The 576,716-nt window shown below is 38.3% G+C and overlaps 8 protein-coding genes, 1 non-coding gene and 1 pseudogene across 15 annotated transcripts; 7 read left to right on the top strand and 3 right to left on the bottom strand.

The window, feature by feature from the left end:
- The first annotated feature begins 21,998 nt into the window (after positions 1-21,998).
- Positions 21,999-156,247, top strand: NEDD4 (NEDD4 E3 ubiquitin protein ligase). Of its 5 annotated transcripts, XM_065871230.1 has the most exons (28): positions 21,999-22,060; positions 29,597-29,675; positions 29,777-29,815; positions 53,934-53,987; positions 107,685-107,735; positions 109,414-109,475; positions 111,895-111,997; positions 116,907-117,073; positions 118,969-119,086; positions 119,178-119,345; positions 122,804-122,869; positions 125,729-125,848; positions 127,076-127,279; positions 128,477-128,557; positions 128,784-128,838; positions 128,935-128,993; positions 130,030-130,095; positions 134,067-134,296; positions 135,034-135,155; positions 135,248-135,318; positions 143,559-143,654; positions 144,016-144,089; positions 144,372-144,432; positions 146,579-146,638; positions 146,724-146,831; positions 147,486-147,582; positions 155,388-155,460; positions 156,145-156,247. In XM_065871230.1, exons 6-28 carry the CDS (start codon positions 109,429-109,431, stop codon positions 156,245-156,247), a joined length of 2,349 nt encoding a protein of 782 aa, XP_065727302.1. In that variant the 5' UTR covers positions 21,999-22,060; positions 29,597-29,675; positions 29,777-29,815; positions 53,934-53,987; positions 107,685-107,735; positions 109,414-109,428. The 5 variants fall into 5 exon arrangements, with proteins under 5 accessions (XP_065727302.1, XP_065727299.1, XP_065727298.1 ...); XM_065871227.1 differs by lacking the exons at positions 21,999-22,060; positions 29,597-29,675; positions 29,777-29,815; positions 53,934-53,987 and adding an exon at positions 65,802-67,346 and having other exon boundaries at positions 116,955-117,073; XM_065871226.1 differs by lacking the exons at positions 21,999-22,060; positions 29,597-29,675; positions 29,777-29,815; positions 53,934-53,987 and adding an exon at positions 65,802-67,346.
- A 61,797-nt stretch (positions 156,248-218,044) lies between these two features.
- Positions 218,045-346,608, top strand: PRTG (protogenin). The gene is made up of 20 exons (XM_065871732.1): positions 218,045-218,138; positions 220,367-220,669; positions 274,156-274,300; positions 276,023-276,156; positions 277,680-277,817; positions 278,084-278,242; positions 278,847-279,006; positions 279,819-280,066; positions 282,145-282,309; positions 285,577-285,882; positions 286,622-286,810; positions 327,377-327,472; positions 328,517-328,703; positions 329,386-329,513; positions 332,572-332,742; positions 340,606-340,788; positions 342,207-342,327; positions 343,618-343,783; positions 345,615-345,719; positions 346,204-346,608. The coding sequence occupies exons 1-20, from the start codon at positions 218,045-218,047 to the stop codon at positions 346,606-346,608; spliced, it is 3,603 nt and encodes a 1,200-aa protein (XP_065727804.1).
- On the bottom strand, positions 305,206-305,277 carry TRNAE-UUC (transfer RNA glutamic acid (anticodon UUC)). The gene has a single exon. It is a non-coding gene; the product is annotated as a tRNA-Glu (tRNA).
- A 23,416-nt stretch (positions 346,609-370,024) lies between the features above and the next one.
- Positions 370,025-388,829, top strand: PYGO1 (pygopus family PHD finger 1). Its single transcript, XM_065872880.1, has 3 exons — positions 370,025-370,073; positions 386,570-386,655; positions 387,705-388,829. Exons 1-3 carry the CDS (start codon positions 370,025-370,027, stop codon positions 388,827-388,829), a joined length of 1,260 nt encoding a protein of 419 aa, XP_065728952.1.
- A 15,691-nt stretch (positions 388,830-404,520) lies between these two features.
- DNAAF4 (dynein axonemal assembly factor 4) lies at positions 404,521-481,292 on the top strand. Of its 2 annotated transcripts, XM_065901430.1 has the most exons (9): positions 404,521-404,697; positions 405,093-405,240; positions 411,902-412,035; positions 443,252-443,483; positions 461,571-461,716; positions 463,018-463,127; positions 477,590-477,743; positions 479,149-479,254; positions 480,820-481,292. In XM_065901430.1, exons 1-9 carry the CDS (start codon positions 404,575-404,577, stop codon positions 480,936-480,938), a joined length of 1,272 nt encoding a protein of 423 aa, XP_065757502.1. In that variant the 5' UTR covers positions 404,521-404,574; the 3' UTR covers positions 480,939-481,292. The 2 variants fall into 2 exon arrangements, with proteins under 2 accessions (XP_065757502.1, XP_065757503.1); XM_065901431.1 differs by lacking the exon at positions 479,149-479,254 and having other exon boundaries at positions 404,542-404,697; positions 480,820-480,903.
- Positions 481,293-492,845: 11,553 nt separating this feature from the next.
- PIERCE2 (piercer of microtubule wall 2) lies at positions 492,846-499,002 on the bottom strand. Its single transcript, XM_065871731.1, has 3 exons — positions 498,985-499,002; positions 497,067-497,222; positions 492,846-493,193 (listed from the first exon to the last, which is right to left on the bottom strand). Exons 1-3 carry the CDS (start codon positions 499,000-499,002, stop codon positions 492,846-492,848), a joined length of 522 nt encoding a protein of 173 aa, XP_065727803.1.
- A 452-nt stretch (positions 499,003-499,454) lies between these two features.
- CCPG1 (cell cycle progression 1) lies at positions 499,455-538,458 on the top strand. Of its 2 annotated transcripts, none has more exons than XM_065901428.1 (9): positions 499,455-499,545; positions 515,900-515,968; positions 519,123-519,243; positions 520,955-521,031; positions 521,997-522,201; positions 526,330-526,581; positions 530,989-531,110; positions 533,816-535,224; positions 537,701-538,458. In XM_065901428.1, exons 2-9 carry the CDS (start codon positions 515,909-515,911, stop codon positions 537,888-537,890), a joined length of 2,436 nt encoding a protein of 811 aa, XP_065757500.1. In that variant the 5' UTR covers positions 499,455-499,545; positions 515,900-515,908; the 3' UTR covers positions 537,891-538,458. The 2 variants fall into 2 exon arrangements, with proteins under 2 accessions (XP_065757500.1, XP_065757501.1); XM_065901429.1 differs by lacking the exon at positions 499,455-499,545 and having other exon boundaries at positions 515,909-515,968; positions 533,816-533,919; positions 535,072-535,224; positions 537,701-537,890.
- A 238-nt stretch (positions 538,459-538,696) lies between these two features.
- PIGB (phosphatidylinositol glycan anchor biosynthesis class B) lies at positions 538,697-562,757 on the bottom strand. Its single transcript, XM_065871730.1, has 12 exons — positions 562,610-562,757; positions 560,856-560,988; positions 560,308-560,428; positions 556,564-556,668; positions 554,846-554,976; positions 552,147-552,287; positions 550,808-550,859; positions 545,471-545,682; positions 544,792-544,856; positions 542,203-542,416; positions 539,163-539,343; positions 538,697-538,834 (listed from the first exon to the last, which is right to left on the bottom strand). Exons 1-12 carry the CDS (start codon positions 562,740-562,742, stop codon positions 538,697-538,699), a joined length of 1,626 nt encoding a protein of 541 aa, XP_065727802.1. The 5' UTR covers positions 562,743-562,757.
- A 1,250-nt stretch (positions 562,758-564,007) lies between these two features.
- On the top strand, positions 564,008-564,928 carry LOC136118477 (methyltransferase-like 26 pseudogene; annotated as a pseudogene).
- A 390-nt stretch (positions 564,929-565,318) lies between these two features.
- PIGBOS1 (PIGB opposite strand 1) lies at positions 565,319-565,483 on the top strand. Its single transcript, XM_065872985.1, has one exon. The coding sequence runs from the start codon at positions 565,319-565,321 to the stop codon at positions 565,481-565,483; it is 165 nt and encodes a 54-aa protein (XP_065729057.1).
- The last annotated feature ends 11,233 nt before the right edge of the window (positions 565,484-576,716 follow it).

The following is a 576,716-nucleotide window of genomic DNA, read 5'->3' as shown; positions in this document are numbered from 1 at the left end:
TCAGAAGTACAGGAGATAACCTGGGCTTGTGACTGGTGTCTGAGGTAAGGGGAGGAGGGTAGCCTTTTAGGACTGAAACTTAACCTGTGGAATCTGATGGTATCTCTGGCTAGATTGTACCAGAATGAAGCTGAATTGTATTGTATCAGAATGAAGCTGAATTGTAGGACACCCGGTTGGTGTTCAGGAATTGCTTGTTGGTATGGGGAAAAAAACCTCTACACACTTAGTGACCAGAAGTGTCAGAAGTGACATGTTCTCTGTAAAGGTAAAGGAGATACACAGGGGAGAAACACAATGGGGAAGAACTGGATTTTTCCTTCCATAGAAAGGAAGAAACAGGATCTTCCCTTTACAATAATTATGAACTAAAATTCATACTTTATTTAGACTTCCGTAGTTTTTACCTAATGTCCTTTTTCTGTTCCAGGATCCTATTCTGGATAGCACACTACACTATTACATTTAGTCATCATGTCTCTTGAGGTTCCTCACAGCTGTGACTTTCCTTGTTTTTGATGGACCTTGACAGTTTTGAGGAGTACTCATCAGGTATTTTGTAGATTGTCTATTGGGATTTGTCTGAGGTTTTTCTCATGATTAGACTGGGGTTATAGTTTTTGGCGTCACAGAGGTAAGGTGCTACTTTCATCCCATCATATCAAGGGTACATATTACCATCACTTATCACTATTGATGTTGACCTTGAACACCTGGCTGAGGCAGTGCTTGTCAGGTTTCTCCACTATAAAGTTCCTCTTGGGGCTTCCTTGGTGGCACAGTGGTTAAGAATCTGCCTGCCAATGCAGGGGACACGGGTTTGAGCCCTGGTGCAGGAAGATCCCACATGCTGCAGAGCAACTAAGCCCGTGCGCCACAACTACTGGGCCTGCGCTCTAGAGCCTGTGAGCCACAACAGCTGAGGCCGCGTGCCACAACTACTGAAGCCCACATGCCTAGAGCCCGTGCTCCACAACAAGAGAAGCCACCGTAATGAGAAGCCTGTGCGCCACAACAAAGAGTAACCTCCACTCATTGCAACTGAAGAAAGCCCCGCGCACAGCAGCAAAGACCCAACACAGCCAAAAATAAATAAAAAAATAAATGTAAAAATAAAATAAAGTTCCTCTTTTTCCTCCCTTTCCATACTGTAACCTTTGGGATAAAATTACTATGCTTACCCCACACTGTAGCAGCGGTAGGTCATGCTCCCCTTCCTTGGGGTGGAGGGTGAAGTATCTACCGAAACTATTTTGAATTTCACACAAAGATTTGTCTCTACTCCCCCATTTATTTACTAAATGATTTATTTATATCATTACAGACATGTATATTTATTTTATACTTTGGGTTATAATCCAATATTTATTTATTTTGTTGCTCAAACTGTTCCAGCTGTGGTAATTGTGGGTTTGATTTTTTTGAGCACTTCTTTACTTTCTGGCACTAAAAGATGCTCCAGGTTCATCTTGTATATTCCCTGCCCCAGTCCTAGAATCAGCCTTTTCTCCAAGGTACCTAGGTTCCTTTTATTGGAGATATTTATTTTTAACCAGAACAATGTCATTTCTTTTTAAAAAATAATCTGAAGCAATCTATTTATTTATTTATTACTTTTGGCTGTACCAGGTCTTAGTTGCAGCACACGGGATCTTTGTTGTGGCACGTGGGATCTTTAGTTGCAGCATGTGTCCTCTTAGTCGTGGCATGCAGGATCTAGTTCCCTGACCAGGGATCAAACCTGGGCCCCCTGCATTGGGAGCATGGAGTCTTAACCACTACACCACCAGGGAAGTCCAGAAAGTATAAAGACATTTGTTCTTGTACCATTTGAGAGTACTTTGCCAACTTGCTGCCCCATCACCTTCTAATACCTTAGTGTGTACTTCTTATGAACAGGATCATTCTCATCTACATAACCACAGTATAATCATCGTAATCTGCCAGTTAACATTCATACATTACAACCATTTAATATATCCTCAGATATATTCATGTTTCAGCAAATGTCCAAATACTGTCTTTTATAGCAGTGGGGTTCAGAATCATGAGTTGCCTTATTTGTCATGTCTCTGTGATGGTTAATTTTATGTATTAACTTAGAGGGTGTTTTTGGATGAGATTAACATTTAAATTGGTAAACTTTGGGTGAAACAGGTTGCTCTCCGTAATATTGGTGGGCCTCATTCAATCAGCTGAGGGCCTGAATAGAACAGAAACACTCACCTCCCCTGAGCAAGAGGAAATTCTCCAGAAAACAGTTTTTGGACTTCATATGCACCATTGGCTCTCCTGGGTCTCTAGGCTGCTGGCCCAAATTCAGATTTTGGATATGCCAACTTCCATTATCATGTGAGCCAATTCCTTACAATAAGTTTATATATATAAACATACACACACATATCCTATTGGTTCTCTTTCTCTGGAGAACCCTGATTAATACGAGCTCTTTAATCTCTGTCATTCTGGAATAGTTCCTCAAATTTCTCTGACATCCATGTCCTTGACATTTCTGAAGGTTACAAGCCAGTTATTTTATATTATGTCCCTTAAGTTGGATTTGTGAGATGTTTACTGATGATTAGATTCAGGTTGGGCAGGAATAGCACTGAAGTCATACTGTGTTCTTCTCATTGCATCCTATCAGGCTGTAACATTTCGATTTGTTCCATGACTGATGTTCACTTTGATCATTTAATTACAGTGGTGTCTTTCAGCTTTTTCCCTTATGTACACAACATCAAACTCTGTAAAAATCTCACTTGCCAAACTTTGAATTTACCCACCTATTAGAATTTACATCGGTGTGGACTCACAGTACTGGATTTATTCATTAGATTATAATCTCACAGTACTGGATTTATTCACTGAATTATAATCTGTTGCTATCACTTTATTTCGGTGCTCAAGTCAGTCTGTATTTGGCCAGTGGGAACCTCTTCAAGTGGGCTCCTGTGTCCTTTTGACATGTCCCCATCATAACGTTCATTACTTTCTGGCATAACAAGATGTCCCATAAGAAGACTTTATAAACAAGACTGTTTATAGTGGGATTATTTGTAATAGTTAAACAAAACAACAATAGAAAATAATCCAAAAAAAAAAAGAAAAAAAAATGGGAAGCATTGATCCTCATTGCTGAAGTGTAAAGTTCAAACTCCTTAACATGGCATGGAAGAGAAAGTTAAAGCAAGAAGCACTGTGCTGTATTTGGGTTTCAGTGGGGAAAAACTTTTAGAATTTACTTCATTAAAATAAAAAGAAGTATACTGGGATCAGATGTTTAACACCATAATCACAAACTGACATTTTTGTATTTGAATGTAATGTACCTTTGGGAAAAGATTAGTAATATCACTGGTGCTTCATTTATCTCAAGTGATACAAACTCTGAACCATTATTAAATTTCAGAGCTGCCACTGTAATTTATCTAAACATTGTGCTGTAAACATTTGAAACAGCTAAATCATATAATAAAAGGTCTTTACAAATTCAAAACAAAACCTGGAAACACCCCAATGTCCAACAAAAGAAGAATGGTTAATTGTGGTAGAGTCATCCAATGGAATATTACACAGCAGTAAAAATAAATTAACTACCATAAACAAATCAGTGTGAATCAATCTCACAAATAGAATGGTGAGTAAAAGAATCCAAGTCACTTTATGATTGCATTCATATAAAGAAGCAAAAATGAACAATGCATTATTGAGTAATACATACATCTGATGAAATAATTAAAAAAAACAAGAAAATGGTAAACATAGAATTCAGAATAGTAGTTATCTTTTGGTGAGTGGAGAAAAGGAAATGGAATAGGAAAGCATGAAAGAGGTGAAAAAAGTTGTTGGTAATGTTCTTTTTCTTACAGTGGGTGATAAGCATATTAGTGTCCAATTCACTGTTATTCTTTATACCTTACCTGTTTTTATAATCTTTTCTATGTACTCAAAATTTAGTTTAAAATGTTTCTATAATTTTGGACATGTTAGACACAGTTCCTGTGTTGTCTAATATAGAGGTCACTAACCACAAGTGACTATTTAAATTTAAATAATTAAAAAGTTGCACTAGCCACATTTCAAGTGCTGAATAGCCATGTAAGCTAGTGGCTACCATATTGGCAATGTAGATATAAAAAGATTTCCTTCACTGAAGCAAGTTTTGTTGGACAGTACTAGACACGGTGACTATCTCTGAGAAGAGGCTCTGAGAACTCCCTTCCCACACTTGGATTTTCCCTTAAAGGTTAGATTCTTGGAATCCAAGAGTGGAGGTGACCTGTGTCTTGGGTACAGTCTTACACGGAAAGCTTTACAGAAGTGCCCACGACCCCTCCCTCATTCCAGAGTGGAACAGCAGCAGTACCGTAGAAGTAAGGCAAAAGGTAGGCTGGAGATAGGCCCCATGTCTCTGCAGCCACAAGGGTGTTCCCAGCCTGTGGAAACAACCACAGGAGCCAGGAAGGGCCAGCAGCAGATAAAAGAGGTCAGAGGACCTGAAGGGGTTTTCATCTTTGAGCTAAAATGGCCTGTATACCAGAAACAGATGAGAGTGCTGATTTCTCCAAGGATGCTGCAGGGTGAAGATGATAGGGCAGAGACTGCTAATTCCCTTCCTATATCCATTCCTCTCCAGTAACAGAAACTCAACAAGCCTTCCGAGAAAAAAAAGTCTCTTCCTAACCATGTGACTCTGATTTGTTTTTTTTTTTGCGGTATGTGGGCCTCTCAATGCTGTGGCCTCTCCCGTTGCGGAGCACAGGCACAGCCATGGCTTACGGGCCCAGCTGCTCCGCGGAGTGTGGGATCTTCCCGGACCGGGGCACGAACCCATGTCCCCTGCATCAGCAGGCCAACTCTCAACCACTGCGCCACCAGGGAAGCCCTCATATCTGTTTTAAGAGTTTAAGTAGAAGGCTCCGTTAGCCTTTCTTAAAAATCGAGCATGAGACCTGAACTCCTTTCTTTATTCCTTCCTCTATCTTGTTGCCTACAACATAGATGTAATGGTTGGAGCTTTAGCCTCTCTCTGGACTATGAAGATAAGGGCCACACTCACAAATGGCAAAGCAGCCAGCCGTAAAGTTCCTGGATTTCTGATGTCTTTTGTGGAGCAAAGTAGCCATATTTACCCTGGCCTGCCTACCTCTAGACTTTTATAGAAGAGAACAATACAATATGTATTTTTTTAAATCCTACTAGTTTGGGTTACTAACAGCCAAATGTCATTCTAACTGGAGACCGCAACTAGAGACCAGTGGGATCAAGGATGCCAGCGTGGAACGATGAAGACCGTGCCGTGCCCTCCGTCCCCAAGATGATGTTGCACCACAACAGCCTACTAGAACTTAGAATCAACCTTAGAGGAAAGAGCGTTGAGGAGGAACACTGAGTTGATTAAGATTAGGTTTTTTACTACTGGGCAGACAGGAAACTTGAGGTGGGGACTAAGTTCTCTTACAGAATTAAATAGTAACATTCATAGTAACATTATATAGTAATATTAAAAGTAACATTCCCTGCACTACTGAGCTCTGGGTCTGAGATAGACTGCAAAGACTGTAGCCGAAACCATGGCAATGGCAATGGCAATGGATGAGGTACAGGGAGTTTAGAGTGGAAGAAGAGGAAGAAAAAGTGAAACTTAAAAGAACTCAAACGTCTAGTATCAGAAGACAGGCATCCAGCAGATATTATGGGAGAGAGAATTAAAGGATAACTTTCAAAAAGGACTTTTCTTTTGGTATTCCTTACAGAATTAACAACCAACATTAAAGTATCTTTCATATTGTTACCCTTGAGAGATCAGTTATTTAACGCCAGAATTTTTTATCCCAAAGACTCATAAAATGAAAACAACTTCCACTTCTGCATTACAATTAATATTTTAGGCAGAGATAAAGAGGTTTAGGTACATAGACTATTAGGAGGTCTTGACGAGGTTTACTGATTTCTCATTTGTTTACTGCTCCTTTATCAGTCTGAAGGCTCATGTAAAAAGAGATTTGAAGGGAGAACAGGTTCACGAACAAGAAATAGCATGGTGATGCCACTGGAGGTTGCTAGAATTGCCTAGCCTTTCACTTGGGGGCAATCTCTAGCAGAGGTGTGAGGCTGGGAACAATTATGCACAATATCACATTCTTCAAACACGCCTCTTACATGGTTGTACACATACATAGTTATTCAAGTCAAATCAACATGAACTTAGTTGAAGGCAGCCTAGGTGGGCAAAAAGCCTGCATGAGTGTACCATGCGATTGAGCGACATGTCCAATTGAAGAGGGGTTTCTCATTCTACACAGCTTTCTTGATGGTAGTGGTGATTATTGGACCACCAGCTAATACCACCTTCTCTATTTGAACTTCCTTATCATTCCAGGTACCAGATGCACAGGGCCTCTCCTAGCTTTTGGCTGGGAAATAATAATTACTGTAGTTCAGCATATGTCAGTTAACTGCCTGCTTAATTCTTATTATGATTTTGGATTCAGACAGAATAAGAAATCACGAGTCAAATCAGTGGTATTTGGAATTATCTTCACTATTGCCTATTGGCTATATGAGCTGACGCTTTACTTTATAAACCACTGGGATTTCTGGTTGATTTTATTACCAGTTTTAGGTTGTGTGTATCCTTCTCGTCCATTCATTAAATTTCAGTAGGAGGATGGAAGCTATTTCTATATCTGTTTGAAACCATGCCCTGAAATGACATGAATGTCCTACTTAAAATATTAAAATGTGTATCAGAAAGAGATTAGGGAAAAGTATTATTTCCAAAATAAAAGAGCATACTAAATATTTTCAGATTTTACTCCTAACCTACTAAAAAACATAAGTATGTGACAGTTTATAAAACAAAGACATTAATACTATGATGGCTTTTAAAATTTAGTTAAGCCAACAATTCCTGACCTTTCTGGAATTCTACATTCATGTTTACTTAATTGCCACTTCTTTCTGCCTAGTACAGATGATAAAATTTGGATGATGTATTAGTAATCGAATTTTCATACATAACACAAATTAAATGGATCCTGCCAAACATAAAGTACAACAGAATCTTATGTAACAAACCAATAATAGTGGTATTTTAAATTGTTTATTCTGTGTTCCTTAAGGAAAATGTAAATTAGATTTTGAGATTCTAGAGTTTTGCAAATTTCTGCAACTGTAGGAAAAGGACAAGATATTAATTCTGGCTTAGACAATGAGTGCTTATCATTTTCCCCATTCTGTCTTTGGGTGGTTTGTTTGGTAAGAGTCTTCCTGTGACTGTGGAACTATAAACCCCATCAGACATGACTGTAAAATAAGCATGATTATTCCATAGCACAGGAGGTCCTAGTTTATTTTCCCCCTTCTTCGCTACTTTCCAGTGGTGCTGCAGATCAAGGCTTACTTAGCTAAGCAGATTTAGAGCATTAAGCCTGGAGGCTGGACGTTATTGGTAGGCTTTAAAGATGGACAGACCAGATGACAGGAAACATTGATTGGTACAGTGTTTACAAATCACAGGAGAGAATTTCAGATCCTGAGTCCAAGACTGATGCGATCCCTATAGGCCTCCCCGTTTGCTACCATGCTCAGGCTGGGCTTTGCCTGGGCGTCTCAAGGTCCAGCTTCTATTGGTATCGGCAGCCTTAACCGACAAAAAAGCGGTCTGATTTTTAGTTTGTGGAGAGAATAATATTAAGCTCTCCTGATCCCAGGTGGCTAGTCAGAGGCCGAGTTCTGGGGCGGATCTCAGTGAGAATCGTTGCCGAGGAAAGCCGCAGCTTTGTTTCCCCGGGGAAGGGCGGACGTCCTCCGGGCGCCACTGCCGGCTCGGCGCAATGCCCTGGAGCTGCCTGGCTCCCAGAGGCGGCCGCGTCAGCCACTATCCTCCTGGCGTGGGGACGGAAGGCGCGCTCGCGTCGCGCGCGCTCCTCCCACCCGAGCCCCAGCACGCACGTTTTCCCACCACGCGCGGTCCCCGCGCCCAGAGCCCCACGACGCGCGCCGCTGCAGAGGCGCGGCCGGCCCTCCCCGCCCTGCTTCCTCGTGCCATGCCGCCGGCCGGCCGCTGGGGTCGCTGTGCGCCCAGGGGAACACCGCCCCCTCTTCCTCCAATTCCTCCCGCCTCCTCCCTCTCCTCCTCCGCCTCCTCCCTCTCCTCCCTCTCCTCCTCACTACAGTTCCCACTCTCTGGGCAGGGGCGAGTGCGTCCGGTCTGCTGGAGCCATTCGGAAATGGCAGCTTGCGCGGTGGAGGTGTTCGGAGTCCCGGAGGACGAGGTGCGAGGGTCGCGGGGCTGCGGGGCGAGCTTCCCATCGCGCTGCCCATCAGCCGAACGGGAGGAGGCGGCGGCGGCCAGAGGGACTGCTGTCAGCGCCCTCCTCCCTCTGCGCGAGCTCCGGGAGCGCGCCGGGCGCCGTGGGGACTCCCGGGGCTGCCTGACGCGCGCAGGCGGGTGGGGTGGGGTGCTTTAGGGAGCCGCATTTTCTTCGCGAGCCTGTAGATTCTACACCCCGCTCTTCCCTGGAACAGCCGCCTTCCTTGTCATTTTCCTTCAGGAAGTGATGAGGAGGGGGGCTAGGCAGCCAGCGGCGTGAGTGCGCGGGGGCACGCGCAGCACCCCGCCTGCCCCTTCCTGCCACCCCCGGCCGAGTGTGCGTGAGCTCCGGGCGGGGGTGGGGCGGGGCGAGTTTCCCTGGAGCTTAGCATCCCAGCTGTTGATTAGCCTGCTCTGGCAGAGAGGCCCGTTGGGCTTAACTTTGTGGACTTTGACCTGAAGACTTACAAGAGAAATGTCATTAGCTGTTTGGGTTATTTCTTTTAAATTTGAAATCCTTTAAAACCCCTTTACAGGAGACAGGGATGGGAAAGCAGGCAGATAGGTTTTTTTTCCCCCTTCTATTTAGCAGCAAGTGTCAAGTGTGGAAAGTTCACTCTGTGTTTCACTGGTCTTCACTGGTATTTTAAAAATTGAGCCAAAAAGTATAAATATTTAAAAGAATTTCCCACAGCTGTTCACTCAAAATTCTGTGATTTGAGAATTGTCTCTTTTTCAGCTAAATAACTTAGGCTGGTTATGCCTTAACGCTTATTAAAAATAAGGCTATTTGTAAAGAGTAGTTACATTTTAAGTGAGATGTGCCTTCCCTGTGTTATTGGTGATTGTCTCAAAAATGGGAATGGGTGGGAAATGAAAGGCTATCTAGTCTAACAGTGACAAGTTAAGTTTGGGAAAAGATTTTAAGCATTCTTGTTCATTGACTAAACTGTTATATGTACCTGTTACCAGGATTAGACCCAGTTAACTGTAAATCCTTCAGCCTAATTTAGATTGATTGCTTAGATTTTCTAAGAGTGTTGTAATAGTGCCTTCTCTTAGTAACTTGGTATCTTCAAAAAACATCTTTTATAAAGTATCTTTTACATTTCTCTTGGAAGTTCTTGGTTTATAAACAGTGGGCAACTTGCTGATGCAAGCAAGTTATCTCCGAGCATTTTGAGAATGATTATGTGATGCAGTTAATTTCTTAGTTATTGCTACCAGAAGAGAAACAAAGTGATGGTGGACAAATGGTGGCAGCTCAGCAGTCCCTCAGGAAGGACAGTCAGTATATGGCTGAAGATAATATTCTAGCTAATGTTCCATTATTGTTCTGTAGAAGAGATCAGAGGAAAATAATGCAGTGTTGAACCTATGATAGCTTTCTTCTTATCAGTCTGATCTCCCTGCTTGCTACAATAAGTTGTTCAATGCAGATAATCTCAAACTGGCCTCCAACCCAATCAGGCTGGCCTTGGACTTTCTTTCCCTGTTGTTGTTACTACTCAGAGGTAGGCTCTGCTATTCCAGACTTCTCATATCACCTTCTTCCAGCAGAACCAACTGATCATAGCATCTTGCATCTTCTCTCTCTCTTTTCTTTGTACAGATTTGTTTTCAGTTGTCTGCTTCTCACATCACCCTTCTGCCCAGCTGAGATAAATTGGATCATGCCAGTTGCTGGGTGGTCAGTAAGCATCTGGGACTAAGGGCCCTCTGAACTGAGGTTTTCCTGAACTGGATGAAGGATTTGTACTTCTGGGCAGTTTCACTCTGTTCACAGGGTGGGGGTCCCGGTTGTCAGCCTCATGACTCAGATTTCCCTCCCACTCCCCTGTTCACTTTTTCCACGTTGAGGAAGAGAGTGAGATAGGCAGATAAAAGACATGATGATGAAGTGTCATCTTCTACTTCTTCCATTGTAATTTGGGTTATTCATTCGACAGACGTTTTTTAGCTGTCTGTTCTGTATCATGCAGTATGCTAGGCACTAGGTACACAGAAAAAAGAGCATCTGCCTGTTTTGTGAGAAGCTCAAAGTCTAGTGGGAAAGACAAAAATCACTTGTTTTCTAGTGGAGGTCGCCATCTCATCACTATCACTTGCCTTTTATTTTCTGGTCTGTCGCAAAAGTAAAAGTGGGCTTAGAAAAGCAACCCCCCCCCCTCCTTTTTTGGGAAGAAAAACACTGCAGCTATGTCATTTTCTAAAACTCACAGACTAGTGATTATAAGTAAGATAGGTTTGATATGACAGCAAAAAGAGATGATTCTTATTTTAAATTTGAAACTGAAACAAAGAAAAATGAATAGTAATGGGATAGAAGATAGTGAGAGAAGTGTAATTTAACCAGTATATACTGAAGAGCCTCTGAGTCACACTGTATGAGCATATTGGTGCTGAAGAATGCCAAAATTTAGGTCATTATATCTCTCTCTCACTTTGGGGTGGGTTTTAGCTCTTCTTCCACATATGTGTCTTTGAGTAAGAGATGGTCCTGGCTCCATGCATAGAATTTTGCCATTAAAGAATAACAAACTAAGCAAGTAGTATACTATAATTTATACCAAGGTTGCTCTGACAGTCTCTTGGGATTAACAGTAGAGGATAACTCCCGCTCAGCTGTGGTGAGGAGTGTGGTAGATATGGGGCCTGCCATTCAGCATACCTTTCCCCTTCATTTCAGTGGACTTCCCTGTTATGCAGAGGCTGGAAAGCTAAACACCATGTTTCCCAGACTCTCTTGCACTTAGCATTCTGGAAAGAGGTTGTGAAATAGGTTTCCCAGTGAGGTGCACCTACTTGAGACTGGGAAGGTGAAAATGAAGTGGGGCATAACTTCTTGCTTCCTTGGTTTTTTCTGCTGACAAGTGTAGTCATGTAGACATTGAGTTTTTCTACAAAAGTGTTTCAGTATCTGTAACTTGTTTTGTGGGTATTGATAGGAAGTTACAGAAATAGCGGTCTAGATTTGGTATGTTCTTAAAGTCAACAGATCTGGCGGTGGCTCCTGATTACCTACCTTTCTGACTCGGGTACATGTAGCAGCTTCCTGGGTAGGCCAGTTCCGAGGTGTTTTCGGGTCCTCTGAAGACACAGCCTACAGCCTGCCTCTCCAGCTCTTCTAACAATTTTGGAAGCACCTAATTCCTTGTATGAGCATCTTTCTTCTTAAAATATCTAGAGTAATTTCTGTTTCCGACAACTGAAACCTGACTGAAACAAGGAAAAGAAGGAAGGAAATAAAGAGGAAAGGGTTGAGTCTCCATCGCCAGTTTGGGAGTAGAGTTTGCACATACAGAAGAATGGATGCCTCTCATGCTGACAGCTGCGACAATGCGTAAGAAACAGGGTAACAAAGAAGTGCATATTCTGACACTTCTAGACCCACTAACACTGAGCAGAAGCAGACCCTGCCTATCCTGGCATTGTACTGAGCCTGAGAACAAAGTTCCCAGCCTATATTCCCTGCACACAAAGAAGGAGAAGCACAGTGTGAGCAGCAACTGTGTTAGTATCTAACCCAATCTTTCATGTGTTGTTTTTGCCATTATGGCTTTTTTGCAACTTTTTAATTCCGGCATCATTCTAAAGTATTTTTTGTGGGTTTCCATGGGAACAAATAAGTAGATATAATATAGTTTATTTTTAATAGTTTGCTTTTTAGTTGTTTAAAGCCAACAGAAAAGTTGGAAGTACAGTACGAAGAACTCCAAATCCTCCTAAAGCAGATTCTCCAACTGTTGATATTTCACCACAGTTGTTCCATAACCCTTTTTTTTTTTTTTTTTTTGCCATTTTCATTAGTGTTTTTGGAACCATTTGAGGGCAATCTGCAGACACGATTCCCCATCACCACTATATACTCTAGTGTGTATTTTCCTAAAACAAGAATGCTTTCCTGCATAACAGCCATCCAGCCCTCTAAGCCAGGAAGTCAACAGTGTTATGACACTACCATCCAATCCATAGATCCCATTCAATCTTTGACCAGTGTTCTAATAATTTCTCTTCTTCCTTCACGGTCCAAGATCCCATCTAGGAGTGTATGTTGCATGTACTTTGTATCAGTTCCTCAGTCTTTCTTATCCTTAACAGTTGTAAGGAGTACAGGCTGTATAACCTATTGATGTTTCTCAACCTGGATCTGTTTACTGTTTCTTCATGATCATGTCAAGGCCACACTTTTGGGGCAGGGATCACAGAGATGATACTGTGTTCTTCTCAGTGTATCATATCAGGGGTACATGATTTTGGCTTGTCTCATGACTGTGGGTGATAACCTTGATCACTTGGTAATTTTGGTGTCTGCCAGGTTTCTTCTTGGTATTTTCACCGTTTTTTCCTTTATAATTGATTGGTATTTTGTGGGGACATATTCAAAGATTATGCTAGTATCCTATCCCTCATTCATCAGATCTCCATCCACTAGTTTTACTACCCATCGATGATGACTTCCACCTGAAACAAATGCCACTATTTTTTATTTCCATTTTTATTAATTGGCATTCTGTGTTAAGAAGAGCCTTCCCTTTCTTGGCCATTTGTTTATCCATTTATTTATCTATTTGTATCAGCATGGACTTGTAGAATCTCACCCTATTCAATGGGTTGTAATTCATTTCTATCCTTAAATATTTTATGGCTTACATTATTTGTTTGGCCAGTGGAAGCCCTTGCAGGGAGGTTCCTATGTTCTTGTGACAAGTCTGCATCATTCTTTTGAGCTCTTCATTACTTTTTTGGCAGAAGATGTTCCAGGATCCTCTTGTATTTTGCCTGGCCTGGCGCTGTCTGGGATCAGCCATTTCTCCTAGAAACGTTGATTACATTTAGTGGGAAATGGTTTTTAGAAGCCAAGATCTGTGTGCTCACTGTGCTCAGTGCTACTGGATGCCATTGCTCTTCAGCCATCTCAGCAGAGAGAGCTGAAATGTATGTGTGTGCCACACATATATAAGTCAACACATAAATCTATAGTTATTTCTGTATCAATCTCTATTCATATATCTAAAAATAATTAATTCATATAAGTATCTCCAATTCAAATCTAATATTGTACTTCAGGGTTCTTTCTAGTCATAAGTACCTCCTCTAAAAATGAAAATGCTGTTTCATTATTCTCAATACATTTACTTATGTGCTCAGTCCATTTACTTATGTTTTCGGTGTAACTAGTTTCCCAGTCATGCAGGTATCTCCTCTGTCTGCACTTCTGCACCCCACTTTCAGCTCCCTGCATCCTTGGGTGCCACTGGGAGTACTGCTGTGTATGTCTATGCAACACTCTCCTCCTCTCCTCTGAGTCCCATGCCAATGGGCATGCTCCTTAAGCCTCTCTGTATGACACCTCCCTCTTCGCCTCAGTGCCCCATGCAGGTGGGCATGCTGACTGTGCATCTCCATGAAACTCCTGCTTCCCCCAAACTCTGCCTCAGGCCTGCCATGGACTCCTCTGCACCAGGAAGAGAAGAGGAAAAAGGACTACAGTCTTTTTTAACAGCTAACTATTAGCAATTCATATGTCATATAGGAATAGAATCTCAGAGGCACCTTTTAAATACATTGCTTAGGGTGAGCAGGGGTATAAAAAATGGAATTTGACTAGGTTGTAATTCTGGCCCTGTCACTTACAGGTCATCTGGCATAAGTTTTTGACATCTTTCAGAGCAGGATTTTTTTTCACATCTTTATTGAAGTATAATTGCATTAGTATCTGCTTTATAACAGTGAATCAGCTATATGTATACATATATCGCCATATCCCCTCCCTCTAGAGCCTCCCTCTCACCCTGCCTATCCCACTACTCTAGGTGGTCACAAAGCATGAACTGATCTCCCTGTGCTATGCGGCTGCTTCCCACTAGCTATCTGTTTCACATTTGGTAGTGTATATATGTCCATGCCACTCTCTCACTTCATCCCAGATTACCCTTCCCCCTCCCTGTGTCCTCAAGTCCGTTCTCTACATCTGCATCTTTATTCCTGTCCTGACCCTAGGTTCCTCAGAACCTTTTTTTTTGTTTGTTTTGTTTTGTTTTGTTTGCAGTACATGGGCCTCTCACTGTTGTGGCCTCTCCCGTTGCGGAGCACAGGCTCCGGACGCGCAGGCCCAGCGGCCATGGCTCACGGGCCCAGCCGCTCCTCGGCATGTGGGATCTTCCCGGACCGGGGCACGAACCCGCGTCCCCTGCATTGGCAGGTGGACTCTCAACCACTGCGCCACCAGGGAAGCTCAGAACCTTTTTTTTTTTTAAATTCCATTTATATATGTTAGCATACGGTATTTGGTTTTCTCTTTCTGACTTCACTCTGTATGATAGACTCTAGGTCCATCCACCTCACTAGAAATAACTCAATTTCGTTTCTTTTTATGGCTGATATTTTGATTGGGTTGTTTTTTTGATACTGAGCTGCTTGTATATTTTGGAGATTAATCCTTTGTCAGTTGTTTCATTTGCAAATTTTTCTCCCATTCTGAGGATTTTCCTTTCATCTTGTTTATGTTTTCCTTGGCTGTGCAAAAGCTTTTAAGTTTCATTAGGTCCTATTTGTTTATTTTTGTTTTTATTTCCATTTCCCTAGGAGGTGGGTCAAAAAGGATCTTGCTGTGATTTATGTCATAGAGTGTTCTGCATATGTTTTCCTGTAAGAGTTTTATAGTGTCTGGCCTTACATTTAGGTCTTTAATCCATTTTAAGTTATTATTATTATTTTTTTTTCGGTATGCTGGCCTCTCACCGTTGTGGCCTCTCCCGTTGCGGAGCACAGGCTCCAGACTTGCAGGCTCAGTGGCCGTGGCTCACGGGCCCAGCCACTCCGCGGCATGTGGGATCTTCCCAGACCAGGGCACAAACCTGTGTCCCCTGCATCGGCAGGCAGACTCTCAACCACAGCGCCACCAGGGAAGCCCTTTTTTGAGTTTATTTTTGTATATGGTGTTAAGGAGTGTTCTAATTTCATTCTTTTACATGTAGCTGTACAGTTTTCCTAGCACCACTTATTGAAGAGGCTGTCTTTTCTCCATTGTATATTCTTCCCTCCTTTATCAAAGATAAGGTGACCATATGTGTGTGGGTTTATCTCTGGGCTTTCTATCCTGTTCCATTGATTTATATTTCTATTATTGCGTCAGTACCATACTGTCTTGATTACTGTAGCTTTGTAGTATAGTCTGAAGTCAGGGAGCCTGATTCCTCCAGCTCCATTTTTCTTTCTCAAAATTGCTTTGGTTATTCGGGGTCTTTTTTGTTTCCATACAAATTGTGAAATTTTTTGTTCTAGTTCTGTGAAAAATGCCATTGGCAGTTTGATAGGGATTGCATTGAATCTGTAGATTGCTTTGGGTAGTAGAGTCATTTTCACAATGTTGATTCTTCCAATCCAAGAACATGGTATATCTCTCCATCTGTTTGTGTCATCTTTAATTTCTTTCATCAGTGTCTTATAGTTTTCTGCATACAGGTCTTTTGTCTCCTTAGGTAGGTTTATTCCTAGCTCTTTTATTCTTTTTGTTGCAATGGTAAATGAGAGTGTTTTCTTAATTTCTCTTTCAGATTTTTCATTAGTGTATAGGAACGCAGGAGATTTCTGTGCATTAATTTTGTATCCTGGTACTTTACCAAATTCATTGATTACCTTTAGTAGTTTTCTGGTAGCATCTTTAGGATTCCCTATGTATAGTATCATGCCATCTGCAAACAGTGACAGTTTTACTTCTTTTCCGATTTGGATTCCTTTTATTTCTTTTTCATCTCTGATTGCTGTGGCTGAAACTTCCAGAACTGTGTTGAATAATAGTGGTGAGAGTGGGCATCCTTCTCTTGTTCCTGATCTTAGTGGAAATGGTTTCAGCTTTTCACCATTGAGAATGATGTTGGCTGTGGATTTGTCATATATGGCCTTTATTATATTGAGATAAATTCACTCTATGCCTACTTTCTGGAGAGTATTTTTTATCATAAATGGTGTTGAATTTTGTTGAAAGCTTTTTCTTCATCTATTGAGATGATCATACGGTTTTTATCCTTCAGTTTGTTAATATGGTATATCACATTGTTTGATTTGTGTATACTGAAGAATCCTTGCATTCCTGGGGTAAACCCCACTTGATCATGGTGTATGATCCTTTTAATGTAGAGCAGGATATTTAATTCAGCTGATTTGCCTGTCTCCTAGCTATGTCTATTGTTAAGAATATTCTACAGCACCTGGAGACATGTAAGATTGCTGATTCGAATTGCTAAACCCACTGTTCTACTGAATCGATGTTACTGACCTCTTCCTTCTTGAAGCTTCTATTTCGTCTGGTTCCCATCTCAATCCTGTCGAAGTTTTAAGAGGATAAATGAATGTAAGGCTAAGAGGTCTGCAGATAAATGACAGGAGGAAGACACAGCACAGACAAATGGAAAAAGGGTTTGAAAAGACTTTTATGGAATAAATGTGTCTGTAGCTCAACATAACCTCCTGGCCTGACCCAAATGTCTGGCTTCCTTCGTGTGAGCCATGTTGGGGCAATGAAGAGAGTAATGTGAACAAACAATCATGTCAGTGCATATGGATGCCTTAATGAAGATATCCTCCTTCAAAGTAAAAGAGTCAATTGAAATATAATCATAGCTGCCTTTAATTGAATGCTTGCTATATGCTGCGCTCCAGGTTCTGTGTTCTCAATGCTTTGGCTGTAATTGTCATAACAGTCCTGCAAAACTAGGTAATGCTCTCCCCATTTTACAGATAGGAAATCTGAGATTGTGATTTGCTCAAGGACTTATCTCAGTAGGTAGCAGATCTGGGATCGAAACCCAGAACTCTTTTGTAACAAAGACATGGTCTTTCCTCTGTCCTACTGCACATAGTTGCTCAAATAAAAGAATTTAACAGAAGAGATTCTTTCTCAGCAAGATGATGAATGGAACATGTGCAAAAGTAACTTGTAATTGTTCCTCTGTTCTTCCAGATCTTCTGTGGGTTTTTTTTGTTCTTGTAGCTTTTAGGTGGACCTATGAAGTACTTGAATTCTGTATTTGCCTGACAAATATTTGTTGAACTCTTACTATATGTAAGGTGTTTGAGTCAGGCTGTGAGGCTATAACGATGGACAGCAGACTTTACTGAATTTACAGCCTAGAGGGAGAGAGGGCCATTAAATATATAATCACACATTAATGTTTTATAAATGTTTTGAAGGAAAAGGAGTGTAAGATAAAAATATATAACAGGAAAGAAAAGAATTAACCTTATATGGAGGAGGGGAGAGAGTATGAGGAAAAGCTGAGGAAGTAGACTAAGGATGGATAGGAGTTAGCCAGGCAGTGGAGGAAAAAAGCCTTCTAGGTAAATAGAACTGCATGTGTAAAAGATGAAATGGAGAGGAACGTAAAGAAGGCTAGAGTGTTGGAGAGAGAGGGATGGTATCAGGAGGTGAATCTGTAGAGGAGAGGAGAGCAGAACCCAGTGAGGCAGGGCCTGAAGGCTGTTTATTAAGGATTTTGTATTGGATCCCAAGTGGAATGGAAATTCACTAAATGCCTGTGTGAGCTACACACATCATCGTCATCATCATTATCATCATTAACATTGCTATTTTTTAAATAATTTTTTTCCTCATGAAGTTAACATTTTCTTTGCTTGTTATTTCTTCATTTCTTCCTGCCCCTCTGACTTTCCATCTGTGATAACTTTTTTTCTGCCTGAAGTACATCCTCTAGAATTTCTTTCAGTGAATGTTTCCTGCTAATGAACTTCCTTGGTTTTTGTTTTTGGCTGAAAATGACACATCTTTGCCTGCAATTTACAACCTTTCCATTTTGCTTTCAAAAGTCAGTAAAGCTGTCTTGTGAGTGAAAGGGGAAGATTCCAGCTTTAGTGAAGAGCCCTGATCTGCTTGAGGATAATGTTTCTTTTTTGATTAAGGAAAAGATGTTTCAGTTTTGTTTCTTTTTTACTCATTTGAGTACTATCCAGAATTCTGTTAATAATACTTTTAATATCATGATTCTAAAATTACTTAAGAGTTTGGTCTCTAGTTGCAACTTACTTGTTCTTCTCCTTCATTTTCAAAGATGATGTGAGATGTGATCTCTGCTTATGGATGTGATTGAAGAGAGCTATTTGGACAATTTTCTATCATAACTTTCTAAAATGAAGTTAAATGAATGCAAATATGCAAATAAGCGGCATTTCTTATTTAATTTTCTGAAAGAATCTTAAATCACTGTAGCTTTACATCATTTAATCACAGCATCTAAAGTAAGTAGTTCTCATCTTTGTGGTGGGAAATGCAAGGATAAAGTTTAAAAGTTGAATGTATCTGTGACTGCAAGTTATCATCCCCTGGAATTGTTTTTAGTTAATGCTTGCTAAAAACAAGAGACTTCTGGGGGATAGTTTCAGTAGAGGCTAAGATGAATGATTTTAAGTCAGGAGCTCCACAAATATGGATTAACTTTTTAGAGAGGTATATGATCATTTCTTTCCTCAATTAAGGTCATGTACAAATTATAAACACTTGTCTGCACTTAGAAAAGGTAAGATTATTTGCTGAGGGCACCTTTGATTATACTTTACCACTTGAAAAAGATTTTACTTATTAAGTCATCAGAGAAAAGATTTCTGATTTTCAGAATCAGTCCTACTATAAAGTATAGCCACTTTCCAGTCAACTGGTATAGGAGAATTCAGCTGTAGGGCTAATAGAATATTTTAATTGGCCTAATTATTCAATGACCTTACAAGAAAAAAATGGTAGTTCTGTAAATCTCTTCAGATTTTTGGAAATCGATTCCCACAGAAAACTGAAATTTCAGTTTCTGTTTTCCTCTCTGATTTTCAATTCTACCTTTATTTCTGATACTTGAGGATTTCTCTTCTTACTTGCAAGATCAGCTGTATATTTAATTATATTTGGTGATGGAGGAAAGTTATAAAATATCTAGCATCTCTAGTTAAGGATTTTTGTATTATCTGAATTTGTCATCTGAGTTTTGAAGCTGATAGAATATTTCTGTTATCATATTTATTCAATGAAACCTCCAGGAATAAGGGTGGGTCTAAGTATTTAGAAATGGAAGAAGATTGAAATAAATACCCTATGATATGTATATTTTCCCCCACCCAGATCTCTCCTCAGAAAAGAGTATGACCTACTACTTGCTGATGGAATAATTTTATTATTTTTAGAAATTTTTATACAGTTTTAAAAGGTTACTTTCCATTTAGTTATTACAGAATATTGGCTATATTCCCCATGATGTACAGTACATCCTTGAGCCTATCTTACACCCAATAGTTTGTGTCCCACACTCTTATATTGCCCCTCCCCACTGGTAACCACTAGTTTGTTCTCTATATCTGTCTGCTTCTTTTTTGTTTTATTCAGTAGTTTGTTGTATTTTTTAGATTCCACATATAAGTGATATCAAACAGTATTTTTCTTTCTCTGTGTGACTTATTTCACTTAGCATAATGCCCTGCAAGTCCACCCATGTTGCTGCAAATGGCAAGTTTTCGTTCTTTTTTATGGCTGAGTAGTATTCCAGCGTGTGTGTGTGTGTGTGTGTGTGTGTGTGTGTGTGTGTGTACCACATTTTCTTCCCATTCATCTGGCTGATGGAATAATTTTGGAATAAAATCAGTTAGATTGCTCTCTGTTGGGCAACATTTATTTCACATTTGTTGATCTTATAAATGCTACTGTAAATACTGTTGTACTTATGGCCTTGTGTACATGAGTGAGAGTTTATCTAGGGGTTATATCTAAAAGTACAATTTCTGGGATATTGATTTAGAACTTTTAGTAGATATTGCCAAATATCTCTTCAAAATTATTCTTCAGTTTATACCCCCACCAACAGAATATTAGAGTTGTCTCTTGTGCTTGCTTTGGCAGCACTTACACTAGAGGTCTCTTTTATTACTGGTGAAATTGAGGATCTTTTTGTGTTTATTGGCCATTCTCTATGATTTCTTGTATTATGTTGTTTAAACTTCACTTAGTAGCTTTTAGGAGTTCTTTATATAATCTGGATAATCATAATTTGTCCATGGTGTATATATTTTAGATATTTCCACCCTGTGTGTCCCCTTGTCTTTTCATTTTGTTCATGGCATCTTTTTCCATATGAAATATATAAACATAATTTTAGTGTCAAATCTAACAATTTTTTCCATTAGAGTTTGTATTTTTTTAATCCTTTCCTACTCCAATGTCAGAAATATTCTAAAGTATCTTATGAAATTTTTAAAGTTTTCTTTTTCATTTTTAGAATTTGATGTATCTGCAGTTTGGTTTTAGATATAGTATAAGATAGTGATCAAATGTTATAGTTTACCTCTTTACACATTCTCACTTTTCCCTGTGAATTTTAGGATCATTTGTTAAGAGCTATGAAATAATTCAAGGAGGGGAGTTGAAATTGTATTGAATTTATAATTTACTTTGGAGAAAACAGATAATAATATTAAATATTTACTTCCATGAACCAGTGAATTTCTTCATTTATTTATATTTTTCTTATTTTCTTCAATAATTTACAAATTTTATCCATAAAGGTTTTTGACTTTTATTAATTTTATTTGAATGTATCTAACAGTTTTGCTTACTTGTAAATTTTTAAAATGTGCATTCTGTTTTATAGTATTTTTTTACCCACCTTTTTATTTGAAAAATTTCAAATCTATGAGACAATAAAAAGAATAGTATAGTGAACACTTGATTACCCATCAGCTAGATCCATAAATTGGTAACATTTTGCTTATTCCTTTTATTTCCATACACACACACATATGCTCATGTTCAACTTTTTGTTTGCTGAGCCATTTAAGAGTAAGTTGCAGGGTTTATCTTACTTTGTCCCTAAATACTTCAATATGTATCTCTTAAAAGTAAGACATTCTTGGGCTTCCCTGGTGGCACAGTGGTTGAGAGTCCGCCTGCCGATGCAGGGGACACGGGTTTGTGCCCTGGTCTGGGAAGATCCCACATGCCGCGAGGCGGCTGGGCCCGTGAGCCATGGCCACTGAGCCTGCACGTCTGGAGCCTGTGCTCCACAACGGGAGAGGCCACAACAGTGAGAGGCCCGCGTACTGAAAAAAAAAAAAAAAAAAAGTAAGACATTCTTATATAAAACCTCATAATACTATTATGATACCCAAGAAATTTAATGTTTCCTACATTAAAATATCAATACATTATAGTTTTATTTAATGTATATTTTATTGAATGGGATTTTTAAAATAATTACCTAAGTAATTATTACAAATGATTATGAGCTCTGAATTTTGTGTTATCCTGTACCTAGCAACAATGATAAATCTGTATCAGTTCCAATAATTTGTCTTTAGATTTTCTTGGAAGCAATGATAAATTCTTAGTCATTATAACAATTTGGCTCCAGCTTTTTTGGCTTTTCTTTGTAGATAATCAAGTCATTACAAATACCAATATAGTTTTTATTTTCCTTTATATAGCTTTTAATCAAATTAATTCCTAAAAAATATTCTTCCAGTTAATTTTAATATCCTGTTACCTTATTATATATATATATATATACACACACACACACACACACACACACATACATATATATATATATAAAGATAATGTGTCTTGAGTAAGTTATAAATATATGAAAATAAAATATAAATTTTTGTATTTTAGGAAACTTCCCGAATTGTGAGGGTAAAAGTTATAGCTGGAATAGGCCTTGCCAAAAAGGATATCTTGGGAGCTAGGTAAGTGTAAGAAGTTGGGTTGTAATTTTAAAACTTTGTATTTATTAATTAGTTTTTTTCCAAACTTTGGTTAGATGAAAAATTGAGTAATATTATTAGTAAGCTGTTGTATGAGGTAGAATAATGTTTCTAGTTGGTGGTTTACTAAATTCCTTGACATCTGAATTGCAGAGTTTGTGAACTTAGGCAAAGGTATAACTGAGAGTGGTGGTTATAAGATACATCATTGAGTTCTGTTTCTGAGAATCAGTAAAATTCTAACAGACGAATCCTTTTGCAGATAACAACCATAAACTCTGAAAATATTATAAAATCCAGCAAGTTAAAGGCAGTGGAGAGTGAACAGAGTAGGTAGAGAGTCTATTGGAGAGTCCATGTTTGGAGGTGTGGAGTTGTACTGAGTGAGTCTCCAGTTTTATGAATTAGTCTGAGGCCACATGGAATCAGAACATGGAAAAATTATAATATTCATAGCCTGGGAAATCAGAAGACTTACTCTGAAGAAAACATGACAATGGTGGGGATTCTGGAAGGGAAAGAACTGGAGAGGAAATTCCCAAACTATGTCCACTGACATTTTTGGCTGACCCTGAATCACACACATGATAGCAGGTTCAAAACAACTCATTGGAGGACAAAAGATCTGAACAGAGATCAGGATTGCTGCCCAAGAAACAGAGCTTGTGGTTCTTGTCCAAGTAAGATAATTAATTACATGATAAAAGCAAACAAATTCTCATCAAAGAGAAAGTACAGTATCCACAGTCTCCACAATTTAACATTTATAATGTCTAAGATATAATCCAAAGGTATGTAATTTATAAAAAGCCAGGAAAACGAAACACATTCACAGTAGAGAAAAGAAAATATGCTCACAATAAGTCAAAAGATTGGAAATCTCGGGAATGAAACAGAAACCATAAAAAATGAAAATTCTAGAACTGAAAAATATAATATTTAAAATTAAAATTCTCGGATGAAATTAACAGCAGAATGGAGATGACGAGGAAAAATTAATTGAACTTAAAGATAGATCAATAGAAATGATTTCCCAACCGGAGATGAGAGAGAAACAAAGATTTTAAAATTTTTCTAAATGAACAGAGCGTCAGGGACTTGTTAGATAATATTGAACAGTCTAACATACATGTACTTGGAGTCCTAGAAATAGAGGAGAGAGAATGAGGCAAAATGTTGTTTGAAGAAATAATGGCCAAATTTTTTCCAAATTTGATGAATGACACAAGTTTATAGTACCAAAAAAACACCAAGCAGGATAAACACTGAGAAGAACATACAGAGGCACATAATAGTCAAGCTGTTGAAAACAAAGTATAAAGAAAAATTCTGACAGAAGAAACTCAGAAAATGACAAATTACATACAAGGGACCTATAATTCAGTTGAGTACTGACTTCTCACCAGAAACTATGGAGGCCAGAAGAAAATGGAACAATAGAATAGCTGTCAATCTAGAGTTCTCTACTATATTCAGTGAAAATATTCTTCAGGATGATGACAAAATAACATTTTCAGATAAAAGAAAACTATGAGACTTTGTCATTGGCAGACCTGCACCATGATAAAAGCTAAAGGAAATTCTCCCAGCTAAAGAGGTAGATATCAGATGGAAACTCAGGTCCTCAGAAAGGAATGAAGAGCATCAGAAATGGTAAATATCTAGAAACATATGAAAGACTTTTTGTTCTTTTCATCATAATTTTTTAGAAAAAACATATGCCTGTTTATATCACCACTTACTGTTTTGTATTGTCTCATAGATGGAATACATATAACAACTATGGCATAAAGGACAGGGATGGTATGCATTATGAACCTTTTTAGTAGAGTGTACTATATTAAGTGTAAGTGGAATAAAAAGTAAGCATGTATATTGTAATACCTAGATAAATCACTAAAAAATAATGTAGGGCTTCCCTGGTGGCGCAGTGGTTGAGAGTCCGCCTGCCGATGCAGGGGACACAGGTTCGTGCCCCGGTCCGGGAAGATCCCACATGCTGCGGAGCAGCTAGGCCCGTGAGCCATGGCTGCTGAGCCTGCGCGTCCGGAGCCTGTGCTCCGCAACGGGAGAGGGCACAGCAGTGAGAGGCCCGCGTACCGCAAAAAAAAATAAAAATAAAAAAACAAAAAATAATAATGTAAAGAATTATAGATTAAAAAGCAATAGAAATTTTAAAATGAAATTCTTGAAAAAATAAAATAGTTAAACAAAAGGCCAGGAAAAGAACAAATGATCAAAAAAGAGAGAGAGAGAGAGAAAGGGGAGAGGGATGAATAGAAAACTAGTAATAATTTGATACACCTAAATCTAATCATAACAATAATTACATTAAACATTAGTGGACTAAGGTGAATATGAGGTAGAAATTATTAGAATGGATTGAAAAAGAAGACCCAACTAAATGCTGTCTATAAATGATGTACTTAAAATATAAAGACACAAGTAAGTTGAAAGAGAAGGGATGCATAGCCATACAAACAAGCATGTGAAGACTGAAATGGATATTTTAATATCTGATAAAAGAGATTTCAACACAAAAATTATTTCCAGATACTTCACAACAATATAAGAATAAATTCATCAAGAAGGTAAAACAATCAAAGTTGTATGTTGCTGCCAAGAGAACTTGAAAATATATGAAGCAAAAGTTGACAGAATTAGAGGGAGAGAGAAAAAATTTCACAGTCATAGTTGGAAACATTAACTCTCTCTCAGCAGTTAATAAAACAAGATTAAAAAAAACAACAAAACAGTAAGTTGAACAATATTATGAACTTTGATGCAAAGAACACTTCCTAACAACCGCCAAATACACATTCTTTTCAAGTGTACGTGGTATATTCACATTATTTATCGATTGCTGCACAACTATAATTCCCTCAAACTTAGCAGCTTAGAAGAACACATTATTTATGATTTCATAGTTTCTGTGGGTCACAGAGTCTGTGCAGGGTTTAACTGGGTCCTCTGCTTCAAGGTCTTGAAAATCTGCAATCAGGCATTGGCCAGGGCTATGGTTTCATCTGAGGCTTGTTTGGGGAAGCATACACTTCCAAGCTCATGTGGTTGTTGGCAGCATTCAGTTCTTTCAGACTGCCAGATTGAGGGCTTCAGTTTTTTGCTGGCTGTCAGCCAGAGGCCATCCTAAGTTTCTTGTCACATGGCCTTCATATGACAGCTCACAGGATAGCAGCTTGCTTCTTCAAAGCTATCATAGGAGAGAAAGTCTCCTAGCAAGATGGGTTACAATCTTTTGTAATGTAACCACATACATTTTGTCACTTTTGATATAATTATTGGTTAGAATACACAATCCTTCCCATATTTACGAGGAGGGGAATACAAAAGGCATGAACATTAGGAGGTGGGGATAAAAGAAGCCACCCTAGAGTCTGTCTGCCATATTATGCTGGGCAATAAAACAGTAAATCAAACAAGTGCAAAATTTACATTATTTTCAAGGGCATGTGGTACATTCACCAATTTAGGCGATGTGTAAGACCACAGGACAAATCTCAAGAATTTAGAAAAGATTTAAATCATGTGGAGATGTTCTTTGATAACAGTGGAATTAAGTTAGAAACCAATAACATCCCAAATATTTGGAAATAAAACAATACACTTTGTTTTGTTTATAAGACAAAGAAGGAATCAAAAGATAAATTAGAAAACATTTTGAACTGAATGAAATTAAAATATAGCAACATCAAAATTTGTGAGATGCAGCTAAAGTATTAGAGGAAAATTTATAGTTTTAAAATGTTTAACTTAGAAAAGGAGTAAGATCTAAACTTAGTAAAGGAGTAAGATCTAAATGAATGGCTTGAGTTCTGAGATTAAGAAATCAGAAAAAGAAGGGCAAATTAATTCCAAAGTAAGTAGAAGGAAGAAAATAATGATAAGGGCAGAAATTAGTGAAATAGAAAATGGACAATGATAGGAAAAAATCATTGAAATGAAAAGCTCATTTCTTGAAGGGATCAATAAAAATTTTAAACTTCAAGCTAGACCAATCAAGAGCAAAACAGAGAGAAGGCACGAATTACCATAATGGAACAAAAGCAGAGGCATTGCTATAGACCCTATGGAAATGAAAAAGACAGAAAGGGAACACTGTGCACAACTTAATGCCAATAAAGAATCATGCACAACTTAAATGAAGTAGACAAAATCTTTGAAAGGTAGAAATTACCAAAATTGATCACAGAAGAAATAGAAAACTTCAGTAGCCCTATATTGAACCATATATAGCTATATATGATCAGGTGGGATTTTTCCTATGAATATAAGGTTTGTTCAACATTTGAAAAAAGTCAACCACTGTAAATCATCACATTAATATACCACAGAAGGAAAAAAATGCATGATCATTTCAGTAGGTGTAGAAAGTACATTTGTCAATGTTCAACACCCTTTTATGATAAAAACTCTCAACAAACTAATAACAAAATGCAGAATTAGTTTAACATATGAAAATTAATCAATGTAATATACCATATTAATAGAATAAAAGAAAAACATGATCATTTCAATAAAAACAAAAAAAGCATCTGACAAAATTCAGTACCCAATCATGATACAAAGTCTTAGCAAACTAGGGATAGATGGGAGTTGTAGACATGATTAAGGTTTTCCGTGAGAAAGACAATAGCTAATATCATGCCCAGTGATGACAGTCTGAATGCTTAAACTTAAACTCAGGAATAAGAAGCGTTGTCTGCTCTCACATTCAGTTCAACACTGTACTGGGTGTCCTAGCCAAGTAATATGACTAGGAAAAGAAATAAAAATAATGCAGACTGAAAAGGAAGAAACTTTTTACTTGTAGACTGTCTGATCATGTACATAGAAAACCCTAAGGAATCTCAAAGAAGCTGCTAGAACTAAAATATAAGACCACAAGATACAAAGCCAGTGTACCAAAATTAGTCATATTGTTATATCCTATCAATCAATTAACAATTGGAAAATGAATTTTTAAAATCTCTGTTTACAATAATATAAAAATTTAAAACTTAGAAATAAATTTAACAAAAGATTTGCAAGCACTGTACACTGAAAACTATAAAACATTCCTGAGTGAAATTGAAGATCTAAATCAATGGATAAATATTTTCATGTTCATGGATTGGAAGATTCATTATTGTTAGAGTTGTATTTCTCTCCAAATTGAATAGATTTGGCTCAATCCCAATCAAAATCCCAGCCATGTTTTTTTTTTTTGGAGAAATGGATAAGTGATTCCAGTATTGTTATGGAAACTCAAAAGACATAGATTAGCCAAAACAATTTTGAAAAAGAAGAACATAGGTGGAAAACTTATGCTACATAATTTCAAGACTTTCTATACAGCTATAGGTAATCAAGACAAAGTAGCATTGGCATGAGAACAGATATATTGTTCAGTGGACTAGAATAAAGAGTGTAGAAGGATACACACCCCCCGACACACATACACATATACATGTACATGGTCAGTTGCTTTAAGCATTAAGGTAATTCAGCAGAAAGGATAGTCTTTTAAGTACATGATACTAGAACAACTGGTTATCTATATGGAACAAAATGAAGCTCTTTCCTTATCACACATAATATAGAAAATTAATAAGAGCTAAAATTAATAAACTTCTAGAAGAAGACATAGGAGAAAATATTTGCTCTACTGAATTACACAAAGATTTCTTGAATGGGACTCAAAAGATATGAACCTAAAATTTAGAAAGAAAAATGTTGAAACAGACTTCATCAGAATTAAAAACTTTTGTTGTTTGAAAGACACAGTTAAGGAAGGGAAGAGGCAAGCCACAGATTGGGAGAAAATGTTTTCAAAACATATATCTGACAAAGGCCTTTAATTCACAGTGTATAAAGACCTCTTACAACTCAATAATAATATGGTAAAATGGCCAATTAAAAATAGGCAAAACTCTTGAACAGACATTGTCTGTGGACTTTCCAGGTGGAAATATCTAGCTGGGTGGCGAGATCAGGAATATATATTTATATTTATGTTTTATATTTATATTTGAGAGGATATAGTTAGTTGTTAAAACCATGGATGAGACTGTGAAGGAAATATGTAGAGAGAAGAAAAGGGAGAACCAGAAGGGACTTGTGTCATGAAAGCTAAACGAGATGAGTTTCAAAGAGGAAATGGTCAGTATTATCAAACCTACAGAGGACCAGTAAAATAAGTGCCTAGAAAGTGTCTATTGTTTTAGCAAGATTGGTGACTTTTCAAGGAATGGATCTGAAGGAAAGAGGTGGAAACCAGATTATAGGACTGTGAAGAGCACTGGGAGTTGAGGAAATGAGGAAAGGGAGGTCGTATGCCATCACGGTTAAGCGCAGGGCCTCTGGAGCCAGGTGCTTGAGTTTCAGTTCTTGGCTTTTCCGCTTCCTAGCTGTGTGATCTGGGATGAGTTGACTTACCTCTCTGTGTAAAATAGAGATAATAATCATACCTACCTCATAGGTCATTATGAGGATTCCAAAATTTAATATATATAAACTGTTTAGAACAGCGCCTGGCACAGAGTAATTGCTATATAAATGTTAATTGTTATTATTATTACAGATTATTCTCTTGGAAAGTTTGAGACAGAAAGAAAAGAAATCTAGTTTGCTTTGCTGGAGGCAGGAAGGAGAGTCAAGGAGTTGGGGGAGTTTAATAACATTTCTATGTCTGGAAAAACCTAGGTCAAAGAAAAGCTGGAGATATAAAAGGGAGAAGTCAAAATAGATGAGGTAAGGTTCCAGAGGAAGTGGGAGGAAACTGGACAAGGGCGATTGGGTAAAATACCTGCATCACTGAGGTTAGGGGTAAGATGGGCTCTGATAAATACCAGGATGTTGGGAGTATTACAGTGACTTTGATTTTTGTCAATTAAAGTAAAAGGTGAGGTTGTATAAGGAAATGGGAGGAGGAGTTTGTGGTGGAGAATGGTGGGTACTTGGGATCCCCAAGAGAAATGGGAGAAATTTGACCATGGACAAGTAAAATGTCTAAAGTCTTTTGCTTTGCAAACCTAAATATCACAAGGTTTTCCTTCTCCATGTCTCTTTGTACAAGGGGTTACATGTCATATAATTATTTTGAACTGAAGCACTTTGCCTTTATTTTGTAAAAAGAGTTTATACCCATGAGATAACTTGGAACAACCTGAGGTCTTGCAAAGCTATTCCTGAGAATCATTGAATCAACCTTCTTAACCCAAAAGAGGAAGACGTAATAAAGATAAAACAAAATTTCAAAAATCTTAAAAGGTTGGAAATTAAATTGTGATTAAAAGGTTTTCTTTCTAATTCTTTGTCTATGTCACTAACACAGTATTTCAGCTTTTTAACAAAATGCAAAGATTGCTATAATTACTTACCCCTGCCTAAGGAACCCTTACTTTTAAGTGTAGGAAGTAATTGTAGAAATTAACAAGGAAAATTCTGTGATTTTTATAGTTCGAGTAACCTGAGTTTGGGAATAAGCAACAATTAACTTTTTTTTAAAAATTTTAACAGTGATCCTTATGTGAGAGTGACCTTATATGACCCAGTGAATGGAGTTTTTACAAGTGTGCAAACGAAAACCATTAAAAAGGTTAGACTTAGCAGTATTCAAAATTTTCAAAAATATACTTGTTTTATTTTTATATGACAAAATACTAAAAAGTTAGTTATAATACGTTTATTGTCTTTTAGACTTTGAATCCAAAATGGAATGAAGAAATATTATTCAGAGTAAGTATGCATTTTATTTCATTATAACAACAAAGATTTTTCTCAGTAGGTTAAAATGATAAGTTCTCACTTACAGTATTCTTAAATGTATCTTATAAGAATTTGTAAAAATTTTAAAGACTTAAATCTAGGTATCCCCATTTTGACATGGCCCTGGAACCATTTATCTTATTATGAAAAACATATGTAAGGTAATGAAGAGGTAAAGGATAATTGTAAACCTGGAATTATCTTATTCTAATTTAATTCTGATTTAGAGAACAGTCTTATTCGAATTTTACAGATTTTGATTTTAAAGATGATGCAATATTTGTGTCTCTCCAGTCATTTATTTATTTATTTATTTTTGGCTGTGTTGGGTGTTTGTTGCTGCACACAGGCTTTCTCTGGTTGCGGTGAGTGGGGGCTACTCTTTGTTGCAGTGCACAGGCTTCTCATTGTGGTGGCTTCTCCTGTTGTGAAGCACGGGCTCTAGGCACGTGGGCTTCAGTAGTTATGGCATGCAGGCTCAGTAGTTGTGGTGCATGGGCTTAATTGCTCCACAGCACGTAGGACCTTCCCGGACCAGGGATCGAACCCATGTCCCCTGCATTGGCAAGCGGATTCTTAACCACTGCGCCACCAGGAGGTCCCCAGTCTTTTGTTAAATACACTGATCCAGGCAAGAGATGATGAAGACCTACCAACAAGTGGATACATTTCTTCTTATACACCCTCCAGTCACATTCCTGCCTTCCTCCTCACCCCGCCTCACTATCCCATAAGAGCAAACTCCAGTCAGCACTTATTTCAGGTTCCCAGGAGGGCCCTCAAACTGACAATGACATGTATATGGAAACAATGATTCATATAACTATGGATTTCTCATCAGAAACTGTGATGAAACAGTGTAATTAAGGTAGCAAAGAAAAAAGAATAGTCAACTCCAAATTCTATATCTAACAAAAATATCCTTCAGGAATGACAGTGTGATAAATGTATTCTAAGCTGAGGAAAAATACGAGAATTATACTTGGAAAACTAAATACTCTTCTCTCAGTAATTGGTAGGATAAGTAGACAAAAAATTCAGTAAAGATACAGAAGTCCTGAACAACACGATCAAATCAGTTTTATTTAATTGACATTTATAGACTTTCCACCCAACAGCAGTAGAACACATGGTCTTTAAAATTGCACATGGAATATTTACTGAGTATGCTGAGCCAAAACCCAAACCTCAACAATATTAAAAGAATTTAAATCATGCAAAGTATGGTCTCTGATTATAATGGAATTAAAGTACAAATTAGTAACACAAAAATATCTGAAAAATCCTCAAATATTTGGAAGTTAAACAACACACTTCTAAGTAATCCATGAGTCAAATAAGAATTGTCAAGGGGAATTAGAAGATATTTTAATAGAATGAAATAAAAATACAGCATCAAATGGATAAAGAAGATGTTATATATATACATACACAATGGAATACTACTCAGCCATAAAAGAGAATGAAGTAATGCCATTTGCAGCAACATGGATGGACCTAGAGATTATCGTACTAAGTGAAGTAAGTCAGAAAGAGAAAGACAAATACCATATGGTATCATTTATATGTGGAATCTAAAATATGACACAAACTTATTTACGAAATAGAAACAGATTCAAAGACATAGAAAACAAACTTATGGTTACCAAGGGGGAAAGAGGGTGGAGAAGGGATAAATTAGGAGTTTGGGATTAGCAGATACAAACTACTATATATAAAACAGATAAAGAACAAGGTCCTACTACATAGCACAGGGAACTATATTTAGTATCCTGTAATAAACCATAATGTAAAAGAATATGAAAAAGAAAAAATATATATATATATATATATCTGAATCACTTTGCTGTACACCAGAAACTAACACAACATTGTAAATCAACTGTACTTCAGTAAAAAAAAAAAAATCAAAATTTGTAGGATGCAGCTAAAGCAATGCTTAGAGAAAAATATATAGCATTAAATTATATTAGAAAAGAAGAAAGATCCTGAAACATTAATCTAAGGTTCCACCTGAAGAAACTAGAAAGTAGCATCATTACAGAACCAACAAACATTAAATGGAAAATAAGGGATATTATGAACAATTCTGTGCCCATAAATTCAATAACTTAGATGAAATGGACCAATTCCTTTAAAGACATATCCCATCAAAACGTTAATGGGAAATAAATTACCTGAAAAGTTTATCTCCTAAAGAGTTTGCATTTGAAGTTAAAAACCATCCAACGAAGAAGGCTTTGAGCCCAGGTAGTTCCACTGGTTGAATTCTACCATGCATTTAATGAATAAATAATTCCAATTCTATGCAATGTCTTACTGAAACTAGAAGAGGAAGGAACATTTCCCAATGTATTCATGAGGCCAGCATTACTCTGATACCAAAACCAGACCAAAGACTTTATAAGAAAATTAAAACTGCAGACCATTCGCCCTCATGATCATAGCCATTCTGTGGTAAGTTTATTAAATTGGGTGCCTTCCATTCTGAAAGGGCCAGTAATTTTTCCTCAAATTACCTGTGGATGTGGGTTTGCCTTTCCTGTCTGCAGAACCTCAGCCAGCACAGTTATCTGAGGGCTTACAGAATTTGTGTTCATAGGGATGGAATCCATGCAACATTTCATCCTTCCAGGGGACCCAGTTCACAGAGAAGGAGGTGCAGGAATGGGCCCATGACCATGGGATCCGTTGGTCACAGCATTTACCACGCCATCCAGAAGCAGGCAGCCTCATAGAGCACTGGAATGGCCTACTGAAGGCACAACTGAAGCACCAATATGGAGGCAATACTCCGTAAAGATGGGATGCCAGTTTAATCATTTAAACCAAAGACCTAATATGAGGCTGTGTTCACAATGGAAAGAATACACGGTCCAGGAACAAAGGAATAGAAGTAGTAGGGGCCCCACTTACCATCATTTCCAAAGACCCACTGGAGGACTGTGTGCTTCCTGTCCCTAGAACTGTGGGCTCTGCTGAGTTAGAGGTCCAAGTCCCCAGAGGGAGCACACTCTTTCTGAGGGACATATCAAGGGTTCCATTGAACCACAGTCTATACCTGCTGCCAGGGCACTTGGACTCCTTGTATCCAGGAACCAGCAGGTGATTGAGGCTATTATCTGGTTTCTGTAGGGATCAGACTAGAGAATTAAATGAGCATATTATAGGAACCACTCTTATATCCTTTAGGTCTTTAATGGTGGTACAAATCTATGACATTCCCACTATGCTGCAGTATTTTTGTTGTTTTTTAAACAGCTTTATTAAGATATAATTAACATAAAATACAATTCACCCACTCAAAGTGTACAATTCAGTGGTTTTTAGTATATTCACAGAGTTGTTCAACCATCACCAAAATCAATTTTAGAACATTTTCATCACCCCAAAAATAAACCCCAGACCCACCATCTGTCACTCCTCATTTCCCCCCAGGATCTGCCCCTCTTCCCAGGCAACCTCCAATCTACTTTCAGCCTCTTGAAGAGAATTGCCTATTTTGGACATTTCGTATAAATGATATCATATAATATGTGGTCCTTTGTATCTGGCTTCTTTCACTAAGTGTAATGTTTTCAAGGTTCAACCATGTTGTAGCACGTATCAGTACTTAATTTCTTTTTATTGCCAAATAATATTCCATTATATGGTTAACCACGCTCTATTCAGGCATCAGTTGGACATCTGAGTTGTTGCCACTTTTTAACTATTATGAATAATGGTGCTATGAACATTTGGATGCAAGTTTTTGTGTGGACATATATTTTCATTTGGGGCGTATATACACCTAGGAGTGGGATTGCTGCGTCGAATGAGAAACTGCCAAAATGTTTTCCAAAGTGGCTTTCCCTTTTGACATTCCCACCAACAGAATATGAGAGTTCTCACTTCTCCACATCCTTGACAACACTTGTTATTATCTGACTTTTTATCACAGCCCTCCTAGTGGGTGTGAAATGGTATCTCATTGTGGTTTTGATCTGCATTTCCCTGATGGCTAATGATGTTGTGCATCTTTTCATGAGCTTATTTTCCAGTTGTATATTTTCTTTAGAGAAATGTCTAGTCAGATCCTTTGCCCATTTTATAATTGGGTTATTTGTCTTTTTGTTCTTGAGTTGTCATAGTTCTTTATATTTCTAGATACAAGTCCCTTGTCAGATACATGATTTGCAAAAATTTTCTCTCATTCTGTGGGTTGTCTTTTGAATTTATTGATGGTATCCTTTGAAGCACAAAAGTTTTAAGTTTTGATGATGTTCAGTTTCTCTTTTCTTTTGTTCCTTGTGCTTTTGTTGTCATATCTAGTCAGTATTGTTTTAGATTTACTGTCTTCACCAGAGGGAGGACAGTTTCAAAGGCTTCCACTTGGCCTTCTCACTATGATAACTCCTATCCCACAAGCCATGGATTCAATGTGGTGGTGGTAGTGAGGAGATCCAACTTCCATTATATCAATCCGTATTGTACACTTGAAAACTAGGGAAATGACTACTGGGTGGATCCACAGAACTAGTGAACTCGGTATAAGCTGAATGTTAGACAGGACTCCATTTGTTTTCTGTTCTCTGTAAGTCCTTGCTTTAATGTGGAAGACCTAATGACGCTTTGGGTTTCTGTTTCCAGCAGTCTTCAATATGTCTGATTATTCTTTCTCCCCAATGTACACTCACCCAAATAAGTGGCCATAGTCCTTTTGGGGGAGGAAGAGAGGAATCATTACAATATACATTTCCTACAGTGATGCAGAGTCCTTCCTCCTATGGACTAGGTTACTTCTTCAGTCAATGTACTGTGGATCTGAAAATTGGCTCAGGTTGGGGAACTGGATGAGGGATTGTGACTTTTCTTTTTCAATCGGGACCATTGTCCTTAGCCACTGCTTCTCCATTCTTCCTTCTTATAATTGTAGATGTTAAGCAGCACTTTTGTTGATCACCTGCCTGTGTTGCCCCTTAGGGGCGCCATGCTCTATACCCTACAGGTCAAGTCAGCTTCAGTGCCCCTCTTACGTGGCTGGTCATTACAATAATTGTAGCCCCCTTGGTTCTAGCAGTGAAATGTCACTGGCCGGCCTCTTACTGGAGAAGGGGAGGCTCGTCCCCATGCATGGCTATTAAGGAGCCCAGCTCTTTGGCCACCTCTCCCACCATCAGTCCTGGCATGCAGACGAGAGCCACTACTGCACTTCTGGCTGAAGCTGCTGCCCCTCTTACCAGCACACACCTGATGACTGTGGTTCCCTCCCCTCGCATGGAATACAAGCATCTGGTAGGTATTTTGGCCTCATATTTTATATATATATATATTTTTTTTTTTTCTTTTAATCCTAGCATTCCAACTTCCCTTGGCCTTTTTATTCCTTCCCCTACCATATGCCAGGGCAACTTCTAGGAGCCACTCTAGCAGCATCTTTGCCTCATCTCATGGGGTCCTTGACAGGATGTTCAATCCCTTGTCCTGAGAAGGTGCCTCCATGTCAATGAATTCTTGCTTATGCAGTCTTATGTTTCTGCCCCTTTGATCAATCGTAGTCCCAGAGATATTCCTCTGGCTCTTGCTAGGACATGCTGTTTAATTCTTGAAGCTTCTTCCAAATGTAATCGCTTTCATTCTGTATCAGGCCCAGCTGGGATTTAACACTGATTATTATCTTGATAACCAGGGGAGAAGTGGGGGCAACTCCTGAGGAGAGAGTGTGGGGACCAGCTTCTGCAATGTCATCCTGCACGTGGGAAGTGCCAGCTCTTATTACAGAGGGATGAGATACCCTACTCTGTAAGCTCTGAGGGTTCAGGGACCTGCGGAACCAAAATCCTCAGGAGCGTCCATCGAGATCCTCCTGTCCTGCACATCAGTATCCCAGGTTTTCCCAGCTAGTGCCCTGACATTAACATAATAGACCCACAGTGACTGAGCATTTAAATGTCTCTGAGCTCTGCAAGCCTGTCAACTCTGACACTGCTCCTCAGTTTTGTCCTCTTTTCCACTTCAGGAGGTGCAGGCCTCTTTATACATTACCAAAGAGACCCTCTGTCTCTCAGATTTAACCTTTTGCTTTTGTTAACTACCCTTATTTTCTCATTGTCTCTCTGTAAGTCATCAGTAGTGAAAACTAGAGAACTTCATTGTCCTTGTAGGTATTGTTCTTCCCTTACCTTTCAAGTGTGTTATACATCAAACTGGCAAGGGTGTCTCCCTCCACCAGGACATTTGCCTAGGACACCCCTGGAGAAGTCTTTACGAATTGGACCACCATCTTCTGCCAGTGACTATATATGTCCCACATTCTGCTAAGGATGGGGAGATCCTTGCCAGGCAAGGAATTGGACCACCATCTTCTGCCAGTGACTATATATGTCCTACATTCTACTAAGGATAGGGAGATTCTTGCCAGCCAAGTGAGTGTGGGCTGGTCCTAACACCCCACTACTCATACCATCTGTGTTGGTTTGGGCTCTCTAAGAAACAGACATCAAGATGGAATTAGATATGCAGGAGGTTTATTGGGGAAGCACCTGTGAAGGTCAGACAGGGAAGGCACACAGATGGGAAGAGCCTTCTCATGATGCAGGCTTAACACCTGCTCAAGGAGAGGGGCGAAAGGACTGGGTAGGAAGAGTCTCACACTGCAGCACAGTTCTGAGAAAGTCTCACCCAGACTGATGGAGAGTTTCCCAGCAAAGGTTGTCTGTTAGAGAAGTCCTGTGTTGGGCAAGAGTGCCCAGTCTTTGAGAGAAAGCAAAGAGAACCCAATGGGTAGATTCAAAGGTACATGGTTAGCTGTGGCTGCCAATCAGCTATGCAGGTTCTCTTGAAAGAGATCCGAAAGTGATGAAAGTGGCTCAACTCTCTTATAATTGTGACATTTAAGGATGCGTATTGTAATCCTTAGAGCTGTCACTAAGAAACTAAAATGAAATATTATAGGTGAAGGTCCATTAAAGGAAATAAAATGGCATACCAAGAAACACTTGATTAATTTTTTTAAAAGGTGAAAGGGAAGAAAAGAGGAATAAAAAAATAGAAAAGAAATAGATGATAACAAGCCATAAAGCAAACCATCTCAATAATTACAAAAAAGTAATATTCAACTATATGCTGTTTACAGGAGACACATTTTGAGTTTAGAGACACAGACAGGTTAAAAGTAAAAGTACAGGAAAAGGTATACCAGCACTAAGCCAAGCAAAACAATACCCTGATATGGCTGTATTATTATTAAATGAAGTAGACTTCAGGATGAAGAGTATTACCAGAGAGATTTCATGATCCTAAAAGCATTTATTCATCAAGAAGACATATAGTCCTATGAATACACCTGATAGAAGAACTTCAAAATTTTGAAGAAAAAATTGACAGAACTAACTAGAGAAATAAATCCAGAATAAAGATTTTGTCACACCTCTCTCAATAATTGATAAAACAACTAGACCAAAACACAAAAATCCAGTAAGTACATAAAAGATTTGAAGAACACTGTCAATCAACTTAACCTGTTTGGCATGTATAAAACACTACATCTGATACAGCATACCTCAGAGGTATTGTGGAGTCAGTTCCAGACCACCACAATAAAGTGAGTCACACAATTCTTTTGGTTTCCCAGTGCATATAAAAGTTATGTCTAAACTATACTGTAGTCTGTTAAGTGTGTAATAGCATTATGTCTAAAAAAAACTATACATACCTTAATTTAAAAATAATTTTTTATTGCTAAAAAATGCTAACCATCATCTGAGCCTTCAGGGAGTCATAATCATTTTGCAATAGTAACATCAGAGATCAGTGATCACAGATACCATGACAATGGTATCATAATATAATAATAATGAGAAATTTTGAAATATTGCGAGAATTGTTAGTGACAGCGACACGAAGTGAGCAAGTGCTGTTGGAAAAATGGCACCAGTAAACTCACTTGACACAGGTTTTCCACAAACCTTCAATTTGTAAAAAACGCAATATCTGTGAAACACAATAAAACAAAGTATGCCTGTACCTGAAGAATATACGTTCTTTTTATATGCCCACGGAACATTCACCAAGATGACCATATATTGGCCCATAAAACAAGTCTGAATGTGTTTAAAAGGCTTGAGATTCTATAGAATATATTCTCTGATTACAACAACCTTTAAATAGAATTCTGGAATGCATATCTGGGATATATATTATACATGTATATCTGGATATGTCAGTATATCTCAAAAATCCATAAATATTTGGAAATTAAACGTATTTTAAATAAGCCATGATCAAAAAGAAAATCATAGGAAATTTAGAAATTATTTTAACTGATAATTAAAGCATAACATATCAGAATATAGGATGAGCTAATTCAGTGCTTGGAAATTTACATCTTTATATGCTTATATACAAAAGAAAAAGGATTTAAAATCGATGATCTAAGTTTCTGCCTTAACCAAAAAATAAAAAGTAGAGGGAGGGCTTCCCTGGTGGCGCAGTGGTTGAGAGTCCGCCTGCCGATGCAGGGGACGCGGGTTCGTGCCCTGGTCCGGGAGGATCCCACATGCCACGGGGCAGCTGGGCCCGTGAGCCATGGCCGCTGAGCCTGCGCGTTCGGAGCCTGCACTCTGCAACGGGAGAGGCCACAGCAGTGAGAGGCCCGTGTAGCACAAAAAAAAAAAAAAAAAAAAAGTAGAGGGAAGGAAATAAGAATGGAAGTCAATAAAATAGAAAATGGATAAAAAGTAGAGAAAGTAAATGAAACTAAAGGTGGTTCTTTGAAAAAATTAATAAAATTGCTATACCATAGCAAGCCCTAATAAGAGAGAAAGAAAACTCAGGGCTTCCCTGGTGGCGCAGTGGTTAAGAATCCTGCAGTCAATATAGGGGACATGGGTTCGAGCCCTGGTCCGGGAAGATCCCACATGCCGCGGAGCAACTAAGCCCGTGTGCCACAACTACTGAGACTGCGCTCTAGAGTCCATAAGCCACAGCTCCTGAGCCCCCGTGCCACAACTGCTGAAGCCTGCGTGCCTAGAGCCCGTGCTCCACAGCGGGAGAGGCCACCACAGTGAGGAGCCTGCACACTGCAACGAAGGAGTGGCCCCTGCTCGCTGCAGCTGGGGAGGGGGGAGGCCCGCGCGCAGCGGCGGAGACCCGACGCACCCAAAAGTAAATACAGTAATTAATTAATTTAAAAAAGGAGGAAAAAATGGAGAAAGAAAACTCAAATGAACAATATCAGGGATGAAAGGAATATCAAAGTGTGGGTAGAAGTAGATAATATGGTTATCCATTAGAGGAATTAAAATTGTAATTAAATTTTTAAAAATTTTAATTAAAAACTAATTAAAAATCTTCCCATTATTTTTTACCATCTTGATTTTTTATTAGAATGGATACTTGAAAGTCAGTACTACTCTTGAGTTAGAGATGTTACTACAAAAATAAGAAAAAGGCCACTTGTAGATGATAAACCTGGCTCAGTACTTTACTGCCTTTTACTCATTGTTTCTTTTACTATAATTTCACTGTTTCCAAATGTTCTAGCCAGTATTCCTCTATTCTGGGATCATAGGCCGTACATTTATTTTAATTAGAAATTTGCAAATTTATTCCAAGGGTAACTAGATAAATTTTTGTGGATCAATGCTAATTCATCACAGCTAGATATAGAAAACACATGGCGATTTAATACTTGCTGTACAAAGGACATAATTATGTGCAGTCCTCTATTTTCTTCTTGTCATTTATATCATTATACATAGCACAAAATGTTTTCCATTGAATGTATTCACATAAAAATGTCTATTGAGATAACAGAGTACAGTAAAATGTTGATTATTGGGCATTCAGCCAAATGGAAATTGTGGCCAGAAGTTGAAGGGAGCCTTTATATCTTTGAGGAAACGTGAAGTTCAAAGAAAGTCTTTTGTGGAGAACTGTTACTGGTAGATTAACAAATAGAGGAGACTCCAAATTGAAGTTAATGCTCAATAGAAAATTATCGTACAATCTACACTTATAGTTGCTCATATGAGACCAAGGGAGGCAAGTTATCAGGAGGGAAAATGTTTGACACATTAGGAGCAATGTACACATTGTATAATCTGTGTATCAGCATAGTGTATGAGCATCTGAAAAAAGACAGCCCCACTTCATTCCCTGTATACCCATGGTGCTCAGTTTATATCTTTAGTATTCATACTCATCATATTATATTTACAAAATGTGTATATGTTCATGAATAAATTAGTATTATGTTACAGAAGCAACATAACTTGTACACCACAGATATTTTTAGAAAGAGAAATAAAAATCAGCCATAATTTAATCTCCATGATGCCACCACTGATTGTGTGATAGATAGTCTGGTATTTTTTCCTATGTATTTTTATCCATGTATTTATACTCCTCCACCTCCACACACACACACACAAAATTGGTGTGATATTTTTTCCCGGTCACTTTGCTAATGCTTATTAATGTGAGGCCACAGTCCCTACCCTCAGCGAAGCTGACTGTCTGCTGTGGACCCCTATAAACTAGTTTCTCAAAAGAATTACCAATGTGCTGAGACTTGTCAAGGGAAAACACTGGGTGCTATGGAGTGAGTATCAGGGGATATTAGAGACTTGAGGGGATTCTCTCAATGTAGGGTATTTAGGGAAGGCCCTTCTGAAGTGTATCATTTAGGATGCTTTCAGCTTCAAGTAATCCTAGCCTCTCTGGGATTCTCTTGCCTTTCTGTCCTTGGTCACAAGAAGCTTCCAGCAGTTCCTAATGACATAGCCTCCCATGATGATGTACAGAGGTAGAAAAGGGAGAATGTTTCCTCACATGTCTCTTTTAAAAAGTGAAGAACCCTTTTCCAAAAGTTTCCCTGGGAGACTTTGATTCATGTCTCTTGGACCAGAATTACGTTGTATGTGTATTTCTAACCCCATCATTAGTAAAGAGAGTGGAATTACCGGGAGGCTTAGAGGAATCAGAATTCAGCTCCTGGGGGGGGTGGTCGGGGTAGGGAGTAGCTGCCTGTATCCCTGACACACATTATCATCCATTATTTGAATAAAATCAGAATTCTGTTAGCTAGGAAGAAGGCTGGGGTGCCCCATTAATAAAGCACTAAGTAAGGTATGGTGTAGCCATATAATGAAGTCCTCATCAGCTGTTTAAAAGGAGACAGAGGTATATGTATTGATAGGATGTTAAGTTTCAAAATATCTTAAATGAAGGAACAAAGGTGCAAAACACTGTATATATGATGCACCTTTTGTGTAAAAACAGAACAACTTTCTCACATGCTGGTATTTGCAAAAAATACTGCTAGAAGGTCCAAGAAACTGTTCACAGTATTTTCTCTGAGGGTGGGGAAAGGGTGAGAGATTTATAATTCACTATACTGAATATCTTTTTTTTTTACTGTTTGGTTTTTTTCCCCATGGCTGTGTATCTATAATTCATTTTTATATTTGTTGGTTAGCAATAACTGTATAGAGAAACATATTAGAAAAACATAAAATATGTAGATACAAATGCAAAGATAGTTTCTATTTATTTAACGCTTAAAGCTTGTAAAAATACTTATGTAGTTCATTTTACTTTTTACACAGTTTTTATTTTAAAATCTACTTACCACATATGTCCGCACAAAAACCTGTACATGAATACTCATAGCATCATTATTAATTATAGTCAAAAAGTAGAAACAGGGCTCCCCTGGTGGTGCAGTGGTTGAGAGTATGCCTGCCAATGCAGGAGACACGGGTTCGTGCCCGGGTCCAGGAAGATTCCACATGCCGCGGAGCGGCTGGGCCCGTGAGCCATGGCCGCTGAGTCTGCGCGTCCGGAGCCTGTGCTCCGTGACGGGAGAGGCCACAACAGTGAGAGGCCTATGTACCGCAAAAAAAAAAAAAAAAAAAAAAGTAGAAACAACCCATAGGTCCATCAACAAATGAATGGATAAACAAACTGGGGTATATACATACAGTGGGATATTATTCAGTTATAGAAAGGAATGAAGTATTGATACATGCTACAACATGGGTAAACCTCGGACACATTATGCAAAGTAAAAGAAGCCAGTTACAAAAGACCACATATTGTAAGATTCACCTCATGTTAGATGTCTGTAATAGGCAAATCTATAGAGACAGAAAATATATTAGAGGTTGTCTGAGGCTGAGGAAATTGGGAAATCAGGAGTGACTGCTCAAGGGCATGGGGCTTCTTTTTGAGGTGATGAAAATGTTCCAGAATTGCGAGGGTGGTTGCATTCTCTGTGAATATACTAAAAACCATTGAATGGTGCATTTTCAGTGGGTCAGGTACATGGTATATATATCTTTATAAAGCTTTTTAAAAAGTATGACTGCGTTGGTTTTTTTTCCTGCAACCACCAGCATAATTTCCAGGAGCATTACTTCAGGTTCTTTATGAATACCAGAGAATAAATTGACATTTGTCAATACCCTTGTCCTTCTTTGAGAATTTGGTTACTCCTCTGGAAAGTGTTTTTTTCCTCTATTCTTTTATGCATTTATAGACTTAGACATTTTTCAAAAAACCTATCTCAATATTTTTATTTTTGTTTCTTCTTCTTACACCTTTCCTATAAATATGACCCTGTAAACTCTATTTTTATGACCATAGCTTTACTCCTATTTTTAATAAATTAAAAAACAATCATCTCATCAATGAATTCACACATAGCTTTAAAATGAGATAGTATAAAGAGGCTTATAAGGAAAAGCAATAGACTCTGGTGCCCCAACCTCTCCCCTCCTATTCCTGCTTCCCAGAAGGAACCCCTCTTTAACTGTTTCTGTTTGTCATGCTGGTCCTTATTCCCATCCTGCTGAATAGCTCACACATCCCTGTCCCAAACTGGCTTCCAGCTATGATAGATGAGTAGTAGATCGCCAACTTATGTTTGGCCAGTAGTTTGGCCCCTCATAGGAGTGTAGGTTGAAACTCATTTTTCCTCAGAAACTTGAAGACAGTGCTTTATCAACTTTGAGCATGGTATTGGTATTGAAAAGGCTGCTTCTTGTTCCTTTGGAGGTGATCCTTCTCTTGCTGTGAAAAATGTGATGATTTATCTTAACCCTGGTGTTTTAAAATTTAACAGTATTATACCTTGTGTGTACAGTGTCATTGTATTGGGCCTTCATTTCAATTTAAATGCTTTCAATTTAAAGACTACTATTTCCCTTCAGCTCTGAAAATTTTTGTGTGAATCATTTCTTTAATAATTTCCTTCCCTCTGTTTGTATTATTGTTTGGCAATTCCAGCTAGTTGGGTGCAGGGTTACCTAGACTGATTCTTATCTTTCTCAGTCAGAATTCCTCATATGAACCACAGAACACAGAAAATGATTTGAGTGATAGTTTCCTCACATGTTCCAAGGATGGTCTTACTGAGTACCATCCTAGATATATGAGATAAATCAATAGATAACATACATTAAATGTCTTAGGATAGGAGTCAGTAAACTTTTTCATAAAGGGCCAGACAGTAAATATTTTAGGTGTCACACAGGCAGGAGACAAAAATTGAGGCTACTGTGTAGATACTTATATAGCCATTTAAAAGGTAACCATTTTAAAATGTAAAAAAAATTATTATCTTATGGGCTGTTAAAAAAAAAAAAAAAGCAAGCAAGTGCCTAGCTGGCTTTGGTCCATAAGCTGTAACCTCTGTTTTAGGACATTAGGGCTTAATTCTTTCACTGAATCTGTTCAGAAAATCCTCTTTTTATTTTCTCTCATATTTTCCTTCAGCTTAGCTTTTTGCTCTACATTTTGGGATATTTCTGCAAATTTACCTAAAATTGCTTATATTTGAATTCAGTAGTTATTTTTAGTTGCAACCCACTCCTTGCCTCTTTTTATAGTGCCCTATTTTAGCTTTATGGATGCAAGACTTTCCCAAATTTTTCTAAGGATATACCTTACAGTTTTTAAAGGTGTTTCTTAAGTATCTCTTTTCTTTGGGGACAGTTTTTCTGTTTCTACATCTGTGATCTCTGCTAATATCTATTGCTTCTATATATGAAAAGCCTAAACATTCAACAGTTACATGTTACATTGTTAGTTATTTATATTTTATATATTAAAGCTATATATAAAATATATATATAGTTGAAGAAGTTGATGGTTGAAGAAGATGCAGTTGCTGCTGTTGAGAGAGCATGTGCTTGGGGAGCAGGTGTGCACAAAAAGGCTGAAGGGATCCATGGGATGACAGGCTGAGCTCTAATAGCATCGGCTACAGAGCTCTACAGCCTCATGATTAAAATGGGGGCAACAGCTCCAAAATTGATAGAGCAAGGAGGATCAGAGAGTGAGACATGAGATGCTCTGTGGCTTTGTACAGACTGCTCTGGACGTCTATGGGAGGCAGGCCAATCTGAACACTTCCCTGGAGTACTGCAACCTGGAGCTGAGAGAAATCCCTTGCCCTCAGCTGTGGAGTTGTGATGAGCTGTGCGACTGACGGGATCTTGTTGCTCCGGCCAGGTGTCAGGCCTGAGCCACTGAGGTGGGAGAGCCAACTTCAGGACATTGGACCACCAGAGACCTCCTGGCCCCATGTAATATCAATCAACGAGAGCTCTCCCAGAGATCTCCATCTCAACGCTGAGACCCAGCTCCACTCAACAATGAGCAAGCTCCAGTGCTGGACACCCCATGCCAAACAACGAGCAAGACAGGAACACAACCCCACACATTAGCAGAGAGGCTGCCTAAAGTCATAGTAAGTTCACAGACACCCCAAAACACACCACCGGATGCGGTCCTACCCACCAGAAAGACAAGATCCAGCCTCATTCACCAGAACACAGGCACTAGTCCCTCCACCAGGAAGCCTGCACAACACACTGAACCAAACTTACCCATTGGGGGCAGACATGAAAAACAACGGGAACTATAAACCTGAATCCTGTGAAAAGGAGACCCCAAACACAGTAAGTTAAGCAAAATGAGAAGACAGAGAAATACACAGCAGATGAAGGAGCAAGGTAAAAACTCACCAGACCAAACAAATGAAGAGGACATAGGCAGTTTACCTGAAAAAGAATTCAGAGTAATAATAGTAAAGATGATCCAAAATTTTGGAAATAGAATGGAGAAAATACAAGAAACGTTTAACAGGGACCTAGAAGAACTAAAGAGCAAACAAGCAACGATGAACAACACAATAAATGAAATTAAGAATTCTCTAGAAGGAATCAATAGCAGAATAACTGAGGCAGAATAATGGATAAGTGACCTGGAAGATAAAATAGTGGAAATAACGGCAGCAGAGTAGAATAAAGAAAAAAGAATGAAAAGAATTGAAGACAGTCTCAGAGACCTCTGGGACAACATTAAACACACCAACATTTGAAGTATGGGGTCCCAGAAGAAGAAGAGAAAAAGAAAGGGACTGAGAAAATATTTGAAGAGATTATAGTTGAAAACTTCCCAACTATGGAAAAGGAAATAGTCAATCAAGTACACGAAGCAAAGAGAGTCCCATACAGGATAAATCCAAGGAGAAACATGCCAAGACACATTAATCAAACTATCAAAAATTAAATACAAAGAAAAATCATTAAAAGCAGCAAGGGAAAAGCAGCAAATAACATACAAGGGAATCCCCATAAGGTTAACAGCTGATCTTTCAGCAGAAACTCTGCAAGCCAGAAGGGACTGGCAGGACATATTTAAAGTGATGAAAGGGAAAAACCTACAACCAAGATTACTCTACCCAGCAAGGGTCTCATTTAGATTCAACAGAGAAATTAAAACCTTTACAGACAAGCAAAAGCTAAGAGAATTCAGCACCACCAAATTAGCTTTACAGCAAATGCTAAAGGAACTGCTCTAGGCAATAAACACAAGAGAAGGAAAAGACCTACAAAAACAAACCCAAAACAATTAAGAAAACAGTAATAACAACATACATATCAATAATTACCTTAAATGTAAATGGATTAAATGCTCCAACCAAAAAACATAGACTGGCTGAATGGATACAAAAACAAGACCCATATATATGCTGTCTACAAGAGACCCACTTCAGACTTAGGGACTGAAAAGTGAGACTGAAAGTGAGGGGATGGAAAAAGATATTCCACGCAAATGGAAATCAAAAGAAGGCTGGAGTAGCAATTCTCACATCAGACAAAATAGACTTTGAAATAGACTTTAAAATAAAGACTGTTACAAGAGACAAAGAAGAACACTACATAATGATCAAGGGATCAATCCAAGAAGAAGATACAACAATTGGAAATATTTATGCACCCAACAAAGGAGCACCTCAATACATAAGGCAAATGCTAACAACCATAAAAGGGGAAATTGACAGTAACATAATCATAGTATGGGACTTTAACACCCCACTTTCACCAATGTACAGATGATCCAAATTGAAAATAAGTAAGGGAACACAAGCTTTAAATGATACATTAAACAAGATGGACTTAATTGATATTTGTAGGACATTCCATCCAAAAACAACAGAATACACTTTCTTCTCAAGTGCTCATGGAACATTCTCCATGATAGATCATATCTTGGGTCACAAATCAAGCCTTGGTAAATTTGAGAAATTTGAAATTGGATCAAGTTTCTTTTCCAACCACAACGCTATAAGACTAGATATCAATTACAGGGAAAAAAAATGTAAAAAATACAAACACATTGGGGGCTAAACAATACACTACTAAATAACCAAGAGATCACTGAAGAAATCAAAGAGGAAATCAAAAAATACCTAGAAACAAATGACAGTGAAAACACAACGACCCAAAACCTATGGGGTGCAGCAAAGGCAGTTCTAAGAGGGAAGATTATAGCAATACAATACAACCTCAAGAAACAAGAAAAATCTCAAATAAACAATCTAAACTTACACCTAAAGCAATTAGACAAAGAAGAACCAAAATGCCCCAAAGTTAGCAGAAGGAAAGAAATCCTAAAGATCAGATCAGAAATAAATGAAAAAGAAATGAAGGAAATGATAGCAAAGATCTATAAAACTAAAAGCTGGTTCTTTGAGAAGATAAACGAAATTGATAAACCATTAGCCAGAGTCATCAAGAAAAGAAGGGAGAACACTCAAATCAATAGAATTAGAAATGAAAAGGGAGAAGTAACAACTGACACTGCAGAGATACAAAGGATCATGAGAGATTACTACAAGCAACTGTATGCCAATAAAATGAACAACCTGGAAGAAATGGACAAATTCTTAGAAAAGCACAACCTTCTGAGACTGAACCAGGAAGAAATAGAAAATATACACAGACCAATCAAAGCACTGAAATTGAAACTGTGATTTAAAATCTTCCAACAAACAAAAGCCCAAAACCAGATGGCTTCCCAGGCGAATTCTATCAAACATTTAGAGAAGAGCTAACACCCATCCTACTCAAGCTCTTCCAAAACATAGCAGAGGGAGGAACACTCGCCAACTCATTCTACAAGACCACCATGACCCTGATACCAAAACCAGACAAAGATGTCACAAAAAAACTACAGGCCAATATCACTGATGAACATAGATGCAAAAATCCTCAACAAAATACTAGCAAACAGAATTCAACAGCACATTAAAGGATCATACACCATGATCAAGTGGGGTTTACCCCAGGAATGCAAGGATTCTTCAATGCATGCAAATCAATCAATGTGATACATCATATCAACAAGCTGAAGGATAAAAACCATATTATCATCTCAATAGATGCAGAAAAAGCTTTCAACAAAATTCAACACCATTTATGATAAAAAAAAACCCAGCAGAAAGTAGACATAGAGGGAACTTACCTCAACATAATAAAGGCCATATTTGACAAACCCACAGCCAACATCATTCTCAATGGTGAAAAACTGAATCCATTTCCGTTAAGATCAGGAACAAGACAAGGTTGCCCACTCTCACCACTATTACTCAACATAGTTCTGGAAGTTTTAGCCACAGCAATCAGAGAAGAAAAAACAAAGTAAATGGAATCCAAATAGGAAAAGAAGTAACTGTTTGCAGTCACTGTTTGCAGATGACATGATACTATACATAGAGAATCCTAAAGATGCCACCAGAAAACTACTAGAGTGAATCAATGAATTTGGTAAAGTAGCAGGACACAAAATGAATGCACAAATTTCTTGCATTCCTGTACACTAACAATGAAAAATATGGGAGAGAAATTAAGGAAACACTCCCATTTACCATTGCAGCAAAAAGAATAAAATAGCTAGGAATAAACCTACCTAAGGAGACAAAAGACCTGTATTTAGAAAACTATAAGACACAGATGAAATAAATTAAAGGTGATACAAACAGATGGAGAGATATACCACGTTCTTGTATTGGAAAAATCAACATTGTGAAAATGGCTCTACTACCCAAAGCAATGTACAGATTCAGTGCAATCCCTATCAAGCTACCAATGGCATTTTTCACAGAACTGGAACAAAAAAATTCACAATTTGTATGGAAACACAAAAGACCCCAAATAGCTAAAGCAGTCTTGAGACAGAAAAACAGAGCTGGGGGAATCAAGCTCCCTGACTTCAGACTATACTACAAAGCTACAGTAATCAAGACAGTATGGTATTGGCACAAAAACAGAAATATCGATCAATGGAACAGGACAGAAAGCCCAAAGATAAACCCACAGACATATGGTCACCTTATCTTTGATAAAGAAGGCAAGAATATACAGTGGAGAAAAGACAGTCTCTTCAACAAGTGGTGCTGGGAAAACTGGACAGCTATGTGTAAAAGGATGAAATTAGAATACTCCCTAACACTGTATACAAAAGTAAACTCAAAATGGATTAAAGACCTAAATGCAATGCCAGACAGGATAAAACTCTTAGAGGAAAACATAGGCAGAACACTCTGTACATAAATCACAGCAAGATCCTTTTTGACCCACCTCCTAGAGAAATGGAAATAAAAACAAAAATAAACAACTGGGACCTAATGAAACTTAAAAGCTTTTTCACAGCAAAGGTAACCATAAACAAGATGAAAAGACAACCCTCAGAATGGGAGACAATATTTGCAAACGAAGCAACTGACAAAGGATTAACCTCCAAAATATACAAGCATCTCATGCAGCTCAATATCAGAAAAGCAAACAACCCAATCCAAAAATGGGCAGAAGACCTAAATAGACATTTCTCCAAAGAAGATATACAGATTGCCAACAAACACATGAAAGTGTGCCCAACATCACTAATCATTAGAGAAATGCAAATCAAAACTACAATGAGGTATCACCTCACACCATTCAGAATGGCCATCATCAAAAAATCTACAAACAATACATGCTGGAGAGGGTGTGGAGAAAAGGGAACACTCTTGCAGTGTTGGTGTGAATGTAAATTGATAACAGGCACTAGGGAGAACAGTATGGAGGTTCCTTAAAAAACTAAAAATAGAACTACCATATGACCCAATAATCTCACTACTGGGCATATACCCTGAGAAAACCATAAATCAAGAAGAATCATGTACCACTTTGTTCACTGCAGCACTATTTACAATAGCCAGGACATGGAAGCAACCTAAGTGTCCATCAACAGATGAATGGATAAAGAAGATGTGGCACATATATACAATGGAATATTACTCAGCCATAAAATGAAATTGAGTTATTTGTAGTGAGGTGGATGGACCTAGAGAGTCTGTCAAACAGAGTGAAGTCAGAATGAGAAAAACAAATACTGTATGCTAACACATATATATAGAATCTACAAAAAGAAAATAAATGGTTCTGAAGAACCTAGGGGCAGGACAGGAATAAAGATGCAGATGTAGAGAATGGACTTGAGGACATGGGGAGGGGGGAGGGTAAGCTGGGACGAAGTGAGAGAGTGGCATGGACATATATACACTACCAACTGTTAAATAGATAGCTAGTGGGAAGCAGCCACATAGGACAGGGAGATCAGCTCAGTGCTTTGTGACCACCTAGAGGGATGGGATAGGGAGGGTGGGAGGGAGACGCAGAGGGAGGGGATATAGGGATACCTGTGTACATATAGCTGACTCACTTTGTTATAAAGCAGAAACTAACACACCATTGTAAAGCAATTATACTCCAATAAAGATGTTAAAAAAAAACAAAACACCTGCTGGTTGCATTATTGTTGAACCTCTACCTGAAATCAGACACAAAGAGAAACTCTTTAATAATGTGTGTGTGTCTGTGTGTGCATGTGTCTACTAGAGGTTTAGGTGCTATAGGAATATTCTCTCATTTGAGCCATTGACCTCTTTGCTTCAACATTCTGTTCTTTTAATAGTTTTCAGTTTCTTCAGAAGCCTGCTTTCATCCCCACTTCATCTCCCTACTAGGGAGGTATGGAAATTGCTTGCCTGCTGGTGGCCCTTGCATGTGCATATGATCTTTGCTGTGATGCTTTAATACCTTTTACAAAGTCCTTTGCTATTATGAAAACAGGATCTCAGGAGGGAGAGGGTTAATATTTGTGTTCAGGCTGCCATTTTGAATTAGAATTCTCACCACATGTTTTAAATTGTATTCTTGCACTTAGGGTGTGCCTTTGATATAACCCCCCTCAAAAAACAAGTAACCAAGTCTTTTATGGTGTTTTTATAATTCAGTAGAGAGCTATTACATATTATTAACTTCATAAATGGAAGAATGTAGTCAGTTTTCTAATAACTGGAAACGGAGGAGGGGGAGTGACGGGAGGTAAGACTTCAGGGCGGAGTTGACGTTTGAGCTGAGGCTTGAACAAGGGATAGGTTTTGGACGTGTCGAGCTGAGAAGGTGTTGCGCATGGAGAGACCTTAGCATGTACAGAAGTACAGATCAGAAAGCGCAGTAAGCAGTGATTAGACCGTTTCTAGTGTGATTAGAGCATAGGGTGTATGTGTATTTGTGTTGGCAGGGGACAGTTACAGGACACAAAGCTGGAAAGGCAAATTGGACTCAGATCAGGAAGCATCATTCCATGCTCAGGCATTTGAATATTATTCTTTAGGCCACTGGGAGCAGCTTTTGAGAAGGGCAGTAAAGATGGCCTAAGCTATCTTTTAGGTAGGTCACTCCAGTTGTAATAGAAAAGGTAGATTTCAAAGGTAAGATAGTTGAGTTAGAGCATCCTGTTAGGAAGCTATTAATTATAGTCTGAACCAGGACAGCAGTGGCCTATTCAAGTCACATATATCTATTTTCTTAGCAATATTCATTGAACATCTACATTGTCTGCCAGGTATTTTGTTAGACATCGAGACTTTTTATTTTTTCCCTCAAAATATTTTTCATGTTCTTGTCTCCCTCCCTAGTCTCACTGGGACCATCACAGGCAAAGCTCTCATCACTTCATACCTGAGTTACTAGAGCCACAGTCTCTGTGGACTCCAGGGTCTCTCTCTAGTCCAATTTATTTTATGTATCACTGACAAAATAATATTTACATATGATCTACATCGTATCAGTTTTTCATTTAAAAGCTTAATTTTCTTCCATACCAATCAAGTCTTAATTCCTTTGGATATCAGTGCCCTCAGTCTGGCTCTACACTGACTAACCAAATTTTTCTTACCACTTTCTAACACAAAAATGTTCTTATCAGTTGATCTCCTTACAGCACGCTCATTCTGCCCCCGTGCCTTTCCTCCTGCGATCTCCTTGCTGTGAATATTATCTATATTTTCTTACTCACATTCTTCCCATCTTTCAAGTCTTAGCTCAAGAGTCATCTCCTCCCCCAAATTTCCTCTATATCCTCCTAGAAGAGATTATTGTCTTAACACTGTTTCTTCTATCCCCGTGGCATATATAGCCCTTAATTGGGGCTTCTGTCCTCATAGTTGCCCCATGGTTACAATATGACTGTAGGGGTGCCAGCTGTCCTAACCAAGTTCCACAAAGGAAAAAGAAGTACAGAGGGCAAAAGCGACATCTCTCCCAGCTGAGTCAGCCCCATTTAAAGAGCTCTCCCAAGAACTTCCCTGGTGGCGCAGTGGTTAAGAATCTACGTGCCAGTGCAGGGGACACGGGTTTGAGCCGTGGTCCGGGAAGATCCCACATGCCGCACAACAGCGAAGCCTGTGCACCACAATGTCTGAGCCTGTGCTCTAGAGCCCGCGAGCCACAACTACTGAGACCATGTGCCACAACTACTGAAGCCCACGCACCTAGAGCCCATGCTCTGCAACAAGAGAAGTCACCGCAATGAGAAGCCCGCGCACCGCAATGAAGAGTAGCCCCTGCTCGCTGCAACTTGAGAGAGCCTGCGTGCAGCAATAAAGCCATAACGCAGGCAATAATAAATAAACAAACAAACAAATTTTTTTTTAAAAAAAAAGCATAGTCAATCTTTAAATAAAGAAAGAAATAAAGAGCTCTTCCAGAAGTCCCACCCAGTGACCGCTGGTAGGTTGGCCTTTTTGGTCGCCCCCCGGGTGCAAGAGAACTTTCTCTTTTTTTTTTTTTTTTTTTTTTTTTGCGGTGCGCAGGCCTCTCACTGTTGTGGCCGCTCCCGTTGCGGAGCACAGGCTCCAGACGCGCAGGCTCAGCAGCCATGGTTCACGGGCCCAGCCGCTCAGCGGCATGTGGGATCCTCCCGGACCGGGGCACGAACCCATGTCCCCTACATCGGCAGGCGGACTCTCAACCACTGCGCCACCAGGGAAGCCCAAGGGAACTTTTTTTAGAGAGTCTTATTGAGAGTCTCAGTGTTGAACAAGTCCAGAGGGCACTGTTCATATAGAAAACAATACATAAAATAGAATGGAGTGTTCCATATTTTGATCTCGGTGATGATGACACAGTAAACATGTATGAAAAGTCATCAAGCTGTATATTTAAGGTTAGTAAACTTTATACTTTACTGAATTTATGTTATACTTCAATGAAAAAAAATTAATGCCCCTATCCCCAAGAGTTGTGCAGTGTGGTGACCCCGGGCACTTGTTGCAGGTAAAATTAGGATTATGTTCTCAGAAGAACATAAGGGAGAGTGGACATTGGGTTAGGTATCTCTATATCTTTGTCACACATATAGGACTTTTTTCTGAAGGCTGTCGATACTTTTGACATGTAAACCAAAGTTTTAAAATATCTCAGTGTTTAACGTAATATATTTATCATAGAGAAAATATCAACTTAAATGTGAGAATGTTTCATACATCATCTTAACCTCTGGTATAACAAATTATTAAAGATTTTCTTTGTGTTTGATATTTAGTAGATATTAACTTGATATTGAAACATTTCAGCAAAGATAAAAGCATTAGCTTTGAAAAATAAATTACTGCGTGTTAATTTTACTCGTGCTATAAGATATAAACAGTAAGTGAAAACTCAGTGTATACTTTTTGACTGCTTATGTACTTTATATAGTATAAACAAGATTGGTTTTATCAAGTCAGTACTAGAAGGATTCAGAACACTAATCTCCATAAAATCAGCATCCACTTTGGGTATTTCTAACCTGATAAATAAAAAGTGAGTACATAAAATTGATAATAAGTTAAAATCTAATCTGTATTTTTAAGTGCTTGTAAATATGTAAGTTTTTGAAATTTTATCTCACTTTCAGGAATTTCTTGGAGGTCTAGTGGTTAGGACTCCAGGCTCTCACTGTGGAGGGTGTGGGTTCTATCCCTGTCGGGGAACTAAAATCCCATAAACTGTGTGGCCAAAAAAAAAAGAAATTTTATCTTACTTTCTTTTATTCTATTTTAGAAAAAAAGGAAAAAATAAGCAACCAAATCCACTTTGTCATTATGGAAAAATTACTAGAAAATGGGTGACTTGTGACTGGTCTGAGCTTTGTATATATTAAGTATCTTGTGTAATTTAAAATATATTGTAAGTAACAGGAATTAGGAAATGGTAACATTTTCAAACATTTATTTCTCAGTGTTTGTGGGTTGATGTTCACTTTTTTAAATTAAAAGTATAGTTGATTTACAATGTTGTGTTAGTTTTTGGTATACAGCAAAGTACACACACACACACACACACATATAATTTTTCAGATTCTTTTCCATTATAGGTTATTACAAGATATTGAGTATAGTTCCGATGTTCACTTGTTTTTAAAGAAAGGTTGTTTTTTTCTTACTTAGGTTCACCCTCAGCAGCACCGGCTTCTTTTTGAAGTGTTTGATGAAAATCGATTGGTGAGTTCCATTGTACGAGTGTAAAATGTGAAGCAAGGGTATATTTCAGTAGAGCAGCAAGGAAAAGTGGGCTGGGGATCTGTGAGGTGAGGGATGCTCTTGGGATGGTTATGGAGACTCTGGGCAAAATGGTGGACAGATAGAATTTTTTTTTCCCTCTTTCCTGGTGCTACTCTCTACCCTTCTATTCTCCCAGGCACCTCTTGTGATTGTCAGTTCTCAGCAGATTCACGGTCTTCCTCAAGGCCTGACGTGGCAGGAGATGCAGGAAAGTCAGCCTCTTTGTCTGGCCTTCCTTCACACTCATCCTTGTACCCTGGTCGGTAGTCCCAGGCTCAGGAGCCTTCCCCTCCTCACTCCAGTGGATTTCTTGGGGTTACCTGTGTCCAGTTATGACATCCCATCCTCTCCCTTATCCCCACTATTCTACAAAGGAAAGCTATCCTCTCTACACCGATGAAGTAAAGTCCTCTGAAGGATTGCCAGCCCTTAGAGGGACAAAAAGCAAATATAACCTGATTTTATTTTTATAAAAGGATAGTTCTGATTCCTGATTTCCTAAAGGATCTTGAGATCCTATCCTTTTCCTAATTTGTCTCTTTGGAACTTTATTTCAAACCTTCTTTTTAGCATCTTACCTTTACATTTTACACTGGTAAGATTTGAATAGGAAGGTGTAAGAACAGTGTTATATATTCAAAGCTTATCAGTTACCAAACAGAAGCACCAAAAAAGAAATTAAACAGTTTTATTCATTTTGTAGCTAACACAGAAACTGGATTTTTTAAAGAATCTATTTTTAGTGTTGGACTACACAACACTTTGTTTTTTTCTGTCAAGAAGTGATAACTATACTAGTAACTGAAGATATTGCAGCTGAAATCATTAGTTAGTATCATAACAGGCAAAGGTACTTTTTTGCAGCCAAGGGAGACTTCAGCACTAGCTGGCAATGTAATTTTGTAAGGCTGAATGACAGATGTTGATGATTTGCTTATCAGATTTGGTTAGTCACAGAGCTTTTTGTTTTCTGTTTGTATTTTTGCCTTTTTTTTTTTCTTTTAATAGAATAGGGAATGTCTTCTGTTTTTTCCCTGTGTCGCTACAGATCTGTTTTCCTTCTAGATAGGACCAGGTGAAATTTAGTATTGGTGTTTTTTTAATCATGAAATAGACATACAAAAAATACGTTTAATGTGAATCTTTATTTTAAATAATAAGATAAATATCTGTACACTTATTACTCAACTTATAAGAACTAGAATATTACCAAAATCTTCAAAACCCCTCATACTCCTCCCCAATAGCATCTCCTTTTCTTCCCCTGCAAGTAGTAGCCACTGTCCTGAACATTGTGATTATCTTGCTTATTTAAAAATTTTTATCATGTATGTATGTATCCCTAAAAGCATAGTAGTTTCCTTTTTCATATTTTTGATTTTATTAGAGTAGTAGCACTCTGAATACTTTCCTCTGTGACATGCTTTTTGCTTAATGTTATATTTGTAAGGTCGATCTGTAATAAGACATTTTACAGATGCATAGTTTTCCCTTCATCTGCAAATGCTGTAATACCATAATTTATGTATTTATCCTCCTTAGTAGATATTAGTGTTGTTTCCAGGTTTTTGCTATAACCAATTGATAAACATTCTTGCTATGTTTCCTGATATACGTGTATGAGTGTATCTCTAAGGTTCATATTTTGGGGTTGAATTGCTGGGTCATGTGTTATTTTTCCTGTTGTTAGTGACACTGATATGAATTTCTTCCTGATTCTTGGGTACATAACTGGTGAACTATTTTATTTCAGTTACTTGCATATTGTCCACAAGGAGGACATGTTTATGCTTTCCACCCTGCTTATAGTTATCTGGTCTTTTTTGCTGATAATCTTAGTATGGTGTGACTCTTCATTGCCCAAACTGATATTTATCATGCTCTGATTGGTGCATTAACACTCCTTGACCATTTACCACATATAGAGTACTATACAGGGAGTCACGATAGGTCAAAAGAAAGAAAGCATTGCTTCTGATATTAACAATGGAATATTTCTGAAAACAAAAAAAAATAATGCACTTAACAGGATATTATAGATCCCCATACCAAGGAGTCAGAAGTCCTTGTAGTCTGGCTTGTGATTTGGTACATTAGCTTGTAACCCTAGACAGATTATTTAATCCTTCTGAAAATATTTTATCATGTTTAAAAATTGGAATAACAGTATTTGCCTTACCTATCTGATAAATATATTATGAAAATAAAGTGAGATAGTAGTTATCAAAGCACTCAGAAAATTTTTCATCGTTAATACAGAGTGTTATTTAACGTTCATGGAATCATGCGTTTGTGGCTCTCTGATATCACAGTTTGTGTGTTAGCTACAGTATGCCATTTCAGGCATCTACTGTGTTAGATACTCTGCTATGCATTAGAAATGTAGTTTTTCTTAAGAAGCTCGCTTTACTAGCAAAAGGGAACAAGAAATAATTAGAACAGGGTGGTGCTCACCATTCTAATGCTCTGATTGTTGTTAGTCCTAGCATGTAATTGAAGTGTACAGATCACCTGAGACGTCATAGAAACTATAGCCATCGAAGGAATAACAGGCTTGATTGTTATGTAAATATAGGTGTAAATATCATTTTATCCTTCTCCTGTAGCATTCACAACTAAATTAGAAGTGCATCCTTTTCCTAGCAGATTCTCTTTGGAAATGTACAGCGAAGAACACAGGTACACTTTTAAGGAAAAAGAATTTCTAGTCATCTGGAAGATATCTGCACTATAAGTGAAATTTTTTCAGCCAGTTTTAAGAAGCTGGGGATTAAAACTGTCATAGTTTGGTTATGGTTGTGGTGATGGTGATGTTGATGGTGATGGGACATTTGAGAATGATGTGCCTTTAAATGAATTCTACCCACCAGTGCAAAAGTTAGTGCTTCTGTGTCACTGCCCAAGAGCTATCTCTGCACGCATACAGCCTCTGAAACTTTAGGAGACGCCTGTATTCCATATTCCAGGCAGAGGTGCTGCGCTTCTCAAGTTCAGTGGTTGTATTAGTCAAGGTTTTCCAGAGAAACAGAACCAATAGGACACACACACACACACACACACACACACAGAATGAGAGAGTGAGAGATAATGAGGTGGGGGGGATTGATATACTTTAAGGAATTGCTTTACATGATAGTGGAAGCTGGCAAGTCTGAAATCTGTGAGGTGGTGCTGGCAGGTTGCAGATTCAGGTAAGAGTTAATGCATCTGAAATCTGCAGTGCTGGGCAGCAAGCTGGAAACTAAGGCAGGTTTCTGTGTTATAGTCTTGAGGCAGAATTGCTGCTTCCAGAAACCTGTCTTTGCTCTTAAGGCCTTTAACTGATTGGATGAGAGCCACCACATTATGGAGGGCATTCTGCTTTACTCAGAATCTACAGACTTAAATGCTAATCACATCTAAAAAATAGCTTCATGGCAACATCTAGTTCAGTGTTTGACCCATCAGCTGGGCAAAATAGCTTAGCCAAGTCAACACATGCAATTAACTATCACAGTGGATATTGGCCTTCAAAGTTCTAGTCAACAATTAGTATTATCCAGAGCCTGTCCATAGCATGTAGGTAATCACATTATTTTCTGTGAAGATAATCAATAACCAAGTATCTCAGAATGTGAGGCCCTGAGCTTCAGTCTAATCCTAGGATATTATCCGTTTCATTCTAGAATGTGAAATTCTATAGGATTTGCATAGACTCCTTCCAGGTGAGGCCTGCCACTACTCTCCAGCTCTTCTCCCCTTGAAGTTAGGATTGATGCTACTCTCTTGGCATCTGTTTGGCTGAAGGGCTACATTCTACCCCAGGTTCTCCAGGTTGTACACATAACTGCTCTAATACTGGTGCAGATCCTATGCAGTCCCAGACCAGAGCCAGTAATGCAAACTGTTCAGCCTTCCGAGAATTTAAACTCAGACTAGAGTGCTAGGAAGTGCATTTGATTTTCTTACTTTTCCTTGGCTGAAACCCTCTTTGCAAATGTTTCAAGCATCCTTCCTTCCTGTCCAGCTGAAGTACTTTTTGATATTTCTTTAGAAGTAGTAGCTGGATCCATCAAACCTCCTCCCTGGTGTTACTTAGTGCTTGCATTGTGCCCAGCATGAGTTCAAGAGGATCAGAAGAAATGTTTAGTTGCGGTCCTCACACTCTGGAAGCTTACAGTCTAGTTAGGGGACATGAAACTGATGCTTATAGTGAAGCTTACCAAAGATAAAACATTTATCTGGTTCATTTTATATTAAAAACCAAAGGAGGAGAGGGCAGACACAGAAGCAAGAAAAACTACAATCCTGCAGCCTGTGGAACAAAAACCACATTCACAGAAAGATAGACAAGATGAAAAGGCAGAGGGCTATGTACCAGAAGAAGAAACAAGATAAAACCCCAGAAAAACAACTGAATGAAGTGGAGATAGGCAACCTGCCAGAAAAAGAATTCAGAATAATGATGTTGAAGATGATCCAGGACCTCGAAAAAAGAATGGAGACTAAGATTGAGAAGATGCAAGAAATGTTTAAAAAAGACCTAGAAGGGGCTTCCCTGGTGGCGCAGTGGTTGAGAGTCCGCCTGCCAATGCAGGGGACACGGGTTCGTGCCCCGGTCGGGGAGGATCCCACATGCCGCGGAGCGGCTGGGCCCGTGCGCCATGGCCGCTGAGCCTGCGCGTCCGGAGCCTGTGCTCCACAACGGGAGAGGCCACAACAGTGAGAGGCCCGCGTACCAAAAAAAAAAAAAAAAAAAAAAAAAAGACCTAGAAGAATTAAAGAAAAAACAAACAGAGATGAACAGTACAATAACTGAAATGAAAAATACACTAGAAGGAATCAATACCAGAATAACTGAGGCAGGAGAACGGATAAGTGACCTGGAAGACAGAATGGTGGAATTCACTGCTGCAAAACAGAATAAAGAAAAAGAAATGAAGACAGCCTAAGAGACCTCTGGGACAACATTAAACACAACAACATTCGCATTATAGGGGTCCCAGAAGGAGAAGAGAGAGAGAAAGAACCAGAGAAAATATTTGCAGAGATTATAGTCGAAGACTTCCCTAACATGGGAAAGGAAATAGCCACCTAAGTTCAGGAAGCGCAGCAAGTCCCATACAGCATAAACCCAAGGAGAAACACACCGAAACACATAGTAATCAAATTGGCAAAAATTAAAGACAAATTATTGAAAGCAACAAGGGAAAAATGACAAATAACATACAAGGGAATTCCCATAGGGAATTCTCAGCAGAAACAGCTGATTTCTCAGCAGAAACTCTACAAGCCAGAAGGGAGTGGCATGATATACGTAAAGTGATGAAAGGGAAGAACCTACAACCAAGATTATTCTACCCAGCAAGGATCTCATTCACATTCGATGGAGAAATCAAAAGCTTTACAGACAAGCAAAATCTAAGAGAATTCAGCACCACAAAACCAGCTCTACAGCAAATGCTAAAGGAACTTCTCAAAGTGGGAAACACAAGAGAAGAAAAGAACCTACAAAAACAAACCCAAAACAATTAAGAAAATGATCATAGGAACATACCTATTGATAATTACCTTAAACATAAATGGATTAAATGCTCCAACCAAAAGACATAGGCTTGCTGAATGGATACAAAAACAAGACCCATCTATATGCTGTCTACAAGAGACCCACTTCAGACCTAGGGACACATACAGACTGAGAGTGACGGGATGGTAAAAGATATTCCATGCAAATGGAAATCAAAAGAAAGCTGAGTAGCAATACTCATCTCACATAAGATAGACTTTAAAATAAAGAATGTTACAAGAGACAAGGAAGGACACTACATAATGATCAAGAGATCAATCCAAGAAGAAGATATAACAATTATAAATATATATGCACCCAACACAGGAACACCTCAATACATAAGGCAACTGCTAACAGCTATAAAAGAGGAAATCGACAGTAACACAATAATAGTGGGGGACTTTAACACCTCACTTACACCAATGGACAGACCCTCCAAAATGAAAATAAATAAGGAAACAGAAGCTTTAAATAACACAATAGACCAGATAGATTTCATTGATATTTATAGGACATACCATCCAAATGCAGCAGATTACACTTTCTTCTCAAGTGCTCGTGGAACATTCTCCAGGATAGATCACATCTTCGCTCACAAATAAAGCCTCAGTAAATTTAAGAAAATTGAAATCATATCAAGCATCTTTTCTGACCACAATGCTAGGAGATTAGAAATGAATTACAGGGGAAAAAACATAAAAAAACACAAACACCTGGAGACTAAACAATACGTTACTAAATAACCAAGAGATCACTGAAGAAATCAAAGAGGAAATAAAAAAATACCTAGAGACAAATGACAATGAAAACACAGCAATCCAAAACCTATGGGATGCAGCAAAAGCAGTTCTAAAAGGGAAGTTTATAGCTATACAAGCCTACCTCAAGGAACAAGAAAAATCTCAAATAAACAATCTAACCTTACACCTCAAGGAACTAGAGAAAGAAGAGCAAACAAAACCCAAAGTTAGCAGAAGGAAAGAAATAATAAGGATCAGAGCAGAAATAAATGAAATAGAAACAAAGAACACAATAGCAAAGATCAATAAAACTAAAAGCTCGTTCTTTGAGAAGATAAACAAAATTGATAAACCATTAGCAAGGCTCATCAAGAAAAACAGGGACAGGACTCAAATCAATAATATTAGAAATGAAAAAGAAGTTACAACAGACACTGCAGAAATACAAAGCATCCTAAGAGACTATTACCAGCAATTCTATGCCAATAAAATGGACAACCTGGAAGAAATGGACAAATTCTTAGAAAGGTATAACCTTCCAAGACTGAACCAGGAAGAAATAGAAAATATGAACAGACCAATCACAAGTTACGAAATTGAAACCGTGATTAAAAATCTTCCCACAAACAAAAGTCCAGGACCAGGTGGGTTCACAGCTGAATTCTATCAAACATTTAGAGAAGAGATAACACCCATCCTTCTCAAACTCTTCCAAAATATTGTGGAGGAAGGAACACTCCCAAACTCATTCTATGAGGCCACCATCACCCTGATACCAAAATGAGACAAAGATACTACAAAAAAAGAAAATTACAGACCAATATCACTGATGAATATAGAAGCAAAAGTGCTCAACAAAATACTAGCAAACAGAATCCAAGAACACATTAAAAGGATCATACACCATGATCAAGTGGAATTTAACCCAGGGATGCAAGGATTCTTCAATATATGCAAATCAATCAATGTGATATACCATATTAACAAATTGAAGAAATAAAATCATATGATCATCTCCATAGATGCAGAAAAAGCTTTTGACAAAATTCAACACCGATTTATGATAAAAACTCTCCAGAAAGTGGGCAGAGGGAACCTACCTCAACATAATAAAGGCCATATACGACAAACCCACAGCAAACATCATTCTCAGTGGTGCAAACCTGAAAGCATTTCCTCTAAGATCAGGAACAAGACAAGGATGTCCACTCTCACCACTGTTATTCAACATAGTTTTGGAAGTCCTAACCACAGCAATCAGAGAAGAAAAAGAAATAAAAGGAAACAAATTGGGAAAGAAGAAGTAAAACTGTCACTGTTTGCAGATGACATGATACTATACATAGAGAATCCTAAAGATGCCACCAGAAAACTACTAGAGCTGATCAATGAATTTGGTAAACTAGCAGGATACAAAATAAATACACAGAAATCTCTTGCATTCCTATACACTAATGATGAAAAATCTGAAAGAGAAATTAAAGAAACACTCCCATTTACCGTTGCAACAAAAAGAATGAAATACCTAGGAATAAACCTTCCTAGGGAGAAAAAATACCTGTATGCAGAAAACTATAAGACACTGATGAAAGAAATTCAAGATGATACCAACAGATGGAGAGATATACCATGTTCTTGGATTGGAAGAATCAATATTGTGAAAATGACTATACTACCCAAAGCAATCTACAGATTCAATGTAATCCCTATCAAATTACCAATGACATTTCTTATTGAACTAGAACAAAAAATCTTAAAATTTGTATGGAGACACAAAAGACCCCAAAGAGCCAAAGCAGTCTTGAGGGAAAAAAACCGAGCTGGAGGAATCAGACTCCCTGACTTCAGACTATACTACAGAGTTACAGTAATCAAGACAATATGGTACTGGCACAAAACCAGAAATAGATCAATGGAATAAAATAGAAAGCCCAGAGGTAAATGCATGCAGCTATGGTCAACTAATCTATGACAGAGGAGGCAAGGATATACAATAGAGAAAAGACAGTCTCTTCAACAAGTGGTGCTGGGAAAACTGGACAGCTACATGTAAAAGAATGAAATTAGAACACTCCCTAACACCATACACAAAAATAAACTCAAAATGGATTCGAGACCTAAATGTAAGACTGGACACTATAGAACTCTTAGAGGAAAACATAGGCAGAACACTCTATGACATAAATCACAGCAAGATCTTTTTTGATCCACCTCCTAGAGTAACGGAAATAAAAAAAAATTAACAAATGGGACCTAATGAAACTTCAAAGCTTTTGCATAGCAAAGGAAACCATAAATAAGACAAAAAGACAACCCTTAGAATGGGAGAAAATATTTGCAAATCAATCAACAGACAAAGGATTAATCTCCAAAATATATAAACAGCTCATGTAGCTCAATATTCAAAAAACAACCCAATCCAAAAATGGGCAAAAGACCTAAATAGACATTTTTCCAAAGAAGACATACAGATGGCCAAGAAGCACATGAACAGCTACTCAACATCACTCATCATTAGAGAAATGCAAATCAAAACTTCAATGAGGTATCACCTCACACCAGTTATAATGGGCATCATCAGAAAATTTACAAACAACAAATGCTGGAGGGGGTGTGGAGAAAAGGGAACCTCTTGCACTGTTGGTGGGAATTAAACTGATACAGTCACTATGCAGAACAGTATGGAGGTTCCTTAAAAAACTAAAAATAGAATTGCCATATGACCCAGCAATCCCATTACTGGGCATATACCCAGAGAAAACCACAATTCAAAAAGATACGTGCACCCCTACGTTCATTGCAGCACTATTTACAATAGCCAGGTCATGGAAGCAACCTAAATGCCCATCGACAGACGAATGGATAAAGAAGATATGGTACATATATACAATGGAATATTACTCAGCCTTAAAAACGAACGAAATTGGGTCTCTTGTAGAGACGTGGATGGATTTAGAGACTGTCATACAGAGTGAAGTAAGTCAGAAAGAGAAAAACAAATATCGTATATTAATGCACATATGTGGAACCTATAAAAAGCGTACAGATGGACCGGTCTGCAGGGCAGAAATTGAGACACAGATGTAGAGAACAAGCGTATGGACACCTAGGGGGGAAAGCGGTGGGGGGGTGTTGTGTGATGTATTGGGCGATTGGGATTGACATGTATACACTGATGTGTATAAAATTGATGACTAATAAGAACCTGTTGTATAAAAAATAAATAAAATTTAAAAATTAAAAAAAAACAACCAAAGAATATTTGCTTATTTACCGGAAGTTTTAGGCCACAGACATGAGCAGTTTAATCTCATTGATCAGCTTATTAGAAATGATCCATTTTTTGAGTCATTAGATTCCTAACTTAATTCAAGAAGGAAAGCTGCTGTAGTTATTTGAAGGTATAGTGAAAAGATTAGGACTCTTGCTTCTTAAAGAAACAAGATTATAAGGGAATATGTACTGAAGTCTATAAAATCATAAAGTAGATTATACAAAACCAAAATAGCATAATAATTTTATTACTAAGTTTATAATTGTACCCATTTTAAAACATAGTACTATCTCATTCTAGTCAGAAATAGAATTTAGTAAATTCCATATTTCTATTTTGTCCTCTTAATTGATTAAAAACACTGTGTAGAAAATTGTGATTGAGAACAGATCTATCTTAAGTTTTCTTTTTTAAACAAAGTGCAAGTAGATGTTTTACATATTTGCTTTTACTTAGAAAAAAAAACTTAGAAAAATACAACTTGGGTGTAGTACCATGTGGTGTAAACAACTGAACTATTTTACTTTTTACTTTCCTATGAATGAGCCAGTATATATTTATTACTGGAGTTCCAGCTGTAAAATTCAGGTAAGGGGTTTAAATATACCCTAGAGTATTATTTAAAAATAAATTTGTTTCTTTCAAATAGAATACCAACCTTGGTCTATGACATTTAGGGGAGAAATTAAAATATTAAACTTCTGTTACCTAGTAAACTGAAAATAAAGTAAAAGTTAAATAAATACACAGCAGAAAAATACATATACAAAATCACAACGTCTAAAAGGACAAACAGTCTACTGTTCTCTCCTGCAGGAGCTTTATCAGCAGTGGGTAAGTAATTCCACCTCTAGGGCAGTCCTAGTACTCAAAAATGTAAACAAGTATGTACTTTGTTTATATCAAGAAATATGCAGCATGGTTTATACTTCTTCACAGATATCGAACAACTAAATGAATTGTTTCAGTGCACCAGTAGGGGACAGCAAAGAGCTCTTAGAGTTTTTCAGAACAGAATTGGCATTGAGATATGTTTATTTGATGCGTTAAATGCTTTTTAGACGTCTTTACCTACCACAACACTCTCTAAAGTGAATGAATTGCAGAGACAGTGGAATAAAATATCTTGTGTGCTCAAACTATATCGGGGGATAGTTTTTCTGTCTAATCTGCATATATTTTTAATGGAATGTTTGCTTAGGCTATTTCTTGGCAGAGTTTTAATAGTCAGAATATAAATGGCATCATTTAAAGACTGTACTGCTTGGCTGGAAAAGCCTTAAAATTACAGGAGAAAATGCTTGGTGACAGCTTCTCTCAAACTTTTTTTTCCTCAGACGTATGCTCAAGTTTTGCAGTAGTATTACTAGGCTAATTTTGTATTTCGATCCTTCAGCTTTCACTATTTATAAGTACGTAGTGTTTTGGAAGCTAAAATATTTATCTATTTGATTTAATGCTAAAGTTTTAATTCACCTCAAAGTTTTGGTATTTCCAAATTTATACATGTTTGAATTTACTCATTTTAAAAATATTAACAGTCTATATTCCTTTCTATGTTTACTAAATTGACTAAATTGACTAGATTTCTCTGTTTACTAAATTGACTGTTTGGAAATTCAATCCTTGATTTGATACTCAATTACATGGAGTTTCATTCCTACCAACTTCCTGTAATACTATCCCTATGGGTAAAAATATTAGTGGTCAAACTCTGCTGGAGAAAGCATAGGCACCGTGATTCACATAGTTAAGTGTTCATTTAGTAGAGCTGGAGTGAAAAAATACTGTTTCAATTTGAAATGCTAGAAGATTGTTGTTCTTGTGTTACTCATTCATGCAAATTGGAGAAGGTATAATTGAAACAAGGTTGGCAGTGTTTGAGGCAGTGTGCTGCAGCTGAGCTCAGCTTAAAGGTCGCTGGAAATCAAGTGCTTTGTAAGTGAAGGCATTTTGACTACAGACGATTCAAGACATTTTGTAAACGTCAGTCTCGGGAATGGGCCGTCTTTTTCTTTCTGTGATATCTGGTCTCTAAGGTTTTACTTAGGATAAAGACTACGACTTCTGAGCTCTTTTAGGCACCACAAATGATTTTTTCTTTCGATGCAGTGCAGCTGCTTCTAGCCTGTCTACCGACAGAGATCTTTGTTATGACTTTCAGCCCTTAACATGTTTGGAAATGAGAACAAATGGCACAAAGCTTACGATTGCACTTTGCAGCCAGAAGAAGCAATACTTATCCTGTGTCAGAAACCTCTGGAGATGATTCGGATAGCAGTGTTCACATGTGCTTCACGAGACCAACACGGACTTCAACGTCTAACGTGGTTCAAATGAAGCTGACTCCCAGACAGACTACACTACCTCCGTTAATCAAGGAAAACGTTAAGTCTCAGGAAGGATCATCTGTTCCTTCACCTGAAAATGTTAATAAAAAGAGCAGCTGTCTGCAGATTTCACTACAGCCAACAAGGTACAGTGGATGTCTTCAGTCTGGCAATGTCTTAGCTGATGGTGATGATGCTTCATTTACTTGTGTCTTGAAGGATGGCAGTGCTGTGGTTGATAATGAACTGAATGCTGTGGATGATGGTAACCTCTTGAGCAGTCCTGCCATTTGCAGTGGTAGCCTTAGTCACTTCTCAGCCAGTGAGAATGGGTCTTATAGCAGCAACGGTAGTGATTATGGGTCATGCACAAGTATCACCAGTGGAGGTTCATACACCAACAGTATCATCAGTGATAGCAGTGGTTATACTTTTCCACCAACTGATGATACCTTTTTTGGTGGAAATTCATCTTCTGACAGCATCTCCAGTAGAAGTTTGCCAAACAGGAATACTACTCCATGTGAAATTTTTTCGAGAAGTAGAAGTACAGTTCCCTTTGTCCAGCATGACCTGGATCGTGGACTAGAGATTATGAAATTGCCTGTGAGCAGGAACTTGAAAATTCCACTAAAACGTTGTTCATCCTTAGTCATTTTTCCTAGGAGTCCTTCAGATACCCCACCAACTTCTCTAACAAGTACAGGTACTCCTCCAAGCAAAGGATCCTATCAGACCTCACACCAGTTTATTATTTCTCCTAGTGAAATTGCCCACAATGAAGATGGCAGTAGTGCTAAGGGATTTCTTTCAACAGCTGTCAATGGACTTCGGTTATCTAAAACAATCTGTACTCCCAGAGAAGTAAGAGACATACGACCTCTTCACAGCTCATTACAAAAGAAAATTGTTATTGCAAATAATAGTCCAAATCAGACTGTCTGTGAAAAGTCATCTGAAGGATATTCTTGCGTTTCAGTGCATTTCACCCAACAAAAAGCAACTGCATTAGGTTGTGAAACAGCAAATGGTGATTGTAGACCAGAGATGTCAGAAATTAAGCTTAATTCTGATTCAGAGTATATTAAGGTTATGCACAGGACATCTGCATGTTTACCATCTTCCCCAAATGTAGATTATCAAATAAATATCAATGGACAGTTGGAAAGACCACATTTACAGATAAACAAAAGCCATGCTCTTTTACAAAGAAGTATTTCATTGGGAGGAACTTATCCAAATGTTTCCTGTTTATCCAGCCTTAAGCACAGTTGTTCTAAGGGGGGACCATCTCAATTACTCATAAAGTTTGCATCTAGAAATGAAGGTAAAGTTGATAATTTAACAAGAGACAGCAACAGAGATTTCACAAATGAACTATCTAATTCTTTACAGCATTCTTGTAAGGTAAGTCTCCTTTGGTCTTGGTAAATGTTATTTTATACTAGAATGGCTCTATGAAATATTTGGCTAAAATTTATTGTAACTTGGCAGCTTTATATATTTTCTTGGTCCTTAGCTAGCAAGCACTGTGTAGTCATGAACTTTATATTTGTAAATCTGAAAAAAATGCCCAGTAGTTTTTCACTCTATTTGTTATTTTATCAATGTAGAAAATATGTATTTAAAAAAACTTTCCAAAGTGATTTAAGCCATAAAACATTTCTGTCGCATAAAAACAAGCTAAAATAATGATAACATTTTGCCCTCATATGTTTTGCCCTCAAGTGGCATGGTATTTTAATGTCTAACTCCGTATTTTATTCCTACTTTCAAAAATGCTCATTTTGTATTCTCCCCTCCTTAAGCACTGTGAAAAAAAGTAAAATATAGAAAGCCACTCAAAGTATTAAACAGTAAAAAGTCTACATAAAAATGTGAAAATCAAAAAAAAAATGTGAAAATCTTCTTATAAATGAACATAGAGAAAATGTTTCTTTAAAATACATATATTTATTTGATCATCGATAAAAATTGTTATGCTGAATGTTTAAAGCAGAGGAAAAATAAATGTTATCTGCATTTGTATATACCCTTAACCACAGGAATTTTGTTTCCACCCTATTTTTCTTTAGCTACCAGTTAAGTGTGCCTTCTAAAATGTAACTCACTCAACAATATTGAATTCTAAATTTTGTATTTTTAAATTTGGTTTCAATTGCTAGGTATTTTCCATAATTCTCTAATTACCCAATTAATTTGTTATTTTGGTAATTTTGCTTTATTATATTAGTAATTTAACTCTAGTGAATCTTAACCAAAACAGTTTTTTAATGTAATTTGGCCTTTCCAAAGTATTTTAAGTGTTTTGAGCTTAAATAGATTTTTTAAATTTCTGTATTTGAAAGATCTTGCCAGATTTCTGCAAATGAAAAAAATGTTTCTGACTAAACCAGTTTTAGATGACAGTACATAATAGTTTGGGGGAAAAAAACTTATCTGTTTATCTGTGTTTGTATAATAAAATCAATATTAAAGATTCTTTTAACTCTTCTGGGCAAATAAAATATTAAGTAATTGCTAGTTTGTTTTCTCTCTTTTGAAGTCTGATAAATATAATTCTTGTTATCCAATGCCCAGATGTTAATATAAGCAGCTACTTTACTGAGGATGAATAAAGATCACATTTCAAATTCTGGTGTATGTTTTAGAATTATTAATTCCATTTACAAAACTTTTAAAACACCAGCTGTTAGGAGATTATAATCCATTCAGTTGTCTTGTCTTCTAAAAAAAAAGCAATTAAGTGATACTATGAAGAAATACATTAATAGTTTGCTAATTGTACAACATGTACCTTGTAAATTTATTTTACATTTAATGAAATAATTAACCTGAAAGGAAAAATTAACCTAGAAATATTTCTAGAAATATCCTTTAAATAGTTGGTTTTGTGGTAATATTATAGTTTGTTGTTGTTGATGCTTTTGAAAAAATGGTATTTTTAATGTTTTTTTAAAAAGTGTGACTGCCTTTTGTGTGGCTAAAAGATACACTTTTATTGGCTTTATTTAAAATTAGGTAAACTAACTTAAATGCTATTTTGTGACAGCCTAGCTTTCTGCAGATTCTATTTTTTTTTTGATAGATTATTGGGTTATAAAATAGTTCGGAAGTGTGTCATTTGCTGGAGAGCTTTAAATTGTTCCTCCTTTTAATGTTTATTAAACAGCTGTTTATACAAGAACTGTAAACAATATAGGACCATTACATTTAACACATACTGGATCTAAATTGATCTAATTGTTTAGTGGTAAATCAAGGGCTTGTTTTAAGAGGAAAAATAGTAATGTTGTTTTTTCTAAACATAGCAGTGACAACAATAATGGGGTTTTAGAAATAATCCTGTGTTTATCAATAATTATATATTAATCTAATTATAGTGGTATATTGTAACTCATTTATAAATAAACAGCTCCCAAAATATTTCCCATGACTCCAGTTAGTCTGGGTTAGTATTCTGATATGCTGAGTCTGGATTCACATTTAACAAGTTGATATTAGAGTAGCATTTAGTAATGTCAGCTATCTGTACCCAGCAGCCATGAAATTAAATCACTGCTTTGGTCAGGGACCCTGGTTTCTAAAGCACTGAGAGGTCTACAGATTCTTTTCTTCTGTGTTTAGCTACCAGTCTCTAGGAGAATAGTATCCAGTTTCTAGCTCTCTATAATCAACAGCTCATTACTGGCTAATTTTTTAAATTTAGTGAGAACTTTTACCTGTATCTGCGACTGGGGTTCTGTGTGTTGTTTACAACTTGGGATGAAGATGAGACTTTGTATTCCACATAATAATGTTGATTTCACTTATTGCCATCAAAGAGCATAACAATAACTGGCATATATTATATATATTTTTTGAGAGACAATATTACTTTTGTAAAGGCTTTATAATGACTTTTGATCTGAAAGTAGATATTTGATATTTTAACATTGTGTGTATTGTCAGCTCGATCAAGAGATAGGTTAAGGAGCTAAGATGGTTTTTATACAGTTACAGAAATTACCATTCAGATTTCTAAAATCTGTGCAATAGTTAGTTTACTCTATTATTATTTTATTTTTCCCTATCTGTTGTTTTTTTTAAATTTCATGTATTGTTAGGATGCTCAGAAATTTCATTGCCCTATTATTTAAAATACCTTAGCATTTGCCTAAGCTTGTATATGTCTTCCATACTTCATGTATATGCATGCTTTTATCAGAAATTTTGACTTTACATTTTTCTTTTTATTATAAACGTTTTTGTTTATTTTCTGTTATTTAATCCTAGGTAGGTAAATTGCTTAAGCCTAGTGTAGAAGAACTTTTAAAAACTATGTTTTAATTCTTTCAAAGCCTTTAAAACTAATCTCAAGAATTTACATTTCAATAATATATTTAGCTGTTCTTCCCAAAACAACTGTTTTAAATATTTACTATTTTTAGTGTTCCATTATTTTCTTAGTCCTTATTTTATTAACTTTAGCAGAATATTTAGAGACATTTGGTTAAATTTATTTTGAACACTTAATCTTTCCTATAAAAATCAATATAGTTTATAAGTATTAACCCTAAAACTGTAATGCAGCAATGTTAATGACCAGTTTTAGAAACCTGGTGAGAGGTGTGTGCATGTATATGTACCTTTCTTAGAACTGAAGAACTAAAATATTAATTTCAGGGTGGTTCAGGGAGGTGAATTGTTTGCTTCCGAAATACTTTGTATTTCTCTGTAGTTGTGTCTTTAACTCATTCATCTGGCACACGTTTGAGTGCCTACTGTTTGCCAGTCACTGACTCAAGTTCTGGGAATAAAAGATACTGAAGCACAGTTTCTACTTGGGGGAACTCCCATCCTAGTTAGAGACACACTGGTAGATAAAAAAAATTCCAGTCTAAAGTGTGATGTACTAAAATAGAGCTGTATATGAGAAAGTGAGAAAGATGCAGTGTGACTCTAGCACAGGGAGTCCAGGGATGTGGGAGGAGATGATACGCTGGCAGTGGGTGGGAGTCCCATTGCATGGAGCACCTCATGCTGAAAGAAAGCAGTGTGTCTCCTGCTAACAGGTAATAGTTAGGCAATGGAAGTCGTTATTTGAGAGTGTGACATGCTCACTTTTATGTTTTTAGATGATACTTTCTTATGACACCATGGATTATAAGTGAATTAAAGTTTTCTTAACTTGGATGGCCAGGTGAATAGTGACATCACGAACTAAGATAGGGAATTCAGGAGAAGGGGCCAGATTGGGAGGGCAAAGAAAAAACCATGCGTCATGAAGTTTCTGTACTGAGAAGCTGCCCTGGTAATACTGCTGTCAAGTAAGGTAGTTGGAGATACAGGCTCAGGACTCAGGAGAGAAGTGAGAGCTGGAAATGTAGCTTGGGAGTCGTGAGTCTAGTCAAAGACTTAGGTAAGGATGAACTGAAAAAAAGCATGAAAGTGACATGGGAGGAGTGATAAATCAGAATTCTGGGAACTACCACCTTTGGAGAAACAGTGGAAGAGGAGATAAAAAGGAGTCCAAGAAAGAGCCACCGGAGGAGCAGAGAGGCCAGGAGAGCTTGGAGGCCTGGAAGCCAAGGGAAGGGAACGTTCAAGGTGAGCAGCACGCAGTGCCATGGAATTTAGGTATCCATTGAGTGTAAGAGGTCCTTGGTGGCTTTAGTAAAAGTAGGTTCAGGAGCATAGTGTAAAAGCCTGGTTGAAGAAAGAATGAAACAGGTGAGGAAGCAAAAACAGCAGGCATAGCTTGTTCGCTCAACGTCATAAAAATAGTCATGAGTTAGTGTAGGCAAGGTATATATTTAATGGCTATTATATAGAAGGCATGGTATTATGTGGTTACAATTGCGTAAGACAAGCTGTCCACAAGGATATTGCAGCCTGTTCTCTAGGAGGAGAAAAGGTCCGTAGCTCTCTGTTCTTTCACCTTAGAAGTGAAGAATAAGTGAGCATCGGCAGTGAAAACTGAAATGGAGACTGAGCAATATGAAATGAAGGGAACAAACAGTTAGGAGTGAAGGCGTGAAACCACCTCTGAGTAGTCACAACTCTTGGCGAGCAGCATTACCCTAACGTTCTTCTCCGCCTCCCTACCACCCAAAATGAGACAAAACAAAAATAGAGCTTCCAGGTAGAAAACAGGTGAGGGTTTAAGGCCTCTTCCTAGAAAGGACTTGGAGAAGAGGCACCTCTGTCTTGCTGTGACCGGCTTCTTCCAGCATGTGGAGCCCACCGTGGGCTACCTGTGGTGAGGCCTGGCCCTTCTAGATCCACTCTCCCTTTATGTTATGGGTGACAGGGAACAGGATGAACTAGGAGAAGCCAGGACCGGAGGCTGTATGGGCAGAAGGGGCTTGGCAGAGTCCCTGGGTGTGGCCAGCCAATGTGTTGAGGTCAGGAGGGTGGTTAGCAGGAGTGAATGAGTGCTGAGAAGGGCATCCAATGATCTTGCCAACAAATACACAAAATACCTGAAGTCTTGCTCAAGTGTGTGGTTCGGTATTCTTTGTTGGCGAAGTGGGAGACTGGAAGACTATGGTCAGGTGAAGACCAACATTTAGAGATAGCCTGTAAACAAGAGGTGAGCCGATGTGCCCTGGTTTAGTGCGATATCTGGGGGAAGACTCTCAACATAGCAGCAGTTGTCGGAAAGCAATTTTACCTTCGCTGAGATTTCACAAAACTTTTTATATATAACTAGAGCAGATCTGAGAACTTGGAAGGGCAAGCAGCTAGCATGTTTATATACCTGGTAGCCCAATTCATGGATGGGTCATAACAAAGAATACCTTGACCAAGAGATCCCATGATGTTTCTAGTCAGGGTTCTAGGATATCTTGGCAGAGGGGTGTGGTGATCATGCCTTCTCTTGACTTAGATGTATTACATCTAAGATAAAAACCATAACACTGTGAAACATTTTGTGATTTACCTTAATAGATGAAATATTACCAAGCAAGAAGTTTACATCAAGGATATTGGTGGTACAATGGACAATGTCTTTATGTTCATCAAGTACAGAAACATTCTTAATGTTTACATTAAAACATTCTTAATTTTTATCTTTCATCCCTCTTACAAAAGCTGAGTATAACATTTTATGATATAGCTAAAATAATATTATCTAGAACTACTTCCTTTTTTTAATGAAATAGCTCTTTTTATTTATTTATTTTGGCTGTGTTGGGTCTTTGTTGCTGCGTGCGGGCTTTCTCTAGTTGTGGCGAGCTGGGGCTACCCTTCATTGCGGTGCACGGGCCTCTCATTGCGGTGGCTTCTCTTGTTGCAGAGCATGGGCTCTAGGTGCGTGGGCTTCAGTAGTTGCAGCACACGGGCTCAGTAGTTGCAGCACATGAGCCCTAGAGCGCACGGGCTTCAGTAGTTGCAGCACACGGGCTCTAGGGCACGTGGGCTTCAGTAGTTGTGGTGCACAGGCCCCGTAGTTGTGGCTTGCGGGCTCTAGGTGCACAAGCTTCAGTAGTTGTGGTGCACGGGCTTAGTTGCTCCATGGCATGTGGGATCTTCCTGGACCAGGGATTGAACCCATGTCCCCTGCATTGGCAAGCAAATTCTTAACCACTGCGCCACCAGGGAAGTTCCTAGGACTACTTCCTTTTTTTTCCTCTTTCAAATATTTGTTGGTAAGCTGCCTTCTAATGCTTTAAGGATTGCAACTGGACCATGGCTTATTAAGTTGTCATTTGGACTACTGATTTTCAAATTTTCATGTGTGTGTACATCTCCTAGAGATCTTGTTAAAAGGCAGATTTTGGTTCAGTAGGTCTGGAGTGGGGCCTCAGGGTTCCGTATTTCTAACGTGCTCCCAGGTCATACCAATGCTGCTAATTCCTCAAACGCACTTTGAGAAGCAAGGCTTAAGACAATTTTTTTAAATGAGAACAGTAATACAGTTCATAGTTGAAGTATCCAGTGAGTCCCTCTTCCACTTTTACATAAAGAAGAACCATAGGTATGCTGTGGCCAGGGCTAAAATAATTTGCAAGGAGTTTTAAATCCTCTTGGACATTTAGACTAGTTATTGATTGAGACCATGTGATGCAGAAGAGATTGTTTGGACCAACAGACATTCAAGAGCAAGATTGTCTGCCTGTCTCACAAAAGAACTTTAGTATGACTCTTGCAGAATTGTGACTATTAAATCTTCTAGGATTACATTTTAGTTTCATTTAAGAAGTTAAAAATATTGGTCTATAAGGCATGCAGTTCTACTTAAAGAAATCTCTTGAATTCATTATGGCTGTAATTCTGGTTTGTGTTGTTTTTGAAATTGTTGCCTACATTAACTTTTTCCCCTCTCAGCATGAGATTTGAAAAATATGCAATGGAAATGTATTTTTCTTAACTATTCTGGCTTACTCAAGCAATAGCTTCAATCTTCCTCTTTGTGAACACTTTCAGTCTTTCCAATATACTTTGCTCTAGCAGTGCCAGTTTAGGGTACTACTGAGAATGTTTGAATCTTACATTGGCTTATGTAATGAAATGAAACACCGTCTATAATTAATGCTTACTTATAAGCTATCCTCTTGATAGATCTATAGGGAGAAAGTTTAAAAATCCTTTATGTGTAACTTTGTAATGCTACTTAAAAGTATATATCCATTCTCAAGCATAAATCACTATATGAAAATCTTAGGAACTGTATTCCGTTGGAGCAGTTGAAGACATTTTATCGGTTAGCTGGGTTTTTGTGGTCTTCATGGCTGCTTGTGGCTTAGCCTAACTTCAGGGAGCCTAATAACACATTAAACATTTCAGGTAAGCAATGAGAAAAAGGAAGCATAGCAAGAAAAAAGTTAAAGATAGGGAGATAGATAGGCAGGCAGGCAGGCAAGCAAATGTATTGATAAATTTTCCAGAATTGATTGAATTCTAGAGAAGGGATTAGGCAAATGGGTAATCTTTTCTGGGCTCTAATTTACTAGAATGCAATTCCCTAAATCAGGGACTTGTTTGTCTTATTCACCGCTATATCCTCAGTACTTAGAACAGTGCTTAGCTCAAAGTAGACACTCAGTAAGTATTTATTAAATTAATGACTGAAGCCAAGGGGACCCTTTGGAATGGGGTAGAGACAACTAGAATCTAGATGAGGGTGACCACACAGCCTTGCACAGATAACCAAACTAGGATATTTGAGGGATGACTGTAATGATGAGTGGAAGCTTCTTTTTTTTTTTTTTTTCCCAGATCCTGGCTAGCTTTTATTTTATTTTATTTTTTTTAACATCTTTATTGGAGTATAATTGCTTTACAATGGTGTGTTACTTTCTGCTTTATAACAAAGTAAATCAGTTATACATATACACATGTTCCCATATGTCTTCCCTCTTGCATCTTCCTCCCTCCCACCCTCCCTATCCCACCCGTCTAGGTGGTCACAAACCACCGAACTGATCTCCCTGTGCTATGCGGCTGCTTCCCACTAGCTATCTGTTTTACGTTTGGTAGTGTATATATGTCCATGCCACTCTCTCACTTTGTCACAGCTTACCCTTCCCCCTCCCCATATCCTGAAGTCCATTCTCTAGTAGGTCTGTGTCTTTATTCCCGTCTTACCCCTAGGTTCTTCATGACATTTTCTTTTTCTTAAATTCCATATAGATGTGTTAGCATACGGTATTTGTTTTTCTCATTCTGACTTACTTCACTCTGTATGACAGACTCTAGGTCCATCCACCTCACTACAAATAAATCAATTTCATTTCTTTTTATGGCTGAGTAATATTCCATTGTATATATGTGCCACATCTTCTTTATCCATTCATCTGTTGATGGACACTTAGATTGCTTCCATGTCCTGGCTATTGTAAATAGGGCTGCAATGAACGTATTGGTACATGACTCTTTTTGAATTATGGTTTTCTCAGGGTATATGCCCAGTAGTGGGATTGCTGTCTCGCATGGTAGTTCTATTTTTAGTTTTCTAAGGAACCTCCATACTGTTCTCCATAGTGGCTGTATCAATTTACATTCCTACCAACAGTGCAAGAGGGTTCCCTTTTCTCCACACTCTCTCCAGCATTTATTGTTTCTAGATTTTTTTTTTTTGCATGTTTATTTTTTTTTTAATTATTTTTTTTAAACATCTTTATTGGAGTATAATTGCTTTACAATGGTGTGTTAGTTTCTGCTTTATAACAAAGTGAATCAGCTATACATATACATATGTTCCCATATGTCTTCCCTCTTGCGTCTCCCACCCTCCCACTCTCCCCATCCCACCCCTCCAGGCTGTCACAAAGCCCCGAGCTAATATCCCTGTGCCTTGGTTTCTAGATTTTTTGATGATGGCCATTCTGACCGGTGTGAGATGATATCTCATTGTAGTTTTGATTTGCATTTCTCTAATGATTAATGATGTTGAGCATTCTTTCATGTGTTTGTTGGCAATCTGTATATCTTCTTTGGAGAAGTGTCTATTTAGGTCTTCTGCCCATTTTTGGATTGGGTTGTTTGTTTTTTTGTTATTGAGCTGCATGAGCTGCTTGCAAATTTTGGAGCTTAATCCTTTGTCAGTTGCTTCATTTGCAAATATTTTCTCCCATTCTGAGGGTTGTCTTTTGGTCTTGTTTATGGTTTCCTTTGCTGTGCAAAAGCTTTTAAATTTCACTAGGTCCCATTTGTTTATTTTTGTTTTTATTTCCATTTCTCTAGGAGGTGGGTCAAAAAGTATCTTGCTGTGATTTATGTCATGGAGTGTTCTGCCTATATTTTCCTCTAAGAGTTTGATAGTGTCTGGCCTTACATTTAGGTCTTTAATCCATTTTGACATTTTGAGTTTATTTTTGTGTTTAGGTGTTAGGGAGTGTCCTAATCTCATACTTTTACATATACATGTCCAATTTTCCCAGCACCACTTATTGAAGAGGCTGTCTTTTCTCCACTGCATATTCTTGCCTCCTTTAGTGGAAGCTTCTTGATGCTTCATCCTCTGCATGAAAGAGTGGCACTCTTTAATGAATACCTTGTCCCTGGGGTGGATGCCAATGGAATATTATGATTGTGACTCAAGGATTAGTTTCCACAGTGGAGTCTGATTCATAGCCTACATATTCCACTAACTAGTACCGTAGAAGTATGTGTCTGGGTAGAGGCTCAGATCAAGTTTTCTGAAAAGAAGATTGAATGGGCCAAAAGTTTTAAGGGCATTTAAACAAAGGCCATTTGAGTGGCTTTAAGTTTATCATTGTTTGATAAAATGACTTCATTTCAGACTTGATGTAAGAGCTGGCTTCTCAGTGTTGTTCCTGGAATTTCAAGTAACTGTTTTAGCTAAGAATGACCTTTACCTTTTGTACCAAGACTGAAAGACTGAACCCTCTTAAGGAGTCACAGAGCTTAACGCAAACTCAAGTCATCTTCAAAGCAAATGAGTTTAACAAGTATTTATCAGAAATAGAATATGTGCCTGCTGCGAGTGGCAAATATTATTCCTGGCTTTGAAGAGTTTCTAATTTAGATGAGAAGACAGCATTATCCATTTAAAAAAAGGACCAGAGAACAGTAAAATAATATATAATAATGTCCGTATACCTACTTCAGGCAGGTGAACGCCTAAACTCTGAGCTATGTGATCGTCTCTATAATTTTTAACTAATTTAAATTTTTATCAAGATGACACATGTGCCTGTTTTAAAAATCAGGTGTTTTTTTCTTTGAAGATTTCCTTTCTGCCTTTTTCTCTGTGTTCTCTCTTCCCAGAATTCCTGTTAGCCAAAGTTTGCACCTCCCAGATTGATCTTATAATTTACTTTTCTCTCCTGTTTTCTGTTTCTTTGCCTCCTTATTCTACTTTCTGGAAGATTTCCCTCAGTTTTTTCTTCTCTTTAATTTTAAAATTGTGGTTATTTTAATTTCTCAAGTTCTATCTTATTTTTTGATGATTCCCTATTCTTATTCTTGTTTTATAAGTGTAATCTCTTATCTCTCTGAGAATATTTTACTTAAGGCTTTTTCTTTTAAATTTTGTTACGGGTCCTACATTGTCTCTGGTTCCTGTGGGCCGTTTTGCTGTTGTTGTTTGTTCCTCTTTGTTATTAGACATTGTCCTCCAGGTGGCTGGTGAACCTTGGCTGTCTATTCCTATTTGAGAGTGAGTCACTATGAAGTTATCTGGAGGCTCTGTAATTCTGTGGGGCTTTTCAAATGGTACACTTCATTGTAGGGAGACTTCTAACTGTCAGTGTCTGGAGGTCTTTTCTCAAAGGTCAGTTTGTTCCTCCAGAGAAGAAACTTGCAACGATTGCCCAGTTATGTTTTATAGCCCTGGTTAGTGATAAACTAGAAATGGAGGTGATTTCTTTCATAGGTTCTGAAACTGAGTTAGTTCAAGGTAAACCATGCCTTAAAAGTGATATTTACTTATCAAATTCTTAAGGTACTGATTATAATTTAATTAATATAGTCAGTAAGGTGCCTGGTTTTCATATCTGTTGTCTGAAATACATTGTGTATATTCTAGAAGTGAAGATGCTCGTAGAAAGACCAAATTTAAACATCCTTTATAAAAGAATCTGTAGTTTCCTTAACACATCTCCCAACCTTTTACGTTCTTGGCAATATATTTAAATGTAAATGTGTGTGCCTGTCCTCTGAGAAAGAAGATAGACCTGTTAAAACTGTGTTTGGGTACAGGGGAGAAGGAAGAGGAGACCAAAATGACCCCCTAATGGAGAAGAACATTGGGTGCTTACTGTCACACTAGAACCTGAAACCTCATCACTGATTGTTTTAACTTGGACAAAATCCTGATATATTCTTTTTTAAACTCTTAACCTGATATCTGTAAAAGTTTAAATCAGTCAGCATACGTTATATACCACATTTCAAAAAACTCTCTGAGATAGTGATTATCTCCACATTAGAAATAAGAGAACAAGCTCAGAAAAGTTAAAATGATGTAGTCAGGATCGTAAGTCTAGTAAATGTCATATTACTTACTTACTTACTCAGCTCTGTTATGTACTCTAAAGCCCTTTTCTACATTTCTAACCAAGAGGAATTCATTTTTCACTACAATAGGGGGAATCTACAGGATAAATAAAGCTGCTTGGGGAAGGTTATTTTAGTAAAAATAGCATCATACAGAACAAAAAGAGAGTTGTCTAAAGGAAAGTTTCCACTTGGGCTGACTGCAATCTGATTACTAACTTTTACTCTCTGAAGAAGTCCTGATCAAGTCCTGTTTGCTTGCCATTGTTGAGTGAAAGTGAGGTTCAGGGATTATTTAAGCCTATTTCTAGAGAACCAGTTTATCTCTGAAACTTTTATTTTTCTATTCTTCTGACTTGTGACCCAACACTTATAACTACTTTCTTCTTTCTGATTAATTTTATTGATCAAATATCACATACTGTGTGTTTCTACCTCCTGCAACTCTTTGAGTTTCACTATGTTCTTTTCCTTCAATAACTATTATAAACTACCTAAATCGTTGGAAGCTGTGTCTTTTCTTCCCTAATATTTTAAAACTTTTTATTGTGGAAAATTTCAAACACACACAAAAGTAGAAAGAATAATGCAGTGATCCCCCCGTGTGAGCCCCCAGTGAATTCCCAATTTCAGTAATTACCAACATTTTGTCCATCAGGTCATCCGTCTTTTCCCATCCTTTTTTTTTTAATTTTTTTTTTTTTTTGGAGTATAGTTGATTTACAATGTTGTGTTAGTTTCTGCTGTATAGCAAAGTTAGTCAGTTAGACATACCCATATATCCACACTTTTTTAGATTCTTTTCCCACATAATGGGTCATTACAGCATATTGAATAGTTTCCTGTGCTATTCAGCAAGTTCTTATTAGTTATCTATTTTATATATAGTAGTGTGTGTATGTCAATCCCAATCTCCCAATTTATTCCTCACCCCAGTAACCACAAGTTTGTTTTCTACATCTGTGACTCAATTTCTATTTTGTAAATAGGTTCCTTTGTACCATTTCTTTAGAGTCCACATATAAGTGATATCATATGATATTTGTCTTTCTCTGTCTGACTTACTTAACTCAGTATGACAATCTCTGGGTCCATCCATGTCACTGTAAATGGCATTATTTTGTTCTTTTTTATGGCTGAGTAATGTTCAGGAATTGTATATATGTACCACATATTCTTTATTCATTCCTCTGTTGATGGACATTTAGGTTGCTTCCACATCCTCCCCTCCTTTTTTTCTGTAAGTTTTTTTTAAGTAAATCCCATACAACATGTAATTTTACCCATAAATACTTCAGAGTGTATCTGTAATAGAGAAGGACCTTTTAAATATACAAAAGTGCCATTCAATTATCACACTTAACAAAATTAACAGTAGTTCTAAACTGTTTTGACTGGATCTCTTTCTAAGTCATCTAGGTCATTTTAGTGTTGACATAACTCAAGATGGATTCTTCTCCTTTAACATGTGTCTATCTGATTCTTCATCTATGTTATGATCTTCATTTCACTTTGGGGCTGAGCGTGCCAATTATTTAGCATAGGATTTTCTGTGTCTTTAATCAGACACTTTTTGATAATACATTTGTTATCGATGTAACCGAGGCTGTATTCTGGAACCTAAAAGTAAGATTAGAGTTAGGACTTAGAATTGATCACCTAACTACACCTTACCTCCGCCTTAATCGCCACAAATCTTCAATGAGCTGGGATACCTTATCTTCCTCATTCCCCAGTAGAGTGAAAATGTGCTTTATAGTGAATTAGCTGTATTAATTCCTCTTAAAGCTTCTCTGCGTCTTAATTTCCTGTTTAGGGAACATGAAGTGTATGAAACTTGGTGAAGTTATTTTGAGGACTGGAAATTTGATATCTGTTTGGCAAATAGTTGGTGCTCAGTAAAAAGTGGCTATTATTATCTGCCTTATAATATTGTTGTGAGAGTTTATGAAGGTGTGCTGTACACTAAAAAGTGACACAGTGCATAACATAATAATTGTTTTATATATGTACAATATGAATCATATATAAATCTAAGAATCCAGGTTAAAAGTTAAGTAATAGTAAATTCATGAAAAGAACATTTTAAAAAGTAATGCAGGGACTTCCCTGGTGGTCCAGTGGCTAAGATTCAGTGCTCCCAGTGCAGGGGGCCCGGGTTCGATCCCAGGTCAGGGAACTAGATCCCACATGCCGCAACTAAAGATCCCACATGTAGCAACTAAGATCCCGTGTTCTGCAACTAAATACAGACTAGAAATCTAGGGAGGCACTTCTTCCTAAGACTCTAAATTAAAGATCATGATACATTTTTCAACTGAATATGGTTTTTCCAAAGCCATATTAAAATGTAAAGCATAATTCTTTTCACTTATACTCAATTTCGATTATGTATATTCTTGGGGACAAAACTACATCAAGACTAAGATATTCAAAATAAAGACAGAAATAAATAAGAATTATACAGAAAATTAACAGGAGGAGACCATTAGAATCTGGAAAGTCCTCTAAGTGGGCCACAAGCCACTTATTATGCAATAATTGGTAGTTCTAAAGAAGGTGACCCTATTTTTTTTATCCCTCATTGAAAATATTGACTCATAAGAGATAGCCTTACTCATCTTATGTCACTGATAGAGTCAGCTTCTAGCCATAAGGTGATAGATTCTTTTTTTTTTAACATCTTTATAGGAGTATAATTGCTTTATAATGTTGTGTTAGTTTCTGCTGTATAACAAAGAAAATCAGCTATATATATATATATATATATATATATATATATATATATATACATATATTCCCATATCCCCTCCCTCTTGCATCTCCCTCTCATCCTCCCTGTCCCACCCCTCTAGGTGGTCACAAAGCACCAAACTGATCTCCCTGTGCTGTGTAGCTGCTTCCCACTAGCTATCTCTTTTACATTTGGTACTGTATATATGTCAGTGCTACTGTCTCACTTCATCCCAGCTTACCCTTCCCCCTCCCCATGTCCTGAAGTCCATTCTCTATGTCTGCATCTTTATTCCTGACCTGCCCCTGATTCATCAGAACCATTTTTTTTTAGATTCCATATATATATGTGTTAGCATACGGTATTTGTTTTTCTCCTTCTGACTTACTTCACTCTGTCTGACAGCCTCTAAGTCCATCCACCTCCCTACAGATAACTCAGTTTCATTTCTTTTTATGGCCCAGTAATGTTCCATTGTATATATGTGCCACATCTTCTTTATCCATTCATCTGTCGATGGACACCTAGGTTGCTTCCATGTCCTGGCTATTGTAAATAGTGCTGCAATGAACATTGTGGTACATGACTCTTTTTGAATTATGGATTTCTCAGGGTGTATGCCCAGTAATGGGACTGCAGGGTGATATGATTGTTCTAGTTTTAGTTTTTTAAGGAACCTCCAAACTCTTCTCCATAGTGGCTGAATCAATTTACATTCCCAGCAACAGTGCAAGAGGGTTCCCTTTTCTCCACACGCTCTCCAGCATTTATTGTTTGTAGATTTTTTGATGATGGCCATTATGAAAGGTTTGGGGTGACATCTCATAGTTTTGATTTGCATTTCTCTAATGATTAGTGATGTTGAGCATCCTTTCATGTGTTTGTTGGCAATCTGTATATCTTCTTTGGAGAAATGTCTATTTAGGTCTTCTGCCCATTTTTGGATTGGGTTGTTTGTTTTTCTGATATTGAGCCACATGAGCTGCTTATATATTTTGGAGATTAATCCTTTGTCAGTTGCTTCGTTTGCAAATATTTTCTCCCATTTTGAGGGTTCTCTTTTCATCTTGTTTATGGTTACCTTTGCTGTGAAAAAGCTTTTAAGTTTCATTAGGTCCCATTTGTTTATTTTTGTTTTTATTTCCATTTCTCTAGGAGGTGAGTCAAAAAGGATCTTGCTATGATTTATGTCATAGAGTGTTCTGCCTATGTTTTCCTCGAAGAGTTTGATAGTGTCTGGCTTTACATTTAGGTCTTTAATCCACTGTGAGTTTAATTTTGTGTATGGTGTTAGGAAGTGTTCTAATTTCATTCTTTAACATGTAGCTATCCAGTTTACCCAACACCACTTATTAAAGATGCTGTCTTTTCTCCATTGTATATTCTTGCCTCCTTTATCAAAGATAAGGTGACCATATGTCTGTGGGTTTATCTCTGGGCTTTCTGTCCTGTTCCATTGATCAATATTTCTGTTTTTGTGCCAGTACCATACTGTCTTGATTACTGTAGCTTTGTAGTATAGTCTGAAGTCAGGGAGCCTAATTCCTCCAGCTCCGTTTATCTTTTTCAAGATTGCTTTGGCTATTCAGGGTCTTTGATATTTCCATACGGATTGTGAAATTTTTTTGTTCAAGTTCTGTGAAAAATGCCATTGGTAGTTTGATAGGGATTACATTGAATCTGTAGATTGCTTTGGGTAGTATAGTCATTTTCACAATATTCACTCTTCCCATCCAAGAACATGGTATATCTCTCCATCTGTTTATGTCATCTTTAATTTCTTTCATCATTGTCTTACAGTTTTCTGCATACAGGTCTTTTGTCTCCTTAGGTAGGTTTGTTCCTAGCTATTTTATTCTTTCTGTTGCAATGGTAAATGGAAGTGTTTCCTTAATTTCTCTTTCTTAATTTTCATCATTAGTGTATAGGAATGCAAGAGATTTCTGTGCATTCGTTTTGTGTCCTGCTACTTTACCAAATTCATTGATTACGTGTAGTAGTTTTGTGGTCACATCTTTAGGCTTCTCTATGTATAGTATCATGTTATCTGCAGACAGTGACAGCTTTACTTCTTCTTTTCTGATTTGGATTCCTTTATTTCTTTTTCTTCTCTGATTGCTGTGGTTAAAAGTTCCAAAACTATGTTGAATAGTAGTGGTGAGAGTGGGCAACCTTGTCTTGTTCCTGATTTTAGAGGATATGGTTTCAGTTTTTCACCATTGAGAATGATGTTGGCTGTGGGTTTGTCATATATGGCCTTTATTATATTGAGGTAAGTTCTGTCTATGCCTACTTTCTGGAGTTTTTATCATAAATCATTGTTGAAAGCTTTTTCTGCATCTATTGAGATTATCATGCTTTCTATCCTTCAGTTTGTTAATACAGTGTATCACATTGATTGATTTGTGTATATTGAAGAATCCTTGCATCCCTGGGATAAATCCCACTTGATCATGGTGTATGATCCTTTTAATGTGTTGTTGGATTCTGTTTGCTAGTATTTTGTTGAGAATTTTGGCATCTAGGTTCATCAGTGATATTGGCCTGTAGTTTTCTTTTTTTGTGACATCTTTTTCTGGTTTTGGGATCAGGGTGATGGTGGCCTTATAGAAAGAGCTTGGGAGTGTTCCTCCCTCTGGTATATTTTGGAAGAGTTTGAGAAAGATGGATGTTAGCTCTTCTCTAAGTGTTTGATAGAATTCACCTGTGAAGCCATCTGGTCCTGGGCTTTTGTTTGTTAGAAGATTTTTAATCACAGTTTCAATTTCAGTGCATGTGACTGGTCTGTTTATATTTTGTGTTTTTTCCTGGCTCAGTCTCAGAAGGTTTTGCTTTTCTAATAATTTTTCCATTTCTTCCAGGTTGTCCATTTTATTGGCATATAGTTGCTTGTAGTAATCCCTTTTGATCCTTTCTATTTCTGCAGTGTCAGTTGCTACTTCTCCTTTTTCATTCCTAATTCTGTTGATTTGAGTGTTCTCCCTTCTTTTCTTGATGAGTCTGGCTAGTGGTTTATCAATTTTGTTTATCATCTCAAACAACCAACTTTTAGTTTTATTGATCTTTGTTGTCGTTTCCTTTATTTCTTTTTCACTTATTTCTGATCTGATCTTTATGATTTCTTTCCTTCTGTTAACTTTAGGGTTTTTTTTGTTCTTTCTCTAATTTCTTTAGATGTAAGTTTAGGTTATATTTTTTTTCTTTTTTGCGGTATGCGGGCCTCTCACTGTTATGGCCTCTCCCGTTGCTGACCACAGGCTCCGGACGCGCAGGCTCAGCGGCCATGGCCCACGGGCCCAGCCGCTCCGCGGCACATGGGATCTTCCCAGACCGGGGCACGAACCCGTGTCCCCTGCATTGGCAGGCGAACTCTCAACCACTGTGCCACCAGGGAAGCCCAAGTTTAGGTTATTTATTTGAGATTTTTCTTGAGGAAGTATTGTATTGCTATAAACTTCCCTCTTAGAACTGCTTTTGCTGCATTCCATAGGTTTTGGGTCATCGTGATTTCATTGTCATTTGTTTCTACGTATTTTTTGATTTCCTCTTTGATTTCTTCAGTGATCTCTTGGTTATTTAGTAGTGTATTGTTTAGCCCTCAATGTGTTTGTATTTTTTACAGTTTTTTTCCTGTAATTGATATCTAGTCTCATAGCATTGTGGTCCGAAAAGTTACTTGATACAATTTCAATTTTCTTAAATTTACCAAGGCTTCATTTGTGACCCAAGATATGATCTATCCTGGAGATGTTCCATGAGCACTTGAGAAGAAAGTTTATTCTGTTGTTTTTGGATAGAGTGTCCTGTACCTATCAGTTAAGTCCATCTTGTTTAATGTGTCATTTAAAGCTTGTGTTTCCTTATTTATATTTATTTTGGGTCATCTGTCCATTGGTGAAAGTGGGGTGTTAAAGTTCCCTACTATGATTTTGTTACTGTCAATTTCCCCTTTTAGGGCTGTTACCATTTGCCTTAAGTATTGAGGTGCTCCTATGTTGGGTGCATAAATATTTACAACTGTTAATTTTTTCTTGTATTTTGATTTTTTCTTTGTATTTAATTTAATGTAGTTAATGTAGTGTCCTTCTTTGTCTCTTGTAATAGTCTTTATTTTAAAGTCTATTCTGTCTGATATGAAAATTGTTACTTCCAGCTTTCTTTTGGTTTCCATTTGCATGGAATATCTTTTTCTTTCCCCTCTTTTTCAGTCTGTATGTGTCCCTAGGCCTGAAGTGGGTCTCTTATAGACAGTATATATACAGGTCTTGTTTTTGTATCCATTTAGCCAGTCTGTGTCTTTTTCTTGCAGGATTTAATCCATTTACATTTAAGGTAATTATCAATATGTATGTTTCTATTACCATTTTCTTATTTGTTCGGGGTTTGTTTTTGTAGGTCTTTTCATCTTCTTGTGTTTCCTACCTAGAGAAGTTCCTTTAGCATTTGTTGTAAGGATGCTTTGGTGGTGCTGAATTCTCTCTCTTTTTTTTTTTTTTTTTAGTTATTTCTGAAATATACATTTTAAAGTAATAACTAGAATTATGACTTATAACATTATACCAGAACATATAAGATTTTTAGAAATTCCATGTGATGTCTGAAACATTTATATTAACATATATCCATACAAATAACTGAAAGAAAGTTTAGTATTAGTTGTTTTTAGTTCCTTTGTTTGTTTGTTTATACTGCAGGTTCTTATTGATCATCAATTTTATACACATCAGTGTATACATGTCAATTCCAATCACCCTATTCAGCACACCACCATCCCCACCCGACTGCGGTTTTCCCCCCTTGGCATCCATACGTTTGTTTGTTCTCTACATCTGTGTCTCAACTTCTGCCCTGCAAACCAGTTCATCTGTACCATTTTTCTGGGTTCGACATACATGCGTTAATATACGATATTTGTTTTTCTCTTTCTGACTTACTTCACACTGTATGACAGTCTCTAGATCCATCCACGTCTCAACAAATGACTCAATTTCGTTCCTTTTTATGGCTGAGTAATATTCCATTGTGTCTATGTACCACAACTTCTTTATCCATTTGTCTGTCAATGGGCATTTAGGTTGCTTCCATGACTGGGCTATTGTAAATTGTGCTGCAATGAACATTGGGGTGCATGTGTCTTTTTCAATTATGGTTTTCTCTGGGTATATGCCCAGTAGTGGGATTGCTAGATCATATGGTAATTCTATTTTTAGTTTTTTAAGGAACCTCCATACTGTTCTCCATAGTGGCTGTATCAATTTACATTCCCACCAACAGTGCAAGAGGGTTCCCTTTTTTCTGCACCCTCTGTAGCATTTGTTGTTTGTAGATTTTCTGATGATGCCCATTCTAACTGGTGTGAGGTGATACCTCATTGTAGTTTTGATTTGCATTTCTCTAATAATAAGTGATGTTGAGCAGCTTTTCATGTGCTTCTTGGCCATCTGTATGTCTTCTTTGGAGAAATGTCTATTTAGCTCTTCTGACCAATTTTGGATTGGGTTGTTTGTTTCTTTAATATTGAGCTGCATGAGCTGTTTACATATTTTGGAGATTAATCCTTTGTCTGTTGATTCATTTGCAAATATTTTCTCCCATTCTGAGGGTTGTCTTTTCATCTTGTTTACGGTTTCCTTTGCTGTGCAAAAGATTTGAAGTTTCATTAGGTCCCATTTGTTTATTTTTGTTTTTATTTCCGTTACTCTAGGAGGTGGATCAAAAAAGATCTTTCTGTGATTTATGTCAAAGAGTGTTCTTCCTATGTTTTCCTCTAAGACTTTTATAGTGTCTGGTCTTACATTTAGGTCTCGAATCCATTTTGAGTTTATTTTTATGTATGGTGTTAGGGAGTTTTCTAATTTCATTCTTTTACATGTAACTGTCCAGTTTTCCCAGCACCACTTATTGAAGACACTGTCTTTTCTTCATTGTATACCTTTGCCTCATTTGTCATAGATTAGTTGACCATAGGTGCGTGGGTTTATTTCTGGGCTTTCTATCTTGTTCCATTGATCTATGTTTCTGTTTTTGTGCCAGTGCCATATTGTCTTGATTACTGTAGCTTTTTAGTATAATCTGAAGTCAGGGAGTATGATTCCTCCAGTTCCATTTTTCTCCCTCACAATAGTTTTGGCTATTCGGGGTCCTTTGTGTCTCCATACAAATTTTAAGATGATTTGTTCTAGTTCCGTAAAAAATGCCATTGGTAATTTGATAGGGATTGCATTGAATCTGTAGATTGCTTTGGGTAATATAGTCATTTTCACAGTATTGACTCTTCCAATCCAAGAACATGGTATATTTCTCCATCTGTTGCTATCATCATCAATTTCTTTCATCAGTGTCTTATAGTTTTCTGCATACAGGACTTTTGTCTCCCTAGGTAGGTTTATCCCTAGATATTTTATTCTTTTTGTTGCAGTGGTAAATGGGAGTATTTCTATGATTTCTCTTTCAGATTTTTCATCATTAGTGTATAGCAATGCAAGAGATTTCTGTGCATTCATTTTGTTTCCTGCTACTTTACCAAATTCATTGATTACCTGTAGTAGTTTTGTGGTCGTATCTTTAGGCTTCTTTATGTATAGTATCATGTCATCTGCAAACAGTGACAGCTTTACTTCTTCTTTTCTGGTTTGGATTCCTTTATTTCTTTTTCTTCTCTGATTGCTGTGGCTGCAAGTTCCAAAACTATGTTGAATAGTAGTGGTGAGCGTGGGCAACCTTGTCTTGTTCCTGATTTTAGAGGGTATGGTTTCAGTTTTTCATCATTGAGAATGATGTTGGCTGTGGGTTTGTCATATATGGCCTTTATTATGTTGAGGTAGGTTCCTTCTATGCCCACTTTCTGGAGTTTTTATCATAAATCGGTGTTGAATTTTGTCAAAAGCTTTTTCTGCATCTATTGAGATGATCATTTGGTTTTTATCCTTCAGTTTGTTAATATGGTGTATCACATTGATTGATTTGTGTATATTGAAGAATCCTTGCATCCCTGGGGTAAATCCCACTTGATCACAGTGTATGATTCTTTAAATGTGTTCTTGGATTTTGTGTGCTAGTATTTTGTTGAGGATTTTTGCATGTATATTCATTAGTGATATTGGTCTGTAATTTTCTTTTTTTGTAATATCTTTGTCTGGTTTTGGTATCAGGGTGATGGTGGCCTCATAGAGTGAGTTTGGGAGTGTTCCTTCCTCTGCAATTTTTTGGAAGAGTTTGAGAAGGATGGGTGTTAGCTCTTCTCTAAATGTTTGATAGAATTCACCTGTGAAGCCATCTGGTCCTGAACTTTTGTTTGTTGGAAGATTTTTAATCACAATTCCAATTTCATTACTTGTGATTGGTCTGTTCATATTTTCTGTTCCTTTCTGGTTCAGTCTTGGAAGGTTATACCTTTCTAAGAATTTGTCCATTTTTCCAGGTTGTCCATTTTATTGGCATAGAGTTGCTTGTAGTAATCTCTTAGGATGCTTTGTATTTCTACAGTGTCTGTTGTAAATTCTCCTTTTTCATTTCTAATTTTATTGATTTGAGTCCTGTCCCTATTTTTCTTGATGAGTCTTGCTAATGGTTTATCAATTTTGTTTATCTTCTCAGTGAAGCAGCTTTTATTTATATTGGACTTTGCTATTGTTTTCTTTGTTTCTATTCCATTTATTTCTGCTCCTGTCTTTATGATTTCATTCCTTCTTCTAACTTTGGGGTTTTGTTTGCTCTTCTTTCTCTAGTTCCTTTAGTTGTAAGGTTAGATTGTTTACTTGAGTTTTTTTTTTCTTGAGGCAGGCCTGTATAGCTATAAACTTCCCTCTTAAAACTGCTTTTGCTGCATCCCATAGGACTTGGATCGTCATGTTTTCACTGTCATTTGTGTCTAGGTATTTTTTTAATTCCTCTTTGATTTCTTCAGTGATCTCTTGGTTATTCAGTAACGTATTGTTTAGCCTCCATGTGTTTGTGTTTTTTACGTTATTTTCCCTTAATTCATTTCTAATCTCCTAGTGTTTTGGTCAGAAAAGGTGCTTGATATGATTTCAATTTTCTTGAATTTACTGAGGTTTGATTTGTGACCCAAGATGTGATCTATCCTGGAGAATGTTCCATGCGCCCTTGAGAAGAAAGTGTAATCTGCTGTTTTTGGATGGAATGTCCTATAAATATCAATGAAATCTATCTGGTCTATTGTGTTATTTAAAGCTTCTGTTTCCTTATTTATTTTCATTTTGGATGATCTGTCCATTGGTGTAAGTGAGGTGTTAAAGTCCCCCACTATTATTGTGTTACTGTCGATTTCCTCTTTTATAGCTGTTAGCAGTTGCCTTATGTATTGAGGTGCTCCTGTGTTGGGTGCATATATATTTATAATTGTTATATCTTCTTCCTGGATTGATCCCTTGATCATTATGTAGTGTCCTTCCTTGTCTCTTTTAACATTCTTTGTTTTAAAGTCTATTTGATCTGATACAAGTATAGCTACTCCAGCTTTCTTTTGATTTCCATTTGCATGGAATATCTTTTTCCATCCCCTCACTTTCAGTCTGAATGTGTCCCTAGGTCTGAAGTGGGTCTCTTGTAGACAGCATATATATGGGTCTTGTTTTTGTATCCATTCAGCAAGCCTGTGTGTTTTGGCTGGAGCATTTAATCCATTCACGTTTAAGGTAATTATCGATATGTATGTTCCTATTACCATTTTCTTAATTGTTTTGGGTTTGTTTTTGTAGGTCCTTTTCTTCTCTTGTGTTTCCCACTTAGAGAAGGTCCTTTAGCATTTGTTGTAGAGCTAGCAGGTACGTCTGGTTCAGTCTCCCCTGGGGTCACTGCTCCTTCCCCTGGGTCCTGACGTGCACACTACTTTGTGTGTTCCCTCCAAGAGTGGAGTCTCTGTTTCCCCCAGTCCTGTCAAAGTCCTGCAATCAATTCCCGCTAGACTTCAACATCTGATTCTCTAGGAATTCCTCCTCCTATTTCTGGACCCCCAGGTTGGGAAGCCTGACGTGGGGCTCGCAACCTTCACTCCAGTGGGTGGACTTCTGTGGTATAAGTGTTGGCTAGTCTGTGAGTCACCCATCCACCAGTTATGGGATTTGATTTTACTGTAATTGTGCCCCTCCTACCATCTCACTGTGGCTTCTCCTTTGTCTTTGGATGTGGGGTATCTTTTTTGGTGAGTTCCAGTGTCTTCCTGTCGATGCTTGTTCAGCAGCTAGTTGTGATTCTGGTGTTCTCGCAAGAGGGAGTGAGAGCACATCCTTCTACTCCACCATCTTGGTTCCTCCTGAATTCTCTTAACTTTTGCTTGTCTGTATATGTTTTAATTTCTCCATCAAATCTGAATGAGATCCTTGCTGGGTAGAGTAATCTTTGTTGTAGGTTCTTCCCTTTCATCACTTTAAGTGTATCATGCTACTCCCTTCTGGCTTGTAGAGTTTCTGCTGAGAAATCAGCTGTTAACCTTATGGGAGTTCCCTTGTATGTTATTTGTCATTTTTCCCTTCATGTTGTCAATAATTTTTCTTTGTCTTTAATTTTTGCCAGTTTGATTACTATGTGTCTCGGCGTGTTTCTCCTTGGGTTTATCCTGTATGGGAGTCACTGTGCTTCCTGGACTTGGTTGGCTATTTCCTTTCCCATGTTAGGGAAGTTTTCAACTATAACATCTTCAAATATTTTCTTGGTCCTTTCTCTCTCTCTTATTCTGGCACCCCTATAATGCGAGTGCTGTTGCATTTAATGATGTCCCAGAGATCTCTTAGGCTGTCTTCATTTCTTTTTTTTTTTTTTTTTCATTTCTTTTCATTCTTTTTTCTTTATTCTGTTCTGCAGCAGTGAATTCCACCATTCTGTCTTCCAGGTCCCTTATCCATTCTTCTGCCTCAGTTATTCTGCTATGCATTCCTTCTAGTGTATTTTTCATTTCAGTTATCGTGTTGGTCATCTCTGTTTGTTTGATCTTTAATTCTTCTAGATCTTTGTTAAACATTTCTTGCATCTTCTCGTTCTTTGCCACCATTCTTTTTCTGAGGTCCTGGATCATCTTCACTATAATTATTCTGAATTCTTTTTCTGGAAGGTTGCCTATCTCCACTTCATTTAGTTATTTTTCTGGGATTTTATCTTGTTCCTTCATCTGGTACATAGTCCTCTGCCTTTTAATCTTGTCTATCTTTCTGTGAATGTGGTTTTTGTTCCACAGGCTGCAGGATTCCCATTTATCTTTATATTGAAATATTTGGTTGGCAGTTATCGATAAGGTAAAAGCTAAGTAACTCAGCTCTTGTAATTTCACCTTTATCTTGTTACTGTCTTTAGGAAATTTATTAAAACTGAATTTTAAATGATTCATGTAAGCAATTCAGTTTTTTCCATCTGGTGTCCGTCTTATAGCTATTCTTCCCTTTTGCTTAAAATAGTATGTATTTGACTCTTAGGATTACTGTTAACTTTCTAAAATTAATTTGGATATCATCCAGGATTGTCATTTTAAAACTTTATCAGACAGGTGATAAAACTGCTGAAATGTGTTATACTGATGGAAGCCAGTCAAATCTCTTTATTCAATACATATAACCTGAGTCTTCCCAAGCTTCTTCAGACAAAGGGTACCAGTGGAGACAAAATAATGTTTATAACCAAAGTTTCATGACTTACCCATTCTTTTCTGCCCAGAAAAGATCCCAGGCAGCTATGAAGTATTCTTAAATATGGCTGGAGTTTCCAAGAGATGGCTCCCACGCAGTCTTAAACAAATGCTTGCTCGTCCTGTCATCATTGCTACTATATTTTGGAGGATTGTCACTTTGGGGTACTACTGCATCCCACTGGGCTGCAGTTTGTCCTTCTTTTCTTAGGGTGACTTCTTTCTCAGGAGCGTACTTTAAAAGCTTAACTCAACCTTTCCTTAGCTATGATGAGCCAACCTAATTTAAAAAAAAAAAGAGTCCTAATTCCGAATACAGTATGGTGGGAGAATCAGTCAACTCTGGGCATACTTATTAATCCCAGAGCAAGAACTAAAAATCAGTCATAAAACCAGAGAGTACTGTTTTATTGAAAATTTTTCTAGAACTTCACTGTTCAATACAGTAACTACATATAGCTCGTGATATTTAAATTAATTTAAATGAAATCAGATTTAAAATTCTGAACCTCATTTGCACTAGACACATTTCAAGTATTCAATACCCACATGTAATCAATGACTACTGCATTAGACAGCATAGATATAGAATATTTCTCTTATTGCAGAAAGTTCTGTTGGACAGGGTCCCTCTGGAACATTGCATTTTGAGCAACAAGCCATTGATACCCCTATAACTTTGACAGTGCTCCAGTGTATTGAGGAAGGCGCCTAAAGCTACAGTGCTTAGTAGCTGATGTGGGTGGAGCAGAACCACATCCCAGTGGCCTTATTTTTCTGCACTGGTACCTGCCTGCTGTTTAAGCAAGAAAGATTTGGTTGTTTTGTTTGTTTGTTTGTTTTTTATAAATTTATTTATTTATATTTGGCTTCATTGGGTCTTCATTGCTGCATGTGGGCTTTCTAGTTGCAGCGAGCAGGGGCTACTCTTCATTGCGACATGCGTGCTTCTTGTTGCAGTGGCTTCTCTTGTGGAGCACAGGCTCTAGGCGCATGGGCTTCAGTAGTTGTAGCACACGGGCTCAGTAGGTGTGGCTCACGGGCTGTAGAGCTCAGGCTCAGTATTTGTGGTGCGCAGGCTTAGTTGCTCCATGGCATGTGAGATCTTCCCAGACTAGGGCTTGAACCCATGTCTCCTGCATTGGCAGGCAGATTCTTAATCACTGCGCCACCAGGGACGTCCCAAAAGATTTGGTTTTAAAGAACTCCATTGAGTTCTTATTTTCTTAAACAACAGTAACCCACATCCTTACCCCCTCCCCGTTTTCACTGATACATTATATTCTTCAATAAACATTATATGAGCTTTCAATTCTGGGAGAAACTTTAAAAACTATTTATAGATCAGCTAAAGTTACACTTTATCAGATAATTAGTAATCAAATTATAAGAATAATCCGTTTCCACTTCTGAATTTAAAAAAATCTTAGAAAGGATTATTCATTTCAAAAAGTGAAAACTGTTAGAGAAAACATTTCATCCTATCACTCTATAAGTAGTCTTGTACCAAGGTTTACCACCCCACCTCCCTAGAAAAAGAAGAAGAAAAAGAAGAGGAAAACCTTTTTGGGAGTCGTTTGATAATTAATTATTTTGTTTTTGTTGAGACGTATTCTTTGGCCAGTCCCTTCAGGTCTTGTCCAAATGTGCTCATTTTACTGACAATAAATCTTTGAAAGTATTTGCCAGTCACTGTGCATTGTTTGTGCTTAATACTATTTGTTGTTGATTAGAGAAAATGCTATTGAAACTCCAACGAGCAGATTTTGCTTTTTAAATGTGTTTTGTTGTGAAATACAAAAAAATGGAAGCCATCATCCCAACTTTTGGTAGGCCAGTCTTAGCAAGGCAGTCAAATAACATATATATATGTATATAATGGTTTGAACTTAAGGAGAGTTGAAATGATTGTAAATTCAAGGCTGTTTGCCCGTGAATCAGGGGAGTCTGCAGGAGGATCACCTCATTGAAGTAGTCTGTAGACTGGGACTTCCCTGGTGGTCAGATGACTAAGACTCCATGCTCCCAGTGCAGAGGGCTGGGGTTCGATCCCTGGTCAGGGAACTAGATCCCTCATGCTGCAACTAAGAGTTCGCATGCTGCGAAGATCCCACACGTGGCAACGAGGATCCCATCTGCCTCAAATAAGACCCAGAGCAGCCTAATTAATTAATTAAAAAGACAATAAAGCAGCTTATTAAAATAAAAAGACCTAATCTGTAGACCGAAAACTTTGATAAATTTTGAATTGTCAGCAATGTTCTCCTGACTCACTAAGTACTAGCTGGTGTTTAGTACACTGAAGAAAAATATTTAACATGAAGTTCAGTGGCTTATAAATTTCAGATTCAGTTACCTTGAAGGATAATTAAATTGGAAGCTGGAGCAGTTAACCTAACAATGAGCTAAATAATGACTTCTTAACCATGTACAAGGCATCGTAGGCCCTGCACCATATGGCAAAACTTAGGAATTATTTTAACCTTCCTTTTAAACATTGTTTAAACATTCTTAGATTATATTTAAACTACTAAGTGGGGTAGTTTTATCTGAATCTAAGTCTACGTAAGTTGTGGATTTCACTCTCGTGGATGTATTTCTTTAATTTGAAGGTACTTGCCATTGGAGATCATGGTTGTACTCTTGTGGGACTTGAGTAATATAGATTCAAGCCTAATATACTGTCTGTCAAACTTTACCAGCTGTGCATATTCCAAGTGGTGGATTCCATATGCCAAGGATGGGAGAGTAGCTTCTGGTCACTAGAGGGGAAAAAAGGTCAGTAACAGATGGGGAAGGCTGGGGACAAGTGTAGGGAAGAGGTTGCACCACCTCTTCATAAGGAAGACAACCTCTCACAACTGGAAGAAAACACAGTTCAGTCCCTGGGGCAGAAAAGTCAGTAAATGATCCAGGAACATAAGCCATAGTCAAAGCAGTGAGAAACATGGGCAGGGAATCAATAAACCAGGCTAGAGCCCAGACATTACCAAGTTATCACATTGGTAGTTAAGTTCAAGTCCAGGTTGAAGAAGGTAGTCAGATTGCTGGAAGTGGAACAGGTCGTGTAACCCTTTTGATTATTTCTCCAACACTGTTCAATATACTGACCCTCTTGAACTGGGCAAGCAGAACTTGAGTCTATTTCCCGAACAAGCAAGGGAAATCTGATACTATCTTACTTTGGTATTGTCACATTTCCTGTCGCATTGCTGATTTGGTTTAATAATGCTAGAACTATTACTGTTTTCTTCCTGGTAAGTTCTCTGCACATCATAGAGTACTTCCTTGGGTCTAAATAGTTTTGTTTTTGTTTTTAAATAGTTTTTTACAAAGGAGGAATTAATTGACATAAAGATGATATAATTTTCTAGTAAGTCTGGCCCATTTTCATTTTTAGAACTATCTAATAATTTAGAATTTATCTCTAAGTATTAAATACCTATAAAGGCAATGCACATTGGGATATAACAAAGAATAAAAGTTTTCCTTAATCCCTCTCCTATATACACATCCACAGAATTCTGTACTTTTCCTTTACAATTTTTACGCATGCTTTAATTATATGTGCATGTTTGTCAACGATGCAGGACTGCACATTCCATGACATCAGGAGCATTCTCCGCGCTTAGTACAGAGCCTGGCTGTAGAAGCCAATCACTAACATTTGTTGACCACAGAATGTATGGTCTAGTTGGACTAGAAGGGAGCTATAATACAGATGTTAAAAGATACAGAGTAGAATTACAGGGGAGGAGATTAGCAATTTAGTCTTATCAAGATTTTTGGAATTGACATGTACACACTGCTATATTTAAAATATATAACCAACAAGGACCTACTGTACAGCACAGAACTCTGCTCAGTATTCTGTAGTAACCCAAATGGGAAAAGAATTTGAAAAAGAATAGATACGTGTATATGTACAACTGAATCACTCCGCTGTACACCTGAAACTAACACAACAGTGTTAATCAACTATACTCCAATATAAAGTTAAAAAAAATTTTTTTTTAAATGGCATTGAACTGGGCCTCATTAGGAGATAGCATTTACACAAGCAGAGAGAGAAATTTTCCAGGAAGTCGAAGGGAGTTTGAGAGGGCAAAATACTAGATTTGTTCAGCCTGTACGGGCATGAAACTCTATTGAGAGTCTTGTATTAACATCAGTAGATAAGGCTGCAAGGTAGATTGGAAAGACAAAATAGAGGATCTAAGGCTTGGGCCGGTCTGGAATTCCTAATCCAGATGAGTGCTTGTGGCTGACCTCAGCACGGGGATGGCATTACTTGAGGGAGTGCTAATCTGGAGGTCAGGAGGCTAAGGGTCCATCCAGTTTTGTTTGTGACATGAAAGATGCGGATGAGGATGAGTGTGGGGGCAACTCTTCTTAATTCTGTCACATTCAAGTGATTGCAAGCTCAACCTTTTAAGGAAAGTGTCAGTGGTTTTATAATAAATAATCTTCATTAAAAAAAAAAAGTATAGGACCTAGAATCCCATGCTAAGGAGTTTATATTGTTTCCTCTGGACCGATTTTTTTTTTCTTTTTTTGGGGGGGTCTCACCTCACAGCATGTGGAACTTCCCCCACCAGGGATTGAACCCGTGCCCCCTGCAGTGGAAGTGCAGAGTCTTAACCACTGGACCGCCAGGGAAGTCCCTGGACCAATGTTTTTCAGCGTGTTCCTCACTAGTTTGTAAGATACCTCATATAAACCCATCCCATTGACTAATAAATTTGTATAATGCCACTTGCTATATTTCTTGGGATGTCACAGTGCATAATAGTAAAGTTCCTAAAATCCTACAGGAAATAAACTTTTGAACTTTGTTTAACCAAATGCTTCCCAACTATGTGACCACCTTTGAACTCTTTTAGTATCCAGCAGATCCATTATTCCTCAGAACACACTTGGGAAATGATATTTATGTAATAGCAAGCCTTCAAAGATTTTGAAAGAGGATTCTCATAATTAGAAAAGATACTTTTATTTGTACATATTAGCAGAAAAGAAATGCAAATACAGAGACCCCTGACTCCTTTTGCTTCTATTAGAGGGTTGCTGTTCTGTGTTATCTTTAAGTGCTGTTTACATTGTGTGTTATCTTAAAATTACCAAATCTGTTTGGAAATAGGATAAAAACAGATAAATTTAGATGCCCTGCTCATTCATCTTCAGCTGTTATCAATCATTGTTTACTCGTCTTGGTTTTCTCCAGCAACTGAACTGAATAGAGATGTGGTTCTCTAGGTGTAACTATTGGGTCAGCTGCCTGAGTATCACCTGTGGGTGGTGGGGAAGGGCAGTGATCTGGCTTTAAAAAGCCCTCCAGGTGATTCTGACACACGCTGAAGTTTGAAAACCACTAACTCAACCTGAAGCTTTCGAAACTCTAGGTCAGGTTGGGAGCAGAAGCAGCTCAGCTGCTTCCTCAACTGCCACAGCTTTCATGGATCCATTTTAAAGTGATAATGTTAGTTCACCTTCTCACATTTAACTTGTTTTTAAATTAGGTATCTGAGATTCACACAGCTCTGGTTTCTTAGCATTAGAGTCACTCTATCTTTCTCAACACTGGCAGCCATCTGCTAGTTTCTCATTTAGACTACAGGTACAGTTCTCCAGAGAATATTAGCTTCCGTCTTTTCAAAAGTTTGCCCTTTTTTCTTTCCCTGGTAGTTCGGCAGACATTCCTAGAAAGAAAAAAGTAGTATCATAATTTATTGGCGCTCAGAAGAGTGAATCTCTGTGTCTATTTTTAACCAAGAGTGAATATATTTTCTCTCTGAAAAGATCTTTATCCCTTTTATCAGTTGTCTAGCTGTGGGTATTTCCTAGTTATAACTTTATATATTTAGTCCTCTTATTATTTTCCTTTGTTTAGAAATGCAAATTCAAAACAATGGGAAAAATTGATGAGCCCCTCACTTTTTTTTGCAGGGGGAGGAAAATTGTAATAAATGCAAAACTTTCTTCTCTCCTTCTATAGTCCTCTAGTTTAGGGACGTACAATATAAATTGCTTATAAAAGTCGGTTGGATATATTAAATTTGAATTTTGAAAATAATAAAATCCTATGCATGTTTGATATAACACAACCTGATTCCCGTTACTCCTGCTTTAGATTCCTTCTGTACCGTATTTTTAAAATGTTTTCTATTTGAAAATCCTCACAATAAATTACAAACTACACTTTACAGGATATAAAGATAGAGGAACATGTCAAGGTCAATCTTCAGCTTTCACAAGTGTGTGATGATTATAAAATAGAGACCTCCAAAGAAACTGAAATTCAGAGGAGGAGAATTCAAAGTGAAACTGATTTAGACAGTGATTTCTCCTGACTCCCTTCCTACCCCCATCTATTAGGTTAAAATCTCTTTAAAAATGTGAGAGTTGGTAAAGGCTGCAGAATTCATGTACTGAAATTTTCAAGCAGTATGAAGCTATTGTCGAAGAACAAGTACAGTTTGTGTGTTATAGTTAAATCTACCAGACAGGCTGGCAAGCAGAGCAAATCACGAGTTTGGGGCGGTGAGTGTTTGCTTTAAGCAAAGACATCCAGTCTCCATAGCACTGTGATTTTATAGCATAGATCAGAGTATACTGTTTTTTTAGCTAACACCATTTTCCCTGCAACATACTAAAAAAGATTGAATCAATAAATCTTGAACTTCCAGAAAAATGTGTAAAATAAGCAGGTCACAGTATAGAGTGAGTCAGTATGTAAATAGGAAGGTAGAAGCTCTGTAAAAAGCTAAGGAAAAAGCAGTTTTACTTAGTAAGATTTGCATGTGTTAGAAAATAGTTAAGCTGAAGTTAGAGTCATTTTCATAATCCTTTTAAATTATAATATTTAGGATGTGGTATAAATCCATGTAGTATGGATTTTGAGAGGAAAGATGTTCATTAAAAATAATAGTTTTTATAAAATTTTGAAAGCAGAAAATATATGGTTTCTTGTTTTTAAAAAAATACTATAAATGGGCCCATTCATAAAAGTTCTGCTTATTTTTCTCAGAGCTTCACGTGTTAATATCCTCTATGTCAAAATATTTACTTTTCATGTGTTTAAATCAAGAAAACATTTATCCTCTTAACATAAATAGTAGAATGAGAGTTTAAATTCTACCTGTTTATACAAAGAGGTTTTTAGATAATTTCACTTTTAGTGTCTCAGCTTCAGAGATTTTAACTCTTATCTTTTATGATCTCTGAAATATCTCTTGCTCTGTTGACTTAATTTAAATAATATAATCAATCATGGCTTGAACTTTTTATAGCTATGAATTTATTGTTTCTTTTTAACTGCCTGCCCCAGTTAATTTTTTTAGACTGTTAGTGATCTCTACAGAAGAATCATGACATTTGCACATAGAAAATTTGAAAGCAGCTGTGTGAAGACAGTAGTTATTGAGCAAGATATTCATTTAAATGCAAACTTCTTGATCTTGAATCTTTTATCTTGATCTTATCTTTGAAAACTTACATATGGTTTTCGGCTTACTCAGGACACTATTTCCTTCTGTAACATACAGTCAGTCGTTGAGATCTGCTTCCATTTCAGATTAGTTTAGTGTAGTATTTATTATTATACAAAATAAAAATTATCGGGTATATACGCAAAATGATAAATGCAACTTTATTCATTGAGGCATTGCTTGTAATGGGCAAAAGATTAGAAACAACCTAAATATCTGAACTAATTAAGTTTCAGCATTCCATACAATGGCATATACTATATCCCCATCAAATAGGTAAAGCATCTCTTTGTGGACCGATATTGGACAAGGACCTAGAGATATTGACAAGAAAAAAAGCAAGATGCATAAGAGTGTATCAAAGAAAACTCTGAATGGTTTCAGACACACCAAACACAAAAAAATAACAGCTATTGTCTCTTGGGAGGACAGAGTATACAGTTAGATAGATGGAGCCTAGGAATCTTTTTTCTTTTAATTTTGTATCCTGTGTATGTGTTACTATTGTTTTTAAATTACCTTGAAAATCATCTTGATTAGAAAAGTGCTGATAGCTAAGTCTGAAAACTGAAACTATGCTATATTTAATGTCCAGGTATAAAGTTCATTTTTACTGATTAGAATGTGTGATTGAAATGAAAAGTTGGATATTACAGCAGAAAACTTTGGCTCTGTTGTTTGGCTCTGGTTATGAGGAAGTGATTCTTCCTTTAATATTTTGCTCTATACAGTAGATTTACCCTGGGAAATTATCTGTAACTCAGATTTAGTGGAAACTTTTTTTAAAGCCAAGTATTCTTCAAAGCTATGACACTTTAACATACCTGTTTTTAAAATTCTGATTTTTCTGTAACATTGGGTTCTTTTATTTTATTTATTTTTTATAAATTTATTTATTTTTGGCTGCACTGGGTCTTCGTTGCTGCCCGTGGGCTTTCTTTACTTGCCGCGAGTGGGGGCTACTCTTTCTTGCGGTGCGCGGGCTTCTCACTGCAGTGGCTTCTCTTGTTGAGGAGCACGGGCTCTAGGCTCCCGGGTTTCAGTAGTTGTGCTGCGCGGGCTCAGGAGTTGTGTCTCATGGGCTCTAGAGCACAGGCTCAGTAGTTGTGGTGCACGGGCTTAGTTGCTCCGCAGTTTGTGGGATCTTCCCGGACCAGGGCTCGAACCCGTGCCGCTGCATTAGCAGGCGGATTCTTAACCACTGAGCCACCAGGGAAGTCCAACATTGGGTTCTTTTGAAGCAGAACATTCAGTCACTATGCAGCCTTATCAAAGTTAATAACAGCTTGTCCTGCTAAACTTAGAGCCATGTATAGTTCTAATTGAAGTTTTGCAAAAACAGCAATTTGGATTTTTCTCTTTTAATATTCTAAAAATTGGTTTAAGAAACAGAAATTCGTATCTTTAGAATATAGGAAAAAGTACTATATAATGACTAAACTGTGCCCTAAATGGTCGTGTTTAAAATCACCTTCTGTTCTAAATTCTTTCTCAGATTTTCAGGCATTCTTCAATTACTTATATTTTACCAAATGCAAATTTGCTTTATGAAACTGTATGCAGTTCAAATATAGGAAATTAATTCTTACAAGGAAATGCCTGATGTTGCGTTTGGGTTGTCTAGGGAAACATTATTGAACATCACAGACTGACTAGCCTTCATTAGGAATGAATTTTAAACTATTACTTTTTCTTTGTAAATGGAAAAAAGAACCTCTAGTTGTCCTCTATTTATAGTAACCATATGTCCCAGACTTTCCAGGGTAGTTCCCAGTTTTGTATTCTGCATCACCTCAGACCATGCATATAGATTTTTAGGTTGGAAAATTTGTTCATTCTTCTAATATGAGAAATATAGTTCTTTGGGATCGTTTAATTTAAAGTAGTCATTAAGAAGCCCATTTTAGATCACTTCTTTTAAAGAAGGAAGGTGTGTAACAAGAACTTTCTAAAATACATTTTTATATACCAGAATTACTTGAGACAAGGGAGGTTTCGGTATGTGGAATTTTTGCTCTATGCTCTTGTTCACACAGTGCAATCAATGAAAAAGGAATATGGGATAAGATGTTTTCTTTCTGCCCCACAGTGACCAGGCACTGCCTTTGTAATAGAGACTGAATCTCTAGGAAAGATTTGTAAGTTAAAAGGTTTTAAGAAATAAGGAGCACAATAAACACATGAAAAGATGCTCAGTATCATTGCCTCAGGGAAAGGCCAACAAAAGCATAATGAGATATCACTTCACACCCACTAGGAGGGCTATATAAAAAAGATAGGTAATAATAAGTGTTGGCAAGGATATAGAGAAACTAAAACCCTCTTACAGTGTTGGTGGGAATATAAAATGGTGCAGCCACTTTGGAAAGTCTGCAGTCCCTTAAAAGATTAAACAGAGTTACCATATTGCCCAGAAATTCCACTCCTAAGTATATACCCAAGAGAGATGAGAACACGTGTCAGTACAAAAACTTATACTCGAATGTTTATAGCAGCCTTATTTATAATTGCCAAAAAAATGGGAACAACCCAAATGTCAATCAACAGGTAAATGGATAAATAATATGGTATATCCATATAACATAATATTCAGCAGTAAAAACAAGGAATAAAGTACTGATACTTGCTACAACATGAATGAACCTTGAAAATGTTCCTTATAAGTGAAAGAAGCTGGTCATAAAGGACCACATATTACATGACTTCATTTATGTGAAATGTCCAGAGTAAGTAAAGCAATAGAGATATAAAGTAGATTGGTGGTTGCCTAGGGCTAAGGAAAGAGGGGGGAAATGAGGAGTGACTGCTGATAGATATGGATTTTCTTTTGGGGGTGTTGAAAATGTTCCAAAATTGATTGTACACTTTAAGTGGGTGAATTGTATAGTATGTGAATTATATCTGAGTAAAGCTGTTATTTTCAAAGTGGGGTGTCTTTTACTCATTGGTTGACACATTCTGTTTTCTACATTCTTTAGCAGTGGTTCTCAATTTTGCCACCCAGAGGACATTTGGCAATGCCAGGAGATTTTTTTCGTTGTTACAACTGGTGGAGGAGTACTTCTGGCATCTAATGGGTAGAGGCCCAGGATGCTGCTAAACATCCTTCAGTGCATGGGCAGCCCCACAACAAAAAAATTACCTGGCTTATATTGTCAATAATGCCCAAGTTAAGAAACCCTGTTCTTTACTTGTGTTCCTCTAGTGATAATGGACCACAGCCATGTTTTTGAAGCACTGAAAAATCATGAATCATCAAACAGATAGATGTTCACTGAATTCCGTTTACTGAGGGCAAGGCTATTCAGTAAGACTAAACCCCTCAAAAGTGTTTTATTTCCTTATCTGGTTAAGTCTAAACCTAAGTTAATTAGATAATTCAGTTAACCAAAATAATTTATCCCTCTGTCATCTTGATTGAGATTTAACTGTATTTTGTTGTATTTTACTTTGTTATTTATTTTCTTAAAGATCAAATTTATGGAGTATAACATCTACTTGCCATAAAAACAGAAATAAACATGCCACAGCATAGCCTTGAGGATATAATTAAAGCTAACTTGTCCATTTCAAAAAATTACCATCAAAAAAAAAAAATTACCATCAACTCATGTTCTGGAATAGGAATATGGCCCTAAACTAAGCTAATTTGCTAGGCTTCAGTCTGCAGCCATGCTCCTTTTATTGTATGTACCTGTTTGACCTGTCCAAAGACTGGTCCATGGGAAAAGGGAGCAGGGGTTTCATTATAAAATCTAGCATTTCAAATATAACAGCTAACATTTATTGAAAACTTATTGCTTGCTAGGTATTATGCAATGTACTTTGTGTATATTATCTCATTTAATTCTCACAAAACCCTGTTAGCTGGCTATGATTATTCCTATTCCGTGGAAGCATCCCTCTTATAACTCTCCATCCTCCTGCTCCAGCATGCACTGGTTGTTTTGTAGGTCTTACACTACTGTCATTCTGACAGTTCCCTTCCCCGTAATTCTAGGGAATCCTCTTTTCTTCTCTCCTGTCTTGACTCCCCTGCATCTTCCCTTACCATGTTGTCCTCCCTCATTTTGGTGAAATATATCCTCCATTACCTTAGAAGAACACCAATGTCTTTATTCTGCCTTCATTATTGAAAAAGATATTTTGGCTGGGTCTAGAATTCTATGTAGGATATATTTTTCTCTCACAATTTTGAAATCATTATTCTCTTGTCTTTCAGTTTGGGGTATGATCTGTTTTCTATCTCTCAGAGCTCTTAGAATTTCTTTATCTCTGGTGCTTCGAAATGTCACAGTATTGTGCCTCTCTGTGGGTCTTTTCTTCAGGTATTTTACCTAAAACTCAGTGAGGCCTTCCACTCTCAAAATTCATTTTCTTGAGTTTAGGGAAAGTTTCTTAAAATGCTTCTTTGATAATTCCTTCCCTTTTTGTTTTTCTTTCTGGAATGCCTACTGCTTAAATGTTGACTTTTAAAATTTATCCTGTAATTTCTTTATTTTGGGAATCCTACAGTCTTTTCTTTTGTCTTTTAGTTCTACTTTCTGAGAAATTTCTTTAACTCTATTTCCTAATTCTATCTTAAACTTTTCATTTCAGTTATATTTTTAATTCCCAAGAGTTCTTTCTTGTTCTTTAATTGCTTTTTTATACCCTCCTATTCTGTTTGATAGATGTTTATCTCTTATCTCTGAGAATATTAATTACAGTTTTTCTCAAGTATTTCTCCTGCAGTCTGACTTGATTCTTATTCATCTGACTCCCTTCTTGCTGTTTGCTGTTAGGTCTCTGTTTCTCATGTCAAAGTCTTTACTCAAATATTTAATGGTCCTTAACTGTCCATAATGTATAAGATTCAGGGTTCATTGCCTGCTGATATGATGCATTGAGAACCGCACCAACATCACTTTTATAGTATTCTTGCAAAAAATGCATAACCTAAATTCAGCCATGAAGAAATAATACACAAACCCAAATTGAGGGATATCCTATAATTAGCCAGTATGCTTTTAAAATGTCAATATTATGAAAGACAAAGAGACTGAGGTACTTTCCAGATTCAAAGAAACTAAGGAGACATGACAATTAAACGCAGTGTATGATCCTAAAATGAACCCTGGACCAAAATTAGTAGGACAGTTGGTGAAATTTGAGTAAGGTCCGTAGATGAGTTAATGTTATTCCTGGTTTTTTATACAACTCAATAGCAAAAAAAACCAAACAATCCAGTTAAAAAATGGATAGAGGATATAAATAGACATTTTTCCAAAGAAGACATACAGATGGCCAACAGACACATGAAGTGATGTTCATTATGACTAATAAGGAAAATGCAAATCAAAAGCACAATGAGCTATCATATCACACCTGTCAGAATGGCTATTTTCAAAAAGTCAATAACAAGTGCTGGCAAGGATGTAGAGAAAAGGAACCCTTATGCACTATTGGTAGGACTCTAAGTTGGTGCAGCCACTATGGAAAACAGTATGGAGGTTCCTCAAAAAATTAAAAATAGAGCTACCATATGATCCAGCAATTCCACTTTGGGATATTTATCAAAAGAAAACAAAAACACCAACTTGAAAAGATACATGCATTCTCATGTTCATTGCAGTATTATTTACAATAGCCAAGCTATGGAAAAAACCTACGTGTCCATCAATAGATGTATATGTATATATACATACACATACAATGGAATATTAACCATAAAAACAAAAATGAAGTCTTGCCATTTGCAACAACATGGATGGACCTTGAGGGCATTATGCTAAGTGAAATAAATCAAAGAAAGACAAATAATGTATGCTGTCACTTATATGTGGAATCTAAAACCAAAACAAACAAAAACCAAGCTCATACAGAACAGATTGGTGGTTGTCAGAGAGGCAGGGGATGAGGAGTGGGGTAAATGAGTGAAGGGGGGTCAAAAGATACAAACTTACAGTTTTAAAATAAATAAGTCATGAGGACATAATTACAGCCTGGTGACTACAGCTAATAATACTGTATAACATACTTGAAAGTTGCTGAGAGATTAAATCTTAAAAGTTCTCATCACAGGAAACAAAAATTCTGTAACCATGTAAGGTACCTAATGTTAACTAGTTTTATTATGGTGATTATTTTGCAATATATCCAAATATTGAATCATTATGTTGTACATCTGAAACTAATGTAATGTTGTATGTCAATTATACCTCAATTAAAAAAAATTTAATTATGTGGGTGGATGCATGCAGGAAAAAAAATCTCAGAGAAGTTACTTAACAGTTAACTCTAGTGCCCTTCAGGAGCTGTGATTGCAGGGTCAAGGTTTTCATAAGCTTACTTTAAATTGATAAAGATTATGGGTGACAAATATTTACTGTCTGTTACGTGTATAGGGTTTTTTTTTAACAATTAAAAAAGCTTAAGAATAAAAGAATGAATAAATAATAGTGTTAATATTTCCTCTAAAAATATTTTGCCTAGTTTTGATTATTGTGCTGTGGTTATGTAAGATGTTAACATTTGGGGAAGCTGGTGATTTTATTCTTTAAATATTTTTCTCTCTTCTCTCTCTCTCTCTTTCTTTTTTCTCTTCCTTCCCCTCCTATCTTTCTGGAACTTCACTTACACATATATTATACTGCTTGATATTTTACCACAAGTCCTCTTTATTTTTCATATTATACAAATTCTTTTGATGTATCTTCAGGTTCACAGAAATTTTCTCTTCCTTCCCCTCCTATCTTTCTGGAACTTCACTTACACATATATTATACTGCTTGATATTTTACCACAAGTCCTCTTTATTTTTCATATTATACAAATTCTTTTGATATATCTTCAGGTTCACAGAACTTTTCTCTAGTTATTTTCAATCATACGTTAAGCGGATCCACTGATCTTTAATTCAGTTATTCTATTTTTCAGTTCTATATATATTTCAAAATATACATTTAATTCCCTTTTATAGTTTCCATTTCACTGCTGAGATTCCCCATCCATTCATTTATTATGACCTTATTTTCCATTTTATGTCCTTGAACATCTTTATAATAGCTACTCTCACTTTCCTGTCTGCTGATTCCAAGATCTGGCTTATCTTGTGGTCAGTTTCTATTAATTACCTTTTCTCTTGCTACTGGGTCACATTTTTCTATTTCTTTGCATGTTTAGTAATTTTTAATGTATATTGGACAGTGTGTGTGGCACATGATGGATACAGTGAGTTTTGTTATCTTTCCCTAAAGAGTGTTGATTTTTGTTCTAGCAGGTTATTAAGTTAGCTGAACTCTAAATGCTAGCTCCCCTTAGGTGAACATCAACTGTGAAATCTATGCTGAGTCCTTTCAGCCTTCCAGCTGTTGCCTTTCACATATGCAGTTCAGGGATCAGCTAGGAATTTGGATAGAGTTTATACGTAGATTTGAAGGGACTCGTGTGTCTTCTTCCTTTCAGGGGTTGTCCCCCTCACTTTCCAGTTAGACTGTTGACTTCAAAGTAAGTCTTTGGACTCCTCAAATGAGTAAGATTTCAGATTTCTCTTTGAGTTCCAATCATTCCACCATATGAACTGTGGAGTACTACCAGGTGAAAAGCCATATGAACAGGAATCCTACCTAGTACAGTTCATTCTTTCAAGGATTGACTTCCAGTTTCTGCTTACTTTTGGTCACTCTGTGGTGCTTTCAAATAGTTGTTTTGATATATTTTCAGAGTGTATAGTTATTATCTTCAGAAGGAGCAATCTAATATACTCCATTCTGCCATTACCAGAAGTTGTAACATATTACCTTTTATTTTCCATTGATTTTTTCATTGATACTTCATAGGGTTAAACAAACAAAAAAAACACTTCGATGTATTTTTGTGAATGATGACAATAGCTCATCAAAGTTTTCCAAAAAGATCAAGCATATTACTAATGTCATTTTTTCTTCTTTCTTTTGTAGACAAGAGATGATTTCCTAGGTCAAGTGGATGTTCCTCTTTATCCATTACCGGTTAGTATAGATGTCCATGATTTTACTTTTTATGTTTATTCTTTTTATTTTAATAAATACTTACGGATACACAATATAGTAAATGTAAATATTTGATTTGTGAAGTGTATACTGCTATTATTTCTTGAGCATATTATTTTCTGAAAACTCATCTCAGTTTTCCATTTTATTTTCAAAATTCCCCTACATGGGCTTCCCTGGTGGTGCAGTGGTTGAGTCCGCCTGCCGATGCAGGGGACGCGGGTTCGTGCCCTGGTCTGGGAAGATCCCACATGCCGTGGAGCGGCTGGGCCCGTGAGCCATGGCCGCTGAGCCTGCGCGTCCGGAGCCTGTGCTCCGCAACGGGAGAGGCCACAGCAGTGAGAGGCCCGTGTACCGCAAAAAAAAAAAAAAAAAAAAAATTCCCTTACATGAACCCCAGTAAGAAATAGAGAGCCACTGAAGTTGGTTGACATCATGAAAGCATTGTTTGAGGAAGATCACTTTGGAAATATTCTATTGAATAACTGGAATGGGGAGAGTTTAGTCTCACAAAAAGAAACTAAGATAAATTACAACAATATGGGCATGAAACTGAACCTGGACCAAGCATATAGCAACAGAAGAAAAGAGACAGATGCAGGGAACATTTCATAACATAACATTACTGGATCAGGTTTTTAACATGGATCTCCAGTTGAAAAAAATAAAATTAAGCAAAAAGTAAAGATAATACAAGTTGAACTTGCGAGATAAGGGTGGTATCTCAAGTAGAAAACATAGGAGGAAAGCCTTTTTTTTTGAGATATGATAAATTTATTTTTGGCCATATTGCATATCAGTAGTAAACAAGAAAAATGAAAGCTTAAAGTGGGCAGCTGACAGAGATATAAAAATAAGTTGTGTAGGGAAAAGAGTCTGGAAGGATTGAGAGCTATCATTGATAAGGTAACCGCAGAATCTCTGAGAAGAATGGGCTGTCCAAACGAGAGGGATGAGAGCATTGAAGGCTAAAACATTGAACGTTCGTCAGTGTGGGTCTGTCAGAGGAGAAAGAGAAGACAGACCAGGAGAAATCCAAAAAGAACGAAGTAAAATGATGTCATGAGAATTTAAGAGTTTCACGGCTGAATGGGTAGTTAACAATGTAAAGTGTAGCAGAGAAGTAAAGGAGAATAAAAACAAAGGGCTGCGGAGCTTGATAAGAAAGAGAAGTAATACTTCTTTATCAGTCTTTTCAGATGTTTATTGTCTCTCTGTAGTCTTTAGACATTGCAAGCTTTTGATAATGAATTTAATCCAGTCTTATTTTCCAAGCTGCTTACTTTTTTGTTCTCCTAGAACTGTCTCTATGGTCTAACCACGCCAGCCTGCTGACATTGTACATATTCCATATTTCTTTGGGGCACAAGCATGCTAACCATTCTCTACTGTTTTTCCACTTTTACCCTCCCTTTGTCTTCATGACACACCTGCTCAGCTAGTTTTATACTGAGTTGTGATGCCAGGTGCAATTCCTACAGTGCAGGAAAGTGAAAGTGCTGTCAAATTACCAACTGTTACCGTTTAATTAGCTAAAGCTACTTTTTTCTCACCTCTAACTTCGATTATGCCTTAGGTCATAGTTAATGGATATTCTTGAAAAGTATATATTTTTGGTGTTACAGATGTATCTTAAAAACCCACTGTTTTATTCTAGACAGAAAATCCAAGAATGGAGAGACCATATACATTTAAGGATTTTGTTCTTCACCCAAGAAGGTCAGTAAATATAAAATAATAACATATGAAATTTTTTTTAATCTCTTTATACCTTACAGTAGCCTCTTTGGAAATTCAGTTTCAACCTTTGTAAATAAGCTACATATAAATATTAGTTTTTAAAAGCGTTTTTGCTATTTGTGATTAAAAAGTAATATATGCACAGTGCAAAAATTCTGAAAATACAAAAAAGTGATCATACCCCTTTGGGAAAGACTTGTCTCCCTTATATTTATCATACTATGAGAATGAAATTTGTTATTCGTTTATATGTATTTTATATCTTACAGTATATGTAATTTTGTCATACTGCGCTTTAAAAAATCACAAACATCAATTCATGTAAAAAAAACATCCAGGGAATTCCCTGGTGATCCAGTGGTTGGGACTCAGCACTTTCACTGCCATGGCCCTGGTTCAGTCCCTGGTCCGTGAAGTAAGATCCTGCAAGCTGTATAGCACAGCCAAAAAAAAAATCCAACTTGATACACACAAAACCATTTTCAGGGATATATAACTACATTTAGCATACTTTCATTTAAAAAAAGATATTTCAGAAAACTCAAATATTTAGAGAAAATAACATGAGCAAAGACTATAATTTACAACCCTGTTCATAATTCCATTTTCCTAAACTGAATTACTTTATTTTTGTCAAAATTTTTACGTTTAAGCTGTAAATAAAACTCCTTTTGATCTTCTGAACCACAGAATCAAGTAAAATCTAGTGAAGATGTGTATGTGGCTTTACTGTCAGAAAGGGCAGAGTAAAGCAGAGGAAGGAAATCTGTGAAAACAACATTATATGTTTTGTTTTTAAAACTAGAAAATGCAATTGAAAAATATAGTATGGGAACTTAGTAAAATTTTTGATTAAAATATTTTATATTTTTAATCAAAATTTTTAAGTATTCATTGTAATATAAATTATTAAAATAAAGGGGACGGTGCTTTCTGACTGTGTTCATATTTACCATCTATAAGAGAAACCACATATTTAATTTCTCTAGAAGTCTTGCAATATAAGTCTCTTTTCTTCCTTTAATTTTGGACTGACTGTGACATCTCTCTATCAAGAATAACTAAATGTTTCTTTCTTCTCTTATTTGGTTGCTCTAGTAACCTGCTTTTCAATTTGTCAAATGCTTTCCGGTATCTTTATCTTCAAAACACATCTTCTGTCTGCACTGGGTATTACTGCAAGTGCAGAAAGAGCTTTATCCAACTACATTCTTAGATTTTTTTGAGCATCACTAAGCCCAAACCCACAGGCATATTACCTAGTTGGAAAAACATAATAAAACCTATCATTGTGGAGAAACTCTCCTATAAAATATTATCTGAGTAAGTTTTCTGTATCCATCTTTTATAACAAGTGAGAGTGTTCACACCCCCTTAACTATGGAGACAGGAGTCACGTTAGTGGCCTGGGAAAAAGCTTAAGGGAGGCATTGGCGGTGAGGTGGGGTAGGGGAGTATCTCTTGAAGACAGGATAAAAGATTAGGACTTTTATGTCATATTACATAACTGAAATCTATTTTAAAAAAATACCCAAAAAACCTATACAGAAAGCTAGGACAAGCAAGGATTTCTTAAGTAAACAGGATGCTAGATTTGGTGGGGGCAATAGACAGAGTTAGGTCTTCAGTTAGAAGCTTAAGAAAGACAGGTTTTAAAATCCTTAAATGTTACTACACTGGGCAGCAGCCCTTAACTTAGACAACTCATTATTCAAAGAGGTGATACAAGATACAATATGAAAACAGGTGAGGTAAATTAACGTATGACAGATTCAAACAGCTGTCGAAGACACTAGGTTTCAGGCAGTTATCCATCCTTGCTCTCCACTTTTCTGTCATCTTATACAACATGGCTAGATTATTATCCCTAAAGCACATCTCTGAGGATGACTTTCCCTATTCCCAAAATTCTATGCAAAATAAAATCTAAACGTTCTCTTATTTCACATGGATCTCATCAGCTGGACCATTTCCACTCCCTTTATGTATCCTGTAATTCAGCCAATCTCAGCTACTGCCATTTCCTTAACTGTAACCCAGGTTTCCCATCTATTTCCTTGTTTTTGCTCTCTTCTCTACTCATATGCCTTTCCCTTCACTGCCACAGATCAAAATCCTCCCCAGTCTTCTAGCCCCAACTCAAATGCCAACTTCTCTTTCAAATTCTCTCTGATCTTTCACTTAAACTTCCATAGTTCCTTATTTATCTCATAACAATTATTTATTTATGGATGTTCCTTTTTCTCCACCATCTATTCCTTTTCTTAAATATCTTCTGCACTGGAACTTGTCTTTGAATCTCCTCTAGTAGCTAGTAGATGTTCAGTAAACTCTTATTAAATGAGTGCTTTTCTTCTTAGTATTAAAATTTTGTGAATTATTATTTTCTTTTCTACAGTCACAAATCAAGAGTTAAAGGTTATCTGAGATTAAAAATGACTTACTTACCTAAAACCAGTGGCTCAGAAGAAGATAACACAGAACAGGCTGAGGAATTAGAGGTGAGATTTTATAAATATTTGGTTAAACTAAAAAGAAAATATCTAATTTCTTATTTTACTATACTCCGAAGAAAAAATAACTATTCAAATGAAGTTAATGTGTGAAACAAAAATTACTTCCCTGGACATTTGTTTATTTTACCCAAGAATTTGTTAAACATTTCTTTCCGCTAAGGATATTTCTGTAGAATGAGTGGCCATTACTGATGGCATTCTTAAAGGTTAGGGAATAGAGGTTGTAATGTTTATAAATGAAAGCATTTGTTGTAATTAAGTCATTAACTGTTTCTAGTTTTTCAGAGTTTTCTAAAACGATGTCATGTTTCCCCCCCCATTAAAGTAAGAACACAATTTAGTATTTGTAAGTTAAATATGTGGAATATTTGAGGAGGCTCTACTACTTAGGAACTGTTCTATGAAATATAATTCCTGTTACTTTTCCTATCATGCTTGGGGTGGGAGTGGGCAGGAGGGCTCATAGAAAAGGAGGAGACAAAGAGAGAGAGGGGGAGAGAATATAAGTCATCTAATAAAAAGCCACATTTATGGGAGGGCAGAAGAATTTAACCATCTTCACGGATGACAGAATAAGAGGAAGTCCAGTCAAGGATTTGGGCAGAACCACGGGCCTTTGGGGTGCGTGAAGAAGAGGCAGAGAGTATGTACTTGGAATAGAATTGGACAGGGATTTGGAGCCTGGAGTCTTAGTTGCAAGCTCTGCTGCTTGTGAGTTGAGTGACCATGTGAGTGTCTGACCTTCTCTGGACCTCAGGTTCTTCCTTTACAGAGTGACAGGGTTGTACCAGATGACCTCTGATGTTTCTTCCAGCACAAAAATTCATGAGCTGAAAAGGGAACAAAAACATTTGCCCCTTGAGGTTCCCACTGAAGGAACCTTATCATCAAAAGATAGCACCTTATTCTACCACATTGACTGAAAGCACCCAGTGGGCTGGCCTCAGTCTGCTCTGGAGGGTTTTGTATGTGTGGCTTCCTCAACAGTCATGCCTCTTTGATCAAGGTCTGCTGAAGTCTCCAGAACTGTAAGGCTGAGGGACCCTTCCCCAGTGCTGGGCTCTGCATCACACACCCAAACGTCTTGAGAAAGAAAGTTCGAGGACAAGCAGTGCTTTTGCAACAAAGCTTTCTGGGAATTTTTTATATGCACTAATGAGACTTTACTTTGTTGGGGTATTCATAATAACAGAAAGAAAGAACTATTTTTCTTTAAATCATAGACTGTAGTTAGCCCTTACTCTGGCAATCAGAGAACTTGGTATCCTCTCTTAAGTCTAATTCCGTTATTTGATTACCTTGTTTTTCATTTTAGTTTTTCTCTGATTTGTCATATAACAGTCTTTTTTTTTTAATTTAGAAATTTATTGAGTAGAATTTTCTGTACCTGGCATTTTGGTGCACAGGGAAACCTGAATGGTGGAATTCTGTTTGAAATGAAGGATGTCTGCTGTAAAGAAAGAAAACTCTTTATTTAGTAACTTAAAAAATTTTTAACAGCATTTCATTATTTGGTAACCTGCTCCAAGTTTTGCCCACACGCACGTATCACAGGTACCTTATTCACAGTTCAGTTTCTGCGGGTAGAGCTGCTTCACTTCATTTTGTGGTCTCATGTCTCAATGTTTGAATTCCCTCAGAATGCACCTTATAATTTCAGTAGATGTAAGCATGTAGGAGTTTATTTATGAAAGGCCCTAGGAATTCAAACACATGAATCTGTGCTTATTTATCTTCTGTGTAGCTGATGACCAGAGAAGTCTTGTCTTTGACATTTAGTTTGTGACTGAATATATAAAATCCTACCATTTAAAGAAAACAATTGTAATTTTCAGAAGAGGCTCACTCTTAGGCATTGTATGCCCTAGTACAATAAAGTGTGGCTATAATAGATAATTGTGTAATATTTGATTTTTGCACCCCTTGTAACTTTAGGTTTACTTGTATGTATTTTACACAATTACCGTATAATATAATGTTTGTTGTACCTCTAAATGCTTTCTTTCTGCACTTTGACTCTGTTAAATTGTGGGCAGTTGCATATTAGCTTTGAGGTTAGTAATAAAGTAACATACATTGATACTTAGAAAATTATTTTGTGAAGAATATTAGCTGATACATGTTTAATAGGGAGGCATTCTCGACAGAAAATGAAAACTCATTCTTTCTAAACAATGTTCAAATGTGTAACTATACTTCCTCTTGGAACTGAAACGGGTTTTTAAAAAATAGGCCCTTACTTAGTTTTTTTCCCTCTTCACAAGTTTACTTGGGTAACATAAATTCAATAAGTAGACCTTTAAGAGAGAAATCTTTGGGCTTCCCTGGTGGCGCAGTGGTTGAGAGTCTGCCTGCCGATGCAGGGTACACAGGTTCGTGCCCCGGCCCGAGAAGATCCCACATGCCGCGGAGCGGCTGGGCCCGTGAGCCATGGCCGCTGAGCCTGCGCATCCGGAGACTGTGCTCCAACGGGAGAGGCCACAGCAGTGAGAGGCCCGCGTACAGCAAAAAAAAAAAAGAGAGAAGTCTTTAAGAAGATTTTAAAGAAATATTTTTGGTACCATTTTCCAAGCTCTGAATATTTTCATAATCCTTCACAGCAGAAGCGAGAACCCGTTTATTAATAAATTTTATTAATCTGCAGAAAAATAATCAGTGACCATATTTTTTTAATTAGTCTTTTTTTTCAAGAGCGTGAAATATAAAAGTTCAACTCTAACACTTTTGAAATTGAGACCAGAGAAGTAAAATGTGATTTAATGTGTGCAAGACAAATTTTTAGATATATAGATCCTATGTCATGATCATTTAAAGGAAAGGAAAGGAGAGAGAGAAGGAAGGTAAACATTGATGGAGAGAAAAAGTAAGGGATTAGAGGGAAGGGAGAGAGAATGGAGTTTGGGCAATAAAAAGAAGGAAAAGAAATTAACGAGATATCAGTTCCCATAGAAGATATAAAGAAGAAAATAGGCTAAGAAAGAAAAGGAGTCTGTTTTACTTCCAATCCAGATTCCTTTTCCCAGAATAATTCTATCTTCCTCTCTCCTACACCTCACCTTCCTTTCTGCCTCAGTCTCTAACCTTCCCACTGGAGCTAGCCAGAAGAAACCAACCTTGCTGCAGAAACCCCTATCCTTTTCTCCCAGAAAACATTTCTTTTCTTCCCAGCTCTTCTCCTTGACCCTTCCTCTTCAGAACCCACCTTCCAACATAGAAGCATTCTCTTCCATCTTCTAAGCCGTCAACTGACTGGCACACAACTGTCCTCCAGTGCTAGATCCCCAATGTCTAGAACAAAAGGCTCTCTATATATTAAGGAAATGATTTTTTTACCTATTATTATGGTACCAAATATGTTCCCCAGCTTGCCTTTTTTTTTTTTAACTTTGATTTAGTAGTTTTTGCCATGTACATATTTGGGGGGTTGTAATCAAATCACTCAATCTCTTTTATGCCTTCCAGGTTTGATGTCATACTTAATGGCTCCTCCACTCTTAGAATATATTTTTTTAATATCCCCAGGTTTGCTCTAATACATTTTGCTTTTACTTTTTAACATTTTAAATATTGCTTAATCTGTAACATTCTGGTTATAAGGTATGAGGTAGAAACCCAGATTTTTTTTTCTTTTTTTCTAAGTAATTTGCCTATCTTCTCACAAATTTGAAATGTCTTTCTCATATACTAAATTCCTATAAATTTGATTCTTTCTGAGTTTTCCAATTCTATTCATTATTGTGGTTTGTGGTATGTTTTATCTGATAAAGTTAATCTTCACTCTACTGTTTTGGAACTGTGCTGATTATTCTTGCTTGTTTTTATTTCTATTTGAACTTGAAAATTGCCTTGCCTTGTTATTTTCCAAAAAATCCATAATGTAGTTCTATTGGAATCTTGGCAACTTTATAAATTAACTTGGGGAGAATTGACACCTTTCTGAGATTAAATCTTCCTAATAGCCAAGATCACATTATGTCTCTTCATTCATTCAGGTCTTCTTTTGTGTCCCTTTAGGAGAATTTTTAAGTTTTCATCACTAGTGTATTTGTGCTTCCTAACCATGTTGATGTTTAGCAGAACCTTTTACTGACTGCCTTTTCTGTTATGAGGTTTCTTGTATGAAAGCATGTCACTAACCCTCGCTATCCTTTTCAAATAATTCCTTACTCTATAACTACCCTAGCTAAGGGTTTTTGTATGTTTGCCCCTTGCTAGTCTCAGAGGAAATTTCCAATGCCTTCCTAGCATATAAATAAAACAAAACAAAACTTTCTTTCTTTGACTGTCTTATGACCTGACCAAAATGCCTTTCCATGGTCCAGAGGAGAAAGAGAAAAGTCAGACCAGAGAATCATCATGTCTTTTCCATCACTCAATTATTTCTAAATCATTTGCCCTTCCCTGTCATGCCTCTACATATTTGACCTTCATCCAGTGATTTTTTTTTTCAGGTTTCAGAGAGTTGTTTATTTCCACCATAAACAAGGTGCTTTCTCTGTCGGAGAGACAATGCCCAATAAGATATTATCCCTGTTTATAAGTTAGAGAATAGAGTAAGGTTAAACTATGCTTTTCAATTTCTTAGTGCCTTCCAGTGCTGTTTGTTTATTTGAAAGTTTTCTATGTCCTTTTTCTCCTATTAGACATGTTTTAAATTTTTTCAAAAACAATGTTTTTCAAGCAAAATTTAAATGTTATCATTTTGCAAAAAAAAAAATCTTCATTATCATAAGATATTCCTATTATGGTCTTAAAAGTTGACAATGTGCTAATTCTGTCTTTGCATAGTTTCTGGAACTGGGTGTGCTAAATCTCTTTTAAAACTTCCTCTAGCATAACTTATAAGGTTAAAAAAATTAAGCACACACTTAATTGTTACCATTCTGTTTTTCAGCCTGGCTGGGTGGTTTTGGACCAACCAGATGCTGCTTGCCATTTGCAGCAGCAACCAGAACCTTCCCCTCTACCTCCAGGATGGGAAGAGAGGCAGGATATTCTTGGAAGGACCTACTATGTAAACCATGAATCTAGAAGAACACAGTGGAAAAGACCAACCCTTCAGTATGTGATGACTTTCATGTTTGTAATCTGAATACTTTTGGACCACTAGTTTTCATTTTGAAGTCATGGCTCAAATGGCTCAAATGGATTCATAATAGTGTGGGGATCCAAAAACTGCAAGAATGCTAGGATTTTTATGGCCCAGGGCTTTAAAAATACTATCATGGATGCTTCTTTTTTAAAATGATTTGATAGCATTAAAAAGTATTTGAGTCACAAATACCACCCTTCTAATTGCTTCTTTATTTTAATAAGTTGCCAGTTATTTCTGTTTTTAATTATAGCCACAAAAGAAACGTTTTTCTCTTGAGACTAGTTTGGAAAATCTTGGAGATTTTTTTGTAGTTTGATACTAAAATATAATGAGATGTTAATTTCTACAGTACGGTATTTTTAAAGTGTAAATTGTTTATAAAATTGAAAGGACTCGATAATAAGGTCTTTTGTTAAACACCCATTTGCCAATCTGGTCAATGTATACATACTTCCCAATGTACCCAAATCAAGGACAGAATGGCCTTTGAGGTATTCTGATTTATGTTTCCTCAGTGACATTTTTCTTTTATTATCATCAGACTGTATGTTTGTAAATAACATTTATAAATTCTTCCATTATTCATGTTTATTATCAAATATCCTTCCACTTATCCTTCCTTATAACCTTATGAAGTCTTTCTTTAGTTTTCTTCTTTTTGACACAGACATAAAATTTTTCTGATTTGTCCCTTAATGTTCTAATTTTTGGCTTTGGTATTTTGTATCTGATATAGTCCAAGCACTTTCATAGATATTTTCCCTTCTCACATCCTTCCAAAGCAAATTAATGATCCAAGTTCTTCGTGTCACAGAGGCATTGATCTCTGTAGAATGGCGTACAGATTGAAAGACTGAAAGCACGATAAATTTCTGCAACATCCTCCTGTTGTATACCTCAGTATTATGGCAAGCCTGACTTGAGCAGAATCACATTTTTTTCACTGTGGTTGATGTTGTTTTCAGCCAGCAAAAATCAACTATTTAGGAGGAAAAAAGTGTAAGGCATTCTCTTAGGACCACTATGTTTTCTCCAGCAACAGTGCAGTAAGAACTGGTCTTCTGACTATCCTGAGCTTATCTGGCATTAAATAAATGAACAATAATTTTATTATTAAATATCTATATAAAATTCTAGATCTTATGGTCTGGCTATATTAAACACAACTAGCTAGAACAGTATAACTCAGAAATGACTGGGGAGTGGGTGTTCAGTCTGATTAACCGTACCTTTCCTAGATTCAGACACGCCTTTATTACTGTCCTTTTTCAGAAGCGGTCCATTACTGTATATGATCAAAAGCAGATAGATACCATTTAATCTGTACTCTATCAAGTTTTTAATTATAGTGTGCTTACACTGTCTTTCCTTCTGCCCTCTGCGTTCCTACATGGGAAGTCTACTCTTGGCTAAAGATCAGTTCTGGAAAATGTTACTGTCTGATTCATGAAGATGTATATGGCTTCTGTTTTATGAACTTTCTGGAGCTACTTTAGATTTTACTCTTGTAAGAACACGGTGAAGTAATAATATAATGAAATTATTTATGAAACTCTCAGGTATTCATTCATTCAACAAATACTTTTTGAGTGCCCACATAGGGGAGACATTATCCTAGGCACAGTGATGAATGAAAATATTAGGAATTACACATTTTCACAAAAACTTTAACTCCATAAGGTACTCTTGCAGGTACCGTTGTGCCTAGGACTTAAATCTATGCATTTTGAAGCAACCTTTGGCCCAGAACAATAAATTCTGATCTAATATAGTTGTTTTTTTTTTTCATGAAAACAGAATTTTTGACTATCACTTTAACTCTCTTCAGACGTGGGTGATGGCTTTTACATTTCTAATACAGGGACAACCTAACAGATGCTGAGAATGGTAACATTCAACTGCAAGCCCAGCGTGCATTCACCACCAGGCGGCAGATATCTGAGGAAACAGAAAGTGTTTACAGCCGAGAGTCTTCCGAGGTAGAAATCATTTTCTCATTCTTGTTGATAGACATATGTTACAGCAGTAGATTAAGGTATGTGTGGCTTAAGCTTATTCTGTTCATTTTAGAACTGGGAAGTTATAAGAGAGGATGAAGCCACCATGTACATCCATCAGGCCTTCCCCTCATCTCCACCATCAAATAACTTGGACGTCCAGACTAATCTTGCAGAAGAATTGAATGCCAGACTCACTGTTTATGGAAATTCAGCCACTGGCCAGCCAGTATCCAGCTCAGTAAGATGGTCTTAGATGTTGTTGGAGCTTCAGGATTTTGTATTATATATTATTCCATTCAGTGTCTAAAGACTGAATGTTATCTTTTTTCCTCCAGTTTTACTGAGATACAGTTGATATAACACATTGTATTAGTTTAAGATGTACACCATAATGATTTTATAAATATGTTGCAAAATTATAACCACAATAAGTTTAGTTACTATCCAACACTTCACAAGTTTTTTTTTTTTCTTGTGATGAGAAAAAAATTGTCTTAAGTTATACGTAATAATGTGTTAGGGACTTTGGTACTTTACAGCACGGCCGTTTTCAAATATCCCCACTAATAGTATGAGGCAGAGTCATGGAAAATCCAAATGGTCATTGGAGTCTAAATGTCCATCACATAAATCAGTGCCCTCCAGCCAAAGGCTGCCAAGAACACACCTGTAATTGAACAAGTTGGGTTTATTACTCATTTCAGCAAGGGGAAAACACACCACGAGTGTCTCAGTAGCAGTATGTTAGGAAAGACTTAAAGGATTTGGGCTCATGTTAGTCAATTTTGAGGAGGATTTAAGGAAGCAGGACTTTGCCCTGCATTGGATGCTGTCAGGAAACAGAGATTATTCTGTGATTGGGTATCTCAAATCTTATCTGTCCCGACTCTAAAGCTAAATTAGCAAAAAAAGCAGCAGTCACTTATATCTGCCAGGATAGGGAGATAATTGGTATTTTGTGGCTTGGACAGTGTTCACATGTTGCTGTGTTTAGGCATGATTACAAAGTAGTGTTGATTTTGTCTTGATGATGCTGATGAGTGCCAGGGTGGGTCCTGGGTGTTTAGGGTTACGTTTCTCCTTCTCAGCTATACCACACATGTCACCAACACACATGTGAATAAGAGCTGATGTACTTTGACTAAACAAGAAGATAGATGACCTTCTCACTCCAGTAACTGCTTGAAAAATTGCTGTCTGTGGGGTCCAGAAGCAAATACTCCAACATACACTGCCCTGATGAGGTCCTTGTGGCTAGCTCTCTAACCTTATCAAGGGAGACCTTTCAGTGGAAGACAAAGAGGCATCTGAGGATGCTGTGGTCATTTCCAGTTGCAATTCCTTGCTTTTCATTCAGTTAGTAAATATGGAGGGCTGACTGCCTGCAGGTTATATGCTGGTTAAAGTATCTTCAGCCTACAGCCCACCTATCTGTTTAAGTATTGCCTGTGGCTGCTTTCACACTAGATTGTCATAGTTGAGTAGTTGTAGCAGAGACCGCTTGGCCCATAAAAAATATTTCCTATCTAGACCTTAACAGAAAAAGTTTGCTGACTTCTGTTCTAGCACCTCCCTTAAGACGCTTCAATGTAGACAGTTCTGTGTAAATGCCTGTGTGAATATCCAAGAGCAGGTCTGCCTGCCTGCTCCCTTCCCCTCCTTTCTTCCATCCGTCTATTCTATCTTCCATTCATTTCATTTTATTTTTTGGTCAGAGGAGTGGGAAAGGTCAAAGACTTAAAGGATAAACTATATTGATTTGCTGGTGATAAATCGCATAAGGTCCTATTCCCTTTCTTCCTGTTATTATTATTCTTTTAATTATAAAACAGGGAGATCAGCTCGGTGCTTTATGACCACCTAGAGGGGTGGGATAGGGAGGGTAGGAGGGAGACTCAAGAGGGAGGAGATATGGGGATATGTGGATATGTATAGCTGATTCACTTTGTTATACAGCAGAAACTAACACACCATTGTAGAGCAGTTATACTCCGATAAAGATGGTAAAAAAAAAAAAAGTAAAAGGTGGCATCCATACAATGAAATACCATGCAGCCATTGAAAAGAATGAAGCATCTTTGAATGTATATGTTGTATGGAACAATCCCTAAGAGATATTGTTCAGTGGAAAACACCAAGGTACCGAACAGTGTTTTTGGTACGTTACAATTTATAAAATTATTTACATGACAGAGCATAAATATGTGTAGTATATTTCTTGAAAACTAAACTAAACCTGGTAACATTGCTTGGCTCTGAAGAGAGGAACAGGGTAAACAGGGCATATATCTTTTGTACCTTTTGAATTTCATACCATGTGCATATTAATTTAAAAAAATTAATTTATTATTTTTAAAGTATTATATGGTCATGGTTAAAAATTGAAACAGTACTGAAGTCTATAAAGTAAAAATTGAATCTTCCATTTTACCTCTAACATGTGCTCCCTCAATTGCCATTAAGGGTTTGGCATATATAGTTTTAAACATTTTCTACATATTCATAAACATGCATGCACAGACATATTTGTATATCAGTTTTTTAACCTGAGATCATCTTGTGCGCACTTTCTGGTAACTTACTTTTTTTAACATACTGTATCATAGACATTGGACCATTTCAGTAAATATAGGTGTGCTCTTTTTAAAACCAACAACAACAAAATAATCAAACATCATTCCCTTGTGCAAGTAACCCTTAAGCTATTTCTCCAGTGTCCTTTGATGGACTTTAGATTGTTTACAGTTCTTTGTTATTGTAAACAACCCTACAGAGGCTCCTCTGACTTAATTTATACATATATTATAAATTTTAATGTCATTAAGTAACAGAACTAAAATATTTCAGATGGCAACAACAGCGTGCATATAAAAGCACAAGGAAAGAAAAATTATGCGAGTTCCAGGAAACAAGTAATCTGGAATGTCCAGAGGGTGGGTCGTGAGATTGGAGGGCTGCAGCCAGCAGGAAGAGCCAGGTCCGGAAGCTCACTAACCATTGTGCTCTGTGCTGTAGATTTTATCCTAGTGAATTTAAGTCACCAAAGGGCTCGGAGTGAGGGAATGATGTGATGAAATCTGCGCTGCAGAACGCTCTCTGGCTGCAGCACGGGGTATGGAGAGTAGATTTAAGCAAATAAGACTTGCAGCAAGCACATCTGTTAGGATGTTGCCACAGTAATAGCCAAGGTGATAAAGGATGAAAACCTGAAGTTTAAAAAAAAGTGTAAGGGAAATGTATTTGAGAGCTAGTGAAGAAATAGAATGCATAGGATCTGGTAACTGACCCGGCTGTAAGGGACAGGAAGGGGAGAAATCGGGGGCTGACCGATGTCTGCCTAGGGCAGCTGCTGGCCTCCCTTGCTGCCCACTGAGACGAGGAATACCTGCGAAGGAACAGGTTTGAGTGGGTGTGGACAGGGAAAAGCTGAATCCAGTTTTGGACACAATAAAGGGTTCTCTGTTAGACCTTCAAGAGAAAGTGTCCAGGAGACAGTCTAGGACTCGAGGGACAAGTGTGAGCTGGAAGTTGGAAGGCATCGGCGGGGGTGGCGTGGTGTTGAGTGAGGCTGAGAGTGGGTGGGGTGGGTGTTCTTTCTTCTGCCCCATCATACCCACCCTGCTACCTTATCTGCCATTCAAAGACAAAGCAGAGACCTAAGGTTATTATCGTTCTTTTTTTTTTTTCTTTTATAAGAATCATTCCAGCAGAAGAGGCAGCTTACAAGCCTATACTTTTGAGGAACAGCCTACACTTCCTGTGGTGAGTTTTAGCCTCTCCCCTCAGTCCTCAACAAAAATATAAGACCCAGCAACTTTTTTTTTTGGAACGCTGAACATGAACGTTTGATCCAGCACAGCATCTGGGCTCTGGGGGATGAGGTTGAGGGAGGGGAAATGGGATAGGTAGGCCCTTTAAGGACAAAACCTGGAGACCTGTCTCTCCCATCATGAGAAAGCCAAGCCCCCATGTGCTGGTGGGTAGCGTCTGGGCTTGGCAGGTGAAGCGCTGTGTGGGCTGGAGGTGTTGCGTACAGATCGAGACTGTGGTCTCCAGTGGCCTCTGCCCTGTGCCTGGCCCATGGCATCTTGCGACTGTTTCCGCCCCGTGCATGAAGCTGCGTCAGGGGCTGGTCCCTCAGGCAGGTGTGCCCTGGTGTCGGCAGGCTTGGCGGCCAGGATGGACTTCATCAGCCCGCGGAGGAGCCGTCCGCTGCTTCCTCAGTAGCATCTCCCGCCATGACCTGGACTGGAGCTTAGACCTAACAATGTCATGGCCTCCATCCTCTTTCTGACTCAAGCATCATTGCTTTGAGTTTGTCTCTTCCTCAGATGGTCCCCGCTTGTTTTTCAAAGCAAATGTAAACACCCAGGCTCCTGGCCCTTTCAGCCTCCCCTCCCTCTTAGCCACCCACAGACACCCCCACCCCCACCCCAGCCACCTTCCCTTCTGTCTGGGCTCTTTCTTCCAAATAGCCTGTTTCCATGTCCTAATTCTCTCCCCTTCTGGGCCTGTGAGTGTTCCAGTTCCCCACTTGGACTGGCCGCCTCACTTTTTTCCCACCAACCATTTGTGATTTTGAATGGCAGTCTGTATATTAATTTTGAAAAGTGGGGATTATTTTTGCTTTCACGGGAGTTCCAGCAAAGGAATGCACAGGCTCAGAAGTCCTCGACCTAGGAGTAGCTCATCTATCTAAAAAGGTGGCCCTGCATCAAGAGAGAGACATGGACTCTGTGCTGAGGAAGGAAGGGGTACCCACCTGTGCAGTTGGTCCAGTCACCATTGACCATCAGCAAGAGGGTGGATGCCACGGCAAGACTGCCCTCCCCAGCCTTCCTCTCACTACCCTGTGTCTGGCCACCTCCACTCGCCTGGAGCCACTTAAGGAGATCCCTGGTATTTCTCCCGCCTCACTTCATCATTTCCTCTATGCATTGAAACTGGTGAATTTCTGATTGACTGACAGGCACTCATCCGAGAAACTATTTTAAGTACACCAGATGAGCCATAGAATCTAGAGATGATTTACATTTTATGTACTGGAAAAGCGATTTCCGTGCCTTTTTCTTCTCAATACATTGATTAGAGGTCTGTTATGTTTGGTTGCATGTTTACAGCTTTCTTAAGGTATAATTTACATGCCATAAAATCCACCCATTTTTAAGTACACAAATAAATGAGTTTTAGTAAATGTATGCAGTTGTGCAAATATGATCACAGTCAAGTTTGAGATTCTCCCATCGCCACAAAAAGTTTTCTTAATCCTAATACCTACTCTCAGCCCCAGGTGAACACTCATCTGCTTTTGTTGCTAGTTTTGCCTTTTCTAGAAATTTCATATAAGTGGAACTGTACAGCAGGCCGTCTTACGTATCTGGCCTCTTTCACTTCATGTGATGTTTCTGAGGTTTATCCATGTTGTTACATGTCTCAGTAGCTCATGGTATTCCGTCGTGTAGATGTGTCTACTACATCCCATTTATCTACTCACCAGCTGTAGGACATTTGTAAAGTTGGGCAAATTTGAATTCCATTATTTTGTAGACTCACAGCTCATCGTAACTGTCAGCAATGTACATCTAACCCCCGTACATCTAGGGAACAGTATATCTAGTGAACAGACTAGTGTGATAGTATGTATGTGTAGGACACATTAGGGAACCAGGCGAAACCTTGAAGAGTCTAATCTCTAAGACAAAACAGGTACTTCCCTGGTGGTCCAGTGGTTAAGACTCCGCATTTCCAACGCAGGGGGCGCAGATTTGATCCCTGGTCGGGGAGCTAAGATTCCCACCTGCCGCACGGCCAAAAAAATTTTTTAAATTAAAGCTCATGAAAAAAAAAAAAAGACAAAAGGAAGGCCAGGCCTGGACTATTTTAAGTAAACCTGGAAAACTAGACCTCTTTTGTTCATTAGTAATACACTACAATAATCAGCATGTCCCCAGCCCTCACAGAAAGAAAGCAGGGGTAACTTTTGACTTGGCACATATGGGTGATCATATCTGTAGTTGGACTACCTGGGTTCAAATCTCAGCTGCATACTAGCAATGTTATCTGGTAGGTAATTGCTTCCCTTTTCTAAGCTTCAGTTTCATCCTTAAGTAAAATGGGCCAGTAATCTTAATTTTCTCATTAAGATTTGTGTGGAGGTTAAATGGCATGATCTGTGTTAAAGCACTTAGTGTGTGGTTGTTATTACTCTCGTGATTTTTAGTGTTGTTATCATTCTCGTCATTATTATCTGTTCTACTGGAGTTTTTTTTTTTAAGTGAAATGCTGTACACTTTAAAATATGATTTAAAACATGATTCATTTTAAGGAGAGCTAGCAGGGGGACTTCCCTGGCGGTCCAGTGGTTAAGGCTACGCCTTCCAATGCAAGGGGTGCAGGCTCGATCTCTGGTCGGGGAGCTAAGATCCCACATGCCTCACAGCCAATATACCAAAACATGAAACAGAAGCAATATTGTAACAAATTCAATAAAGACTCTAAAAATGGTCCACATCAAAAAATAAATAAATAAATAAAGAGAGCTAGCAGTGAAAAAGGGATGTGGTCCTTTTAAAAAGGATTCTTTCTTATTAATATTTAATTCTTCTGTTATTCTTCACTTAGCTCTTGCCTACTTCATCTGGATTACCACCAGGTTGGGAAGAAAAACAAGATGAAAGAGGAAGATCATATTACGTGGATCATAATTGCAGAACTACTACCTGGATAAAGCCCACTGTACAGGTACCCTGCAATCTATCCATTAATGTGTTTTGTTACATAATTTGAAAGCTATGGAAGCTATTATGTCACTTTGTAGTATATGCTGGATGCTTCTAATTATTTTCTGATATTGGTGCTAATTGTCTGCCATTTCCGGCCGATCTCTAATATACATGAATCACTGCTTGTTATTATGTAAAACAAGTCCAATTGGGAATAGGAGGACAAAGTAAATGATCTGGTCCACTGGGTAATTGTGTAATTTGAATGGTTAAGATCATTATTTTGCTAAAAGATAATCTTGATGAATAGTATCTATCAAAGAACTTTGTCATGATGACACTTTGTCCTTGGCAACAGTGAGCGCCTTTTGTAATCTTTCCTTGCAAGCATTTAGGAAAATATTTTCTCTTATCACCATGCCTCTTATTGAGAACTTTCTTAAAACTGAAAGGTACAGGGAATAAGATAGTAAATACCGATTTTCTTAACACCCTGAATTTACCACCATTAACAAATCACCATATATGTTTCTAGACATTTTCTTTTTTAAAATAAAATCTGACAGATAAAACTAAATTCCTTGTAGCCAAGCACTTGACCCCACTACCCAGAGGGAACTACCATCGTGAGCTTGTTGGGGATTCTTCCTGCCTATTTTATGTACTTAATAGAGAGCTAAACAATGCAAAATGTTATTTATGTCCATGTGTCAAGTTTTGCAAAGATGTATTATATAATTCTAAATATTATTTTGCTCACCGTTGTTTTAAAACCCTATCATGTTGTTTTATATATAAATCCAGTGTATTTCTTTTAACTACTGCCTTATATTTCATCACGTGAATATATTACATTTCAGGTATGCATTTCTGTAGTATATGTTTGTCATTCATTTTGTCTTCCCAGCATTTGAACCCACTTTGTGTGTATGGGAAATTCCCACTCTATATGAGTCTTCTGGGTGAGCAAAGACAACCTTCTCCACTTGGCACTGCAGCTTCCCTTGCAACTAGGGCTAACAGACTGATGGTTAACCAGCATTCTTACTGCTCAAGAATCAGCTGAGAAATTATAAATTATTTTAAAAACAAACTTTGACAAAACACTGTATTGGAAAAATGAGCCTCCAATCTTTAGGCCTATTTATAATTGTGTGTGCTGTTTGCAGGTTAAGTTACCTTTTTAACCACAGCTATTTGTGTGTTCTCTATAAAACACTGCAACACGACTGAATTAACGTGCTAGACCACAGTGGAGACCAGTCAGCTACCGTCAAGCCAGGGTTCTTCTGCAGGCCCTCACCCACAGGCCCCCACGAGTGACGCAGCACAGCAGGTGACCCAGCCATCTGAAGTGGAGCGAGGATTCCTTCCCAAAGGCTGGGAAGTCCGGCATGCACCAAACGGGAGGCCTTTCTTCATTGACCACAACACCAAAACCACCACCTGGGTAACTTCAGTGCTCTCCAGTTTAAATTTATAACAACAGTAATAGTCTCTCATGTGTAGTCCTTGATAATCTTTAATTATACATTAATATACCCTACATTTCCTAGTCCTCATTTAGAGATAGGTTGAAATCTTAATGGGATTATTTCTATTCAATATGTTTATGCCTATTTTTAATATTTGGGGGGATTGTCATGGAGATACATTTACTTCCTGTTTGCAGTTTTGGGGTTTTTTTGTTTGTCTTTGTGGGTGTGTGTTTTTTTGGTCACACTGTGCAGCTTGTGGGAATCTTAGTTCCCCAACCAGGGATCGAACCCACGCCCCCTGCAGTGGAAGTGTGGAGTCCTAACCCCTGGACTGCCAGGGAATTACCATGTTTGCAGTTTTTAGCTCACTAGCCCTGAATACTGAGGAAGATATTTAGTCATAATCCTTTCCCTTTATATGAGGCTTATAGTTCCAAAGTACTTTTGAATCCATATCTCATAGTACCCAAAAAAACCTATGAGACTAGGTAGAATAGGTATTTTTATGTTAAGATAAGGCTTAAAGTTGTTGAGCAGTTGGTTCACCACTAACTGAAAAATTACTGAAAATCAGCAGCAGATGAAGAGATTTTGATTAATAAATTTGTTTAAAACACCAATATACCTAAATAAAACTAAAATTATACAATAAATGATTTAAGAAAATAATATTAAAATTATAATATACATCAGTAAATCCAAATAAATTAAATTTTGTTCTTTCTTTCAACAGTTTGAATTGCCTTTAATAACCTTTTGGCGCTTACCTTCCTATCTTTCAAAAATATTAATAAATTAACACCTTAGCAGCTAGGTGCCTAAAAGCATGATCAGGGCCTCAGAAATAACATGTGCTCCAGTTTTATGTCCCACTTTATTTAGAGAAGAGCCCTAAGTAGTGACACTGTCCATAAAGAGTGGGCAATATACTCCGAATGGTTTCTGTGAAAGAGGTAGTGAGTTAATACTGATCCTCCTCTGAGACCGGAGAACTGAATATTGTAGCCTGTGAGTGACAGATTTTAGACGAGAACCTGTTATTTCATAGAGTAAGCAAAAGAAATAAAAGTGATATCCATTGATATTAGAAAACATAGTAACAGATTGACTTTTGTGATTTTAAAGTTTGTGTGTGTGTATTGTTTTCTTTATTTACTCTACCAAAAAAGGAAGATCCAAGACTGAAAATTCCAGCTCATGTGAGAGGAAAGACATCACTTGATTCCTCCAATGACCTGGGGCCTTTACCTGTAAGTTTCTAGAACTGCTACCCATCTAACTTGGCTATCTCAAACATTTGTATTTTGGAATACAGTAGTTCTTTAACAACTATAATTAATAATATTGTTGAAGTGTTGATGTCTTCTACTAAGAATGGAATATGCAAATTAAATCAACCATATAACCAAATCTATTTCTCTGCCCATACATCGAAAACCATTTCCTAACATAATTGAAATATATTCTTCATTATAGCCAGGATGGGAAGAAAGAACTCACACCGATGGAAGAATCTTCTACATAAATCACAGTACGTGCAATGTGATTATTTTCATTACATTATCTTTTGCAGTATCGAATTTTGTACATGAGGATGGAGAACATCTTTTCTTCTCTCTCTCTTCAGATATAAAAAGAACACAATGGGAAGATCCTCGGTTGCAGAATGTAGCAATAACTGGACCAGTAAGTCTCTTTGTATCAGGATCGTCTGATGGGGTTGTCCGCTTACCTGTCTCTTCAAGGGTGTTTGATCAAGGACATAGCACTAAAGGTGTTGAGAGGAAAGCACATTTGCAGATCTCCCCTCTCCCCACCGCCCATACACCAGGTCTCAGTTATTTGAAAAGAGCATATAAAGTCATTATCCTTACTCTGCGTGGCAGCCTTGTGAAACCAGTGAGCCAGATAGTCAAATACTAAGGCAGTGGTCTGCCGTGCTCAGGCTGGTACTTGTCTGAAGAAGAAGGCTGGCAATCCTCAGGAGATCAAAGGAGCCAAAAGTGTATCTGGTGAGGAAGCAGAGAGCACCCTATCAACTCAGGGTCATGACTTGAACTTTTTGATTGAAATCGTTGTAAATACCGGTATATAAGACGTACTCACATTTAAGTACAATTATTACCATGTATGATGTTAACACTACTCTTGAGTCAGATTAACGATAGGAAAATCATTTTAATCTCTTTTATATAGCTTCTTCTTCCAACTTCAGTTTTTCAGATTTTAACTGTTTCCTAATTCACAAAAATAAGTAAAATTGAAGGTACAGTTCTTGTAGATTACTCTTCTGACTCCATGTTTAGTCTTTTAAAGTAGTGGATAAAAAAGGCAACTCCTCAGAGTTCAAACTAAAAGTATACTTTTCAAATTGCTCCTTTAATGAAGAAATCACTTTGAAAGCCTCTTTAGAAATGGAAATGTTCATTTCTAATATTTCTCTACTTGGAAGACATTTCCTGTTTCTGGCCTGTTGCATTTCAAGAGTATTGCATGATGAAAATTACAGCCATAGGAATTGCTGAATACAATTTTATCTTAAACAGAGAAATTAAAAACTTTTAAATTGTATATATGGTTTTTCTTTGAATTAAACTTTTCAAATATTCTCTTTTAATGCCTTTAACTTATGTTCATCAAATACCCAGAGGGGAGTTTTTAAAATTGTTCCAGAATGAAACAACTTAAACCTTCTTTACTTTTCCAAAATTTTCAACTCAAGGCAGTGCCCTACTCCAGGGATTACAAAAGAAAGTATGAGTTCTTCCGAAGAAAGTTGAAGAAGCAGGTTAGTGATACTTATAACGAGTTCTCAGGAACGATTGTCATATACACTGAAAGCATGGGAAATGCATTTTAAAAAGTAACAGAGAATTTATTCTATATATTAACAACTTTGAATAGTTTCTTTTAGGAAAGGATGTGTATTTTTTGAGTACCTGTAATATATGATTAGAGACCACAGTTATTTTATGTCTTTATTTTTCAATATACCTTGTAATATAGAAAAATAGTATTAGAAGTGTGCTTTTAAAGAGCTCTAACCTGGTTCCCTCGTGGGTTTGTGGGGTTTGGGTTTTGTAGAAACTAAGCAAGAGTAGCTCAGGAGATTATCCCCAGGCCTGGACTTCATTGTGTAGGAGGACTCTCTGGATTCCTTTTCTGCTTTGACTATTGTTTTCCAGTGTTAGTCATTCGTTATTTAAAGCTTCAAATATAATATATCTCTGCATAATTTGACAGTACAGCTGTGGTTGGAGCAGTCCTCTTATTGCTTGTCTCCTTCTGCTTACCAGAAATGTTCACTACTCTCTTTTCCATCACCACAAATTCATTATGTTTGGAACTAAACTCATCTGCCCATCTATTTCATTTCTGTTGGTGATGACTATTTTTTTTTAGTAATTTTTAAAAATTGATTGAAAGATTCTTTAAATTCCATAGTGCTTTAGTTTTCAAAGGTTTCACACACACGATTTCATGTAACTCCATAATAACCCTTCCCCCCAACTCTGTATTGCCCCTCCCCCCTCCCCTCTCCCCCTGGTAGCCACTAATTTGTTCTCTATATCTGTGAAGGTGATGCCCATTTTTTAATGCCTTTCTAATTTGCTCGTGCTTTTCCCCTTGCCCTGCAGTTTAGAAGTACTGCCACTAGGTGGCTATATTGGGTTACACTTACTTGCCTTCCAAGCCTGAAGCCTGCTTTTCCAGATTCAAGATGGTGGGTCTGTTTCCACAGATTTTCTCATCCTAAATTTAACAAAAAAATGAAATATGATAGTTTTTTAGTGCAGATATTTTATGCCTGAATAAAGCCCTAAAATGTCGTCAATGTTTTAAACTCATTTTCAATAATAATTTTATGTTAAAATCACTCAGAATTTGTTTTCTTAAAATTATTTGGGATTTTAAGTCTATTTTGAGTTACTTGTCTGGTAAATATTTTCATTCTTAATGACAGTGTACTGGTGGAATAGAAGCACTAGCTTCTCCATTTGCCAGTCTGAGCACTTACAAGCATGTTACAGTATCTAATGGTTGATGAGGCAACAGGTCACAGAACACAAAAACGATGATGAAAGCAGTAATATTTATTGAGCTTTCACTACATAGCAGACATTTTCCTTAACAAGTTACATGTATTATCTACGTGTAATCTCTACAATAACTCTATAAGGAAGGGACTATTATTGTCACATTTTAGATCTGAGGAAACTGAGGCTCAGAGAAATAAGGCAATGTGATCAAGTTCCATGGTTATTAGTGGCAAAGCCAGAAACGTACCAAGTGGTCTAGCGCCAGAGTCCATGCTCTTAAGCCACCTGACCTATCAGATTGGTGATTAAGAGAAAAAATTACCCAGAATGCAACAAAGATACATAAAAAGATTAAAATTATGAAAGAAAGCTTAAGAAGCATGAAGCTGTTCCAGAAAGAGAGACTGGAGAGCCTGAGAAAGAGGCTGAGACTCTGACTCCTCGGTTTAACAACATTTCCCAAGCAGGATTTAAAAAATAAAATCCCTATCTGGACACATCACAGCAAAAGAGCAAGATGGAGATGAAAATATCTAAATCAGTGCTCCAAAGCTTTGAGCTGTCTTTCACCTTTTCTTCTGCCTCATCCTTAACATCTCATTAGTTAGGAATAAGGGTGGCTCATCATTACTGAGATCACTGCATGCCTGGTATCATGTCAGCGTAAGAAATGCGTTATCCTAGTAAGCCCTGAAACAGCTCCCTGAGGGTCAGCATTGTTATCGTCCCTGTTTTATAGGTGAGGAAATTAAGCCTTTGAAAAGATGTGTGAGGTGAAGCCGGGACTTGAACACAGTGTCCCCTGACTCTAAAACCCATGCATGGTCCGCCACTTAGCTCAGAGGTGGAAATTTCTCCTTCAGCCCTCTCTTCGTTGCCACTGCTCACTCACATGGTCCATTCGTCTTCTCTCACACCGTCTGTTTCAGGGGTCTTTCACTGACCAGCACGTTTCTTGTCTCTATTTAAAAACACCCTTTACACTCGACGCCATCAGCCTCTGAGAACCCACCAGTCCGATCCTGTGGCTTCCTGCTCAGCAGCTCTTCCTGGTCAGCCTTCGCGCTGTCTACACTATGGCCTCACACTGCTTCTAAACCTTCTTGCACTCTAATCCCTCCTCTCCCTCCCCTCCTCCTTCTGTACCGTCCAGCTGTCAGATGGCTTAGACCCCTCCTGCATGCTGTTGCTCAGTCCCTGTCTCCCTTCCCCTCTTTCTTTTTTTGCAGTACGCGGGCCTCTCACTGCCGTGGCCTCTCCCGTTGCGGAGCACAGGCTCAGCGGCCATGGCTCACGGGCCCAGCGACTCCGCGGCATGTGGGATCTTCCCGGACCGGGGCACGAACCCGTGCCTCCTGCATCAGCAGGCGGACTCCCAACCACTGCGCCACCAGGGAAGCCCTCTCCCTTGCCCTCTTGAAGCCTCCTTGATTGTCTCACTTGCAATTAATAGCTCAGCCTTTTTGCCCACAAGAGCTTTGCTTCTATTTCTATTTTTAGCAATTTTCCTACTCTTTTAAATCTCAGAATTAGTAACATTTACATTTGTTTCTCACACACACACCAAATTATAAACTCCTTGAGAAAGTGACCACATCTTATGCCATGTTTTTATTCCCTTTTCCTCCCATCTCTGCCCCCGCTGCGATACCTACCTAGCATGGACCTAGCCCAGAGCGGGCCTTCAGTAAATGCTTGCTGAGTTACCTGCACTGTTTGCCTAGTGCCTAAAATTCTAAAATTCCTTTTCTCCAATCTTACCACTTTTTAAAATTGCACAAGCACCAGAAGAAACTGATTATGTTATGCTTATATTGCTTATATAAACTGCTTGTATTATTATTTTTCTATAGGACTTTCTACTTTTCTTAAATATGAGTGTGAAATTGATTTTTTTTTCCCCTTAGAGCTAACTCTCTTTTTGAAGTTACAGAATATTTATAGTATGTTTTCTTTTCATGGTTTCCATTTGAACGTTGCACACAAAGCACTCAAGAATAAAATATTCAGATATATGTCTATGTAATTTACAAGGTCTGCCTAAAAGCATAGTTATCTACATTTGTCATATAAGCAAAGTATGTACAAAAGATGCGTGAGGCAACAGAGCTCATTCACTAAGAACAGAGAGTCAGGAGCTAAGACGTTCTTAACTTGTATCTTTAGTTTCTTCACCCATAAAATGAAGACAATAATAGTAGCTTCTTCATAGTGTTGTTATGAGGAGTAAGTGAGTTAACCCATTAAAATGCTGGGAACAGTACGGGCACAGTCTGTAAATGTTAGCACCTGTTAATGAGTGAAGCGGGCAGGCTCCAAGGAGGAAACCTGGAGGGCAGGGAAGAACCCTGAGCCAACAGGCACACAAGTAGCAGGCAGTGGCTAGACTGACTGCAGGTCACAGAGTGGTCTTCTTCATTGGATCTTAAGATGGAAAGAACTGTTCATGAAGTGCCTTCACGTGAGCCTTATTACTACCATCAGTAGCTGCTTCTTCAGATGTGAAAATCAGAAGTCTATGTAATTAAGTGACTAGAGAAAATGCATGAGTGCTTTCATACTGTGGAGGAAATACAGACAATATACCTAGTTCTTTTTTCCCTGAAAAAGGATCTTGGGCACAGGGTAGAATACAATGAATTTTATAACGTTCATGAGAGAAATGTGTCATCTTGTTGAATGGATTTAAACCATTCGTCTCTCTTCTCTGGGTTTTCAGAATGACATTCCAAACAAATTTGAAATGAAACTTCGCCGTGCAACTGTCCTTGAGGACTCTTACAGGAGAATTATGGGGGTCAAGAGAGCAGACTTCCTCAAGGCTAGACTGTGGATTGAGTTTGATGGCGAAAAGGGACTAGATTATGGAGGAGTCGCCAGAGAATGGTTCTTTCTGATTTCGAAGGAAATGTTTAACCCTTATTATGGGTTGTTTGAATATTCTGCTACGTAAGTACCTTTACAATGACTGTATACAGAAAGAAAATCACGGTTTTGAAAGTAACAGAGTGATGTGATGCAAGGAAAATGTATATCACAATGTGTCAGAAAACGGAGACTGTAACTAATGTTTCAGAAATAACTTTTTAAAATTGTGGTGAAATATACATAACAAAATTTACCATTTTTATCATTTTAAGTACATAGTTCAGTGGCATTAAGTACAATACATTCATTGTTGTGTAACCATCACCACCATCCATCTGCAGAACTTTTTGATCATCCCATACTGAAACTTTGTACCCTTTAAACACTATCTCCCCCATTCCCTGGCATTAACCGTTCTACTTTCTGTCTCTCTGAATTTGACTATTCTCAGTACCTCATATAAGTAGAATCATACAGTATTTGTCTTTTTGTAACTGACTTCATTAGCATAATGTCTTCAAGGTTTTACCCATGTAGCAGCATGTGGTAGAATTTCCTTCTTTTTGAAGGCTATATAATACCCCGTTATGTGTATCTACCGCATTTTGTTTATCCATTTGTCTTTCAATAACATTTTGGATTGTTTCCACCTTTTGATCAAAATGACTATTTTTAAAACCATTAAATCCAATGGTGTAACATGGTTCTAACAGAGGTAAACAACTCTGAAAAGAGGGAGATGATTTACCGTTATTTGTCCTATTAAAATTTTTGTATGAAATATAGAAAGGAACATTCAAATGTGGTTATCTTTACAGGGATAATTATACCCTACAGATAAATCCCAACTCTGGATTGTGTAATGAAGATCACCTCTCTTACTTCAAGTTTATTGGCCGGGTAGCTGGGATGGCAGTTTATCATGGCAAACTGTTGGATGGTTAGTATTAAGCCTAAAACTTTTTTTTTTAATGTAATTATCTGATTTCTTTCACTTGGTAATCATTTTGAATATATTTGATTTTTTACAAGGCTTTTTCATCCGCCCATTTTACAAGATGATGCTGCACAAGCCAATAACACTTCATGATATGGAATCAGTGGTATGTCTTTTTCACTTATAAAGTATGATAGAACAGGCAAATGAATATTTTACAGGCTTACCTTTTAATAATGAAAAAAATCAATAGATGTGCCAAAATACAAATGAACATTTTTCCCCAACATTTTATTATGAAAATTTTCTAACGTATAAATGAAATCGAAAGTATCTTACAATGGCTATGTGCGTGTCCACCACCCAGATTACACAATTGACTTTTTATCTATACTCACTTGTCCACACCCCCATCCATCAATCCATCCTGGTTTTTTTGATGCATTTCAAAGAAAGTTGCATATATCAGTAAACGTCTCTCTAAATACTTCAACGTGTTATACATCAGTTTTATGCAGCTCTTGCATCAGTATTTGAATTGTGATTTTTTGTGATGAACGGCATATGTTTTCAAAATGGCAGTCCAAAAGCAAGGCCTTGAGATTAGGCTACTACAAAGAAACAGAAACCCAAGAAAAAGGTTGGCTTGTAGGAGAGCACCAGAATCACAACTAACTGCTGAACAAGCATCGACAGGAAGGCACTGGAACTCACCAAAAAAGATACCCCACATCCAAAGACAAAGGAGAAGCCGCAATGAGATGGTAGGAGGGGCACAATCACAGTAAAATCAAATCCCATAACTGCTGGGTGGGTGACTCACAAACTAGAGAACACTTATACCACAGAAGTCCACCCACTGGTGTGAAGGTTCTGAGCCCCACGTCAGGCTTCCCAACCTGGAGGTCCGGCAAAGGGAAGAGGAATTCCTGGAGAATCACACTTTGAAGGCTAGTGGGATTTGATTGCAGGACTTTGACAGGACTGGGGTAAACAAAGACTCCACTCTTGGAGGGCACAAAGTAGTTTGTGCATCGGGACCCAGGGGAAGGAGCAGTGACCCCATAGGAGACTGAACCAAACCTACCTGCTAGTGTTGGAGGGTCTCCTGCAGAGGCGGGGGGTGGATGTGTCTCACCGTGAGAACAAGGACACTGGCAGCAGAAGTTCTGGGAAGTACTCCTTGGCATGAGCCCTCCCAGAGTCCACCATTAGCCCCACCAAAGAGCCCAGTAGTCTCCAGTGCTGGGTTGCCTCAGGTCAAACAACCAACAGGGAGGGAACCCAACCCCACCCATCAGCAGACAAGAAGATTAAAGTTCTGCTGAGCTCTGCCCACCAGAGCAACAGTCAGCTCTACCCACCACCAGTCCCTCCCATCAGGAAACTTGGACAAGCCTCTTAGATAGCCTCATCCACCAGAGGGCAGACAAAAGAAGCAAGAAGAACTATAATCCTGCAGCCTGTGGAACAAAAACTACATTCACAGAAAGACAGACAAGATGAAAGGCAGAGGGCTATGTACCAGATAGAGGAACAAGATAAAACCCCAGATAAACAACTAAATGAAGTGGAGATAGGAAATATTCCAGAAAAAGAATTCAGAATAATGATAGCGAAGATGATCCAGGACCTCGGAAAAAGAATGGAGGCAAAGAATGAGAAGGTGCAAGAAATGTTTAACAAACACCTAGAAAAATTAAAGAACAAACAAAACAGAGATGAACATACAATAACTGAAATGAAAAAAACACTAGAAGGAATCAATAGCACAGTAACTGAGGGAGAAGAACAGATAAGTGACCTGGAAGACAGAATGGTGGAATTCACTGCTGCAGAACAGAATAAAGAAAAAAAATGAAAAGAAATGAAGACAGCCTAAGAGACCTCTGGGACAACATTATACGCAACAACATTCGCATTACAGGGGCCCCAGAAGGAGAAGAGAGAGAAAAAGGACCTGAGAAAATATTTGAAGAGATTATAGTCGAAAACTTCCCTAACATGGGAAAGGAAATAGCCACCCAAGTCCAGGAAGCGCAGAGAGTCCCAGGCAGGATAAACCCAAGGAGAAACACGCTGAGACACATAGTAATCAAATTGGCAAAAATTAAAGACACAGAGAAACTATTGAAAGCAACAAGGGAAAAATGACAAATAACATATGAGGGAACTCCCATAAGGTTAACAGCTGATTTCTCAGCAGAAACTCTACAAGCCAGAAGGGAGTGGCATGATACACTTAAAGTGATGAAAGGAAAGAACCTACAACCAAGATTACTCTCCCTAGCAAGAATCTCTGTCAGATTCGATGGAGAAATCAAAAGCTTTACAGACAAGCAAAAGCTAAGAGAATTCAGCACCACCAAACCAGTTCTACAACAAATGCTAAAGGAACTTCTCTAAGTGGGGAACACAAGACAAAAAAGGACCTACAAAAACAAACCCACAACAATTAAGAAAATGGTAATAGGAACATACATATCGATAATTACCTTAAACATGAATGGATTAAATGCTCCAGCCAAAAGACACAGGCTCACTGAATGGATACAAAAACAAGAACCATATATATGCTGTCTACAAGAGACCCACTTCAGACCTAGGGACACATTCAGACTGAAAGTGAGGGGATGGAAAAAGATATTCCATGCAAATGGAAATCAAAAGAAAGCTGGAGTAGCAATACTCATATCAGATAAAGTAGACTTTAAAACAAAGAATGTTACAAGAGACAAGGAAGGGCACTACATAATGATCAAGGGATCAATCCAAGAAGAAGATATAACGATTATAAATATATATGCACCCAAGACAGGAGCACCTCAGTACATAAGGCAACTGCTAACACCTCAGTACATAAGGCAACTGCTATAAAAGAGGAAATCGACAGTAACACAATAATACTGGGGGACTTTAACACCTCATTTACACCAATGGACAGATCATCCAAACAGAAAATTAATAAGGAAACACAAGCTTTAAATGACACAATAGACCAGATAGATTTAATTGATTTTTTTTTAAACATCTTTATTGGGGTATAATTGCTTTACAATGGTGTGTTAGTTTCTGCGTTATAACAAAGTGAATCAGCTATACATATACATATGTTCCCATATGTCTTCCCTCTTGCGTCTCCCTCCCTCCCACTCTCCCCATCCCACCCCTCCAGGCTGTCACAAAGCCCCGAGCTAATATCCCTGTGCCTTGCGGCTGCTTCCCCCTAGCTATCTACCTTACTACGTTTGTTAGTGTGTATATGTCCATGACTCTCTCTCGCCCTGTCAAAACTCACCCTTTCCCCTCCCCATATCCTCAAGTCCGTTCTCCAGTAGGTCTGCGTCTTTATTCCTGTCTTACCCCTAGGTTCTTCATGACATTTTTTTTCCTTAAATTCCATATATATGTGTTAGCATACGGTATTTGTCTTTTTCTTTCTGACTTACTTCACTCTGTATGACAGACTCTAGGTCTATCCATCTCATTACAAATAGCTCAATTTCATTTCTTTTTAAGGCTGAGTAATATTCCATTGTGTATATGTGCCACATCTTCTTTATCCATTCATCCGATGATGGGCGCTTAGGTTGTTTCCATCTCCGGGCTATTGTAAATAGAGCTGCAATGAACATTTTGGTACATGACTCTTCTTGAATTTTGGTTTTCTCAGGGTATATGCCCAGTTAATTGATATTTATAGGACATACCATCCAAAAACAGCAGATTACACTTTCTTCTCAAGTGTGCATGGAACATTCTCCAGGATAGATCACACCTTGGATCACAAGTCAAGCCTCACTAAATTCAAAAAAAATTGAAATCATATCAAGCATCTTTTCTGACCACAATGCTATCAGATTACAAATCAATTACAGGGGAAAAAAATGTAAAAAACACAAACACATGGAGCCTAAGCGGTGCATTACTAAATAACCAAGAGATCACTGAAGAAATCAAAGAGGAGATCAAAAAATACCTAGAGACAAATGACAATGAAAACATGACGATCCAAAACCTATGGGATGCATCAAAAGCAGTTCTAAAAGGGAAGTTTATAGCTATACAAGCCTACCTCAAGAAACAAGAAAAATCTCAAATAAACAGTCTAACCTTACACCTAAAGGAACTAGAGAAAGAAGAACAAACAAACCCCAAAATTTGCAGAAGGAAACAAATCATAAAGAGCAGAGCAGAAATAAATAGAAACAAAGAACACAATAGCAAAGATCAATAAAACTAAAAGCTGCTTCTTTGAGAAGATAAACAAAATACATAAACCATTACCCAGACTCATCAAGAAAAAGAGACAGAGGACTCAAGTAAATAAAATAAGAAATGAAAAAGGAGAAGTTACAACAGACACTGCAGAAATACAAAGCATCCTAAGAGACTACTACAGGCAACTCTATGCCAATAAAATGGACAATCTGGAAGAAATGGACAAATTCTTAGAAAGGTATAACCTTCCAAGACTGAACCAGGAAGAAATAGAAAATATGAACAGACCAATCACAAGTAATAAAATTGAAACTGTGATTTAAAATCTTCCAACAAAAAAAATTCAGGCCCAGATGGCTTCACAGGTGAATACTATCAAACATTTAGAGAAGAGCTAACACCCATCCTTCTCAAACTCTTAGAAAAAATTGCAGAAGAAGGAACACTCCCAAACCCATTCTATGAGGCCACCATCACCCTGATACCAAAACCAAAGATACTCAAAAAAAGAAAATTACAGACCAGTATCACTGATGAATATAGATGCAAAAATCCTCAACAAAATACTAGCAAACAGAATCCAACAACACATTAAAAGGATCATACACCATGATCAAGTGGGATTTGTCCCAGGGATGCAAGGATTCTTCAGTATACGCAAATCAATCAATGTGATACACCGTTTTAACAAATTGAAGGATAAAAACCATATGATCATCTCAATAGATACAGAAAAAGCTTTTGACAAAATTCAACACTGATTTATGATAAAAACTCTCCACAAAGTGGGCATAGAGGTAACCTACCTCAACATAATAAAGGCCATATATGACAAACCTGCAGCAAACATCATTCTAAATGATGAAAAACTGAAAGCATTTCCTCTAAGATCAGAAACAAGACAAGGATGTCCACTCTTGCCTCTATTATTCGACATAGTTTTGGAAGTCCTAGCCACGGCAATCAGAGGAGAAAAAGAGATAAAAGGAATACAAATTGGAAAAGAAGAAGTGAAACTGTCACTGTTTGCAGATGACATTATACTATACATAGGGAATCCTAAAGAGGCCACCAGAAAACTACTAGAGCTAATCAATGAATCTGGTAAAATTGCAAGATACAAGATTAATGCACAGAAATCTCTTGCATTCCTATACACTAATGATGAAAAATCTGAAAGAGAAATTAAGGAAACACTTCCATTTACCATTGCAACAAAAAGAATAAAATACCTAGGGGACAAAAAACCTGTATGCAGAAAACTATAAGACACTGTTGAAAGAAATTAAGGATGATACAAACAGATGGAGAGATATACCATGTTTTTGGATTGGAAGAATTAATATTGTGAAAATGACTATACTACCCAAAGCAATCTACAGATTCAATGCAATCCCTATCAAATTACCAGTGGCATTTTTTACAGAACTAGAACAAAAAATCTTAAAATTTGTATGGAGACACAAAAGACCCCGAATAGCCAAAGCAGTGTTGAGGGAAACAAACGGAGCTGGAGGAATCAGACTCCTGGACTTCAGACTATACTACAGAGCTGCAGTAATCAAGACAGTATGGTACTGGCACAAAAACAGAAATATAGATCAATGGAACAGGACAGAAAGCCCAGAGATAAACCCAAGCAACTATGGTCAACCTATCTATGACAAAGGAGGAAAAGATATATAATGGAGAAAAGACAGTCTCTTCAATAAGTGGTGCTGGGAAAACTGGACAACTACATGTAAAAGAATGAAACTAGAACACTCCCTAACACCATACACAAAAATAAACTCAAAATGGATTCGAGACCTAAACATAAGACTGGACACTATTAAACTCTTAGAGGAAAACATAGGAAGAACGCTCTTTGACATAAATCACAGCAAGATCTTTTGTGATCCACCTCCTAGAGTAATGTAAATAAAAACAAAAATAAACAAATGGGACCTAATGAAACTTAAAAGCTTTTGCAAAGCAAAGGAAACTGCAAACAAGATGAAAAGACAACCCTCAGTATGGGAGAAAATATTTGCAAATGAATCAACAGACAAAGGATTAATCTCCAAAATATATAAACAGCTCATGCAGCTCAATATTAAAACAAACAATCCAGTGAAAAATGGGCAGAAGACCTAAATAGACATTTCTCCATAGAAGACATATAGATGGCCAAGAAGCACATGAAAAGCTGCTCAACCTCTCTAATTATTAGAGAAATGCAAATCAAAACTACAATGAGGTATCATCTCACACCAGTTAGAATGGGCATCATCAGAAAATCTACAAACAACAAATGCTGGAGAGGATGTGGAGAAAAGGGAACCCTCTTGCACTGTTGGTGGGAATGTAAATAGATACCGCCAGTATGGAGAACAGTATGGAGGTTCCTTAAAAAACTAAAAATAGAATTACCATATCACCCAGCAATCCCACTACTGGGCATATACCCAGAGAAAACCATAATTCAAAAAGACACATGCACCCCAGTGTTCATTGCAGTACAATTTACAATAGCCAGGACATGGAAGCAACCTAAATGCCCATCTACAGATGAATGGATAAAGAAGATGTGGTACATATATACAATGGAATATTACTCATCCATAAAAAGGAACGAAACTGGGTCATGTGTAGAGACATGGATGAATCTAGAGACTGTCATACAGAGTGAAGTAAGTCAGAAAGAGAAAAACAAATATTGTATATTAACACATATATGTGGAACCTAGAAAAATGGTACAGATGAACCGGTTTGCAGGGCAGAAATTGAGACACAGATGTAGAGAACAAACGTATGGACACCAAGGGGAGAAAGTGGTGGGGCGGGGGGTGGGGTGGGGCGGCATGGTGGGATGCATTGGGAGATTGGGATTGACATGTATACACTGATGTGTATAAAATGGATAACTGATAAGAACCTGCTATATAAAAAAATTAAATTTTTTTAAAAATGTATTATACGTATATTCCCTAGTGGATTAAAAAAAAATGCTCACCAAAGAAGGCTTATGCAAGGAATCAAGAAGTTGATGACTTATTTTGACCACCTGAAGTGGCAACCTGGGTCCATTAAAAAAAAAAAAGACACATGCACCCCAATGTTCACTGCAGCACTATTTACAATAGCCAGGTCATGGAAGCAACCTAAATGCCCATCTACAGATGAATGGATAAAGAAGATGTAGTACATATATACAATGGAATAGTACTCAGCTATAAAAAGGAACGAAATTGGGTAATTTGTCGAGACGTGGATGGATCTCGAGACTGTCATACAGAGTGAAGTAAGGCAGAACGAGAAGAACAAATATTGTATATTAACACATATATGTGGAACCTAGAAAAAGTGGTACAGATGAACCATTTTTTGCAGGGCAGAAATTGAGACACAGGTATAGAGAACAAACATATGGACACCAAGGGGGCAAAGTGAGGGGTGGGTGGTGGTGTGATGAACTGGGAGATTGGGATTGACATATATACACTAATATGTATAAAATGGATAACTAATAAGAACCTGCTGTATAAAAAATAAATAAAATATAAAAATTAATAAAAGAAACTGAAACCCAAGGATTAAATCCTTGACTATAACTTTGTAACCTACACTGAATAGCATCACACAGTGTGTGAACACATGGATTCTGAGACCTCGTCTGTGTTACCAAGTCCCATTTTTGTGATACATTATTTGTGTGAACAGTATAATTCTTCATAAATCATAAAATTGCACAGTTACTGGCATTGGTTAACTGAAGTTTTGTATTTAATTTGAGATTTTTCTTCAACTTGGGGCAGATATAAATAACGGCCTCCTCAGAGCTGCTTAAACACTTCAAACACAGTCTTACAGGCCATGTGAAACAGGTGTTGAGTGCTCCTGAGTATTCACGGCAGTTAGGATTCATGTCAAAACTGACCCTTTAACTGGCTAATAAAATCTGTACCTCCACTACTTCCAGAGTTAGACTTCGAAACTTTTAAGCAGGCACCACGCTATTGATATATGCACTTATACTTACTGGTCATTCATCTCTTTGTAATACTTGTGTGTGTGTGTAAAAGATGTCCAACTGACCGTTTCATCTTTTGTCCAATTATTCAGACCCTCAGCATACTTTCTCTGCAGATTCAGGTATCTTCTTTCTATACACAAATTTTAAATATGCAATCTTTCCCATTTAGGATAGTGAGTATTACAATTCACTAAGATGGATTCTTGAAAACGATCCAACAGAACTGGACCTCAGGTTTGTCATAGATGAAGAACTTTTTGGACAGGTTTGTAAATTTTGATTAATTAAAATGGTACATAAATTGTGGAACTTTAGAACTTAAGTTTAATAACTTAAGTGAAATGTTATAACTTAAGTTTAGATGTTAACTAATGCATGTACTTAACATATTTCTGCACTCTATTTTTAAATTTATTTTCCAGTAACGAAAGCTGTCTCTCAGAAAGAATTTCTTCTTCTTTAACATTTGACTCATTCCATATTTATTTTAGTAAAACTAATATTTCAAGTTTTCTTAGCTTTTGAATGGATTTAATTTAAAACACCAGGTTTCTGGTATAACTATCATATTTATACTTAATTTTTTTCACTAAAATAACATATCAAGGTATCATGCTTAATTTTAGACCCATCAACATGAGTTGAAAAACGGCGGATCAGAAATAGTCGTCACCAATAAGAACAAAAAGGAATATATTTAGTAAGTATTTTGTTGTAAGTATTTTACTCTATTTAGTAAATTATTGGAAACAATTTTATACTTCTTTCTGGGAAGACTCTTTGTACCTTCTTTCTCTTACCCCAGAGTCAGAGCCTCAGTGTTCTTTTTCTCTTTCTGTAACCATGTCATATTACTCACTCACGTTCATGTTTTTGCCTTGGGCTTAGCTAGTCTTTATTTTTTGTTTCTAACCAGAATACATGTACCTTAACAGTTTTTCTTGTTTCCTGTGAAAACGATGAAATGTTTTGTTTCTTTTAGTCTTGTAATACAATGGCGATTTGTAAACCGAATCCAGAAGCAAATGGCTGCTTTTAAAGAGGTACTCATTTTGTTTCCTCTTTGATAACTTCAAAGTACAGTCCGTACATTTTAAATATTGGGCCTTATCATGTCAGAGAAAAAGTAGTATATTACTTTTTAAAACCATTTAAAATTCATTTTCATACTGACAAAATATTAAATGAATAGATGTTGAGTTAAAACGCAATCATTCAAGAAATCCATGCAATAAACAGTCCTCCTTAACATGGATCCCCCTCAGCTTTCCCAGTCCCACTCCCCTCACCTTAAGTAACCTTGGGTGAACAAAGGAACAAGAGTGCTAGAGGGATGGTGGAATATACTATTTGTTTCTTTTCCTAAATGGGGTCACATCATACATGTTGGTTTGTGACTCACTTTCTTCTCTTATCAAATACTTATTGGAGGTCTTTACCTGTCAAGATATATAGCGACCTTTCTTTGTGGCTGCCTTTTATTCATACTCTAAATTCATAAGTTACTTAAACTTGCCAATTGATAGACATTTAGGCTGTTGTCAGGGCATTCATTTCCTAAGCTAACTAAAAGTCTTCTGTTAAATACTTATCACATACTTTTTCATTTATTCAACATTGAGCACTGACTGTGTCTGGTGCTATGCGAGAGGCAAAAAGACATAGGTCCTGCTGTCAAGGAGCAGAGACTCTAAAGGGGGAAATGGACAGAGGGAAGCCTGCAGTACTAGGTGAGCAGAGAAGAGAGGTAGAAACCAGAGCAGAGAGAGGTGGAGGCGGGAGAGGGGAGGGCTCGAGGGATCGGCCAGCCACAGAGGAAGAGGAAATGGAATTCTAAGCAGAGGGAGCAGCACCTGTGAAGTGTGGCAGTAAGACAGACTGGGCACACGTTAGAGAGAATACAAGCCATTGCTGTACTGGGTGAGAGGATGCAAGAGGTGAAATTAAGCCTGGAGAGATGGGGAGAACCAGATGATGGGGGCCCTGTTTGTTCGGAGTTTTCTCTGAAGTCCAGTGAGGGAAGAAGGTGGCATTAAAGGCTATTAACCATAGAACACCAGGATTCAATGTATTGATACATTTTGGTCAGATCATTCTGGAAGTGGTATGTAATGAGCTAGAGAGGGCAAGACGAGCCGCAGAGGCTAGTTGGAAAGTGCTGCAGTCATCCCGGGGAGAAATGGTAAGGACAGTGGGAAGAAAGCTGTGAGTGGCTCTCAGGAAGGGAGATCTATAGCTTAGGGTGATTTAAAGGATAGAGATCTGAGGATCCTCTGCATGTGTGTAGTGGAGGTGTGGACTAAACAAGATGGAAAATTCAAAAGAACAGTAAGAACGGTGAGAGTGGATGGCCACACGTGGGGATGTGGGAACACCAAAATTTAAGGAACGGACAGGAGAAACGGAGACATCAAAGGAAATCAGCAAAGGCAGACAGACATAGGAGGAAAACCATCAACAACAGCAGAGTTTCAAGAACAAAGGTGTTGTCAACAATATCGTAGTGCAGAGAAGTCAAATAAGATAGGGAACTAAAAAGCATGTAGTAGACGTAGCTGCAAAGCTGTCTTTGAGTTTCTCCAGGACACCTTCAGGGAAGCATTGATGAAGAGGTCAGATTGCAGTGGTTGAGGGATAGATGGGGGTGAGCGAGGGGATTTGGAAATGCGTAGTAACACTGTCCAGAGCGTGGAAAGCAGAAAGAGGGGCTTGCTTTCTTGTTTTGTTTTTAAGGTAGATAAGGCTTGAACAAATTTAGATGCATCAAGACTGAGCTAATAAAGGTTTAGTGATGACATCCTTGAGGAAGCAGATGAAGCACAGAGAGGGAGTGGTCCCTCTCTCCACAGCAGTGGGGAGGAGGCCCTCGTGGATGTCGGTGCTGGTTGGTATGTGGCGATGCAGAAGGTTGAGGGAATTCCATCCTGCAGAATTGCCTCTATTTTCTCTCTCAAGTAGAAATTATCTGCTGTAAAGAAGGGGTGACATGGAGGAAGAGGAGGCTTAAAAATTGTGGGGAAGTTTTAAAGTAGCCACTTCGAGGAATCAGTGAGAGAACCGACATGTATACTTTCTTGCCAACGCTGAAATGTCAGTTAAGAGCCCATGAATGTCTAGTGGAAGAAGACGAAGTATGGGATTGTCCATTGACCCCGCTGACCAGGATTTTAAATATATTCTTTCTACTAGGGATTTTTTGAACTGATACCACAGGATCTCATCAAAATTTTTGATGAAAACGAACTAGAGGTAAGAAATATTGTTCATATCTTAAAACAGGACTTCTGTTCCCATTATTTTTCATGTCTACAGTTTGACATTTCTTATTATGTAGCTTCTGATGTGCGGCTTGGGAGATGTCGATGTGAATGACTGGAGAGAACACACAAAGTACAAAAATGGCTACAGTGTAAATCATCAAGTCATCCAGTGGTTTTGGAAGGTAATGGAAAGCTTCTATTTTCATAAATTACTTTTCAGTAGATTCAGTCATATTTAACTATACTAGTGGATCACATAGAGATATGACAAAAACTATATATAGTCCTGCCAAAATTATCTTTGATTTTGTACTGTATACGTTTACCTTCTGGAATAGGGTTCCAACCTCCATACATATTTTTAGATACGTAAAATGTGCAGAATGTAGTAAGCGGCAGTGACAGCTGAGATAAGCACTTGATTCCTTTCTAAAGTTGGGACTCTTCAAGGGAACTTGTAATAACCTGCAGTGTATTCTCTGGGACTCCTGCATGGCTCCTTGGAATGTGATTTTCCATCTTATACAGAAATGTGTATGCTACTCAATAATACCAGTAAATAACAATTTTTTAAAAGCCGTGAGTCACATCTGAGAGGAAATGTTGTCACTTTATTAGGCTATAATCCCATTCTAAAGAGTTACCGTGTAGCCTTGGAAATGAAGTTTCAAGAACTTCGTGAACCACCCATAAGCACACTTGAACTAAAGGAAACATGCACATTTCATAAGTGATCATTAATGCTCTAACTCAACTCTGATAGCATATTTTTCAGGATAGTTTTGTTACCGTTTTTTCCCAGTGATGTTCCTAAGTGCTGCTTTTATCTTTTGCAGGCTGTCTTAATGATGGACTCAGAAAAAAGAATACGATTACTTCAGTTTGTCACTGGCACATCCCGTGTGCCCATGAATGGATTTGCTGAACTGTATGGTAAGGATTTCCATCGGTCATTAAAAGATGGAGCTTATGGCAGTTGTCTTTTTCATGGCTGACTAGTCTTCAAGCTTCTATCATTTATACAAATATTTAGCTTAATTTTAAAAATTAAGATTTTAAAATGATTATAATTCGATACACTGAAGTAGGTCAAAATATATGTACACCTTCTAATCAGAGAGCAAAGGAGAAAACTGCAAACGTGAAATGACTCAAGTTACTTCCCGTTCTTGAATTTTAAATTTGATTCCCACCCTGCATTCCATTACAGAAAAAGCATTGCCTGTAGTGTGATGGTTTAGGGGGCAGGCAGCATGTAAAGTTCCACAGGGTGTTAGTAAGCGTACAACAAAACACAGAGAGTATCATAGTAGAATACATTTGGGGAAAGAACGGACTAAATGAAGTTAAATATTCTGTTTATTGGAATGACATTTACCTGCTTTTAAAGATACCAAGAAGAACAAATCTTTCAGAGGAAGTAGAGCCAAGATTGGAGCCCTACTGTCCCCTCCTTGGTAAACCTGGTTTCCTTGTTAAGCTTCATTTATATCTGTTTGCAGAACCTGTCAAGCAGCTGCCACTTCTCCACCTAGAGTAACCACTCCCAGTAGGAAGGCTGAGACAAGAGCTTTGCTGCTCACCAATGTGCTCATTGGAAAGACAAATCCAGTTAAGCAGGGCAAACACCCCTTCCATCTGTAGATCCAGTGCCCTCTTCTATGCAGCCCAGGCCTACAGCCGTCCAGTGATATAATGAATTTTTTGGAATTTGGGGGAGATATCCCACACACAGGTCCAGAGTTATTAGTGTTAGACTATAAATTCAAATTCTTAAGGGTTTACAAAAGAAGTAGAAGTTGCTTCAGAATGTTAATATTGCAGTGCAGTGTTACCTAGCCAATAGAAAGTATGTTACATTTTTTTTTAACATCTTTATTGGAGTACAATTCCTTTACAATGGTGTGTTAATTTCTGCTGTATCACAAAGTGAATCAGCTATACGTATACATATATCCCCATATCCCCTCCCTCTTGTGTCTCCCTCCCACCCTCCCTATCCCACCCCTCTAGGTGGTCACAAAGCACTGAGCTGATCTCCCTGTGCTATGCGGCTGCTTTCCACTACCTATCTATTTTACATTTGGTAGCGTATATATGTCCATGACACTCTCTCACTTCGTCCCAGCTTACCCTTCCCCTTCCCCGTGTCCTCAAGTCCATTCTCTACGTCTGCATTTTTATTCCCATCCTGCCCCTAGGTTCTTCAGAACCTTTTATTTTTTTTAGATTCCATGTATATGTGTTAGCATACAGTATTTGTTTTCCTCTTTCTGACTTACTTCACTCTGTATGATAGACTCTAGGTCCATCCACCTCACTACAAATAAATCAATTTCGTTTCTTTTTATAGCTGAGTAATATTCCATTGTATATATGTGCCACATCTTCTTTATCCGTTCATCTGTTGATGGACACTTAGGTTGTTTCCATGTCATGGCTATTGTAAATAGTGCTGCAGTAAACATTGTGGTACATGACTCTTTTGTTTGTTTGTTTGTTTGTTTTTGCGGTACGCGGGCCCCTCACTGCTGTGGCACCTCCCATTGCAGAGCACAGGCTCCGGATGCGCAGTCTCAGCAGCCATGGCTCACGGTCCCAGCCGCTCCGCAGCATGTGGGAATCTTCCCGGACCGGGGCACAAACCCATGTCCCCTGCATTGGCAGGCGGACTCTCAACCACTGCGCCACCAGGGAAGCCCATGACTCTTTCTGAATTATGGTTTTCTCAGGGTATATGCCCAGTAGTGGGATTGCTGGGTCATATGGTAGTTCTATTTTTAGTTTTTTAAGGAACCTCCATACTGTTCTCCATAGTGGCTGTATCAATTTACATTCCCACCAACAGTGCGAGGGGGTTCCCTTTTTTCCACACCCTCTCCAGCATTTATTGTTTGTAGACTTTTTGATGATGGCCATTCTGACCAGTGTGAGGTGATACCTCATTGTAGTTTTGATTTGCATTTCTCTAATGATTAGTGATGTTGAGCATCCTTTCATGTGTTTGTTGGCAATCTGTATATCTTCTCTGGAGAAATGTCTATTTAGGTCTTCTGCCCATTTTTGGATTGGGTTGTTTGTTTTTTTGATAGTGAGCAACATGAGCTGCTTGTATATTTTGGAGATTAATCCTTCGTCAGCTGCCTCATTTGCAACTATTTTCTCCCATTCTGAGGGTTGTCTTTTCATCTTATTTATGGTTTCCTTTGCTGTGCAAAAGCTTTGAAGTTTCATTAGGTCCCATTTGTTTATTTTTGTTTTTATTTCCCTTTCCCTGGGAGGTGGGTCAAAAAGGATCTTGCTGTGATTTATGTCATAGAGTGTTCTACCTATGTTATCCTCTAAGAGTTTGATAGTGTCTGGCCTTAAATTTAGGTCTTTAATCCATTTTGAGTTTATTATTGTGTATGATGTTAGGGAGTGTTCTAATTTCATTCTTTTACATGTAGCTGTCCAGTTTTCCCAGCACCACTTATTGACGAGGCTGTCTTTTCTCCATTGTATACTCTTGCCTCCTTTATGAAGATAAGGTGACCATATGTGTGTGGGTTTATCTTTGGACTTTCTATCCTGTTCCATTGATCTATATTTCTGTTTTTGTGTCAGTACCGTATGGTCTTGATTACTGTAGCTTTGTAGTATAGTCTGAAGTCAGGGAGCCTAATTCCTCCAGCTCTGTTTTCTTTCTCAGGATTGCTTTGGCTATTCGGGGTCTTCTGTGTTTCAATACAGATTGTGAAATTTTTTGTTCTAGTTCTCTGCAAAATGCCATTGGTAGTTTGATAGAGATTGCACTGAATCTGTACATTGCTTTGGATAGTAGAGTCATTTTCACAATGTTGACTCTTCCCATCCAAGAACATGGTATATCTCACCATCTGTTATTATCATCTTTAATTTCTTTCATCAGTGTCTTATAATATTCTGCATACAGGTCTTTTGTCTCCTTAGGTAGGTTTATTCCTAGGTATTTTATTCTTTTTGTTGCAATGGTAAATGGGAGTGTTTCCTTGATTTCTCTTTCAGATTTTTCATCATTAGTGTATAGGAATGCAGGAGATTTATGTGCATTAATTTTGTATCCTGCAACTTTACCAAATTCATTGATTAGCTCTAGTAGTTTTCTGGTGGCATCTTTAGGATTCTCTATGTATAGTATCATGTCATCTGCAAATAGTGACAGTTTCACTTCTTCTTTTTCAATTTGTATTCCTTTTATTTCTTTTTCTCCTCTTATTGCCGTGGCTAGGACTTCCAAAACTATGTCGAATAATAGTGGCAAGAGTGGACATCCTTGTCTTGTTCCTGATCTTAGAGGAAATGCTTTCAGGTTTTCACCATTTAGAATGATGTTTGCTGTAAGTTTGTCATATATGGCCTTTATTATGTTGAAGTAGGTTCCCTGTATGCCCACTTTCTGGAGAGTTTTTATCATAAATTGGTGTTGAATTTTGTCAAAAGCTTTCTCTGCATCTATTGAGATGATCATATTGTTTTTATCCTTCAATTTGTTATTATGATGTATCACACTGATTGATTTGCATATATGGAAAAGTCCTTGCATCCCTGGGATAAACCCTACTTGATCATGGTGTATCAACTTTTAACGTGTTGTTGGATTCTGTTTGCTAGTATTTTGTTGAGGATTTTTGCATCTATATTCATCAGTGATACTGGTCTGTAATTTTCTTTTTTTGAGTATCTTTGTCTGGTTTTGGTGTCAGGGAGATGGTGGGCTCATAGAATGAGTTTGGGAGGGTTCCTTCCTCTGCAATTTTTTGTAAGACTTTGAGAAGGATGGGTGTTAGCTCTTCTCTAAATGTTTGATAGAATTCACCTGTGAAGCCCTCTGGTCCTGGGCTTTTGTTTGTTGGAAAATTTTTAATCACAGTTTCAATTTCAGTGCTTGTGATTGGTCTGTTTCTGTTTCTTCCTGGTTCAGTCTCAAAAGGTTGTGCTTTTCTAAAAATTTGTCAGTTTCTTCCAGGTTGTCCATTTTATTGGCATATACTTGCTTGTTGTAATCTCCCATGATGCTTTGTATTTCTGCAGTGTCAGTTGTTACTTCTCCTCTTTCATTTCTAATTCTGTGTCAATTTTGTTTATCTTCTCAAAGAACCAGCTTTTAGTTTTATTGATCTTTGCTATTGTTTCCTTCATTTCTATTTCATTTATTTCTGATCTGGTCTTTATGATTTCTTTCCTTCTGCTAACTTTGGGGGGTTTTATGTTCTTCTTTCTCTACATGCTTTAGGTGTAAGGTTAGGTTGTTTATTTGAGATTTTTCTTGTTTCTTGAGGTAGGATTGTATTGCTCTAAACTTCCCTCTTAGAACTGCTTTTGCTACATCCCATAGATTTTGGGTCGTCGTGTTTTCATTGTCATTTGTTTATAGATATTTTTTTATTTCTTCAGTGATCTCTTGGTTATTTAGTAGAGTATTGATTAGTCTCCATGTATTTGTATTTTTTACCATTTTTTCCCTGTAATTGATATCTAGTCCTATAGTGTTGTGGTTGGGAAAGATACTTGATACAATTTCAATTTTCTTAAATTTACCAAGGCTTGATTTGTGACCCAAGATATGATCTATCCTGAAGAATATTCCATGAGTGCTTGAGAAGAAAATGTATTATGTTGTTTGGGGGTGGAATGTCCTATAAATATCAATTAAGTCCATCTTGTTTAATGTGTCATTTGAAGCTTGTGTTTCCTTATTTATTTTCATTTTGGATCATCTGTCCATTGGTGAAAGTGGGGTGTTAAAAGTCCCCTACTATGAATGTGTTACTGTCGATTTCCCCTTTTATGGCTGTTAGCATTTGCCCTATGTATTGAGATGCTCCTATGTTGGGTGCATAAATATTTACAATTGTTATTATTTCTTCTTGGATTGATCCCTTGATCATTATGTAGTGTCCTTCTTTGTCTCTTGTAATAGTCTTTATTTTAAAGTCTATTCTGTCTGATATGAGAATTGCTACTTCAGCTTTCTTTTTATTTCCATTTGCATGGAATATCTTTTTTTCCATCCCCTCACTGTCAGTCTGTACATGTCCATAGGTCTGAAGTGGGTCTTTTGTAGGCAGCATGTATATGGGTCTTGTTTTTGTATCCATTCAGCCAGTCTTTGTCTTTTGGTTGGAGCATTTAATCCATTTACATTTAAGGGAATTATTGATATGTATGTTCCTATTACCATTTTCTTAATTGTTTTGGGTTTGTTATTGTAGTCTTTTCCTTCTCTTGTGTTTCCTGCCTAGAGAAGTTCCTTTAGCATTTGCTGTAGTGCTGAATTCTCTTAGCTTTTGCTTGTCTGTAAAGGTTTTAATTTCTCCATCAAATCTGAATGAGATCCTTGCTGGGTAATCTTGGTTGTAGGCTTTTCCCTTTCATCACTTTAAATATGTCCTGCCACACCCTTCTGGCTTGCAGAGTTTCTGCTGAAGGATCAGCTGTTAACCTTATGGGGATTCCCCTGTATATTATTTGTTGCTTTTCCCTTGCTGCTTTTAATATGTTTTCTTTGTGTTTAAGTTTTAATAGTTTGATTAATATGTGTCTTGGCGTGTTTCTCCTTGGATTTATCTTATATGGGACTCTCTGCGCTTCCTGGACTTGACTATTTCCTTTCCCATATTAGCAATGTTTTCAACTATAATCTCTTCAAATACTTTCTCAGTCCCTTTCTTTTTCTCTTCTTCTTCTGTGACCCCTGTATTTCAAATGTTGGTGCGTTTAATGTTGTCCCAGAGGTCTCTGAGACTGTCCTCAATTCTTTTCATTCTTTTTTCTTTATTCTGCTCTGCGGTAGTTATTTCCACTATTTTATCTTCCAGGTCACTTATCCTTTCTTCTACCTCAGTTATTCTGCTATTGATTCCTTCTAGAGAATTTTTCATTTCATTTATTGTGTTGTTCATAATTGTTTGTTTGCTCTTTAGTTCTTCTAGGTCCTTGTTAAACGTTTCTTATATTTTCTCTATTCTATTCCCAAGATTTTGGATCATCTTTACTTTCATTACTCTGAATTCTTTTTTGGGTAGATGCCTATTTCCTCTTCATTTGTTTGGTCTGTTAGGTTTTTACCTTGCTCCTTCATCTGCTGTGTATTTCTCTGTCTTCTCATTTTGCTTAACTTACTGTGTGTGGGGTTCACAGGCTGCAGGTTCATAGTTCCCGTTGTTTTTGGTGTCTGACATCAGTGGGTATGTTGGTTCAGTGGGTTGTGTAGGCTTCCTGGTGGAGGGGACTGGTGCCTGTGTTCTGATGGTTGAGGCTGGATCTTGTCTTTCTGGTGGGCAGGACCACATCCAGTGGTGTGTTTTGGGGTGTCTGTGAACTTATTATGATTTTAGGCAGCCTCTCTGGTAATGGGTGGGGTTGTGTTCCTATCTTGCTAGTTGTTTGGCATGGGGTGTCCAGCACTGTAGCTTGCTGGTTGTTCAGGGGAGCTGGGTCTTAGCATTGAGATAGAGATCTCTGGGAGAGCTCTCACCAACTGATATTACGAGGGGCTGGGAGGTCTCTTGTGGACCAATGTCCTGAACTCAGCTCTCCCACCTCAGAGGCTCAGGCCTGACACCCGGCCGGAGCACCAAGATCCTGGGTCATCCTGGAGAAGATGGACTGAAGCCAGGAGAAAGCTAGATGATGGGAGACCTGTCAGAAGGCTTGTTTGGTGAGATCAGGCAAAGGATGGTGACATTCTGTACCCAGGCTTTACTCGCGAAGGGGAAAGGGGTGCCTCGGGAAGCCAAGTGCGAACTTCCATGCTCCATGCAAAAGTATGTTACATTGATATTGGTTGACTTACAGGAAGTTTTCCAGATGGATTGTTTAGGTGAGAGAATCAAGGGGAAAGGAAATATGATTCCATGCTATGGAAAACACAATGACAAAAGTACTGAAATTGTAACTGTATGGATAATGGTGATGGGTGATGTGTGAAAAGCAATGCTTTTTGAGGAAAGAGTAATATGGAAAATTTAGGTATTTTTAGTGCTGCTTCTGACAATTATCCTCACACACACATATTTGGATATGAGTCTAAGACATCAGAGAAGTATGGAAGGTGTCTCATCATGTTGTCAGCATTGATGACCTGGGAGGTTGGAGGAATTTGAGAATTGGAGAAGGAAGAGCTAAGCGAAAACTCCAAAGGAAAAAAAAAGTTTCTAAGAATGTCCATAATAGGAGGAAAATGTAGCATGTATAACATGATCCCGTGCACATAAAATCCTATATAGATGCGCATGTACAAAAAGATTCATGATAGGATGTTTACTCAGATTTAATGGTGGAATTTCAGGTGATTTTTGCATCTTTCATTATATAATCTCACTGCAAAAAAAAATAAAGCAATGGAGAAAAAATAATCAGAAAAAGCTGTTTTCAGTGGGACTCAAAAACACACATTTTCTGTGTACCTGTGACAGAGGGGGTATATGGAAATGCAGGGCTAGGAAACAGCCAAAGCCCTGTCAGACACACAATCCCCACTCCCTGCCCCAGGGCAGAGGGATACTGTGGTCCCAAATGCACTGATAGAAGAGGAGACCTCATTTCATGGCTGGACAGTAAAGTCATCAGGCCCAGGACAACATTATTTCTTCTGAGTTTAAAGCAACTAGATGTTCTCTGTGTGCTTAAGTTCTACATTAGCAAAAGTGAGTTGTGAAATGCCCAGAAATTCCTGTAAGACAAATTGAAACCAAAGCAACTCTTCTTCCTTGTAGGCTCAAACGGACCACAGTCATTTACAGTTGAGCAGTGGGGCACCCCTGAGAAGCTGCCAAGAGCTCATACGTGGTAAGCAGTTTCTCTGACCCTAGAGAACAAGTCCTCAGAGACAGAAGGTCCTCTTACAGTCTGGGTACGGAAGGTCTAGTTCCCTCTGTGCTGTGTTGGTGGCAGATATGGAGGGGGAGGGGGGAGAGGAGAGGAGGAGGGCCGGGAATCAGCCACACCAACCCAGGAACAGCTGTTTCTTTACTGGGCAGGCCTGAAGACCAGGCAGCTGAACACTGGAGAGACCCATCTAAACTTTTGACCTGGGGACATCCCTGGCGGTCCAGTGGTTAAGATTCGGTGCTTCCACTGTAGGGGGCACGGGTTCGATCCCTGGTCAGGGAACTAAGATCCCAGATGCCACACGGTACAGCCAAAAAAAAAAAAGGTAAACTGTTGACCATATCTTGCTTCCATCACATGAATGATGATCCATCCCAAGAAGAACTAGAACATTCCATTTTGAAGGTTCAAATGACAGGAGCCCAGACGTTTGGAGATCAGGGTGGAGGTGAGAGGTCACCACCAAGAATTCATGGGGAGAGTCCACACCTAGAGTCCAATCCTAAACATTCCTTCTCCCTGAGGAGAAAAGGTCTTTTCGTGTGGTTGAAACATAGCACGCATAGCTGCACCATGAATAGTTTGCCCTGGGAACTCGCTTTGTCAGTGTCTGCAATAACCGGCCCCTCTCTGTTCTTTCAGCTTTAATCGCTTGGACTTGCCACCGTATGAGTCATTTGAAGAATTATGGGATAAACTTCAGATGGCCATTGAGAACACTCAGGGTTTTGATGGCGTTGATTAGATTACAAGTAACAATCTATGGTGTTTTACTGCCGCTTTTTTATAAGCAAAATCTTGACTTAAAATTTTCCAGGGAACTACTAACCCTTGGCCATTGATACTTCCCAGATATTGGAGAAAATCATGTCAAAGAATTAGAAGAAATAGTATGACAACTTTTCCATTATTTCATTCACTTATATAAGGTGTTGCTTTTACGCAGTTGTGTTGTTCTATCTTGAGTTCACCCTCTACTATATAAGTCCTGTGTGCCTGAAATCGTGAGTTTTGTCCTTGACGTTTACCTCTTTTACAGTATTTGCCAGGCAGTTTCTTAAACTACTGAAATTATAACTGTGAAATATTTGTGATAAGTGTCATGTGTGAAAAGTTTGATGCTTTTTGAGAAGGAAACTGAAATTGGGGGAAAAAACTTTAGTATTGAGTACACTACAATATAGTCAGTGCTGCCTGCAGCTAGTTATAATTTTGTAGACCTGCCTACTGCACGTTACTGCCCAGATTTTTGGAAAAATCTTAGAAAGTATGTTACCTATATTTTTAGTCAACTGATTCACTTGCAAAAAGCTGTTTACTTCTTCATTTTAAAAAGCATTTGGCTTTTGTTAATATGCGGTTTTACTAAGCAAGGTGGTTCATAAGACGTGAAGCAAATTCAAATTTGCAAAGAGTTAAAGGTATTAACGCCTCCCTCTTGCCTGTATATCCTTATGGCTCATTGGTAGAGTCATCACTCTTTACTGTGTTCGTTTAGTTAAAAGAATTCCTTCTTCAAACTAAAGCTTGACAAAGCAGTATTCCTAAATAAGCCTTGAAGAACTGAGTTAAATGTATAATACTTGCCTTTACTAGTCATTCTTTACAGTTGCACAATTATGTAGTAAATACATGTTTACAGGGTTTATTATGTTTACAGATTAAGCTAATCTCTGCAGTTGCATTTTTATATTTTTAGTATTTCACTTTAGTCAAAAAACCAAATAATTTGTTAAAAATAACCAAAGAATAGTTATAAGGCATAATTTGTATTAAATTACCAGATTTCTTATGCTTTTTTAAAAACCTGTTTACTATGAAAATGTTTTGCTATAAATCCAAAACTCTTTAGGCAAAATGCTACAGATAGACTCCGACTTTAACCAAACTGAAGTACATAAAAATCCTGTGCATGTATTCAGTGAAGGTTTACTGAATGCCTGCGATGTGCATAGCTCTGTCTAGGCCCTGGGGTGAGAGTTGTCAGCTTCAAAGAAATCTAGCTGAGTCCCCATCCTCAGGGAATTTAGAGATGTGTAAAGGAATTTTCAAACAATCAAAAGTCAGTCGGGGTGAGCAGAATAAGGCAAAAGGGAAAGTGTTCCAGTGCACCTGCAAAGATAAGTGTGCCAAGACTGTATTTATATATTTTATACCTACCTTGGAATGATTATATAGAAAATGCTCTTGCAAAAAGATAAAGCTATTTCTCAATATGGTATCTTTGTGATTTAGGGGTAATTGTAAATATATGTTATTAATCTTCTTAAATACATACATACATATATATATATATATATATATATATGCATACTCTGAGAGTTGTAAAAAGTGCATCTGGCTCTTGGTTAAAGTTTGTTGGGGTGTAACACAATGGGTACCATTCAGCACCTGGTAGGGATGTCCCATGTGACAGAAGCAAAACCACTTTCCAAACAGCACATCAGCAGCTCAGCTTAGGGAGAGTAATTCACAGATCTATGTACCCTGTGTCTTCTCTTCACCTTGCTAACTAGCATTCAGGGGAGACCAGCAGGTGTAGCCCTAATTTTATCACTTACCAAATGTTTAAACTGAGGCAGCATACTTCACCTCTCCGGGCTCCTGGTTCTTCACCCGTCAAAGGAGAATAATCATGCACACTCTCATTGTCATGTAAGATTATTGTAAATTCCAGAAAGCTGCTTTGTAAAGTATCATATGATCAGAGGGTGCTTTGCGCTGACCATCAGATTTTGTCAAATCAGGTGTGAACACGAACTACACTCCCAAAGGAAAATCTCTTCATTTAAAAATAAGATGAGTGCTGACAGACAAGAAAGTAGGAACATCTCTGATATTGAATACATACAGATATACATATGCATGTTTATCTGTACATGGATCTTACCATCAGAATTCATTTTCTCTACATGAGCAAAGTAATATTAATATGGGCCAATGCATTTTGGAATGTTCTCATTGTGTAGAACTGAATGTGAAAACTATTTTTGTTAAAACAAGATTTTACCACACGATTGTTTGTCGCTTCTGTGAAATACAGCAGATAGCAGAGCTTGAGAAAATATAAAGCTTGCTTTTCGTCCGATTCATTCACGTGGATGATTCTGTGTCTCAGCTAAAGCAGGGTGTTAAAGAGACCAGACGCTCCCACCAGCCCCCAGCCACAGACCATCATCTCCCAGGTGTGCACTGATGGTCCAAAAGGCACCTGTATCAAGCAACACAGCCCCTCATCCCAGATAGCAAAGTTTCTCAAATGCATTCTACGGCTGGAAGTAAATAGGGTCATTTATGTAAAGCAAGGACGTCGGGGTTTTTTAGAGTTATAAGCACATAATTTTAGCCTATTATTTTCTCTGTAATCAAACAAATTTTAACAGGCATAAAATTGTGCTACAAATGCATTTCATCCTAATTTAAATGGTTACTTCTTTTCATTTTTTATTTATAATGCTGAAATTATTCCAGAGAATTATCAAGTTAAACAATTCGTTTGGATTATAAGCCACTTGACATTGTTTTTTTAAAATCTTCTCATATGGGAAAAAGATATCAAGATTAATGTATCAAAATTTATTGCATACTTTAAAATATAAAACCATTTTTTAAAATCTTGATGCCACAAATAAAGTTCTATTCTAGTAAAAACAGAAACTGTGATTCATTTTCAAATAGAAATGTTTCCAAGCCGTTATCCTTAGCCAATAGCTCCTGATCTAGTTCTCTGCAGCAACACATGGAATTCTCAAGACAACCTTGAATTGATAGCAGGTTACCTAGCATGATTATAAACTCTTAACCACAGAGAATCTCCATTTTACAAACAGGTCCTGTTCCCCAAATCTGGTTGTTAGTAAAATATACAGAAGGCAATATAATAATAAAGTTACAAATGGACTGGATTTCAGACTTGCTGTTGTTCATTCCAGAGACCAGCCATGGAACCTATTTATAACATTGTTTCTATGAGAAGAGGAATTCCAAGTGTTACTTCAGAAGTAAGTATCTTTTCATCCTTCCTCTGAACTCCTGGAAGTTTCCCAGTTAGAAGGGAATCCAACACCCTCACCCCCAGTCAGCCCTAGGAAGGTGCTGTTCCAGCCCTGTTTCTGCCAAAATCCAGACTAGTTGTAATCTATGGGGTCCAGACGCCTGCCTTCCCCGCTTCCACCCTTCCAGAGCTCACCAGCTCGGGTGGTAGCTAGCCGGCACCGTGCCTCCCTGTACAGGAAGTCCTTGCTTTGCTGTCCATCAGGGCAGGCACATTCCTTTTTATAAAGGAGATTATACTAAGTGTTAGAATCGCAGGACCTCACTGTGAATAGTGGGCTTCAGTAGATTTGTGTGTATTTTTCTTGAGCGTTAAAGAATATCGCTAAATTGGCGGCCTGTTTCGGTTCTGCCAGTCTCTTCATCTGCTATCCATCCTATGCAGTCCCTCCATCCCACACCAGTGTCTCCTTTCTCATGTACAAATCTGATCAGGTTACTCTGCCAAAAACACTCTGAAAGCTCCCCAGAGCCAGAAGGAAGAAGCCCAAACCCGTTGGCATGAAATGCAGTCTGTCCCCAGCTTAATGCATGAGTTCCACCTTCCATCGTACCCCACTCAGGCACCCTGCCCTCCACCCAAACCACGCCTCCCTCCAGTCCTTAATCACTGAAAACTTCTCTGCACATGCTTATGTCCACTTGCAAAATCACTCCTCCTCTTGGAGCAGTGGAAGGGTGCCGTGGCCTAGCAGTTGGTACCTAGTAGCATGAATGGGATCGTATATTGCTAGGCTTTGTGTACATAATTCTCGCCTACAAACTTGGGCAGCTTGAAAACAGGGACTTCTTTGTATACCTTTTTAATATGTTCATTCTCCAACACATAAATACAATGTGAGTATTGTTTGTGTATAGACCCAGTGCACGTGTATTGAGCACCTACAGCGTCCCTGGCCCTGTGCAGTAATATGCAGGAAGCTCTGTGTATAGGGGGATGATGGGAACTGTGAAAATACACATGCAGAGAAGGAGCTTGACCGAGATCCTATGGAGCACCAGGGTCTGCAGTAAACACTTTACGTGGGTCCCATTTAATCTTCATAAAAACTCAGTGAGGCAGGTTTTATAGGCTCAAAAAGGACAAGTAATACACCTGAGGCCACACAGCATATAAGCTCAGTGGATTATGAACCACAACAAAAAAAAAGAAAGCTGTAGAATCCAATCAGCAAATTACCAAGGTGTATTCGTTTTCTGTTGCTGCATAACATATGACCACAAAGCTAGCAGCTCAAATCAACACCCATTCATCATCTCACAGTTCAGTCAGTCATTAACTCCACATGGAATCTAAAATATGACACAAGTGGACTTACCTACGAAACAGAAACAGACTCACAGACATAGAGAACAGACTCGCGGTTGCCAAGGGGTAGGTGGGGGAGGGAGGGATTGGGAGTTCGGGATTAGCAGATGCAAACTATTGTGTATAGAATGGATAAAAAAACAAGGTCCTACTGTATAGCACAGGGAACTATATTCAGTATCCTATGATGAGTCATAATGGAAAAGAATATGAAAAAGTGTATATGTATAACTGAATCACTTTGCTGTTTAGCAGTAATTAACAGAACACTGTAAATCAACTATACTTGAATAAAATTAATTTTAAAATTAACAAAAAAGAAATCCACATGGGCTCAGCTGGCTTCTCTACTTAGGGCCTCACAGGCCAAAACCAAGGTGTCAACCAACCGAACTCTTAGCTGCTCCAATGATTCTTCAGTTGTTGACAGAATCCACTTCCTTGTGGCTAGAGTTCTGAGGTCCCCATTTTCTTGCTGGCTGTCATCTGGGGACCAGTCTAACCTTCTACAGGCCACATACATTTCTCACCACTTGGCTGTTCCATCTTCAAGCCAGCAATGGTGTGTGCAATCCTTTTCATGCTTAGAACCTCCCTTGATGCCTCCTTTTGCCGTCCTCTCTGCCACCAGGTGGAGAAAATTCTCACTTTCCAAGGCTCACTTGATTAGTCCCACTTCTATCATCTCCCCTTTTGAAGTCGACTGTGCTGTAGGCATAACACAGTCGTGGTGGGGGTCACGGATTGCAGGCATTTGGGCCTTGAGCTTTTGGACCATTTGTAGAAATTCCACCTCCCACACAACCTAAAAGTAGAGGTGGCAAAGGGTTATGGAGATGTGGCTTGAAAAACACTTAAATGTATCTAATTTTATAGTTCGTGGCTCAGGGTTCCATTCTTTACCGATGAAAAGCCTGATAAATGATGGTACTATCAGCCAGTGGATTCACCTTCAGCAGCTGTGAGTTCACGAATCACAACTCAGGTTTGTGGTTTTCTCCGCGGCATCAAGGTTGAATGGGCCTGAAATTAGATTCAACTCATCCTTAGTATATAAAAGAGAACTAGATCATCGCTGCTCTTTTTATTTGTTTGAAGGATTGGTATTCCTTCCCATGAAGTTATGTTCCGGATAATGATGTGAGTACAAATCAGAACAGAGCCGAAAGCAAAGAAAGCCATTCACAGCCCGGAGCTGCTGATCAGTTGCTGGCTTTCAGTCTCCAGAGAGAAGGGGAGGGGCCTCTGGATGCCCTGAGTGTTCGCCTTGGGAAGGTAACCAGAGATTAAAGCCATAACTGGAGGCTGTTGAGGATGCTCAATTCCTTGTTCAGATCCTGATTTAGGTTCTCTTATGAAAAATAATTACTATCAAGGCAAACCCCATACCTTCCTAAGAGCTGTTTTTGTTTAACATAGATTTTATAAATGAGAAACTCAAGCATATTCTCTCCAGTCAGTAAGAGGTAATGAGCACAGTGAGCTAAGGATAATCTGTTTAAACAAACGGGATTTTCATGGATGCTAGACTTGAAAACACGATCCAGATCAAGGACATGGTTAATACTCAGTCACTGTGCCTTAGCCCAAGGATAAACTTCCAGACTTGAAGACAATGAAATAGCTCCAAGGGGATGACCAAATTCTCAATGATGAAGGAGTAGCCGACTAGCTTTGCTTTGCTTTTTCAGTATTGCTGTGTGTTGTAATGTTGTAATGCTTGTGGATAAATGTTGACGTTGTGTGGTTTTAAGTTACAAGGAATTCAGTAATGTGTTATCCTTGTCTACATCTTCAAAAGAAGTGTGAGAAGGGAAAAAAGAAAGCTCTGTTAACTCAGTTACTACCAGAGCTCTGAATATCTGTGGTTTCCCCAATGAGTCAATTTACATACTTTCCCCCATTGCCATCTGGGGACAATGTGGATAGGAATTTGGGGGTTATCATCAAAACATCTAATTACTCATTTAAGCATTGCTAGGGGTGGGAAAGGAGGAACACATAGCACATGCTGCAGGCCTTTGGAAGGTATATTAAGACATTTAAGACTGAGCCAAGGTCTAGTCCAGCATTGTCCAATAGAAATATAATGCAGGTGACATGTAATCTTAAATTTTCTAGTAGCACATTTTAAAGAGTAAAAAGAGATAAATGAATTTAATAGTAATAATGCATTTAATGAAGTATATCTAAAATATTAACATTTCAACATGTAATTAATATAAAATTATTAATGATTTTTTCATTATCTGATACTAAGTCTTCAATATGCAGTGTGTATTTTATGCTTCCAGCACATCTCAGTTCAGAACGGCCACATTTCAAATAGCCACAGGGGGCTGGCGCTACATATTGTACAGCAGTGGAATCAATAGGCCTGGGTCATGCTTAGACACCACAAAAGGGAATGAAGAAGCAGCTGTGAGTGGCTAACCTGGGAAGGTGCAAACTTAGCTTGCTTCCTCCGGGCAACTCCAGAGTCTTGGAAGAAATTTCTCCAAGAGAGCCCAATGTCAAAAACTAAGCAACATTGCAGATAGCCGGTCTGTGGTGATTCCAGATTTGACTTTCAGGAGCTTAAGGTTGGCAGTCTGGTTGCAAGGGGAGCTATCTTTGCACTGTGAAGACACTGTCTCCACAGGGATTCTGTTTGCTAGGGATGGCTTGGGAGAGATCTAATGCAGATTATGGGGAGATAAGCCAAATCACACCTGCAACCTCCTCCTTAGAGCTGAGGTTGCCCCAGACAGTGACGCTGAAGGTGTCCCACGTTGAACGTCATATAATGTGGGCAGAAGCAAACGTGGGAATCGCTGGCAACCAGCATCCAGTGTGAAGCGCTGGATCTAGGACCTTGGAAGATCATCACAGAACAGGGCGAGGGGGATGGGGAATGGGGTGATTTATCAGGAACTGCCAGAAACTGGAGGGTGGCGATGAGACTGGACAACTGGGAGGGTAAGGCCACCGCAGAGGAAGGAACTCCGCGGGGTCACAGGGGGTCACCTGGGGGAGAGCCTCTTTGACGTTGGGAGGAAGGCAGAGGCTGTGGGAGACACAGCTGTTTGTTTTTTCTGCTGCAAAGAGAATAACAAAATGCGATCAGGAGAGCTAATAGACTACAGATGCAGGACTTCTGGCTGAGCGCTCAGACCGGCGAAAGGCTTTGAACTGGAACCAGCCCTCTCATTTTCAGCAGTGCGTGTGGCCCGTGAAAAAGAAAGAGTGAAGTAAAACAAGAGACCCACCAGAGATAATTATGAGTTACTCCCAGCCGGTGAAATAACAGAGGTTATATTGGGCTGGGGGAAAAGTAGGGGTTTGATCATGAAAGGACTTATGTTCAATGCTAAGGAATCTGATCAACAGTGGGGGAAGCTATTCAAGAGTTACATGCCAAAAAGTGTATGCTTTGGTATGAACTTTAGAAAGCTCTTTCTGCCTATTTAAGGGTAGCAGGTCTGGGGGCAGGTGCTAATGTGGAGAGTGTTCCAAGGACGAAGGTGAGAAATGGTAGCGCCTGAAGCCAGGGTTTAGATGTCATATGGAGAGAGGTGCAGCTGGTGGGCAGGGGGAAGCAATAGGGGCGAAGACAGGAGTCTGGGCTGACACCTACCCCAACACCCAGATGGGGGCACCTGGATGGGTGCCGGTGTTGCCACCGCCCCCGCCGGAACAGAAAGGACTGTGAACTTTCCACGGGGTGACATCAGAGGGGAGGCTTCTGATAGGCAGCTGTGGATCTAAAGGTGGGTGAAGATTTGGAGGTTACCAGCAAATAGCTGTGAGCCCATGAGGCGATCGTATTACATGGGCCGCCAACTAAGAAAGCTGATCCAAATTATTAAACACCACTTCTGTTAAGTTAATTTTATTATATTTTGTATGTAATAGAACAAGTGGTGATTGGGGGACGTTTATAAACAATACAATTGGTCGTGTGTTTCCAGCCAAAACCAAGCTTTTGGGTTTTTCTTTGCTCTTTATTAGGTATTCCAGGACCTATAATTAATGCCAACAGTTTTCTCCACTTGGCGCTGACCTTCCCACCTCCGCGCTCATTGCGGGCACCTGAGCCTGATTGCTGTGGCTGACCTGGGCTCCCAATTGTCCCCGAGCCAGGCCCCATTTCACTTTGCCCGCTTCCATCTGAAGCCCCGCCCAGTCCTCTTCCCTGGAGTCCCAGCACCTGCGGGTATCATTGCTGATGGGAACAACCTGGGATCCCCCCGGGGGCAGCGTGGGCGGGAGAGAACCTGAAATAGGCAAGGCGGGATTGAGGCGGTAGCAGCTGTGAGCACGGGCTCCGAGACGTGGGGGAGGTGTCGGGGGAGAGGAAGGAGAGCCCGGAGGAGAGGAGGGACCCGTGAGCGGCCGTGTGGTCACAGCGGCGACCTGCAGAGGCCATGGCGGCTCCAGGACGGAGAGCAGGTAAGACAGCAGCCCTGGAGGGAGGAAGAAAGCCCTCCCCTCTCCCCTTGTGCCCCATGTCGCAAGTGACCCCGAAGCACCCCAAATGAGTACACTCAGTTCCCTCTCGGGACTGGCCTCCCTTGCGGGAGGGGTGAGATTCAAGGGCAACTGGATGTGCCTCCGCCAGCCTCCCCACACCTATTTGCTGATGGCTGAAATTCTTTTAATAGCACATAAGACCTTTCACTTCCATACTTAAAAGATTGAATTATAATACAAAGGACAAATGTTTCCTGAACCCAAATGTGTTCGTAGTAAAGTATAAGTGACTAAGGTAAGGCCTGTTCAGTAGTGATAGAGGTTAGGAAAAGGGACACCTCGCTTGGGGTGGAAAAGCCCTGAAACGCGAGGCTGGGGTCCGAAGAGGCCGATATTCACAGCCTGGCCGTGTCCTTCTGGGCTGTTGACCTGAAATCGATCTGAGTCCGGGAGAAGCGGCCTGGACGGGGTCCCCGGGTGGGCAGCCGCGTCGTCAGCCGCAGCAGGGCCGCTGCTTGAATTATTTCCTCTGCCTGAGATCGCGCTCGGGACTTTTGTGTAGGAGAAGCATTTCACGAATCTCTACACTGCAGAATACTTCCAAGTATTGAGTCAAACGATGCTTACTATTCATGGGCATGAACTCAGAGAACAATGCTCACACCAAAAGGGACAGACCTAAATGTGGGGCTTTCTTTGATTATATTGGTTCCTAGTTAAATATAACAGATACTCCTTCTCCAGGGGTCTACAGAATCTTTTCCAGAGTGACAATAACTTTTTCCCTTTGACTCGACCTCTTCCTCCGTGTTCTCGGCGTCCCCTGCCAGCCATGAGGGGATGGCCTCATTCCGAAGTCTGTTTGCCAGGTTATGGGAGCTTGGAAGTCTTTTCAGCTGTGGAACACAGATTACTCACCCCTTTTCAAATGATCTAACATACATACAGCCGTGGCTAGAATAGTGACTCGGCCACTAAGTGAATGGATATTTTTTTTTCATCCATGACAAACGTGTCTGAAAGTTATCTGTTTGTTCCCTCACTCCCTAATTAGGACACTGAAAAGGACTGGAACACAGAGTTCACTGAAGCACTCTAGGGAGTCCCTTCCTTTCAGACAGCACTTTTAATTCTCTTTAATGCATCTTCACATTCATTGTCTCCTTTTATTCAACGCCAGTAAAGTAGGTAGGGCACGTGTCATTGTTCTCACTTGACAGATCAGAAAGATAAGTCACAGCAAGGGTTTGCTTTGGTCACAGAGTAAATTAGGAGCAGACCTGGATCTGTGAAGTGAGGTCGGCTGCATTGGGTGGTCCCCTGACCCAGGCTTCGCACAACTTCAGACCCTTGTATCCAGGACTAATGAGCTCACCTGAATCTCACTAGGCCTGAGCATCAGGTGGGCTGTGGCGGGCATGTCAGTCATCCAGCCGGCACCCTCCTCCCTCCAGATAGGATGGGGGTGGAGAAGCCAAATGCAGGCTGTCTGTCCCTGAGTCAGGGCCTAATGGGCAGGGAGAGCTTTGCCTTTTTTCAGAGAACCTTATCAGGTTCTTAAAGTGGGACTTGTGAACAGCATTCTCAAAATAACAAGTGTCAGCCATGGACAAAATTTTCTAAATAGTAAAACATTACCACTGATTAGAAGTCTAATGTATCAAGGTGCTTTGGGCTTAGAGCACGACACTTCTCTCACAGAGGGGATTTGCTAACAATTCCCTGGCTATGGTGGCAGAGCCAGGGTCTCTGTTCTGTCCGTCTCAGACCTTTGTTCTGTGTCTTGATCGATTCTTCTGTCATTCTCTGTCCTCTGTGGGTATGTTTGTGCGTGAGGGTAGAAAGGGTGGATGGATATGTGTAAATTCTCTGCAGTCAATCCAGTGCCAGATTATTCTATTACGAGGGCTTTGCTGTCCTGCTTATAAATCCTTACACACTTTCTTTCTCTCCTCCACTCTGTTTGGAAAGTTTTTGTCTCAGATCATGGACTATTGGTTATATCAGCCCCCCTCCCCCTCTTCAAGAGGGAGATGCTGTTTATCTTTCCCAAGAAATTTTATGGTTTAGGTGGGAAAAATCTGGCTCCCTGCAGAGCCCTGAGAGGAAGATCCAAGAAAGAAAATAACCCTGTATTTCTGGCATTTCCTGGCTGCCCAGAGCTTCCCTCCACAGCTGACATTGATAAAATTTCATCAAGGGCATTAGTCGATCAGGCTACAGGCTTTTATTATGTCACTTACTCTGAGAGTCATATTAGCATTTAAGATACTGGTCTTTTTTTCTGCATAGAATGTGACATGTCTCTATTTTGCATGTTATCACATTCCTAAAACCTCAGTACAGCCCCTAAATCAATTGAACAGTGACTTTAAAATATAATTTAACCCTCGTGACAGATACAAAAGTATTCTTAAACAAATGGAAAGACATTTCCTGTTTTTGCATAGGACGACACAACATTATAAAGATGTCGTTTTCCCTAAATTAATTGAAAAAGCTAATGCAGTACCGACAAGTTGCAGTTTAGGCAAGTTGATAATGAAGTTCACGTGGAAAAACAAATGCATAAATACCCAGGAAAACACTTGAAAAATAACAACTACTAGAGATGACTAGCCCTACCAAATATTAAAATATACTATAAATCCTGTGTAATTAAAAGTGTAGTAGTGCCACATGAAGAGACACATTGACCAGTAAAATAGAATGCCCAGAAATAGACCAAGAAACATACGGAAAGTTAGACATTAAAGATGGCATCTCAAATCATAGGGCGAAGATGGACATTTTAATAAATGGCACTATTCACAAAAGCCAAAAAGTGGAAAGCCCAAATGGCCACCATGCAATGAATGGATAAACAAAATGTGGTATATTCATACAATGGAATACAACATGGATAAACCTTGAAGACATTATGCTAAGTGAAAGAAGGCAGTCACAAAAGACCATTATTATATGATTCCATTTATATGAAATGTCTACAGTAGGCAAATCCATAGGGACAGGAAGTTGGTTAGTGGATGCCTAGGGCTGGGGAGTGGGGAAGAATAAGAGTAGATACCAGGTTTCTTCTGGGGGTGATAAAAATATTCTAAACTTAGATCGTGTTGATGGTTACCGAAGTCTGTGAATATACTAAAACCAGTGAATTGTACACTTGCAAGGGGTGAATTCTATGGTGTATGAATTCTATCTCAATAAGGACGTCTTTAAAAGGGACAAATGACGAAGAGTGCAATAGAAAAATGGGGGGAGATATTCTTCAAACATATGAAAAACATGTTCAAATTCACTCAGGCAAATTAAGCAACACTGAGTTACAGTTCTCATCCATCATATTGGCGAAAATTAAAAAGTATGATGACCCATCAGGTAAACAGGCATTCTCACACATTGCCGGTGGAAAATGCAAACTGCAAAGAGAGTTAGGAAATAACAAAACTACAAAAGCAGTTTGACCTAGCAACACCACTTTTAGGAATACATCCTGCAGATACACTTCCAACAATGTGAGAATATATAAGCACAAGGTTACTCATTGCAGCATTGCTGGTAATTACAAATTAAATGCTCATTCAAAGGAGATTGATTGAATAAGCTATGGTTCATCTAGAAAATGGAATACTAAGCACTCTATAAAATAATGAAGAAGATCTCTATAAAATTGGTATGACTTCCAGGCTACACTGTTAAGTGAAAAAAATAACATGCAAAAGAGCATCTTAGTATGTTATCCTACATGTGAGAAAAAAGAGTTATAGGGAAAATATACATGTATTTGTTCTTTCATACAAAATATGAGGAGAAATCAGAAACCAAGAGATAGATTACTATTCTGAGTTGAATTGTGGTTCCCCCCCCCACACCATTACCCTCCACTCCTGAAGAGGTCTGTTGAAGTCCTAACCCCCAGCACCTCAGAATGTGATCTTATTTGGAAACAGGGTCATTGCAGCTGTAATTAGTTAGGATGAGGTCATGCTGGAGCAGGGTGAGCCCCTAATCCAGTATGACTGGTGTCCTTCTAAGATGATGACCCTGTGAAGAGAGAGACTAAGGGAAAACACCATGTGAAGATGAAGGCATTGATAGGGGGGATGCATCTATGAGCTAAGGAGCACCAAAGACTGCCAGCAAACCACCCGAAGCTAAGAAGCAGCAAAAAGTATTCAGAGGGAGCTCGGCCCTGCCAACGTCTCCATTTTGGACTCGGAGCCTCCAGGACTGAAAAGATAACTTTCTATCGTATTAAGCCACTCAGTTCATGGCACTTTGCATGAAATACAGTTCCCTACAGAGTGTAGGTGGGAAATGAAAGAAGGGAAGAACTGGACTGGCGTCATGGGGATGTGAAGAGAGCGCACTTCTCTGCATAGACCTTTCTTTGAAGCTCTGACTCAGAACCGTAGTAATGTTTCACATACCACCCCAAAATAAACATTTAAAATCAGCCAGGATGTGGGGGAACCCAATGTGGCATACAGGCAGTAAGAAATGAACCTGACCGAGGTGAAAATAACATAACTACATTGAGGGGAGTGAGGGAGAAAAGAAATAACCTAAAGAACTTTGCAGAACAATGTTTTGGTCGAATACTATAAGGTTAAAGACAAACTATACACAAATTTTGTACTCCAGTTCCTGTACTTGTTTCTCACAGTGGTATGGGTTAGCAATTCTGAAACGACTATAGGTATATACCAGAATTGAACAAATAAGTAAATATATTATAGATATTAAAAGCCACATTTCTCAAGGTGAGAAGGAAGTTACCAAAAAAGGGAGAAGGCTAGAAGAGGCTCTATGGTGGTGGGTTAAATTTGGAGGAGTTCTAATGAATCTTGGTTTATAATATATATAAAGATAGATGGATCCATCCTTCTCCAGTAAAAGGAACCAGGGTTCCTTAAAGAAAAAGTTGAATCCAGCGTTGGGGCAGGGGAAATACAAGATGAGCCTGGAACATCTTGTAGTTACAGAAAATAAGTTCTCAAAACCTGATAAAGGGACCTCAGAAGAACCCAGAAGCCAACCTGAAGGAGCTCTCAACAGTGAGAGTGGAAAAAATTGAGCAAGAAAATGATAGTATTGCATTATAACCCATAGAATAAAATAAATATCCATGAGTCTATACTGATAAAAATAACTGAGTAAGTACAATGGTGGAGGGGGACAACTCTTCCTCACAAAAGAATTCCAGTGAATTAATGTGGGAAGACTGAGAAATTAAAAATCATGGTTAGGCAAACATCACAGTAATACTTGTTGCAGGCAAGACCCACACTAATGGATGCTGAAGTTTAAAGAGAAACGGGATGTTGGCATAGTCTTGAAGTACCTCCCTGGAGAGAGCAGTTACCAAGGGGAAAATAGTAACTTTGGAGAAGCCTTGCAGACATCACCTTAACCAGGTGATCAAGGTTAACATCACCAGGGATAAGTCATGTTGATATCAGGTACCCCCAATTCGAGGCAGTGAGAAGGGCACAGTGTCACTCATGATCTTCTTGCCAAATGCATAGCTTCAATCTAATACGAATGAGAAAACATCAGGCAAACCCCAGACAAACACTCTGCAAAATTACTCTTTAAAAGAGTCAAAGTCATGAAAGACCGGGCAAGACTGAGGAACTGTCACAGATTGGCAGAGACCAAGGGTGCATGACTAATAAATGAATGATGGGGTCCTGGATGCAATCCTAGGACAGAAAAAGGACAAAAGTGGAAAAACTGGTGCAATTCAGATAGGGTCTATATTTTAGTTAATCGTATCATATCAATGTTAACTTGCTGGTTTTGATCATGTGCTGTGGTTATGTAAAATGGTAACATCTAAGGGAGACTGTATTAAAAGTACATGAGAAATATTTGTACTATTTTCGACAGCTTTTAAGTTTAAAATTATTTCTAAATATAAAGATAATAATGTAGTTTGAAATGTTCATCCTCAGTTCTACCCCAAAAGTTTTAGTTATTTCCCATGATATGTATAAACAACGTTTCTGCTTCTGTTCCTCGATGTACCAATTTTACACTTTACCTATTTCCTGCTGTAACAGGTGATACAGCTCACTTATTCTATCTCCTACTGTTATAAGCTCCCAGGATTGTTATATTCCAATTTTCAATTTCTCTCTTGACCAATTGCTATGGTCTGAATGTGTGTCCCCCCAAAATTCACATGTTGAAATCCTAACCAAAGGCGATGGTATTAGTAGGTGGGGCCTTTGGGAGGTGATTAGGTCAAGAGAGTAGAGACCTCATGAATGGGATTTGCTCTTATGAAAACAGAGCTCCCTAGCCCTTTCTACCAAGTGAGGATACAGGGAGAACTCTGAACCTGCAAGAGGGCTCTCAACAGATCAGGATGGCACCCTGATCTGAGACTTCCAGCCTCCAGAACTGTGAGCAATAAATTTCTGCTGTATATAAGCCACTCATTCTGTGGTGTTTTGTTATAGCAGCCGGACAGACTAGGGCAGCCATACTTACAACTTTGCATAAAAACAATACCTTTTTCTCTTCCATCTTCTAGAGACAACACTTCTTGGCTTCCTATCAACAGCCCTACTTTTCCCTCCAGCTGGCTTCCTCTCTTTCTCCTAATCCAGTTCATCGAACTTTTAGTTTTCTATTTTGAAGATCCCTAATGGTTACATTCTGTTTTCAAACCATAGTTTAGTCTTCCTTGAACTGCCTGTTGGTTAAGTCCAACAGCTGAAAATTAGTAAGCAACAATTCTATTATTATGACCAGGTAATTAGTGCTCATTGCTGAATCACACAGTGTACGTATTATAATTGAAGTTCTTTCTGTGCAGCTTTCTGTTTTTCCTGGAATTTCTCAGTAGCTTTCTTTTTTGTTCCATCAGTTGTCTTTAGCATATTCCCAATTATTTCCAAGCTCTTCATAACTTAAGTATTAAGTGCCCATTTTCCCTGGAGACCTCTTTTTGGAGATTTCTGGCTTCCTGCTCAGGTTGGAAACGCTTGCTCAAGAAATCTCTTTAAATCCCTTGACGCCTCTCCTAGACTGGCTCCAGTATCTCCTAGGTCTTATTTTTAACCTCAGTTTACTCCCTTCTTTTTTGGGAGCATACCTTAAAGTAAATTCCTAAGAAAGTGATTGCATCAAATAAATTTCTTGAGTCCTTACATGTCTGCCAACGCCTTGGCTTTACCCTCGTGTTCAAAAGGTTCAAATGGTTTTATACACCCTTTGTTGGGTATATAAAAGTTGATCATCTTTTTCCCTCAGAATTTTAAGATCTTTGTTCCACTGTCTTCTTGCATCTACTGTTGATATTGTCATCTGATTCTTGTTCTTTTGTTGATGTTCTGTTTTATTCTCCCTTGAAGCACTTAGAATCTTCTTCATTCTCAGGATTGTGAACTTTCATACTATATCTAGGTATGAATCTATATTTTAAGTTTATTGTACCAGGCACTCAGTGGACTATTTTAATTACAATATCACTCATTTACATTGTAACATCATTCAGGTTTAGACATTTTTCTTATATTCTTCCTTTCATAATTTCCTCTCCATGTTCTTGGTTTGTTCTTTCAGAAACTTAAGACAGCGTTTGGATCTCCTTGATTGGTTGTCTTTTTCTCTCATTTTTAGTGTCTCTGTGGGATTTTTTGTGGTGGTGGTGGGGTTTTTTTTTTTTTTTTTTGATCTTATTGTCCTTGTGTCTTTGTGTGTTGTCTTTATTTTACTTTCTGGGAGAGTTCCTTGTCTTTATTTCCAAAATCTCTACTGAATATCTCTTTCCGCAATCATATTTTAATTTCCAAGACCTCTTTCTTATTTGTTCCTTTTAAAATAGCATCCTGTTCTTGCTTTAAAGGCATGGTATCTTCTCACATTCTTCTGAGGATTTTTTTTACAGATTTTTTTTTCAAGTTCTCTTCTGTTCCCTGAATTACCTTTGTTTCCTCTGGAGCCAATTTTTCTATTTGTTTGGCTCTTTCATTCATGTTGTAATTTGAACCAACTGTCTGGTGATCCTTGGATTCCTGTTCCTGTTTAAGAATGAGGGGTTAAGAAATTGTGGGAACGGGAGAGCCCTGTCAACTAGCAAGTGAGTGAGCAGGAAACTAGCTGTCCATTGTGCAGTCCCTAAATGCTAAATCCAGGCAACTCTAGAACTGCTCAACTTCATTAGGAGAGAACTTCTCATTTTAAAGTTTTTAAATTTTTTAAAATAATGTTTTCCAAGGGAAGAGATTCCAGCTTCCAAGAGTTGTGTGTATGAGACAGGGGAAAGATGGTAGGGCTCAACTGGTCTGCTCACCTTCCTCCTTGCATGGTTTGGTGCAGTACAAGTCTCCCACCTGGGTTCAAGCCCTGGTCCACTTCCTGGGGAACCTTGCGTGAGTGACTGCAGCATCACACAGCCCAGGCTTCTTCCAACTGCAGGTCCCTCTAGGACATCACCCCCAATCCCAGCAAGGTCAGCTGGTAAGGGCAGTCACCGAGACATGTTCTCTGTGTGGCCGTAAGCCCGTGGAGCCGGGCAAGCTCTATAAATAGCAGCGGTGATTAAGGAGTAACACTCCTTTTAAATGCTTGGACTTTCCATTCAAAACAGTTCTGGCCCCGTGTTTAGTCTGTCTGGGGGGCAGCTGTAAAGGCCACCTTGTTTCACAGCGAAGGAGAGGTTACAAGGCAATTAAAATATTTTTGTCTCTTCTCTCTTGTGATGATCATTCCCATGCGGTGGTGGCCACTAGAGTAGTTCCTGTCTCCATTGCCCACAGGGAAACTTGACAACAGAGGGGCAGCACAAGCCCTGCAGCTGGGCTCAAATTAGAGCTTCAGCGTGAACCCTGCCCTTGGTTTTCAGAGAGTTAGAAGTAAAAGTCACACATCGTGATGTCTCTAATCGCCATAGCCAGGCAACTGCCACTTACTTTAAAGGGGTGTTTTTCCCTTTTAGGAACAGGATTAGGTCCTTTAGGAACAGAGTAAATACTTCTTGTGCCAGGGTAATTAGACGCTCTAAACCCTCGATTCTTCAGTCTGATAAATGTAGTCATTGTACAAATAAATGTTTGTTCGACACACACGGACATATTTAGGTAAAGACAACGTGCCACATCTCATAGCTCTGAATCATAACAAATAATGATAATTATCCTAGTCATAAGAATTATCATCATATGGAAAGAGTAGCTGTCATAATCTTAAAAGTGATCCTGACATAAGCAGCCTCTTCAGTGTTCAAAAATCGTCATTAGGGACTTCCCTGGTGGTGCAGTGGTTAAGACTCTGTGCTCCCAATGCAGGGGGCCGGTTCAATCCCTGGTCAGGGAACTAGATCCCACATGCATGCCGCTACTAAGAGGTCACAGGCCACAACTAAGGAGCCCATGTGCCACAACTAAGGAGCTGGTGAGCTGCAACTAAGACCCAGCGCAACCAAATAAATAATTTTTTTTTAAGTGCACTGTTGGAACATTAAAAAAAAAAATCATCATTAACCCCCTCAGAGCATCCACACAGGGCAGGCTAGACAGGTATCATTACCACCACACGCCCCCCCCATACAGATGGACACACAGAGGCCTATAGAAGTTCTGGCAGTAGTTAGTAGCCAACACTGTATTAGGCTCATCAGCCGTCAAACGCTCTGTGTGGTCCTTCCCCCTGGGGCTTGGTGGCCAGTGGACAACAGCCCACATCATACACCTTCCAATGCTCTCTGCACCAAGTGATGGAGGCTGGTGTTTGGGGACGCTTGTTCCTGCAATGGCCTGAGGAATGGATGACAAAGGGGGAGGAGGAGAGAGAGGATTTGGAGTATTAAGGATTCTCCAACTCATCAGGAACAGATTCTGCAAAACCATTTTCCCTCCCTCCCTCCCTCCCTCCTCCAAAAGAGCAATTATGAAAAATATTTCCAGGAAGGAAAATATTAAAATGCAAATTAAATACAGTTGTGACTGTAAATCACTGAAGAAAAATGCCATCACTCTTTAGAGTCCAGTGTAGGAGCTGAGGACCATTGGTGGTGAGGCCAATGGAGCTGACATCAGATAGGACAGGACCACAGAGATAATAGGGTCCAGATCCCTCATTTTACAGATGAGAACACTGAGGTGGAAACGGTTAGTGAATTTTCCCGATGATGGGAGATGGCATAGTACAATAGCCAGCACAGAGCCGGGTACAAAGCACGTACTTATATCAATTAGGAAAGCGTTTGGTTGCAAGCAACAGAGAGCTGGCTTTACAGGTTGGTTTTTCTCACATGAGTGCAGAGGTAGGAGTTCTGGGCCTGACTGTTCCTGGGCCTAAACAAGAAAAATAAGCCTTGCCGTTCGGCAGCTGATCTGCCCAGAGGCAGGGTGGAGTTCTAGGGATGCAGTGTGACCAGAGAAGGGAAGCCTTGTGGAGAAACCATGAAAGAAACCAAGGATATTTAACCTGAAAGAGAGGAACAGTGGAAACTTGAGAGAATAGGTCCTGTGTTGCCCAAGAGGTCAGAATTAGGACCAGTAGTGCAACTGTTAGATGACAAACAGGACTGAACAACAGGAATAATTTTAATGATAAGCACTTACTGAAAATTGGCCACCTCTTAAAATAGTGAGTTTCCTGGAGACATTCAAGCTGAATAAGGAATTGGAGCGGGGTGTGTGCGTGTGCATGTGTGTGCGTGTGCATGCACGTGTGTGTGTCGGGGGTGTTGAACAGTGAATATTGGGTGAGGGGAGAGAAGGAGAGTTACAGCACTGCATGGGGAGATGGTCTCCAAATTCCCTTTTGGAACAATTCATTTAGCAAGTATCTGTTGAGTGTCTACTGTGTTCCACAGAGGAACCATATTTTCCAAATAAGAAGCTGGTCTGACATTTACGAAAAAGCTAACGGAGAGAACAGGGTATATGATGAGTGTTGCTTACTGACTGACTTCTCAGGAACCACTTGCTTTCTGGAGATTCCAGGGCTCCCAGCACCCCCTCCCTCTCCAGGGAACTGGCCTGTTTCCATCCAGGCTCTCAGGGCCGGTGAAAGGGCCAGATGCATAGTTCAGTAGCAGCATTTTTTCCAGATACGCTGGAGCCCGGGCTTACTCTCTGTCGCCTGTGATGTCCACGTGTCTGAAAGGCAGCTGGGAAGTATCAGAAAGGTAGCGGGGATCTGGGTCACTTATTCGCCATCCCGAGTCTTTCTTGCCCTCACTTTTCTTACCTGGAACATGGGAGAGAAGAGATCATCTTCACAGACTTCTTATGGGGATGTCCTGTGCTTTGCATAGCGCTCAGCCCTTGTTAAGGATTCAACAGATGTGGTCCATTTCGTGTCTCAGCTCCGCCCCTGATTTTGTGAGGTCACTTTTGCAGACCTGGGTTTCCTCTCCTCTACAACGAGGACAGGTTGGGCCGGAACAAGCCCTGTCATTCCTTACAGCGTTGAACTTTCCGGTGTGCCCAAACAAAATGGCTGCTGCGCTTTCCCAGCCTCGGCCTGGAGGGCGTCTCTGCCAGGAGGGGGCGCCACTCACTCATGTTTCCACCACAGGTGAGTCTGACCATTTGGTTGGTAATCTCCACTCCGCTTTGAAAAAGGAGCCTGAGAAGGCGCTTGCTTTAGCAGCCGCCTCTACACTCACTTTTAAAACCACGGTGCTGATGGTGTGACTGGATCTCCCACTCTTCCGCTTGCTTCCAGCAAATCAAAATCATCTTCCTACGGCCAGTCCTCAGTATTTACAAAAGGGGTAAAAGAGAGAAACGTGGCAGGGCCAACTGCCCCACTGTGGCCTTTCCCCTTGCTCAGAATCAAAACTGCAGGTCCCAGGGAGCGTGTGCTGTGGCATTGCGCCCACAGTCAGCCATTTGCATGCTATTCCGGGAGCACCGATGGCCACTGATGCTGGCAGTTGCCCCACTGCCATGTAGGCGATCACAGATACAACTTTGCAGCCTTCGATCTCCGGCAGTGGCTAGGCTGGAGAGGCCCAGAAAATGTGGTTTCCTAGTCACCTTGGGTTCCTGTGAGCAGGATCAGAGTTGTGGAGACTAAGCGGGTCAGGAAAAGAGCTGAAGGCCAATAGGGCCGAAGTCTTAAGTTTACCCAAGGTCCGTCCTCGGTTTGTTAAGTGAATTGAAGATGGAAATTCCCTAACTCTCTTCCACTCTTTGACTTTTCTCAAGAGTTAAACAGAAGAGGGAGGAAAGAAGGAAAGAGAAGGGTGGAAGGGGGAGGGGGAGAGAAAAAGAAAGATTAATTATCATGAATAGTTAAATATTGATTTATTCATTTATTTTGGCTGTGCTGGGTCACCATTGCAGCATGTGGGATCTTGTAGTTACAGCATGCAGACTCTCAGTTGTGGCAAGCATGCAGGATTTAGTTCCCCGACCAGGGTTCAAAGCCGGGCCCCTGGCATCGGGAACACAGAGTCTTACCCACTGGACCACCAGGGAAGTCCCCATAAATAGTTAATGTTCAAATAGATTATCCTCTTCGTTGTAGCACTGTTTACAATAGCCAGGACATGGAAGCAACCTAAATGTCCATCAACAGAGGAATGGATAAAGAAGATGTGGTACATATATACAATGGAATATTACTCAGCCATAAAAAGGAAAGAAATTGGGTCATTTGTAGAGACATGGTTGGACCTAGAGACTGTCATACAGAGTGAAGTAAGTCAGAAAGAGAAAAACAAATATTGTATATTAATGCATATATGTGGAATCTGAAAAAATTGGTATAGACAATCTTATTTACAAAGCAGAAGTAGAGACACAGACGTAGAGAACAAATGTATGGATACCAAAGGGGGAAGGTGGGGGTTGAATGAATTGGGAGATTGGGATTGACATGTATACACTATTGATAATATGTATAAAATAGATAACTAAGGAGAACCTCCTGTACAGCACAGGGAACTCAGTGCTCTGTGGTGACCTAAATGAGAAGGAAATCCAAAAAAGAGGGGATATATGTATACGTATAGCTGATTCACTTTGCTCTACAGTGTAAACTAACACAATATTGTAAAGCAACTATACTCCAATAAAAATTTTTAAAAAAAGATTACTCTGCCTTTTCTCTCTTAAGAAGTACATAATTTTAAGCTTTAGAACGTAGAAGATATAAACATATTATCTGGTCTTTGCTTCGAGCTCACCCTATCTCCCATACACTTGTGAGCCCTAAACAAGTACGTGGTTGGCAGGCTGGAATATTAATGGGCTAAATCAAATTATCTTGTGGACTGGTTTTGACCTTGTGAATGTTAAGTTGTCAAATCTTTCTTCTCTGGGGTACCAGCCTCAGCTGAACATTTAGGATGCCTCCATTTCAAAGAGGAAAAAATTACTTTCAGACCCTATGCAAGATTCTTTTGTCATTCAAAAAAGACATGATTCCTCATTTATGGCAAAGGAAGTGGTGTAGGCAGAACAAGTGTCTCTCTGTTCTTTTTTTTTAATTTAATTTAATTTTTATTTTACATTGGAATATAGTTGATTTACAGTGTTGTGTTAGTTTTAAGTGTACAGCAAAGTGATTCAGTTTTACGTATATCCATTCTTTTTCGGATTCTTTTCCCATATAGGTTATTACAGAATATTGAATAGAGTTCCCTGTGCTATACAGTAGGTCCTTGTGGATTATCTATTTTATATATATAGTAGTGTGTATATGTTAATTCCATACTCCTAATTTATCCCTCCCTCCCCCTTACTCCTTTGGTAACCATAAGTTTGTTTTCAAAGTCTATGAATCAGTTTCTGTTTTGTAAATAAGTGCATTGGGTCATGTTTTTTTTTAGCATGCACATGTAAGTGATATATGATATTTGTCTGTCTCTGACTTACTTCACTTAGTATGATAATCTCTAGGTCCATCCATGTTGCTGCAAGTGGAATTATTTTATTCTTTTTTATGGCTGAGTAATATTCCATTGTATATATGCACCACATCTTCTTTATTCTTCTGTTGGACATTTAGGTTGCTTCCATGCCTTGGCTATTGTAAATAGTGCTGCAGTGAACACTGGGGTGCGTGTATCTTTTCAAATTATGGTTTTCTCTAGATATATGACCAGCAGTGGGATTGCTGGATCATATAGTAACTCTATTTTTAGTTTTTTAAGGAACCTCCATACTGTTCTCCATAGTGGCTGTACTGATTTACATTCCCACCAACAGTGCAAGAGGGTTCCCTTTTCTCTACACCCCCTCCAGCATTTATTGTTTGTAGATTTTCTGATGATGCCCATTCTAACTGGTGTGAGGTGATAACCGCACTGTAGATTTGATTTGCATTTCTCTAATAATTAGTGATGTTGAGCATCCTTTAATGTGCTTCTTGGCCATCTGTATGTCTTCTTTGGAGAAATGTCTGTTTAGGTCTTCTGCCCATTTTTTGATTGGGTTGTCCGTTTTTTTGATATTGAGTTGCATGAGCTGTTTGTATATTTTGGACATTAATCCTCTTCTATTAGAGCTAAACTGATTATTTTAGGTTGCTTGAGAAATCACATCACACATTGTCAAGTCTCAGGGATGGGGGTGTAGATCTTGTTAAGCAAATCATTTTTCTTCACTGTTAACCAACCGTTTTGTGTGTGTCTTTCAAATTTACATTAAAAAACCCATGTCCTGAAAGACTGAAAGTCTTTCAGGGTTTGAGAAGCGGAATGGGACAGGTGATGTCATAACGATGGTTCTGCAGTGTCCAGTGTCATGCAGACTTTGGCGGGGGCTTGTCTTTCACTGGACTGGGAAGATAGGGGTTGCCACATCCCCGAACATCCCCTTCCGCTCTTGCCGCCCCGTACCATCTGCAGAGTGGAGCAGGTGGCTTGTGGGTGAGAACATTATTCTGGTTTCATCTGTCGTTGCTTACGGAAAGAGAACTTCCCTGTTGAGGTTTTGGCTTTCTCCTGGTCTAATGAATGAGTCCTACTCTAAGATCAGCATCTCATGACACCACCAACAAATGAACTCTATTAGAGGATTTTGCAGCAGCTTTTAAAAATGTCATCAATAGCATGGGGGCCCTTGCAGAAGGCAGTTTCTTTCTCTTAAAGTCACACTTCTGGTGTGCAAATGCTTTATGTGACAGTGTATAAAAGGTAGGGATTTTTCTATTTTGAGAAGAATGCCCAGTCAGATTTCTGGCAAACTGAGTGATGCTTTAGGTCCTATTTCCTTTTTTGAGACTTTCCCAGGGTGTCGAACAAGGATAAAGGGGCCAACGCTACAGGCTCTTGCGAGGGGTGGTGCTCTATTAAATTGCGTTTGAGGTGAGAAGGAAACACACTGTGAGGGAGACATTTAACACATGATATAAATTCTCTCATTTAGTCCTCACTACGGTGTAGGAAGAAGGTTTTGCCATCCCATTTCCTAGATGAGGAAACAGGTTCAGAGAGAAAGAGTAATTTGTTCTGAGTCACGCTGCTTCTAGGTACTGAGAGGGGAGCTGAAATCTAGGTTTGTCTGATCAACCCCTGTGCCGTTTTGATACTCCATGTAAGTTGATTGCTATAGGAATGCAAAATGCTATTTGTCAGTCATTTCTATGGTGCATATTATATGCTAAGCACGGTTTTGAGTTAGAGCCTGAACTGGGCTGGGTGGGGAGAGAGTGACTGCTGGAACCTAGAGGAGTAGGCTGGGGAAGTGAGTGCCGGGGGTTTGCCAAAGGAAGCGACAGTAGCTCCAAGGATGACTCACTGTGGGGCCTGAGACAAGGAGGGAGCAGTCAGCCTTGGTATCAGGGTTGGATCCGCACCAGCACATTATTATTATTATTTTTTTTTTTTTGCGGTACGCAGGCCTCTCACTGTTGTGGCCTCTCCCGTTGCGGAGCACAGGCTCCGGACGCGCAGGCTCAGCGGCCATGGCTCACGGGCCCAGTCGCTCCGTGGCATGTGGAATCTTCCCAGACTGGGGCATGAACCTGTATCCCCTGCATCGGCAGGTGGACTCTCAACCACTGCGCCACCAGGGAAGCCCATGCACCAGCGCATTATTGCAGGTGGACTCAGAGTAGCCTGAAGTGGAGGAAGACGATCCCCCTCCCCCAGGCTGTACTGTTCAAAACTTTGCAAAATATTCAAGAAAACATTGGCCCAGAGGACTATAAAACATTGTGGTGTAGACCAGCTGAAGTGAGTTTTAGGCTCAACTGAAAGTCGTCTTGGCCGCATTCCCTCAAAGCAGTGTAATTCTCTAGAGAGCCTGGCTTTTGCAGTTGGACCTGGCTTCACATCTCTGTATCTATCTACTTGATACCTTGATACGTGACCTTGCACCTCAGTGTCCTCATCTCCAACAATAGCTGCCTTATAGGGTTATCGTAAGGATCCAGTGAGATCATTTACAAGATGTGCTTGACAGAGTGCTGGCCTAGGTTCAGCATATTATACCGTACCTCCTCTGGGATTTTGCCGTCTCAGCTGTCCCCCTCCCCTGGCATTTCCAAAGTCCATCTCTATCTCCCCTCAGCCTGAGGCCATATGCAGATCTCCTTCATCTTAATACCAACAGGACAACAAGGCCAAACAAACTTTTTCTCCACTGCTTTGGAGAAGCACTCCAAAGTGCTTCTCCACTCCTACTTCTCTTTGTGCAATTGACGTATAACATCTTCCCAGTCTTCTTGAAAGAGGACCCATAAGCTGCTAGTTCCAAAAAGTAGAGACATGACTGTTTTGCATATTCCTGAATCCCACTGTCTAACGTAGTACCTGGCATGTAGCTGGCACTCAGATATTTGCTAAACGAATGACTGAATGTCTCCATTTCTTCATTCTACATTCCCACCTTGTAACCTTGCAATCCAGCTGCTTCTCTCGCCACTCTTCTAAAATTTCTCTTTCCAAAGTCACCTCTGACATGATTACCCAAATTGGGGCTTCTCTCTTCATCCTCTTCTCTCTGAGCTCTCCCTAGTCCGTGTAAGTCTTTAAAACAGATTCCACTTTGCAGCTTAAAGCAAAGGCAAAGGTACTCCAAAGAACACAGACAAGGCTAGGCTCTCCAGTTTCTTAGTTATCTACTTGGTTAGCAGTATCCTTTGAAGTCTTCCGAGGTCACCTCTCTTTGACGGGGGTGAGTAGCATAAGACAGTGAACATCCCGGAACCCATAGTCCCCGATCTCAACAGCTGGAAGCAATCTACCCCTCCTCTGACATGCGGTACTAAGCTTTATGTGTGCTTCTCTAATGGAACTCTTTCTATTTTGTTTGGGTTTATTATAAGCACACCTGTGTCACCTGCTCTGGGTACACCCTCTGAGGGCAGGAACTGGACTTTATCTCATCCTCCCATCTTGCTCAACCTATAGCATCGGGTTATACAAATGGGCCAATGGAAAGAACTAATAGTGGAAAGAAGAGAAGGAGACCTTGAGAGACTACAGAGACACTGCTCGTGGAGAGTTGTATAACAAACCTTTCACTCATGTTAGACTGAGTGAAGCCCTGTTATGAACTGGCCCTGGCCTGGGTACAGTGGGAAGGATAAGATAGAGAATAACCCTGAGAGCAGAGACCTAGCTTACAATCTAATTGGAGCAACAAGCTATACATGTGAAATGTTAAATAGCAATTCTAAAATGCAGGAAAAAATGCAGTGAACAACATGTAAGGAACAAACATGTACTGAAATAATATTAAGTAGCAACTACATGCTAGCTGTGTGTTATAGGGAGGAGAATCTTTGAATTGCAGTGATGAGGGGTAGTTTCTAGAAGAGGTTGGAATTATGCTGAACTCTTTTGACGACTCCATTCAACTTTCCCCAGTATGAGATAGATATGTCCTAGCATTAATTCCAGTCTATGAGCTGTGGGTCTTTAAAGCCCAGGTGTTTCTACTGTGGTAGAATGGTTAAGAGTGAGAGCTCTGGGTCGGCAAGACCTGTATCTGGCTGGCTGGTGGCCCAGGAACACATGGTCTCTCTGATCTGGTAGGTGTGAGATCTGGCCTAAGAGGAGTTCAGTCCAGTCTCTAGTATTTTTTTAAATGTCTAAATGTCATGGTGTTGTCTTCCCACAGAAATATTTCCAAAATGTAATCAGAATAAACGCTAATTGTAATAAAGTTAGAGCCACAGGTACGCTCAGGAGGAAGCAAGGGTGACCTTTCTGGGCTGCTCTTGGCTGATGTGAAACACTGCCCGTTGAGGGTGGCGTTTCACTGCTGGCTGTCTCTACTCTTCCCTGGAGTCTCTACTCCCCCTGTTCCTGCGATGGCGCTGTGTCATCAGAAAAACCCGCATGGTTACACTCATTTATAATCTGATTTGTTTGGGGTCTACTCTAGGCTTATCTGAGGCGAAGTTCTCACACCTTCCAGTAACTAGGTAACTTGACCTTTAATCTCACCATCTTCAAGTTAAGGGTACTTTATTCTACATTCCATCATTTGACCGGATATTGATCTGATTTTTCACAATAGGCTGTGTTCAGTTATAGCCAAATAGGGCATCCTCAGTTATATATATATAAAAGAATTCACACTGATTAAAATCTGGTCCATACCTGTGATTCAGGGTACACCAGGATGTCAGTGCAAACCTGCTGAATATGCTTCATATCGAGGATGTCACCACAGGGCTTCCCTGGTGGCGCAGTGGTTGAGAATCCGCCTGCCGATGCAGGGGACACGGGTTTGAGCCCTGGTCCGGGAAGGTCCCTCATGCTGCAGAGCAACTAAGCCCTTGCGCCACAACTACTGAGCCTGTGCTCTGGAGCCCGCGTGCCACAACTACTGAAGCCCACGCGCCTAGAGCCCGTGCTTCACATCAAGAGAAGCCACCACAGTGAGAAGCCACACACTGCAGCGAAGACCCAACGCAGCCATAAATAGATAAATACATTTAGAGAAAAAAAAAAGAATGTCACCATATGTCGCAAGCTCTTGAACTTGTCATGTCACCTCTCCAGACCTGAGTTTTCTTCTCTGCAAAATGAAGAGTTGGTGTCCATCCCCAAATACTAATTACTATTCATTCCGCCTCCAATTAGTGCCTTCCACTGCAGGCGCACCGCTGTCACTCCAGTCTTAATATCATCACCTCATACCTTCATGCTGTCACGTGTCTCTTCCCTGGCTTCCCAGACCCCAACCTCCCCAGCTCCTCCTCTGCCTGTCCCTCCCACCCCCAACTCACCCTGGAAATGACATTCAGACTTTTACAAGAACACAAGCTTCACGGGGCTCAGGGACCTCCTCTCTTTAGTTCACTGCTGTGTCCCCACTGTCCAGAGCAATGCTTAGTGCCTAATGGGTACTTATGCTGGTCAGTTTTATATATCAACGTGGCCAGGCTATAGTGTCCAGGTGCTAGCTGAAACACCAGTCTAGATATGGCTGTGAAGTTTTCTTTTTTACGATGAAATTAATGTTTAAACCAGTAGACTGAGTAAAGCAAATTACCCTCCATAATATGGGTGGGCCTCATCGAATCAGTTTAAAGCCTTATGAAAAAAGACTGAGTACCCCCGAAGAGGAAAGAATTCTGCCTCCAGACTCAAGACTTCAACATCAACTCCTGTCAGAATTTCTAGCCTGCTGACCAGCAAATTTCAGATTTAGCAGCCCCAGTTCCTTCAATCTCAATCAATCTCTATCATTATCTATCTATCTACCTACCTACCTACCTACCTATCTGTACATACATACACATACACACATGCAAATCCTATTGGTTCTCTTTCTCTGGAGCACCTTATAAACTACTCAGTAAAGATTTATCAAATCTTACAAATGCTTTTAACCTATATGATAAAACACTATGTTTCACGCTAAAAACAAAAACAAAAAACCTCTCAGGATATGTTAGACTCTGGAGGCTTCCCTGGTGGCACAGTGGTTAAGAATCCGCCTGTCATTGCAGGGGACACGGATTCGAGCCCTGGTCCGGGAAGATCCCACATGCCGCAGAGCAACTAAGCCCATACGCCACAACTACTGAAGCCCACGTGCCTAGAGCCCGTGCTCCACAACAAGAGAAGCCACCGCAATGAGAAGCCCGCGCACCACAACAAAGAGTAGCCCCCACTCGCTGCAACTAGAGAAAGCCCGCACACAGCAACGAACACCCAACACAGCCAAAAAAAAGAAAAAGTTGCCTTAAAAAATATGTATATATTCAAAAATACATATATATTAGACTTAAAATTCAGGAAGTGATTTTAAAAAAAACCTTTGTCTAACCCAAGGATTCCTTAAGCATTTAGACCGTAGGACCTCTTCAACCTGTTAGGTGTTCTACCAGCCTGAGGGGCACTGGTTTCCATTGAAAGCCATGGGACTGGGAAAGTCTGGGACTAGCTTCAAACCCTGATGTGGACAGCAAGGCCCTTCACCGTCAGGCTCCCAATAGCCTTTCTAACCTCTTTTTCTTTCTCACCATCATCTTTCTCTACTCTCTCTCCCCAAAATACCCCATAGCATAACCTCAACAGATTGGATTTCCTTAATGGTAGTGGGCTATTGCCCACATCTAGACCTAATGCTTTTCCTTCTGCCTTGAATGCCTTTTCCTGGCCCTCCACCATCAGCTACTTCTACACTTATAGTTCAGTCTCTACCTATGGACACCTCTTCATCTCTTAAGACCTAGTTCAGATGTCTCTTTCTCCAGGAAGACTTCCTGGAGGATCCAGGCCAGCCCCTCCCCCAGAGTGAGCCCTCCATCCTGTGCTTGCGCAGCTAATAGACATTCCTCTGCTAGCACACTGGTCCAGCTGGATTGCAGCTATTTGCTTATACGCCTGTCTCCTTGGCCAGTCTAAGAGATCACACAGGGCAGGAATGGGCTTATTCATCATGCTGATACCTGTGACTACAGTTTTGTTAAATTGAATGAATAACTGAATATACATTCCTTAGTTCAAAAAGTTCCAAAGTTTTTCGAAGACTCAACAGAGCATTTAAATTTCCCTGACTGTTAAGATCCTCCGTACACTAGCCCACCTATCCATCCAGAGTTCTTCCTCCTGCTGCCCAGCCTGCAGTGTCTACTCCCACCCGCACCCCAAGGGTAATACCTGATCGCTCCTACAGCCATCCACTTGTCTGTTTTCTGAGAGGAGAAGATGCTCCTGTCTTTTTTCATATTGATCCAATCATAGGGTTGTTCATGGGGGTGCTACTGAATAATAAAGGTGAATACTTTGCAGAAAGTATGAAAGGTCAGACCCTGTTAGGGAGCCCCATTGGGAAGGGGGCATCTGTGGACTGGGTCCCCTTTGTGACAAATTGCAGGATAGTCTGAGGGCCCCGGGGAGAAAAGCCCTCTGTCACCCACCCCCGCCCTCTGGTTCTCCTGTAACTGCAGCCGGAGTCTGCAGATGCCTATCTGTATAGCCCCGGGCAGCTGTCTCTCATCCCACAGCCTGCTGAAGTTCTTCAGAGGCTCTTTTGTGTCAACAAGCTCCTTTCTAGAAGTTAAGAGGGTATATTAAGCCATTCGCCTTTTAAATCTTCATGCGAATTGTCATAAACTTTGCCTTTCTCTCAAGAGTAAAGTCTGAGGGGAGGGGGCTTCTGAAGGGGGCTACTCAGGTTATTTGCCATTCTGACTATTGCCTACTAAACAGAGGTGGGAACCAGCCTTTCCAAGCAGATGGGTATATTTTTACCTAAAATTTCCTTGCTGGTCTAGTAGTGCATCCACTGGAGCCCCTCAAGCCTCTGAACACACCCTTCATGGAGGAGCCCCCACTGCCTGCTATAGAGTGATTGACAGTATAACCGGGGTGTGGGCTCTGCAGAGGGACTCCCAGGGTCCTAGTCCTGCCTCTGCCACCTACTAGCTCTGTGATCTCAGGCAAATCACATAAACTCAGTTTCCTTCTCTGGAAAATGGGGATTATAATAATGATGCTCGTTTCACAGAGTTGTGAGGTCTAGACAAGTCAATAACAAGTGCTTAGCAGAGAGACTAGCCCGTGGTGAGCATTATACTTGTTAGCATTTATTCCCTGTGTGCTTCACTAAGGCACCAGATGCCTAGAAGACCCTCTGAATGTTAACTGAAAAGGAGGGAAGCATTTTGGAACAATGGAAGGGGCACTTTGGAGAGATGTCCTGGGTGTGATCCGTTCATTTCTCCCTTCCCTCACGCTGGCTGAATACGTAGCACACAGGCCATCCAGATAGACATCCTCCCAACCCCAGGGGCCCTCAGGTCTAGAGGAGACAAGTATACAGACGGATCACAAATCCGACTAAGCATAGCAAGGGGTTGAGATTAAAGTAGAAAAGGGCAAGTGGGAGGGAGCAGCTTCACATAGGTGCCTCAGAAAGGAGGTGAATTCAAGCTGAGAATTCAAGGATGGGTACAAGTGGGATGCGGGATGTGGAAAAGCTGGTGGGAAGGAGAGGAGACACACGTGTGGATGCCAGCACTGAGCTTTCACGCCTACAACTTTGGCTCCTGGGTGGGCACTCTCCTCTCCTGCCTGAGATCTGACAGAAAGCTGCCCCTTTCTTAGGAGCCCAAGGAGAATGGGTCCCAGGCCCCCCAAAGCCCACTATCCTTCCTGCCCTGGGGAGCTGAGTTGAGGGTACTAAATCTCTCTCTTCCTCGGAGACAGCCATTCGCCCGTGGCCCAGAGGCCCAGCTCCAAGGACAGAGTCAGACCCACGTTCTTCCCCTGCTCCTCCTGTTTCCTCCCTGCAGCCTCTTTCCTGCTGCAATGGGAGAGGAAAGCCCTTCTTCTCTCCCTCCCTCCCTCCCTCCCTCACCTGCCTGGAGAGCTGGCGCCAGAAGGGAACCCACAGGGCCTGGAAAGGTTTTTCTGGGACAAAAGCACAAAGACACCAGGGAACGTACTTCTGACCATTAGGGGCCTCTGGCGGGGAGCCCTGTCTGCAACTCATCAAGCAGCCTTTTGTTACCTGCTGCTGGGGGATTATTGACCCAATTGGCTATTCTGAGAGGTCATGGTTTAACATTCCTACCTGGCCTGGGGGCTGTGCTTTTCTGAGTTTCATTCCTACACCCGACATGAGAGTTGCATGTGTGAATCCATTAGGGGACACTTTATTTCTTCGATTTTTGTGGGGCCTTCATGTTAAAAAGCTAAATCCAGGCTTGCAAATCATGCCAGTAGGTAACTGTCACTGTCCTGACAACAAAGCCTATTGCTTTTGCCCTGAAAAGGAAGAAGAGTTTAGAGAGCAGGCCCATCCATGGCTTCTGCTGACCAAACTGCTCCCTACCTACTCCACCTCCCCCAATCACTCACTGATGGGAATACTCACACGTTGGGTTTTGTACTGACTATTGTAAGTGTATAGTTGCATGACTACTTGCATCCCTTCCAGAAGTAATCGCTCTCCACTCCCACCGCCACTACTGAATTACAGACAGCAAATAAACAAGATGCACCAGGGCTTCAGAGACATTCATCTTCTGGTGGAGGAGGAGGTGGCTGCTGTGAAGAACTGTGTGCGCAGCCAGCGTAATATTTATTTAGTTGTTTATTGGGCTGCGTCGGGTCTTAGTTGCGGCATGCGGCGTCTTTCATTGTGGCATGTGGGCTTCTCTCTAGTTGTGGTGCCTGGGCTCCAGAGGCGCGGGCTCCACAGGGTGCAGGCTTAGTTGCTCCGCAGCACGTGGGATCTTAGTTCCCCAACCAGGGATCGAACCCCTGTCCCCTGCATTGGAAGGTGGATTCTTAACCACTGCGCCACCAGGGAAGTCCCCACAGCCAGCTTAAAGAGGACAGGAACAGGAGTTCCCGGAGACATACTGACAATATCCATACAAGTCCCTGGAAAGAAATTCGATCAACTGTTCTCAGGCGGCAACTGTAAAATCAGAGAACCACTGCGTGTTAATAACCCTCAGTTCCTCGTTTCTCTATTTGTTCACCTATTTTTTTTTAATAAATTTATTTATTTATTTTTGGCCGTGTTGGGTCTTCGTTTCTGCGCATGGGCTTTCTCTAGTTGTGGCGAGGTGGGGCCGCTCTTCATCGCGGTGCGCGGGCCTCTCACTATCGTGGCCTCTCTTGTTGCGGAGCACAGGCTCCAGACGCGCAGGCTCAGTAGTTGTGGCTCACGGGCCCAGTTGCTCCGCGGCATGTGGGATCTTCCCAGACCAGGGCTCGAACCCGTGTCCCCTGCATTGGCAGGCAGATTCTCAACCACTGTGCCACCAGGGAAACCCCCACCTATTTTTAAACCAGTTTGTCTTGGCATTGCCGCCTCCTAAAAGCCGGAGTTGAGCTAACCCCCCCTCCTCCCCAGCGATCCTGAGATGATAGGAACATGTGACCTCTGCAGAGCAGTCATATTTGGGGTTGTTTTTAAAGCAGGGGGATGGCCAGAAGGGTCCTTCCAGAGCCGGGGTGGGTAGGTGGTGTTGGGAACAAGCGTTGCAGACAGAGAAATCTGTTTATCTTCACACTCCAGAGAGGCAATCCCTCTTCCCGTGACAGCGGGGAGTACTGTAGCAAGCACATTCCAGGAGCGGAGAAGTGTGGACTCCCCAGCCAAGTGGCCTTCTCCTAATCAGCAGTGGGTCTCAATGAGATAAAATGGGGCGAGAGTGGCAGGAAGCCTGTTCCATCTTTCTCTCTAGGTCTTCAGAAGAAACTTTGATCAAAGGAGAAGTGGTATTTGTGAAGAGCCGAGAAAACTTGAAAGAAAATCGCAAGGGGCATTGGATATTTGTTTATATTTGTCTGGGTTTCTGGGGCAGTCTGGCCTGCAGCTATTCAGCGGCTCTGCCCTGGCTTCATCTCTCCACCCCTCACCCCATCAATTCCCCCCGACAGAGAGCTTTTCTGAAAGGTAAAACATTTCTTACAGTTCTGTCATTTTTCCAAGTACCTGATCCATCCAAAATGTTATAGGCTAAGAAGGAGCTGTGAGGGTTCAATTGGATTTTACAATTTTTATTATGTGTAAGAGTAGAAACCCTCAGGAATGCTCTTATCTTTGTCTCCAAGACCTCAGAAAGGAAGGCTTGTGGACACAGACTGGACAGAGAGAAACCAAATGCGTGTGTGTGTGTGTGTGTGTGTGTGTGTGTGCGCGTGCGCGCACACGCGCTGGGGGGGCATTTTTTTCGATCAAAGAGTTTCATTTGGTGTCCTCCTTTCTCTCCTCTTCCCTTCCCCTCCCCCCTTCATCTCAGATCAGTTTGAAAAGGACTCAGATCTCTTTTCCCACACACACAGGCTGACCTGATAGTGGAGGAATGAGTGGGGGAGGGGTCTGTTCTGGTGTCGAGTGGAGCCAACTGAGCATCGTTAGACTCTGTTGTAAAGACAATCCTGGGGCTTCCCTGGTGGTGCAGTGGTTAGGAATCCGCCTGCCAATGCAGGGGACACGGGTTCGAGCCCTGGTCGGGGAAGATCCCACATGCCGCGAAGCAACTAAGCCCATGTGCTACAACTACTGAGCCTGCGCTCTAGAGCCCGCGGGCCACAACTGCTGAGCCCTCGTGCCTCAACTGCTGAAGCCCGCGCGCCTAGAGCCCGTGCTCCGCTACGGGAGAAGCCACCGCAGTGAGGAGCCCGCGCACCGCAGCGAGGAGTAGCCCCCGCTCGCCGCAACTAGAGAAAGACTGTGCAGCAACGAAGACCCAACACAGCCAAAAATAAAAAAGTAAATAAATAAATTTATAAAAAATAAAATAAATAAGACGACCCTGGTAAAAGGAGACTGTGTATGATTGCTGGACAGCTTGGAGGTGCAAAAAGTAAAAACAAATGCCCCCAGACCAGACAGTAGTAGTGTTGCTTTTACTGCTTCACCCAGGTGTCCTGATACTTGCCATGGCCTGAGTGTTTATGTTCCAGGCATTGTGTTCAGTACTGTGCACCAAGTGGCTCATTTCATGCTACTGACAACACTCCGTAATAGATTCGACCCCTGACTTCCAGATGGGGAAACTGAGGTTAAGGGACAGGAACTGGCCCAAGGCTGCCTGGCTGGCAGAGCCAGTGTTCACACCCAGGTCTGTCTCACTTCAAACCTTTGTCACTCTGCAACAAATGGTGCTGAATGGTGTTGCAGAGCATGGGCTCTGGACGCCCGGGCTTCAGTAATTGTGGCACACGGGCTCTATAGAGCGCAGGCTCAGTAGTTGTGGCGCACAGACTTAGTTGCCCCTCGGCATGTGGGATCTTCCCGGACCAGGGATCGAACCCGTGTCCCCTCTGAAAAATGTGTTGATGTGCTTCTGCCACCACCTAAAAAACTGGAATCATCTGTCACTTCTTCAATAAATCCTGATTCACATCTGGGACAAATGTATTCCGGTAGTTTGGGGCTGACCTCGCCCTTGCAAAAGTGTCAGAAAAACCAGTGCACAGCAACCGCGTTGGCCGCGCTGGTCGCGCTGGCCCCGGCCGCCGAGGCCTCCGCCATTTTTGTCTTTCGCCACAGCCCTTGGTCAGTCTGCAATAAATGGTACTGAATGGTGATGTAGATGTAAATCCAGGGCAGGGACTCCTCTGGCAAGCATTAGGCAATATACTGTCCACTACAATGCAATGAAATGAATAACATGTTAGTAAACATGGAAGCCTTTGTAGGAGCAGAAGGACTATGGCTCGGCTGACAGATGGAGACATTATTGTATTCCTCATGGACTGCGGCACATCTGGAAACAGAGGCCAGCCTTGAAATCAGATGTATTCCAGACATGTACAGGTCCCCCTGCCTCCCTGCTGGAAAAACCTTTGCTGGGCCCTGCTGTGCCCTCCAGCTACGAGCCTGTTCTCTCCTCCCTTGCCCTGCCAAACTTTCTGAATGAAAAATGGAGCCACTCAGCATCCTCCTTCCTCATCCCCAGCCCCTGCACTCCAGCTTCCTCCCACTGCTCTCCTGAAACCTTGAAGAGGTCACCAGTGAACTACTCATTTCCAAATCCTACGACATTTGCTCTGTCTTCATTCTCTTGACCTTCCCCCAGCCTCTGATGCTGTTTATCAAGTTTTTTTCTCCCTTGATTCTATGATTCTGTCCTGGGCGAATCCACTTCTGCCTTTGTCTCTTCCGTGATGTCAAAACACAGTCTTGGTGGACCAGGCTTTCTTCCTCTTCTCTCCACCCTGTGCTCTCTTGGTGATGTCTCTGCTTCAGCTATCATCTGTGAAAAAGACATCTGAGGGGATTCTGTTGAAAGAGAACAGGATAGAACACTGGCCACTCCTCCCACACCGTCTGGGAGGTCTTCGGGAAGCCACATAATTACTTTCCTGTGCCTCACTTTCCTCATCAGTAAATTAAGGATGGCCATAGGTACTGCACAGGATCATCCTATATAAACTGTAAAGCACTGTGGAGATAGTAGTTATTGTGATTGTCATTATCTTTCTTTTCTCACCTTCTGCTCTAAAAATAGCTTTTCCCCAGAAGTTGGAGCAGGACTTCTCAACTCCCAAAACTGCCATTCCCATCCCAAGGTGTATAAATATGGTGAGATATTAAAATGTACCAAGTGACATTTAACTGTGCAGACCCGCCACAAGAATTTTATGTCCTCCAGCTCGACTGAGCCCTGGCCACTTGCCAATAGCCCTCCCACAACTTCTGAAGCTCAGTGCCCACACTGACTGCTGCTAACCTTCTCTCAGCTGAACTTTCCATTTTCTCTTCATCAACCCTCAGTTCACAGAGAAGATGAGAGCACCTCAGTCTTGGAGTTAGACCTGGGTTTCAATTCTGACTGACTCTCGTAAGCTGGATGACCACGGCAATGCATTTAGCTTCTCTGAGCCCCAGCCTGCTGATTTATAAGGAGGAAACTGTAATTGGTTGAATGGTGTCCCCCCGCCCAAAGCAAATACGTGACTCAGAATGTAACCCGATAACTCAGGATATGACCTTATATGGAAATAGAGTAGTTGCAAATGTAAGTCATTAGGATGCTGTCATACTAGAGTAGGAAGGACCCCTAATCCATTATTAGTGTCCTTATAAGAAGACGGCCATGTGAAGGCAGAGGGAAAACACCATGTGAAGGTGAAAACAGAGACTGGTGTGATGCACCTACAAGCCAGGAACACCAAAGACTGTCAGCAAACCACCAGAAGCCAGGAGAGAGACGTGGAACAGACTCTCCCTCAGAGCCGTTAGAAGGAACCAACCCTGCCAACACCTTGATTTCAGGTTTCTTGCCTCCAGAATTGTGAGGCAATGAATTTCTATTGTTTGTGATACTTTGTTACAGCAACCCTGGGAAACTAATCCAGGCACAATACCCATCAGGGAAGAGATAACAGATTGAAGTGTTAGGCTGCCAGTATGGGATCAGCCCTGCCCCACCCTTCTAGGCTCCATGCTGCCTGCCTTTGCAGTCAAACTCTATCTTCCCTGTGGTCCCAAAGGGAGGGCAATGTCTTTCCTCTGCTTGAACACATAATAACCACCACCCCAGCTCTAGCCCTGATTCTTTCTTTACGCCATAAAATCCCGCCAGCTGTGGATCTGCTTTCAGAAGCCGCCATGATGGCCAGAGCCATGCCCCAGCCCCAGGCATGTGCCCCTCCATGCCATCCCCCACCCCTTCTTACTTGACCCCCCCTCCTTCCACCTCCCATCCTACTGACTGACTTAACTTCAATCACACCCTCACGTTTCCACCAACATGAAAAGAGAACAATCCCTGGAATTTACAGCCTCCTTCCAACAGTCACCCTATTTTCTCTTTCCATTACAACGGATTCTTCAGTTATATCGTCCAAATCAGCAGTGGGTTTAAGATCAACTTCTCTGTTGTGTATACTTTTGCCCCCTCCAGCCTTTACCTCTCCAGTCTACAAAACACGGTAGGCTGAGTTACGAAGAATGAGAGCAACTTTTTTTTTTTTTTTTTAAAAACAAAGACTCGTTTTCATTCTCCAGCTTTTGGAGATTGGTCAGTAATAGCTCTTCTCTTACGCAACATTTGCCTACTCTAGAGGTTCATTTATTCTTTCCCCTTTCTGCAGGGCCCTCTGGCTGTGAGGTAGATGCTACTTATGATTCTGCATAGCTCACAAAGATTCCTCCTTCTCTGAGGAGTGGCCCCGCCCCACAGGGCGGGCCCCAGAGGCCACATCCATACCGTGTGACTCAGTGACCTTGGCCGTAGCTGATTAATCCAGGGGTGCTCATCCCCCCTTGGGTCCCTCCCTAGAACTGGAGGTATGGAAGAGAGAGGCGAGGGATCCTCGGCCTTGTTGAGGCTAAGTCACGTCAGTAGCAGGACTCCACTGCACGAGCACCCAGAGGTGTCCTGGATCCTTTCCTTCCTTTCATCTTAGTCTTTTTTTTTTTTTCATTTTTTTATTGAAGTATAGTTGATTTTCAATGCTCTGTTAATTTCTGCTGTGCAAACTGATTCGGTTATACAGATATATATACATTCATTTTTTAAATATTCTTTTCCATGATGGTTTATCACAGGATATTGAATATAGCTTCCTGTGATATAGAGTAGGATCTTGTCGTTTATCCATTCTATATACATTAGAGCTTACACCTGCTAACCCCAGACTCCCACTCCATCCCTCCCCCAACCCCCATCCCCTTGGCAACCACAAGTTTGTTCTCTATGTCTGTGAGTCTGTTTCGTATATAGGTTCATTTGTGTGGTACACATATACAATGGAATACTACTCAGCCATAAAAAAGAACGAAATAATGCCATTTGCAGCAACATGGATGCAACTAGAGATGATCATACCAAGTGAAGTAAGTCAGAAAGAGAAAGGCAAATACCATATGATATCACTTACATGTGGAATCTAAAATATCACACAAATGAACCTATCATCTGATTCTTTCCTATTCCAAAATAGACCCCACGGAGACTTCCCGGTCTCCTGTCCCACGTGTAAGGAGTCATCTTTCCCGTCCACACAAAAAAGAAGAATGCTGAACAAACTGAAAATCAATAACTCTTCTTCAATCCGTCAGAGAACTGAGGTCACAGGGCAAACCCTTGCCCCCAAAGTTGAAGAGGTAGACAGGAGGATACATAGAAACACGAGTAATTGGAGTAGAAGCCCAGGAGCATAAAATTCTGCAGGAACAACGGCCAGTTTCCTTTTACCCAGCACTGACGTCTGGCTTTCAGCAAAACAGACCCTCTCCATGCTTGTTCTTAGTTTAACATACACAGTGTTGGCTCCTGTTCAACGCCGATGAACACAGCCTAGACATTTCTACCTTCTTTCACATGATCAATAGCTACCAAGTGCCCACTAGGTGAAAAGTGGGTGCCAGCCTCGGTGAGAAATGTGAAAACAGGGGATTCCTCCTTTCCTGGGACTCACGACCAGTTGAAAGCAGATTTACAAAAATAATGTTAAATACAAATTTGGTTGAGATCTTCCGCTAAAGCAGAGGCATCAGCAAGTGCTATGGGAAATTCAGCTTGTGAGTATTCAGGAAAGCTTTAGGAAAGCAAATGACAGTGAACTGGGTCTAAGAGGGTTTCAACAGACACAGATGGGGGTGAGGGGTGGTCCTGTACATGGATGGAAATGAGAATGTGGAGAGTTTGGGACCAGGACGTGAAGGATAAAGAATGGGAAGGGACCGAAAGGGGTGGGGGATGGCCTGCAGTTGTGGGACCAGACTGTGATGAACGTAATAAATTTGACAGCTTGGTGTGAGATGAACTAGAAAGAAGAGAGACGGTTAGGGAGGTCACTGAAGCAAATCAAAGAAGTTCTTAAAACCCAGACTAGATGGAGGTAGTGAGAGGGAGGAGAGAGACACAAGCCGTATGGCAGGTAGGATGGATGAGACTCACTAACTGGATGTATGTACATTAAGGGGACAAAAGGAGACAGAGATGGAGTCTACCTCCGCTGATTCGTTTCTTCACCCCTTACCCTGCCTAGACCTGGCGAGCTTCTGCGCTTTGCCATCTCAGAGGGCCCCACCTCTTCTCTGAGCCACCGTGGCTGGCCTGGCCTGTGTACAGGAAGATGTGGGCCCTGAGACCATCTTAGGGGGTGCATCCTTAGCAGAACCTCACTGGCACAAGTCAGCATCAAGGGCAAGGCATCTGTCACTGTTCCAACCATTTACGTGCCTTGCATTTTAATCCTATCCCTATTATGTCACAGATTTTCCAAACTAGGTGATCTTGCTCTCATTCACATCTGAGGAGACTGGAGTGCAGAGGAATTAAGAAGCCTGCCCGAGACTAGCAACTAACTGTTCTTAGGGTTGGGCAAGGAACCCCAAGCAGGTAACGTGACCTCTCTGGTTCTGAGCATCTTCATCTGTAAATGGAAATAAAAGTGGTGCTTATTTCACAGGGTTGGGGCTCGAATGAAATAAGACTGTAAAGGTAAAGTGCTGAGAGCAGTATCTGGAATATACAACAGATGTGGGCTATTACCGTTGTTGGCTGCTCAGACATCATTATTGCTGTGTCACTTACAGCTTTGAACGTATAAGTAACTCCCCCATTCAGTCAGCACCTATTTACTGAGTATCCACCATGTGCCAAGCACTATGCTAGGTGCTGAGGATAGAGTCAGAGCCTGCCCTCAGCTATTTTACAGATCACTGGTTGCTGGTACAAAGCAGGTCAGGAGAGAGAGCTCCAGGAGAAGAGTGCTGCAGACAGCAGGAAAGCTTTCAAGAGAAGGCATTTGATCTTGAAGAATAAGTCTGCAGCCTGGGGAAGAGGAGGAAGAGAGCCTCACAGGCATTGCAGCCTCAGGGATATCCTGGCAGAGGCATAGAGCTGAGAAGCAAGGGAGGCAGTGGTAAGAAAGGAGGCTGCAGAGGGAGCCTGGGGCCGCAACGTGGAAGGTTCTTATAGGTAAATCGCAAGCTTCCGGGTCTATCCCTTGGGGAAGTTAGCACAGTGCTTAATTCAAGGAATGACTTGATTGATTTCTCTTTCTCCCTTAGACACATATGGAGAAAATGGATTCATTCTCAGCTTCTGTTATCACCACTCTACATTTTTGATTCCCAAATCTGCATTTCCACTTCTCTTTTCTCTACCAGGAGCCCCACATGGCCAGATGGCTTTGTAGTTGAAATGTTTAATATTCCTACACCCCACTATTTCCCATTACGCCCTTACTCTTCCCTTAATCAGGCAGCTAGACCAGAGGATATTCAGTGCCTTAGTCTGTGGAGGAAAAACTTTTGACACTTAAAAGTTCAGGCCTTGGACGGACCCTCAGAACACAGAAAACAACAACAGCGACAAAAGTCGTGATGCATGCACCAGAGCTGGCTTGGAAGACAGACAGTGATAAAAGTCATTAGCAGGAGTGGGAAGCAGCCGCATAGCCCAGGGAGATCAGCTCAGTGCTTTCGTGACCACCTAGAGGGGTGGGATAGGGAGGGTGGGAGGGAGACGCAAGAGGGAGGGGCTCTGGGGATGTATGTGTACATAGAGCTGATTCACTTTGTTATACAGCAGAAACTAACACACCACTGTAAAGCAATTATACTCCAAGAAAGATGCTAAAATATAAATAAATAAATAAAGCTCAGGCTGCCACCTCTCCAAAAAAAAATCATTAGCAAGTAGCTCCCTGAGGAAGGAGGCCTGTGCCCTGCCTGCCTCTTCTAACTTGGCCTGGGGTGTGTCGGTGGGAAATGCGGAGGAAAAGCGCCAGATGGGTTTGGGCAGGCTGAAAGCAGAGGACACCCGTCCCCTTGTCCTTGGAAGACCCCAGAGGCAGCACAGCTCAAAGTGTATATGGTTGTGTGAGTATCTGAGCAGCTGGCACCAGGGTGGTAGAACGAGTTCCCTTGAGCCTCAGAGGCAGAGAAGAGTCCGGAACAAGAGACAACTCAGCTCTGAGTTGTATAGAAGGGAGACTGAGTACAAGATGGCTGTGTATGAGCCCTCCAGGGCTTATACCCAGACCTAAGGAAAAGTGGGAGAGTCCCCCTAAATTTCTGTCACCCTGAGGGAACAGGACTCATAGAAAAGTAAATTTACTTTTTTTTTTTTTTTTTACACACCTGGGGCTTGGGGGATATCCCCAACACCCACCTAAAAAATTTAAAGTAAATTTTAAACTCACTCTGTGTAATTTATTTCAATAAATGCTTCTTGGGCAGCCACTAATTGCAAGGCACCCAAAGGAGTCCAGTGGTGGGGACAGACATCCAAACATGTGCAGACTCAAAGTACAAGCAACATACCGTGAGTGCACGGAGGAAACACTCCTGCGTTCTGGCTGGCGGGAGGGCAAAGCCTTGAGGAAGCGGCTGGCATTGGCCTGGGGCCTAGAGACAGGGGTAGGAAATTGATAGGGAAACAGCAGTGGTTTCCTACTGTTGAAGAAGTTGGCAGAGTTTAGAGCACAAGGCTGGAGTAAGGGTCCACAGGGGACAAATCCCCATTTAGGGATTTGGCATAATACTAGGCTTTTAACCTAAATTATCTTCTTTATCCTTACAATAATCCTAAATATAAAAATTATTATCCCATATGGGAGTATTGTCTTCCCACCTCTACTCTAATCCTAATAGTGTCTAAATAACTAGGATTTTTTTCCAAGATGTTCTGTATCATCCAAGGTGGGCTTTTTTCTGTCATGTACATATTATTATCTTAATGAAAACAATTTTATTTCTTTTTTTTAACAAAAATAATTTTAAACCAAGCCTCTGAAGTGATCTTATCTTTAAATGCTCTTCCTGATCTTCATCCAGCTATTATAATTTCATATTTCTTTTCCTCAATACAATTTCACACTAATATTTAATGGTTCAGGAACCAACTGACTCATTCCTACCTGTATGCCTCTCACCATTTCCTTCCTCCTCTAGGATTTCATTCAAGCTGTTTTCTCTTTCCTCCCCTGGAATATCCACCCTGACCTTGGTCTCCCTAGCCACACCTGTGCATTAAATCATACCCATTCTTCAAGACCAGGCTAACACGCTGCCTCCTACATGAAGCCTTTAGGAAGTCTTCCCGTCAGAATGACTCCCTTTCTCTTTGCTATCCCCGTGAGCATTGCTTCTGTGTCTTTATGTGGTTGTATTTAAGTTCTACATGCACATATTTTTCTTCCTCTTCCACTAGATTGTGGGCCCATGTCTTATATTACGTGTGTGTCCTATGCATCCCCGTTGTTCACATTACAGATTTTTTAATCATATAAATAAATATTTTTTTGAATTGAATCGGAGAGAAACAAACCCAAGTTTCTCCATCAGGTGTTCCAGGCCTTCCCTTCCCATATTCTGTTCCTCCAGCGTATACACTAGATTTTTGTGAGGCCATGATCATTAACGCAATCATTTCCTCTTCCCCTGGTCATTTTCTCCAAAAATGGAGGCGGAAGGAACTAGATGAACATCTGGCAGCCAGAACTGCCCTGGTCCTGCCCGAGTCCTCAACAGGCAAACACCAGGGGGTGGGCGTGTGGGGTGAGGGGGAGGCTCTGGACTTCTAACCTTTGGAACTGCCTTCTCTGGGGGGACCCTGATGCTGGGGCAACTGTGGTTTCAGGGAGCTGAAATCACTGCGACTGGAAGCCTGGAAAATACCCAAAAGTCGGACCTAAATTCCAGAAGATTTTTGAAAGAAAGGAAAAGAAATGCAGAGGTAGAGAGGACTCATGGTGAGGTCTTGCTGATTTCCTTTTGAAATTGATGGAGAGAGGTTAATGAGCAGGAAACGTCCCTGTGTCAGTTAAGTTATAGTGAGCAAGTCCTGAGCAGTCCGTGAATTTCTCTTTGAAAGATGTCTGTCCAAATGTGCTTTAAAATGTTCACCAGGGGAAAAGACAAAGTTCTTTTAGTACGAAATCGTTGTCCAAAGTACAACATAAGCAATGGACGAGTTAGATGCCAGAGAAACCAAATACAACCATATGCTGAGCGTATCTTGTGTGCAAAGTCTTAGAAGCTTATATTAAAGTCCTTAAGTAGTTTGGGGCTGAAGGCAAAAGGTTAGCACTTGGGAAAGGTGCTCAAAATGTCTTACTCCACCTTCTAGAATACAAACAATTATACATAAAGAATAGTTTGCAAGAACAAGGGTAATCCAATGTCTTCATTCCTAGAGAGAGATTGTGGAAAACAGAATGTGGCCTGTCTTTAATTCTTTATTTATCAGGAACAAAAAAAGCATAGGCATTTTAACTATCCAGACTAACAAAATAAAAGCAAGAATAACAAACAAAAAGCAAGAATATATCATGCAGGGACTTCCTTGGTGGTCCAGTGATTAAGAATTCATCTTGCAATGCAGGGAATGATCCCTTGTCGGGGAATTAGGATCCCACACGCCACAACTACTGAGCCCGTGAGCCTCAACTAGAGAGCCTGCGTGCTGCAAACTACAGAGCCCACGCTGTCTGGAGACCGTGTGCCACAACTAGAGAGCATGGGTACCACAACTAATGAGACTGCACGCTCTAGAGAGGAGCCCGCGCACTGCAACGAAGAGCCCACGCGCTGCAATGAAAGATCCCACGTGCCTCAACTAAGACCCGAAGCAGCCAAAAAATAAATATTAAAAAAAAAAGAATGTATCTTACAGTCCAGCCTTCTCATATTGTTGATGAGAAAAAAATGAGTCCCCAAATGGTTGAATGACTTGCTCAAGACCATCAAAGACACATTTAAACTCATCAACTCAGAGAAGCCAAAGGGAAATAATGCCAAGATATAAAATGCTTTTTATATCAATAGCATGAGGGATGGGAGATCACCCCTGTCCAGTCTCCATGGCTTTGGCTACCCTGCTAAACGGGAAGAGATTTGAATGCCAGCATCTGGTTGTCCATGTGCCCCTAGGCTGGGGAGGTCAGCCAGTGAGTCAGTTTCCAAATCATGCTGGTTTTTAGAAAATGGCCAAGCAGGGAGAGACTAGAAAGAACGGAGGGAGGGACAGAAAGTTGAAGCCTTTTAAAAGCTCTCCACAAAAGGCAAAGAGTTCTCCTTGACCAATTCTGACCCCAACTGACCTCGTGACCTTGTTACCCAAGGTCAGCTTAACACTTTAGAAATGGTCCTGGCTGGCTCTGTAACCTCTGTCACTCACAACTAACAAATATGTCTTTACAGGGGTCACGTCTTGGCCAGAAACTGGCAGATTCTTTCCTTTCAATTCACATATTACCCCCAAAGTCTCTTCGGTTTCTATCAGGAAATTCAGGCTGTCTAATTTGAAACATTTTTCGCTAACACAGGATGCTGCAGTAATTGTCACTAACACAATTCTCTAGAGAGTCTACATTAATACACAGTTTGGAAAGTTGAGTACATTTCATAGCGATACTCAGAGAACAAACATAGTGTATGTTTCTATGTATGTTCATGCTACTATTCAAGATGGAGAGAGCACTGAAAACTGAAATTTTAGGGGTCCAAATAAATCTTGTCTTTGGAGGAATTGTCAACAGTCTCTCTGATCCATAGAGATGCTTAGAGAAAAAGAATGGGGCCTAAGTAAACAATCATCAGTTATTCTCATCACATTATCAAATGTTGAAAGATCAAGGACAGCTTGTTTAGAGTGAGGGGTCTCCATGTGCAATTAGACAGTTTAAAAGACTGCAGGTACTGTATGCAACACGGTTTCAGTTTTACTCAAGTTTCAATTTTATTCAAGGCAGGAGAGCAATCAAAAGTTATAGCTAGTCCCCAGCCTTCAAGTTCCCTATAGTTACTGTAAAGATCTCTTATTACTCAAGGGATTTACCATCGCAAGATTCTCTCTGGCTAGTCTTCCAATTCATGTAAGGTGCCTTCCAAATTCAGAAAGGGGCATGAGAACAGGAACATGGCCATCTCTAGAAGCTGGAAAGAGCAAGAAACAAGATTCCTGCTAGAGCCTCCAGAAAGGAAGGCAACCCAGCTGACACCCTGATGTTAGCCCAGGGAGACCTGTGTCAGACTTCTGACCCACAGAGCTGTAAGATAATAAATCTGTTGTTTTAAGCCACTGTGTTTGTGGGAATTTGTTACAACAGCCATCCAAAAATAATACATTGACAAAAATCTAAGGATAAAAAACGTTTACTGTTATTTTCAGACACTAAATTGGGGGGGGCGGGTAATTTGTTACGCACCAATAGATAACCAATACAGATGTTGATGCCTCAAAGTGGGCTGCTGACAAAATAAAAAACTTAAAATGTGAGAGAAATTTGGAGCCAGACAATGGGAAGAGCTTTTAAGGACTTTATGGAGAGCGTTAATAAAAGACTAAAGGGCCCTGAAGAGACTGTCTGTTGAAGCCTGGTGGCCTTTGAGAAAGCTGACACTGAGGTCTTACAGGCAAGTTAGGAAATTGTTATTAGAAACTGGAGGAAAGGTGATCCTTGTTATGCAGCGGCAGAAATTTTAGCAATGCTGTTGCCTGCGGTAACAGGAAAGTAATAAATGTATCTAAGGAACTAGGTGCTCTAGCTAAAGAGGTTTCCAGACTAAGGGATGCAGGTGCCTCTGGTTTCCCTTTGCTACTTCAGGTAAAATGGGAGAGAAGAGAGAAGGCAAAGAAAGGACTGTTCAACAGAAAGATCCCAGGAATTATTGGGTTTGAAAATGCCCAGCCTTTCCAGATGATGGCACGTGATACTAAAATTAAGAAAACGAGTTTCCAGAGGAAAATAAAATCCAAGGCATTTGCAGGAAAATATGGTATTTACAAAGACGAAGTTCGCTGTAGAATCATCTGTTAAGACCTCATAAAAATTCAGGATGGTGCCTCAGAGAACCTTTCAGTTTAAAAAAAAATGGGCTCCTAAGAAACTTAAGGGTGCTGCCCTTTACCAATGGGATGAGACTTTGGGGGGCCTTGGATGGTGGTGAACATATTGTGCATGTGAGAGAGAAAGGAAACCCTGGAGGCCAGGAAGTCAGGCGATGGATAGCCACCTTGCAAGATGAACTCCCAGTTATTCTTGTTTCTGTGTATTCAAGTCTTTGTGTAGTACCATCTTACAGTATGTCAGGGTTAGTCTACATGCCAAATACAATATGGCAGAAGTAATGGTGTGTGGCTTCTTTAGCTGGGTCATTAAAGACATGGTCACTTTTGCCTTGTTCTCTTGGATCATTCTGTTGTTAAATCAAAAAGTAAATACGGAGCTTGTGCTCCGCAACGGGAGAGACCACAGCAGTGAGAGGCCCGCGTACCGCCAAAAAAAAAAAAAGTAAATAAAACTAATAGATGTGAGGCAATTGTTATTTGATAAGCAGAAGGGAAAGAGATTGGATGGCACTAGGTACTGGCTTCAAAAGGAGCAAAGGAAAGAAAACAAAAATACATTTTAACTATGTAGCAATTTTTTTCCTGGTACTTAAAAATGTCCTAATAGTAGTAATAATGATAGCTAACATTTTTATAATAATGATAGCTAATATTTGTTGAGTGTTTATTATGTTCCAGGAAGTGTACATACATTCTCTTACTAATCCTGGCAACCCTAAAAGATAAATACTACTACTATCCCTATTTTACTGACCAAGACAGCTCAGGTTCAGAAAGGTTAAGGAACGTAACCATGTCACCCGGCAGGTAAGCATACTGCCCCTGATAACCATTTTTCCTGTTTGCAGATACCAAAACTTTTTCTTTGACCAGACCATGATGTCTTGTTGACTTCTTACTCTCTGATAGCTTCCCAGGGTATTTGTTGGCTTTCTTTCTGAACTGGGCTATGGCAGAGACTATATGTTCATTAAAACCCATTTCATTTACTACTGGGAAACCATGTACACTACATCTCCCCACCCACCCCCAGTTAGAAAGAGTCCTGGCCAATGGAAAAATGGGCTGCAATGATGTACCATACTTCCAAAACTGGCCCATAAATACCTTCTGCACAGTCCTCTACTCTCTCTCCTTCTCAGTCTGCTGTCCAGATGTAGAGTCCTCAGCAGAGGATTTTGAAGCCCTATCTGATGGTGGGTCCACAGGATGAAAGGATCCTGGGTCCCTGAATGACCACGTGGATCTTCATCCACTAACCAGGAATATTTACACTGGACATAGCTTAGCGTGAAATAAACTTTTATTGTGTTAAACTGTGGAGTTTTACAGCAGCTGTTGTTCTTTATTATACATAAAACATGGGCCTACCAAAATGGTATGCAGAAACAAAACTTGATCAATTCATATCATAAATTGCTCAACACCTTCCTTATATGAAGCACCTTCCTGTCTGGTAACAGTTACTACAAATATCTAACAAATTATCTTAGAGTCAAATTCTTATAACCTAAGGTGACTGTTATATGCAACATCAATATCTAGAAGAGATGCATATATAAGTATACCCTACAAATCAGTGAGTAACCCTATTTGTTAGGCCAGGTGGATTTGAAGCTTCCTGGTCATTATAGACATGGAATTGGATACCTGTGCGTTGATTCCAATAGTTCACAGGGAGGAAGGCTTGCATCAGATATTTTTCTGACTCTTTATAAGACAAGAATCCTCATTATATTCATTGAGAACAAAATCTGAGCTCTTTTGGAGTATTAAATGCTTGACTGAACGTGGAGCTCAGTTGCACATTATGTATGCAAATATAATATGGTTAACATTTATTGAGCATTTATTTGCTGTGTGCCAGGCACTCTGCCAAGCTGTTTATATGTATTATCTCATTTAGTCTTTGTAACAACTCTGTGATATAGGTACTAATTATTATCCACCTATCACAAGCAGGGAAACTGTAGTTCAGGGGATTAAACAACTTGCTCAATATCTGAAGGAAAAAAATTTGAAATCAAGTGGTCAGATTCAAGATTAGAGAATTCACTCTTGATAACTACAATGACTATAAAAATAAAAATGAAAATTTGAAAAGAACTTCACGTATATAGTTAATTTCATTTCAAATCAGATGAAGTTTAGTAGTTAACAAGAACATTTTTTTTTTTTTTGGCCAGTGTAGTCTAAGACTTGGATTTCTGTTGAACTAAAATGAACAAACACAAAAACAACCATTAGGCAAAAACAATTTAGTGAAAGAGACATAAGTCTAATAAAAGTTTGAATTTTTGTTTTGCTCTTATGAGTGTTCACATAATAACTTAGAAAACCGTGGATGGTAGTCTTAAACCTAAGAGTGAGACAAGAAATATATTTCTATTCTCAGAGTAGATGGGAGACAAAAAGGTATTTATTTGGTGGTGAAATCAGAGACTGGCATCGAAAGTGGAGAATTCATTGCTTATTCCTCTCTCAGCAAGTTGGGACCTTACAAACCCATGAAGTTAGACCTGTTTATCACCTTAGAACATAGAGTATAACATTTTGTTTTAATTTCTATGTCTTCTAAAACATTATCCTGTTTCCTCTCAAAGATTACTCATTCTTTGTCTTTTTTCTGTCTTTGGATTTTCCACTTTCACATCTAATTTATTTATCTCACTTTTTACATTCTTCAACAGACAGACATTTTTCATTAACCTGTTCTTTTAATTTATCTAGAGCAAAGAAAATGCTAAACTGATCCCTGATCGAAGAAAATCAGACTTCTACCCATCATTTCTTTAAGAAATAGGAAAAAGAAAATGTCAAATAAGTTTTTATTCACTGTTTTGTGATGAGGCTTTTCAAAAATACTACAGAATAGCTGGTAAATATTGTATGAGATCAAGTTTGTGAAAACATTCGGTAAACTATAGAAATTATATAAATGGAAGGCATTATTATATGGTATTTGTTTTACTTTTTAGAAAAAAACACTCTTGAAATTTCTTTCATATTACAAAAATTTTAAGTTGTTAGTCAAAACTGAAAATAACTGTTCAAAACACAGTTTTATCTCTAATTTTTTTAGTCACAATCAGAGAATCTTACAAGCTGATAAAAGTTAGTAAAATTGTTTTTTTCTCTTGAGAAATTTGCAACACAGAAAGACCCCACTAGTTTTTGGAACGACAGATGAGAAATAACGCACACCGAATGTAAACTGGTATAGCCACTATGGAAAACAGTATGGAGTTTCCTTAAAAAACTAAAAATAGAGTTATCATATGACCTAGAAATTCTACTCCTGAGTATATATTTGGAAAAGACAAAAACTCTAATTCAAAAAGATACATGCACCCCACTGTTCATAGCTGCACTATTTACAATAGCCAAGACATGGAAGTAACCTAAATGTCCATTGATAGGTGAACGGATAAAGAAGATGTGGCATATATAAACAATGGAATATTACTCAGCCATAAAAAAGAATGAGCTATTGCCATTTGCAGCAACATGATGGACCTAGAGATTATCATACTAAATGAAATAAACCAGTGAGAGAAAGACAAATATTATACAACATCACTTATTTGTGGAATCTGAAAAAATAATACAAATGAACTTATTTATAAAACAGAAGCAGGCTCACAGACATAGAAAACAAACTTACAGTTACCAAAGGGGAAAGGGGGGATAAATTAGGAGTATGGGATTAACAGATACACACTACTACATATAAAATAAACAACAAGGATTTACTGTATAGTACCAGGAACTAATTATATTCAATATCTTGTAATAACCTATAATGGAAGAGAATCTGGAAAAGAATATATATGTATATATATGTAACTGAATCACTTTGTTGTACACCTGAAACTAATACAATATTGTAAATCAACTATACTTCAATTAAAAAAAAAATCCACACCAAGTCCCATGATGAAATTTCAGAGCACCTTGGATAAAGAGATAATCCTAAAAACATCCAGAGGGGAAAATCAGGCCATATTCAAAGAATTAGGAATCACAATAATTTAAAGGACTCTTCAGCACAAAATAATGCCAGAAGACAGTGACTGTCTTTAAAATTTTGAAGAATGATGATTTTCAGTTGAGAATTCTGTATCTTGCCACACTGTCAATCAAGCATGAGAGTGAAACAAAAGCATTTTCAGGTATTCAAAGACTCAAATAATACCTCCCAAGCACCCTTTCGTGGAGATCTACTACAGGATATACTTTAGCAAAATAAAGGGATAAGCAAGAAAGAAAACATGGGATCCAGGAAACACAACTCCAACTCTGGAGAATTAGATAGGAAAGTCCCAGGACAAGAGCTATACAGCAGCTGATAGAGTCATGAGCCCGGACTGGAGGAGGGAGATGGAGGCTCTGATTGGGGGATGGGGAGGGGTACACAGAACTGCTTGTTCTCATCATGATTCTTTATGTTCATGTGTTAGTTTGATAACTTTTAACTTATATCCTGTCTTGGATTATCCTCTCTGCCACTTAAGCACATTCCTCCCCAGCCCAGTCCCCCCAGCACTGTTACAGCACATATCACGGAGCCTTATCATTTGTTTATATGTCTGTCTCCACAGTTATGATGTGAGTTCAGTGAGGGTTGGGCTGTGTCATTTCATCTTGATTTTCTCAGCCTCCAACAGAGTGCCTGAGTATGTGTTTGCCCAATTAAACCAAATACTGATTAAGATAGTTGCCTGTAAGAAATTCCTCAAAAAGAGCATTTTTTTTATATTGACATGATAGGATTTCAAATCAGAGAAAAGTCTATTTCAAACAATTAACATTCTCCTGACATTAATATTAAACTATCAACAGATGAAATGATTATGTCTACAAAATGCACTAATCCATTCACCGAATAGATATCATGTCCACTTTATGCCAGAAAATCTTCAGCTTGCTGTAAGCGAGATAAAGTCCTCTAGTGGGAGAGGGAGGAAATAAATACAGCACGAAAAAATATATGCATTAATGCTGTGCTAGGAACAGAGAATGACAGTGGGGGAGAATGGGGTTTTCCCTTAGATGGGGTAGCCAGGGAAGTCCTCCTTTTCCCCCTGTTCTTCCTTCCTCTGCTTCCCTCCACCCTATTAGAAAATGGGGCAGCATTAGAAAACACACAGTGAGATTTTAATCAGGACTCCCCTGAGCTGAGTCAGATTCTTCAAGTAGAGATGGACAAAAAGAGGGCAGCTCCTCTCTCCTTGCCTCCATTTAAGGTGATAAAACAAAACAACCTTTATGGGACTCAGAAAAGGATTTCTTGCACCCTCAAAGGCTGTGAAGAGGCCACTGCGAAATCTTTTAAAAATTTAACACTCCACCAGTACGGGAGCTTTGAACTGAAAGCAGGTAGCCAGGGTACCACTCCACATTAGCTGCTGCCATTCAGTGATAAATGGGATTTGACTGGTATAAACGGGAATATGATTGCGTAGCGGACATCAAGCCTAAGTGAAACTTTAGGAGTCAAGCTTTAAAATTAAAATCTCTTCTAATTCCTGAAACATTCATAATTAAGGGGGATCAATTTTTGTCAGTGCTTGTAGTAAGTCATACCTACCACTCCCAAAATATATAATCATACATATTCATTTTGGAAAATGAAAACATATCAGACTTTTCAGTCTTCGTTCACAGTTATGTTATCACCAAAAATACTACAAGAGGGCTTCCCTGGTGGCGCAGCGGTTGGGAGTCTGCCTGCTGATGCAGGGGGACATGGGTTTGTGCCCCGGTCTGGGAAGATCCCACATCCCGCGGAGCGGCTGGGCCCGTGAGCCATGGCCTCTGAGCCTGCTCGTCCGGAGCCTGTGCTCCACAACGGGAGAGGCCACAGCAGTGAGAGGCCCGCATACCGCAAAAAAAAAAAAAAAAATGCTACAAGAGAAAGTTGCTGTACATGATTAAGTTAATCTTTATTGGTAGACTATTTTAAAAATAAATAAATATAAGGCAACTGCTAACCTGTTAAGTCATCAGTCATAGTTATTTTAATAAGAAATTTGAACTTGCAGAATATAAATTTTCTGAAAAATGCTAGCCAAAGCAAACAAATTATAATCTATTTGTATGGTTATATATGTTCCTGCATTTATCTACCTTTTTTTCTCTAACTCTTACAGACAAGAGGTCTAGAAAACACCTTGCAGGGATTCAAAAATCTTTAAAAATCTTATACTAACTTTAAAGATTCTATGTCTACAATTACAATTATTAAAACGATTCTCCCCAGTCACCTTCACATAGCATCTATCCCTTGCCAGTGATAGCCATACAATCTGCAAACTAGAGAAATATATCTGCACCTTTGTTAGCTGAAAGAATGTGTGCTTAGTGTCAAGGGTCTACAGGTTTATGAGCTCCTAGATAGAGCTGGTGAACCATTTAGATACAGCCACACAGCAGACAGTAAACAGAAATTACTAAATACCACTAGTACTATTATTTATGGTAGATAGGAGAAGGAGTAACAGCAAACCAATACAGAGTGATGGGCTTGAAATTTCCCATTGATACAAAATGCATTTTCAATGTGACATTAAATACTTACCAATTGATAGAGGTCTTTGAGGGGGTGCTCAAGAAAATTTTGGGTTCATAAAGTGTAACTCATTAAACGATGGGCTAGAAGTTGCCACTATATCTCTGTCTTTATGTGGGTCATCAACATTTCCCCTGGCAGGGAATAGAGAGAGCTTGGTGTTCCTCGAAGCTTGAGGCTTGAAACACTGGCCAGGTGAGTTAGGGTGGGGTGGACGCAATTCAGAAGCTTTTAATTGTGAACTACATTCCTTTCCCTACTTCCACATCAGCCCCACCATGAACATACCAGCCGCTGACTAGAGACTATCAGCACCATTCCACTTATCAGGAGACAAAGTGAAAAGCAGTTTATTCCTACCTTGGAAAATTTGGGGACCCCCTGGTCCACTGTGTGCAAAGCACTTTGCTAGGTGCTATGTAAAGGTGTTGAGGCACGGTGCACTATTTGAGAACAGTCATAAAAGATTTATGAATGTACTAAATAAAAGCTTAGCATGGGTGTGTCTAGAAATGGAGTGCTGAAGTCCCTTTAGACCCCTGGCGTGCCTCTAATGAAGCATGAAGGTGTTGGGGCCAATATCTTTGTACACAGTGTTCCTTCCCACCAGCACCACTTTTCTCTTTTCCTCATCCACCAAACAGAGCATGAGTAAGAACACGCACCGCTTTAGTGGTTTAGGAGACCCGCAGCAGGCCTGGCTGGAAGATGTGGAATTTCTAAATCCCACAATTATGCTGTGAATTTATTCCCCAACTTTTACTTCTTTGGTCTAAACCTTTTTTTCACCTCTTCCTGTACAGATCTCACTTCACAGATCCTCACTACACTTCCTTTCAGCATCCTCAAACTTTTCATTTTCTGATTGTTTTTCTTTCTCCCCCTGAAGTTGTATCAGGCAGAGCTGGACCTAGAACTCTTACATGAAGATAAGCTCCTTGCTGAAGAGGAGGGAATGATTAACTTTCAGGTGCCAGAAGTTATACTTGGCATCCCACTGCCACGTGTTCACGCACGTGCGTATCTTGCTTGTTATTTCTCAGACGCATTGCAGTAAAACCCCTGAAATAAAAGTTCAGTTGACATTAAATCTTGTCTACTATAGATTTTTGAATATGATCAAAGGCATATGAATCCAATGATAAAGCCACTCTTGGTATGGCTAAGGAAACAGACACGCACCAAGCAATAAAGCACGGATGAGACAAGCCCATCTTTGAATTTTGCATTGTCACTGACTTGTTGGGAGACCCTGAGTAAGTTTTTTAATCTCTCCAAGCCAAGTTTTTTAACCTCTGTAGAACGGATTAGCTATTGCTATGGCTGATATTACTTTGGCCTCCAAACATTTACCCTCTTGGTTATTCACTGCCTGCATTCTAGGTCTTGACTCTTAAAATGTGGAATTCAAAGGTGATTATAATATGCTAGACCTAGTAAGACCAAAGTGACATATAATGAGACTAAACCTTCCTTGTCCTGGACAGTATGCATCTACGAACACAACACAGGTTTGCATTAGCACGACTGCAAACACACACATCATCGTCTCAGTTGTGATCAATATCTGCAGGTCATTTTCTCACAAACTGCAGATAAGTCAGTTTTCCCATGAGCAGCCCTGACTCCTGTCCATCAGGTGCAATTAAATTAACCAAAAAGTACGAGTTTATGTTTATCTCAGTTAAATTCCATGCTATTTGATAAACAAGGGAGATGTTTCTCGCCTATCACACAGTCCAGCTGTACCAGTTTTCTAAGGTTTACTGGTCCAAGTAAAGCAGAAAGAAAAGGTGCTCTCAGGTAGACTGCGATAGGTGAAGGGAGTGTGCCAGCAAGAACCAGTGAGTTGCGTTATTTCAGAGCTTAAGAAATATGGACAGAAATCTTGGCTAGTAAAAAGGACCTTGTTAGATCTGTCTGTAGTTCTAACCATCAACCTCCAGCTATTACTCCTCTCTCCCTTCTACTTTTCACAGGACACTCAGAGCTCTAAGAACAAGGACTCTGAGTCAAGTAGACTTGGAGGAGAAGCATGCTTTTGTCATGTATCTGCTGTGTGAAGCCCACCAAGCTACTTAGCCTCTCTGAGCCTCTGCTCATCTGTAAAATGAGGACAGTAATATTATACCTAGCCTATCTGGTTGTGAGGATTGAGTGAGATGAAATTGCTAGAGCACCTGGCACAGGGCACACAGAAGACAGTGCACCACAGGCCACTTGTCCAAAGGGCAGCTTTTGGGGAAATTATGGCCCCCTGGACAAAGTTCAAGCTCCCTAGCATGGCATGAGGCCTCTTGACGTGGTCCTGCCTCTTTTCCCTCCACTCTCCAATGTGGCCTGTACTCCAGCTGTACTGACCTAGAGCTACAGGTCAGTATCCTGAATATACCTTGACCTTTTGTACTTCAGTGCCATATTCATACCGTTCTATCTGGAAGGCTCGCCCCAACCCTGTCCAACTAGAAAACTTCCACTCACCCTCAAGATTCACTGCAGATATCAGCTCCACAGTCAAGCATGTATTAGGAGACAGTTCTTCATGGTTCTCTTGCATTTCTGCACATCTTGAAAGAGAGAGACAAGCTGTACTTTGTGCTGGACTATCTCTTCAAGGATGTTTGTATAGCAAATAGCCACGGAAGACAGAGATAGTGTCTCCCTCTGGAGCAAAGGACAGGTATGCCTACTACCCATTATAAAAGGTTTGGGTTCCTAAAGCTTAGGGCTCCTCTCCTGTAATACAACCCACTGGGCAGGTGACATCTGGTCCTCTTTGTGCTGCTCTGTGGAATTTGAGGCTTAGGGAACTGATGCAAAATTGCTGGTATTCTGGCTACTGTTATTGCTATGTGTAATATACTGCCCTTCATCTCTGACACAGGAGTTTTGTGTCTTCCACCAGCATCCACGAAATGGTGGCAGGATAATTTGTTAGCTTGCAAGCAGGGTAAAATCTGAGACCCTTCATACTTCTTGGTAGCATGCTCCCTCCCTTCCCATTTCATTCCTCTGTAGGAGTGTAAATTGCTCCTTAAATTCCATTCTCAAATTATCATGAACATTGCAGACTTATCACAAAATTCAGTATCTGTGTCATTTTCTGATAACTGTATCTGCAATATCTATCACTGTCTATAAGACACTGGATGCTCAGTACTTTGCTGAGTGAATGAATGTGGCTAGCTCTCAGCAGTTCCTCAGGACTCTTCCCATTGTTGGTGTGTATCCAAGGGGTTGCCCAGTGCTCGTGGCCTCAGTTCTAAATGTCCTGTGTTCGCTTCTGCTGCAAACACTTGATCACCTCCTTCTTCCTGCCCTGGAATGGCCCATTCAATTCTGGTGGCTGATGAGTTACTTCTGGCTCCCCTTTCCCGACTCTCTTCAGTTTCCTTGTAAATTGTGTACTAGTAACAAATCCTCACTTGAAGAGTCCCCCAGGACCTCTCTTCTGAATTTCCACCTTCCAGAACAACTACCAGGACTGGAAAAAAATTCTATCATGCAACATATTAGTTATGCATCGTGTTATGTGCAAATTAAAATAAATGTGTCCACTGCATTTTTTAACCAAGCCAATAGTAATAAATGTAGAATATATATGCTCTATATATTCTTAGCAAACATGGGCTTCTGCTTTGTTGTTATCATCACTGCCTTTACTATACATTGACAACCTGCTTTTTAAAAACTGTGGTTAAAAAAAAAGAGAACACACAACGTGAATTTACTCGGCAGTTTTCAGTGTACAACAGATTTCTACAACTTTTTCACATTGTGTAACCAACTCCATAATCATGGAACCTCAACTCCCCATTTTCTCCTCCCTCCAGCCCCTGGCAACCACCATTCTATTTTCTGTTTCTATGAATTTGATTACCTTAGATACCTCATATTAGTGGAATCATGCATTATTTATCTTTTAGCAATTGAATTAACTTCACTTAGCATAACTCCCTCCGGGTTTATCCATGTTCTGGAATATGACAGGACTTCATTCTTTTTTAGGGCTGAATAATATTTCATCATACGTGTTGTGATATATATATATATTTTTTTTTCCTTTATCCATTCATCCATTGATGAACATTTAGATTGCTTCCACATCTTGGCTATATGAATAATGTTGCAATGAACATGGGTGTGCAAATATCTCTTCAAGATCCTGTTTTCAATTATTTTAGGTGTATACCTAGAGTGGGATTGCTGGATCGTATTGTAGTCCTGTTTTAGTTTTTTGAGGAACCGCCACACTGTTTTCCATAGCAGCCACACCATTTTTCAGTCCCATGAAGAGTTACCACCACTTTTAAAATAATCCATTTCAGAATGTTTCTGATGGCAAATATTAAGCTCATCAGTGAGTGATTTCTTTTCTTGTTTTAATTAATTAATTATTTTATTTATTTTTGGCTCCATCGGGTCTTTGTTGCTGCTTGCGGGCTTTCTCTAGTTGCGGTGAGCGGGGGCTACTCTTTGTTGCGGTGCGCGGGCTTCTCATTGCGGTGGTTTCTCTTGTTGCGGAGCACGGGCTCTAGGTGCGTGGACTTCAGTAGTTGTGGCACACGGGCCTAGCTGCTCCACAGCGTGTGGGATCTTCCTGGACCAGGGCTCGAACCCTTGTCCCCTACGTTGGCAGGTGGATTCTTAACCACTGAGCCCACCACCAGGGAAGTCCCTAGTGAGTGATTTCTTAAATCACATGAAGATCATAGCATGTGATCCTCATCCAGGGCCTGGCCACCTAACCAACATAGTAGGAGCTCAACTCCAGAAAAATAAAATTGAACAACTCAGACTTTTGCTGCGTTTTCTCATTCTCTATGCTTCATAAGCATATACAAATGGTCCTATGATTCCATAGAACCAGATAATGTTTAGTGGCCAGAGGGCTGTAAGATCATTTTGTACAGCTCCATAATTTGGTGGGAGAAGTTATGTCATTTTTCCCTCTGAAGGCTAGGAGTCTTGAATTTATTTAGAGAAAACGGATTCCTTTTTTTTTTCTTTTTTTAACCTACCATCATCAGATTTCAGTTCTCTTTTAACTATATAGGCTCTACCCTTTTTGGCTTGAACATAATTGTCCTTGTTTTAGAATATAGAATAGCCCTAAGCAAAATAGGGCTTAGGTAGTTGTTTATATCAATGAGATTTTTTCCTTCAAGGGGGTAACTTTGGGAGGTTAAACACCTAGGCTTTTCTTACCTCTTTCAGGACCAGCTTAGGAACTATTCCAGTAAGTCATTATTGTCACCATCAGTGTAATCACCAAACAAATTAATCAGATTTGACTCTTAAAAACCTGAGTATTGCAAAATTAAACCCACTCTGAAAGGACACAGATTTGGCACTAGTGGGAATATTTACTCACAAAATAATAATAGCAATTATTTATAGAGCTATGCACCAGGTACTTTCCATGCATTCTATCACAGTGCCCCATTGGTATTATACCTATTCCCATTAAACAGATGAGGTTTGAGAGCATAACTAACTTGTCTACATAAGACTGAAATTGGAACTCTAGTCTGTCAGACACTCAAAACTATGCTCTTGGGCTTCCCTGGTGGTGCAGTGGTTGAGAATCGGCCTGCCAATGCAGGGGACACGGGTTCGAGCCCTGGTCCGGGAAGATCCCACGTGCTGCGGAGCAACTAGGCCTGTGAGCCACAACTACTGAGCCTGCGCGTCTGGAGCTTGTGCTCTGCAACAAGAGAGGCCGCGACAGTGAGAGGCCTGCGCACTGCGATGAAGAGTGGCCCCCGCTTGCCGCAACTAGAGAAAGCCCTCACACAGAAACAAAGACCCAACACAGCAAAAATAAATAAATAAAAGAGACTTAAAAGGTACAAGTTTAAAAAAAAACAAAAACAAAAAAAAACCTATGCTCTTAGCCATTGCCGTGTTACTTACTATACGCAAGGCACTGCAGTGGAATCTGTGGGGCATTGGAGAACTAGGTAACAAGTCCTTAGGTAGCTTATGCAGGCTACTACCTGACATAAGACAAGTATTATACATGAAAGAAAGTGTAACTGTCCAAGAAGACATGTACTGTGTTATTTAAAGAAGTGTGCTATAAATTCTGAAGCCGACAGGAATAGGAGGGAAGGGAGGGAGGGATGGAGGGGGAGAGGAAGAGAGGAAGGATGGAAAGAAGGAAGGAAGGAGAAAGAAGGAAAAAAGGAAAGAAATAAAGAAGTTTAAATTTAAAGACATAAAGGATTATACAGTAGAAAGGGCAACAAATCAGAAGCCATGGATTCTGGTTTCTATTTACTACTTACTAATAAGTGACCTAGGGTATACTGTAAATTTTATATAATATGGTATAACTACATCATCAGGGGAAGTTTATTGCTGCCCAACATGGGACAGTAAATATATCAGAAAAGTTTAATCTCATCACACTATATATATGTATCATATATATCATATATATTATATTATTTTCACATTAGATGCAATGCTATGTTCTTCCCCAATACAAGTCAAGGTCCAAAGCCATCTTAAAAGAATCAAAGGCTCCTATGATTAATTGAAATGTTAAAAAAAAGGCAAAGTGGCAGTTTAAAAGAAGTTCTTCCCTTGCTTTTTAGCTTATCTCTCCCCTCCCCCAGCCTTTATTCTTCTGATTTACTCAAAAAGGAGAGCATAAAAGCATCTTATTAGCAATTCTTATCCAGGAAATATAAGCACTTAGGATCAATTGAAAGGGAACTGGGAGAAGGGGGAGTTAAGAGGGAGAAGACTGTCATACAATAAAAAAAATCTAGTTTAGTAGGCACACAGTTAAGAATATCACTTTGTGTATATCTGATTTATCAGATGTTTAAAACATCCCTGCAAATGTTTTATTACCTCTAAACATTTCCCCTTTCCATGAACCTTTACTCTGCTGCCTAGAAATACTTGAAATTCATCTTAATTATAAGTCAGCTTTTGGAAGCAATAGAGCACAGGGTATTACATGCAGTTAAGTTGAAATTGTTAAGTAGACTGATCCCTATTATAGTAAGCTTCCGAGGAAGGTTACTCCCAGCAGATGTACTAAAACTGTTGATTCCTCCTCCTTTTTTTTTTTTTTCTCATAAGGAGGATTTTTGGAACATGCTAAAGGCAGCGAGTGTGTTGATGTCCTAGTGACAAAAGCTAGATTTCTGTCAGCTGCTTTCATTAAGGTTAGCTTTTAGCCTGTGCCCTCATCATGGCCATAGATTTAGTTTTGGGTTAGGAAACGCTAATCCACATGTAAATGTTCTCCATGATCCACACATGTTTAGCAGTCTGATTACATTTTTAATGTACCTTTTAACTCCTCTTGTTATCCTTAATTAATTTTAAGAGATGTGAACAAATTCACATTTGTGTCTTTCCTAGTCAGTTTAACTTCTAACCAGGTAGTATCAACGCCTAGTCCCCTAGACCCAGCTCGGAGAATCTAGAAATCTCATCTGGCCTCAACTCTCAGCACAGGGCCTTTTATGTGCACAGCTCTCACGAAATAAAGAACTTTAGGTTGAGAAAGAGATAACAAAACGTCTCCCCAAACGGTAATTGTTCATTTCAGGGCACTCTTCAGAGATGTTTTTAAGCCAGGGCTGCATCTCACGGGGGCAGGGAGGACAGAAACCGTCTCCAAATGTCGGGGCTTATCTCCCGGAGATGCCTCCAGTGTAGCAGACAAATCTCCGAAGTGGGAAATAGTTTTCCCTCCACAGGGCCTCGGCGTGTGAGCGAAGGAGGGGGATGGGCAGGGGCCATCAGGGGAGAAGTCTCCGGCCTTTTCACGTCTCTCAACACCATCCCTCCCTCACCCCGCCTCCTCCTTCCCCGAATCCTAAACAGGCCCGGGGGTGGAGGGGAGTGGTCTGGGGCGGGGTGGGGGTTGGGGGAGAGGGGTTCGGGGGCAGTCCAGGCCGGGCCTGGAGGCTCGGCCTTTGTGGCTCTGTCCTCGACGGCGGGGGGGGGGGGGGGGTAGGGGGGAGGGGAGCCAGAGGTGGTGGGGAAGCGGGCCGGAGACCCTCAGCCGGGGCTTGACCCCCAGGTGCATTGTCCGGCGGGGCCCGCACCCTCCCCCCGGGGCCGCGACCCGGCCGCCACTGGGCCCCCTCCCAGCGTCTCCCTCCGCGGCCGCGCAGACCTCGCGGTCCCCAGACCAGGGGCCAGATGTAGAAAGTAGTCCCGAGGCCGGCAGCGGCGGCGCTGTCCACTCCACCGCCCCCGCCCTCTCCAGCCGCCGCCTCACTCCGCCCCCGGGCCGGACGTTCGGGCCCCCCGCCTCCTGCGAGCTGGTGTCCGTGCGCCGGCCTTGCCGCGCCCGAAGAGACCAGCCGCCGGCCGCGCCGTGCCACGCCACGCCGTTGCCCGAGCGGGAAGCCCAGGCTGCGCGCGTCCAGCCGCCGCGCGGAGAGCGGCCGGAGTAGGGAGCCGGCAGGCGGACAGCGGCTGCGGGGCGGCCGGGGAGCATGCCCACCCAACCCTGCTGAATGGCGCCTTCCCTGAGACCCCTCGCACGGCCGCGGCCGCCAGGGATGCTGCTCGGCGCGCTCCTGCTACTGCCGGTCCTCGGTCCCGTTCCAGGTGGGCGCGCTTTCTTCTGTGCCGGTGGGGCGTGAGAGAGCGCGAGTGGGCAGGGGAAGGAGGCAACCGGGTGTGTGTGTGTTGGTGGGGGGGGCGGCGGGTCCTTCGTGGGGGCGCTGACCCCCAGTCTCTGCCCCCTCCCAGCAGCGAGTCAGGAGCTGCCGCTGGAGCGCGAGGTACCGGCGGGCTCTGCGGGGGCGCGGGTGGCGGTGGGCGCCTCTCGCAGCGCCCGCCCCTCCCCGCTGCGCTCCCCCGGCCGCGCGGTGCGGGCCGGCGCCAGCCGTCCACTCTCGCCCCTTTCTCCTCGCGCCATTGTCCGCGCTCCGGCCGCGTACTCGCCTTCGGGGCCAGCCTGGGCTCCGCGCAGGCCGTCCTCCAGCCGGGGCCGCCGCGGCCGCACGTGGCTTTATTTATATTGTTTCCTTAGTGGCAGCCTCGCGGCGCAGGGGGCGCCGCGTTTCCGCGCGGCTTCCCCTGTTTGCAGTGGGGGCTTCCCCACGTTTTAGGGCGGGGGAGAGAATAGGTGAACTCAGCGCCCAGGTCAGACCCCTAAGTGCCCCCACTTTCTCGGATCCGGATCGAACTAGGAGGAGACGGGAGGGGTGGAATTGGAAAGAGAAGAGGAGTGCAAGTTTTGTGGCCCATTTGTGCCCCGGAGGGGAGGGAGAAGGGTCCCGAAGCTGAAAAGGAAGGTATCTAAGTAGGGTTTATTTCTAACAGCTAGGGATTTGGGGGCAGGGCCTGAGATATGTGCGAATCTGAAGATCCCTCCAAACTCCAGGTTAGCCTTGAGCAAACTTGGATGAACTAATTTTTCTCTTTTGACGTGTTGCTTTATTCTTAAAGAGTTAAAAATTGTAAAGTGGATGCGGGGTGCGGGGTGCGCGGGGAGAAGAGGTGTTAAGAATTGGTTGTTTTATTTGTTTACAGGTTACAAACCCCAGACTTTCGTGGGTTTTTTGTTTTGTTTGTTTGTTTCCTGGAGGAGTTAGTTTTCTATTAGCAAGAGAAAAGGATCAAAGTCAGATGTGACTCGGAAACACAATGGGGGCCTTCCGGAGTGGTCCTCGCTGCGCGGGGCTACTAGGGTCGCTCGTGTCGCCCTGGGCGTCCATTAGGAGAAGTCGGCAGCCAGGGCGTGGGAGCGTGACTAGTGTGTGAGGTTTGGAGGGCCTGCCTTGATGAGAAACAGAGATCAGTCCCGGGGATTGGTACTCATGAATTCAAGACAATCAGAAGGAAGATGAAATGCCCTCCGCCCCTAAACCCCTCATACTCTACTCGGCCCCAATCAATATGCAAGACTTAAGCTAACCTTTGCGCTAAATGCAGGAGGTGACAGGGTATTAGTTGGTCATCGGATGCTTTTTTCCTGACGGGGACCCGGGACGATGTGTATGCCTAGCATAAAGCCTTTACTCTGCTCTGATAAAAATGTGTATTGGTTGATTAAGCAATCTCCTATCCCTGTTAGACAGTAAGGACCAATTAGTCACACATTTTTTTCCAACAGTTGGTAGTTCTAAAAAAAATGAAATAGAAGTTTCCTAATCCGATCACCCACTGAGTACAAGCAGCAAGAGTTAGCAACTTTTCAAAGTCAAATGTTTGTCTTTTAAATACCTACCATACTCTGCAGAAATCAAGTAAATGGGTCTCTTTCAGGGAGCAGAGACGAGAGTCCTTGCTATAAAAGGGCAGATATAAAAGTGCAAACTTGTCATCTGTCACAAAAGATAAACGCACTTCCCAAAGGAGTAGGTACCAGGGGTTTCAAAAACTCTTCAAGGGACAAGGAAATAAACTTGCTTGTTCACAGAGTCGGAATTTTGCTAATGATTTCTTGTAAAATTAGACTTTTACGACTTACTCTGTTCAAGATCTTTTTGACAAGCTTGTAAAAGTAAGCAAACAGCTTGTGCTCAAGAGTTTTCCCGATGATTTTGAAACTCTAGCAAGGTACTTGAGGACAGAATTCTTAAAAGGGGTAAAAGTTATTGAAATCTTCCCTATGCTTTTTAGTATAAGATGTTGTAAAAAGATTTCTCTAATTTGTTGAGAAGGTTAGCTGAAACTTAGATTGGTTTATTAAGGTGTTTGTAAGTTAACTAATATGGTTTGTTAAACTTTGTCTCATTACACTCTGAATATATGTTTTACAATTGTGTGTTAAGAAATGATTTTACACTTATAATTCTGGGTATGCCTTTCCCCCCTTTTCCTTGTAGGAGTATGGTGCTTTAGCGAACTGTTTTTTATCAAAGAGCCACAGGATATAACTGTCACAAGAAAGGACCCAGTCGTTTTAGATTGCCAGGCTCATGGAGAAGTTCCTATTAAGGTCACTTGGTTGAAAAATGGAGCAAAAGTGTCTGAAAATAAGCGGATCCAGTTTCTGTCCAATGGCTCTTTATACATCAGTGAGGTGGAAGGCAAGCGAGGAGAGCAGTCTGATGAAGGATTTTATCAGTGCTTGGCCATGAACAAACATGGAGCCATTCTTAGTCAAAAAGCTCATCTGACCTTATCAAGTAAGTGTTTAAGTTCTTGGTTGTTGGACGTTTTTCACTGCTGCATTTGGATGATTTCTCAATTCATTGGCATGCTAACCTGAAAAATCACACAAACATTAAGAATTTTCCTGGAGACAGTAGTTGATGCTAACTAAGGCATGCAGAAAAATCTGAGGAAAAAAATATCTAAATTCGAATGAGTGATTTAGAACAGAAGTCCCATTAGGTTTAGAACACCAAAACCTGTAGAGGTGGCTTTGTATAAATTTGTTTCAAACTGTGAAAAAAGTTGGATGAAAAGTTTGACCAACACAACAAAAGTTGTTCTAAAATCTCATTTTTGTAAATTAATAATTAAAATTTGAAAATCACAAGCAACTTTTTCTGCTTTGTAGATGGCCCTTAAGTGCTAAATCTTTCGTATAGCCCAAGCTTCCATTTCTCTGACTGCTTTAAGATCACCCATGTTGCTTTTTAATTGATAGAGAGGGCATTGGTCAGTAACTCCCCAGCCTTTGAAGTATTCGAAGGCTTTTCCTGCTGGGAGAGAAAGAGATTAAGGCCATTTCCATATTATGCCTAATGGACTTAAACCAGATCTGCCCACTTTTTTCCAGTTGTCATAAAGTTTGCTGTCTAATGATTTCCTTTGTATTAACAACCCAGTCAGATCAACCATTTGTCCAAGTGACCCACTGCTTGGTGGTTGCCCTGGTAACTGTTGAGTGTAAACAGGGGCCTAGGATAGTTAGAGAACTCCTTGTTTTCATTGAGGCTTTCCACCTCTTCAGGTGATCAAATACCCCGCACTCAAGATTACAAAAGACAATGTAAATCTTAAAACAAAACAAAACACAGCACAACTGTATTTTAAAAATAGTTTTACAGGCATCCTAGCTACAAGCTTTTATTAATCCACAAAAGCTAGATTTTGCACTATATCTACAAATTGATCATTTACAAGATGAACAATAGGAGAAGGGAGCTCTTGAGATAACGCCGTAATCTTTAAGAAATAGTTTCTTCAGGGTCTCCACAGTTAAAATTCAGCTATTGGTGGGGGTTTCTTAGGTGACTTTATTGTAACAGTCCATGGCCATATTCATGCCATCCTCATTTCAGTAATATATTTTATTTGTACAATAATAATTAATAGTGGAAAATAAATTGCAAGCAGAGATATTTTTATATTGAAAAATGTCAGAAAAGTAGAGGTTTCCAATTCTAGTCCCCCTTCCCCAGAATAGTATAAACCTGAGAGAATGTCTGATAAACTCCTTTTTTTTTTGCTGTGATCATTGGCCAATAATCATCTTTTTGTGTTGTTGTTGAGTAGTGGTTTTTCAGTACAGTATTGTTTTCAGGATAGTGTGCTTTTTATGCTTATGTCCTGTTCATTTAATTTTTGTCTAATGTAAAATTGTTCTATAGAGTTGTAATTTTTCTACCTTTTTGGGTTTGTGGAATATTGTGTTTTCATATCCAGGAACTGTAACTTGTATTACCTTGCCAGAGAGGAGAGGGGCAGGATGGAAAGGTGGAGGGGGGCAGATGGGCTTTGAAAGATGAAGCATTTGTCATGACCACACGGTATTTCCAGGACCTCCTTAGAAGCCTGACAATTCTAAGGCACTCAGAAATACTTTGAAAATACACAGAGCTTTCAGTTTTCATAAATAAAGTCTGAACAGTATTAACATAGTAATAGTGAAACAATGTTAATATTGGCTTTTTGAGTAGCGTTGGATTTTGTATCTTTATAAAAATTATTAATGACAAATATTTTATTAGATGTGAATCATTTTGAAGGCTTTTGTGGTGAAGTATTCATATTTTAAGTATCAAAAACTTTCCAGTTAAACCATGTAGAACATTGCTTTGCTGTTAAATATCAACTGTAGTATGTTAGTTATAGGAACCACACTTTTCATATGCACACATTTGGAGGTGCTTTGCTAGGAAATTGCATTCAGTATTGTAGATTTAAAATAAGAAATGCATAGTGGGTTTAGATTTTTCTTTAGAAATGAAATTTCTTAGAGATTTGAAATTCACCAAGTTAGTTCTGATATCTGAGAAGCAATGTCCAATGACATTGTCGTCTCAGATGACTTTATCCTGTGTTCATGGTAAGATGTTATACGAATTAAACAGGAAGAGAATAGGCATTAAGTGGACATTCTGTTTTTGTGGGGTTTTTTTAAAAGGTTGGTTCTCTCCTAGTTAGTGAAAGCAGCAGGGTGCAAGTATGTTCTTTTTATTTTCTGGTCAAGGATTTTGTCAGCAAGCATATCTTTTAGTTCTGATGTGTAATAAGTAGATCTGCACCTGGAAATCTAAAACTTTAATCTGTGCAAGTTTTAGATTTTTAACGCAGGCAATCAAGTCTTGGTTTCTAAATTTAGGAACTAGAAGCTGAAAGTTGCACTCTAGGCAAGAATTCCATTATTCATGTGTAAATTAGGAATTCACAGGGTTAAAAGGTTAGAAACTGGCCAGGATGAGGTTTACCCTTGTGATAAAGAGCAGATGACCCTCATTCATTGGCCGAAGCTTTCATGTAGCTCTTCTGCAAAGTTAGTTATTGCCATGAATTGTTCTTGAGGAATGCAGAAATTCAAATGTGAACAGGCCTTTCCTTAAGTGTCACTATGGAGCCTTATCTCCCAGGCACATCAGAGCTGGCAGTGGGGACAAGGTTCCTCCCCAAAGGCCTGGAGGCTTTGCTTTCCTGTTGTTCATCCAAGCACAAAAGGATTTGTCTAACTTAGTTTTTCTAAGGCATCCCATTTTTAAAGGAAAGTATAGGGTTAAAGTAATATTTAGTTTTTTTAAAAAGTTAATCCTTTTTATTGATAGCCATTTTAGCCATTTTACATTTTCATGTAATGGAATAGAAAAGGGAGTAATGTGAGAGGCTCTTTTTCTAGTTGTATACAATAGTAAGAACAGAATATTAAACCATTTCCCATAAATTTCAGTATTTTTAACTGAGAATCAAATTTTCACTTTCATAGGTGCTAAGTCTTCACTACATAAATAATCTAATTTAAATATTTTAGGAGTGAGAAGTAATCTGTGACATCTTGACATTTCTTGCATTCTAATTGTTGAAGTAAGATAAATTTCATAGGAAAGCATTAGTGTGGTAAAATGGTCTCATATTTCAACAAGTTTAAATTAAGATGAGACATTTGAGAGAAGTAAAGGAGGAGGCAGGTTGTGTTCTGTGATGTGTAGAAGACTGGCCAGTAAGCTAGTGATTGAACAGGAAGCTGGTTATTTCCTTTCCATAAAAGGTGGAAATTGAAGTCTTAGGATAGAGGGAAAGAGAACATAAAGCTGGCTTATATTTGTTGGGTTTTTCAGGACTGTTTGCTTGGGTGCAAAATAATTTTTTAAATGAGCATTTGTAGCTGGAAGACCATAGGAATTATTATAACTTTATGATGGATTTTTTTCTCCAAAATTTTGAGATTAGTTTTAGCATCCATAAAATTGTTTTTTGGGGGGTGTCTATTTCTGTAATTTTATGTAGCAGTAGTTGTTTCCTGTAAAAGGATGTAGGTGGTTTTCCATGAATAAAATGTTTATTACTTCAGTTTAAGTTGAGATGAAACTTGAAGTTTTTTGATGAGATTAATGAAAAACTGTTCTGTGAGTGTGGTTCCTAGCTTAAAGAGTAGTACATAAATTATAGCTCAAAGCTGATCTTGAAATGTGAAGTTAAAATATATTGAAAACATTTAGAGTCATGTTCGAAAGAAAAGAGGGTGGGTGGTATATTGAAAAGAGAAAGGTAAGAGCTATGAGACTATTAGCCTAGATTTTGAATTTTATTAATGATCCTGGACCCAAGATGGGCAAGAGTTTGCTTCATTGTCACTTTTTATTGAGATTTGTAAATGCTGTAAAGGACATTGTCTCTTACCTGTGTGCATGTTCACTTCAAATCAAGCTGTTAACAGTTACTTGCCCTAACTTAAGAGTGCTAACACAAAAGTAAAAGTTGTTTGATTTTGGAAAAATGAGACAGATTGAGATATTTAGAGAGACCAATCTGCCAACATTGTAGATAAGGTTCAGATGGTGCTTTCTGGGTCTAAGAAAAATCATCTTTAAAGAGAAGGGGGTATGGTTCAAAAGTACATATTTAAATTAAAAATTTACTAGCTTAAAACTGCATAAGTTAAATCAGGGAAGTAAAAGCACATGTAGTTCTACAGGCTCATTTACAATGATACTTGGTTCTTTTTTTAAATTTTTTTTTTTTTTTTTGGAAGGTGTTGGGGGTAGGAGTTTATTAATTTTATTTATTTATTTTTGCTGTGTTGGGTCTTCGTTTCTGTGCGAGGGCTTTCTCTGGTTGTGGCAAGCAGGGGCCACTCTTCATCGTGGTGCACGGGCCTCTCACTATCATGGCCTCTCTTGTTGCGGAGCACAGGCTCAGTAGTTGTGGCTCACAGGCCTAGTTGCTCCGCGGCATGTGGGATCTTCCCAGACCAGGGCTCACACCCGTGTCCCCTGCATTAGCAGGCAGATTCTCAACCACTGCGCCACCAGGGAAGCCCGATACTTGGTTCTTAAAGTCTGTCTACCTAAAAGGTTTATCAGGTACCTGGTGATCTCTGGGTAATGGAACCAGTTTTTCCCACTTTGCACTTGATTAGTGAGGCTCATTTCTTGTCTGCAGAAACCTGTAACGCTATCTCACTGTTTTTCAAAGTTGTTGGATTTTTTATTTTTCAATGAAGCAGGGTCCACTGAGGGGTAGAATTATAATTTGCTTTAAGATGTATAAATGTGTTTGTTTATTTTATTTTTGTCCAGCTTCTTAATGGAATTTTGAAAGGGCATTTGGTATGGCCCTCTTGTGTCAACTAGCTCTGATTATTCTAAAGAAAGGCCCTAACTCTCAGCACTTGTTTGCCCAGGCATTTGTTGTCATTGCTCCTGAATTTAACAGCTGGGCCTATTGATGAAGTCCAGAGCAGTTTAAAAGAATAGCAGAAAACAAATCTCTTAAGCAGGGTGTTAGGTTGAAGGAGTATTTCAATTAATAAGTACATGCATTTGAGGTTCCTTTTTTGAAAACCCTAATATTCTTTTTTTTTTTTTTTTTAACCCTAATATTCTTGACTACAATTTTGAGAGATGATTTTTATTTCTCCTAGGCAGAGGTGCTCAGTTAGGGTTGATTACTTTCAGCTTTTAAACTGGCAATTACTATTTTTTTTAATGGGGATTTTATTTTTCTTTAATTTTTAAATTTTTAATTTACTTTTGGCTGTGTTGGGTCTCTGTTGCTGCATGCGGGCTTTCTCTAGTTACCGCGAGCAGGGGCTACTCTTCGTTGAGGTGCACGGGCTTCTCATTGTGGTGGCTTCTCTTGTTGTGGAGCACGGGCTCTAGGAGTGTGCCAGCTTCAGTAGCTGTGGCTCACGGGCTCTAGAGCACAGGCTCAGTAGTTGTGGCGCACGGGCTTAGTTGCTCCATGGCATGTGGGATCTTCCCGGACCAGGGCTCGAACCCGTGTCACCTGCATTGGCAGGCGGATTCTTATCCACTGCGCCACCAGGGAAGCCCGGCAATTACTATTAATATGAAAATAATAATGTTAAGTCAGGCATTTTGCTGAGGATTATAGTTGAATTTTTAAAACAGCACTGATTATTGATATGTTTTAAGAGAAATTCTAAAAGTTGTACCCCAAATAAAGTTTTTGTTGTCAGTCAGGGCTATTTTATTTTTTAATTTATTTTAAAAATATATTAATTTATTTCTTTGGTTGTGCCAAGTCTTAGTTGCAGCACGTGGGATCTCTTAGTCGCGGCATGTGGGATCTTAGTTCCCTGACCAGGGATCGAACCTTGGCTCCCTGCATTGGGAGCACAAAGTCTTAATCACCGGACCACCAGGGAAGTCCCAGTCAGGGCTGTTTTAGTACTTCTGAGAGTTTATAGTGTTCAGACTCTTTATTAAAACATTTTTAAAACTCTCATTTGGTAAAAAATCTTGGTAAATGAGAGGAGGAAGAAGATATGGTTGTAATCATTGAAGCAGTATTGGAAGTCTTCCTAACATGGTAATCTGCACAGAGCAAATTCACAGTCAACAGTTGACAGTGATGTACAAAAAAGGTAAAAATGTTCCAAATTACCTTCAGCAGCTATAATTCTGAAGCCAAGTGAACTGCTTTAGGGATATGTATTGCAGAGGATAAAGGTGTCATCCTCACAAAGATCTCTGACACTAATCTGACAAATACTTTCCTGACTTTTACATTCCTTGGTTTTTTTTCTTTTTTTAACCTCTGGTTCTCAGAAACTGCTTTTGATGAGCTTTAAAAGCCAAATTCTTATAGACTGAGCAGAAGGCGTGAATTTAAAATGTTTGGGTTTTTTTTTTTTTAAGTTTCTGGAGGGTTTGCCTTTTTCTTGTGTTCGTATATATATATTTTACAGCTTTAGCGTTTGTAGTGGCTAGATTAATCAAGTAACTATTGGAGAATGCAATCATTGTTCAGGGTCCTGGTTTCAAACTTGTATCCTCATTGGATTTGTTGTTAGGACTGATGGAAAGAAAATTTTTGCTTTATGAAACTGTAGTAAATCCCTGTGTAGAACAGTGTGACAGTTTTTTTTAATGATATTGCTTTATATAGACTACTTTCTCTAAATAAATCATATTCCTTTGGAATAATCCTCCAAAATGACCTTTTTATTGTTTTGTAGTCTTTTTGGTACTACTCAGAATGGATCTTCCACTCCACCAACATTTACCAAATAAGTAAATAAAAAAATAAATTTCTTTTTTTTTTTTTTTTCAGCTGTGGATTACATTTCTCAGGGTTTCTCAGCCTTGGGGCAATTGACATTTTGGACTAGGTAATTGTTCATTGCAGAGGCTGACTTTTGCAATGTAGGATGTGTAGCAGCATCTCTGGCCTCATACCAGATGCCAATAGCGCCCCTTCCTAGTTGTGGCGACCAAAGAATGTGTTTTGGGAGGCAAAATCGCCCCTGGTTGAGAACCACTGATGTTTCTGAGAGTAGTGCAAAAGTTCTTTCCAAGTGTCACTAGGCTATTAGTATTTTAACTGTTTCTGTGTTAACTTGATATTCAACTTTTTTTGGTTTTAGCAGTGTTAAATTTATTGATTGGAGACGACTTACTATTTTTAGGTACTGTCAAGGAAGCTTGATAAAGAAATGTATTTGGATTGTTGTTTGTCTAATTTGGAGTGATGCCTTTCCATCCCTTTTCACACATAGTACATTGAAAACTGCTACTAAGAGTTTACCCTTCTGTAGGTTCATTCATTTTGATTTCAATATTTCAGATCTTTTTGGGGGGATATCTAGTCTAAGAGTAAATGCAAATTTCATTTAACTGTGTTTACATAGCACCTTTTTTTTCTTGATGTGATGGACACCATAGTTGAAGAGATACGAAAAATCTCCATGTGTGGTTAATGTTAGAGAACATCTCTTGTGATGCTCTGCATGGTGAGAAGTAAAACTGTTTGGGATTAACAGCCCAGAGAATGACATTTGCTGTGTGGTACGTTTTTCATTGGGTGAATGGTTAACAGAAATCTTTTCAGCTAATTCAGTGGTACCATAGACTTATTTTGGGCAGAAGCAATTTCACTTCTGCAGATAATGATGTAAAGATGGTAGCATCTTGTGAGGGCATCAAGGGGTGACAGAAAGGAAAAGAATTAGACACTAAAGTATATTAACTAATACATAGAAAGTCACAGGCAAGTTGGGTGGTTATTATTGAAATATTTGTTTTAGATTACTTAGTAGTAGTGGGCAGGGACTTCATAGTTTTTATCTTTCCCAGGATATCACTCTATGTGTGTGCTTCCGTTTTGATTAAGCTGTTTATGCTAGTAAAAGTTATGATTGTTGCTACATGCAGTTAGTCACCGGTAGAGGCCAGTAGCCACTGGTGGCTCAAGAGGGCAAGTTGAGATAGATGAAGGAGGAAGCAGAATATTTTAATGAGTGATTCTAGTGCTGAGCAAGTCTGGCTAAACGTTTTTGGCACCATGTGTTCTATGCCAGAAACGTTACTTGGAGTAGAACAAATCATCAGTTAGTTCAAAATAGAAGAGAAGAATGCACATTTTCATTATATTTGAGGAAAATAGTGTTTGAGTCAAAACAGAATTTTAATATTCTTGAGTGCTTATTTTCCTGTCCTTGTAGTCATTTCATAAAGAAATTATGAAGTTGACAATTTCCAACAGCTGGTAAATACTCTTCATGCTGCTAAATTTTTACTGAGTTGCTGGGAGGGGTGAGGTGGGAAAGCAGAAAGAATGACAAAAAGGCAGAAGAGCCAAGCATTAGTGCCTTTTCCATTGTTGGTGACTTATGTGACTTTAGACAAATCACTTAATCATTCTCATTCTTGTCAGATCCTTGTCTTATCTGTAAAAATAGGTACCTGGGGGGAAAAAAGGGAGGGGTGGATATTGAGCAACACAGTGCCCTTAGTTTTTTAATTCTGTTATTGTAATTCTAAGTAAATGGCCAATAAATTATATTTTTTGTAAGGCTGAGTCCAATCACATTGCAAGAGAACCATTTAAGTCATTGAGAAAAAATGTTTAAAAGCTAGTCAGTTATTTAACTTGGTACTTTTAAGGATTCATACTCTTGCAGTGGACCTTAGGAAGATCTGCTTTTGGAGATGGGGAGGCCTTAAACCAATACTGATAATTTGAACTAGTACTATTTTTAAGAGTCTAGAAAAATAAATTACTTTGCCTGGGATTGGACAATTCAGAATAGTTGTGCTGCTTTGAAGGTTGGTGTAGTGTAGGAGAGGTATAACTTTACGAATATGTATCTGGTTCTGCTAATAATTAATAGTGTATTCTAATGTTTATTGACTCGGTGTTTAAAAAAATAGTGCTGGTTTCATCTTAAGAGAGTTTTGCTAATGTTATTAGTGTTTCAATAGAAATAGATTATACTGGCTTCCCCACTACGACTGCCAATTCCTGTTAAGAATGATAAGGTTTAATTTTTCCTCCAGCTTTCAAACTGAATTAGCTTGAGTCCCTCTGATTGGATTTAAAGTAATTTTGATTAAAGTACTGACCTCAAACTGGACACATAACAAGAAAAAAATGCTTTGATGTTGGTATTGCATTTTGGTATTTTTTTTTAAAAGGGAGTTCACAAATTTTCTTAGATAATTTTATCAGCTAAATGTGTTCACTGTTTTCTTAATAAAAAGAATTCACTTTTTGTATATTTAAGAAAGCCATATTTTCATGCTCTGACTTAGTAATACTTGTAACGTAATTTTAACTGAGGGACCAACTTCAGTAAAGCAATAAGATTACCAGAAGTTTCACCAAAAGCATTATGAATGTTATCCCAGTGATGGAATATTTCTTCAAAGCCTATAAGTATCTTTACCTGGATGATTTACCACATTTTTAGAAATCTGTGATAATTAATACTTGAAAGAAAGTACACAGATAGAAGAAACTTTGTGAAATTTAAGTTTAATTTTCAGTCTACCAGTTGTCAACTTGGAAGCGCTGATACTTAGGGAGAAAGTTTTACTGCTTGGCACAAGGTACAGTGAGAAATTATAAGTGGATCCACAGTTGGTCAGTAGAAAGGTGATAATTTTCTTACCATACTAGAATCAACTCCACCATTCTTTTTATTTTTTTAATTGCGATATAGTTAATGTACAATATTATGTAACTTACAGGTGAACAACATAGTGATTCACAAATTTTAAAAGTTATACTCCATTTATAATTATTATAAAATATTGCCTGTATTCCCTGTGTTTACAGTATATCCTTGTAGCTTATTTAATTTATACTTAGTAGTTTGTACCTCTTACTCCCTTACCCCTATTTTACCACTCCCTGCTTCCCTCTCCCCACTGGTAACCACGAGTTCTCTATATCTGTAACACTGTTTCTTTTTGTTATATTCACTAGTTTGTTGTAGTTTTCAGATTCCACAAATAAATGATGTCATATAGTATTTATCTTTCTCTGACTTATTTCACTTAGCATAATATTCTCCAAGTCCATCCATGTTGTTGCAAATGGCAAAATTTCATTCTGTTTTATGGATGAGTAGAATTGTACGTATATGTATACCACATGTTCTTTATCCATTCATCTGTCGATAGACACTTAGGTTGCCTCCATATCTTGGCTATTGTAAATAATGCTGCTATGAATGTTAGGGTACATCATGTATCTTTTTGAATTAGTGTTTTGGTTTTTTTTGGGAGGGACATATATATCCAGGAGTGGAATTGCTGGGTCATACGGTTTTTAGTATTTTGAGAAACCTTCATACTGTTTTCTGTAGTGGCTGCACCAATTTATATTCCCACCAGTAGTGTACAACAGTGCCCTTTTCTCCACATCATCACCAACATTGTTATTTTTGTTCTTTTTGATGATAGCCATTCTGACAGGTGTGTGGTGATAGCTCATTGTGGTTTTAATTTGCATTTCTCTGATGACTAACAATATTGATCATCTTTTCATGTGCCTGTTAGCCATCTGTATGTCTTCTTTGGAATAATGTCTATTCAGGTCTTTTGCCAATTTTTTAATCAGGTTGGTTTTTTTGATATTAAGTTGTATGAGCTGTTTATGTATTTTGGATATTAACCCCTTATCAGTGATATCATTTGTAAATATTTTCTCCCATTCAGTAGGTTACCTTTTCATTTTGTCGATGGTTTCCTTTGCTGCTCAAAAGCTTTTAAGTTTAATTAGATCCCATTTGTTTATTTGTGCTTTTATTTCCTTTGCTTTAGGAGACAGATCCAAAAAAACACTGCTACAGTTTATGTCAGAGTGTTCTGCCTGTGTTCTCCTCTAGGAGTTTTATGGTTTCCACTCTACCATTCTTTATCAGAACAGAAGGAAAGTGATTAATCAAAGTTTTTTCCTATTAGACAACTTTCCAAAGGGGATGACATTTTTAGAAAATAAAAGACAAAAGAAAATACATTATTATTTTCCACTGATCTCCAAACTTTTAAAGACTTGTTTAGATACTGGCTATGAACATTTTGAAGAGAGAACCTTAAGATCGGTAAAACTTATCCCATAGTCAGTGGAGAGTCCTTGCTTCCTAATTTGACTTGCAGTATCATTCTGCCTTTCTCTAACATGAGTAAAGAGCACAAGTTGTAGTCTTAGAAATTTCTATTTTGCAAATAATAAAGATGAAGCTGGAAGGAGTTAACTGCCTTATCCAAGGGCACAGCTGCTAGATCTGAGACCAGAGCTCAGGTTTGCTAATTCTTGTCATGAATTTGAAATGCTTAAATGAAGATTTTGTCCTGTGTATTGTGTGGAAGTGTGTCTTATTATATTCAAATATCTCTTCACACCCAGAATATAGAAAAGTGAATGGTAATGGGGTTGACCCTGAGGTTAAAGATACTTCTTACATTTCTTTTCTTTTTTTTTTTTTTTTTTTTTTTGCGGTACGCGAGCCTCTCACTGTTTTGGCCTCTCCCGTTGCGGAGCACCGGCTCCGGACGCGCAGGTTCAGCGGCCGTGGCTCACGGGCCCAGCCGCTCCACGGCATGTGGGATCTTCCCAGACTGGGGCACGAACCCGTGTCCCCTGCATCAGCAGGCGGACTCTCAGCCACTGTGCCACCAGGGAAGCCCTACATTTCTTAATATTTATGTTAAAAATATTTTATCATTGTGAAACTTACCCTTTACTGTACTTATATAAGGTTTTGTGGTTGTTTTTGTTGATGTAGTGAAAATCACTAATGTGTTTATATTTTTACTGGTCCTGTAACACTTCATGGAACTTCTTTTCTTGTGGATAACTTCAATGTGGGGAGATTGAGCTCTTGTCCCTTTAGAGGCTCAGTGTTTGTTGATACATCTGTCCAAATGGAAGTTTCATCTAAAGCAGTGATTTTCAGTGTGTCTTTGAAGAACCTCCGATGGAGTGAGACTCTTTTGTAATTAAAAGGTTGGTTTTTTGTTTTTTTCTTTTAATGAAAACTACTATTTATCTGTTTATTTGCTTGCTTGCTTGCCATGCTGCACAGTTTGCGGGATCTTAGTTCCCTGACCAGGGATCCAACTCAGGCCCTCAGCACTGAAAGGGCAGAGTTGTAACCACTGGGCCACCGGGAATTACCCAAAAGGTTGAGTTTTAAATAAATGGTTGAGCATGTGTCATTATTATCTTATGGGAAGAGGGGCATAGTGACAGCCTATATCTAGCTTGGAAATGGTTTTTATAACGACAGTTTTATTGAGATAGAGTTTACATACCACAAAGTTCACCCTCTCAAAGTGTACAAGTCAGTAGGTTTTGTGCATCTGTCACCACTGTCTAATTCTAGATTATATCCATCACCCCAGAAAGAAACCCCACACCTCCCAACTCTCCCCTCCGCTATTCCCTGGAACCACTAATCCAGTTTTTGTCTCTGTAGATTTGCGTTTTCTGGATATATTATAAAAATGGAATCATACAGTATGTGGACTTTTGTGTCTGGCTTCTTTCACTTAGCATAATATTTTCAAGGTTCCTCCATGTTTTAGCATGTGTCAGTACTTCATTCCTTTTTGGGGGCTGAATAATATTCTGTTGTTTGATATACCATCTAGTCATCTGTTGATGGACACTTACTTGGATTGTTTCCATCTTTAGGCTATTCTGAATAATTCTGCAATGAACATTGGCACATAAATATTTGTTTGAGTCCCTCTTTTCAGTTCTTTTGGGCGTATACATAGTAGTGGAATTGCTAGGTCATCTGATAATTCTACATTTACCCTTTTGAGGAGACACCAAACATCTTTTCATGTGCATATTGGCCATTTGTATATTTTCTTTGGAGAAATATCTATTCATGTTTTTTGCCCATTTAAAAAAATTGGATTGTTGATCGTTGTGTTGTTGAGTTGTAGGAGTTCCTTATGTATTCCAGACAGTAAACCCTTATAAATTATATGATTTACAAATATTTTCTCCAATTCTGTATTTTTTTCATTTCACTTTCTTGATAATATTCTTTGATGCACAAAAGTTTTTAATTTCGATGAGGTCCAGTTGATTTTTTCTATTGTTGCTTGTGCTTTTGGTGCTATATCTAAGAATCCATTACCACATCCAGTGGTAGGAGTCCAAACTCACACTTTTGCATATGGAAATCCAGTTGTCCTACCACCACTTGTTGAAGAGAATGTTGATTCCCCATTGAATAAACTTGACATCCTTGTTGAAATCAATTTGCCATAGGTATATAGGGTGTGTTTCTAAACTCTAAATTCTGTTCCATTGGCCTGTATGCCTGTCTTTATGCCAGTACCATGCTATTTTGATTATTGTAGCTTTGTAGTAAGTTTTTAAATCAGGAAATGTAAGTCATCCAACTTTGTTCTTCTTTCCTAAGACTGTTTTGGCTATTCATGGCTCTTTGCAATTCCATATGAATTTTAGGATTGGCTTTTCCATTTCTGTTGGGTTGGCCAAAAAGTTCCTTCTGTTTTTAAATAAAAATAAAAGGCACATTTTTCATTTTCACCAAGAACTTTATTGAACAACATATTCACTGTTTTGTTCCACTACCTTCTGCCATTTTTCAGGCAACTTTGTAATTCTGTCTTCCCAAAACTTTTTATCTTTTTGAGCAAAGAACTGTTCCAGGTGCCTTTTATAGTCTTCCAGGGAATTGAAATTTTTCCCATTAAGAGAATTTTGTAAAGACGAAAGTAAATGGGAATCTGAATGTGCAGTGTCTGGTGAGTATGACAGATGAATCAGAACTTCCCAGCCAAGCTGTAACAATCTTTGCCTGGTCATCAAAGAAACATGCGGTCTTGCATTATCCTGATGGAAAATTATACATTTTCTGTTGACTAACTCTGGACGCTTTTTGTCGAATGCTGCTTTCAGTTGGTCTGATTGGAAGCAGTACTTTTTGGAATTAATCATTTGGTTTTCTGAAAGGAGCTCATCATAGAGGACTCCCTTCCAATCCCACCATATACACAACATCACCTTCTTTGGATGAAGACCAGCCTTTGTTGTGGTTGGTGGTGATTCATTTCACTTGTCCTACGATTTCTTCTGTTCCACATTATTGTACAGTATCCACTTTTCATTGCCTGTCACAATTTGTTTTAAAAACAATGTTTTCATTACTTTTAAGTAGAGAATCGCATACGGAAATACAGTCAAGAAGGTTTTTTTGCTTCACTTATGTGGAACCCAAACATTAAAGCGATTCACATAATCAAGCTGGTGCAAATGATTTTCAGCGCTTGAATTGGATATTTTGAGTGTGTTGGCTATCTTTTGCCTGGTATAATGTTGATTGTTCTCAATTGATGTCTCGATTTGATCTCTATCAACTTCAGCTGGTCCACCCGACCAAAGAGCATCGTCCAGCGAGAAATCTCCAGCACGAAACTTCGCAAACCACTTTTGACATGTTCAATCAGTCACAGCACCTTCTCCATACACTGCACAAATCTTCTTTTGCGTTTCAGTTGCATTTTTACCTTTCTTGAAATAATAAAGCATAATAGGCTGAAAATATTGGTTTTTTCTTCCATCTTCAATATTAAAATGGCTACCCCAAAATTCACCAGTTTGGTAAGTCTTTTTTTTTTTTTTTGCGGTACGCGGGCCTCTCACTGTTGTGGCCTCTTCTGTTGCGGAGCACAGGCTGCAGACGCGCAGACTCAGCGGCCATGGCTCATGGGCCCAGCCGCTCTACGGCATGTGGGATCTTCCCGGACTGGGGCACGAACCCGTGTTCCCTGCATCGGCAGGTGGACTCTCAACCACTCTGCCACCAGGGAAGCCCTGGTGAGTCTTTTTTTAAATGCAAGCTGATATGACAGCTGTCACATACAACCTAACAAAATTGTTTCGAATGAAGTTAAAGACAACTGAGTGCTACTAGAGCCATCTTTTGGAAAACAACCGAACAAACCTTTTGGCCATCCCAATACATAAAAGAATGTGGCATGTTGATATGGATTGCATTAAATATGTAGATTGCTTTGGGTAATATTGATATATTAACAATATGAAGTCTTCCAGTTCACAAACAGCATATCTTTCTGTTTATTTAGGTCTTTATTTTCTTTCAGCAATATTTCACAGTTTTCATTGTACAAATATTTCATCTTTTTGGTGAAATTTATTTGTCACTATTTTATTCTTTCAGATGCTTTTGTAAATAGAACAGTTTATTATGGGTGTATATACACACAATGGCTTTATGTCATAAAGCCATTGTGTCAATCTTGTATCCTGAAATTCTTCTGAATTGATTTATTAGCTTTAGTAACTTTCTTACAGATTCTTTGGAGTCATATATATATATATATATATATACATGTATATATAAAATCATGTCATCTGTGAATGATACAGTTTTACTTATTTTTCTCCATTGGATGTCTTTTATATCTTTTTATTATCTAATTGCCCTGGCTAGAACTTCTATGTTGAATAACCTCTGTTTCCAGTTCTCAGAGCAGAAATATGGCTATTATTACTGCAAGGACTGCAGCATATGATGGGAAAATACTTATGTGAGGTACCTACAGGGTACCAACAAGGTTTACTTCAAGGAGTTTTGCAGAACTTGCGGAAGTCTTATAACCCTTACCAAGTGAAGAATATCACCTATCAAGTAAATCAGATGTTTGCATTTTGTGTCTGAATTCGGTGGCGGTAGAGAGTTTTAGTGTGTTTTCTTGAGTGTATTTTCTAAAAGAGGCTAGGTTCTCAATGACCTTAGGTTTTGACTGCTTTTTAGTAGGAGTTGTAGAAATAATACTCAACTAGGAAATGGGGCTTCAGTGAATGTTTCCTTCTGCCCTTGCAAATCTTGGTCTTATTAACCTCTTATTGAAACTTACCTCACGTGCATTATGGAAGAATATTTGCTTTACCTGCTGTTCAGAGTCTACTGTAAATAAAAGAAGCAAACTGAAAAATAGACTACTTTTCTACCAAAAATGTGTGTTTGTGTGTGTGTGTGTATATGTGTGTGTATGTGTATGTGTATAAGAAGCTTTCTGTCTTTCACCATTGAGTGTGATGTTAGCTGTGGGGTTTTCATAAATGCCCTTTATCATGTTGAGAAAGTTCCCTTCTACTCCTAGGTTTCTGAATGTTTATTCACGAAAAGATGTTGGATTTTTTCACATGCCTTTTCTGTGTCAGTTGAGATCATATAGGTTTTTTTCCTGTGTTCTGTTAATGTTATATATTACATTGATTAATTTTCTTCTATTGAACCACTTTTGTGTTAAGATAAATCCTACTTGGTCAGTACAGTCCTTTTAATATGATGTTGAATTCAATTTGCTAGTAGTTTGTTGAGATTCTGCATCTATATACATAAGGGTATTGGTCTGTAATTTTCTTGTGATGTCTGCCTAGCTTTGGTATTAGAGTTGGCCTCATAGAATGAGTTACGAAGTATTCCTTTCTCTTCTGATTTTTGGAAGAATTTGGGAAGGATTGGTGTTCATTTTAATTTAAATGTTTGGTAGAATTCACCAATGAAGCCATCTCGTCCTGAACTTTTATTTCTTGAGAGGTTTTTAGTACTGATTCAGTCTCTTTGCTTAGTATAAGTCTGTTGTGATTTTCGATTTCTGAGTCATTTAGGTAATTTGTATGTTTTGGGAATTTATCCATTTCATCTAAGTTATCTAATTTGTTGGTGTACAATTATTTATAGTATTCTCATAATCTTTTTTAAAAAATTTTTTGTAAGGTCGATAATAGTGCTCCTGCTTTCGTTTCTTATTTTATTTATTTATGTCTTCTCTCCTTTTTTTTTCTTTGTCAGTCTAACTAAAGATTTGTCAATTCTGTTCATCTTTTCAAAGAACCAATTTTTGGCTTTGTTGATATTATGTGTGTGTGTGTGTGTATGTGTGTGTGTGTGTGTGTATGTGTATGTATGTGTGTGTGTGTGTGTATATATGTTTTGCTATCCTGTAGTTCATTGATCTCTACTTCAATCTTTATTATTTTCCTCTTTATACTAGCTAGATTTAGTGTTTACTTTTTTTTCTATTTCCTCAAGGTATAGTTTAGGTTATTATTTTGAAAGCTTTCTTCTTTTTTAATGTACACATTTATAGGTGCATATCTCCCTCTGAGCACTGTCATAAATTTTGGTATGTTTTATTTTCATTTGTCTCAAAATACTTTCTTTTATTTTGGTAATTTCTTCCTTGACCCATTGGTTAAGAGTGTGTTGTTTAATTTCCACATATGTGTGTTTTCCAGTTTTCCTTCTGTGCTTTAACTTCTAGCTTCATTCCATCATGATTGGAGAAAATATTTTGTATCAACTTAATACTTAAAAATGTATTGAGGGCTTCCCTGGTGGCGCAGTGGTTGAGAGTCTGCCTGCTGATGCAGGGGACACGGGTTCGTGTCCCGGTCTGGGAAGATCCCACATGCCGCGGAGCGGCTGGGCCCGTGAGCCATGGCCGCTGAGCCTGCGCGTCTGGAGCCTGTGCTCCGCAACGGGAGAGGCCACAACAGTTGAGAGGCCCGCGTACCACAAAAAAAAAAAAAAAAGTATTGAGACTTGTTTTGTGGCCCAACGTATAGCCTATCCTGGAGAATGTCCCATGTGTACTTGAGGAAAATGTATCTTCTACTCTTGTTGGCTAGAGTGTCTTTACATGTCTTATTAGGTGTATTTGGTTTATAGTGTTCTTTAAATCTTCTATTTCCCTACAGATCTTCTGTCTAGATGTTCTGTCCATTATCGAATGTCTTGTACTGAAGCCTCTAAATGTTATTGTAGAACTCTATTTCTCCCTTCAATTTTGTCAGTGTTTGCCTCATATATTTTGGGATTTTGTTGTTCGGTGCACATATATTTATAGTTGTTATTTTTCTTGATAAATTGACCTGTTCAGCTGTGTATAATGTCCTCCCTTGTCTCTTGTAACAGTTTTTGACTTAAAGTCTATTTTGTCTGATACTAGCATAACCCCTCAGCTCTCTTTTAGTTACCATTTGCATGGAATACCTTTGACCGTTTTTTCGCTTTCAACCTGTTTGTTTCTTTGGATGTAAAGTGATTCTCTTGAAGACAGCATATAGTTAATAAATCATTTTTTAATCCATTGCACCAACCTTTGCGTTTAATCCACTTATATTTAATGTAATTACTGATAAAGAAGGATTTCTGCCATTTGATTTTTTTTTAATATGTCTTGCATGTTTTTTTGTCCCTCATTTTCTCCACTACTGTATTCTTTTGTGTTTAGTTGATTTTTTTCATGGTGAACCATTTTGACTCCCTTCTCATTTCCCTTTGTCTATATTTTTTAGATAGTTCTTTGTAGTTACCATAGGGATTATATTTAACATTCTAAATTTATAACAATCTAGTTTGAATTGATACCATCCTAGCTTTAGTAGCATGCAAAACTCTGCTTCTATGCAGTTTAGTCTCCCCTTTTATGTTATTGTGATATGTTACATCTTTCTATCATATGTGCCCAGTAATACAGATTTATAATTATTTTTATGCTTTTGTCTTTTAAATTATGTAGGAAATAAAAAGTGGAGGTGCAAACCAAAAATATGTTAGTTCTGACTTTAATATTTTCCTATTTAGTTACATTTACTGGAGATCTTTATTTCTTCATATGGCTTTGAGTTACTGTCTAGTATCATTTCTTTTCAACATGAAGGATTTCCTTTAGCATTTCTTGTAGGGCCAGTCTAGTAATGAGCTTCCTTAGCTTTCGTTTATCTAGAAATGTGTTAATTTCTGCCTCATTTCTGAAGGACAGTTTTATTGGATATACAATTCTTGGTTTATAGTTTTTTCTGTCACTTCATGTCATTCCACTGTCTTCTGGCCTCCATGGTCTCTGAGGAGAAACCAACTGTTAATTTTATTGAGGAATGATAAGTACACGACAAGTCTCTTCTCTCTTGCTGTTTTCAAGATTTTCTATTTGCCTTTGTCTTACAACAGTTTGGTTATAAGTGTATTTATGTGCATATCTCTCTTAATTCATCCTCTTGGAGTTCATAGAATTTGGGCTTTCATCAAACTTGGAAAGTTTTCAGCCATTATTTTCTCAAATATTCTTTGTACCACATTCTCTCTTTCTTCTTCTTCTGGAACTCCCACAGTGCATATGATGATCTGTTCAGTGGTGTCCCTTAGGTTCTTTCACCCATCTTTGTTTTTGCAGATCATTATGTTCTTCCCTTATGGCTTTATTTTTGTCTTTTCTTTCATGTTTTTAAACATTCTAAATCGTTATCTTGCAGTTTTCTTCACCTTTACTGTTATCTCAAGTTCTTGAGGTGCCAACCTCCTCGTTTTCTACATCTGGTGATTTTCCTTAGGGCAGATGGTTTCCTTATGTGACTTGTAATCTTTTATTATGAGCTCATCTTCACTAAGGCTTAGTATATCCTATATTATGGAAGTGTTTTTTTCTGTTTGGTGCCCCACAGTTTCACTGGTCATGGACCAATTTGGGGACTAATTCTTGGCTGCTTTACATTATTTATATAATTTTATAATCTACACCAGTGTGTAGTAAAGGCCAGGGGTTTATGTTTGTCACGGGAAACATTTCTTCTCATCTAGAATAAACCCTCCTTGTTGCTAATCTTACTGGTGGGTGAGTTTTTCTACTGACTCTTTCTTCAGGTGCTTCTGGGATTTCAGCTTCAGGTCTCAGTTATTTATGTTGTGATGGAACAAAACCAGTTTCTCTTCCTAGAAGCCTCCAGTGCCTGTAGCCACCTCTGGACCATCATGGCACCAGGCCAAAGTTTACTATTCTGTCCTTGCCCTTAAATTTTTGTTAGTGCTGGTGATGTTGTTTTGAATATGTTCTGTACAGCATTTCTACGTGGTTTTAGTGGGAGAGGGCATCTGTATTTACTCAGCCTACCGTTTTGTAGGAAATGAAAAGGATGGCATCTTGAAGAATCTCTTCCTGCCTCAGAAACTACACGCCTGATCTTTGAGGACTTAGTTCCTAACTTCTTGACTTCACATCTCTGCATAATCCTAACTCTCTTTGTTTTATTTCTCATCATCCCTCCCAGCTACATTTCTGTCTTTCCTTCCTTGTTGTTTCAGCCCAGTCCTAGTTAGTGGGATTTTTCAGTGACCTTGACTTATGTTCCCTTCCACTGCCAGAGCACCCAGGAAAATGCTTCGCACATTGTAGACATTAAAGCACTTACTGGTTTGTTGAGAATTGTGTGTTTTGGCTTATTTCTGACTTGGCACTGTCATTCGTTGCTTCAACAAATAGTGATTGAAAGCCTACTCTGCTAGGTCCTGAAAATACCGCAATTAATTAAAAAAAACAGTCCCTGACCTCAGTGATAGGTGAGTGGGAGCAAGGAATTCATAAATAAATAATATTTAGAACAGTATGGTTGTGCAGTAGTAGAGTATATTTTTGGTAGAGCTGCATATGTAATATTATTTTTTCCAACTTTATGTTGAAAAATTTTAAATCTATAGAAAAGTGGCAGGATAGTATAATGAACACCTGAATACGTTTCACTTAGATTCTTAGCTGTTCATTAAAATGTTGCCACGTTTACTTCATCCTTCTCACTCTCTCTAAAAATGTAAGTTGCAGACATCATAACATTTCACCTCTAAATACTTCCCTATGCATCTCCAAGTCTGGGGTGGGAGGTGGGAGGTACTTAGGGAGAGATACTTGTGGTAGTGATGCCTAAGGTAAATTTTAAAGGAAAACTAGATTTTAGTTAGATGAGGGAGGTGATTAGTCCAGTAAGGTACGATAGTAAGAAACAACATGTTATGTGTGGAATAATAAGCTTTTTGGTGTTGCTAGAGAATATATTTCAGGGAAGTGAGACCCAGAAATGGAGTTGGAGATGTGGGCAGGATCCACTCAAAGAAAGACTCATTATATACCAATGCCCTTTTAAGGAACCTGGAATTTAACCAGGTTCCTTAAAAGGAACCAGGTGAATGATGAAGAGCTGCAGGGGATTGGACTGGTCAGTTTGTGTTTTGGATTGATCACACTGGAGTCTTGAGGACAGAAGTCAGGTGCACAGGGATGGAGGCTGTGACAGTATCATGGTGAGAACTCCTAAGGGCCTGGACTGGAGCACCAGTAAGGGGGTGAAGGGAAGACTGATTTAGGTTATAATTAGGATTAAAAATTGGCGGTACTCGTTAGATGTGGGGAATGAGGGAAAGGGAGAAGTTCAGGATAATGTTGATATTTCTAGTTTGGGTGACTTGGTGAATGGTGGTGTCACCAACTGAAATGGAACACAGGAGGAGGAGCTAATACAGGGAACAAGATTATGAGTTTTGCTTGGAATGTGTTCATTTTAGGAATCTGTGAGATACCTGTGTGGAGCTGTCTAGCAAGTGGTCCAACAGAGCAGTTGGGAGTCAAGAGAGGCCTGGCCTAAAGATAGTGAGTTGAGCATCACCAGGACTTAAGGTGGAGTTTAAGTGATAGGTAATTTTGAGCAGGATGGGTGTGCAGTGCAAAGAGCATGGGCAACCAGCAGAGACAAAAACAGTCCTCAGAAAGGTAGGTGGAAAACCAGGAGAATACAGAATTACAGAAGCCAAGGGAGAAGTTTCAAAGATCTTTGTTTATGAAACAACATCAGATGCAACAAAGAGTTTCAATAAGACAAGACTTGAAAAGTACCCTTTGTTCCAGGCTATTAATAGGTCATTAAAGTCTTAGAGCAGTTTTGGAACAGTGAAAACAAGCACAGTTTTTTGGGGACACAGAATTTTTCTAAACCTTATCAGTGAGATAATTTCTCATTGTGTTAATATTGTCCAACATTATTTTCAAATTATAAATAATACTTTTATGCTATGATTTAGCAAAATAGTACCATTTTTACTTTCCTGAAACTTTTATCAATGTCATGGTTATTATCAGAAAATTAAGTTATTTAATATAAATGGTTAGATTGCTATTGTATTTTATCTGAAATAACTATTACACGTATACAGTTCTGCCTTGGGGAACATGCTCTTTAAAAATAATGATCAGTGAGTATATGAAACCATTAATAGCAGTTCATCATTTGTTAAAGTTCTCTGTGACATCCATTAAATTGATGTTTGCTCAAAATATACACTTCTAAAATTTTAGCATACCAAGTCTTTAACTTGAGAAGGAATGCTTGATTTTTAAACAAACTTCCCTGTTCTATATCTTCTAATATCAACTTTGCAGATAATGTTCATGTGGTATAACAAATGTAGCCATTTCTCAGTAACCTGTAAATATTTGAAATATTTTAGAAAACCAACCGGACAAGGAAAGCAATCAATCCCACAATCCCTGTACTATTATGTACCCTGTACTATGGCTTTTCTAAACAATTCAGTTACTCATTTTTAATAAGCAGCCCAACTAAGATACTGGTTTGAAAGTGTGTATATTTATAAAACCAGTTACATATGTATAATATGTGTTTGAGAAACTATTAATGAAAAGTAATTTGAGTCTTAAAAGGCCTATCATTATAAACATGGTATATCCGTAATATTTGAGAAGGCCAAATGAAAATGTTACATTAAAACTTGAAGAAATTTTTACAAGGAGTTTTTCTTTTAAGAAAAGGATTTCATGTTAACTTTAAAATGCTGGACACTTTTCATATATGATAGTGAAAATTACAGTGATTTTTAAAAATACAAAACAGGGAAACAAAACTTTCATCTTAACGAAACAGCAGCATAGGTGTTAATAAGAGAAGGTCATTAGGCTCTTCAAACATATTGTGTCCCACTACGTAATAGTTCACTAGATTAAATGAAATTATTGATTTCTGCCTCATTACTGACATACATATATGAGCGGTTTCTTTGGCACCATAGCACAATGTCAAAGGTCTTTGGTCTTTTCTTTCTTTGGAAGAATAAAAGCTTTCAGATGGCAAATCCCAGAAACCTTCACTTTGTGGCCTCTCGCATAGAATTACTAGAGAGGCATGCTTGAAAGAAACGTCTCATAAATCAGCAGGAAAGAGCCTTTACCCTGTAAGTCTTCTTAAAATCATCGACTACTAGTAGAATTCCACTAGAGGATAATATTCTGCTTTACCCAACTTTTGATGGGTTTCAGTAGGAAACAGTTTGTTGTAACATGCCTCTTTGTGTCCTCTATTTTATGGGAAATATCATTTATATTTTTAGTTAAAGCATTCAGTTTGAAATGTTAGAATATTTCACCTGTGTTAAATATATACATTTTCTACTTTCCTGTAAAAGCCAGGTCTCCATGACATCAGGATGGACCGGTAAAGAGTTAGGGAATTGGGAATTCCCTGGCGGTCCAGTGGTTAGGACTCAGTGCTTTCACTGCAGGGGGCCCAGGTTCAATCCCTGGTCGACGAACTAAGATCCCACAAGTTGCGAGGCAGAGACAAAAAAAAAAAAAAATTAGGGATTTCGATGTTTCCATCACTTAATTGGGTCATGTAACTAAAGCCCTTGCATCAATGACTGGATTTTCCACTTTTCATCAAGATGTTTTGGTATCATGTAGCTAAAACCACAATTTTTACTGTAGCTGGCACACCACCGTGCACGTGAGGATGTTACGAGACATGAATCCTGTTGGAGAATAAAAAACCCTTTCAATTTCATAATGGCAGCTTGAGTTTTAGGGATTAGCAAGTTATATAAATATACACAGGCATACCTTGGCGATATTGCAGGTTCATTTCCAGACCACTGCAACGAAGTGAATATCGCAATAAAGTGAATCACATTAATTTTTTGGTTTCCCAGTGCAAAGTTCTTCTTCCACTGTACTGCAGTCTGTTAAGTGTGCAATAACATTGTGTCAAAAATGTATATCATAATTAAATACCTTGCTGCTAAGGTATTGTTAGCTAAGAGTTCTTCATATCTTTGTATGTTTTGTCTAAATAGATACAAAAACAAAAAGAGAGAGAAAAAGGCAAAAGAAATGATTTTTTTCCTCCTAGTGGTATGGTCATTTAGAAAAAAAAAAAACTAGATTATACTCTTTTCTTCAAAAGTAGATCCTCTCAGCTCTTGACTTTAAGATGATTTCCATATAATGAAGATTTTGCAACACCCTATTGAAATGCTCTCGAAATTACAAAACTTCTCCAGTGAATCCTTGCCTCCATGCAACTAAGGGTTAAATACTAGTTTAGTCACATGGATTAAGGAGGTAGGAAAAGCTTATGTATTTGACAAAGGAATTGTCATTCTTCAGCCCATGGGTTGTTTATGCTGAATAAAACCTTGGTTTTGGCTAACAACAAATAGGGCTATTACGATTGATATAAAATTTTATTTGGAGAATCAGCTAATTGTCAGTCCAAATTCATTTACACATTGGTGGCAAATAATTTTTATTTTCAAGCAGAGTGCTATATTCTAATTATATGATAGCTTTTGGGTATATCTGAAAAAGCAAGATAGTGTGAACAAGTGTTGAGCATTTTAATAGCCATGCACTTGCTGAATAATTTACCTATGCCTTCTTCTTCAACTTGTGCCAGTTGAGACAGAAATAAATTGCTCATCTAAATGTTCTATCACAAAGTTTCCCTCTTAGTTTTTCTCTCACTTGGAGTTAGTGTTAATTGATATACCAAGCCAACAGCAGTTAAATTGCTTTTTGAGTTTCTTTCACTGCCTTTTTGGTTTAAAGATGAGCACTTTTTGACCTTAAAAACGTTATTTTTCCAGTTTGAATCCCCAGTACTCAAGAGTTTTTTGGATAATTCCAGAGGACCCTGATGTTGGAATCCCAAATCAAAGACATTTATCCCCCTTTCTAAAGAAAAAGGGATTAGGAACTTCCTGTGGCTTTTGTAAACACTAAAAGCATCCTTTAGGGCTTGGAGTTGCCCTAAGGTCACTTTTACAAATGCTTCAAATACTCGCAAGGCCCCAGGTCAGCTCTCAACTTCATGCTTTTGCTTTCAGGGATAAGGGATAAAATTCCTAATAGTCTAATAGATTTGTGTATAGAATCAATGAATCAATCAGATTAGAAACATAGTTGGGATTATCTAAAGAGAGTGTTCTTATCCCTGAAGGCAAGTGGAAAATAGACTGAAAATTCAGGTTTATTTTCCTATGATTTTGCCACAGATGTGGTGGAAACGAATTCATTAGACAGGAAACAAATGTGAAAGCTTTGGCACTGAGATCTTAGGATGAAAATATTTTGTTTTAACGCATAGCCTGTCACTGTAGCCTCAATTAAACAGTAGATACATTACTTAAAAGTTCATTTTTACATAATGTAAATATATAGACAGCTGATATGTAATTAAATGTTTTTGGTGTTAGATAATATGAAAAATATTCTACTATTTGAATAAATAAAAATAAATTATTAGATTAAAAATTACAATTGTATTCAGTGTTATCATTATAGTGTCTTGTCTGTGTATTATAAAGCTCTGCTCAGAAAAAGTTAAGGAACTCTCTAAATGGATTTTCCTCAGTAGTCTCCATTGTGGGGTTGTCATTTGAATTCATTAAACAGAGATTTTTTTTTTTCCTTGGCTGCATCGCGCGTCGCTTGCAGGATCTTAGTTCCCCCACCAGGGATTGAACCCTGGCCACAGCAATGAAAGCCCCGAGTCCTAACCACTGGACTGCCAGGAAACTCCCTAAGCACAGAGATTTTTAAAGATTGTTTCCAGGTTTAAACTTTAGCAATATCAAAAGATGTTTATATATTTCTTTATGGAGCTGCTGCTCAATTTTGCTGCATAAAAACATGTTTTAGATAGGAAAGAAAAAAATGTATATCATTTCTTAAAGCTATTTTGTGTAGGTTTATTTTTTAAGTGTAAGTGGTTAAGAGATTTGAATAGTTGCAATCTGAACTAGATCATGACCCTGAAACAACTTAATATTTCCAAGCTTATATGATGCATAAGCAGGGGAAATAGTCTTTATTTAGAAACTTTAAGTTTTTTCTCTACATAAAAAAAAAAAAAAGAAGAAGAGTAACTTTTTGTCATCATGGGGCAGTGAGCTCATGCTTTGGCATATTCTCTCTGCTTCATATACATAGCAACGATAGGTTAAATATAAGAATAGAACATTGAAAGACATATCCTGGCTCAAAAACAAGAGAAACATCTACAGAGACCAAAACAGAAGAGAAGTGTAGAGGGTTATGTGGCCTGAAGTTTTAGGCTTGGCCTTAGTTCTGGATACAGAACGATTTAAAAATAATTTGCAAAAAACCTAAACTATGAAGAAAAAATTAATAAATTTTATTAAATTTTTAAAAATTTAAAACTTCTGAATTTTGAAAAGACAGTATAAACCAGGAGTAAAATGAGAAACCACAACCAAGATATGTGCAGTGAATCTAAATGACAAAGGATTTGTAACCAAAATATAGGAATATCTCATATAAATCAATAAAAAAGAGACAAACATCATAGTGGAAAAAATATGAACAGGAGGCGGTTCACAGATCGCTGATAAACATGAAACTATGCTTAGCTCACTTGAAATCGGGGAAATGAAAAAAAGTTTTTAAACTATAATGTTTTACATCTAGATTAACAAAAATCAAAACACATGGTATTTCCAAATGATAGCAAAGTAAGCTGATGGTAATCTAAATTGGTAGAACTATTTTAGAGAACAATTTGGCAATATCTGGAAAATTTGAATATGTTATATGCCCTTTGAATCACCAATTTCATTTCCAGGTAAATATCATAGGAAAACTCTTGCCCGTGTAGGTAAGAAGACTTACATAAGAATGCTCCTTGAAGCATCCTTTGTAATAATAAAAAGTTGGAAACAACTTACATGTCCATCAATAAGAAAATGGTTAATAAATCGTGGCATACTATATACAGTGAAATAAATCTGTTAAAATGATTAATTATATATACATCTCAATATGGATAAATGGCAAAAAAAAGTTGAGCATAGAAATGAATTACAGAATAGTGTATGATGCCTTTGTATACAGATTGAAAATACGCAGAACAGTACAAACTTTGTTTATGAATACACAGATATTTAGTGATAGTGTAAAATATCCGTGGACTAATAAACACTAAATTCATGTTAGTGGTTACTTCTGGGGAGGGAAGGAAGAAGATCAGATCAAAGAAAGGTATACAAGGGGCTTCAACCAAATCTGTAATGTTTTATATTCTTTAAGAAAATTCTGGAACAAATAAAATAAATATTTGATAAAGCTTGGTGGAATGTATATCAGTGCTTATTGTTTTATAAACACTTATATTACTCATTTAAAAAATTTTTTTTGCGGAACGCGAGCCTCTCACTGTTGTGGCCTCTCCTGTTGTGGAGCACAGGCTCCGGACGCGCAGGCTCAGCAGCCATGGCTCATGGGCCCAGCCGCTCCGTGGCATGTGGGATCTTCCCGGACCGGGGCACGAACCCATGTCCCCTGCATCGGCAGGCAGACTCTCAACCACTGCACCACCAGGGAAGCCCACATTACTCTTTTATATGTATGAAATATTTTGAATTAACAATCTTTAGATGAGTGGTTTTAAATACATTTCCTTGTTTTGTCAGAGATAAAGTGTCCTATTAGTGGCCATCTGAAATTAGATTATCTTTTTTTTTAAAGGATCAATCTTTTTTTTTAAATATATTTATTTATTTATGTGGCTGCATTGGGTCTTCATTGCTGCACGCAGGCTTTTTCTAGTTACGGCAAGCGGGGGCTAATCTTCATTGCGATGCATAGGCCTCTCATTGCGGTAGCTTCTCGCTGCATAGCACTGGATGTAGGTGCTCGGGCTTCAGTAGTTGTGGCACACAGGCTCAGTAGTTGTGGCTTGCAGGCTCTAGAGCACAGGCTCAGTAGTTGTGGCACATGGGCTTAGTTGCTCCGCAGTATGTGGGATCTTCCCGGACCAGGACTCGAACCCATGTCCCCTGCACTGGCAGGCGGATTCTTAACCACTGCGCCACCAGGGAAGTCCTAGATTATCTTATATTGCTGTAAATATTTTGTTTGCTTAAGTTATTTGACAGCTTATCTTAAAATTTTATCTTTACTGTCTTTTTTACTATCTTCTAAGTCTTGAAAGTACCTTGAATTTGCTTTAAAATGTATGATATAAAAGGATACTAATAATCTGAAATAACATCTACTCTGATATATGTTGAAAAATTAAAGCCATAACTGTGCTTGGCACCAAATTGTCTCAAGTTGATTCAGCATGGCCTTTGAGTTATCAATCAGGTTGCCACACGTTTAATTCATTTTGGGAGGTAGTGCAAGTATAATAACCAGACCATGAACCATTATTTTGGTTGCCTTAATGATCAAATTGGATCAACAATTAGGGGTTGAATCAGCTGCCTTTAAGTTGGCTATTATAATATCCAAAGAAAGCAAATCCACCTGAGGTTTGTGTATTTGGTTGAAACGTATAGCAAAGCTGCATTCTGGAAAATCTTTGCTGGTACAGAAAACAACCGTCTATCTCTGAAGACTAAAGCTATTATTTGAGACGGGGTCTTCGTCTGTGTTTGACCAATGGTCAGTGAACTCTAACCAAGCATTTCATTTCACCATCTTGACCATAGTGTGGGTTGCCAGTGATTGATTCATTAACTCTCTAGCGTTCACATTCTTATGTCAAAGACTTATCAGTATAGGGAAAAAAGGTTCGATGTGAGGTTATTCCTTTGATTTAAATGCCTAGGATGAGTTGTGTGATTAGAGGTTACTCTGAGGCCTGAGAATGCCTTCATTGCTCCATTTTAGTTTGACCCAATTCAAGTCTTATATCCAGAATTATCTACCTTTTTCTTAACAGTTTCATCTCACTGTGATCTCTCCCTTCTCTGAACCTCTGTCTGTGTAACATTCATCTGAGAGCTGTCATCTGCTTTTTACTTATCACTTATATCTGCATTCATTAAGCGGATGTTTTTTGTGTATATACACATAGATACATAGATAAACACATACATATACATAGATATACACACAATTACTAAAATTATTTTTATAATATATATATATGAATGATTATAGGGTGAAAGATGAAACAAGGAAACCAATTATGGCAGCTTTCCAGTAGCCAGCTCAGAGATGGATGCATGAGTAACCATGAGAGCAAAAAAGAAAGTTTATCAGTTAGATTCACTACATAACAAACTATTCCTAACATGGTGGCTTAAAACTGTAAATATCTATTACTACCTACAAGTCTACCGATCAGGTGGATGGCTCTGCTGGCATGAGCCATGATTGGCTGATCTCAGCTGGGCTCACTCATGTGTTTACAATCAGCTGGCTGCTGGGAGGAGTGGTGCTGGTTTGTTCAGGATGATATCAGCCTGTGTGGTTGCCTGTTGGTTGGAATGATGGGAGAGATTGGACCACATGTTTTTCATCACCCACCAAGCTATCCTGAGTTTGTTCACATGTCTTGGCAAGTTCCAAGAGCGTGGGGGGAATCACAGAAAGCTTCTCAAGGCTCTGGCATGGAATTAGCATGCTGTTAACTTCTATACCATTCTGCTGGCCAAAGCAGGTCTCAGGGGCAGCCCAGATTCTAGAGGCGGGAAAGGAGCTCTTTCTTTACAATGGAAAGAGCATGGATTTGGAAAAGTGAAGAATTTCAGGTACTTTCACAGTCAGTATACTATAGATGGAAGGGATATAAGAGAAAGTGTGGGAAGGAAGATTTGTTGATCTCTACCCTTGAAGATGAAGATTTAGGGCCTTGTTTTTAGATGGGGACATCATTAAATCAGATTGGAAAGAAAGATGGGATTGGGAGGCAGAAAGAAAGTGTTAGGGGGTGGGGAGAGGTAGAAAGCGGAAAGAACAGGAAAGAATATGAATGAGTGAGAAAGAGAATGAATTTAGTCCTGTCTTACCAAGCTTTAGGTGTCTTTGGGACATCTCGATGGAGACATTTAGCCATATTGTTGGTAGAAGTGAAGATTTTCGAAGAGAAAAATTGAAGTCCAGAAATACATAGATTTAGCAGTCATTAACACATTAGGTGCCAGAGGTTGATGGGGTTGCTAAGGAAAAGAGTAGTGTACAAAGATAAAGATAAGAGAGCTGAAGACACAGCCTTATGTTTAAGGAGTGGGTGAAAGAATAAGAGTCATCAACGTGTGTAAGGAAGTAGGAAAGAAAATAGTGATGTGGGTGTCAGACAAGGAGGGAGTCTGAAGGTGAGGGAATTCCACTGTTGTAGATGGTGTGGAGTCCGAATCAGCTGAGGATTGAGGAGAAGCCATTTGGTTCATCACTGATGGTCATGGTGGGCTTGAGCATTGAGTAAGAGATGCAGTGGTAGAGGAGTGAAGTGAGAAAAAGGCAAAGGGCTTGAGATGGCAGCAAGCCCAAGACACCATCCGTATGGGATAGGAAAGACATGAGTATATTTGTAAGCTGATGGTACCTAGGGATGAGGAAGAGCTGGAAGACAGAAGTTGTAAACAAATCAGTATTATGGAGGAATGGGAAGGGATGGACAGACTGAAATCCTTTATGTAGAATATTTCATTGAATCCTCACCATGACTCTATGAAATAAACTTCTCACCCTTTTATAGATTAAGAAACTAAGACATAAAGCCATTAAGTAATTTACAGAGTCACAGCTGTTAATCAGTAGATTTAAATTCAGTTTCTTTCTGAGCTTCTGCTCTTTTTGTTTTTGTTTTGTTTTTGGTGTATTTATGCATGTTTAAAAAAGCATATCTACTATATACCCTTTTTGAGAGGGGAAGAGGCAAGTCTACTGAGGGCAGGTATAAGGTTTCACTTTTTCTTCTATCTCCCACTGTGTCATAGATAAAATCTGAGAATTTACTATATTTTTGATTGACAATTTTGATTAGATTAGATAATCCGTATGTTTAAATTGATCAGGAATTGAGTGAATGCATTGAAAGAGGTGTAACGTTTTAGCTTATAGGTCTTTAGAGAAGACCTTTACATCTGTTAAAAATAGAATGATTTAAGGACAAATTAAAAGTATTTAAACATCCTGTGGTAAATATCCTAGATCAAGAAAACATTAAATTCTAGATACTGTAATCACAACCTAAATTTTCAAAAAGAGAGAGGCCTTTAAAGTCAGAACTGTAGATCCACATCCTCCAGAAAAAGACACAAACTGAATGAGTAATTTTAGTGGTTTGGAGTTAGCAAACATTGTTCCATGGGGGGAAATGTCCTACGAATAACAGTTTGCAAGTAGACCTGTTTAATTCATGTAGTAGCTAATAAATTATACACGTATGATGAAAAATATAGAATAACATTGCTATGGTAAGTGTAATTAGATTATTAACATTAAAACTAATAAGAAATAGTATTTGACCATTGAGAATGAAGAAACTGGTGGAAATGTTTATGATTTTGAATAGGGCTTTCTGGAACTTTAAAAGGCTTTTGAGGATGCAGACTGATTTCTGTTTTTATTTTTGACATTACAGAAATAATACATGCTTACCATAAGTATTGAAATAATAGAGAAAATTTAAGTTCTTAGTTCCTCCAGAGGTAGTCATTGTTAATAGTTATGTAGATTCTTCTCTAAGATCCCATAAGCTGCGTGGTATGGCAAAAAAAAAAAAAAAAAAATTTAGTACTTTTTTCTGTGTATTTACAAACATGTATGTATGTCCACACATGCAGGGGTTTTTTTCCCTTCAGTTTTTAAAAATTTATTGAAATATGATTATTACAAAATAAGCTGTACATATTTAAAGTACACAATTTAGTGAATTTGACATCTCTGTGTACTGATGACAGCATCACCACAGTGAAGATAATGAATGTACTCATCACTCCCAAAAGTTTCTTTGAACTTTTGTCATTCATGCCTCCCCCCATCTGCAGGCAACCACTGATCTGCTTTCTGTTACTATTCATTAGTTTGCCTCTTCTAGAATGTTACGTAAATAGAATCATGTAATATGTATCCTTCTGTTTGTCTGGATTCTGTCATTCAACATAAATATTTTGAGATTCATCCATGTTATGTGTATATCAATAGTTCATTTTTTGTTGAGTAGTATTCCATCGTGTAATATACCACTGTTTCTTTAGCCATTCACTTGTTAACGGACGTTTGGGCTGTTTTCCAACGGTTTGGGGCTGTTGTACATAAAGCTGCTATGAACATTCACGTACAAATCTTTTTGTGGACGAGTTCATTTCTCCTGGTTAGATACCTAGGAGTGAAATGGCTGGGTTGTATTTTAGGTATATGTTTAAATTTTTAAGAAACTGCCAATGGTTGTAATCCCATTAAATGCGCATGAATTGTTCTTTAACTTTTTTTCCCACATAATACACAAACACTTTATTTTTGTCATTGGCCTCCTTGATACTGTTGAATCATTACCGTGTCCTTACATCCATAACTAGAGCCATAAAGAAATTTGATTAAACTATCTTTAAGGTCTCTTAGAGCTTAAAAAATTTCTGTAATTCTGTTAACTACTCATTTTCCCAGATAACCAAGAATTTAAAAAAAAACTTATTTCATAGCCCCAGCAGTGATCACTTTGAAATAATCCTGGCTAGGCATATTTACTAGTATAGTCAGCTTCAGTACTTTGTCACCAAATTAAAATGTACTAGAAGCTATTGTCATAATTGTTTAGCAGTGATTGGCAGAGCCATGATTTATCCCTTTGTTTTTAAATTTTGTTTCCCTTTATTTGCACCATTCATTCCTGATCTGTTCCTTCTCGTTGTCTTTTTAGTTGTCTTATCTCTTGTCATGGAATATTTTCCCCTGTATTTTTTCCATTTTGTTCTTTCTCTTTCCCCTCTTTCTCACTAATTCTTTTGCCTCCGTTTTCTTCGCCGTCTTACTCCACCTTTCCACAGATATACACACAGACTTCTATCAGCAAGTTCGTATTTGTGGGAAAGGAAACTTCTAAAGGGCCTCCTGGGCAGGAATAAAGACGCAGACGTAGAGAACGGACTTGACACAGTGGGGAGGGGAAGCTGGGACGAAGTGAGAGAGTGGCATAGACATATATGCATATATACACTACCAAATGTAACATAGATAGCTAGTGGGAAGCAGCCGCATAGCACAGGGAGATCAGCTCGGTGCTTTGTGACCACCTAGAGGGGTGGGAAAGGGAGGGTGGGAGGGAGGCTCAAGAAGGAGGGGATATGGGGATATATGTATACATATAGCTGATTCACTTTGTTGTATAGCAGAAACTAACACAACATTATAAACCAATTATACTCCAATGAAGACAAAAAAATAAAATTAAAAAAAATAAAGGGCTGCCTATGATGAAATAGAAGGGGTTGAAAAACACTGTCTTAGTGACCTCTGAGCACTGGTATATGTCCAAAAATCATTCAAATTACCTGATGCCACTGATGGTCATTTCTTTAAAAGAAACTCAGTGTTTCTATTAAGCCACGTGGAAATTTTGCATTAGGCTATGAATAGCACTCCACACCAAGTTGGGGAATCCAGCTTTACAATTGGCTCTGAATGTGGTTGTATTTATATCAGGGTCACGGTCCTATTGGGATATCTGGTCTTGGACCAGAGGGCTGTGAGGACTGAATGTGGGTAGCAGTATCATAATTTTTCTGTCTCTATAAAAGATGCATTGCATAGTCAGACACATATAACTACATTTTTCCTGTTGTTATTAAGAAAATCAGTTTTATTGTCTTTTTCAGCAGGGTCATGTTTAAGTACAAAATCTTCTCTGTGACATTCACTGTAAGCCATCAAAGAAGAAATCGGGCTCTCTGGCTCTCTCCACTGTCAATAACAGGCATTTAAAAGCAGATTTTTATCAGTTAACTTTGCTGGAATGAATGTGACACTTGACAACAGATGAGATATGAGCTGCAAGTTTCTTTGACCCCATTTCTATAAACTATGCATTGTTTTGAGTTGGCTTATTGAACATATTATAGGGGATTTCTATATGATTGTGGTCCAGAATTCTGTGCTTTTATTCTTCTTAGCTTAAGGTTGCATATAATTAACAAAAAAATACTCTGAAAGAATGTATGCTTTCTTCATTTAAAAAATGGTTTGTGAACAGCAAATACAGACTGTATCTCCCCTACCCAAATAATTCAAAGGCTGTTAACAGGCCAGATAAGAGTTTGAGTTAAACTGTTTAGGGAGCATAGTTGCATAAACTTGATTTAAATCACTAGTTGGATATGGTTAGACATGGATATGGTGCTTTTGTCCTAAAGAAGGTGCATTCTTGGTGTTTGAGATAACGTTAAATGTTCCTTCTATCATTGGGAGCCTCTGTATAGGTAAGGAAGCACTTCTTAAAACATTTCAGCTTTATTGAGGTATAATTGACATATAAATTGTAAGATATCTAAAGTGTATGTCATGGTGATTTGATGTACATTATGAAAGAACTCCCTTCATCTAGTTAATTAACACCTCTATCACCTCACATATTTATCTTTTGTGTGTGTGTGTGAGAACATTAAGTTCTCCCCTCTTAGCAAATTTCAGTTATACAGCTTAGTGTTACTAACTAGAGCCACCATGTTCTAAATTAGATCTTCAGACCTTATTAATTGTATAGCTGAAAGTTTGTGTTCTTTCACCAGCCTCTCCCTTATCTCCCTCACTCCCCAGCTCTTGGCAAACAGAAAAAGAGTAGAAAAGTGGGAAGCATTTTTATGAAACAATCATTCTCAAACATCAGAATCCAATAGGAAGTACACCATAAAAAGACCACATTGCATTTTTGGCTACTCATAGTTAATTTCCCATATTGCTTTCAAATCCAGTCGTGTATATCTTTTGCTTAGAATATTTCAGTGGCTTCCCGTTGCCTTCAAAATGCAACCCAAATGCTTAGAGCCGTGCTTCTCAAATTTTAAAGTGCATGTAAGTCACCTGAGCATCTTTTAAAAATGCTGATTGGCATTTGGTAGGTCTGAAGTGGGGCTTCATATTCTGTATTTCAAACAAATTCTAAGGCTTTTCCAAGGACCACACTTTGAGTAGCAAAGCATTAGAGCATAAATTGGCAAGGTTCTTCATTATCTGGTCCCCCCTTGCTCGGCATCTACATCCTTTACTACTATGTCGGTCCATATCTCCACCCTACCTCACCCTCTGACTCTTCTTCACGCCTTAAGTTCCTATCGCATGGAATTTCTGTTCTCTGAATGCGTTATGCTCTCTTGTTGCTCTGTGCCTTTGCCTACTCTCTACCCTTCGCTGGGACTACTCTTGATAATCCCTTGCTGCTTGCTAGGTCTTCAACCCTCAACCACACGTCACCTCCTCTTCAAAGCCTTCCCTGATTCTCAATCTTGATTTGATGGCTGGGGGATGTTAGAGCATCCTGTGGGTTTTACTTTTTTTTTTTTTTTTTTTGCGGTACGCAGGCCTCTCACTGTTGTGGCCTCTCCCGTTGCGGAGCACAGGCTCCGGACACGCAGGCTCAACGGCCATGGCTCACGGGCCCAGCCGCTCCGCGGCATGTGGGATCTTCCCGGACCGGGGCACGAACCCGCATCCCCTGCATCGGCAGGCGGACTCTCAACCACTGTGCCACCAGGGAAGCCCAGGGTTGTACTTTTATGGAGGGCTTTAACAGTGTAATGTTCTTAGATTCTGAGTGTTCTTTAAAGAATGGCAAGTGGATTTACTTGGAATAGACAAGATAAGTCTGTATTGGAGAATAATGTGGAAAGTACGATAAATAATTGTACAATTAAATTAATGTTGCTGAAAAGTAAGTAGAGGGAGAAAGAATTGCTGACAGAAGGTCCTAAAAGTCCTCACTGATGATTCTGAGAGTGATGTAATAGCCAATCAACTGAAAGGTTGGGGAAATATGTTTTTGCTGTTATTTCTAGGAAGTTTTAAAGGAGAACAAATTGGAGGAAGGGAAACTGCTTGTCTTCTGTGCATCAATGTCTGTTTCCTACTGGGGAATAGACTCACAAGGCCAGATTTGTGTTACTTCTCTGAAGTGCTATGGTGGACTCCTTGTGTGGACTCCTTATGTCTCTCGGGCTGCAGGCTGGGTGTAATTAAAAAAAACCAAAAAACGCCATTTTGACTCATGTCTCCACTATTTACTAATTCTGTGACCCTGAGCAAGTGGATTAACCTCTCAGAAGATATTTCTCTACTTGTATATAGAAGTAATATTACTTATCTGTTAAGGTTTTCCTGAATATTGAGTTGATGTGTATAAAATGTATAGTAGATTAATTCTCTCTTCTCTCCCTTTTAGTACTGTGTGGTCAAGCTTCATAAAAAAGTGAGCTACTGTGTCATTAAAAGACTCCATTGTGGGGACTTCTCTGGTGGTCCAGTGGGTAAGACTCCGTGCTCCCAATGCAGGGGACCGGGGTTCGATCCCTGGTCAGAGAACTAGGTCCCACATGCATGCTGCAACTAAGACCTGGCGTAGCCAAAATAAAAAAAAAATAATGAAAAGAAAGACTCCATTTTGTTATACACAGGTAGCTTAGAACTCAGGGTCCATTTTATGAATTCACTTTAACAAGATCATCTGATGTATGTGTATACATTTTTTTCTGTTATCAACTAAATAGGCTTCGTCTTTAACAGCTCTTAGAAAATGAAAGAGATACCCAGACATTTCATAGTGATTGATTCCCGGTTTATGAATTGAGTTTCGTATGTAGACCATTTAATTAATCTAATAAATTATGATTATGTAAACTTTAATGAATTGTATTGTTAAACAGGCATTTACTAAATATCCACTGAGTGCCAGTTATTTATGTGAAAGAGAAAGGAAAACCAGGCCTTTTATAATCTGAGAAAGCAACATAAAAAACAACAGTGGAAAAGAATATTGTAAGGTTTATCAACAAATAATTTAATACACTGCAGTTCTTGAATTGTTGTAAATGTCCTTTAGATAATCAGTTGGAAAAGCAAAACTAGCCCTAGTAGGAATATTTTTCCTTTAATTTTGGTGGACTTTGTGATATTTTCCCCATTGTAAATTTGTAAACAGATGAAGTTGCTAAGTGACATGAATTTTGTTACAAAACCTCACTCTTCTTAATGCTTTTTTGATCCTTCTGTTTCTCTGACTGATGCAAAGTGTAAAATTGCATGGAATGTTCTTCCTGCACAGTTGAGCTATTAAGCAGAACTAATTCTTTATGGAATGACAACAAGGCATAAGAAAGGCATTTCTTGGATTAGGCAACATAAGGCAATCACTTGGCAAACGCTGAAGGGGAAGTGGTATCGGAGAAGACAAAGCAACAGCACTTTTTCTCTTCCCCTTGAATTCATACGAGCCACACAAGTTGAACGGCTTTGAAGCTGGTTAATGTGGCTTACTATGCATGTTTTTTCTGTACCATTTCCTGCTTATTTTTGCCAGCAGAGGGGCCAAGAATAATCACTTGATAAATGTATTAGCATGTCTCATACACTTCTGTGACCACACACTGTTGCTGGGAAGACAGATAATTTGAGAAGAGGAAAATCCCAGTTGGGGATGTCTTACAAAGTGAGATCAGACTTTACTCCCAAACTAACAGGATTCTGTCTAGATTATGAGAGTACCATATGGAGACTGATTATTTAAAAAAAAATTTTTTCTAAGTCAAGATTAAGTAACAGTTGGGAAATGTGAAAGGCAAAGTGAATAGTGGTTTATTTTCATTTTATCAGTTCTAGAATGGATGACAAGGAATGTTGTAGTAATTTTATGATGGTTAAACAATTATAGAAAACTGTTTTTATTTCCTTGGATTTTTCCTGTCGACAGCATGCTCCTGTTTATTTGCTTAGATGTGTGATTTTTCCTTCTTCCTAATCTCTTCGTTAAATTCCTACCAAGACAAACTCTTTCTCTTATAGCATCACATTTCCACATCTGCTTATGGTGTTCTTTATGATTCGGTCCTGAGAAGCCACCCTAATGGCCTGCTATTCTCTACTTACTGCTGATCTCTTTAGGGGGAAACACCATCAATTCAGCAGAACATAAGTCCAGGTGCAGCTATAGAGAACTGTATATTAGCTGTAGGTGAAGATGCCAGAAGTGGTTGTGACTTCAACATTGAAAATCTTCATTCAAATAACTCTTTTCACCTTTGCTTTAGGAGAGTGGAAGTGCAAATGTGGCACAGATGCGTGTGCAGAACAACACACCTTTACTTTAGCATGCAGTGGGACAGCTTAATACTGAAGGAGGTCTCAGATGTTCAGCTGTCTTGGTCAAACAAGATTTCCAAAACCCTGTAGCTAATCTAGAAAATCTGTTTCTCGTGTGAGATACCTTGGATCAAACCAGTTGGTTCCAGGACCAAATTCTAAACAATTTCAAGCCTGGCCTGATGGCATCTGTGTCAGGTTGAATACTATGAGATTCTCCAAGACGGGCTCAGAATGCCAGGGGGCCTAGAGCTGACAAGTGTCTGCAGGATATGCTGGGTCATCAGCCTGTGAAAAAGGTCTGTGCAGGAGCTGCAGACCTGCAGTGTGCTGCTGACATCAATAGGCAGGGAGCTGGGCTGGGCTGCTTGGAAAAGGCTGGTTGTTCAGGTGTATGCCTCTGTGTGTGTGTGTGTGTGTGTGTGTGTGTGTGTGTGTGTGTGTGTATTGCCTTACTGACTCCCCACTCTTCTGGCCTCTCAGCAGAGGTGTGACTGCTCTCCCACCACTTCAGTAGGTGAAGGGATAGGAGGACTGTAGGTTCCTTATTCGTCCTGTTCCTCAGGAACATAGGTTCATTTCTAGTTATTAGGATACATATTTTTCTATATACTTTTCATGTATAGTATTCTAAAGATAATGTAAACTTAGGTTCACCATGTTAGTCCTTCAGATTATTATTGTGTGCACATTATACTGAATGCACTCCAGATGAAGGGGGTGATGACCGAACTGAATGTATATGTACCCTAGGACATATTTTATTCGTGTGTTTGTCAGGGCCTTTTGTATCTATGGTGTTATGTCAGGAATATGAAGATGAAAAGACAGATTCTGCCTTGTGGTGGAAGCAGAAAGTAGAGCTTATAAAACAGTGAGACAAACAGGATACTCCAAGCTCCTGGGAGTGTGTAAGAGTTCTGTAGTTTTATTTGGGAAAATCAGGTGCATCCTCACAGAAGAAGTGAAGATGGTCTGCAGGACTTGGCATTTAAAATTGATGTGTACTGTCAACTTGCTTAATTTATAATTCTTTATTAAGAGTGATGAGAAAATTAAAAGTCTCTCTGTTTTATAAGGAACATAGCCTTTTTGAATTTTAATTTACATACAGTGAAAATTATTTGGGTCCACGGTTCTATGAGTTTTAGCATACGCACAGTTGTGTAACCTTCACCAAGCTCAGGATCCGGACTGGTTTCATTGCCCCAAACCTCTCATGTTGCCTATGTCGTCATACCCTTCTCTCCTCCTGACTCCTAGAAGCCACTGTATTTTGCATTTTCCAGTATGTCATATAAATGAGATTATACATTATGTTACCTTTCGGGTCTTGCTTCTTCCACTTAGCACAGTGCCTTGAGATTTAACTCTTGAATATGTTGTTGAGTGTTTCAGTAGTTCTTTCCTTTTTACTGCTGAGTAGGGTTCCATAGTATAGATTTACTGCAGTTTATCCATTCACCAGTTGAAGTTGAAGGACATTTCGGTTATTTATGTTTGGGGCAATTATGTGAATGCAGCTTTGATCAATTTTCTCGTACAGGTTTTTGCATGAACATAAATTTTCATTTCTGTTGAGTAAATATTTAAGGTGAGAATGCAGTAAGTGTGTGTATAATTTTATAAGAAATTGCCAAGTTATTTGCCAAAGTGACTGTACCAATTTGCATTCCCATCGGCAGTGTTTGAGAGTTCCAGGTACCCCACATCCTCATCAGTTTATGGCTTGTCTCTTCATTCTCTTAGCAGTTTTTCTTTTCAAGAGCAGAAGTTTTTTTGTTTTGATGGAAGCCAATTTATAATTTTTTTCCTTGACAGATTGTGTTTTTTATGTCCTATCTAAGAACTCTTTGCCTAACCCAGGTCACAAAGATTTTCTATGTTTTCTTCTAAAGGTTTTATAGTTTTGTGTTTCACATTTAGTTCTGTGACCCATTTTGAGTTAATTTTTACATAAGGTATTAGGTGTAGGTCAAGGTGCTTTTAATGTTACAGGCACTGTCCTAAGCGCTTTACACTCAATACCTGATGAATTCATAAAAACTCTTTTAAGAATCCTATTTGACATAACAGAATGTGTTTATGAAGAATAAGTAGGGAATTCCCTGGCAGTCCAGTGGTTAGGACTTAGCGCTTTCACTGATGTGGGCCCAGGTTCAATCCATGATCGGGGAACAGGCTGCACGTGCAAGCTGCCTGGTGAGGCCAAAAAAAAAAAAACTTGCTCTGGGTTATACAGTAAGGAGTGATATAGCCAAAATTACGTTAATCTTCTCAGGGAGATAAGAGGCAGAGTTTTTTTGATGTAATTAAGGGGTAGGTGGTGATGTGGTTCACTGAGTTTACTTAAGAAACCTTTATATCAAGTGCCTGTTGTATACAGGCCACTGTCCTAGCAATATACAGACGAGTAAGACATGTCTCTAAACTCAGGTAATTTACAGTTTAGGTTAAACTTTTGCGGTACGCGGACCTCTCACTGTTGTGGCCTCTCCCCTTGCGGAGCACAGGCTCTGGACGTGCAGGCTCAGCGGCCATGGCTTACGGGCCCAGCCGCCTCGCGGCATGTGGGATCTTCCCGGACCAGGGCACGAGCCTGCGTCCCCCGCATCGGCAGGCGGACTCTCAACCACTGCGCCACCAGGGAAGCCCCTGAAACCAATTCTTAATATGAGTTAAGAGAATTGTTGAACAGCACTGAGTTGCCCAGATGACATTGGGGACTTGAAGAGCTTTGTGTCATTCTTTCCAGACAAAGAAATTGAGTTTGGGGAGTGCCAAGTCTGGCATTTGCCAGGATAGGCTTGATAAAATATCAAAGAAGCAAAGAATTCGCAGATGTTATTAAAGGTATCTTTCAATATGAATACAGTAGGAATAGACAGAAAAATAAACTAGTCTGTGGGAAGTTTGCTTATAGCAGCTATTTCTGAAAGTCCCTGTTCCCAACTTTCTTACAAAGTTTCCAGCCTTCATTTTGTTTATCTTTATTTGGAAACATTTTGATTTAAACATTTCCTTTGAAAAGCAAATGTATACCTCTTAGCACCTGGTTGTCAGAATTGCCATAGATTCAAGCAGGATACTAAATTCACCAGAAGTCAGATAATAAACCACTTATACAATAGCTGTTGCATACTCAGTATGGATTTTAAAAAACAGGTCGATATGCAAGATGTAATGATCGCATTACATTTTTTTATTAAATAGATGAATTGTTTTCTGTAAAATAACTTTTAAAAAGTTCACATAGCCTCTTGCCTAGTCTTAAGGCTATAATAAGTTTTCAACTTCTGATTGAAACTTGTACCTTGGTTGATTTTTATCTCAGTAAGTAAAGCATCAGTTACCCTGGTTTGATTAAATGCTGGATCAGGTCTCTTGTTTACTTCCTGTTAGTTGCAGGTCAGTCTTCAAGTTTGAAGACTCAAAGTGAATTGAACCTGATGAGGTAACAAGTTATAACTGTGTTTTGATTAGTAAATCCTGGAGTAGACAAATACATGATTTGAAAGACCAGTTTCATAGAAATAAACTTTAAGCTAATATACATAAAACTCCATAACTAACTCTGAAATTGTGGACATTTGAGTGTTTGAGATAGAAATCTCGTTTCCTTGATGAGCTATTTGTAGATTTCTCCAGAGCTACTGATTGGTGACTTAGAGCCATGGAAACAGCACAGAAGTATTGGAACATGACTACTGGCTACTTAGGACTCCCCCAGGAGGGGTGGGGTGGTAGCAACTGGTATAGTCCTTGACCAGCTGAGGCCTCCAGATCCCCTGGCTGATGCGCAGCATTAAGACCACCAGTGTAAACCCTGCGTTCAGGTTCTCACCAACTGAAGTTTTTTCTGTTTAGTGAAAGAATATTTTAAATGTAATTTACAAAAGAAAATTATGTTTTCTTACATTAGGGAATAGTTTGTGAACTTATTTTAAATTACTGGATGGCTTGTCATTTCAGATTGTGTATTCATAATTTTTAGTTGGTTTTAACATCAACATGTATCAAGTATTTTATTCATTGCAACTTTTAAGAAGCATGAATGGCGCATTAGTTTAATATTACAGTCATACATTTCTAAGGTGGAAACATTAATATGTTGGTTTCTGATCAAATAAAAGTTGGGAGAACATTTTCTTCTTAGCATTTTTTTTCCTCTTAGCGTTTTGATCCCTTTTTTTTTCTGACTGTAAATCATAGAAGCAAATGATTAAGTAGACAGGTGAAGAGGAGGAAGTCACAAATAAAATAGGCACTTACGTTTATTGTGTTTGCAAGGTTGTTTCTGAGGACGGGTGCATGTTTCTTGAGATCTTGTTTCTCGCCTATTTTATAGAGTTCTGGCCTCTTAACAGCACTGCTTTAATGACTTCTTGTGGGGCTCTTGGTTTATGTTAGCACTGACTGGGGAGGGAAGAAAGAGGTCAGGTTTCACAAGAAGGCTGTAGACTTGTAAAATCTTACCTAACTGACAGAAATGAAGTCGACATCAAGGAGAAATCAAGATTCGCATAAGAATACAAGATGTTTTTCCTTGTAAATAAGTACGGAATGTTTTGATAATGCCGAAAATAGTTTGTCTAAAGTTTTAGGGGGGACTTAAGACTCATTGTAAAGGATGTATTCATTTACTCAGTTTAACACCACACTTAAAAAAATTAAAATAGCAAAACAAATACTTGCCGAGAAGCAAAGTTTAAGACTGTCATGATATATCATATTTGTACATGCTTTTCTGAAGTTTCTAAGTTTTGATGCAAATTTTTAAGTAATTAATTTTTTTATTGAAAAGTGGGTTTTATTCAGATGTTTTTTTTCTCATCATTTTTCACATTGAAGGCACTGACTGGGGAGGGAATCAAGCATCCGTAGATCATGGGTGATAGCTACCCGAAGAATGATAAGCTCAAAGTACTAAAAAGGCCGACAAAAATTAAGGATGAAGGATTTTTTTTTTTGGCCTCGTTGCGCAGCATGTGGGATCTTAGTTCCCTGACCAGAAATCAAACCTATGCCCCCTGCAGTGGAAGCACGGAGTCTTTACCACTGGACTGCCAGGGAAGTCCCAGGATGAGGGATTTTATCAGGTAGTGGAGCAATGGTAGAAAATTTATGCAGACTCTTCCTTCAGTCTATGCTCCATAAGGCGTATAAAATTTATTTTTAAATGTCATTAATTTTTCTTAATTATGTTGTTTTGTAGGAAAAAAAATAAGTATAAAATACATAATTCCACAGCTAGAGATCCTCTTGTAATCTAGCCCCTTATTATTTCATCATTGAAGTACGGGATTTTATCTTCAAATAATTTATCTATTCACGTTAAAAACGGGAAAATTATTTCTGTTTCTCTACATTTAAAATAATTGTATTTATTTATTTAGGCTGCATTGGGTCTTAGTTGCGGCATGCAGGATCTCCGTTGCGTCTCATGGGACCTTTCATCGCGGCACTTGGGCTTCTCTCTCGTTGTGGCACACGGGCTCCAGAGTACATGGGTTTTGTAGCTGCGGCATGCAGGCTCTCTAGTTGCAGCGCACGGGCTTAGTTGCCCCGACCATGCATTGAACTGCGTCCCCTGCATTGGAAGGCAGATTGTTAACCACTGGACCACCAGGGAAGTCCCTGTTTCTCTACACTTTATGTACCTTTATGTAAAAGCTACATAGTCTGGCTTAGTAGAAAAAAAAGAAACTTTAAAATCTTAGAGTACCTCTACCTTTGTTAGGGCTTTAACATTTATTTTTATTGTATAGTGGTCACTAACATCCTTTGTTTGACTTTCTTTAAGTTATCGTTCTGAAAGCAAAACCAGTGTATTCATAGCAAGATATCCTATAACTATTAACTACTTCCGGTACCACTGCTAGGAGTTTACTAGGTGCCAAGCAGTGCCTTAGTACCTGCTTATATTATTGTGTGTGTGTGTGTGTGTACACACGTTTATGTATATATAATTTAATGTTATTCTTAAAATATTCTTATAAAGTATTATTATTATCCCCATTTTACTGGGGAATACTGAGGCATGGAGTTGGGTAACTTCTCAGGGGCACACAGCTCATGCATGCAAAGCTGTGATTCTAACCCAGATCTTTAGATTTTAATATCTGCACTCTTAACCTCAAGGCTATGCTGCTGCCCCACCTCCATAAATTATGCCCTGTATTGTACTGGACTTTTTCCTGATTTTCTTTAAACCAGCTAAGATTAAATTTTACCATAGTTTTAATATCATTTACCTCAGTTTTCTAATGCCTTAATTTCTGTCATCAAGAAATGAAAATAAGTTAAGATTGGAAAAACAGTAAACACTTTCTCCTAATCTCATTGCAGCAGAGCCTCAGAAGTAGGAAATCCTTTTCTCCACTAATTTTACATGTTATACATTGTTATTTTTATAGGCCACTATTATAAAAACTCATGCATGTCTTTTTTTAAATCTTAACCACAGCCTAACATGTGAACCATTAGTTTAAAAATCAGGATGGGGGGCTTCCCTGGTGGCGCAGTGGTTGAGAGTCTGCCTGCTGATGCAGGGGATGCGGGTTTGTGCCCCGGTCGAGGAAGATCCCACATGCCGCGGAGCGGCTGGGCCCGTGAGCCATGGCCACTGAGCCTGCACGTCCAGAGCCTGTGCTCCGCAATGGGAGAGGCCACAACAGTGAGAGGCCCACGTACCGCAAAAAAAAAAAAAAAAAAAAATCAGGATGGGAACTTTCCTGGTAGTCCAGTGGTAAGGAATCCACCTTCCAATGCAGGGGACGCGGGTTCAATCCCTCGTCAGGGAACTAAGATCAGACATGCTGTGGGGCAACTAAGCCCGCACGCCACAACTGCAAAGCTCGTGCACCACAATTACTGAGCTCGTACGCCTCAACAAGAGAGCCCACACGCCACAAACTACAGAGCACACGTGCCCTTGAAGCCCTCACGCCACAACTAGAGAGAGAAAGCCTGCACGCCACAACTAGAGATAAGCCCGAGAGCTGCAACGAAGAGACCGTGTGCCACAACAAAAGGTCCCACAAGCCCCAACAAAAGATTTTGTGTGCTGCAACTAAGACCTGCTGCAGCCAAAAAAAATAATAAATATTTTTAAAAATTAAAAAAAAATAAAAATAAAAATCAGGATGAATAGATATTTGAAACTGTTGACATTATTAATCTCTGGCCTCATTTTATAGTTTCCCAGTCTTCCTTAGCATGGCCAGTTTCTTTTCGTTCTCATCAGATGAGGATCTGTGATGCAGATTCGTCAGTCCGTCCGATCTCTCTTCCTACATTCTCTGTTCAGGCACCAAAGTATCCCCCAGCCTTCCAGGTGTGTAGGCCGGAAACCTCAGAACCACTCGGGTCTTTCCTCCTGTTTCCCTTGAACATCTTGTGGCCACATCGTGTTGTTCAATGCACAGCATCTTTTGTATGTGCCCTGCCTTCCATTCCAGTCATCTCTGCCATCATTGAAGCCCACAGCTGGTCTCTCCTTCTCTTTCTAATGGCCTCTTAACAGGTCTCCCTGCCTCTAAGCAGTATCTCTGTATAGGTATTTGACTGTTTGATGATCAAATGTACATGGGCTTAGAACTAGGAGAATAATAATAAAGGAATAGCTAATATTCCCATGAGGTAAACTAGTTTTTTAAAAATAGATTTAAAAGAAATGCTTGATTCCTCCACGGGTTCGATACCTGGTCAGGGAAGATCCCACATGCTGTGGAGCAACTAAGCTCATGTGCCACAGTTACTGAGCCTGTGCTCGAGAGCCCACGAGCCACAACTACTGAGCCCGCCTGCCACAACTACTGAAGCCCGTGCGCCTAGAGCCCGTGCTCTGCAACAAGAGAAGCCACCGCAATGAGAAGCCCGTGCACCACAATGAAGAGTAGCCCCTGCTCGCCACAACTAGAGAAAGCCTGTGCACAGCAATGAAGACCCAACGTAGTCAAAAATAAGTAATAAATAAATAAAAGATCTAAAATACTTAAAAAGAAATACTTGATTCCTAAATAAATTTTAGACTGATTCAATTTACATGCATATATCTATCTTTCCTATCTTTAACAGGTTCCTAGAAATGGAAATAATACTACTTGAGATGAGACCCATAGTTTCAAAATCCTAGTACACCAGAGTTTAAAGGTGTTATTTGTTTTGGAAATTTGGGAATTTAACACATATTCTTACCCAGCTAGAAAGCCAGTGCATATGAACCTCTCTTTGAGCAGCAGAATTGCTTGGATGTAGAACCAGTAAGTTTTGCCTTCCTCAGAAAGTTTGAGAATCTCAAGCTTTTACTGAGAGAATTCACATGGGATCTTTGGAGATTACCTGGATTCAGATCACACCCTCACCTCACTGGCTGCAGAACCTTAAGGAGGTTGCTAATCTCCTTGTGTCTCAGTTTCCTGAACTGACAACTAGGGTAATAATAGTTGTGAGGATTAAATAAACTAGAGTATGTAATGTACTTAACTTGCTGCCTTTCAATAAAGTATATGTTAACCTATAGTTATTTCTGTCATCATTATAACCTCTGTTCTGTGCTTTCATAATATTCCGTAATTTTCCTTCATAGCATTTATCACAGTTTGAAATTACTATATACTTGCATAGTCATTTAGTTAAATGCCTTTCTCCATTGCTAGACAAAGATCCCTGAGGGTAGAGCCTCTGTTAGTTTTGTTCATCATTGGATCCTTGACATCTTGAACATACTAGGCACTGAATAAACAATTGTTGCATGAATGGATTTAGAAGAGATTACTGTAGTCGAAAATTGTTCTAAAGTGTGATTAAAATCCTTTTCTGGAATAGAGAGACAGTTAATCTGGCCCATTATTTTATGAATAATTGCTTGATTCAAAGCCTGTCAGGGTTAACTACACATTAAATGAATGGTTTGATTATAAAATAGTGGGATTGATGTTAATATGACTCATGGAGATTAACTTCTTTGTGTCATAGTTATAATGTATACCTTTAGTAGCATAAATATTCACTTTTTTATATAACTCTTTTACACTGACTATTTAAATACTGTTGCATGCTTACCATATAAATAGTTTGGGAGTAATTGATGCCAAACTACTTCTTTCTTTGGTGAGGTGGGGTTGTTAAAAGCCTGCTGACAAATCTCTTTTATTGAGAATGTACCCCGTGAAAAAGAGTTAAAAATACATAGTAGAACGAAAAATATCAGTTCCTTTCGATGTAACAAAGATATATACGTACATTCAGTTTTTCTAGTAATTAGGCTAGGCAGATTAAAGATTTAGAAGGAGGGTGACTAAGACAATGCTTTTGGACAGCATTTAAGATTGAATCACATTCTTTGTGAGATTGTGTTGTTCATGGTGGTTTTAGCAGTAATGGTTTGACTTACAAGAGCATTTGAATTGATAGGTGGAAGCCACTTACGAGTCAAATGCAGCCCATATCAAACACTGTTGTATGTCTGGAGGGGAAGAGGGAAAATGAGAGCAGGGAGACCAGACAAGAGATTGTTATAGTGATTCCATTGAGATATGTTGGGACAGGGATACAGAAATGGGTTTAATATATGCTTAGGAGTTAAAATCAGTGGAAAGTGGTGATTGATGGAAGAGGGTACAGGGTGGGTGGCTGCACAGTGGTGTGACCGACTGAGGTAGAGATACAGGCTGGGAGGAAAGAAGATGATTTCATTTGGGACACGATGAGTTTGAAGTAACGTTTTATAACTTGCAGGTGAAGAAGTCCAGTAGACAGTAGGAGCCATGGGTATGAAGCTCTGAGCGTGGTGACCTAAGCTGGAGATGTATTCTGGGGACTCCGAAACAACAGATGGATGTAGTTGAAAACTGAAAGTGGATGAGATCACTCAAGGAGAATATGGAGAGAGAAAAGAACAGAGAACTCTAGAAGGGAGGGCAGGAGGAGGAAGGAGAGCCTCAGAGGGAGTGAGAGGAATAGGAGTGCGCAGTGTCATAGACAATGTTTCAATAAAATAATAGGGGAAGAAGGCAGATTAGATGTTTGAGGCATCGCGTCAGAGAGAAAGAAGGGGAGACAGCTAGAATTGACTATTTTTTAGGGAAGTTTTGATGCCGTGGGGAAGAGAGAGAGTGGGTAGTTGCTTGAGGGATTTGTGTTGTAAAGAGAGGCCTGGAGTTTTGTTCTCTTTGTGTTTTGAGTTTGGGAGAGAATCACTTTTTAAAAAAATATTCATTCGTTCGTTCATTCTGCTCTGGGTCTTAATTGCGGCACGCGGGATCTTCCCTGTGGCATGTGGGCTCTTAGTTGCGACATGCATGCGGGATCTAGTTCCCCACCAGGGATGGAACCCAGGACCCCTCTGCATTGGGAGCACAGAGTCTTACCCACTGGACCACCAGGGAAGTCCTTAATCACTTTTATAAGCTGAAGGAAGGGGTCAGGAGAAGAAGATTTTAAATATGCAGGAGAGGGAAATAAAAAACACAGATATATCAGGTTCCCAGAGGCGAGGGCAGAGGAAGCTGGTGGCACCCAGATGGAGGAGTTACAAAAGGAAAAAAGGAACTTTTTTTTTTTTTTTTTTAACATCTTTATTGGGGTATAATTGCTTTACAGTGGTGTGTTAGTTTCTGCTTTATAACAAAGTGAATCAGCTATACATATACCTATGCTCCCATGTGTCTTCCCTCTTGCATCCCCCTCCCTCCCAGGAACTTATTTTTAAGGTTGAGTCATGTTTGCCTCTTTCTCTTCAGTCTCAGAGGTACTGATGAAAATCCCAAGGAATATCTGGCTTGGTCTTCTCTGGGCAAAATCATTTTGCCAGCAGGTTGGTTCAGAAGAGACCAAGAAGTTAGACATGTTAAGTATAAAGGTGATTTTGAGGATTAAAAAAAAAAATCTTTATACAGTACTTGCTTCATAACTTGCTGAAAACCAGAGTGGGATCAAGAAATAATCTTACTTGATGGATGTATTAACTAACCTTATTGTGGTCGTCATTTCCCAATATATGCATGTATCAGACCTCAGACTTACACAGTGTTGTACACCTTAAACTTACACAATGCTATTTATCAATTATATCTCAATAAAGCTGGACGGAGGGGGAAAGAAACTAGGTTAAAGATTGCCTTGGGGTGGGGAGGGGAGTGGGAAGATTAGGGAGTGATAACTGAAGGATATGGGATTTCTTTCTGAAGTGATGAAAATATTCTAGAATTGATTATGGGGATGGTCACAAGCTCTGTGAATATACTAAAATCCATCGAATTGTATACTTTCAATGGGTGAATTATGGAATGTAAATCACATGCAATGTGAATTATATCTCAGTAAAGTTGTTTCATACACACACACACACACACCACCAAAAGTAAATAAATATCCTTGCTGTATTACAGGATACATCCATTTATGTTTTAGTTCTCAGACTTTTGTGACTCCAGAGTTCTAGCCCATTTGACCTAAAGTGCAAAATTAGTTTAGTTTTTGTAGTAAAAAACGCTTAGGGGTTTCATAGACTTATTTGTCTGGGAAAGAGAGGGAATTGCTCAAAGGTAGTGGTTCAGAGACATCATACTGTTTGGTTGATTAGATGAGATTCAGAGTGAAAACAACTCAAGTGCCTAAGTGGTTGGAGGGAAATTACTCAAGGCAACAGAGTGATTATATTGTTCTCAGTAATCACAACACTGATAAAAAGTTGTATACTATATAAAAAGCCCTCACTATGTTGGTTTATTTAATCTTTATAAAAATCCTTTTAGAGAGGAGGGACAGATATTTGTCTTTAAAAATAATACACTGAAGTATGGGGGGCTGATTAGAGTTATAGCCAACAAAATAATGAAAAGCATTATTTTCTTCTCATCCCAAGCCTTGGTATTTATACCTGGGAAACTCCCTACATTTCTGGTTACTTTGTTTAAAGACCTAATAGAATTGGAAAACAGTTTTTAAATTTCAGGTTAATTCAACAAGTATTGTTTTAGTGCCGAGTCTGTGCCATTCATTGACTTAAGGGATCCTGCAAAGAATATGACCCACTACTCACCCTCATTGAGCTCAGAGTGTAGAATGGGAGAAAGACTTGTGAATAAGTGACTATAATACTGTGGGATAAAAGTAGCAATAAAGGTCTTCATTTTACAGAAGTAGAGAAAAAGGTCAGGAACAGCTTCCCGAAGGTTCAGACAAGAGAACTAGGCTTTAAATGATGATAGGATTTCATCAGCTGGACAAAGAGACCTAGGATATTTGAAAGAGAAGGAAAGCTCATATAAATGCTCAGAAGTGTGAAATATGGTATATTCAGAGAATTAGAAATAGTTGTGTCTGTGGAACATAATTTCAAGTGGTTGAATACAAAGTGACAGAGGTTTGCAGGGACTAAATAATTCATCAGTAACACAAATTTGTATTTTATGACCATCACTCTGGAAGGTAACTCTGTTGTCAGGGCAGATCTCACCTAAGACACTCCAGCAAGACTTCCAGGCAGTAGGTGATAAGGACCTGAATAAAAAAAGAGTACTATTAGGGATGGAGAGAAGTCAGATATGAGATGTATACTGATAGATAAGAGATATGTCTCATATGTATGTGTATCAGATAAAACATACTGAATTAGGTGCTTGATTCATTGTAATGGGATAATGGAAGAAGAAATTGTTCAAATAGATGGGGTTGGAGGAACTACTGCTTTATGAAGAAAAGTTAAACTATATTAGATATTTCAATCTGGGTAGGTAAATGCTGGGAAAGAGTAAGATAAAAATTCCCACTTTGAAGTCTGTAAATTGAATATAGATGGGATTATCAATGACAAGTAAAGCTAAAGGTCACGTCCTCACACATGGAAGAAATAAATATGGAATCAAGAGCAATTAATAATTCATAAAGCAGGCATTAAACTTTTCAAAACTTAGGTCTTAATTCCTCCAAAATATGAATATATGCGACAAAAGTTTAGTTAATTAAATGAAAGATAAGCTTACATTGTTATTTGTAAATAGATTAATATCCTAGAAAGTGATTACAGAAGCAATTAAAAAGAAAAACTGTATTGATTTTGAGAGTTTGGTGTTCTTGAATAGTGATTCTTAAACATTTTAGTCTCAGTCTTTTTTTTTTTGCAGTACGTGGGCCTCTCACTGTTGTGGCCTCTCCTGTTGCGGAGCACAGGCTCCGGACACGCAGGCTCAGCGGCCATGGCTCACAGGCCCAGCTGCTCCGCGGCATGTGGGATCCTCCCGGACTGGGGCACGAATCCGTGTCCCCTGCATGGGCAGGCGGACTCTCAACCACTGAGCCACCAGGGAAGCCCAGTCTCACTCTTTATATGCTTAAAACTTCTTGAGGACCTCAAAGAGCTTTTATTTATATGGGTTATATCTATTGATACTTTATTATTAGAAATTGAAACTTAGAAATTTTAAAAGTATTCATTAATTAATTTTGAAATTAAAACATTGATCAATTATATATTAACATACACATTTAATGAAAAATAACTATTTTCCAATACATTTTAGTGAGAGGAGTGGCATTGTTTTACATTTGCCCAAATCTCTTTAGTTAGCTTAATAGAAGACAGCTGGATTCTCACACTGCATTAGGTCTGTTGCTTTGTCATCCATCATGTAGCTTCTGGAAACACTATATACTCAACAGAAATGAAAGTGAAAAAGGCAAAGGATGATTATCATAAAAATGCTTTTGACCTTGTGGGTCCACTGACAGCAGCAGTTTGAAAACCAGTGTTCTTAAAGAAGTAGGAATTTTCTGTTACCTACATAAATAAAGTATTAATTTACCCCCACTCCACCCTTCTTGGAAGTTGATACTCCTAAGAATATTTTCACTTTTATTCACTGACTTTGTTCCATACCTCTGAAGGCCCATGATTCATTTACAGATTAATGAAGTCAAGTCCAAGGCAGAGTTTGTTAGTCTTCTGTGACCTTTTACCCTTCCCAGTCTAATGAAGCATAAGGCATCTAGCCCTTATTCCTTCTATTTTTCTTCAGAATTTCTCATTTTATTGGTAAATTGTAAAGGCATATATATTTTTTGAACTGGAGTTTGAGGATGGGGAGTAAGACTATCATTGGGGCCCTTTCTTTATATCCTGGAAGACTTAGTAGAGGGAAGGCAAGCTACACTATTACCTGGAGTCTGGACTCCATCAAAATGTGAAACCATGGACATGATGACCAGTTCCTAGAGGCTTGTCTAGAATACTAAAGAAGAATTATCTAGAAAATATCAACACTTAAGACTTATTAAGTCTAAAGATAGTCTCTCGAGTCTGTGTACCTTTTTATTCATCAGACACATCATTTGTCTTCACTCTTTCCTCTCTCATTCTGCTCCAACAATACCAACCTCATTTGATTCCAGACATGGAGTGACATGTCTGTCTAATAAGAACCAAGTCTCAGTTTTCATTATACCTGTAGACTCTCTCCATTCTCACTGCCACCACCCAGTTCTTTCATTTTGATTTAAACAGCCTGTTGATCTTTTGATTTAAGGCTCTTTTTCTTCAATCCATCCTATCTAACAATACCTGATTAATTTTTCCCAGACACTACTGTTTTCATGACACTCCTTTGCTCAAAACTTTTCAGTGATGCCTTAATTTGTACCACGGTACAAATCTGTTTTATCTCTACTCTCCTTCCACTTTTCCATGAACCCTTTATCTGATTTATTCTACAATAGTTAGTCCCGGCTGTTACCGTAGAATCTTGTGAACGCAGGCTGCACATTTCTTACTTCTGTGCTTGCCTTCACGTTGCTCCTTTAACCTGGAATGTCCTTTTTTTCTTCTTCCATCTAAACCCAAAGGGTTCTTCAAACCTCAATTCACAACCAATCCCTGTAAAAGGTTTTTACCTGACTAATCTGTCTTTATTGATTTCCCTCTCCTCTGAAATACAATAGTGTTTGAGATTTGTACTACACAGCTTAGTATATCATTACATACCATTGGTAATTGCTTATTTTTGTTTCAGTTATATTAATTTTTTGCCAAAATAGATCTGAGTTTCTTGAGAATTTCATTTTGGGAAAGACCAAACTCCTTTAGCTGGACAACTGCCCAGTGGTATTTCTAAAATTATTCCTTAATTTCTCTTTGTGCTTGTTAAGTTGAGTTGGCCTTATGTCTGGGCAGGAGTTCAAGTTTGATAAATAATATCTAGCATAATGTTATTTCCAAGTATAGTATGGTAGTGCAGGTACTTTTTCTGAATTTGACAAACTTTATCTTATAGCTATTTCTGCATTTGAAGTTCAGCCAATTTCTACTGAGGTCCAAGAAGGTGGAGTTGCTAGATTTGCATGCAAGATTTCATCAAACCCTCCTGCAGTCATAACGTGGGAATTAAATCGGACAACTCTACCTGTAACTATGGACAGGTAAATACAGCTTTTGTCTTTGAATATGATACAGGAATGACAAGGACTTCATCATAAAACTGTATATGGGGGAAGACCACTGTGGAGTTCATTTTCGTTTATGGTAATAATAACCAATTTCTTAAAGACACTTCAAACTTAGGCAAAGAATTAGATCATCAGTCTCTGGTACATGGGGCATAGTTCCTGGTTTTTTTGGTTCAGATCAGAATTCAGATACTCTACCTTAGTGCTTTGTTCCTTTCCTCAAACATCTTTTCCAATCATGGGACCACCTGAGTACCTGGATGGCAGCCCAAGGATTTAGGAAGCTGAATTACACGTTTAGTGCTGGGGATAGTAGTGCTGGTCTAAGGGTCTCCCATATACGCAGTGGTGGTTGCCCACTTCCATCTCTGCCTTCTGCTTACCAACCCCCTCTACACTACCTACACACACACATACATACGTGCACACGCTCGCACACATACACACACCTAGTGCTCTGAAGGCAGTCGGAGTTTAGGGGTCAACTTGGCAGCAACTTCAAAAGTTTGATTCCAATCCTGATGAGTAGTAATATTCCTTAGGAGGCAAAAATCCCTTGCTGAAATGGTAGAGAGAACTAAGATGGACAAAGTTATTCAAGGAAGAGCTTAAAAAAAAAAAAAACTTACATTCAGATATATCTTGGAGAGTACATAGATATTAATAGGCAAAAAATCAGGTATTTGAAAAATATCATACTAAACTCTAGACCACCAGTTAGCTAAATGTAAGCTATAATGTCAAATGAGATTCTGTGTAAAATTACAGTGATAGATTTCACAAATCACATACAGGTGGGGGTCCCCAACCCCCGGGCCATGGACCGTTACCTGCCCGTGGCCTGTTAGGAACCAGGCTGCACAGCAGGAGGTGAGCGGCAAAGCTTCATCTGTATTTACAGCCGCTCCCCACCGCTCACATTACTGCCTGAGCTCCGTCTCCTGAGCAGCATTAAATTCCCATAGGAGCGCAAACCCTACTGTGAACTCTGCACATGCGAGGGATCTAGGTTGGACGTTCCTTATGAGAATCTACTGCCTGATGATATGAGGTGGAGCTGAGGTGGTGATGCTGGCACTGGGGAGTGGCTGCAAATACAGATTATCATTAGCAGAAAGGTTTGGCTCCACAGAGACCATAATAAATCAGTTTCCTGCAGACTCATATCAGAGCCCTATCAGTGGTAAGTGACAATTAAGTTGCATCTTACAGAGTAGACAAGACATAAGCAACACACTTCAGGTGTCACTGTCTCCCACCATCCCCAGATGGGTCCATCTAGTTGCAGGAAAACAAGCTCAGGGCTCCCACTGATTTTGCATTATGGTGTGTTGTATAATTATTTAATCATATATTACAATGTAATAATAATAGAAATAAAGTACACAATAAATGTAACGTGCTCGAATCATCCCTGGGGGGACCGGGGAAAAAATTGTCTTCCACGAAACCCATCCTTGGTGCCAAAAAGGTTGAGGACTGCTGAGGTACACCATAATTACTTATGTTTTAGAGAGTTGTAGTAACGCAAATGAAAACAATTGAATCAAGCTAATATTTTTAAAAGTCTTTAAAGTATTATTGCATCTGGCATTTTTAAAAGATTGAGTATATGAATTCTTATCATAGAATATATGTTAAGATAAAATATAAAATCTACTACAGAGAGTTTAATCATCTTTCCTCTCATGACAGGGTAACTGCATTACCAACAGGAGTATTGCAGATCTATGATGTTGACCAAAAGGATGCTGGAAATTACCGTTGTGTTGCTGCTACTGTAGCCCACAGACGTAAAAGTATGGAGGCCTTGCTCACGGTGATTCCAGGTACCACACATAAGTTGATTTTTCAGTTTTTAATGGGACCAGCTATTAATTTGCCTTCTCTGGCTATAATAGTATGCCATAAAGTAGTACTTCAATTACATTTAAATTTTATTGTAATCTATTTGGAAAATGGATCATTTTTATCTATTTAAGCAACCTTCTTCTCAAACTAACTTGTTTTATATGTCAATGTCAACATCTTTAAGAAAGATTGAATTTTTGTTTTGTAAGTACTTCATTTTTGTTTTTAAAATATAAAATACAGAAAATCTCAAAAAAGAATAATAATCATCTATTTCTACTAAAATTGTCCATTGTCAATAAAAATACATTTGTTTCCAGTTTGGGTTTTTCTTTTTGTTGTTTTAAGAAAAATTATAATTTGCATTTGTAGAAATGATGCATGTTTTATTTTAAAGAGTAATGTCTGTAAAAGTAAAATAACTTTTTTTACATTAAACAGTGTAAAAAGTACAAAGATATATTTTTAAAAATGTCCCTAGTTCCATATCCAGAGATTATCACTGTTAACATTAAGTGAACATAATTTCATATATTTTACCATTCATAAATATAGTTAGAAGGGAAACTAGCTTGAGAGATGATATGAAGAAAGAAATATTTATTTTATTAAAATGGAATTATACATAGATGCTAGTTTTTTATTTTTAAATAATTAAATTTACTTGAATGTAGTGGAAGAAAACCAGACCTAAAGACATTGTTGAACTTCACATGAGTGTTTACTCTTCACAAGAGATATTACTTCCTAAAGATCCTTTAAGACTAAAAATTTTTTCACAGAAACATTGAGACTTAAATTAAATTTTTAATGCCATGTTTTAATTTTAGGTGGTATCTATTAGCTTCTTGGTATGAAGCATAAAGACAAAAGCACTCTCACACTTCTTTGTTTGCCCCACTGTCACATAAATTCCTAACAAGATTAGTGAAAGCATTAAGTCAGTGTTTGAACCTCAATTAAAAGTGGATGATATGGAAACAACCTCAGTGTCCATCAACCAGTGAATGGATAAATAAAATGTGTCTTATCCATTTAATTAAGTATTAATCTATTTTATTATTCAATAAAAGAAATGAAGTACTGGTACATGCTACAGCTTAGATCAACCTTGAACATTATGTTAAGTGAAAAGCCAGTCCCAAAAGACCACATAATGCATGGTTCCTTTTTTCTGAAATGTCTGGAATAGGCAAATCCAGAGACACAAAGTAGTTGTCAGGCTATGGGGAGAGGAGATTGGGGAGTGATTGCTGATGGGATGGAGTTTCTTTTTGGGGTGTTGAAAATGTTTTAAAATTGATTATGATAATAGTTGTATAACTCTGAAAGTACTAAAAACCACTGAATTATATACTTCAAATGGGTGAGCTATATCTCAATAAAGTTGTTTTTTAAAAAAGAAAAAAGTGAAAAACTTCAGGATAGATATTTTAACTCATTTCATTCATTATATCTTATTTATAATTTTTTCTTATATCCTGCCTTTTCCATCTCAAAGGTAAGGAGTCTAAATCCTTCCACACACCAACCATTATAGCAGGTCCACAGAACATAACAACGTCTCTTCATCAGACTGTTGTTTTAGAATGTGCGGCCACAGGAAATCCCAAACCAATCATTTCTTGGAGCCGTCTTGGTAAGTCTTAGGAAAAAAAAAAAAAAAGTCTTTTCCTTCAACTTTGTTCATACGGGTGAAACTGATAACATGTTTATTTTATATACAGTACACATGTTTGGCAATTATGTGGCTTTTAACTTTCTGGTATTTCAGTGTGTAGAGGAAAAGTTTCAGCATAGAAAATTTTAGACTTTTTATGATAATGATTGTTTGAATAGTGATCTTTTGACAAATTTTAGATCACATGTTACATTGTTTTAACTGAACTGTTCTCTTTGAAATAGATCACAAGTCCATTGATGTCTTCAATACTCGGGTACTTGGAAATGGTAATCTCATGATATCTGACATCAGGCTGCAACACGCTGGAGTATATGTTTGTCGGGCCACTACCCCGGGCACACGCAACTTTACAGTTGCCATGGCAACTTTAACTGTATTAGGTATGTTTTCTTTCCTTCTGCAATCAGGAGAATCTTACATCTTAACATTTGCTGTTTTATCTCGTAGCTTACTTACACTTTTCTTGAATTTTGTAGTGTTGATATAAAATTATAAACCAGTGATGAATTTTAGGAGGAAATTAAAGCCCTATGTTAAAATATAACTAGAATCATTCTGAAGTTACCATCCTGTTTGCTTTTATAACATTATGGTCCTTCTTAGTTAATTTAAGCTTCCTTTTTAATTTCCTTCTCACCCACCTACAAATTCATATACCCTTTGACCAGTCTAAGATTTTAATCTATTGTCTCCATGCATTCACAAGTGGCTGTATATTGGGCTTGGTTAAGTTAGGATTATGGCACACATATTTTTAGTGTGTTTGTATAGATGGTGTCAATGGGGAAAGCCTGGGGAAAGTGGACATTAACTGAGCAATGCAGAGAAAAGACATCTGGAGAGATAGATAAATGTAGAGTGTAGACAGGAAGCTCAGAATGTCAAATATTTTCAGGGGTGGGACTTGCGTCACTTGCTGTACTGTTCCTTGACTCTAATCATTCCTGTTTGGACAAAAATATTTTCTTTTTTCTTTAAAAATAGCTCCTCCTTCATTTGTCGAATGGCCAGAAAGTTTAACGAGGCCTCGAGCTGGTACTGCTCGATTTGTATGTCAGGCAGAAGGAATCCCCTCACCCAAAATGTCATGGTTGAAAAACGGAAGGAAGATACATTCAAATGGTAGAATTAAAATGTACAACAGGTGGGATAAGTCACTTTGCTACTATTTTAGATAAGATATAATGGCTTTAGTAATTCTTATGTGAAACGGTTATAGTTATAATATCAAATACCTAAATTATCCTGGTATTTTAAACTGAAGTAAAATCAATAAGAAATAAACATAAGAGTGTAATATCAGCATGTCAAAAATCCTTTTGTATTTTATATGTGGATCGCGGAAGTGGTAGATTATAATGAAATGAATGTTGAAACAGTTCCCCAGACCTGGGTTCTGGTCCTGGTAAGCCACCAGCTAAGTTATTAGCAAGCATGTTAACCCTTTGGAGTCTCAGTTCCTTGTTCCATAAAGTGAGGAATTTAGAAGGAAATAATTAAGTCTCTAAGAGTTCCTCCACAGTTCAAACTTAATGATTTTAAGAACTCATTTTTATTAATATAAATGTGATTCTTCTTGTATCACTCTTGTATGTTGAACAAAACTTTTAAACATTTTTGTTGACCTGAATTTTATGTAGCATTGCAATGTTATAGAAATTTAGATGCTACTACAGATTAATATACTTTCTTAATAAAAGCCAAATTTTAAAAAAGAGATTAAGCTGTCACCTAAAGCAAACAGGATTTGGATATCACAAGTACTTATTTATATAGACTCAGAAAATAAGAGTAATTTTAAGCAATTCATATAGATTTTTTTCGTAGGGCTGGTCACACAGTTTTTTGTTCTTAATAACTTGTTTTTTAAAATTAAGAGTGCACTTAGTAATAGCTTAACTTTATTTTTATGTCATCCTTAGAATTTTCATTGGAATAATTTTTTTCTTTCCTCAGTAAATTGGTAATTAACCAGATTATTCCTGAAGATGATGCTATTTATCAGTGCATGGCTGAGAACAGCCAAGGATCTATTTTATCTAGAGCCAGACTGACTGTAGTAATGTCAGAAGACAGACCCAGTGCTCCCTATAACGTGCATGCTGAAACCATGTCAAGTTCAGCCATCCTTTTAGCTTGGGAGAGGCCACTTTATAATTCAGACAAAGTCATCGCTTATTCTGTGCACTACATGAAAGCAGAAGGTAAGCAGTTTGAGTACTGTTTATTTTTATGTGCTATTTACTGTCAGGGATTTGTTTTCAATATAAATGATGTCTCACATAATCCACAAAATATTTTTGAAGTTCTGTGGCATTTACCTCTTTTAATAAAGTAATTACTGTATCACCTGTGTATAAATTTTTTTGTTAAATTTTGTATTGTTGTGTACTTTATGTATATAAGTATAGTTTAAGATTTTCTGTTTAGAAATAAGTACCATCTCTGCATGCTAAAAGTTACAGAGTGGTGTACTTAGGAATTTCGTTTCAGCCGAGATGTAAATTCCTTCCCTAAGACTTAAATATATCAATTTAAGTATGCAGTTACATAGGAACAATGGTGTAACTGCTTAATAAAATAATAAGGTGAACTGTAGTCACTATAGCATGTTATTTTTAAAGGGGAAAGTAAACATTTTCAGGTTCCCCATAATATGATTTTATGTATTTTGATTATTTTACTGAAATCTCATAGAACTCTCTAAAAACTGAGCAGGATACTCTTTATTGATATCTCATTTATTATGTAAAAGTAGATACCAAATCTTTCTTAAAATTTTTATTCAGTTCCATTTCTGGAATCTTTTTTATCCTTATATTTTCTTTTGGCAAAAGTTTAGAGGAAAAACTAGTTATAAATCCTAGAGATTTCACTATTGATTTCTCATGGAAACAATGGCAGAGGTTTACAGATTTTAGTTATATACAAAACAGCCTACTTTTTATGTGATAGACATTCCAAACAAATTCAGATACCCAAAGAATGGTGATATAATAAAATTGTCTGTACAAACAGGTGGTTTGTTGTTGTTTGTTTTTTGTACTTTGAAGTAGTATTTTGAAAAGGAGTATTTTGAATTTAAATCAGGGGTCATGGTAGCAAGAAGAATGAAAGTCTGTTAACTGAGCATGTTGGAGTATGTTAATTCCCTTTTTAATGATTTAAGAAGGTAAAAGGAATGCTGGTTTTGGTGGAGACCACTCTTGTTCGCTATTATGGTTGTTTCATTAGAGCCCTCCACATGCGGCTCAGTGGTCTATTCAAAGGCAGAACAAGGCTTTTTAATTCGAACTCAAGGACCTTGTTTGGTAGGTCAGAAATCGTACTATGCAGTTCCTAATTAACGAACCATTAGCTAGTCTGTTGTGAAATGCCTGTAATCTTGTCTAATTAAAATGCTATCAAGTTAATTCAGAAATGTGGGAAAACTTAATAGTGGAATTTGCCTTCTGTTTTGTTTATAAATCCAGTGTGGAGAGAAGGGGCTCCATCCTTTGAGAGTTTTGATTAAGTTGACGTGCCTTTACTGTGAATTGTTCGCAAAGCACAGTAGCTGCCAGCGCTCTTGTTCCACTTTACAAGTTTACTCTGTAGGAATTAAATCCCACAAAGACAAATCCTCTTCTATACCTTGCTATGCATATTTTATTAAGAATTGCTGAGAATTTTTTTCCTCTCTGGGGGGGGAAAACCCTCATTGTGGAACAAAACATTTTGAAGCACATTCTGTGCCTCCCAGTTCTTTTGCTTTCAATATAAGTAAAAAGAACAACTTGTGTCAGTCAAATTTAATAGAATCTCTAGGGGCAAAATGAGATCTTTTGCAGGACAACTTTTGGTTTGGTTTGTTTTTATAAAGAGTAGAGCCATTACATTCCCTACTGTCTCTCCATTTATGTTTAAAAGAAAAAGGAAACCATGAGTTTAAGCAAGTAAAATTTACACTGTTAATGAGCTACAGTATTCTGTAGCATTAAACTCTGTTGTGTTACTGCTGTACATTGTCTCTGCTGTGGGTTTTGACTAGATGTTAAACGATGTTTAGAGAAGATTAATTGTTTTCAGTTTGACTTATTCAGGAAAAATTCAAACTAGTAATTTGTAACAAGACATGGTTACTTTTAGAAAATAAAAACCTTCCTATTCACATGTTTTAAAAGGTTACAAAGATAACAGAGAGATCCAAGGACCAGTGTTTCATAGTGGAAGAAAATGGTTATGGTCTTGTTAATTTTATTTTGAATATTCATAATTTTTAGACACTGATTCCTTAACCTAGGTTTAAACAATGAAGAGTATCAAGTAGTCATCGGAAATGACACAACTCATTATCTTATTGATGACTTGGAACCTGCCAGCAATTATACTTTCTACATTGTGGCTTATATGCCAATGGGAGCCAGCCAGATGTCCGACCACGTGACACAGAACACTTTAGAGGATGGTAAGAAAACGTGACTCCTCTAGGTCATCTCAGCATGAACAGTAATATGCTTTATCATTTTCAATGAATATGTGTTCTAACTCAGAGAAAATATCCTGGTTTTGGTTTAAAAACAAATGTGATAACCAGCAGGCTAATTTACCATTTCAAATCTTACTCTCAGTTTTTGGCAGTAACATGATGAAGAGCACTTTCATTTATAATTCGTAATACAAATTTTAATAACAAAATTGTCCTTCTGTTTCTTCAAGTTCCTGGTTTAAATTGTAAATGTGTTACAGGGTTTTTGGTTTGTTTTCTTTTCTTTACTGAGGAGAACAAAATGTGAGATTCTCTAGGTGGGAAAAAATATGATGACAGTTACATATTGAGTGTATGTAATGACTGGAGTTCAGAGGCATTGGACTTCTGAAACTGGGAGTTTTAGAAGTTTAGTACTTGTCAGTTAAAAAAATTCTTATAAAATCAGATAGCAGTTAGTTTATTTTTAGATACATTGTGCTTATTCTGCATAAGCAGGAAAGTATTGCCTGTTCAGTTTGTTACCTGGGGTTGGAAATTGAGTTGCTGTCCTTTTGAGGGCAGGCCTCCATATACTCTTATAATGGTGGGAAATTCTATCCATTAAAATAGTCCTGGAGAACTGTTTCTCCTCCTCTGACTCTTCATCTCTCTCTTCAGGGCCTCTCCATGGCCCATTTTTGTACTCTGCAGTGTGAAAGGGGGATTGTTTAACATATACTCAATTATACTGTTCTTCCTTTACACATGTTTTTGCATCCTCAAGAAATGGTCCACCTTTAGTTTTCAAAACACTTTTATATAAATGATTCTCACATCTTTTTCTTTGTCCATTTGGTCCCAGATCTATTATATCTCTATACTACTACTTGTGTAAATGTTTATAAATTCAGACTTTTACTAAATGAAAAAATTGTCATTGATCTGGATGATGAAGTCCACATTTCAGTTTTCGTTTAAGAGTCTGTTCCATTTTAGAGTAAACCATGACCTCTCTGGTTACCTAATTACATTTAACAACCTCTGACATGCATATCTAAGGTGAAACACAGGCTGGTGTTTGTTGTAGTTGTTTTGGGTTTGTTTGGTATATGAGGTGTATTCCCCCATACCCTTCAAGAACATGTGTCTTAGCATAGCAAGCTACTGGTTAAAGCTTGCCAATTCCAAATAAGTTGTGATCTCAAAGTTTTTCTCCTTTTAAACCTTTCCTTAATTCTGCAACTTTTTTGTTTAATTTTCATTTTGTTTTCTGGATAACATACGGACTTCTGACACTGCTTTTCAGTTTTCTGCATCAGTATTCCCCCATTTCCTCAACCTGTACTTCTCAGACTGAGATGTGTGGGTCTCCTAGTGTGCCCGTCAGATACAACTAACACTTTTGGAGTGTCTAACACTGCATGTTCTAAAAACGTTCCCTCCATTTATATCCTTTAATCCCCACATAACCCTATGATAGAAGAACCATTGTTATATAACAGATAGTAGGGTGTTGGGGATAAGAATATAGGCTCTAGATCTACTTCTTCACTTACAAGCTGTGTGACCTTGGGTAAGTGATTTGACTTCTTTGTACCTCAGTGTCCTCAGCTATAAAGTAGAAATGATAATGGCACTTTCTTCATTGGGTCTTTGTGAGAATTCATGAGTTCATACACATAAAGGACTCAGAAATGCTTGATTGGTTTTCCCTTTCCTACCTATTATTTCATTCATTCAACAAATATTTATTGAGTACATGCTGTGTGTTATTCAGTATTTAGTAGTGAATGAAAGAGACAAAAAATTGTCCCATACCTTGTGGAGCTTACTTTCTGTTGTGGGAGAAGGGACAGAGGAACAATAAATAAGATAAACAGTCAATGATATGCTCTGTTAGATAGTAATAAGCGTTGAGGAGAAGGGGAAAAAAGCAGGGAAAGGGGTAAGACTTTAGACAGAGATACCTCATGTAATAGGTGACATTTGAAGACCTGAAGGAAATGAAAATGAGGGAGCTGGCTAGGCAGATGACTGGGGGATGTGAATTCTAGGAAAGGACATGGAAATTGCTAAGGGCCTGAAGCACAAGCACGACTGGACTGGAGGGAACAAGCAGAAAGCAGTAGGAGATGAGGCACAGAATGAATGAGGAACCAGCCATATAAGTAGGTAGGGCTGTGTATGAATCCATAATGAGGACTCTGGCTTTTACTGTGAGTGAAATGGGAGCTATTTTGAGCAGAAGAGTGACAAGATCTGACTTGCAATTTAACAGCAAATGTATTGGAGACTAGGTGGTGAAGAAGAGGGCAGAGGCAGGGAAATCTGTCAGGAGGCTGTTGCAACAAAACAGGCCAAGGGTGATGGTGCAGGGACCAAGGGGGTGGCTGTGTGAGTAGTAGAGTCATAGGATTGAATGTGGAGAGTCTATGGAGGAGTCAAGGGTGACACCAAGGTTTTTGTCTTGAGCTGTTGGACAAATAATTGCCATTACTTGAGGTAGGAAAACCTGTAGAAGAAGCTATTCTTTTCATCCCCATTTTGTATATGAAGAACCCTAGACACAGAGAAATTAATTTGGCCAAGATCACACACAGACAGTAGTAATTGATATAATAGGGATTCAGTTACACAGAGACTAACTCCAGAACCCATCTTAGCTCTTAATATTAGACTGCCTCCCAGTTTACCTGGCTCATTTTCCTGGACTGCCTGTTGTATTCGAATTATTTACAGGGAAAAAACATTGTTTTCATATTAAGCGCCATACATTATAATTAGGAATACAAAATTCACACTAATTTTTAAGATACAACTCTTACTAAACACTTAAAATTAGATACAGCTCTTACTAAACACTAAAAATTATTTGTCAGGTTATAACCCTGGTGTCCTAAGCTTCTCCATTCTTGTGTAATTCTCTCTTCCTTGTTTTAAGGCATTTTGGTTAGGGTTACTGAGAAGTATTCTCATATTAAGTAAGCTCCTGTTAATCCGAAAGAACATCAGAACAGTCACAACAACAACAGTGAAAACCTTGCTTTCTTTGGTTCTCTATATCGGATCCTCCCTCATTATTTTTTCTTTCCTTTTTCTGGTTTGTACTCTGCTTGACTGGAAACCTCAGCTAGGGCTGAAAGTATCTCTCTCTCCTTTATTATGTGATGTGTTGCTGTTAATATACTTCAGTAAATACTGGTGTGCTAGTTGACAATTTTGATGCTAAATATTTATAAGCAACCTGTTTTCTTGTATGACTAGTTCCCCTGAGACCTCCTGAAATTAGTTTGACAAGTCGAAGTCCCACCGATATTCTCGTCTCCTGGCTGCCAATCCCAGCCAAGTATCGGCGGGGCCAGGTGGTCCTCTACTGCCTGTCCTTCCGCCTGAGTACTGACAACTCCATCCAAGTTCTGGAGCTCCCAGGGACCACTCATGAGCACCTGTTAGAGGGCCTGAAACCTGATAGTGTCTACCTGGTGAGGATTACTGCTGCCACCAGAGTGGGTCTGGGAGAGTCTTCAGTATGGACCTCACACAGGACACCCAAAGCTACAAGCGTGAAAGGTAAATGTTGACTACTGAGGAAGAATAACACAGTATTTTTCTTTTTTTTTCTTATCTAACTTATGTTTATATTTTAAAATTTTGTCTTATGAATTAAAGTATTCCATCGATCATGGGCTTAATTGAAAAAAATTTTTAAGTTTCTATTGAGTAGTTGTTTTTTGCATGGAGCTCATTAGTTTGTAAAAGTTTTGGTTACTCTGTGTTTACTTAGCAGATCCTTCAAAGACAGATGGGTCCAAATCAAATTGAATTACCAGAAGTTACATATTAATAGAGACCTAATTAATATCATTGCCATATATATATTTTTTAAATTATCATTTTAGTAGAAAAACCATAATACTAGGAAGTTCCAGACCCACCTTCTCTTTTACTAATGTGGAATGTAACATGACTGGGCTTTTTCTTGTTAATTGAGTAATAATAATGCCTGTTCTATCACAGGGGAATATTGGATGGTCAAAATTAGGAAACACATACTGCTTCTTTGAAAAAACTTAAAATACACATGTAATTTTGTTCTTATTTATATACCTTAGTTTTTTAGGTAGTATTTTATATTTTTAATTCTGTCTCAAAATTTAATATCATTGTGGAATTTTTAATATTAAGGTAGAATATAATTGTTGGCATTGAATTTTTATGCAACTGTTGGTTTAAAACAGAGAGAGCTATATACTGTTCTGTGTTTTCATGTGCATTACGAGTTTCTTACTCATCTGGTGAATTTTTCTAGCCCCTAAGTCTCCAGAGTTACATTTGGAGCCTCTGAATTGTACCACCATTTCTGTAAAGTGGCAACAAGATGCTGAGAACACAGCAACCATTCAGGGCTACAAGCTGTACTACAAAGAAGAAGGGCAGCAGGAGAATGGACCCGTTTTCTTAGCTACCAGTGACCTTCTCTATACTCTCAGTGGTTTAGGTGAGTGAACCTGTACTGTTTTTCCTTTTTTCCTTCCACCCTGACCAATTGGGGAAAAAAGTTATAGGATATAAGGCAGAAGTAATGACTTAATGGTAAAAAGAATTGACCCTGCTACATCATTGTGCATATTCTACTGCTTAAGTCAGTGAATGGTCCTTGACTCACCATTGTGAGTGAATCGGTACAATGTCAGATAACCAGGTTATCTTTCTATCTTCTCCCCACCTTTGGGCATCGATTTTCTTTCTAAAGTTCACTTCTGGTGGAGTGAGATCCTGATCAATTCTTGTGACTGTGTGGTGGATGTAGAATAGAAATGTAAAATTAGGAATATCACCAAATGATCAGATAATACACAATAATTTAAGTTTAACTTAGAAATTGCCTGAGAGTGCCAGGTAGGTGTATTATTTTGCATGTGTGAAAGATATGTAAATTATGTACAAAATAATGCTCTTACATATGACCCATGTAACTGTAAATATTTACTTTATGTAGTTCTAACCCAGAAACACTAAAGAAAAAGCACTTAATTTTGTGTTTGGGTTCATCAGAGTTCTGAAAGACACTTTTACTCCCTATTCATCCTATCTTTGCACAGTGAAAGGATTTCATGATGAAAACATGTTTAGTAGAAAGTAAAGACACTTATAACTACAGTAAATGCGTGAGTATAAACGTACTCAAGGTGTAGAATGCACACTTAGCTATTTGTTGCTTGTGAGTAGATTTTTACCCTTAAGCACAAAGCAGCATCAACTAAATTCCTCCTGGATTGTTACCACACCTTCTGCACATAATGGAAATTTACAAGCACTCTGGCTTTCCCTGTAACAGACTGCCCTTTGGAGTGCAGGAAGGGAAGAGGCACAGGGGTCCCACAGGAGACTGCTTCATTATTTTTCCCTGGCCTCACAGCACAAGCTGTGAGAACAGCATTAGACCCAAATCCCTGTGCAGTAAGAAGCAGTGGTGGGAATCTGTTTTCAGACCCAGGGACGCAGAACCCCATCTTCCAGTTCTTTGCCGTAATTTTTCAGGTGCCGTTTTGCTCGTAATCTTGTTGTGTTGGATTTTAATTGAATCTGCATTAGGTTAAATAAGTTTCACAGTTGATCCCTGTCACACAGCTTTATAAAGGACGAGGAGAAGTTACATATGTTCCAGGGTGACCTTCCTTAAGCCATTGATACTCAGATGATGTTAGCCCAACCTACTGTCAGCCATTCAGCAGCATTTATTTCTAGCCATGCCTTCTCAGGGTGCCCTCCCTTTCCACATGCATGTCATTTAGTCAAGAAAATTTTAGTCAGTATCAAGTTAAGAAACAGGATTTGAGACAATTTTTGATGAAAAATCATACATCAAACTCAGTACCTCCAATTTCTTCACTGATAAGGAAGTATACGTACATTGAAGATAAAACAGTAGATTGTTAGACAAGTCTTACTGAACATATAGGTAGCTTATTCTAAACATGAATAATTTATTAGAAAAAAACAAAAGACTGCTGTGCTTGTGAAAAGTTTAGAGAAACATTTTATTAAAACTTAGCCAATTAAAAACAATTCTTTAAAATTTTTCTACAGTTGGCATATATATGAAGAAGATCCATTGATTTTTGTTGAAATTTTTTGTAATCTCTGAATAATGGCTTTCCATCCTATATACCTTTATTTCTATGTTTTGAAAATAAATTACATCTATTTACTGCCTGTGTTTTTATGTCATAAAATCCTTTGCATGTGCCATTTGCAAAGGATTTAAAATCATTTTATAGTGCATAAAAGTAGGAAATGATTTTGTTTTACTCAATATACCCCGTCTATTTAAATAGCCGCGTGTCTCCTGACTGGAGTCGACTGGGTGGCTGGAGTAATTGCAGTGCAGGGTTGCAGAGTACTGTCTCATAGCTGTAGGGCTTTCTTGTTAGATGGCCTGTTCCATACCCCTGGAGTTGCCGTGTCCAGGGCTGGATCGGCTGAGTGGCAGGGATGCAGTTGTGTGGATTCAAGCACTGTGCAGCTGTTGACTAGATCACCTTTAAGATGCCTTCTAATCTTGAGAGCCCTAAGGTCTCATCTTCCTTTTCTACAAAGTCACTCTTGGGGCCTAGCCAAGCTTACAGCAAGCTAATGGGTTTAACCCACCAAGCAGGCAAGTGTTAACAGCTCTCACTCCTTTCCGTCTTACTTTTGGCTGTTGGGAGAGCAGTATGTTCTATTAACTGGACAACTGACCATCTGTGACCATTTTTAGCGCGAGCATCTGGCGGTAGCTGCCTGTTTAACAGAGTGTGATATGTCTAGAGGGCAGTAGGTTAAGGGAACCCTATCTGTGTCTTACATGGTGAATACTTGCTTTTACTGAGCTTTTGCACATTAAAGATACTCTAACCGGAACTAGATTTACTAAGTGGTCTTGGAAATGAAATTTAAATGCTTTTGTTTGCTGATTCAGTGTCAATTTGAGTAGGAAACTGATGTCTCAAAATTTCATTTTCATACTAATCCCCTTTCTGATTGCCCTTTTTGTTTCCACTTCAGGTAATGAAGTTTTCAATAAAATATGTTTTGGGGACACATTCTCCTTAGTAATACATACAGTTCTTTGTTTCTGAAAGAAAGAAATAGGTGAATGAGTTCATATATTTCAATTCATTTAACAAGCATTTTAAATTCTTTTTAAAGTAAGGCATTATAGCACTGGATTAAAAAAATGTAACAGATGTGACCACTGCTAAAAACAAGGATTAAACCAAAAGATTAAGTTGAATCACTTGTCCAATTTTCTCCCAAATTTCTGATTAACTAAATTTAATTATACTTAGTAATGAAAGTTATTTTAGAACATTTTACTGTAAACCCTCAAAGCTCAATTCCCTGAGATGTAGAATGTTTTGTTTTTTTAAAGTGGCTAAAAAAGGCTCTTGTGTCTTTATTAGTATAATATAAATATTGGCAGAGCAGTGGAAGTATTTTTGACGTTGTTAGTTTGTTTTAGTTTAATGATTTTAATATATACAGTTTGATTTTATTGGAAGTGGTTTACTTTGGGGGAATTGGATAAAAAGCACTAGGCTTGTGATTTAATGTTTATTTGATTTGTTCTAAATTGTGGTTTGTGGTTTTCTTCAAGATTTTGCATCTTCGCAGTAATTATTTTCACTTAGTTTTTTTCTCCTTGGCACTTTCAGTGTTTAGTTCAGTTTTAAATAGAATTTTTAAATGTTTCATTCATCACATAATAAACAGAAGCAAAACTAATAGCACACTTGTGTTCCCTGATAATAGACCGATTGAAATAATTTGTTCCTCCTTTTTTGGTCTGTTTATTTCAGAAATTGGCTTCAAATTCTGAAGTTAGAGTTTCTAATTGCAAGAGGACTGTTTTCATAAGCTGATTGTCAGAAACTGTTCTTAATTGTTTTGTCTGTGTAGAATAGAGTGAAAAGGGGGGGATTATTTAGATAGTGCTGTTGTTTAGCATTTAGGACACTGATGTTAGATAATCTTTAGCTTCTTTTTTGTCAAAGAATTTGTGCTATTAAATTTCACAGCGAGCATGATTAATGAGCATTTTATTTAGCACCAATTGTAAAGATCCAAAATATTTAAAATCACACCTTCAAAACTCAGATCGTTTTTTTGAGAAATCTAAAGTTGTAACTCCCAGTTTCTGCTGGGAGTAGGAGTCTGAGGAAACAGTCCCTAGTTAATGATGTAATTTTAGAGTCCCTTAGCCAGTTTGTATAGAAGCATGGTAAAATCAAGTCAGATTTCTGGGTGTTATCTTTCACTATAGTAGAATAGGATTTGGTTGTGTGGCTACATATCTCAAGAAAGAAAACAACTAGCACTGGTGAGCCAAGTTGATATAGCTGGAGAAAGTTGTAAGCTTTCCTTTAGTCGAGGCAGAACAAGATTTTGTGGCACAAAGGAGACCACTTTGAGACCACTTCGAGCAGAGAGGGGTCATTGTGAACCTTACTATAATAGCGATTTTGTTTCGAAGAGAATTAGAATCACTCAGTTTACGAAATATGGAAGTCACGTTTTAAAGCAAGCCAAAGTCTTTTCAGAGACTGTCTTCCCTCACCCCTCTCACACAAGGAAGCCTTAGATAACACTCAGAAAATCTTTGGAAACATGCTACAGGTGAAAATCCTTATAATGTGGTTGGTCTGCAAATTTCACATAAGACGGAGTAAAAAATACACTATATTTTATAACAAAATCTTCCTAATTGTGAATAATTTCAAGTGTATAGTTCCATACTGACTTAGCCTATAAATTCATTTCAGATAATCTGGTGCTTTGATATTGACTACCAGTTTAAGTGTCATTATAGATGCCAGGAGTCTTCCATGCTGGAGTAATGTATAGTCGACAACATAAATATCATTAAGCATTCTGTCCAGATGAGCTTTGACTTCATAAAGCAGCATTGGTTTCTGTGAGATCACTTTGCATTTATTTGTTAACAGACCATTTTTAGGCTTGGTGTAAAAATTCCATTAACATTATTGCTGTCGTTTACCACAGGAAAGATCTTTGGGGACATAACCTCACATTTTTTGCCTCTCTTCAGTTCTTCCTGTGCTTTACCACAGTTAATTTTCACGTTTAGTAGAAATAGTTGCTCTGAACAGTATCTGATTGTATTCTTTCATTCTTTTCAAATAATTACAAAATAAGTTCATTTAACTGAAGTCAGTAGACTTCTTAAAGAAATGATTTTGGAAACCACCTACTATGTAGGCCATAAAATTGACTGTGAGTACAAATTATAACATAACAAAGGGAACATTTAAAAAGTACTGTATTTCACTTCCTTCACTGTTAAATATCTTTTAAGTTATTATGTTGTGTTTAATCTTTTATCAAGACAAAACATGCTGAAACTTAAACACAGACTTTAGGGAACACCGAACTATTTATTCCTAATTTATCAAGAGAGTAAAAATTTTTGAAAATTCCCTTCTCTGCAATATCCAACAATGCCAAATATGATTGATATTCAAATTACATTTTAGAACCTTAATACTTAAAATTAAAAAAGAAATACTTAAAAAAACACTACCTCAAAAGAAATGGAGCATCCACTTCTAAAAATCCCATTACTAAAATCGTACTGCTACATTAAGACAATAAAAAGATTTTCATTTGCCAATTTGCAACTACCTCTAGTTAAAAACAGAATGTTTGCAGGTCGATGAAACTGTAAGAACTATACAAAAGTTACAGTTAATCATCTGTTTATCTTTCCTTAAATTCTTCTTCTAGGATGAAAGGTAATCTTCCATTTTAAAATATTTTTAATGCTCTCTGGACAAAATTGGAGACCTATCTCTTCTCTCTGGAAAAAATCTTGCTCAACTTTTAAGTCTTAAGTCTTCTGGGAATCCTCTTGTGACCCCAAATGGTGTCAGTCATTCCCATGGTGCGTCATCTACAGTGCTTTGTTATGGGAGGCACATGGCACTGATAGTTAAAAGAAAAACATCAGTTGACTAAGCTTCATGTCTGCTGCCTAGGTTTAACTTACAAGCTCCACAGCTTATTAACAAATTAAATCCTCGTTGTTTGCCTAATCTTTTAAATAGGGATAATAATAATAATAGTTATTTTAGAATATTAGGAAGATTTAATGACATAATACACATAAGGGTTAACATTGCACTGTAAATTGCATTGTAAGTCCTCAACAAATGTTAGCTGTTGTAGTTGTTTTTACAATAACATAGTTTTCTTCCCAGGGTAGAGTCTGAAAATCTGTATTTAAAAAAAATTTTTTCCCATATAACTTACCATGATCATTAGATATGGAAACCACTACTTCTTGAGCTTTAATATGTGTATGAGTTTACCCAGGGACCTTGTTAAAATTTAGTAGGTCTGGGTGAAGCCTGAAATTTTTGCATTTCTGCTCACTTTGAGAAACAAGGGTCTAGACCAGGGCCAGGCAAATTTTTTCTGTAATGAGTCAGATAGTAAATATTTTAGGCTTTGTGGGCTTTATGAACTGAATGTTTATGTTCCCACCGGATTCATATGGTGAAGCCCTAACCCCTAATGTGACTGTATTTGAAGATAGAGCCTTTGAGAGAATGACAAATGTTAAATGAGGTCATAAGGGTGGGACCCTAATCCAATAGGGCTGGTGCCCTTAGAAAAAGAGGAAGAAATACCAGAGCTCTCTCCACCATATGAGGCAATGAGAAGGTGACTGTCTACAAGCCAGGAAGAGAGCTCTTACCAGAAACGGACTGCTGCCAGACCTTGATCTTGGACTTCCCAGTCTCCAGAACTATGAGAAGTTAATTTCTGTTGTTTAAGCCATCCAGTCTATGGTGTTTTGTCATGGTAGCCTAAGCAGACTAATACAGTGGGCCATATGGTCTCTTCCACTGCCACTGTAGCACAGAGCAGCATAGAAAATTCATAAATGCATGGGTGTTGGTTATGTTCCAGTAAAAAGCCTTACTGTATTTATGGAGACTAAAATTTGAGTTTCATATAATTTGGACGTGTCACAAAATATTGCTTAAAATTTTTTCTGACCACTCAAAAATATAAAACCATTTTTAGTTGGCAGGTAACCCAAAGACAGTAGACCATATTACTATGGTTTGCCAATTCCAGTTGTAGACTTTATAGTGCTTACTCTTTAAAGTGTGGTCCCAGGATCAGCAGCATAATCTGGAATTTTATTTAAATGCTGAATTTCAGGCTCGCCCTGTCCCTTCCCAGACCCACTGAATCAGAGTCTCCATTTTCATATAATTACTAGGTGGCTAGTATGCACATAACAGTGGAAACACTGGTCTAGATGACCTAGTAATATTTTTCCTAAATAGCCAGTGTTAATTCTTTATAACTTAATAACTCTTAGCTCTAGTTTGTTATTCTTGTTGGAAATCTTTCAGAAATTTGTTATTGTGCCTTCTAGGTTCCTATATTTCTGACTCTCTTAATTGTCAAGCCAATTATAGTTTTTAATTATTGTTACTACTAAACCTTTCTTTAGTCCATGTTTACTGCACTTCTTACTGCTTATCTTGCTTCTAGTCACACTTCCCCATACTTCTCAGCTTACACATGGAGAAAAACATGGCCTTTCATGAGTATCATCATTGAGTCAGTACATTTCTTCCCAAACATCCAAGGAGTGGATGAATCACAGGCTTTCAGGTATAATCTTCTCATTTGGGCCCTTCGTTTCTTTATTTTGTTTGCCACTGATACTCATTCACAGATTCATTCTCAGGTATTTACCAAACTCACTATGTGGTTGTCCCTACATTAGAACACAGCCATATTTAGTGTAGGCATAATCATAGCATTTGGGGAACTTAGGAGGAAAATGATAATTAAATAAGCAGTTAAAATAAGGTGTGATGAATTCCTTGATAGTAGATGTCAGATTGCTGTTACGGCACTTGGCAGGGGCCTCTGACCTATTTTAGGGCTAAAATGGGGATGGCTTTCAAGAAGAAGTAACATTTATGTTGAGATCTAAAGGAAGATTAGTATTAGGCAGGCAAAGGGGCAGGGGCAGATACAGGTTATGTGGAGCCTGATAATATATAATAAAATAAATTAAAATAATATAAAAATACACTGTAGTACAGTGTCTTTAATAGACCCCATGCAGGTCAAGGGCTCTGAAAGTTAAGCTTCACAGCTTCAGGGTAAATCTGCCTTTACAAAGAGGGAATGGCAGAACCCAGGAAATACTCAGGGAATGCTGAAATTTATGTGGGATGGCCAGGAGGTGAGGGAGACCATGTTCTGGAGGAACTAAGTGTTTCTTTGACCAGAGTGAAATTGGAGAGGCCTGCAAGAGGCCAACACCTGGTAAGGCACGTGAGGGAATTTGGGCTTTGTCCTAAGGGCAGTGTGAAGCCATTAAATGATTTTAAGCAATTCAGTGGCCTGATTAGATTTATGTTTAGACATATCTTTCTGTTGCAGTGTGTAGAATATAATATAGAGAAATGAGACATAAAAGCAGCTCAGAACTGCTTCTTCCCTGAAAGAGGAGGTTTTGTGAACTTTCTTTTTACTTTCTGGCTCACACATGTTATAAAAGTCTATACTCTTAAGTTTGCTGTAGTCCCTACTGTACATGGCAGTTTCCATGTACACAAATGGTAAATTAAAATTCCTTTAGAAAACAGCTTATTCTGTTGTTTTAAATCGCTTTATACTCAACTTTTGGGGATTATGATCATCGTATAATATAATATCCACCAGATCAGCAAATTTGGAAATTTCACTGTGCAGACCCTCTTCAAAAATCATTTACAAAGTGTTAGGTAATATTGATCCCATATCTGGAAAAAAAAAACGACTACCATTTTAACATATAAGGGAAAGGTATTTGGACCTTTGGCTTATGCCTCCCTTTAAGCCAGTTCTATAACTGTATTAGTTAAAGTGTTTTAATTTATGTTTCATTTGGGTTGAGTAAACTCTCAGGAGGCATCCAGTCATATATCTAATAACATATTCTATCCCCTGAGAAAAGCTAATTACTCTTAATGTGGTCATCTCATTTTAGGTAACTGTGATAGTGCCAAGTTAATTAAATATTATGTTTTTAAATGATCAAAGAAATAAACATAGCCATGGATTCCATAAACCCATAACACAAACTGTTCTTTGAATCGACAGCATGAAGCCAGGAGCGTTTAATGGTCACTCGGAAGGAGAATATTTTTCAACCCACTCAGCTGCTATCATTGAGCTTTACAGTGGGCTCTAAGAGCTACAGTACTGTTTGTAAAGCCCTCATTAGCACTGTGTGAGTACAGTGTTTTATGGAACTCAATAGGTCTCAGATAAAGAGACTCCTACGCTTTCCTGGGCCTGGTCTCTTGGGCCCTACTAGAAGGCTTATAACACAGAACCTCTTTGGCCTTGCAAATCAGTGGAACTCCATTTAGAAATGACTGATAATGGGCTGCAGTTACCGTTTAATTAGTGTAAATTAATTACCAGCAAATTAATTGCAAAATCGAAACCATCCCCACAACATGCAGTTTTGACTTCTGTGATTTCTTCTCCTAACTCCTCATGAAGACATTGCCTAGAAGATAGTGCCAATTAGAAATGCAAAATTTCTAATTTTAGGGTTCATACAATACACATTTTTCTCAGAATTTTCTATGTATGTGTTCCCCATTATTTTTAAAATTTAAAAATTAACGTATATTGATTGAATGCACATACTCACCAGGCCCTGGATTGGGCACAAGGAACCTGAATGTAAAATGGCATGCTTGCCTCCGAAGTGTTTAAGGTCAGCCTGGAGGACCTATCAGCATTCATAGGAAAATGTGCTGATAGACAAAATTGAGGTATAGTCAGACTACTCTGAAAGCACAGAGGATAAATGACTAATTTTATTGTATGCTAAAAAATTGCCCAGTAGAGAAATGGAGGAAAATCATTCCAATCATAGGAGCTTAAAATGTACAGAAACAAAAAGATTAAAAGAGGTAGCCTCATTAGTTTGCTATGGCTGAAACATGGGTTGCATGGGTAGGAGTTACGGAAGCTAAAACCATAGAGTTAACTAGGTCCCATGTTTTAAGGACCCTGTGTACCTTGATAAATTAGTCTTTGTCTCATCTTGTTAGTAGTGCAGAGCCAGCAAGTTTTTAAATGAGAAAATGACATGGCTTGTTTAGACAGATAACTGGTAATCGTATTGTAGAGGATAGGTTTAGAGAATGCAGTGAGCATGAGCCAGGGAGAGAGGGGGTTGCTGAAGACAGGAAGTCAATAAAATGGTTGTTGAAATAATCTAAAATAATAAGTATAAGCTAAGACAGTAGTTCATTGGAGAGAAGGCAGGTATGAAGTTTTTCACACTTAGAACTTGACTGATTACATGTGGGCCTAATAGGAGACCTTCATATATAGGGATTATGCCTAAGGGGTCTATGAAAAGATGCTCAACGTCATTAGCCATTACCAAAATGCAAATTAAAAAAATTTTAACTACAATAAGATGCCACTACATATCTATTGAAATGACTAAAATTTTTTTAAATGTCAAAACTGCCAATAAGAAGTGCTGACATGGGTACAGAACACCTGGAACTCTTATGAATTATTGTAGGAATGTAAAATGGTACAGCCACTCTAGAAGACGGTTCAGTGCTGTCTTATGAAGTTAAACATGCCTGTGCCATGTGACCCAGCAATCTCATCATATGTGTTTACTGTAGAAAAATGAAAACTGATGTTCACACAAAAACCTATACATAAAATGTATAGCTCAATTCACAGTCCCCCCCAGGCTGGAAACAACAGTTGTCCTTCAGTGGGTGAGTGGATAAACAAACTGTGATGTACCCATACCATTGAATTACTCCTCAGCAATAAAAAGCAGTGAACTATATGGCTACTTGCGATAGTTTGTTGATGAATATTGGCATTATGCTGAGTGAAAGAGGCTGGTCTCAAAAGGTTACATTCTGTATGATTCCATTTATGTGACATTCCTTTTTTTAAAAAAAAATTTATTTATTTGGCTGTGCCAGGTCTTAGTTACTGCATGTGAGATCTTCGATCTTCGTGGTGGTATGTGGGATCTTTAGTTGCGGTGTGTGGGATCTTTTTGTTTTTAGTTGCGGTCTGTGGGATCTTTTAGTAGTGGCATTTGAACTCTTAGTTGAGGCATGTGGGATCTAGTTCCCTGACCAGGGATCAAACCCTGGTCCCCTGCATTGGGAGCGTGGAGTCTTACCCACTGGACCACCAGGGAGGTCCCCATTTATGTGACATTCTTGAGAAGTCAAAACTATAGGGATGGAGAACAGATGAATGATTGCTATAGATTGGGGTGGGAGTAGGATTTAACTACAAAGGGGCAGCACCAGCAGTTTCTTGATATGATGGAATTGTTCTGTTTCCTGATTGTGGTGGTGGTTACACAAATCTGTGCATGTGTTAAATAGAACCATACATCCCCAAAATGTCAGTTTTAAAATTTAAAATAGAAGACTGAGGGGTTTTGAGATAAGATGGCCAGGCTTTGAATTCTAGCTCTCCACACACTTGATCTTGGTCAAGTTACTGCACCTCCACGAACCTCAATTTGCACAATGTCCAGGATGTTGAGAATTAAGTGTGCTAGTACATGCGGAACCCTCAACAAGGTGCACTGGTACATAGTAAGTGCTCAGTAACTATTAGCTGTTTGTAAATATGATTAGGTAAGGAAGAAGTTGGACCAGTTCTCAAGAGCTCTGGGTGGATGATACTTTAATTGGAGTAGAGCTTTAGGAGTTAAGACCAGGTTTGGAAAAGTGGGAGATACTAAGTTCAGTTCTGACCATGTTGAGTTGGAAAGGTTGGTGTTCTGGTGGAGATGTCTCTAGCAGCTTAATATATGGGTTCGATTTCAGAAGATCTGAGATGGTGAATCATTGGTGTGCAGTTTGGAGTTAAGCCTACACACTGATGCTGTCCTGCTGCAAGGGACCCAGCATCTTTCTGTCTTAGCTGCAAAGATTTGAGCAGAAGAAACCATTGTCAGCATAATTGTAAAATGAAAGACATTAGGTCATTTTCAGGAAAGTGGGGCACATCCAACAAATCTCATTGAAATTTCTCTTACTATGTGAAATTTCGAACATTCTCATTTTCTGAGTTGTCACTTTCAGTGCTATCTTATTTTTTTTTAATCATCTTCATAGACCTTAGGAAACTGAAATTCTTTCCATATAGATGAGGTCATATTTATATTCTTAATTTGGTGCAATTCTAAACATTTATCAGTTTCTTTTACTTGCCGCAAAAGATAGAGGAATTTTGATTAAGAAAGAAGCAAAAGGGATTAGACAAACCATTGCTGCTATATTATGGGAGAAATATAGTTGGCAAATTCCAGATTGTATCTTGCAGCAGATCACAGAAGATATTTTGCCCTCTTCAGTATATGAAAGCCTTTTTTGTAGCTTTTTTTTGGTAACTCAGTTGAATGTAATAGCAGTACTGTTAAAATTGCATTTCTGCCACTTAAATTCAGAGGATTGCAAAGAGCATTAAAATGACAGTGTCTCCTGAAAGAATAAATGCCTTTTACTCTGTGCTGTATATTGTACGGTATCAGAATTGTATCAGTGGCACGCTATGGGATGTTACACTCAACAGTTTTACTTCCTACTTTAAAAAGATTGTTTTTAAAAAAAAAAAAAAAAGATTGTTTTGGTGAGAGAGAAGAAAGGCAACAATAAATGCCTATGTTTTCTTAAATATGTTTATCCATCTTTAAAAAGATATTAAGGTTCAACTTTCCATATCAAAGCCAAAAAAATAATTGGGAAAAGAATTTCGATAGTTTTTCCTGGACTTTTATATTCTTAGTCGAACAGTCATTACCTTTCAGAATGCTCTAAACATGAAAAGCTCTGAAAAACATTTTTGTGAACAAAAAAGCCTCCTCTTTTTTTTTTAAAGGATAAAGCAAAGTTGTTTTTTTTTTCAAGAATGAAATTGATGCATTTGCCTAAATGGTCATCACTTTTGTAGGTTTGAAGTTATATTACTGCTTTAGCAGCTGTGTGGCAAGTTTTCTAGCAGACAGTGGTGGTGGGGAGGGAAACTCGGTTGCATCTAGTTTCCCTTTGTAAAATGCCTGAAAAGTTGATATTTAGTAGTTTTCTTGAGAAAGCAGTTCATCTATAGAAGAGGATTCTTTTAGTACCTAAATTAGCTTGCTGTGTTTCATATGCATGCGTTTTGTTTTCTTAAAAAAAAAAAGGAGAAAGAAAGAAAGAAAAGAATAAAGAAAATCATCTACTCTCAAACTACGTAGCACAGATAACCCTTTGACCTTTGTTGCTGGGGTAAAGATTTACAGTACTTGTGGAGCCTTGCTTCTCATGCCCGACTGAAAAGAACCCTAAATAAAGTAAGGCCCCTGTGGAGATGGGGAAAATAAGCAGGATAAGGAAGTTCCATTATTTCAAGTGGCAGTGTTTTTTTTTTACCAGTCTATAAAGTGAAATACCAATTGTGCTGTGTTTATACTTTTGAGTCTGAGGTCACTTAAGTTTGGGGTCTGATGTTAGAGTAGTTAAGAGTTGGGGATGCCGGAGGCAAAGTGTCCTTCACTGCTTCCTTCACTCTCATCAAATATCCCTTCCTGCTGTCTCCCTCAAAGCTGATTTCCACTTGAAATATCTTTTCTTTAGGGAAAGCAAAACAACAGAAAACTTACCAAAAAACCCAGAAACAGGCGCTATTGAAATATGAGTGAGAATGGGGATTGCCAATTGTTTCTCTCTTTGTGTGTCAAGTAGTCAAATTTTTCTTCAGATAGCAAATATAAAAAGTATATGAGAACAAAATTAGTCCTGCTGTTTGTCTCCAGGAAAAGTATTTTTTAAAATTTATTTCATTCAAGTATAGTTGATATACAATGTTGTGTTAATTTCTGCTGTACAGCAAAGTGATTCAGTTATCCATATGTGTATATTCTTTTTCATATTCTTTTCCATTATGATTTGTCATAGGATATTGAATATAGTTCCCTGTGCTATAGAGTAGGACCTTGTTGTTTATCCATCCTGTATATAACAGTTTGCATCTGCTAATCCCAAACTCCCAATCCATCCCTACCCCACAGAATTTTTTGTTTTTTTTTTTTTTTTTTTTTTTTTTTTTTTTTTTGGTTTTTTTTTTTTTTTTTTTTTTGCGGTACGCGGGCCTCTCACTGTTGTGGCCTCTCCCGTTGCGGAGCACAGGCTCCGGACGCGCAGGCTCAGCGGCCATGGCTCACGGGCCCAGCCGCTCTGCGGCATGTGGGATCTTCCCGGACCGGGGCACGAACCCATGTCCCCTGCATCGGCAGGCGGACTCTCAACCACTGCGCCACCAGGGAAGCCCCCCCACAGAATTTTTAACTTCATTCCAAATGACACCAAATTAAGATCTTTGAAGAAACTTTAATAATTTACTGTCTAATGATGTTCATATCTATTTAATAATTATTTAATACTTTAATCCTGAATCTTTAACCTTATGTATCTAGCTCCTAAAATATCCCAGGAGTCTTTATAGCACTTTGTATTTACATTTTGAAGTTTATTTATTAAATTTATCTTCTGTTATATTTTCTGCTTCCTTTCTACATGTGCGAATAAAACCTCGTTAAAATGGTAACAAATAAAGGCCATGTTTCTTTGGTATTAGGAAGATGCTCATAGTTATTGATCAGCTCTTGATTGTTTTATAGGCCAGAACTTTTCCAGTGGTAATTTTATAAATGAAGGAAAAATTTCAGTAAGCTTTGCCTTCTTATTTAAAAATAAGAATCTGTAAGCGTGGTAAAATGCTTGACATGAATTGCGAACAACAGTTTTCCTTACAGAAGGGAAAACTCTTGTTTTAGGAAATTAAATCAGTACTATCCATTAATCATACTGCATGTCAACCCTCAGACCACTCTGGAAGTTTCTGGTGAATGTAAAGAATCTTGAGATGTGTGAGGTCTTTAAAGATCTAAGTTAAAGGAGAGGAGGTTTTTTAAATACCACATTAGCACATGAAAGAAACTTCAGGGTGGATAGAAAAAAAACATTTGCTGCATAGCAGTAATTATACTTGGGGGTTTTGTTTTGTTTCTGTTTTAAGCTTGTTCTTAAAAAAACTTAGTTAATGCAAATGAACTGTTAAGCTTTGTACAAATTATTATACACACCATGAGGTGGAGGGGAGCAAGCTACAAGCCAGGCATTACTGGAGGAAAGTATTTTTTATCTTAGCCTTTAAAAATATTTTTGTATGTTTATTTCACAGTGTACATAATAGGACAGTCACACGTGTATATATGTTATGAGTATGCTTGCTAGAAAAAAAGTTACTAATGGAGGGTAAAATGAAAAAAATTTAGAGACCACTATTCTAAAATAGATGATTGGTTATTTCTAACTAACTACCACAGTTATGAAACGTTACAATCTAGAGGATGAAACAGACATTAATCAAATCACCATATAAATTGTAATTGCCAGCTTCTGTAAGTGCTGCGATGGAAAAGCACAGGGAGTGATAAGTTATGGAGGACACCATATAATTTGCGAGTGCGCATTGGGTTAGTGAATTGAGATCTAATACTGATACTGATGGTGAATTGAGATCTAAAAGATAATAGAAGTTAACTAGGTGAAGGACCTTAATGGAATAATGAAAGACTTAAAGGAGGCATGATGTAAACATAGTCATAGACTAATCATCAAAACAGGCTAAATACTGGTATATTTTCCTATCTAAACAACTTGATTTATCAGTTCATTTGGATAAGCTGCTGTGATTAACATAATCCTGACAGAGTTTATTGAAATTGTACTTTTCTCTTCCATTTTGAGATGTTTGAACTCTTCAAAGACTTTGCATAACATCCCAGAACGTAGGCTGTCCTATGTAAATGGAGGCTTCTTGAATTGCCCAAGATAGGTGACTCCATTGACACTTACTTTATCATAGAAACTAGAGCAGTTGCTTCAGCTGAAGGTAAAAATGGCATCTTAGCTTTCTCAGCACGCCAGGATGTTAACAATAACTTAGGAAACCTGTGCAGACGGTAGGCACCATATCGTGCCTGATTATCACAGTTTATACATCTTCCCTGGTAGATTTTGTAAATATATCTAGCTAATCATTATTTCAGATTTATATACCTCCTGCTTCCTTCTAAGAAAGATTTGGAGTAACTCAATACAGAAACGCAAAATTCAACAAAATAAAGAAATAGGTGATATAAGTCCCAGTGTTAGTAAGTGTTTGGGATTAAAGAACACTCATATTAATAGTGGGAGTGTAAATTGATAAACAGCTTTTCTAGGGGTAATTAGGCAACACCAACAGGGGGTGGAATAATATACACTCTTTTACCCAGCAACTCTATTAATAGAACCTGCCATAAGAAAGTATTATGAACATGCACAAACACTTAACCACAAGGATGCTCACTGTAGTGTATGGGGTCATTTATAATTGTGAAAAGCTGGAGAAAACCTAAATATTCAGCTACAGAGGTTTAATAAAGTAAACTTCGTACATCCATACAATTTGAATAAGTGTAGACATTAGAAGGAATGTTTTAGAATATTTAATAATAGGAATAGTTGTCCATAGGATATTAACTGAAAAAAAACAGTTATGACATATAAAATATACTGAGTATGGGTACATATGGATAGGAAAGGGAATGAAAAAACATACAAACTAATGTTCACAGTGCTTATCTCTGGGTGCCAGTCTTAAGGATATTTTATTTTTATTTCTTTTGGCCTGAGTTACATAAATTTTCCGTAACAAACACATATTTGATCATAATGAGAGAAAACAGTAAAGTATATTTTAATTGACTATACTTAGATGAAAAAATTGGAGCAAAGAGAAATCAAGATTGAAAGAGTCAGTGAAACCAGGATAACGACTTCTTTGTTGCATGCTGTAAGATCCTGTACAGTTGCTAGAAATGCCTATGAATTTAGCTATGAGCTTCCTTGCAGCCAAAGCAAACCACAAACACTGGTAGCTGGGGGGAACAGGATATTTTAATTATTAGAAGATTTTAATATACTAACTAAATTCCCAAAATACAGTACCTCCGAAAAAACCATATGCTCACATTGTTGGAGAGTCTCTGTGAATCTGTATTGAAAACTATATTATGCTTGACAATGACTTAAGCTAATAAGGGAAGAAGATTCCTGTAGTTTCTAGGATCATTTAACAAGTTACAGCGTTTTGGATGACCTAGAGATACTAACGGAGGAAACAATTAAGATAAATATTTTGAACTTTCACATTTCTCCATCTGGATGACCAAGTATGATGATTTTTAGTATGGTTTCCCTTTCTTGAATACACTCCCACTCTTTTCATAAAATGGCCTTTTGTCTCAGAAGAAAAATCAGGGCAGATGGGCCTTAATTCTGACCCTACAAAACTATAGAAACTATATTTGAAACACTCTTTTTAAAAGGCCCTTTTTTCTATGCGTATATCCACTCTGAGAGATTACAAGGATTGTTTTAATCATATTAATTCTTTGTCCCATGTTAACTGAATTGCACACTTTATGGCCCTGATTTCTTGGTTTACTCTGTTCCTAGGCTGTGTATATTACAAATTGGCATTCCAGTGTGAGTAACTGAGAATTAAGGAAACAAATACGCATTTGCATTATTTACGTACAGAGTCCCAGATATTTCTAGAAATCTTATAAGAACCCTAAAAACAAGTTGGTACTTTCCATTGTCTTGTCAGGCAAGAGTTGAATACATTCATATGGATAAATATAGATAAATACAGAGATAAAATTGGCCACTAAGAAAACACTATTCTGGAGTTAGAAAAGCTTTTGAAACTATGATAGTTGCTCTTCAACAAGAAATATAACAAATTTGCAGTTACAAAAAATGTGTATTTTAAGTTATATTTCCCTTAATAAAAAAAACCCTATATTAAAGTCATAGTCTAACCTGTGTAATATTCTTGCCAAAAACATTTAGTCTGGATCTAACAATGAGGAAACAATTAGATAAATCCAGATGTGAGATAGTCTATAAAACATCAGGACTGGATTCTTTAAAGATGTCATTGTCATTGTCACAAAAGATAGGAAAAGGACAGGGAACAATTCTAGATGAAGAAGCAGTGTGTGACCCTCAATTGGATTCAGGAATTTGGGTGGGGGTGGGGAATATAAAGGACATTATCGGTGGGAAATTTAAAAATAGACTATGTATCAGATAAAATTGTGTCATTGTTAAGTTTATTGGGTGTAATAATGGTATTGTGGTTATATATGTTTCACCTTGTTCTCAGGGGAAACATGTCCACGTATTTAGGTGTGAAGTGTATGATAATTCAACAAAAGAAAAAGCGGTGTGTATATGTACACTTGAGCACATGCACATACAGATAAGAGAATAAGAAATAAGGAAAATATATCGAAATGTTTAAAAAATAAAAGGTTAAAAATGCTCTGTGCTGTGTGTTGAATTCGTTTCTCCAAGTTAGGAATGGTTTTACAATGGTTATGCACAGGGTTAAAACGACAGCACTTCTGAAATAACGATTGATGATATAAAACAATTTTCTAGAGATGTGTGGGGTATTTAAGTTATATCAATTGGCATACATTATAATTTTACCTACTGAGAAAAAAAATACAGAAAATCAGTTTCTTATTCATACTATCCAGTAACCCTTCCAATTAAAGGTCACTTGAGGAACTAAAAACAAATTATTTCCTTAAACAACTAAATATTTCTTCTGTCCTTGGAATGTTTATAAACTGGTGTTTATAAAACTATATTTCTTTCTTTTGGCTGCACCGCATGGCTTGCAGGATCTTAGTTCCCCAACCGGGGATTGAACCCAGGCCACGGCAGTGAAAGTGCCGAGTCCTAACCCCTGGACCACCAGGGAATTCCCTTATAATAATATATTTCAGCTTGAATATAAGAAAACTTAGGTCTTCTGTTGAATATTTTATTTCTCAGGAAATGTTTTTAGTTTAACTTCATATGTTCAAATTGCTTCAGATTCTCTATCATATGTGTTGAAAACTATTTAAAGATATACTGAATAACTTCCAAGCACCCCCAAACATCTTCAGTGTCTTTCAGTACCTGAAAGATTTAAGGTTTATAGAGAATTTGAGTGGACTGTTTATAGCCAATTAACATGGTAATGACCTGCACCTGCTTGTATCAGACTCCCAGAAGTCTCTTATCTGCTAACATTAAAATCAATTTTGAAGTGGTACCTTCAGCAAAGTTTAAGTAAATTGCTGTAATGTAGTGCTTCTTGTGAGTTCTAAAGGAGGCATAAATAAGTAATGCAATCATGTTTTATCACTATGATTGATGAAGCTGATATTTTACCAGCTTGCATTTCCTACTTGAGAAGAAATTTAAGACTGGCTTCAAGCTGTCTACCTGCTTCTGTCCCATCTTGTAAGCATGCTTTTAACTGCCGAGGGCTGAGATTTGGAGGAATGGTTATCAGACCACAGATGTTTTTGCCATGAAACGGTGCACCTCCAACCAAGTCACCATGGTTCAGGAGATGATAGATGGTATTTTCATGTTGCCTCACAGAAAGGTCAAAATGGCATGGCGAGCCCATGACAGTGAAAGGGAGAAATGTTAGTCCTGGAAGGAAATTTATTTCATGGCTTCAGGGGAAGTTTGGTTGTCATGAATAGGCTCTCTCTGTCAGTCTACAAAAATATTGTTTGTAAGGCAATGATGTGTGTCAAACAGACAGTGTCTGTGTGTTGGCAGACAGAGCAGCTAGTTAAACAAATGCTAAGCCAAGTATAGTAGCGCAAGTCAAGTACTTTGGATGCTTTTAGGGTAAGAATTGCTCTTGATAGAAATATCAACATAATCAAAGGAACTTATTTCACTTTCTTACGTAACGACTTTAAGTAAACTTCCCTTGTAAATTTTACAGCCTTTTAAAATGCACCCCCCCCCCCATTCTAACACTTTTTCTGTGTTAAAAATTCTTATAATCAGCAATCGCTCTATTTTATTCACTTTTAAATTATTTAGGAACGTATATGTGGACCAGCCTTATTGGTACGCTTCACATAAAGCTGTTATCAATTTTGAGACAGTTAAGCCCCCGCTTTTTTGGAGTCTTCGTTCTTTTTCTCTTCCCCAACCCACAGGAACTACCAACTATGGGCATAATTCCATTGATGGTGTGGTGGGAGAGACTCAGTGGCATTGCTCACTCATCTTACAAAATTAGACCATGGAAGTGCCTTTCTTCCATGGGGATTCCCAAAGGGAAAGGAATGCCATAAGAAAAGAGCATAAAAGATCAAAAACTGTGTTTCTTGGAGCCTCCATTATCACTTTCAGATTTGTTTTTCAGTGTTTGGATGAAAATCAGATTCATTCATGGCAACGCGTTCAAGTAGAAATCTTCAACCCCAGATATTTCTTATCCAGACAACCCAAAGTGTAATACATTTGTCAAAAATAAAAAATAGATTTTTTAAAGTCTTGAAAGCCTAATAGATGTAGAAAATGAAATCACATGATCAAAAAGAAATAACGTGATCACAGTATTCGTGAACACAGTATAATTGGGAAAGCCTTATGCTTCTGGATTTTACAAAACAATCCCAGTCTTTTGGGGAAGGTTTTGAAATTAGAGATAACCAATAGGATGTACTTATTTTGGTAGGAAGCTAATCTCAAATGTCACATACAAAGAACTTTCTTCCAAATTATCCTAAACTCAGTAGGAGAGGGGATGTTTTTACTGGGAGTGAGAGGTATTATTTGTCTTAGGGCCCTTCAGGGGTGCAGGACAAAAGGGACTGAGTCTTTTCAGGTTTAGACAAATACTCAACCATCAGCTTCCGTAGAGAGCTGTTCTACAGAACACAGAGGGAAAGCTGGGAGAGTGGGGAATTGCCCATTCCATCTGCCATTCTGTCTGTTTTACACTCAGATAAATATTCTGGATTACCACAGAATACATTTATAACATTTTGGCATGGTGATCATTAAAAAAAAATACTTTCTTTAAATTTTTAATGCAAAGTGAATTACGTTTATGATTAACAATCCCTTGCAGAAGTTCAGTTCATGAACAAAAGGAGAATGCATTTTTAATCTAGGCTTAAAGTAAAATTTACACTCTTTTAGCTAAAAAACCTCTTTGTAAATCAGCATACTAGCGCATTTATGTAACGCATTATTTCAACCATCATGAACTTTTTCCATTCTAACATAAGTCTGATAATACAAGACAAAGAAATCCCTCTTAGAAGAGACTTGGTCTCCTAATGGCATCATGGTTTAGAGAGAAGAGAAACACTAGTCTTACAGCCTTTCAATAACTTGAAGCCACATCACATCATTCAAATGTGATTTGTGTTTTTGTTACTGTGCTTACACATAGCATTTTAAAGTAGAGCATTTCACTCAGCTTTCCTTTCCCACGCATCCCCCTTAGCATTTTTCCTGCTCCTCTGCTGCTGGACCAGACTTGGTCTGGCCCCAGATTCTATGTCAGAGGCCGTGACCCAGGTGTCATAGTGGTCCATACTGCTGGCCTCTTCTCTGAATAATTATATGGGGTATTGTATTGGAAGGACAGGCTTGGGGGCAGTGCAAGTCACCCTGGCTAGCCAGACCAAGGAGCTCTCCCGTCAAACTGCAGGGAAACAATGGGCTGAAAAGGCTCACACAAAACCTTGTAGCACAAAAGATTAAATTAAAAATGGACGTTTAGGGCTTCCCTGGTGACGCAGTGGTTGAGACTCCACCTGCCGATGCAGGGGACACGGGTTCGTGCCCTGGTCCGGGAAGATCCCACATGCCGCGGAGCAACTGGGCCCGTGAGCCACGGCCGCTGAGCCTGCGCGTCTGGAGCCTGTGCTCCACAAGAGAGGCCACGATAGTGAGAGGCCCGCGCACCGCAATGAGGAGTGGCCCCCGCTTGCCACAACTAGAGAAAGCCCTTGCACAGAAACGAAGACCCAACACAGCCAAAAATAAATATACATTTAAAAAAAAAATGGACATTTGGCCAGACACTAGGTTTCATCCCACAGAATGTCACCTTTCTCACTTTTTCTGAGCATTTCCTTCTTTAACAATGTTCATTCTTCATATGTTGACCTTATAGCAGCAGATTTTCAGATTGCTGCTTTTAGATTACCTTCGCATATATATTCTAATTTACTTGATTATTTTTAATGCTTTGAGGCTGTCTTAATTGTGACACTTTGTTGCTAATATAAGCAAAGCTTTTCTTTGGCAGTGGTTTAAGTAAGTAATTTAAAGTAGTACGTAGTGGGTTTTTTGTTTGGCAGTGGCGCAGCACGTGGGATCTTAGTTCCCCTACCAGGGATCGAACCCGTGCCCCCTGCAGTGCAAGCGTGGAGGCCTAACCACTGGGCCACGAGAGAATTCCCACATAGTGATTTTTAAAGTAATGCTTTTTGTTCTCTTTAGCTGTTTTATTAAGCTACTCTAGCATGTTTCATGTCTGTAAATTGAGCAAGTGGCAGGGGACTGTCCCAAAGTAGATGTGATTATTTTACCTTCTTTTGGTCCTAGGAGGATTATTTTTCCCATCACCTGAGAAGCTTCCATAACAAGATGGGGAATAAAACTCATTAAGTCTTTATGAGATTTGAATGTTAGAAATTATGTCAGAGGTGGACTCACAGTGCTGTGAGGTAAAAGTTTTTTCATGGTCCTGATCTCAGGTTTTCTCTTAATTTTATCTACCCCTGATCTGTCCACTTTGGCCTGGCTCTTTTCAAGCCTTCCGGAGCCTCACCAACAAGCAGCAGCCAAAAGAAACAAAGGCTTGGTTTTCATGACCCCAGTGTTATTATTGGTCCACAGCTGAACACTTTGTAAATAAATAATAATTTTCTATTGTGCATTTTTCAGGAAGCCAAGCTTGTAGAAATGTCAGTAGGATAGCAAAGAATCCATAAAGTTTGAATTGATGATCGTCTGTTTTACCATCTGAGTTCATCTCCAATCAGAAAACACTTGGTCTTTATAGTGTTTGGGTGAAGGTATGGTGTGGGAACTTCCTACGAAGTGAGCCTTTTAGTTTTTACCCTTTGTGTCTTGAATAAAGATGTGTAAGGATGGAACAATGATCAAAATCCAGAAGGATTGGAACTCTTAAATGTTTTCTCCTGGAAGTAAATTTTATTCCTTAATGGTTAAATCTCTGATTATTCTGCTTTTGTTCTACTGTGTAACAGATTACTTTGAATGTACATTAGTGTCACCCACTTATTCAGGGCCTACTTCAGAGATAACCTAAATCCGGAAACAGGCCAAAAAATAGGGTTTAAGTCATAAAGCCATGCAGTAGGAGAGGATGACATTCTTTAGAATGTATTCTCTTAATTTTACACATGTTCTCACATGTTTTGCTCTCTGACTTCTAAAACATCAGTGATTATAGGGTCCCTGGCTTTATCACATAGGCCCAGAAGCACAGAATTGAAGCTGAAGGACAACAAAAACAAGTTTTAAAAAACCTAGCTACCCTGTGTTGTAGAAGATATAATAAGTGAACTTACAGCCCAACTTATTTCTAGCATACTAAAGAATCAAAGAGATTTGAAATCGATTTTTGGGTATTTTATATAGAAAAATGGTTAATTTTTAAAGGAAAGCTAGTTTACTTATATAGAAGTATCTTTATAAAATTAAAATAATAATTCTTATTTTATAGAGTTGTAAGGATTATTTAAGATAATGCATGTAAGTACATATTAGTTTGTTGGCATATAAAAGATAATACATTTTCCCAACAATTCTTTACCATTTTATTATTACTGCAGCTGCACAACCAAAAGCAAGTCTCCACGCTTTTCTGTGCCTCAATTTCCCCATTTATAAGATGTGGAAAAATAATACCTAATCTTCCTTCCCTAAGAACTGAAGATGCTAATTTGAGATAAGATGTGCCTTCTATTTCCAGTTAAAGTTTCCTAATGTGCTTCATTTTGACCCTGCTAAATATAGCTGAAGGGGAGAAGAAATCTTTATTAAAAATCTAAGTAGGGCTTCCCTGGTGGTGCAGTGGTTGAGAGTCCACCTGCCAATGCGGGGGACGCGGGTTCGTTCCCCGGTCCGGGAGGATCCCACATGCCGCGGAGCGGCTGGGCCCATGAGTCATGGCCGCTGAGCCTGCACGTCCGGAGCCTGTGCTCCGCAACGGGAGAGGCCACAACAGTGAGAGGCCCGCGTACAGCAAAAAAAAAAAAAACATCTAAGTAATCGGGGCTTCCCTGGTGGCACAGTGGTTGGGAGTCTGCCTGCCAATGCAGGGGACACGGGTTCAAGCCCTGGTCTGGGAAGATCCCACATGCTGCAGGGCAACTGGGCCTGTGCGCCACAACTACTGAGCCTGCGCGTCTGGAGCCTGTGCTCCGCAACAAGAGAGGCCATGACAGTGAGAGGCCTGCGCACCGCGATGAAGAGTGGCCCCTGCTTGCCGCAACTAGAGAAAGCCCTTGCACAGAAACGAAGACCCAACACAGCCCAAAATAAATAAGTAAAAGTAAATTAAAAAAAAAATTATCTCCGTAGAAAAATCTAAGTAATCAAGGTACTTCCCTGGTAGTCCAGTGTTTAAGACCCACGCTCCCAATGCAGGGAGCCCGGGTTCAATTCCTGGTCGGGGAACTAAGATCCCACATACCACAACTAAGCACGGGTGCTGCGACTAGAGAAGCCCACGTGCCATGACGAAGACCCTGCACAGCCGAAATAAGGAAATTAATCAATTAATTTTAAAAAAAGATAATACGTTTTCCCAACAATTATTTACCATTTTATTATTACCACAGCAATTCATATTTATTGTAGAACAGGTAGAAATATAGGAACCAAAGTAGCTAAAAATTTGACCATATAGAGCTAGATATCACTGTTAACATTTTGTACATAAGGTGATGCGTTTTCATTCCCCTTTATAGCTCTTCCTCCGATGTCCCACCACTTCCTTGCTCCTTAACTCCATGTTTTCTGCTACCCCTAACCTCACCCCTTCCTGATGAATTTATTCTGTTAAAGGACCTAGATAACCAGATGTCATTCTTACCCTTGGTGACTTCTCGGCAGCTTTGTATATTGTCAGCCGACCTTCTCTTGGTTTCCATGGTATTTTACCTTCCCTGTTCTCCTCATGACTCTTTAAGACCACTTCTCTTCTTGCCCCCAGGTTTCTAGTCCTTGCTGTCTTTCCTCTCCCATGGCACCCCATCCTCCATTTAAACGACTGTTGAATGTAGTTCTCCATCCTAACTGCTGGCTCCAGCTGACACTTTTAGTCGCCCGCTGGTCAGCTCCACTTGAATGCTCCTCCAGCATCTCTGATTTGGCATGTCAATGCCTCCACCAAGCATATCCTCTTCCATTTCTGTCGGTCAAGCCAGGCTGGAACTTGGGAGCTTTCTTACTCTTTCTTCTCGTTAATCCCTTATCTCAACCATCTCATTTAGTCACCTGTTTTCTGTGCATATGTAATAAAATCCAGAATGCCTAGCCTGGCTCTCAAAGCCCTGTGAAATCTAGCGCCAGCCCAACTTTTCTTTGTGACCCTCACGCGCCTTTACTGAGCTCTTTCCTGTCACTCATCCCTGATTCATGTGTTCCTGTCCCCGAGCCTTTGCTTATACTCTTCCCATGACCTCAGTCTCCTCTTCCCCACACTTACTAGGCCAGATTCTGTTCAGATGCGCTTCTTCCATGAAGTCCTCCCCACCACCCAGACTACTAGTAACCATTCCCTCTTTTGAATTCCCTTAGAGTTTCAACAGATCTCTTTGTAGCAGTCACTCCTGTCTTGCATGGTGCTTTTTTGTACCTTTGTCTTAGCTCCCCTAGTACACTATTACATAAATAAATTTGAGAGCAACTGATATATTTCAATTTCCTAATTTTAAAGATGAGGAAACTGAATTCCAGGAGACCACCTTTGCAGCCACACAGCTATGAAATCCAAGATTAAAACCCAAATCTCCCAATTCTCAAACCAGCCCCCTCCTCTACACTTATTTAGTCGGCACTAAAAAGCACCTACTCGGGACTTCCCTGGCAGTCCAGCAATTAAGACTCCACGCTTCCAATACAGGGGACATGGGTTTGATCCCTGGACAGGGAACTAAGATTCTACATGCTGTGCGGTGTGGCCAAAAAGCAAAACAAAACAAAAAAGCAATAAAAAATAAAAAGCACCTACTCAGTGCCAGACATTCTTCTAAGCATTATATATATATAAACTAATTTAATCCCCATTTTATAGAAGAGGAAACTCAATGCAAACCCAAGTAGTCTGGTGCCAGGGTCTATCCTTTCGCCATTGTACCATCCTGCCCTTCTTCATGAGAGGGAGGAGGGATTAGGAGTTAGGGGGGATGTTTCTAATAATTATATTATTACTACTGATATTTCTATCTCTACATTATTTTTATTGGTAGGTTATTATTATTATTGATGTTATTTTCATATCCTGGCACTACTTGAAGCACTTTATGGGAATCAGTTTATATCATCCTCCCATCACCTCAAGAGATAGATGCTTTATCATCATCATACCCATCTTACAGGTGATTTTAGCCAAGGTAAAGAAGAGAAAATAACTTCCCAAGTTAACACAGTATTGACCAAGCTAGAATTGGAATCCAAGGAGTCTGGGTCTGACATCTCAGCCCTTAACCCTCATGCTAAACCGTCTCTTAGGTTCTTAGTAGTGCTGAGTCATTGGGAAACTTATCTTCTGTTTGTCTCAGCATCCTCCTCTGTTATGGGACAGGTGGCAAAATACCTTACAGGGTTTTTGAAGTTCATGTGAAATATTTCTATGTATGACAAATGCTGATCCAAGGCAGCCCTTCTCCCTTTTACAGCTTTACATCTCATGAAATCTTTGATTGGTGAAACTAAAGCAGTCGCCCTAGTTCATGCACACCTGTTTTGAATTGCTCATTCAATCAGTTTCAGCTGATATCTGAATAAGCTCTCACCTTAGTAGCTGGATGAGTCATCACGCTCCTTACAGGCTCACAGGTGCCATCTAGTGATAGAGAAGAGAAATGCAAGTTAGTCAGGTAAAACCCTGGAAGAAGGCATGGGTTTTTTTGTTGTTTTGTGGTGGTTGGAAACACGTTGCAGTGAAAAATGGGTATATTGTACCAAAAGTTTTAGTAGGTTACTTAAGATTTTGCATAAAGATACAGTTAATTCACTGTTGTTAAATCTTATGCTTTTAGAATGGAATTAAGACAGGTTCTTGATCAGTTTTAATCTGTGTGCATCTTTAAAAGACCTTGGCATTACGGGGAGTCTCATTTTATTGATATTTGTTCTTCTTGTTCTGAGTTGTTGTCACTGAAGGTAATAAACACCTAATTGTTAAAAATGGATATAATTAACAAATTAATTTGTTGTGTCCATCTGCTCGCTGTATCCAATGCTAGTCCTCAAACTTTTCCATATTTTGTTTTTGTGAAACCATCTACTGTTCTTCCGTTAGGAAAGAAATCTATTAAGTTGCTTTCCAAAGCATTTATCATCATCAGGTTGTTTCTTTGTTAGCAGATGATAGCTTTTTCGATTAATATGGAAGACATGGGTGAAGGTGGACTTGACACTGAGAGGATTATACTCCATGTGACATGGTTGCCAAAACAGCAAGTATTCTTCGGGGCATAAACACAAAACACAGCTCCTTCAATCATGTATACAACTCAGACACACACTTGAGAGCTTTTGCCACATTCCCTATGAACCAGGGAATGTTAATGAGGGTAGAGAGTAGTTAGAGCTCAGCTTCAGTGTATGCTAATTGCAAATTTGCTGATATTCTGGATTCTAGACCTTGCTTGTATGAGCGAACAGCCTTCACGCTCATTTGCCTTCACAAAGACGATTCCCAGACTTAAGTGGAGCGTAGTTTCAGCAGTGCCTTTTCTGTTCTCCCAGGCAACTTTACTCACATAACAAAAACAACGGTAATGTTGTGTTTACTAATTATAGGAGCTACCGTACAAAGTCCTTAATAGGCATGATTTCATTTAATACTGTTTAAATCCCTATAAGGCTCCATGTGTTTGTATTTTTCACAGATCTTTTCCTGTAATTGATATCTAGTCTTATAGCGTTGTGGTCAGAAAAGATACTTGATACAATTTTAATTTTCTTAAATTTACCAAGGCTTGATTTGTGATCCAGGATATGATCTATCCTGGAGAATGTTCCATGAGCACTTGAGAAAAATGTGTATTCTGTTGTTTTTGGATGGAATGTCCTATAAATATCAATTAAGTCCATCTTTTTTTTTTTTACATCTTTATTGGAGTATAATTGCTTTACAATGCTGTGTTAGTTTCTGCTTTATAACAAAGTGAATCAGTTATACATATACATATGTTCCCATATCTCCTCCCTCTTGCATCTCCCTCACTCCCACCCTCCCTATCCCACCCATCCAGGTGGTCACAAAGCACCGAGCTGATCTCCCTGTGCTATGCAGTTGCTTCCCACTAGCTATCTACCTTACGTTTGGTAGTGTATATATGTCCATGCCTCTCTCTCACTTTGTCACAGCTTACCCTTCCCCCTTCCCATATCCTCAAGTCCATGCTCTAGTAGGTCTGTGTCTTTATTCCCGTCTTACCCCTAGGTTCTTCATGACATTTTTTTTTAACATCTTTATTGGAGTATAATTGCTTTACAATGGTATGCTAGTTTCTGCTTTATAACAAAGTGAATCAGTTATACATATACATATGTTTCCATATCTCCTCCATCTTGCGTCTCCCTCACTCCCACCCTCCCTAGCCCACCCCTCTAGGTGGTCACAAAGCACCGAGCTGATCTCCCTGTGCTATGCGGCTGCTTCCCACTAGCTATCTGTTTTACGTGTGGTAGTGTATATATGTCAATGCCACTCTTTCACTTTGTCACAGCTTATGCTTCCCCCTCCCCATATCCTGAAGTCCATTCTCTAGTAGGTCTGTGTCTTTATTCCTGTCTTACCCCTAGGTTCTTCATGACATTTTCTTTTTCTTAAATTCCATATAGATGTGTTAGCATATGGTATTTGTCTTTCTCTTTCTGACTTACTTCACTCTGTATGACAGACTCTAGGTCCATCCACCCCATTACAAATAGCTCAATTTCGTTTCTTTTTTATGGCTGAGTAATATTCCATTGTATATATATGCCACATCTTCTTTATCCATTCATCAGATGATGGACACTTAGGTTGTTTCCATCTCCTGGCTCTTGTAAATAGAGCTGCAATGAACATTTTGGTACATGATTCTTTTTGAATTATGGTTTTCTCAGGGTATATGCCCAGTAGTGGGATTGCTGGGTCATATGGTAGTTCTATTTGTAGTTTTTTAAGGAACCTCCATACTGTTCTCCATAGTGGCTGTACCAATTCACATTCCCACCAGCAGTGCAAGAGTGTTCCCTTTTCTCCACACCCTCTCCAGCATTTATTGTTTCTAGATTTTTAAATGATGGCCATTCAGACCAGTGTGAGGGGCTACCTCACTGTAGTTTTGATTTGCATTTCTATAATGATTAATGATGTTGAGCATTCTTTCATGTGTTTGTTGGCAATCTGTATATCTTCTTTGGAGAAATGTCTATTTAGGTGTTCTGCCCATTTTTGGATTGGGTTGTTTGTTTTTTTGTTATTGAGCTGCAAGAAACTGCTTGCAAATTTTGGAGATTAATCCTTTGTCTTTTGCTTCATTTGCAAATATTTTCTCCCATTCTGAGGGTTGTCTTTTGGTCTTGTTTATGGTTTCCTTTGCTGTGCAAAAGCTTTTAAGTTTCATTAAGTCCCATTTGTTTACTTTTGTTTTTATTTCCATTTCTCTAGGAGGTGGGTCAAAAAGGATCTTGCTGTGATTTATGTCATAGAGTGTTCTGCCTGTGTTTTCCTCTAAGAGTTTGATAGTTTCTGGCCTTACATTTAGGTCTTTAATCCATTTTGAGCTTATTTTTGTGTATGGTGTTAGGGAGTGATCTAATCTCATACTTTTACATGTACCTATCCAGTTTTCCCAGCACCACTTGTTGAAGAGGCTGTCCTTTCTCCACTGTACATTCCTGCCTCCTTTATCAAAGATAAGGTGACTATATGTGCATGGGTTTATCTCTGGGCTTTCTATCCTGTTCCATTGATCTGTATATCTGTTTTTGTGCCAGTACCATGCTGTCTTGATTACTGTAGCTTTGTAGTATAGTCTGAAGTCAGGGAGCCTGATTCCTCCAGCTCTGTTTTTAGTTCTCAAGATTGCTTTGGCTATTTGGCATCTTTTGTGTTTCCATACAAATTGTGAAATTTTTTGTTCTAGTTCTGTGAAAAATGCCAATGGTAGTTTGATAGGGATTGCATTGAACGTGTAGATTGCTTTGGGTACTAGAGTCATTTTCACAATGTTGATTCTTCCAATCCAAGAACATGGTATGTCTCTCCATCTATTTGTATCATCTTTAATTTCTTTCATCAGTGTCTTATAATTTTCTGCATACAGGTCTTTTGTCTCCTTAGGTAGGTTTATTCCTAGATATTTTATTCTTTTTGTTGCAATGGTAAATGGGAGTGTTTTCTTGATTTCACTTTCAGATTTTTCATCATTAGTGTATAGGAATGCCAGAGATTTCTGTGCATTAATTTTGTATCCTGCTACTTTACCAAATTCATTGATTAGCTCTAGTAGTTTTCTGGTAGCATCTTTAGGATTCTCTATGTATAGTATCATGTCATCTGCAAACAGTGACAGCTTTACTTCTTCTTTTCCGATTTGGATTCCTTTTATTTCCTTTTCTTCTCTGATTGCTGTGGCGAAAACTTCCAAAACTATGTTGAATAAGAGTGGTGAGAGTGGGCAACCTTGTCTTGTTCCTGATCTTAGTGGAAATGCTTTCAGTTTTTCACCATTGAGGACGATGTTGGCTGTGGGCTTGTCGTATATGGCCTTTATTATGTAGAGGAAAGTTCCCTCTATGCCTACTTTCTGGAGAGTTTTTATCATAAATTAGTGTTGAATTTTGTTTAAAGCTTTCTCTACATCTATTGAGATGATCATATGGTTTTTCTCCTTCAGTTTGTTAATATGGTGTATCACGTTGATTGACTTGCGTATATTGAAGAATCCTTGCATTCCTGGAATAAACCCCACTTGATCATGGTGTATGATCCTTTTAATGTGCTGTTGGATTCTGTTTGCTAGTATTTTGTTGAGAATTTTTGCATCTATGTTCATCAGTGATATTGGCCTATAGTTTTCTTTCTTTGTGACATCCTTGTCTGGTTTTGGTATCAGGGTGATAGTGGCCTTGTAGAATGAGTTTGGGAGTGTTCCTCTCTGCTACATTTTGGAAGAGTTCGAGAAGGATAGGTGTTAGCTCTTCTCTAAATGTTTGATAGAATTTGCCTGTGGAGCCATCTGGCCCTGGGCTTTTGTTTGTTGGAAGATTTTTAATCACAGTTTCAATTTCAGTGCTTGTGATTGGTCTGTTCATATTTTCTGTTTCTACCTGATTTAGTCTTGGCAGGTTGTGCATTTCTAAGAATTTGCCCATTTCTTCCAGGTTGTCCATTTTATTGGCATAGAGTTGCTTGTAGTAATCTCTCATGATCTTTTTTATTTCTGCAGTGTCAGTTGTTACTTCTCCTTTCTCATTTCTAATTCTATTGATTTGAGTCTTCTCCCTTTTTTTCTTGATGAGTCTGGCTAGTGGTTTATCTATTTTGTTTATCTTCTCAAAGAACCAGCTTTTAGTTTTATTGATCTTTGCTATCGTTTCCTTCATTTCTTTTTCATTTATTTCTAACCTGATCTTTATGATTTCTTTCCTTCTGCTAACTTTGGGGTATTTTGGTTCTTCTTTCTCTCATCGCTTTAGGTGCAAGGTTAGGTTGTTTGTTTGAGATGTTTCTTGTTTCTTGAGGTTGTATTGTATTGCTATAAACTTCCCTCTTAGAACTGCCTTTGCTGCACCCCATAGGTTTTGGGTCGTTGTGTTTTCACTGTCATTTCTTTCTAGGTATTTTTTGATTTCCTCTTTGATTTCTTTAGTAATCACTTCGTTATTAAGTAGTGTATTGTTTAGCCTCCATCTGTTTGTATTTTTTACAGATCTCTTCCTGTAATTGATATCTCGTCTCATAGTGCTGTGGTCAGAAAAGATACTTGATACAATTTCAATTTTCTTAAATTTACCAAGTCTTGATTTGTGAACCAGGATATGATCTATCCTGGAGAATGTTCCATGAGCACTTGAGAAAAATTTGTAGTCTGTTATTTTTGGATGGAATATCCTATAAATAGCAATTAAGTCCATCTTGTTTAATATATCATTTAAAGCTTGTGTTTCCTTATTTATTTTCATTTTGGATGATCTGTCCATTGGTGAAAGTGGGGTATTAAAGTCCCCTACTATGAATGTTTTACTGTCGATTTCCCCTTTTATGGCTGTTATTATTTGCCTTATGTATTGAGGTGCTCGTATGTTGGGTGCATAAATGTTTACAATTGTTATATCTTCTTCTTGGATTGATCCCTTGATCATTATGTAGTGTCATTCTTCGTCTCTTCTTTTTTTTTTTTGCGGTACGCGGACCTCTCACTGTTGTGGCCTCTCCCATTGCGGAGGCTCAACGGCCATGGCTCACGGGCCCAGCCGCTCCGCGGCATGTGGGATCTTCCCGGACCGGGGCACGAACCCATGTCCCCTGCATCGGCAGGCAGACTCTCAACCACTGTGCCACCAGGGAAGCCCCTTCGTCTCTTCTAATAGTCTTTATTTTAAAGTCTGTTTTGTCTGATATGAGAATTGCTACTCCAGCTTTCTTTTGGTTTCCATTTGCATGGAATATCTTTTTCCATCCCCTTACTTTCAGTCTGTATGTGTCCGTAGGTCTGAAGTGGGTCTCTTGTAGACAGCATATATATGGGTCTTGTTTTTGTATCCATTCAGCCAGTCTGTGTCTTTTGGTGGGAGCATTTAATCCATTTACATTTAAGGTAATTATCGATATGTATGTTCCTATTCCCATTTTCTTAATTGTTTTGGGTTTGTTATTGTAGGTCTTTTCCTTCGCTTGTGTTTCTTGCCTAGAGAATTTCGTTTAGCATTTGTTGTAAAGCTGGTGTGGTGGTGCTGAACTGTTTCAGCTTTTTTTTTTTTTGCGGTACGTGCGCCTCTCACTGCCATGGCCTCTCCCGCCATGGAGCACAGGCTCCGGACACACAGGCCCAGCGGCCGTGGCCCACGGGCCCAGCCGCTCCACAGCATGTGGGATCCCCCCGGACCGGGGCACAAACCCCCGTCCCCTGCATCGGCAGGCAGACTCCCAACCACTGCGCCACCAGGGAAGCCCCTGTCTCAGCTTTTGCTTGTCTGGAAAGGTTTTAATTTCTCCATCAAATCTGAGTGAGATCCTTGCTGGGTAGAGTAATCTCGGTTGTAAATTTTTCTCCTTCATCACTTTAAATATGTCCTGCCACTCCCTTCTGGCTTGCAGAGTTTCTGCTGAAAGATCAGCTGTTAACCTTATGGGGGATTCCCTTGTGTGTTATTTGTTGTTTTTCCCTTGCTGCTTTTAATATGTTTCCTTTGTATTTAATTTTTGACAGCTTGATTAATATGTGTCTTGGCGTGTTTCTCCTTGGATTTATCATGTTTGGGACTCGCTGTGCTTCCTGGACTTGATTAACTATTTCCTTTCCCATATTAGGGAAGTTTTCAAACTATAGTCCCTTCAAATATTTTCTCAGTCCCTTTCTTTTTCTCTTCTTCTTTGGGACCCCTGTGATTCAAATGTTTGTGCATTTAATGTTGTCCCAGAGGTCTCTGAGACTGTCCTCAGTTCTTTTCATTCTTTTTTCTTTATTCTGCTCTGCAGTAGTTATTTCCACTATTTTATCTTCCAGGTCACTTATCTGTTCTTCTGCCTCAGTTATTCTGCTATTGATCCCTTGTAGAGAATTTTTAATTTCATTTATTGTGTTGTTCATCGTTGCTTGTTTCCTCTTTAGTTCTTCTAGGTCCTTGTTAAATGTTTCTTGCATTTTCTCTATTCTATTTCCAAGATTTTGGATCATCTTTACTTTCATTATTCTGAATTCTTTCTCAGGTAGACTACCTATTTCCTCTTCATTTGTTAGGTCTGGTGGGTTTTTACCTTGCCCCTTCATCTGCTGTGTATTTTTCTGTCTTCTCATTTTGCTTATCTTACTGTGTTTGGGGTCTCCTTTTTGCAGGCTGCAGGTTCGTAGTTCCCGTTGTTTTTAGCATCTGTCCCCAGTGGCTAAGGTTGGTTCAGTCGGTTGTGTAGGCTTCCTGGTGGAGGGGACTAGTGCCTGTGTTCTGGTGGATGAGGCTGGATCTTGTCTTTCTGGTGGGATTACATCTGTATATTCGTAATGAAAATAAATGAGGCTTAGAAAACTAAGAAACTTACCCAAGGCTACACAGTTGGTAAACAATGCATACAAAGTATTCATTTCCCAGTCTGTCCCCTTTGTTAGATTGAAATTAAAAGCAAGAGTTACAGCTTTCTAATGCTTGAGTCTTCCATACAGTGCCTGACTTCTAGTAGGTACTTGATAAATGTGTATTTGATACCTGTGAAGTCTTTCTTGGCCAACCAGACTTCTGGTTCTGATTCCTTCTTATGTGAAACAAACTCAAGTAGAAGAACTGTAGTGAGAATGAAACAGCAGGGGAAGAAGGTGAGGCAGGTCCTAGAGCCAGTGGAGAAAGGTAAAGGGTATAGCCATAGTAGTGTTTCAGGAGGGAGAGCTTCATTTTCGGCCACAGGTTGACTCCCTAATAAAGAAAGATAGGTTAATTTGGCTGAGACCTCGATCACATTAATTTAAACTGACGCTCCAGAGTTACGTGTCAAAAGATTTAGTCAGATACGTGTTAAATTGATTTGGGCTTTCTTTCCTGCCCCTTCATCTTCATATATTGCTAAATCTTTAAGCAAGTTTAACCATAAACCAAATGCTACCTATCACCCTCGAGACCATTAAGAAATTAGCCCTCACAGCAATCAGAGAAGAAAAAGAAATAAAAAGAATCCAAATTGGAAAAGAAGTAAAACTGTCACTGTTTGCAGATGACTATACATAGAGAATCCTAAAGATGCTACCAGAAAACTACTAGAGCTAGTCAGTGAATTTGGTAAAGTAGCAGGATACAAAATTAATGCACAGAAATCTCTGGCATTCCTATACACTAATGATGAAAACTCTGAAAGAGAAGTTAAGGAAACACTCCCATTTACCATTGCAACAAAAAGAAAAAAATACCTAGGAACAAATCTACCTAAGGAGAGAAAAGACTTGTATGCAGAAAACTATAGGACACTGATGAAAGAAATTAAAGATGATACAAACAGATGGAGAGATATACCATGTTCTTGGATTGGAAGAATCAACATTGTGAAAATGACTCTACTACCCAAAGCAATCTACACGTTCGATGCAATCCCTATCAAACTACCACTGGCTAGAACTAGAACAAAAAACTGCATGGTCTGTATGGAAACACAAAAGATGCCGAATAGCCAAAGCAATCTTGAGAACTAAAAACGGAGCTGGAGGAATCAGGCTCCCTGACTTCAGACTATACTACAAAGCTACAGTAATCAAGACAGTATGGTATTGGCACAAAAAGAAATTTAGATCAATGGAACAGGATAGAAAGCCCAGAGATAAACCCACGCACATGTGATCACCTTATCTTTGATAAAGGAGGCAAGAATATACAATGGAGAAAGGACAGCCTCTTCAATAAATGGTGCTGGGAAAACTGTATAGCTACATTTAAAAGAATGAAATTACAACACTCCCTAACACCATATACAAAAATAAACTTAAAATAGATTAAAGACCTAAATGTAAGGCCAGACACTATAAAACTCTTAAAGGAAAACATAGGCAGAACACTCTATGACATAAATCACAGCAAGATCCTTTTTGACCCACCTCCTAGAGAAATGGAAATAAAAACAAAAATAAACAAATGGGACCTAATGAAACTTCAAAGCTTTTGTACAGCAAAGGAAACCATAAGCAAGACCAAAAGACAACCCTCAGAATGGGAGAAAATGTTTGCAAACGAAGCAACTGACAAAGGATTAATCTGCAAAATATACAAGCAGCTCGTGCAGATCAATATCAAAAAAAGAAGCAACCCAGTCCAAAAATGGGCAGAACACCTAAATAGACATTTCTACAAAGAAGATAAACAGATTGCCAACAAACACAAGAAAGGATGCTCAACATCACTAATCATTAGAGAAATGCAAATCAAAACCACAATGAGGTATCACCTCACACTGGTCAGAACGGTCATCATCAAAAAATCTACAAACAATAAATGCTGGAGAGGGTTGTAGTGAAAAGGGAACCCTTGTGCACTGTTGGTGGGAATGTAAATTGATACAGCCACTATGGAGAACAGTATGGAAGTTCCTTAAAAAACTAAAAATAGGGCTTCCCTGGTGGCATAGTGGTTGAGAGTCCGCCTGCCAATGCAGGAGACGCGGGTTCATGCCCCAGTCCGGGAAGATCCCACATGCTGTGGAGCAGCTGGGCCCGTGAGCCATGGCCGCTGAGCCTGCGCATCCGGAGCCTGTGCTCCGCAATAGGAGAGGCCACAACAGTGAGAAGCCCACGTACCGCAAAAAAAAATAATAAAAATAAAAATTGGCCCTTTTGAGGAGTGGTTTTTATGCTGCTTGTCTTGAGTTTTGAAGGAACTGGGACCAGCTCTTTCCCCTCTCTCTCATTCTCCTTCCCTCACTGGGTTTTGAGGAGGCTTGCACTGTCCTTTGTGGCTGCTCTTCGTGACTCTGCTGGTTTCCCCCTAAACCACATAGACTAAGTCTGCTGAGTCTTGTGTAACCAAGCACCACATACGTGGCAGTGCTTGACTCAAGAAAGGCTATAAGAGGCCCTGGGAACTGGCTCCCTGTGGCATTTCACAGCGTTGATCCTGAGTGTCTGCTTTGTCCCTTACGCATCAGAGGGTCTTTGCAGAACTGTAGAGTTTTAAGACTTGTGCTACTTTGCTGTGGTACATTATTTGTGCATTTAACTGTACTTAACATATTGGTCCTAAACTTTATTTTTTTACTCTGTATCCTTAATTTTGTTAATTGTGCAGCTGTTCTCTGTTTTCTTTCTTAGCTGGTAACTTTTATAGTCTGGTAATGCTCATTTTAACATTATGTGAAGGCTTTGGTCCTTGGGTCCCCTCTTAAATTTATGAAAGTAGATGAAATTGAATTTCTAGCAAATTGATGAACAATAATGAGCCAGGTTTTTCTGGGGTCTCTGGATTCGCAAACCAAAATAATACAGTGACTAGAATTTGAAATTGGACTCATTTTTAAAGCCTAAGAGAGAGGAGTACATGGCAAACGCAGGTGACCCACAGCTCAGCTTGGCCCCCAACCTGGCACTTTTTTTTTTTAAGCGTGACGAAATGTTTATTATAAGTTCAAGCATGAATCGACACCAGAGAGTCCATATGAAAGGGAATCAATGTAACATATAGGACAGAGGACTTGTTCAGACTTCACAACTCACTAGACATAAGAATATATACATCTTTGATGAAGCCACAAGAATGTAATGTGTGTATAAAGGCTTTTATCCGTAGTGGCACTTCTTATTTTTTAAAATAGATTCTTTATAGAGCATGGAGAGTAGATCACATGTGAACAAAGGTGAATGGATTTTTCCCTTTCCTTTACATTATTTTTCCTACCAGTATGTCCTATCATTTTATTTTTTTCTACTGAAATAATTTCCAGTTATCCTGGTTCATGTTTTACTTTTTTTGTGTGGATAGAAAGGAATCTTGTGTACCCAGTGTGCTCTATTTGCCTGCCTGATGGTTTGCCTCTTCCTGACCTCACATAAACTAGCAGGGGGAAGGAGCCCAGCATTGGAGACTGTTGCTCTGGCTACATGGATGATTTCCAGGTGGGCGTCAGAAGAGCTGCCTCTTCTTGTGTTGGGCTTGCTGGCGTCTGTGCTGAGTGGGTAATAGCCAGGTGCTGGCCATGTTGAGGAACCAACTCTGTTCTCCCATCTTCTTAGGACATGTAAGCTGCTTCTGACTGATCAACAACAACAACAAAAAGGTTAATTCTGGATTTAAAATTTAGTGTAAGCAGCTCATTTTTTTAAAGAGGAAGAAGGGAAAAACGAATCAATTTTAGGGCTAAAAATAACCATTCCAGAGAAGTATTTATGAAGTATTGATTGATTGTTTGCACAGTGGAAGAAAGATTAATCTCTCCACCTCTAATGATAACCCTCATCAAAATCAGCTTTCTACGAGAGTTTGCTGTATCTGTGTCTGGTTCCCTGAGAATGTGAGTTACTTTGGGCAAATTCTGTTTCATTCTTCCTTTTCTGTATCTCCTAATTCCTGGTGTAACACCTCATCACACTCAGGAGGCTTTCCTAAAAGTACTCTTCTAATTGAATAGAGACAGAATAAAGAAATATGTCTGAAGAACTTCTGCAGAGATCCAGTTGAATTTCATTTATACCCATTCAGAAGGAGTATTTGAAATACAGAACTCAAGATTCAGTTGACCAATGAGTTCAGCAATAAGAGGAAAGTAAGAAGAAAACAGATTCAAATGAAGTAGCCATTGATCTGAACAGAAACCTTTTGAATCTTAGAATTGCAGTGCTGAATGTTAGAAATCATTTCAGTGATGAAATTCAAATGTGGTTATGTGTTCCTGATAATTACTTTGTAAATTGAAAATATTTTTATGTTAAAATTTATTATAAGGAGACATACTTGCTGTGACAAAGGCACATGTATTTGTGTAAATTTAAAGGCCCTGTACTTTGTCAGAGAAATAGCCACATGTTCCCGGTTCAGCTTTGTGTGACATTGGACATGCTACTAACACCTTTTTACCACAGTTTATCAAATGGGAATAACATATATCTTACAGGGTTTTGTGATACTCAAATAAGATAATGTATCTAAAAAACATTTTCTTTAGGATGGTCAAATGTTGTTAGTCTTCCCATCTTCCTATCTAGAAAATACAGAAATTTTCTAAGTTGTATAAATTTTTCTTCTTGTGTAATTCTGTCAAAACAGATAGAAATAAAAATTTTATATTTTAGGACATCCTTTTAATGCATTTTAATATTAAATATTAAAATACATCAGTTTCAAAAGTATTTATACAAATTCTTAAATTACATTAGAGAATTTAATAAACTTTACATCTTGTTTTTGGATATTAAATGTTTGAATTCAATCTAGAATTATTATATTGTTGTAGGGTTTTTTTTTCACATTTGATATATCTATTAAGGATGATTGCTTTCCCTTGTGAAATTCCCTTGGATTTATTTATGTGTTTGTTTTTTTATTATTTAGAGAAGTATAATATAGAAATGCATTAAAATTAGAAATAGACTTAGCGTATGATCCAGCAATCCCACTTCTGAGTATATCTCAAAAGGAAGTGAGATCAGTACATCAGAGAGCTATCTGCACTTCCATATTCATTGCATTATTCACAGTAGACAAGGTGTGAAAACAACCTAAATGCCTGTTAACAGGTGAATGGATCAAGAAAATGGGGCATATATATAATGGAATGTTATTCAACTTTTAAAAAGAGGGAAATCCTGCCGTTTGCACAACATAAATGAACCTAGAGGACATTATGCCAAGTGAGATAAGCCAGAAAGACAAATACTACATGATGTCATTTATATATGGAATCTAAAATAGTTAAACTCATAGAAGCAGAAAGTAGAATGGTGGTTGCCAGGAGTGGGGGAAATGGGGAGATGGGTACAAAGTTTCAGTTATGCAAGGTGAGTAAGTTCTGGAGATCTGATGTACAGCATGACTATAGTTATCAAAGCTGTATTGTATACTTGAAATTTACTAAGTGTGTAGATCTTAAATGTTTTCACCACACATATACACACACACAAATGGTAACTAGTGATGGGTCTTCTAATTCACTTGATTGTAGTGATCATTTCACAGTGTATGCCTATACCAAACATCAAGTTATATGCCTTAAGTATATACAAGCTTTATTTGTCAACCATACCTTAATGAAGCTGTGGGGAGAAAAATTTTAGGAATACATTATTTCTGAATAGTTTTATTTTTGCCCTAAGCAAGTATTACTTTATAGTTAAATGTTATCATAAGCATTTACATTTAAATGTATTTATATCATTAAACTTCTTGAATATCTTCTAAAGTATATTATTTAAAATTGTAACCACTTAATTCCTCAAAAACCTGAAAAAAATTTTTGTTTAATATGTATGGGATGGGATGGACTTTAGTTTCTGTATTGTGTTAGTTAATGAACACCAGTAGAGGGAGCTCCAACTCATCTTTCTTGATAAATTTAGCTCTCAACTGAAAATGTATGTTTGTGGAAAAGGGCAGGCGGTGAAATAAACTTAAATAATACGTGGTTATAAACATTTTCAAAGGTACTAAAGAATGACAACTGTAATTCTTCTTACCTTTTAGGGGGAAAACAATCTCAGTTTGATTTCCATGCTTTTAAGTTAACTACCCTCAAATAACTAAACAGAAAACTTCTATGTAGCATAACCACTTGTAAGGAATCCATCAGGCAGCCCAAGCCTTTTAAAGTCAAGAATCTATGTCTGGTCAGTTGAGGAAGAGGAGGAAGAACAGTGGTGGTAATGTTATTGTTTGAAATAAGGTTAAATAAAATAAAATTTTATCAATTGGTAGATAGTCACAATAGCAATGTCATAATAAGGCGAACTGCTGAGTCACTGTGTAGAACAAGGAGAGAGAAAATTTCCATTTTACTTAGAGCTCTTATGCATTCAGAAGGTTTTTAAACCAAAATCTAGAAAGGCTGTAGAACCTTTGTCCCTATCTAGAGGGCTGGGCCTAATTATTACCTGTTGGTTTCTTTATAGACCCGAGAAGAAAATATCATGTGAGATTGCTGGCTTACAACAACATAGAAGATGGCTACCAGGCAGATCAAACAGTCAGTACTCCGGGATGCGTGTGTAAGTAAGAGTTACAGTAGCTTGTTTCACAATGTAAGACTCATACTCTTTTTTTCTCTACTTCCTTCTTTAAATTTAAGTCTCATTACTACTTGGATACCTTGGTGGTTCTATTACTTTCATATTCTCCAGGATACCTAACATAGTATCTTGAACAAGTACATACTCAGTAAATATTTAAGTGAGATGTATTTAATTATAAGAACCTATTTTAGTTTTGCAAGGAAGAGACCATTAGAAATTTAACTGTGGGGACTCCCCTGGTGGTGCAAGGGTTAAGAATCCGCCTGCCAGTGCAGGGGACACAGTTTCGAGCCCTGGTCTGGGAAGGTCCCACATGCCATGGAGCATCTAAGCCTGTGCACCACAACTACTGAGCCTGCGCTCTAGAGCTCACGAGCCACAGCTACTCAGCCTGCGTGCCACAACTACTGAGGCCCACACACCTAGAGCCCATGCTCTGCAACAAGAAAAGCCACCACAATGAGAAGCCCGTGCACCGCAACGAAGAGTAGCCCCTGCTTGCCACAACTAGAGAAAGCCCACATGCGGCAATGAAGACCCAACGCAGCAAAAATAAATTAATTAATTAAATAAAATTTAAAAAAAAAAAAAGAAATTTAACTGGAAAAATAACCCTGAATACCTACAAATACTAAGTTTTCTTTTATCTCCTTTAACCTTGAGGCTAATTATTTCATTCCAGTTGCTATTCAGTTTTATTGCTACTGAGAACTGTTTGGTTTTATTGCTCCTACAGAGGATGTCAGTCTAGTTTTAAGTCTGCTGCTGGCTTTCTGAATGTCTTCGGCTGGTAGCTTGACTTCTCTGTGCTTCTGTCTTACATTCTAAGTATTGATAATATTTGATTCCTTATCTAACTTACGGAAGAGTCACTCAGGTTTGAATGATACATCTCTAGACCACTATGAACCTCTGGTGGAAGAAAGACCTAAAGGGTGGGGTGTTATGATTTTACCATTTTACCACTTTCTACATTAAATGTTACGCCATGTGGTAAATTAACATTGTCTTTTTCAATAGCTGTTCGTGATCGCATGGTTCCTCCTCCACCACCACCCCACCATCTCTATGCGAAGGCTAACACCTCATCTTCCATCTTCCTGCACTGGAGGAGGCCTGCGTTCACCACTGCACAAATAATTAACTACACCATCCGCTGTAACCCTGTTGGCCTGCAGAATGCTTCTTTGGTTTTATACCTTCAAACGTATGTAGCTTCTATTAATGGTTGTTTTCTTTGCTCTCCTCCCCACTCACACTTCCTTCTTTACTATCTTGGGCCAACTTGAGCTTCAGCTGTAAGCATTTGTCTTAGAACTTATCTTACTTATGTCAGGGCAGGGGATTTTGCATCTTTACCATAATCAGTTTTGAAAACCGCATTTATTTTGAAGTTTAATTTTCATAAATGATTTTTTTGTTGTTGTTTCCCCAACCTCGTGCAACAAGATTAGACAAGAAACTATCAATATGATGACTTTCAGGTAGCTAAACTTAGCATATTTAAAGAAGGAAACAAGTCAATTTTCATGCTGGCATCAAAAAATAAAGCTAGTTATTCTGTTTGCTAGGTTATAGTTAGAAAGATGCCCATCATTATACTTTCAGAGTGATTTGACTTAACAGTATTTCAGAAGAAATCCCTTTGATTGGGGACATTTCTATAATGTTAATTTCCTAGTTTCCTTTTAGAGAGGCAGTTTTTAGGCTTATTTCTATAATATCCAATGTAGCATTTTAATAATCAAATTAGATTGCTTTTTAATCTAAAAAATTTTTTTAAAGAAAACGAGGGAGATAAATAACAGTAACCTGTATTGATTGGAAATACTGGCAATCTTTTAGAAACAATGTGCTACCAGCATTAACTACTTTATTATTCATTATAGATCAGAAACTCATATGTTGGTTCAAGGTCTAGAACCAAACACCAAATATGAATTTGCTGTTCGACTGCATGTGGATCAACTTTCCAGTCCCTGGAGCCCCGTTGTCTACCACTCTACACTTCCAGAAGGTAAAGAAAGCAGCTCCCCTGTGGGTTTTATCTATGTATTATACACACACACACACACACACACACACACAGACGTCACTTTGAAGAAGATACTACCCTGATTGCCACCTACCAGTCTACGTGTATGTATTTATTTTGTTTCTTAACTTTTGAAGTTTCTTTTCCTTTATTACAGTAAAAATATTTTTCCTCTCAGTGTATTGCACAAGCAAGTGGGCTTAAATTTAGGGTCTCTTTAGGGGGTGCTACATTTTCTAAGAACAGGTGTGCTGTGCAAGGCTGCACCCAAGTAATTTAAAATGGAAGAAAGTGGGTAACATATTTAATGATGTTAGGAGCCCACATTAGAATCTAACGTGAGCGGTAGCTTGATTCTGTGCATAGTGCAGTATAGGTGATACCGGATTGAGCACCAATTCTGTAGCTTATCAACGGGAGTTGCTAAAATATTCCATGTCTCTAAACCTGCATTTCCTTTTTTTAAAAATTAATTTTTATTGGAGTATAGTTGCTTTACAATGTTGTTAGTTTCTGCTGTACAGCAAAGTGAATCAGCTGTATGTATACGTATATCCCCTCTTTCTTGGATTTCCTTCCCATTTAGGTCACCACAGAGCATTGAGTAGAGTTCCCTGTGCTATACAGTAGGTTCTCATTAGTTGTCTACTTTATACATAGTATCAATAGTGTATGTATGTCAGTCCCCATCTCCTAATTCATCCAACTCCCCCCACCCCTGGTATCCATACATTTGTTCCCTACATCTGTGTCTCTATTTCTGCTTTGCAAGTAAGTTCATCTGTATCATTTTTTTAGATTCCATATATAAGCAATATTTGTTTTTCTCTTTCTGACTTACTTCACTCTGTATGACAGTCTCTGGGTCCATCCACATCTTTGCAAATGACACAATTTCATTCCTTTTAATAGCTGAGTAATATTCCATTGTGTATATATACCACATCTTCTTTATCCATTCCTCTGTTGATGGACATTTAGGTTGCTTCCATGTCCTGGCTATTGTAAACAATGCTGCAGTGAACATTGTGGTGCATGTATCTGTTTGAGTTATGGTATTCTCCAGATATATGCCCAGGAGTGGGATTGCTGGGTCATATGGTAGTTCTATTTTTAGTTTTTTAAGGAACCTCCATACTGTTCTCCATAGTGGCTGTATCAATTTACATTCCCACCAACAGTGTAAGAGGGTTCCCTTTTCTCCACACCCTCTCCAGCATTTATTGTTTGCAGATTTTTTGAATATGGCCATTCTGACCAGTTTGAGGTGATAACCTCATTGTAGTTTTGATTTGCACTTCTCTAATAATTAGCAATGTTGAGCATCTTTTCATGTGCCTCTTGGCCATCCATATGTCTTCTTTGGAGGAATGTGTATTTAGTTCTTCTGCCCATTTTTTGATTGGGTTGTGGGTTTTTTTGTTTTTTGATATTGAGCTGCATGAGCTGTTTGTATACTTTGGATATTAATCCCTTGTCAGTTACCTTGTTTGCAAATATCTTCTCCCATTCTGAGGGTTGTCTTTTCCTCTTGTTTATGGTTTCCTGTGCTGTTCAAAAGCTTTTAAGTTTAATTAGGTCCCATTTGTTTATTTTTGTTTTTATTTTCATTACTCTAGGAGTTGGGTCAAAAAAGATCTTGCTGCAATTTATGTCAAAGAGTGTCCTGCCTATGTTATCCTCTAAGAGTTTTTAGTGTATGGCCTTACATTTAGGTCTTTAATCCATTTTGAGTTTATTTTTGTGTTTAGGTGTTAGGGAGTGTTCTAATTTCTTTCTTTTATATGTAGCTGTCCAGTTTTCCCAGCTCCACTTCTTAAAGAGACTGTCTGTTCTCCATTGTATATTCTTGCCTCCTTTGTCATAGATTAGGTGAACATAGGTGTGTGGGTTTATCTCTGAGCTTTCTATCTTGTTCCATTGATTTATATTTCCATTTTTGTGCCAGTACCATACTGTCTTGATTACCGTAGCTTTGTAGTATAGTCTGAAGTCAGGGAGCCTGATTCCTCCAGCTCCGTTTTTCTTTCTCAAGATCACTTTGGCTATTTGGGGTCTTTTGTGTTTCCATACAAATTGTAAAATTTTTTGTTGTAATTCTGTGAAATATGCCATTGGTAATTTGATAGGGGTTGCATTGAATCTGTAGATTGCTTTGGGTAGTATAGTCATTTTCACAATATTAATTCTTCCAATCCAAGAACATGGTATATCTCTCCATGCATTTCCTTCTCTCTAGAATGATGGTGAAGGTGTAGATTGCAGCTCTATTTTAAAGATGCTGCGAGAAAACAAAGGATACTTATTTAAGTGAGCATTGGACTGTTTTGCTATGGTTTTGGCAATATTCCATATGTGAGGTAGTGCCCAAAACCAGCGCTTCACACCTTTAGCTCATATTGAACATGGGCTCCACTAAAATCCCAGGACTTCACTACCTTTCGTAAATATAAGGTATTAGTCTAAGATAGATATAAGGTAAAGGTAGATAAGATATAAGGTAAGGTAGATATAAGGTAAAGTCTGTTCTATAAACTCACTGATTCACAACGGTTTGGTGAGTAACTGAGCGTTTCAGTCACAGAAGTATTTTTTGAGTGGCTTCCTAGATCAGATTAAATATACATTCTATGCATTTTAGTAAGAAATGTAGTTTAGCTTCAGTACGTAATAGAGTGAGTAATGCACAGGTGCTCTGGTGGAACTGTAAACCTTTCTAGTTGTCCATGTGGCAAAACAATGTAAAGAGCCCTAAAAATGCTGAGAACCTTTGACTTAGTAGTTCCTCATCTAGGAATTTACCACCTCCTTTATATATTTGTAATGTTTTAAACATTATAAAAATGAAATGAGTTTTCAGATAAAGAAGAGAAAAATCGTATTTTGATATTGTCACTAATGAGCTGTAAAAGCTGTGATTTTGAGATGTTTTTATAGTAGTTTCTAGTTTTTTAAACTCTTATCTGTGCCTGTCCAGGTATTTGAGTACTTAATGACCATTTTCTCCTAATAATACAATATTTTCTACATGTGTGCACAGCACCAGCAGGCCCACCAGTTGGAGTGAAAGTGACATTGATAGAGGATGACACTGCCCTGGTTTCTTGGAAACCTCCTGATGGCCCAGAGACGGTTGTGACGCGCTACACTATCTTGTATGCATCCAGGAAGGCCTGGATTGCAGGAGAGTGGCAGGTCCTACACCGAGAAGGTATATATGATCATAATTTACCCAAGGGCATGAAAAGTAAGGTTATTAATGATAAGGAAACAAAGGGAAAGAGGGATTTAGAGTTTGTTTTGAATTTAAGTTTATGAAGTAACAAATGATTAAGAATTTTAATTTTGTTCAAAGGACATTGGGAAGCCATCAACATACTTTAAGCATGAGCCTGATTTCACGCTTCAGAAAAATCACTCTGAGTATTGTGAATAGAAGAGGTTTGGTAGAGGAGGAGTAGGGGTAAGAGTAATGCAAGGAGACTAGGAAGTAATTGTTGCAGTCCAGGAAAGAGAATGATAAGCCCGGGTTAGGGTGGCAAGGAGTGAGATGGAAAGAAGAGGGTGGTTGAAAGACAGTAAGGAGGTAAAATTAACAGGACTTGGTCACTAAGGGAGGCGGGGAGAGAGAAGGTAAGGAAGTGAGAATTGTTATAGATAATTACTAGATTTCCGGCGGTTGTGTGTCTTGCACTGGAGTAGCAAACACTGGAGGAAGACCTGGTTTAATGGAGAAGACCTTTGTGCAGCTACTAAAATGGTCCACATTCAAATAAATTGACCCATATGAATACTAGGGTCACTTAAGTACAGGGAAAAGCTGCTTAGGGCTTAGGAACACTGAATTTAAATTGTTTAATACCAATTTTATTTTGGCTGAGAAAAACTGTGTTCTAGAATTTAACATTCTTACTTCATGCTGTTATAATATGCCCTTTTTAAATTTTGGAATCTTTCATTTGGACAGGTCTCATATGCCAGTGTTTGGATGGGCCATCACATAAACAGTATAATTTCATGATTTTGATGCTTCTTTTAACTTCTTATTGAATTATAGTTGATTTTGATACTTTTAAAATTCAGACATACATGCTAAGAACTGTTTTCCAGGCAATTAAAAGCTTAAGAAGGATTTTGAGAAGGAAATTTGTTTTCCATCTATATATTCTAAACACTTTACAGTGCCAGGCACTTCCACATACATTTTAACTTTTAAGGGGAATATTTACCCAATTAAGAGAATACACTCTAAGGTCACTTATGTGGATGTAATCCATATAACACTTTTGTAGTTGTAAAATAAACAAATGGTAACAGAAGCTGGAGTTTTGATAGTTGCATATTCATATTTTTCATTAAGCGGGTGCCCCACTAAGTAATGATTTCCTAGTCACTGAACAGCCTGGAAAGTAATAATAAGTACCTCCCAGCAATACAATTTTGTGTTTTATCCATTATATACTGCTCCCTAACAAACCACTCTAAAACTCAGCCATTTTATTTTCTCACACTTTCTGAGTCAGCAGTTTGGAGTGGGATCAGCTGGGCAGTTCTTCTTTTGGTGTCTCCTGAGGTCACTCATGAGGCTCTGATCATCTCAGGGTTTCAACAGGGTGTGGGTAGCATAAAAACAGTGGGAGAATTCGACAATCCAGGAGAGAGGAAAGAAGCCCCACATACAAAGCTTTGCAGACCTCTGCCTGATTCACATTTGCTAACATCCCACTGGCAAAACGAATCATGTAGGCAAGCCCAGACTTAGTGTGGGAAGAGACTGCCCACAGGTATGGAGAGATGGAAGCATAATTTATGCAGGGCTATTCATCTTACAGTCTGCCACAATATTCTTAAAATATATAATTCAGTTTTCATTAATTAATTCCAAAATGATTCATTGACACAACATTTGACCAAGTGACTAACCTGATTTAATGAGTGTTATATAAGTACTTATAAAAGAATTTTGATCTCATGAGCACATACTTCCTTTGGCTCTTCATTTGTACCTGCCTAAAAAGAAACAGTATTTAGTTTTGGTTCTTTTTAATGCATTCATTTGTCAGTTTCAGACAAGGCCCAGAAAACAACATTTTTGCCTCATTGATGGCCCAATAGCAAAATGAATTGTAATTAGAAGTTTTTACTTCTGTACAAGCCTTCCTAACTATATAATAAAGCATGGGGGGGTGTGGAGAGGGGAGTGGGGAAGGAAAAAAAAAAAAAAAAAAAAAGCATAGGGGGAAAACTTCTATTTTTGCCATTATGCTGCTTGTGTAAATTTAAGAAACATTATCAGTGAAAAGCTTTTGTCTCTTGTTAAATGTAGGGAACCTTTTCCATAGCTAATGCTAGTAATTCATAGAGAACAAAATAAACAATATAAGTAAAAAGCAATTGAGTTTACTTTTTTCAGAGAGAAAAATATAAAGAGTTTGAGGGGGCTCCCCTGGTGGTGCAGTGGTTAGGAGTCCCCCTGCCAGTGCAGGGGACGTGGGTTCGAGCCCTGGTCTGGGCGGATCCCACATGCCACAGAGCATCTAAGCCCGTGTGCCACAACTACTGAGCCTGAGCTCTAGAGCCCGTGAGCCACATCTACTGAGCCCCTGTGCTACAACTACTGAAGCCCATGTGCCTAGAGCCCATGCTCTGCAACAGGAGAAACCACTGCAGTGAGAAGCCCGTACACCACAATTAAGAGTAGCCCCCGCTCACTGCAACTAGAGAAAGCCCACACGCAGCAAAGAAGACCCAACACAGCCAAAAAAAAATAAATACATTTTAAAAAAAATAGGGGAAAGAATAAAGTGATGGAGGTAGCGGGGTAAGTTCTTTTGAAAGAAATGACATCTGAGCAGAGCCATATGGATATCTGGGGGAAGTGCAAAGGCCCTGAGACAGAAGTGTGCTTGGCATTTTAGAGGAACAACAAGATGGCCAGGGTGGCTAGACAGAGTGAGGGGAAGTGGGAAATGAGGTGGGGAGGTTGCCAAGGGAAGATCTGGTAGGCCAGACTTCCTGGGCCACGGATTTTTTTCTAAGAGGGATGGAAGACATTGATCTGATTTACATTTTGAAAGGATTACTTTGGCAACCCCCTAACAGCCTACCTGAAAAATTGACTATAAGGAAGTAAGAGCAGAAATTGGGAAACCACTTAACTTTTTTAGTTTTTCTTTTTCTTAAAGTATATTTTATTTTATTATTTATTTTTGGCCACGCCATGGGGCATGTGGGATCTTAGTTCCCCGACCAAGGATCAGATCCATGCCCCTCACATTGAGAGCATGGAGTTTTAACCACTGGACCTCCAGGGAAGTCCCTGGGAAATCATTTAATTCGCAGGTGTCTGTGTGAGAGCTAATGGCAGTTTGGACAGGGATAATAACAAGGAAGGTAATAAGAAGCTATGAGAACATAATTTGAAGGAATAGTCTACTCAATTTGCCACAGATTGATGTGGGGTATAAGAAAAAAAAGAAACAAAATTGGTGGGGGAAATCAAAAGTTTGATTTTGAACATGTTACATTTGAGATGCCTCTTGGATGTCCAAGTAGAGAGGTTGAATAAGCAGTGGGAGGGTTAAGTTCATGGGAGAGGTATGGACCAGTGGTATAACTTAGAAGTCATCAGTATGTAGATGAAGTTAAGACTGGGGAATTGAAAAAATAAAATCACTTAGTATGGACAGAAGAGAGAAAGGTATGAGACTGCATACTGGGACTTTTCTCCAACCGTAAAATCTTACGCTTTGCTTTTTTAAAAATAAATTTATTTATTTAATTTTTGCCTGCGTTGGGTCTTCGTTGCTGCATGTGGGCTTTCTCTAGTTGTGATGAGCGGGGGCTACTCTTAATTGTGTACGGGCTTCTCACTGCGGTGGTTTCTCTTGTTGCAGACAATGGGCTCTAGGCACGCAGGCTTCAGTAGTTGTGGCACATGGGCTCAGTAGTTGTGGCCCACGGGCTCTAGAGCTCAGGCTCAGTAGTTGTGGCTCACTGGCTTAGTTGCTCCACAGCATGTGGGATCTTCCCGGACCAGGGCTTGAACCCGTGTCCCCTGCATTGACAGGCAGATTCTTAACCACTGTGCCACCAGGGAAGCCCCCAGAGTCTAATATATTCTGAGAGGTTTTTTGGTTTTGTTTTTAGCATGAAACAGTGTTTTATTGTATAGGTTAAAAGCATTTGTAAGATTTGATAAATCTTTACTGAGTAGTTTATAAGTCAAGGTGCTCCAGAGAAAGAGAACCAGTAGTATTTGCATGTGTGTGTGTGTGTGTATGTATGTACAGATAGGTAGGTAGGTACATAAGAGTCGGAGAGAGAGGGAGGTTGAGATTGAAGGAACTGGGGCTGCTAAATCTGAATTTGCAGAGCTGGTCAGCAGGCTAGAAATTCTGACAGGAGTTGATGTTGAAGTCTTGAGTCTGGAGGCAGAATTCTTTCCTCTTCGGGGGTACTCAGTCTTTTTTCTTAAGGCTTTAAACTGATTCGATGAGGCCCACCCATATTATGGAGGGTAATTTGCTTTACTCAAAGTCTACTGGTTTAAACATTAATTTCATCTTAAAAAAGAAAACTTCACACCATATCTAGACTGGTGTTTGAGCTAGCACCTGGACACTATAGCCTGGCCACGCTGATATATAAAACTGACCAGCATAAGTACCCATTAGGCACTAAGCTTTGCTCTGGACAGTGGGGACACAGCAGTGAACTAAAGAGAGGAGGTCCCTGAGCCCCGTGAAGCTTGTGTTCTTGTAAAAGTCTGAATGTCATTTCCAGGGTGAGTTGGGGGTGGGAGGGGCAGGCAGAGGAGGAGCTGGGGAGGTTGGGGTCTGGGAAGCCAGGGAAGAGACACGTGATAGCATGAAGGTATGAGGTGATGATGTTAAGACTGGAGTGACAGCGGTGTGCCTGCAGTGGAAGGCGCTAATTGGAGGCAGAATGAATAGTAATTAGTACTTGGGGATGGACACCAACTCTTCATTTTGCAGAGAAGAAAACTCAGGTCTGGAGAGGTGATATGACAAGTTAAAGATACTGTGACATATGGTGACATTCTTTTCTTTTTCTATAAATGTATTTATTCATGACTGCGTTGGGTCTTCACTGCAGTGCGTGGGCTTCTCATTGCGGTGGCTTCTCTTGATGTGAAGCACGGGCTCTAGGCTCGTGGGCTTCAGTAGTTGTGGCACGCAGGCTCAGTAGTTGTGGCTCACGGGCTGTCGAGCACAGGCTTAGTAGTTGTGGCACACGGGCTTAGTTGCTCCGTGCATGTGGGATCTTCCCGGACCAGGGCTCGAACCTGTGTCCCCTGCATTGGCAGGTGGATTGTTAACCACTGTGCCACCAGGGAAGCCCTGCTTTTATATTTTAAATGAACATTCCTTTGGTAACAAATGGCTCATATTTTAGTATTAGTTCAGTTGGTATTTACTGAGAATTATCTTGTGCAAAGCATTATGCTAGCCACCTTCAGCTGTTCACATGTGAAAAAAATTTCTGTCCTCCAGAAAGGGAAGAGAGGAGATCAGAGGTGAGGAGGAAGACTTACTTTCATTGAGTATATACACGTGTGTCAGACACTTGTCCATGGTAGTTCATTTAATCCATATAATAATTATATGAGGTGGGAATTATTGCCCCCACAAGGAAAGTAAAGTTCAGTGACATGCCCCAAGTTGCAAATTACTTAATTGGTAACATGCCAGGACTTGATCAACATTGATCCAACGCTGAGCCTGTTAACACTGTCCGGTTTGTGAAACTCCTAGTCTAGCTAAAAGTTCAGACGCGTGTAAAAGGCTGTAGGCTGAAACAATCACACCAACTGGAATTTAGACCATTTGCTGAGAGAATATAGGGACAGTCAAATCACTTTAATATTTGGGAACTGGTTTAACTGTGCTCATATGGGAACCTGAATGTTATAGTTTCCTTTTTTTGTCGGAAGGAAGACTTTCTGTGGGAGAAAGGGGAATGTGCATACACACATATACACACACAGCTCATCCATTTGTAATGTTTAAATTAAGCGAAAGAATTTTAATTTCACTAGTGATTGACTTTGCCAAACACTTTCTAAAATTAAATGTAAAGTATTCTATGATAAAATGGAGACTCAATTTATTTATATGTTGGTAAAGAAATTGAAATGCTCTTCCATCTAGCTAATGGTAACATGTCACAATACGTTGTTGCTTTTTAATTCACCTGCCTAAGAGCAAGTGGCAGTGGAAAGACTCTTCCTGATTCTAAATAGGGGTCAGTGTTTTTATTCAACAGTTGTGTATTCAAGTAGCTCACACTCTTTCTAGGCCAGGTTGAAACCGGAGCACATGAGAGCAAACCGTGTTCAGCTCCTCGCACTGCCACTGGGTTCAGCTCCCTCCCACCATGTGACCTGCAGTGGTAGCCTCTGAGTCATGGCCTCAGCTCTAAGATCACCCTGCATTTCGCTTGCATAATGAAATATATTGTAGCAAGTGCACTAGAGTAGCCAGCTCTGAGCTGGCGGTGACAGCTACCAGCTGTTGTAAGCTCTCTAAAACTATTTATTGTAAAGGTGCCCTGCATCAGGAAAAAATGAGAAGAAATTACCCCAGGGAAGCTAGGTTTCCCTGTGAATATCCACCCATAAATGCAGTGCAAGAACAACTTCCTAGCTGAATTTCTTTTATACCTGGTTTCTTAACATTAAGACTAATTCCTAGGGTGGGATTCCCTTTGTAAGAAAAATACTTCAGTGCCGTGGCAGGACAAGAGCAGAAAGATACCTCAAGGAATAGCAGTGCCCAAATAGGAATCCTTCTTGGCAGTCATGCCATCAGAGAAGATACCTTTCAATACCAAACATATATAAATTCAAATGATGATTCCTTTTGGAGAGAAGTAGATGCTAGCCAAGTTGCTGGTGATAATTTTGATAGTTAATCTGGGGTCTCAGCCTTCAACACCCTGAGGTTCCTACATAACTTTGGCATCTTCTTGCCTGTTTATATTCAGGAAATCTTAGATAATGATTACGAGGGTGAAAAATATATTCATACTTTCAAAAATAATTGTTTCTAATTTAAGAAATAAGAACAAAATCATTTATCACAATTACTGTAAGTGGTTTAAACATTTCTAAAAGAAAAAAAAAAGGATACTCATTGGAGTTTCCTGGCAGTCCAGTGGTTGGGACTCAGTGCTTTCACTGCAGTGGTCATGGGTTCAGTCCCTGGTCAGGGAAGTAAGATCCTGCAAGCGGTGAGGCTTGGCCAAAAAAAAAAAGAGTCTCGCGTTGGATTTTTTTTTTTTTTTTTTTTTTTTTTTTTGCGGTACGCGGGCCTCTCACTGTTGTAGCCTCTCCCGTTGCGGAGCACAGGCTCCGGACACGCAGGCTCAGCGGCTATGGCTCACAGGCCCAGCCGCTCCGCGGCATGTGGGATCTTCGCAGACCCAGGCACGAACCTGTGTCCCCTGCATCGGCAGGCAGACTCTCAACCACTGTGCCACCAGGGAAGCCCTCACATTGGATTTTTAAAATCTACTTGTAATTGTTGAATCTGAGTTCATTGTGTTATTTTGTCTTTACCTGTGTTTGAAATATTCCATAATAAAACGTTTTAAATGCTATTTGTATCCATACCTATGTAAAGAGTAAAAAATTATATATACGTTTATATATATTTTTTGGTAAAAAAAGTGTGTGTTTATATATATATGTATATACATATATGTATCCAAACAAAAATACATGTTGATTTTACGAGCTACTCTTAAAACAAAATTACAGAGAAGGATTATATAGGGGCAGTGTGCTTGGCACAATGTTAAATGAAAACTCTAGGATATAAAAATGCATGTAGTAAATATGTACTCACACATGTACAGTACACAAATACACATACACAAATACACAAAAATGTTAACAATGGGAGATTGTCATTTTATTTATTTTACAGATGTTTTCTAATAAATGCGTTATTTTTATAATCAGAAAAATATTTTTGAAATGACCATGTTTGTGTGATTAAAAGAATAAATAAAAGATAGTTTACTTAATTTGTAATTGATATATTTATAGGGGCAATAACCATGGCTCTGCTAGAAAACCTTGTGGCAGGAAATATATACATTGTCAAGATATCTGCATCCAATGAGGTAGGAGAAGGACCCTTTTCAAATTCTGTGGAGCTGGCCGTACTTCCAAAGGAAACTCCTGAATCAAATCAGAGGCCCAAGCGTTTAGATTCTGCTGATGTCAAAGGTTTGTATACTGCCATAATCATTGATTTTCCTTAAGAAACGAAAACACACATTTTTTTTCCAGTTCCCCTCTGCTTTATTTCTGCTCCTCCGTGACCATATCCCTAAACCCATACTCGGCTCCTTGAATTCTTGCTGGCGAGGTTCTGATGTTGTGGAGCTGCATGGCTCTCCCTGCACTCCTAGAAGGAGAAAACACTTCCCTCAGAACTAACCACGGTTTTCAGACCACTGTGTCCCAGTTACTTCTCCTCCCAGCTGTGCATCCACCAAGACAGATGAGCCACACCACCCCTGAGCTGATGGGAGTAGGCATCTGGGGGTTTGTGGAAATAAATGGCAGTGATGGTTGTGGTGTTCAAGCTAAGAAGAGCATGGTTTTCATTAAGAGTTTTCCCCACTGAAACAACAAACAAAAACAAAAACCCCATCCTCTCCAGAGTGAAAGTTATTTCTCTCCAGAAAGCAATTGGAAAAAATACCTTTAAAGAGCCATTCTCACTCCACTCAGGGTATCTTCCTATTGTTCTGAAGGACGCCGGGGCCCCCTGTGACCCAGGACTAGACACCTCCTTTTTCCCCTCTCTGGGGGAGGGGGCCTGGATGGTGATGCAGGGTGTGGCAGGGGCAGCTTCAGATTGAGGAGATGCCAGCTGAATTCAGGGCGGGATTAAAGGCTCTTAGTTCCTCAGAGGATAGTCATTCAGTATTGTGTGCACTTTGGGGATGGACACTGGGAAGGAGAGAGAGAAACAAAGAGAAGGGCAGGGAAGTCAGATTTAAGCACAGGAAGGAGGTAACCACAGTAGCTGCCATATCATCAGGGGAAGCAGAGAGCAAGGCTCGTATTCGCTTCTCAGATACCTTGCTAGTCAAAGTGCCTAGAGACCAGCAGCGTAAATGGCACCTGGGAGCTTGTCAGACATGCAGAATTGTGCGTGGACTCTACCCCAGACCTCGTGAATCAGCATCTATCTGCATTTTAACATATCCCCTAGTGACTCTTATGCACATTAAAGTTTGAGAAGCACTGCTGTGTAAATGAAAATGCATAAATGGAAAACTAGTCTTCAGTATACAGATCTGCTTTTAAGGTAATATGACATGAAAGCTACCCTTTGGCCTATCAGTGAACATCTGTGCCTTGTGCCTTTTAGCGTTATAAATTATGAACTGATGTTCATGTTTGATATAATAATACCTAGAACTCATATTTCGAATCTTCAATATGAGAAGATAAGCCAATTTTAAGGCCACTGATAAAAGAGTAACATGTCTTTTTTGCTTAGACACAGATACTGTCAAAAGTTTTCCTATGAGAGGAAGACAGATTATTGAAAAGCTAATATCTGAGAATTACGATAAATGGAATCATTTACTTTTCTGACTGACTCTGAGTACATGTGTTTCCCCTTCCAGTTTATTCAGGCTATTACCATCTGGACCAAAAATCAATGACCGGCATTGCTGTAGGTGTTGGCATAGCCTTGACCTGCATCCTCATCTGTGTTCTCATCTTGATATACCGAAGTAAAGCCAGGTGTGTTTCCATTGCTAGAGATGTTGATGTGGTTAAAAAACATTTAAATTACAGTAACCACAGAAACAAGTTGAAATCAAGTGCCTTTTAGAGTAACTGGGATTTTCCACTTTAAAATGAATGTATTATTACTTGGGTTCTTACAGCTATAGAGATGTGCTCACTTTGGAAGATTATTCTCTCACCATTTGAAAAAAATTACTGTACCAACAAAATACTCTTCAATGAGGACCTAGTTTTCCCATTTCCTTGGTATTTTGAGAAACACAAAGTATATCCTTTGGATTTTTAAAAAAAATAACCCACTTAATATGATGTATCTGCTGATTGAGGGATTCCTTACTTCCTGGAATATTTTCATATTTAAGTAGCCTGAAATGTCTGAGTCACTTGAGAGCTCTACGCTCACCACCACAGGTCATATGTTTGGGATTCTCCAGACATGGATTAAAACAAATGTAATAACTAGGGATTCGTTCTCTATAAACTGTTGTCAGGCAGTTTTATCAGTGCTTTTGACTTCAGCTAAATTCTCAGCATTCAGTGACCCTCTCTTTCTAACCTTTTATATTTTGGCTTTTGCTTTCATTTATTAAGGTTCTTTATTTTAAAAAATCAAAGTCAAATACACATCATTTTTAGGTAATCTCCATCACTAGACTCTCTCCATTATCATAGGTTTTTCAGAGTTTATTCTGTATGTTTTTGGTACTTGGGCATAGAAACACACTCAGAAAACATGTTAAAGAATTTTAAAGTTTTTTTTTTTAGAATTTTGAAGTTTTTTGTATATGGAACTGGCTTAATTTTACTGTCCAAGTTTCTCACTTCAAGAATTTTTTAATGAAATCTTTATGTACATTGTTTTAGTGATGCCTAAATCTTGCATAAGTGCTACTGTAAATTTGTCATCATTAATTGTTATGTTAGTGTGACAATCTGCAGACCTGAAGGAGAGCATGTAAATTTTTCAAACTACAGTTTCTGCATATATTATAAATAAGGGACAATAATAGTACTTTATAAATATTAAAGTTTTTACTAAGTGTAAAGAGTAATTTTATATAAACAGACATTGGGACAAAAAAAAACAAGCCTTCTCACATCATAAACGTTTGCAGCAGTGAGTTGGAGTTATAATCTAATAGTTTCTAAAGATATTTGAGAAACAAGCATTAAGGAACTCCATTGTTTGCAAAGTTGTGAACTTCCCAGATTTCACCAAATTTGGTACATTTACTTTTCTCTTCTTGTGGAATTAGAAAATTTCCTTTTCTTGCAATATTTCAGGAAATCAACTGCCTCCAAGACAGCACAGAATGGAACTCAACAGTTATCTCATACCAGTGCCTCCCTAGCCAATGGAAATGAAGTAGGAAAGAACCTGGAAGGAGCTCTAGAAAATGAAGAGTCCTTAATGCCAATGATCATGCCGAACAGCTTCATCGATGCCAAGGTACTCTGAGCTGAGTGACTGTTGTGCTACATAATCCTTCCTACCATTCATCTTATCTTTATGTGTAAAATCTTTTTACCAAAAAATTGTATGTTGAGTGTATTGTGTCCATGCTTCACATAACGAAATGTGAAACCGTTTCACCCAGATCCTTCCTTGCATACAATATTTGGGGAGAAGATACGGATAGATAAAAGAATAAAAGATGAAGATAAATAAAATATGAGAAAGTAGCATAAATTCAATTAGTTTGGATTATGTGGAGCTGAGATGTCTTAAATAAGGACATCAAGGTCATCAGTCCATATTTACTACAATTTGGATTGTTGTGTGTATACTGGATGGAAAATTTTTTATTAATCCATTCTCAACTTAGTGTATTTGATTTTAGAACTAAATGGAGCATCAGAACATTCCAGGTGTGAATGAAAATTTTTTAAATACAGAGTATATAAATAGATGTCTCAAGATCCTACCCTGTACGGCCTTAGGAAGTTGGATATAGTAAAGAGATGTCATTGGAGGATAATACTTCATGTCCTTTCCACTATGTGTAATAATAGTACAGCGATAAGCATTATGAACACCAACTGAAAATTATTTTTAGTCACATTGCAGCATTAGATATCGTGCATTATTATAATAGCCCTCATAACAAATGTGCTGTAAATTAAGTATCTGCAAACTATAGCCCAGCCCAGGCCAGACTGCAGTCTGTTTTTGTATGGTCATCTCTGAGCTAAGTATGTTTTTCACATTTTTAAAGGGTAGTTTGGGGGGAACAAAAAAGGAGGAAGAGGAGAAAATGCAGCAGAGGGCATGTGTGGTCTGCAAAGCCTAAGACATTTACTATCTGCCCCTTTACAGGAAAAGTTTGCCAAATCCTGCTATAAATTCTTCTTCCCCAACCTTTCCCTAAAATTCAGAATACTAAAAATATTTAAAAATTTCAGGCAATTTTGATGTTAAATTTTATATAATTATATTTAGCAGATGCAATTTACGTGTATCTAGCACAGTGCTATATACTATATATATTATGGGTAAATAATAGTAAATTGATTTTTGCTACTCCTGTTGTCTTTTTGTTTGCAACTTAATTTAGCTTTTATTTTCTGATACAAATGTAAGCCATTTAATTTATTTCAAATTAATCTAGAACATTAGGACCTAAAACTTTTAAATAAGCACAGAAAGTACCAAAATACACTGTCATTCTGTTATTACTAACTTGGAACTAGACATGAGAAAGGATTGAAGAGAAGTGAAGTGGGGAGGAAGGCATGGGAAGAGAGAGGGAGAATCTAAAATGAAAGGACACAGAGCAGAGTGGGGGCCTGAATTGAAGCAGAGAAGCCAGTTTGGAGGCCAGGTCTCTGAATTCCCTTGGGTTAGCCTAAGAGCTGATCCCCCGTCTATTGCCATTTTGTTGAGCATATGTGGGCCCATTTTTCTCTTCCTAAATCCTTTTTAAATTTTTCAACCATGTGGAAAGGTTGAAAAAATTTAATAAATGCACAAATAATTGTCAGTATCTTTTCATACTTTTGTATCTCTCTCTATATATTTTTGTTTCCTCTGTCATTTGAAAATAAGTTTTGGAATCCTTACACTTCACCCCAAATACTTCAGCATATATATCTCTCTTAGGAATAAACCTATTATATCTTTTTGATCACGAACAAGTACCCTGTATTTGTTGTGTGCTGCTAGTGTAAAAGAAGAAATAATTCTGTGATCATTTTTTTCTTTTAACATTTAAAAATTTTGTGTAGTACTTGTAATAAACTGAAATCTATAATATGTGCATTTTCCCCTTTTATATCTCCAGGGAGGAACTGACCTGATAATTAATAGCTATGGTCCTATAATTAAAAACAACACTAAGAAAAAATGGCTTTTTTTCCAAGATTCTAAGAAGATAAAAGCTGAGCAGGTAACTCACCCATTAAATGGAAAAAATCTTTTGCTACCCCTGGTATATGAGATGGTAATTTTAAAAAGAGGAAAATGTAAGTGAGTTTTTTTTTAACTTCTTTGTTCTTTCTAGCCATGATTGTATTAATTTGGGGCATGACTCTATGGAAAGCCATGGGGATTGATGACCGAAGTGACAATTGGAATAGTAATCAGAGCTGTGGTTTTCAGTGGGAGTTGAGGGGCAGTGGAGAAAGGGATGGGGCAGGAGCCTTCCTCACAATCACTGAAGAAGCCTTTTGACATTTCCCTTGCCCCAGTAATTCTGATGTGTTCCCACTCCTCGGAGAACCATTGACCTAGACGGTTCCTTCATGATGATCTTTTACCCATGTACTCGATCAGTTTGCTAGCTCAGCACACACACAATATGCAAAACCAGATTTGTTATTTTTTAAGAGCACTCTGTTATCACTGATGGTGTTTTATGTATTTTTACCCAGCCTCAAAGAAGATTTACTCAAGCGGTCTGCTTTTACCAGCCAGGCACTACCGTATTAATCAGTGACGAGGACTCCCCCAGCTCCGCAGGTCGTACAGCCAGCTTCCCAAGACCCCTTGGTGTTGCAACTGATACTGAGCATTCAGCGAATAGTGAAGGCAGCCACGAAACTGGGGATTCTGGAAGGTTCTCCCATGAGTCCAATGATGAAATACACCTGTCCTCAGTTATAAGTACCACACCCCTGACCCCCAGTTCCTTCCCTGGCACTGATTCGAGTGGGGATCCCTCGATGAGAAAGTGTGAAGAACATGCAGTGCCATCAGATGCTGAGCAGATTTCCTCTTCAGTTCCTCAGCCATCATCTGCCATGCTCTGCTTTGATAGAAAGGAGTTTCCAATCTAGATAGCCACGTCCAGGTATTCTCACCTTTAAGTCTTTTCGAAGGACAGTGAACAGGGAGCCAAAGCCTTTTGTGAAAATCATGATATCTTATTGGGTATTTCACCTTTTTTGAATGTGTTTTTTTTTTTATCTTTAAGCTCACGTATTTTGAATGTTTCAGTGTCAGCAATGTGAAAAGACAGTCAAGATATTTGACTGGATTATGAAATATATCACTGGAGCAAAGGGAAGACTTTTGAAAGCCCCTTTGCTGACTATCTACCTCAGTTTGCCACATGGCAAACTCAGAAGACAACTTTGTTACCTCATTTGTTGTGATAGTTTCTCAGCTACATAACCGATGATACTTCCTAGTAGCGTTTTGTTTTCATTGCTGTATGTGTAATGTGTGTGATCAAAGGAGTCATATAGGTAGATGAGTAAGAATGTTTATCTGAAGCTCTGATTTAAGAAACAACAGCAACAAACTATGACCTCTGTATGGTTTGGATAATTTAACACCTCCAACTGTGAGGACTGAAACTGCAGAGAAAAGTGGGACTGTTGACTTTACTGAATGACCAAAACAAAAAAAGCCTATCTCTTTTGAGAATAGAACTGTTCAGTAGCATACAGGGGCTCCTATTGCTTCTAGAGCCTTTATGTTATGGGCATTAGAGTCTTGAGTGCTTTATCTGCTGTATCCCAAACCTCAGCCTGCCTAGAAGCTGTGCCTTTTCTACCTGCTCCTTTGCCTGACAGTTGGCCAAAGGCTGCACTGTCTAGTTTGCAAAGCATCCTCAACCTTTCCAGAATTAGTTGCAAAACTCCTTGCAGGAAATAGACTTCCAAAGAGAACAGGTTAGGGTTGGTGTTTTGTGTTGTTTTTTTTATCCCAGCTTGGTTTAAAGGGGTAAAGAGGTTTCATTAAATATTAATAATGAAGATAAATGCAGCAGTAGACAGTAAAATGAACTTGAGGTTATCATGGTAACAGTGCCTTCCATTATATATTATGAAGTTCTTTGCCTTATACCTTTTTAATATTCATGAAGTTGTTCAGGATAAGAGTACAGAAAGTTGCCTTAAGAGTTTCTTGGATTTTATCAGTAACTCTTTTGATGTATAGTATTTTATCAAAGCATTTTGGTTTGTTTTTATGCAGGTTTTGTTTAGGGATAAGTATTCAGATCTCTACCAACTTGGTTGTATTTTCTTGAATTCTTAAGAGAATTTGGTACTCTGTTTAATCTTCCTTCAGTGTCAATGCTGTGAATGAGGAATGCTAACTCCAGGAGTGAGTTAATCCTCTTGCTGGTTTGAAATCAGTAAACTGTTTACTTACCCACGTAGAATAGGCCTTCTTTCAGTAATGAGACAGTTACCTGTTAGGTGCCCAGCAGTGAGAGACAATAAAGAATTAAATACATGGTGTAGAGAAGGGACCCCCTTTTCCTTTTAAAAGTATTTCTTCAAATTATCTGGAAATGACTTTTGAGCCGCTTTTTAAAAGGAATCTTAATGGGTATCCCCCTTGAAACCTTTTATTTGTGGAAGTGGGGGGTCATGTTAAATGGTGTTCTAAAGTCAAAAATATGTTACTGGACGACAGTCCCACCTCTGTCATCTTCTATCCCAGTGTCTGATGACACAACATTTTTTGGTTGTTTTTTAATCTGTAGTTTTGTGCCAAATTGGATGTGTTCAGAAGTAGACCAACATTAATTGCTAGCATGCGCTTCTGAACTAAATTCACAGTCCCCCATTTAGTTATCTAAGTATGGGCTTGATGGCAAAACAAAAAAGCAGAGCTTTAGGTGAACAATCTGAGGCCAGGAAAAATGCTGCTCCTGCCTTTATAGCTCCTGTTTATACTACCTCCTTTTAAACTTATTCTAGTGTTATTTTTTTTTTTCCTGTACTCAGGGAACGTTTTGTTACTTTCGAGCTGCCTCATGGAAGCATGGGCAAATTGACAGGGTATGGCGTTTTGGGGTTCATAAGTAGAATTATGTGAGGCCAACTTTTATCAATATCTAAAACTAAGGACTACAGTGAGTTCATTTTATGTTTTTAAACTTTCGTTACAAGGTGAACAGAATCTAAAGTTGAAACATCATCCATCATGTCTAGGACTCTATTAATTTGAATCATTTTAAAAGCCTAAAATGATGATCTGAAGTCCTTTAGGAAAGTATTTTGTTTGTTCTGTTTTTGATGAATAGGCCCATAGTTATTGTAGATCTTTAGGCTATAACTGTTTGCTAATTATTTACCAGTACATTTTTCACTCTTTCACCTTTTCATTTTGTTCTTATATAAGATTTTTTCATAATAATCCTATTACCAAAGAATTTTCAGTAGAAAGTGAAAATTTGACTATGATTTCCCCCCAAATTTAATTAACTAGAAACATCTATAGGTATGACGCTTATACAAGTAGTTACTAACCCAGAATAATAGGGTTTATCTTGATTGTTGTAGTTAATTAGACTAGTAATTTTAACTACCTTATTGTTACCAGAGCATTTAAAATAATTTCTTTACCAGCAGATAGTTCCAAAGAATTTCAAGTGTAATTTTTTTTTCTTCAGCAAGTAAATCTTCAGCTCTACAGTATTAAAGTATTTTGAAATTGTTGAAACTACTTGTTGTAGAGAAAAAAAAGTCTTTTCACCAAAGATAAATATTTTGGTCTCATTGAATAAGGTATTTAGTGAACACCAAAGACTTCTTTTTACTTGGCCAAAGCTAGCTTCTTTGAAGTCTTAAGTATGAAATTGTAACTAAAATGTGAAGGTTGTCTTTCATCTCTCATAGTGGTATTACTTCATGGTATTTTCACTCTGAAGGGGCTAATATGCAAATAGTAACTATTTTCTTTTCCAAAGACTTATTTGCTGTAAGTACTAATACATGCATGTCATTTTTATGCCAAATATTACAAGATACTGCTCATCAGTATTTTCATACCAAAGATCATGCAAATATATAGATTAGCCTGTAAGTAAGTAAAGATGAGCAGATTTGAAATAAATTTATTTAGAGGCTGATAGGGGATCTAGCTTTAGTAGCAAAAGATATCAAAGGGCTAAGTTTACATAATTCAAAGCAATACAATTATATTGGTATTTATCAGTGTTTTAATTCACGTACTTTTTATCAATGAATTTTTCAAAAACCAAAGATATTTAAGGTTATGTCCACATATAGGCAGATTTAGTTGTACATTAAACCATTGTTTCTTGTTTTTATGTCAACCAAACTTGTCTCTCCAGAACCCTGTCTGTATACAAATAGCATACATAGGGACTTCCCATTAAATCTGCTGATTCAGCCACAGGATGTTTTTGCCAAATGATGTGATACTTTCCTAAGCACCTTGAGTGTGAGATGTCAACAGAAATATCAGCAGGCTTTTCCACTGCAGAGCATTATGGCAACCCCTGAATCAGTCTGTGCTGTCTTCCTCCTGCTTAAAGCATTATGTGGTTAACTCTGAAGGCTTGAGGCAGTCCCTTAATAATAGGGATGTTCTCATCTCTGGGGAGCAATGGGATATAACAGGGAGAAGAATCATATCACTGTTTTAAGTGGCTGTTCTTTGCTCTTTAAAGTTGTCCATAAATTGAAATATTTTAATTGCATCAAGGGAACAAAAATCTTTTTCATGAAATCTGGAGTTTTATATTTTGATTAGCCTAAAAGTAAGGACACAACTTTATCCACTAAGTGGCTTTAAAAAAATCAGTTTTGGCACCCCAGGGAAATTAGATCCTCAGTGAAATGCTTTTTATTTGCTTTTGCTTCAAACAAGTGCAGTGCCAATGCTGGGAACAATGACAGTGATTTGCATTGGTGTGTCTTGGCTTCATTAAGGACATATGCCAGAAACTTGCTCATGTTGACAACTCAGGGTCATTGTTCAAGTCGATGAAGGCACCTTTGGAAACAATTGAGTGTCACAAAAAAAGATGATTTGAAAGGTTTTTTTTTTAAACGCTAGAATATCCAGATGTGGTTCCATCTCAGCAGTGGCTGTAGTGATTCACACATACTCTTCTATTTCATTGAATATAAATGTTTAATACTGAATGTAAAAAAAGAAAAAAAGTGCCAATACATCGAAAGAGGCATGATTTAAGACTAAACATGTATGTTGTAGACTTTGTTCCTGACAATTTGGCACATGGGTCTCTGGTAAAATTGCTTTGGTTTAATAGTCATAATTTCTGTGGGCTGTGAGCACAGAGAACAGGGTTCTGGAGATCACCATACACAACCAGTTGTCTAATTGTGAATTTAATTGATGTTTAGAAGAACACATACCTAGAATTCTGTGTGAAGTTGATTTATGCTCAGGACATAAGATCACAGGCTAATGCAATGTGTATGTTTGCAGGCTTTAATCTCCTCAGGCGGTTTCCCTTGGTAAGCCTTTGAAGGTGTTTAAGATTAACATGACAGCCTTGCATTTTTACCAGGCAGATACTGTATTATTTTCTTATTGCTGCTGAAATGAGTTACCACGAAGTTGGCCTTGAAGCAACACAAGTTTATTATCTTACAGTTCTGTAGGTCAGAAGTCTGACACAGGTCTCAATGGGATAAAATCAAGGTTTGTTTCCTTGTCTTTTCTGGATTTCAGAAACTGTAGACCCCACCCCCTATTCTCTCTGACCCCACTTCCATTATCATATCTCTTTTTCTGACCCCAACGGGGAAACATTCTCCAGTGTTACGGACTCACGTGGTTAGTTGGGGCCCATCTGGATGATCCAGGGTACTCTCCCCATCTGAAAATTCTTAACTTAATCACCTCTGCAAAGTCCCTTTTGCCCTGTATGGTAACATATTCAGAGTCCAGGGATTTGGGCGTGGACTTCTGTAGGTGGCCGTTCTCTTACGTACAACAGACATATTATTTCTGTAGAATTCTGATCTCCATAAAATGTCTATAGCATTACAGAGATTGGAAGTGTGAAGCCATGTGCCCTTTAGTGATCTTCAAAATGTCAAGTATGAAAACCTTGGCTTATCGCCTATTGAATGTTTACATTAAACTTTCTCTCTAAATCACTTGCAAAAACAGTTCGGCTTTAAACTTTTTGCATATGTGCTTTGTAAGTTAACATCTCAGCTCTATGTGTTTAACAGAAAGTTTCCTAATATTTGGCTCTAACTTTATGGAATTTCATCAGATATTTTTGAAAACTGTTCATATTATAGTTGAGCTTTCTCCTTTTCTCTTAAGTGATTACGTCGGTGGGGTAGGGTTGGGGGAAAGACCTCAAACGTAGGAACTCAGATTAGATGAGCAGGACCATGCTCAAGTTCATTCTTCATTTTCTTTTAAAAGCATTTTGCAACATTTACCCTTTCTGACTTTTAAATTGGGTTTATTTCTTCAGCTTCACCAGCCACTGTTTGGTTTTCAGTTTGATAGCCTCTTGATTTTCCATCAGCCTTAGCAAGAACCTCCATTTATACTTAGCAGCATGTAAAACTCCTAGGAAATTTTGTCTTTGTTTTCTTTGATTTCAGTTGTCCCTTTTCCTAGAAAGCTTTAGATCCCACAGCTCTAGTTTGTTCTGATTCCTGGATCATGTCAAGTCAAGCCTTCTTTCAGATTTGAAGGATAATTTATAATTATACCCTAAGTTTCAGCATTTCTTCAATGAATGAAACAAAGCTATCTCCATCATGGGGTGGAGACCGTGATGATATTCTGAGTAAGGTTAAGAGTGCTGGTCATTTTTCAGCCACTTCTGACTCTACTCCTTAGGAAGGGATAAGGCCATTTACTGAGCGTATGCGATGTGCCAAGCACATCTTCATCCCTGCACACTGCTACATTCTGCAAGGCAAGTATTATTCCCATTTTGGAGATCAGGAAACAGGTTTAAAATGTCTAACTTGCCAAAGATCACAGCTAGTAAGTGGCTTAGCCAAGATACAAACCCAAGTTGGTCCAACTTCAGGGTTTATAGGATTTCTACTATGATACCATCATCTCAGCTAAGACATGATATTTAATTACCTGGGCTCATAGTGCCTTCCACTGTGTCAACACAACCTGTCCGCACAGTCATAGCCAATCAACAGAGAGAAGTCTGTCTGAGTTACGTTCATTTATTCAAGGAGGAATTTAGGAGGCTGGGCTATAACTCACTCTTTGTCATCTCGTAAACTCCCTGCTTTCCTCGTTTTAAACTTTCTATTTCTCTTAGCCGAAACTGTGTCTGAAAGCTGATGCTTGTGCCTAGAGTTGCAGGAAACAAGGTAGGCATGGTTTCTGTAGTCCTTATCTGTTCAAGCATTTCCTTATTAGACTAGGTGTTCAGAATTTAATTTTATCTTTCGTAATTTTTCTGTAGTCCCCATATCTAAATAGAAATTTATTAACTAGAAAAAGCCAGGTGTGTAAGCAGTCATCTTTTCTTGCTAGATCTGAAGAGCATATTTGTTATTTGAATTCAACCTAATTAATTTAGGAGAGAGCAAAGTTGAGGAGAACCATATAGTAGGACAAGTATAAGGTTAGTCTTTGGCACACCTAAATTCTAGTTTTTGACCATTTTGAGAATTGTTTGGTAGGAAAGTTCTTAACCTATTTTTGTTCCTTAACATGAAGTAAGGATACTTTGTTGTGCAGAATGAAGCAGTAGTACTTTGAAAACTTAAAAGTGTAGATAATTATAATCCAAAAGTCATTTCTATAAGGCTGTGAAACATACCTTAACAGATTTTTTTGTTTTACAGGGCAGCCTTTCCAATTACAATTTTGCCTGTGCTAAAATGAGAAATGTTTGCATTTCCTGTATACGCACCAAAAAAAACGAAGAAAGTGGTGGACAAAAGATGTAGACTGGGATTTAAACACTCATCTTTAATGTAGGTAAATCTGTAAGATGAATAGGGGAATTTACAGTGCTTTCGAGAGTACTAAACATGAAATTATCTTACCCTAATTTAAATCTTTCATTTTTTGATATCTTGGCTTTTAAAGATCTCTCTCTTAAGGAGAGAGTCAAATATCCCCAGAGGGGTAGATGGGTAAGACAGAAGTGCATTTTTAGGATTCTTCTCTAACAGATCTACTTTTTCAAGATTATGGAGCATTTCTAAATTTCTTTAAACTATTTGGAATAAATTTTATGGTAACACCTACTGGCACCTAATTCTAGTTTACTCAAGTCAACCTTTAAGGCTTATTGACAGGAAATATACGATTATCATCTTTTTTTAGAGAAAGGAAATACTTTACCTAACTTTCTCTTGAACCAGCCAATATCACTCTTAGTATAATCCATGAGATTCTGAACACCTTTCTTGATTTACTCAGGTTTATATCTTGTAAGTAGTTCATGGTATGTAGACACAGTCCTAACTTACAAATTTCATCTTTAAAAATGTATGTTACAGAAGTTTCTTTTTCTACAGAACTGTCTTTTAAAATAACAAAAATACTTAAAAATTTTACCTAAAACATTTTTCTCCCTATTACCACATTCTTTATTCTGCTCGCCAATGAAAATGATTACCGATGATTAGCAACATGAGCCTGTTACAGAAATTTGCAAAGCCTGAATACACACACATTGCCTTAGCCTATCAGTAGACTGGAGGACATATATTAAGTAAGTTTGTCTGTCTGTTGCTGTTGTTAGACAAAATTTTATGTCTGTGTATGTGCGATTTTTTTTTCTATTTTCTTTGAAGATGTGAATTAAATGAAAGTGTGGGAGCCAGTTATATTGTTTCATATTATGGGTGTTCTGGATCCTTTCACTCTGTATACAATTTTCTTGTAAGGGCAGCATTTGCAGACTAGCTAATGGACTCTAGAGCTGAGCTATTTTAATTTTATACTTGACTCAGGGGATCAGCTCTGTGAACTCCATTGCATGAAGAAAGCAAATGTTTACCTTGATTTTGAATGTACCTTTTTAATGTCTTCTTAAAACATATTTTGCTTAATAATGTGGGTTTGTTTTCCTTTTCTAGCATCATAGTAAGTATTACCTAGTACTTTCCCCCTTCCCAGGATAGTTTATATACTATCCTACAGGTCATGCCAAAAATGAATAAAAGTTTAAATGCCAAAATGTTTATAAAACTGCTGTCTAAATACTGATTGATTGCACAGTTTAAATAAAAGTTTTCCTTAGCTAAAAAAAGAAATAAAAATGTTTTCTTTTACTCTTCACTTTTGGGTGATAGAAAATGAAAACTTTGAGTTTATAGAATGATGGCTTTCATATCCTGGGATGGGATGATCATAGAGTCTACTCCAAGCAGTAGGAATAGAGCCTATTTAACGCATCTAAGAATTGTTTTCATCTGGCATTTACTGAATAGCAACAAGGAAATAACAGTTTTCCCATTCCAGTAGATGATTGCTCACCTCAGGAACTGAATAACCTAAAAGCTATGGGTCATCCGGATAGACACATTTCTAATTCAGGTTAAAATTTTGGATTTTTAATATTATAAAAAATGGTTAAGAAATATTGAAAACACTTCCACTTAAAAAATCTAGAAATAACAGGTAAAATATGCTTTTTAAGATAGCTGAATTCTTATTTTTTAAAAACTCCCAATTTGGGAGAGGAACTGAAAAACAGAACAGGAACTTCTTGAAAAGATATTGTGCTGACTGTGGAGGACATGAAAGAAAGAATTGAAACATTAGAGAACAATAAACTATATATTTTTAAAAAAGAACAAGTACATTAAAAAAAAAAGAAATGAATGGAATTCCCAGAAATTAAAAAAAAGTCACTGAATTTTTGAAAATCTGTTAAATAGCATATCAAAATCCACTGAAAGAATATTCTAAAACTGGAAGATAGATGTGAGGAAATTATCCAGGATGCAGCACAATAGATAAACAGAAAATATAAAAGAGATAAACAGAAGATTCAACATACATCTGACAGTCATTCTAAAATGAAGGGGAATGAAGGCTAAACAATTTTCAAAAATAATATGACTAATTTATGAAATCCTCAGATTCAGGAAGTATAAACCTCAGTCTAAAACTATAAAAATAAATCCAGAGCTTCCCTGGTGGTGCAGAGGTTGAGAGTCCGCCTGCCGATGCAGCGGACGCGGGTTCATGCCCCGGTCTCGGACGATCCCACATGCCGCGGAGCGGCTGAGCCCATGAGCCATGGCCGCTGAGCCTGTGCGTCCAAAGCCTGTGCTCCGCAACGGGAGAGACCACAACGGTGAGAGGCCCGCGTACCACAAAAAAAAAAAAAAAAAAAAGAAATCCAAACCAAGATGTCTTAGTGAACTTCAGAACATCAAGGCCAAAGATAAGAACTTAAAGGCAGTTATAGGGGAAAAAGTGATAAATAGATTGCACTAAGAAGATTTCTCAATAAAAAAAGCAAGAAGATGGTGGGATAATATCTTCAAAACATCACAAAGAAAAATAACTGCAGTGTGGAGTTCTGTAACCAGATAAATTATAATTTAAATGTTAAGGTTAAGTTAACACAATTCTAGATACAGATATGAGTGAATTTACCACACACACACTCTTGCTAAATAAACAATAAAGGATGTACTTTAGGAAGAAGGAAATATAATACACAAGGAAGATATGAGAAGAAGCAACAGTGAGCGGGAAATACAAATCAAAAAGACAGTGAGATACCACTCCATATCCACTAGGATGACTATAATCAAAAAAACAGATCATAAGTGTTGACAAGAATGTGGAGAAATTAGAACCCTCATAGATTGCTGGTGGGAATGTAAAATGCTGTAGCCACTGCGGAAAATAGTTTAGCAGTTCCTCAAAAAGTAACATAGTGTTACCATTTGACCCAGCAATCTCATTCCTTAGATATATACCCAAGAGAAATAAAACATGTTCATATAAAAACTTGTACAGGCATATTTATAGCAGCATTATTTATAATAGCCCCAAAGTGGAAACAACCCAAATATCCACCAACTGATGATTGGATAAATGGAATGTGGTATATTAACTTAATGGAATGTTATTCTGCAATATAAAGGAATTAAGTACTGATATATGCTACAACAAGGGTGAATTTTTTTTAATGCTAAGTGAATGAAAGCAGTCAAAAACCCCAACATATTTTATAATTCTATTTGTATGAAGTGTTCAGAACAGGCAAATCTATAGAGACAGAAAGTAGATCAGTGGTTGCATAGGACTGGAAGGTTGTAGTGAATGGGAAATGACCACTGGTGGGTATGAGATTTCTTTTGGAGAGATGAAAATGTTCTGAAATTGATTGTGATAATGGTTGGACAATTCTGTGGATATACTAAAAAAAAACTATTGAATTGTACACCTTAAATGGGTATATTGTATGGCATATGAATTATATCTCAATGAAAGTGTTCTTTAAAAGTCCATGATGAGGGCTTCCCTGGTGGCGCAGTGGTTGAGAGTCCGCCTGCCGATGCAGGGGACACAGGTTCGTGCCCTGGTCTGAGAAGATCCCACATGCCGCGGAGTGGCTGGGCCCGTGAGCCATGGCCGCTGAGCCTGCGCGTCCGGAGCCTATGCTCTGCAATGGGAGAGGCCACAACAGTGAGAGGCCCGCGTACTGCAAAAAAAAAAAAAAAATCCATGATGAGCAGAGAGAAATGTGGGTAAATCAACACTAACTATATAAAACAAAAATACTCCTAACTAGTTTTATATTAAAACAAGGTAAAACTAAAATACTAGACAACAATGAGCCATAAAACTGGAAGAAAAATGAGCAGAGCCAAAGTATTCTACCATTCATTTTAAAAATAACTATGTTAAGATTAAGTGCTAAAATAATAGAAATAGAATGTATCATTTCTAAGTCTGCTAATTTAGGTGGAAAAGGAAATGAAGAATACATGATCAATTTAAGAGAAGGCAGTGAAGCAGATGGGAAAAAAGCAAAAGATAATCCTGAGAAAAAGAACAGAGTAATATGGTAGGAAAAATACAATTATATCTGTAGTTACAAAAAAATAAATAAATAAACCACTCCTACTTTAAAGATTGGATAAAAAAAATCTTCCTATATGTTGTTGCCACTTAAAACTTAATGACCCCAGTCTCCCAAGGCAATAGAAATAAAAGCAAAAATAAACAAATGGAACCTAATGAAAAGCTTTTGCACAGCAAAGAAGACCATAAACAAAACAAAAAGACAACCTATGGACTGGGAGAAAATATTTGCAAATGATAACAACCTGTTAAGGCTTAATTTCCAAAATATACAAACAGCTCAGCATTACTCGAAAGAAGTATACAAATGGCTAACAAGCACATGAAAGATGCTCAACACCCTTAGTCATTGGAGAAATGCAAATCAAACCACCATGAAATACCACTTCACATCTACTAGGATGGCTATAATAAAAACAACAAAATTGTAAAGGAAAATAAATATTGGCAAGGATGTGGAGAAATTGGAACCTCACACATTGCTAGTAGGAATACAAAATGGTGCAGCCATTGTGGAAAACAGTTTGGATTCCTCAAAAAGCTAAATGTAGAATTACCATATGGGCCAACATTCCACTTCTAGGTACATAGACAAAAACATGAAAACAAAGACTGAAACAGATACTTGTACACCAGTGTTATTTGCAGCTTTATTCACAATAAACTAAAGTTAGAAACAACCCATGTGTCCATCAACAGATGAATGGGTAAACAAAATGTAGTGTGTCCATAAAATGGAATATTATTCAGCCATAAAAAAGGAATGAAGTTCTGATACATATTACAACATTGATGAACCTTGAAAGCATTACTGCTCCCCCATGAGCTAGGTTAGTAGGTAGAACTGCAAAAGAAGAAACAAAACTATCATTACATGCATATGGTGTGATTGTCTGCATAGGAAATCCAAGAAAAATCTATAGACAAACTATTGGTCCAAACAGAAGATTTAAGCAAGCTTGTTGGGTATAGGATCAAAATACAAAGTACAATAGAGTTCCTATTTATTGGTAACAAACACCTACAATGTGTAATTTTAAAGAAAGGTATAATTTACTAAATCAACAATAATTAAGGATTAAAAATACACCAAACGTGTAAGACTTTTACAGAGAAAATTATAAAGCTCTATTGAAGGACCTATTTGAAGAACTATTTAAAGAAGGAGAGAGCCCATGTTTATGGATAGGAACATTCACTATCTTGAAAATGTCAAAACTCCCAAATCTATATATTTAAGGCAATTCAAATGAAAATCCTAATAGGATTTCTCACAGAAATTTCCATATGAAAGAGATAATTTTGGATGCCTACCTAATCTAAATGAACAAAACACAAATGAACAAAACATTAAAGACCTCATTGCAAAAAGCCCAGTAGAATTCTGTATAGCACTTACTACTATTCTAAGCACTTTATGTACATTAACTTATTTAATCTTCACAACAACCCCATGAAGTAGATGCTATTATTGTACCTATTTTGCAGATGAGGGCACTGAGGCACAGACAGGTCAAGGAACTTTCCCAAGATTATACAACTAATAAATGTAGAAGCAGGATTTGAAGTCAGGCAGCCTGGATCCAGGTATCTGAGTACTTAACCAGTATACGTACTGATTCTCTTTTACATGTATTTGCACATATATTCAGATCAATATAAACTAAAGAAAATTGATAATTAGGAAAATAGCCTTTTGTTCTATTAGATCCTCCCTGACTTCCTCCAATCCTTACCATTCTCTTTCTCACCCTTCTTCACTTCCAGTTCCCTCCAGCTCGAACTTATAAGAGCTATCTACTAATCTCTGTGTAAGGTATAAACCAATTGTAAAGCCTTTAGAGCTAGGTAATATACATTTTAATAGATAACTCTTTAAAACCAGAGCAATTTTACAATCCAAAAGCATGGTGAAGAGACATCAAAATAATAGTGGAGCAACAAGTGGTGGTGAGGTTGACATTTGAGGGAAAGAGAGCCTGACTAAAATTCATTCAAATGAATGACCGTGTGCTCTCAAACTGTGCATGTATACACGAGTGCACATGCTTATAATGTGTATGCATTGTTAATATAATTTTGAATTTAGAAATGAAAGCTGTGCTTCCACATTTTGCTTATTTTGTAACAAAAGCTATAATAAAAATGGGAACTCTGGGAACCAGGGTTCTCATTTTAGGAAAAGAAGGATACAAGAAGGGAAACAGTAAAGGCAAAGAAGAACCATGTGAAATTGGTTTGGAATTATAGGTATTCATATGTATTGATATGAATTCATGGTTTAATATATTTAGATGCACCATAGGAAACTGCATTTTCCCCCAAAAAAGAGTCTAGAAGCAGTGACAGTTTAGTGGCAAAGAGCACACCAAGCACTCAGAGTTTGTTTTCTAAATACCATTTCCCACTAGAAGGAATGAGGGCTCCTTGTGGGAAATTGTGTATCCTAGGGCTGGAGCAGAGACGGTATTCGATCCTGGAACACCTTGTTGCATCAGAAAGTAAGTAATAGCTCAAGAAATTATGGGATATGTTCAAAAGCTTACAGGAGTCACCCAAAGGGGCTCCTACTAGCCAAATCTGGAACAAATTGAGTATTAAGATGAATAATGAATTACTGTTATAACCCTTTGAATAAATGTATTCTGATAGGAAAGAAGAAAGAAAGGAGGTGAGGGAAGGAGGGAAAAAAGGAGAAAGGCAAGCTGTTTCTTACACTAGAATGCCAAGTAAGAAATGTAGCGGAATGGCAGAGTTAGAAATGACCATTTTGCAGCTATGATAGTAATAACTGATTCAGATAGGAATCACCAACTAATGCAAAAACTAGTAGATGAAAGTTTAATGAGGAAAGGGATATTTATATAGTCTCAAATTATTTTCCCAGAGAGTACTCACTAACTTTACAGTGATGATATCTTTATAGTATAGAAATCTATTGGACACCATTTTAACCAAGTGATCAAAGTTAACATCACCAATAATAAAACAAATTGATACCATGTGCCTCCTGGTGTGATACACTGAGTAGGACACAGACTCACTTATCCATTATTCCTGCCAGGAATGCAATAATCAGTCTAATCCTGAAAAAAAAAAATCAGACAAGTCCAAACTGAGCATCATTACACAAAAACAACTGTCCTGTACTCTAAAAACATCAACATCATGAAAGACAAGGGAAGACTGAGGAACTATTCCACACTGAGGAAGACCAAAAGGACATGATAGTTATATGCAATCTGGATCTTTGATCAGAGGGAAAAAACTGATATAAAGGATATTATTGGGAATATTGGTGAAATTTAAATATGGACAGTAGGACTTCCCTAGTGGTGCAGGGTTAAGAAATTGCCTGCCAATGCCAGGGACACTGGTTCAAGCCCTGGTCTGGGAAGATTCCACATGCCGTGGAGCAATTAAGCCCGTGCACCACAACTACTGAGCCTGTGCTCTAGAGCCCGTGAGCCACAACTACTGAAGCCCATGCTTAGAGCCCGTGCTCTGCAGCAAGAGAAGCCACCGCAGTGAGAAGCCCACGCACCGCAACATAGAAGCCCACACGCAGCAACAAAGATCTAATGCAGCCAAAAATAATAAATGAATAAAGTTAAATAAATATGGATGGTATGTTAGATAATAGTATTTTATCAGTGATAAATTTCCTTAATTTGATCATAATTTTCTGATTATGTAAGAGACTACCTCATTATTAGGGAATATATTCTGAAGTATGGGGTAGAGGGGTATGATGGTTCAGAAAATGATTCAGAAAGTAATAATAGCAACAATAATAATGTGTGAGAGTAGAGATAGAAAAAAGAAAGAAAGCAAATAAGCAAGTGAGGCAAAATGTTACTTTATCTATCTGGGTAAAGGATATATATGAGAGTTCTTTTTATTATTCTTGTACCTCTTCTGTAATTTTGAAAATAATTTAAAATTTAAAAATTTCAGAAGTGAATGTTCTGATATATTCATACAATGGAATATTATTCAGCTATAAAAAGAATTGAAACACTGATAACATATACAGGATGATGGACCTTGAAAACATTATGGAAAGTGAAAGAAGCCAGTCACAAAAGGCCATATATTGTATGATTACATTTACATGAAATGTCCAGAGTAGGTAAATTCATAGAGACAGAGAGTAGATTAGGGGACTTCCCTGATGGTCCAGTGGTTAAGAATCTGCCTTCCAGGGCTTCCCTGGTGGTGCAGTGGTTAAGAATCCGCCTGCCAATGCAAGGGACATGGGTTCGAGCCCTGGTCTGGGAAGATCCCACATGCTGTAGAGCAATGAAGCCCGTGCGCCACAACTACTGAGCCTGCGCTCTAGAGCCCGTGAGCCACAACTACTGAAGCCCACGGGCCTAGAACCCATGCTCACAACAAGAGAAGCCACCGCAATGAGAAGCCCACACACCACAAGGAAGACCCAAACGCAGCCAAAAATAAATTTTTAAGAAAAGAAAGAATCCGCCTTCCAATGCAGGGGACGTGGGTTCAATCCCTGGTTGGGGAACTAAGATCCCACGTGCCGCGGGGCAACTAAGCCTGTGTGCCACAACTACAGAGCCAGGGTGCTCTGGAGCCCACACACCACAACTAGAGAGAAGCCTGTGTACCGCAACCAAGAGTCAAAGCACCGTCACGAAAGATCCTGCATGCCTCAACTAAGACCTGATGCAGCCAAAAATAAATACATATTAAAAAAAAATTACTAGTGGCCAGGGGCTAAGAGGGGTCAGGTGGGTGGAGGGGTGCAATAGGGGCCAGCACAAGGTTTCTTTTTGGGGTGATGAAAATGTTCAGATTTAGATAGTGGTGATGGCTGCACAACTCTTGTGAATATGCTAATACATACTAAAAAGTGAATATACGATACACCAAATTGCACATATTTAAGTGGTGAGTTTTATATGTAAATTATATCTTCATTAAAAATTCTGGATACAAAAAAAATGGGGGAACTCAAAGAAATGTTTCTGTGCAAAGTTGTCATTATCTTGCTTCCCCTTTTCCAATCTTTCCCTCCCAACACACATACAAACTAAAAAGGCTTAAAATTGGCACATTTTCTGTGTTTTAAAAGAGATTTCATAAAATTGTTTTATATTTACAGTTTGTTGTTTTAACACCCAGATTTGTCATGTTTCTTAGGTAGTCCTGCCTTGCTGTGCTTCATTCAGAAATAAGCACATATCTTGCTCATTCCCACATGCTCTCAAAAAATTTCTCAAGCACCCACAGTGTTGCAGTCTGCCTATATTGGCAGTATTTATATCCTGAAAAAAAAAATCTGCCTCTTTTCCCATTGCTGTAAGAAACAGAGCAAAACAAGGCAAAACTCCCACATTACTTTGCCATATTGGTTTATCAGCTGTCACATAAGAAGTATGTGACTCACTATGTCTTTAGAGTCAAAGATCAAACACAGGTGCCCCACTGGAGGCACCTCACTTAACCATGTTTTAACCACGCTGCCCCAGGAAAGATTGAGGACCTTCCTTGATGATTATGTTAAACTCAAGTCTTGTGCTTATTTGCAAAGGGTATGTCAAGTTCATATGACAAACAATAATCATGATGAAGAGCTACATAGACACTTGTCCCCTTTCTTGTCTTGCAAGCCTCCTTAATATTTTATAAGAATTACAAATACTCTATCAATCATTTCCTTTGTTATTTTTCAATAACAATTATCAAGTAGGCATACTTCAAAATATGTCTTAGTCTGAAATAATATACTTCAGAATGTATTAGTCTAAACTTTGTATGACTGAAATTTTTTTCGGCTGTAAGCATCTATTACTTAGTTGACCACCTTGAACATGAGTAGTTAATATATCTTTTTCCCCCCAGCTTTAGAGTAGTTACTATATCTTAAATAATCGATAGACAAAATTATAGAATGTTAAGACTTTGACACTGAATTCTTAGCAAGTATATGATTCACTCATTCATTCCAAAAAATGTTTATTGAGTACCTAATATGTGCCAGCAAAAATCAACACAACGCTTGCTCTCATGAATTTTAAAGTCTGGAGGTAAAGACAAAATGTAATCAGATAGTCACAGAAATTAATATGTAGTTTCAAACTGAGAGAAGTGATGAAGCAAACAACATGAAAAAAGAGAATCTGACGTAGACTAGAGAGAGCCTTCCCTGATGAGAGAAATACTTGAGTTGAGAATGAAAGATTAGAGTTTGAGTTAATTAGAGTAAGAGTAGGGAAAAGAGCATTCCTGCAAGAGGAAACAGCATTTGCAAAGCCCTTGTGGCAGGCGAACGTTGGAGGAAACATTTTTTCCCATTTATTAAAGTCTTTATTGCATTTGTTACAATATTGCTTCTGTTTTATGTTTTGGTTTTTTGGCCACGAGGAATGTGGGATCTTAGCTCCCCGACCAGGGATCAAACCCACACCCCTTGCATTGGAAGGCGAAGTCTTAACCACTGGACCGCCAGGGAAGTCCCTGGAGGAAACTTTTAGAAGGCCCGTGAGCATAAAGAGCAAGGGCAGTGGCACAGGATGAGGTTGGAGAAATCAGTGGAAATCATTGTATAAGCCTTATAGTCTGTGTTTAGGGAAAAAAAAAATTTAGCCTTAATTATAATAGCAGTGGGAAGCCATTGAGGAGTTTTATGTAAAGTGATGACAGGATGAGATTTGTGTTTTAAAAAGAGCACTCTACATTCTGGAAAATAGTTTGGCATTTCCTTCAAACTAAAAATGGCCTTACCATATAACCCAGCAATTGCATTCTTGGGCATTTTTCCCAGAAAAAAATGAGTTATTTTCACACAGCAACTTGTACATGAATGTTCATAATGGCTTTATTCATAATAGCCAAAAAGTAGAAACTACCCATGTAGTACTTCAGCGGGTGAATGGTTTAACAAACTGTGGTACATCCATACCATGGAACACTACTAACTAGTTAAAAAGGAGCAAAATATTGACACACACCATAACTGGATGAAATTCAAGGAAATTATATTACATGAAAAAAATCTCAAAGGGATATATACTGCGTGATTTCATTTGTGTAACCTTCATGAAATAACATAATTATAAAAATGCAGAATAGATTAGTAGCAGCCACTGATAGGTTAGGGAAAGGGGATGGGTGGATGTAAAGAGATGACACCAGGGAGTCTTGTTATCAGGGAGTCTTGTGCCGAAAGTAAAGTATCTTGATTGTGGTGGTGGTTATACGAGGCTATACCTGTGATAAAATTGCATAGCCTTACACACACACACCCATATACACAAACCCATGCATGTATAACTGGTAAAATCTGAATAAGTTCTATGGATTGTACCAATGTCAATTTCTTTAAAATTTAAATTTTGCTTTTTAATATTGTACTATAGTTGTATATGATGTTAACATTGCCGGAGGATGAGGGAAGAAGGCACAGGACTCCCTGTTAAACTATATCTCAAAATAAAAATTAAAAAGCAAAGAGCACTCTAGCTACAGAGCAGGAAATGGATTGAATAGAAGTTAAGGCTGATATGGAGGAAACTACTGAGTGATTATTATATTAGTCTAGGAAAAAGACAAATGATCATGGCTAGACTTGGGTGGTGGCAGTAGAGAGAGAGAGAGAAGAATGGACACATCTGAGAAATATTTAGGAGGTAAAAATTATGGAATCTGGTGATGGATGGGATATAAGAGGCTAGAGAGAATGAGCTCAAGGGTATTTTGAAGTGTAACTTTGCCCCATATTTCATAGCCTAGAAAATAAATACACATTTAGGGCAAGACAGCAAAAAATTGGAAGGCATCATCTCACGACAGAGCATATTCCACAACCAAAGGCGCTGTTGCTATGAGGTCACTTGGGGAGTTTTGCTAGCGTAAAGTACACAGTATTGTTGTGTCAAAACTCAATTTATTGTCTCTCAACCCCAATTTACCCTTCATTGCCTGTTCTCCATAAATGAAGCTGAACACTTTAACTATTTTTCCTTTGCCAACTAGCATGATGTTATACTTTCTCAGCAGAGGGTGCTGGAGAGAGATTACAGGAGGAAGGGGCTTTTCTTCCTGTCCCAGTTGCTCCTCTTTGTAGGCTCCTTTCAGCATGCATGCCTCCTCCAGCGTCTGGCTGCTGCAGCACTGGCAACTCATCCAGTGCCAGGATCCCGCAATACAGGCAGCACCCAGGAACCAGCAGCTTCCACGGGCACTCCCCAGTGCACGGCTGCACTCTCTCCAATAAGTTCAGGATCTTAGCCTGGAGAGGGAGGGGCCTCCTCTCTGGGGGCTCTATCGCAGTTTTAAGGGTAGTAGCTCCTCCTTATATCTGCTTTTCTCATTCTCTTTACTCCTTACTATCCAATCCCTCCCTACTTCAACCTCCTGCTGTACTTAAGAATTCTTTGATTAAACTTACCCTGTTCAAATTACTGTATGACTTTTGTGTTCTGATTGAATCCTGACTCAAACAATCCCCCAAAGAGTGCTGTTTTGATTCCCTCAACATTGAGCTTTTAATAGCCCATCTATATTTGTCAACAAAGGGCTCCTGGATGTGGCTGACCAATGTATAGAGGTTGCTAAACTGACCATGGTTTCAATTATATCATGAAAGCATTCAAACCAATGTTGCAGATTTTCCAAATATCTAGAATTGGGTTTTACTTTTATTCAACTTGAAACAAATCTATGATTTTAAGTTTGAAAATAGAGTTTATAGCAATATTTTTTTCTGAAAAAACGTTTGCATGTTAATCCAAACCAACTTATATTAGCATCTTTATGTTTAAAAGCTCCACTATGCTACCTTGCACAATATAAACAGGTAAAATTTGAGATGTAAAATATTAAAAGCAAAGACTATAAAATACTTCAAAATATAAGCAAACAAGGTTGAGTAGACTCCAGGCCAAGGATGGTGATGATAGAAATGAGTATTTCTTTCTGCAGCATGTGAAAATGTTGATCTTTTCTCCCTTTTCTTGATTGCCCTAACACTCCTGGTTTTTGTTTCTGTTTTGTTTTGTTTTTTTTCATTCCTTCTCATTTTCCTTTACAAGCTCCTCTATTTCAGTCCACCCTTTAAAATGTCAGTGTTTCCCTGGATTCTGTTCTTGGCTCTCATTTCTCATTGGTGTTGGGTGAGTTTATCCAGACTTAGGTAATGTCTCCTTTATTTGTATCTGCAGCCTAGGCCTGCCTCCTGAGCTCCAAAGTCCTTTACATGATCCAGTTTCTAGTCTGGGGTCAGCAGATGACAGCCTATGGGTCAAATTCAACACAGTTTTTGTAAATGAAGTCTCGTTGTAACGCAGCCACACCCACTTGTTCACATACGGTTGTTTCCTACTATAATAGCAGAGTTAAGTAGTTGTGACAAAGAATGCATGGCCTACCAAATCCATATTTATTATCTAGCCCTCCACAGAAAAAGTTTACTGACCCCTGCTCTAGACTAAGCTGTGCATTCTACTGTGGTTTAGGCATGACTGAGCATGTACTTTTTTTCTTTTTTTTTTGGCTGTGTTGGGTCTTTGTTGCTGCGTGCAGGCTTTCTCTAGTTGCGGTGAGCGAGGACTACTCTTTGTTGTGGTGTGTGGGCTTCTCGTTGCGGTGGCTTCTCTTGTCGCAGAGCACGGGCTCTAGGTTCACGGGCTTCAGTAGTTGTGTCAGGCAGGCTCAGTAGTTGTGGCACACGGGCTTATTGCTCCGCAGCATGTGGGATCTTCCCCGACCAGGGATCGAACCCGTGTCCCCTGCATTGGCAGGTGGATTCTTAACCACTGCACCACCAGGGAAGTCCGAGCATGTACTTTTAAGTAGAGGGGTAGGCCCTTTACTTGCATCTCTCCGTATGAGAGAACCATACTCATAACTGGAACTCATATCTAAGACCCACGGATAAAGAGTACAACAGCAAAGTGAAGGGATATTTTTGTTAGGAATTGTCATACTGGGAACATAAGGAGGATAACGCATGATGCTCTTTGCTGTAGAATCACCTAGAGAGCATTTAAAGACAGATTGCTAGACCTCATTCCCAGAGACTCTGATTCAATACAACTGGGGAAGGCCTTGGGAATCTGAAATTTTAGAATGCTTTCCAGGTAATTCTAATATGTAGCAAATAGTCAGGATTTGGAAGTCCAAATGATCTAAAAATCCATGGCCAAGTAAGATGGTCTTTTTATTCTTGATGAATCATTAAAATGAGGCCAATTCGTTTCTCTTCAATTTATATATTATTTATGAGTCTCTAGCTTTAGGGAATACAATAAAGAATTCAAAATCTCTTAGCAATGATTTTTCTCAATGACTTTTCTTGCACTAGGGATCATGTAATAAAACTCTACGCTTCCATACTGCCTGATATTTTCAAAGTGGTTTCACATCTTCTCTCAGTGACCCTGTGAGGTAAAGTGAGGATCCAATACTTAGCATTCGCTTGAGTTTATCACACTTACCAAAACCCTGTCAATCCGTTGACCAAGGGCCACTTCCAGTTCTGTTATTCATGCATTCATTCAACAACAAAATTTTTTTTGAACACTTGCCAGTCATTGTTAGGTACAAAGAATTGTGGACTGGATAAAATTCCTGCCCGCATGGAGCTTACATTCTAGTTGTGGGACGGGGAGGGGGGAGGGGGGGAGCTCTCCTTATACGTGCCTTCTGTAAAAATTTCCCTAACCTGTCCTAGTCTGAATCTTCAAATTAGGAATTTCCCCCCAAACTTATTAAATGAGAAAGGATAACACTTGTCCCATGGTCACACCATATCTTGTCATTTAAAGCTGATTCCTCTGCTGTGGTGCTTGTCTGTCACGTAGCCCTTAAGGCTGTAACACTGGCTTCATGTTTACATCTGTTCTGACATTATATGTGCAAGTGAATGAGTTCTATGGGTCCTGTCTCTGAAAGGAAGAGACTCCTATTTGTAGTTAGTTCTAAGCCCTCATATGATTAATGAGTGCTTCTCAGTGATTCTGGATCAAAATAATCAGTCTCACCTGATTGAAGATTAGAGTCTGCACCTACAGATTCTCTTTAGTAGGATAACTGGAAACCTAACAAACAGGGAGAACAGTTTCGTGAAAGTAAGCCAAATGTCAGAGATAGAAGAGACCTCAGGGATGTAGCCCCACTGCCTTTTCAAGATCTGAAATCTGAGACTCAGAGAGGTTACCTAAATTGCCTCAGGTCACACAGCCTAAACGATGGATGTGGAATCAGTAACCAAATACAATCTACAATCACATGGGGGCGGGGAGATCCTTCTCCTAAAATTTAACGTCTACATCAGGTCCCGGCGCCTCACCGCTTCCACCCATCCCCCTTTCTTGTATTAATTACGCATCACTCTTTTTTGAAGAATCGGGTCGTTAAAACTTGCAGTTGGGGCATTCCACAAACAGGTGTCCAGATCACTGACACATAGTCGGGGAATCTGGGTCTCCACCTGCCCACCTGCCCGCCTGCCCGCCGAGAACTCTCCAGCTCCCGCGTACAAAGTTTGCTCGGCTCATACATTCCTCTTTCAGATCCCTGGCCGCGAGGCCAAGATGCCTGCTGCGGCCTCCGAAGAAGTTCGGAGATGCAGTTTCCTCGCAGAAGCCGGGCCGGGGTGCGTCGGCCGCCGAGCTGAGCGTCCTCTGGCTCGGTGGCGGCGGGGGAGCGCCGGGCGCCTGTAGGCGCGGGGCTGGGCGGGGCGGCCCCTCGGCGCGCGCTGCCCGCCCCGGCTCCCAGGGCCGCGGGCCCGCTAGCCCCGCGTGGAGCGAGAGGCGCGCGCGGGCCGTGGGGGCTGGGCCGAGGCGGAGCGCGAGGCGGCTGCGGCGGCAGGAGGCGCCGCGGGACGAGGCAGCGGCCCCCGCCCCCCAAAGTCCGTCCCCGCGCGGGGCTGGGGAGCTCGGGGCGGGGAAGCCGCGGGGCCGCGCCACGTCCCTCGCCCGCCCCAGAGCGGGTTTTGCAGGCGGCTCTAAGCTGGGGGCTTTTGTGTCTGCGACTCGGGAGCGGCGAGAGCGCAGACCTCATCCTCAGAGGGCGCTGTGAGTGCGCCGCCAGGGCCGGGCCGCCCGCCTCCCGCCTCCCCTGTCAGCGGCTCCTGAGGCGGCGGTGGCGGCGGCGGCGGCGAAGAAGAAGGAGTGGGAGGAGGCGGTGGCGGCGGCGCACTCGTCCTCCGCACACGCCGGCCCCGGGCGGGGGGCCGCCCCCAGGCCGCTCTCCCGCCGCCGCCGCTGAGCCCGGGTGGCCCCAGCACGCCGCCCGGCCGCCCCGAGGCCTCGTCCTCCTCCCAAACTTTGCAAAGTCGGCCCGCGTCCCCACCGCCCTCGGCCGCGCCTCACCTCGGAGGCTCGCCTCGCAGCAGCAGCGGCCCCGCGAGGAGGAGGAGGAGCCGCCGCCGCAGCATCAAAGAGACCGAATTCCCGCGGCCTGGGGGGGAGTCATGCTTTGCGGTCTGTAATGTCAGCAGAACAGGAGAAGGATTCCATTTCGCTGAAGAGAGTTCGAGGTAACCGAGAAGGGCGCCGGGTTGAGGGGAGCGGGGGGAGCGGGGCGCGCGGGGGCCGCGTGCCCGCCGGCCGGGAGGCAACGGGGCTCTGTCCGGGCCTAACTCCGCGCAGCCCGCGTCCCGCCTGCGCCCCGGGGCCCGGGCTGCGGTCGGAGGCGCGCGGCCGCCGCGTCCCCTGTGCCGAGCCCTAGCCGCCCCGACTTTGTGTTAGGAGGCAGTTGAAGCCGCACTCAGCATCCCTTCATACCCCTCTCCTCGCCCACCTTACCTCGTTGGCCAGACACAGCACAATAGGCAGCTCAGAGGGTGAGAAAGGAACACCCCCTGGCAGAGACCACGAACGATGCCCTCCATCCCCCCCCCCCCCCAAAAAAAGTAAGTTGGACCGCACTGGAGTTGACGCTCTTGCAGAAGGTGTGCCGGGCCTCCGTGTCTCTCCCAGCCCCCCTTCCCATTCTCCAAAAGGCAACAAACATACAGCTTTATTTTCCATAGGCTTAAGAGGAGAACCTATATTCATTCAAAAGGCTTTTCTCTATTGGCTTATGGATAAGAAACAAATCGCCCCAAATCAGTTTTATACACGGCTGGCTTGCTTCTTCCTTGCACACTAGTTAGGAATTTTCCTGCTGCCTTACTATCTAAGAAGTATCAGAGGGAACGATGTGCCAGACAAAAGATAACGCATGTAAGTTCACAGACACCAAGTGCCGTCTGGAAATTTGGGGAGTATCCTCCAGCTCTTATTTCCAGCTTTCAATAGGGTTCAGGCCAAAAGTCCCAAAGTTGAAGTAATACTGTTTGTTCAGTAAGCAAATATTTATTGAACATCTACTGTGTGCCCGGCACTGTTTTTGGCACTGGGATACCGCGGTGAACAAAGCAAAAAGACCATCTGCACCCAGGAGGAATGCACACTCTTGTAGGGTAAACAAATGATGAACAAATAAAAGGTATAGGATGTCAAATGGTAAGTGGTATGGAGAAAATCAAAGCAGGGAGAGTGGTTAGAAAATATGTATGAGGGTGGAGAGGTAGCGATTATGTATAAGAGGGCTCAGCTGGAAGATGATGTTTGAGCAAAGACCCAAAGGAAGTGACAGAGCAGAGCCATATGGATATGTGTGGGAATAGCAGTGTTGGCAAAAGGAACAGCAAGTGCAAAGGCCCTGGGTCTGGAATTTGCCTAGTGTGTTCAAGCAACTGCAAAGAAGCTATTGTGAGTGAGCAAAGGGAGAGTAGTGTGAGCTGAGCTGAAGTATGGAGTGAATGTGTATTGGCCTTGTGAGCCATTTAAAAGATTTGGGCTTGTACTCTGAGATAGCGCCTGGATGATTTTGTGCAGAAGAGTGAGTGATCTGCCTTATGTTTTTTTTTTGCGGTACGCTGGCCTCTCACTGTTGTGGCCTCTCCCGTTGCGGAGCACAGGCTCCGGACGCGCAGGCTCAGCGGCCATGGCTCACTGGCCCAGCCGCTCCGCGGCATGTGGGATCTTCCCGGACCGGGGCACGAACCCGTGTCCCCTGCATCGGCAGGTGGACTCTCAACCACTGCGCCACTGGGGAAGCCCTGCCTTATGTTTTTAACTGGCTGTTCTGCGGAGAATAGACTGTAGAGAACAAGGGCTAAAGCAGGGAGGCTAGTTAGGAAGTTATTGAAATAATCCTTTCATCCAAACAGGATAAAGTGCTTTATAAATCAGTAAGTAGTAAGGTAAATTTCCAATTGACTTAAGTGATGTAGAGATCAAGGACCACAGTCATTCATCTATGTTTTTGTTCCTTGTGACTAGAGATTAAACCTATAGAACTGGCTTGTGACACAGTGACAATGTGATTTCCAAATAACATCACTTGAGTATTTAGTTAGAGATTGATTTTCTTAGCCCTTTAAGCAAAAACATAATTTAGAGCAGAATATTGTTTTTACAGGCTTAAAAGCACAATCTTTCATTTGGTGAAGGTTTTCTATTTCAACTTTCTTTTCTCTTTGTTGTTATGAATTGCCAAAGCCTTTAAGGAATATACCTTTCTGAGATAGTTATTTCTTTGATATGTTTGCCATGTTATTTTGCCTACTATTAAAAATTACTTTGGGGTTGAAGGAAAAGAAAGCTTTATCAAGTTTACACCTTTGAACTCAATTATCAGTCTTAATCAAACGTAATTTTAAATAAAATTGGTGGGTATTTTATTGTGCGTCAAGACTACAGATCTGTCTTTGTTTTATTACAACTGCTGGTTTTAAGTTTGATGCCCTAGTTGTTAGAAGTTGACTTAGGTGTCAGCTCAAGAATATTCTGAGAGTCAAGTACCAAAATAAAAGACAAAGCACTTTTTAAAATAAAAAGCCAATATGAAGAGGGGTTTTTATGATGTCATTTTGTACTAATTAGAACATTAATTTTTAAAACATTTTAAAATTATTTTATAATCCATAAAAGGTACCAGATTATCTACATGAGCTCTTCTGAAGCACAATTCTGCTGAACTTCACTGCCCTGGAGCTTCTAGTTATAATTTGTATCATCAGACTGCACGTAGAATGTGGTGTTTGCAGAGCATAATCTCTTGAACAGTGCTTCTCAAACTGTTTCTTATCCAATGATATATATATAATCAGACTTTTTAATGGTTATGTATTTATTTCATGTGTATTATCAAAAATATAAGTTATCAAACCTTTTGCTTAGGATAAGACTAAGATATAGATAGACATATCTTTCTCTATATATAGAGAAAGACCTATATATATTTTTTAAATTTAAAGGAATTACTAAAAAATAATATTATAGACATAACTCAGATATGGCAAAATTATGACAAAGTGAATGACTAAGGACTTTGTAGACCAAAAACATCGTAATCCCCTAGGATGCTTATTCAAAATGTAGCTTCCTGGACCCACAGAATCAGAATTTCTGAGAGATTTCTCTGCATCTTTAACAAGCTCCCCCGGTGTTCCTTATGTACACTAAAGTTTGAGAACTGCTGCTGGTAGACCTAGATTGTGAAGGTAAGTGGACCAGAGGAAGCTGATCGGTGGTTTTCCAAACTTGTCCTGATAGTTTATTTATTTATTTTAATTTTACTTTTTAAAATATTTATTTATTTGGTTGCGCTGGGTCTTAGTTGCGGCAGGCAGGCTCCTAAGTTGTGGCTTGCCAGCTCCTCAGCTGTGGCATGTGAACTCTTAGTTGCGGCATGCATGTGGGATCTAGTTCCCTGACCAGGGATCGAACCTGAGCCCCCTGCATTGGGAGCCTGGAGTCTTACCACTGCACCACCAGGGAAGTCCCTGTCCTGATATTTTAATATTAGATTCACAATTGCTATTTAATGGCAAAGTATCTTACTATTTCCTACCAGTTCTTACTACTCCCCAAACCCTCAGCCCTGGGTTGTAAGACAGATCCATGAGGATAGGTGCAATATCTTGATTATCCTTCTGTTTCTTTCCTAATTGCCTTGCTCACAGTAAATACCAAATGAACGAATGAGTGAATACATGAAGGAACTGATTCGTATCATTATGCTGCTTTCGGATTGTCCGTAGCCCCTCCTACCACTTTTACTTGACCTTTTTCCTTATTTTAACCAACACTCCCATTATCCAGTATTTTTAGAACTCTTAGGTGTTGATCTGATGATGCTATTCATTCATTTATTCAACAAATATTTGTTGGGCAGTTATAGTGCCAGACAGTGAGAATTCATTGATTAAGAAGACATAATACCTGTCTTCAAGAACTTTTAGTGTAGTCTGGGATACTGACAAATAAGTAACCAATTACAAACAGCATGATAAATGCTGTGATAATCTACAGGAAATAAAGGAACGTATATAACCTATCTTTAAGGGAGTCAAGGAAGGCCTCCTGGAGGAGAGTTCTACGAAGTGGTGGGTGTTCCTTTGTTTTGAATGATGTAGAAAGAGCAGCAAGGAGGATGAGGGATGAGAAAAAGGTCTAGGAAGTTAGTGGTGATTTTGAGAAGGCATTTTTGGGAGAAAACTACATTTCAAAGTAGTGAATATTAAGTGGTGACGATATAATTTAAAAGAAGCTTGGTGATAGAAGGAAAGACATAGCCAATAACTTGGAAAGAGAGTGAAGAGGAAGTTTGTATGGGTTCTCTTTTATTTTTTCTCCCTTGAAAAATGACAGACGTATTAGTAGACAAACAAAAGAACCTGATTTAGAAGGAGAGGGGAGAAACTGAAAAAGCAACAGAAAGAGAGGATAATTCATTAATAAAGCATTCAGTACATGTTTTTTAATATCTGCCATGTGCTAGGTATTCGCTGTTGTGGAAGCTGGGCATTAGACAGACAAGACTCCTCATAAATCAGGTTTCTGCATATGAGAGAAGGAATAGCAACAAGGATGCAAATGAAGAGTTAGTTTTGGGGGAAAAAAGAGAAAATGAAGGAAGAAAAACAAATTTAGAGATGAAGAAGGAAGTTGAAGCATTCATTTCAGATGAAATGCTTTTTTTTAAACATACATGCCACATTTATTGTTTCAAATACAGTTATGTCTGATTTATTACTGATTTTGCCTGAAGAAGTTAAGACAGCAGACTTATGACTCATATCAGAACCTTGGTGAACACTATATAGTATCAAGATAACTCCATCTAGACTATGAACAAATGATAGTTCTTTAGTAAAAGCAGAAATTTCTCTAGTCATGAGGCAAAAGTGATTAAGTAGCTATCTGCTTTTAAAAGACTGTGCACCCTCAGATGAAACACTTTTAACCAGAGTTAGAAATGACATTGGAGAGGTAAGCATGTATTTTAGAATGGCATAGTAACACAAAAATGTCACAGAAGTGCTAAAAGTAGACTGTACTACAAAATATAGACCATCTTGATCAGAGAAGTGTATGGAAGATTTGGATTAAGATTGAAGAGGAGGCATAATTTACAGTCACAGAATTGAGGGAAAGAACTGACGAGAGAAAGTCTGCAGGAAAGGATTGGGGTTTTTTGTTCTTTTGTTTTTTAATTGGCATATGTAAGGGCTAGGCAGAGTGTCAGGGAAGCGAGTTTGGTTTTCAACACATTGAATGAATATCCCCCTGGGATGTTGCAGTGTATGCAACAGATACACGTGGTTTGGACTGAGGCCGGTGGTCTGAGCCAGAAATAGAGATCTGGAAGTTATCAGTAAACATGTGAATACTAATTGATGCCTTGGGAGTAGATGAGCTCACCCAAGAGAGTGAGGAGTGAGAAGAGAAAAGCATTGAGAAACGCAACTTTAGGAACACTAACATTTAGGAGATAAAAGGGGAAAGAGGACCCTGAAAAACAGAATGCGAAGGAGTAGCCAGAGAGGTAGAGGAGAAAACTGTAAGAGAATGGTGTCAGATATATAACAGGAAGAGTACATTTATGAGGGGGAGATAAATGGATTTTGTTGTTAACAAGTAGAATGAAAGGTGTCTATCTGTGAGACCTCCAGCATGTTCTTTCTCCCATATTCCCTAACCTGATGAAGATCATTTATCTAGTGATCCAAACCCATGCCCCACTGCAACTCAGCACTGTCCCAGAGTCCTAGATTATCTGTCTCCTTAGTATGTTTTGAACCCATCATCTCCTCAGTCTTTCCACAACCACTTCTTTAGTTCAGGTTTTGATTATCTCTTTGCTTATTATAATAACCCTATCACTGGTTTCAGTGGCCTCCCGTTTTGTCTTTCTTAACCCATTTTGCACATTGTTACTTACTGCTGGTGGTAAGTAACTACCATCTATTGAGTACTTACCAAGCAGTTTGCTAAGTAATTTAAATGGATCATCTTGCTTAATCCTCTCAATAACCCTATAAGCTGGCTGATATCATCATTCTAGGTTTATAATTGAGGAATTGATATTCAGAGAGGTTAAGTAATACGTGGTTAAGTAACATATTCAAGTTTACCCAGCTAGTAAGTGGCAAAGCTAGAACTTAGATTCTAGGGCCCCAAATCTTAGCCAGTATGTTCCATTGCTATAATGCTTCCCAAACACAATTTAGTCATGTTACTCTTTTTTGTAAAATTTTTCATTGGTTCCCCATTGCATTTAGGATAAAAATCCAACCTTCTTATATTAATCCAATCCAACCTTCTTATATTTTTATTTGGCCCAGGCCTACCACTTAGTCCTCCATCCTTCCTATTCCATGAAATGCTTACCCTTGTCTCCCATGCTCCAGTTCTGAAATAGTCACATTTCCTCTCTAGATGTTGTCATGATCTCTCATGTCTTTAAATTTGTCTTTGCACATTCTGTTCCTTCTGCTAGGCATGCCCTCTTTTTTCCCATCTTTGGTAAGATACTCATCCTCAAAGCTTCAGCTCCACCAAGACCGCCCATTATTCGAGGTATTGATGTTATTGTATAGAGTCAGCTTCACACTTGGATGCCATCCACCCACCCTCCTAAGCTTTACCTTTGTGAGCAGCCTTAAACCTCATGTACCTCAGGAATGCAAAGATCATTAGTTTGGGGCGAACAGCTGGCACAAGAACCACAAATATATGAAACTTTAAATCACTGATGTTGAGGGCTCTCTGAATTTAATATATTTATTACATACCCAGATTGATCTAGGTTTGGGGCATCACATAGCAGACACTTTCTGCCTTGCATTCTAAAAGGAAATAATGTCTTTTTCACTTCAATCATATAAGACCATTTTGCCAAATGCTTAATGGAATTCATACAATACTATATTCACTTTTTTTTTTTTTTTTTTTTTTTTTTTTTGCCGTACGCGGGCCTCTCACTGCTATGGCCTCTCCCGCCGCGGAGCACAGGCTCCGGACGCGCAGGCGCAGCGGCGGTGGCTCACAGGCCCAGCCGCTCCGCGGCATGTGGGATCTTCCCGGACCGGGGCACGAACCCGCGTCCCCTTCATCGGCAGGCAGACTCAACCACTGCGCCACCAGTGAAGCCCTATATTCACATATTAATTCACAATATTTCCATTCCATGGTAGAGACCAGTATTACAGAAGTATGTGTTTCAGGTGAAGGTAAAGCTGTTAGCTAAGATGTTCACATCCATAGTAAATGGTAGAGTAAACTGACATTATATCCCAGACTTCTCTGCTGTTGTGAAAAACCGATACTTGAGTGTCCACTGATTGTGCTGACACTGCTGGCTATTAGATATTTTGATAGGATGATAAATACTATAGAAGATGAAATGAAGTGCACTAGTGGTATAGTTTAGTCTAAAGGAAAGCAAAATGAAAACTAACAATTGAGTACCCATTGTGTACCAGGCAATGTGTTAGGCACTGTCTTAGTCCGTTTGGGCTGCTGTAACAATACCATAGACTGGGTGGCTTGTAAACAACAAACATTTTATTTCTTACAATTCTGGAGGCTAGAAAGTCCAAGATCAAGGTGCCAGCAGATTTGGTGTCTGATGAAGACCCACTTCGTGGTTCATAGACAACAATCCTTCTCACTCTGTCCTAACGTGCGGAAGGGGCTAGGGAACTCTCCCAGGTCTGTTATATAAGGGCACTAAATCTCCCAGATCTGTTTTATAAGGGCAGAGCCCGCATGACCTAATCTCCTATCAAAGACGCCATCTCCTAATACCATCATAATGAGGATTAGGATTTCAACATACGAATTTTGGGGGAAAACAAACCTGGGTTGAGTCATTTAATGAGCCTAGAATACATCCTTATACCACATACACAAAATAAACACTTATTTGGAATAATGATGAAGCAAGTCTCTTTAAAGGAAAATGTTGATTATAAAATATTTTAAAATAATGTAGTCACATTACTTATGAGAACAGTCACTGTCACAAACCATTATTGTGAATAAAGTGAGTTTAACAAAGGAAAAATTTTTTTTTTTTGCGGTACGCGGGGGCCCTCACCACTGTGGCCTCTCCCATTGCGGAGCACAGGCTCCGGATGCGCAGGCTCAGCGGCCATGGCTCACGGGCCCAGCCGCTCCGCGGCATATGGGATCTTCCCAGACCGGGGCACGAACCCGTGTCCCCTGCATTGGCAGGTGGGCTCTCAACCACTGCGCCACCAGGGAAGCCCCCAAAGGAAAAATTTAAATATATTAAAGGCACACTGCTATCTATTATACAGAATAGTGCCTTCACTCCCTTTTAAGGACATGGGGCCAAAATAGATTGAGTCTTTAATAGGAAGAATAAAGAAGTTGTAACTAGACCTAAAAAAAAAAAATGCATAAAAGGCCTAAAGTAAATAATCCACTCTTTACAAAATAAAAAGTACTTACAAATAAAAGAATGATTTTATACTTACAAACAGATTTCATATGAAAAGGACATTGATTTGTAGCGTCTTTAGATGGGGAAGAAATTGTATCATTTAGTAGGTTGGACTCTCCTCTAAGACTACAAGTAGAGAAACAACTTAAGCTTCCAGCTCTAAATAAAGGTTAAAGGGTGAAAGGAGAGGTAAAACTATTTTTGTGCTTATTTGAGATTGATTGGCATAATGAAAAGTGATAATATATAGATAAAATTCCTTAACTTAAGATGAGAGAGGTTTCTTTTTCTATTGTTGATATCACCCTTTCCCACTTCTCTTCCGCCTTGTGCATTCGGAGGGCTCTGGGAAGGTAGGAGTGAAGAGATGAGTTGAAGAAATTCAATTATTAACAGAAGGATCAGAGTAGCCACTGTTACAACAAGATTTGGAAGTTCCCGTTTTCTTGGTTCTGTGCTCCACAACTCTCAACTTCTGGCTGAATGTTCATGGTTTACCTTGCAGAGTCAGCTGCAGCAGATATGTAGACCAGATAGACGCTTTGGTACCAAAAGTTATTAAGGTAACCTAAATAACTAGCTTTACGACCACTACTTTCCCCTCCCCTTGCACTTCGTTTTTAAAGAGTAATAATTACAGAAATTCTTGGTAGCTTATATTCTGATTAGCCCCAATGACCATGAATCTGATCTAACATTACTTATTAACATCATGGAGATGACAGAACCACCAGTATTACATATAGCAGTGGGAGGGACCTAGGTAAGGCCAAGAGTCAGAGTCATTGGAAATGTTACATAGTTAACTTTTTAGATGAACAATAAGTGAGGCAGCTGAGACCAGTGGGAACTTGAAGATTGTTTTATGAAAGGAAATATTAGACTCTTAAACAAAAAACTAATACTATAAAACTCAATTTTCAAAAAAGAATTTTAGGTGGTTTTGCTTACAGATTACTTGAAAATAATGAATTTATTTAAATGATTCCAAATGTCAGAGTTTTGCCTTACAGTAAATACAGGAATTATCATAAAAGTTTTAGAAAATGAACAGAGATGGTAGATACTAACCATTAAGAGTACATTTTGTCCATCTTTAACTTACAGCATTTTAATAGTAAAATTATAATTATTCAGTAGTCTTAATAATGCTGTGAATGGTAATTTATATATTCTAGATTAGAGACTAATTTGTTAATAACATTTTATTTTTTAAGAATTACCTTTTTCTGTTGATAACTTTTGTTATAATGAAATACCCATAAAAAATGTTAGGAAGAAAAAAAAAAAATGTTAGGAAGGACAGGACTTTGATGTTTGGACCTTTTGTTTATTTATATAGCCACTTTATTATTTGACCTCAAGCCCATTACTAATTCTTTTCCACAGAATTTCTAGGTATTCAGATTCAAGAACAACACATTTCTCTGTTCAGTATGTTAGTATATACTGTTATGGAAAACTGCATACAAATTGTTAATATGAACTCATTAGTTCAGTGTATATAGGCTACTGAAAGTTATACATTGGTTAAGTAGTTTAGCCATTCCTGAACCATATGGTTTTGAATGAATGACCTTGAGGAGTGCACTGGATCTCTCTCTTAGTTCTTTACTTACCATCTATTCAAATGGGATTGCCATGTCAAATTAAAATTAAAAGATAGGAGTCCCTTTGTCATTTTTTTATTAAAATTTTTTTTAATGGTCACAACTATAATTTAATGAATGTTTATATTTTTCCCTGTTTATAGTTTTTTTTTTAAATTAAAGTTTAGTTTATTTACAATATTATATTAGTTTCAGGTGTACAACATAGTGATTCAGTGTTTTTTATTGATTATATTAAGATAGGAGTTCCTTTAGTTTGAACCAGAAGTTTCCATTTTTGCCTTTTGTGGGCCACTGAGGAAGACAGTATATGTATAAGATCTTAGGGAGGCAAACTACTATATTAGAAGCAGATAAACCTAGTTTTATCCGAGCAACAAAACAAAAATAAATAATTCGAACTTCATCAAAATTAAAAACTTATGTGTTTTACATCTGATGATTCTAGTATCCTTAATATATACATAAAGAATTCTTAAAACTTAACAGAAAAGACAAACACTCTAACTAAAAAATAGGCAGAGAGCTTGAATAGGCATTTCTTCAAAGAAGATAAAGAAATGGTCAATAAATAAATGCTCAACATCATTAGTAATTTTGGAAATGCAAATTAAAAGCACAAGGAGATACCACTTCATACTCACTAGAGTCACTATATTAAAAAAAAAAGCCTATAAATCTTGGGGAGAATGTGAAGAAATTAGAACTGTCAGACTTTAGAGGTGGGAACATAAAATGGTGCAGCCACTGTGGAAAATGGTTGGGCAGTTCCTCAAAATGTTAATCATAGGGATACTATGTGACCCAGCAATTCCACTCCTAGGTGTATACCCAAGAGAATTGAAAACATACATTCATTTAAAAACATGTGCGTAAATGCATTATTCATAGTCCCTCCAAAATAGAAACAACCCAAATGTTCACCAGCTGATGACTGGATAAACATAATGTGGAATATTGTTCAGCCATAAAAAAGAATGAAATACTAATATATAAAATTACGTGGTTGAACGTCAGAAATGTTATGCTAAGTGAAAGAAGCCAAACTCAAAGCCACACATTAGGTGCTTCCCTGGTGGCACAGTGGTTGAGAGTCCGCCTGCCGATTCAGGGGATACGGGTTCGTGCCCTGGTCTGGGAAGATCCCACATGTCCGGGAAGATCCCACATGCTGCGACGCGGCTGGGCCCGTGAGCCATGGCCGCTGAGCCTGCGCGTCCGGAGCCTGTGCTCCTTAACGGGAGAGACCACAACAGTGAGAGGCCCACGTACCGCAAAAAAAAAAAAAAAAAAAAAGCCACACATTATATGGCTAACAGGTATGGGGTTTCTTTTTGGGGTGCTGATAATGTTCTGGAATTAAATAGTGGTGATGGTTACACAGCCTGGTGAATATGCCCAAAACCCACTGAATTGTACACCTAAAAGCAAAAGAAAAACAAATACTAGTTTTAGATTTCAGAGCTGCTTTTTTACCAGGGGTATGATCCGTACCTTTACAATTCCATTTCTTTTTCTTTCTTTTTTTAAAATGGGGATGATTTTCCTCATAGGTTTGTTATGAAGATTAAGTGAAAGAACATAGATATAGGTATAAACTTCTAAGATGGTAGAACAAAGGTACCGTACAGATTCTCTTCTAAATTTCAAGTGAAATGAACCAAAACAGTTTTAAAAAACAGCAAAAATGTCAGTGATAGCAGCAAACAAGGGAAGTGGCATTGCCCGGTAACATAAATCTGGAACAGGGTGAAATCTGGATCACTGTTTTAGGCTTCTAAAACAATCCCTGCCCCTTGGAAGCTGCTGGTGATTTACAAAATTTTGAGAATTACTAATAACCTCAAGTCTGGAGAAAAGCAAATTAAATGAGTAGTCTTGTCTTCTCACTCCTTTGAGTAAGAAAAAAAATGAGTGAAACAGGGGAAGTTTTTGTTGTTGTTTTTAAAGGACTCTCTGACAGAAAAGAAGCCTTCAGGGATACAAATTGAATCAGAGGACTCAAGGGAATCCTCCCATGTGAATGGGTTACTGCACCCCCCGACTAGGTAGATGTGCATTTAACAGAATCTTAGAATTAAGAGCCTGGATGTTTCAAGGAAGCACAACAGGTTAATCTTACTAACATAGGCAAGCATTATAAAGAGAATATTAGCATATCCAGTCACATAAATATAACATTCATATAAAAATTAGTAAGTTGGGTTTACTAACATAGGAATGTCAGGCTGGGTTCAACATTAAAATAAGGTAAAGGGGACTTCCCTGGTGGCACAGTAGTTAGGAATCCACCTGCCAATGCAAGGGATACGGGTTCGAGCCCTAGTCCAGGAAGATCCCACACGCCGCGGAGCAACTAGGACTGAGTGCCACAATTACTGAAGCCTGCATACTCTAGGGCCCACGAGCTACAACTACTGAGTCCATGTGCCACAACTACTGAAGCCCGTGTGCCTAGAGCTGGTGCTCCACGAGAGAAGCCACTGCAGTGAGAAGCCCACGCACCACAACAAGAGTGGCCCCCACTCGCCACAACTAGAGAAGACCCAACACAGCCAAAAATAAATAAATAAATAAATTTATAAATAAATTTATAAAAATAAATAATGTAAAGGAAAAACATCATATGATTATCTCAATAGATGCAAGCCATCTAAGCCAGGCAAACAATCTTAGATAAGAATAAAAGGGAGTCAAAGTTATGCACATTAAATCAGAGCTTAAAAGGTCTGGGCAAAGTTACAAGATAAAAATAAAAGCATGATAATTATGTAAACATACTGTAGCAAACTAGTGAACTGACACAAAGAATAAGAAGAGAAAGAGCATGCAGAAGATGAAGAACCCATAACCTACAGGACAGAAGGAAATAACTCACATGTACTTCAAGTTGTAGAACTTAAATAAAATAAGAGCTCAAAGACAAGATAATATTAAAACACAGAAGAAGGGTAAATTGCAGACCTAAGGAAATAAATTGACTAAAACAACATATATAGAGAACAAATTACAAATTAGAAACAGAATAAAGATAGTTAACAATTAAGTTACATAATAGAAAAACTTCAGATAATCAGATTAAGTGCAGATGAAAAAGACTAGTCAGATGAGCTAATAGGTATGGAGCTAAAAAATCTCCCCAGCATAATGATAATTAGTACCCCTGAAATAGAGCACTGAACAAATAGAGTGGAAAAAAAGTATTCAGAGATATGAGAAAAGAAAATTTACCTGAAATCAAGAATCTAGAGATAGAAAATACCCTGCTAAATTTAGAGAGGGAAAAAGTAGAATAAGATGTGATACTATACTATCCTCAACTTTCAAAGTAGGAAGTCACTTGACACCATCTAAAGACTGAAAAAAGAAAAACCATAATTTCTCCAACTTAATGTTTTTCTTGTTGTCTTTTCTTAGCCTTAGAGAATTATTTTCAAAATTTCTCTTCTGGTGAAGAAACATTTAGCATATTCTCCAGTTTAATTTATTTCTTTTTCCTTTATTAAATTCTAATAAAGTTAAAATTTAATGCTTTTATTTAAAAAATAATAGCCCATTTTTGTAAAGGTATTACTATCACAAATTTATACACAGGAGGAAAAGTAGGTAGGTAGATAGTAAGCTAAATCTCTGGAATGATGTTAACGTAGGAGTAATACTATTTTCAGCCTGGGAGGTGTTTGAAATATGTATCAGTCAGGGTCTAGCCAGGAGACAGAAACCAGACTAGCTATTTTTAACTTTATTTATTTATTTGTCCTTGGCTGTGTTGGGTCCTCGTTGCAGTGCACAGGCCTCTCACTGCGGTGGCCTCTCCCGTTGTGGAGCACGGGCTCCAGGCGGGTGCGCTTCAGTAGTTGCGGCAGGCAGGCTCAGCATTTGTGGCTCATGGTCTCTAGAGCGCAGGCTCAGTAGTTGTGGTGCACGGGCTCAGCTGCTCCGCGGCATGCGGGATCCTCCCGGACCAGGGCTTGAACCTGTGTCCCCCGTGCCGGCAGGCGGACTCCCAACCACCGCGCCACCAGGGAAGCCCCAGACTAGTTATTTTTAATGGAAAGAATTTGATATAAAGTATTGTTAACAGATATTAAACTGGCAAAATAGGATACTAAAGTTTTTACAGAGGTAACAACTGTGGGAAGCAGCTACCATTCTTAAGGCTGAAGGACATAGGAAAGAGGTTGGAATTATTAAAATATATAAACTCACAAGAGGGTCCCTGTGGAGTTTAAACTCAGGTCTCTGAGAAGGGGGTGCTGCTTAGGCTGGTATGAATGCCTATGACGTTAGAGGATGGGCCCTGTGGGCCTGGGACTCAGACACCAGGTGCTGATGTCTCTGAGGAGGGCACAACCAGGCTATCTGGGATAATATGTGAGCTAAATAAAAACAGTATTATTTTGTTCTAGATGGCTAGCCAGAACAGGGAGTACCTTTCCACTTATTAGAAGTCTTCCTCTTTGTCCCTCAATAGGGCTTTTAAAAAATTTTTGTTCATACTGATCTTGTGCACTTCTTAAATTTATTGCTAGCTATTTTAGTTTAGTTTTGTTCCCGTTAATGAAAGCTCATCTTCCACTTTATCTTTTAACTGGTTATAGTTTGTAATATGAAAGCTTTTGATGTTTAGATATTAATTTAACATCCAGAATCCTTACTAAAATTTTGTTATTGTTGTCATAGTTTTTTACCTCCACAATATTTAAACCTCTTCTAAATAGCTCTTACAGAAATCTGCTTTGCATTTTTATGTGTGGAACTATTGCCAGCACGCTGATTTCTCTTTATTGCCAAGTACCATTACTTTTCCTGAACTACTATTGTAAAGATATCATTACTGGTCTCCCTGCTTCTACCCCATTCCCATCACCAATTTATTCTCAGCACAATTGCTAATGTAATCTTTTAAAAACATAAATCGTGTTACTTTCCTGCCCAAAATCCTTAAATGATCATCCACTGTTCTTAAAATAAAATCCAAATTCCTTACCATAAACTATAGGGCTCTATGTCTCAGTTGGCTTGCGCTGCCATAACAAAATGCCATAGACTGGGTGGCTTAAACAACAGAAATTTATTTTCTCTCAGTCTGGTGCTAGGAAGTCCAAGATCAAGGTGCCAGCTAGTTTGTCAGCTCCTGGTGAGGGCTGTCTTCCTGGCTTGTAGATAGATGCCCATCTTCTTGCTTTGTCCTCATATGGCCTTTCCCACTGTTTGCGTGTGGGAGGAGGGAGGGTGGAAAGGAGGAAGGGGGTGTGGAGAGAGAGAGAGTTCACTTTCTCTTCTTAGAAGGCCACTAATCCCATTACCCTCAGGACCTAATGTACCCCTAATTACCTCCAAAAGCCCCCACCTCCAAATACTATCACATTAGGGGGCAGAGTTTCAACATATGAATTGTGCGGGGTCGCGAGCATTTAGTTCATGACACTCTAAAATGATCTGGTCCCTGCCTGTCTCTTCAGCCTCTTCTAAAGGTGCTCTCCAGAGTTCCCTAACACACTGGCCTCTTTTAAATGTCTCGGACAGGATGACACATTCAAGCTCCTTTCTATTTATTCTCTCTGCCTAGAGGCTTTTCGTTCTGCTCTTCATATGAGAGATTTCTTATCATCTTTTAGGACTCAGTTTAAATATCTCTTTCTCGGAATCCACATGTATGAGCAAGTCTCCTATAATTCTCTGTCAACTCATTGGATTTATTTATTTATTAATCTATTACAAATATGTATTATAGTTTACTACAAATGTGTATCTACATATATGTGTACATAATTTTATTCTGTCTGCTTTTGTATATGTTCAGAATTCTCTGTAATAAAAAGTGTGCGTTTTTAATGGAAGAAAATCCTATGTTTTTTTAAACTTGTTAGATTCACAGTCAAGCTTTTGCTTTTGCTTGATCATATTGAGAAAATCATACTCACATACATTGTTGTATTTTGACAATACCTTTCAGAATTAAGAGGCACATACCTCTGATGCCATAATTCCAGTCCTAGGAATGACTTTTACATGAGTGTAAAGACATTGATACATGGATTTTCATTGCAGAACAGCAAAGGTTTGAAAACAATCAAAATATCCATCAATAGGGAGGGGACTAGTTTAATGAATTATGGTATAATCATACTCTGAACTACTCACTTATTAGAGAATGGAGCAGTTCTATATGCAATGACACGGAATGATTTCCAAGTAAGAAAGCAAGGTACAGACCATTGTTCCATACTAAGCATGCCATTGTTTGTGTACTCCCCAGAGATATACTGGAATTTATCTAGATTATCTTTGGAAAGATAGATCAGAAACTAGCAACAGTGTTTGCTTCAGGGATAGGAAACCAGATGACTGAAGGTTTGAGGGTGGGATGGAGAATTACTTTTTCACTGAAAGAATAATAAAAAATGCTATGGGGTAGAGGTGAATGACTGATTCTGGCTGAGATTATGGGGAAGACTTTTTGGAGAACAAAGATAATAAGAGCTTAGTATTGCTTTTATCTAATAAAAATAGGAAACATATTAACAGGTAGCTATAATAGATATTGCTATGAGAGATATAAATTTCACTTATAAGTAGAAATACTATCTGGATTTATTTATTTATTTATTTTTAGGTGGTGATAGTGGACTGGATGGGTTAGGAGGACCAGGTGTACAACTAGGAAGCCCAGATAAGAAAAAGCGCAAGACAAATACCCAGGTAAATTGGCATTTTCTTTAATAACAGTTTTTCTTCACTGATATGATCAGGCTATGAGGTAAATCTAACTTTCGTCATGGGTTTTGTTTCCTATCCTAATTCAGAACCTAGTAGTGAATTCTGCAGTGATTTGTTTTTTGGGTTTTTTTTTGCTTTGCAGCTAGCGGCTATTATTGGACTGTAAGCCTAGAGTGAATATTGCAAGAAGGAAGTGTAGGCAGATAAATTAAAATGCTTACTCTTAAAGCTAATTTAAAAGGAATGGATGCCTGTACTTTTATGAAAAGATTTAAAAATATATGGACACAAGTTTAACTTGGAGTAATGTTCAACTATTATAATAAATCAGTAGTATGTACATATCATGAAGCAATCATGATGGAAGCATCTTTTGTCTGAAACCTTTGGTTGTAATAGACAGTTATAAATACAGACTTTCTTGGTTTTATCCTCTGTAAATTTGAAGCACTGTTTTTATTATAAAGACTGCAAGTAACTATGAAATGTGTACAGATTACCTGTTTCCATTTCGGCCACACTGTTAAGCTTGCAGTTGTGACTAAAACTGGCAGTTTATTTTTCCAGTCTGAGGCCTAGGCCTTAGTGCCTTGGGAATACTTTAACAGCTAACTCTCTGAAGTTAAGCTAGGGAAAGAAATTTAGATCCTGTTTACTGTTATTTCATTTTATGGCTGTTTGGAGGTATAAAGGTGCTTTCAGTTAAAATTTTAAGTGAAAGATTCTAGAGTTACAGGCAAGCATATTCAATGAAAATTATGGTAATGAAGCTTCTTTTGAAGGCTGAATACTTCTAGGGTTTGTAACAATTGATTTGAGCTCAAAAAAGTACACCTTATTTCCTTTCCTAAATGAAAGAAGCCTACACAGTTTTATCATTAAATATAAATAGAAACATTATTTGGAATTGAAAGGTCAGGTGAAGAATTAAATTTTTGTAACACTTCAAAAGAAATTTAAAACTAAGTTCATAAATGTTAACATTTATGACTTCTTTGATCAAAAGCATGTATTTTACATTCTCATTTCAGGGGCCTTCTTTTTCTCCATTGTCTGAGTATGCGCCACCACCAAATCCAAACTCTGACCATCTAGTGGCTGCTAATCCATTTGATGACAACTACAATACTATTTCCTATAAACCACTACCTTCGTCAAATCCATATCTTGGCCCTGGTTATCCTGGCTTTGGAGGCTACAGCACATTCAGAATGCCACCTCACGTTCCTCCAAGAATGTCTTCCCCATACTGTGGTCCTTACTCACTCAGGAATCAGCCACACCCATTTCCCCAGAATCCTTTGGGCATGGGTTTTAATCGACCTCATGCTTTTAATTTTGGGCCACATGATAATTCGAGTTTTGGAAACCCATCTTATAATAATGCACTAAGTCAGAATGTTAACATGCCTAATCAACATTTTAGACAAAATCCTGCTGAAAACTTCAATCAGATTCCTCCACAGAATGCTAGCCAAATATCTAACCCTGACTTGGCATCTAACTTTGTCCCTGGAAATAATTCAAATTTTAGCTCTCCATTAGAATCTAATCATTCTTTTATTCCTCCCCCAAACACTTTTGGTCAAGCAAAAGCACCACCCCCAAAACAAGACTTTAGTCAAGGAGCAACCAAAAACACTAATCAAAATTCCTCTGCTCACCCACCTCACTTAAATATGGATGACACAGTGAATCAGAGTAATATTGAATTAAAAAATGTTAATCGAAACAATGGCGTAAGTCAAGAGAATAGCCGTTCGAGTAGCACTGAAGCTACAAACAACAGCCATGCAAACGGGACACAGAATAATCCACGACAACCTAGAGGTGCCGCAGATACATGCACCACTGAGAAAAGCAATAAATCCTCTCTCCACCCAAGCCGTCATGGGCATTCTTCTTCTGACCCAGTGTATCCTTGTGGAATTTGTACAAATGAAGTGAATGATGATCAGGATGCCATCTTATGCGAAGCCTCTTGTCAGAAATGGTTTCATCGGATCTGCACTGGAATGACTGAAACAGCTTATGGCCTCCTAACAGCAGAAGCATCAGCAGTATGGGGCTGTGATACCTGTATGGCTGACAAAGATGTCCAGTTAATGCGCACTAGAGAAACTTTTGGTCCCTCTGCAGTGGGCAGTGATGCTTAATCACAGGCATTAACTACAGTGGTTTTTTTCTCCTGTGTATTACAGAGGTTCAGTGACACAGGATTTTAATGTTTTACATTATTTTTTTAAATGCACACACAAAAAATTATTTACCTTTTAGTTTTTATTAATAACCACTTCATTGCTAGTGCAGACTTTGTATTGTTTTTGTTTGCTATCTTAAATAAGAATAATGTATATGGGGGTGCATTAGAAAGTAATATACAAGTGAATTTTAGTTTGTAATCATGAACATAAAAGCCTCTTGAAGCTTCAAGATAATATATAGCAAATGTAGGCAAGTTTTCACTTTTAAAAGTTAGAATCCTTGAAAAAATGTATCAGTTGACCCTTGAACAACAGAGGTTTGAACTGCCTGGGCCCACTGATTTTCAATAAACACATACTATAGTACTACATGATCCACGGTTGATTAAATTCCAGGATGCGGAACCACAGTTTTGGGGGGCTGACTATAAAGTTGTATTCAGATTTTTGACTGTTAGGGGGTCGGCACCCCTAGCCCCCGCGTTGTTCAAGGGTCAGGTGTATTCCAGTGCTGAACTTTGGCAATATCAAATTAAATATTTAGTTCAAAAAAATATTTGAGGATCCATTTAACATGTTTTCAGAAAGAATATATGTAGCTAAAACATGGAAGAAATCATACATTTCAATGAGTGTTTTAAAAAATAATAGAGTATGACACCAGATTCATCCCATATTAGGGTCCTTGAAATTAGTGACCTTCATATTATCAACTCAGTCTTTCCAGGATGTCTGTTTGTACAGATACGAGACAGATGTTAGCATATAGTAGATGTTCAATAAGTATTTGTTGATTAACTTGTGGATTGTACCACATGAAATTGCTAACATTAGATCAGTTGAAAATTGACTACAATTAGTAGAGTTGTCATAAAGGATTTTTTAGTTGTGCTATTTAGAAATATAACAGTATTATGCTCTTCACTCTTCAGTTTGATTATTGAGTTGTTTTGTTATTGTTTTCCAGAGAAATAAATAAGACAGTATCCTCAGAAGAATTGTGAATACTTAATATCATTTCAAACCAGGGACATATTGCAAATGAGATAGGTAGAAACATCAATTTGGCCTTAGAGGGCTCTACTGGCCAAAGAGTGGTGGGTTGAAAAATCTTGTTCTGGGGATCTGAAAATTAAAACTGAGCCTCAGGGGAGTTCAAAATCCATTTTAAGCCAAGAAGAGAGCTTGAAGAGCCAAGATGAGAGCTTACTCACAGTTCGAGGCCCTGCAGCAGACAGGAGTTTCCGCTGTGACTGGGGAAAGAGTAAAAATGGACCTGAGAGTATTCTCTTGAGAGATGATTAAGAATGGAGACAGTTGGAGGTGCACTAATTAAGATTTGAAACAACAGAAGCCTGTTTTTGGAGTGGATCATAACCTGTGACCCAAAAAAAGGATTCTATATGACAATTGATAATAATTTATACAATGGTTGGATGTTGGTAAATCTCCCAAACTTGAACCATCGTTGTGACCAAAAAAGTTCTGAAGACTACGTGGTGACCTGCAAAAGGGATACTTTAAACCTTGGTGAAATGACAGCAGCAGCAATATTGCCAAGAAATTTAAATTATGCATGAAAATTTTGATTATAGTCCTTCGGTTAATAAACATGAACCCACACTTTTACATGACAGCACTGGTGTCACATGTCACAAGCCACTAAAGCAAAGTTAATTGAATTATTCAATTCTGTTGTTTACAGTGTAGTCACCAGAACTTTATCCAGTGAACTGGTATAGTTTTCATCATTTGGAGATTTTTCTAAGAAACTTCATATTCTCCAATTGAAAAACAGTAATTGGAGGGTTTGAACAGTTTATACAGCCTAGCAAATGATGAATTTTATAAAAATGAAATATTTAATGTCCTATTAGAAGAAAACTATTAATGCTTGTGATGTGTATTTTGTTTGAATAAAACTTATTTTTTTAAGTAGCGTTTTAATTTTGACCTACAGAAACAGCAATTTCATATGGTACAAGGCAATATAAGGTTTTCTCCATTTACCTGTGACTAGTTAGAGATGAGTACAAGATATTTTAAATATAGTTGTAATATAAATGTCTTTATAGTTTTAGGAAATGAAATGATATAAACTCTAATACTAGGTACTCCTGTGTGTGAAACCTTTACCAGTTGAAGCAGGTAAAAATGCAGTAGTTTGGGCTGACTCTTGACGTTTGGTGTGTTCAGTAGCATACTTGGAGGTCACATGATGCTTACATTGTAGTTTTTGTTAAAGATACATAATTTTCTAAATGTGGAAGGACTTAATTATGTTGTTTTTGAAATCCTGCAGATTTTTGAGATATGATGCACTGTATGCTACATGCCTAGTTCTAGCATCAGATCATGGTTTGTTTTTTATTAATGACTGAATACAGTTAGGTAGATGCTGAGTAGGACCTTCCAGTGTCTTCAGGAGTGAACACTTTACACGGTAGTACTCAAGTTGTGCTCATTGCTAAGACTCATTATGCAGTTTCTAAAGCCCTCTATTGCTTACACGTTTATTAGTAGTTTTGTGAAAATGAAATAAGCTCTCCCAAGTTAGTCTAAAAATACTTGATCTATAATGTGATTCTTTTATTTTCCACTTCCAAGTAGTTGTTTTTAAAAACTTACAAACAAGTGAATTTTTATTCTTGTATTTAGGTCATAAGAGCACCTTACTTAAATACGCATCTGTTAAATTTACAGAAGAAAAACCCGTGGTTGATTTTAACAGTGAATCCTAGGCAAACTACACTCATAGCTGTTGAATGTTTTCATGTATTTGAATTAATTTTCTTACTAGTTCCACATTTGTCTCTCCATAACACTGTCAGAAGTTATCTAGAGGCTTTTTGGTAGGGAAAGTGATGAACTATAAGAATGGCCAGATATTAATTTGCCTAATGTGGTTCAAAGAAGGCTATGATACAAATCAATATGGCTTTCTTAAGACAAGTGATGAGCTGCCCTAAACATTTAAAAAGTACTCAGTGAGGGAAATAAATGCACACAGGTGGCATAATCTGCCAGTAGCATCGCACCTTTTTTGGTGTAATCCTTTTCCATCACTGAAAGGCCTCATCTCACATGCACACATACACGCAAAGACACACGTACATGCAATTGAGCAGGAAATCTTGGGGTTTCTCCTACATTCTCAAGTTTTGCCAGAGTTCAACCTGGCTATCAGCAGCTAGGCTCTCTCACCAAGACTAGGTTACTAGAAAGTTTTAAAGTGTCAGTTCCTTTCTCAGAACTTGCTTTGTTCATTTCACTAGAGAATTCCTGATCCACTTGCTTCTAGATGCTACTGGACTCCCTAATGCAGGAACAGCTTAGCTTGCTATAGAAAAATAAATTATTTTTCAGATAGAGTGCTTGGAATTAGATTTGTGATCCATGTTTTCCTTTTGTGTGAAATACTTTAGCATACTGCTATTATGATTCTTGTTATCCAGACTAGAAGATTATGTACATAAAACTGAAGATTTTCTTGTACTAGTGCTTATTCTTCATAGATGAACACAATATAAAGAAATCCAATTTGTGTGTGTGTGTGTGTATGTGTGTGTGTGTGTATGTTTAGACTCCCAACTCTGCCTAGTGGTAGGAAAAAAACTTCAATAATAGGTTACCCTGAAACCTGCTGACTTTAATCATCCAGGTAAAATATCAGGAGTTTTCTTCTAATATTCTTTTACATTTGTTTGTCTTGAACAAACTGAGTGCTAGTACTTATTGTCCAACATACTATGGTAATTGTTTGTAATAGTAAAATATATATATAAGCAATGATTTTTAAAGGGAGCTCGAGAGTTTTTGGATTTCTTTTTTGCAGTGTGTAAAGGTTTCATATGCATGAACATTTGTGCTATTTAAGATTTTTTTAATTAAAAAAAAGTTTAATTAAAAGCATCCCGATTCCCAAAGTTCATTTGTAAATAGTGGTTTAGAACTCTGTATAAGATGATTAGATTCTTAGGGACGCTCATAAAGGCTTATTTACACCATCATGTAGTTAACAATATTGTATCATACTGAGTGCTCAGTCCTCTTTAGGGAATCAATCAATGTAGGAAGGAGAAAGAAGCAGAGGTCTTTCCCTTTTTCTGATTTGGTTCAGGAAGGTTGAGTTGTTTGGTGTGTTTCCCAGTTGCCCTCTTCCCATCCTAAACTCTCAAGTGGAATGCTATATAAACCAACTTGCTTTGTGCCTTCCTGGATGCTCTGTACTTCAAAATTTCATATCTTTCCTCTAATCAGAATTCTCATTTCTTTGTTGGCTGTGGTTGGCTAGATTTTGAGGGGACAGTCTTTTGCAGCAAGATTTGAACAAAGATAATGAAGTGGGATTAAATTTCTCTTTTTTTAAAGACTTTATTCAGAATGAATCTTTAATATCTTTGATTTCATACAATATGATCACATTTAGGCACCATGGAAAGCAGTATTTTTATCAAATTGACTGATACGTTCTTGAGAGTACTTCCCAATCTCCTTTAGGTTGTGGAGACTTCTCACAATTTATTTTCCTCTACTTCTGAACTCAGAGATTTTTTTCTCATTTCCAAATTTTAGCAACTTCCCCCTTTTCTCTATTCCATTTATCTGATAAAGCAGCATAGAAGTTATATCTGTAATTTTCCCACTCTTGGTACAGTGATGGGCTTAGAGGCATCCCTGGAGTAAAGGGACTAGGGATGGGATTAGTATCTCCCAAGACAAGGGGTCTAGGGCAAATAAAGGGAAGAAAGTTTTCATTGAAGACTTTTAATGAAACCCAATGGATAAGCTTCGTCTTTGTCATATTTTGTCGAAACACATTACTTGTAATTATATTAAAACTTACTCTAAATACCTGTACTTCTCTTGTTCTGTATGTAGGTGATGTAGATGATGTTGCTTGTTAGTTAAAATATCTTTTACAAAAGAAAGTCCTGCTTCTTATCATGATGTATGTGACTTAAATGACTGTTTCATATTAAAACTATTTCTTCCTTATGTACTGCTTACATATACCTCTTTTTGGGATATTAGTTCAGTACTTTTATACAAATCTGAGTGTGTTCCACATTGGTGACATGTATTTTTGCAGTAAATTTTTGTTTTGTTCTTAGAGCATGTTTAAAGTAACACATGCGCTAGTGCTGTGATCTGTGGCAAAATTACTGTAATTCAAATTGGAAAATAAAATGTTTCCAGACTTTGTCCAACATTTATTCCTATGACAAAGGAAATTACTATGTAATACTAATTATTTCATATGCTGGTATGTTTAAGCTACTCTATGAAGTATGTGAGACATCAATATTTATGGGTTAGTAGATGGCCTGATGTCTTTGAAATGGGAGAGAGGGGTAAAATTTGGTGTTGGCAATTCATAGCACTCATAATACAATAAATACTTCTTAAAAATTTGATCTTCCTCTTACAGTTATAATTTACTAAGGAATTACCTTAATTTGACAGTGCATATTCAATTTTTTTAGCCCATACCATTAAAATTATATATTAGACTTTGAACTTATTCTGATGTCTTCCAACCAAAAAAGATATCATTCACTCCACCGTAACCAAAATAAGTAGTAATGTTAATCTTCATTTATTAATAAACTATTAAAGTACCATAAAACTCCTCTAATTTACTTACAATTTATAACCATTGATACAAAACTTGAATGTTTACTTTGTACTATCTGATGAAAAGATTTGTTAATAAAAGTCATAATCAAGATTTTAAAGAAAAATGTTTAACCTTGGGAAAATTTTAAGCTTTTTAGAGACATTTATTTCAGAATACTAGTTTAAAAGCATTCTTTTGTCATTAAACCTTAAGTACCCAAAAGAATCATAATAGATAATACTTGGAAATTTGTATATTTGAAATTACGTGCTTAACAGAAAAAAAAAAGAATGCTTGTGAGTGCTTAAACTGCATATCTTTTAAAATATTCAAAATTTTAGACTTTTATCAATTTAACCTGAATTAACAAGGTTAATTCAGTGATGTATATTACAAGATTAATGTCTACCAATGTTATTCTAATGATCTCTCTATACAGCATCATTTTTGGCATGGTTGTTGTGGTATATTTTGTACATTTGACTGTTAGCTGTTGATAGAATTGACATAGCAATAAATCTGATTCAGTTCTTAAATTTTAAAAAATGCCAGATACAATACTGTGTCATAATCCCATTATACTTTATTTGAATGCCCAATGTTTTCATGGGTTTCTTTTTTTGTATTAAAAATTTAGTTTTACATGTTAGGGATTTTTTTTCTGGTATTTTCATATACAATCTTTTAGAACTGGGTCTGTTTCTATTTGAATCATAGAAGTTGAAAGAAGTATTCGTATTAAATGATTCATGAATTGCTTTGTGGAAAAATCTGAATAAAATATGAAATGACTAGGTTACCCCCAAATTGTTTATTTTCTTTATGTGGTAAATGTACAGGTTACAGTTTTCAGGGAAATAAAATTGGCTTGTTAACTGATTGGATATAGTAGATAATGGATAGTTTAACTGTCTAAGGGCTTCCAACTATTAAACCAAATAATTCTCAATTCTGAATACTTTTTAATAATTACTATAAATAATGGTAAGCCAATTCTCATTTTTCTTTTTAAGATATTTAACTCTTATAATTTCTTCCTTCTTATCCTTTTTCTTTCTTCCTTAAACACCGTGCTAGAATTTAAAATTGGATGAGTTTAACTTATCTCCACATTTTAGTTTTTTATTCTGTAGGTAAATAGTAAGACGGGTAGAGGTTCTATCAAACAGTCCATGTTATTGTTGGCCATTCTTTTCAGGGATCATGCTAAATGTCATTTGTGCATTGTATAAAGAATGTTATCAGTATATAGACCTACTATTAGTAGAAATTATGTATGGCAGGCTTTCTTGAATAATATGTATTGTAAGTTTGTTTCCTATTAGTGTTATGCTTCAGATTCTTTTAAATAAAGCTAGTTTTTAAAGAGAAAAATAACTGTTTTTTAAATGCTTGACTTTTATCAAGACAAGTAGGGGTTGAACAGTCTTGGCTTTGGGTAGGAGATGTCCTAGGAAACATTAAGCAGGGCAGTAGCGTACAATTTACCAGGAATTTACTTTTGTTGTTGTTTATTTATTTATTTTTGGCTGTGTTGGGTCTTCATTTCTGTGCGAGGGCTTTCTCTAGTTGTGGCAAGCGGGGGCCACTCTTCATCGCGGTGCGCGAGCCTCTCACTGTCGCGGCCTCTCTTGCTGCGGAGCACAGGCTCCAGACGCGCAGGCTCAGTAGTTGTGGCTCACGGGCGCAGCCGCTCCGCGGCATGTGGGATCTTCCCAGAGCAGGGCTCGAACCCGTGTCCCCTGCATCGGCAGGCGGACCCTCAACCACTGCGCCACCAGGGAAGCCCAAACCAATATTTTTGGACAGACTTTGCTATATACAACTTGTTTTTCCTGTGAAGTTTATACATAACACTGAGTCCTGAGTTTTCTTAAGAAAATGTGAGCATATCTCTATTTTGATTTTTACAAATTAGGACTCAGTTTTGTTAATAGAAAATTAATTGGAGAGGAGTGCTACAATCTCAGCAGCTTAGTGATCCCTGAAGTAGAGACACCGCTGTAGCAATATTAAGAACAAACTTGCCTGAATGATAAAATTAGTTTTACAAAAGACATCCAAAGTTTGCTTGAAGCAGCCATCAGGTGCCTTGAGTAAAAAGAGAATGCATAAAATGTGAATGTATCAGTTGATGCAAATTGGTATTAGAGGTAATAAAAGTGACAAAAATACAAGATAAAATTTGAATGAACAAAAGATTTATTTAAATGTGTGGAAGGAAAAAAAAAACAGGAAAAATGTATCTTACCTGTTGTAGGAAAGAGAAAAGTTGTACAGAGACTTCTGATCAAATAACATGAATTGATGCTCTAAGGTATCCCTTTGTTTCAAACATATAGCAATAATAAATATAAAAAGATACAATTGGGTTCAAAACCAACATAAATACATCCCAGGACAAGAAATAAAGAAAAAAGCATAAATGATGCTGAAGCAGCATCCTGCCTGACTCTGAGTCCAAAGCAGAAATTTGCAGTCAAAAATTCTAACCTGGCAGGGTAATGAGGTCTAAAGTGCTACTACATTTCAAAACTTAAGAGATGCAATAACACAATACTTAATGGGAAATGTATAGCTTTAGATAATTTTTAAGCCCAAAATATAATGCTAAGTGTTGATCTCAAGAGGATAAGAGAAGAATAAAAAATCCTAAGGAAAGTAGAAGGAAGGAAACAATAAAGAAAATAATAGGAAATAAAATAGAAAACAAACACTAGAGAGAAATAATAGGGCCACAAATAGGCGATTTTTATCTTTAAAAGATAAAAGATTTTATTTTATTGGGTTAGCCAAAAAGTTCATTCAGGTTTTACCATAAGATGTTATGGAAAAACCCAAATGAACTTTTTAGCCAACCCATATTTTAGAAGATTAATAATATTGATGAGCCTCTGGTGAAACTGATTTAAAAAGAAATGGCCGACAGAAATAACAGGAATGTAAAAATGGCAAAAAACATAGCACTGCTTTAAGCCTGGAGCGAGCTGGGATTCCTCTGCACTGCTGCCCCACATGTGAAAAAGGTTAAAAAGCAAACCTAGCTCCAACTGATACCTGGGACTCCAGCTTATAGGCCTAACATGGCAGAAGTGCACAGTTTTGTAATTTGCTCAGTTGATAACTGGTGTACAGTATCACCAAAGAATTCGAAAGTAAATTAGCATGTAACACTTGGCTGAATTGGAGTTCCTAGGACACAAATTAGAGGCAACTTAAAACTGCTAGAAAGGAAAGGATGAACCTAGAGGAAAGAAACAAAAATAAAGAAAAAAAAACCCACTCTAAATCAAAATTTCAAAACATAAGAAGAAAACTAATGATAAAAACAGCCAACCAACATCTTTTAAAATTTTGATCCACTCAAGATGAAAATGACAGCATAGCCTGAAAAAGGCTTTAAAGAGAAGTACCATTCAGGATCCTGAAAGGTAAACTAAAGAATTAAAATTACAAAAGCCAGTATGTAGATATTCATTCATTCAACATTTACTGAGTGTTATTTATATGTCAGGCACTGTTGTAAATGCTAAGAATATAGTGGTAAATCAAACAGACAAAAATCACTACACTCATGAAGTTTCTATTCTGTAGAGACAGAAAATAAGTAAACTAAAAGTGTATTAGAGAATAAGTGCTAAGAAGAATAAAAAAGGGAATGGGATAGGAAATGCTGAGCCTGGTAGGGTGAGAGGTGCTAGATCAAATAGTAAGAGTATGTTTCATTTCGTAAGAAGCTGCCAAAGTGTCCTTCAAGTGGCTGTACCATTTTGCATTCCCACCAGCAATGAATGAGTTCCTCCACATCCTCACCAGCATTTGGCGTTGTCACTGTTCTGGATTTTGGCCATTCTAATATGTGTGTAGTAGTGGTATCTCATTGTTTTAGTTTGTATTTCCCTGATGACATATGATGTGGAGCATCTTTTCATATGCTTATTTATCAACTGTGTATCTTCTTTGGTGAGCTGTCTGTCAAGGTTTGGCTCATTTTTTAATCAGGTTGTTTGTTTTCTAATTGTTTCCATTTTAAGAGTTTATGTATTTTGGATAACAGTCCTTTATCATATGTATCTTTTGCAAACATTTTCTCCCATTCTGTGTCTTGTCTTTTCATTCTCTTGATAGTAGTGTCACCCACAGAGCAGAAAAATTTTATTTTAATCAAGTCCAACTTATCAAGTATTTCTTTCATGAATCATGCCTTTGGTGTTGTACCTAAAAATTTATCACCAAATTCAAGGTCATCTAGATTTTCTCCCATGTTATCTTCTAGGAGTTTTATAATTTTGCTTTTTACATTTAGGTCTGTGATCCATTTTGAAATCACTTTGTGAAGGTTATAACCGCTATGCCTAGATTCACTTTTTTGTATGCGGATGTCCAGTTGTTCCATTTGTTGAAAAGACTGTCCTTTCTCCAACACATTGCTTTTGCTTCTTTGTCAAAGATCAGTTGACTGTATTCCTGTGGGTATATTTCTGGGTTTTCTATTCTGTTCCACTGATGTATTTGTCTATCCTTTCACCAATACCACACTGCCTTGATTATTGTTCTTCAAACTTGATCTATAAATTTAATGCAATCGCAATCAAAATCCTAGCAAGTTATTTTGTGGATATTGACAAATTGATTTTACAGTTTATATGGAGAGGCAAAATACCCGGAATAGTCAACACATTACTGAAGGAGAACAAAGTTAGAGGACTGACACTACCCAACCTCAAGACTTGGCACAAGGTTGGCTAAGTCTTCTTGGAGATTTCTAGGGTGGTAGTATGTTTGGCTTTATAGAATGAGTTAGGAAATATAGTCTCTGTCTCTATCTTCTGAAAGAACTGTAGAGATTGGTATAATTTCTTCCTTAATGTTTGGTAGAATTCACTAGCGACCCCCATCTGGGCCTGGAGCGATCTCTTCTGGAAAGTTATGGATTATTGACTCAATTTCTTTAATAGATATAGGCCTATTCAGATTGTCTATTTCTTCTTGTGTGAGTTTTGGCAGATCATGTCCTTCAGGGAATTGGCCCATTTCTTGTAGATCATCAAATTTTGTAGGCATAGAGTTGTTCATAGTATTCCTTTGTTATCCTTTCTATATCCATGTTGTCTGCAGTGATATCCCCTCTTTCATTTCTCATATTACTTATCTGTGTCCTCTCCCTTTTCTTCCTTAGGTAACCTGGCTAAGGGCTTGTTGATTTTATTTTCAAAGATTTTATTTTCAAAGGTTTGTTTTATTGATTTTTTAAAAATTTCATTGATTTATGCTCTAATTTTTAATTATATCATTTTTTAATGCTACTTTGGATTTAATTTGCTTTTCTTTTTCTAGCTGCCTAAGGTAGAAGCTTAGTTGATTGATTTTTAAATCTTTCTCTAATATATGCATTTAATGCTGTAAATTTCTCTCTACTCAGTTAAACTCTGATAAAACCCTAGAGGTTAGGCTCTGGTTAAATAGTTTCTCCCGAGGTCAGATCTTGCTGAGAACAAATGCTTTGGCATATTTCAAAATGGTTCCTTTTCCCTTCCCCCTGCTGGGAGCATGAGAATATTTTTGTGCAGTATTCACTGTGAGAACCTGGTAGAACTTCAGGAAGTAAAACTCACAAAAGGGTTGGGGGCTCCCTGATGACTGGGGTCCCTCTGGAGTTTTTATCTCTCAGACTTGCCCACAGTGGGCCTCCAGCAATTTGTCAACTACATTCAGGTTTTCCTACCTCGGCACTAGTTCCCACGGAGGTTTCTGCTCTGATTGGTTGTGATTCTCTATAGATACAATCTTTCCCATCAGGGGCGCAGGGGTTTGCCCTGTGACCTCACTTTTCTTGTGGAGCTAAGAAGAGTTGTTGATTTTTCATTTTGTTCAGCTTTTTACTTGTTGGGATGGAGTGGTGACTTCCAAGCTCTGTACATGCCAGATCAGAAACTAGAAGCACTTAAAATTTTTTTAAAAAACTGATACGCTAAAACAAGTCTAATAGGAAAAATCATTGAGATCTATACTTTGTAAATGTCAATCTAAGATATTTGGGCCAAAATAAAAGGAAAAGTATAAATAGATAGCTCACACTGTCCACATGAGCTCTACCTATATATTCTTGTCTAGCTGTATATCACATTGCGTTTTTCTAAAGAGCAAATTTAAAATAGTAAAATAGCGAATGCATTTAAAACCTAGTACCTAGATTTTGCTCTTGAAAGCTATCCCCCGTTAAAAAGAACTAATGGTTCTTGGAGAATGACTGATTCCGTTTCCCAGAGGAGAAAAAAAAAAGGAAAAAAATTCAAACTGGGTCTAAATCATTTTTGTTCCAAGAATAAAGGATTTTGAAAAGGCTGGGGTGGTGTTAAAAAAGTCATAAATCAGCCTTTCCCAATGGCCAAATTTGACAGTTTGACCATCAAAAAATAAACAAATTTTAGTTAATTCATTTTAGGTGAAGAATAATAAATCAGATTTAATTTTTGCTTCATAATGTACATTTTCACTCCCTAAGAGCCTCACAATACATAAGGAGAAAATAAGGACCCTTCTCTATTATAGAGCTTGTTTTTAAAAATTTTACTTTAATTTTGTAATATTTGTTACATAAAAAATGATACAGATATTTGTATATGTACGTTATGAATCAAAAGATGAATAAGGCAAATCCATCACCAAAATTAGAGAGAGAAAAAAATTGGCAATTTCTTTGATGGTCTCTGATGGCATGCTTTGTTGTAATGAACAAAATCAAACAAAAAATAATTTGGGGTGTTCTCTCGATTTTCCTAGGGAACCAGCCAATAGGACCTGGACCTCCTGTCTTCCGGTGGGAGGGGCTGCATCTGACGCAGCTTGCCAGGGTACTAGTAATATTTTTCTTCCAACTAAATCTTTCCATGTGAATCAAGGTCTCCAGATATTGGGTAGCTGGCTTTCACAGATAAGTCTTGTAGTTTGCACCTAAACCAAGATTGCCTGGGTCCCAATAACTTCCCTCCCGAAAAGGTTCCTTTCATGTTTGCCCTATAAGAAGGGAGAACAGCAAGGGGATGGAATTCCTCTCCTGTAATGCAGAGCTACACTGCAGATGGAGCATAGTGCTCTGGCCCCAGTGTGTTTCTCCTTGGGATGATGGGAGAATGGGGAAACCTGTGGTTTTTCTTGGCTTTGTTTCTCCTTTCCTCCATTAAAACCTCTCTCTTAACCTAGTGGGTCACAGACTTTGGTGTGTATCAGCATTACCTGGTGGGCTTGTTAAAACACAGATTGCTGGGCCACAGTTCCAGATTATCTGGTCCAGCAGGTCTGGAGTGGGGTCTGGGAATTTGCATTTCTAGCAAGTCCCCAGGTGATGCTGATATTGTTGTCAGGGGACCACACTTGGAGAAACTTTGTCTAAATTCATGCAGTGTGTCTATGTAGAAATCAGCTTTTCTGGCTACCACAAAGGGTGTCATTTGCAAGACTTTCACCTAGGAGTTAACCATTATCCTTTCTTACACCTTAACTTGTACCACATATGTATAGATAGGAATCCTTAACCAACAGATTTGGTTTTCATTATTTTCAAGTTTTATATAAATGGCATTGTTCCTTAAGGGTCTTATAAGACTTGCTTTTTTCCACTCATCCATCCAGTGTAAAGTAAAATTAATTCATTTTTACTGTTGTATGATATTCTTTTGTATGAATATACCTATTGATAGATATTTGGCTTGTTTTTAGGTTTTTGCTAGAAGCTGCTATGAACAGTTACTTCTTTACCCAATCATAGAGTTACGCTCTCTTTAAGAAAGGACCCAATCTAGAGGAAACCCTCCCTCCCTTAGATCTTCCCTCCAGTTCTGACACCCCCTTACTGAGAATCAATGTGGTGTGTGCTCAATGACTAAATAAACTCAACTTGTTCAACTACAGGTGCCCCTGTGGTCTTTGACTGAAGGGCATTGAAAAAATATATATCTTGCCATTCTTTATTGTGCCTTTTGGTGAGCACCAGTTCTTAATTTTAGTTCAAGTTTTCAATCTTTTTCCTTTAGGGTAAGTGCTTTTGATGTCATACTTAAGAAATGCTTTCTTACTCCAAGATCATACAAACACACACATGTATTTGTGTATGTGTATATATAGAGTATATATATGTTTTAAGCTTGTATGTCTTTAGTTCATCTGAAATTCATTTTTGTGTGTGACACCATATGCATGTAGAGAGCCAATCCCATTTTTTCCCATATGGTGACGATTTCTCCTAGCACCCAATGTATTCAATAGTCATTCCTTTCTTTGCTTTTCCCCACTTATGTGCACAGTCACTTTTGCCATAAATCAAATTTCCATCTGCACTCGAGTTAGATTAAGATTTTTTGTTTTTTAAATCTAATAGGAAACACAGATTAAGACTTTTAACACTGAATTAGTTTCAAGGCTTGTTAAACACTTTTTAGATAAGTACCTGTCTTGAAACAATGTATAAAGATTAATGGTGTTTTAAATTGGTATCAGCTGATGTAATGATTCAGCAATAAAACTGATCAAGTTTTTTTTTAAAAAAGACATAACTCACTCAGAGTGTAAAAAGTTTCATAAGACTGGTAGTCAGGGGAACAATGTCACTACAGAGGTTTGTATGTGCTTAACAAAGTGATTGCTAACGAATTTTCCTGAAACTCCGAAACAGAACAAAGTATCCTTTTTATTTTCTATACATATATTATATCACTTGTGTTTTTATATAGTAGCAGAATCTACACTTTAACATTTTATATAATAGGAATGCATAAACTCTGTCTTTTGAAGACACAGGAGAGTTTGAAACAAAATGGTAAAAGTAGGAATTGAACACAAGGGGGAAAAATTGCCAAAAGCAACATAAAAAAGTATCTATAGGATTGATTGTTAGGTTTCTCCGATTAGGAGGACAAGCGAAAAGAAGTCTAACATGGCCCCAGTATTCAAAGTTACAGATCCTTGAGATGATGAACAGCTGACAAAATTAGGTAAGGTAGTGAGGGGTGCTCTGTTTGGGGGGTAAAAGATGATTTTTTTTTCCTCCCAAGTCTGCTGCTCCTTAGCTTTCCTCAAGGACTTTTTCAGGAGCTTTTAAATTTGTATTAATGACTTCCGAAAGTAAAATGTTAAAAATCCCCATTCCTAGATGGCAAATAGTTTGTAGATGCTTAATTTTCATGTCCTTTTTTTTTTTTTAACATCAAATTCCAGTAATTTATAAACTGTGTCTCCAGAAAGCATCCCAAGGAAAGAACATTGGAATAGGAGTTAGGGGGTCAGGATCTTAATCACAGTTCAGCCGCTAATCCATGTGGCAATGGGGTTGGGTATATGGATCTCAGATTCCTTAAATACTGCATGTGGGAATACTACATGATCTTTAAGTTTCCTCTCAGCGCTAAAGTTACAAATCTCCTTAAACAACTGTAAAACATATCCGTGTCAATTCAACTTATCCTACAGTTGAGTTGCAGCCAAGCATTCGCCAGGTGAGTCATATGGTCGTTTCGCGCCAGTTCTCAAACCAAGGAAAGAACCCTACCTACATGCTTGTGACGGGCTTTAGGTTGATAGGATTTTAAGGACTACAATAATACAGGCAAGCTCCTAGGCCAGAAGGTCAGTATGAGCTGGAAACTTCCAAAACAGGAACACCAAATGGTGCTAACTTCTACAGCCCCCGTCAGAACAAACAAAAGGCCAGGGCTGCAATGGCGCGTGAACGTCGCACCTGCTTCTCGCGGGTTACGCTTTCCCACATCCTTTTTTGCATTTTCAAGCGTGAAGCTCTTTTTTTGCTTAAGCGGAAGTGGGTCTGCTACTTCGCAGATTCGCTTGGACTGCGGGTGAGAGATAAGACCTCAGGTAACGGTAACACTCCCGCCAGGGGCGCCCAAGCAGTGGCGACCGGAGTCCGCAGGTCGACCGCAGTGGCGCGCCCGGGGCACGCTGGGAACGGGGGAGGGTGGTGCCGCGGCCCGGCCTGACCCGGAAGGGCTGGCCTGTGGTAACCCCGGCTTCCCTAGCAACCGAGCGGGCGCGCGTCCTCCCCAGCCTCTCCGGACGCCTCCCGGGATGCCCCTGCAGGTTAGCGACTACAGCTGGCAGCAGACGAGGACTGCGGTCTTCATCTCTGTGCCCCTCAGAGGCGTCAGCGTCAGGGACGCGGACGTGTTCTGCACGGAAAACTATCTGAAGGTAGGAAAGCGAGTCGTGCCAGCCGGCAGGGTGGGGGAGCCGGGGGTGTGGTCCGAAGCGGCTGCAAGGGCGCGGCTATGGACCTGCAACAGGCGCGTCCTTGCAGATAAGCATCCTAAAATTTTAGTCCTATTAAAAATAAAACAAAGCAAAACAAACAAAACAAAATACGAATCCCATACAGGTGACACCTCGTCTGTAGACAGATGTCACCAGGTCAGAGATTATTTTATCCAGGATTTCCTCATATGCCGTGCTTTTATCGTGACCTGGAATATATTTATAGAAGGAATTTAAGAAAATGATTTAGGCTTATTTCTTATCACTTATTTCTTAACGGGAGTGTCTTTCATTTGTGTAACTAAATGGACTTCCGTTTTCCCCCTTCTGAATAGGTGAACTGTCCTCCATTTTTATTTGAGGTGTTTCTCTATGCTCCCATAGACGATGAGAGCAGCAAAGCCAAGATTGGAAATGACACTATTGTTTTCACTTTACACAAAAAAGAAGCGGCCATGTGGGAGACCCTTTCTCTGTCAGGTGGTAAGTTCTTTACTAAAAGACGTTCAGCTGGTTGTGCTTTTATACTTTATACCATTTAAAATTTTCTCTTTCGAAATTTATGTTGCTATTCTAGGAAAACGAAATAGACACATAGCATGATTTAAAAGAGTTAGTGCTTCAGCTGCCTCTTAAAATAAATCACCTAATTCCTGAGTAATCGAATTACTCAAAAATTAGAGTCCGTTAATACTAGCTTTTAAAGGATGTGGGCTCCTATCTTCAGGGGATAAGGCCTCCCAATATGGCCTTTATTTAGCACTCATTTTGTATTAGGCATTAGTTCATCTGTTAATCCTCACAACAATCTATCACTTAGGTACCCCCCCCTTTTTTTTTTAAGGTGAGGCTACTGAGACACAGAAGGGTTGAGTAATTGCCAAAGGTCACGCAACTAGTAAGTGGCAGACAAGAAGTGGAGTCTTAGGACTTCTCTGGTGGTGCAGTGGTCGAGAGTCCGCCTGCTGATGCAGGGGACACGAGTTCGTGCCCTGGTCCGGGAAGATCCCACATGCTGCGGAGTGGCTAGGCCCGTGAGCCATGGCCACTGAGCCTGTGCGTCCGGAGCCTGTGCTCCGCAATAGGAGAGGCCACAACAGTGAGAGGCCAGCATACCACAAAAAAAAAAAAAAAAAAAAAAAAATGGAGTCTTGGCAGTTTGACTCTAGAGCAGTGTTTCACCTACGGAACTTTTACAGAATACAGATGTCTGAATCTCACCCTAGACCAATCAAATCAGTTTCTGGGAGTGAGACTGAGACCTAGGTACTGGTAGTTTTAAAAACGCTTTTTGGGAATTATAATGTACAGTCCAAGTTGAGATCCCCCATTCTCTGTACTCTTAATCAGTATTCTTCTGCCAAGATCAGCTTTGTGGGTCAGTAATTGCCCTATACTGCTTTAGCTCTGTTATCTTCCTCCCTGATCTAGTTGTCATGTTTTCTTGTGTTTTCTATCTACTGCCTGATATTTCTCTTAGGTCTTTGGCGTTAAGTCTTGAGTTAGGACTATTGAGAAATGGGGAAATGGCAGCCATTCTTTATGTTAATGTTTTCTTGGTATCTTGCTGTGGAATTTAATTTTTTAATCCCTAGGACCAGGTGGAATTTTTCTCTAAAATGTGGTATTCAGCTCAGAAAATACTGGTTAAGGTAGGTTACCATAGCCAGCTTACTTTAGTTCTTTATTGAGCCCCAGAATAACTGAGGAGTTTTTAAAAACCAGATACCTGCTCTCCTACCCCTGCCTTCCTTTTTGATTCAGGTCTGAGATGGGGCCTGGGAATATGTCATGAAACACACCCAGGGTGTTCTGACTTCGTACCTAAGATTAAATGTAAAGACTTTGATTTATTTCAGCTGTTGTTGATAATCTTAATTTTGAAGTTAGATGGGACTAGAACCATCATCTGTTATAATGGCTTCTTTTAAAATAGATTGGGGGTTGAGAACTCCCCAGATGATTATGATGCCTGGCCAGGTTTGAGAACCACTGACGTGTGTGTGTGTGTGTGTGTGTGTGTGTGTGTGTGTGTGTGTGTGTGTGTCTTGATTTCCCCAGGTAACATTTTGTCCACCAACTTTTTAGGCTATAAAGAAGAGTCATATCCATAAACCTGTTACTTTCCCCTGTTTCTGACATGAAACACTTTCTTCTATGTCAAATTCCCTTCTTAAACTGGTTGGCCACTTTATTCAGGAGTGGGAAGGGAATTTTCTAATCATAACCTTCCTCTCTAATTTAGATATCTGCTTTCATTGCACAGGTGCTTGAGTCTTCTCTTTCATGGTTATATGGTCAACTATTCCAAATTTTGACCATTTAAACTAAGGGTTGGCAAATTTTTTCTGTAAAGGACCAGATAATATTTTGGATTTTGTGGGCTATGTAGTCTGTGTCACAATTACTCAGCTCTGTTATTGCAGAACAAAAGCAGCCATAGACAATATGTATTTATTGATGCTGAAATTTCAATTTATTCTAATTTGTATATGTCATAAAGTAGTACTATTCTTTTGATTTTTTTCAACTATTTAAAACTGTAAAAATTATTCTTAGCTTATGTGCTGAAAGAAATCAGGGAGCAGGTTGGGTTTGACTGTAATTTGCCAGTTAGACTAATCAAAACAGTCTTAAAACTGACTTATATAACAAGTAATGAACATCGATTTTACTTCAGAAACCAGGTTTGAGATTCTTTTAGAAGTCAAACTCAGTTTCAGATGCAATTCAGTGAAATTGTTTAACAATCTGTTTTTCACACCAGTCTATACTCCAAGCCTGCCTCCCTCATTATTCAAAACATACTCGCTCCATTTTTTTCTGAAGTTCCTTCTTGATCCATTTTTCGTTTCTTTTAGATATGGAGCATTTCACTTGGAAACTTGATTTTCTTTTAATTACTTCTGCCCCTGAAACTGGTCCAACTGTCTGCCACTCTGTTACTAAGCAGGTGGTTTGGGGAGAGACTTCTGAAGTAATTTCAGTCCTAATTCCCAGCCAAGATCTTGGATGGGTAAAAATTCCATACTCTTTACTTATTTTTAACTGAAATTAATATTCCCTTCAACTATGAATGTAGACAACAAACAACAGTAGTGTCAATAAAAATCACAAATATGTTCATATCACAGGTACCTCTAACTTTTATATACACTACTTTGAAATTATAGTATTTATTAGACATTTTGCTATGTATTATTTAATGCATTAATAAAGAAGCACATACTTGTATATCACAAATTTATTTTTTAATATTTTGTGTTTTAATATAACTAGTTTTCTTTGTGTATTTTTTCATATATTTTAAAACGCTATGAAGGTGTGTATAAAACTACTAGTCATCCCTCCACTCCTGCCATTCTTTTTTTTTTAATCAGAAACAGTGAATATATATTTTATTTTTTTTAAACATCTTTATTGGAGTGTAATTGCTTTACAATGGTGTGTTAGTTTCTGCTTTATAACAAAGTGAATCAGTTATACATATACATATGTTCCCATATCTCTATCCTCTTGCATCTCCCTCCCTCCCACCCTCCCTATCCCACCCCTCCAGGCGGTCACAAAGCACCGAGCTGATATCCCTGTGCTATGCGGCTGCTTCCCACTAGCTATCTACCTTACGTTTGGTAGTGTATATATGTCTATGCCTCTCTCTCGCTTTGTCACAGCTCACCCTTCCCCCGCCCCATATCCTCAAGTCCGTTCTCCAGTAGGTCTGTGTGTTTATTCCTGTCTTACCCCTAGGTTCTTCACGACATTTTTTCTCCCTTAAATTCCATATATATGTGTTAACATACGGTATTTGTCTTTCTCTTTCTGACTTACTTCATTCTGTATGACAGACTCTAGGTCTATCCACCTCATTACAAATTGGTACATGTCTCTTTTTGACTTAAGGTTTTCTCAGGGTATATGCCCAGTAGTGGGATTGCTGGGTCATATGGTAGTTCTATTTGTAGTTTTTTAAGGAACCTCCATACTGTTCTCCATAGTGGCTGTATCAATTTGCATTCCCACCAACAGTGCAAGAGTGTTCCCTTTTCTCCACACCCTCTCCAGCATTTATTGTTTATAGAGTTTTTGATGATGGCCGTTCTGACTGGTGTGAGATGATATCTCATTGTAGTTTTGATTTGCATTTCTCTAATGATTAATGATGTTGAGCATTCTTTCATGTGTTCGTTGGCAATCTGTATGTCTTCTTTGGAGAAATGTCTATTTACGTCTTCTGCACATTTTTGGATCGGGTTGTTTATTTTTTTGATATTGAGCTGCATGAGCTGCTTGTAAGTTTTGGAGATTAATCCTTTGTCAGTTGCTTCATTTGCAAATATTTTCTCCCATTCTGAGGGTTGTCTTTTGGTCTTGTTTATGGTTTCCTTTGCTGTGCAAAAGCTTTGAAGTTTCATTAGGTCCCATTTGTTTATTTTTGTTTTTATTTCCGTTTCTCTTGGAGGTGGGTCAAAAAGGATCTTGCTGTGATTGATGTCATAGAGTGTTCTGCCTATGTTTTCCTCTAAGAGTTTGATAGTGTCTGGCCTTACATTTAGGTCTTTAATCCGTTTTGAGTTTATTTTTGTGTATGGTGTTAGGGAGTGTTCTAATTTCATACTTTTACACGTACCTGTCCAGTTTTCCCAGCACCACTTATTAAAGAGGCTGCCTTTTCTCCACTGTATATTCTTGCCTCCTTTATCAAAGATAAGGTGACCATATGTGTGTGGGTTTATCTCTGGGCTTTCTATCCTGTTCCACTGATCTATATTTCTGTTTTTGTGCCAGTACCATACTGTCTTGATTACTGTAGCTTTGTAGTATAGTCTGAAGTCAGGGAGCCTGATTCCTCCAGCTCCATTTTTCGTTCTCAAGACTGCTTTGGCTATTAGGCATCTTTTGTGTTTCCATTCAAATTGTGAAATTTTTTGTTCTAGTTCTGTGAAAAATGCCAGTGGTAGTTTGACAGTGATTGCATTAAATCTGTAGATTGCTTTGGGTAGTAGAGTCATTTTCCCAAAGTTGATTCTTCCAATCCAAGAACATAGTATATCTCTCCATCTATTTGTATCATCTTTAATTTCTTTCATCAGTGTCTTATAATTTTCTGCATACAGGTCTTTTGTCTCCTTAGGTAGGTTTATTCCTAGATATTTTATTCTTTTTGTTGCAATGGTAAATGGGAGTGTTTTCTTGATTTTACTTTCAGATTTTTCATCATTAGTGTATAGGAATGCCAGAGATTTCTGTGCATTAATTTTGTATCCTGCTACTTTACCAAATTCATTGATTAGCTCTAGTAGTTTTCTGGTAGCATCTTTAGGATTCTCTATGTATAGTATGTCATCTGCAAACAGTGACAGCGCTTCTTCTTTTCCAGTTTGGATTCCTTTTCCTTCTCTGATTGCTGTGGCTAAAACTTCCAAAACTATGTTGAATAAGAGTGGTGAGAGTGGGCAACCTTGTCTTGTTCCTGATCTTAGTGGAAATGCTTTCAGTTTTTCACCATTGAGGATGTTGTTGGCTGTGCGTTTGTCATTTATGGCCTTTATTATGTTGAGGAAAGTTCCCTCTATGCCTACTTTCTGGAGGGTTTTTATCAGAAATGGGTGTTGAATTTTGTCGAAAGCTTTCTCTGCATCGATGGAGATGATCATATGGTTTTTCTCCTTCAGTTTGTTAATATGGTGTATCACATTGATTGATTTCTGTATTTTGAAGAATCCTTGCATTCCTGGAATAAACCCCACTTGATCATGGTGTATGATCCTTTTAATGTGCCGTTGGATTCTCTTTGCTAGTATTTTGTTGAGGATGTTTACATCTATGTTCATCAGTGATATTGGCCTGTAGTTTTCTTTTTTTGTGACATCTTTGTCTGGTTTTGGTATCACACTCCTGTCCTTCTTATCACTCCCCTACTTCACACTCTCCTACCAAGTTTCTTCTCCCCTCCTGTTTTTTTCTTCTTCAAAGTCTAGATCCCTTCCTTATCCTTCTTCCCCTAAGATAATTTACCCCCTAAGGATCACAGCCTGCAGTTTCTAAAATACTGAGTGACTGAATAAAAAATAATTGTGAATGGTAAAGTCTGTATGTAACATGTCATGTTACTTTGTAATTTTTACTAAGGCTGGCTCTGTACTCTTCATATGTATCACTATAAATCACCATTTGTATTTTTGAAGGTGATTGATTATATCAGATGGTCTCAACCCATCTTCTCTTCTAGGAGACCCCCCAGAGATGATTTATTGTGACCAGGTTTATGAGCAAATAGCTCTAGTTTCTCAACAGAGAGAGAGGAGAATAAATGTGTTCTCTTTCCTCCCATCTTGTCCCCTCTGGCTCCCTTTCCCTCTCTCCCTCCCACTCATTCTACACTCCTCTCTCTCCCTTTTGTGACCCTCTCCTCCTCTCCCTCCCCTCTCTCCATCCTCATTCCCTCTGTTATTTCCCCTCTCCATTGTTCCTCTTCTCTCTTATTCATATCCTCCCTCTCTGTCTCTCTCTCTGTCTCTCTCTCTCTCTCACTCTCTCGCTCTGTTTGTCTATCTCTCTCAGTGCACAAAAGCATGCATTCTTTTTCTAAATTTTATTTATTTATTTTTGGCTGCATTGGGTCTTCGTCACTGTACGTGGGCTTTCTCTAGTTGTGGGGAGCGGGGGCTTCTCTTTGTTGTTGTGCACAGGCTTCTCATTGTGGTGGCTTCTCTTGTTGCGGAGCACGGGCTCTAGGCGCGGGCTTCAGTAGTTGTGGCACATGGGCTCAGTAGTTCTGGCTCTTAGGCTCTAGAGCACAGGCTCAGTAGTTGTGGTGCACGGGCTTAGTTGCTCCCCGGCATGTGGGATCTTCCCAGACCAGGGCTCACACACATGTCCCCTGCATTGGCAGGCGGATTTAACCACTGCGCCACCAGGGAAGTCCCAAGGCATGCATTCTGTACTAATTCATTACTATTACAGTTACTTGCTTACCTTTTAGTATTAGCTTCTTGACCAGTTTAATATTGAGATATGTTTTCACTTCTCCCTGTGAGGTTGGGTCCAAAAACATCTTATCCCAGATCAGTATGTAAGCAGTTTCTCCTAAGTAAAACAAATTCATCATGATCCTAATTTATTGATATTCCTTATGTTTTAGTTGACAAAGAGATGATGCAAAGAATAAGGGAGAAATCTATCCTACAAGCACAAAAAAGCGCAAAAGAAGCTATGGAAGCAAAAGCTTCGGCAAGGCGGGAAGATCAAAAATATACACTAAATGTCATGATGAAGGTAAGTTGAAGATCCATAGGAAAGTCCTTTAATTAAAGATATAGTAATTGCAATGATAATTTGTTGCAACCACTGTGTTTCCTCACCATTTTGTTCATACTTTGGTTACAGGCCTTGCTGTGTTATGTAGGCTATCTACTACTGATGTGTATTTCTGAAAATCTGTATGAAAGTTGAGAGTATAAGGTTGAACAATAGGTTTACTTGTTTGAGGGAAAATGCTCTATTTCCAGGGGAATAAAACAGTTATAAGGTTTTATGCTGTAAGTGTTTTACTTCTTTTTTAATCTTGGAATTATTGGACATGATTATTTAAAACAAGAAAAGCATAGATTTAACACTAAATATTGACCAATTAATATCTTTTAACTGTTGAGCCTTTCAAGTTAAATCTTTAATCAGCAATATATTTTTTGAGATATAATTCACATACCATACAGTTCACCCATTACAGGCTTACAATTCAATGGTTTTTAGTATATTTAGAGTTGTAAAACCATCACCACAGTCAATTTTAGAACATTTTTATCTCCCCAAAAAGAAACCCTGCACCCATTAGCAGTCACTCCCCATTCCTCCGAACCCCTAGCCCTAGACAACCAACAATCTACTTTCTATCTCTATAGGTTTACCTATTCTGACTAATTTTTACAAATAAGTTCCCATCTCAGATTCTCATTTTTGACATTTTGAAATGATTAAGGAATCTATAATAAGCATTATCTCATCAAGAGTCCTATGGACTCATGACTGTTCTTTTGCATTTGGGTCACTAGTATTGTTTTTATAATCAACAGTTCATAATTCCAAAGATTTCTCTGCTTCTTTTATCATTTTTACTTGACTTTTAAATGTCACCAATGGTTAATATACTTTTTTTTTACTTAATAATTGAACACGTGGTCATCCGTCCAAAGATTCCTGCTTTCTGTATACTTGATGAGTTCCACCTTTTCTTGATCATGTTAGCAATACTATCAAACTTTGGATCTTACGATTTTCCTGAATTTTAAAAAATAAAAGCAAAATACTATAAAATTTGTGGCAACAAATAAGTATTTACTGAACTAATAAAATAGTTAAACAATGGCACACACACTGCTGCATTGGTAAACATAACAAAGCTGAACAGTTGATTGGCAGGCAGTACCACAGTGCTATACCTTGAAGTTATTCGTCTACTGACATATGAAAGCCTGACTTTGGTAGTATTGGAAAGGTGCTTTAGGGGCATTAGTGTATAAAGAATGAAGCTATAGATCACACTGAAGTGATAGAACCTATGAAAGTCTATACCCTATACTACCAACTATTCATTTTGTCTGTCTCTTTCCCTGAGCAGTGTTGAGAGTTGAGACTACATTTTCTTTCATCCTTATCATAGCAGTTGCCAAGTAAATAGTAGGTGCTCAAACAGTTGAATGAATTAATGTGAATATATTGTTCGAGTACCCTGTAACCATAGTACAGTTCTATTCTGGTAGATAGATGTAGCTATTTTTACTCTGTGCAATATTAGACACCATTCAGAAAAGAGCAAAATAGAACTTTGATGTTCCATTAAGAGCAAATGAAGAGATATGACAAAAGGCAACTCCTTATTAGCTTAAACCATAAATTAGCTTAAAACTTGAATTACATATACCACAAAATAATGGGGGTTTTTTAGTAGTAACCTTTTCTTTTAAAAATTAATTAATTTATTTATTTATTTATTTTTAGCTGTGTTGGGTCTTTGTTGCTGTGCGTGGGCTTCTCCCTAGTTGCAGTGAGTGGGGGCTACCCTTTGTTGCAGTGTGCGGGCTTCTCACTGTGGTGGCTTCTCTTGTTGTGGAGCACAGGCTCCAGGTGCATGGGCTCAGTAGTTGTGGCTCATGGGCTCTAGAGCACAGGCTCAGTAGTTGTGGCTCATGGGCTTAGTTGCTCTGCGGCATGTGGGATCTTTCTGGACCAGGGCTCGAACCCGTGTTCCCTACATTGGCGGGCGGATTCTTAACCACTGCACCACCAGGGAAGCCCTAGTAGTAACCTTTTAAAAATAATTAGCAGGGCTAGTGCTAAGACTCACTGTGTCAGTTTGCTATGCTGTATAGTATAAGTCTGCTTGGGCTACCGTAACAAAATACCAAAGAGTGGATGACTTGAACAACACACATTTATTTTCTCACAGGTCTAGAGCCTAGAAGTCTCAGATCAAGGTCCATTGGGGTTGGTTTCTGGCTTGCAGGTAGCTGAGAGAGAGAAAAAAATCTCTGGTGTCTCTTCTTATTAAGAAACTAATCCTATTGTATCAGGGCCCCACCCTTATGACCTCATTTAACCTTAATTACTCCTCAGCAGCCCATTTCCAAGTGAGAGTTAAAGCTTCAACATATCTGGGGGAACACAAACATCTAGTCAATAACACTGTATAAAAACTATCCAAAATTTAGTAGCTTAAAACATTTATTTTCTCACGATTCTATATGTTGGTCAGGCTGTTCTTGTGGTCTGAGGTTGGCTTGATTGTGGCTGGAAGTTCTAGGATGGCCTCAGTCACATGTTTAGAGCCTTGCCAGGGAAAGCTGAGCCCCTCTCCATGTGGTATTTCATTCTCCAAGAGGCTAGCACAGGCTTCTTTACTTCATAGTTAGTGTTCCTGGTGGCAAGAACGGGAAAGACCTAATGCACAAGTGCTTTTAAAACCTCTGAAGTGGGAAAGCCCTAATGCACAAGCCCTTTTAAAGGCTCTGCTGTGTCACGTTTGCCAATGTCCCATTAGCCAAATGTCCCATATATCCAAGCCCAGATTAAGGGTTAGAGAAATAGACTGTACCTTTTCTAGGAAAGAAAGATTAAGTCACATTGCAAAGGGGCATGCATATAGTTATGGGAGGAACTTGTGGTCATTTTACAACTTAGTTGGAATTGAAAATGTTAGGATTTAAACAATAAAGATAATTTGATTGATCCAGCAGGAAAAGTTCTGCGATAGAGCAGTAAATCCAAGCTCTGACTCCATCTCTCTGCAGCATCCTTAGCACTGCTTTTTCTTTGTGTCTGCTTCATCCTTAGGCTGATAGGGAGATGATCCACATCTTCACATAAGCAGGGGCCAGCAGGAGACAGGCTGTCTATTCTGTTGGCTCCCTTTCAAGCCCCATAAAACAATTGCTTTAGGTATTGTGGAATGATATTTCAAATGGTAATCACTTTTACACATGTTCAAATAAATCTTTACTTCAAGTCTGTTGCTTCAAACTTGGTTTGCTGCATCCATTTCTCATTATCTTTGCTGCTGATCTATCATTCATTTAGCAGACATTTATTGAATACTGTGAAAGGTACTGAGACAGAGCTGAACAAATCAGTCTTCACTTTCTGTTTACTCATAGTATAGAGAGGGTGACAGACAAGAACAAACAAAGATTACACCGTAGTATGCATAAGAAGTCATGGGCAGATAAAGAGAAAACACTGGCAAAAGGTTGGTGTCTCAGTCTGAGAGGCTGGTCAGGAAATATGAAGCAATGTTGTTTGTGCTGAATACTGGAGAATAAGCCACAGTTACCTGGGGATAAATGGGAAAATGACGTTACAGTTAGTTTGGATAAGTGCCTGACAGAGTTTGGTACAACAAGGAACATTTGTTGATCAGAAATAAAATCTTGATATTTAGAAAAATCTCCTGAAGGGAACTCTTTAGGAATTTTCAGCAAGAATCCCAAAATAATTGGGTTTGTGTTTTGGAAAGCTCATTCTGGGGAGTGAGTTTGAGAGGTTGCAGGGTGGAGGCAGAGCTTTTGTATTCTTAAGACGAAAGGATTTTGAACATATTTATATGTTGAAGAAAGAAGCCAGTAAAGAGTGAGAGATTGATAATACAACTAAGAGAGAGGATTGATGATGAAGCAGTTTTTTTTTGGTGGTGGAATGAAGGTTGGAACAGGTGAAAAAATTAAATCTTAGGTAATAGGGGATATTTTATCTTTTGACCCTAAAGGGCAGGAGTAAAGAATAACTAAGCATTTGGAAAATTGTTAGAGACACAGATAGTTAAAGTAACCCTTTGTTTCCTTGGTGAAGGTAGCAAGGTCATCTACCAGACCGTGAAGAATTGAGGGGGCGTAGGAGTGATTAATGAAAGGTTGGAATATTCATGGCAGACCAATCTGAAACATGCTTTTTTCCCCCTCTTTATTTTGGACTGCTATTGCCTACTTTTCCTGTTTTCTTCACTCTTTTGTTTTGTAGGTTGCCTTCTTCTATTTTGAATATTTTGGTTTTATTTTGTTTTATTTTCTACTTTAGGGGACCCCATTTCCCACTAATTTTTAAACTAAACAGGTCAAATTTGAAGTGCTTTCTTCTGCTATTGTTTTCTTAAAGTTGAAGCTCAGAAACTTTAACTGTGAAACAACTTTGCCTGATCATGCAGATGAGGTATGAGTTGCTTTCTAGAGTTGTCTAGATTATACTATAGGGCCTTTAAAAAGCCCTTATCAGTGAAACCACATGCCCTGTTTATTAGAAGCATGTATAACTAAGGGATAGAAAGGCCACAAGTAACTACTTGCTCATTTTTTATTCTATGCAATTGTAAATGTGATTGTTTTGTTTATTTATTTATTTATTTGGCCTCATGGCTTATGGGATCTCAGTTCCCTGGCCAGGGATTGACCGGGGTCACAGGAGTGAAAGTCCGGAATCCTAACCACTAGGCCCCCAGGGAACTCCTGTAAATGTGATTGTTTTTTTAATTTCTCTTTCTGATAGTTCATTGTTAATGTGTACAAATGCAACAGATTTCTGTATGTTAAATTTATATTATCCAACTTTACTGAATTCATGTATTCTAATAGTTTTTTGCTGGCATCTTTAGGGTTTTCAATAGATAGTATCATGCCATCTGCAAACACTAACGGTTTTACTTCTTCCTTTCCAGTGTGGCTTCATTTTATTTCTTTTTCTTGTCTGGTTGCTATGGCTAGGACTTTCCATACTATGCTGAATAAAAGTGGCAACCTGTTTGCTATGGCTAGGAATTTCCATACTATGCTGAATAAAAGTGGCAAGAGTGGGCATCCTTGTCTTGTCCTAATCTTAGAGGAAATGGTTTCAGCTTTTTACCATTGAGAATGATGCTGTCTCTAGGTTTGTCATATATGGCCTTTATTATGTTGAGGTATGTTTGCTCTACACCCACTTTGTGGACAGTTTTTTTTTTTTTACATCTTTATTGGAGTATAATTGCTTTACAGTGTTGTGTAGTTTCTGCTGTATAACAAAGTGAATCAGCTATACATATACATACAGCCCCATATCCCCTCCCTCTTGCGTCTCCCTCCCACCCTCCCATAAAGCACTGAGCTGATCTCCCTGTGCTATGAGGCTGCTTCCCACTAGCTATCTGTTATACATTTGTTAGTGTATATGTGTAAATGCCACTCTCTCACTTCATCCTAGCTTACCCTTCCCCCTCCTGTGTCCTCAAGTGCATTCTCTACGTCTGCGTCTTTATTCCTGCCTGCCCCTAGGTTCTTCAGAACCTTCTATTTTTTTTTTTAGATTCCATATATATATGTTAGCATATGGTATTTGTTTTTCTCTTTCTGACTTACTTCACTCTATAGGACAGACTCTAGGTCCATCCATCTCATTACACATAACTAAACTTCATTTCTTTTTGGGACTGAATAATATTCCATTGTGTATATGTGCCACATCTTCTTTATCCATTCATCTGTTGATGGACACTTAGGCTGCCTCCATGTCCTAGCTATTGTAAATAGTGCTGCAATGAACATTGTGGTACGTGACTCTCTCTTTTTTTTTTTTTATTGCGGTACGCAGGCCTCTCACTGTTGTGGCCTCTCCCGTTGCGGAGCACAGGCTCCAGACGCGCAGGCTCAGCGGCTATGGCTCACGGGCCCAGCCGCTCCGCGGCATGCGGGATCCTCCCAGACCGGGGCACGAACTCGCGTCCCCTGCATCGGCAGGCGGACTCTCAACCACTGTGCCACCAGGGGAGCCCCCGTGACTCTTATTGAATTATGGTTTTCTCTGGGAATATGCCCAGTAGTGGGATTGCTGGGTCATACGGTAGTTCTATTTGTAGTTTTTTAAGAAACCTTCAAACTGTTCTCCATAGTGGCTGTATCAATTTACATTCCCACCAACAGTGCAAGAGAGTTCCCTTTTCTCCACACTCTCTCCAGCATTTATTGTTTGTAGATTTTTTGATGATGGCCATTCTGACTAGTGTGAGGAGCTACCTCATTGTTGTTCTGATTTGCATTCCTCTAATGATTAGTGATGTTGAGCATCCTTTCATGAGTTTGTTGGCAATCTGTATATCTTCTTTGGAGAAATGTCTATTTAGGTCTTTTGCCCGTTTTTGGATTGGGTTGTTTGTTTTTTTGTTATTGAGCTGCATGAGCTGCTTGTAAATTTGGGGGATTAATCCTTTGTCAGTTGCTTCATTTGCAAATATTTTCTCCCATTCTGAGGGTTGTCTTTTGGTCTTGTTTATGGTTTCCTTTGCTGTGCAAAAGCTTTGAAGTTTCATTAAGTCCCATTTGTTTATTTTTGTTTTTAGTTCCATTTCTCTAGGAAGTGGGTCAAAAAAGATCTTGCTGTGATTTATGTCTTAGAGTGTTCTTCCTATGTTTTCCTGTAAGAGTTTTATAGTGTCTGGCCTTACATTTAGGTCTTTAATCCATTTTGAGTTTACTTTTGTGTATGGTATTAGGGAGTGTTCTAATTTCACTCTTTTACATGTAGCTGTCCAGTTTTCTCAGCACCACTTATTGAAGAGGCTGTCTTTTCTGCATTGTATATTCTTACCTCTTTATCAAAGATAGGGTGACCATATGTTCATGGGTTTATCTCTGGGTTTTCTATCCTCTTCCATTGATCTATATATCTTTTTTTGTGCCAGTACCATACTGTCTTGATGACTGTAGCTTTGTAGTATAGTCTGAAGTCAGGGAGCCTGATTCCTCCAGCTCTGTTTTTCTTTCTCAAGATTGCTTTGGCTATTCGGAGTCTTTTGTGTTTCCATACAAATTGTGAAATTTTTTGTTCTAGTTCTGTGAAAAATGCCATTGCTACTTTGATAGGGATTGTATTGAATACGTAGATTGCTTTGGGTAGTATAGTCATTTTGACAATGTTGATTCTTCCAATCCAAGGGCATGGTATATCTCTCCATCTATTTGTATCATCTTTAATTTCTTTCATTAGTGTCTTATAATATTCTGCATACAGGTCTTTTGTCTCCTTAGGTAGGTTTATTCCTAGGTATTTTATCCTTTTTGTTGCAGTTGTAAATGGGTGTGTTTCCTTAATTTCTCTTTCAGATTTTTCATCATTAGTGTATAGGAATACAAGAGATTTCTGTGCGTTAATTTTGTATCCTGCTACTTTAACAAATTCATTGATGAGCTCTAGTAGTTTTCTGGTAGCATCTTTAGGATTCTTTATATATAGTATCATGTCCTCTGCAAAGAGTGACAGTTTTACTTCTTCTTTTCTGATTTGTATTTCTTTTTCTTCTCTGATTGCTGTGGCTAAAATGTCCAAAACTATGTTGAATAATAGTGGTGAGAATGGGCAACCTTGTCTTGTTCCTGATCTTAGGGGAAATGGTTTCAGTTTTTCACCATTGAGAATGATGTTGGCTCTGGGTTTGTCATACATGACCTTTATTATGTTGAGGTAAGTTCCCTCTATGCCTACTTTCTGGAGGGTTTTTATCATAACTGGGTGTTGAATTTTGTTGAAAGCTTTTTCTGCATCTATTGAGGTGATCATATGGTTTTTATCCAATTTGTTAATATGGTGTATCATATTGATTGATTTGCGTATATTGAAGAATCCTTGCATTCCCGGGATAAACACCACTTGATCATGGTTTATGATCCTTTTCATGTGCTGTTGGTTCTCTTTGCTAGTATTTTGTTGAGGATTTTTGCATCTATGCTCATCAGTGATGTTGGCCTTTAGTTTTTGTTTTTTTGTGACATCTTTGGTTTTGGTATCAGGGTGATGGTGGCCTTGTAGAATGAGCTTGGGAGTGTTCCTCCCTCTGCTATATTTTGGAAGAGTTTGAGGATAGGTGTTAGCTCTTCTCTAAATGTTTGATAGAATTCACCTGTGAAGCCATCTGGTCCTGGGCTTTTGTTTGTTGGAAGAGTTTTAATCACAGTTTCAATTTCAGTGCTTGTGATTGGTCTGTTTTTATTTTCTATTTCTTCCTGGTTCAGTCTCAGAAGGTTGTGCTTTTCTAAGAATTTGTTGTCCATTTCTTCCAGGTTGTCCATTTTATTGGCATATAGTTGCTTGTAGTAATCTTTTATGATCCTTTGTCTTTCTGGAGTGTCAGTTGTTAGTTCTCCTTTTTCATTTCTAATTCTATTGATTTGAGTCTTCTCCCTTTTTTTCTTGATGAGTCTGGCTAATGGTTTATCAGTTTTGTTTATCTTCTCAAAGAACCAGCTTTTAGTTTTATTGATCTTTACTGTTGTTTGCTTCATTTCTTTTTCATTTATTTCTGATCTGATCTTTATGATTTCTTAACTTCTGCTAACTTTCGTTTTGTTTTTTGTTCTTCTTTCTCTAATTGCTTTAGGTGTAAGGTTAGCTTGTTTATGTGAGATTTTTCTTGTTTCTTGACATAGGATTGTACTGGTATAAACTTTCCTCTTGGAACTAACTACTTTTGCTGCATCCCATAGGTTTTGGGTCATCGTGTTTTCACTGTCATTTTTTTCTACGTATTTTTTGATTTCCTCTTCGATTTCTTCAGTGATCTCTTGGTTATTTAGTAGTGTATTTTTAGCCTCCATGTGTTTGTATTTTTTACAGTTTTTTTTTACTGTAATTAGTATCTAGTTTCATAGCGTTGTGGTCAGAAAAGATACTTCATACGATTTCAATTTTCTTAGATTCACCAAGGCTTGATTTGTGACCCAAGATACGTTCTATCCTGGAGAATGTTCCATGAGCACTTGAGAAGAAAGTATATTCTGTTGTTTTTGGATGGAATGTCTTATACCTATCAGTTAAGTCCATCTTGTTTAATGTGTTATTTTAAGCTTGTGTTTCCTTATTTATTTTCATTTTGGATCATCTGTCCATTGCTGAAAGTGGGGTTTTAAAGTCCCATACTATGATTGTGTTACTATCGATTTCCCCTTTTATGGCTGTTATCATTTGCCTTACGTTTTGAGGTGCTCCTGTGTTGGGTGCATAAATATTTCCAATTATTATATCTTCTTCTTGGATTGATCACTTGATCATTATGTAGTGTCCTTCTTTGTTTCTTGTGATAGGCTTTATTTTAAAGTCTGTTTTGTCTGATATGAGAATTGCTACTCCAGCTTTCTTTTGATTTCCATTTGCATGGAATATCTTTTTCCATTCCCTCACTTTCAGTCTGTATGTGTCCCTAGGTCTGAAGTGGGTCTCTTATAGATAGCATATGTACGGGTCTTGTTTTTGTATCCATTCAGCCAGTCTGTGTCTTTTGGTTGGAGCATTTAATCCATTTACATTTAAGGTAATTATTGATATATATGTTCCTGTTACCAGTTTCTTAATTGTTTTGGGTTTGTTATTGTAGGTATTTTCCTTCTCGTGTGTTTCCTGCCTAGAGGAGTTCCTTTAGCATTTTTTTTAAAGCTGGTTTGGTGGTGCTGAATTCTCTTAGCTTTTGCTTGTCAGTAAAGGTTTTAATTTCTCCGTTGATTCTGAATGAGATCCTTGCTGGGTAGAGTAATCTTGGTTTCAGGTTTTTCCCTTTCATCACTTTAAATATGTTCTGTCACTCCCTTCCGGCTTGCAGAGTTTCTGCTGAAAGATCAGCTGTTAACCTTATGGGGATTCCCTTGTATGTTACTTGTTGCTTTTCCCTTGCTGCTTTTTAGTATTTTTTCTTTGTATTTAATTTTTGATAGTTTGATTAATATGTCTTGGTTTGTTTCTCTTTGGATTTATCCTGTAATGGACTCTCCGTGCTTCCTGGACTTGATTATTTCCTTTCCCATATTAGAGAAGTTTTCCACTATAATCTCTTCAGATATTTTCTCAGAGACTTTCTTTTTCTATTCTTCTTCTGGGACCCGTATAATTCGAATATTGGTGTGTTTAATATTGTCCCAGAGGTCTCTGAGAATGTCCTCAATTCTTTTCATTCTTTATTATGCTCTGCAGCAGTTATTTCCACTATTTTATCTTCCACGTCACTTATTCGTTCTTCTACCTCAGTTATTCTGCTATTGATCCCTTCTAGAGAATTTTTAATTTCATTTATTTTGTTGTTCATCATTGTTTGTTTGCTCTTTAGTTCTTCTGGCTCCTTGTTAAACGTTTCTTGTATTTTCTCCATTCTATTTCCAAGATTTTTGATCATCTTTACTTTCATTACTCTGAATTCTTTTTCAGGTAGACTGCCTGTTTCCTCTTCATTTGTTTGGACTGGTGGGTTTTTGTTTTCCTCCTTCATCTGCTGTATATTTCTCTGTCTTCTCATTTTGCTTAATGTACTGTGTTTGGGGTCTCCTTTTTGCAGGCTGCATGTTTGTAGTTCCTATTGTTTTTGGTGTCTGCCCCCAGTGGCTAAGGTTGGTTCAGTGGGTTGTGTAGGCTTCCTGGTGGAGGGGACTGTTGCCTGTGTTCTGGTGGATGTAGCTGGATCGTGTCTTTCTGGTGGGCAGGACCGTGTCTGGTGGGCAGGACTGCGTCTGTTGGTGTTTTGGAGTGTCTGTAAACTTACTATGATCTTAGGCACCCTCTCTGCTAATGGGTGGGGTTGTGTTCCTGTCTTGCTAGTTGTTTGGCATGGGGTGTCCAGCACTGGAGCTTGCTTGCTTGGCGTTGAGACGGAGATCTTTGAGAAAGCTCTTGCCGATTGATATTACTCGGGGTCGGGAAGTCTCTGGTGGTCCAGTGTCCTGAACGTGGCTCTCCCACCTCAGAGACTCAGGCCTGACACCCGGCTGGAACACCAAGTCCCTGTCAGCCACAGAGCTGAGAAGAAAAGGGAGAAAATAAAAGAAAGAAACAAAAAATAAGGTTATTAAAATAAAAAATAAAAAAATTATTAAAATACAAAAATTTAAAAAGTAGTAAAAAAAGTGAGCAAGCAAACCAGTAAACAAATCCAGCAATGATAACAAGCCCTAAAAAACTATACTAAGATAAACATAACAGTCAGAAACTAGTCAGTTGCATACAGCAAACCCCAAGTCTACAGTTGCTCCCAAAGTCCACAGCCTTAATTTTGGAATGATTTGTTGTCTATTCAGGTATTCCACTGATGCAGGGTACATCAAGTTGATTGTGGAGATTTAGTCCACTGCTCCTGAGGCTGAACGGAGAAATTTTCCTTTCTCTTTTTTGTTCACACAGCTCCTGGTGTTCAACTTTAGATTTTGCCCTGCCTCTGCATGTAGGTCACCCTCTGGCATCTGTTCTTTGCCTAGACAGGAGGGGGTTAAAGGAGCACCTGATTAGGGGGCTCTGGCTCACTCAGGCCAGGGGGAGGGAGGGGTATGGAGTGCGGGGCGAGCCTGCAGTGGCAGAGGCCGGCGTGACATTGCAGCAGCCTGAGGCGCGCCGTGTGTTCTCCCGGGGAAGTTGTCCCTGGGTCACGGGACCCTGACAGTGGTGGGCTGTACAGCCTCCTGGGAGTGGAAGTGTGGATAGTGACCTGTGCTTGCACACAGGCTTCTTGGTGGCTGCAGAGCAGCCTTAGTGTTTCATGCCCGTCTCTGGGGTCCACGCTGATAGCCACAGCTTGCGCCCATCTCTGAAGCTCATTTAGGCGGTGTTCTGAATCTCCTCTCCTCATGCACCCGGAAATAACGGTCTTTTGACTCTTAGGCAGTTCCAGACTTTTTCCCAGACTCCCTCCTGGCTAGCTGTGGCGCACTAGCCCTCTTCAGGCTGTTTTCACTCAGCCAACCCCAGTCATCTCCCTGGGGTCTGACCTCTGAAGCCCAAGCCTCAGCTCCCACCCCCCACCCCCACCCTGGCAGGTGAGCAGACAACGTTCTCAGGCTGGTGAGTGCTGTTTGGCCTGATCCTCTGTGCGGGAATCTCTCCACTTTGCCCTCCGCACCCCTGTTGCTGTGCTCTCCTCCGTGGCTCTGAAGCTTCCCCCCTCTGCCACTCACAGTCTCTGCCTGTGAAGGGGCTTCTAGTGTGTGGAAACCTTTCCTTCTTCACAGCTCCCTCCCACTGGTGCAGGTCCCATCCCTATTCTTTAGTCTCTGTTTATTCTTTTTTCTTTTGCCCTACCCAGGTACGTGGGGAGTTTCTTGCGTTTGGGGAAGTCTGAGGTCTTTTGCCAGCGTTCAGTAGGTGTTCTGTAGGAGTTGTTCTACATGTAGATGTATTTGTGGGGAGGAAGGTGATCTCCATGTCTTATTCCTCTGCCATCTTGAAGATCCTCCCCTGTGGACAATTTTTATCATAAACAGATGTTGAATTTTGTTGAAAGCTGTCTGTGCATCTGTTGAGATGATCTTATAATTTTTATTATTCAATTTGTTAATATGGTGTGTCACATTGATTGATTTGTGGATATCCTTGCATCCCTGGGATGAATTCCACTTGATCACGGTGTTTGATCCCTTTAATGAATTGTTGGATTCAGCTAGCTAATATTTTGTTGAGGATTTTTCCATTTGTGTTCATCAGTGATACTGGCCTGTAATTTTCTTTTTTTGTGGTGTCTTTGGTTTTAGTATCAGGGTGATGCTGGCCTCATATAATGACTTCAGATGCATTCCTCCCTCTTCAGTTTTTTGGAGTAGTTTGAGAAGGATAGATGTTAACTTTTCTTTAAATGTTTGGTAAAATTCACCTGTGATACTGTCTGGTCCTGTACTTTTGTTTATTGGGAGTTTTTTAAATTAATAATTAATTTCAATATGAACCGAATTGATCTGTTCATATTTGTATTCCTTCTTGATTCAGTCTTGGGAGATCTTACGTTTCTAAGAATTTATCCATTTCCTTTAGGTTGCCCATTTTATTGACACATAACTGTAGTAGTCTCTTATGATACTTTGTATTTCTGTGGTGTCAGTTTTAACTTATCCGTTTTCATTTGTGAGTTTATTTATTTGGACTCTCTCTTTTCTTGATCTGTCTGGCTAAATGTTTATCAATTTTATCTTTTGAAAGATTCAGCTCTTAGTGTCATGGATCTTTTCTGTTGTTTTTTAGTCTCTTTCATTTATTTCTGCTCTGATCTTTATTATTTCTTTCTTTCTACTTTGGATTTTATTTGTTCTTCTTTTTCTAGTTCTTCAGTTGTAAGATTAGGTTGTTTACTTCAGATTTTTCTTGTTTTATGACATAGGCTTGTATCGCTGTAAACTTCCCTGTTTGAACTGCTTTTGCTGCATGCCATATATTTCGGATCATTGTGTTTCTGTTTTCATTTGTCTCCAGGTATTTTTTGATTTCCGCTTTGATTTCTTCAGTGACCCATTGTTTGTTCAGTAGCATATTGTTAGCCTCCATATGTTTGTGTTTCTTGCAGTTTATTTTTTATAGTTGACTGCTAGCTTCATAGTGTTGTGGTCAGAAAACATGATTGATATGATTTCAGTCTTCTTAAATTTATTCAGACCTGTTTTGTAGCCTAGCATATGATCTTTCCTGGAAAATGTTCCATGTGTACTTGAAATGTTTATTCTGCTGTTTTTAGATGAAATGTTCTGTGTATAAATATATATCTATTAAGTCCATCTGATCTAATGTGTTATTTAAGGCCAGTGTTTCCTTATTGATTTTTTTTTTGTCTGAATGATCTATTGATTTAAGTGGGGTGTTGAAATATGCTTTTACTGTGTTAATGTCAGTTTTTCCCTTTATGTTTGTTCATATTTGCTTTATGTATTTAAGTGCTCCTATGTTGAATGAACATATATTTACAATGGTTATATATATTTACAATGGTTATATCTTCTTGTTGGATTGTTTCCTTTATCATTATGTAAAGTTCTTCTTCATCTCTTGTTACAGTCTTTGTTTTAAAGTCTATTTTGTCTAAATATTGGTACCCCAGCTTTCTTTCCATTTCTATTTGCATGAAATACCCTTTTCCATTCCCTCACTTTCAGTCTGTTTTTAGATATGAAGTGAATCTCTTGTTGGCACCATATAGATGGGTCTTGCTTTTGTACATATTCAGCCACTCTGTGTCCTTTGATTGGTGCATTTAGTTCATATACATCTAAAGTTATTATTGATAGGTATGTACTTATTGCCATTTTATTAATAATTTTGGGGCTGTCTTTGTAGTTCTTTTTAAAAATTTATTTATTTATTTTTGGCTGCGTTAGGTGTTCATTGCTGTGTGTGGACTTTCTCTAGTTTCAGCGAGTGGGGACTACTCTTCATTGCGGTGCACGGACTTCTCATTGTGGTGGCTTCTCTTGTTGTGGCGCATGGGCTCTAGGCGCACGGGCTTCAGTAGTTGTGGCAGGTGGGCTCAGTAATTGTGGCTCGCAGGCTCTAGAGCTCAGGCTCAGTAGTTGTGGCACACGGGCTTAATTGCTCTGCAGCATGTGGGATCTTCCTGGACCAGAAGTCAAACACATGTCCCCTGCATTGGCAGGCAGATTCTTAACCACTGTGCCTCCAGGGAAGTCCCTGTAGTTATTTTTTGTTCCTTTCTTATTCATTTGCTCTCTTCCCTTGTGATTTGATGTCTTTCTTTAGTGTTATGTTTGGATTCCTTTCCCTTTTCTGTGTTTCTATTATAGATTTTTGGTTTGTGGTTATGATGAGGTTATATATAGTAACCTGTATATGTATGTGATTGTTTTTAGCTCTTCCTCCCCCCACATTTAATGCTTTTGACATTATCTTTTACATCTTTTTGTTCTGTGTATCCTGTAACTATCTATTGTGGATATAGATGATTTTACTACTTTTGTCTTTTAACCTTCCTACCAGCTTTTTAAGTGGTTGATCTACTACCTTTACTGTATATTTGCCTTTACCAGGGAGGTTTTTTTTCTTTCATAAATTTCATATTTCTAGTTCTGGTCTTTTCTTTTTTGCTTAGAGGAGTCCCTTTAACATTTCTTGTAAAGCCAGATTAATGGTGCTGAACTCTTTGCTTTTGCTTGTGTGTAAAACTTTGTATCTCTGTTTCAAATCTGAATGATAGCCTTACCGTGTATTCTTGGTTGAAGGTTTTTCCCTTTCATCACTTTAAATATATCGTGCCACTCCCTTCTGGCCTGCAAAGTTTCTACTGAAAAGTCATCTAACAGTCTTTTGGGAGCTCCCTTGTATGTAACTAGTTGCTTTTCCCTTGATGCTTTTAAGATTCTCTCTGTCTTTAATTTTTGCCATTTAATTACAGTGTGGCTTGGCGTGGACCTCGTCAGATTGATGTTATTTAGGACTCTGTGCTCCATAGACCTGGGTGTCTGTTTCCTTTCCCAGGATAGGGAAATTTTCAGCTATTATCACTGCAAATAAGTACTCTGCCCCCTTCTTTCTCTCTTCTCCATCTGGGACCTCTATAAGGCGATTGTTTGTATGCTTGTTGTTCTAGAGGTGTTTAAGACTGTCCTCATTTTATTTTTAATTCTTTTTTCTGTTCAGCTTCGGTGATTTCTACTACTTTGTCTTCCAGTTCGATGATCCATTCCTCTGTATCATATAATCTACTGTTGATTCCTTCCAGTGTATTTTTTATTTCAGTTATTGTACGCATCAGCTCTGTTTCGTTCTTCTTTATATTTTCTAGCTCTTCGTTAAACTTCTCACTATGGTCATTCATTCTTCTCCTAAGTTCATTGAGCATCTTTATGATCATTACCTTAAATCCTGTATTGGGTAGATGGTTTGTCTTCATTTTGTATAGTTCGACTTCTGGAGTTTTTTCTTGTTCCTTTGTTTGGAACATGTCCTTTGTTGCCGCATTTTGCCTAATTCTTTGTGTTTACAGTAGGTTCCCTACACACAAACAAGTTCCTTTCCAAGAGCGTGTTCATAAGTCCAATTTTTTCGTAAGACCAACAAAGTTAGCCTAGGTACCCAACTAACATAATCAGCTATATAGTACTGTAATGTAATAGGTTTATAATACTTTTCACACACATAATACATAAAAAACAAAAAAGAAAAATAACACATTTTTAATCTTACAGTACAGTACCTTGAAAAGTACAGTAGTACAGTACAACAGCTGGCATACAGGGGCTGGCATCAAGTGAACAGGCAAGAAGAGTTACTGACTGGAGGAGGGAGAGGAGATGGGAGATGATAGAGCTAAAGGATCGTCAGCAATAGGAGACAGAGGGCAAGCTGCAATTTCACTCATGCCTGACATTGATGGCACAGGTTCTGGTTCTTTGCTGGATTCAATTCTATCTACCCTCTTGAAAAAACGATCCAGTGATGTCTGGGTAGTAGCTCTTTTTTTTCTCGTCATAGATGACATGGTGGCACTGGATTGCATTCTGAACGGCTGCTGCAACCTTTGTGTACTGTTCTACATTTGGGTCCTGTGCCTCAAAAACTAACAGTGCCTCCTCAAATAAAGAAAATCCCCTTGCCATTTCTTTCATCGTGAATCTCTTCAGTTCTTCAGTTACTTCTTCTTCCTCTTGTCTCTCTTTATACTTTCTCTGGGCCACTGCTTTTTTGTCATCACCGCTGCTTTTATGCTTGCTTTTGGACATCCTGGGCTTGAAATAAAGATACTGTACAGTAAAGTACACAAAAACACAACCACTGTAGCAGATGCATGCACGTGACAATGTACGCCCGGCATATGAACTAACTCACGTGATTGGACATGCGAACGCACGTTCACATCTTTGAAAGTTCTCAACTTGAAGGTTCGTATGTAAGGGACTTATTAAGTAGGTCATTTATATTTCCCAATCATGAAGAAGTGGGCTTGTGTAAAAGATGTCCTGGGACCTCCCTGGTGGTCCAGTGGTTAAGACTCTGTGCTCCCAATGCACAGGGCCTGGGTTTGATCCCTGATCAGGTAACTAAATCCCACATGCTGCAAGTAAAGATCCTGCACGCTGCAGCAAATATCTGACACATGGTAATGAAGATTCCCACGTGTCGCAACTAAGACCCGATGCAGCCAAATTAATTAATTAATTAATAAATATTAAAGATAAAATAAAAGACATCCTGTGGGGCTCAGCAACATACTCCCCTTGTGTCACCATAGCTATGATCTAGGGGTGCCCCCTATGTGATTTCTGTTGTGGCAGGGCCAATTACTGTGGGCATGCTGGTGGAGAGCGCTGGCCCCTGTGCCTGTTGGCTGCTAGGCCCTTCCTCAAGAGGCGGCAATCAGCCGATTATGGGCAGAGCTGGGTCTTGGCATGGTTGGATGCATGGCTTGGGCTGTCCTGGGATTTGTGCCAACCTGAGTGGGGCCAGGTCCCAGCAAGGCTGTCTGTGGACAGGGCGTCCTGGAGCAGCTGGCTGCAGCGCCTGGGTGTCTCAGGATTGGGGCTGCCTGCTGGAAGGTGGGGATGAATCCTGGGGGATCCTGGGGTCTTGTGTCAGCCCACTGGTGGGTGGGGCCAGATCCTAAGGTGGCTGGCTGGGAGGCTATGGAGCCAAGGCTGGTGCCCGCCCACTAGTGGGGAAAGCTAGGTCTCTCCTGTGCAGTTGGCTGCTTGACCTTAGGTGTCCTGGTACTGGTACTCATAGACTGGTGGACAGGTAAGCCTCCTGCAATAATAAACTAGAGGGAGGACTCCAAAATGTTACCAGCACCAGTGTTCTCATGGTAGAACAAGCTCCCCAGAGTGGCTGCTGCCCATGTCTTTATCTTCAGGAGGAGTCCAAGTTGCTTCCTGGCTCTCTGGAAGGCTTTCCAATATCAGCAAGTGGGTCTGACCTAAGTTCTTTTCACATTATTGCCTCTGCTAGGTCTTGGAGTGTGTGAAATTTTGCATACCCCCTTTAAGAGTAGAGTCTGTTTCCTACAGCTCTCTGGCTCTCCTGCACAAAATCCCCACTGGCCTTCAAAGCATCATGTTCTGGGGGCTTGTCTTTGTGGTGCAGGACCCTTGGGCTAGGGAACCCGATGTGGATTTGGACCCTTCTCTCCTTGGGAAGAACATTTGCAACTGTGTTTATCCTCGTGTTTGTGGGTTGCCTGCTGGAGGTATGGGTCTTGACCATAGGTCTCTACCCCTTCTGCGTGTCTCATGGTTCCTTCTATATATTTTTAGTTGTAGAAAATCTTTTCTGTTAGTCTTTAGGTCCTTTCTCATCAATTGCTCTGTAAATAGTTGTAATTTTGGTATGTTTATTGAAGGAGGTGAACTCAGGGTCTTCTTCAAACTGCTGCCATGGTAACTTTATTTTTAAGCTATTTTTTTTCCAGTTTTTGAGGTATAATTGACAAAATTGTAGTATATTTAAAGTGTACAATGTGAAGATTTCATACACGTTTATATAGTGGAAGGAATCCCATAGTCAAGCTCATTAACACATCTGTCACTTAACATAGCTGCCCTTTTTTTATCTTTTTTTTTAATGTGAATCTTTAAGATCTACCCTCTGAACAACTTTCAATTATGTAGTACAGTTTATCAACTATAGTTACCATGCTATACATTAGATCCTCAGCACTTGTTCATCTTATAGCTGAAAGTTTGTACCCTTTTACCAATATGTTCCCATTTGCCCCACTCCCCCAGCCCCTGGCACCACCATTCAACTTTCTGTGATTCTGACTTTTTCTTTTAAGATTCCACATATGTATGATTCAGGATTTCCTTCTTTTTTAAGGCTGAATAATATTCCGTTGTGTGTGTTTGTGTACATATATATACACACACACACATACACATAAAAAAAATAAAGTGTACAGTTCTTTGGCTTTTAGTTTATTCACAGGTTATACAACCATCATGACTATCTAATTCTGGAATATTTTCATCACCTCCAAAAGGTACCCCATACCCATTAGCAGTCACTCCCCACTCTTCCCTCCCCTTAGTCCCTTAAAATCCCTAATCTACTTACTGTCTCTATGAATTTGCCTATTCTGGACATTTCACATACAATATACGGCCTTTGGTGTCTGCTGTCTTTCACGTAGTATAATGTGTGTAGGATTTATCCATGTTGTAACATATCTGAGACCTTCATTCGTTTTTATGGCTGAACAATATTCTATTGCATGCGTATACCACAATTTGTTTATCCATTCATCATTTGGTGGAAATTTAGGTTCTTTTCATCTTTTGGCTATTGTGAATAGTGCTACTGTTAACATTCACTTGCAAGTATTTGTTTGAGTACCTGTTTTCAATTCTTTTGTGAATAAACCTAGGAATAGAATTGCTGGGTCATTTGTAATTGTGTGTTTAATTTTTTGAGGAACCACCAAATAATTTTTCATAATGGGTGCACCTTTTACATTCCTTCCAGCGATATATGATGATGCCAATTTCTTAAATCCTTGTCAACACTTGTTATTTTCCATTTTGTTGATTATAGTCATCCTGTTGGGTGTGAATTGGTATCTCAATGTGGTTTTGATTTGCATTTCCCTGACACTAGTGATGTTGAGCATCTTTTCATGTGTGTCTTGGCCATTTGTTTATCTTATTTGGAGAAATGTCTATTCAAGTCCTTTGCCCATTTTTAAATTGGGATATTTGTCTTTTTGTTGTTGAGTTGAAGAGTTCTTTATATATTCCAGATACTAGACCCTTATTAGGTAAATGACTTTCAAATATTTTCTCCTACTTTGTAGATTATATTTTCACTTTGATAGTGTCCATTGGTACACAAAAGTTTTAAATTTGTACAGAGTCCAATTTGTTTATTTTTTTCTTTTGTTGCTTGTGCTTTTGGTGTCAGTCATATCTAAAAATCTGTTGACAAATCCAAGGTCATGAAGATTTACCCTATGTGTTCTTCTAAGAGTTTTATGGTTTTACTTGTATTTAGGTTGTTGATCCATTTTTAGCTAACTTTTGTATATGATGTGCAGTATGGGTCCTGCCTCATTCTTTGGCATGTGGATATTCATTTGTTCCAGCACCATTTATTAAAAAGCCTTATCAAAAATCAGTCAGCTCGGGCTTCCCTGGTGGCGCAGTGGTTGAGAGTCCGTCTGCTGATGCAGGGGGTGCAGGTTCGTGCCCCGGTCCGGGATGATCCCACATGCCGCGGAGCGGCTGGGCCCGTGAGCCATGGCCGCTGAGCCTGTGTGTCTGGAGCCTGTGCTCCGCAACGGGAGAGGCTGCAACAGTGAGAGGCCCACATGCCACCAAAAAAAAAAAATGAGTCAGCTCATAGATGTAGAGTTTATTTCTGGACTGTCAATTTTATTGCATTGGTCTATATGTCTGTCCTTATGTCAGTACCACACTTTCTTGATTACTGTAGCTTTGTAATGTTTTTTTTTTTCCGGTACGCGGGCCTCTCACTGTTGCGGCCTCTCCCGTTGCAGAGCACAGGCTCCGGACGCGCAGGCTCAGCGGCCATGGCTCACGGGCCCAGCCACTCCGCGGCATGTGGAATCTTCCTGGACCGGGGCACAAACCCACGTCCCCTGCATTGGCAGGTGGACTCTCAACCACTGCGCCACCAGGGAAGCCCCTGTAATGTATTTTGAAATTAGGAAGTATGATCCTTCCAACTTTGTTTTTTTCAAGATTATTTTGGTTATTCTGGGTCCCTTGTAGTTACATTTGAATTTAAAGATTGGCTTTTCCATTTCAGTTAATATGGTAGTATATCCATGTGTTTTCTGACAATTTGAAAAAGATCATTACATAAAATCTTATTTTTATAATTAAAAAAGTATAGAAAATGAATGGGGGTTAAGATCATTAGTATTTTTTTCTTCTTTTTTTGGAATTTTTTATGTTTTCCCAGTAATAAACATATGTTTTCCCCAATAACAAAACATTTATTTTTAACAAAACGTTTATTTTTGTAAAAGGAACAGTGCTTATCTTCCTATGATTATTTTTTAGACTTTTAATTTTTTTGTTCTAACAGGAATTACTAAAATTCTATGTACATCTATCAAATTTCCAAACATATGAGAAATTAACTTTAGCCATTAGCATGGTATCATGAGAAAAGGCAGTATCTTTGACACTTTCTTATATTTACACTTTGTCAAGTCTACTGACCTATTTACGTTTTGTGTAAATATATCCCAAATTTACAGCATCTGTGCAGAAATAAACTTTCAACAATCATATATATCCACTTTTTTGTTGACTATAAGCTTTTTCATCTTTTCCAGAGGTGTGGTTAAAATCTTTTTTTTTTATTTCCTATGTCCCTGGCCTCACAGAGCTCAGAGAAAGTCTATGGGCAGTTTCTCAGAGCTCTTACAGCTTGAGTGCAAGACAGTCAGTCTTCTTCCACTACTTTCCCTAGGTCCCTGAATCTAGACCCTAATCAGCTTCTTGGGAAGTCACTGAAGGTTTATAAGTAGATAATTTTAGGGCAATATATATATTTTAAATTCTCTGTATATGGAGTTAAGTGGCCCACACTTTATGGAGTTAAGCTTGAGTACCAGTTGAGTTGTTCAAGTGGCTAGTATATGTATTATGGAAATAGTGTTATGGAAAAGAGATGGATAGTATAGGGTCACACATTTATAATACTGATTAGGTTTTTGTTAGCCTTGGAAAGAACAGAGTGTGGGAGAAGAAATACTTTTGTTTCAGAGAGAAGTTGAGAGATTTAAGTTCTTGATGGTTCCTTGTCATCTCAACAGCAAGGTCTTTTGAGATGGAAGTAGCTGAGTTCAATTGGACACCTCCAAAAAGGAAATTGTTTGCAAAAGTCTGTTATCAGAGGTGAATAAGATTACTATTGAACAGCAAGGATAAGGTGAAGAGTAGCGTACAAGAGTATGATATTAATTCATTTCCATTAGTCAAAATCTGGTTTAAAAAACTAACAGTTTTTCTTCTGTTCCTCAGTTCTGTCAGATTTGTTCCTTGAATTTGAAGGCTAGTTTAATAGAAGCATTTTAACATATATGACCTTAAATATGTCAGTACTATGTCTCTGTGTAGTAAACCCAGGTACTGACTTAAGAAAGATTTCTTCATCAATAAGCCAAAGCTGAATCTTTGAAAGATACCAACAAATCATGACAGGATTGTGAAATCATATAGTGTAAGACCAAAGAATTTTCTGTCAAGTAATAACTTTTGTTCAAGGACAGATAGAGCTAACTACTATAGTAAGAGTTTGCTCTTACCCTTGTCTACACCTGGAGTTTCCAAGACACTTACAAATTCTTATGCTTTATATGAAAGTCCAGATTTCAATTTAGTTAGGTTATTCTGCCTTTCAGTTTACTTATGTCCAAATTTGCTGGCGAGTTTAACAAGTTCCTTTCAGTTATTCATAAGTTTGATTTTTTACTTTGTGAATTAATTAGCCATTGGCTCTCCTTATAACTCTCAACGATATCTTTGGGCCACCTTTCACCTATTTGAAAATCTGCCAAAGGGAAAAGAAAATGTCCTAGTCTGCTTGGGCTGACATAACAAACAAGCAGAAAACACAGACTGTGAGGCTTAAGTAACAGAAATTTATTTTCTCACAGTTCTGGAAGCTGGGAAGTCCAGTATCTAGGTTCAGGCCAATTCATTTTCTGGTGAGGCCTCTCTGGCTTGCAGCTGGCTGCGTCCTTGCTGTGTCTTCACATGGTGGACAGAGAGAGAGAGAAAGCACTCTGGTGTCACTTCTTAAAAGGACAATAATCCTATTGTATCAGAGCCCCACCCTTATGACCTCATTTGACATTAATTACCTCCATGTAAGTCTTATCTCCAAATATTGTCACATTGAGCGTTAGGGCTTCAACGTTACAAATTTTGGGAGAAATGATTCAGTTCATAGGGAGAAGAGAAGGGAACTGAAATGAAAATCAATTTTGTTACATTTTAGCTTTGAACACATACCTATATTAACTGGATTATCATTTCCAGAGACTATAAACAAACAACTAAATAATTAAATTTCGGAAGTTAACAGCTTTCCAAGAGAAATTTTAACACTGTATTTGTTAAACTTCGGTCTGAATTAATACTTGAATTTTCTTAGCTTAAGGGAGCTCATTGTTAGAATGATATATTACTCCATGTGGAAGATGTTGACGGAAAAGATAAAACATAACTCTCAATTTTTAGGCTGTGTGTTATTCAGGGACCTCACTGAGGACTGTAGCCCTGGAAACAGCCTCTCAGATAGCTCTGAGGAACTGTCCCAGAGAGGTAAAGAATGAGCCAGGATATATAGGGGGTATTGCTGAAAAAATGAACAAACAAAAAACATGTAGTTGAACATCAAAAGATTACTGCTAGGCACAAGAAAGAGACATCTCAAGTTAATGATTTTAGTGCTTTTCTATGTATGGGAAGATGCTAGAGTCTGGGCTCATTGAAATTTTTCCTTTGAAATGCTTAACTGTCTAGGGCCAGTATCCCATTTTTCTCCATCCTAATTTCCCCTCACGGTGCACCATTGGGGCTTCTACAATGGCTGATGACTTGATGGTGGACAACATTGTTTACCAGAATGACAGGCAACATTCTTTGTTTACAGAGATAAAACTTTTTTTTTTGGCCGCTCTGCACAGCATGTGGGATCCTAGTTCCCCGCCCAGGGATCGAACCTGCACCCCCTGCATTAGAAGCCTGGAGTCTTAACCACTGGACTGCCAAGGAAGTCCCCACAGAGATAAAACTTTAAGATATTCTTAGGGGGCATTTTGCATGTTGTCTTCTTTTCCCATTAGAGCCCTTCACATATTAAACAGTTATTTAAAATTCCATGCCTAATAATTTTTACATCTGTGTTGTGTCTGAGTCTGGTTCTGATGATTGCTTTGTCTCTTTACAATGTGTTTTATCTTGCCTTTGGCATGCCTTGCAATTTTTTGTTGAACACTAGGCATATTGTATCAGCTAATAGAAACTAAGGTTAATATGCCTTTAGTGAGTAGATTTATTTACTCTGACTGGGTTTGGGGTTGTGTTTAATGTTAGCAATGTTAGCTGTACATAACAGGTACCAGAGGCTTCAGATTCCTCTAGTGTTTTTTTGTGTTTTTTTTTCCCCTTCTCTTTTGAAGTTGGGATTTTTGGCTTCTCTGTCTACTCATCCTCAGAGAGAGCCTTTGTCATAAGCTCTTTCTTCTGTAATCCACTGTCATTATCCTGGAACCCTGTTGGTGTGGTAATAAATTGTAAGGGAGTGGAAACAATCTATAATCTTGCCATTAAATCTCAGTCTTTTCATGGGCCTGTATTTTGGGCCTGTGATCTTCACAAGTGTTCCTCCAGTGATACAGCTTTTCTCCCTTGGCTCTTATTCCCTTCTCCAGCTGCAGTGTTCCCCGTGTATTTTCCTGAAACCCTGATAGTTCCCCAGCGGGAAGGGAATTCCTTTAGCTCTGACAAGGCCCTTTCTCCTGGAGAGTAGATCTTTGTTATGGAGAATACTCTGGGTATTTCTGTATTTCACAATGATTATTTTTACCCCCTTCCTGCCAGAGTTCTTATTCATGGTGACCTAGTGGGGTTCTGATGGTAAAGCTCACAAAAATACGGGGTCACCCTCCAAGACTGTGGCTCCCAAGAGTTTCTCACTGTCATGCTGGGTGGGCCACACTCAGACTCCAACATTTTGTCAAAATTACCGTTTAAGTGTTCCTACCAGTTTGCAGCTCTAGTTGCTTCTGCAGTAGGCAAGCAGATCTTTTTGTCTTTCTGGATACACTTATCTCTGTGTTTCAGGGTAGCAGTTTGCCCTGTGACTCACTTCTCTGATGGGTCCAAGAAAACTTGGTTTTCAGTGTGTCTATCTTTTTTTTTTATAAGGATAGGAATGACAACTTCTTAACATGTCAGAGCTGAAACTGGAGCTCCCTTGTTGACCTTTTAGCTACTTACATGTGTATGTGTATGTATGTGTGTGTGTATATATATAATTTAATATAAATAAATGTAATTTTTATAATATGTATATACTTTTTAGGTTGTGAAAGTTTTTAATTGTTGCCACATGCACCTTTAACTTATCACAGTCTATAATCTACTTTAGGTTAACACTGACTCAATTCCAGTAAAATATAACAACTTTGCTTTTTACAATTCCATTTTTCTTTCCTTATTTTTGAGCTATTGCCATTCATGAATAGGCATATGTACATGGATATTATAAACTAAACAATATGTGTTGGGACTTCCCTGGTAGTGCAGTGGTTAAGAATCGCCTGCCAGTTCAGGGGACACGGGTTTGATCCCTGATCTTGGAAGATCCCACATGCCACGGAGCAACTAAGCCCGTGCACCACAACTACTGAGCCTGCACTCCAGAGCCCATGAGCCACAACTACTGAGCCTGCGTGCTGCAACTACCAAAGCCCATGTGCCTAGAGCCCATGCTCCACAACAAGAGAAGCCACCACAATGAGAAGCCCACGCACTGCCCCCACTTGCTGCAACTGGAGAAAGCCCGCGTGCAGCAACAAAGACCCAACACGGCTAAAAATAAATAAATAAATTTATTATTTTTTTAAAGTATTGCTTTTATCAAAACCTCAAGTTTTTAAATAAAGAAAAGCAATAAAACATTTATTGTCTTTTTAAATTTATTTTTAATTGGATAAAGCATAACATAAAATTTACCATTTTAACCATTTAGAAGTGTATAGCTCAGTGGTATTAAGTACATTCATATGACTGTGCAACCATCATCACCATCCATTTCCAGAACTTTTTCATCTTCTCAGACTGAAACTCTGTATCCGTTAAATAATAACGTCCCATTCCACATTTCCCTAAGCCCCTAGCAACCAGCATTTTACTGTTTCTATGAATTTGACTCCTCTAGGTATCTCATGTAAGTGGAATCATACCATATTTGTCCATTTGTGCCTGGCTTATTTCACTTAGCATAATGTCTTCAAGGTTCATCCACTTTTTAGTATGGGTCAGAATTTTCTTCCTTTTAAAGGCTGAATAATGTTCTATTATTATGTATATACCACATTTTGTTTATTCATTTGTACTTTTTTTTAAAGATTTTTTGATATGGACCATTTTTTTTAAGTCTTTATTGAATTTGTTACAATATTGCTTCTGTTTTATGTTTTGGTTTTTTGGCTCCAAGGCATGTGAGATCTTAGCTCTCCGACCAGGGATCGAACCAGGGATCGAACCCACACTCCTTGCATTGGAAGGCGAAGTCTTAACCACTGGACCCCCAGGGAAGTCCCTGTGTTGTCTTTTATACTTACCTATATATTTACCATTTCCCATATTCTTCATTCCCACTTACAGATCAGAGTTAGTGTTTAGTGCCATTTCCTTTCTGCCTGAAGATTTTCTTTGGTATATCTTGTTGGACAGGTCTGTGGGCAATAGTTTGTCTCAGTTTTCATTTATCTTGGAATGTGCTTATTTCATCTTCATTTATGAAGAATGTTTTTGCTGGATCTAGAACTGGTAGTTTTTTGTTTTTTTTTTAAACATCTTTATTGGGGTATAATTGCTTTACAATGGTGTGTTAGTTTCTGCTTTATAACAAAGTGAATCAGCTATACATATACATATGTTCCCATATGTCTTCCCTCTTGCGTCTCCCTCCCTCCCACTCTCCCCATCCCACCCCTCCAGGCTGTCCCAAAGCCCCGAGCTAATATCCCTGTGCCTTGCGGCTGCTTCCCCCTAGCTATCTACCTTACTATGTTTGTTAGTGTGTATATGTCCATGACTCTCTCTCGCCCTGTCAAAACTCACCCTCCCCCCTCCCCATATCCTCAAGTCCGTTCTCCAGTAGGTCTGCGTCTTTATTCCTGTAGAACTGGTAGTTTTAGTTTCTTTCTGTCAGTGCTTTGAACGTGTCATTTCACTGCCTTCTGTCCTGTGTTGTTTCTAATGATGAATCAGCCTTTAATTGTATTATTGTTCCCCTGTCCATGATGAGTCCCTTTTTTCTTGCTGCTTTCAAGATTTCCCTGTTTTTGTTTGGCTTTTGTATTTACTTAGCAGTTTGACTAAGTTGTATCTAGGTGTATCTCTTTGTATTTATTTTACTTTGGTTTGAAATTCTCTGAGGTATGTAATGTTTTCATCAAATTTGAGAAGTCTTTAGTAATTATTTCTTGATATATTTTTGGTTGAAAACTAGACATTTTAGTTAGTAGATTATAGTAATTCTGAGTTCTGTTTTAATTAATTGTTTATTTTTTAGTAACTTGCCTGGACTTTAACTGTGGGATCAGTGTAGACTCCTTTGTGGTATACAACTGCTGATGTCTCTGCTGAGTTTTTTAATTCTTGTTTTTTGGACTGGCTTCCTTAAGGGTCTTCCCTGTGTCTGTGTAACTCAATTGTTAGCTAATGATTTGGGCAGAGGTAGTAAATACCTTCAGCCTGAAAGGCTTCCACCCCGTTGCTGATTGGTCTGTGTGTGGGTTTGGAAGTACATTCACAGTTAGAGCAAATTCTCAAGTATCCCTTGGCTTTGTTTTATGCCAGGCTTCCTTAGGTCTCCCCCAGAAATGCATAGCTTGCTGTTTAACCAGGGGTGTATGGTGAGCTTATTACAGACCTTCTATGGCTCTCTAATTTACATGGTCTTTCTCTTAATTTTCTGACTACTCAGGCACTTACCCTGACTAGGACCTCAACCTCAGACCTCAACTGTAAATTTTCCCTCTTCATTCCCACCAAGTTTACCACTTTTCTCCACCAAAGCCACAGATTTTCACTGCCCCACCCTGAAATGAGTCCACCGTTTTTGCTAACAAAGCTGCTGTGTTCTTTTTCCTAATTTCATGTTGGTAAAAATGTCAGTCTTGTCATCCTGGCTGGAGGTGGGTGGTTGGGAGTAACCTTAAGCAGGTCAGAGCCTCCCACTGTTCTTACCTATAACTTTAGCAGTTCTTCTAGAATAAACACTTATCAATTTGCAGGCTGCCTTTGGTTAATTCCCACTGCCCTGAATTGGTTGTTTTTGATAAATTTGTCTAGATTTATACTTGATCTTTATGGATGAGAATTGCCAACCTCTTCACAGCTCCATAAAACCTGCACATTTTCTTCTGTGGATGAATTTCACAGTTACTTATCAAGCTCCCTAAGAGTTCTTCTGGTATTTTGATTAGATTTACACTGACTTATAAATTAATTTGCAGAATATCAAAATATTGAGTTTTAAAATATTGAGATTTTCTTCCAGGAATGTGGCATTTATCTCCATTTATTCAGACTTACATTTTATATCCCTCAGCAAAATTATTTAGCTTACATATAGGGCTGGCTCATATTTTGTGAAGCTTACTTGTAGCATTTTAAAAGCTTTTCTGGCAGTTACTAATGAAATGACTTTTTCCATTGTATTTTCTAATTGTTTATTGCCAGATTGTAGGAAAGTTAGTTTTAAGAGTTTGTATAAGTTGACCTTGTATGTGATTGCCTCGCTGAACTCTCCTTTTCATTCTAATAGTTTGTCAGTTTATTATTTGTGTTCTTTTAGATAGTCTGCCATATTATTTGCAAATAATGATGGTTCTATCTTTGCATAATCTATATTTGTATTTCTTATTTAAAGTTTTTTCATTTTACAAATTTATTTATTTAAAAAATTCTGTTGTGTAGGTTATGCCCACTAGGAAAATAGTAAAGCAGTAGGCATATTGGCCTTAGGGACTTTACTAGAAATATTTTTAATGCTTCACCATGAAGCATAATATTGTGTACGTCCTTTTATTGATCTAAAAATTTTTTTCTTAGTATCAAGGATATTTTGACATGTAGTGAGATCATATTATTTTTCTCTTTTGATTTCCTAATATCATAGATAAGAAATACATCATTGATCAAGGTGTATTATAATTTTAATATTTTCCTTGATTGAGTTTTCTAGTATTTTATTTTTTTTACACGTAATAAATGAGATTGGCTGAAAAAGAACAATGCCTGATAAACCAGAGAGTCATTCCAAATTAAAATAATTATAGATTTCCCTTTCTTCAGGAATTTCGTTTAGGAGCTGCTCATTATTCTCCCGTTACTTATATTTGCTGTCTGTATTAAACTAATATCCCATACTATATGGCGTCCTTTTTTGAGCAGTACAAAGCACTTAAAATCCAGTTCCTTCAGTGTGGTGATTGTTTTTCTAGCTTTCTGAGTTACTACACATTCCTCCTTTAAATGGTATATTCCCCTTATTATGTTTTTTAAAAAATAAGACCTTCAAGGATTGTTTAACATTTGTCTGTCTGTTTCTCTTTGCTGTACGTAGTCTGCCTTTATCATAATCATAAGGTATTACCTTCTTCATGTTTTTCTGTTCATTCTAGTTCCTTCTGTCACCTGCTCTTTGAAGCCTTTTTTAATCCTTCTTCTTCCTCATTAATCCCTGAGGACTATTTTTGTGTTTCTAATATAGCCTATTATAAATTGCATATACATATATCTTTATATGCACACCTGCGTGCGTGCGTGCCCACACACGTATCTCCCTTAACTACATCTTGGCATAATAGAAGAACTTTCTTGTTACTTTTGGTTATAAGAACAGTCTTGTTTTTGGTAAGTAAGACTCAGTCTTACGCATTTTTAAAACCTTTTCAAAATTCATTCCGCATAACGGATCATGAGGGGTGAAGGTGTTCTGACTCTTCACATACTTTTTCCTCCATCCATTTGTTGGGGAACAGAGGAAGGAGGGAAAAAAGGCAAACATATTACTAAACTGGGGGAAGTTGTCATCTTCTTCTTTTAGGTTGTGGCTGCCTCTAGCTAACACTGACTGTTCATCATGGCCTATTATCAGGCATTTAAATGCTGGTTCATTGCCGCGTGCAGATTCTTTCTGGCCCAACCTGTTGGCAGCTCAATGCGGCTCTCTGAATTTAGGACATATAGTAATTAGCATCTTTTGTGCTTAGTTTAGGCCTTAGGTGCAATTCTGGGATTATAAGAAACTCCTGTTGGTAATCTGTGAAATTTATTTTAAAATAAATGTTTTATGGTATAATAGGAAAATAAACAGTCTCCAGAAGAGGGTATTAACTCATGCAAATATTACGGAGTACCTCTTCAGTGCACGGTTTTCATACCTATAATGTTAATTCTATATCCTAAAATAATTCAGCCTCTAGGAAACTTTTTCCCAGCATGTCATTCTAGAGCTGTGTCAGATGTCCTATTTAAAAATAAATTAATTTAAATTTACATTAATGAAACATAAATAAAATTACCAATTCAGTTCCTCAGTCACGCTAGCCCCATATTAAGTGCTTCATTAGCCACGTGTGACTAGTGGCTAATGTATTGGATAGTACAGAACATTACTACCATTCAAAAAAGTTCTCTTAGACACTGCTTCTCTAGAGGATAGAGGTGAGAAACTTTTGTTGCCATAGGAAGGTTAGGTACATGGAGTCGACCATATGTACTAACCAGTTACTCTGTTTCACAGGGACTTTTTTTTCTTGCCCATATGAGGGAAGTTTGTGAAAGGGAGAAAAATTGGCACACGACTGAGCAATGTATTGCTTTCAGATTCATCTGATATTTAGCTTTTCGTGTGGAAATGTCAAATAACTGCTATTGCAAACATAGTTGACAGCAGGATTCAAAGTTCAAACATTTCCACCCACCAGAGACGAGCTCCCTAGTTCCTCCTTCCTATTCCCTTCTTATATTCCCTCATTCCTCAGGTGAAGGTCGGCACAACTTCAGTCCTAAGACAAGGTAAGACTGGCACTGGTAGAAAGGCGAATGTTTGCATATGTGTATTTGTGTGTGTGTAAAGATTTGGGGATAAGTGACTTAACTTTCAGAGTAATAAATTCTTCCTTTTTTTTTTGTTATTAACCAAGCCCTTAGATATCATCTAATTGAATGCCTGTCCACATTTTACATGCAAGTAAACTGAGGCTAGAGAAAGTGACTGCCCAAGAACATATCAATAGTTAATGGTAAATCTGGAACTAAGACCTTTGTTCGGTGACACCATATCATTGAGCATTCTGCTAAATCATTTACCATTCCCATTTTAATTCTTTATTCACTGTTAACTATTGCTGCAGATTTAATGAAAAGTGTTTAAAGGTAAAAATAACTAATTATTATAATGAATTTCTTATTTTTAAAATATTGCTTTTTGTATGTTTTATAGGATTTGGTAATTTTAATTTTTTCAGATTGAAGAAGAAGAGAGGAAAAGAATAGAAGATATGAAAGAAAATGAACGGATAAAAGCAACTAAAGAATTGGAAACCTGGAAAGAACATCAAAGAAAAGCTGAAGAACATAAAATAGTTCAGAGAGAAGAAAAATTATATCAACAAGAAAAGCAAATTGAAGAAGAGAGAAAAAAATTAAAACATAAAGGTCTTACTAGGAATTCAGTATCTAGAAATCTTGCCACAAAAGGTACAATGATTACTTAATATTTTCTGGGAAAGTGAGTCCTGTTAGTGAAGTATATATGTCAGAGTGTGTGTGTGTGTGTGTGTGTGTGTGTGTGTGTGTGTGTGTGTATGTGAATGAATCTATCCACAGTATTAGGTCATTATTTTGGTATATGAATTACTACAATACAAAGACTAAGGTGAAAGACTTATTCCTTCTTCTAGGAAGTAGTGAAGTTTTTATAATAAAATGAGCAAAGATTCAATATTGCTTTTACTCATGTGCTTCCTTTAGAAATTTATGCAGGTGTTGTTAAATATGTGTTTAACTCAGGTGCAGTAAGACTTGGAGTGAATTAGCAGTACCAGGAGCATTCATTTATTTCTTTAGAGATAAGAAAATAGGAATTACATTAAAAGAACTTTTCGTCACATAACTCAGGAAAATGAGTACTGTTAAGCAAACTTCACTGTAAGCAGACAAGAACTCTTCTGGCCTTTGATTCTGGTGTATTCAAAAATAGGTGAGAGGACAATTTTCTTTATTGAAAGCTAAGAGTTTGTTTTTATCTGATTTTAGAATATTAAACTTCGTTTGGGGTTTGTTTATGTTTAGTAAATGGAACGTTTTGTAGTTAAATCACTTACATAATAGTGACAATTAACATTTCTTGGGTGATTACTATATTCCAGGTAATTTTATTGATTGTATCACTCAATTCTCACAACAGCACTTTGGGGTAAGTGCTGTTATTCTTATTTTAAAGGAAATAGGTGTTTTGAAAGGATAAACAGCTACCCAGTAAGCAAACCTATAGGATTTGAACCCAGATCTGATTCTGAAACCTATGTTCTTTTCAAAGCCTACATGTCTTTACTACTTTAACAGTGAGTTTTAGCATGTTAAAAAGTCATTTAGAGTAAATATTAAGCAGCAGCTTTATTAGATTTATATATTTTTGTGGTTTAATATTGACATGCAAGTTAACTACTACACTATCTCCTTCTTTAATGCCATTTCAACAAAATATTGATACAACTGGAGTATTTGAAAGCACTTCCTTCCTCATTTCAATTACTTCTAAACAAATAGGATGTTTTAAAACACTGGTGGAACCCAAACAAACTTTTGTATGTAAGAGATATCCTGAAGATGTTTTAAAAAAATTCATCCAAGGATACAAGGGAAATTAAACATGGTGGAGGAAAAAAAGGTATAAATCAGCTTTTTTTGGATTTTTTACTCTAGAAGTCCTTTTTTTCCTTATTTCAGTAGTATCATTATGGATGACTGGTAGCATCCTTTAGTAGGCTTTGGTTACTTTCTTCCATCTCGTCCATGCATTTAACAAATATTCATTTACTCAGTGTCTCCTCTGTACTAGGAGTTATAGAATATACAAATATGACTTAACGTGTGGCCAGTGCCTAAGGAACATAAAATGTTGTAGATACAAATAACTTCAGTTAGCTGGGATTTGTGAGTAACGGCTTTAAAAAATTGACAAATGTCTCATTGGCCAGTAAAGTTAGACCTCTGAAAGAGGAAAACTTGGCTGCTCCTAAAAAGTCTAATGCTACTGTTTTAATGCCACCTTTAACTAAAAATGCTCATTTGATAACATTTTTAACTATAGAAAGAATATTGTATTATTTGCCCCAGAAACATTCTTGAGACAAGCTACTTTTATAGTATACAGAATACAAAGGCTGTGGCGGGTGCTGTAGATTGCCTACTCAATATATACTCTCCTTTTCCTTTTTTACCAATAGAATCATGATTTGGGGGTGGGGGACAGAAGAAATGTGTCCAGCTTAAAAACTTACCTCTTGGAAGTTTGAGTATTGATTGGATATTTGAAGAAATTAAGGAATAATTACATTTTTTTTCTTTAGATGTGATATGGTGTTTTCTTTAGATGTGATAATAAGTCCTCATCTTGTAGAGATGCCTACTGAAATATTTATAGGTAAATATAATGTCTGAGATTTGCTTCAAAATAATATGGTATGTGAAAGTGGATAGAGGTAAAGATGAAATGGTGTTGGCCATGAGTTGATAATTGAAGTCACGTCATGAATGCATGATTGTGATTATTCTATCCTGTCTACTTTTGTACATATTTGAAATTTTTTATTATAAAATGAAAAAATAAGGAACAAAGCACAGTGATTCATTTTTACAAACAAAGTAATTTTAAATTAGTTAAAAAAAAAAAGGGAAAACAAAATTTACTTCCCCAGACTCTCTTGTAACTGTATGTAGCCAAGTGGCACAGTTCTGGCTCTTGAAATGCAAGAAGAAATCTAGTAAGGATTTATAGGATAGTATTACTTTTCTGAGATAAATGTCCCCAGTTCCTTTCTGCTTGCTCCCCCTTTCCTTTTTCTACCTAAGATGAAGATCTTTGCCAAGAAGTGCATTAACACTTCTTGAGATCATGAAGAGGCATGCCATACATTAAGAATGATAGAACAGGGAAGAAGAAAGAGCCTGGGACATTAATGACATTGGAAAGCTGATAAATCGTGCTGAACTATCTTTAAGCTTGTTAAGTGAGAAAAATAAACCCATGTTTGGTTAAACCACTGTAGTCATGTTTTTTTTTCACACAACCTAGAGAATTTTTGACTTCTGGAAATGGGTAATGGAAGGGAAGGTTGATTTAGCATTTGAAAATCATTCAGTATAATTATACTAACAGAACAAAGGACAAATGTGATTATTTCAATATTGCAAAGAGGCATTTGACAAAATCCAACACCCATTTATAATAAAAAATTGGACTAGAAAGAAACTTTCTCAATCTGATAAGAGCCTTCTACACAAAAATCTATAGCAAACATCATATTTCCTGATGAATTAATGTGTGCTTTGTCCCTTAGGTTGAAGAGCAAGGCAAGCATGTCTGTTTTCACTACCTCATTCAACATTATACTAGAGGTCCTAACTGCTGTATTAAGACAAGAAGAAGAAATAAAAGCCATGAAGATTAGACAGGAAGAAGTAAAACTGTCTATTTGTAGATGACATGATTGTCTATGTAGAAATCCCTAAGGAATCTACAGATAACTGCTAGACCTAATAAGTGAATTTAGCAACATCTCAAGATACAAGATAGCAAAAATCACTTATGATTTTATTTATCAACAGCAAATAATTGGAAAATTAAACTTTAAGCAATTTATAATAACACTAAGACACAAAATGTTTAGGAATAAATTTAATAAAAGAAGTGTAAGATCTCATCATTGAAAACTATAAAAAATTACTAAGAGATATTTTTAAAGGCCTAAACAAATGGAGAGATATAGCATGTTCATGAATAGGAAAACTCAATATTATTAAGATGTCACTTCTCCTTAAATTGATGTATAGATTTAATGCAATTCCAACAGAAATACCAGTAAGCTTTTTATAGAAATCGACAAGCTGATTCTAAAATTTATAGTAGAATGCAAATGACCTAGACTAGCTAAAGAAATTTTAATAAGAACAAAGATGTTAGACTTATACTACCTTTATACTACCTGATTTGAGGACTTAACATCAAGCTACAGTAATCAAGATAGTGTGGAACTGGTGAAAGGATGAACAGAAAGGTCAATAGAATGGAGTACAGTGAGCAGAAAAAGATCCTTACCTGTGTGGTTCAATGCTTTTCATCAAAAGCAGAACAGTTCACCGGGGAAAGGAAAGTCTGGAACAATTGGGTATCTATGGAAACAAATGATCATTGATTCTTACCTCACCGTGTACGTAATATATAAACAGAAGACAAAACTACCCAATAAACAATTAGACAAAAGATTTGAATGAACTTTGCACAAAAGAAGACATATGAATGGTCAATATGCACATGAAATGATGTTCAACATCATTAGTAAATAAATGCAAATTAAAACCACAGTGAAATATAGTACACATCCACTAAGATAGCTAATATTAAATATTAGAGAGTCCATCAATACAAAGTGTTATTGAGGATGTGCTACAATTGGACCTTGTACAATGATGGTCAAAATACAAAATGGTACAGCCACTTTGGAAGAGTGTCAACTGTCATATAACCTGTCATATAACTCAACCATTTTAGCCCTAGGTATTTACACAAGAGAAATGTGTCCACCTAAAAAGTTGTATTCAAATGTTTACTGCAGCTTTATTTACAATAGTGAACAACTGGAAACAATGTCCATCAACAGGTGAATCGATAAACAAATTATGAAATACATTCATAAAATGGAATATTACTCTTCAATAAAAAGGAGACAACTGGGACTTTCCTGGTGGCCCAGTGGTTAAGAATCCGCCTGCCAATGCAGGGGACACGGGTTCGATCCCTGGCCCGGGAAGATCCCACATGCTGCAGAGCAACTCAGCCTGTGCACCACAACTACTGAGCCTGCGCACCTAGAGCCTGTGCTCTGCAACAAAAGCCACTGCAATGAGAAGCCCACGCACCACAATGAAGAGTAGTCCCCACTCGCCACAACTAGAGAAAGCCCGTGCACAGCAATGAAGACCCAATGCAGTCAAAAATAAACAAATTTATTTTTTAAAAAAGAGACAACTACTGATACACATATGAATGAGTCACAAAATTATTCTGAAAAAAGCAAGACACCAGTCCATAGTGTGTGAAATTCTAGAAAATACTAACTAATTTATAATGACTGAGAGCACATCAGTGGTTGCCTGGGGCCAGGAGTGAAGGGAAAGGATGAACTTCACAGGGTTATAGGGGACTCTTAGAGGTGATAGAAATATTCTGTGTTGATTGTGATTTCAGGAGCATGTACATCTGTCAGAATTCATTTAATATACTTTAAAATGAGTATAGTTATTGTACATGAATTATTTCTCAATAAAATTGAAAAAGTAATGTTTATTGATTTTAGGCAGTAAAGCATCAAAGTGTGCACGATTTCCTCAAGTTCTTACTATTCCACAGAGTTATGCTTAGGGCCAGGCATAGTGAGGCCATTCCCCCAAAAGGCTCCAGTTGAGGGTCCCTGCTCTTGTACTGTTGTCTATATTTATAAGGTATGAGGAAAGGGGAATCAATGAGCATTAATTAGTTACATGACTATGGGGGCTTTCTTGTCTTGTTAGAAACAGCTTTGTTCAAGAGGAGAAGCCAGAACTTCCCTGGTGGTCCAGTGGTTAAGACTTCGCCTTCCAATGCAGGGCATGCAGGTTCGATCCTTGGTCGGGGAGCTAAGATCCCACATGCCTCGAGGTCAAAAAATCAAAACACAAAACAGAAGCAATGTTGTAACAAACTCAATAAAGACTTTAAAAATGTTCCACATAAAAATAAAAAAATCCAAAAGGGGAAGCCTCTTGAGGTCAGTTACCGGTATCTGTTGAACTAGTTTTGATTTGCTGAGCTATCTATTTGCTAAGCTACTAAAAGCATTGTAGTGGGAGAGATGAGGCTTCAGGGCAGGTGGATTTGTCCCTTTTCAACTTGGTAGAACTAGGTACGTCTAAAGGTAGGGGCAAACGTAGGTCTGGAAAAAAATAGGATTGGTTGAAAGTGCATAGGACTTTGATTACCAGCTCTCCTCCCATACTACAGCAGATAACTGGAGGTTTACTTTCTGCACAGTTGAGGACTCAGTGAGATTCTGCTCTGAAAATACAGAGATTGAGTGAAAGTCTGCATTGTAAAAATCGAAATACTGATTCAAGAGATCCCCTCTAGCTCTATTCTCTTCCCCATATGCATGCAGGAGCCCAGTGCACCTGTTATGTAGACTGGAGAATTCCTCTACAGGGAAGCTAACTAGTATAGGATGAAAAAGGTCTGGCATTTATAATGGCCCCACTAGTTCACCATGCTGAAGCTCACTAGTCAACAATGTTTAGATTCATGTACACAAAACTTCCAGTCAGAATATTTGTACTTCATCTTTAATATGAACAGACAGCCAAGAACCAAACAGAAAAATGCAAATTGGAACAACCAAGTAATGCAGGGAATAGAAGAAAACTTAAAAAGAAGTATAATTAGGTGGGGCTAATGGCAGATTCTGGGAGGGCTCACGCTGAATACTTCCCAGAACTTCTGCCAGTGTCCTTGTCCCCACGGTGAGCCACAGCCACCCCCCGCCTCTGCAGAAGACTCTCCAACACTAGCTGGATGGACACCAACCTCCAAACTTCATTCATATGTTGAACCTGAAGACAGTTGACACACCAAGAGAATCTGACAGAACGTCCTCACGTGAGGGACTCCTGGTGAAATCAGTTTGTGGAAACAGTCACAGTGCATCAAGAAACCTTTACTATTCACAGAAAGATAGACGAGATGAAAAGGCAGAGGGATATGTACCAGATGAAGGAACAAGATAAAACTCCAGAAAAACAACTAAATGAAGTGGAGATAGGCAACCTTCCAGAAAAATAATTCAGAATAATGATAGTGAAGATGATCCAGGACCTCGGAAAAAGAATGGAGGCAAAGATCGAGAAAATGCAAGAAATGTTTAACAAAGACCTAGAAGAACTAAAGAACAAACAAACAGAGATGAACAATACAATAACTGAAATGAAAAATACACTAGAAGGAATCAATAGCAGAATAACTGAGGCAGAAGAATGGATAAGTGACCTGGAAGACAGAATGGTGGAATTCACTGCTGCAAAACAGAATAAAGAAAAAAGAATGAAAAGAAATGAAGACAGCCTAAGAGACCTCTGGGAAAACATTAAACGCAACAACATTCGCATTATAGGGGTCCCAGAAGGAGAAGACAGAGAGAAAGGACCTGAGAAAATATTTGAAGAGATTATAGTCGAAAACTTCCCTAACATGGGAAAGGAAATAGCCACCCAAGTCCAGGAAGCACAGCGAGTCCCATACAGGATAAACCCAAGGAGAAACACTCCGAGACACATAATAATCAAATTGGCAAAAATTAAAGACAAAGAAAAATTATTGAAATCAGCAAGGGAAAAATGACAAATAACATATGAGGGAACTCCCATAAGGTTAACAGCTGATTTCTCAGCAGAAACTCTACAAGCCAGAAGGGAGTGGCATGATATACTTAAAGTGATGAAAGGGAAGAACCTACAACCAAGATTACTCTACCTGGCAAGGTTCTCATTCAGATTCAATGGAGAAATCAAAAGCTTAACAGACAAGCAAAAGCTAAGAGAATTCAGCACCACCAAACCAGCTCTACAACAAATGCTAAAGGAACTTCTCTCTAACTGGGAAACACAAGAGAAGAAAAGGACCTACAAAAACAAACCCAACACAATTAAGAAAATGGTCATAAGAACGTACATATCGATAATTACCTTAAACCTGAATGGATTAAATGCTCCCACCAATAGAACACAGGCTTGCTGAATGGATAGAAAAACAAGACCCGTGTATATGCTGTCTACAAGAGACCCACTTCAGACCTAGAGACACATACAGACTGAAAGTGAGGGGATGGAAAAAGATATTCCATGCAAATGGAAATCAAAAGACAGCTGGAGTAGCAATTCTCATATCAGACAAAATATATTTAAAATAAAGACTATTAGAAGAGACAAAGAAGGACACTACATAATGATCAAGGGATCAATCCAAGAAGAAGATACAACAATTATAAATATATATGCACCCAACATAGGAGCACCTCAATACATAAGGCAACTGCCAACAGCTATAAAAGAAGAAATCAACAGTAACACAATAATAGTGGGGGACTTTAACACCTCACTTACACCAATGGACAGATCATTCAAAATGAAAATAAGGAAACAGAAGCTTTAAATGACACAATAGACCAGATAGATTTAATTGGTATTTATAGGACATTCCATCCAAAAACAGCAGATTACACTTTCTTCTCAAGTGCTCACGGAACATTCTCCAGGATAGATCACATCTTGGGTCACAAATCAAGCCTCAGTAAATTTAAGAAAATTGAAATCATATCAAACATCTTTTCTGACCACAATGCTATGAGATTAGAATTGAATTACAGGGGAAAAAACGTAAAACACACAAACACATGAGAGCTAAACACTACGTTACTAAATAACCAAGAGATCACTGAAGAAATCAAAGAGGAAATAAAAAAATACCTAGAGACAAATGACAATGAAAACACGATGATCCAAAACCTATGGGATGCAGCAAAAGCAGTTCTAAGAGGGAAGTTTATAGCTATACAAGCCTACCTCAAGAAACAAGAAAAATCTCAAATAAAACATCTAACCTTACACCTAAAGGAACTAGAGAAAGAAGAAAAAACAAACCCAAAAGTTAGCAGAAGGAAAGAAATAATAAGGATCAGAGCAGAAATAAATGAAATAGAAACAAAGAACACAATAGCAAAGATCAATAAAACTAAAAGCTGGTTCTTTGAGAAGATAAACAAAATTGATAAACCATTAGCTAGACTCATCAAGAAAAAGAGGGAGAGGACTCAAATCAATAAAATTAGAAATGAAGAAGAAGTTACAACAGACACTGCAGAAATACAAAGCATCCTAAGAGACTACAACAAGCAACTCTATGCCAATAAAATGGACAACCTGGAAGAAATGGACAAATTCTTAGAAAGGTATAACCTTCCAAGACTGAACCAGGAAGAAACAGAAAATATGAACAGACCAATCACAAGTAATGAAATTGAAAATGTGATGAAAAATCTTCCAACAAACAGAAGTCCAGAACCAGATGGTTTCACAGGTGAATTCTGTCAAACATTTAGAGACGAGCTAACACCCATCCTTCTCAAACTCTTCCAAAAAATTGCAGAGGAAGGAACACTCCCAAAGTCATTCTATGAGGCCACCATCACCCTGATACCAAAACCAGACAAAGATACTACAAAAAAAGAAAATTACAGACCAATATCACTGATGAATATAGATGCGAAGATCCTCAACAAACTACTAGCAAACAGAATCCAAAAACACATTAAAACAATCATATACCATGATCAAGTGGGATTTATCCCAGGGATGCAAGGATTCTTCAATATACGTAAATCAATCAATATGATAAACCGTATTGACAAATTGAAGAATAAAAACCATATGATCATCTCAACAGACGCAGAAAAAGCTTTTGACAAAATTCAACACCCATTTATGATAAAAACTCTCCAGAAAGTGGGCAGAGAGGGAACCTACCTCAATATAATAAAGGCCATATATGAGAAACCCACAGCAAACGTCATTCTCAATGGTGAAAAACTGAAAGCATTTCCTCTAAGATCAGGAACAAGACAAGGATGTCCACTCCCACCACTGTTATTCAACACAGTTTTGGAAGTCCTAGCCACGGCAATCAGAGAAGAAAAAGACATAAAAGGAATACAGATTGGAAAAGAAAAAGTAAAACTGTCACTGTTTGCAGATTGCATGATACTATAAATAGAGAATCCTAAAGATGCTACCAGAAAACTACTAGAGCTAATCAATGAATTTGGTAAAGTAGCAGGATACAAAATTAATGCACAGAAATCTCTTGCATTCCTATACACTAATGATGAAAGATCTGAAAGGGAAACTAAGGAAACACTCCCATTTACCACTGCTACAAGAAGAATAAAATACCTAGGAATAAACCTACCTAGGGAGACAAAAGACCTGCATACAGAAAACTATAAGACACAGATGAAAGAAATTAAAGATGATACCAACAGATGGAGAGATATACCATGTTCTTGGATTGGAAGAATCAATATTGTGAAAATGACCCTACTACCCAAAGCAATCTACAGATTCAATGCAATCCCTGTCAAATTACCAATGGCATTTTTTACGGAACTAGAACAAAGTAATCTTTAAATTTGTATGGAGCCACAAAAGACCCCAAATAGCCAAAGCAGTCTTGAGGGAAAAAAATGGAGCTGGAGGAATCAGACTCCTTGACTTCAGGCTATACTACAAAGCTACAGTAATCAAGACAACATGGTACTGGCACAAAAACAGAAATATAGATCAGTGTAACAATATAGAAAGTCCAGAGATAAACCCATGCATCTATAGTCAACTAATGTATGACAAAGGAGGCAAGGATATACAATGGAGAAAAGACAGTCTCTTAAATAAGTGGTGCTGGGTAAACTGAACAGCTACATGTAAAAGAATGAAATTAGAACACTCCCTAACACTATAATGAAAAATAAACTCAAAATGGGTTTGAGACCTAAATGTAAGACTGGACACTATAAAACTCTTAGAGGAAAACATAGGAAGAATACTCTTAGACATAAATCACAGCAAGATCTTTTTTGATCCAAGTCCTAGAATAATGGAAATAAAAACAAAAATAAACAAATGGGACCTAATGAAACTTAAAAGCTTTTGCACAACAAAGGAAACCATAAACAAGACCAAAAGACAACCCACAGAATGGGAGAAAATATTTGCAAACGAATCAACGGACAAAGGGTTAATCTCCAAAATATATAAACAGCTCATGCAGTTCAATATTAAAGAAGCAAACAACCCAATCCAAAAATGGGCAGAAGACGTAAATAGACATTTCTCCAAAGAAGACATATTGATGGTCAAGAAGCACATGAAAAGCTGCTGAACATCACTAATTATTAGAGAAATGCAAATCAAAACAACAATGTGGTATCACCTCACACTAGTTAGAATGGGCATCATCAGAAAATCTACAAACAACAAATGCTGGGAAGGGTGTGGAGAAAAGGGAACCCTCTTGCACTGTTGGTGGGAATGTAAATTGATACAGCCACTATGGAGAACAGTATGGAGGTTCCTTAAAAAACTAAAAGTAGAATTACCATATGACCCAGCAATCCCACTACTGGGCATATACCCAGAGAAATCCATAATTCAAAAAGACACATGCACCCCAATGTTCATTGCAGCACTGTTTACAATAGCCAGGTCATGGAAGCAACCTAAATGCCCATCGACAGATGAATGGATAAAGAAGTTGTGGTCCATATATACAATGGAATATTACTCAGCCATAAAAAGGAACGAAATTGGGTCATTTGTTGAGACATGGATGGATCTAGAGACTGTCATACAGAGTGAAGGAAGTCAGAAAGAGAAAAATACTGTATATTAATGCATGTATGTTGAACCTAGATAAATGGTTCAGATGAACCAGTTTGCAGGGCAGAAGTTGAAACACAGATGTAGAGACCAAGCTTATGGACACCAAGGGGGGAAAGCTATGGGGGTGTGGCGATGGTGGTGTGATGAATTGGGCGATTAGAATTGACATGTATACACAGATGTGGATAAAATTGATGCCTAATATGAACCTGCTGTATAAAAAAAATAAAATTCAAAAATTAAAAGAAAATAAAGAACTATAATTAATGTCCTCAGAGAGATGAGAACATGTTTTAATCCTTGAACAACGACAAGTGGCTGTAATAAAGAATTTTTCCTAACAGAACAGTTTGGAAATTAAAATGTAATTTAAAAAATTAAAAATTAAATCAAATAGTTGGAATATTGTTAATTTTTTTCCAGAAAATAGAATAAGATGACAAAGAGATTTTATTATTTTATTTTATTTTATTCATTTATTTTTGGCTGTGTTGGGTCTTTGTTGCTGCCCGCCAGCTTTCTCTAGTTGTGGCGAGCAGGGGCTACTCTTCGTTGCGGTGCACAGGCTTCTCATTGCGGTGGCTTTTCTTGTTGCGGAGCATGGGCTCTAGGCACATGGGCTTCACTAGTTGCAGCACGCGGTCTCAGTAGTTGTGGCTCACAGGCTCTAGAGCACAGGCTCAGTAGTTGTGGCGCACGGGTTTAGTTGCTTCATGGCATGTGGGATCTTCCCGGACCAGGGATCGAACCCGTGTGCCTTGCATTGGCAGGCGGATTCTTAACCACTGCGCCACCAGAGAAGCCCCAACAAAGAGGTTTTAAAATAGAAAAGATAAAACAACTAGAGTATCCATTCAGGTTGTACAACATTCACATAATAGGAGTATTAGGAAGAGGGAAGGGAGAAACAGAGGAAAAGTAATAATTTTTTTTAAATTCTTTTTTTATTGAGATTTAATTGACATTACAAGTTTCATGTGTACAATATAATGATTTGATATGTGTGTATATTATGAAGTGATCATCACAGTAAATCTAGTAAGTATGTCCAGCACCATACATAGTTACAGTTTTTTTCTTAAGATGAGAACTTTTAAGATTTACTCTCTTAACAACTCTCAAATACGCTATACAGCATTATTAGCTATAGTCATCAGGCTGTACATTTCATTCACAGGGCTTATGTATTGTATGAGTAGAAGTCCATACCTTTTGACCATCATCAACCATTTTGTCCACGTCCCACCCCCCACCTCTGACAACCACCAATCTGTTCTCTGTATCTATGAGTCTGTTTTTTGTTTTAGGTTCCACATATAAGAAATAATTTTTAAAAACATTTTTTTTTAGCGGGGGGTGGTGGGAGAGATAAATCAGGAGTTTGGGATTAACATATACACACTACTGTATGTAAAATAGATGAACAAGGACCTGCTGTATAGCACAGGGAACTATATTCAATGTCTTGTAGTAATGTATAATGGAAAAGAATCTGAGAAAGAAATGTATATATATATATATATATATATATATATGTATGTATGTATATATATATTTGTTGTTGTTGTTCCTAATACTATTTTATTTTTCCTTGATCAACTATTGCAGCATTTTGCAAATTTTGTTTGTCTGTTCAGAAAAGCAATTTTTGGTTTTGTTGATCTTTTATTGTTTCTTTGTTTTCTATTCCATTAATTCCCGTGTTTATTTTTATTTGGCTTCTTCTAGTTACTTTGGGTTTTCTCTGTTCTTTATACAATTTGTTTGCATTAATTTTTGAATCTTTTAACACATGCATATGAAGTTATAATTTTTTCTCTTAAATGCTGCATTAATACATTCACCAAGTCTTGAAATCTTGTGTTTTCATTGCCATTTAGTTGCAAATATTTTGTAACCCATCATGATTTTTTTTTGTGCTTGAATTATTAAGATTTTTTTTTTAATTTCCAAATGTATAAAAGAGGAATGACAGTTGTTCGCATATTTTATATTATGTGGGTCATTGTGTTATATACAAATGTGTTTATAAATCATTTGTAGTTTGCTAGTGTGTATTTTTGTTTATTGTGAGTCTTTCTTTTGATATGGGCTACTTAGGTTTATTATTATAAATAAAATATATCCTGGGACCTTCCTGGTGGCACAGTGGTTAAGAATCCACCTGCCAATTCAGGGAACCCAGGTTTGAGTCCTGGTCTGGGAAGAAGCCACATGCCGTGGAGCAACTAAGCCCACGCGCACAACTACTGAACCTGTGTGCCACAATTACTGAAGCCCATGCACCTAGAGCCCATGCTCCTCAACAAGAGAAGCCACTGCAGTGAGAAGCCTGTGCACTGCAATGAAGAGCAGCCCCCGCTTTCTGCAACTAGAGAAAGCCTGCACACAGCAATGAAGACCCAATGCAGCCAAAAATAAATAAATTAACTAATTAAAAAATAAAATAAAATATATCCAAACATCTTAGAATTTCCTTCTGCCCTCTTACTTTGTGATTTATATTTACCAGACTTCCTTTTTTCTATTTTTCTGCCTTGGATTAAATAATTTTTCTTAATTACCTCCTTTCCTTTGTACTAATTTGAAAGGTATACATTCTATTTTCTCAGAATGATGAATATTAAATTTTTAATAACTGTTTTGATACATAGATATAATTACAATTCTATTTTTAATGTGCATACTAAAAATTTAATCTCTACCATTACTTATAAATATTAGAAGGAAATTTAATACATGAACTTCAGTCGTACCCATCCTCTATGTTACTGTCTAAAGATTTTATTCCACTTTTTTGGCGGGAGGAACTCAACTGATCTCACCTTATTTTTAAACCTCTCTATTTAGTCATTAGTGTGGCTTTACCACATATACTCATTACTATTTCTGTTGACCCATAGTTACTGCTTTTTAATTATTTTTGCTTCTTGCATCTAAGTTCTTTCTGGATCCAATTACCTTTCCTTTAAGTAAATCCTTTAGTAGTTTTAAAATTTTATTTAACATCTTTACTGGAGTATAATTGCTTTACAGTGGTGTGTTAGTTTCTGCTTTATAACAAAGTGAATCAGTTATACATATACATATATCCCCATATCTCCTCCCTCTTGCATCTCCCTCCCACCCTCCCTATCCCACCCCTCTAGGTGGTCACTGAGCTGAGCTGATCTCCCTGTGGTATGCGGCTGCTTCCCACTAGCTAGCTATTTTACATTTGGTAGTATATATAAGTCCATGCCACTCTCTCACTTCGTCCCAGCTTACCCTTCCCCCTCTCCGTGTCCTCAAGTCCATTCTCTACGTCTGCGTCTTTATACCTGTCTAGTAGTTCTTTAATAAAGATCTGAATGTTAAGTTCAGTTATTTTTATTTTGTTATTGTTATTCAGTGATGTTTTAGATGGTTGTAGAATTCAAGATTGCCAGTTATTTTCCATCAGTAACTTGAAGATATGTTTCTATTGTCTTCTGACTTTTAATATTGCTGCTGGGAAGTCTGCTCTTGATTTAATATTGGTCCTTTATAAGGTAAATCCATCCTTTGTCTCTGGTTGCTTTAAAATTCTTCACTTTGGTATATGTTGATTTTATTACTCTAAGTGCAGTTTTATATTTATTTATCTCATAATATCAGAAGTTGGAGTATAATTTCACTCAAAGAACGTATGTCTTACCTCAGTTCTGGGAAGTTATAAGCTGTTGTTTTCAAATAGCAAATTGTTTTCAAATTGCCTTTATCTTCCTTGGCTGTGTTCTGTATAATATCCTCAGATTTGTCTTCTAGTTTGCAAATTTTCTTCAAATATTCCTAATGTGCTGTTAAACTTGTCCTAGAAGTTTTCAATTTCAGGGACAATATTTTTCATTTGCAAGTTCTGTTTGCTTCTTTCATACCTGTTTGTTCTTTTTTCATTACCTTAGTTTTTCATTATGTATTTTAGCCTATCTTAGCTCTTTAAGTAAGCATGTTTTAAATTATTATAGTCTCTTTCAGATTGTTCTGTTATTTCAAATTCTTAATAGGCCAGTCCTCCTGTTTGTTGTGTCTGCTGACTGTTCTCCATACTGTAAGGAAGAAACATACATTGTATCCGCATGTGATTTGTAGTTTTTGTTTGTGTGCTCATCTTCAGCACGGATTATTTTTATGTGTGCATATGAGGAAATTTCATGTGTACTGGTTTGCAGAAGTAGAATTACTTGGAAGGGATACCTGAAGTTTAGGTTTCTCACGAGAGACGTTTTTTCTTCTTTTATCCAGAGCCCTAGGAGGAGACATGCTTCACTTTCTTGGAGTTGTGGACAGAGATTTTATGTGTCCATTTCACTGAGAGTGTAGCCCTTCTCAGGCTGTAATTGCATTTTCAGCTTTCACATCTGTACCTATATCAGCATTAAATTTCCAGTCTTTATCCTTTATATATAGTCTCTAATATATATATGTATAATATATAATATATTCATATATATAAAATTTCAGATACAGATATGGATATCTAGATAGATATATAGATATATACCTTCATAGGTATACCTATATAGATATCTATATCTATATCTGAAAACTTTCCAAATAGCTTTTTGTCAGCTTTTAAGATTACTCTGGCTATAAATTGCTGATAAGGCTTTTCTTTTGCATAGGTTTTGAACTGATCTATGTACTTGAAACTTTTGTTTATTTGTTATATTTTTATCAAGCATTTTATGTGTTCATAGAATTTTGTCTGCTTATAAAATTGCTTGTTAAAGTTTGTAAAAACTTTAACCTATGCTGCTGAAAGCAGAAAGCTAATTTCTTTTTATGTTTTTCTGTTTGTCTTATTTTACTGTAAGAGTTTGAAAGCTAGATATCCTATTTTTAATGTAACTCATGGTCACCATAATGATTTCCATAAGCATTTTCAAATGTTTATTCATTTACTTTTGTTTAACAAAATTAATAGCAAAGTAATTTTTAAATTTCTCATTATGGAAGAATAGTGCTTATTCCCTCCATGTTGTGTATCCTAGTAATCATTAGTATAAAATGTGAACTTATATACTTCATTTTTACTTTTTATTCTGTTTTCCTTCTGTTGTAGTAACATTAAAAAATCTTACAACATTTTTTCGTGTGTTTTAGAAAACCCATTCTTTTTCATTTTTACCCTCAGGTTTCCCACTCCTGAGTTCTTAATTTTATTTGTCCATGTTCTGGAACATTTCTTTGAGTAATTCAGAAAACATGGCTAGATGGTATATTTACTTAGTTCTTACATATCTAGGAATGTCTCTTGGCTTCACAAGTGAACAACAGTTTACCAGGCTATAAAATTCTTAGGACATTGTGTTAGGTAGGTTCAAGCCAACTGCTGAAATAAAGAGGTCCAAAGTTACAGATCAAATAAGATAGAAATTGAATTCTCTGTAATCTAAGACTTATTATGTAACAGCAATCAATCTAGGCCTGATAGATGGCTTTGTTCCAGGGGGCCATCTAAGCTGGTGGGGCCACATATATCATCACATCATTTGGCTTCCATTTCTGTGTCCAAGGTGGATGCTGCAGTTGGCATTGTTTTTTAGCCAGTGGGAAGGGGAAAGAGGAAGTCCATTGCAAGTAGATTTACATGTAAGATAATGATCCATAAGTTTTATACAGCACTTATATTCATATTCTGTTGTCTCAGGTTTGGCACATAACTACACCACTCTTAAGGGAGGCTGAACTTTGTTGAAGTTACTTTCTTTGTTTGAGTCCTTATTCTTTCCCTTGCTCCCCTCCTCCCTCCCTTTGAAATGTTAATTCATGCCATTTTCAACTTTTCTTTAAAATGGAAGTTTTATTTATTTATTTTTTAAATTTTCTCTCTTTTTTTCAGACATTTTAAAAAATATATAAATTTATTTATTTTTGACTGAGTTGGGTCTTTGTTGCTGTGTGCAGGCTTTCTCTAGTTGCGGTGAGTGGGGCTTACTCTTCGTTGTGGCTCACAGGCTCTAGGCGCATGGGCTTCAGTAGTTGTGGCACACGGGCTTAGTTGCTCCACGGCATGTGGGATCTTCCCAGACCAGGGCTTGAACTCGTGTCTCCTGCATTGGCAGGCAGATTCTTAACCACTGCATCACTTCCAGTTCCCTAAATTGGAAGTTTTATATCTTAATTTTATGTATTCATTTTATATCAAGGATATTAACTCTCTGTCATGTTTCTGGAAAATCTTTTTTTTTTTTTTTTTTTTTTTTTATGCGTTACGCGGGCCTCTCACTGTCGTGGCCTCTCCCGTTGCGGAGGACAGGCTCCGGACGCGCAGGCTCAGCGGCCATGGCTCACGGGCCCAGCCGCTCCGCGGCATGTGGGATCTTCCCAGACCGGGGCACGAACCCGTGTCCCCTGCATCGGCAGGCGGACTCTCAACCACTGTGCCACCAGGGAAGCCCTGGAAAATCTTTTTTTAAACAATTTTGATATTTGCCTTTTAAATCTGTAGATCATGTTTTTAGTACTTTTCCTTTTTAGTACCTTTCCTTCCCTTTATTCATATAGTTTATATTCTAACATATAGATTAATTTCTTCTCTTATATTGACTTAATAATTATTACATCTAACTACCTTTATACAAATGTATGGCCTTTCATTACAACTCTTTGCCTGTTCCCATTAGCTGTCTTTAATAGCTGAAAAACTTTTATATCATCACTAGGGAGCTTATAGAAGATACTGATATCAGAGCTTAAGGAAAATGATGGCTTTGCCTAGGTGCCCTCCTCTAGAGTTGATGTAGATTAAGTTGCCTAGAGTGGCTTCCTCTATAGTGAATGTAAGTTAGACACTGTGTGGTTTAACAAAGAGAACCCCAGAAAAGTAGCTGAGGTCATTGAAAGAACAGATAATTAGCTGCCATAATTTCAATTAGGGATTTTACATGCCTTATTGTAGAAAATATGTTTGGATTATTTGTATAGGATTTTAGAAGTAGCTTTAATGTGTAATTACCTTAAAAGTCAGTTTGTTAACTAGGAAATGAGAGATAAATAACTTAGTTGCTAATATTGTTTTTGAAGGGAGAAATTCAGAAATTATATTTTTTGAGAAGTTAAAGGAAGACAGTATTCCTGCTCCTCGCTCTGTCGGCAATATTAAAATCAACTTTACCCCTCGAGTATTCCCAACTGCTCTCCGGGAATCACAGGTAGCAGCAGAAGAGGAGGTTAGTATACTTGCTGTTAGTTACAGTGACCACAATGAAAATATTTTTTATTCCATATATTGAAACTGTTACTGGGTCTGAATTTTTAAAGTATTCATTAGGCTAAAGATATTACTTCATGAAGAAATTTAATATTTCCTTTTGATAAAAATATATTTTGCAGGATTTTTATTTCTTTTTTGGCTCCAGAATGCTGATGAGAAAACACTGGTTTAATATCCAGTGTTGTTGCTTATCCCAGGAGATAAAATGTTGCATGTGCATTTATTTTATCAAATACATCATTTTCCATAATAGATTTGTAAACTTTGGGTCAGTGTATGTCGCGGTAAGAAAAGATTTGTAAATTTATTATTTTATTACAATTAATTATTAATATCAAGTATTTCTAATGTGACATTTGGCATTAATATCTTTCATTCATTTATAAATTCCTGAGCTCTGGGATTTTGAATATTGTATATTTAGTTGTGTAAGCACTAAGAACTGCTTTTTTTTTTTTTTTTTTTTTACTGTAAGGTGTGAACTGATACCTCAATTGAAAAGTTGTGGAAATAATTGAATCTCCTTAAGATATAATGACACTTAATAAATATTAATTTTTTCTTATTATTAACAGCATATTTCTATATTTTATTATTTATAAAAGTACCTCTGTAACTATAAAATTATAATTTTAAAAATCATTTATATATTTTTATAATGTAAAATATATATATACATTATAAACAAGAAAAATAAAACAATATTCACATGAACTCCCAGAAATTTGGATGAAATTTGGACTAGAAATTTTTATACATTTGATCTTAATCAGCTAGTGAAGTTTAAAAAAAAGCTTAAAGATGTATAAAAACTAGAAGTTTAAAATCACCACCATCAATTATTTTATCAGTCTGCTCAGACTGCTATAACAAAGTACATAGACTGGGTGGCTTAAAGAACAGGCAATTATTTCTCACAGTTCTGGAGGCTGGGAAGTCCACGGTCAGGATGCTGGGGTGGGGTGGGGTGGGGTGCCAGCATGCCCTCTGGTCTCTTCCTCTTCTTATAAGGACACTAATCTTATGATGGGAGTCTCATCCTCATAACCTCATCCAAGCTTAATTATCGCCCAAAGGCCCCATCTCCAAATACCATCACATTGGTGATTAGGGCTTCAACATATGAATTTTGGAGGACACAGACATTCAGTCCATAACATAGTATTTCCATCTTGTATAGGAAGATGGAAAATCTAAAAGTAACTTTTGATAAAACAAGACTTTTGTGTCCTTCATTGAACTTCATTCTCATTTCAGTGGCTACATAAACAAGCAGAGGCACGAAGAGCAATGAATACTGACATTCCTGAACTTTGTGATTTAAAAGAAGAGGAAAAGAACCCAGAATGGTTGAAGGACAAAGGAAAGTAAGTTGTTTGAACTCTGCCCATGAGATTTATAATAAATTTATGTAGATATTAATACTTACATATTTTCCAGTTATCTTGACATGTGTGTGTGTGAGTTTGGGGGAGAAATAATGCAAATATGCCAATTCTGTAGGTAGTGCTTCCATATTTAAAAAGTCAGATCTTATAACAAATAAGACTCTTATTTTTATTGCTTTTGTATTTATATGTCATGGAAATGAAAAATACCACGTCTTTTGGATTGCTTATCAAAATCCCTTTTAAAATCACTTAACGTTTAACATAAGTCCTTCATACTACTTCCCTTAAAATCTTGGTTCTTTGGGGACTTCCCTGATGGCACAGTGGTTGGGAGTCCGCCTGCCAGTGCAGGGGACATGGGTTCGAGCCCTGGTCCAGGGGGATCCCACATGCCGCGGAGCAACTAAGCTCGTGCGCCACGGCTGCTGAGCCTGTGCTCTAGGGCCCATGAGCCACGGCTGCTGAAGCCCGCGTGCCACAACTGCTGAGGCCCCAGTGCCTGGAGCCCATGCTCCGCAACAAGAGAAGCCACAGCAATGAGGAGTCTGCACAACGCAACGAAGAGTGGCCCCCGCTCGCCGGAACTAGGGAGGGGCCTGTGTGCAGAAACAAAGACCCAACACAGCCAAAAATAAATAATAAATAAATTTATTAGAAAAAAAAAATCATGGTTCTTTAAAACTAGAGCTACTTTGGTTAGTCATATCCATCTTTAAAAGATTATCAAATTATCCTATAAATTATCATTTTATATCCAGACAATCCTTTTATTTATTTATATGTGGCTCTATGTGTAAAATTTAGACAGTTAACAACAATGAATTCTGCTATATTCTGTGGTAATTCGAGTTCATATTTTGAAGCAATTTTGTAGATATTATTTATCTCATTTTATACACTTTTGTATTATTTTCCTATTGCTGCCATGGCAAACTACCACAAACTTAGTGGCTTAAAACAATACAAATTTATTATCTTATAGTTCTGGAGGTCAGAAGTCTAAAATGGGTTTTTCTGGGCTAAAATCAAGATATCAGTTGCAATCCTTCTGGAGGCTGTAAGGGAGAATCTATTTTCTTGGGTTTTCCAGCTTTTAGACTGCCCACATTCCTTGGCTTATGGCCCCCAACCAGCAGTTGCATCACTCTGAACTTTGCTTCCATAGTCACCTCTCCTTGTCTGACTCTGGCTCTCCTGCCTCCCTCTTTCTTTTATAAGTGCCATTGTAATTACATTAGTCCCACTTGTATAATCCAGGATAATCTCCTACTGCAAGATCCTTAACTTCATCACATCTGCAAGGTTCTTTCTAACTAACCATTTTAGTTAATATATTCCCAGGTTTTGGGGATTAGGATGTGGACATCTTTGGTGGGGAGATTTATCTGTCTAACCACAAAATCTGTGTTTTTCTTTTCTCATCTTCTCTCTGTTCATCCTTGGTCTTTTCTCGTATCTGATAACACCACCAGAGATTGATTTGTGGAGTTGAGCTGGAGTTAACAATTTTTCTGTAGTTCAGAAGCCTGGGGCTGACAGGTTTGTTCCTCTTACTCCCAACAAAAATCCCCTCTCCTTCTTCTCCATCTATTAAACCATTAAATAAATATCTGTTGATTACTTGTCGTTTGTCAGACTGTAGGCTAGGCTCTGAGCTACAGAGATCAGTAGAGAAGAGGGACATATACAAGTACTTATAACACTGTGTGGGAAGTACAATACATAGAAAATACAAATACTTATAACACTGTGTGGGAAGTACAATACATAGAAAGAACAAGGTAAAATGAGAGTACAGAAGAGGGGCACCTAACCTTAAAGGAAGAAAGGTAGTTTCAGGAAGAGCTTCCTAAAGAATATAGCACTTGAGCTCCTCTTAATGATAAGTAGGAGTTTCAGGAGGAAGGACAGAAAGGCAATAGCAGAGGAGACGGTATGAGCAAAAGCTCAGAGACAAGAATACTGTGATATATAGGTCAGGAACTGGGTAGTTTATTGCTTCCTAAAACATAAATTTGGTGCTAGGAATAATGCCAAATGAACCTAGAAAAATAGGCAGTGGCCTTGTGTTATTCTTATATTTTATTCTGTAAGGTGGGGAAAAATGTGTTGCAGAAACTATGGCAGAGGTCTTGAACCATTATGACATTGTTATAGGGTGAAGAGGAGAGCAGTGTGAGAAATATTCAGGAGGTAAAATAGGGAGGACTTCTTGAGTGATTGTTGGGGAGTGAGAGAAGAGTAGTTGTGGGCGACTTTGGGTTTCTCATTTCAATGATTGATTATATGATGCCACCAACTGAATTAGAGAACTCTAGAAGAGGGCCATTTAGGAGGGAATGTAGGTAAGTTCAGTTTTGAATATGTTAAGTTTGAGCTGCCTCTTGGTCAGTCTGGCTGACAGTGTCCAGCAAGTTTGAAACTCAGGGGAGAGGCCAACAGTGTATTAATGGATTTGGAGGTTATCAGCATTTATGTAGCAGGTGATTTACAAGAGTAGGTGAGATATCTGAAAAGAGCACGTAGACCAGAGGAGTAGTGGCCTGAGGATAAAACCCTGTGACCTACCAACATTTGAAGACCTGGTAAAATAAAGGAGTACACAAAAATACTCCCAGAAGCCAATGGAATAGAAACTTTCAGAGATTTTGTTTTGTTTTGTTCTTCTTTAAGAATAGAAAAGGTTTGAATAGATGTGCAGATGAGACAGAAGAGGTGGCTGTACTGTCCTCAAGAAGAGTGGAGAAAATTGGGTCAAGGCCAAAGGTAGATGGTTTATCCCGATTTTGTTTTGTTTTTCCTCTTGTTAAAAGTTGCATTCATTTTCACACTTTATGATAAAGATATATCTTTTGAAAAAAATTTACACTGCACATCAAGTCAAAGTCCCCCTTGGTTTTTTTGTTTTTTGTTTTTTTTAACATCTTTATTATAAGTGCTTTACAATGGTGTGTTAGTTTCTGGTTTATAACAAAGTGAATCAGTTATACATATACATATGTTCCCATATCTCTTCTCTCTGGCATCCCCCTCCCTCCCACCCTCCTATCCCACCCCTCTAGTTGGTGACAAATCACCGAGCTAATCTCCCCGTGCTATGCGGCTGCTTCCAACTAGCTATCTGTTTTACGTTTGGAAGTATATATATGTCCATGCCACTCTCTCACTTTGTCACAGCTTACCCTTCCTCCTCCTCATATCATCAAGTCCATTCTCTAGTAGGTCTGTGTCTTTATTCCTGCCTTGCTACTAGGTTCTTCGTGACCTTTTTTTTTTTTTCTTAGATTCCATATATATGTGTTAGCATACAGTATTTGTCTTTCTTTTTCTGACTTACTTCACTCTGTATGACAGACTCTGGGTTCATCCACCTCACTACAAATAACTCAATTTCGTATCTTTTTATGGCTGAGTAATATTCCATTGTATATATGTGCCACATCTTCTTTTTTTTTTTTGCCACTATTTTATTTTTATTTTTTTTAATTTTTTTTTTTTTAAACATCTTTATTGGGGTATAATTGCTTTACAATGGTGTGTTAGTTTCTGCTTTATAACAAAGTGAATCAGCTATACATATACATATGTTCCCATATGTCTTCCCTCTTGCGTCTCCCTCCCTCCCACTCTCCCCATCCACATCTTCTTTATCCATTCATCTGTTGAATGGACACTTAGGTTGCTTTCATGTCCTGGCTATTGTAAATAGAGCTGCAATGAACATTTTGGTACTTGACTCTTTTTGAATTATGGTTTTCTCAGGGTATGTGCCCATCAGTGGGAGTGATGGGTCATATGGTAGTTCTATTTTTAGTTTTTTAAGGAACCTCCATGCTGTTCTCCACAGTGGCTGTATCAATTTACATTCCCATCAACAGTGCAAGAGGGTTCCCTTTTCTCCACACCCTCTCCAGCATTTATTGTTGCTAGATTTTTTGATGATGGCCATTCTGACTGGTGTGAGATGATATCTCATTGTAGGTTTTTTTTTTTTTTTTTTTGCGGTACACGGGCCTCTCATTGCTGTGGCCTCTCCCGTTGTGGAGCACAGGCTCCAGACACGCAGGCTCAGTGGCCATGGCTCACGGGCCCAGCCGCTTCACGGCATGTGGCATCTTCCCGGACTGGGGCACGAACCCATGTCCCCTGCATCGGCAGGCAGACTCTTAACCACTGCGCCACCAGGGAAGCCCTCATTGTAGTTTTGATTTGCATTTCTCTAATGATTAATGATGTTGAGCATTCTTTCATGTGTTTGTTGGCAATCTGTATATCTTCTTTGGAGAACTGTCTATTTAGGTCTTCTGCCCATTTTTGGATTGGGTTGTTTGTTTTTTTGTTATTGAGCTGCTTGTAAATTTTGGAGATTAATCCTTTGTCAGTTGCTTTGTTTGCAAATATTTTCTCCCATTCTGAGGGTTGTCTTTTGGTCTTGTTTATGGTTTCCTTTGCTGTGCAAAAGCTTTGAAGTTTCATTAGGTCCCCTTTGTTTATTTTCGTTTTTATTTCCATTTCTCTAGGAGGTGGGTCAAAAAGGATCTTGCTGTGATTTATGTCACAGTGTGTTCTGCCTGTGTTTTCCTCTAAGAGTTTCATAGTGTCTGGCCTTACATTTAGGTCTTTAATCCATTTTGAGCTTATTTTTGTGTATGGTGTTAGGGAGTGTTCTAATTTCATACTTTTACATGTAACTGTCTAGTTTTCCCAGCACCACTTATTGAAGAGGCTGTCTTTTCTCCACTGTATATTCTTGCCTCCTTTATCAAAGATAAGGTGACCATATGTATGTGGGTTTATCTCTGGGCTTTCTATCCTGTTACATTTATCTACATATCTGTTTTTGTGCCAGTACCATACTGTCTTGATGACTGTAGCTTTGTAGTATAGTCTGAAGTCAGGGAGCCTGATTCCTCCAGCTCTGTTTTTCATTCTCAAGATTGCTTTGGCTATTAGGCATCTTTTGTGTTTCCATACAAATTGTGAAATTTTTGGTTCTAGTTCTGTGAAAAATGCCAGTGGTAGTTTGATAGGGTTTGCATTGAATGTGTAGATTGCTTTGGGTAGTAGAGTCATTTTCACAATGTTGATTCTTCCAGTCCAAGAACGTGGTATATCTCTCCATCTATTTGTATCATCTTTAATTTCTTTCATCAGTGTCTTATAATTTTCTGCATACAGGTCTTTCGTCTCCTTAGGTAGCTTTATTCCTAGATATTTTATTCTTTTTGTTGCAGTGGTAAATGGAAGTGTTTTCTTAATTTCACTTTCAGATTTTTCATCATTAGTGTATAGGAATGCCAGAGATTTCTGTGCATTAATTTTGTATCCTGCTACTTTACCAAATTCATTGATTAGCTCTAGTAGTTTTCTGGTAGCATCTTTAGGAGTCTCTATGTATAATATCATGTCATCTGCAAACAGTGACATCTTTACTTCTTCTTTTCCAATTTGGATTCCTTTTACTTCTTTTTCTTCTCTGATTGCTGTGGCTAGAACTTCCAAAACTATGTTGAGTAAGAGTGGTGAGAGTGGGCAACCTTGTCCTGTTCCTGATCTTAGTGGAAATGCTTTCAGTTTTTCACCATTGAGGATGATGTTTGCTGTGGGTTTGTCGTATATGGCCTTTATTATGTTGAGGAAAGTTCCCTGTATGCCTACTTTCTGGAGGGTTTTTATCAGAAATGGGTGTTGAATTTTGTCGAAAGCTTTCTCTGCATCTATTGAGATGATCATATGGTTTTTCTCCTTCAACTTGTTAATTTGGTGTATCATGTCAATTGATTTGCATATATTGAAGAATCCTTGCATTCCTGGAATAAACCCCACTTGATCATGGTGTATGATCCTTTTAATGTGCTGTTGGATTCTGTTTGCTAGTATTTTTTTGAGGATTTTGCATCTATGTTCATCAGTGATATTGGCCTGTAGGTTTTTTTGTGACATCTTTGTCTAGTTTTGGTATCAGGGTGATGGTGGCCTCATAGAATGAGTTTGGGAGTGTTCCTCCCTCTGCTATGTTTTGCAAGAGTTTGAGAAGGATAGGTGTTAGCTCTTCTCTAAATGTTTGAAAGAATTTGCCTGTGAAGCCATCTGGTCCTGGGCTTTTGTTTGTTGGAAGATTTTTAATCACAGTTTCAATTTCAGTGCTTGTGATTTGTCTGTTCCTATTTTCTATTTCTTCCTGGTTCAGTCTCGGCAGGTTGTGGATTTCTAAGAATTTGTTCATTTCTTCCAGGTTATCCATCTTATTGGCATGGAGTTGCTTGTAGTAATCTCTCATGATATTTTGTATTTCTGCAGTGTCAGTTGTTACTTCTCCTTTTTCATTTCTAATTTTATTGATTTGAGTCTTCTCCCTTGTTTTCTTTTTTTTTTTTAATTTTTTAGCGGTACACGGGCCTCTCACTGTTGTGGCGTCTCCCGTTGCGGAGCACAGGCTCTGGACGCGCAGGCTCGGTAGCCATGGCTCATGGGCCCAACCTCTCCACAGCATGTGGGATCTTCTTGGACCGGGGCACGAACCGTGGAAGGAGTGGGGTGGGAGTTGGAGTCAGTTATGGCAGAGCAGGAATAAGAAAGTGCAAAGGAATAGAGGGGAATGAGTAGGAAAGACCAGCAAATACGAACTTTCATGTGAGGACAAAGAAGAAGCATGCTTTTTGATCAGCCCAAAGATAGCAGGTTGATGGAGATGATTAGAAAGTCCTTTGGCATAAGATGTTTTTGGTGCTGGGACTGGCTAAACATCTTAGACAGTGTTTGGTCTGGTCTTATTTTTGATATACCAATGCTGTGATTTCGATTTAAGTGTGGAAAGAGCAGATAAGATCATTGAGCTGAGGTTGGCATTTGACAAGTACAGCAAAAGACGTGTGTGTGTGTGCGTGTGACTGCTGGCAAAAGCAATGAATTGCCAGCAACCTCGTGCAAAAGTGTACTTGGTTGCAGTCAGGTGTGACTGGTAGATTGTAATCACTTCAGTCTCTGTTGTTTTTTGTACCTTTTTGCCTGACTGCCTCCAATTAGGTAGAATAAGAAAGAGAAGCAAAATAGGAGAAGAAAAGAGTTAAAAATGAGGAGAGATGGAAGAAAACTTAGTAACTAGTGACACCCAGGTAAACAAAGTACAGTTAATCATAGTGCCAAGTACAAACAGATAAAAGGAAAGGTACTAATTATTAGAGAGAAATGTATCCTCTCTGGCAATGTAGTGCAGTACAAAAGACAGAAACAGACATAATAGAACCCATTCAGAAGCAGTGTTGAATTTAAGCCAAAAGATAAAATACTTTCATCTCCAGAGGCTTTGTTTCATGCTAGCCTTCTATATTTACACAGGCAAAAACAATCCAACTGTCCTTTATTGTTTTTAAACCCGTGGGTAGAAGTGGACAAGACTTCCAAAAGAGCAATAGTTTGAGAAAACTGTTTATGGGATTGTATCTACTCAAAAGAGACTCTTAGAAAAAGCCATAGAATGTTTTCATCTTTTTAACCTAGCATTCTACTGCCAAGTCTTAGTTTTAAATGCCAAATCTACCTTTCAGGAAAATTTATAAGCTTAGGTAATTTTATTTGCTCATGAGAACATTTTACCGTTGGCAATTAACATTGTACCAGATAGCTTTTTACTGAGAACATCTCACGTAAAACAGAGTTTCTGTGCTCTAATTTATATATTCGCATGGTGTGTTATTTAACAGCCTTACATGACTCAGAATCTGTAAATTATAGCTACCCTTCCAGTCACTTATAATCATATAAGGTTAGATGAATCATTTTTCTGTCCCACTGATGTTACTTTGTGCTTGAGTTTTAGCATGAGTTTTTTTGGATACTCTCTTAACCCCAGTCTGAAAGTTCCTTCTTCCCCCACATTAGGACCACTTGAATGCTATCTGCATACCTCACTCTCTACAGAAAATTGTAATGTTAGATAGGAGGAAATTAAGGACATATAATTCTACAATCTAGCACCCAGCATCATATTACTGTTGTTACGTAAAATTACCTACATTAATTCTAGTGTCTGAATTTTCTTTTTTTTTCTCTTGGCCTAAGTGTCAGATTTTATAGCCTGCCCAATACTCCAGTCCTTTTAAGACTGAGGCTCTGCTTTGCTTTCACTTATTCTCTTTCCACCCAAGTTAATTCTCTTCTGAACCCCAGCTTTGTGTGTGGGAGCCTGCTATTTGATGACCGACTAACCTAGTACCAACTTGTGCCAGTCTGAATTTCTGTTTGCTTGCTGTTTGTGAATTTTCTGTAGCTGGATTCTATCTGCCTGTCTGGATGTCCTTTTACTTCACGTTGGACTTTTTGTTACTGATTGTTAACCACCTGTTACCATCTTCTCCCAACACAGCATACAGTTCTACTTGCCAGATTGAATTTCTTTCTAACACTTTGGTTTGGATCCATGCCCTGGCAAGGACTGTGAAGAGTTAGCCTACCACAGTTTCATAGGTGCTGACAGAAGTCAGGAGACTCATGAGTCAAAGAGAAAGGACTTTACTATTCAAGTCACATCAAACAGCATGATCTTCATGTTGGTTCCCTCTGCCCCTAAAGTCCCATGGGGCCAATGCAGAGGGGGACCTAGGTGGATGCTGTACACACAGTAGGTTTGGTACCATAGCTGAGAAGACCAAGCTTAAGGAACACAGTTTTTTATAGAGGATTATTAGCAAACTTGTCCAATTTTTGCCTCACAAGGTGATCATATCTTTATTATACTGAGCAGTGAACAAATCTATTCTTTGCCCCAGAGAGAGACACTATCTCTATCTTCCAAGGCTGTGCACTATACAAGCATCTTTGAAAAGATAGTCCCAAACAGAAGCTGTCAGTGCATCTGACATATGACACGCAGGGTAAAAGACCCATGGAGAATTGTCTCCCAGTATCCTCTTGTACTTGCCTACTTTCAGAACAGATCTGCCAAATCTGCCTTGCTCTGCCGCATTTTTTACAACTTTATTTGTTTATGGAGGTAAGACAGTTTTCTTATGCTGCTACCTTTTGCCTGACTTAAAGAAGTTTAGAAGCCATATTCTAAGATGACTTCTTTGACATAATTATAATTTTGTTTGTTGATTGTATGTATTTTACAGCCCATAATATTCTGTTGCAGTACAGTCCCTATAATGGCCTAACTTGTCACTTTATTTTTTATGCAGTATCCTTTTCCTCCTTCCATCCTGAGTGCTAAATTGTGCTGGTTGATGTTCCTTCACTAAGGTGCACTAATACTCAGTTTTAGAAGCTCTTGAGATACCAAGAATGTTTTCTACCCACATAAGATGCTGAAAGAAACCAGGACCTTAAAAGTCTTTTGAGGGGTAGGTGGCTGTTAGAGTCCTTATTACCCACAAAACAGAGCTGTTGTGTCTTGTATTGGAATATGTGTTACTCTCTGCCTCCATTGCTGTTTCTAAGCCCCACTGCTTTTTTTTTTTTTTTAAATAAGCAAACATTGTTATAGTTTAACTGGCAGATTTTTTCTTACTATATATAAAATGACGGTGTGACATATAATCTGTAACATCTCAGTATACAAAGAACAGTACTATCAACGTACAAATTCTACATCTTGCTTCCTTTAGTCATTTCTTTTTTTTTTAAATTAATTTTTATTGGAGTATAGTTGCTTTACAATGTTGTGTTAGTTTCTCCTGTACAGCAAAGTGAATCAGCCATACATATACATATATCCCCTCTTTTTTGGATTTCCTTCCCATTTAGGTCACCACAGTGCATTAAGTAGAGTTCCCTGTGCTATACAGTATGTTCTCATTTGTTATCTATTTTATACCTAGTATCAATGTGAGCCCCACTGCTTTTGATTTCTCTTAACTCTTTTCTGCCCCTTTCTTTACTTCCCTCCACATTGCTTCTTTTTTATCACTCCTGCTTCTTGTAGCTTCTCCTGTGCTGAACTGTTGCTCAAAATGTTTGGCCCTTTTGGCCATTGCCAATCAGAATGTTTCTTTCTTTACAAAGTCAAACCAATCAATCGTCATAAAAATGACAGGAGTGTTTGCAATTCTCCACGTCTCTTTTGTTCTTTCTGTACAGTCAGTACCATAAGGACTCAATATGTTTTGAATGAGTACTTTTGCATAATTCTTTTCGTTGGCATTGCTTTATTTGGAGCCGTCAGGCGAGACTTACTGATTATTAGCTTCTCTGTTTAAATTTGGTGTTCAAAGGCTACTGCTCTTAAGACAGGTTTAATTTTTTTTCCCTTTCCTTTTGAAATTCAGCTATTTCTGAGTTCAGAACCATTCTGAAAGCCATAAAGCAAATTATGCTTTACTGGATGTTTGTACTGGTATTGAACTTTAAAGAATATAATGTTCATTTGGATTTATATTTTAATATATATGTAAACATTAAAAATGTTTAATACTTCATATTTCTTGCTATTATGCCTCCTACAGTGGCTCTTATTTTTTATAATTTTTATTGGCGTATAGTTGATTTATAATGTTGTGTTAGTTTCAGGTGTACAGCAAAGTGAATCTGTTATACATATATATATATGCACTCTTTTTTAGATTCTTTTCCCATATAGATCATTACAGAGTGTTGAGTAGAGTTCTCTGTGTTATACAGTAGGACCTTATTAGTTGTCTGTTTTATATATAGTAGTGTTTATATGTCAATCCCAATCTCCCAGTTTATCCTTCTCCCCACTTTTCCCTCCTACATGCTACACTGGTTTGTTTCCTACATGCTACACTGGTACTTTTGATACTGCTCATTGTAAGCTGTTCTTCCCTTAGAATCTGGGAGATTTTTTCTGTTAAAACTGTTACATTATAAAACTGTAAACTTATATTAAAGATGAAAAATGGAGCTCCAAATAAATGTATTAATATAAGGTTTATATAGATATAGACCAATGGAATAGATAGCCCAGAAACAACCTTCACATATGAAAATCATATGGTCAAATGATTTTGAACAAGGGTGCTAAGAATATTTCATGGAGAAAGGATGTTGTTTTTCAACAAATGGTGTTGGAAAAACTGGATATCCAGTTTTCATTTCATTTTGAGCCTTTATTCCAAAGAATGAATTTGAACCCTTGCCTAACACCATATACAAAAATTAACTCAAAATGGATCAAACACCTAAACATAAGAGCTAAAACTATAAAACTCTTAGGGGAAAACATAGGATTCTTCATGACATTGGATTTGGCCATATTTCTTGGATGTAACATCAAAAGCACAGGCAACAAAAGAAAAAATGGTTATTTTGGAATGCATCAAAATTAAAACCTTTTGTGCATCAAAGCCACTGTCAACAGAGTGAAAAGACAACCCATGGAATAGAGAAAATATTTGCAAATCATATATCTGACAAGGGTTAATATCAGAATACATATAAAGAACTTCTACAACTCAACAGCAAAAAATAAACAGCCTGATTAAAAAATGTGCAAAGGACTTAAATAGACCTTTCTTCAAAGATATGCACATGGCTAATAAACACGTGGAAAGATGTCGAACATCACTAATCATTCAGAAAATGCAAATGAAAAGCACAATGAGATAATACTTCACACACAGAAGGATGGCTATTATTAAAAAAACAAACAACAACAAAAAAACAGAAAATAACAAGTGTTGGTGAGGTTGTAGAAAAATTGGAACCCTTGAACACTGTTGGTGGGAATGTAAAATGGTAGTGCACAGTAGAGAAAACAGTATGGAGGCTCCTCAAAAAGTTAAAAATAGGATTACCATATGAGGGAATTCCCTGGCAGTCCAGTGGTTAGGATTCCGTGCTTCCATTGAAGGGGACACAGGTTCGAACCCTGGTTAGGGAACTAAGATCCTGCATGCTGTGCAGCAGCGTGACCAAAATAAAAAGAATTCCCATATGATCCAGCAGTTCTGTCTAGATATACACACAAAAGTATTGAAAGCAGGGACACAAACAGATATTTGTATACCCATGTTTATAGCAGCATTATTCACAATAGCCAAAAGGTGAAAGCAGCCCAAGGGTCTATTGATGGATAAATGAATAAACAAATGTGATTTATCCATACAGGAGACTATTATTCAACCTTAGAAAGGAAGAAAATATTGTCACGTGCTACAACACGATGAACCTTGAAGACATTATGCTAAGTAAAATAAGCTAGGCACAAAAGGACAAATATTGTCCTTATATGACTCCACTTATATGAGGTACCTAGAGTAGTCAGACTCACAGAGACAGAAAAAGAATGGTGGTTGTCAAAGGTAGGAGGGAATGGGGAGTTATTGTTCCATAGGTGTAGAGTTTCATTTTGAGAAGATGAAAAAGTTCTAGATATGGATGGTGCTGATGGTTGTACAAAAGTGTGTAAAGTGTGTATGCATTTAATGCCACTAAGCTGTACACTTAAAAATGGTTAAAGTGGTAAATTTTAAAATTAAATTAATTTAAAAGGAAGGTTTGTAGTAGCCACAATAGGTTATCTAGCCAACATTTATCATCTCCTTTTATCCTTGTTGGCGGAGTCCCTATTTTGTTTAGGTGTGTAGACCTTGCCTATGTGACTTAGGGTGAGGACCCTGTCCCAAGTTCAGCTATAAATTCTGATTGACTGCAACAAATCAGGATTACTTTCATTACACTGCTGGTGTGTGTGTATGTTTTATGTATATGTGCAGTAATGTGTATTATAATATTGTTTATAAAAGCTAAGTATTGGGAAACAAAACACCTAAGTGTCTCTCAGTAGGAGGAGACTGGTTTTAGAAATCCTTGCACAAATGAGAGAGTGGTCTGTAAAAATCTCTGCAAAAATAGTATATCTCTATATTTATTAACATGGACAGATGGTCATATTGTTGAATTTTTTAAATGTTCCCAAACAGCAGTAGTATATAACATTGAGGAGTGAAACTGGAGAGAGAGAGAGAGAGAATGGGTAGAAGGATTGAGAACAGGAGAAACTGGTGGGTTTTTTTAAGGCAAAAAAATTTTTTTAAGGCAAAATATATTTTAAGGATAGATATTTTTGGTCAGTGAGATGGGAAAGGAAGTGAACTGGGAGATTTCTGGGCAAGGTTTTCTTGCGCTCAAGGAGCATATAGCAGAAAATTCCGTGCCATTTTCTTCTAATGAATATTGTGCCTGAATGTGGCACCTTGAACTATGCATGAGGAAAACCAGCTCCAGGATGAAGTAGCTGCTGAGTCCAGTAGGGTGGAGAAATGGAAGGAACCTGAGGCCTTGATAAGATCCTTGTTCTGCTGATCATATTGGGCATGGAGCCTTTCCCTCTGAACTTGTTTAATGTGAGGTGATCTATTTCCTTCCTTGTTTAAACCAGTTTGAGTTGAACTTCTGTTCCTTGCAGTCAGAAACATCCTAGCTGAAATGAGACATTTCAGAAAGGTAAACTGTTCCCACAGAATTAGCTTTTCTAGTTTGAGGATGTTATTCTAAACTTGAGTCAGGCTTAGGTTAAATGTCACAGTGGTGTCATTTTACCTTTTATTCATGATTTGCTGTCTCCTTTTATGGGTCTACTTTTGAAGTCATCATGTTTATTATTCTAGAATTGTAAAGTGTACAGTACAATCGACTGGAAATGAATACAAAGTACAAAGTGTTGTTTTTATGGCACTTTTATATTTGGCAAAGTATTTTCTATTTTCCTTGGTTTATGCATTTTTTGAAATACCAGGAACTGTACATGAAAAACAAACAAGATGCTTTATGTTTTAAATACATCCTTTAATTATGTACATCTCTTTATTTGAAGAGAATTTTGGAAGGTTTGAACTGAAAGAGTGTATTTATTAGGATGCTTTTTTTTGCAAGTAACTGAGAAACCCAATTTAAACTGACTTAATGTTTAAAGGAATTTATTGGCTTATATAACTAAAAAGCCAAAGGTGTGTTACATTTCGGGTAAAGCTTGATCCAACAGCTTAACTGCCTTTTTATCCTTTTCATAATTCAATAGTATCAACTTTATTCTAGTGCTAGCTCCTCCCACAGTATGAAAAATGGTCAGCAACAATTTGGGCTTATATGCTTTCTTCATTTGTGTCCAGCAGGGGGAGTTTTCCCAATTTTTCGTTCTCCAACTTTGGTAATAAAATCACAGGCTTCATTCTCAATAGACCAGTTTAGGTCATAAATCCATCCCTTTGTCAATTATTGTAGCAGGGTGGATGGAAATATGCCTGTTGGCTTAAGCTATTGATTGGCTACCCTTGGAGGTGGAGATGAGGTCAGTCCCGTTCAGATTACATGCTGATGTATGGAGGATAGGTGGGCTTAGTGCCACCCGCAATGTCCATTTTACAAGGAATGGAAAGAAAGGAAGCCATCCATCCCCTGTGCCAAATATCATTAGATATTATTTCTGTGTTTCTCTTTTAGTGTTACATTGTTTTTCTTTTATGTTTTCGTCTCATTAGCAAATTGTTTGCAACAGAAAACTATTTGGCAGCTATTAATGCGTACAACTTAGCCATAAGACTAAATAATAAGATTCCACTACTGTATTTGAATCGGGCTGCTTGCCATCTAAAACTGAAAAACTTACACAAGGCCATAGAAGATTCTTCTAAGGTATGTGTATCTATTTATTTATATATGGTGCTTTAAAATTGTTATGCTCCTATTTATTGGTTTAAATGATGCCCTTATCTTTTGTCAGTTAAATTTGAATAAGTGAGTTGCAAGGATTTTAAGAATCTTGCTTTTTACATCTTTTTACTGAAAAAAAAATTCTTTTTTTAAATTTTGTCCATGCCACGTGGCTTGCAGGATCTTAGTTCCCCAACTAGGGATCGAACCTGTGTCCCCTGCATTGGAAGCACAGAGTCCTAACCAATGGACCCCCAGGGAATTCCCCCTCAAAAGAATTTTTTTTAATGGGCAAGGAACTAGTGTTTCTTGAGACTTCAAATTAGATTAGAGATCCCCTATCAATTGCCCTGGTGTATCAGTTGAAGTTCAGAAGGAAATTAGTAAATGGTTGTCCGTTTGTGCTCACCTTTTTTCTTATTAAAGTTTTGCAGACTTGATGCGAGATAGAAGAACACTTGGTGTCACTACTGCTTCACAGTAAAAGGATATCTCCATGATTATTTTTCCATATTCAGAGTAACTTAGTATATTCTAATTTCCATTATGAATATCATGTCATTTTCTTAAACTTCTAGATTTTTCTGTTCCCCCCCCCCCATATCAAAGTAACTTGTTTTAAGGGAAATCACATGCAAAATCTCTTATGTGTCTCCTTGAGATTGAGGATATGGAGGAAACAATCTAGTCCTTGTTTTTTTTTTTTTTTTTTTTGCGGTATGCGGGCCTCTCACTGTTGTGGCCTCTCCTGTTGCAGAGCACAGGCTCTGGATGGGCAGGCCCAGCGGCCGTGGCTCACAGGCCCAGCCGCTCTGCGGCATGTGGGATCTTCCCGGACCGGGGCATGAACCCGTGTCCCCTGCATCGGCAGGCGGACTCTCAACCACTGTGCCACTAGGGAAGCCCTAGTCCTCATATTTTGATCTCATTAAGCTATTGAAGATGTGACAATATTTTTGTGATCCAGTTTTCCTTTTAGTAGCATAATTTCGGGCACAAACAAATATTTATTGAATGAATGAATAAACGGAATCACCAAATTTAAATATAAAAGCATTATATATAGTATATATAATACTATAATTAATAGCATTAATTAAATTAATGCTATTTAATCATCCCTGCTAGTAAAGGTAAAGCTGTAGAGGTTTCAAATGATAAACTAAATCATAAGTTTCGGGGCAAGGGTATGAATCTCGTATAGGAACAATTGAACAAGTCCTAAAATTGTTCAACATAAATGGATGTATTTGATAAATTCCTGTCCTAGTTAAGCCAAAAATTTAGGTAGGTGAGGGCTTGAGGCTAGTTTTAAAGTTGAGTTTTATCATGTTTTTGCTCAAGTTTAAATTAGGAAATTATATTTTTCCCTATTTTTTTTTGTAAGGCACTAGAATTATTGACACCACCTGTTGCAGACAATGCTAATGCAAGAATGAAGGCACACATACGACGTGGAACAGCATTCTGTCAACTAGAATTGTATGTAGAAGGTAAGAAATGACAGAAATGTTTTAAGTTCCAAGTTATACTCTAAAAAAAGTCATTGCCATTATTCAAGATGACTCCATTATTTTATACTTTTAGCATTTAATTTATTCTTTGCAATTTATCTGACAAAACAAAAGATGATTTGAAATATTTTAAAAAATCATTGTTGTAGAAGGGAATTAACACAAGATATAAACATCTCTCTAGGTCTAGGGAGATGCTGTAGTATCAGACAGGATTTTTTGTGGAAAGATGTGTGATAAATGAGTCACTTAAGATATAATGGAAATTTTAAAATGAGCTTCTTTGGTCAGACACACAGACAGTACATACATACATATATACATACATACATTCATAAGCTCAGAAATAACTGATCTACCACAATGTATGATCAATTGCTTATTTTTGTGAGACCGTACTAAGGTTTGTAATTCAGTCTCATGTGTATGGAAGCCATATTTATTTAATTTTTATTGTTTTAATTTAATTTAATTTTTATTGTTTTTCATTTTTAATGTAATTAAGGACTATTTGCAGTTACTCATGTTGCCCCCGAGTTTTATCTTCAGTGCTCTTCTTCCCATACTTCCCTACCCAGATTCCCATTCAGTTTCCCTTTATTCAAGGCCTAAAGGCCTATTCCTGATGATGTCTTGCCAGGGAATTGGCTTTAGCTTATATAGTTTTGTTATTTATGACTTGTTTGTAAGCTTGTTTCTGCCATTTTTAGGTTTTTCCAACCAAAGCATCCAAATTAGATTTATATGCCTATCCTTTTTTTAAGAGTCTTATTCAGCTTCATGAGGATAAAAATTATCAAGACAGGAATGAAACACTGTAAGCATTCTTTAGGAATTACAGCATCCTAGACTTTTTTGAGCTAAAAGGACCCTCCCTTCATTTTAAAGATGAGAAAATGGAGACTTAGAGACATTAAGTGATTTGCCTGAAGTGGCATGGCAAATCAATAGCACCTGGAAGTCAAGTTTCCTTAGAAATTCTTCTCACTGATATTTTTGTTAAAGATTTAGATTCAGTTATATATTTTTTAACATCCAGTCCACAATGCTTTCCTTTTTAACCAATTTTCCTCAAAGAAATTTTGTAGATAGGATAATTAGAAAAAAAAAAGAGCACAAACTATAGTCTGTAAATTATATAAAGTATGGATTGAGTCTACCAAAATTATTTTTTTAAATCTAGAATTTTGAAATAAGATGACATTTATTACTTTTTCATTGAGGTGATAAAAATGTCCTTTTGATATATGAGTTTTGAGTCTATTCATGCTTTAATGAATTTAAGCTGTTAGCTTATTTGTATTTCAGTTTAAAAAAACTGCTTCTGACTGAATCTTGAATGAAATCATAATTATTTCTGAAATTACTGAAAAATTTCTTCAGTCTCTTAGAGACCATGTATGTGAAAATGGGAATCTGACTAAAACCTGTTGCTTGTGCTGAACCATGGATTTAATGATTCTTTTTATTTTTTAAAAATATTGTTTAGATAACACAAGTATTTATAAAATATTTTATTCATCATCATTGCTATATAAATATAGGCCTACAGGATTATGAAGCTGCCCTTAAGATTGATCCATCCAACAAAATTGTACAAAATGATGCTGAGAAGATTCGGAATATAATTCAAGGAACAGAACTAAAATCTTATGACTACTAGAAGCAACTAGGTATTGTACTAGGTATTGTTCTAAGTTTTACAAAAATACCTGGAGGCATTAGGAATCTGTGCATATTATGGCTGATTATACAGAATCACTTTCTCTTTAGTTCTGTACAGGGAAGAATATTATAAATCTGTAGAAAATGAAATGTTTGATTTCAGTGGTTTTTGAATAAGTAAAAGTAAGAATAATCTATTTTAATTATTTGTTTCATATTACAACATATTTTTTTGTTACTGAATTCAGCTTGCCCTTATAACTAACAAAATATTTGTTGCTGTGATTACCAGGATGCTTACTGATTCATTTTTAACAAGGAGAAGTTTAAAATAAAAGATGGTATTTATAAAGTATTTTTGTTTGTATTATATACTACTCTATTTAATTGTCTGAATGATTGGGCTTGGTATAATCAATACTGATGTTTTGACTTAGTTTCCAAATGCACAGAACCTTCTTTTAAAAAAATACTGCTCCACTACCTGTTGTTTGAGGTTAGACCAGTTTACCCTAGTAAAACAACTGTTTGGGAAACCTTATCTTCAACTTTAGTTGTGGGAAGTGTTTGCCAAAGTGTCGATCATATTTCATAACACTATCTGGTGATGATAAATTTTCTAGTGAGATTTTTTCTAGTACCTTCAAGTACATCAGGAAAAAAACAAAAGAAGGCAGCAGGGACTTCCTTGGTGGCCCAGTGGTTAAGAGTCCGCCTGCCAATGCAGGGGACATGGGTTCGAGCCCTGGTCCGGGAAGATCCCACATGTCGCAGAGCAACTAAGCCCACGCACCACAACCACTGAGCTTGCACTCTAGAGCCCGAGAGCCACAACTACTGAGTCTGCGTGCCACACCTACTGAAGCCTGTGTGCCTAGAGTCTATGCTCCGCAACAAGAGAAGCCACCGCAATGAGAAGCCCACACACTGCAACGAAGAGTAGCCCTTGCTTGCTGCAGCTAGAGAAAGCCCGTTCACAGCAACAAAGTCCTAACACAGCCAAAAGTAAATAAATAAATAAATTTTTTTAAAAAAAGGAAGCAAAGGTGAAAATGTTAACTTAGAGTATTATGATACTGACACTGCATTGCACCACCACTTGTGTTGTATCTCTGTGATGATGCAAGCATTAAGCAAAACCAGTACAGCTTCCCTTTTGCATCCAACAGTTGTCACATTTCTCTGTGATTCACATTTCTCTGTGAAACAAAACAAAATTTTTAGGAGTAAGTTTTATAGTATTTGTTCATCAGGTGTCATTCAAGTGGATCATAAAACAGCCTCTTTCTTAAAGAAAAAATGCAGTACTTTTTTGAATATGTAAGAGTATCCTAGTTCAGCAACCTTGAAAATTTTACTTCTATAAAGCAACTCTTGATAACTTCTATAGCAGTTCTGCCCAGTTATCAGACCTTCTGGTGAGACAGGATTGCTTTTTTCTTATAATCAACACTTGTTTGGTTTTTTTGTTTTAATTAATTAATTAATTAATGGCTGTGTTGGGTCTTTGTTGCTGCAGTGAGCGGGGGCTACTCTTTGTTGTGGTGCATGGGCTTTTCATCGCAGTAGCCTCTCCTTTGCCGAGCATGGGCTCTAGGCACATGGGCTTCAGTAGTTGTGGCACTCGGGCTTAGTACTTGTGGCTCACAGGCTCTAGAGCACAGGCTCAGTATTTGTGGTGCACGGGCTTAGTTGCTCCGCAGCATGTGGGATCTTCCCGGAACAGGGCTCAAACGCGTGTCCTCTGCGTTGGCAGGCGGACTCTCAACCACTGTGCCACCAGGGAAGTTCCCCTGGTTTGCTTTTATTTTTAAAAATAAATGTAACCAAAATAGAGGTGGTTATTCTGTTTGACACATACCAGTTTGACATTCAAAATACTTTAACCAAACTGGTCTTTCCTCAGGCTCTTCCTGTTGCAGGAAAAACGGGGCACACGAGTATGGTCATGTCCCAGGTCTTGGGTGAGTCCCTGGGACAGGCCACCAAGTGAGGGTCCTTGGCTTTGCCCAGGGAAGAATTCAAGAGCAAGCCATAGTAAAGCGAAAGCAGGTTTGTTTAGAGAGATACACATTCCATAGTCAGAATGTGGTCCATCTCAAAAGGCAAGAGTGGTGCTGAGGTGTGGGGGGGATAGTTTTTACGGCTGGGTAATTTCATAGGTGGGAGGATTATTCCTACTATCTTGGACAAGGGGCAGGGATTTCCAGGAATTGGGCCACGGCCCACTTTTTGGCCTTTTATGGTCAGCCTTGGAGCTGTCATGGTGCCTGTGGATGTATCATTTAGCTAATGTATTGATATTACAATGAGCGTGTAATGAGGCTCAAGGGCTACTGGAAGTTGAATCTTCTGCCATCTTGGACCTAGTCGGTTCTAACTAGTTTTTTTCCTGCATCCTCAATGGCTGTGTCATTCTTTTAAAGGTTGTGCCCTGCCCCCTTCCCTCCTGTCTCATTCCTATTTCAATCAGAAAACAAAAACTGGCCCCAATAGCTACCATAAGAGCAAAAGAATCTATTTTTGGAGGAGGTAGAAGAAGGGAGTCTTAAGTAGTTAGTTATTCTTTTTGACCCTATCTTCTAAGTCTTGGTTTAAAAGCAACAGACACTCATTTGTATTCACTTGACCTTTTTTTGAGCAATCTTCTATTAAGGGACTTCTGTCTTAGACTGAAGTAGTGATAGAGTTAAAATATAGATATAGACATTCCCATTTCATTTATGATAAAAACATGTTTCCCAAATAATAGTGTGATCATTAAAGCCTATGAATAAAATTATTAAAAGAAAAAATTGTCATGGTAGTCCTTTGACATGACCAAGTCAAAGAAGGAAGAATTTATTACTTGCAGCAAGGAGAACACTGGGGATCTTTCCCAAGGCAGTGTCTCCCAGAACAGCAAACTTGGGGAAGTTTTAAGCTAAGGGTCCATGCATATTCATGAAGGAGCTTGAGCAGAGAATTCTGCATGGAATTGGGCAAAGGTCAACAGAGTTCCAAGCTTTAGTTGATTGAAGTCATGAAGGTCAGAAAATGTCAACATCATCATCCCTTAGCTTCCAGTAGATATGGTGGTTGAGCCCTGGAGGGGGTTTAAATTCTTCAGAACAGCTCAAGAATAGCTCAAGAATTAGCTTCAGGCTAATCTTTACCATTGAGATAGATCTGGGAAGTCTTTATTATCTGATTTGTTGTTGTTCCTTCTCTTGCCTGATAAGAGTATTTTGTTCTTTTGTTCCCTTAAGATTATTATTACTGAGGGCAAGCATTGTGGCCAGGCTTAGATCACAAAATGGCTTAGGCCTAAAATGGCTTCTCTTATGTCAAGAAAGCCATGCCTGGATCTCTTTCTCTGAGGACCCCCTACCATAACTGCTTATTACATAAATACACAGTGTACACATTAACTAAAGAAAACTTTTCCGCAAAGTTGGTAATAAATATCAAAGCTATATCACAATCTTGCATGCAAAGGAAAAACTGCTAGTTAGTCCATTTTGCAATTGATGCTTTATAGAAATAGGAAATGTTAAAAAACCGAGTTCAAAGTCTGAAGACCTAATTGGCCTTATTCAGTGATTCATAATTTAAGCAGTATCATATCTAGCAACTAGAAGCACCCTCTGAAGGGTTGTACAAAAGGGAAGGTTTTTATAGAACGAAGGGTGGGGCACAAGGGAGCTATTGATGAAAAAAAATAATGGATTATTTTTAGGCTAAGACATCTTTTTGCTGGGAAAGGTTTTGTCAGGCAGATTGCTGCTTCTTCCTTTAGGGGCTTGGCGGGAGTTGGAGAGGGCCCAAGTGACAGATTACCTCTTGGTGCTGACCAGCAAATTCCAAATTGATTGATTAAGATTACATTTCTGGGAAAGGTCAAAACTGCAGTTAGGTTAGGTATTAAATCATGGGCTTTTAACACAAGTGCTGCCATTTGGGGCCTGTGATTTTTTATCTTTAACAGAAATAATAGGAAATAGGAATAGGAAATAATTAGATTATTGTTAGACTACATTTTTATTTTATTTATTTATTATTCAAAATATTTATTTATTTATTTATGGCTGCATTGGGTCTTTGTTGCTGCACGTGGGCTTTTCTCTAGTTGCAGTGAGCAGGGGCTACTCTTTGTTGCAGTGCGCAGGCTTCTCATTGAGGTGGCTTCTCTTGTTGCGGAGCATGGGCTCTAGGCGCACAGGCTTCAGTAGTTGTGGTGCGCAGGCTCAGTAGTTGTGGTGCTCAGGCTTAGTTGCTCCACAGCATGTGGAATCTTCCCAGACCAGGGCTCGAACCCACGTCCCCTGCGTTGGCAGGCGGATTCTTAACCACTGCATCACCAGGGAAGTCCTAGACTAGATTTTTAAAAAGAGTATTTTCTTACATGCCACTTGCCTCTTGACTGACAATCACGTGAGAGTCAGCTAGGGTGGGTAAGTAACTAGTTTCACAAAATGTGTCTCTATCTCATTAAACGTGCTTAAGCATTTTGTCAGGGATGCTCATTTCCTCCTTTCTTTCCAGAAAGAGAATTACATCAAGCAAAAAAAGGTTTGTCCCAGACCAGGTTTGGGATAACTTTCTTTTACACATTTTAGCTCTTTACTGACAGAGGTAAAAGTATTACTCCTAATAGCTAAATGCTGTCTAATAGTTAAATGGAAAGTAAACACATGTATTTAAGTAAACATATCCTGTTCCAGTTTCCTAGTATCACAAAATACTAGAGCTGGACAGTACTTACAGCAGTAAAAACAAGTATTACAGGAACTATTACAATAGGAGAAAAGAGCACTCAGTATAGAACTGGGTTCAGTTCCTACTGCAGAACGGACAGGTGATGATTTATAGCCAAGGAGCAATAGTGGGGTCGGGGGGAAGTGGGGAAGGGGGTGGCTTGTCAGTGGATAGAGAATTACTGAGAGGAAACATCAGGGGTAGGGAGATTCTGGCTAAACTAACCTAACAGGATTCCTGCTGAAGGCAGGCCATTTTGATCAGATATCACCTGGGAGATGGTGAGAGATGAGGAATTTGGTTAGATATTGAAGGTGATCAGATGTTGATGGTGGGATCGTGGTTAAACCGATTTAACAAGATTTTTTTTTTTTAAAAATCTTATTCTCTTCAGCTAATCAACATGACCACCGGTGACACAACACTGTTATTGACACACAACACTCAAAAGTGGGGCCTCTTTTCACTCCAGGGGGACAAGTCAGGTGAGTGGGGCTTCCCTCATGGGGGCAAAGGAGTCGGGGCTGCTCACCTGAGGGGCGGGTGTCATGGAACCCACCTCTTGGTTGTGATGGTTTCGAGTTTCTCCACCATTCAGGATTCATGCCCATCCTCCCTTCTGACCTCCATATCCATAGCAGTTTCAAGTTTCAGCATAAGCTCAGATCAGTTTCTACTCTCCCCTTTGCTTTCACCAGTGACCCTGTGACCCTGTGACCTGTGTTGAGCTCCTCCAGGAGGGCACTTCTTAAGAGTCAGGCTTGCCTGGAGTTGAAGGAGAGGGTTTAACAAGGGTCTTGTTACAACTAGGCTCTTAAGGACAAGGCCCAAGTGTTACCTGAAAACTGGGTTCACCTCTTGGTGATGTCGAGCCAAAAGACGCAACCAAGGGAAGGAGCGAAAGAAGGACCCATTTATTATTTGCAATAAGTAGGGAGAACACGGGTGATCTTTCCCAAAGGAGTGTATCCTTGAACAGCAAAATTAGGGAAGTTTTAAGCTAAGGGTACATGTATATTCATGAAGGGGCTTGGCTGGTGTATGCATATTTATGAAGGAGCTTGGGCAGAGAATTCTGCATAGAATTGGGGCAAAGGTCGACAGAGTTCCAAGCGTGATTGAAGCTATGAGGGTCAGAAAAGGTCAACATCCCTTAGCTTCCAGTAGATCTGGTGTTTGAGCCCTGGAGGGGGTTTAAATTCTGCAGAATAGCTCAAAAAAGTGCTTCAGGCTAATCTTTACCATTGAAATGAACTGAGTCTTTATTATCTGATTGTTATCTTTGCTATTCTTCCTTCTCTTGCCTGATAAGAGTTCTTTGTTCTTTTATTCCCTTAAGATCATTATTACTGAGACCTATTCAAAGACAAGCATTGTGGCCAGGCTTAGATCACAAAATGGCTTAGGCCTAAAATGGCTTCTCTTATGTCAAGAAGCTATATCTAGTTCTTTCTCCAGGGAACCCCTACCCCATCTGCTTACACAAGGATGAGGCCTAGTTGAAAAAGTGGCTCAGAGGAGCATGTTTAGAGTTTGGTCAAGGAGAGACCACTTGCCATTGGCAAGCCAGGTTCTTTCCAACAAACCTCATCTATGTGGAGAATAAAAAAGCAAAGGACTTTTGCACATACCATCTGGGGAAAAGGTTGGTATATGATCTCCCAAAAAGCCTGATAACAAGGGTGTGTTTCATTACCTTATTGAATTGATCTGGCCAGTCTCACTCTCAAAGACCCAAGAGCACCCTCAAGAGCTGGCCCATCTTTAAGGATCAGAGTCACATTAACCAAGCTCAGGAGACAAATAAAACAGACTGCCTACTTATTATTGATTCATAATCAGAAATTGACTGAGGATGTTCATTGTCACGGTAGGTTAAATGAAAATTCATTTCTCTTATAAGCAGATTTGATATGGTAAATCAAAATAAAGTTGCTTGGCAAACAGAGACTCAGAACGCGGATGATTAGTTTAATGAATGGAATGTTTCATGGCATCATATATGCAATTCTACATAACAGGCTTCCTTTTCCCTACAAAGTTTAGGATAATTCCCTTTGTTTACAAGCCTTAAGACATACTTCACTGTAACTAACTCTGGTGTACTAACAATAAAACCAGGTTAATTCTTCAGGTCATGACAAGGTTACCAGCATCTTCTCTTTGAAGTGTGATTTGCCCTTCTTCTTTTTTTTTTTCTCTGAAAGAACATTAATTGAGTAATTTATTTAGTTGATGTTGTGATTTGCCCTTCTAAAATGTTTTAAAGGCATATGACTCTAAGACCATCTCTCTCTTAAGTTACTCTCTTCAAGGAGCTACTTTTGACAGTACTTAGAACATACTTCATTTTAGCCTTTTTATGACCTAAATGAACATGGTTTTTGTTTAATAAACAAACTGCTTAGTATAGTACCTAGAACATAATAAACTCAGAATAATTTTGAGCTATTATAGATAGTAAAAACCAACCAACATTATTTGGTCAAATATATTAATTAGATTATTGATGGGGTAAATTATATTTATGATAGTCTTCTAGATTATAGCTAAAAGAGGAAAAAGACCTGAACAAATTGGTAAAATATTCCTTTGGGAAGGTAAACCTTCAGTTTCATTTGAAGGTTAGAGTTCATGCTATATTTCAAGAAATGATCAGTCAATAAATGGAGGTAAAACTTCAAATATTCTGATAATTGTGTAAAGGAAGGAAAGTTTGCCTAAAGTATGTGAGTTTTCAAATTAATTTGCTTTAAGTATCTTCCAGGAGAATTGATTGTTCAAACTGTTATCTGAAATGGAGTCTTTCTTTTTGGAAAAATTACAGAGTAAGTTTATTTTTTATACTTTAGGATAGCATATTCCAAATATACTACTTTATTTAGTGTATCTCACAAAATAGTTAAATTAATACTTTACAGTCCATACGCTAATGCTTTATTTTTTATTGTTCTTACGTATCCTAGTTCTAAATATACTATAAATTGGTGAATAATTCTGTGTTCATCCTATCTGTGCCTTTGATTTTATACACTTTAGCTTTTTTAGTCCATATTAAAGAAACATTACTGTGTAGTCATCTTTAGCTACATTTTCTCTATGGAACTGATTACTGTGGGCGAGAGGTTCTCCAAATGTGGTTCCATCAAAATACAAACATGCTATATTATGATCCTGTCTTTAAAAAGTAACCTTTGCCCCCATATCTGTTTCCAGCTATCATCCCATTTCTCTGTTCAGTATACAGCAAAACTAATAAAATGTAGTTTTTACTTCTTGCAGCCTTTTTTTATATATACACATAAAGAACTGCTTTTATTGAAAACAATACAACATGAATCATACTGTTCAGCATTAAAAATGTTTCCACTAATGGAACATTTGAAATTAACATTGCATTAGAGGGGAGGGATAAATCAGGAGCTTGGGATGAACATACACACACTACTCTATAAAGATAGATAACCAACAAGGACATATTGTACAGCGCAGAGAACTCAATATTCTGTGATAACCTATAAGAGAAAAGAATCTAAAAAAGAATGAATATATGTATATGCATAACTGAATCACTTTGCTGTATAACTGAAACCAACACAACACTGTAAATCAACCATACACCAATAAAATTAAGATTTAAAAAAAAAACACTGCGTTAGAAAATTACAGAATATGGTCACCATGCCTATGAAAACTACAGTCAATTTGTCAACAAAACAGTTAAGCTTTGTTTACTGTTCTTCTCCCCCATATGTTTGCGGTTATTAAGACCATTTACGTTAAAAATGGATCAAGGTTTAGTGTCGTTCTATAGATATGATGAGTATTTATCCCAGGTTTCCTGGGACACCCCTGGTTGCAAATGACTGTTTCCTGGTTTGGGGGTGGGAGGATGTGGTCCACACTGTTGGCTTTGTGTGGTGAGGGTCTCCTGATCAAGGTGTGAAGGGGTTAGAATGGATCATTTGGATAACATCTGAGACAGCAACAGAACAAAAGGGTACAAGAACGAGAAAGCTGTTTGAGCGAAACTGGCGGCCCTTGAAGAAGCAGGCAAAGGTGTCAGGCAAGCATGAGGCCAGGATGTGTCTGGGTGAAACAGCTTGAAGGCAGATCAGGCAACCGTCTTGGAAGAGGAAGTTGGTTTTCTTGACTCAGCAGCTTAGTCACCTTCCGGCATCATCAGTGTCAAATACTCTTTAGCCTTCAGGGGCCTGGCCACGGGCTTCTGAGGTGGTTTCATCACCTTGGAAGGCAGGGATTTTAGAAGGGTGGGCCTACAGGTTGATTTGTGGGAGAAACCTTCATTCCTTCTTCACGTGAATCCATTCAAGGGCTTCCTCTGTGCCTGGCAGCCTGTGAGAAACTGGGCAGGACCCAGAAATGGCCAAAACCCAAATCTTTGCCTTTGAGGAGTTTTCAGTCCAGTGTGGGGGACAGGCCTATAGAGTAGTAAATTATAATCCCACCTTATCAAGGATTCCTATCTAGATAGAACCAAACACTGAGGGGCATAGAGAGGAGAGAGCCACTAACCACGGGATAGCTGGTGTGACTCAGGCTGGCCATCGTGTAGTGGGCCTCACGCAGTCCTTTCTAAGTCCTTTTCCCCCCTCAGTGGGTGAGTACAGGGAATAACAAGAATTGTTCCTCCTGGAGCTGTATAAGTGCTTCTGAGAAGCCCCTTCATCCTTCCAGGCTCCTGTTGATCCTTTTCCTATTTTCTTCCCTTTAAGGACCTGTCAGAGTCCAGGCAGGAAACAGAGAGTGCACTCAGCTGCAGTGTTTAAAAGGCTTTTTAGTGAAGTGACTATTTACAGAGGTTTGGGTAGCTTCCCAGAAGTAGTAAGAGATGTTGTGCCCCCAGCAGCTGCCCACAAAGGGAAGCCTCTCGCCCACCTGCCCTGCAGAGACAGGGGAAGAGGTGGTGGTGGCGGCATCCAGGTGAAAGCCAGCATCCTGGGAGAGGGGCTGCTGGACAGGAGCTGCTTGCCCACAGGGCACCATGCCAGGCATTGAGGAATTAAGGATCAACCAGCCAGACCTGGCCCCCACCTTTATGGAGCTTATGGTCAAAGCAGACTGTCCTGCAGGCCCCAGGGCTCTGGTGATATCTGATCTCTCTGCCTCATTCCTTATTGGCCACGCCCTCTTCTTACCCCCTAGGGGATACCAGCTGCAGGGCCAGGTGGTATACATATAGACATATATAAATATTTACATGCTAATAACATGCAAATAAAATATTTACATAAATAAAATTTATGTACCATAAATACATAAATGTTATACATATATGGACATAAGTATTTACATATAAATATGTACACATATTTTACATTTACATATTTACACATGTATATTTATGTTATACATACATGTATAACATAAACATATAAACATTTATGTTCTATAACATTTAAATATAAATATGTATACATATTTATACATATGTCTTTTGGTCTGTTTTCCCCTACTAGAATTTATTAGAATCTAACCTCCATGAAGGCAAGCTCTTAGTGCCTAGAATAGTCCCTGGACTTTGATAGGCACTGAATGACTACATAATTGCATTCCAGACAATATGCTTGATTCCAAGATACTCATCCTTCCTAAGAATTTTAGCAAGAACAACAAAACAAAAGGCCTAACCACCTGTCATAGTAAGGAACTTTAGGTTAACCTCTAGATTCTACATATTAAAAAGTTGGCTTCACTTTCTACAAATCAAGCACCTACAGTGAAGGGGGAAAAGGGTTTGTATACTTTATGCAGAGAAAAATCTGGTAAACTCAAATTCTGTTGCATCATTTACCTGGAAATCTTGTGCAGTGCCTTGATTTTTGATGTTTTAGAGGAAGTGAACAAAACTAATTTTTTTTTCTTTCTTGTGCCAAATATCATATTTTGGGATATTTGAAAGAATTTCATGAGGCTGCAGAGTTTGAGCTGTTTCTTCACATCAAGCCATTTTTGTAAATAGAAGATTCAATTTTTCTGGTCCCCTAGTGACTCACAAGATTATTTTTTCTAATTGATGTTAATATCCTGAACCTGAAACCAACAGGGAAAAATAAGAACAGTGATTTTTTTTTCCAGTAAAGGTACTCAGATCCAACTGAACAGGAGGTTTCAACAGATGGCAGCTGAAATAAATCTCTCTATATAGTGGAATTACAGAGTTTAAAGAATTGTATAGCCCATAATCTACCACTGCTCATGCTCTATGTTAAAGATGTAGCAAAGTAATTACATTTGGGGAATTCCCTGGTGGTCCAGTGGTTAGGACTCCTCGCTTTCACGGCCTGGGTTCAATCCCTGGCCGGGGAACTAAGATCCCTCAAGCTGCATGATGAGGCCAAAAAAAAAAAAAAGTAATTGCACTTGTAAAAATGTGCAACATTGTCTCACATTTTCATTCTTGTATAAGTAAGGTTTCTTCTGCCTGGATGGACCTTTCCTTTGATTTGGCTTTACCTTCTCCAGAATGTTTCTTCTGATCTTGGTCTCAATTTAAGCAATTTTCTGTGTCTGAAAGAACTTTTACATAGTTTACATTACATAAATTATCATGTATTATTAATTTGCTACTCTCATTCCCCCCAAATATTGTTTATTGAAACAATAAAAGACACTTTTCTATTTCTGTGTTCCATTTGCATTTATAGCACCTGCCATAAGTAGGTGTTCAATAAATATTTGCTAAACGAATGAATGAATAACAAGTCCTCTCTTCCACCAGTTTAGCAGTGTGAACTAACATTCCCCAGGTTCTAAGCTATTAATTGAAATAACAGAAAAGTAGGAAATTACTCATCAGAATCTTCCTTAATTCAGTTTTCAAAATTACAGTTCCTGTGTTCCTTTGTCTTGATAAATATACTCAGTAGACAGTTGAGATCCTGAAAGCCTTTTGAAGCTTTTGGACTACATGAACTAAATAAAGCTAGGTATAATAAAATGCTTTCTACCTTTTATTCTATTTTGAACACATTTTTATTTAAGAAGTCACTGTCATTCAGTTATCAGTTGAAATGCTTTATTTCTTAAAGGTATTTTAAAAAAATTAATTCAAATCTTTTTATATTTCAAATTAGCTATCCTAGCCTTAGATTTAAAACTCATTTTTCCCGAGTATATTTTCTCTTTATTTAAGAATAATATATTTTCATAGAGTGTGTTGAAAATTAGGAAAATCAAGGGTTCTTGTTCTGTCAGGTGCAGTGTTTAGAGTGTTATTTTGATAAAATCCAGTAGCTCTGATATTGCTTGAAAATACTTGGTCCTTTGGAGTATAATAGCAGGGGAAAAACTGTGGCATGGGTAAAAATTCACCATAATTACTTGAATTGGTTTTATACATAATCATCTTAGGTTTTGATAGTGAGGTAGCTGTATGGAGTGTCTTTGGGTCCAACATACATGAAAACACAGGATTGCCAGGGTTCACACAAGGAGGCAGTTGTTCAGGTTTCATTTCTGTTTCTGAATTTGAAGCTGAAGTACTTTTCTTATCCTAAAAGATAAATGCGTAAAATAATTCTCAATTATAAAGTTCTGAAAAAAACAGAATTATTTAAACTTAGCCCTAAGCCTTTCTTACCCCACTACTCACAAAAAGTGACTCGAAAAAGATCAAAGACAAATGTAAGATCTGATACCGTAAAACTCCTAGAAGAAAACACAGGGAAAAAGCTCCTTGGAGTTGGTCTTGGTAATTTTTTGGATATGACAACAAAAGTACAAGCAATAAAAGCAAAAATCAGTAAGTGTGACTACATCAAACAAAAAAGCTTCTGTGCAGCACAAGAACAGCAGAAGGAAGAGGCAGCCTTGGAATGGGAGAAAATATTTGCAAACCATACATCAGATAAGGGGTTAATTTCCAAAATATCTTTAGAACTCATACAATTCAATAGCAAAGAACCAAACAATATAATTAAATAATGGGCAGAGGATCTGAACAGACATTTTTCCCCAAGAAAACATACAGATGGCCAACAGGTACATGAAAAGATGTTCAACATCCATAATCATCAGAGAAATGCAAATCTAAACCACGATGAGATATCAATCCACACCTGAAGAATGGCTATTATAAAGTTAAGAGAGAATAAGAGTTGGCGAGGATGTGGAGAGAAGGGGACCCTCGTGCACTGTTGGTGGGAATGTAAATTGGTGCAGCCACTGTGGAAAACAGTATGGAGGTTCCTCAGAAAACTAAAAATACGGGACTTCCCTGGTGGCGCAGTGGTTAAGAATCCGTCTGCCACTGCAGGGGACGTGGGTTCGAGCCCTGGTCTGGGAAGATTGCACGTGCCGCGGAGCAACGAAGCCCGTGCACCACAACTACTGAGCCTGAGCTCTAGAGCCTGCGAGCCACAACTACTGAACCCATGTGCCACAACTACTGAAGCCTGAGCACCTACAGCCTGTGCTCCACCACAAGAGAAGCCACCGCAAAGAGAAGCCTGCGCACCACAACTAGAGAAAGCCTGCGCACAGCAACGAAGACCCAACGCAGCCAAAAATAAATAAATTAATTAATTAAAAAACAACCAGAAAAACTAAAAATAGAACTATCGTATGATCCAGCAATTCCACTTCTGGGTATATATCTGAAGGAAATGAAATCATATCTTGAAGAGATATCTGTACTCCCATGTTCACTGCAGCATTCACAATAGCTAAGACATGGAAACAACCTAAGTATTCATCAACAGATGAATGGATGAAATTTTGGTATATACACACAAACACACAACGAAATATTATCAGCCATAAAAAAGGAAGGGATCCTGCCATTTGCAGCAACATGGATGGACCTTGAGAGCATTATGCTAAGTGAAGTTAAGTCAGAGAGAGACAAATACAGTATGATCTCACATATATGTGGAATCTAAAAAAAAAAAAGTCAAACTCAGAGCAGAATGGTGGTTGCCAGGGGCTGGGGATGGGGGAAATAGAGAGATGTTGGTCAAAGGGTACAAACTTCCAGTTATAAGAAGAGTAAGTTCTAGGGATCTAATGTACCGTATGGTGACTACAGTTAACAATACTGTATTATATAATTGAAAGTTGCTAAAAGAGTAGATGTTCTCACCATACCCACACACAAAAATTTGTAATTATGTGAGGTGATGGACGTATTAACTAATCTTATTGTTAATCATTTCACAGTATATATATGTATATGAAAGCATCACGTTGTACCTTAAACTTACACAATTTTATATGTCAATTATACCTCAATAAAGCTGGAAAAACAATAGAGAAGAAAACAAAAACTTAGCCCCATCTACTCTCCTTTTGGGAGTCATTTTCTCTGGAGGACATTGAAGAGTACCCATTCAATTATATATATCTGTACAGAGCAAACTTGTCAAAAGTATGTACAAGGTAGCTTTTTAAAATCCTGTACTAGAACTATGAGAATTTATAAAAACGTGTAACTTATAGAGTAAGACTGCAATAGGTCATAGTTCGAAGAGGACATAACAGCTTAATTTCAGAGTGAAAAGGGAACAAGATAAACATTCAGGGATCTTAACCTTGTGGGGGATAGCCATTAAGCAAATAATTATACAACTGACTAATTGTGGTAAGTGCTATGAAGAAAAAAAATTCAGGATATTTATGAAGACATATAGGGGGTTCTAACCTAGTGTGAGGGCCTAGGAAGGCCATTCTGGTGAAGTGTCGCTGAATCTTAAGACTGGAAGGCAAGCGAAGGAAAAGATAGAGGAGGGCACAAAGAAAAAGCATAGCCAAAGTGGAGTAAGTTAGAGTGAAAATGGCTGCAGATGAGAATAGAGGGGCAGGAACCAGATCCTGAAGGGTCTGGTTGGCTATGTGAAAAGTTTAGATCTTTATGGTAAAAGGAATGGAAAGCTATTGAAGCGTTTTAAGGAGAAGCATGTCATGATGTAATATACTTTTTAGTAAGATTACTTTGGCTGCCATCAGAGACTTGAATGGATGTGGAGAGGAGCTTCAGTGTTCCATGTGACTGACAATGATTATTTATAGAAGAATGGTGGTATAGAGAGACTAGTAAATAAATTTGAGACACATTTTGGAAGTAGAATTCATTGGACCTGGTGATTGATTGGATGTGGATAGTGAGGAAGAGGGACAGATCAAGAAAGACTCCCACATTTCTGGACAAACATTTGGGTAGATGGTGGTGCCATTTACTACAATTTAATATGTAATTAACATATATAATAAATTTAATAAAGATTTAAAATATACGTAACTTAGCTATTTGGGGAGGGAGGGAGCAAGATATTAAAAAGAATGGGTACAAAAGTGCATATTGCTTTCTAGCAATGCATATAACATGCTTATCCTTAGTAAAGTCAAGTCTATAAAAAACATCAAGCTTCAATAATGAAGGTGAAAGAATTCAAATGGAACAGACTATATGGACCTTGTTTATCACTCATTCAACAAATACTGAGTACCCACTGTGTACCAGGCATTGTTAGATGATGGAAAAATAGTGATCAACAATCTAAAGTTCCTAGAACTTACATTTTATTACCTAGAAGACAAGCACATAGGAAACCAGCTCAATAATGTTGGGAAACTGGTTATTTAAGAAAAATGTAGGTCTTCACCTTCAAATATTAGGTGTCACCAGTTCTGGGTTCTGATGTTGCCAGTGATAATAGCTGCGTGACTTTGATAAAATTATTTTGCAAGGATTCAAATTCCTTGTCTATAAATATAAAACAAAGGAGATGGATTAGTTTTTTTTCTTTTTCTAATCTGAGGATATAAGGGCTTTCCAAATGTAGCAATAGGAAAGTGATTTTCAGTTATTTGAAAAACATGAAGGAAGTGTATATTTACTTGTGATAAGGCTCTTAAAAATGATTCTGTGGTGTCCATGTAGGCAAAAAATTTTGGTAGTTAAAAAACCCTCCAAATTTGGCAACTTCTGGAATACTTAAGATCTAAGTCCTTCCAGATCAGAAATTATATTATTATATTTAACCTCATTGAGATTGGCAGGGTACTGTAACTCTGACTTTTTAAGGTTGCATTAAATAGAAGGTTGTTTATATGCATTAAAATTCTTTTGCTTTGAAGACTCTATAGTAGATGCTTGTGATTCATGAGGCTGAGATCCTTTAAGAATTCTAAATCCTTAAAACTAGCAAGCATATAATCTCAGTTTCTCCAACTCTAAAATGGAGGAAAGAATATTGACCAAGTTGCTGTGTCACGCTTAAGTGAGGATCAAATCTGGGTCAGATTAGTTCGGTTCCTCTTAGACTAACCCAGCTCACTCTGAATTCTTGGATTATTCTACTTAATGTCTCTGCAAAGTTAAGTTCCCCACTGTCAGGAACCTATTTGATTTGAAATCTTGAGTTCAAACCTGCAAATGTGAAGTATTTACTCCACTTTCTTTTCTTTTGTTCAGATTTGAAGAAGTATAATAGAGTGTTGGAGGAGTAGCACAGGCAAGAACTTTGTGGCCTAGATTCCAGTCCTTTATCATCACTGCACCTTTGTTTTTATATTGTCTGTAAAACTGGGAAAAAAGGGGGAAAAAAAAAACAACCTGCCATACTTCCTGTGGTTGTGGAAATGAAAGAAAATCGGATGTAAATGATACGCTGCTATATAAATGGAACCAATTTTTAACATTTTCTTTTTTGCAGGTATACTTCAATGCATATGCATGATCTTCCAGAATTCAGTTCTGAAATTTACAGGTTAAGAAAACTGGTAGTGTGCTACCATTTACTAACATTCATTATCTTGTAGGAAGCTGGCAAAGCTGGAAGTAGAACTCATTAGATCTTGCTGTTTATTCTTTTTTGACACTGCTTATTAATTTGTTTTAAATATCAAGAGCACAGACATTGGAGAATAGTAAGTCACCAGAATCCTACGGTATCACAACAGGTCAGCTTTTCTCAAAATGTCTAGGTTCTCTCAGCACATGGAAGGCTTCTTAGGTGGAAGGTGCTGCCCTGTGACTTGTGAGAAAAAGTACCAACCCTAATTTACTTTATGGACACCAGTCAGGTTGCCCAGGGCAACCTCAGTCCCAGAGGTTGTGACTTTCAAATCACCTTCTGCAACAGGCTCTAAAATTCTGATCAACTTTGAATCAAAATGGAATACAGAAAACAGAATCTAGTCAAAATAGAAGACAAATTAGCTGAAAAATTTTGTTGGCATAATCTGTACCACACAATCTGTAAAAGTTAGTGTCTACCGAAATCTTTTAGACCTCCAGGACAATTCACAAATGTTTACGGACTTGGAAACAAAAATACCCCTTGCTTTTACTTTATGTCCTAGGCCCTCACTGCAACTTTCTTATTTGGGTTTCAACCTCTTCAAATCTGGTATTCTTAAAATGTAGAGTTTAAAACAGATACAATCAAAAACAAAACAGCCTAATATAAAGAATAATAAAAAGATTACTTTAAAGTCTCTGCTAGGTTATACATTGGGTCAGCAACTGTTACTGAAGAAGAAGGTTAATTAAAATTATAAATGAATCTTTTAAAATCGATTAAGTCTAAAATTAGACTGTGCAAGTGCCTTGAAAATCTACAAATAGATGGTATTTCTTACTAATTTAATTTTCAGGCTCTCCTAGAATTAGAGAAAACCAGGCCACTTTGACTTTTCCAAGTCTTTTGTTATAAACACACACATTTTTATAAAGATAAAAAGCTACTGAAATAATAAAAATGCCCATTATAGAAGCTGTAATTATAAAATTAAAAAAAATTTTTTTTTTTGGTTTTGTGTCACAGTTGATGTTAACTACAGTAACAACAAAAGCAAAAAAACCCTGTAAGTCTAATTTTGAGGCACCCTTTTGTTTCCCCTCAGGCCCACCATCCTCCTTGTTCATGTTTTCCTTAATTTATCTTTTTCTGGCCACAATTAGGTGACAGAGAATTAAACCTTAACTTTCTACTGTTTCCATCAACAGTGAGTATAAATGCACCATATACTTTTTTCCCCTCATATCCTTTTTTGAACAAGACACAATGTAAACAGATGTCAAATTAACAAGGTACGTTTTTCTTGTTCAAAACCATCACGGCATTTTGCAATGGGGCTTGAGTTGCATACCATCCCCAATCATCTTTATGCCTTCAGAGGCAATTCTGGCTTAATGCAATGCATGTTACATCTGTGTAGCCCAGCGGTTGCCTACAACGGTGGGGTTTTTTTGGAGGGTGGGGTGGGTGGGAGTGTGGGGTGCCCCAAATTTATAGTAAAGAGTACCGACAGTCAAAAACATCCAGCCCTCTGCGCAAACCCACCCAGTCGCCCTCGGTCATTCTCGATATCTTCTTTATTTTTTTCGGCAAACGCAGTCTTTTCCCGCAGCGGATGGCAAGGCCAGCAAGCGCCGACTTCTACCACACCCAATTAAAGCAGCAAAGAGAAGGCGAACCATCGGCTGGATGGATACGTGTAAACTAATCCGCCTAATCCCGGGAGCCGTCCTCCAGGGTGGAATCCTTCGGAGAGGCTGTAGCAGGCCGTCTCCACAGTAACCGGCCGCGGCGCCTCTGCAGTGCCGGGGCCCGGATGTTGTGAGGATCACGGCCGCGGGGCCCAGCTTCCGGCAGCCTGCCGGCGGCGGGTTGCGCTCCTCTTCGGGAGTCGTAGTTCTTCCCTCCGCCGCCGCCCGGTATAAGGCGCAGGCGGGACTACGAGTCCCAGCATGCGCCGCGGCGCCCCGCCGCCCTCCGCCTTTCGGCAGCGGTCGCCTGCTAGCAGGTTGTTGTTTTTATGAGAGGCGTCACTGCTCTCGGAGCTGTGACCGCCGCCACCGCGACAGCTAACGCCGTCGGGCGGAGGTGGCGCTGCTCCTTCAGGTACGGCCCTGGGCGTTTTTGGACCCCAGGAGGGGAGTCCGGGCCAACTGTCGGGGTCCTGGCTCAGCCGCCTGGCGGAGGCGGTCGCGGGGTTTCCGCTGAAGGGGGGCTTGACTCTAGGCGCTCGGTGTTTGCGGCCGCCTGGGTGGCCTCCTCGGAAGGCGAGTCTGCATCCCCCGTGGCGGAGCCGGTCCGGTGGTCCTGCAGCCTTGGTTCCCTGCGTTGCAGACGCGAGCGGTGTGCCGGGAGTGTGGGGGAGCCGACAGCCCAGGGGACGCACCCGCCTCCGCCTTCCTCCGCTGGGCTGGCTTAAGGCTCTCCTCGGTCCTGATTGATGAGAATCCATATGGTAAGATGTTATGTGCGTCACCCCGCCGGGTTTTCAGCCGGCCGGTGTTTTTTGGTGACGTTTGAGCCCCGTGATGACAGGAAGAGAAAGATTAAATAATGTGTTTGAGATTTCTGCTTGTGAGCCTGGCTGATAATGATCAAATCTCCCTGTCTATCCTGTTCCGCCTCCACCGGTCCCCTTCCTAATCGATAAGCTCTCCGTAGCAGCAGGTCACACCGTGCCTTGTACGCGTTACTGTTTATCTTTATTTAACGAATCAACTTTTTGCCTTTGGGAGCGCCAATTTTAACGAACTCAGCCAATTAGGTACTTTGTTGAGTGGGTGACATTTGCACTCAGTCTGGCTTTTTAAAAAATGGAATGGAGCCTTCTTGTAGCTAGAATAGGTAATTATTTTAGTACTGCGAATTTTAGGAGATTTGCTTCCTCAAATAAGGTCACATCTACTGGACGGTACTTGAAATGTCATTATTAGCGCATGGTATCTTTGGCTTAACGTTTGAATCTTATTAGGCCCCACCTTTCTCAGGGGGGTATTTATCACACCTTGGACGCTAGTGTGAATGGTTTACTATACTTCCCTGAGCTATGGTCATAAAGGGGAAGGGAAGGGAGAAAGTGAGGGTATTATTTTAATAAATAATTTCTAATCCTTTACCCAACCTAAGGATGGGATTCTAATTAAAGAAGCTATTAAAAATCGCTCTCAAATAATATTTGAGGGTGTGGGAAATACTAGTTTTTAAATGAAAATAGGTTAGAAAGTAGTGTAATACTAATTTTGCTAACTAAACCATAGGACTAGAAGTGATTCGATGTCTATTAGAAACAAGACTCAAAGGAGTGTAATAGTTATAAAGTGATTAGATGGTGAAACTACAAATTATTTTTTTCTTTATACTTTTTGGTATTTTCCAAATTTTCTATAGGAAAAAACCTTAATTTACAGAAAAGGACACAGGTGGAGCAATTCCAGTTATACAGACTCTTTAAACATTAATTTTAAAAAGCAAATAACAACTAAAAACAACATAGGCAGAGCCCCTGTTACTGCATCCACGGACTCTGTGAATAACAAGTTTAAATGTATGTAAGTTAGTTGTTGAGAAGTGACAAGAAATGCATTGGTTGGACTGGAAAGGAAACAAAAAAATATGGCAGTAATTCTTAGCATTTGTACATCTCGTCTTATTTTGATCTGTTTTCTTTTCGTACAGTAAAATCAAGACAGGATTGCTTACTTTTCTTCAATTAAGGGAGTGCAATCTTGATTATTACTATAACTCAAGGTGACAAAGCATGGGCATATTAATCTGAAAAGGTCTGGGATGTAGCAGGATTTTTCATTTATTATTTGTAAACATTTGCCAGTGGAAATAAAGAAGTTAAACATTATTATAAAATGGGGGCTTTAAGCTTGTTTTCATCAATTTATTTCAAGTATCAATACTATGTTTTATATGCCTGATATTTTGGATTATGTTTTTGTTTCATTTTCTATTATGGATATGTTGGATATGGTTGGGTAAGTAGCATATTTAGCCCACATTTTGTTTTCTGTCGTAAAGAAAGGGCCACATTGTTCTTTGATAGGAATAGTCTGTATTTTTGCAGTTATCAGTCTTGAAAAAATGGGGTTTACCTCAATTCCAGGTGTCCATTAACTCAATAGAATAGCCATTCTGAAGCTTTGTTTTTATTTTTTTGCTTTTTTGTTTTTTAAGCTGTAGAAGTCATACTTTGTTTTCTTAAGTTCTTTTCTTTGGAGCATTGCTTCTCTCCCCAAATTTCAGTTTCTTTTCAATATTTTCTATTGTTTTATTTTGTGTATTTTGTGCCCTTTGTTGGCTCAATATCTCACTAAAAATTTGGGTTCATTTACAGGGCATAAGAAACATTCATAATTACTTAACATGTTTGATTTACTAACTGGTTCCACAGTATTGTCTAGGTTGTGTAATTGTATTTTATCTAAGTTAAATATTTAAAAAATTAGGTGAGTTTGAACTGAGAGCTTAGAAGTAGTAGTTTCTGACATGTAAAGAATATGGACACAGTGCAAGGCCTGTTAAGCCCAGGGTATTTTAAAACAGAAAATGCAGACTCATCTAACAATGCAGAGCTACTAGAGGCTGAATTGCTTTTGTGTTTGTGAGTGGTTAAGATGAGGAAGTTGCCATATCGTAGGTGATAACTTACATTTTCAAGAATTTTCTTCCTGGGAGTTGTGCAGTTTTTGTTTTTAAATTTATTTGTAAAAATTTGTTAAACAGTTTTTAAAGGTTACTTTCTATTTACAATTATTACAAAATATTGGCTCTATTTTCCATGTTGTACAATACATTCTTGAGCCTATCTTACACCCAGTAGTTTGTACCTCCCACTCCCCTACCCTGTATCGCCCCCCCCCCCCGCCCCCGCCACCCACTAGTTTGTTCCCTATATCTGTAAGTCTGCTTCTTTTTTTGTTATATTCACTGGTTTGTTGTATTGTTTATGTTCCACATATAAGTGATATCTTACCATGTTTGTCTGTCTGGCAGTTCTGCAGTTTTGACTAAATTAAAACAGTTTAAAAAAATGAGTTGGTTTAAAAGGTCATGTTCGATGTATTGCACTAGATAAACTTGAAAATAAAAATCTCAGTTTGAGTTCTAAGGTGAAATTTAACTCTGTAATATGGGGAGGATTGCAACTAACTGATAGATTGAGAGGATTTTTTTTCCCAAGGGGTGTTTAAGGTGTGGAAACCTGCTTAAGGGCTTATAGAGTTTTCTGGAGGAAGTATTAGCAAGGAAGTATTAGTATTAGCAGTAAGTCAGAAATCTAATTTTTCTTCAGTATTTGTCCATAAAGCAGTTTCCTAAAACCTTATTTCTGGTTCATGTTGCCAGCATGATGAAATGTGAAAAAAGAATTGGATTGGGAGTCAGGACGTTTAATGATGTTGACAAATAATTTAGCTTATGAGCTTCTATTGTTTCCATTTGTACATAATAAGTAGCAGCCATTGCCATACTTCATGGGGTATGTGTGAAGATCAAATCAGATATAAAAAGTAGTATCACTTTGTAAGTGGCAGAGTGATCTACCCATGCAAGTATTATTGGCCTGCCTAAGTAACATTTACATAAAGCATATTACACATTTGAAGTGTGATGACTTAATGTGATATATATACTTTTGGACTGAGAAGTTTGATGGAAAAAAGTCATATGGGATCTTCATTTGATTTTTTTGGTAGTGCTTTTTGCCTTTTACTAGGCTGAAGAGAACCTGGCCCCTTTCCTGACTGTGACTTTGTACTCTGCTGCATTAAAGGTTTGGAAATTGCAGTGTGCTTTTATGGTTCAGCCTTTAATTTTGGTTTTGATTTGTTTTAATTGCATATCTAAAGTATAAAGAAGATCATCAGTGTAACTTAACAGTAGGAAGTGGATGTTGTTTTTAATGTTCTAAAACAGTTCTTTAAGTTGATTCATGAACAGTGAGTCTACACAGAATGTCAAATTCCAGGTCCTCCCAGAGATACATTACATGTGTAAGCATTTGTCTTTCAGGGAAAGAGATAGTTTAGAGCTTAGACACTCCTTCTGGGGAAGTCAACCCTATCTGTATTACATACAGCATCTGCCCCTTGAGATTAACTTCAAGTTGGGTTGACATATAGAACATTCAAGTAAAAAAGTCTTTTAGAAACTTACAAATCAATTCTGAGGACTTTATGAGAGCAAATATAAGGGAAAGTAAAAGGCAAAGAAATATATCATGGGTTGGTAATGACTGCTTCTATATTTGATTAGTTGATAACTCAAATAACATCTTTACTAACATTTTATCTAATATTACTACTAGAAAGTAACAATGGATGTGTACTTGTCTATTATGTACTTAAAAAAATGGAAAACAGAATAAAAATATATAAAATCCCTTTGTTTTCCATCTCTCTGGCTTTTTTCCCAAAGTAGAAGAGAGTTGTAAAAAAGAAAAAATTAGGACAGATTATCCTTTTGTGGAAAGTATGTTTAAGATAAACAAAAAATATAGATATATGATAAATACATATATTTTAACAAGTAAAATCATTAAAAATTTTTTTTTGAGAGTAGAAAAAACAACATCAAGCTAGATCCCATTAGTTTTACTTATCTCTGAAAGAGGAAGAGGAGCCAACAGGGGCTGGCAGTGCCCAAGTGAGGGTCGTATGGCGGCTAGTCAAGCTTCTAGATTTACTACTGGCTCTTTCAGGCTTTTCCAAAATTAAGATGTAACAATCCTGGAAAGTCAGGATTCTTTTCAGAATGGGGAACACCTGGTGAAAAGGTATTTCCATACTAACAGATATCTTAATTTCCCCCCAGCATTTTGAATTCATATGGTTTACTGCTTTGTTTCAAACTTTTAATCAAAGGTGTAGCTTCTTTTAGATGGAGGCAAAAAGGGATACTTTTATCTTCGAATATGGCAGTAGTTGCTTCTGTTTCCCAATTTGAAGGATGTTACATCATAAAAGAAATCTTGTGAAGAAATTGTGTATTGACTCACTTCTTGCAGAATTTGTTTTCTAAACCAAAAAGTTAATTTACTGTATGTACCAGTATTGCTGCCTCTTTCTGGTCATGGATAAAGTGAAATTACTACTATTGGAGATTTTTTTCCAGATACCTATCTTTAGCGATATCGGTGTTTAAATGAAATTCCACTCCATTAAAACTAGGAAAGCCTGTTTGCTATGGAGAGGTTATCTTTGAATCCACTTAGAAGATGCATATAACAAAGAGGCAGGACAGCCATTGGACCCACATCTTGATGCCGTAATTACTACACTGTGGGCTCTTCAAATCCCTGGGTTATGCTCTCTCTTCTCTAGCATCAGTTTTCTTCAGTAAACTTCTGATACCTGAGATACAAACGTTTTAATATGATTCCCTTTAGTCCTTTAATTTGTTCTGAAGAGACTGGTCATCCAGAAGATGATTGGATTTTTGTCAGTCATTCATTTACTTAATATTGGGTTTGTCTTTTCATTTAAAAAAATGTATTTTTTTTTCCTGCTGATTATGAAGGTAATAAATAGCTCACTGAAATTTAGCAGACATAATACGTGTAATTTTAGTTTTTTTAGATTTGAAAGATACTCTTTAAAATTTAATTAGACTAATGCATATAAATTAATGTCAATAGGGTTTATTATACATATCATTTTCTGACTTGCTTTTTTCACAGAATATATTATTGATATCTTTCCATGTCAGGACATGTTGATCTATTTTAAATTTTTAATGGCTGCATTAATAATAGATATTATACATTTTAATTTTAATAAACTCACTCTTGATAGACTTTTCACTTTCTAATTTTGTACTGTAAAAATTCAACCATTCTTACACACATGTATATGTATTTTCATATTCATGTGAGTATTTCTACCAGATAAATTCCTAGAAATGAGGTGGATAGGAAATGAAATAGAGATGATAGGTCACAGGGTATCTGCCTGTAAAGTTTTGTTATTACAAAATTACTCAAATGATAATAACTATGCATTTTTACTGTTTACAGTACCTATTTTTCTGTATCTAACCTATTAACCTGTTTAATCTTTGTTGATCGTTTAGGCATTAAAATAATCTTGCTACTCTTTGTGTATCTTTCGTAGTAAGGTTGAGCATTTTTTTCCTTATAAGCCATTTTAATATCTTCTATAAATTGCTTACTCATATTCCTTGATAAATTTTCTGTTCAGTTTTTTAACCTTTTTCTTACTTATTTATTGGTGTACTTTAAATGTTTTGAACTCTGTTATATATGTCACAGGTATTCTCAGTATATCATTCTTACTTTTATGACTTTTGGCAAACAAGTTTATGATTTTTATATAATAAAAAGCTTTTCCTTTACAATTTCTAGGTTTTGTGTAAAGCTTAGTAAAAAGGTCATCTTTACCCCAGGATTGTAAAACTTTTCTGTTTTGTTTGAGTCTTCTTGTGTGTGTGGTTTTATTTTATATGTTTAAATCTCTGGGCTGTATTTTTACCAGGTGGTCTTAAGGTTTTATGAAGCCTTATCTTAATAATGGTGAACTTTCACAAGGCAAACATGAGAGATGACATCAATTTGAAAGTCTTTTGCAACACCACATTTATGACGTTTAATGGAGAGTATATATAATTCCTGAGTGATGCAATTTGTCAAAAAACTGATTTTTCCCCCCTTTGGGAGGTAGGAGGGGAAGAACAATGAAATTTACTGTCTTTTTAAATTCAGAAGCGTTTTATGTGGAAACGGCTCTTATCTTTTGCATCTCTTTCATTCTCTACCTTTCACACCAACCATAGAAAGGCTCTGCTGTTTTGAGTATCCAGAATGGCAGCCAGCACTTTAGTTCCATATTCAGAATTACCTGTCAGATCATTTGTCTCTTGATGCTGTTTGGAAGCAATTTAGTTTGGCCTGGGCTTCGTGAAAATATGTTGCAGGATTTATCTGCTGTAACAGTTAAAAAGCCATACAAAAACTTACTCTTTTTCAAATAAAGAGTTTACCTGACCATTCTAGCCAATAAGCCTTGGAATCAACTTCCCTAGGGCAGTCTTTTTTTTTCCCCACAGCACAGAGGCCTAGTGGGTACTAGGCACTCCTAGGCTAGGCTTATTTATTGCCAGAGTTTGGGGACTGAAATAAGGTTGACATTGTAGATGAAAAAAAAGTATAAGCTGAGCCTTCACTTAAGATGAGACTATTTGGAAAAAAGAAAGCAACACAGTGAAAGGTTCTTCCCCCACCACAATGAACAGGATTGAAGACCCTTTAATTCCCCAAAGAGATACAATTCTCACCATTTACTCCAGAAGTGTTTGTCACAGTACTTTTAAAAATGTAAATTTGTGCCAAATTACCATAAAGCATAGTGACAGTAACAGTTTTAGATCCTTACTTAGACAGAAAATCTTTCTTAAGCTTTTCTGTTTCAACCCCTTCATTGTGGTGCTTAGTGATTTTAGTGGCCCTAGCTGCCTTTTGAAAATAGGCAGGAATAAAAAAAATTCATAATTTTGGTACATTTAAAAGAGGCAAGCTTAAGGGGTGGGGCTAGACCTGAAATTAGACCTGTAGCTCATTACTATTTCTGATCCTTCAATTCCTGATCTGAGTAAAAATGCTCGTGTGTCCTTTTCTATAGATAAAATAGAATATTAAGCGATTAAAGATGAGAGATTACTATGTATGACTTCTAACTAGTAGAGAGCAGGTAAAATTTTTGTGCTGTTACAGAGACATTGAAAATTAAATTGAAACTCCTTATCAAAAGCTTTGAACTTCACACTAACTAGTAAAGTAACTTATGGATAAAAGTAATAGAGGCTGCTCTTAGGCAAGCTATGCTAAGAAGTACAGAAGTTATGCTGAGAAATAAGAAATAAATGCGGTACATTCAGGGGAAGGAGAGATAAGTGTGTCAGAAACATGAAGGAAGACTTCATGGAGGAGACTGAGCCGTAAAGATGGAAATCAGAAGAAAGGAAAGGAGGAAAGCATTCCAGGAAGTGTGACTTGAGTAAGTGAAGACATGGAGGTAGGGCTGTGCTCCTCTACTTGTAGCAAGTAGATTACTTTGATCAGATGAAATAGCCCTGGAGGAGAGAACTAATCGATTGCAAGCTAGGCTAGAGCCAGGTAGTGGAAGCATTTGGATGTCCCCTTAAGAAGTTTGACTTTATTGTACAGAATACTTATTCTCAAGGTCATGGGGAGACTTTTGCACAGGAAGTTTAAAAAAAAATTTCTAGCATTTGGAATAAGTATTGCATGTAACCTGCAGTCAGTTTCATTGTTGCCTGTATGTAAGGGTTCAGGATGGTTGTGTGTGTTTAGGGAGGGACCAAGCGAAGAGTTGCAAAATAGCACTGTAAAAAGTGGTGAGTACCATTGTAATTAAAACAGCCTGTTTTTGTGCTGGAATATAGATCATTGGAACAGAATGGAGACTACAGAAACTGATTCATAAATGTATGGGACTTTATGTGACAGATTCATAAATGCATGGGACTTTATGTGACAGAGAGTGGCATTTTAAATCATAGAAAAACTATGGAATATTTAATAATTGACATAATTTCTACCTCACACTAAAAGGGAGAATACCCAGATTCACACATTAAATAGCTAAATATAAAAGCCAAAACTGAAAAAGTATTAGTAGAAAATATAGGAGAAATATTTACAATCTTGAGAGTAGGGAAGACTTTCTAAAGCAAGGTGTAAAATATAGGTTATAAAAAACACCTTATTCTCCATCCTCAACATTTGACTGCATAAAATTTAAAGACATCTATGATAGAAGATATTTTTTTAAATTAAAGCATGCTAGAAAAAAATATTTGCAGTAGGTTTAGCAGTGAATTCATTCATGACCCAGTTTATGAAGAACTTCTGAAAATCAACAGAGACAGCCCAATAGGAAAGTGAACATGTGAACATTAGATAATTCATGGGAAATGAAATAAGGATAGCCAATAAACATAGGAAAAGATGCACAACCCCACTGAGTCATCTGGGAAATGGAAATTGAAATTGGAGATTTACTTTTTTTTGCTCATGACATGATCAGAAATTAAAGATGGTTGTTACATTTTTGGTGAGGTTGTGGAGAAATCGGTATCTTCTTGTGTTGGTAGGAGGTCTTCCCTAACAACCTTATTTAAAATTCTGATCCCCACCCCCTACTCCCTGCATTCAGTTTTCCCCCTTTTTGCTTTATTTTTCTCCACAGTACTTGCCACCAACTAACTTAACTACATCTTTTGCTTGTTTATTTCTGTGGGGTTGTTATTGGACAAAAAATAGAATATAAGGGACATTTAAAAAGTTTTTATTAGTTGGGATCTTGGGTCCTCTTTCCTTTATCCAACAGTCTGGTTTAAAGCAGGCATTTCATATCCTCTTGGGGAGATGAAGGTTCCAGAACCTCTGAAAAGCGTGATAGAAGTAGGTTCTTGAAAGCTGTCTAGACCGACTGACTCATCTTTGATCACATTTACAGTACAGCAGCACTTTTGGGACCTTTGGTCACAGCCCATTGGTTGGCTTACCTCGGAATTGTAGACGTGTGGGAGAATAATGCCCCCATTCTTCTCCATCGTGTCTAATTCTAGAAGATACAGTAATGGAAACCGTACCTTTTCCATAGTAAAATGTAGCTACTCAGGAATGATGAGGGGCGCCATCATATCAGCTAATATTCACTCCAGTTGTATTTTATGAGGTAAAATTAATATTGTTGCTCTGTTATTAGTTTTGACAGCTGCCACCTAAAGTGTTTTAAAATTACATCTTTGGTCTGTATCTCTCCCCTAAATTCAGTCTCCAGCTGCCTACTTGACGTTTCAACTTGGATGTGATAATAGCTGTCTCAAATTTAATATGTCCCCAATGAGTTTACCAATTTTCCTTTCATAACCTGATGCTTTTGCAGTCTTCCAGTCTTAATGGCCATTCCATTCTTGTATTTACTTGGGACAGGGGTCATCCCTCATACCTCGTATTCAGTACGTCAGGAAGCCCAGTTGGTTATACCTTCAAAATATATATATATAATTTGCCCACTTTTTACTGTCTTTGCTACCACCCTGGTCCAAAGGACCATCATCTCACCTGGATTACTGTGGTAGCTTTGCAAATGGTCTTCCTGCTTCTGCCTTTGCCCCCTCACAGTGCTGTCTCAATAGGGCAGCCAGTGTGATCCTCAATTATTCCTTTCCTCAAAATTCTTCTGTGACTTTTAGTTTCATTCAGTAAAAAGTCTTAGGATCTGTAAGGCCCTACATCATTTGTCTCCCACTCCATTATCTCTCTGTCCTCATCGCTTTCCACTTTCCCGGTAGCCCACTTCTCTCCAACCACACAGGCCTCCTTGCTGTTTCTCATAGATACGGGCTTGGTTCCAACTTTGTACCTACTGTTCCTTTGGTCTGAAACACTCTTTACCCAGTTAACTGCACGATGATTCACTCACTCATTCAAGTCTTTGCTCAAATATACCTTCTTAAGGAAGCTTTCATTGATCATCCTTTTTGAAATTAAGCCTCTCCAACCCAGCATTTTCTATTCTCTTTTCCCATGCTTTCTCTGTAGTAGGAAATATACCATCAAATACACTGTGTATTCTACCAGGTAATGTTGTTTATTGGATGACTCCAGTGTGAAAGATGAAGTGCTTAGGAAAATTGAGATGATTTTTTTTTCCTTTGGCCACACCATGTGGCATGTCGGATCTTAGTTCCCCAACCAGGGGTTGAACCCATGCCCCCTACATGGAAGCATGGAGTCTTAACCACTGGACTGCCAGGGAAGTCCCAGAAAATTGAGATGAATTTAATTCAGACTATTGCAATAGGAATATCTCAATGAACCGAGGAGTTTTATAGAGGCAAGTAAACAAGGGACTCAGAATGGGTGGAAGTGAGTCTTACCTGGGATTTTTTGAGGGCAGGTTGGTCCTTTGCAGTTAGCTATCAGTCAGAACACAAAACAGGATGGGGAAATTTCTCAACCTTCCTTGCTTTCCTGGAGCACAGGGCTCAGATGAAGTTCAACGTAGTCAATTACTGATAGAATTTAAGCTCCAGGAAGGCAAGACTCTTATTTGTTTTGTACATTGGTATATTTTCAGTATCCTGCATGTGCTAAGAACTCAATAAATATTGAATGAACAGATGGATAAAGGAGTAAATTAAAAATGGTACTAACTGTAGGCCCATCTGCTGGAGAGTTTGATTATACTAGTGTAGTATAATCCTTCTACCTTAAGTAACTTCATAAATGAGATACAAACATCCATGTAATAAATTTACATCCTAATATGACTAACATGTGCTATATTCTATGTGGAAACCGTATGTTTATAATGCTTAGTGTCAAATTCTCTTCCATAGAGTTCTATGAATAAAATCTTACATGTTGTGAAGAAATGTACCATAGGATTTCTTATGAAGTGAGAATCAATTTAAATGATTTGTCTCTGTTCTAGAGGCTATTATTATAGGATTTTGGAGTTTATCTTGAAGGCAGTAGAGACCAATTTTAAGTGATTGATTAAGTGATCAGATTTATGTGTTAGGATAAACAGAGTAGGGACAGCATTGGGAAGGAGTGACTGGAGGGGAATTTGAAACTGCAGGCAGAGATCTCTTAGAGAGCCGTCACTGTAATAGAAGTGGGAAATGATGAAGTTGGGATAGGAAGTGGATAAGGATTTAGACCTGATTGGATTTTTGGGTCAAGGCAAGTTTTAGTTATCCCAAATGTAGTTATCCTAAATCTAGGCTTTTTGACCTGATGTTTGGTGGCTTTTTCTTGCAGCCAGATTATTTTTGGCTAATGCTGTTCTCTGAGATGATAGAAACAGGAAGAAGAGCAGGAAGATGATCTTAGTTTTGTAGATGCTTTATTTGAAAGGCCTGAGAAACCTACTAGTGATCATCCAAAAAGCAATGGGGAAATATATGACCTGAGATTGGGGTAAAGAAGCTACCCTGAGGAATAAAACGAAGCCTGAGTCTAGAAAAGGGCTTCAAGTTTATCATCTTCATTAAGTACCCTTAGCTTTATAACTTTGTATGATTTTTTATGCCTTTGTAACTTTCCCATAAACTGTTTATTTCTAAGTTATTATTAGTAAAACCCTCAAAATGGAACAGGTTTTTGCATTTACCTTTGGTCAAAATAATGGGGAGAGGAACCTCATGGATTCCTCTAGAATTTTGAGTTCCTTGAGGAACAGTTTAGAAGTGTGTCACTAACTGCATCATCACCCAGAAATGTTTACCTTTTTTCTTTTCTTTTTTTTTTTTTTGCAGTACATGGGCCTCTCACTGTTGTGGCCTCTCCCCGTTGCGGAGCACAGGCTCTGGATACACAGGCTCAGCGGCCATGGCTCACGGGCCCAGCCGCTGCGTGGCATGTGGGATCCTCCCGGACCGGGGAGTGAACCCATATCCCCTGCATCAGCAGGCGGACTCCCAACCACTGCGCCACCAGGGAAGCCCACCTTTTTTCTTTATTGAGTGCATAATATGTGTTACCGGTCAAGTAAACAAGCAATTACAGCGTAGTATTGTATTTTAAGTAGTAGATTAGGGAATATACTAGTCTTTGGGGATGGGGTCAGGGAATGGTTCACAAAGTGATGCATTAGCTGAGATAGAAGAGTGGGCACAGGAGTTTGGGTAGAAGTAAGGAGGTGAGGAACTGAGATCAGAATATGCAAAGCCCCTGAATTAAGAGAAAGCTAAGCTTTTTAGCAGAATTGAAAAGGTGGAGGGGAGAGGGAGGGGATGGAGGGAGAGAGGATGAGATGCTAGAGACAAAACACTTGATATGTAAGGCCTGTGGGCATTATCCTGAAGACAGTATGAAAATCTTAACATTTTTAAGGAATGAAAAATACTACCATTTTAAGAAGATAACTGGCTATAGTGGGGAAGTTCAAATACAGAGGCAGCTTTCAGAGTCAATGTGTCTAGGATGGGGCTCAGAAATTTACTTTTTAAAATTTTGATTTAATTTCAGTGCACCCAACTTTTTTTTGCGGTACACGGGCCTCTCATTGTTGTGGCCTCTCCCGTTGCAGAGCACAGGCTCCGGACGTGCAGGCTCAGTGGGCCATGGCTCACGGGCCCAGCCGCTCCGTGTCATGTGGGATCTTGCCGGACCGGGGCACGAACCCGTGTTCCCTGCATCGGCAGGTGGACTCTCAACCACTGCGCCACCAGGGAAGCCCTCAGCCAAGTTTTTGAAAACACCTGAATTAAGAGGGTTCTTTAGTAGGGCTGTGAATTTTGCTTACCAAACTCTTACTGTGGTGTTATGGCCAGTAGGGGAATCTTTTTTTCCTCATTTGGGCTAGATGTGAAGCTTGTTCTTCCTCCAGGGCAAGTAAACAAAGAATTAAACTGGGATCAGATTAAAATGGGCTCCTTGATTTGAGAAATTCAAATATGATAAAGTCCCAGTTTAGCAATGTACGTAACTTTCTTTTGAAATCTTGTCTTTGCTTATCCCCAGAGCAATTAGAGTTCTTGATTGGAAAACAAAAGCTGGGGACTATCTATTTAGAACTGTTTAAATGGAAATTACCTAGATAAGAGCAGGAGATATATACACATTAAATATCCCTGATCAGGTCTTGTATCCCAGGAGTTTTGGAAGGTTATGTAAGTCTGGGGGTGAGATGGAGCAGCAGTGAGAATGTGGGCTGCTAGAGGAGGTTAGGAACTGGGGGTTTGCAAAGGGAAGAGGAGCTTTCACATGGTGAAGAATGATTGCTTTTTTTAAGGCCAATTTTCCTTTTTTTAAAAAAAGTGTTATTTATTTATTTTTGACTGTGTTGGGTCTTGTTGGCTGCGCGCAGGCCTTCTCTGGTTGCAGCGAGTGGGGGCTACTCTTCATTGCTGTGTGTGGGCTTCTCACTGTGGTGGCTTCTCTTGTTGCAGAGCACGAGCTCTAGGCTCACAGGGCTCAGTAGTTGTGGCTCGCGGGCTCTAGAGTGCAGGCTCAGTAGTCGTGGCGCACAGGCTTAGTTGCTCCGCAGCATGTGGGATCTTCCTGGACCGGGGCTGTAACCCGTGTCCCCTGCACTGGCAGGCGGATTCTTAACCACTGTGCCACCAGGGAAGTCCTAGGCAAATTTTCTTAATTGTAAAGCCCTACCTACTTGTTCCATATAGAATGGTTTTTCCAAATACCAAGTCACTTAAACCAAAATATACTACACTTTCTCTTTTCTATTCTTTGTTATTCTTCTTGGTTATTCAGTCCTTTAAAAATCTTTCCTGTCTGTCTTCCTAAATCTCTCCTAACCCCTCCCCATCCTATTTACCCTCTCCCCATCATCAATACTGGTTAAATTTAGGTGCTCATCTTTTTCATGGAATATTGCATTGATTCTTTGTATCCCACAGGTCTAGGGCCCTTTAGTTGTTTCCCCATTTTAATATGTGCCCTTTGAAAGATTCTGATTTTCAGATGTCTTCTTTTAATACTTCACTCATGCTAAATTAATTGCATTTCTTAGAAGTGTCATGTTCTATAACTTTTTCTGCCTTTATTTTTGTAGTGCTTTTCCCATTATCTCTTGGGAAATCCTTCCAGTGTCGTCATATTTTCTCTTTTGGCAATAAGGAACCAGAGTTTAATTTTTTTGTGATAGCTCTGAATTTTAAAATTTTGGCAACTAATTCAGTTAAAAAACATGCTGTCCAGCATGTCAAAAACATTACAGCCTCATTTATAAAGCCTGCTTTGACCATTTTCCTTTCTTCCTGCAAAGTTAACTGCTCAGTCTTTGTGCAGTCTAATATGTTAACCCACAACTTTCGAATTGTTATAAAATAATTCAAATACAAATAGTAACATCAAAGTTTTTAACTCATGAAAACTGGTTCAATGAGAAATTGGGCTTTATGTAGTCAGTTTAATAAGGAATGGTGAAATAAAATTGCTGTATCCTATAGGGAGGGTATTTAAGCCTATCCTTTGGGATAGTGTTCTCTACTGGACGCATTTCATTGTAATAGTTTTTTGTTTGTTTGTTTTTACAAATTTACCTTTAAATTTAGAAACTGCCTGGGCCCTAATTAGTTGTAAATGGGAAATCAAACAATCACATGACCTCAGGTGAACTTACCGTAAAATGTTCTGTCTCGAGTGACATTAAAAGTCACACAGTCGTCTTTATGTCTTATTTTAGATTTTGAATAATTTGTCTGAAAACATGCTTATTTTATACTATCAGTGACCAGCCACCTCTCTGTATCTTCTTTTTTTTAAAATATTAATTTACGAGAGCTTCCAGAATCACTAATGGACGGTCCACATCTATATTTTTTGCCTTGTTTTCATTTGTGCACTGGTTCCATATTAAATTGTCTGCAGTAGAGTTCTGTTAGAACACTAACCATCAACTTGGATATAATGGGTTCTCAGTATATGTGCAATAATAGAAGCATTTATAAGACATATGTTTAGAACAACGTCAGCAAGATACCATTTACTTTAATGAGCTTAATTTCCCCCCACCCCCACCCCCACCCCGGCATGCGGGCCTCTCACTGTTGTGGCCTCTCCCGTTGCGGAACACAGGCTCAGCGGCCATGGCTTACGGGCCCAGCCGCTCCGCGGTATGTGGGATCTTCCCGGACCAGGGCACGAACCCATGTTCCCTGCATCGGCAGGCAGACTCTCAACCACTGTGCCACCAGGGAAGCCCAATGAGCTTAATTTTGAAGTTTAAATAGTAGTTTCAGGTAGAAAGGGTAGAACAAACTGGGTAGAGTGACCAATGTGTGCTGGTTTAGGACTTGAGTCTATCTAGGTTTTTGCCAATGGCCATAAGTTTCTAACCAACTTCCGGTCTTTTTCTTCCCCTGTTTTAATGTAACTGAAGTGTTACCAACATGGTTATTTTCCTAAAAACCATTTGATCACATTCCTTCCCTGCTTGAAAATATTAATTGCTTCATGTTGACAACAGTAGATTTCATTTTGCTGGGCCTTGGAACTCTTCTTTCCCCCACTTGGTTTCTTCAGCCGTGATTTTCACACCGTACTGTTCATTGAAAACATAGGCTTTTGCTCTGGCTGACTGTTCCCCATTTGTCGTTCCCTCAGCAGTTGACTTCCTCAGAGTCAGATTGTTTTCATTTACCTTTGTTTCTGCCTGGCCAAATCCTACATTTTCTTTCAGATCCAGCTTGCCTCTTCATTCCACAGTACGGCCGTCTACACTGTTTTGGCTCAGGAGGATCTCCTTGTCATGAAGTTTGGTTGTATTTGTTCATATAGATATGCAAACATGGCCTGTCTGGTAAATCTGTGGGTGGGTTGTCTCAGTTTCACCTGGAAGGCAGTAAGCGCCACTTTTTGTACTTGGGTCACATATAGTACTTCCTATAGAATTTTTAAAAATGTGTCCCACATATCAATATGTTTTTGTATTTGTAGACCTGAAAAATGTCTGAAAATTCCAGTGACAGTGATTCATCTTGTGGTTGGACTGTCATCAATCATGAGGTATGCTACTTAATACTTTTTATAAGGCAGTTTGTAATATTACAGTGTTAACAGTGATGTAAACTGGGTTCTTTGAAGGCCATTAGTTTTTTACATTTAAGCATAAGGTTCCATTGTCTATAGCTTTTCCCACCTACATTTCACTTCACTGCTGAAAACTCTTCATGAGCCAGCATGTTATTGGACATTGCTTTCCTCAGCTTTGAGACATTAGGCAGGTATTTACTGAGGGCTTATTATTGGTCAGCTCCTGTGCTTTACTCATGTTCTCATAATTTTAAACAACCCTCTGTGGTACAGATTGTTTTCACTCTCATTTGATAGTTGAGAGGACCAAAGCTTACGGAGATTCAGTAATTTGGCCAAGATTATGTAACTAGAAAACATCAGAGCCTGGGTTTAAACAGACCAAGGAGCATGGAGAACATGTGTTCTACCCATGTTATGTTACGTTACGTTACGTTATATTATCATTTCAGAACTTGATGGAAAAAGAACTATGGCTAGAACTCTTACAAAATGAATTTGATTATAGAAATATGATGTTACATAACTAGTACATAATAAACAGTAATTTATTTTCTCACACTGGTAATGTATGTTAATTACAGAAAAATCATAAAATAGTGATGTATAGAAGCAGTAAGATAAAAACTATACCTATTTAAAGTGTTAATGGATTTATCTATAATTTTCCTGTTTATTTTTAGACTCAAGCCTCACTTATTTTCCTTCATCAATAAAAATTTTTTTTTAATAAAAATTTTAAACGCTATTTTTTACGATTCCTTTGATAATTTAATATTTAGACAATTGGTTAGTCATGACTTCTAGAAAACAACATTAACCGAAGTTTCTGTGAGAAAGTTTTAAAATTTATTAGCAGCTGTACCAGTTGAAATTAATGTGGTTTCTTTTTCTTCTTTCTTCTTTTTTTTAATAAGTGACTTTTCTATTTTTAACCTGTTTTCTCCAAAGGTTAGATCAACTCTCATAGTAACAATTTCTCCTTCAAGGATAATTAACAGTATAGAAGTAAGGCGGCTGTGGGAGTCTGTAGTGTGAAGCAAGATAGCAGACTTTTCTGGCATTTAGCCAAGTGTGTCATTTGGGCATTCTGTATTAGAAATACCTTGTCACAGAGTTGATCATATTTGTACCTTTATCCTTCTTCCTTCCATATCTTGTTATCAGGTTCTACTCTTTCTTGCTAATGTCTCTTACATGTATTTCCTTTTCCTTTACCATTGCTACCATTCTGATTTAGGCCAGATCTGGTCTCCCCGGTGACTCACAATTCAACCCGAACCTTGTGTCTGTTACTACCATTCTCCTGCCACTTCAGGCAATCCCAAAATCTTATACTCAGAATTCTTTTTAGGACTCAACTCAAACCCACTGCTTTAATGACGTCTCTTAGTTTTTGCTGTTGTGAGTTATGTATATCAGGAGAACTCAGACCTTTGATTTTATGGATTACTAAATTATAGGAAAATTGAGGGAGGGGCCTGGAGAGAGACAGAATCATTAGTGGATAACTTATTTTGCTAATTAAGATGAGAAAAAAACCCTGTTAAGATACACTTTTATTAAAGAAAAGACAGTCTGACATCAAAGTAAGAAGGAAAACCTTGGAAGAATAAGAGTCTGAAATTTTATAAGGAAAGTTTACTCCATTAATCTAATAGGTTAATTTTAATCCTTGCCCTTAAACCTTTTTAGTCATATGTTGCAATAATAAGTAGTTATTTGCTTGTGGCTCTTTCTCTGAATAGGCTATAAATCTGAATTTTAGATTTCAGTTTTTCATACCCTGTGCCACTAGCAAATGTCTTGCCTAGAGTAGTTCTATAAGTGTTGAGTAGAAGCAAATTAATAGAAATAGCTAAATTTAGAAACTTATTCTCTGGGATTCAGATTTATTGCTTGGGCTTATAGCATAGTTAGAGTGTTGGACTTTTAGACTGACTTATTTTATTGTTTTTAAGATTTTAAAAAGTTTATTTATTTTTGGCTGTGTTGGGTCTTTCGTTGCTGTGAGTGGGGGCTACTCTTCATTGTGGTGCGCGGCTTCTCATTGTGGTGGCTTCTCTTGTTGCAGAGCATGGGTTCTAGGCACACAGGCTTCAGTAGTTGTGGCATGCGGGCTCAGTTGTTGTGGCATATGGGCTTAGTTGCTCCAAAGCATGTTGGATCTTTCCGGACCAGGGCTCAAACTCATGTCCCCTGCATTGGCAGGTGGATTCTTTTTTTTTTTTTTTAATTTTTTTTTTTTTTTTTTTTTTTTTTCTTAGATGTTGGGGATAGGAGTTTATTAATTTATTTATCTTGGCTGTGTTGGGTCTTCGTTTCTGTGCGAGGGCTTTCTCTAGTTGCGGCAAGCGGGGGCCACTCTTCATCGCGGTGCGCGGGCCTCTCACTGTCCCGGCCTCTCTTGTTGCGGAGCACAGGCTCCAGACGCGCAGGCTCAGTAGTTGTGGCTCACGGGCCTAGTTGATCCGCGGCATGTGGGATCCTCCCAGACCAGGGCTCGAACCCGTGTGCCCTGCATCGGCAGGCAGATTCTCAACCACTGCGCCACCAGGGAAGCCCAGCAGGTGGATTCTTAACCACTGTGCCACAAGGGAAGTCCCAGGACTGACTTCTTTTAGAATCTAAACCTATAGCTCCCCTGCTGTAGGTTTTATGGACTAACTTGAACAAACGGAATAGATACTGGACTTCCCTGGTAGTGCAGTGGTTAAGAATCCGCCTGCCAATGCAGGGGACATGGGTTCGATTCCTGGTCCAGGAAGATACCACATGCCGTGGAGCAACTAAGCCTGTGCACCACAACTACTGAGCCTGTGTGCCACAACTACTGAAGCCTGTGCCCCTAGAACCCATGCTCTGCAACAAGAGAAGCTGCCGCAATGAGAAGCCCATGCGCCGCAACGAAGAGTAGCACCCGCTCGCCACAACTAGAGAAAGCCCACACGCAGCAACGAGACCCAGTGCGACCAAAAATTTAAATTAAAAAAGAAAAAGGAATAGATACTGTTCCCTTTGGCGTATAGCAGCATCTGGGACTTTTAAAAATGGAAGCATCTACATGTAGTCACATCCAGCTTTGGGCAGCTGATAGACGAATAACTGATTAACACTTTTTATCTAGGGGTCTGATACAGAGTTGGTGAATTCTGAACATGGTGCAGCCAGTGACAGCTGTGAGCTCACCCCAGAATGTTCATCTTTATCACAAGAGGAGCTACAAGTATTGCAGTTAGAGCAGGGAGGTAAGTTTAAAGAAGTCTGATTTTTCTTTTTTTTTTTTTTAATAGGATATGTGAGCAACATTATGAATCTTGCCTTCTTTCTAGGTGGGCAGCCTTTCTGGCTAGTCTAAATCATCAAGTCACACTGAATTTTCATGTGGATTAGGTGGGCAGGCCTAAAGAACCCAGTGGCACCAAATTGCCTAGGGGGTTTGTTTGTTTGTAGCTATAGTACATACTTGGGCCTCCATATGACTCTTCGATACTGCTAGTGTAAACAGTGACTAAATATTATTAACCTTGATTAAGACTAGTGATATACAAAATTATTTATTCACACAAAGGATTTACTAAACTCTTCTCCAGTTACCACACTTCAGAGTACCTTTGGTTATAGATGGTAAATGGCATTTAACTACTGTATTGCATTAATGTTATATATTCTTCTGTGGGATTTGATGCCCATATTAATTATATAGAGGATTAAGAAACCCAAATGATTAATCCATCTTCATATTTAAAAATTACTTCTTAAATTTTCTTTTAAAAATTGCATTAAAATGTAAACAGAACATTTCTCTGTCAGGAGAATAAAGTGCATGTGTCAAGGCCAGAAATATAAAAGATTATACCTGTTAATCTTGTTTTCAGCTTATGTGTTGATTGCTATTCTCATTTGAACAGTGATTCTCATCTTTCATGGGTCAGAGATCTCTTTGAGAATCTGAAAGCTGTGGATGGTCTCTCCCAAGAAATGCATATATTTAGATATTTAAAAAAAAATTTCCATACTTCCTCAGGCGTCCTTGGACCCTAGTCCACCTTCGTTGAGGAGTCTTATCTCCAAAATAATATTCTGTTAGGAGCTATATGACACACACAAGTGATGTTTGGGTTTTTTTCCCTTTGTTATTTTGGAGGGGTTAAATTATATGAGAAATACACATTTATGATTGAAAAACAAATGAGCAAAAAAATTCAAAGCCATCTATATAATTCTTTTTATCTGGAGGTAACATTATACCAACAATGCATATACTTGGCTATGCATAAAACCTGATGCTTATTGTATACTGTTTTAATATTTTTAGCTTCTATTAACATTTTATAGCCTTTTTCATTAAAAATATGACATAAACTCTAATTTGTATATTGTTTTTTGAGAGTTTCTTATAAAATATATCTGCATCTGCTATAGTGGCATTATCTTGTTTTTCTGTGTTCTTTTGAGGCCTTGTTTTTTATAGTCCATTTTTTATTATAAAGATTTGTAATTTGAATCCATAGTTTTGATTCTTGTGTTACTAGGCATTGACAGTCATTAGAATAGTGGTACGTTTAAGAATTATGAATAAACTAAGAATTCAGGAAATGTGCCGTCAATTATCTGAGAATCAGTTTTCCGTATTAACAGGTTTTTACAAACACCTTGGCTTAAGTACTTTGGAATTGTAATGTAGAGATTGTTTATTTAGGGATTATGGTTTTTAGTAGATTTTTAAATGAGTTCAGTTCAGTACCTAAAATTATCCCCTGACAATTTCAAATAGTTATATTTGAAATACAGAGATCTTTTTAGTAACAATAGAGTGACTGTTATAATTACATGTGGCATTTCCTTAAATCCACTTTAAAAATGAGGAATAGATTTTATCTGCCTATATTATATAATATATGCAGACAAAAAAAAAGTCGATGAAGTGTAATTAAATTGATCTTTGCTTTATGTCAGAGAGTAGCCAGAATGGCACAGTGTTAATGGGAGGAGCTACTTATCCAGCTTTGGAGGAAATGAAGTCAGCACTCGAGGTAACCTTGTGTTTTACTATGTGGATATATGATAAACAGTATTTATTAGAGAATACTAATTAAAGCTTCCATTTCTATTTGTGTGTTCTGTTCCTATTTGAATTATAAATATCTTTTGTTGAAAAATTTGGGATTCTGCAGGTTGGTCAGTTTTAAGATTAAAGTTAGCTTCCATATAACTCCTAATTAAGTGAGCTGTCTTTTAATTTAGAAAAGCGATTTCTTGGTAATGTGTTAAAGATCTATTCATTTCACCTCTAATATTTTCTTTAGAAATATGTTGCTTTCTTGAATTATATTGAGAAATTAAGGGTTCATATCTAAAATGAAGGTTAGTTTTAAAATTTGAGAACAAACTTTGTCCTTTGGCATTTTACTTGACTTCCAGATAAAACTAGATAGCTGGATGATCTTTACATTACATAGCTTTTGAAGTTTATCAGGAAAATTTAATCAGTCTTTTATGGGCTCCCTGACCACAGAGTTATGCCCAAATAAACCCGTAGAACTGGTGAGAAACAAATCCTCTCCTTTTTGTGGACATTGGGTTGGAAAGGTGGGTTTGTTTCTCAGCTTCTGCAGCCCACGAATGAATGGTAGACAGCAGTTTGATTTAATTCTGAAAGAGAGAGTTGCCAACAGGTTTGATGGTATTTTCAGACTGAAAGATGAGCCTACTATTTGTTTTTGTTTTTGGGCTTGCCACACGGCTTGTGAGATCCTAGTTCCCTGACCAGGGATTGAACCCGGGCCCCTGGCAGTGAAAGTGCAGAGTCCTAACCACTGGACCGCCAGGGAATTCCCTAGGATGAACCTACTATTGCGTAATCCTTTCCAGTTGGGCAGGACTTATTTTAAACCCAATCACCATACTACTAAAGTACCATTATATACTTTGAACTGCCTAGAAAATATAAGGCCCATAAATAATTGTTGAATTTGTCTCTAAAATTATGATTCTTCAGCGAGAGGAAGAAAAGTTACCTGATGACAATCTCTATTTTGGAACTGTCAGTGATGATTCTGATATTGTTACACTTGAGCCACCTAAGTTAGAAGAAACTGGGAGTCAAGAAGAAGAAATAATTGTTAAAGAAGCACAGAGTCCAGAAGACTTCAACATGGGCTCTTCCTCTAGCAGCCAGTATACGTTTTGTCAGCCAGAAACTGGTAAGAACTACATAACGGGTACGCTGATAGGAGACTTAGGACTCTTGTGACCACATTTTATATAATGGCTTGTTTTCTGACCCTGAATTTCAAGTTTTGAATATGTTTGGGTAAAACTCATGAAAATTTTTTGTAAAATCTACTGTTATATTTAGTGTTTTCCTAGATCTAGGGCCCAGAGCACGGTAGTCCAATAAATACCATCTTTTATCATTGAAAGAAGAGAAAAAATAGCTTCAAGGAGATTTGTTAATGTCTCAAACGCTCCAAAATGCATTTGACAGTTTTTAGGTCTTTAGGAGTGGGAGATTGAGCCATTATACTTAAAAAAGTAGGACAATGTTAATAAGATTTTTAGTTACAGTGGTACAAATTTTATATTATAGAAATAGTGAAAGAAACTTTATTGAAGCCTTCCAGATCCATGTAATTATTAGTCAGTCAACAAACATTTATTGTGTGCTACCATGTGCCAAACAGGGTTTAAGGAACTGGCAAAACAGCAGCATCCTAAAGCCCCTGAACTTTGGATCTTTCACTTTAGATTGAGTTATGAAAATGTACCTATTGTAAATCACATTCTTAATGCAGTGAATGCTTATTGTTCAGACAGAATCATTTGGAGGTAAAATGTGAGTTACTGAGCTAATTCCCTCTACAATTCTTTGGCACAGTTTTAGGGACATATATAACATCTTTCAGGGTAATATAAATATTTAGACACAAAGTTACAGAAAATCTAAGAAAGAGATCTATAATTAACCCACGGTGTTTTTTTGTTTTGCGGTACGCGGGCCTCTCACTGACGCAGCCTCTCCCGTTGCGGAGCGCAGGCTCAGCGGCCTGGCTCACGGGCCTAGCCACTCTGCGGAATGTGGGATCCTCCTGGACCGGGGCACGAACCTGTGTCCCCTGCATCAGCAGGCGGACTCTCAACCACTGTGCCACCAGGGAAGCCCAACCCACGGTTTTTAACCCCCAATTATAATTTAGGGTGAATTATGTGAGAGATACCTGGGACATTGCTAGTGATAATAAGAGTTTCCTAATTTGATGCAAAAACAGGAACGTGTAGGGCTTCCCTGGTGGTGCAGTGGTTGAGAGGCCGCCTGCCGATGCAGGGGATGAGGGTTCGTGCTCCGGTCCAGGAGGATCCCACATGCCGCGGAGCGGCTGGGCCCGTGAGCCAGGCTGCTGAGCCTGCGCGTCCAGAGCCTGTGCTCCGCAACGGGAGAGGCCACGACAGTGAGAGGCCCGCGTAACTGCAAAAAAACACAAAAAAACAAAAACAAAACAAAACAAAAAGACAGGAACGTGTAGTATTTATTTCAGATCACTTTCTTAGATCTTACCATTCTTTGTTTAATTTGCCAGAATCAGACAGTGGAATTTTTCTTATTCTAATTTAAGCTAGTAAAATTCAAGTAGAGGTTAAACCAGAAGCTGGTTTAATTTAAAAATATTTGTGGGCCAGAATGTATAGTCAGATTGAAGGCAGGAGCATTGCAGAAGAGTCAAAGACATTTAAGAAACGATGCCACACACTGTTGATTTTTTTTCCAGGAACTTCAGTACTTCAGAGCACATTAATCTAGTTTTTAATTTCCTTTCTGAACTTGGACTTCTTGGGAATTTGACAGATTCAGTTAAGCAGAGTATTTTTTTAGGTGTATTTTTATCCATTGCTGTGCCTCCCAAGGGAATTAATTATTTCAATAAAGAAAATGTTAAAAAATAATCAAAAATGATTTTGGACTATGTTGAAAATAGTATGTATACATCAATTATCAAGAGTTTTTGTTCTCTTCCCTTAGCCTGTATTTTTCTTCGTTGGTTAATTTCCTGCTACCTATTGCTTTTTTTTTTTTCCTTTCCCTTTCTTCTCCATCTTTATAGGATTTCAACTTCATTTTTTTCTTTTTATAAATTAGATTCTATGGCAATAATCTTTTTGTTGATTTAAGAACATTTCCCACTCCCTCCATATGACCCTCTGCTCCCCTAAGGAGCCAGAATTGGTAGCTGTAGAAAAGTTTGTATTGTGTGTGTGTATATATATATATATATATATATTTTTTTTTTTGTATATATGTTCTTTAAAAAGGCATGATTATTAGATTTTGATGGAGCACAAGTGATAATGTTAAGTGATAATTAAAACAAGTGTTTTTCAATTCTCTTTTTCCTTTTTATTCTTTATAATAAAGCTTTATACATCTTTTTTCCTGTTTATTCACAAAAGAAAGGTGGTGGGAGAAGCTGTGGAAGATTCCTGAATGCATAAGGGGATGGGATGATCAGCTGAAACACCATGTTCCTAGCCAACTCGCTTTCCAAGGTGGTGTGACTAAATCTGATCAGCTTTTCTAGAGCTGAGTGTGCCTAGTCACATTTACAATTTACTTAGTGCTTTGAAGATATCTGTTGTAATCTGTGATACTCTGAACAGGTGTTCAGAATTGATCTTGTAATAAAGCTGGCTAAGCTTATTGCATGCCTTTGCATTGCTTGCATCTTGGACTGTGTGCCAAATTATGCTTTAAAAGAAGTTTAAAAATCAAAATATTTCAGCTATCATACGTATGGGTTAAAAAAGATGGAAGCATTAGATAAGGATGAGAATTTGTTCATGTGGGTTAGGCTGGTTTGTTTACTTAGACTATAATGAAGGCAATAAGTTAATGTAGAATTGAAAATTTAAGAAATTTTGACAAATGGTTTGTTTTTATATTTACCCATCTTAATAATGTCAGAAAGTCTGACTTAAGTACTCCAACCATGATCATGAATGCCTTTGTATTATGTAATGCTTTGTTTAAGTCTTCCTTTCTTTCTCTTTTTCCAAGAAATGTAACCTCACAGCTGAGGCGACGACATCTTGGAAAAACTAGTGATCAAGAATAACCAGATAAACATGATGGGCATAAGGGTTATGACCAAAAGATCTCTCAGTGGCATCTATTATCACTAAATATTAGGAATATTCATTCATTCAGTAGTGCCTTCTGTCTTTGTGTTTGTTGTTGTAAGTGTGAAAGTTATAAATTCTCTATGATACATCTTTTAGAAGTACTGTCTAACCTAAGTCACCAGCTTTGCTGTGGCATGGATACCCTGTCTTCTGAAGAACTGTTCTGCTTTTTCGAAGCATGAATGTTTGTTGTTTTGGAGCTCTTTGTATCAAATTCATGTTCACATTTTATCCTTTTAGTGCTTTTTTTTTTCTTCTCTCTGGCCTATGGAAATTATTACTGAGTCATCTAATCTTCTGTGTCGGCATATAGTTTATTGATATATGGAAAAATGTTAAGAAATTATACACTTGAAAAAGCTGAAGATGTTTTTTTCCAATGAATATGCTTCTTGTCCTTGAGATTTCTTGTGGAATTTTTTTTCCAATTTGTTGTTCTTTATTATTCTTTTCATAAAGGAGCAGCACAAGACTAGTCCTTAATATCGGAGATAGCTGTTGTGTCACTTCCTCATGCTGACATATTTACTAGAGGGTAAAATTAATAACCTTCTAGTAAGAGTGGCAGTCGAAGGGAAGGGCTCATCTGACTTCTGGAAACCTGTGTTAAACTATAGTGCTTTGAACCTTGATTTTGGGCTCATAGGATGGAAACAAAACTAGGGACTAGTACACTCAAGGAAACTTCTGGTAGTTGTCTTTTTTAAGTCTCAGGAACTGCTTATATACTTCCCTCTGTTCCTTAAACAGTTGAGCTTAAATTACCTCTATTTGAAATTAAATGAAGAGATAGAGGTTTTTTTTTCCCCTTCTAGAAATAGTATTTATTTGTGGCTCTAATAGCAGTGAAATTTAATAGGCTATGAGAATGATTGTTCTAATGGTGTAAACTATAAGGGAAGTTAAAAAAAAAAAAACAACCAAAACCAGACCCTCAAAGGCACAGAGTATAGTTAACAGTTTCTTATGTATCACAGTTGAAATCTTTGGCTTTATGTTGATAAACTTGAAAACTTGAGGTTTGTTTCTATTCTGTTGTTTTTGTTCTTGGCTGTTGTATGTAAAAAGGCATGTAGGGATGGCATTCTAAATCATATTTACTGGGAAGGCTTTTCTAAAATATTTAATATTTATCTACATTTTTCTTTTTAAAATAGTATTTTCATCTCAGCCTAGCGATGACGAATCCAGTAGTGATGAAACCAGTCATCAGCCCAGTCCGGCCTTTAGACGACGCCGTGCTAGGAAGAAGACTGTTTCTAGTTCAGAATCTGAAGAAAGATTACTTGCTGAACAAGAAACTGAACCTTCTAAGGAGCCGTGTAAACGTCAGTTCAATAGTGGTCTCAATAAATGCGTTATACTTGCTTTGGTGATTGCAATCAGCATGGGATTTGGACATTTCTACGGTAAGTATTTGAAACTTTGTTATATATAAACTGGTGGTAAAGAGTGAGGAATTCTGGGATCTGTTTTCAGTGTCTTCCTTAAAATATATGTCCTTGGAAAGCTTGTACGTGTTTGAGCCTTGGTTTGCTCATGTGGAAACTGGGGATAGTGTTGCTTCACAGAGCTGTTTGCACTGAAATGAGGTAGTATTTAAGAAATGTAAGGATTGCTTATATATATATTTATTTAAAGAAAATATTGGAAGATTAAAAATCTGAAATGCTCATTACAAGGCAAATCATTTTCATTTAGAATCACAGTTAAACTAGTTTTAACTGTGACTTTATTAGGAGGATTATTTAAATTCCACTTAAATAGTTACATATGAAATGTCACAATAATAGGTGCTCATTATTTCTACTTTTAGGTTTCATGAAAGCACTATATTTTGTGACCGTTGTTGTTACTTCCATGATTCACATGACTTAAGAATTCATTTGTTTTATACTTTGCTCACTATTATCCTTGTTAGTGTTTATTTACATTGATTAATAATTTTCTTAATGCAAAGCCTTTAAAAGTATCCTGGGTGAAAAGAGGAAGGAATTCCATGTGGTGTTACTTTTCTTTTGGGAGCCTAACCATTGAATTTTATTTAAGGTATATATTTGTACAAAGATAAGGCTGAGAACTGAATATTCATTCTTTTTGCTTTATTAGAATTTTGAAAAAGACACTTTAAACAAATGTCTTAGATCTTGTCAACTTCACAAATTTCAGTTTGCCTTGTATTAACTACTTTTAGGGTTTTTGCCTACATAATCCACAGTTTAGCTTTCTGAGTAAATCTAGTTTTGCTAGTTCCTTCCAACAATGTGTTCCTTAAGATTGAAGAATTATATGTTCCCTTTGTTGATTTATGGAAAAGCTATTATTCAATATAGTGTAATGTTAGAAAAAACTTAGTGAAGACAATCCTGTTTAAAGTCAGAGTCAGTAAAATGTGTTTCTTCTTGTATTTAACTTTATATTAATAAAAATAAGTATTTAGACTCCTGGTGGATGTCTGCTTGAATTTAATACTGGGATCTTGTAATTTGTATCCTCCCTTGAAGTTTGTTGTAATGAGATTTGACTTGAAATACATACTTAACTTGTATATTATCTAGCTGGAGCAAATATATGAATATGTTTTTTTGAGCTTGGTTTTTTCCCCTTGCAGGTAAACATGGAGGTAACAAAGGAGAAGGTCTTACTTTAATCTTCTTTTCTTACTAAAAAAAAAAATTGGACAGTGATTTAATGTTAATCCACATTGCATTAAAACCCTACAAATTGCATGACCTTTAAGTATTTTGTAGAAAGATCAATTTAGGAGTGCTTTCAAAGTTGAGAAATCATTGCCCTGTTATTTAAGAATTTTGGTTACTTGTAAAATTTACTTTATTAATTGTATTTAATAAATATTTTCCTGTAGTATTTCAAATTAGCGTTTCAGAATAGGAACAACCTTCATAATAATAGGTCCATATAATAATATGATTGGCTCAGGGAACATAAAAAAACTTAACCTGAATGATAGCTTTTCAAGGTCACTTTTAAAGGACATCACATTTTTTTTTCTTAATTGTGGCACCGATCTCAATACTTTAAGAGCTCTTGTGAGTTGATTTTAGAGCCAGCTTGAATTTCTCAGGCACTGTGAAGTCAGTCATTGCACTCCATAATCAGTCATTTGCTTTATAATCATTTAACAAGAACTACTAAGTTAATCACTCAGAACGTTCACCAGCCTTGGTGATATAAATTTGGAGTGTCAGATCTATCTTGGAAGGAAGAGAGAACTAGAAGGACTGAGGATAGTAAAAGAATGTACTATAGGTATTTGGCACTGCTTCAGGTCCTGAAAGTGCTTACAAAAAGTTTTTTTAAAGTTCTTGATGAAGCACCTGTCTTATTCTTTCTTTTACCTGTAGACTATCTATGTTCCAAATCAACAGCAGAGTTCAATTGATTGGTTTCCTCATGGAGTTGCTTCAAGTATAGGCTGTCCTGCTTTTCAGCAGCCATTTCAGTATAACAATATAACTAGGTGCTAAGTTATGAAGCACAGACAAGAATCATAGCTCAAACTATGACACTGAGTCACCCTAGAGATGCTAGGATTTAAGTTGGGTCTGGACTTACACTATGTGGAAGGAAAGTAGAACATTCTAGCAGTGGAGAACCTGATAATCTGAAAGTAAACTTGCTAGGTTTGGGAGCACTGAAAAGACTGGTAGGATTATAGCAGAATAGATATTTAGAGATAATGGAAAATAGGTTGGAATATGTGGGATGCTATTATATTGTAAAACATCTTGGAATCTGAGTAGGAGAGTTTGATTTATAGAGTGAACTGAGAGCAGTAATTTTAGAGGAAAAGTGCAGGAAGATAAATAGTGTGGGAAAAATTAGAACAGTTAACTAGAAGGTTTTGTAATTCAGGTATTCAGTGATCAGGACCTTGACAGTTCTCGTGATGGTGGGGATGGAGAGAAGGCTGGTGAAATAAGGGACACTGAAGTAACAATGGAAAACCGAACTTTGAGCCTGGATGCTTGAGATATTGGTGGTTTTACTTTTTAAATTCCAAGAAGTGTGTTAGCTGCTTTACTTTTGGCGTTGGGGGAGTTAGAGGGGAAGAGTTTTGCTAGATGAGAAAGTTAATAGACGGTGAGCACAGTTCGGTTTGTTTTTACCCAACTTTATTTTAGAATAAATTAGGGCAGGTGTTGAAGTTCAGTTTTTTGTTTTTTGTTTTTTAAATGAAGACACCCCCAAAATTGTGCCTAGCAGGCAGCTGGATATATTGGCTGCAAGCTCTGGTGAGATTGAGACTCTTTACCTGTAGAAGAGAAGTCTTACAGCAGTGGTAGCAAAAACTGACAGTGGGTTAATGTGATTAAGGTAGGCAGATTTGTGGATATAACCAGCAGGCCTTAAACCCTGGGTTGTAACACTTCATAGTTAGGCAGCTGAAGATGTAGAGGGGGAAAAAAATACCTAATTGTTTGTGAGATTGATTGACAGAGGACACATTGATAGTCATCAAACATATGCTATGTAATGGTACTGCAAACTCAGATCTCAACACATTAGTTTTAAGTTATTTTCCAGTGGCCAAAGGAATCCATTCTGTTAGCAGTTTGAAAAAAAGAAGTTTTCAGTTGCCTTGGGAACTATAGATAAATTTATTTCAATATTTCAAAAAATCTGAGGTTCTTTTGAGTAATATTGAAACAAATTTGGCTTGCAAATTTGTGATTTTTTTTTTTTTTGAGAAGTGAATCCTAACAGGATATCATAGCTGTTAACTGGTAACAGTTGTCTGTAACTTGGCAGAAGTTTCTCTTCAGTGGTTTTCAAGATGTACTGAAGAAATAAGTTAATTTTTCAGAAATCAATTAACTATTATTCTTTTTTAATTCAAACAGAAAGTCACAAAAATTATAATCATCCTCATCAGTTCACTCAGTCCCATATTATATTCTTTCATTACAAAATTCTGTGATGTCTTTTACATAATGGTATGCCACTCAGTAGATGTAATATTATGGTTGCCAAATGCATTTTGCCTTCTTTTTGATTTAGTGTTGTTGTTTTTCTCGTGCATGAAGCATGTAGCAGCACGTGAACAGCATGTCTTGGCAAATTAACATTTTGATTTTTAGGATGAAAATATAGAGCATCCTGGTTGATTTATGATTTCTTTATTACTGGGATAGGGATGGTGATACTCCAGTACAGACCTAACTAATGCAGAGTTCTTAAAAGCTCTGGCTTTGAGAATGGTGGGTAATTATAGTTAGCCAATTATTTTTCTTGCTATTCTTTTTGGGCTTGTGCTATATCATTTAGGCAAAATACAGTGAGAAAAACTAGACATCTTCATTTTTCCTTAGTTACTTATAACCTGTGAATAGACTTCATGGTTTGTTCCTTTCTCTGTTGAAGTGGGGAATGCAACACTTTATGTACCTCAGCCCTTAAAAACAACAGTAAGACAGAAACTTTACATACATTTTTTTGTTTGGTAAGGTAATATGGTCTGGCTTGTTTTAATCAAAAGGATAGTGAACTGCTTAAATATCCCTGGTGTATGCTAAATAAAGTAAAAAATATATTAACCTACTTGGCCTGATTTATAAATTAACATCCATATACCACCATTTGATGAATGACACTGTAAGATTTTACTTATTCCTTCTTTGTTTATATAATCAGAATTTTTATAGAACTGTGAAATGCTGATATTTTGAAGAAAATGATCCTGTCTGGATTAAGCAGTTAAATATATGCAAAGTAAATGTTTTATTGTATGTTTAAAAATATTGGTAATCATGACATTTATGTTATATATCCCTAATAAAAATTTTTATTTTTAGGCACAATTCAGATTCAGAAGCGTCAACAGTTAGTCAGAAAGATACATAAAGATGAATTGAATGATATGAAGGATTACCTTTCACAGTGTCAACAGGAACAAGGGTTGTTTATAGATTATAAGGTATGTACTAGAAATAAAATCTTAAAGTTGTGTTAGCCAATAATTATGCTATTCAGATACAACTGCAGTGCAGATTAGTAAATCAGTAATAATATTGGTAATTATTGATTGAGTACTTACTGTGTCCTGGGCACTGTTGTACCTCACATACAGTATTTCTCTTATTTCTCACCACATCCCAGTGAATTAAGCAAGTATTAATTTCATTTTATAGTTGGGAAAGAGGCTCAAAAAAGTTAAGTAACTTTCCCAAGTCTAGCAGCCAGCAGAGCTGAATTTAATTCTGTTTATCTGACTCCAAAGATGTTATTCCTAATCACTATATTATAGTTAACGTTATTTTAATTGATATTATCTATGAAACATTATTATTATTAACGTTATTTTTATAGAGCCAAGCAAAAAATTTTCATTCAGTGAGAGAGAGAGAGAGAGAGAGAGAGGAGAGTTTGTAGCTTCTCTAAGGAGCCTCCCTTGATCAAGGGAAATAATCACCCAGTCCTTTTTCTCTGGTTTCATGTCAGTTACGAAGAAAGAGAAAGCATGTTACACTTTCATACCTGAAATTCACCTGGCTCCAACAGGACTGTGCTGTCTATTCTGGGTTTATGAGGATTAGCAAAATACCTGGTCTCCTCTCTAGTTCTTGCCTAAGAAGGGTGTAGGGATTACAGATAAACTCAGGGTAGAAAGGTAAACTATTCCTTTTTCCTTCCATTTCCCTAAATTTCCTTCACAGTTTATTTATATATTCTTTATAGGGTTATGATTGTATTTCTTTGGAAGACAGAATCCCACTTAACATCTGAAATATATCTTTCAGGGAGGGACTACTGAAGTTAATTGTAAATAGTGTAGTTTTCCCTGCCTTGAGCAGAGGATGTTATAAAAAAGGGCAGCCATTTCCTTCTTACCATCATGGTTTATGGTTCTATAGAATGATGTTGGCTGTAAGGAGACTCACCCTGCATAGATGTTTGCTGAGTCAGTTCTTGCATACCTTTTGTCTCCAGCTGTTAAATGTAGTTTGGATTTTGAAGATCATCATGGAAGACCTGTCCAGCATCTGCTTAGTCACTTGATTCAAGATTTTAGAGTTTACTAGATACAGAATATTGTACCCTCCAGTCATTCTGTGGTGCTCCCCGTGCTTGTGCATTTAAAGATAATGTTACATTAGTCTGTTCTACTCCATAGTTCACTTAAAAAAAAATTGAAGTGTAGTTGATTTACAGTATTAGTATCAGGTGTACAGCATAGTAATTCATGCTAATCCATAGTAATTCATAGATTATACTCCATTAAAAGCCACAAGATAATGGCTGTAATTCCCTGTGGTATAGGATATATCCTTGTTGCTTATCTATTTTATACATAGTGGTAGTTTGTATCTCTTAATCCCGTATCCCTAATGTGCCCCTCCCCCTTCCCTCTCTTCACTGGTAACCACTAGTTTGTTTTCTATATCTGTTTCTGTCTTGCTACATGCATTTGTTTGTATTATTTTTTAGATTCCACAATAAGTGATATCATACAGTATTTGTTTTTCTCTGACTTACTTCAGTAAGCATAATATTCTCCAAAGTCCATTTCTGTTGGGTAGATGAAACTTGTTTTCTCTCACTCAGGGAGAGGAGATGAAATGACTGTAAGGAAATTTTAAATTTTAATTTGTTCTTCGAAGATTAATGAGCCAGACAGTGAAACATCCATTTCAGATATTTATTTTTCAAGTGGAAAATATCCTCATTCAAAGGATTTTTTTTTTTTTGGTCTCTGTAATTCAGATATTTTTCTGGTCTGATTCAAAGGGAATAGTCATAATATTTGTAGTAAATTAAGCAAAGTTATATCGTTTTGCTGATTTATGAAGATATTTTAACTGACTGGATAGTGCTGAAACAGTTAACTGACTGGACAGTGCTATAACCACTAACCTGTTTAAGCATATTGTTTAATTTCTTGCTGTTGTGATGAAAGTTTTTTACTAATACATGTATTGAAAGAAAGATCATTCAAGGCTACCTAGCACTGCAGCAGAATTCTCTAAACCTGACTGGACATAATTTCTCAGCAAGAATGTTGACTTCAGAGTTGCATTGCTAATCTGGTTACAGTCTCTTCAGAAAATTAATTGAAATTGGAGAAGTTAGTTGTAAATGTTACCAAGATTCAGTGTGTTCTCTAAAGTATGGGAGAACTTGTATAACTTACGTGAACTTAGAGATGTTAATTTGCGTATGACCAAGATCTTTCAAATAGGACTAAGATTATTGAAATTTTTTTCCTTCAAAGAGTGCAGTGAGTATAAACAGAACTTTCTGAAGCCTGAAGTCATCTCTAGCTGTAATTTTACTTTTTATAAGAGATAATCGCCCTCACCCAAGGATCAGAGAACCTTTAGTCCTTCCTACATTCTCTCTAGGAGCTTTCTCAGCAGAGATTGGAGTCCTGTAGTCAAAAGATAGAAGGCTGTCTTCCTCCAGTGTGCTATGTTTTTCTTTTGATGAAGCTCTTTGCTGTACATTTTCCTGCATATGAACCTTGTATTTTCCAGTTTTCATATATTGAAAAAACTACGTAAAGGATAGTCTCTGCAGAAATAGACACTAAACATTTATGGATTATTTGTTGTATCTTAAAGATTTAAATTCAGCCTTTAAAGCTCTTGACATTTTTCTTTCTTATCTTTCAAAAAAATTTAGTCATTGAAGGAAAACCTTGCACGGTGTTGGACCCATACTGAAGCAGAGAAAATGTCCTTTGAAACTCAGAAAAGGAACCTTGATACAGAAAATCAGTATCTAAGAATATCTCTGGAGAAGGAAGAAAAAGCCTTATCTTCATTACAGGAAGAGCTAAGGAAACTAAGAGAACAGATTAGGATATTGGAAGATAAAGGGACAAGTGCTGAATTAGTTACAGAAAATCAGAAACTTAAGCAGCATTTGGAAGAAGAAAAGCTGAAAACACAAAGCTTCCTTAATCAAAAGGAGACTCTGTTGGCAGAAGCAAAGATGCTAAGGAGGGAACTGGAAAGAGAACAACTAATAACCATGGCTTTAAGGGTGGAACTCCAGCAGCTAAGCTCTAGTCAGTCATATAGCAACCCAGACTCTCCCAGTGTAGTGACTGAAAAAAAGGAAATAGAAGTGTTACGGGAAAGACTCACTGAGCTGGAGCGCAAGCTAAACTTTGAACAGCAGCGTTCTGACTTGTGGGAAAGACTGTATGTTGAAGCAAAAGATCAAAATGGAAAACAAGAAACTGATGGAAAAAAGAAAGGGAACAGAGGAAACCACAGAGCTAAAAATAAGTCAAAGGAAACATTTTTGGGTTCTGTTAAGGAAACATTTGATGCCATGAAGAATTCTACCAAGGAGTTTGTGAGGCATCATAAAGAAAAAATTAAACAGGCTAAAGAAGCTGTAAAAGAAAATCTGAAAAAATTCTCAGATTCAGTTAAATCCACTTTCAGACATTTCAAAGATACCACCAAGAATATCTTTGATGAAAAAGGCAATAAAAGATTTGGTGCTACAAAAGAAGCAGCAGGCAAAAAACCAAGAACAGTTTTTAGTGAATATTTATATCCACAGTATAAGGCACATACACAAAACCAGAATAGTAGAGGCCCTACTACGCAAAGAGAGAGAAGGAAAGAAAAGCCTCATTTTGAAGAATTTGGAAAAAATACAAATTCACAGAAATGCAGTGCTGAGCATGACTGTGGTGAAAATTATAATTCTTTCAGAAAGGCTTGTTCTGGTGTATTTGAATGTGCTCAACAGGAATCCATTAATCTTTTTAATGTTAAAATGTTGAATCCTGTAAGGATAGATGAATTTAGACAGTTAATTGAAACGTATTTATTAGAAAAACTGGATAGTTTTCGTCATTGGAAAGAACTTGATCACTTCATCAATAAATTTTTCCTAAATGGTATCTTTATACATGATCAGAAGCTCTTCACTGACTTTGTTAATGATGTTAAAGATTATCTTAAAGACATGAAGGAATATCAAATAGATAATGATGGAGTATTTGAGAAGTTGGATGGATATATATATAGACACTTCTTTGGTCACACCTTTTCCCCTCCATATGGACCCAGGTCGGTTTACATAGCACCATGTTATTATTATAATAGTTTTTAACATTTATATTGGATAGCATTTGTATCATTTGATAAATTTCTTAGAATGTCACTACAGTTGACCTGTAAACAACGTGGGGGTTAATCTGCATATGACCTGTAGTCGGACCCTCTGTATCTGCAATTCCTCTGCATCTGTGGATTCAACCAACCACAGACCATGTAGTACTGAAGTATTTACTATTGAAAGATATCCATGTGTAAGTAGACCCACGCAGTTCAAACCCACGTTGTTCAAGGGTCAGCTGTATTTGTAAAAGTACTTCTTGTAAACAAAAGTACTATTTGTAAAAGTACTTTATTGCCTGAGAATTTAGGATAAATTAAATTGAAAGATAAAATTTTAAGTTAAAATCTATTACAAACTGAAAATTTCATATAATCAATTTGACTTGAGCAAATGGTTTAATTTCTATCTTAAAAATCAGTTAAGGATATATAATCCTATTTTAGCCTATTTTGTTTCTTTTCATTATACTTTATGAAAAGATAATCATTTTAAGTGAAATTATTTTCCTTTAATTTTTTATTTACTCACTTTGGGAAGCTAGGAGGAAAAATACAGATTTCACTTTGAAATCAGAATAACGATTCAGGTGTCCCACTTACTTTATCTATTCCATTTACCAACTAAATTATGATATCTAATACATTTATTACAGAATTATTGTTGGTAAAGGTAGAGGTATGATCAAAGTGGCAAACTTAGCAAGCCAAAAGTTCTAATGTGTGTGCTTTATATATAATCTCTAAAAGTAATATTGTATCCATTGCATATCAGCTTTCTATTCTGTAACATGAAACTAACCTAATCTTCTTAGCTTTATTTTTTTACCTTTTAGAAAGGGAACTAACTTTGAGATAGTTTTATATATATATCTTTTTGAGTAAATGTAATGTGTCTATAAAATAATGAGACTGATTTTGGTGTCTTTAGTCATTAAATACATATCTAGTGCAAAGTACTGTGAGGCTGCCCTGAGGAAACAAATGAAAAATTCTTGCTGTCAAAGAGCTCACAAGCTTTTGGAGAATTAGGTCAGTACAAGGAATGCAGTGGAGGTATGGAGGCACATGTATATGGTGGCCTCAGTCTGGAGATGTTTGGGAAGGCTTCATAAGTGAGATGGCCTTTGAACTGAACTTTTTAACAAACTTTTGAAGGAGAAGTGAGAACTTGCCAAGCAGATAGGGTGGGACATTCCACTCAAAGGGAACTTCATTTGCACAGATTTGTAGATATGAAGACATGCTACTTTAAGGAGGCAAGGTAATGCTGGGGTGTGAACAGAAGAAAAGATTCAGAGCATGAAGAACCTTCACTTTATGCTGAAGGACTTGCTTTATTGCATTTTGGGTCACGGGCAGTAGCCTGAAGGGTTTGTTGGAAAGGGTGAAGCTAGATGCTAGAAAGCAGTCTTTGAAACAGTATAGACATGAGCTGATGGGTATCTGAACTAGGGCAGCAGCTGGAGTAGAAAGGAGGAGGCAGATTTGAACAATATATAGTAAGTAAAATTGGTGGTATTTCTTGTGAAAGGGAAGTAGAAAGTAACAATGATTTCCAGATTTCTGGGTTGGGTCACTAGTTAGATAGTGACATCAGCTACGCTAAGGAATACCATAAGGTTTTGCATAAGGGGAATTGGAAATGAGAATTGTGTTTGGAGGGTACTTATTGACATACAAGTAGAGAATTAGTTGGCTGTTGGTTATATGACTGTCTCTAGCCCAGACTCCATGTGTGTGTAGACAGTCTAGGCTGGACGTATTTATCAGACTCCTGGGGAATACCAACATCCAAGGGGTTGTAGAGAAAGAAGGCTGAGAATGAATGGCCAGAGAGTGGCATTATGAAAATCCAAAGATCTTCTCAAGTAAAAGGAATATTGCAGTGTTAAATGCTTAAACAAAACAAAACAAAAAAACGGAAAAGACTGGATTTCTTGGCTGGGAATTGGATGGCCATGGATGGCATTGTGGAGTGTTTCAGTGAAGTAGTGACAGAAGCCTGATTATAGAGATGGAGAACTGTTCATGTAGACATTGTTTATAAGCCTTAGCTTAGAGAGAGAAGCTCTGTAAGAGATGTATATGTATTCATGAATGAAGCCACTGGGGGGGGATTAATTTTTATAGGAAAGGAGGAAAATAATGGAAACACATCTCATTATTTTATTGTCACATTTCTACTTACCTATTGAGTGTTTTCCCTCTTTGCCAGCACAGTTTGTCTATTTTTTCTTTCTATAGGATAAAAGTATAAACTCACTGAATCTTTTTCGTATGGTTATAGTAGGATTATACTTCAGATGAATTTAACATCCTTTTTCAGTGTTCAGATAATAGATTAATGGAGAAAAACATTAAAATTGTTTCTTGTTTAAATAAATTTAACTCTAACATGGATGAAAAATGTGTTTACTGCTTTCAGTCGACCAGATAAAAAGCAACGTATGGTAAATATTGAAAGCTCCAGGCATCGAAAACAAGAGCAGAAGCACCCTCAGCCACAACCTTATAAAAGGGAAGGTAAATGGCATAAATATGCTCGCACTAATGGAAGACACATGGCAAACCTTGAAATAGAATTGGGGCAATTACCTTTTGATCCTAAATATTGACCATCATGATTAAGTTAAATTAGAAAACTGTAACAGAAACTTGGATGCTTTCTATACTGTTTGGTGTTGAAACTAAGATGAAATTAGTGTCTTTTTATCATTTCTAAGTATCAGTTTGATGATTTTATATTATTACTCAGAAGCATCAAGCAAAAGCTTACTAACTTGCATATTCCTGTAGTTTAGCTTTGCTGAATTTTTTTTGGCACTGGAAATGTTCAACTGTAGATTTATATTAAGGAAGCCAGGCATGCAACAGATTTTGTGCATGAAATGAGACTTCCTTTCAGTGTATGAGCTTAAAGCAAGCTCAAATCATACATGACAAAGTGTAATTAACACTGATATTTGTGTTAAATTTCCAGTAGAGCTTGAAAAAAGTACATTGTGATGGAATTTCATCTCTAACATTTTATAATCTTACACTTCTTGTCTTTTTGTGGGTTCAAGAGCCCGTTGACTTGTGAAGAATTTGCTGCCTTACAAGCTTGCTGACTTGTTCTCTTGTGAAATTTCTTGCACATATGAATATTGTGGAAGAAACAATAAAACTACACCATGAGGAAAACTAAAGGTCTTTATTTAAAATCTGGCATTTGCATTATTAATACATGATTTTATATTTTGTGATAGTTATCATATATTTCCTCAGTAGTGATATTTGGTAAAGCAGTTCATAGTGGTTTTTTGCTAGTTCCATGAATTTTACCCAGTATTTACTAGCATATTTAAGCAGCATCTGGATATTTCTGCTCAGCAATGTCTATTTCTCTGAGAAAGATCTAAACAAAGTCAGAATTTCATGTTCATGTTTGGTTGAGTTTCCCTTTTAACTTCCGTTCATAGACGTATATGTGACTTCCAGTTCGACGCTCCGGAAAGTGAGTGTGGAAGAAAACAGCAGTTCTCTCATACTTGTTTGAAATTAGGAAAGGATTTATTTCCTAGAAGTAAATAAATGTTTAAGTAAATAAAGGCTGCATTTTCCTGAGTACTGTTTCAAGAATTTAAGAATGACCTATTTGTTCTTCTGAAACCCTTTTCTTAATAAAACAATGCAATTTCTTAATAAAATAATTAACTCATGGTAAGTAACATATATTCCTTGGTAGTTATAGAACTAGGGCTGATTTGGACTAGGGAAAAGACCAGTTATAAAATATGGGTTGAAAGGGACCATAAAAAAAGTGATGTTGTCTATTTACCTGAGTGTTTGCTAAACCAGAGGTGAAATAAAAATACTGAGTTATACCTTTTTTCATGTTCCCTTACCTCCTCCAAGATGCTGAAGATGATCAAGTGAGTAGGCAGCGTTGAATCATTTTGAAACTCTCTATACAACCACTTTAAGGGATTTAGATAAAATATATCTGCTTCAACAAGATAATCACTTTTTCCAGTCAGGTCTGGGGGACACTGGAGAAATCTCATTGGAAGTGGGTGATGGACATGGCTATAAAAAGAAAGTTACCATTATAGTTACAAGAAGTAAAAAAAAAATTTTTTTTCGTGAAAGTTTTCAAATTACTCTTAAGATACGCTCACATAACAAAATGTGAAATCTGAATCTAAACTAGGTTCCAGTTAAGGTGAGGAGGCACACCTTTAATGCAGTTTTCTCAAAAATGGAGAATATGATTCTCACACTGTGTACCTGTGCAGTAACTTCAAGTCCAAACTAAAGAGCAAAACTCCATTTCAGGGCGGGAAGTAGGTCAGCAGCTTGTGGGACTCAGTAGTCTATAACATTAGTATGCTGTTCCAGGGATGCATGGGGCCTTTGGGACCGGGTATGTTGCTTGTTAATAAGAGAGTAATATCTGGCAAAGTAGAAAACTGATCATGAACCAGAAAGGATTCTTTTCCTCTTTCTGCTCTGAATCCTTACATGACAAGTTTTTCCTTTTTTTTTTTTCTTAAATATTTATATAAGTAAGATTTAGTAATAGAGAGCAACATGGGTTCACTGATCAAAATTCAAATAAGTAATGGTTTTACTGTGGCATAGAAAGACTAGAGTGTATGTAAAAAAGATGGACTGATGAATCATAACAACTTAAGCCAGTTACTTGGGCCATGCAAAAAGCCATGTTTACAACTTTGCCTCAGGAAAATTAATATAGGGACTTCCCTGGTGGCGCAGTGGTTAAGAATCCACCTACCAATGGGACACGGGTTTGATCCCTGGTCCGTGAAGATCCCACATGCCACGGAGCAACTAAGCCTGTGCGCCACAATTACCGAGCCTGCGCTCTAGAGCCCGCGAGCCACAACTACTGAGCCTGCGTGCCACGACTACTGAAACCCGTGTGCCTAGAGCCTGTGCTCTGCGATGAGAAGCCACCACAATGAGAAGCCCGCGCACCACAACGAAGAGTAGCCCCTACTCTCCACAAGTAGAGAAGGCCTGCACGTGGCAACGAAGACCCAACACAGCCAAAAATAAATAAATTTATAAAAAGAAGAAAAATTAATAAGTGATAAAAGTTTATTTTTATCTATGAAATGCAAACAAAATAAATTTACACAAGACCTTAATACTTCATGACTGGGACTTCCCTGGTGGCTCAGTGGTTAAGAATCCACCTGCCAATGCAGGGGACATGGGTTCGAGCCCTGGTCCAGGAAGATCCCCCATGCCATGGAGCAACTAAGCCCGTGCTCCACAATTACTGAGCCTGCGCTCTAGAGCCCCTGCGCCACAAGTACTGAGCCCGCGTGCCACAACTACTGCGCCTGTGTGCTGCCACTGCTGAAGCCCACGTGCCTAGAGCCTGTACTCCGCAACAAGAAAAGCCACCGCAATGAGAAGCCAGCTCGTCACAACTAGAGAAAGCCCGCACGCAGCAACAAAGACCCAACAATGCCTAAATAAATAAAGTTATTTCAAATACTTCATGACTTTTATAATTTTGAAGATGAAGGTTTTGCTTCAGGGGGAAAGCAGAAACTGAGAAAAAGCTGCCAGCCTTATATTCCAAAGTAGGTATCAGACTGTTTTTTCTTTTTTGTGTGTGCTCCATTGTGCAAGTTGAAAAAATGTAAGACAAGAACTAGGTGAACTATACAAAGCCTAAGATATCAACCACTACAACCATGTATGGGAGAGCATCTTGGTGCCTCTAGAATTCCTGTTCTCTTCAGTGTTAACTCTACTGAGAGCATGGATGGAGAGTGAATGTCCCTCTCGCAGCTCTAGTCTTTTTTATATAGTATAGGATCCTCAAGTTAAAGGGATACTTGGGGTCTTAAATCCATCTAACCTGTGGCTTTTGGTAGACATTTCCAAATTGCATATTAATGATTGGCATTAATGATTCAGTTAAGTACAGTATTCCAAAAGTGTTAAATTACCTTAAAATGATATCAGGTTTGATACTAAGTTGACTGTGCACATGGAAAATTAACTTCAGATTGTTTAAAGCCAGGTAGGTAAAGAATTTTCTAAAGGAAAGCTGTTTGCCTTGTCCTTTTACCCTTATTGGGCAATTGGTGAAGTAATACAGCTGCCTGAAATACAAGCATAGGGTCAATGATGTCTTTTTTCCTTTTTTTTTTCTTTTGCGGTACGCGGGCCTCTCACTGCTGTGGCCTCTCCTGTTGCGGAGCACAGGCTCCAGAGGCGCAGGCTCAGCGGCCACGGCTCACGGGCCCAGCTGCTCCGCGGCATATGGGATCTTCCCAGACCGGGGCACGAACCCATGTCCCCTGCATCGGCAGGCGGACTCTCAACCACTGCGCCACCAGGGAAGCCCAATGATGTCTTTTTAAACGTCCTGCATAATTAAAGGCAGTTTCAGTGTTAGTTCCCAGACACACTTAATCCAAGCATTAGGATGTCATCTAATTGAATTCCCTAATTTTTACAGGCAAGACAGCTGATATCCAAAGAGACTAAAAACACTGGTTTAAAACCAGGGCAACAGTACAACAGTAAATCTGGACTTGAATCCAGTGTTTTGAGATTATTTCAAAATTATGTAAATAATAAGATGTATGATAGGTTTGTACGGATCAATGATAAGTGAATTTCTTTACTAAGAGTACCATCAAATAAGCCTATATGATATTTTATACTACCTTTAAATAGTATAAAATATCATATAGGCTTTTGATCAGATTATTTAAATGTAAGTTGTTTTGAAAAAAGAATATTAAAGTTTATTTAAAAGTTGTATATGATTTTCATTGACATAAATAGCAGTTTCAAATTTCTTATAATCATTTGATCAATTAATTTAAATCCAGGAATCCAAAAGGAATTTTAAAGTCGTTTTTGTAATAATAGCATATAGTGAACAAATTTTATTACCTATAATAAGGAGTAGAGTGACAAGGCATCATCATAAGTACTGAAGCTGAAGATATATTTGTATTGTTGTAACAGAGTTCTTGAATATTAGTCATGACATCAAGAGTACCTCGTTGATGAACTAAACCAGTATAGAGGGCAAAGAACATATTTGATAGAAACAGGAAACTTAGAGCTGGTTTCTTCCACAATTTCAGGTTGTTTAGGGAGTATCCTATATAAAGATAGACACACTGAATTGTAACACTGGTAATGTTTTGTTTTATAGCTAAGCAAATATTAACTGCAAATTATATTGGTAATCTTTCATGGAAGTGTAGTACAAGCTGTAATGCTGTCATGGACAAACAAGAAATCAGCAATACGTCATCTTTGTAATTTCTCTGACCATTCACTGTCACTATCCATTATCATCCATGTCTTGACTTTTTTCTAGAAAAAGGAATTGAGGTATAGCAGAAAGATTATGGCTAGAGAGTCTAACAGAAACAGATTTGAATTCTAGCTCTGGAATTAGTTTCCCTATCTTCCCTAACAGTACCTTTTTCAAGTATTAGAAAAAAATGTATGTCCAGTGCCTGTCCTGGTACATAGTTGCTAAACAAACAGGACTTGTATTTATTCCATTTACCTATCACTTTAATCTCCAAACACTAGCAATGGATGTGTACATACAGGTCTCAGTAATTCTGGAGGAAGTATAACAGAATATCCTCTTAGAAAAATACACCACTAAGCTCCTGGGAGATTTTCAGTGGTCAGTTTATGAGTGGTGGCATGGATCTCTTTCTGGAAGAGAACGATTTATGTTTTATTATTTTTTTTTCTTTCACTATAGTGTTGGACAATTTGGAGATGCTAAACAATTTTTCTTTTTTAATTTGTAAAAGTAATTCTTGTATGTGGCAAAACAAAACAAAAAAACCACTTTGCTAAGGAAATCTATATTTTCATTTTCCATAGTGAGAAGTCAGATAATGCCAAAAACAGTAACCTTTAAGAGCATTATTAGCATTTTATTTAGAGAGGGAGACAAATAACAAAACAACCACCTAAAAGAGTGTAAGTGATTGCCTCTGAGTATGGTAATGGGAGGGAGGGCAGGGGAACCACTGTTCTTTAAAAATCCTTATCTGACTTTTGAAACAGTACATGCGCAGTTTTGCTAAAAAGATTAGCATATGGAAAAACAAAGTGGCCTAATCAGAGACCAGCAAGTCTGCACTGGCCACTGTAGTAAAAACAGATTAAGCAGAAACCCAACCCAAGATCCTGCCACTTAAAGACTTACTCTTTTGGAATGGGAATGAGAATTCAGACAACTCAGTCTTTAAAACACTCTGTAAAGACACAGAGCAGAGAAGTGGAATGCTGGAAAAACCAGATTATAAAAATGGAATGAAACCAAGTTCGTAAATTAACCAAACCAAACACGTGCACAGAAATATTTGTCCTCCAGTAGTCTGGCAATGCTCACCTGGGTGAAAAGCAAACAATTATAACTCTAACTCAAGTTATTGTAAAAAAAAAAAAAAGTTTAAATCTTAATAGTGATTTGTGAACAGATTTGCTCTGCTAAATGGTCCCACTATTCTTAAAACTTGCCAAATAGCTCTTAGATGCTTATATTTTTATTTGTGCCTGCATTTGTATATGAAGTAAGACTATAAATAGGACACTAACTTTGGTTTCAGAACTTTAGATATTTCAAATACATAGATGTGTATGTTTGTGTCTAAATTGAAGAGACTACATCTGAGATCTGTAGGAGATCACTTATACTTGGTCAAAGAAGGCTGCTTAACTCGATGGGTTGTTTAGAGGTTTGCTTTTTTTTTAAGTAAAAAGTTTGGTACCATTAACTTCCTAGTTTTTCTGAGCCTCCAGGCCCAGTTGATTACTCATTTCTTCCCTCCTTAGTCCAGTGATTTTTTTAGTGATTAATATTTGAAGGAAGCCAACACTCATTCTGAATTAAACTTGAAGTTAATAAAGTTTCAATTCGTAAATTTTCCAAACCAACCAATGAAAAAATTCATATTTTCCAGAGCCGAGTAATATAAGACTTTTTAGCAGCCATAAGTAAAAAACTTACTGAAAAAAACCTAGTGGAAAAATGGAGAAAAGATTAAAAACTAAGATGTGTGAATCACTTTAAAAATTGCATATGCATTAGAGTGAGTCTTGAAGGGATAGATGTGTGTAAAGCATTAAAAACTAGTTTCAATGTACATTTTTCATTTGTGGAATGTAGAACTTTGTAGTTTAACCATAAACTTAAATTAGCTATTCTAAAATAGACATGTTGTATTACTTTTTAGTGAAAGATTTCTGACAGCCAGAAACACCACCACCAAAAGGTGTATGGATACTGGATCCTTATGTTTTTATCTCACAGGACCCAGGAAAAAGGATATTTAGGCTGCAAAAAAGGGAATCCTGCAGTAATATACTCAATTTGTAATTAAGGAGCAATTCTTATTTAGCCTAGTAGAAAATAAATAATATTTTAGAGTTTAATAAGCATTGATTGTCTTTTAACTGTTTCTTTATAATCGATTTTTTTCTCTATTATACGAAAATACTTACCACAGAACACCATACAAAATGGTAAAACTGGATAGATAAACCTGAATTCTTTGTGGCTCAACATGCTATAGTAAAAAAAGATATTCAAAGAAAATATTAATTTTTTATATTAAATAATGGTTTGAGAAGTTAATGTATTTAAAAAATATGATTAACATGATCTGTTTTTGTAATTACTGAGACTGAATTTCATGCTTTAGGAATCAGTCTCATTCTTCTTTAGTTATAAGGTGATGATGATGTGTTAAAAGTAATCCTAACATTTGATGTCAATGCGATATTCTAAAGTACAATTGCATTCTAAAAAAAGGATTTCTATTACCAATCCAAGTAAGTTATTTTACTCAAATTTCAAATAAAGGCGCATACATTTTCAAAATATTTCTCTGGTCCTTCAGTACTTAAAATTTTGGCAGTTTCTGTTTTTTAAAAGCAAATACGATTTGTTCAACCTCTTTAAAAATTGAATGTATCCATATTAAGCAAACTGTTATCAGAAGTATTCAGTCTGTCTGAGTACCAGCATAATTATTACATTTTCCATCTGCTAAATAATCCCCACTAACAAATCATAAGAATTAATGCACCTCCAAAAGATAAACAGTTTACCTTTTAAATAATTTAGTTAACTTCTTGGTAACATTTAAGTAGTGAACTATTTGAATAAATAAAATCTTACCTATAAACTAGCAGTGTCCACAGCACAGTCACCAAAAATATCCTGTACCTCTTTGGGGCTAGAAGGCAGCCATGAATAAAGAAGGGTAAGTGAGTACCCAGGACAGCTGGAAATCCTTGACTGAAGTACCAGTGCCATGGATGAGAACCATAAAATGATCCCACATTCTGCAGCACGTTAAATTTCAAAAAATTATATTGAACCAGAGTCCACTGGCATCATCGAAGGAAAAAGAAATAGAAATGTGTTAGTGCCAAGTATGAATCTTTGGCATTAGGGAATTTGGCTGAATCATGAAATTAAATCAGAGTGAAGTCTATTAACACCAGACTGTAGTTTACATTAATAATTTTGAATATGAACTAATTAAAAAAATAAATTTATTATTTTTGGTTGTGTTGGGTCTTCGTTGCTACTCTACATTGCTCTGCATGGGCTTCTTCTCACTGCAGTGCCTTCTCTTGTTGTGGAGCATGGGCTCTAGGCACACGGGCTTCAGTAGTTGTGGCATGCTGCCTCAGTAGTTGTGGAGCCCAGGCTTAGTTGCTCCGCGTTATGTGGGATCTTCCTGGACCACGGCTTGAACCCGTGTCCTCTGCATTGGCAGGTGGATTCTTAACCACTGTGCCACCAGGGAAGCCCGAACTCAGTCTTCTTTATATATTCTTTTCCATTATGATTTATCATAGGATACTGAATGTCGTTCCCTGTGCTATACAATAGAACCTTGTTGTTTACCTATTATCTATATAATAGTTTGCATCTGCTAATCCCAAAGTGCCAATCCTTCCCTCCCTATTGGCAACCATAAGTCTGTCCCCTATGTCTGTGAGTCTGTTTCTGTTTTGTAGATAAGCTCATTTGTGCCATACTTTAGATTCCACATATAAGTAATACCATATGGTATTTGTCTTTCTCTTCCTGACTTACTTCACTTGGTATGATAATCTCTAGTTCCATCCATGTTGCTGCAAATAGCATTATTTCGTTCCTTTTTATGGCTGAGTAGTATTCCATTGTGTGTGTGTGTGTGTGTGTGTGTGTGTGTGTGTGTGTGTGTGTATACACATACCACATCTTTATCCATTTATCTGCAATGGACATTTAGGTTGTTTCCATGTCTTGTGAATAGTACTGCTGTGAACATAAGGGTGCCTGTATCTTTTTGGATTAGAGTTTTGTCTGGATATATGCCCAGGAGTGGGACCGCTGGATCATATGGTAATTCTATTTTCAGTTTTCTGAGGAAACTCCATACTGTTTTCCACAGTGGCTGTACCAACTTACCTTCCCACCAACAGTGTAGGAGGGTTCCCTTTTCTCCACACCCTCTCCAGCATGTATTGTTTGTGGACTTTCTGATGATGGCCATTCTGACTGGTGTAAGGTGATACCTCATTGAAGTTTTGATTTGCATTTCTCTAATAATTAGCGATGTTGAGCATCCTTTCATGTGCCTGTTGGCCATGGCTTCTTTAGAGAAATGTCTGTTTAGGTCTTCTGCCCATATTTCAATTGGGTTGTGTGTTTTTTTGTTGTTGAGTTGTATGAGCTGTTTGTATATTTTGGAAATTAAGCCCTTGTCTGTCTCATTGTTTGTAAATATTCTTTCCCGTTCTGTAGGTTGTCTTTTCATTTTGTTTATGGTTCCTTTGCTGTGCAGAAGCTTTTAAGTTTGATTAGGTCCCATTTGTTTATTTTTGCTTTTATTTCTGTTGCCTTGGGAGGCTGACCTAAGAAAACATTGGTATGATTTATGTCAGAGAATGCTTTGCCTATGTTCTCTTCTAGGAGTTTTATGGTGTCATGTCTTATATTTAAGTCTTTAAGCCATTTTGAGTTTATTTTTGTGCATAATGTGAGGGTATGTTCTAAATTCATTGATTTACACGCAGCTGTCCAACTTTCCCAGCACCACTTGCTGAAGAGCCTTTTTCCCATCGTATATCTTGCCTCCTTTGTCAAAGATTAATTGACTGTAGGTGTGTGGGTTTATTTTTGGGCTCTCTGTTCTGGTCCATTGATCCATATATCTGTATTTGTGCCAATACCACACTGTTTTGATTACTGTAGCTTTGTAGTATTGTCTGAAGTCTGGGAGGGTTATGCCTCCTGCTTTGTTCTTTTTCTTAAGGATTGCTTTGGCAATATTGGGTCTTTTATGGTTCCCTATAAAATTTAGGGTTATTTCTTTTAGTTCTGTGAAAAATGTCATGGGTAATTTGATAGGGATCACATTAAATCTGTAGACTGCTTTGGGTAGTATGGCCATTTTAACAATATTAATTCTTCCAATCCAAGAGCATAGGGTATCTTTCCATTTCTTTGAATCGTCTTCGGTTTCCTTCATTAATGTTTTATAGTTCTCAGTGTATAATTCTTCCACCTCCTTGGTCAGGTTTATTCCTAAGTGTTTTATTTTGGGGGGTGCAACTTTGAAAGATTTTGTTTTTTAATTTATTTTGGCTGTTTTGGGTCTTCGTTGCTGCATGCGGGCTTTCTCTATTTGTGGCGAGCAGTGGCTACTCTTCATTGTGGTACGCAGGCTTCTCATTGTGGTGGCTTCTCTTGTCGCGGAGCACGGGCTCTAGGCACACGGGCTCAGTAGTTGTGGCTCGTGGGCTCTAGAGCACAGGCTCAGTAGTTGTGGTGCATGGGCATAGTTGCTTCCCGGCATGTGGGATCTTGCCAGAGCAGGGCTTGAACCCATCTCCCCTACATTGGCAGGCAGATTCTTAACCACTGCACCACCAGGGAAGTCCCAGATATTGTTTTTTGACATTCCCTTTCTGATATTTCATTGTTAGTGTAAAGAAATGCAACTGATTTCTGTATGTTGGTCTTGTATCCTGCTACCTGCTGAATTCGTTTATCAGTTCTAGTAGTTTTTATGTGGAGTTTTTAGGTTTTTCCATATATAGTATCATGTCATCTGCATATAATGACAATTTTACCTCTTCCCTTCCAATCTGGATACCTTTTATTTCTTTTTCTTGTCTGATTGCTCTGGGTAGGACTTCCAGTACTGTGTTGAATAGAAGAGGTGAGAGTGGGCATCCTTGTCTTGTTCCAGATTTTAGTGGGAAGGCTTTCAGCTTTTCACCATTGAGTATTCTATTGGCTGTGGGTTTGTCAAATAGCTTTTATTATGTTGAGATATGTTTCCTCTATACCCACCTTGGTAAGAGTTTTTTATCATCAGAGGATGTTGAATTTTGTCAAATGCTTTTTCTGCATCTATTGGGATGATCATGTGGTTTCTGTCTTTTTGTTTATGTGGTGTATCACATTGATTTGCATATGTTGAACCATCCTTGTGAACTTGGGATGAATCCCACTTGGTTGTGGTATGATCTTTTTTATGTGTTGTTGGATTTGGTTTGCTAATATTTTGTTGAGAATTTTTACATCTATATTCATCAAAAATATTGCCCTGTAATTTTCTTTTTTGCTGGTGTCTTTGTCTGGTTTTGGTATCAGGGTGATGATGTCGTCATAGACTATCTTTGGGAGTGTTCCCTCTTCTTCAGTTTTTTGGAAGAGTTTGAGAAGGATCAGTATAAGGTCTTCTTTGTGTGTTTGGTAGAATTTGCCTGTGAAGCCATCTGGTCCTGGACTTTTGTTTGTAGGAAGTTTTAAAATTACAGATTGTTTCACCTCTAGTGATTGGTCTGTCCAAATTATTTCTTCTTCTTTTTAAAAAATTTTTATTGGAGTATAGTTGCTTTACAAGGTTGTGTTAGTTTCTACTGTACAGCAAAGTGAATCAGCTATACATATACATATATCCTCTCTTTTGGATTTCCTTCCCATTTAGGTCACCACAGAGCCAGCACTGAGTAGAGTTCCCTGTGCTATACAATAGGTCTGTTTCTTCTTGATTCATTTTTGGTGGGCTGAATGTTTCTAGAAATTTGTCCATTTCTTCTAGGTTGTCAAATTTTGTTGGCATATAATTGTTCATAGTATTCCCTTATAGTTTTTTGTATTTCTGTGGTATCGGTTGTTATGTCTCCCCTTTCATTTCTTATTCTGTTTATTTGGGTTCTCTCTCTTTTCTTCTTGGTGAGCCTGGCCAGAGGTTTGTCAATCTTGTTTACCCTTTCAAAGAACCAGCTCTTGGTTTTATTGATGTTTTTCTATTTTTTTAAATCTCTATTTTATTTATTTTCTCTCTACTCTTTATTATTTCCTTCCTTCTGCTGACTTTAGGTTTTGTTTGTTCTTCTTTTTCTAATTCTTTTAAGTGGTAAGGTTAAGTTGTTTATTTGAGATTTTTCTTGTTTTTTGAGGAAGGGCTGTATCATGGTGAACTTCCATCTAAGAACTGTTTCTGCTGCATCCCATAGATTTTGTATAGTTGTGTTTTCATTGTCATTTGTAATAACAATGAAATCATTCTTTATTAATTTTTTTATGTTCTAAGTACTAATGTGTTTTTTGTTAATTTGTGAAACACTAGGTTCTTGAGATTCAAGCAAGTATGAATAAATGTTATGACAGTGTTAAGTTTTACATAAAACTGGACCTAAAGAGAATCCTTAAAAATAATTTTTATGAGTATATGTGTTTGGTACCCATATTAAAATTTTTACTGTTCTACCTTATGGCATCAGATATTACGTATTAAGATAAAGCTTTGAAAACATTGCAGTTTGAATTATAGCATAAAGTAGGTAATGACAGCAGCAGCTAACGTTAAGTGCTCACTTGTGCCATGCAGTGTTGTAAGCGTTTTACATGTATTATTTCATTTAATCTTCCAACCGTAAGAGACAGGTATCACAATTATTTCCAGATAAGGAAACTGGCGAGAAAGATACACAACTTGTCCAAGGTCTTACAGCTAATAATGAGGGCACTAGGCCTCAGACAGTGGCATCTGATTCCAGAACCCATGAGTGACTTAAAAACAGGGAACTTAAAAACAACCAAAGGTATTACCAATAGTCATAAGATTAAAATGCCAAATCAGATGCTTAAAGAATATTCTGGTTAATTTGAATTCTGAATAATTGAGGTCAATTAAAATCATTTAAAAATTAACCTTTATTGTTACAAACCTGACAGAAATATTCAGACCTGACAAAAATGCCTGAAAATGGATTCTTGAACTTCAATTAGGAATATACAATTCTGTTATATAGAAAACACAGCAAAGTTAACCAAAGGCATATGCTAGTAGTTTTTTTCTAATATATCCCATATCATTAAAAAAATGATTTGCTTATGCTCCCAGATATTCATGGATTAAAAAGTAAGGTTGAGTTTTTAGTGTTATAAATGATTACATTAAAATAGTTTTTTTTAAATAAAAAAAAGCGTAATTCTACTTACTTGACCAAAAAAAATACGATCAATTATCAGAGAGAAACTCAAAGTGACAAATCTGAAAAACAAAATAAAAGGGTGATTAACATTCTGAACTTGCTGAAAATCCAACAGTGGCATATGGCTTTGCAAAGTGCCCTGCATCAAAAGCCAGTTTAAAAATGCTTTAAAAGTTTTACCAACTGAATATCGTTTTGAAAGATCTTTCCTTGAGAGAAGCTATATTTAAGCAAACTTTTTAAAAGTAACAAACTCTGTATTATCTATTGCTGCATGACAAACTACCCCAAAATGTGGTAACCAAAAACTATGAACATTTATGATCTCAGTTTCTGCGGGTCAGGAATCCAGGGGCAGCTTAACTGGGTGTCTCTGACTCAAGGTCTCATAACTTGTCAGGATATTGACTGGGGCTGTAATTTCACCTGCAGGCTCTCATGATTTTTCCCTATAGCACTTACTGTCATTTGAGAAACATGTTAAATCATATGTTTCTAGCTGTCTCCCCCCCCGACTAGAATATATACTTCATGAAGGAATGGACTTTACTTTGTTAAATTGCTGTATCTCCAGCATCTGGAACGACACCTAGCACATACTAGGATTAAATAAATATTTGCTGAATGAATGCATTACTTCCAAAACAATGCTAATAAATCTGAGAAATGACAACACTGGCAACTTAGCCACCGGATGATTTTGTCCTTTTTTAATAGCTACCAAAAATAACCTGTACAGAGTAAATACTAGTATATTAAAAAGATCACTGTTTTAAGAGTCAAAATGCATTCATCCCTTCAATAAATAATTATTTTGGATATTCCACTAGATACCTGGGATAATTCTGATCCTAGGAGCTCAAAATGTAGTTAAGAGGACCTGGGTTTCAATCCCATTTCCATCAGAGCAATCAACCCAGTGACACTGGCTATAATTCATTTTTAATTTCACCAAGCCCTCCATTTTCTGTATCACAAAGTAAAAACACCTACGTTGCCTAGATCCAAGAATTATGAAAATCAGGTAATATGTGAACACATATATTATAAAGCCCCATACAAATGTGAAGGAATCAAGTATCTCTAAAAAAAAAATTTGAAAAATATTTAAGAAATAAAGCATAGGAAAGTTCTAATTTAGAAAAATTGCCAAGATCCTCACTTAAGCAAATTAAAATACTTCAGAATCACAAATAAAAATATAACATGTAAAATTGGAAATACTATGTTTCCTTGGTCTGACAATTCTCATTGACGTTAGAAGATGTAACTGACTAAAAGATGTAAAATCTTGTTTATAATTTATAGGTTGTTAAAATTAATATATGGATTGTAGCCATACTTACCCTACAGGTAAAAACTGATGTAGAATAAGATCAAGCTTTCTCTGTTCTTGCCAGAAATGTCTGAACAGCAAAGGTATCCACGGAATAAGAGCTGTGGGACGAATTATAAAGGCAAGTGCCACCAGGGAGGAGTACTTGACACTATAAGCAAGGAAAAGGTATTGTCAAGACAACTAGGAAATGAGTTCAGAAGTTATCTATTTACGCTGTGGTATAACATTTTTTTTAAAACAATGAGAGCATTTTCCTTTTGGTATAAATAGCTATGTGAACTTGGGGAAGTTACTTAAACTTCTGGCTCTTAATTTTTCTCATCCATAAAGAAAGGTAATACGTAAGGTCTTTTCCAGCTTTAATATTCTAGTATTTTCAAGTAAGAAGTTATTCTGTGTCCTAATGTTTATCTTGTTTACTGAGGTATACCATCTTTTAACCGTACAACTCTGCCAGTCGCTTTCCTGGTGGAAAAATGATCAAGTCTCTCCTAAAGAGATAAAAGACAGTCCCCATTTTATAAGGAAAATCTGGGCACATGTGGTTTTGTTTTGAATGTAAGCTGGTAATTTTGTCCAACTGAAAGATGCGTATATACACCTGATTTTTTTAAAAAAAAATCTTACTTATAAAACCCTATATGATCATGGATAGAAATGTGGGTTTTTACTATTAGGACTTCCCTCAATAAAGGGTTGAAGGCGAGCACCTGATAATTTAATCATGAGGACTACAGACAGTGGCAAAATAAAACAACTTTATGGTACCATTACATACCTATTAACTAATAAGTAACTATAAAGAAATTTCCAATGTTGGTGAAGATGTAAGAGCAGGGATTTCAAGTTCAAATGCTTACAGAGACCAGATAAGTAATAAAAATTGTGTGATATTGGCTGCATGGGTGTCTGATATCATCATGAAGGAATCCTGGCCCAAAAAGTTAACAGGCCTTACATTTTTTTTAAAGAGGAACTAGAAATCCAGATTTTAGGTAAGATCTCCCAATTTACAAACTTTGCCAAGTAGTTAAAAAACAAACACTGTGTAGGTGAAATAAAACATCTGTGGCTTGGTCTGACTTGCAGACAGCCTAATTGCAAATTCTGCCATAGTGAAACTACCTAGGGGATGCCCAGGTATATCTAGGCCTACCTAACCTCACTCCAAATTTTCAGACTTGGATTTCTTACTCCTTTCTGAATATTTCTACATAAATTTCTTACTGGCATTCAAAATCAAACTGTATGAAATAAGCTCCACACCTTTCCCTCAAACCTATTTAGTGTCTAATGTTTAAGTTAATGGTATCACTCAGTTTCTCAGTCTTAAAATTTGGAGTCACCTTAAATAGAAACTTTTCATCCCACACATCCACTGTGTTTCCTCCCCATTCTCATTGCCATCATTTTACATCAAGTACTCTCACTATTCTAGAATCTTTTCACAGTTGTGTCACTTGTTTGGAATCTTTTCACAGTCTTTTTTTTTTTTAATTTCCCAGAAATATTACTTAATATCATTGTCAATCATCAGTACTTACTGAACACTTACTTTGTAATAGGCCATGTGCTATACGCTATATACTGTCCATAGAGTCTCATTTAATTCTTGAGAGCTGTTGTAATATTCTCATTTGATAGAAATCAATGTTTAGATATCCTCATCTATAGGTAACTTAAGTGAATGCCTATTCTTGCAGTCGAGAGTCTAATGCAGAAATGAACTTATTTGATTTGATCCTCCCAAAAACCTTACATATAAGGGAGAATGGATACTAGATTCCCAAATTTTCTTAACTAGATTCCCAAATTTTCTGGCTTATTCCCTTTCGGTATATCCTAAATACTGCTACTATGAGAGAATTATTTCTAAATCAGATTATGTCATGCTTCTCGAAAGCCACCAGTGGTCAGCTGCTACCTATAAAGTCCAAATTCTGGAGAAAGGCAAATTTCCATTCTAGCCTCATCCCTCCTTTTCTTCTCCCACACATCCTACCACACATTAGCTCCTCTGGACAACCTGCCCAGAATACAGTGAAGCCCTTTTATAGCTCTGTGCCTTTTCTCATGTTCCCTTTGCTTGGTATTTTATACCAATTTATATAAACCCAAACCAGGTCCATATGTTTTCTATTTGCCCATCCAGATCTGCTCTCTACTCTTCACCTGCTCAATATGCAGGGAGGCTGACCTTTATGGACTATATCAATGGGCTATCTTGCTTTTTGGCTTCTCATTAGTATTGGTTAACAGCAGGGCAGAAGAGTCAGGGTATTTTATTCACCCTGCTCTTTCCTTGCTATGGTTAAAGGCTGGCTGTGCCCCTCTCCTGTTGGGGTCCTCTCAAAGTTACAGCTCTATGGATTTCAGTAACTTTCCTCTCCTTGCTCCTTGGGGCCAAAGGGTAATTGAAACTTCCTGTTGTGACTAGCCCTTGGGTACTATGGTATCCCCTTATTAGCTTTTCCAAACATTGTTTACACCTTTGTAAACAGTCCTTTTATTAAACTCTCCTTAATTATCTGGTTTGAGTATATCTCTTTCCTGCTATAATAAATACATCAACTGTGAATTTGTGGTTCTAACAGCCTTCATGAGCATTAGGGGGTCCACTGGACATTGCAATATATTGATAATTTAAGATTTTTCAAAAGCATGCTTTAGAGTTTTGTACATAATTATAACAGTACTGTTACTCACCTGTTCATAAACTTTGAACCTTCCAAAGGATAGTAGAAAAGAGCAATTATAGTGAGAACAGTTTCCATGGTGTTTGTAAGAGTTCTGGTACAGCAATACCACGTGAACCAAGAGCATAACTGGCAGAAAAACTAAGAACAATTATAAGCAAACGTATATGGAGTGGGAAATCAAAAAGCTTAGTATTCTAAGGAAAATAGCAAGCAAGTCTAAATAATGTTAAAAGTGGGCATGTCCAAACATTGTTTTTAAGAAGTTATATCAAGCACATCTATGATACCAGGTCTGTATTTGTTAAAGTTAAGTTTATACTTTCAGGTACATTTTTGTGGCATTGCATTTGATTTAAATCTCACTTCACACTAATAAAAGACATAAAACACAGATTCTTTGATGGTAGAGTTCGGAGAAGATTGAAATTCGTAACTAGAGTCTCACAATCAGTATTCCTCCAATTGTCTTATATTACTGACAAGTATTTTGACTGATTTTTATTGACCTTGCTTGGAATGTTGTCCTATTTCTTGGTGGAAAATTTAAGACAACGTAAGAGAAAAAATCATGACTATCAGGAAACACCACTAAATTTTAATTTGGAAATGGACTAAACTAATAAACCACTTTTTGGTAGAACATGCAAACAGAAGCATCATTCAGTCTACAAAACAAATGCCTTAAAAGAAACTTACTAGTTGTTGCAAGGGTATTAAACATCGTACCAGCTTCCTATCTCTTCAAATACAGACTTTAAAATATGTTCCCAATTTTTGTGAAGTTAAAGGCTCTTCCTGAGCTAGAAGATCCTAGTGCTGCTACTTTGGAGGAAGGATTTCAAAGGCATTATGCCTTTGCCATTTTAGGTTCAGCCTTCGACAGTGTGTATTAAGCACAAATTAAAGAGATTGACTTAATCCTTGAATCAATTATCAAGGACTCAATCGCTAAAGCAATCTGTCTTTTTAATGCAAATCAACACACTACCTGCAGAAACATGTCCTATTAATAATAAATTGTTAATATTAATAACAATATTTCAGAAATGTGTTGGTACATTGGTTACTTGGAATTTGGAATATATTTGCTAACAGAAATATAAAAAAGGCAGTAAGATTTCTAAGTTGGCTCATATAAGCTTACTTATGGTTTAAATGGGAAAATCCATTCAAGATTTGAATGGGAGTTTGAGAATCTATCTCCCCACTGTGAAATGAGCCAAATGACAAAAGACAGTCTTCTATACCACATTCTCTTACAAAGTCCAGCTATTTCTACCATTCTAGCCAGAAGAGAAAGAGTGCATCAGTGAAAAGATACGTCTCAGGTAGCTGGAGGAAGAGTGAACAAGGGTTGTAAACAGCTGAGGTGATCTGTGAGGTAGGCAGTGGTTTAGAACTATTCCTACTGAATATTATGGAAAGTGAGGCAAGGACTCAGTTCTGAGTCATGGTGCTTCCCAAGGCTGGGTCCTAGGGTTTAGCCTTTCATAGTGTTGGAGGGTATCAGTGGCTTCTGCCACCTAGGGCTCATTCAGAAGGAGAGAGATAGCATGTCCACTTGCATTTTACTGTTCTTAATTATGGAAGTACCCCTATAAAGTTGTACAAATTACTTTCTGAAACTGTTTTGGGAATCAATCATATTGACTGACCTGTTCATGTGCTTCATGCTTGTAGGAATGAAGTAACTGACATACAGTTTCTAAAGTGTTTAGGACTTACCACCCATCTTGCCACTTGCTGATTTTCTAGTTGCTTCATTAATGAGTAAAGCCTCAAGTCTGCTATAGCAGACAGAAGTGCTTGGGCAAGTCTAGGAATCCAAATCTTCATTAGTTAAAAAAAAAAAAAAGATATTAAAAACATCTGTTGGTTCATACTTTAAAATCATAAGAAATCAACAAGCTGACCCAACTATCAATCGAAAGCCATTCTTAGTTTAAAAAAAAGATGTATTATTCCATTCTTCTGCAAAAATAATTTATACCTTAAAAATTACATTAATTTTCATGGAAATACCAAAAGGTAGTTTTCTCATTCTCATTCTCTCTGTAATATATATATATTACAACACTCCTAATTTTAAATAGCCAGCAGACCATTTCATTGTGTGAAGGTTCTATTTTAGAAGCACATATAGTTCTTTTCAGTAGCGTAACAGTAGGTAATTTTTTATGAAACATTTACCCTACTGTATGCTAAGTATGATACTAAGTACTTTATGTATATCAGCTGATTCAGTGCTTCTAACAGGTACTGTTTTATAAATGAGAAAACTGAGGCATAGAGAGGTTAATTTCCCCAAGGCTGCAGAGCTAGTTAGTGTGGAGGTCAAGATTCAAACCCAAGTCAGCCTAACTCCAAAGCTCTTAGCTACTAAGTTACATTGCTCCCCTATCCTACGACGTAGATAATAAAATAATGTTACTTTTTTTTAAAGCTTTAAGTAATCTATAATTACAGAAACATGTAACATAGTATCCAGTCAGATGACACTAAAGAATAAATTTAAGAGTAAAAAGAAAGAGTAAATGTATTATAACTTAATTACAGTTAATGATTCTAATGTCATACATTAGCATCATCTTTGAGTTTTAAAATGTGTCACAGTTATTAACAAAGTAACACTTGCTGGTAGATCACAGCTTAATTTTAGTTTGCTCAAAAGATGTGTTTCTAAAAATTTATATGTAAATCTGTATTTTTGTTGGATCAAACTTCACTAATTTTACATTATAATTAGAGCCGCTTTACTTTCAGTTGTCAGTGGCTTCTAACACTTTAGCTTTACATCCTATATCAATAATCTGTAAATAAATGTTTAAATCTTAGAGTTAAAGGTACATTGTACTTCATAATTCCACATAAACTGTGCACTGTAAAATACAGTAAAAGGCACCTCTGTACTCACCTTCTGTTTGCCCTGCATAAGAATCTGTAAGCTTCCTCCTCACCTCCCAGGTATGAAAGTATTTCATGTAAAAAGTTAATTTTGCTACAGACTTAATAGGAGCTGAGTGTTGAGGTAGCGACTAAAAGGATTCTTGTGCACTGAGAGAAGTATAGTATTTATGAAGTTAATGGTCTCACTATATTCTGAGCTAGTTACCCTAGCTTCCAATATTGTGTTCAGTTTCGAGACCCACATATTAAGATGGACATTAATAAATTAGAAGATGTTTAGAGGACATTATCTGATTATGAGGTTTAGAACTGGAGATTATTTATCCTGGATAAATAATACTTTTTTGAAGGGTTGTCATGTAGAAATACTGAATTTAAGAGAAGGTAGATTTTAGCTCAACACAAAAATAAGTGGAGTTGTAAATTCCCAGTTATTAGCAGTCTCTCCGGACTTTTTAAGATATCCTTATTTTCCAGGTTATAAGGACCTGACCAGAATTAAACAGTTACACATGGCTTCTGGAAAATAACAACTAGGGCGGTGGGGTAAAGAGGAGCAGGAACATGCCAGGGGTAAACCCTGAAGGTGAGGCCTGTGTTGGCTTACCTTTCTACACTCCTGCTCTTTAAGATCCTCCTCCCTTAAGCTCTAGGAGCCACATGCCTTTGCGCCATCTCCTGACTGTTCAAAGCCCCCACTGTGGTACTCCCACAGGTCTCCCTTCTTATCCCTCTTTCTTGTCACATATTCTAAGCCAGCACTGTCCAGTAGAAATGCAATGTGAGCCACATACCGAATTTTAAATTTTATAGTAGTCAAAAAGTAAAAAAAAAAAAAAATCTCTAACAGGTAAAATTAATCTTAGTGCTTTTGTTTAACTCATTATATCTAAAATATTTCAACATTTAATCTATATAAAAGTTACAGAAATAGTTCACATTCTTATTTTGTATTCTTGGACGTCTGGTATGTACTTTACACTAATAGCACTTCTCAATTTGGACTAGCTGCATTTCAAGTCTTCAGTAGCCGTTACCATATTGGACAGCAGAGCTTTAAGCCATCCCTAGTTCTTTTCACACACCTTACGCAGTTTAGAGAGAAGCTATCTAGAAAGAACACTAGGCTGTAAATAAGTAGACCTAGGATCTAGTTTTAGCTTTTAACATGCTGTGACTTTGGTCTATTTTCTTCATCCCTTCTCTGACCCTTCTAGTTTCAAAATTGTATAATCTATATTTTAAAATAATCAATATGAGAGTATGAATGACTGACTGATAGCATCATAATGGTTCTCTATCTGCTCAAGTTCCAGGTAGGATAGAGGTTTTTTCAGGGGTGGAGGGGTATTGGAGTAGGGTAGGATGGGGACGAGAGGAGGTTTCCTTTAAATCACAAAATGGTCAGGTGGGTCAGCTACAGGTTGAGGGCAGTGGATAGATCGTGGAGGAATAGGAAGTTTTTCAATCTTGAAGACTCCTTCATTCATAATATAACCTACTTTCTGGGATGTTATATATATTTGCCCTGTTTCGAGTCTTTATGAATATCCTTCTTGATCTAGAAGCTGGTGGGTAGCCCTGAGAGAAGGAAAGAGAATTCATAGTTCCTAACTTCTACATGTGTTAATGGGAGAAACCCTGCTACTGCTCTCAATTTTCCTTCCCTGTGATATTCCCAAATGAAGCATCAATTTTACCGATACGGTCCTGTTTCTCGATAATGGGTAATCAAATATCGTTGCAAAGGGGAGGGTACAATACAGCCTAAGAAAACCAAACCAAAACAAAAACGAGAACTCCAGAACCTCAGTGTCTTTCCAGGCTTCAAAAAACCTTTCAGGATTTAGACTGTCTTTGGAATTCTGGGCCACTTCCCTAACAGAAAATGGGGAAGGCCCAAACTTCTGAGTCCAACTTGATGATAGCTTAAAGATACTGAGAATGAGGTTAGAAAAACTTTTGCACCGTTAGTTCTTTTGTATCCTCTCCTGGTGACTGACCCCCAAAGTTCATGATCTAGGGATTACAACCCTGCTTACTATTGATGGCTAATTACTACATAGCACAATGATTGTATATATCACTATATTTTTGTCAAATTAATTTTCCTAATTTGTAATTTCAACACTAAATCCTGAGTGGGTTTACATGTATTTAGTCTAGTCTTCATAGGCTCATATAACATGATCTGCTCACAAGTTAAAAAAAGCAAGATACAACACTGCTCTTAAGTGATCCTTTTATGAAGGAAATTTACTTCTAAAGTACGAATAATATATAATGTAGTCATTCTGAAAATCTGTATATCTTAACAGGATTGCTCACAGCAGAACACTTTCACGCTCAGTCTTATGTTTTAGCACATATTGAACAGTTACACATCACAGTATGTCTTTGAACACTGGGCTTCCCAGATGCGGTCTGAGTTTAGCAACAGTAGTCTTTTAAAAACAAACTTCATGATACCAATATTATCGTTTAGTTAATATACATTAACCTTAAAAAAGGGATGGAATAAATCTGTTAATGACTATTTTGATTACTTTTATTTAAACTTACCAGCAACTGAACACTATCTTTCCCCAAAAGGTGCAGAATCTTGTATATGCTTGCAAAGATTAAGGGGTAAGTGTAACCCCTCAATCTTTCTCTCCATTCCCAAGTCAAATAACCATAATTAGTAATATTAAGGACTAATGTTAAATAGCACTGAAACAAAACCTCTTTTCAGTTCTATATATAAAACACTTTTATTTTTTGGCAAAGAAGCTTAAAAAAATAGTATTTTACACTGGATATCTTAAGTAAAAATGCAGTTGGCCAACTAAACTGTTAACTTCTTCAAAGCAGGAATGCATTTTTTACTTCATCTATGTCCTCCACATTACTGAACCCTTTGGGAATATATGCTAAAGGCTGAGTCAGGTACACTAACATCAAAGAAAGATATAGAAGAAATATTAGCGTAGAATAATGGCACACTTCTATAAGTTAAAATTATTTGGAGAAAATATGGAAAATTTATTGCAAATATGTCATGGAGCTGACACAATTCCTAAGATGAATACACATTTCTAGTCCAGAAAAGAAACTACAAAGGATATTTGAAAACCATGTGATGTGCAACTTCAAGAGACTGCCAATATTCATCTGGAACAAAACTTGTTTGGACTAAAAAGCAGTTACATATTCGTAATGCTATGGTAAACAAGACCAGATAAATGTTTTCACCAAGAAGATCTGAAAAAAAAACAACAAAAAATGAACAAACAGGTAATTGTAGCACAAAAGTCAGGCAAATTCCAGTTGGGGAGCTAAAATCTGCTGCTCTGGTTGGCCCCTTGCTCAGGTTCTGTTAAAGCAGTGGTGAACTCTGGCCCCTCCACACTACTCTCAAAGCAGACCTGGGTGGAAAGTTAGAAAAAGGCCAGAGCCTCACCAATCTTTGTGGCAACTTATTAATATAAAGAGAATATTAAGATACATTTTGAAAAAGACTGGGTTAACTAAGGCCTTAGGCTAATTAGGTTATCCTATATGTATATCTAATGAAAGAAACCAGCTAACAAATTACTAACATAGGAAGCAACACTTTGTATAATGTGCATATACTAGCATATAAAATGGTCCTCTATGCATTTTAAAATAGTCCTTACTGATACTTTCTATATGCTAGGCACTGAGTTCGTTCCTTTACACACACTATCTCATTTAGTCCTCAATGCTATGGGGAAAATATCATTAGCCCTATTTTATATATGAGGAAACAGGCTCAGAAGTTAAACTGCCTTCTCCCAAGTCAAACGGTTGTAAATAAACAGGATTCAAAACTGGGTCTGTATGTTGACTCCAAAGCCCTCTTAATCACAAATGGACTGCCTGTAGACAATATTTTTTTTTAATGTGAATTTAGTTGCCAACGTTTAAAAATCAGGTTTTATATTAACATCTGTATTGCAGCATATCAAAACTCTAAGATCTGGCAACACAGAGCTCAACTGGGAACAACTGGCTGGTACTGAAATATAGGGTGCTTTGACTTCTTACGTATATAATATTTAGCCTTGCCTGTCCGGCCTCCTGAGGACTTGAGTTTGCAACGTGCCTCTGATCCACTGTGAGTCTTTGCTAACATTCCGGGTTCCTGCCACTCTCCTTCCTTCTTCTCCAGGAACACATTTTAAATGTTTCTCAGACAACTGGTACGTTCAACACCACATACCCCTTCTGAACTTTCATCTTTCAGAAACAAACCTCCCGACTGCACTGTATCTGCTGTCCGAAAACCTTGTTCTTTCCTTTCCTTCTCTCTAGTCCGTAGACTCAGGCAGAAGAAACTGTACTCAGAAGTGGCCCTTGAACAACCGCGCTTGGCACATAAAAGGCGCACAATAAAGAATGAATGAGGAGCCCATCTTTATAGTAAATACCCCTCCGACAGATCAAAATCCCACTTGCTGGGATGATTTTTCTCCTGTCAACATTACATCAGGACCAAAGAAAAGGCGGAGGGGGCAGTGAAGAAAAAGCAGTGCGGCGGGGGGTCAGACCTGGTCCCACTCCAGGAATCGGCCCCTCCGTAGCTACGAAACCTCGGGAACACTGGGCCAGGGTGGCGACCCCCTCTCTGAAAAGGGGATGGCCACATCACGCCTACTCACTTCACACGGCTGCGGGGAGGACGGCACAAAATAATGCAGAATACACTGACGCGCAAACGACAGGGATCGAGGATCCCTTCTCGAAAGCAAAGTGATTTCTTGCCCCCGCCCCCCCCCACCGCAGCAGATGGAGCCCTCGCTCAGTGTCGGCGATTTCCCGCCACCGCCACTCCGCTCGTCTTCCACACCCACTCACTCACCTCCGCCGCGGCCAGTGCTCTTCTGCTGGCTGAGGTACAAGGTGGACTTTCTCGTTCTCAGCTTCATCTTCTCGTGGGAGCGGTTCTGGAGACCACGGAAAAAGAGGCTGCCGCCGCCGCCCTCTCGCTCCATCCTGCATCTGCTTCGAGGTCTGCTGGGGACAGCCAGGCGTCACCGTCCCCAGCCCTGGGCAGCTAGCTGAAGCAGCGCGCTCTTCCGCCCACTAAGTTTGGCCTTTGCGAGCGGCCGTCTCTGGCAGGCGCGGAGGTAGCCGGGAAAAGCTAACTTGGTTACGCCCACGCCCGCGGCTGGTTTCTGCTGCGCGTCCCTGTGGCGCAGTGCTGCATGTTCCGGCAACGCTTCTGCGCTTCGCCACGGCCTAGTCCCTGCTTTCCAGCCTACGTTTCTTTCTCGAGGGATTGTTGCCCTCCTTTGGCTTCGTGGTCTCTGCGGCTGGCGGTCCGGAAACTGCAGAAAGGAGCCGGATCTCGCCTCTGCGGGGGCAGGCGGGAGGCGGCGCGGAGCCTGAGCAGGACTGTCAGAGGTCTCTGAGTGGTAATGATAATAGTAGTCTTCATTACAAACGGAAGTGTTGGTGTAACATTGCACTCTTTGGGTGATCTCACAATAAGTATTTGTTGAACGACGTAGGCAGGGTAGGGGTAATTTAGCCTGTGGGAAATGAGGCCCTCAAACGTTAAAGGACTTGGTCAGGGTTTCTTAGCGAGCTAGTGGCAGAAGGGGAACCTTGCCGTGTTTGTGTGGTTTAATTGTTTTCCAAGGAGCTGACTTGCAAATGTTTCCTTTTCTTATACCTAGCGGTCATTGAACCAAACCAAGCTTGGTGAAGTTGTCATTTATCCAGTTAGCTGTAGAGTCCAAGAGAAACAGTCTCCCCCCCACCTCGATTAGTTTAAATGACAATTTTAGCAATATATTAAGAGCAAGCTACTAATTATTAAGCTCCTATTGATTTTTGTGACCTTGGGAGCTGGTTTAGGAGGCTGTGAAATATTGTCGTAATAAGGAAACGTGTAAATTCTTCGCTCTGCTTTCCTCGTTCATAAACATCTGCTTAGGGTCTCCTGCAACTGTAGGACTTCTCACAGACTATAGACTATAGCAAGGAGTATAATTTTCTGAGAAGTTCTAGAGCCTTAACTCCTCAATTGTTAAAAGTAAAACCAGCCAAATCCTCATTATATTTTTGTCAAAAATAGATGGCAAATGACTTAGAGGTGATGTCAATATGTACCTACTACAGCATCAAAAGGCACTAGAAAATCTTTTAGCTTGTTTTTAAAAATTGTTTTTAATCATACATATTGCCAAAAAACGTAAAATAGTAAAGAAAGGCTAATAATGAAAAGTAAGAAATCTCTTTATCCTACTTCCAGATGGGTTTGGCGATCACTTTCAACTTTTTTGGGGGGCTGTTTCTTTCAGTAGGTTTGGTATGCCTTTAAAGGCATAAAGAGTATGCTTCTCCCCTCTCTCACACTATTGCCATTTAAAAAATCATCCATTAAAACCACTGAAGACTCCCGACGGGCCCCGCGGTACTGCACCACCACTCCCGACGGGCCCAGCGGCTCTGGACTACCACTGCCAATGGACCACGCCGCTCAGGACTAGAAAGACGCTGGTGGCGGCAGCCGCGGAAAGGAACAAGGAACCCATCCTGCGCATGCTGCGGCTGTGTGCGGTGACCGCGTGCTCGAGCTGGCCTCGGGCTCTGGCCAGCGCACGGCCCACTTCGGGCGGGCCTTCCCCCATGCCGAATGGCAGCCGAACCACGTGGATCAGAGCTGCCTGGACAGCATCCTGGCCACCACTCAGGCCCAGGGACTATCCAACGTGAAGGCCCCGCTGTACCTGGACGTGAGGTGAGATTGGGAGCAGTGGGGCGGGATCCTGCCTCAATCTCTGGATCTGCTACTCTGCATCGACATGAGCCACATCAGCCCGCTGAGCTGCATCGAGGGGCTCTTCAGAGCAGCAGGACACCTGCTGAAACGCAAGGCGCTCCTCATCACCTATGGGCCCTGTGCCATCAACAGGAAGATTTCTCCCCAGAGTAACGTGGACTTTGACCTGACCCTCTGATGCAGGAACCCATAGTGGGGGCTGCGGGATATAGCCCTTCTGGAGGACCTGGGCCAGGCCAGTGGGCTGCTCCTGGAGAGGATGGTGGACATACCAGCCAACAAGTGCCTAATTTTCCGGAAAGAGTAACCCCCTTCTCCGCCATGCCTGTGTCCCTGGGACAAACCCAGACCACCAGCGCCTGCCACCCTGGGCCAGACTATGGGAACTAGCCCTCCCCACACTGGGGATTCTTAGCCAGTGGCCACAGGGCTGCTGAGATCCTGGGAATAAAGTGTTTCCTGCTGTCCAAAAAAACAAAAACAAAAAAACCCCCAAACCACTGAAAACATTCTATAATAGGATTTAGCTTTATTTTACCCCATCCCCTGACCGTCATTTCTCATATTCCCTATGTATCTGGATTCCTATTTTAGTTACATCAATAAGCATATTTACATATTATGACAAAAATACTGTTCATGCAGGAGCAAAGTTGTGACATGAAGTCTTTATAAAGGATATTGTGCTAAGTTACTGCCTTGCTTCCCATTTTCTTTGTATACAGATCTGAAGAGATATCCTGGAAACCACCCTTGCACTGTGCGGTGTTTGTTGAAAAAATGTTTGGAAGATTGACTTTTCCACAACTGCTTTTTGCTACCATCCTTGGAATTGCTGGAGGCATATATATTTATCAACCAGTATTTGAACAGTATTCCAGAGATCAGAAGGAATTAAAAGAAAAGTTGAAATTGGTACAAGACTCAGAAGAGAAGAAAAGTTAATACTACATGGAGTCGAACTGTAATTGCTTAAAGTTCCATTGAAATTATACACTGACTATAAATAATCTAGTAAAAAGTTATCAAATATATTTTAATTGTAAATCATAGATAATGATTTTAAATTAGTTTTAAAACTAGCACTGTCAATTTTAATGTTTCCTGTATTCTTATTTGCCATTTTATGTCTTTTCACCAGGACAGATTAGTACTTTCCTTTTAAGCAAAAATGAATGTCTTAAGGAATATTTTATTTCCTAGTTGAAGCTTCTTTTTTCTGGGAATGTGGCCTATACATTGGCAGTCTAGACTGTATAAACTAGCTGGGAATGTTGTTTACAGTTGTGTTTGTAGATTAAATTAACCAAGTTAACTTCAGGCTGGATGCCCCTCAGTTAGCCTACAATTAGCCTGCTTTAATATACTTTAGAAGTCTTTCAATCCCAGCCCTTTCTCATCCCAGGCAGAATGGAGGAGTAAATTGAGAATTGGGGTGGCTCAGATCAAATGGAGGTTTTTGAGAAGGTAGGTGGTGTCACATAGGGTGGCAAACAAGCCACAGCTCTGTTTACTTAACCCACCAAGCAAATTTGCATTATAATGGTGGTCAGGGAGGAGTTAATTTATTATGAAGCTATTCACATAGTTAAAGGGTTTTTTTGGAAATCGCTAAGAACTGATATTTAACAATGAAAGCTTAAATGTAATCACATATGTACAAAATGCTTTAAATCAACTCATTTCTTATTATTGATTTTTTTGAAAAGTAAATTCATTGTAACTTAATCTAAACTATGTTGAGACCAGCATAGGTAATTTAAAAAAAAAAATGTGAATAAGAAATTACAGAGTAGTACATGTTCACCTCATTAAAAAAACCAAACAATACAGAATGAACAAAGTGAAAATTACTGTTTTTCAGTATACATTGATTTAATTAGCACCTTTAATAGTTTGAGCTTTTGAGACTGTTTTTCTTCTATGCACACTGAAAAATATATGTAAATTTAAAACACATACCAAGTATCTACTGTGTGACAGGCTTGGCTTGTCTGTCGGTAGACTGGGGTTCTGTTCTGTGTGTCTTCTCATTGTGGGCCCCAGGCTCAAGGAGTAGCCCCTATCTAGGATATGACAGAGTTTAGGATTAAGAGAGAGAGAGACTGAAAGGAAACGTGAATTGTAAATGTCTGCTCAGCTGTGGCAAATGTCTCTTCAGAGTCTGCTGGTTTAGAGCATGTCACAAGGTCCTGCCCAAAGGTGAGGCCAGGGAAAAAGACTTCCCACAGGATACACAGTCAAGTGTATTCCTGCCTGTGACCATAGGCAAGAATATATAATCCTGTTATCCAAGGAATGATAATCCTATTTAACATCATGCAAAATTGAACTGTTTTTGATCCTCCTTTTGGGAAGGATTGGTTTGTCAGTTCGGTAGTCACATAACAAGTGCCAGGGAATGAGTTGTTTTTTGTTTTTTGTTTTTTCCAGTAAAGGTACTGCAGCCATTCAAATCAAAGCCACAGTGAGATGCCGCTTCACATGTACTAGGATGACTACAGTCAAAAAGGGCAAATAATGAGTGTTGACAAGGATGTGGAGAAGTTGAAACCCTCGTATATTGCTGGTGAGGATATAAAACAGTACAGCTGCTGTGAAACAGTTTGGAAGTTCCTCAAGAAGACAAACATAGTGATACCATATATGACGCAGCAATTCTGCTTTTAGACATATGTCCCAGAGTAGTGAAAACATATGTCTACACAAAAATTTGTAAATGAATGCTCATAGAATCATTATTATAATAGCCAAAAAGTGAAAATAACCCAAATGTCTCGACCAGTGAATGGATAAACATGTTGTGGTATATCCACACAATGGAATATTACTCAGCTATAACAAGGAATGAAATACTGATATGTGCTGCAACATGAATAAACTTTGAAACATGAAAGAAGCTGAGCACGAGAGGCCATATATTGTATGATTCTATATGACGTGTCCAGAATAGGCAAATGTGTAGAAATGAAGTGTATTAGTAGTACCCAGGGACTAAGGGGAAGAAGAGATAGGGAGTGACTGCTGATGGATATAGGGTTACTTTTTAGGTTGATGAAAATATTTTGGAACTAGATAGTGGTGATCAATGACAGCTTTGTGAATATATTAAAAACCACTGGGCTTCCCTGGTGGTGCAGTGGTTGAGAGTCCGCCTGCCGATGCAGGGGACATGGGTTCGTGCCCTGGTCTGGGAAGATCCCACATGCCGTGGAGCGGCTGGGCCCGTGAGCCATGGCCGCTGAGCCTGCGCGTCCGGAGCCTGTGCTCCGCAACGGAAGAGGCCACAACAGTGAGAGGCCCACGTACCGCAAAAAACAAAAACAAAAAACCACTGAATTGTATACTTTAAAGCTTTATTGTGTGAGATTATATCTCAACAAAACTGTCAGAGAAGAAAAAAACCCACTGCATCCAGAATAGCAGCTGCAGTTGAGGTAGTCCATTGTTTCCTGCCATAATCCATCTAGCATGTGTGTGTGGTATAGAATATACATAACATAAAGTTTACTGTTTTTACCATTTTTAAGTGTACATTTCAGTGGCATGAAATATATTGACATTGTTGTGTGACCACCATCACCATCCGTCCCGAGAACTTTTCTGTTTAGTTTTTGCAGGGCGCAGAGAGGTGAATTGAATGGTGTTATAGAGAGAACCCCCCCCCCACATATACTTCATATCTTTGAAGGTGGCATTAACGTCTGCAATTTTTTTTTTTTTTTTTTTTAACGTCTGCAATTTTTTGCCTGAATTGCTTCTAATTTACTACTGGAGCCAGGGAAAGCAGATTTAGGGGCTTTCAGTTGGTCCTTTCTACAATAACGATGTGGTATGGACTGAATGCTTTTCCCCATTCATATGTTGAAGCCCTGATCCCCAATGTGAGGGTATTTGGAGGTAGGGCCTTTGGGTGGTAATTAGGTCATGAGGGTGGAGCCCTTATCAATGGAATTAGTTCCCTTATAAGAAAAGATACAAGAGAGATGCTGTTTCTCTCTCTTGCCCAGTGAGGATACAGCAAGAAGGTGGCTGTCTGCAAATCAGGAAGAAGGCCTCATCATACACTGAATCTGCCAGCACCTTGATCTTGGACACCATAGCCTTCAGAACTGTAAGAAAAAAAAATACCTGTTTTTTTAAACCACTCATTTAATGGTGTTTTTTTTAATAGCAGTCTGAGCAGACTAAGGCAGGGGCTCTTCCTTTAAGGTCAGTGTGAGGTTTCTGCCAGCTACTGAGCATATGTATGTATCCTATGGAATGTATCCTATGGAATGACAGAGTGGGTCCTGTAAAACAAATTTGGGCCAAACCTACACATATCACCCCCACAAGCCCCCACTCTAAACTGAGGGACTGTGGTAGCATTTAGAGCCTCCTTGTACCAGTTCCAACTCAGATCTTGCAGTCATCAAAGTCTGAATTCCTCCCCAATGCACATTTATCCTGGTTGAAGGCCTTGGTCTCTTGGTAGGAGCAGAGGAAAGTTTACGATATAATTCTTGTGGCATTGGTATAATTCTTGTGGTATTCACCTTCATCAGGTGAATACAGCTTCTTCAATCATTGGCTCTAAATCTGAAATGACTTAAATCAGGAAACTGGTGAAAGACCATGATTGCCATTGTGGAGACTGACAGCCTTCTGCTCACTAGTTCTCGATTTTCTTTAAAAAATATTTGAGTCAAGAAACACCCCTTCTCTCCTGAAAACAAAAACACCCCATCTATCTTTTCCTTCAGAACACCATGACCTATAAGCCACCATCACAGATCTCTGTGGGTCAAGACACCCTGGTTGCACCCCAGCCTGGCTTCCCATTATAGTACTTATGGCCTGCCATCTGTTCTTTGGCATTTGGGCATTCTTTTGTTTCTAATTGATACGCAGGAGTCCTGTTGCAGCAGCATCTTCTGTCAGTCTCAGCTCATAAAGGACATCCACCATTGTGCTTTTCAGAGATGTTAGTGGCCTCCTCACCAGTGCCTCAGTGAAAGGAGTATCATCAGGGCCTTCCCAGGTAACATAATCAGGTGGTGCTTCTGCAGTCTCATCACAAATCCTAACTCCAAGATCAGGAGGGCAAGATAGGGAGAATAAGAGAATTAAAGGGGGAAAGCCTAAACAATGGTAGATTTTCAAGGGGGCCACTAAACTTGCTCCTATGGGATTTCCTGAAGAGAATTCTAAAAGCTTTTTAGATATTATTTTGAAATAATTTCAGACTTAAAAAGTACAAGTGCAAAAGTAGTACAAAGAATTTTCATATACCTGTTATCCAGATTCCACACATGTTAACATTTAACCGCAGTTGCTTTAATTTCTATATATGTGTGTGTATGTCGATGCACACACACACATTGTTTTTCTAAACCCTTTGAGAACAATAAGTTGCCCATGTGATTCCCTTTTACCCCTAAGTATTTCAGTGTGCAATTCCTAAAAACAAGGATATTCTCATTTATAATTATAGTATAATAATCAAAATCAGGAAGTTAAGGTTGATAGGATATTATTATCTCATCTCAGATTTTATCCAAATTCTACCAAGTCCCATTAATGTCCTTTAGAGCAAGACAAACATCTTTTTCTGGTCTGGGAACTAATTCACGATTACATATGAGTTTAGTTGTCATGATTCTTTGGTTTCATTTATTCTCATTCCTTAGTCACTGCCTTTCATGATCTTGAAATTTTTAAAGAATACCGGTCTGTTTTGTAAAATTTCCCCTAATTTGGGTTTGTTTAATGCTTCCTCATGATTAGACAGATTCAGGTTATACCGTTTTGGTAGGAATACTGCAGAAATGATCTGTCAGTATGCTTCACAGATTCCTGTTTTGTTCAGTGAGTTAGTCTGTTACTGTCACCAGTGCTAGCCACATGATTTGTGGGGCTTAGTGCAGAATGAAGATGCACAGCCCTGGGTGAGGATGAGAAAGTCAATCTCTTCTTCTCATGGACCCACCACTCCAACCCGTGGTGAATGTGCACCCCCCAGGGACTGTAGCCTCCATGCTGGGGTGCTCTTGATTCCTGGGTGGTGGTGGCAGGAGCCCCCTGCTGAGTGGCACATAGAATGTACTGTGGTGCTACCAGACTACGGTAGTGATACCTGCCTTCTTGCCCGCCCCGTGGTGCCATAAGCACGGGCTCAACCCTGATCCCTTCTGCTCTCACATCCACGCTCCTGGCCGGGTGGAAGGTGATGGCGGAATGTGAGCCTCCCCCAGCCAAGGTGACTTAGTCACTGCCCTGGAGTAAGGTAGTGAATGCAAGGCTGGGTAGGGCCCAGGGGACCAGGGGCTGAGGAGTGGGCAGTGGCAGGAGTCAGAGCCATGTGTCTGCAGAGGCTTCAAGCCTCCAGCATCCTCCATTGTGCCATCAGATTTCACTTATAAAACACAAATTCAAAGGTAAAATTATTAAGAATTTTAAGACAGTGACTGCAGAGCATTAAAATTCTGAGTGCAGGGCCCTGTGTCAAGTTCTAGTTCCATGCCCATGAAGACAACCCTGACAATCACTACATGTTCAAATTGTCCCAGATTTGGCTGGTTGGAGTCCTTTCAAGCTGGCTCCTGTATTCTTTTTTAATAAATGTTTATTTCAAATATAAAATGTAATGTTTAAGCATTTTCTGAAAATAATTTTGTAGTTTAACAAGTGTAAAATAAGACTTCTTAAAAAAGTTTACAACTAGGTATAAAATACTCAAGAATATACTTTGACATTCACAGTGGACATTTTTGAAAGGTAAGTTTTGTTAATGTAGCTTATAAACAAAAATATATTGACAGTCCTAGTTAAAATAAGCAAGCTCTTAGCTGAGGAATAATCCTCCCCCAGATGGGTCTGTGTCCTTTTGATATGTCCTTGTCATTCTCTGAGCACTTCTTTACTTTCTGGCTCATCCTTTTCTTAGACGAAGCTTTGACTCTAGGAGTTTGGTTCTTTTTTAAAAATTGAAACAAAATTCACATAACACATTTTAAAGCATACAATTCTGTGGCATTTAGTACATTCACAATGTTGTGAAACTATCACTTCTGTCGAGTTCCAGAACATTTTCATCACCCCAAAAGGATGATGTACAGTAAACAGTCATTCTCTATTCCTCTTCCCTGCAGCCCTGGCAACCAGTCTGCTTTCTGTCTCTATGGATTTACCTTTTCTGGATGTTTCATTTAAATAGAATCATACAGTATGTGACCTTCTGTGACTGGCTTCTTTTACTTAGTATACTTTCAAGTTTCATTCATGTTGTAACATGTATTAGTGCCTCACTCCTTTTTGTGGCCAAGTAATATTCCATTGTATGGATATACCACAATTTCTTTATCCATTCATCCATTGATGGATGTTTAGATTGTTTCCACCTTTTGGAACCTTTTGGAGTTGTGCTGCTATGAACATTTGTGTACAAGTATTTGTTTGAATACCTGTTTTCAATAATTTTGGCATATTTCTAGGAATAAACTTGTTGGGACATATGACGATTCTCTGTTTAACTTTTTGAAGAACTGTCAAACTGTTTCCCAAAGTGACTACATCATTTTACATTCCCTCCAGCAATGTATAAAGGTTCCAGTTTCTCTATATCTCGCTAACACTTGTTACTTGTCTTGTCTTTTTTTTTTTTTTAAAGTTATGGCCTACCTAGTGGGTATGAAGTGGTATCTCATTATGGTTTTGATTTGTGTTTCCCTAATGACTAATGCCATTGAACATATTTTCATGTGGTTGTTGGCCACTTTTATATCCTCTTTGGAGAGCTGTCTATTTTAGTCCTTTGCCTGCTTTTTAATTGGATTGTCTTTTTGTGGTTGAGTTGTAAGAGCTCTTTATATATTCTGATACTATATTCTTATCAGATATATGGTTTGCAAATATTTTCTCTCATTCTGTGGATTGTGTTTTCACTCTCTTGAGAGTATCCTTTGATGTAAACAAATTTTAAATTTTGATTGTCTAATACACTTTTCTTTTGTTGCTTCTGCTTATGCTATCACATGTAAGAAACCATTGCCAGATCCAAGGTCATGAAGATTTCTGCCTATGTTTTCTTCTATGAGTTTTATAGTTTTAGTTCTCATGATTTAGGTCTTTGATCTATTTTGAGTTAATTTTTATATATGGTGTGAGGAAAGGGTCCAACTTCACTCTTTTACATGTGAATATCTATTCTCCCAGCACCATTTGTTGAAGAGACTGTTCTTTCCCCATCAAATGGTCTTGGTACTCTTTTTGAAAATCAATTGGCTATAGATTTATGGGCTTATTTCTGAACCCTCAAGTCCATTCCAGTCATCTATATCTCTGTCTTTATGCCAATACCACACTGTTTTGATTACTGCAGTTTTGTATTAAGTTTTGAAATCAGGACGTATGAGTTAACTTTATTCTTTTTTTTTTTTTTTGCGGTACGCGGGCCTCTCACTGTTGTGGCCTCTCCCACCGCAGAGCACAGGCTCCAGACGTGCAGGCCCAGCGGCCATGGCTCATGGGCCCAGCCGCTCCGTGGCACCTGGGATCCCCCCGGACCAGGGCACGAACCCGCGTCCCGTGCATCGGCAGGCGGACTCTCAACTGCTGCACCACAAAGGAATCCCTATCTTTATTCTTTTTCAGGATTTTTTGGGGGGCTATTTGGAGTCCTTTGCAATTTCATGTGAATTTTAGCATCAGCTTTTCCTTTTCTGCAAAAATAGTGTTGAATTCGATAGGGATTGCATTGAATCTACAGATTGCTTTGGGGAGCATTGCCATCTTTACAATATTATGTCTTCCAATCCAACAACATGGTATATCCTTTCATTTATTTAAGTCCTCTTTAATTTCTTGCAGTAGTGTTCTGTAGTTTTTAGTGTATAAATCCTGCATCTCCTAAGTATTTTATTCTTTTTGTTGCTATTATAAATGGGATTTTTAAAAAAAGTTCCTTTTTTGATTGTTCATTCCCAGGGTATAGAAACACAACTGATCTTTGTGTATTGATCTTGCATCCTGCATCTCTGCATATTTCATTTATTAGCGCTAATAGTTTTTTAGTAGATTCTTTAGGATTTTGTATATAAAAGGTTCCTTTTATTGGAAAAGGGTATTTAGAAATCAAGATCTGCGTGCTAAGTGTGTTCATAGCTACTATGATATACTTGCTTCTAGGACCTCTTAGCAGATGGAGCTGGAAAATATATACTTAATACATATCTATACATAACTCTGTTTCTCCGTATTAAAAATCATGAGTTTGTACTGATACCTCCCATTTCAATCCTATTAATGTAACTGGAGCTGGGACTCTGCATGTTTCAAGCAGCAGCCTGCAGTGTCAGAGAAGCTCCAGAGCTGGAAGCAAGAGGTATACTGTGACCAGTTCTGTGGCTGGAGTAAGAAGTGGTGTGGGGAGGATTTTGAACTGGTGCACGAGATGGATTTAATATACTTGGTTTCTGTAATAACTTTCTCTCTCTGTTTTCCTCTGGACACACTTTTCTCAAATTCCTTTTTGGATTTCCTCTGCCAATGCCTTAAATACTGAGTGATCCTCTGGGTTCTGCACCAAGCCCCCTCTTTGCCCTCTCAGCACATTTTCTAGACTAGCTCATTGCCTCTCATGTCTTTGAGTCCCCTTGGTAATAGCTCCAGTTCACGTCTTCTGTGCTTCAGACCAACTTATTCAACTACATACTAAGCAGTTTCACTTGGATGTTCTGCTGGTGCTGGTATGTCAGAGTTGAAATGTCCTAAACTTGTTTATTATTGCCTATTTCACTCTCCTTCCCTGTTGCTTTCTTCCTTTTGCTCAAGGGTTTCCTAGTTGGCCAAACCAGAAATCTGGGCGTCTCCATGGATTCCTCCCTCTTCTTCACCCCCTACAACAAAGTCTTCCTCGTTTTTTTTTTAATTGATTAATTTTTATTTTTGGCTGTGCTGGGTCTTCGTTGCTGCACATGGGCTTTCTCTAGTTGCGGCGAGCGGGGGCTACTCTTCGTTGTGGTGCGCGGGCTTCTCAATGCGGTGGCTTCTCTTGCAGCAGAGCACAGGGTCTAGGCGCGCGGGCTTCAGTAGTTGTGGCGCATGGACTTAGTTGCTCCACGGCATGTGGGATCTTCCTGGACCAGAGATTGAACCCGTGTCCCCTGCGTTGGCAGGTGGATTCTTAACCACTGCACCACCAGGGAAGTCCCTAACAAAGTCTTCTTGATTCACTCTCTTAAGTATCTCAAATCTGTCCATTCATCTTCATCCTCAGAGCCACTGCCTTAAACCAGATATCCCTCACTTGGACTTCAGCATGCTAATTGGCCTTCCCAGCCCATTCTTCGCCTTGTAGCCATTAAGAAAATGGGTTCAGGGCTTCCCTGGTGGCACAGTGGTTGAGAGTCCACCTGCTGATGCAGGGGACACGGGTTCGTGCCCCGGTTCGGGAAGATCCCACATGCCGCAGAGCGGCTGGGCCCGTGAGCCATGGCCGCTGAGCCTGCGCGTCCGGAGCCTGTGCTCCGCAACGGGAGAGGCCACAGCAGTGAGAGGCCTGCGTACCGCAAAAAAAAAAAAAGAAAGAAAATGTGTTCTAAGTTCTGGTCCTGGCTTTGCCACTTATTAGGTATATGAACTTAGGTTGCTTAATCCCTTTAAGGCTCAGTTTCCTCATCTGTAATATGGGGACAAGAATAGTGCTTATTTTATAGGGCAATTGTGAGACGTAAATGAGGTGATGCATGTAAAGTTCTTAGCATATTGGCTGATTCAGAGTAAATGGTCAATAAATGTTAGCTAATATAAGCATTCCAGGGTTCTTCATGTTCCAGCCTCTGCTCATTTCTGCAGTTTCTTTGATTGCTTCCTTCCACTCAGTTTTTCAGCTTTTCCGAACTTCTTTCAGTTGCTCCAATATCTCATTCTCTCTTTTTGCCTCCAGACCATTCCTCTGCTCTCTTTCCTAAAATTCTCTCCTCTCTCACTTTTCCCCTCTTATTCATCCTTCTGAATCTATACATCACTATCTCTGGGAAGTCTTGACTTGGTGTCACTTATCTGTGTTCCAGTTACACTCTTTAACTTCCCTTATCAAGGATCGTATCTCACTGCACTGGAGTTAACTTGGTTTCTCTGAGGGCAGGATCCCTGAGGGCAGGGACCAATTTACCTCGTTCACTATTGCCTCTCCAGTACCTAACACAGTGCTTGACTCACTGAGTGAAATGAATGAATGGGTGATGACGAATGGGCCACAGCATCGCTATTTTCTGATCTCCTGCCTGGTAAACTCCTGGTGACAGCCCTGCCTGGCTGCAGGAGTGGGGAGGGCTGAAGGGGGAGCTCTCCTTATATGAGCCATTAGCGGTTGCTGCATTGTTGGCCCCCCAGATCTTAGCTGATCAGTGACTCCTAAGACTTCCTCTACACATGAATATCGGGCTACTTTTCCTGTCCTAACCTCCATCAACAACAGTTTGATGGCCTTTCTCTTCCCTGGGAAACATCCCTTGAAAGCATCACCCTATGGTGCAATCTGTTATCCCTAACTTTGAGATCACTTTGTTATATTTAGAACTATTAAATTGAATGTATATTCAATATTTGGCAATTTCATATGGTTCATCCTATATGTGAATCTGAGAAGCTAATTGTACTGTAGTGCGAACTGTAAGTAGTTATAGACTGAAAGAATGATGGAGTTGGGCAGGTCGCCCTGAGACAGCTGGAATTTGTGGTGCAAGAAGAATCAGTGAGATAGAACAGATAGTAAGAGTCAGTAGACTAGGGCTTCCAGTCATTTTCTTTTGCTTAGAAGTAGAATTATTTGGTTCAGAAGTGCTTTCCCGGAAAGCCCACGGGGCAGGCCCAAAAGCCACTGTTCAGACCCCCAGGGCACTGGAGGAGAATTCGGCTCCCTCTCAGTGGGAACCTGGTGGCCCCAACCTGCCTCACAGCCACAGGTCCAAGCGGCCCACACAAAACCGTCGGCACTGAGAGAAGGAAGCCGCTGGGGGGCAGCAAAGGCTCGTAGATTTCTCCGTACAGGGGCTATTCTTTCAAGTACTGTACTTTTTTTTTTTTTTAACGAATTGCTCAAATACTTGGAAATTTAACTGAGAGCGATTTTATAATCTGAACTGGACTGTACGAGTAGAGACCCCGTTTGTCATTTCCTTCCAGAAATATATTT

This window comes from Phocoena phocoena, chromosome 2, assembly GCF_963924675.1.
Source record: "Phocoena phocoena chromosome 2, mPhoPho1.1, whole genome shotgun sequence".
Taxonomy (NCBI): domain Eukaryota; kingdom Metazoa; phylum Chordata; class Mammalia; order Artiodactyla; family Phocoenidae; genus Phocoena; species Phocoena phocoena.
The sequence above is the reverse complement of the archived record's forward strand: the minus strand, read 5'-3'. Positions and strand labels throughout refer to the sequence as shown.

What these genes read in the sequence shown, in the direction of transcription:
- NEDD4 (XM_065871226.1), top strand. Translation starts at nt 65,802, where the DNA reads ATGGCACAAAGCTTACGATTGCACTTTGCAGCCAGAAGAAGCAATACT. An exon ending in ACAGCCGAGAGTCTTCCGAG is followed by an intron (nt 119,087 to 119,177) that starts GTAGAAATCATT and finishes TGTTCATTTTAG; the next exon opens with AACTGGGAAGTTATAAGAGA. An exon ending in TTCATGATATGGAATCAGTG is followed by an intron (nt 135,319 to 143,558) that starts GTATGTCTTTTT and finishes TTTCCCATTTAG; the next exon opens with GATAGTGAGTATTACAATTC.
- PRTG (XM_065871732.1), top strand. Translation starts at nt 218,045, where the DNA reads ATGGCGCCTTCCCTGAGACCCCTCGCACGGCCGCGGCCGCCAGGGATG. An exon ending in TTGGTTTTATACCTTCAAAC is followed by an intron (nt 328,704 to 329,385) that starts GTATGTAGCTTC and finishes TATTCATTATAG; the next exon opens with ATCAGAAACTCATATGTTGG. An exon ending in CCACTCTACACTTCCAGAAG is followed by an intron (nt 329,514 to 332,571) that starts GTAAAGAAAGCA and finishes ATGTGTGCACAG; the next exon opens with CACCAGCAGGCCCACCAGTT.
- PYGO1 (XM_065872880.1), top strand. Translation starts at nt 370,025, where the DNA reads ATGTCAGCAGAACAGGAGAAGGATTCCATTTCGCTGAAGAGAGTTCGA. An exon ending in TTCGCTGAAGAGAGTTCGAG is followed by an intron (nt 370,074 to 386,569) that starts GTAACCGAGAAG and finishes ATTTATTTTTAG; the next exon opens with GTGGTGATAGTGGACTGGAT. An exon ending in AGCGCAAGACAAATACCCAG is followed by an intron (nt 386,656 to 387,704) that starts GTAAATTGGCAT and finishes TTCTCATTTCAG; the next exon opens with GGGCCTTCTTTTTCTCCATT.
- DNAAF4 (XM_065901430.1), top strand. Translation starts at nt 404,575, where the DNA reads ATGCCCCTGCAGGTTAGCGACTACAGCTGGCAGCAGACGAGGACTGCG. An exon ending in CACTAAATGTCATGATGAAG is followed by an intron (nt 412,036 to 443,251) that starts GTAAGTTGAAGA and finishes TAATTTTTTCAG; the next exon opens with ATTGAAGAAGAAGAGAGGAA. An exon ending in TGGTTGAAGGACAAAGGAAA is followed by an intron (nt 463,128 to 477,589) that starts GTAAGTTGTTTG and finishes TCGTCTCATTAG; the next exon opens with CAAATTGTTTGCAACAGAAA.
- PIERCE2 (XM_065871731.1), bottom strand. An exon ending in TAAATACTTCACATTTGCAG is followed by an intron (nt 493,194 to 497,066) that starts GTTTGAACTCAA and finishes TTTATCTTTTAG; the next exon opens with GATAAGAAAAGTACTTCAGC.
- CCPG1 (XM_065901428.1), top strand. Translation starts at nt 515,909, where the DNA reads ATGTCTGAAAATTCCAGTGACAGTGATTCATCTTGTGGTTGGACTGTC. An exon ending in GGACTGTCATCAATCATGAG is followed by an intron (nt 515,969 to 519,122) that starts GTATGCTACTTA and finishes CTTTTTATCTAG; the next exon opens with GGGTCTGATACAGAGTTGGT. An exon ending in GGTTGTTTATAGATTATAAG is followed by an intron (nt 531,111 to 533,815) that starts GTATGTACTAGA and finishes AAAAAAATTTAG; the next exon opens with TCATTGAAGGAAAACCTTGC.
- PIGB (XM_065871730.1), bottom strand. Translation starts at nt 562,742, where the DNA reads ATGGAGCGAGAGGGCGGCGGCGGCAGCCTCTTTTTCCGTGGTCTCCAG. An exon ending in ATCGTATTTTTTTTGGTCAA is followed by an intron (nt 545,683 to 550,807) that starts GTAAGTAGAATT and finishes CGATGATGCCAG; the next exon opens with TGGACTCTGGTTCAATATAA. An exon ending in CACTCTACTCCTTATTATAG is followed by an intron (nt 539,344 to 542,202) that starts GTAATAAAATTT and finishes TTCTTTTTATAG; the next exon opens with CCATGTCCATCACCCACTTC.
- PIGBOS1 (XM_065872985.1), top strand. Translation starts at nt 565,319, where the DNA reads ATGTTTGGAAGATTGACTTTTCCACAACTGCTTTTTGCTACCATCCTT.